Here is a 443,117-nt window from a genome sequence, read left to right on the forward strand (position 1 = left end):
TGCCTTGGGCTCAGGTCATGATCCCAGAGTCAGTGGGGAGTCTGCTTCTCCCTCTCCCTTGACGCCTCTCCCCTGTTCATGTGCTCGCGCTCTCTGTCAAAATAAATAAATAAATAAATAAATAAATAAATAAATAAATAAATAAATAATCTATAAAAAAATAAAAGTCTTACAGTTTTAGCCCCTACATTTAGGTCTGTGATTCATTTTGAGTTAATTTTTGTGTATGATATTTACTAGAGGTCCAGCTTAGTTTGTTTGCATGTGGATACTCAGTTGTTCCAGCACCATTTGTTGAAAAGGCTATTCTTTTCCTATTGAATTTTCTTGGCCTCATTGTCAAAAATCACCGGACTATAATTGTTAGGGTTTACTTGTGGATTCTTAAATCATTCCATCGATCCAAATGTTTATCCTTATGCCAGTATCACACCGTCTTGATTACTGTAGTCTTTCAGCATGAGTCTACCAACTTTGTTCATTTCCAAGATCGTCTGGCTATTCTGAGTTTCTTGCATTTCTGTATGAAATTTAGGACCAGCAGAAATTGACAAACTGGTCTTGCAATCCATAAGAATGCATCTGCCCCTAATACATAATGAAACATTTTCTTCCATACTTAGAATGAAATTGGATAAGGAAGACTGAGCAAGTCCGCTCTGGAATGCTAGAAAGCAAGGGCATCCTTTGACAGGGGAACCAAACGGATGGGGGAGGGGAATAAACCGAGTCAAAAAGCTTGTGAACTTCCCACCCTGGTGAGAGGAATGTTTGTTCAGGGAGGCAGCTTGATCTAGCACCAGGGGACATTGTGGAAGATAATTGAAATTGTTAAGTCCATTGATCTCCCCAGAAGGAAAAAAAAGGGGGGGTCTCCAAGTCAGCAGTATTGTTAGTTTGTTGATTCTTACAGAAGATTCCATCTAACTGAGGGAAGCAGCTGGCCCTTTCTCAGGGCTGTAAGACCCTGAGGAAAAATGAAGAAAAAAAATGAAGAAATCCCTCCATGTCTTTGCTTACCTCTGTCCGTAGCGAGCACTAAACTTTGTCTATCTTTGTTACCCTTCCCTTTTATAAGTTCCTCAAAAGGAGAAGAAGGAGAGGGCGAAAAAGAAGAAAACCCTAGTGGGAGAGAGGGTGAGAGATGCTGGCGATAGGAGAGGAATTCCGGAGCATCTTAAATGAAGGATCTTTCAGGCCCTGCTGGCGGAGCCTACTAAGGAGGAGACAGTATGGAACAAGAGGCATAACGATGGTCCCCTTCTCTGACTCAGTGATCCAGCTCCAGGAGTTCATCCTAAGGAAAGAAGACATGCAAAGAGTGTGAGTGGCAATGTGAATAGAAAGATGATCTGTGATAATGCCCGCTGGGACACCTAGATCCCACAATAGATGCTCTGCGACACCTGGGCACGTGAGACAGGAGGTGATCACCCTGGTCCCACTGTCAACATACACCCTGAGTTGCCTCGCTCCTCACTGCACCCTTCACTTCCCCAGGTCCCGGTCACACCTTCTGTCATCCGAATTATTGCAACGACCTCTCAACGTGTCTTTCTGCTTCCGCACCGCTCCCCATCCCCTGGTCTACTCTCAACACCGTAGTCACAGGGATCGTTTTGAAAATGAAAATGTGTCGATCCTCCACTCAAAAGCTTCCACGGCCGCCTTCTCATTCAGCAGAAAAGCTGGTGTTTTTCTTGGTCCCATGCCCTGGCTCATCTGGCCCCCCTTACTCTCTGACTCCATCTGATACTCTTTCCTCTTGCGCACTCCACTCCGGCCCTAAGGGTTCCTAACTGTTTTTGAACAAACCAGGCCTTCTCCTGCCTCAGTGACTTTGAACTTGCCCTTCCCTCTTCTCCCAGATACCCATTTGGCTTGTTCCCTCAGCACCTTCAGATCTGCTCAGATGTCACAGAGGAGACTTTCCTTCTCTGACCATCCCATTTAGAATTGCTATCCTTCCCCACCCCGGCTCACAACGTTTCCTATTCCCCAGCCTTGTTTTTTTCTCCCCCCACCCCCGTTGCCCCGCCTCGCGCCCTCGCACTTGTCACCTAGACTGACTTATGGATTTGGGTTATCGGCTGCGTCTGCCCATAGAAGCTGTGCTCTCCGGGAGCGGGGATCCGTGCACAATGCTCCCGGCTATAGCCTCAGCGTCTTGATTGTGCCTGGCGTGGAGAAGCTGTTTAATAAATATTTGTTGCATGAATGATTATGTCCACAAAGTAATACTTATGAAAACGAGGTTGTGATTTTGAAAGCAGGAAAGTATAAAGGTATAAACTGTGACACGCGCAGTGACCACGGCAATGTGGTGTCAGGCCGTCTGGAGGCTTCAGCCTTGGAGAGATTTGGATTCGAATCCTGACCCCACCGCTTCTGAGTCATGTGACCTTGGTCAAGTGCGCTTAACCTCTAGGTTTCACCCTCTGCAAAACAGGTATAATAATGCCTCCCTCATGGTGTTGTGAAAATTCCACAATGAAATAATGTCGCGAACACCTGCCACATAGTAGGTGCTCTGGGAACATTGAATCCCTTTCTTCTGAGGAAGCACAGCTAGCCCGTGGATGAGAACTGAGCGGAAGCAAGCACAGTGGAAATAGTTAAACAGAGTGCTTAAGCATATTTATAAACATTTTCTTTCTGTTTTCGTTTCCTCCCTGTGCCTGGGTCTATGTAAGGAGCGGTAGGTGGGAGCAAGTTTCCTCCAGTTAATCTCCGGGTTCTGGCTTCACCTCTGACACTCACAAGATATGTGACATTAAGCAAGTCCTAACTTCCCTGGGCCTGTTTCCTTATCTATAAGATGAAGCGGTTGAATTTAGTAACTTTTAGTCCTCTCGAGGCTTTAAATTCCATAGTTCAAATAGGCAGGCCATTCCACCTGGCTCTGCGCACTTCAGCCCAGCCTTGCTCAAACGTGAGGGCCAGATGTTTCTAATCTTCGGCATAAAAGACTCTATTCTTTGGCTTTCAGAGGCCAAAAGAAACTGGAAAGTTTAGGAAAAAGTTCTACGCAGATGAGATTTCCTTCTCTCCGACTCCTAAACGGCCGCGTTCATACTGTTCAAACTTGAGAAAACAAGAAAAGCAAAGCAGGCAAATATATACCTTTGGGTCTGAATCAACTATGTGAAGCTTTAAGTCATGAAGGAAAGCTTACATGTGGTTTTTGTTTTTTTGTTTTTTGTGTTTTTGTTTTGTTTTGTTTTGTTTTTAAAACAACAACCAAAAAGGAGACGTCAGCAGTTCTCAATTTGTAACTGTAACCTTGTCCCCAAGAGGCTGTGAGCCAAGGGAGGGGGCTCGGCTGGAGACTCCCTGCTTTGGAAAGCTAGTGGTTTGGTTTTCTTCGGGTTGCCCCCCTGAGGCGGAGGAGAGGAGGATGTTTGGGTTTGCAGGCCACTGGCCACTGTCAGCAAGTTTGCAGCTCTGGCCTCACTTCCCTGAAGCTGGGGTGGGGGGGGTCAGCTGCCCTGGCCTCCCTCCAGCGACCGAGCCACAGCGGATTCAAATACCCCATCAGCTGTAAGGCTCTGGCTTTACCCAGATGAAAACGGATGATCTCATCTGGGAAGGGTCAGTTCAAAAGTGACAGAACTCCCCAAAGTCAACAGAGGGAACAACCACAACAGAAACTTTCTTTGCAATGTTTCCTTGTAATTACCGGCCCAGCCCACCAGAGCTCTGGCTGGAGTCGCCATCCACTGTCGCTGGGGCCCCCACAAGGCCTTTTCCGAGTGAGCCCCCGCCGACCCAAGCAGCGCCTCCAGTGCTCCTGCCGTGCTCGGCCGCTTGCCCCGACAGCAGGGAGAGTCCAGACTGCGGCGCGTTTAGCAAATAGTCAACAAGAAGACCCCGTAGAGCTCATTTATTAGGATCCCTAAGAGACAAGGAACCTCAGCTCAAATGATGTGTCCAGATTCGCAGCGTGTAAGTGCGGGCAGAGCTGGTCTCCTTATTCTTCACCTGGCGCTCTTCCCAGACTCATACACCCCAAATAGCGAGGGTAACTTTAAAGTTCTCTTTCTCCACCTTTTCTTTCCAACCAGAGCCTACTTTGTTGACCCTCAAGGCTGTGTAGAGAAGCATAGTTTGAATTTAGACTTGAGGACAATGACTACATCTTACACGATGTGTAAGGGTACCTTGTGCGTACCTCAGGGTTCAGGTTACCTAGTTGTCCACCCCTGGGCAGCACTGGGAGGTCAGCAGGGAGCACAGTGGGTAGGGTATGGGCTTAGTTTCCACACCTGCAAAATGGGAACGATCATAGCATCTACTTCATCACGTTGTCATGAGGAGTTCATGAGATGATTCGTGTACTGCACAATGAAAAACCCAACACATGTTAGCAGTTGTTAATATCCTAGAGGGCATTTTTCAAAAAAGATTTCATTTATTTATTTGAGAGCAAGAGTGAGCACGGGTGGGGTGGGGGAGGGAGAGGGGGAGGGAGAAGCAGACTCCCCACTGAGCAGGGAGCCCAAAGCAGGGCTTGATCCCAGGACCCGTGAGCTGAAGGCAGATGCTTAACAGACTGAGCCACTAAGGCACCCTATCCTAGAAGGCATTTATTATTCCACTTTACAGATGAGAAAATTGAGGCTCAGAGAAGCTGAGGGACTGTAGTCATACCTTTGGTTAGCAAGAGAGCCAGGATTCAGTGTCCTGCCTCCACATCCATGGCACTTGCCACTCCGCTGTCGATTGTGTGGACAGTCAAAGGTAGTTCTGGGCCATGTGTCAGACGTGTCTGTCCCTAACATCATGGGATGGCATGTTTCCCAGCCTGAGGTGCTGGGAAATGGATGCTTCAAAGGGGACAGAGGCCCCCATTCGCAGCCTTTTTATCAAGCTGTCTTTGCAAAAACACCAGCCAAGGAACTGAAGCCCGGATTGATGCGTGGCCCAAGCTGGGCTCAGGATCTAGGTCAGGAGCCCTTGAATATTCTCAGCTTTCCTTTCTTTTTGCAATGCTTCCACAATCCTCTAAGAATACTCTGCTCACTCTGATGTGACAGGCCTCTTCACATTTTTTTATGGTATAGTATTTTGGGGTATCCATCTGATTCCCCTATTGGAACCATGCTCAAGGGGGTCCCAAAGGTGATATCTACTGAGGTGTGGGAAGACAATATGTGAACACTTGTTTTTATTATTCTTTAAGATACTAAGAAAATTAAACTTTACCAATATTCAAAAACCAGTACAGTAGAGCTTATATTATTTATAATAAATATGCAGTTGTTGGGTATGTGATTTTTTTTTTTTTTGGCTTGAGTGGCATGATGAAAAGAGTTTGGAGCAACTGTTCTAGAAAGTAAGCTTCTACAGAGCAAGAAATATATGTAGTTCTGATTTGTAGCTCACCCTTGTCCTCATTATCTAGCATTAAATGACCATTCCCCAAATAAATGATTGGCACCTACATGAACTTGTCTTTTTTTGTTTCTTCTCCTTTTGTCATCCATCTAATACTATGTCTTATTCAATATTTTCCCAAGACATCAGCAAGTAATAAAGCCAGGTTTGAGAAGTAATACAAGTTGCCATGAGATGATTGGAAAGTGCAAAACTGGTAGTCCCAGAAAAGAGTTAATGGAATATTACTCAGCCATAAAAAAGAATGCAATCTTGCCATTTGCAACAGCATGGATGGAGCTAGAGAGGATAATGCTAAATGAAATAAGTCAGTCAGAGAACGACCAATACCGTATGATTTCATTCATATGTGGAATTTAAGAAACAAAACAAATGAACAAAGGGGAAAAAAAAGAGACCAACTGAAAAACAGACTCTCTTAACTATAGAGAACAATCGATGGTTAGCAGAGGGAGGTGGGGGGATGGGTGAACTAGGTGAAGGGAATTAAGAGCACACTTATCACAATGAGCACTGATACAGTGAACTGTCGAATCACTATATTGCCCCTAAAACTAAAATAACACTGTATGTTAACTCTACCGGAATTAAAATTAAAGAAGAATTAAAGGAGGTTAGAAAGGTGTGCAGAAGGCAAGAGTAAAACCTCACGGCAGAGCTCATAGGCAGCAAGTCAGGCATGGAGCACCAGCCCTGCTGTCTGAGAAATCGAGTGTGATCTGAACATCTGAGTGTTTACAAAGAGAACACTGCCCTCCCTCTTCCTCTTTAAGTTGCAGAAAGCAACACAATGCGATGGGCACGGGTCTTAGAAAGAGAAGTACCAGCTCTATTACTCTCCTGGCTTGGCGATCTTGGGTGAAACCTCTAACCACCTGCTTCCCCCCCCCCCCCGCCCAGAACTATTTCAGTTCTTGATCTACAAATGAGGTTGGACTGGATGACTTTGGAGTTCCCGTCATGCTTTGAAGCAGCCCCGAATATAGACGACGTTGGTAGTTTTCTGTGCTGGAGGTTCAAGCAGCGGGGATGGGCATCTGGACTCTGGGTGTCCCGTCCCAGCAGCGTTACCCTTCACGCCCTTGTTCTGCAGCATAACTCGAGAAGGCGTTTCTGGCTCGCTGCTAAACCTGGGGTCTCCGGTCCTCCTGCAGCACCTGTGAACCACCCGATATCCCTTCATAAATTCATCTTCTGCTTAAATTAATTGGAGTTTGTTTTTGTGGCTTGCAACCCAAACCCCTGACCAGTACGTCCATTGTTTTTCTAAAACATACACTTGATTGAAAAAGAGCAAGTAAAAAACAATATTTAAGACAGAAACAACAACATCTCCTTCCCTTTCTTGGCCTCTTACTGTGCCACTTTCCTTCTTGAGAGGTAGTCAAAGTAGCTAGTTTCTTATATATTCCTCCAGAGATAGTCTCTGTGTATGTAAACCTATCGATGTCTGTAAGAAAAAATACTTTATGGGGCGCCTGGGTGGCTCAGTCAGTTAAGTGTCTGCCTTCGGCTCAGGTCATTATCCCAGGGTCCTGAGATCGAGCCCTGCAATGGGCTCCCTGCTTGCCAGGGAGCCTGCTTCTCCCTTTCTTTTCCTCTTGTGCTCTCCCTGGCTATCTCTCTCTCTCAAATAAAGAAGTAAAATCTTAAAAAAAAATACTTTCTAAAAACCACGATGCAGACCAGTGGGGTCATTCTATGCACACGGTTCGTTATTCTGCTTTTAAACTTAATCTATGTTGGAGACTATTCCATAAATATAAAGGAGTCTCATTCTTTTGAATGGCTGCTTAGTATTTCACTGAATGAAGATTCCATAATCTATGTAGCCAGTCTTCTGTGAACATTTGCATTGCTTAGGGTTTTTATGACTACCAATAAGGCTGTAATGAATATCCTTGTAAATATGCCTTTGATATGTCTTAATGCCCAGTGCAAGCATACACATAAGACAAATTTCTGGTAGTGAAGTTGCTGGGCCAGAGGGTATAACTTTTAAACTTTGGACAGATAGTATCCAACTGTACTACAAAGAGGCTGCACCAACTTTTAATCTTACTAAAAATGTATTAGTCTCCCTGTTTTCCATATCCTTACTTCATCAGTGTGTATTATAAGATTTTTATAATGTTGTCATTCTGGTAGGTGAAAAATGGTTCTCGTTTTAAGATTTTATTTATTTATTTGCCAGAGAGAGAGTGAGAGAGCACAAGCAGGGGGAGCAGCAGAGGGAGAGAGAGAAGCAGGATCCCCACTGAGCAGGGAGCCCAATGCGGGGCTCCATCCCAGGACCCTGGGATTGTGACCTGAGCTGAAGGCAGATGCTTAACCGACTGAGCTACCCAGGTGCTCTTGGTTTCTCATTTAATTTTTTTTTAAGATTGTATTTATTTATTTGAGAGAGAGAGCACACAAGCAGGGGGAGAAGTAGATAGAAAGGGAGAAGCAGACCTTCCCCCTGAGAAGGGAGCCTGATGCGGAGCTTGATCCTAGCACCCTGGGATCATGATCTGAGCCAAAGGCAGATGCTTAACTGACTGAGCCACACAGGCACACCTGGTTTCTCATTTTAATGTTGATTCATTAAACCATGAGTGGGGTAGAGCATTTTCATATACTTAAAAGGTACTTGTAGGGGTGCCTGGGTGGCTCAGTTGTTAAGCGTCTGCCTTTGGCTCAGGTCATGATCCCAGCATCCTGGGACTGAGCCCCGCATCAGGCTCCCTGCTCTGCTGGGAGCCTGCTTCTTCCTCTCCCACTCCCCCTGCTTGTGTTCCCTCTCTCGCTGGCTGTCTCTCTGTCAAATAAATAAATAAAATCTTAAAAAAAAGAGGTACTTGTAAATACCTGTGTATTCTATAGATTTCCTTTGTCTATTGTTCTCAATTGGATTTCAATCTGTTCTTAATTCTTTTGTAAGAACTCCAGATTTTAAGAAACTGTACCTTTTTCATATTTGTTGAAAAGATTTTTTCCCAATTTGTTTTTGGTTTTCTGACATTATTTCATGATTTTGTTTTGGGCCTTGCAGAAATTTTTAATTTTCACAGAGTCAAATTTGTCCATATTTTTGCTTGTAGCTTCTGAACGTGCTTAGAATGGCTTTTGGTGGGAGGCTTTGCATGGTCTCAACCCCGAAGATGCTGATTTAGAAGAATAACACTTGCCCCTTCCAGGTAAAGAGAACAGATTAGACACACACATTGTGCTCCACTCCCTCCTAGAACGTAACCCAAAGTTAAGTAATATATTCACATGGTTCTAAAACCAAAAAAATGTAAAAAGGCTCAGAGGAAAAAAGTTTCCCTCATCTACGTCTCCCATTGGCCTGGGTCCCACTGTCTTCCTGTCCATTGTAAGCTTTTCACTAGTTTGTTACGTGTGTCTCTGGGATTTTTCTTTTCTTTTTTCTTCTTTTTTCTTTTCTTCTCTTCTTTCTTTTTCTTTCTTTCTTTCTTTCTTTCTTTCTTTCTTTCTTTCTTTCTTTGACAGAAAGCAAGAAAAAGAGAGAGCATAAGTAGGGGGAGCAGCAGAGGGAGAGGGAGAAGCAGGCTTCTCAGTGAGCAGGGAGCCCCATGTGGGCCCAATCCCAGGACCCCAGGACCCTGGGATCATGACCTGAGCAGAAGGCAGATGCATAACTGACTGAGCCACCCAGGCGCCCCAGTCTCCAGAATTACTTCATGCATACATAAGCAAACAAGAATTTAAGTAAATGGATTTTTTTTAAGGCTAAACCTACAAGGACAAAGAGAATATGAAAAGGGTAACAGCAGGATAATTTTAAAACCTGGAACGTAGATGAATGTGTGGTAACTGAACCAAGAGACCCAAGTAAGGTGAATTCTAAGCCAGTGGAACAGAAAGCTAATGTCACTTGCTTTATATTTCAGAATTCTCTACACGCTCAGCAATTTGTGGCACCAGGAACTTTGGTATTTTGTGAATAAAGCTGTGGCTAAAAAGAGTAAGATGAGTTGAAATTTCAAGAAGCAAAGAGGTCCCCCCAACCCTCCCTTTCCCCTTGCATCTCTCAAGTGGACTGACCCTTCCCCACAGTGGCCAAAAAATGGAGCTTTTTTCATTCTTTGGGACAGTAAGACAGAAGGAGGACCAGGCACAGTTGTGAGAAGGATAATATACTGAAGAAAAAAGGAGATTACTTACAGACCCCCTGCCTTCTTCCTTTACATAGATTGTAACCCCGACACCCAGCCTGGAGATTTTCTGAGAACCCGACACACTGGGGAGAAATTCCCTAAAGATCATTTGGAAGTGGCATCATCTCTGAGAGAAAAAGAAAGCAAAAAATTATCAATATCCTCAGAGAGATGAGACAGGATAGTCTATTTCTTAAAAATAGTTTTTTATATTTATATGTACTTCTATATGCCATTTTAAATTTAATTTCATTTGCTTAAATTTTATTTTTTTATTTAAAAAATTTTTTAATTTGAATTCAATTTAGTTAACATGTAGTGTATTATTAGCTTCAGGGATAGAACTTAGTGATTCATCAGTTGCATACAACACCCAATGCTCATTTCATCAAGTGCCCTCCTTAATGCCCATCACCCAGTCACCCCATCCCCCCACCCACTTCCCCTCCAGCAACCCTCAGTTTGTGTCCTAGAGTTAAGAGTCTCTTATGGTTTGTCTCCCTCTCTGTTTTTATCTTATTTTCTTTTTCCTTCCCTTCCCCTATGTTCCTCTGTTTTGTTTCTTAAATTCCACATAGGAGTGAACGTATGGTATTTGTCTTTCTCTGACTGACCTATTTCACTTAGCATGATGCTGTCTAGTTCCATCCACATCATTGGAAATGGCATGATTTCCTTCTTTTTGGTGGCTGAGTAATATTCCAGTGTGTATGTGTGTGTGTGTGTGTGTGTGTGTGTGTGTGTGTATCACATCTTCTTTATCCAAAGGATACAAAAATAATGATTTGGAGGGGAACCTGCACACCAATGTTTATAGCAGCAATGTCCACAATAGCCCAAATATGGAAAGACCCCAGATGTCCATTGACAGTTGAATGGATTAAGTGCTATTTTTTAAAAGGAACAGTCAGAGAACAAAAAAAAATCTTAGAAATTTAAATACGATCCCAGAAAAAAAGAACTCACCAGAAGATGTGAAAAGTAGAAAGTACAGCAAAAAGATAAGACATGGAAGATAGAAGATATAAGAGCAAAAGCAGTTTATTTGGGAGATGATCCAGGAAACACCTCTAGGACCGTGGGGAAGTGAAACAAGGAAGCTACTATATCTAGTAAGTTATTGTGAACACCTGGAACTTGATTCCTTGCAGAGACTCTCAGAGACCAGTGTGGAAATCATGGCTCAAAGTTATCCCCACTCAGGGCTGAGCAAGCTGAGGGATTTATTCCGCTAACCCTCATTCCTCCTTGGTTAAGAGCTACTCCCTGGGAGAAGGGGGTTGATTATCCCTTACTCTTCATGAGCAAACCTTTGTTGTCCAGAGGAAGCCCTCAGACAAAGAGACATTTGTACTGGTAGTTTTTTTAAAAGTTATTTATTTATTTATTTATTTATTTATTTATTTATTTAGCAGAGAGATTACAGGCAGGGGGAACAGCAGGCAGAGGAAGAGGGAGAAACAGGTTCCCTGCTGAGCAGAGAGCCTGATGTGGGCCTTGATTCCAGGGCCCTGGGATCATGACCTGAGCTGAAGGCAGACGCTCAACCGACTGAGCCACCCAGGTGCCCCTGTATTGGTAATTTAGACTGCACGAATGTGGCAGGTGCCAGGAGAATATGGGCAGGGCACTCGTGGTGTGTTATGTCTTCCCTGCTTGCTTTCTTAGGAAGCTACTGGAGGATGCCCTCCACCAAAACAATGGAGTGAATCAAGAAAGAGGAAGAGATGGAATTCAGGAACCAGAATACTCAACATAAGAGATGAAGGGAATCCCCAGGATGTGGTGAAAGGGTGGAGTGGGGAACTACTAGTTATTAATATAGAACTACTCGATTCTGTCGACTTTGTGCATGTTTAGTTTTGATATAAATTAAAATCAGTAATTTGTGTTTTTTTCTTCTGCTGCCTGAGAAAGGGAGGAAGTGAGACGGCGAATGTAGATCCTTCCTAGCTGATAAGAAGCTGAGAAGGTAACGTGAGACTTTTTTGTTCCTTGGGTCCGTCAGTCCAACAGGGCCATTGTCTTTCCATCTCCCGTTGAGGCAGGAAGAAGAATTCTGAGCAACTGGGAAATTAAGACTTAAAATATTGAAAAGAGCTGTTGGTGCCAAACTGACCTGAAATCTGGGGCTGCCCTGGAGGGTTCTGACCCAAGGAAGCGATCCAAGGTAATGCAAAGAAAGGATTCTATCAAATTAAAAAACAAAACCAGGATTACATTAAGGGGACCATGAATTGCACTAAAGTGTTATTGGGATCAATTCTTAATTGTGTCTGGATAGGAATTTCCTGAAATTTTACTTTAAATGCCTATTGCCTTGAAATCCAGAATTTAAAAATATGACTATTTTAATGTATAGTTTTAATTTTAAAAAACCACGGAAATGCTGTGGGCAGAGTTTTTGACTAATCATATCTCTGACTGATATTGCACTGTTTTAGGTCTGTGGCCCTATAAAGACACCAGAGTCTACCACTTTCTGATCGCAGGCAAGACAGCCGCAGGAATGAGGCCTCCTGAAAGCTGACTTTGTCCTACTTTCTCTTCCTATCTTGGAGGTCTGTCCAGTGGATCCCTCTCCTCAGCTGAGAAAAATGCTCAAAAATGCCCCCATCTAAAAGAAAAATAAACAAAGCCATTCTCCTTTTAGCTATCACCCGTTTTCTCTTCTTCATCATAGTGCTTCTGAAAAGAATATATGCTAACTTCCTCCTCTTCCTTTACTTCCTCCCCACACGCTGCTTCTTGACCCCGTGCAAGCTAGCTTTCACTCTGACCTCAGTCAGAGGCCTCACAGGATTGTTCAGCTGTCAAATCCTTCAGTCCTGTTTAGACCTCATCCATCTCTCTGAATCCCCCCTCCGCACCTGGGCCCTGTCCTTCTTCTTTCCTGGTGTTCCCACCTCTCCTACCCTCTCTCTGACTGCCCTCTCCCCTGTGACTGCCTGGGCAGTACAGGCAGCCACAGAGATCTCCTGACCCCCTACAAGATCTGGTATCTGCCTGGGTCTCCAGCACGAACTCAGGTTCCATTGGGTTCCTCTAGAACACCCAGCTCTCATTGCCTTTGGTTGATTCCCTCTACCTGGGATCCTCTTCCCCGCCCCCCCACCTCCACCTTCCCTCTGGCCATTTCCAACTTGACTTTCAGGTCTCGGCCACTGTCATTTCCTCAGAGTGCCCCCGCCTCAGCGTTTCCCTTCCCATCCCCACAAAACTAAATCCATTTCCCCACTCTTCTCTCTCAGAAATCATTTTTTCCTTCAAATTATTTACTTAGTCTCTAATGACAGGCTTCAGGAGTGTATTTCTTTCCTTCAGTATCTACCTTTCTCTCCAGGACATACGTTGTGTGAGGACAGGAGCTGTGTCACTTCTGTTTCCTGCTGCGTCCTTAGCATCAGCGCAGCCCCCAGGAGCCGCAGATGGGGAGTATCTGTGGTTTGCGTGCATGAGGGGCTTTCTTCAGGCCAGGCACCACAGCAAGCCCTTTACACGTATCACCTCGTTTTTATTCTCACGGCGACCCTGTGAATAGGTACTATAATCAGGCCCATTTTCAGCCGAGGAAACTGAAACTTAGAGAGACTGAGTAATAATGCCCGAGATTGTACAGAAACACGAGAGTCAGAGCTGGAATTTGAAAATACATTTCTCTGAATCTGTGTGGGACTTCTTAATGACCATACCATAGTGCTTCCTAGCTGACAGATCTTGTACACTCACCTTCCCGAACTTCCCTCACACTCGTTCCCTCTTGTCTGCATCTCTGCAGCTCTCCCAGGCAGGATGAGGGTATGGGCGGGGAGCTGGGCCTGGAGGGCCTGGGAGGTCCTGGCAGCTTTCCTTTTCTAACACCTGTTTCTGAGAAGTACTTAGAAAACCCTTGAGGCAGGCAAACCGTGATGATGGTCCATGTTCTCACAGCTCTCCTGACCTTTCTATATGTTCTTTCCATTTCCTGCCTTCCCCCCGTGGCTTTGGGTTACTTCCCAGGGTGATGCCCCACTCAGGCCTTCCACCCTGCCCACATATGCCCTGGGTAACTTCCAGTCCCCTTCTGTGACAAAAATGCACCTGTCCCAGAAAATGATCACAATAGAATGATGAGGGGAAAAAAAATAGAGATGAAATATTGTGTAAATAGTTGTTATGGGTTGAATTGTGTTCTCCCCACCCCAACTGATATGTTGGAGTCCTAACACCCAGTTCCCTGGAACGCCAACTTATTTAGAAATCGGGTCATTGTAATTGTAATTATTCAAGTGAAGATATGGTCATGGTGGAGTAGGGTGGGTCCCTAACCCAATACAACTGTTGTCCTTATAAAAATACTGTCATGTGGAGAGCCAGGCAGACAGAAGAGCAGGTGAAGGTGAAGGCAGAGAAGAAGCCAAGGAAGAGGAAAGATGGCCAGAACCCCCCTGCCCCCAACGCTAGGGGAGGAGCCTGGAACACAGTCTCCCTCACAGCCCTGGGGAGAACCAATCCAGCAGACGCTTTGGTCTCAGACTTCTAGCCTCCAGAACCGGAGAGAATTGAGTTCTGTTGTTTAAGCCACTCAGTTTGTGGTACATTATTCTGTTGTGGAGCCCTAGCAAACTAATAAAAGTAGTATCATCCCAATTTTGTAAAACAAAACAAGCCCCATATATGTCATGGATTATTCTCTCTGTCTTTCACACACACACACACACACACACACACACACACACACACACAGTGAAAGGAAGTATATAAAGAAGTGAACAGGGACGCCTGGGTGGCTCAGATGGTTGGGCATCTGCCTTTGGCTCAGGTCATAATCTCCAGGTCTGGGGGTCAAGTCTCACATCTGGCTCCCAGCTCAGTGGGGAGCCTGCTTCTCCCTCTGCCTCTCCCCTTGCTTGTGCTCTTTCTGTCACTCAAATAAATAAATCTTAAAAAAGAAAAAAACAGAAGTGAACAGTGGCTCCGAGGGGAGGGTGGGTGATGGGTAATTTTGCTTTTTACCTTTCTCTGCACCTTTGGGTTTTTCATCAGTTCCCTTACGTCCCTGCAATATTCTATATGAGTACATGCACACATCTCTGGGCTTCAGTTTCCTCATCTGTAATTGGAGAATAGCCATACCAATCGTCCAGCGTTGTCGTGAGGCATGAGGTGCCCGACGTGCCTGGCTGCTGGTCAGTTGGTGTGGTTTAAAATGGGGATAGAGAGCAGCTCCAAAGAAGTAAAGCAGGGCATAATAGCTGTCTTCTCCTACCTCTCATTAGGGGATAGCTCCGTTCTCACGAGAAGGCTTCACCCTGGCTGCTAAGCAGGGCATGTGGGTGCCACTTGCCATTGGCCTCTGTGTGAGGCAGGGGTGGATGTGGAGAGTGAGCCAGCGCAGGGGAGCTGGCTGGACACCTGTGGCTCTGTGTGAGGCAGGGGTGGATGCTGAGAGTGAGCCCGCGCAGAGGAGCTGGCTGGACACCTGGGGTTTGGGAGGGTCCGAGAAGGAAAGCAAGAGAGGTTGGAAGGTGGACTGGGGAAAGATTGGTTACATGAGGACAGCTTAATCTGTTTGGGGTAACATTTCTTAGTTCGGTGTAGGGGGGTCTGATGGGGCAATTGAAAAGGAAAGAAGAAGCATGAGAAAGTAGGAAACACACCCAGGAAGCCAAACAATTCCCTCCAGCAGGAATAAAGAATGCCCTGCCTCCTCATTTCTTCTCTGAAAACTCTCCGGGAATGGAACGGGTAATGTAACTTACTTATAACTTTCCACAGTGCACGGGAAAATGTTCTTTCCCGAGGAGCAGTGCTCCCCAAACATCCCTCTTTCTGGCCATATCTGTGATAAGGTGTTCTTTTCTGGAGACTGTCTAGGCAGGTGCTACCAAAGCATTTAGCCTTGCCTCTGACTTAACAGGGGGGTTGTCTTGAATCTTGAATCCGGCCATTTGTGACTTCAAATTAATCCTTCGTCTCCAAAAATTCGGGGCTGCTTTGCTTCTTTGTGGTCAGCTATGCCTTCTCTATCCCCATTTTAAACCTCAGCAACTTGGGGAAGAGTTGTGTCCCCACAATGATATTCACAATCCATTCGTTTATGGGAGGTCACGGATGGCTTTTGGCTCTCCCCTTGCCGAAGTTTACGTGTTTCTTTCATTTTATATCTGCTAGTTATGTAGCAACATTTAATATAATATTAAATAGTGAAAAGAAGAGAATGCAAGAATTGCATGTAAATTATGATTCTGGCCATGTAAAAACAAACAAAAAATACACATACACACATACAAAGAAAATAGCATATGGAAGTAAAAAACCCTGAATAATTAATAAATTAATAATGGTTATGTTACAAGTACCAGGATTTTGGATTTTTTTCTTATTCTCTATTTCCCTAAACATTTTCATGAACTGGAAAAATACTTTTATAATTAAGAAACAGACTTACAAAGATAAGGTAAGAGGCAAATGAGTATCAAAGTTGGACAAAATAAGTAAAACAAGTCATCTAGTTGTAGATAAGGTTTTCTGGAAGTAAATATACATAGCTCTTAGCCCAACGTGTGTTAACTGATGGAGAAATACGACCACAGAATGCTCATGGAAGACATTTAACCACGTGTCACCCTTATCTACTCTGGGAATGACCCAAAGGAAGAACAGCATGAGACTTCAAACCTTTTGGGCATTCGAGGGGACCTGGGGAAGGGAGGCTAAGACTCCAGGCACATTAGAGGTTTGGGAGCTGTAGGGAGACTGTAGACTTAACAAAACGTGGGGGTTTCCGGGAAGTGCTTCAAGCATGACATAGTGAGGCTCTGATATTGTTTATTTTTAGAAGTCCTGTTGAGAGGAGTATCTTTCACCTCTCAGCAGATTAACTGTGCTCCTTGGAACCATGGACATCTTTCTGCTGTAGCAGCAGTAGGATCAAAGAACGTGTTTAGAAAAGGAAGTGAAAAACACCAGATGTGAGCAAAACCACAAGGGGAATTTCAGACAGGCAGCATGCACCAGATTACCCAATGTGGAATGTGACCCAGGTCCCAGGACAGGCAGCCCCTCTAAGGATCAGGCTGGGGAGACAGAGGTTATTGATCCTGATTTAAGCCAAATGCCGCTAACTTGACCTGTGACCTTGCTCAAGCCAATGACTTCCTCCAAACCACTTTCACTGTCTGTAAACTGGAAGGAGTGGCTCATTTCCTCTCAGGAATAGCTAATGGAAACCATGCTAAAAACTAGAGGTAAGAATGAGGCATGATCTTGAGGACTGACGGTGAATTACATAGGAGTACATAAATACCACACCATATACACACTTAGATGTGTAGATACAAATATTTTGTGGGAAGGATACATGTAAAAAAAAACCAAACAAACATAGGATTAAAGATTGTGTCACATCAATTCACAGATTAATTAATTGGAGGGGTTGTGACAGGATATATATTTTTCCCTCACCCATAGCTCTTTAGGTTTCCTGGGGTCACCCCAGATCTAGACTAAAGCATACTACCTAGTACAGAGTGCTGAATAACTGTTAGTATAGGATACAGCTGAAGCTTCAAATGCCAGCTTTTTCTTTTTTAGGATTTAATTTATTTATTTGAGAGAGAGGGAGAGAGCATGAGATGGGGCAGGGTCGGAGGGAGAAGCAGACTCCCCGCTGAGTGGGGAGCCTGATGCAGACTCGATCCTGGGACTTCACTCTGGGATCATGACCCGAGCTGAAGGCAGCTGCTTAACTGACTGAGCCACACAGGCACCCAAATTCCAGCTTTCTTTACCACTTAGTTGTATGTAGCCTTGGGTAAGTTACTCCATAGTTTTAATCTTGGTTTCCTTACATGTAAAGTGGATATAATACTAATATCTACCTCAAAGACTTGTTGTGAAGACTAAATAAAGTAAAATATCTAAAGAGCTTAGAAGAGTGCTGAGTGGGTCATGTTTGCTCTTATTATGTCTCCAAACCTTCAGAATGGACATAAAAGCTCTCTGCATTTCTTCATTTTGTCTCAGTTTTCTCATCCAAATGTTTCCCACATTGTTGTTCCATTCAAGAATATTTCCTGTCTGTCCTGTTCATCCGCATAGTTCACTGCTCACACTGGGCTTTAAAGCAGCCTTACTCACCCCCCGCAAAAGCCATTAATTCATTCCTATTCCTGCCAGCTTTGAGTCAATCTCTAAGTTGACCCCCCTGCCAGAAACCTATGAAGCATCACTAAGTCCTCTGTTCTCCCCCTCTTGGGCTTTATATAACCAGATGCTCTCTTAAACAGGGGAGGGGCCCCACTAAAGATTAAAAAGCGTGTTTCACTCCTCTTTAACAGACATAGTTGTCAGCCATGGCAGTCACAGTGTAGAACAGGGAATCCCCTTGGAATCAGTGAGCATGGCCATCTTCAGGAGTCATGGGTATAGTGAACCCCCCGACCCTTTGGTGAGTTGTCCCTGGAAAGGAAGAGGAATGTGGTACTGGGTCCAGGAGGGCAGAAGCTGGAATTCATCTCAGTGCTCATATACTCGGGAAGTGGCTGCATATGAGAACAGGGAAAAAGAAAAAATAACCTGACTAGTGAGGGTTATGCTATTTTGGGCCATTGGAAGATGATGGGGCAACTGCTGAGCAGAGTGTTGTGTGGGGGAGTCACCTTTGCTAAAGTGCAAATGCGAATGGACTCTACTTTGGCATGCAGGACCCAGCCACCATAGCCCCTCCCTGGACAACTCTGTCACAGCTCTAGCGTCATTCCTTCCCGCGAGTGTCCTTGCCTCTGGTCACTACCAAGTTTGATTATGTGGTCGCTGTTATTGTTCTTATCACTCTCAACTTCAGATCACTTAGCCTTTTTTTCATCCTTCCACCATATCATTCTCTAGGGTGTTTTTACTACATGATCATAGGGGTCCCTAAAGCTGATTCGATTCCAGAGAAATGTTTGAGCCCCTACTCCACAAGCCTAAATCCTAGGGAACACAAAGATGAGTATAACACGGTTACTGGTCTCAAGGAGCTGATATCATATGATTTAGGTGGCTTCGCTAACTAACATTTAATCCAGTGATGGCCTGGATTCCCCTAATTATCTTCCCTATTGGCCCATTCATTTATTTAACACATACTTATCGAGCACCAACAATGCACTAGGCACTGGGCTAGACTTAGGATGCAACAACAAATAAAATAAATATCATCCTTATCTTTAAAGAGCATAAGTACAATGTAAAAGGACCAGGCTTGATGATATACGTGTCTCACTACAAAAAGAAAAGGTAAGACATCGTGTTCCTGTCTCTCCTCCCACAGAGTGGGGTGCACACCACCGTACCCCCCTCTCCCAGCTGTTATACAGTGAGCTTGCAGTTGAAGCCTGTTAGGTTCTCATTTGAGTTGGACTTCAGGGACACCTCAGTGGAACAGGAGGTGGAAGGACCAATCTCCACTGCAATAATGAGTAGCTGGTTATTCCGTGCCCTGGGCTCCTTCCTCACCAATATTCTCATCGCCTCTCTTCTCATCAAGCAAGTACCTCTCATACTACTTCCTGAGTCTAGGTGGGTTAGAATCTTTCAAATATATAAAGTGAAATATCTTTGCTCTGTTGATGAACAGTCTTCAGTAACTGAAGGTAAAGTCAGTTATGCAAACATTAAGTTTCTAAGGAAGGATAAGTGAAGGGCCTCCAAGGAAATGTTTTTCTTATTGGAAGAGGCATGTAAGATGAAGGCAAGTATCAGATTTCTCCTGATGGCAATAAAACTACTTCTTAGAGGGGCGCCTGGGTGGCGCAGTCGTTAAAGCGTCTGCCTTCGGCTCAGGGCGTGATCCCGGCGTACCGGGATCGAGTCCCACATCGGGCTCCTCCGCTGGGAGCCTGCTTCTTCCTCTCTCACTCGCCTGCTGTGTTCCCTCTCTCGCTGGCTGTCTCTCTGTCACATAAATAAATAAAATCTTTAAAAAAAAAAAAACTACTTCTTAGAATGTCAGGAGGGCTAGCTAATGTAACGGTGACCAAATAAGGGATGTACTGGATCTCCTCAGGGCCTCTGACTCCTCAGAATAAGACCCCATGGAATGACTCACTGTAACAAACTCAGGCAACTATTGATTAACTGTGCTTACAGAAGAGCATAATATTAGAATAAAAAGGAGCATTACAGACTGCATTGGATTACTGGTCCAAGCGTAAATAAAGTTCGGAGTCAGATGGTCCTAGGTGCAAATTTCAGCTCAGATTCCTCTTTGCCACCTGAGCCTAGGGCAATTCATTTAGCTTTTAGCTTTCCTGTCCCTTTATTTTCTCATTTGCATAACACATAAAAATTCCTATCAAGTAGAGTTTTTTTTTTTAAAGGACTAAATAAAGTGACATAATTGAAGGCCCTTGGCACAGAGTAGGCACTGTGTAAATGCTCCTTTCTTCTTTTTGTATTACAGATTAAAAACCAAAGGCTGAAACACTGACCCAAGGTGCCTGAGGGCCCAAGACTGACCAGTGTCCTACCTGGACGAAAGCCCCTGGCTTCCTGACTTCTCATCTAGCTGGCTTTCGATTGTTTTCATAGTGGGAGTTGAGCAAAGATCATTGAAAACACATTTATCTCTGCTTTTCTAAAGCTCAAGGGGGATAAAATTTTTAAAAAGTAGGTGGAGTGGCAGGTGTAAAAAGCAGACTGACTGCTGAGTTTGCATTGCTTGAACGCACGCCCCACATGGTGGAGGGAGCGGCAGGCCATAGCCAGCGTGGGATTAAAGACTGTGTCACATTAATCCACAAAGTAAGTAATCCACATGTCCCCAAGGGAGGGGGGAGTGACAGGGTGTCATTTTTTTCCTTCACCCACATAACCCTTTGGGTCTCCTTCAGGCCATCCTAGATCTAGACTAGTTTTCAGAAGGTCCTATGTAGACCTTTCCCTTGGGTTCTGAGCTTGCTAATGTGTGGATTTGGCAAACAAGTGCAAATCAAAGTAGTTATGCATGAAAAATCATTTGTAACTTGCCAATTATGTCAGTGTGGGACAGGCGATCCACGCGCCGGAATGGAAAGGACCTGGGACAGGGATGGGATGCCCGGCTCCTCTGGCACTACCACTCACTAGCTGGGGGGACCCAGAAGAGGAAGCTAACTTCTCTAGGCATGTGTGTTGTCACCTGTAAAATACCATCAAGTATTGGTTGCAAATCAATGACCACATTTCATTTTCCTTTATCCTTGTAATAACGCCACGAGGTAACTAGTTAGTACTCTCTTCGTATCAGAGGTGAACAAAGAGAGGCATAGAGGTATTGCGATTTGCCCAGGGACATTCAGCTAGTGAGTGGCAGAATCTGATAGAGTTGGATATTGAACCCAGACTGTGCTCTTAACCTCCAAGACAGGCTGCCTCTATTGGGAATGGGAAAGTGGATAGTAAAGCTCAAAGCACTTTCATGAAGTTTAACCAACTGTTTATTACAATCATTTACAGGGGACATAATCCCTAGGCGGTGCCTCTATTCAAGTCATTTTCAGCTCATTGACTTTCTTATTCATTGCTTCTCATCTGATCTGAGAGCATCAAACCACAGTTATCCTCTTTCACCTCATTTGTTTTGGTGTCAGGTCCCCTCCCACACTGGCTGCACTGAGGGGAGCCAGAGCCGCTTCTTGCCAAGTGGGGGAGTGTAAGTGTAGGAAGCCACTGTCACACACTCATAAGCATGTACACAAACACCCACACACATAAACACACACACAGGCGCGCACAAGTACCTATTCACGTGCGTTTGTTAGACACATCCACGGTTTTGGACACTGACAGTTTAAGAATCCGTCATTCTGAAGCCAGTGCATACAGCGGGAATAAATAATTTCCCAGAGTTGAGGTTTGGAGTAGAGAAAATGCCGTGATAAAGTGATAGAAAGTGGAGACACATGTACTAAGGAGAATACCAAGACTCAGACTCATTGGCTTCAGCTCCAACCCTGAATTCTGCAATAAGCTTATGAATTTCTCCCAGCGCATTCAGGCACCTGAAAGACCCTCACTCTTGGTGGGCGGTAAGTCCGACACAATGTCAGTGCCTCTTCATGAACTGATCCTGAGCTTTCACTCAGGGGTCTGTGTATGCGTGCCAGGCAGTGGTGGTCATCAGACTGTAAACTTGGGAGAGTCAGGGTCACTTCTATGGAAGTCTCCCTTCAGCGGTTTGGCATTACATGCACTTAGTAGTTTCGCGATGACACCACTGCATTCTGGCCACTGCATTTGTTTGGTTTGCTCAGGAGACAGATACAAATGAATGTATTTATTTATTTATTACATGTGCACTTATTGAACACCGTGGTGATACTATTTCGTTTTTACATTAACCCTTAATGGTTACAGAGCACATTCATGATGGGGATCGCACTCAGACTTCCCAAGAATCCTTTGCAATAAAAATATTACCTACTTCATGGTGTTTGTGAGGATTAAATGCAACCGACTGCAAAAAGCACTTAGTACTGGGGGCTGGCACAGAGAAAACATTATTAAATGTTACGATTAGCATCACTACAGACATGATTAAGTATCACTGGCCCATATTACCAATGAGGAACCACAGCTCAGGGAAGCTAAGTCACTTGCTCAGGATAAGTAGGTAGAGTCAAGTGGTCAAATTCAGTTAAAAATCGAAATCTCCACACTCTAAGACCATTTTAGGAAATTATCGGTTGAGATTGCGATCATGGAAGGAAGCAAGCAGAGCCTCAAGGAGCTTACATGACAGGTTTTATGGTTGGTGAGTAGGCAGAAGTGTTTAGGGACAAAACACTGCGTAAGGGGGAGGGGGAGGCCCAAGTCACAGACCACAAGCGGCTGTACGATTCATTTTTGCTTCCCCAGATGCTGTGTTCTCTCAGAGCCCTCACATATGCCGTTCTCCTTTCCGCTGTCTTTCCCCTCTTCTCGACCCTTCACCTGAACAATGCTCATGCGTCCATTCTATTGGCCAGCGCAAGTCAACTGCCAAGCCAGATTATCAAAGAGGCAGAAATGTATTTCCCTCCCATAGGCTCCATAGGCAGGGGCAGCAAATATTCTCAACAATTTTATTATTATGTTCCGTTAACCAATGTATGGTACGTCATTACTTTTTGTGTAGTGTTCAATGATTCATTAGTTGCGTACAACACCCAGTGCTCATCACAACACGTGCCCTCCTTAATACCAATCACCCGGTTTATTTTTTTTTAAAGATTTTATTTATTTGACAGAGAGAGAGCAAGAGAGCACAAGCAAGGGGAGCAGCAGAGTTAGAGGGAGAAGCAGGCTCCTTGCTGATCAGGGAGCCTGAAGCGGGGCTCGACTGCAGTATCCTGGGATCGTGACCTGAGCTGAAGGCAGATGATTAGCTGACTGAGCCACCCAGGCACCCTGGAGAGAAGGTTTAGGAGAAAAGCCCAGTTTTTGTTTTGACCCAATGGACATGAGGTGTCGTTGGAACAACCATGTAGAAATCTATAGCAGACAAATGAATATATGGAAATGGCTCCTGAGAGAGTACTGAGCTACAAAGATCGAAGATTGAGCAGTATATAAGTATTACTAAATAATAGCTATTATGATTATGTTTATTGAGCACTTACTATGTCAGGCACTGTAGAAAGCAATTTACATAAATTTTCTTATTTAATTCTACAGTCCTACGAGCTACTTGGTGTTTTTTATCCTCTTTATGTAGGTAAGGATATTAAACCTAAAGAAGCTTAAAAAAAAACCCCACAAAACTTCACTCAAGTCTCACAGCTAGGAAAAAAGCACCCAGGTGCTTTGTCTTCACAACCAACGTTTCAACCAGTTATGCTTAGCTGGAATAATGATGGCAAATGAGAGCATCCAGGCACTATGGAAAGAAAGGGAAGAGAAGGGCAGGGGGTCAAGGGCATGAGAAATATGAATATTTAAGGATCAGAAAGAAGAAGAGCCCTTGAAGAAGGCAGAGAAGGAGCAGGTAGGAGGAGATCAGAAGATTACAAAGCCTCAGAAGCCAAATGTGTAGAGTGACACCAAACAGAGTTTCTAACAGTCAGGGACAGCTGAATACTTGAAGAGCTGGACTGAGAAAGGTCCACTGATGTTGACAGTTAGGCCTAGTCCCTGACAGTACATCTAACCTCATGGAAGTGTCTATTACCAGCTGTATTCCCCACTTGGAATGCCAGGAATGAAAAATGAACCACTGCTGGCTAGTCACAAGCTGACTTTGGAAACACCAACCTGTTGCTGGCTCACTCTTTTTGAACTCTGCTGCCAGAGACTGCCTTGACTTTTTGACCTGTTTGGGTAGTTCTTTGTTTCTGGGTCTCGGTGTCCTGAATTTTACACTCCGTACCTGTGTGTACTTGTCTGAGGTTCTGGACTATTCTCTCAGCTTAGAAAACCCAACCTTACAGCACATCCCTACTCTTGGTTACTGTCTACTCCCATCTTGATGAAGTGGGGTTGAACACTGTCCCTCAATTCATAAGGCTGTGTCTCCTGCTAATTTTCTGTAATTCGGCTTTCAGAGAGGAAATGAGGATTTGTGGTCTCAGACGGTGGCCACTGTATCTGCTCTGCAGATGTGGCAAATTACTGACAATGGGGCTGCTGGTTTTGAGATCATAGGTTGCTGGTCAGACCTTGCCAAACCTTGCAAACCTATTGTCAGAGCAGACTTATTAATCTTATTTTTTTCTGGTAGGCAGCAAAGCAAAGTTTATTGAGTAATAAGTTCAAAGCTCCTGAAGAGGGAGGGGACCTGACAGGGTTGCCTCCTAGAAGAGACTTTCTGTCTTCAGGTGAGCCTCCAAGTTGTCACACTTTTTAATCCAGCCCCAGCTGTTTATGAAGATATAAGATTTATTTGTGGTCACAAGAGGACACTTATGAAATGAGATTTCTCCTTTCTGCTTGGAAAGCAGGATGCTGGACAACTGTCCAACTGTGGCTGTGAGAAAGTCCCAGTGGTGTCCATAGAGTGGCTCTTGCCCTTGATGTCCATGGAGTAAGCCAACTACAACATTTCAGTGGTTAAGTATCCAGACACTTGAACTGAATGAACTGCTCTGAGGTGAGGGCACCAGCTAGCATCTTGCTCTTTGTGGTCAGTTGGAGTTTGTGCATATCCATCACAACCCGCCCCCCCAGCAACGACCTCCTAAAGAAAGAGAAGGAAGTTGGCCTGATGTGCTGAGCTTGGCACTATTTTTTGGACATCCCAAGACTCCCTTCACCTCTGCTCCATTATAGCACCAGCAGGCACTTACTATGTGCCAGATATTTGTCTAAGGACTTTAATTATATTAACAAATTCAATCCTTATAATAACCCTACGAGGCATGTGCTGTTGTTTTTGCTGTTTTAGAGATGAGGAAACTGAGACAGAGGGATAGAGTAATTCCTCTAAGGTCACACAGGTAAAAAAGTGGCTCAGAAGTAGAAGCCGAGATTTGAATGTGGGCAATCCAGATCCAGAGTCTGTCCTCCTAACCCGTGTGGCAACTCTAGCCAGCTAACTCTAGTTCAACCTTACCCTGTTGGGACCAATGCTGCCAACATGATGGAGGGGGCCATCCTGCTGAGGAGGAGCCCTAGCCTGTCCTCTGTTATCCTCATTTGGGAAGGAGAATGGCTTGCTGTTACAACGTCTCCAAGGCCTAGAGGGCCTAAGGCATGATAGTCTGCATAGAACTCAGTCCACAGTATCCTGGAACAGCTAGTAGAAACCTAGAAGCTTAGCTCATGCTATGCAGGGTGGTCTGCCTTATCTTATGAGCCTTGGGTGCTCCATCAAGCAACACATACAGCAACAGAACCACAGAGCAGATGGTCTATGTTGTAAGCCTGGGTATAAGGGAGTAGCAGAGAGACACAACCTTGGAAGATTCTAGCTTGAGTATTTCAGTCATTCAGTCCAAACTGTCTTTCAGACATCTACATATGGTCCTAATCCACATCTAGGGCCTCTTGGAAGCAACTTATAGAGGTGTAAGATACTAGTAAGGCCTCTGTAAGAGTAGGGTGGTGCACATCCCACAGGAAGGCCTGATGCAGCATTAGCTTTGCCACCTACCTGTTCTGCTACTAAAACACAACCTGTGGCCCTGTCCGGTGTGTGTTTTGGTACGCTACCATGATGACACCTGGACCTCAAGTGAAGAGAAGCTGCGCTTCCCAAAGAAAGCTGTTATTGTCATTGCTGCAGACTTTGCTTCCAGAATTTATTGTTTCCCTCCTTCCAGGACTGTGTTGCTGTGCAACAATAGTTTTCATCCTTATCATCTTCTTGTGCCCTTTTCCCTCACACTAGAGAGAACCCGGGAAGGGGTGAACCAACTCGAAGGAACCTCAATGAGCATACGAAGTTCTGGCTGACAGAGGACTTCAAGAGAAGGTTTGCCTGTAGGATGCCATCCAGCTTTCCCCTAGCATATTCATCCTATCTACTGAATGTGAAACCTGGAGGACTGCTAATAATAAGAATGCCAGCAACAACAGCTGTCACTTACTGAGCACTTACTCTGGGCCATGCACCGTGCTAAATGCTTTGCATATATTTTCTGACTTAATCCTCACAATAACGCAATAAGGAGGATAATGTTCTACCTCCAATCTACAGCTGAGAAAATTGGCCTTACCAAATGAGTAAATGGTAGAGCCAAATTTCCAATCTCAGTTAACTGAAAGCCTGGGCATTCAGCCGCTCTGCTGTCATTGTCATATGCCAGCATCAGCTGACTTCCCCCATGCCTAGTCTCCCAGCTTCTTCAATTCTTTTCTCTTCTCCTAATTCTCTAGCCACTACCCCAATGACAAGGGAGGATAAACATGAATTGAATTCCCAAGTGGGGGTAGACTCATTATGACACCATGACTGAGGTCACCAACTGACCATGGGAAGGAGTGAGGGCATGAGAAATTGTTTTGATGTGGTCCTTTGAAACAGAGACCCTACCTGAAGTAATAAGGTGTTTGTTGTAACTACTTTCCTGTTTTGTTCACTGTTGGATCCCAAATACCTCGAACCATGCCTAGCTAATAGTAGGTGCCCAACAAGCTTTAGCAAGGGAATCCAGGAAGTTGGGGTTGCCTGATGAAGAACGCAGGAGCATTAGTAAATCTAGGTGGCAGAAAAGTGGCTTTTAGTTGAGCCAGATGACAGGATCTTTGTAACACTGGTGCACCATTTCTGAGCTACTCTTTGCAGGTTTGCTTCCTTCTATCCTATTCCAATTAACAAATTCTGTTTACTATTCATGTATTTTTTCTACTGCATGATTGCTGCTTATTCATAAATTCTGCTTTCTTATCAGACTGTTCTGCCTCCTCATAGATTTGGTTTGTATGACCCTCCATTGCCCTTATTCCATTGTATGACATTCTTTCAACTTCAGAGTCCATGCTAACTGACCTTATTATTTCCATGTTTCCCAATTCAAATCCTAGAAGAAGAGAATCTGATACACCCAATTCATCTTTTCCATTTGAGCTCTGATTTTTGGAGGGCAGCCCTAATGTCAGGGGCCAATCCCTGGTCCACTCAGGAGCCATCCCTTGGTAAAGAACAACCTAGCTCTGCTTCTCAGATCAGGGGGCTGTGGGTGGGGCAGTTTCATTTGAAGAGGAAGTTGGGTGTGGCAGGCACTTTGTTGACATATCCAGTATAGGAGTACTCCTGGGAGCCCATCTCTCATTTTTGAAAAGTGTCTTGGTAAGTTAGGACTTTTCATCAGGCACTCCCAGTAAAGCCCAGCTAAATGCAGCTGGTGACTTGCTGAGTTTGGAGTTCTGGGCCTGCCATCTCCTTGCACTCTTCCTTCTGGAACTACCTTGGTTTGTCAGCTTATTACCTGTTTGGAGTTGGCTTGTTTCTGGACTCTTTCTTCTACTTAGGTGAGTTGGCTTCCAACTAGACTGCTTGACTCTTGGATATGGTGAGTGTTTGGATTCAACTTTGGTTCTGGATCATGCTTTTAGCTTGGATGTAAATTGCCTCACTTCTTGCTCCCTTGCCACTCCCCTCTTCTACCCAAATCCACTGTGCTCAAAATTGTCATTTACCTGAGGATGCCTTCCCTTCCCAGCCCACCCACACATTCCTGAGGGAATGACATTAAGGAATAGTTGGTGGCTTCAGTGAGAGCAATTTTAGAGGAATGGTTGGGGCAGAAACCAGACAGAAGCAATTTGAGGAAGTGGAAATAGTGAGTATACGACTATTCTTCTGAGAAGTTTAGATGAAAAGGAGGGGAAGAAAACAGATAGGTGTCAAGAGGGATTTTTTATTATTATTTTAAGAACTTGCTTCTGATTATATAATACATAATTTTGTAAAACATTTTGAAAAATTAAAATCATAAAGACTTAATTTATAATCCCCCATAATTTACCTACATAATTATGATAGTTATTAATTTTTGAGCACCTACTACAGAGAGGAATTCTGCTAGTCACTTTATGAATAGTGTTTCTATTTACTGTGTAATACAAAGTCCCAGCTGGGCCAGAATTAAGACAAATATGTCTGTGATACAGAGTAAGACAATATCCTTTCCCCTCAAGCAATGACTGGCATCCATTGATTTACAAGAGGGTTGAGAAGTTTGCTGAGGGGAAAACTCAAAGCCTTGGTAGGGTTTTAGTCATGCATGGACATGTCCAGGGGGAGTTCCAGAGGTAAGCAGATTACTGGCAGGTATAGTGGGCCCCCCAGGGAGAGCACAGCCTGTTGAGTCAGGAGTCTGCAATGGTAAGTCTGGGCTTAGTCCTGGAAGGTCATGGCCAGTCCGGCTGTCATGGGGTAGGGCCTAATTCAGCTTCCCTGTATGTGTCTTCCCAGAAGAAAACAAAGAAGGGCCTCTGTGTAATAGAAAGAGTCATTTAGTGAAGCTCCGTAATGCCCTAGGGCCTATTACCCGGTGGGTAACTGAGTGTAGCATCTCCAGGAAGAGAGCTTTTCCTTTTTCACTTGGAAAGAAGATGTTGACAGGCACCACAGGGCTTATCCAGCTCTAAATTTCCCACAAAACTAGCATCACAGGGCCAACCATGGTGGCAGAAGAAGTTTTTGTTAGTAAGGTAACAGTACGTGACCTCCGTTAGCTCAGTAACACTTTACCTTGAACGTTAATTAGTCTGACAAAAATGGACTCTCTTACTTCCTGTTTTTCAAAGCATCATTGACTAGAGGAACAATGCAGGCTCGAATGAGGCACTGCTGTGGGCTTCTAGCTCACAGTGGTGCTGCCAGAGCCAGCATCATGGCGTCCGGCTAACTGTGACAATAAATGATTCAAGAACACAGGTAACATCTGTGCATTAATGACTCACTCGATGTCTTTGTACAAACAACACCTTCTCAATGAGACCACTCTGTATAAAACTGAACACCCCCTACTCCCGCTGTCCCACCCCAAGCTTCTCTGCACAGCACTCATCACCATTTCACATACCATAATTTTTCTTATTTCTCCTACTTCTTTTTTTTTTGAAAGAGAGAGAGTGAGCAGGGGGGAGGGGCAGAGGGAGAGAAAGAATCTCAAGCAGACTCTGCACTAAACACAGAACCCTACAACAGCTTCAATCTCAGGACCCTGAAATCATGATCTGAGCTGAAATCAAGAATCGGTGCTTAACCATCTGAGCCACCCAGGTGCCCTTCCCTTTTCTTCTTTTAAAACAAATTGTCACCTTTCTTATCTAGGATATAAACTCCATGAAAGTAGTATCCATGTGTTCATTGCTGTGTCCCCCAGAGCCTAGATCAGTGATTGGCACTGAACATTTAATATCCATTAAGTTGGTCCATTATGTGGGTTTCCTGAAAATATTTGGGGAAGGATGAGAACCATTTTAAGATTTTTTTTTAAAGATTTTATTTATTTATTTGACAGAGATAGAGAGAGCCAGCGAGAGAGGGTACACAAGCAGGGGGAGTGGGAGAGGAAGAAGCAGGCTCATAGCGGAGAAGCCTGATGTGGGGCTCGATCCCATAGATCCCATAATGCCAGGATCATGCCCTGAGCTGAAGGCAGATGCTTAACGACTGCGCCACCCAGGCGCCCCATGATTTTTAATTAACATCTGGATTTACACCCTGAGAGAACTTGGGATATTTGCTTATATTTATAATAACCTTGTAATGCATATACTATAATAAGCCTATTTTACAGATGAAGAACAAATTAGAGCAAAAGGAACTTGCTCAGACCCCATAGATAGCAAGGTCAAGGGCCTTATTATAAACTGGGATAATAAGTAAGAAGACCATATAGGAGGTTCTCCTATAGCTTAGTCAAGAGTTAACGAAAGCCTTAATCAATACGGTGAAAAGGGATCGTAAAACAAAAGGTTGGAAAGGAAAGAAACTGTACAGATTGATAAGAAGCATGGGAGAGAGTGTTTAATACTGGAAGGAGCCCATAAAAATCAGATGAGGACAGGAAAGTTCTTCTAAGAGGGAATTAACTTCAATTTCCAGAAAGACAAGATTGGCTAGTTGAAAAACAAGAAAGAAACAGACCAGGTTAAGTCAAGTCCTTGCAACTTTGAGCAAATCCATGACAAAATTATCTTAATGTGGATTTCATATTTGGATTTTAACGGCAAAACAGATGAGAGTAAGATGACTTATGGCAAAAAGAGTCAAAGTTGAGTCATGACATGGAGAAGACTGTGGCAATTGTGTCCAAGGAATGAGTCAGGAAGCAGTGCAAAGCCTTGGGGAGAGGGGATACTCAATGTTACGACTCAGGGTTGTTAATCAGGAGGTTCCTGGGCAATATAGGAGACCCTTGAAACAGGCCTTGGCTTAGGGAGAGGAAGCTGTAGGACAGGGGTAAAGAAGGTCTGGCCACCTCCACCACCCCCCTACCCCTGGCCCATCAGCTGGTGTTGCAGGCTATGCTGTGATCCACCCAGGGATTTTGGAAGGGGAATCAGGGTCAGAGGACTGGATCAGAAGGGCCAGCCAAGACGGTCAGCCATACATGGTGAGAGACAGGTAAGGAAACTGAAGATTAATGAATCCAAGAAGCCTCAGGAGGATAGGTCCATCCCAACTCACTGGATACTGTTTATGGGAGTGGCAGCCTATTTATTCATTCAAGCAGTATTTACTGAGTGTTTTTTATGTGCTGGGCACTGTGCCAGGCATTGGACTAGGTGCTGGGAATTGAGGTATGAATAAACTATTTCCTGATTTCTCCCCTCTCTTTTGGAGCAAGAACTGGAATAATATCTGGCTCTCATTGGCACAAGGATTGGGCAGGGCTGCATCTGCAGGAGGCAAACATCAGCTTGGGCAGAGGGGTCAGGTTGGGGACAGCATGATCTGGCTGATACAATACTTTTATTTGTGTTTATTTTCTATGCTTGCCTTGGCACTATTTACTTATATTTGATAAGCAAATTAACTACTTTATGTTTTCTTATAAATAATTTCTAGATACACAGTTATGGCATTGGTTGGGGGAGAGGGCTTTTGATTTCCAGTCCTAAAAGCAACAGTGTGCCTAAATTGCTGCCTTTGACAATCACCTAAAACAAGGGCATTTCAAATCATCAGTAGAAGCAGCAAAGAGGGGAGAGGGAATGATCCATCTCTCCTATAAGGCCAAACTATGAATCATAGTGGGGAAACCACAGTAGAATGTAAGGATTTTGAATCACTACAAGAGTAGAGGTCAGTGTGCAGCTGTCTGGAGAGATGATCCCACCCATAACCCTTTAAGACACAACACTTGCCCTTAACTCATAAGGGCAAGCTGGCGATAAACTTCCCAAGTTGGGGTGCGTACCCCATTTCACTCAGCCTGCAAGTAGCCTCACCAGATCAGCCCTGTTTTCCCAGGTAAGAGTATTCCTTTCAGTTACTGGAAGGTAACTGATGAAACAGAACTGGTGTCATCAACAGTCCTAGGCCCTTTAATTATTTAATAGAATGGAGCTGAATACTCAATTTTTTGCCTTTTCCCTAGCAACACTGTTGGGCACAATTAGAAGATTTCTGTTAATAGTCTCTCTAACTCTGAATACTGTATATGTGTATAGTTGATTTCTATATAGCACCTCACCCAGCATCTTTACTATAACTGGAACTCAAATTATATTAATCGAAGAAAATGTTACACCGTAGAAAAAGGGGACAAGAGTAGAAGACTAAACAAGAGGAGGGGCCCAAATGAAAGTTCACTATTTAACTGGCTTTAATTTTGGCTATATGATTATAGGTACGGGTTGTAGCTGAAAAGATTTCAGTCTCTGCTTTGATGTCAACAATAAGAATTCCAGGAGACAGAAGATTTTAGGAGTCGCTTTTAAAAGTTTCTAGATCTGTGGTCTGTATTATTTCAGTCTCAATCCTATACCCCCTTCAAAATTTAGGCCATTCATTGCTACAAAGAATTTTAAAAGCCTGCGATGCCAGTAACCCCGTGGGCTTTGACTTAGCTAAGCGTGGACTCTGTGTTTAGTTGCTTGGTTTGTTCTTAAGAGAAGAAGCTAACAGCGTGGATTGCGGTCTCAGGATCTCCTCTAAACAAACAAGATGTATAGTGTAGCAATTCCACCTCTAGGCTCAGCCTCCTGAAATGCTCCTTTCTCCACCCCTCAGGGTGCCCATCCCTGACTGGTCCATCTCTCTGAAGCTGTTATTTAAAACAGGGCTTGTTCTCATTGGCTCATTTATCCCCGAACCCATTAAGAGCATCTAATTTTCATTTGTTGAACTGCATATAAAATATATTTGGGGACATAAGATTAATAGTCTTTAGGAATCAAAAAGTCTTCTGGCTGGGTCACCATGACACAACAGAAAGTTCTCAAATTCATAGCACATTTCGAACCAAAATACACTATCTAAAATTTAAACAGAGTATAATTTATGTCATGAAGAAAGTCGAAATAACATTCTTTAGGAAAATTCCCAATATACAGGCTGAACTTGCTGTCCCTTTCCTTATCTCCAAAGTGAGATGATTACAAGAAAAAATTTTGGTACCTTGCACAAGAAATAATAATGGGAAGAAGAAGTGTTGTCACTGGAGATGAGTTTCTCCTCCCAATCACAGACCCAGAAGCTGAAGAAAAAGAGCATGATAAGCGTTACTGCAATGTTAAGATATCATATATTATTAAATAATCTGAATGCTTTCCCATCCACTTCTTTTTCCCAGTTTTTCCTAAGGGTATCAAGTGTGTAAAAGCTAGTGTTACATTAAACTTGGAAGAAATGAGAGGGAATTATGTACTGATGAGAAAAATGGCAGATGAGAAAAATGAAAGAGGGGCGCCTGCGTGGCTCAGTCGGTTAAGCATCTGCCTTTGGCTCAGGTCATAATTGTGGGATCCTGGGATCAAGCCCCGCATTGGGCTCCCTGCTCAGTGGAGAGCCTGCTTCTCCCTCTCCCTCGACCGCTCCCTCTGCTGCTGCCTCTGCTTGTGCTCTCTTCCTCTCTCTCTCTCTGTCTCCCAGATAAATACATAAAACCTTTTTAAAAAATCTTTTGAAAAAAGGAAGAAAAAGGAAAGATACCTTTTGTCATAGAAGAAGATTTTAGTGCACACAAATAAATTTTATCTTTTCTTCATTGGTGTATAGGTTGCCTTCTCATTACTGGCAACTGATACCTGTTAAGAACAAGGTAGGGCAATGCTGGCCCGGCTTATGTGAGAATGGTCCTCCACCATTTGTCTTCACAGAAGTAACTCTACACTTATTTCATTTCTCAAAAAGTTACTATCCAAACAACCATGTCTTGAGACATCAGCAAGTCACTCTGTGCTTCAATTTCCTCATCTATAAAATGGTGGCTTACTCAAGATCATCTTTCAGTTCTCTTTTGCTCTAATATTCTGTAATGCTATAAGGGGGGTTCCTTTTTTTAAAGTTTGCAGTCAATATTTGGCAATACAAATAACAAATCTGTCTCCAGTTTATAGAGGTGAGTGTCAAAAGCTTAGTGCACCATGAAGCACAAGTTGAACCAAAGGTTATATAAACCACTCTCTGAACAGTGGGCAATGATTCCGGTTGCTGATATCTCATTGAGCCTGACCCAGAGCTCAGTTCCCTTGACTCTCAGACCCACACTGCAGCACCAACACCATGTAGCCTCTCTCCCATTGTTTGTGTGCGTTTGGCACTGGGAAGATAAAAATGAAAGAGACATAATACTTGACATCAAGGAGCTCAAATCCAATAGAAAAAAACATTATATTGCACTCTTTAAATTGTTGGTAGAATGATCTTTCTAAAGATATGAATTGAAACATTTTGTCTGTCCCTGCAGTAGCTCCTCTTTGCCTATATGGAAAATCCTCCTACTTGTTCTCCAACCTCCTGTCTAACTGCATCTATGCTGATGCCCAAGATCACCCATAGAGGACCAATTGCTTTTCCCTAAACAGCACATGCTGTTTTGTCCTGCCAGGTCTTTGCTCATGCTGTCCTCTGCCTGCAAAGCCCTCCTCTCATCATCTTCCAGGAGGGTTGTCTCTTTTATGACGTATTTCCTTACATAACTCTCCTCCAATCTCCAATCTCACAATTAGAATCGGCTATTTCTGCCTTTGTTTATTGTCCACTGTGTGCTGTCTATACTTCTACAGCACCTGTACTATTTGTAACACTGACTTCTTAAAAATCAATAATGTATTTGCTATTTACACTTATGTCTTTCTCTACTAATTGACTCTCTTTGATAGTAGGACCATCTTCTTTGTACCTTTAGAACATAGTCCAGCATCTGGCTATAAAAACTCCTTTGAGGGAACTGCCTGTAGAGGGCCTTGCAAAGTACTATGGCTATGTGATGGAAGGTGCAGCAGCCCATGCTTGGAGGAGAGAAAGCATAGGTGCCAAGTCATAGATGAGCAGTACCCCATCAAGGCAGAGGGCAGGGGTTGGTTCATACCTGCTGGCAAGAATAGAATGCACAAAGGTACAGAGGCCTGAGAAATGGTGGAAAAGGTGGCACATTTGATATGTGGTGATTTGTTCATTGTTAAACTAGAAGAGTCTACAAAAGTCAGTCAGGGCCCCTGTGTGAAAGTCCTGGTAATCCATTACAGAAAGAAATTTTTATTGGATTATAAGGAGCTAGAGAAGGAAGAGACATGAAAGTCAATATTCCAGAGTATGAATGACTGGATTTGCCTGTCAAGAGAAAGGGCAATGCAGCAACTGAGTAGAGGTTGCTCTAGAAAGGGTGGGCCTGACATCTCTGAGTCCAGGTATGACATTGTTGATATGTGGGTTTGGAGAACTGAGAATGGTCCTGGTGAGAAGTGAGAGAGCCTGAAACAAGGCAGTGAAGGTGGAGACAAAGAGAATGATTGGGCGAACAAACAGTGTTGGAACAGTGAGTGGTGACTTGTTGAAGATGAGGAATGAGGGAAAGGGGAGAGTCAGGGATGCTTTCAAGCACTTATCTTGAATGTTTAAATGGATGGCAGTGTTCTGATATGGAATGCAGGAAGAAGAGGTTTTTGGAAAATAACATTAAGTTGAGTTCATGACATTTGTGAGATACTTATATGAAGATGTTGAGAAAGCAGTTGGAATTATGAGTCTTATACTCAGGAAGTCATGAGTATATCTAGTTGATAACTGAGTCCACAGGAGAGGATGAGATCATCTGGAGATCATGAGAGTCAGTAAAAGAGGTCTAGGATGAGGCCCTTGGGAAAGGAGGAGAGGGAGAAGGAGATTTTAAGGACTAAACTGGAATAGACCAAGAAGTAGGAACAAATCCAACATGGAGTCATGGAAGCCATAGGCAAAGAGACATTATTCACAGGGAAGAAAGAATTAATGGTGTCAACCACAGAAAGGATGAGGAGAATGAGGATTGAAAAAGAATCCTGGAAGAGCTGTAATATAAGGCTGTTAAATGTAGTTGGTGGTGGTTGGAGGAAGTCCAGCATAAGCCGCATCAGCATTGGGCCAGTGAATCAGAGACAAAAGTCTCCTTCTATTTCCTTGTCTCATCTAGTTCATAAGCCTGAAGTTGACTTAACACAGGATTTATGCTAAATAGCTCCACCTACTTAGGGCTAATGAAATTGAAGTTGTTGAGCCATCTCCACCAAGAACTTGATAAAGAATTGAAGAGCTTTCACATTTTCTTCTTCATATGTATGAGTTGGGGGTAGATTAAGGAGGTAGCTGATGAAAGAAGTAAAAGGAAAACATGAAAAAGAAGAGGAAATAAGTATGTGCCAAACAGCAGTGGAAGAGCTCTTCATTCACCTACCTCCACATACTCTAGGGTCTATTTCTAGGAAAACTGTAAGCTAGCAAGGCCAATATAGGTTTCAGTGGGCTAGTAAGTAATGCAATCACCATGTAATTTGTTCCAAATTCCTCAAAACTGTTTTACTAAGGGATTTAGTATATGTGGGGACTTGAAGGGTGGTCTGTGGGTAGTGTTGAAATTGAGAGTACAGAAATCGAAAAAGTGCTTAGATGTTTTCAGAAGAAATAAAGAATGCTGTGACATATAAGCACATCATCAGTGGACTCATGTCACCAAGTGGGTATAGAAGAGTTTGGGTGCTGTGAAATTCACACAGGGAGTCATATGGGGTGTGCATGACCTGTGCACTAGTCATGTGCTGGAAGACCAGGTATCAGACCACAATAGTTGGGAAATGTTTAAGAAACAACCCACACATAGTATGAGAAGCACTGCTTTAGATCACAACCTGCTTGTAAGACTTCTTATACTTAGCTTGGGACAAGCTAATTGACAGCCTGAGCACACACCAAAAAATCTAGATATAAAGTCGGGAAATTAGCAGTCATTGTAGAAGATGTGAATTAGTGCTAGAAAACTCTGAAGTTACCTTCTAAAGACCTCCTAGATTGAATGTAGGCTAGTTTATTTTTTAAATTGCTTTGTTCGTTATAATATCCTCAAGGTCTGTAATAGGCCCTGGCATTAAATAAATGTCTGTTGAATATCGAATAGTTGTTCTAACTATAACGTACAGAATGGATTAAGGAAGAGAAAGGTTAGCATTAGAAAATGTGGCTAGGAGAACTTAAAGACAGTCTAAATATAGGTTGATGGGGCTAATCAGCTTACTGGACACAGGAATAAAGAAAACATGAATCTAAGAAATATTGAGAGGATCCTCCAGTTTTTCCCATCTCAGTAGGCAGCCCAGCTATCCACTAAGATGCAACTCAAAAATCTAGGTTTATCCTTGACTCTTCCCTTTGTCTTTGTCACCAGTATTCTGTCACTCTCTGAGTCTTAAATATCTCTTTATTCTGACTTCTCCTATTCACACTGCTTTAGTCCAAGTTGGGGCACTTTCCCCAAGATGTTTGCAACAGCTTCCTAAATAGTCACCCTGTCCCAGGCTCTTCCCCATTCACCCTTTCTTCCAAAATTGAAAATCTGGTGTTTTTATGTTTTTGTTTAATACACTGGAATGCCTCCTGAGTTATCTTCTAAGCATAAGCAGTACTTCAGCTCCACGGTAAGGTAGGACCTTACAAGGCCCTATATCATCCAGTACTTGCGTCACATTCCAGTCTTTTCTTCTGCTCCTTGAACCTAAGCAACACTAAACTACTTGCAACTCCTGCCCCAAGGGTGTGCCATGATAGTTTGTGCCTCTGTGCCTTTGCTTATGCCATTCCTTTTTTTTGGTATGTATGTATGTATGTATTATTATTATTATTATTATTATTATTATTATTATTATTATTACTTTATGTTAGTCACCATACAGTACATCCTTAGTTTTTGATGTGTTCCATGATTCATTGATGCCATTCCTTTTGCCTGAAATGCTCTCCACCCCTGCACCCTGCCTGCTGATCCATCTGTGGCAGTTTCCTTTTACTGTTGTAACAAATTATCACAAACTTAGTGGCTTAAAAATGACACAATTCTATTATCTTACTCTTTCGGAAATCAGAAGTCTGAAATGAGTCTTATGAGGCTAAAACCAAGGTGTTGGCAGAGCTGTACACCTTCTGGAGGTTCTAGGAAAGAATCTGTTCTTTGCTTTCTCTAGCTTCTTGAGGTTTCTCTTATTTTTAGCTGATGGCCATGTCACTCCAACCCCTGCTCCTGTTGTCACATCTTCTCTGCCTCAGACACTGTTGTTTCCCTTTTATATAAAGATGCTTATAATTACTTCGAGTTCACCTGGATAATCTGTAATCTTTCCATCTTCCTTGAAATTTTTTTAAGATTGTATTTATTTGAGAGAGAGCATGAAAGAGAGAGTGCGAGCGGGGAAGGGGCAGAGGGTGAGGGAGAAGCAAACTCCCCACTGAGCAGGGAGCCCAACACAGGGCTGGATCCAGGGACCCCAGGATCATGTGCTGAGCCAAAGGTAGATGCTTGACTGATTGAGCCACCCAGGTGCCCCTCATCTTCCCTGAATTTAATCACATCTGCAAAGTCCTTATCACTAAGTAAGGTAACATATTAATAGGTTTAGGATGTGGGCATCTTTGGGGGGCCCTTATTCTGCCTCCCAAACCACAAACCTTTAGTTCATCTCTTAAGACTCAGCTCAGATAACACTTTTTTTTCTGAAGCATCCTCTGTTAATCCTTCCACTCAGAGCCAGTCACTGTTTATTTTGTGTCCTATACATGTTACCATCACTGCATGGATTAGCTTGTATTGCATATATTAATTTTTTGAACACGTCTGTCTCCCTACTATACTTTGAGCTCTTGAAGGAGAAGCTTATTTATCTTTGTATCGTTAGCTCCTAGCACAGTGCATGACATAAAGTAAATACGAGCTATGTTTATTTTTAAAAAGTGAATGTGCTAGGCATTGTGATGACGTGCTCCTACTTCCCTTCAAGTCACATGGACTTCCTAAACCCTCTTGATCATGCCATTCCTTTCCCATCCTCAACCATCTGTAATGCTCTTCTTTCAACTATTCTGTTTTATGAATCCTTATTCATTCTTCAAGGCACAAAGTAAAAAAAAAAATCCTCTGTGATGTCTTTTGCGATCTCTTCAAGACAGAATTAATGACCTCCTCAATTGGGTTGCTTAAATATTTTGTAAATATCTCTATTTCATATCTCAAATTGTGTTTCACTTGGTTATATACACGTCTGTTCCTCCACAAGAGTATGCAAGGACCATATCCTGTTTATACCAGTATTAGACACATAACAAGGGCTCAAATGTTTATTAACTTAAATTGAAGCATGGAGGGGATGGGCATAGAAGGCAATAGAAAGGAACCAAAGATAAAGGATGCTCTTGAGTAGAGGGAAGGAGGGAGGAGAAGACTGAGAAGACACTGGTAAAGCATGTTCAGAAGACTCAAGGCAGCAGAGTGTGATGAAGACCAGAGTCAGAATGACTGACCTCTAATTAAAGAAGAGAGTGTGAGCAACAGTACCAAATGCCACTGAGATGCTGACCTGGGAAATCAATGAGAAAGGTTATTGGACTTGACCTTTAAGAGATCCTAAGTGCTTTAGGAAGCACAGCTTCGAGAGTGCTTAGTCAGGGCCCTGGATCTGCTCCTGATTTTAGGTCAGGAGGGGAAGGATCTCCAGAAGATAAATGACTTGAGGAAAAGGAAAATCAGACTTATCCGATCACCCTGATGAATGCCTGAGGACATAAACCCCTTAGCACCGTTCCAGGTCAGGTTGAAAGGCTTGGTTCTTTCATCTGATACAGAGGGATCAAAGTACTGGGAGAAGTGGGTGGTTCTCAAGGAAGGCAGGGACCAACTTGACATGTTCCCCTATGATAATCAGAGATTTTCATCAATGGGACACATTCAACTTGGCAGTCTAAGGGCGTTTTAGAATTAAAGGCAAATGTCTAGTCTGGCTACAGACCTGAGAGGAACTTCCCTTCCATGGAGCTTTTCTGGATATTGGGATTTCTCTGTATGAGGCATTCTCTGACCCAGTGGACCAATATTCTCCTGCCTCTGCCTGCCTTGAACCATGTTCTCCTGTTTTCCACCAAAACTGCCTTTTCCAACCTATGTCCTATTTGGCTAAACTTTATGGCCTGCTATCTGTCCTGACCCATGCTAAGCTTAATCTAGACGTACTCTTATGTCTGCCATCTTCCTGGATTTTCTTCCCAAATTGATTTCATCTAGCATTTAGTTCTGTGATCTGCTTCTGTTGTGTCCCAAATCAAACTACTCTGGTCTGACAGGTCATGCATTCTCAACAGGAGTAAGAATGGTTCTTAGGGGATGAAAAGCAACTTAATTTTTTAATGTGTAAAGTACAGATATGAACACAGAACATCAACTGATAAAACAATTTGTCTGTGGTATTAAAATGTCATGTGGGAGAGCGATTTAAAAATGTCTGAAAAGACTCTTTAGGAGGGCAATAATGGGAAAAAAGGTTCAGAAACACCATGTTAGATAATGAAGCTGAAATTCAAGCTACGAGAGGAACATAAGAAGTGTGGATAGTGAGGAAACAGAGACAGTCAACGTTGGTTACTTGACTGAGTAGATCATGGAGAAGATTCCAACCTAGCAAACAAATTTTGAGCATTTAGTATGTACCCTGAGCTATGTGAAACCCTTTCACATTCGTTAGCAGAAAGACTGATGATGGGTAGTAAGGAGGGCACGTATTGCATGGTGCACTGGGTGTTATACGCAACTAATGAATCATCGAACTTTATATCGGAAACCAGGGATGTACTGTATGGTGACTAACGTAATATAATAAAAAAAATAAAAAAAGAGAAAGCTTCTCCTTATTTGAGTCTCAACGTACCTGTTTCCTGCAGGAACAATAGCAACATTTTCCATTGAGACAGTAGCCCACCTACCTCCTCTTTCCTTCAGCACCTTTTATGCTAATCACACACTTGGAGGTAACTCCTCATTCACATTTTGCAGCATAAGAAAATGAAAAACACAGTCCACTTGTGTTTGTAGAAGCTCCTTTCATGGCAGCCTTTCAACGGGTTGGGCAATTTAAAAGATGTAACTGTAATCGTGACTAACTCATTCAGATGCTTGAGGGAAATCTGAACATCCTTAACCTACTTTTGAAAAGAGAGGCAAGGAAAATACAGGATTGGGAAGAATCCGAGGAAAACAACTCCAAGTCTTTGAACAATAGACTCTAAAACCTCCTTAGCTGGGCTTGAGGTAGGCTAGCACACGAAACAAAATGTTGCTCAAAGGAAGCCCAGCAATCATTTGTGTCTACTTGCTCTCCTAGAGCATGACCTTTATTTGGTTGATTGTTTTGAGTTTTAAAATACTCTTCTTTGTTCTCTTATAGCATTCATTAAGAATTTATCACCAAGTCTTTGCATTTTATCTTAGTCAGATTGTCTATGCTATGTATGCATCCCCTGTGCTTGACTCCCTAAGCTCTCCTCTCCTGCTTTCCTTCTCTTGTCATGAGTGCTGAAGCAGACATTACACTGTTGGGGTGGAAAGCTGACGGGGGAAGATGGATGAGCCAGTGTCCACTTAGAATCTAGCGCCAACTCTTGGCAGCTTATCCGTGGTAAATAGTGTTTTCGGCTTCTTCTTGACTTTATCACCCACTTTGTGTGCTTAGCTCTCTGATGGATGTTATCATCAGCTCTGTTTATTCACAATGCCAAGAGCACCAGTTGAATAGGAAAATATTCAGGAAAACCTACTCTTTAAGTGTCAAGTTGACCAGAAAAAAGAAACATCATTGTTTTATTGAATTTGGCATTGTTTTATAAATAAACAATCATTTATATGTTGTCAAACTAGTTGTGCCTGTAGTCATGGTCTTATCCCTCCTTTTTGGTCATACTTTGTGCTCCAGAAGGAAAAGAAGAAGGGAAGATTTTTAAAACACTGCTTTGAGTGGGAGTCTGAACCACAGGTAAATGTTACTTTAGGGGATAGGGAAGCAGGTCTCCTTAGGTGCTTGCAACTGAAAGGGACGATTGACTACAAGGAGAATTGAGACAAGGGACACTGGTGGCTAATTAGACAGCTTTTCCAGATCTGGGTCATTTTCACATTATAGCCTCAATGTATTTTTTAAGTTTTGTAAATTCTTGGAACATCAAACATACCCATTTGAACAATTCCTTCAATATAGTAGATATTTGTAGGCTGTCTTGGAAATCAGGACACCCTGAACTTAATTCCTGCTGTGACATTGGCTGACTCTATAACTTATAGCCTTTTCATTTCTCCAAGATGACATAAATAATGGAAAACATAGAGACTTTGGAATTATTACAATATGGATTCATCTACTCCTACCACTTATTCATCCTACCCCTACCGCTTATTAGATTGTTGACCTTAGATAATTTGTTTAACTTCTTTGGGTGGCTTAACTTATTTGCGTGGCTTAAAAGAAAAATTTTTTGCATGTAGTTGGATACTTGATGTTACATCTTTATTTGTTAAATGGAGATAAAGACATCTACCTTGCAGGAATGTTGTGAGGATCTAATGGGATCATGTGGGCAAAACACCCAGCACATACAAATCACTGAAAAATGGCTACTCTCATAGGGGTATCTGCATCCAGAGATGGGAAAAGGCTAGGTGACAAAAGGCCTGGAGGTTCTGAGCTCATTAGCTGCTAGATGCTTCCTTAACATGATGGTATGAGGGAACGAGGAGAATGCAAGCTGGTCACATAGAAATCCAGGCCTGTTTTATTTCTGGTCACCACAGCAATCAGAATGTACAGGGGCAAAGCAGAAAGACAGGGAGAAAGAGAAAGAGAGAGGAAGGGAGGGAGGGAGAGAGAGAGCAAGAGCGAGAGAAGCATGGAAAGGATCTCTTCTTCCTAAAGGCAGAGAATCTCCAGCATTCCTTTAGCAGTAGGACAGGAATAAAAGGTAAATAGTTGCCTGCTGGTGGTATGCTCACCAAGCCAAGTAACCAAAGTGCTTCCTGCTCAGTCTCCACAGATGTTGATCCTTAGCTCTGGATAAGTCCCTTGGAGAGTATTTTGCCAAAAGAAAGGCAGCTGCATAACTGCCCAGTCCATGGAGCTGACAAACTGGCGTGTCATCAAAGAAAGAGAGAGTCATGCGAAGTAAAAGCCTGTGGTTCAACCTCTCAGTCAGAGAGTCAGGTGGTTGTGAGGTAGCACATTTGACTCTTGCTCATTAACAAAGTGTGTCTTTATGTCCTCTTCCTCTTTGCCTGCCTACCCACTGCTAGGTTCCACTGGGTAGGCAGTGGGTGCCTACCTAAATCACTACTTATTTATTGAGTGTGTCCTATGTACCCAACATTCATTCAACACATCTATATTGAATGTCTTGTATGAAAATAACAAAAATAATAAATGGACTATGCACTCAACAAAGTCCCAGTATCACAGTCATATGTTCAACTAATTGTTAAATGGTGTGTATAATACACAGAAACCAATGGTAGAGGGACTCAGGGAAAGGCACAACAAATCTGAAAAAGGCTTTACAGAGGAGATGACATTTGAGCTAGGCCTAGAGCTAGGATTTCACAGATCAAGGGGAGAGTGGGGTGGAGGAAAGAAGGGAGTAAGGGCATGCCCTGCAAAGGAAAGTGCGTATATAGTGCTGAAGAGCACATGAGCCCACAGTGTGTCCGGGGATTGGCCTATAGTCTGACGTTCTTGGAACATAGGCTGTGCAACACTGGGGCAGGGAGAAGAGGTAAATGTGGCCAGAATGCCAGTTTTCTGTGTCAGCCTATGGAGACTGGGTGCCAATTACAGGGAATGGGAGCCACTGGTGGGTTTTAAGTACAGAGTTATAGGATTATACTTATATTTTGGATCGTCCTGTGGGCTGCAGTATAGTGAATGTACAAAGGAAGGTGAGACTGACAGCTGGAAGACCAGTTGAGAAAATTATCAATTGCGTCAAATGCTGAAAATGGTCAAGGAGGATGAGGACTGAGAAGGAGTTCATTGCATTTGACAGTTGAAGGTCTTTGGTGACACCTAAAAGTAATTTCACTAGAATAATTTAAGCAGAAGCCAAGTTGCTAAGCCAGTGGTTCTCAAATTGTTGTCTTCAGACCAAAGGCAACCGCATCACTTGGGAACTCGCTAGGAATGCAAACTACCCAGTCTCATCCCATACCTCACCACAAAACTCTGGGAGAGGAGTACCCCCTGGGTGATTCTGATGCATGCCAAAGTTTGAGAACTACTGGCCTGAAGAAGTCTTTCTCCATCTCTTCTCTAAGCAGTCTTATCAGGAACCAGCTCTTCCAAAATTGAGCTGATGCCCTAAATACTCATCAATATCATGGTTTCTCAGCATTCTGAGTAAGTTATTCTCTCTGTCAATTGTATGCTCTTACATCTTTCTCTCTGTATAGATACATGTATAGTCTCTACCTGGAAAATCTGAACTCATTGTTCAAGGCCTAACTCAAATGCCACCTCCCTAGGAAGTCTTTCTAATTTCCTCCAGGCAGGCCTTCTATGGCTCCTTTTGCACATATCCCTATTATGGCATTTATTTTATTGTGTTCTTTGATTTACTGTCTTCCTCACTAGCTAGAAGCTCCTCAGGAGCAGGGACTGCCTTGTTCATCTATTTCCCCATTGTTTTCACATAGTAGATGCTCAATAAATGTAGAAAAAGAAAGCTGTAATGGGTTGAGGAAGTAAGAGCAGCAAGGGAGAAACTACTCTTTTAAGAGGTTTATGAGTGAAAGAAAGAGAAATTTGTTTGAGCCTACAATAGAAAGTAATTGTGTGTGTGCACACATGTGTGCATTAAGGCTGGATGAAAATTGCTGGCTGAGAGGATTAAGCCTATAGAGGGGAAGAAATAAATGACAGTGAGAGTGGGGGCAGATGGATAATGAATGGCAAGATGGCCTTGGAAAGTCAGAAGGGGATGAAATCAATGGCCAATGCAGAAGGATTAGCATTGGAATAAAGGAAAGACTTTTCTCTGAGATATAATAAGGGCAGGAAGGAAAGGTGGGAGCATAGAGCTAAGTTGTGAGGTTAAAGGAGAGAGGTTGGGGAGCTCTTTGTTGGTCTGCCAGTATAGAAACAGGGAGGGCTAGGGACAGTTTTACAGGGGAGGGGATATTTGAGCTAGGAGGTGTATTTATTGAAGTGGGAAGTGAGGCCTTTTGCTGGGGAGGAAACAGGGAACAGATAGAGGGAAAGAGGCCCAAGGAGAGTGGTAAAGGCCTGCACATGCCTTAGAGGTAGGAGGTGGGGTAGTGAGGTTAGAGAGCAGCAGTGTGGGTGGGGGGTATTCTTTGGTGCTGATCCATTATAGGTGCTGCAGGGCCCACCCATTCACTCCACTGTCTTTGGCAAGGGAAGCAGTATGAATGGACTGTCTTCGGGCACTGCCTCTGCAATACAATGGAAGACTGGATACAGATCCCAATACCAACACAGAAAGCATTCTAGTTCTACCTATCATCAATGCTGGAATATAATGCAGACAATAACAATATTACATAGGACAACCATGCAGCAACACAGGAAAAGATTTATGATATATGAATTAGCTGAGAGAGCAGGATACAAACTGTATGTATATCATGATTACGACTCTGAAAGATGCCTATGAAGGAACACCTGAATAAAATATATCAAGATGTTATTAGCAATGGTATTATAGGGGATTTTCCTTTAATTAAAAAAATATATATTAATAATATATATTTATATTTATATATTATATATATTACATATAATATGTAATATATATTATATTTATATTTATATAAAAATATAAATATAAATATATATGTATTTTAAAAATATGGAAATAAATGGAATTGGTTCTTTCCCTACTGCCTTTGTCTTTTATTAGGTATGTTTAGAAGACAGTATTTCAAAATAAAAAGTTGTAGTGTGGAACCAACATATAGAATTGTTTGAGCTTCTCTCATCCGAGTGGTAGAGGCAAAGACCTGAAATCCTTGAGTTGTTCCAGGGCCGGAGGCTGGCAAGCAAGAGATTGGGCATCACGCTGTAGGGGAGCACAAAGGAGGTATGAGATGAAGCCCTTGTTTCAATAAACTTGGGAAACCAGGCTTACAATAAATGATTAGTGGACAACTTATTCCGTGCTCAGGCGAGTAGTCCAAATGATGGATGGGACTGAATCTCTGAGGCAGAGACCTGTGGGCAGGCATACACACTTTGCAGAAGTCACTTGTGTGCCACTGGAGGTGGCCAGATGGACCTGGGCTGTGCCTCTGTTTAGCAGCTGTGTGCTCTTGGACAACTTCTCAGGCTTCACTTTCTGCCTGTGACGTGGGAATCATCATACCTACTGAGAAGCTGGTTGAAGCATTACAAACAATAAAGCAGGTGAAGTGCTTAATACAGTGCCCAACAGACAGCGTTCCATTAATGTTTCCTGCCATTATCATTATTAATGTGATAAATGTTATTATTATCCATAAATATTTATGATAGAGGGAACTGATTTGCACTGGGGCACTTTTAATTCTTTGGAGGGAATTCAGGGAGGTGTCCTCAGTGTGCTTCTCTCTCACCTCTAGAGCAATGCTATGGGTTCACTCCAGGCCTTCAGGAGAAGAGGGAAATATGCAAGGAGGAACTCCATGTTGGTTCTTCTTTTGCTAGTATTTGTGCTACTTCCCCCCTTCTAAACAGGTGCGTATTACTCCAGAGCATGCTTTCACCTTCCTCTCCCACTCTTCTGTTCTGTTTTTCTTCTTTTCAACTCTTCTTACTTCCCTTTTCCCCTCAAAACCCCAAGTAGTGGATGAGTAAGGAACTACACTACATTTTGCATGTTCATAGTTTGCTTTTTGAAACTTGAAGGCTGTCTCCTAGTTGCAGCACTTGGAGTTTACATAAGTCAGTCTGTGTTCCCGCTATTCGTTCCTCTCCTTAGAAAGGATCTATGCCCCCAACTGCAGTCTTTAGTAAATACTTTTAAAATGATAGTCATCTGTAGACAGGCAAGTATTCCAGACCATAAAAGTTCAGTTAAGGAAGGCTCTTTTGAGGTAACTATATCTTGCAAAAGAAACCAACAGAGGTGTGAACTGTCCACAGGGCCCTTTTAGGCAATGAGGTGTATTTTCCTGGACTCAGATGTAGATCTTAATGTGGGAACCATTCTCTGTCTTGCTAGCATCTGTTCTTCTTTTCTTGCTTAGACATTTAATAAGTGGAGAAAAGGGAAAAAGTCAAAGTTTTGAAAGAAAAATGCTTAGACCAGTTGTCTAGGCAAGAGAGCAGAGTAGTCATACTACATTCTTCTTAACAAAAATCAGAATGATTAAAAACAAAAACAAGTTAGTATCCAGATCAGGTACAACCACCACTCACCTTCTGAATTCCAATTTTACATTCCTTCCCACATTCATGAGTAATAATGATGTACTTCCAGCTTTGTTGGAAACCCTATTTGTATATTTTACAAGGTCATTACCTTCAGTAACAGATACCTGCTCTGAGCCCAGCAATTACCACCTCTGTCTCTGCACACATTAACACACATACACACCACTGATTTGTACTTTCCTATAAAATTACTCTTTCCCTTTTTAATTAGAATGTTTTCAGAAGTAAACCCTATCGTTAAGGCCATGTACGCTTCTATTATAAATACCTGTTGCCAGCCATTAATTACCTCCTGATGAATTACTTTAGAAGATTTTTTAATGCTTACTTTTAGAAGTGGGATTTCTTTTCCTTACTTGTGATGCCCCCATCTTCACACTTACTTAGCCCACTTCGAATTCCACATAAGAAAATGTTCCCTTTTCTTCTGCTTCAGGGGACTTAGATGTGATCTGTCCTCATTTAGTACGAAGATTTTTCTCATACTTTAAGGTGGAAACTTTCTGTATGCCTGGACCTCACTGTTCAAGAATTTCTTGGCTAATTGTGAGGGAAGAATATAAGAATGTTGGGTAGAAACACCTGAATAGTCTCTGAGAACAAAACACCTTCACATTGCATAAATATCTACAGTTGCATAACCATTTTAGTGACTGAAGTGCTGCGAGTCATCCAATAATATTGTGGTTTAGTAATTACACAGTTGTGGATTTATGCTGCGTTTGAATTGGGGAGATGTCCTGGTTCATACAGGCCAATCCTTTTTTGTGTCATTATATATAAATGTATACATCCACTTAGCAATTGAACTGTAATACCTCCCAGCATAAAATACTTAGAAAATTTTAAGTTAGCTAGTGCTAAAGTGAGTGTTCCTGTACTAGGTTTCCTGCTTATCTCATGGATGGCAGAGAATTTTGGATTCCTAGTTAAGATACCATTCATCATGTAGTACATGCACATGAGGAACAGCTCATTATACAAGGACAATCTCAAATTTTCCTCTTCTTGACATCAATTATATTGAAATAGTCACATTCCTACAAGGGCAACAATATGTCAAGAAGCCCAAATTATAATTTCTTATATTATTTATACCCTTAATCAGAGCAGAGACAATTAGTTGAAGAGTCTGGCTCCTAATTCTCAGAACTAGTTTGAATCTTAAGATTAGCTCCTGCCTTCTGGAACTTGTCCTCTGTTTGACTGAACCTGGTGGACCTCTCAGAATGTGGGTCTTCATTGTGCACTTACTCCATGCTCTATGCAAGATAAACAACCAGCTACTGTGGGGTTTACAAACGTGAGTGAGAGATGGTTCCTGTGTTCATACTGTTTACAGTCCAGTTTGTATAGGCCACCTCAGTTCATTCCTATCTTGTAGGCTGGGGACAGGACGAAATGAAGTAGCCTTAGAATCAATCACAATGCTCTCTACTTTCCTACAGCCCCATGCTTTATCTCTGTCGTAGCTATGTTATTCGTATGTTGGCTTTCCTGAATGCACTGTGATCTCCAGAGAACAAGGGCTGGGTCTGATACATGTCTGTAGGGCCACAGAGTCAAGGATGTGCTTTGCAGAGGGTAGGCTCTCAAAAAAATGTGTTTAAATCAAAGAATGTATTTGCTTGCTTGGCCTTCCTGATTACAGTGAGTCAGCTTGTGTTGTACCAATATGGTGGACTTCACCAATATGGTGAAGCTGGTGGACCTTTGCCCAGAGGTGTCCACACTTAAGATTGTCTTGGGTGTTCTTCATTACTGTTGCAGGAAGAGAAAGTAGAATGAGACTAAATAAGAAGTCAGAAACAGCAAGAGTTTTGTCTCAGCTGTCATTAATTACTTACTTGACCTTGGGCAAGGCACTTAAACTCTATCTCAGTTTCTTCATCTGTGAAATGGGGGTTAATAATGACTGGCTTGGCTGTTTCCCATGACTGCTTTGTGAATCAAATGAGATAATATACTTCAAAGTGTTCTGAAAAGCCTAAAGCACTGCACAAGTGCAAGGTATTGTTTTGCGAAGAAATCTTCCTTTTAATTCTTGCTTCCACAAACACTTATCACACACCTCCAGGTTCCTGGCTTATGTGGTGAGATGTGTGGAGTAGCTCAACCTAAGCTTGATATGTACACCAGAATCTCTTCTTCAACATCTATAGCATTGAACTGATTCAGCCTAGGATTCTCCAAAAGACCTAGACAATTATGCACATCTCTCCAATTCATATAGATATATATGCCCCTCATTCAGCATTTATTCAAAACATATACCATGAGCACTTACATGTGTTATTGTGTGAGGAACTGGGGCAAAATGGACAACATAGGCTCTCTGTCTTTGAGGGGTTTGGTAGCCTACAGGATCTGAGAGAATAGACTTGAGAACAAATAAGTGCCTAATTCTACATTTGTTTTGGGAGGCAATTTTACCTGAGTTTTAATTAGTAAAGACATCTATGTATATTTTTAGTTTTGACTAAAATGAAAGCTAGTGGTGCCCCTTATTCATGTTTTTCTACTGCTAACGGTCTGTTGATTTTAATGGGGCCACAGAGACTGAGGTTCTTTTGTTTATTTATTCAGATGAAAGTTTGCGGGATCCCATTTTTCTTTGGTTTGGTGAAATTATGAAACTTCAAGAAATAGCAATAGCTAAATAGTTATGGGATCACCTGGATATTTTCCTGCCAATTTTTCCTATAAAGTAGGATTTGATTTGATTAGAGGTACTGTCCTGGGGAAGACCACTCCCAAGTCCAGTTGAGTAATTAAACTGCAGAGTACATTTGGGGCTGACATCTCCAGGCAGATTCTGGCATTTCAAGTCTTTGGCTGCTACTCAAGTTTTGAGACACTACCACATGACCCCCTGGCTCCTGACAGGGATTAGGGAACTAGTCACCTAACTGCACACAGTAGAATTTCGGCTTAGCTTTGGGGAGAGCTGGACAGGAGAAAATATATTTCAGTGCAATTCCATCCTGCTAATCAGTCAGGGCCTAAAGTAATGAACAGCTGTGGGGCTGCTCTATGCAAACATAACTCTCCTCCTTTCAGCTACATTGATCTCTTGCCAGTTTTATCTACTCTACCAAACCTCCTTTTCCTTCTCTTACATTTTCTGTATCTGAGAATAGCCCATGATGCTCCAAGATACTGAGGTCATTGCTGATTCTTTGACCCATATTTCCTCTCTCATCTAAGCAATTACAAGGCTTAGGAGCCAATGCCCATCTTTTCTGCATCCCCACAGCTCCTGCTGTTCCTATCTTGCCGCATTAGGGAATAGGCTCAGGTCTTTATTGTTTGCCTGTGTCTCTACTTGTTCCCTACGTCTGAAAAAGCCTTAGACCTCTAAACATGAGAAAGCTCTTCTTTACCTGATTAATCTTTTGGTTCTTCAATTCTTAGTCCAGGTGTCGAGGTCTTCTCAGAAGCCTTCCCTGCCCATTCCTAGGCTGGGACAGGACTCATAGTCCATCAACTGTGAACCCACAACATTCTACTTGTCATACCGGGTTTTCATTGCTGGCGACCGGTCTGTCTTTATTCCTCAGCTACTCACACAGGATTTGGCCCATGGTAATATTCACCAAAATGCTATAGGATGGGTCAGACTGACTTGTTCTCCACTCTCAGTGTTTGCCAACTCCAGTTTTTCCCTTGATTTTCAGCTCCCATTTTGTTTTGTTTTGACTACTTTATATCCATAGCTTCCTTCAAGACATGTGTTTTAAAACACCTCTTTGGTCATAAACTTCTCCTACTTTCATTCATAACATCTAATCTTTATTCCTCTTGTCGTTGTGGGAATGTATGCGCTAAGTTTAAAATGATAACAAATCCAACAAAAGTTATATGCGAACATAATAATTGTTTTTCTTAAAACAGTCACCTTGGGAAACTGCACACCTATTTTAATTAGTCATAGCCACAGTCATTTCTGGAGACACTCTTTGGGGATGAGTACCTTCACATTTTTCTGAATATATTTTAATAGTGACAAATCTAGTCTTTGCAGGTGATGTTTAAAATTTGTATAGAGCCAAGTCACCATGAACTATATTTAGTGAGTAAAGAGAATGCTCTAACTGGTAACTCTATGGGTCACAACTAAAAACTAATGTTATTATCTTTCTCTGAACATAATTGCGCAAGGGAAATTCCAAAGCTATTTTGACTAATTATGTTATTTTTGAAGAGTTTCTAGCATCCCAAGGTGACTACTTTCAATAATAGTACTTGCTTATTTATTGTAAAGTGCTTATTCAAATCCAGTTTGGAACTTTTTTTTTTAATTTTATTTATTTATTCGACAGGACAGAGACAGCCAGCGAGAGAGGGAACACAAGCAGGGGGAGTGGGAGAGGAAGAAGCAGGCTCCTAGCAGAGGAGCCCGATGTGGGGCTCGATCCCACAACGCTGGGATCACGCCCTGAGCCAAAGGCAGACGCTTAACCGCTGTGCCACCCAGGCACCCCCAGTTTGGAACTTTATAAGCCTATACTCATACCGACTTGTACTTGTGTAGTGTTGTTTTACATTCTAGTTCATCATCTATTATGTGATAGACACTGGGAATCAATAAGGCCACGATTTTTGCCCATAAGGACCTCCTAATTAGTTGAGAAGACAGAAATACCAACAGTCCTGTGTAAAAAAGAGATATTTTAATAAGATAAGGAAGCAGTCCAATGGAGAGACTATTTGTGAGAGGGAGGAATTTGTTACAGTGTCAGCAAAACCTTCTCAGGACTGAAGGATTAATGATGATTAGAAATTCACTAAGAGAAGGAGGGAAAGGAAGGAAGGACAAGAGTCCTTCCAAACCGAGGGAACAGAAGGTACAGAGACTGAAACAAGAAGATGTATTTGGGGGAATCTCAAGTCGTTCAATACTGTTATTGTGTAAAGTTCACAATGGGGGCAGAGAGGATGAGATGGGGCCCAATGAAGTAAAGACCTTGTATCTACCGCTTTTAAAAGTTTGGACTTTATCCTGTAAAAGGCAGGGAGATGTTCTGTGGGTAGAATTTTCCTTTCCAGTAGGATTGTAAACTCTCACATCCAATTAGTCACATAGGTTTGCACACCCCCCCAAGATTGTCTCAGATACGTCTCTTCCTTTCCATTCTGACATTTACGTCATTAATTCAGGCCTTCATCTCCCCATGCCTGGAGTGTTTCACAAACTCCTGAACGGTCCTTGGGCTCCAGTTCACCTTTTGCTCCTGACAATCAATTTTACACATGATTATCAGAGCAATTTTCGTTTCCATCAAGTCTCACTCCTGTTCAAAAGCCTTCAGTGGTTTTCTATGATCTGAGAGATAACTACTCCTCCCCCTTCTCGGCTTGGCCTTCAAGATCTCACCAATCTGGTGCCAAGCCCCCTTCCCTCCTTGACTCCTGTCACTGCAAATAGTGCCAGAACTCATCTACTTATTCCCTTATCTGTACCTTTGCTTTTATGGTGGCTGGGCCCTGGAATGTTACAACCACACAAAACTTTTTGCTTGTTCTGTTTTCAGCTGTTTTCTTTTACAGATAGTAAGTCCACATGTACCCATGCTTGATTATATGTCCCATTCTCTTGCCTGGAAGTAACCACTATTCTGGTTATATTCTATTACTATATATTGTATGGTATGCATCCATAAATAATATATAGTATTGTTTTGAAAAAATTTAAACATACATGGATGATACACTTTATATCTCCTTTTGCACTGAGCTTTTCAGTGTCATTTTATTCTTGAGTTATCCCTATTGAATATATGCATGTAGTCTCTTCAATTGCTGTATTTCATTTCATTTTATAAATATACCATACATTATTCATAGGTGGGATTAAGTCTGTTTCCAATTGTTGGCTTTTACAGGGATTCGGGGTGTCATATATGTCCATTGTTGGGTTTTACAAACAATGTTACAATGAATATCTTTAGCAAAACCTTCCTTGAATCCTGCAGGATTCTCTTCAAAAGGGCATCCTGAGTCTTTAGTATCATCCTATTGTGCTGAGCACACCGATACACAAAGTAAGGGAGTTAAAGAAATATTTGCTGAATGAATGAATGAATGAATGAATGAATGAATGGTGTAGCACAACCTAGTTGACGGCCATGTTCCTTTTCAATGGGCTTTGGCGCCTGAGCCCCCATTTCCTTCTTTGACAGCGCTGGACCTTCCCCAGGGCATTCCTCCAGCTGGCCCCAGAGTGAGTGTAAGTGTGGGTGCGTGGGGGCGATACCTATCTCACTGGAAGAGGTCTGTCTTTCCGGCAAGTTCAGGATCTTGGCAACCCTAGCGTCTGAAGTTCAGGGTCCTATCACCCACCTGCTTCAGCAGAGGCCCGGCCCAGAGGGGCAGTCCAGCGTTGACGGAGTTAAGGCGCGACAAGTACCGACGACGGTTGGAAAAAGTTGCGGGCAGTCGAGGACTCGTAGTAGATCCCTCCGCGCAGCCCCGGCCGGCGCTTCTTCCTGCGGGGAACCCCTGGGTGCTGAAGGCAGCGAGGCCCGGCGGCGGCGACAGGGGCGCGGGGTTTGAGGTGGGAGGAGGCGGCCGAGGCGGGAGGAACACGAGACTGCTTCGCTGCACAGTCGAGAAAGTTTCAGCCAAACTTCGGGCTGCGGCTGAGGCGGCGGCCGAGAAGCGGCAGGCTTGGGGTGCGGGGAGTGGGGGCATTTACTCCTGAGCTTCGGGGCACCGCGCGAGGCCGTGAGCTGCAGAAGCAGAAGGAGGAGAGGAGCGAGTGGGGGACCCTCTGTGGGCACCCCCTCCTCATGTGGATCTGCGCCGGCGGCGGCGGCGGCGGCGGCGACCGAGAAGATGCCCGCCCTGCGCCCCGCTCCGCTGTGGGCGCTTCTGGCGCTCTGGCTGTGCCGCGGCCCCCGCGCGTGGTGAGTATGGGGCCGAGGGGTGCTGTCCCCTGCGCCGGGGCCCGCGCACCGCCTCCCTGGCCCGACCGGCCACCTGGGGCGATCAGTGCCCCCCCCCTTCCGTCCTCCTCTCTGCGAGAAGGCCGGGCTCCGAGCGAGGCCACTTGGTTCCCCAAAGTTTGGACACCGTCAGGGCCTCCTCCCCCGCACTCCTCGCCGCCTCCTACGCCCCTTGGCGGGTGGCCCCACACACGCCTCCTCCGCAGAAGGGGGGGCCGGGCCGCGAGCCTCAGAAACTCGCTTTCCCAGGCACTTAAGTTCGGGGAGTTGGGGTGTTTTGCCCTTTCATTCTGCGTTTCCTGGGGTCGAGGGAGAGCCGAGTGCCGGCTGTCCGGGACGAACCCTCTCTGGCCGAGGACCGCAGATGGGCTGAGCAAAGGAATGCCAGATTCTGGCGTGGAGGAAGCGGGGGCAGGGCCTCCGAGCCGCTCAAGGGCTTATACCTCCACTGCCAGACTTAGCTTTACCAAAGGGAGGCACACAGTCCGGGTTGGGTGGGTTTGGTTTGGATGGGGACAGGGTTTCGCGGTGCGCCTGAGTCCTGACACTCCGAATCCCTGGTCCCCATGAATCCAGTGTGTTTTGCTTGAGTCTTTGAAAGGTGGAGGCAGGAGCAGTAGGGAAACTGGTGTGGCTGCAATGCTGAGCTACATGATTTAAAAATCTCAACTGCTGTTATTTTTTCCGAGGCGGTGAGCTCGGGCGCTGTTTCAGAGTCTGTGTCCAGCCCCAGGAATGTGGTGTGAGGATCACCAACTCCTCCAACCTGGCAGCAGCATTTGCTGTGCTTTTGGCATGGTTGGGGGTGGGGCAGGGGCGGGTGAGGAAAAGTGGATAAGTCAATTCAAAGTGCTTCCTTGGAAAGCCTCTTTATGGTTGGATATTAGCAACAGTCTTTGTGAACACGGTTGGACCAAGGAAGGGGAAATCGAATCACGTCTTATCCATCCCCCCCCCCCCACAGTCTTAGATTCCGAATTTCTTCAGACTGTTTAGTAGAAAGAGCTTGGGTTTTGGAGCCCTCTGTAATCCTGGGTTCAAATCCAGCTCTGCTGTGTGAACTCACCAATCAAATGGCAATGAAATTACCCAGCTAATAGGATTAATTAAGAGGATGTATATTAAACCCATGGCAGTCAAAAGGTATTCAGAAAGTCCTTTCAGGGCAGGGCTGTGTTTTGTTTTTTATGAACTCTGCTTCCAGAGGGTTGGTAGCTTTTGCATGTTTGTTCAACTGATTGGGACTTCTTTTCCTGGTCTAATCCAAGGGAAGATTTTACCTTTACCAAAAAACTAGTACATGAACTATGTCTTTTTGCAAAGAAAAGGTTAAGAAGATGATGAGCTTCAGAAAAATTTGCTCTTTGTTCATTGTTAACAGAGAGTTGGCATGCCAATCACAGATGTTTAAAAGAGAACAAGGTTTTTTGTTGCTGTTGTTTTGTTTTTTTAAATCTTTTTATCACAGTACAGAGTTGTTCAGCACCAACCAGATCCTTCTTGGACAGCTCAAATTCCATGCACCTCTATGTCCCTACGAATTTCAGAAGTGGACCAGGAGGGTGTGTGATGATGAACCAAAAATATTGTTTCAGAAGCATTTAAAGAAAAAGGATGGCATTTTTTGCCTTTTCTTTTTCTTTTGAGTGAAAGCTTGACTGTAAGTGTAGATTTATGATAAAAAGGACTATAAACAGTGGGCTAGTCTGATGATTACAGTCCTTGGTTTCTACCATTAACTTGCTTTAGTAAATAACTTAATCTTCATGATAGGTACTCTCCCCACTTATGAAAAGAACTAAAGAAATAATCTCCTTTAGAGAGTTGGAGGGAATAATAAATAGGATTGCAAAGTGATTTGCAAAATTAAGTGTTAAATGGTAAGATCAATGTCAGAAATTGGATTACTTTGACACACAGGGCTTCTCTCATTCTAGGACCTCAGTACATAGAATGATAGCCTCTTTCATACTTCTGTACTGATGAGGTATTGCTATTACCAGCTAGCTGTTAGGTGGGCAAGTTGAGTGTTAGTCCATTACTTCAAAGGACTAGATATGGATATTTGATTTTTAGACTGGTGTTCTTCAGATGCTAAACTACTGCAATAAAAGAGATTAAAGAACATGTTTTTTGGTATAAATCTTAAATCTTTTCAGAGCCTAGCAGAGAAGTCTTCTTGAATCTTCTTAATCTGTTACTGTGTTTTTGTCAAGGTACCAATTATAACACACTCTTCCAAATTTTTGAGTGTTCCTGTATTTGGGATTGGGGCCAGTTGTTAATTTAAGTGTCACTGAGTTCCTAAGTCAAGCAGTCAACCCATCTGTCTAATTGTCTAAACAGCTATCCAAGACCACCTCTTGCTCCTTGTTTTCTTTTGCTTTGTAATGGGAAGTGATTCCCTGGTTTTGAAGCCTGCTAGATAATTTCTCAGCTGAATTCTTCTGTTGCTTAAAAAAAAAAAAAAATCACAAAGAGCATTTTTTTTTTCTTTTGGACGACAATGAAGTTTATCCTAAAACTATTTTCCTTTTTCTTTCTTCTTGTTCTTTCTATATTATTATTCTTTTGCAGGGGTGGAGGGCGGAGGAAGGAGAGTGATTATCTCTTGTCTCTCTTTTCTTTTTCCTGATGTTTTGATTTTTGAAAATATTTAACCACATCTCCTTGGCATTCCTCTGCGCTATTCCCACCCCACTGTCTATTTCCATAGGCTTCCTGTGGTATAGAGGAATAACTTTTGGTTTACCTGAATTGTATGTGCTGAATTTGTATTTGCTGACTTCAGGACCTTTAGAAAATGTTTAAATTGAGTGGGATATGCTTGGATGCTTCAGAGCAGCCTTACAATACATTTTAAAAATATCACACCCGCAGAAATTCTATTTTGCCCACAAAATTTGCATTGATCTAGTTCCCACTCTGATGCCATTCCTAGTGGTTCTTCTCCTTACCCTGTCTGCTGTGGTAGAACAAATCTCCATGTCCTGGCTGCATCAAAAACAGCTGAGGTGACTCGGACTCAACACCCAGGGATTCTGATACAGTAGGTCCGAGAATCTGTATTTTTCAAGGTTTACAGTAACTTGTTGGAACCCACTGATAGTTCATTATTCTGCCTTGAAGTGTATATAGTGTATGGGGGTCTTTCCTTCTTAATTTTAATAATTTCAAGAATTAATCTAACCTTAGTCAGCTATTCCAGTGTTTAACCCTCTGACTATCAAAGATTTTTAAAATTGCTAACATAAAAGCTGTTGAGTATAATGCCATTTCTTCTTGTTCCCTGGACACAATGGGTCCCCATTGTCTCTTTATAGGGCTTCATATATTTGAATGATACAATATAAATCCTCTCCCTGATCCTTTTCTTCTCTGTTGTCTTTTTTCCCTCAAGCTTCATTCATATATATAGTTTTTGGCTCTCTTTATTTGTCCTTAGTGGTTTTAGAGTAAAAAATCCTAAGCCATTATTTGAATGAAAATATAATAAGAGATTTTACATTATCCTTATATTGTGTTTCCACTCGTTATTTAAGTGCTTTCTTTCTTGACATCTTTATCTGGATTTCACAACTTGAACCTTTCATTTTCCTCCTACTTTTTCCTGATTCTCCTTCTCCTGTCTTCTTCCCCTTCTTTGCAAGTGACTTGAAACTTGAAGGTTTTATTTTCTTCTACTCTGCTCTTTTTATTGGTCTACCATATGGATAATATTTTGGAAAGATCACTGGACTGGGAGCCAGAAGACCAGCATTCTCTTCCAGGCCTGTATTTAATTAGTGTTGTAATCTTGCGGGAGGGATTTTGGTCCTCCATTTGCTCAGGTATGTTGTCCATAGTCACTGAGCCAATTAGAGTCGAGACTAGAATTTCTCTCGTTTGGTCCTCAGTCCAGTGCCTCCTCCACTCTCTACACCACTTCTGTCTTTTGTACAAATGAGCTCATGTACATGAAAACACTTAGAACATCCTCAAGAGCTTATTGTTAATGTGTACTTCTTGAGGAAGAGAATTGTGTTTTTTCATTTATGTGTTTTTTTCTAATACCTTTACCCTGTAGCTGGCACAGTGCCTTAGCATCTAATAGACACTCAATAAATATTTGTTCCATTGAACAATTACTTTTAGTCATTTTCTTATTCTAGACTACTATGGTAATCCAAGACCATTATTATTATTTTTTTGGTAGTATCTGCAAGAGTCATTGCTTACCTTACATTTGGGGAAAAACCAAATGTTTCCCTTCCCCAGATGTTTTATTTAAACTTGCCATTTTGAATTTCAGTGTGTGTGTGTGTGTGTGGTTTCTTCTCTCTTTCTTTTTTTTTCTGATCACTTCTGCAAATCATAAAGATCACTGTGACTTTGGAATTTAACCTCAAAGGTGCTGGCATCCACCCCCTGCCTCTCACTTGAGCTGTTTCTACTGTTTCCTTTATTACCTAGACCAGCAATTTCTGTTATTTTGTTCATAGTTGCCACACTTTATTGTAATTTGGTCATTTGGGGAATTATCAGGATGGTATTTTTAAAATTAGAGTTAACTAAGTTTGTGTTTGTTTTGATGGTTTTTTTTGAGATTTTTTTTTTTCATTATGAGCTGGATATCGCTAACTAGTATTAGACTAAAAAGATATATACATTTAGTAAAGGCTTTTTCCTACCAAGAGAGGTCCCTAAAAACCACTACCACAAACAAAACTCTAAAGATGAGAGGTGATAAATAAAACTCTGGCAGAACCATATAGTGCCTGAGCTATCTCTGCAACAAGATTTGCTCCTTGAGGGTAGGCACTGTGTCACACATGTCCCTTCTCTGGTCCATAAAACTTGTTTGGCATATGCCCAACATGTAGAGTCATCCAAGCAGCAGGTCGGCTTTGTCACAGCACCTGGGACTCCTGCTCTGCCCTCCCCACCTTTGGGACATTCTGGAGGAGAGGCTGATGGTGAATCAGGGGTGTGTCTTTATGCTCCTTTCTTCTTTGAAGAGAGAAGATCAGTTGAAAGGTGACCCCACCTACAGACTTTATACTATCTCTTTTTATAAGTTAATGGGTAGCTGAAATTTTCCTCTTTGTTGACTTATGTGTTGGCAGAAACTTTAAACTTCATCTAGTCCTTTTATCCTTTCCATGCTGTATCTGCTCCTCTTACAACATCCTGGTCAAGAGGTAGTCTGCGTTTGTGCTTGAACAACTCTTGTGGTAGCTTCCTGCTTTTGGAAGCAGCTTAGTTCGTCTCTGGACAACTCTGATTTTTAGAAAGATTTTCTTATATTCAGTTGTAATCTGTCTCCATATGGCTTGTGCCCCTTGGCATCTTCTCAAGAATTTGCCTTATAGAGTCCTGAGCCGTGCATGAGTAACAAGGATCCAAAGGGGTACTCTTTACTGAATTGATACCTCTCCCTCCATAAAAGGAGTTAGACCTAGTGAGGGGCGTGAAGATGATTCCATCTGGGTTGTTTTCCTGGAGATTCTGATTCAGTGGGTCTGAAATAGTATCTGGGAATTTGTAGATTTAAGAAATAGCCAGTTAATTTATATATTAGGGAAATTTGGAATCATTGCAGAATGAATCTGGGGAAACCAAGGATTTTTTGGTTTAGTTTTTGTTTGTTTGTTTGTTTGTTCTTTGATAGTACTAGAGATAGGTTGCTCTGTTTGGGTGTTGTGGTCATTTTTTTATCCTTGAAAGTGCTTGCTTCTTGCTACATGCCTAGCTTGCTGGTGAGGTTGCTCTGGTATCCCTATAAGGCTAGTAAAGTTGTTCGTTTTGTCTTAAAAAAGTAATCTACAAACTATTCAGAATCTTAGGGCTGCTGTGGATGTGTTGTATATGACTTTGGTGGAAGCTTCCTTATCCACTTCATCAGAATGTTAGCAGAGATGCCAGAATACATAGGTGTTCCATGATTTTTTGGTGTCCACTAAGAAATTCTGTCCTAGTCCTTGTGCCGACACTGCCTTTGAGGATGTCTGCTGTGTTCACCCGTGAACACGTATCTGGTGTCAGGAATTTCCCTCAGATGTGTTAGTGCAAAAAGGTATAAAGATCACTCATTTCCTGCAGTCTTGCCTTTGGGCTGTCTGGGCTGTTGCAGGAAATGGAATAAGGAAGGGAGAATAAAGAAGGAATCAAGGGTCTCTTGAGTAGAACGGAGCATTCATCAAGAAGGGGCCCGGGAGTGCTCCTCTGACAAAGACACTTAATGTTGCTGTCCTTTACAGGAAGTAGAGAGTGGCTTCAGATATGAAAGGTTAGGCTCATGGCCTCTGGATGGGACAAACTGCAGTGTTCATTTGTAGTGCTAGGTTTGCTGCAGATCCGTGCTTCCTGTCTTCTCCTTTTTGAGGCAAATACCAGTTGTGTGGCAGAAAATACATTGTGACCTTAAAAAAGAAGAGTAAAGCCAAGAAGGGTGGGGGGCATGATAAAAGCCAGAGCTTGGAGTGAGAAGAGTGAGGTGATTATTGTATTAATTTATTTGTATGTGTAAATATGTAAGCTTCTATATAAAACTCTGGTAGGAGCCCTAGCTGTTCGCTCAGAGATTTATTATCTTCGTAGCTCTGCTGTCCCAGTGGTGTGTTAGGGAGGATTGTGGTGTGTTGTTATCCTTAATTTGTGTGTTTCATCATGTGGTAGGGAGTACAGGGGTTCTGCTTTTGTAGATGTGTGGGAATCATTGACCAAGCCGAAGATAGGGCTCTGCCCCCAGGGAGCTGACATCATCGGGGAGATAAGGCAGATGAGCACACAATTAGGAATATGAAATACAGTCATTTAAGTCACTTATCTACAGTCTCAGAAAGCAGTTTCCTGCAGTCAGGGTGACTGAGAGCTGTAGGGTCTAGGGGAGTAAGCTGCAGGTCTACTAAGGAATAGTGACTCCCATCGCATTCCTGCTAGGCTTGTCTGCTATTCTCCCCTTTCTCTTTTGTAATTTGGAAGTATCAAAACTTAACTTGGGGAAAAGATAAAGACCCCTTTGTCTGGTGGGGGTCTAAAGGTAAATTTGGCATATGTTGTGGTATCTATTCTATCTATCAGTGGGTTTGTGGCAAGAGAGAGGGCTGTGTTCTTAGTCCTGGATGCCAGGCCTGATGTAGGACAAGTTAAGGTGGAGATATCTTCTTTGGAAGATCTAGTTCTCAGTGGCAGTAGCTGAAGGAACTTCTTGTCATGGCCAGGCAATGACTGAGGTACAGTATGGACACCCCCAGAGCTGCTGCCTCAGGTGGCATTGATTAATCATACTAACATCTCCCTCACCCACTGTGCTTGTCTTGGCAAAACCCTGTTCCACCAGCTCCTCAAAGTTTGTGTTTTACTAGATATGATTGAGCATGTCTTGGGGGGTCATTTTACTGTCCTTTGCCACTCTTGAGCTGTGGGCCAGTTACCTTGGTCCAGCTCTGGTGCCCTTGGACTTTGGCCATTCAGTGAGTGCCCTTGGACTTTCTTCTCATTGGACTGAAGCACCTTCCCCAGAGGCCTGCCTGAGGCAGTTTCTAGTCTTCAAGTCAGTTGCTTTCAGAATGTTGGCACCTGGGCAGTGACTCTGGGTCTTTGAATACATCAGTCAAACATCATGCCAAGATGGACTCATCGCTTCACAAAGACAGGTTGGATTTATGGGTGTTGCAGAACCTGTTTCTGGGTTAAGAGTAGCTCTCCCTCCCTTGTATATATTTAATCATATGAAGAAAGCATGTGTATATTTTATGAAGTAAGGAAAACATGACGATAATATTTTGATTGGAGTCAGATATCGTCTCCTTAATAATATATTGTCTTTTAACAAATAGCATCACTTTAAAATACAATTTTGCTTGCTGAATAAAGTGTTGTACAAGACGCTGTGGTTACGTTCTAAAGTATACCACCTTGTTCAGAGGCAGGTGCATTTTACAATTGTTGCTGTTTGCTTCTTTTTCGTCTCGTTTTACTCTCATCTGTCTTTTTTTAAATGATTTTTATTATCTTATGTTAGTCACCATACAGTACATCCCTGGTTTCCGATATAAAGTTCGATGATTCATTAGTTGCATATAACACCCAGTGCACCATGCAATACGTGCCCTCCTTACTACCCATCACCAGTCTATCCCATTCCCCCACCCCCCTCCCCTCTGAGGCCCTCAGTTTGTTTCTCATAGTACATAGTCTCTCATGTTTCATTCCCCCTTCTGATTACCCCCCCCTTTCTTTATCCCTTTCTTCCCCTACGGATCATCCTAGTTCATATGTTCCATAGATGAGAGAAATCATATGATATTTGTCTTTCTCTGCTTGACTTATTTCACTTAGCATTATCTCCTCCAGTGCCGTCCATGTTACAGCAAATGTTGAGAATTCGTTCATTCTGATAGCTGAGTAATATTCCCTTGTATATATGCACCACAACTTCTTAAATCTTTTTTTTTTTTAAAGATTTTATTTATTTATTTATGTGACAGAGAGACAGCCAGCGAGAGAGGGAACACAGCAGGGAAGTGGGAGAGGAAGAAGCAGGCTCCCAGCCAAGGAGCCCGATGTGGGACTCGAACCCGGAACGCCGGGATCACGCCCTGAGCCGAAGGCAGACGCTTAACGACTGCGCTACCCAGGCGCCCCGGACCACAACTTCTTAATCCTGTCATCTGTTGAAGGGCATCTTGGCTCCTTCCACGATTTAGCTATTGTGGACAATGCTGCTATGAACATTGGGGTGCATATGGCCCTTCTCTTCACTACTGTCTGTATCTTTGGAGTAAACACCCAGTAGTGCAATGGCTGGGTCATAGGGTAGCTCAATTTTTAACTCTTTAAGGGACCTCCACACTGTTTTCCAGAGTGGCTGTACCATCTTGCATTCCCACCAACAATGTAGGAGGGATCCCCTTTCTCCACATCCTCTCCAGCAATTGTTGTTTCTTGCCTTGTCTATTTTTGCCATTCTAACTGGCGTAAGGTGGTATCTTAGTGTGGTTTTGATTTGAATTTCCCTGATGGCTAATGATTTTCAACATTTTTTCATGTGTCTGTTAGTCATTTATATGTCTTCATTGGAAAAGTGTCTGTTTATATCTTTTGCCCATTTTATGATTTGTTTATTTGTTTCTCGTGTATTGAGTTTGAGAAGTTCTTTATAGATCTTGGATACCAGTCTTTTATCTGTAGTGTCATTTGCAAATATATTCTCCCATTCCGTGGGCTGCCTCTTAGTTTTTTTGACTGTTTCCTTGGCTGTGCAGAAGCTTTTTATCTTGATGAAGTCCCATAAGTTTACTCTCATCTGTCTTGTGAGGAGATTCTGGAAAGTTTTTAAGCCTTGAGGGTTAAAGAGTGTATTTTCCCTAGACCCTAAGAGGGGCAGGTTGCTATGCTGGCGTAATTATCCAACATTCAAGTAAGAATAATTGGATAGTGTTTACTCACTAGTATCTTCTGTTGAGTTTCTGAATATGAATAGTCAGAAAACTAGACAGTGCTAATGTGTTAACTTCTCTAAATGGTAATTGTAGTAAGCTGCAAAGAAACTGCTGTTTAATTCTCTGCTTTCACATGCTTTTGTCTGTCCAGAAAGTGTTGAGACTCGTTGAAGTTTGAGGATGTGTATATTTTGATTATGATGTTTATTATGTTTTTCTTTGCTGTGAACATGCCTTTATTTATTTGCTAGATCTTCTTTAATTGGAAATGTTGAGGACATTTACTTTATTACAACATTTAAAGCACTTTCTAAGCTTTATGAGGATTATTAGAGAAAAGCCATATCTTGTGAATCATTCAAGCCCTTGGTCCTGTGTTACTATTTAAAGTAAGTGAGAATATTTCATGACTCCTGTGACATATGCTTCCTAAGAGATTTAAGGAAAATGGTTGTAACTAAAAACAAACATTGTAATATTTTAAGGTAGGTTTAAGTAGTAATAATTATTCCTCGTGTTTATACATAATTAACTTATACTTTGTTGATTTTCTCTGGCACCTTTACAAGATTATTTTGGAGAGGGAGTTTACTTAAAAAGTAATTACATTTAAAAGTAGTTAAGGACATTGAAAAATCTAAGAAAGTGTGAGAAAAATAGTCACAATCATACCACTCTTAATATTTTCGTGTACATCTTTTGGTCTTTTTTTTTCTACCTTTAGTTTTAAAGTGTTGTTGATTCATAATATATACAAAATTTTCTGTACTGCCTTTCTTTGATGGTTATAAATATTTCTTATATTTTTAAACATTTTTCATAAATTGAATTTTATTGTTTAAATAATATTCTTTTTTAAATATTCTTATTTTCTAAAAGACTTTTGTTAAGATTTATTTTAGAGAGGCATGGAGGGGCAGAGGGAGAGGGAGAGAGAGAGTCTTTTTTTTTATAATTTTTCTTTTGTTATATTAGTCACCATACAGTACATCCCCAGTTTTTGATGCAATGTTCCATGATTCATTATTTGCGTGTAACACCCAGTGCACTAAAAAAGACAATTATCATATGGTTTCACTCATTTATGGAATATAAGAAATAGGAAGATCTGGTAGGAGAAGGAAGGGAAGAATGAAGGGGGGTAAACAGAAGGAGGAATGAACCATGAGAGACTGTGGACCCTGGGAAACAAACTGAGGGCCGGTGATGAGAGAGTCTTAAGCAGACTTTGTGCTGAGTGTGGAGCCTGATGCAGGGCTTGATCACATGACCCTGAGCTGAAACCAAGAGTTGGGTTATTAACTGACTGTGCCACCCAGGTGCCCAATAATATTCTTATTAGTAGGGTTACTGTGTTTTGACCATTCTTTGGTTTGATTGCGTATTTAGTTGGTTCCATTTTTTCCCTATATAAATGATACTCATCTTCATAGAGAAAAAAAATTCCTCATTAGGATTTTTCCTCATTAAGCTAGATTTGCAGAAGAAAAATTGCTATGTCAGAGTGATTTTAAAAAATTGGGAAACAGAATTTAAAAACAGGAAAATAAAATTAAAATCTCCAATAATTCCATCACCTCCAACCAAAACCCACTAATATTTTGATACATTGTAGACAGTTTTTTTTCTGTGTCTATTATTGCAGTTGGGATTTTAGCATATGTATAGTTTTATCATCTGCTTCTGCACTACTTAAATACTGTGAATGTTTTCCTATATATATAAGTGTTCTTTAACAATATTAAAGGCTGCATACTGTTCTGTCTTAAGGATCAGTTATATATATAATTTAAACTGAAATCAGTTCTTAGTTTGTAATTTTTCATAATTATAAATAATGCTATAATGAAATTCTTATATATAAATCTTGGTAGGGATATTTATTTTGTTAACACTAAGCTCTCAGAAGTCAAGTTATTGCATCAAAGAGTATGGATCTTTTTGTGACTTTGATACACACTGCCAAATTCCCTTCCATATAGTTTGACCAAGCTATAGTTCCATCAGCAGAATATGAAACTGTCAGTGTTGCCAACTGTGTTCAACACTGGTTTTTGTTTTTAAAACTTAACCAATTTGGTAGGTGGTAAACGCTACCTCACCTTAATTTGCCTCCCTGATTACACAGTGATATTGAATGGTTTCGCATATGGTCAGTGGCCACTTCTGATTTACTTATTTTGGTAAACTGTGTCTTTTACCCCTCATGTATTCATTTTTTGGTTACTGATTTGAAAAAGCTATTTCTATACATTAAGGATATTAGTCCTTTGTCTTGAATGTGTTGCAACATTTCAAATTGCTACCAGTATATGTATTTTTTTCTTCCAAATATTTATTTAAATTCTAGTTAGCATAGAGTGTAATATTGGTTTCAGGAGTAGAATTTAGTGATTCATCACTTACATATAACACCCAGTGCTCATCTTAACAAGTGCCCTCCTTAATACCCATTGCTACCAATATTGATATCAAAAACGGTTTATTCATAGGTTAATTTTTTAATCCTTTACTTGAAATGAGCTTGTTCAGTTTTCCTTGTATTTGTTAACTGGTATTTTCTTTAGCCAATTTCAAATTCTAATATGTATCATCAAACAACAAGCTGTCAGTTGTATGTGCTCAGGAATTGCACATTTAACATTTTATAAAAAGATCCTGGAGGAAAACAGTATATTCTGGAGCTAAATATGTGGGTTTTTGTGGGTTGAGGGTAATCTGCTTATGTCCTGTCTTCCTCGATAGCCAAGGTTTTTCAAGTATGTAACATCCGTAAAAGGCAGGGCTTGTGCACTGCTAAATCTGACATTTTGACCTAATTGATAATTGTACCGTGGTCTAGCCAGTCAGTTTGGTCAGACAACAGGATGACTAAGATTCCCTCCCCTCTCTCCTCACCAAATGGATTAGTTGTGGGACAGAACTGACTGAATCAACCTGTTGTTTTGGCACCCCATGGACACCACCGGTTTCTTCCATTTCTCCCTCCAGCTTCCCACTGCCTTAGTGCAGTGCTGTGTGCGCAGTGGGTAGGAGATCCATGTTGTTGCTGAAGAATGTTGCAATAAAGAAGAGTAGACTGCTTGTTTTTCAAGCTTGTATGTTCTTAAGGTATCCTGCTGCTTTTGACATTAAGAGCTCCAGCTGAACTGTTGTATGTGGAAGTCCTGCCCGTCTTAAGTGTTAGATTCAGAGTAATTTCAGACAATATGAATGCTTTCTTAAGTATCATTGGAATTTACTAGGTTGGTTGTTTGCCAGCTTTTGCCATATTTAGCATGAAGAGACCTGGGGAACAAGGACATTTCTGACCAACCAAAGAAGGAAACCTTTCTGAAGAGGATTGTGACTCTTTTTGTTTTGTTTTGTTTTATTTTGTTTCTTAGGTGTGGTTTAGAGAATGCCAGTTAAGAGATTTGGTTTGTGTCCACTGGTCTTTGTTTCTGTGCCCCATCCACAAAATTAATTTATGTGTGGGAAGAGAGATTTGATAGTGAAGCTCTTTCTTACCCTGAAGTCTAATATTATTTCTGGGAGGTAATTAGAGAATTCTTACGCCTAGACTGTGCATTGAGAGGCTTAATCAGCAGGTGAAGCTGTTGATTAAAAACAGGTTGATGGGTGCTTATTCTCATCTTTCTTCTTGAAGGCTTATTCGTTTTCTGCTCTGTCCCGGTCTGAATTTATTTTGGCCCAGTCGTTTTCTCCATCCTTCTTTTGGAATGATCAGCCTTCCCTCTATGGCTTAAAAGTTCTCTGCCTGTTTTTCCATTTTAAAGATGAAGATAGTATTTGGAAGGGCATCAGTCAATATAACTAACATACAACTTATTTTCATAAAGTAAAACAACCCCAACATTTACATAGCAATGTAGAGTTTACAGAACCCTCTTACATAATTACCTCCTTTATTCTTCACAAAACCTTGGTGGAAACTGAGCCTCAGAGGAGTTACTGGCTTGTGTACCATTGTTTAGCTCTAGATAATAAGTGACAGAGCTGGGACTAAAACTTGTGGTTTGACTTTTTAAACCTCAGCTTTTTTTCTTTTAAACATTTTATTGAATTCTTACTATGTGTCTGTCATTTTGCTGGGGCTTTACATGTATTTCCTCATTTAATTCACATGGCTGTCCTTTGGGGTAGACAGTATATAACTGTTTTACAGATAAGGAATTTGGAACTTGGATTCATAGCTTTGGGTGTGGAGGTGAATAATGTTCTTAATGAAGAATGGAGCCAGGATTCAGACCTCTGGCTCCAAGGCCTCTACAGTCAACCTTGGCGCTTTATGTACATTCATTAGTTCTACCGCACAACACCTCTACGAGATGGGGAGTAGATTAAGTGGGGAAACTGAGGGTTATAAAATGCCCAGGATAATGCAGTTAAGTGGCAGAGTTGGGATTTAAAGCTATGTCTGTCTGGCTCAGCAGTCCTTACTCATTCCCGTATACTAAAGATGCATGTTTTTGTGATATGAATTAGTTCATTAGACTGGCAGTTCTTTGAATGTAGAGGTCAGCTATTAGTACTCCTTTGTATCTTCTGAATAAAAAAGAAATGGATGCAGGTTAGTTGACTGATGGCCCTTGACTTCCTTCAGTTGATTTCTATCACTAGGACAAGCAAATTGAATTTGGGTTGAGAGGAGGGGAGTTGTCATTAAGGATGAGTCTTTAAGCCAAAATGGGCCAGAGCTATGAGATCTTCAGAGGACTGTTCTCAGGAGCCATGGTCTGACTCCTGAGGGTGCTGCCTGGGGACATTCCTGGCTGTGTTTCTGGAGACTTCCTTGAGAGGGGATTGTCACTATGGAGAGAGAAGGTGAGGATATGTTTAAGTCTGGCTCTGAACATACTGGCCCCATGTCCTTGGGCAAGTTTCTTAAGCACTCTGTGCCTCAAATTCATTATTAATAAAATGAAGATTATAGGAGCATGTAATTATTAGGGTTGTTATGAGGGTTAAATAAATTAATAAAAGTGTATAATGTAATAATAATTCATATTACAATGCCTGGCACATAGTAAGAGTGCAGTAAATAGTAGTTGTTGTTGGTGGTATTATTTTATGTTGCAATATGGACTTTTTGTTGCTTTCACTTTATTCAAAAGTGTTTGAGTGATTTGGACCCTTGGTGAGAAATAGGAGCCTCACCTTTGCAGCATGTAGATTGTTCACTGGTTTTCAGTGACCCTATAAATATTTAGGGGTATCGTATTTGAGTCTGTTCCCTTAATGGTGTGTACTTGCAACTTGGAGAAATTTTGTCTATTACACAAATTTCACTGATAGGTGTTAATTCATTTCCCCATTATTTACTAATCAGACATTTGTGGTTGGATGTTATGCTTACTACAGAAATGGCGATTTTTCTGAGGTGTATCTTTCAGGATAATATCAGTTGTTCCCCAGTTTCATATGATGTGGCAAACATCATCACATGGCATTCTGTTTCCCCATGTGCAATACTAGTCTAAACCCCAAATATTTAATGTTTTGATTAGCCTTATAGCCCTTAATGGGCTATCTCTGTTAGCTATTTTGAAATAATGAAAATATCCTATAGTCTGTTATTACACCTTTGGGGGCTCCTGGAAATTTGGGGAATCTCAGGGGATTACCCATCTAGTCCATCCTTGTTTTATAGATGTGGAAACCAAAGCCCAAAGAAGTGACTGGCCAAAGGACCCAGAGCTAGGTCAAGGTTGGGGCCTGAATCCAAGCTCTTATTTTCTAGTGATCTTTCCTCTGCATTCATTATTCAAATGGTCTGTCAGTATAGCGACCATCTTTTTTTTTTTTTTGGAGATCCAAAAAGGGAACAGAGAAGGAGTGGAAGAATGGCAGAGGGGAGAGGTGTGGCCATATTGAAAATGTCAGTGACAGCAGAGAAAATATTTGCCCGTGAGCCCCTGCCTGTCCCTTTGGACTTCTCTGTAGTGGTTAAGACAAGCCAGCGGGGCTGATGTCCTTAGTGATTCAGGATTGGATTAGCCAGGACTGGTGGAGTTACTTTCTCAGAAAAGGGTTTCGTATTTTAACATTTGTTTCCCATGACAGTTTGCTTATTCTCAAGTTTTGGCAGCCTTGACCAAATGGTTGTCAGGTTTTTGTTTTGTTTTGTTTTAAGACAAAACTCCACATTTTATATTGCTGATTTAGTAAACTGTCTTCTACCTACCACTCCCTCTGCTCCCTCTATAATTATTTCTAAGACTTTGTTTTTCAGTTGTGGGAATACTATGAAAGGTTTTCTTTTATAGTCTGAGATATTTATAATGATGTGTAAGCACACTGTTTACAGAAAATGTAAGTGGTGCATATGGTAACTCAAATACTCTTAAAACACTTAAAATATTTTCCAATAATTTAAATCTTTCCAAAGAAACAGCTGAAAGCACTTATGGTAGAAGAGAGGAGGTGTACGCTAAGGATAGCAGCATTTGAACGTAATTAATGTAGATAAAAGTGAATGTCACTTTGGAGGAACGGGGAGTATATGCCTGAAAGTGGACTGAGGCGTGCCTCCTTCTTAATAAAGTGAACAAAACAGACAAAAATCTCTGTCCTTATGGAGCTTATATGCAGTAACAATAGCTTTCCTATACTGAGGATTTATTGTGTGACAGATGCATGACAGTACTTGGTCAAAGTACTTCACCTGTTTCCTTTGGTCCTTATAGTAGGTATTTGATTCCTATTTACTGAGAGGTTAAGGGATGGTCATCTAGGCCACTCAGCTGATCATTGGTATAGGCCAGCAATTGGAACCCCTCTTGTACAACTCCAGAGCTCACACACTTAACCACTATAAATAATGCCATCGTTGGATTTGGTGGAATCCTGTAGTCACAGATAATGTAACTTTGGATGTAATAATATTTTGTGTACCAAACTGACTTAAGTTGTACCCTTCTTAACATGTTACCGCTGAATGAACATTTGCATTATATAGGAATTATTTAAACTTCAAAATTCCATTTTGAGGATTTGCAGTCCTTTCTACATCTTTTTGAAAGTGGGAAGAATGGCTTTATGTTTGTCATAATCCAAGGAAAGTTGTTTAGCATTTCTTTCCCTTTTATTTCTTGATCCTAAAAGAAATTCTTTAGTAGATTAAGATCAGGAATGAATGGGTAGCTTCTTTTTTTTTCCTTAATAAAAAACATTTTGAAAGATTGAAAATGGCCATCCAGAGTCATATTTGTGCCAGCCTTTTTATTTTATTTTATTTTTTTTATTTTAATAATGATTTTTTATTATATTATGTTAGTCACCATACAGTACATCCCCGGTTTTCGATGTAAGGCTCGATGATTCATTAGTTGTGTATAACACCCAGTGCACCATGCAATATGTGCCCTCCTTACTACCCATCACCGGTCTATCCCATTCTCTCACCCCCCTCCCCTCTGTAGCCCTCAGTTTGTTTCTCATAGTCCATAGTCTCTCATGTTTCATTCCCCCTTCTGATTACCCCCCCTTTCTTTATCCCTTTCTTCCCCTACTGATCATTCTAGTTCTTATGTTCCATAGATGAGAGAAATCATATGATAGTTGTCTTTCTCTGCTTGACTTATTTCACTTAGCATTATCTCCTCCAGTGCCGTCCATGTTGTAGCAAATGTTGAGAACTCATTCTTTCTGATTGCTGAGTAATATTGCATTGTATATATGGACCACAACTTCTTAATCCAGTCATCTGTTGCAGGGCATCTCGGCTCCTTCCACGATTTAGCTATTGTGGACATTGCTGCTATGAACATTGGGGTGCATATGGCCTTTCTCTTCACTACGTCTGTATCTTTGGGGTAAACACCCAATAGTGCAATGGCTGGATCATAGGGTAGCTCAATTTTTAACTTTTTAAGGGACCTCCACACGGTTTTCCAGAGTGGCTGTACCAACTTGCATTCCCACCAACAATGTAGGAGGGATCCCCTTTCTCCACATCCTCTCCAACAATTGTTGTTTCTTGCCTTGTCTATTTTTGCCATTCTAACTGGCGTAAGGTGGTATCTCAGTGTGGTTTTGATTTGAATTTCCTTGATGGCTAATGATTTTGAACATTTTTTCATGTGTCTGTTAGCCATTTGTATGTCTTCATTGGAAAAGTGTCTGTTCATATCTTCTGCCCATTTTTTGATTTGTTTATTTGTTTCTCGTGTATTGAGTTTGAGAAGTTCTTTGTAGATCTTGGATACCTGTCCTTTATCTGTAGTGTCATTTGCAAATATATTCTCCCATTCCGTGGGCTGCCTCTTAGTTTTTCTGACTGTTTCCTTGGATGTGCAGAAACTTTTAATCTTGATGAAGTCCCATAAATTCATTTTATCTTTTGTTTCTCTTGCCTTTGGGGATGTGTCATGAAAAAGGTTGCTTTGGCCGATGTCGTAGAGGTTGCTGCCTATGTTCTCCTCTAGAATTTTGATGGATTCCTGTCTCACATCGAGGTCTTTCATCCATTTGGAGTTTATTTTTGTGTATGGTGTGAGATAGTGGTCAAGTTTCATTCTTTTGCATGTAGCTGTCCAATTTTCCCAGCACCATTTATTGAAGAGACTGTCTTTTTCCCACTGGATGTTTTTTCCTGCTTTATCAAATATTAGTTGCCCAAAGAGCCGAGGGTCCATTTCTGGGCTCTCTATTCTGTTCCATTGGTCTATGTGTCTGTTTTTGTGCCAGTACCATGCTGTCTTTGTGATCACAGCTTTGTAGTACAGCTCGAAATCCGGCATTGTGATGCCCCCAGCTTTGTTTTTCCTTTTCAACAGTTCCTTGGAGATTCGGGGTCTTTTCTGGTTCCATACAAATTTAAGGACTATTTGTTCCAGTTCTTTGAAAAACGTTCTCGGTATTTTGATCGGGATAGCATTGAAAGTGTAGATTGCTCTGGGTAGCATGGACATTTTAACTATGTTAATTCTTCCGATCCATGAGCATGGAATATCTTTCCATCTTTTTATGTCTTCCTCAATGTCTTTTAAGAGTGATTTATAGTTTCTAGAATAAAGGTCCTTTACGTCTCTGGTTAAGTTAATTCCAAGGTAACGTATGGTTTTTGGTGCTATTGTAAATGGGATGGATTCCCTAATTTCTCTTTCTTTGTTCTCGTTATTCGTGTACAGAAATGCAACTGATTTCTGAGCATTGATTTTGTATCCCGCCACGTTACTGAATTGCTCTATAACTTCTAATAGTTTGGGAGTGGCTTCTTTTGGGTTTTCCATATAGAGTATCATGTCGTCTGCGAAGAGAGACATTTTGACTTCTTCTTTGCCGATTTGAATACCTGTGCCAGCCTTTTTAGTTATGGATAGCTTTTTTTTTTTTTCTTCAGATAGCTCTTTCTTGACTGTGCACATGCACGTGTATTCTTATTTAATTTTGAAAGGGATGTAAGAAACCACATAAAACAATTGGAATTCCTCAGCATATGAACAATGGACGTAGCCAATTACTGAAACTACCCAGTACTAACTTATTTTGACCTGGGAAGTGCAGCATTTCTACATATATCATTATAGAAAAAGCACACTCTTTTCTGCGAACTTTTTCCGTATTATTATCTCCTTTGTTACTCATAGTCAATAGTCGTCTGTACTAATAGATGAGAGAATGTGTCAGACACCAACAGATAATTCCAGATAATCCTGTCTGTTTTAAAATAGAGCCCTACACATGCATCCTCACACATGTGGGTCCTTTCAAACATACTGGACTCTGCTCAAGGTTTAGTTGTGTTAGCTGCCCTTTGAATGGTGAAGGGGAGAATGCTCAGGGATATTACGGAAATGAAAGAGATAAATGACAGTGTAGGTTGATTGTTTGTTTTTAATTCTCATGGATTGATTTTAGGTACCCTTTCCTACTACTTTTTGATTTTTGCTTTAGCATAGCTGGTGAGTTTGGGAACCACCTAGATGTGGCTCTGATTCTTAGTTAAGAATATTGTGCAAGCCACTTAACTTCTCTAAGTCTCGGTTCCCTTATTTATGTAGCAGGGATAATAGTAATACCTAATTTGCAGGATTATTTGCAGAGATATTAGAAACAACATGTTTAATTGCATGGTTCTAGGCACAAAACAGACACTCAAGTTTAAAACTTCATTAGCCTCGTGGTAATTCCCCTCTTTGGAAGATATGGTCTGGAAGTACTTGTCTCTGACCCTTCTTGTTTCAGTTTCTTCCAAGGATTCCCTTTAGACTCTGCTTCATTGCCAAGACAAAATTATGGATCACCTGAAGAGCAGACTAAAGCTCTATTGTCTAGTAATTTCAAATTTGTAAATTAACTTCATGTGAATTAAAAGCCTTTCTGTTTCTAACATTTTGTCAACTCAAGTTTGCAGCATTTTGCACCTGTCCCTTCAGAAACAGTTGATTCATAGAAAAAATTATTTAGTATTTCAAGTTAAAGCCAGAGAACTTTTTTAATAAGGAAGATCTAGTTGGTTGGCTTTTTTGTTTCCATCTTTCTACTCTGAGTCTTAATGGAAATCAGGTTTGAAATGTTAGAAGCAGTTGGTTTTCAGCATTGGGAAAGCTTATCTAATCAGGCATGTGAAGTGGCCTGTGTTGGATTTCTGTGCCAGAGAAGGCTAGGGGAGGTTGAGGAGATTATCACTCTTGCTTATAATTCCTGAGCATTGTCGAGACACTGGGTGAGCAGTAGGGATATTTAAAAAAAAATGTTGAACTTAGACCAGTCCAACACACATCCCACTCCCATTTGTGCTGGTCTCATAACAGGTGTAGGTGAGCAAATTTGAATCATGTAAAAGTTTGTCATTTCTGGGCTTGATGGTGAGGATTTCCTGTTTCACAGAATTTCGGATTGGAAGTTTTACATTAAATAGTGCTTTCTGGTGTATAGTCACTTTTGTAAACATGATCCCATCTGAGCCCCAAATAAAGTCTTCTAAGGAGGGAGGGCTGGTGACATTACTTTAGTTTTACACGTGAGAATAGTTAAGTCTCAAATAGCTCAAAGGAATTCCTCTAGATCACATGGTGAGTATAGAGCAAAGCTGGGGTTCGAACTCAGGTCCTGATTTCTAGGGCAGTTCTTGCTTCATTATACCACACTGCTTCCTGCATAATGTACCTGAATCTGAATTCTGTGCCCCAAGATAGGAAAGGATTCTCTTCCTTTCTGTTTGATTAGCCGTGGCAGAGCATGACTGCAGTGAAGCAGAAGTTGAGGATTCTTTCCCCAGATGATCGGTTAGCTTTTCCTAAAGCTATTCTGTGTCCCCAGTTGTTACTGTTACCACTGTTACCTGGACAGGATGTTGATCCAAAGTGAAATAGGCAGGAGAGTGTGGCTGACTCAGCTTAGTCCATCACAGCTTTCCATGTGTTCTGCCAGTGGGTCTGTAATGTCATGTTCGTTTACACGCATTTTATGTGCTCTGGGGTCTATTTCTTAGTCTTTTTCTCAGCTGTTTTTAATGTCTCAAGCCTTAGTCCTTCCTGAGTGGCCTGAAGTGACTTTCCTGTTCCTTACAGTTTCTCTAAAATCTCTCAAGAGCGTGCAGCATGGGCTTCTCCTCGATGTAATTTTATTTCATAGCCCCTGGCAGTTCTCTGCTTAACTTAAGCAGAATATAAATTGTGAATGCAGATAGGCGTGTCAGTATTGCACTGTCACTTATGTAAGTGCACTTTAGCTTTTCTTCTTTCCTTTTAACCAAAATGAGGAAATAGAGAATGTTTTGTTATGGTAGTTTTACACACACACCCGTGAGGAAATGCGGAGTTAGCTTCTGTGGGAAATGTAACTGATACATTTCAGGGAACAAAGTGCATGGTGGCTAAAATTTTAAGTCTGCCAAATGTTCATAGGGAAGGAAAGAAAAATGATCAAGCTCTCATATTGTACTTCAGTTTAGCTTATTAATTCCAAGGTTAATGATTTATAGGCGTCTCTGCCTTGTTTACACCTGTCAGTATATGAAAGTATGCTTGTCTTTCCACAGAATCCATTTCACAAGTTGTGCTTTTCATTCAAGGGAGCTATCTCAACAAGTGTTCTTTCAAGGGGAACAGCGTAGGAAAGCTTTCCACCCAGTGGCCAACTGGTTGAAGGTTTGATACCTCAATATCAGCAAAATGTCAAGTGGACCATTTTGACCCCTCCAGCAATCCAGCTGGACATTTGGCTGTGCCCTGTGGTCAGCTGATAGCTTCCTTGATGAAGGTGACTGTCATCCAGCCACACCAGGGCCATGCACCCTTCCTCACTAGGAAGTCTTTGAGACCTGGGATTCCCCAGTCTCTATCACCCTGAGGAGAGCTTTACTAGCACAGGGATAGCAGTGTTGCTCCTGAGGTACATAGCTTATTCAAAATGAATATAATTTGTTCTTAGAAAGTTGGGAATTGATTACAGTTTTTCTTCATGACGGGTTGAAATGAACAGACTTAAAACATTCACTCAAGTAAAAGAATATTCATGGTTTTGGTAAAGTGTTAAATTTCGAATTTGATAACTTGGAATTTGAATTAAACAAACATCCCTAATTTGTGTGTGTGTGTGTGTGTGTGTGTGTGTGTGTGTCTTTCGGGAGGAAGAATAGACCTTGGAACTGTTAAAAGAATGTTTTTTAGGGGCGCCTGGGTGGCGCAGTCGTTAAGCGTCTGCCTTTGGCTCAGGGCGTGATCCCGGCGTTATGGGATCAAGCTCCACATCAGGCTCCTCAGCTATGAGCCTGCTTCTTCCTCTTCCACTCCCCTTGCTTGTGTTCCCTCTCTCGCTGGCTGTCTCTAAAAAAAAAAAAAAAGAATTTTTTTATAATAGTGCCCATTCTCAGTTGGCGGAGAATAGCTATCCAAATGTTGCTCAGGTCTAGCAAAAAGATTTAGGGAAGTTGTAAGGAGTTTAATAACCATTGTGGAGTGACATAGATCGACACACCCAATTACACAAGACCTGAGTCTGAGAACTGTTGATGTGCAATCGTCCCATCAGCATCTGCTCATTATTATCAACAATAATAATGGCTCGACTATTTCTTTGGGGCCACATGAAAAGACAGTGTACCCATAGTAAAGGGTAAGTCAGACCTGACAAAAACATAGCTCTCCCTAAGCCTTTGTTCCCAAACTTCTCTTTATACGTTTCGTTTTGTTTGGTTTTGAAATATCTCACGTTATTTCTTGCTTGCCATTCATTTTCCTACTTAAATATCATGTCTTTCTAGCTCAAATTTGTGCCAAAACCATGAAGGGCCAATGTGTCTGGGTTATTTTTCTAATCCATTTCTTTGTCATTTGAAAGCCTTCATGTCTCTGGTTTCATGCTGCTTGATGTGTCCAAAGGTATTCAGTATCTTTTCTAGTTTACATTTTTGTTACAACTGCTGTCAAACCACTTCTGAGCTCTTTCTAATATAAGTCATTTTGGTCACTGTGAGTGGGAGGGGAGGAATCGGTTCACAGGAATAAATTTGCATGTTGAGAAGATAATATGTAATAGTTTTCAAAGCACTTTCAAGTGCACTGTATCTTTTATAAGACTATGTGTTCATTTCTGGAGACTGCAAGAGAGACCCTCTGAGACCTATTCAAAAGTCACGCTGTCAAGTCCCAGGACTGGCTGGAGAATCAAAGCCAGGTCTTTATTCTCTTCCTTGGCGTATAACTGGATCATTATTTTATTGGCAGAAATATGGAATCTTTCAGTTTTTAAAAGGTATTTGCTTGCCTTTTGGAAAGTATGTTAGCAGCCCTTTCCAGAGTGGAAAGAAGATAGTTATATTTTCCAGCCACAAATATCATTGTGTTATCTCCAGATCTTATTATTTCTAACTAGAGTCTGATGGCACTGCATGGCTTCTAAGTTACCTTTTGGAAAATTAAGGTTTTATAGAAATTAGTGAGCTTTTCCATGTCTTTCTGAAGGAACAGACTCAATCTAGTGATACAAATGTGTTCTTTGATTTCTTAACACATTATAAACTTTAATTTTGGGGTTCTAGTATTTGATTAACTTCTTTCTGAAGCATGTGTTTGTACACAAAATGGATGCTTAACTAGTGCTCATTGATTTCGGCAATTGGCCAAATGCAAGATGAGTATTGGTACAACAGTATCGTACAACTTCAGTGCCAGAGTTGCTGTGTGCAGACTGGCTGTGAGACCTAGTTTTACCTTTTGAGAACGAATGTAGATTTTTCAGAAATCACCCCAAGCCTGTGGTCCAGAAGTCTCGGAATGGGGCACAGTAAGCCCAGGGAATGTACTTAGGTAAGAGAACATTTAGGGAGTAGGTTTTATATTCCTTCTAAGAGTTAGGCCTTGTGCTGAATGTTAAAGTAATCGTTTCAGAGGTTTTCGTTTTGTTTTGTTTTGGTTGTCTAGTTTAGGCTCCTAGTGGTGAGCTGAGGAGAAGCAAAAGAGAAGAAGCCATTCTAGGGGATTTCCTTGGAGATTGTAGCTGGCTCTAAGGAGTCCTGGTTGAACTAGATGAGTAACTGGTTCCTATGACTAATGAACTTTGCAGGAGTCCTTTTGGTTGCACATGTAGCTCTCTGGGATTGCTATAAGGTTCCAAGTCATCACAGTTTGGAGTAATGGTTTTCAAACTTGAGTGGGCATTTGGAAGGTTTATGAGAACACAGATTCCTGGGCCCAGGGCCCACCCCTCGAGTTTCTGATTCTGTAGGCCTTCAGTGGGACCTGATAATTTGCATTTCTGACAAGTTCCCAGATGCTGCTGCTGCTGTTTTGGAAATTATACTTTGAGAACCATTGGCTTAGAGCAACATCAGGTGTTTGAGTTTTGGGGCAAAGAGAGCTATGCAAGCTTGGCTGGGATCTTTTCACAGCTCTTCCAGTGCACAGAGGTGAGCTTCCAGATGTATTAATTAATTCATCCAACAAGTACGTGAGTGTCCGCCATGTGTCAGCCACTGTTATAGTTGTTGGGGGATACTGTGAAGAAAGCACACAAAAATCCCTTTGTTTGTGGAACTTCCATGAGCATAGGTTGGAATTAACTTGATATCAGTCCTGCTGCTCATTGATGCTTGCAGGTGAGCCTGTTCTTTTTCTTAGCTCCCTTCTACTTATTTTACTTTCTTTTGGAATCTTTGAATTTAGTAATAATGACATTGATATTACTAATCATCACCACCACTTTTTATTGAGTGCTTGTTCTGTGTTAGAAACAGTGTAGTTATAGGTGGAGCTAGGTCTGTCTGATTGCAAGGCCATACTCTTTACTACCATGCTGTAGTCCAGGGTTTTTAAACTGCAGATTGTGACCGCTAGTGGGTCATGAAACCGATTTGGTGTAGGTCTCAGGCAGCACCGGGGCGGGGGTGGGGGTTGGAACTGAATAGAAAATATCACATAGGATAAGCATTGCTTTTTGAAATTTTTTCTGAGTATGTATATGTGTGAATATTGAGTTCTGACTTAAAATACTTTATTTCTTACTGTAGATCACAGTAAAAAATGTTTGCAAACTACTGCTGTGGGACCATAGGTCATCATTTAAAAAAAAAGATTAGAAAATTTAAGCCTTAGAAAAATAAGTAATTTTTCAAGGGCACAGAGTAGTCAGTGGCAGTACCAAGACAAGATACTTGAGTTTTAGCCCCTGGTTCACTGCTTCCTTTCTCACATGATGCCACTTCCTTAAAAGGGCACTATATTGCCTGGGAATTGAGTGTTATCTTTTCACGTGATGGAAATATGCCACGGAACCTTTAGAGATGCTGACAAAACTTGAAAAGGGAAGTTGAATGTCCATCTGTTCTGAATAGGTGAAAATTCTGCCATGAAACCCCCAAAGCGTGCAGATGAAGATGTAACATTTCTCCTGTTAGTTGTATACTTGGTAGAATGAGGATGATGATATTAACTAACAGTACCAGGCTCTAAGCGTGTTTCATATGTTAACTCATGTAATTACTAATAATTTTGGCATGGCCGTGGCTGGGACATGAATTCGGCGGTTTGGAGTGAGAGGGGGCGTCCTACCAGCATGAGTTAACACTTCTCTATGCTGTCCCCAGTTCCTCATTTTGTTCTTGTCGAATTCAGGGCTATTTTTCTCATAGCCTGGCTTACCTAGGCATGGTTTCAGCTTTGCTTTTCTTTTCTTTTCTTTTCTTTTCTTTTCTTTTCTTTTCTTCTTTTCTTTTCTTTTCTCTTCTTTTCTTTCTTTTTTTTTCTAGAATATATACCTTCATTATGTGGCAATTTAGGTACCTAATACTTTAACCCTTTAATCAGTGCATTGCTGGTTTGCATCAGGGGCAGGGCTGTGGATTGTCAGCATGATCAGGTGGTGATATATGTCGGTCGTTCTAGAGAATGCTGCCCCAACACTTTATATCAAGGGGCTTAACGGTCTGTCCAAGAGTAATGGGAGACACTTGGAAATAACTTGAGAATGCTTACAGACCCTTTCAGCAAGTGCCCTTTGTGTATCTTAGCAATGGTCCATGGAAGCTGAGGATGTGCAAAGTCAAGGCCTCATCAGGAGGGCGGCAGGGATGGAGATTGGTGGGAAGGAGAGGCTAATACATTCTTCTTAAAAAAAATGACAGGTAGAAGTAGGTAGGGATGAGATGAAAATCTTAACTGTGTATCATAAAATTCAAGAGAGAAGGAGCCTAAAAGGCCTGGAGGAGTGAGGTGCTTGGCCTTCAGTCAGATGGCTAGATGATAGGGAGTGGGCAGGGTGCCTAGGTTATCATTCGGTGGCCCCTTTCATTCTAAGACATGTTCACCAATGTTGTCTTCCAAAGCACCTGGTCACAGGAAGGAGTGACTGTCATTTACCCTACAGGGAATGAAATAGAGGCACCAGGAACATGTACCAGGTTTATCTTTGCATTTTCTCCAGTTTGTTTGCTTTTTCCCTCAAATGCTGCGTACCCGCAGGGCTATGTGTGTCCTATTTCATGAAATGCAGGGGTAAAGCAAAAACCTCCAAACTTTTAATAAAATGTATGCCCCAAGAGAAAGAGTTTTTTTGAGCATGGACCCCCTCCTCCAACTAGGTAAATAAATATTTTCGAATTATATACATGTACAACTATTAAACCATACATGCGTATGTTAACTCTTAGTAAAGCTTAGTTATGTGTTTTTTAGACTGTAAATATTTAGACAGTCTTAAAGTGCTTCTTGTGCCCCATGGGATCGTCGTGCACCCCTCTACTTATGGGATATACACATCTCATTTTGCAGACCACTGGTACAGAATGAAAATTGAAGAGTTTAATGTCAAAGCTATTGGTTCTTTCATTAAATAGATTTTTTACTCTCAATATTTCTAATGTCCCTCTAGAAAATAGTTTTTGAATGTAAGTTTTGAATTAAAATGCTATCTTTGGGTGATGGACATTAAGGAGGGCATGTGACATGATGAGCACTGGGTGTTCTATGCAACTGATAAATTATTGAACACTGCATCTGAAACTAATGATGTATTATAAGTTGGCTAATTGAATTAAAAAAAAAAAAGGCTTTCTTTCCAGGGTGGATTATGTGAGAATGGAGGATGTACATGAATTAAGTTGAATCCTTGAGAAAGAATGCTGGTTTTGATCTAAGGAAAATGAACAACCCCCCTTTTCTTCCAGTTAAAATTTTTTTGCTTTTGTTTTTTAAAGTAAACTCTTATTCCCAGCGTGGGCCTTGAACTCACGACTTGGAGATGAAGAATCTCATATTCCATGGATGGATCCAGCTAGGTACCCTACAACTTTCCCTTTCTTGGTCTGTGTTGGTACAAAACCCTTGTTTGATGTCATTAAGACTTCCCTCCCACCATTATACTGATTAACCTCATACTCTGTATTAGGGCTTGGTAAATGTTTGCTGATTTTTAAAAAAATTCCTTCAGTCTTAACTGGAGAGCAAACTAGAAATGACAGCGGTACAATGGACAGTATACCACACTTTGCTGTGGAGCTGCTGGTAAATGTATTGGTAACACGCAATGGTTGTTGAATTGTTGTAGGCCTTCTACAGTATCACCCAAAGTTGAGCAGGACTTGTAATCAGAAGTAAAGAAAATAAATTCGTTCATTTCATTTCTGACTTTGGAAGCCCAGGACTGTGGGGATTAGTTAAGACAAAGATATACTGAGTAAATGCAGTGAAAGATTATTTTGGTAATTAGAAGAAATTTCATTTTCGTAACGAAGTAAAAAGGAATAACACTGGTCATCATTTGTGGAGAGAGTGCAGAGCAAATTAGAGAGGAATAAAACTCATTTTGGCTACACAGCAGAGCCAGACAAACTCAGGGACATGTATTCTATATATATAGATATTTCCAAATATTTTTTCAGTTGTGAGGATGCAAATCATTAGAATATTAGAGCAGCTTGCTTAGTTACTGTTACTGGAAAAACGAGTTAAACCAAGCACATGTCCTACTGAGGGTGAGTCAACAGTGTCATTTTAACATAAGGAGGGACAGTACATTAAGTGAGTTATTCCAAGTCCTGTGGTTTTCCTCCAGCTGAGCAAAGACAGCTCTTGTTTCATAAATGGGGCTTACGTGCAAAAAAAGAAGTTGCCCATTTCCTTTCTTTCTCAATTATAGCTGGTTTTCTTTTTGCCCGACACTTTTCAAAACTCCATTTTCTCCTTAGATTTATATCATTTGATTTTCTGAATTTTGATGGAATATTTATTTGTGGAAAGTATATTATTTATTATAGACCAATTGTATTTTAAAGTTTTATTTCAAATTCATCTACCATTCATAGACCAGGGTTCGTATATGGTGTCAGATGTCCTTTAAAAAAATGTTGTGAGAGATACAGAAAAGTAATCTATTTTAACATGTCATTATTTTCCCAAGTTTTTTAGTGGTATGGACGTGAAATAGGGTGGTATTTTCTGGAACATTATACCAAACTGTAATGATGAAATTTATCCTTTTGACTTTGGAAGACAAGAGTGTGGTGTTCTGAGACTTGTGGAAAAATAGTGCTGTGAGATGTTTGAGGTTTCCTTAAACGGGATCCAAAATGATTAAGGGTATGTGTCTGGATACTGTATTCCTTGGTTTGGGAAGGTGAGTTTTTGTCTTTTTTTCCGTCTTAGTTGATTTCCTTTAATTAGGAGAGAAGCAGACCAGATGAAGAAAATATTCTGTGTCTTATGGCATTCTTGGTTTACCACATTAGTTATTACATGCCTTCTCTGACTAGCAGGCCACACTTTTTCTGTTTAGAAGTTCAGTTTTCACTAAGTTAACTGCAGATGTGTTCTTTGGAGGAATTTATTTCCGATCAGTTGAATGATGGGTAGGTTGATCAAATTATGATGGGTTACTGACTTTTAATAGGGTCACTGTTCTTAAGAGTAAAATCTTGTCAACATAAGATGTGATCATTCTTATGATCTGGTTCGGAATTTCCTTTTGCTTCTTGATGCTACACTGAATTGAGAAGAAATGGTATCTAATTATAATTTTGCAAAGGAAGAACTCTGTACAATTCCACCCATTCTTTTACCTCATAGGGTAGTTTGTTTTTGTGTTTTTCCTGAGAAATAATACATAGCAGTATATTGAATCCTAGAGTTGGCAAGTTTTCAAAAGTGGGGTTCTTTTGTTGTGGAGGTAGGAGTGATACTAATGAATGTCCTTGTTAGGGCATGTGCATGAAGAGTGGTTCTGAAATACAGCGTTGGTGGCCCCTCTTATCCTTGGAACTCTGTCTTGTTTTGGTTTTTGACAAGCATGTGGCCATTAGCTGGTCTTTGGCATAAATGTGTTTTATGTACATAGCTGGTATGTGGGTGCTTATCTGCATGAGAATATTCTGTTAATGAGGTTCGCAGGTTTGGGTGGACATCAGGTTTTTTTACTGCATTTCAACAGATGTAGTGAGTGGAAGGATGCTGGACTGGTAGATAAAAGGCTTGTGTTCTGGTACAGGTTTGGCCATCTTGAATGACTTTGGGCAAGTTCCTTATTTCTTTGAGTTGCAGTTTCCTCTTCTGTAAATGGTGCTAATACCAATTTGCATGCCTTAAAGGGTTGTTGTGGGGATCAAATGAAATCATTTGTATGAAAATGTTTTGTAAACTATGAGGGTATTTTTATTGTAGCATTGCCTTTGGTCAGACTTCTCAGGGGTGAGAAAGCAAGAGTTTTGGGAGCTAAGGTTCTGATTTGTTTGGCCAGTGTTCACATTGGTCTTAGAATACTTGTAGGTTTGGGTGGGGGAACATAGCTGGAAATCAGCTAGAAATCCCTGCCCACTAGAAGCTGAGATGTTAATCCTAAGCATGTGTTGCCTCCATCTTTAGGTACAGCAGGTGTTTGTTACTCTCATTTTACTGGAAGGACACCGACCAGCCAACTAACCTCGGATGTGACCGGCTACTTTCTGAATCCACATCATTAGAATTACTCCTTAAGGTTAAGATATTGTATTGTAGGAAGGTTGCTGATTTGGGGGTATTTTCAGTGGAGTTGGAAGAGCACATACAGAAGCCCACTGTGTGCAAATTTATAAACTTGTTCTATTTAACTCAAAAATCCAGATCACATGAGGAGGAGGATACTTGATTCACTTGACATTTTTAATATAAAACTTAAAGTATTTGAGACTTTCCATGGTAACTTCTATTTAGGCTTATAGCCAAAGTGATTACAATGCCTTGGTTTTCGTATTTTCGATGAGGTAATGTGTGCTTTGGTGGGGAGGAGGAGAAATGTTATTTAATCACCAGCACTACGCTAATAACCACATTAGCTAAATCCTTTGTCCCTTTACTTGAACTCAGGGTTACTTGCTTTAATACTGGTTTTCCAAAGGACTTAATCCTGTTAATGTGAAGAGGTGAGGGTGGGAAGGACATTCGCACTGGGCTTGGAGTGGTGTAACTGGCAAAACTCCCTTTCTAAATCCCTCTTGTTCTATATGAATATCACTCCCATGTCCCTAAAGTGGAATGAATTTTTACTGAGGAGAGTATTTTAAGAGTGATAAACAAAAGAGATGAAAATATCTCCTCTGCCAGGTCTTTGTGACCTTAGAAAGCTAGAGTAAACTATCATTTTGCAGATTTTATTTTTGTCTTCTTTTGTGGGAAATTAGGGACTTGTTTAGAGAGATAGAAAACTGGCCAGATCTTTCAACAGTTTGGCTTTAAAAACATTTTCCAAACATTTACCATATGCCTAGCATTACATAGCTGGGTTGAACCTAGGTAGGACAGACGTGGTTGTAGGTATTGCTGAGTCCAAAATCTGTCTTTTGCTGGACCCCCTTGGGCTGCCAGGCAGGAGGAGTGGCAGCAAGGGAGATGAAATGGGTGGTAGGTTAGGGCATCTGCTTTTTTTCTTTCTTTTTTTTTAATTCCTCTAGGAATTTATGACTCCTTTATGGTAGTTGGGGAAGACCAGGCTCCAGAAAGCCAATACCCCTTATAGGATTTACCCCCCCCCATTTTATTTTAATATATTGAGGTTTAGATTATTTTTGTAGCTCTTTCTGAGAACTCTGGACTGAAGCTGAAACAAGAGAAGTCTCTTGGCCTCTCTAGAATGAAGAAAACTTTCGTTGAAGGCAACATAAATCTTGGGTTTGCCAAATCAGGTGCTGCTGCAAATGGAGAAACGTAGATTTCCTTTCTGTTTTAAAAAACACGAACATGGAATGCTCAAGTTCTGATGTGGTCCTGTATTAAAGGAAGCAAAATTTTCTGTCTTTGCTGCTTTTCTTTGCTCATCCAGCAAGAACTGGATGAGCAAGAAAGGCTGTGCCCATTTGCAAATCAGGTTGTGGCTGTCAGTGTGTGGGGCTGTTTTTGTTAAAATGACTGTTACAATTCCATAGAAATCTAGGTAGGCTTAGAGATAAATTCTTACCTACATTCACAGTAAAGAAAGAATATGAGTAGTCGAAAGGTTTGTGAGTCAGGAGAGGAATTTTAAAGAGGCTTGATTAAACATTGAAATTATCAGCTCTTCATCAAATATCTTTAAGTGTATGTTATTACTACCTTTTTCTGTTGACCCTGGGACCCAAGTTCTGTTGGTGTGAATTGGCATTGATGTGTGTTTGAAGAGATAATTGAGAAGAAGGGAGCAATTGAAAACAAAACTAAATAAAAATTAAAGTTTGGAGCTATAGTACGTGTTTTCTTCCCTCAGTAGTTAATAAAATTTTGATATTTTCCTAGTGTTTACCTTCTTCTATTCCAGGGTTGTTGTCCCAGACATGTTCTCTGGAAATGGAAACAATATGCATTTACCATCTCCAGATTGAGACATTTTACTCACAATACTTGTTTCTGTGCTTATCTGGAATATTCTGGGTACGAGCCCAGGGTTTAGGGCCTTTTGAGCGCTTGAGTTGAAACAATTGTCAGTGGAACACAGTAAAAACTAAATAAATTAATTAAAAAATGCCAAACAGTTCTCAGTGATGTGAGTTTTGTATTGAATATTGCCCACAGGTGAATAGGGTTTGGTTTTGGCTGAAGGTGTAGAACCTCTGTCACCCACATAATATAGAAATAACCCAAGTGTTAGGACCTTAGTTTTTGCAAGCCCTGGCTTCAGAACAGTTAGCTAGAATGGAATGGTGCTTTATGCTGGACTCAGATTTTTTGTCATACAATGACACTTTATGGTTTTCTGGTGACCTCATTCTTGGGATTAGCCTTAATTGCTACAATGAAAGTTTTTAAAAAAGGCCGTGGGGAAGGATACTCATGAGGAAATCTGGGGCTGTTCTCTGGATTTTTCCCCATTTGGTTTTGGGAAGTCTCCTTGATTTTATTTTTTTATTTATGATTTTTTAAAAATTTGATTTTATTTAAATTCAAGTAATTAACATAGAGTGTATTGTTAATTTCAGAGGTGGAGTTCAGTGATTCATCAGTTGCGCATAACACCCAGGGGCTCATTACATTATGTGCCCTCCTTAATTCCTTGATTTTATATAATGTAACAATCTTAGGTTTTTCCATTTTTATTTTTAACATAATTTTGTCCCTTATTCTTTCTTTTTGGAGTCTACCTCCAAAATAATAATAATAGAAATTGTCTACTCCATTTTAAATGTCTACTCCATTTTAAAAGTTTCCTGAACAATTTAAGCTAAAAGAACACTTTGTTTATTTTGGGTGGGTAGCAAGAAGATTATATATATTTATAAAATTCTTTTCCAGCAAGGGTACTTAAAAGCATGTATTTAAAATTAAGAGCTTTTAAAAAAATGAAGCTGTACTTAACAAAATTGTCTTTAAAAAGCTTTAAAAAGGGAGCGTTTACTAAAAGCACAGGAAATTGGGGACAGGCTGAATTTGTTTCTGATAACAGAACAGATAGATCATAGAGGAGATGATAGAAGGTAGAGGACAATAGGATATCACCTCAGATTGGCCTTTTTTGACCACTATATATAGAGAAATGAACTTCTTCATAGAGAATAATTTAACTTCTAGATTCGGTATAGCTTCTTCCCTTTTCATAGAGGATAATTTAACTTCTAAATCCAATATAGCTTCTTCCGTCTTGGGTTTTATTACACCGAGATCTTGAACCTTTTGGATATAAAAATCCTGTAATTGTTTTGGCCAGTGTCATTTTACAAAGTGTTAGATACTTAATAGAAAAGAAATACATCGGGGCTACTTTGGATCAGATCGGCGCTTAGCTTTCTATGGATGTGTATCAGTGCATCTACTCATGGGGAAAATGGTACTATATAATGAAAACATGATTTTAGCTTACCATTCACTTGAAATTTTTCTTACTGTGTTTTCTGCATTTGCCGTTTAGATGTAAATTATTTTGGTTTCTGTTCATCCCATTTAAATCAATTCTTAACCACAATAGACATGGCTTAAGATTCATGGGGAAGAGTAGGGGAGTATGTATTATCTTTATGCAAATTTTAAGGCAGGAATTTCCAAATATGTTTCAGTTTTATGAAGATTAGAAAAGTATAGTTCCACTTTCTCAACTTCTCATCCTTGTTAAAGGCCAGGAAATTTGCACCATTTTTTCCTTCTTATTTTACTTTTCTACTGCTTATACAAAATGAAATCAGAATTATTAGACACAGTCACATTTGGGTATCACTATGCTTATTAAAATTGAAGCCTTAGAAAATTCTGAACACATAAAGTGGTTGTTGACTTTGTCAAAAGGTTTTGTGTTAAAGATAGTTCAGTGAATATCTTATGAGTATTGACTATACCTGCTATGGTCCAGGCACTGTGCTAGGTCCTGGGTATACAAAGATGAGCCAATTATGATCACGGTCTTTAGAGAATTTACACAGAGGTAGGGGAGAGAGACAGGTGAGCCAGCACTTTATTAAATCTGCCTAGGAAGTAATGGGAGTACAGAGGAGGAACATCTAAATCAGATTGGAGGGTGTCTGAGGGCTTCTTAAGGAAGGTAATGTTTTTTTCTATGATTTGCAATGTAGGTGGGAGTAAGCGAGATGGATAAGAAAGGGAGGGGAAGTATTTTCCAAATGAAAGAATGTATGTATGTGTAGAGGTGATTATTAACAAATTTACCACATCTGATTTATAAATATGTTTTTATATTTTTCCATTTTATTTAACTCAAATTAAAAATTTTCTGCATTCTTTAAGAAGACAGAAAAATGAAGGAAATAACACAGTGTATAGTATATGTCAGTAGAGCACAGCAAATATTGATGAATTTTGCTCTTTGCAATAAATAAATCCAGTAGTATAAAATAGGACCAAATCGTAACTTTTTAAATTAAAGATTATTCTAGACTCATCAACTCAGTAGGACAAATATCTTTATAAAACAAAAATTCTAATAATGAATTCTAATAATGTCGAAAACACCCTTATGTTATTTATAACTTCAGTTTTTGTTGGTTATATTTTCTTTAGTCAAGATATACCTGTTGTTGAAAAGTAGTAATATTTTGCTATGAACTCTGTAGCCTATGCCTTAATCTCTATGGGTCTGATATCAGCATCTCTTAAGTGGGAAACACATTTTCTATTAGATGATATCTGTAAAGGACAGAGAAATCCTTGTAACACTGTCAGGAAAATAAAATTGGTATCTCCCTTGTTGCATTCATTTGCCTTTTAATCAAGAGGAATTTCAAGGAGGAAGACAGATGTTTCTCTACTTTGTTTTTATTTAAATATACCACTTGGGATTTGAAGCTTCTGCACTTCTGTTTGTTTGTTTGTTTTCATGGCTTGATCCCCAAAAATGGAGTAAAAAAATTAGTGGAAGTTTGTTGTTTGAAATCACAGGGTGCTATGAGAATTATTGCAAATCCCTGATGTCTCTCTGCCTGCCCTCAACTCTCTTACTTTTGGTAATAATGCAAGCAGTCATTTTAGAAAACCTTGCTTTGTTGTTTTTACTGAGCCCCTTCCAAACACCATGTGCCTGAAGCAACAGCAGCCAGCTGTAGCCAAGTTCCTAGGGCATAAACTCAGACTTCTTCTCTCTCAAATGCTGCTACTTGAGATTTGCATAAACGTTGAAGAGAAAATTAAAAGGGCCCTGTATGCTGTCTTTTCACATATTTTAGGAACCCCACCCATTTAAGATATTAAAACGTCTTTTGAGTGAGCGGTGGATATGAACACAGATATCACACTGCAGACTGACAGAGCAGGATATGGAAAAAAAAATCATGTGAGATAGACAACAGACAGAGGCTTATTTGAAGAGGCTGTAAAGCAACAAGTAATGCCAATTTACACGGATTACATGTTAATGTAACAAGTGAAACACATTGAAGGCTGCTCAGATTACAGCCAGCTGGGGTGCAGACTTAATTACTCGTGTTAGAGATTCCTAAAACAAAGGCAGGCTTTTAAACCAGTGATATATAACTGTCATGATACTGAAAAGCCCTAGAAAACCTAGGCAAATGCCTGGATGAAATTTTAAGGATGATTCCAATCTATCAGGATACTTTGGGCCAGTCCCTAAATGGGCTTATTCCTGAGGTGCTAGAACTGGTTAAAATCAATGACAGCTTATTCTGTTGTTTGCAGTATTTATAGACAAATGAGGCCAATAAACTTGAGTAAATACTAGGACCTTGTCTGTACTGAGTTACACAGTGCTAAGCACAAGGGTTTGGGTTGTATTTCTTTTTGCCTTTTTCTTTTCTTTTTTTTTTTTTTTTACAGATTTTATTTATTTATTTGACAGAGAGACAGCGCGAGAGGGAACACAAGCAGGGGGCGTGGGAGAGGAAAAAGCAGGCTCCCAGCAGAGGAGCCCGATGCGGGGCTCGATCCCAGGACCTTGGGATCACGCCCTGAACCGAAGTCAGACGCTTAACGATTGAGTCACCCAGGCGCCCCTGGGTTGTCTTTCTTAGAGGTTCTTTCTGGGGTGGTCCTGAAATTGACATTTAGAGGGTCTGCTAAAGTTATTTAATAAAAGCAATTTTTATTTTGTTTATATTTATCTTAGAGTCATTTGGGTAAATCATATTCTCTTTGCCCCTGTCCCTAACTTCCCTCCATTATGCTGTATGGACTGTAAGGATAGGAATTGTTTTACTTCTGTTTGATTTCCATTCTATGCCTAGTAGAGGGCCATGCTCACAATAAGTTCTTCAACAAATATAGAACTGTATTAAAATTGAAAGGCATTTTTGCTCATATATAGTGTTTATTTTACCTTTACTGTGTCACTTCTTATTCCTACAGTGCTACACCTTTTTTTTAAAAAGCGGTGACCTCTGATTTTTTTTTTTTTTTGTAGTTGTAGTAGTAGTTCAGTATTTCTTTCATTAGACTGTTAGTGATGGCAGCTGGGAAGAATTTATTCCACTTATTGATATTACATCTTAAATCCCCAGGGCTCTTCTATTTTTCCAGATTTCTCAGTTTGTTTAAACTGGGGTGTGATTGATTTAACAAGTTTATCATGCATTCATTTAACAAGTTTATCATGATAGCATTTATCATGCATTCATTCAACTTACCAAGAATTTAAGTACCTACTATGTGAGCTAGGCTTTTTTGAGCTCTTACTGTGTATCAGGCATTCGAGGTTGTTTAAGTGTATTAATTCAGTTAGTTCTTACAGGGCTCTGAGAGATGATTTTACAGGTGAAGAAACTAAAAGAGAAAGAGATACAGATATAGATAGTAAATGGAGAAGCTAGAATCCAAACTCAGATCCTGATTTTAGCATCTGTGCATGAAATTATATTGCCTCAAATATACAGAAAAGAAGAAATGTTTTCTATCCTCTAGGAACTTAAACATGGAAAAATAGAGAAGACAGCATAGAATTAAGTGCTAAACTGTGAGTGAGTTATGAATGTCTTAAGAGTCAGGGGTTCTGAGGGTGAGGAGGGAGGTGGGCTGGGCCTCAGTCGAATGAATAGAGTGTCCATAGTGGAGGGAAAGTGGCAGCCAAGGAAGCTGAGATGTGGGTAGACATGGAGCTAAGTGCAGTGATGATCCATGCCAGCAAGAGACTGCATTTTATTATGGTGGGAGGATCCCGGGAGTGTAAGGTGGGCTGTAATCTTGAAGGTGAGCCTGAGGGTTTAGACTGGAAAAAGAAATGGCTTGTCCCTGGAAAAAGTGCCGTCTGTGCCATTATGTGAAGGTACTGTATAGACCTCTCAGCTGGTTCTTCTGAAGCCGAACTGAGAGTAAGTTCTGAGAATTAAGAACTGAAAGCCAATGCAGATTAGAGAGTGCTGTACCAACACTTTGCAAGTGGGGCTTCTGGGAGGTTGGATGAGATTAGAATAAAATCCTTACCACTTTGGGGGAGCTGAGAAAATAGATGTCTTCAACTTAGTTTAAAAAGGGCTGACTTGAATAAGCTTATATAAAAAGGAAAAAAAGCCCCTTTACTCACTGGAACATTTTACAAATGTGACCATTTTCCTTCCTTCCTTCCTTCCTTCCTTCCTTCCTTCCTTCCTTCCTTCCTTCTTCTTTCTTTTCTTTTTCTTTTCTTTTCTTCTTTCTTTCTTTCTTTCTTTCTTTCCCAAAGATTCATTTATTTCAGTGAGAGAGAGAGCGAGCGCAGTGGGGAGGAGCAATGGTAGAGGGAGAGAGAATCTCAAGCCGACTGCATGCTGAGTTTGGAGGCTGATGTGGGGCTTGATCCCAAGACCCTGAGATCAGACCTGAGCTGAAACCAAGAGTCAGACGCTGAACTGACTGCACCACCCAGGCGACCCTACAATTGTGACTGTTTTCAAACACAAATCTGATTGTGTCATTTTCCTTGCTTAAAGCTGAGCAGTACTTACCCTTGCACTTAGACCAGAAGCCGGGGTCCAACCCCTGCCTTCCTCCTATTACTTTCCCTCCTTGCTTAATAGTCTCCAAGCACGTGAACTTGGAATACCAGTCTCATTCCCATCTTAAGGCCTCTGCACTTGCTCTTTCTTCAGTTTGGGATTGCTCTTTCCCACATCTTCATGATTCTTCTTCATTTAAATCTTAGCTCAAAGGTACCTTCTGAGAGAGGCCTTTCCTACTCATCCTATCTAAAGGAGGTCTCTATATGTCCAGCCGTTGTGATTACTCTGTCTCCCATATCTGGGTTCTGTTTCCAACAGAATCTATCACTTAGCACTGTCTAAAATGACATTATTTATTTATTCATGTATTATCTATCTTTCCCTAATAAAAGGTTCATGGGGACAGGAACTTTATTCTGTTAAGTATGGAATCCCTGACATTAGGGTCTGCACCTCATGGAGTAGATGCTTTGTAAATATGTTCATTTTTTTTTTAATTATATGTTAGTCACCATACAGTACATCCCTGGTTTTTGATGTAAGGTTCAGTGATTCATTAGTTGCGTATAACACCCAGTGCACCATGCAATACGTGCCCTCCTTACTACCCATCACCAGCCTATCCCATTCCCCCACCCCCCTCCCCTCTGAAGCCCTCAGTTTGTTTCTCAGAGTCCATAGTCTCTCATGCTTCATTCCCCCTTCTGTATGTTCTGAATATTAGAAGCCCATTCCCTAAAATGTTGCACAGAAAATGTGTGAAAATTAAAATTGGTCTCTAAATTTTGTGTCACATTGCCAAGTTGATGGAGTGATGAAACTGGAATCTCCTGCTTCTCTTGACTTTTGCCCTTTTTTGGGGGGAGGGAGGCATGCACACGGAGACACACACACACAGTATATGAGATTGATTCCAGTCAACAGTGTTTATTGAGTGATCACTGTGGCTTAAGATGAAAACTCCTTTTGTGAGTGACTCATTTCTCTGAGTCTACTAAAACATCAGTTAAGCATCTGTTCTCTAAATGGGATATGATTGAGCATTTCGTTTTTTACTCTACAAATAGAAAGGTGCTTTCAATTTCACTGTTAAATTTAAATGTTTTACATTGGAAAAAGAGCACATTGAATTTTAAAATGAGATCTTTTCTGGTTTCACTGTAATTTTTTGAGTTATCAAAGTTTTAATTTCTCTTTGAATGGCAAAGAATTACAGTATTCCTTTAGAAATACCCCTGAGCAAAGTCACAAGTCTCAAATTTTACTTTATTTTTCTTTTGTCTATTCAGGCAGTATATTGCTGTCTAGATTACACAAGACCTCTAGTGGATTCTGTAGTCCTAGGGGATTCCTTAACATGCGCACTCATGCTTTAGTTGTTCTCAAAGTATGGTTCCTCAGACTTGTAGCATCAGCATCACCTGGGAACATGTTAGGAATGCAAGTGCCCAGGCCCCCTCTAGACCTCCTCAATCAGAAACTCTGGCGGTGGTGTCTGGGAAGCCCTCCAGTTGATTCTGATGCACACTTTGAGCACCATGGCTTAGTAAATGTTAAAGGGTCAAGGTAGCATGATCCTACAGATTAGCCAAATGGCATTAATTATTAGCTCTGTAAGCCCACCTCCTTTTTGGTCACTGAATTTGATTGGTTCACTGAGGCTAGGCTGTAAGTTATTTGCTTGATGGGTTGCCACATAATTGACTTTGGGTTGTTTGTATTTCTCTGAACCTGTCACTGTAATGATTTGCCAGGACACTTAGTAGAAACAGACTGTAATTTTTTTGCACCCATGGCTTTCTGAGTCATGGGTAGCTAGGCTCTTCATGTCTTTCTGCGTAGATTTCTCCAGGTACCAGGCATGCCTTTCACATGCTTTTAATGAGGGAGGTGTCACTGTTGGATCATAGGAGACCTTCAAGAACATTTAGTTCTCCCCAGTTTAGTTTACTGGTAGGGAAATTGAGCCCCCATGAGGTTGTGCTTTACTTACAGTAGTACAGCTAGTTAGTGGTAGAGGTAAGATTTCAGGTTTCTGGACTCCACTGAGCCAGGATTCCTGCAGGGGGAGGACAGAGCTGCAGCTTAACTTGCTCTGTGCTTACAGGACATTCCTTTTCTACTGACAGGTTTTCTTTTTTATTTAAAGGAAAAGAAAGCAAATAGAAAAAAGTCAGGAAGTTCTCATTGAAACTAATAAAAGTGTCTAAAGAGAATGAAAAAAGCAGTTTGAGAACTTTGGTATGGAGGAAATAACCTGACATTAACTGTTTTAATTATAGTTGTTGCATTGGCCTTATCATAAGGTGTGGGAAGAGGGAGCATTTGAGCCCTACAGGGAAGAGGGATATGGACAACAAGATGATCCTCTTCCTGAATCTGCCTGTTCGGGCTGCAGCTTAGTGACTGTGTGATCCCAGCAGCTGTCAGAGATGGCACTGGACTCAGCAAGAGACCTGGGTCTCAGGCCTAACACTGCCACAGCTAGTGGTGTGATGTTCCATGAGGAGGTCACCTAACCTCCTTGGCCTGCACTTTCTAGTAAATGGGTATAACAATGCCTATCCTGCCCATCTGAGAAGAAAAATGTCAGATAGTGGGAAACAGTGTATCACTGTAGTTAGGAGCACAGACTCTCTTGCAGGTTCCAGACTCCCTAAGGTTCAAATTCTGGCTCTTTAACCCACTGGTGTGGTAGTAGCAGGTCACTTAGCCTTTTTTGTGGAACACAGATAATGAAATTAACTGCTTCACAGCATTGTAGGGAACATTGTATTAGTTAGTCTGTGTAAAATGCATAAAATAGTATCTGGGATTTAGTAAGCGCAATGTGTTAGCTGCAGTGGTTATTACTATTTTAAAAATACTATTTTAAGAGATGAGATTTCTTTAAACATGTTCTCAAATGATTCCATTGCTTGGTAATGGGTACTGGGCAAATAGCGGGTTCTTATGCAGTACTTTTTTTTTTTTAAGGAAAGCACTTCATTTTTTTTTTTAAGATTTTTATTTGAGAGAGAGAGCATGCGCACGCACACACACACACACACACACACACACACACACACAAACACACACAAGAGAGACACAAGCAGTAGGAGAGGGAGAAGCAGGCTTTCCACTGAGCAGGGAGCCCGATGCGGGACTCGATCCCAGGACTCTGGGATCATGACCTGAGCCGAAGACAGAGGCTTAACCAACTGAGCCACCCAGGTGCCCATCTTATGCAGTAATTGTTAATGGAGGAATTGTTCTAGCGTCCAGCTTAGCCTGGGCTCCCCTGTGAAGCAGCTGATTTTGATGCCCTAGAATGTCAGGCCTAGAGCCTGTGATATTGAGCAGTTTATTCATAGAATGGTATGGCTAGAGAAAAGTCACAGGTGGAGACTTCTCAATTTTGCTTTCAGGTATTTGTATATGAACCGTCCTAGCAGATGGACATCTTAATAATCTTATAGAAAAAGTTCATTAACTTCATTTTTAGCTTTTGTTGTTTGACTAGGTTTCTTTCTGGCTTGCCTTTCCAGTTGTTGTAAGGATTCTTGGTAAGGATTTTGGTAATGAAAATTCTAATTCTAAAAGCTAAATAATCAAGTTATCCAGCAAGTGAGTGGTAGACTTTAGGAGTCTTTCTCCTCTTGTGGCTGAAATCCATGAAAATTTCTACTATTGCTGTTTATCTCTGAGTAGTCTGTTTTTGGAAGGGATTATGGTATGAGGTGCCTTTTCACTGCCTTGTAAAAGGACTGGAGTTTCAGAATTTGAGAATTGTTGTTCTATCTGCATATATAAAATTAGCTTTTTATTTTCTTTACTTTCACCCTCCCCCCCCCCCCTACAATCTGTATTCATGGTCTACTCCCCCATCTTTGTGTGAATCCCTTAAGGCTAGAGGTTATGCTGTATTGATTTCTTATGTATTCCATTTCTCCTTTTCCTCTGGATCCTAATATTGTGCCAGGCATATACTAGGCTCTCAATTACAGTTTGTTCAATGAATATCGTTGATGTTTCTGATTAGTTATTAAAGTGGCCTGTTCTGAAACCTCACTTGAAGGCTTAAGTAATTCATTTGTATCATGGTGACCTCGTATTTACCCAGGCCTTCCTAAATATTCACTGATGAATCCTTATATTATTTATCTGAAGTATTCAAATTTCAAGATGCTTATGGCATGTCATGTTTAAGAGCTTTAGTTTTCTTGTTGCAGCAAATGTTGAGAAATCGTTCTTTTTGATGGCTGAGTGATATGCAACATGGACAGGACTGGAGGAGATAATGCTAAGTGAAATAAGTAAAGCAGAGAAAGAAAATTATCATATGGTTTCACTCATCTATGGAATATAAGAAGTAGGAAGATCGGTAGGAGAAGAAAGGGAAGAAGAAAGGGGGGGTAGGCAGAAGGGGGAATGAAACATGAGAGACTATGGACTCTGGGAAACAAACTGAGGGCTTCAGGGTGGTGGGGGAATGGGATAGGCTGGTGATGGGTAGTAAGGAGGGCACGCATTGCATGGTGCACTGGGTGTTACACGCAAGTAATGAATCATGGAACTTTACACCAAAAACTATGGATGTACTGTATGGTGACTAACATAATAACAAATTATTATTTTTAAAAAAAGAGCTTTAGTTTTCTTGAGTATCGTTAGAAGATAGGGATGCAATTGCTGGGAAGCTAGAGGCACAGAGAATTAAGAGCATCATTCAAGATTGTAAAGTAGTTATGGAAGGAAGAGACTCCTAGGATGAGCTTCCATGCTTCTATGACCCCAGAAGCCAAAGGACAAATACAAAACAAAACAAACAAACCAAAAAACCTGATGAAAGCTCTAAAGGGAAACCCAGATCAGGTTGGATATGGGAACGGATGTTGACCTGAATTGGGTAACATTTCTTTGCTGTCTGATTAGTGACTTATTTCTAATGTGCATTTGTTTTTATTTTTAGCATTGCAGTGTCGGGATGGCTATGAGCCCTGTGTAAATGAAGGAGTGTGTGTTACCTACCACAATGGCACAGGATACTGCAAGTAAGCTTTTCTCTGTTTGTTTGTTTTTTTCCTTTTTATACATTTTATTTTTCCTCAGTGCAACCCTGGACAAGATTTGGTTCTACTAATTCTATTTTCAGTACTTCTGTGAAATGTTACTGGATCTTTAACTTTTCTGCTGTAGTCTTTGTGGGGGATAAGGATGGAAGGATGTAGATGTCAGATAAATGGTTAACAAGAACTTCTTATTATCTTATCACTATCTTTTTCATTATGAAAAAGACTTTTCAGTGAGTGGCTAGTTAATGTATGTTGAGTACATTCTTAGAATCACTCCTCAGCATGTTAGTTACGATCTTGTTTTTAAGTCAAACCACAATAGATACTAACTTTAGTTCTGCCTAGCATAAGTGAATATTACAACATGAAACTATGTTTCTAGTTTAAAAAAGTCTAGTTCCTAAAAGAGACCGTGAGAAAGATGCAGATGCACCTGTAGGAATGGGATGGGGAGCAGGCACTGTGGAAATGTCATTATATGGGTTTACAAGACAAAGGGTATGGACAGGATTAGGGAGTATAGGCTGGTTCTTAAGAGCATTTTTTTCTTTTTCTCCAACACCTAGTTTAGCTATACTTTTTGTTTCTTTGAGGAGGCCTGTGAGATTATCTCATAAGTAGCTCCTCTTTGTGTCCTGTGGACCACATTTTTTTCCTTCTGGCTCTAGCTCAATGGAAAAAAATTTTTTTAAAGATTTTATTTATTTGTCAGAGTACACGTGCACAAGCAGAGGGAGAGGCAGGCAGAGGGAGAAGCTCAGAAGGGAGTCCCAAGTGGTACTCTGTCCCAAGGACGCTAGGAGCATGACCTGAGCCAAAGGCAGACACTTAACTGAGCCACCCAGGTGTCCCTCAATTGAAAAGTTTTGACAGAAATATGTATCCTTTGTACTTATATCATGGAAAATAAGATTGATCATATAACTTTTCTTTAACACTTGCATAGGGTATACTTGTTCTCTGCTTTGGTAGCAGTACTTGCTTAATAAGCATTTTAAATGAATATAAATATAAATATAAATAAATATAATAATGATATTGGTTCCAGTCAAGTCCATTCTGACACCAGGATCTAAGTGCCTTTTTTTTTTTAAAGATTTACTTATTTATTTATCGGAGAGAGAAAGAGAGCGTGCAAGCCTGCGCGCACAAGGAGGGAGAGCAGCAGGCAGAGGGAGAAGCAAGCTCCCCGCTGAGCAGGACCCTGAAATCATGACCTGAGTTGAAGGCAGACACTTAACCTACTGAGCCACCCTGGCGTCCCAGGATCTAAGTTCTTTAATGTCATAAGTGAGGATTCTTGCAAGTCAGGGAAGATGCTCTTGAGCAAAGTGACAGTATTTTAGGCTATGATGACAGTAGAGTTGTTTTTTAGTTAAAGATTTTTATTTATCTGAGAGAGAGAATGAGAGAGAAAGCACAAACAGGGGAAGAGGGGCAGAGGGAAATGGAGAGGCAGGCTCAGCAGGGAGCCCGAGGTGGGGTTTTGGGGACTCAGGGGATGCAGTGGACCCGGGGGACACAACATGGGGCTCGATTCCAGGACCCTGGGCTCATGACCTGAGCTGAAACAGCCGCTTAACCAGCTGAGCCACCCCGGCTCCCCAGATGACAGTAAAGTTTTACCATAGGTTGTTTGGATTGGAATAAAGATAATACTGGAAATGAAATGTTTTTTGTGACTGATAATGAGCCGCTCATGTAGTTTTTCTAACTGGAAAATAAAAAACAAAAACATGTGATGTAGTCTTCTCTCCGAATGGTAACACAGCTGGAGATAATAAAGGGGAGGAACTATTGAGTTAGAACTGGCTACCAAAATCTTCAGTCCCTTTTTGGCACCTGCTGTCATAGATCCTTGCTTTATTCTATCATTCAGCTCTCTGTGGTAGTTAACCCATTAAATTATGATCATTTGTGGATGTGTTTGTTTCTCCTACTGGATTTTGAGGTCCTTGTCTTATGTGTTTTTGTATAGTTAGTGCTTAATATAGTGCCTGGTATGTAGCTAGAGCTTAACAATGCGTTTCTTGAACCAAAAGGTGCTCGACAGATTTCATCATTCACATGCTTTTTTAATCTATGTCTTAAATAAGAAGGTACTGTCCTCTCCTCTGAGAATTTTATTTGCTTCACACAGCATCTAGGATGGTAGTACTATACCGAGAAGCACTTTAGTTCTATTTGGACATAATTCAACGTGGTGACTTACGTAGGGGGAATTTCAAGTAGGTTCTAATTGTTGGCCTACATATTTGTGGTCTGCTGTGGGAAGAGAGACTAGTCTCTGAGCACTTCCCAGGAGAGGACACCAAGGGTCACTTTTGGGAGAAAAGGGATTTGTGGGCCGTTAGTCTCAAACTCTCCAACCAAGGTGAGAGAGACAAAGTTGCCCCTGATTTCTAGAAGAAGCACTGCTAGGGAAGAGGGAATTCACTTTGTGGTTAACAAAAACGGAGCTGCCCCAAATCTGTCCATGGATGCTTATTAATTGTTGATGGGATAGGTTGCTTATGGATATAGTTCTGGGCAAGCCCCTCAGATGTCTTCCAACCCTTTGTGAGGGAAACAAGCCCTCTGAGAAAGGAAAATAAGGAAAAAAGTGGGCAAGACTGTCCTTTTGGGAGACCCATATGAACAACAAAACTTGTAAAAAGAGAGTATTTCGCTGTGTCGGTAAAAGCAATATTAGCATCTTTAGGAGTGGCAGTGTCAACATAAGTGGACACAGGAAAAGCAAGAAAAATATCAGGGAGGCCAACTCAGTCATCCCTACAATGCCACAGGATGTAAAGCAAAATTTTAAGCAAAAATAACACCTACTTAGCAGATCTTTAAGTATATCTTCACGAACTTTGCTTTTTTCCTTGTAGAGAAAAGGTAATTCAGCTTGTTCAGTAAATATTATTTTCCCAAAATGGTAAATGGATATTAGAACACTTAGAAGGTCTATAAAAATTACATCAGACATGCAGGGCATATGATTATCTTTTTGTTCATGAGATTGCTTAGTAGATTAAGAAAAGAAAGTTGAAGCCAAATTCTTTTTACAGGGGGTTGGGGGTGGGTATTAGTGGAAAATGTTTTAAAGTAGAAGGTATCTGACTATCTGCTTAAGGAGCATAATGCTACTGATTCAGCTAAAATATAATGGTTGTTTATAGAAATTATAGAAATCCTGGATAAGATCACATTGACAGATGAGGATAAGTACTTTTAAAGGTTAGTTTTGTACCCAGCTCAACTGTTTTTTCTCACTGTTAGGAGCCTAAATATTCTATCAGTCTATGATTAGACTGGGATGCCAGACAAGGAAAACCTGTGTAATCTTGCATAAAACTCAATTATTGTTCCTAAATAGTTGTTGTCAGATCTTAATAAAGCCCTCTCGCTACAGAGAGATAAGACATTTTATTCTCTCCCTTGGGAGAGAGGGAGGTGTAAATATATAATTAAGTTTGGCTGTCATTAATCACTTTCAAGTTGTTTGTCTCAGGCTTTCAAAAATAAAACATTCCAAATCCCAATGTGATTGAAAATCATGGGTAACTCAAGTTCACTAGAATGTTGGGGGAGGGTAAGGTTTTGATTTGTAAAATTCACAAGATGTGCGTTTTTTAAGAAAAAGATTTTTATTTATTTATTTATTTGACAGAGAGAGAGAGAGAGAGAGAGAGAGAGCTAGAGAGCGAGAGAGGGAACACAAGCAGGGGCAGTGGGAGAGGGAGAAGAAGGCTTCCCGCTGAGTAGGGAGCCTGATGTGGGGCTCGATCCCAGGATCATGACCTGAGCCGAGGGCAGACGCTTAACGACTGAGCCACCCAGGCGCCCCAAAGTGTGCATTTTTAAGGATATATTTATCGTAGTTATTTAAAGTTCTTATCTGTCAGTTCTTAACTTCTGGGTTGTCTTTGGGTATGTCGGTATCAACAGCTCTTTCTGTTGACTCTGGGTACAATTTCCCTTTACTTCTCATTTATGGTAGTTTTGTTATTTGCTGGACATTGTGAGTGATGCATTTTAGTGTTTACCTTCCACTCAAGAATGGTGAGTTTTGTTCTTACAGGCAGTTACATCACTGGAAGATCACCTTGATCCTATGAAGGCTTGGTTTTACGCTTTGCTCTGGCGGGTCTGTTTTGCCTTGAGTCTGACAGTATTGTGTCTTAGTCCTGGGATGTGGTCCTTACTCCCAAGTATGACCCCTCAAGGGGATCAATGGGAAGTGTGAGGTGCTTGTCAAGCCTGGTGTTTCCCAAACCCCTCTAATTTAGTAGGACCCGAATTCAAGCTTCTGACTTCCTAGAACCATGCTCAGCCTTTCAGCCAGCCTTCCAACTCTTGCTTTCCTTTGGGTTCCTAAATACTTTGTTCATGCACAGCCAGGAATCATTTAAGGATTTGTGTGGAGTCATATACGTATTTTAGGGCTACCTGCTCTGTGGTTCTGTCTTTTCCAGGATTTCTCCTCCTCCAGATTCTAGCTGCTTTGACAGTTCCAGATACCTTTGACTCTTCAGCCCAGTAAGACTTGCATTTTCTGCTTGCATTCTGTTCCTCATGTGCTGTATGGACTGAGGAATACCTTCAGGGAACGAGCTATAGAAATGTAGGTTTCATATAGTTTGGTTTTCTGTTTTTGAGGCTCATATCCCAGTTTCTGCCTGCTTTGTTTACTCTTTGGTACCTTTAATATATTGTCTGCAGTGTCTAATTATTGTCAGCAAGAGAGTTGATCTGATATAATTACTCTGCCATTATTTTTAATGATAAAAATTATCATTATAAAGGACTCTTTCAAAAAATTCTACATGCCACTTAGGAGGTAACTATAGCACAGTGTTTATTAAACACTGGAAAGTCACCAGGAGTTACTTAGGTACCTGTGAATGGGGGATTGCATTTGAGAGTCTCTGCTTTTTGCCAAAGTACCTAAGTAGGAACTACATTTTGAAGTAATCATTATCAAAGTAAATTATTTTTACTTGATATTATCAAAGTAAACAAAGTAAACCATTATAAATATAAAATGTTATAAAGTATAACTTTGTTTCACAATTTACCAAAAATTGGTCTACTAACTGTAAGAAACATTCAACATTAACAACCAACAACTTTCCTGGCCAGGATTAGGAGTAATGTTGGTGGTCCAGGCCTCCTAAAGCCATTCAAGAAAACTGTAGCCATTGCCTTCTTTGTCCTCTTGATATGTTTCTATATAATCAGAAGAGAACAGAGACACCTGGAATCTTCCAGAGCCTGGCTTAGAGTAGAGGATGCGCTATCAATATTTGTGTTGTAGTGGTGCTCTCCTAGAAAGGCATTTTTAAAAGTTAAGGCTGACTCAGTGTTTTCCCCTTTCACCTACCTTGTTAGTGCGTTCAGTGCTGTTCAGGGCAATATCAGATCAAAGAGATCCACTGGGAAAAATGTCAGCTGTTAAATCACTTTCTCTTTCTTTGCTGAAACTGGCTGTGCCAAGAAGATTCCTTCAAGTAGAGTGTCCTATTTCGCAGAAAGCATCATATATACAGTTCTTCTGGCAGATGCTAGCAGAAGCCTGGCCACTTTTCCGTAGTTCTTTTATCTTTACCGTAAAATGAAGAATATTGTCTTTTGCTCACTAAATACCTTTCACAGAGTAATGTTTCTTTTTTTTTTAAATAATGTGGTACTTAAGAAGCTGTTAATTCAGGAATTAACTTATTGTATGCTCTTTATGTATACCACATATAGCAGACAACTGAAGTCTGTGGTAGGAGTTGCAAGTAATTGATAGTGTTACCACATTATTTCACACTCTTTGAGAAGTCATAAAATAATTATCAATTCATTAACCTGGGCTTTTTAAAGAGGTTCACAGTAAGTCTTACTAGACTAATGCAAAGTGAATTGTGAAATGACTGTAATGTCAGAGCAGAAACTGTTAGTGACTGGTAGGGCTGGGACCAGGGTGAGGTGAGTGAAGCTTTCAGCTCAGGTGTAAAATTTTAGAGGGTGTCAGAAAACCCAGTTAGCAAGATAAATAATATTTTAAGAGTCTCATGCTCTGCTGCCTGAGCTAGCCAGGCAGTTATACTTTAATGCAGTAGTTCAGAATGTCAGAATTAATGCAAAAAAACTGTGATAAAAATACCCAAATTTTAAATAAAGAGATCAGTATTACTGACTTTTCCTTTTGCCTCAGGCTTTGGTATGGTTCATTGTGGTACTGGTGTGTGGATTAAGGTATCTGAAAGAGCCCTGTCTGGTGACATGGAGAGGGCATAGGTTTTTATGCCAGATAGACTGCAGTGTGAATCCTAATTCTTGTTAGCAATCAGACCTTTGGCAAGTTAAAGAATATTATGCTAGCCAGTGTTTATTGAGCACTTATTATATGCCAGGCTCTGTGCTTAATTAACCTTTTTATATGTGTCATTGTAGTCCTCATGTAAGTTACATGTCTTAATATCCCTGTTTTACTGATGAGTATATGTGGAAACTCAAGGAAGTTAAAAAATTTTCTGAAGATCACATAACTTTTATTTTTTTAATTTTTAAAAGTTTTTTTAAAAGTTAACGTATAATGTTATATTAGCTTCGGGTGTACAATATAGCGATTCAACACTTCCATATGTTACCCTGTACTCATCATGACAAGTACACGTCTTAATCCCCATCATCTATTGAACCAATCTCCTCCTCCCCTCTGGTAACCATCAATTCGTTCTCTATAATTAAGAGTCTGTTTCTTTAGGGGGCGCCTGGGTGGCGCAGTCCTTAAGCATCTGCCTTTGGCTCAGGGCGTGATCCCAGTGTTCTGGGATGGAGCCCCACATCAGGCTCCTCCCCTAGGAGCCTGCTTCTTCCTCTCCCACTCCCCCTGCCTGTGTTCCCTCTCTCGCTGGCTGTCTCTGTCAAATAAATAAATAAAATCTTTAAAAAAAAAAAAAAGTCTGTTTCTTTAAAAAAAAAGTTTATTTCTTGATTTCTCTCTCTCTCTCTTTCCTATGCTCATTTGTTGTTCCTTAAATTCCACATATGGGTGAAATCATATGGTATTTATCTTTCTCTGACTGACTTATTTCACTTAGCATTGTCCTCTCTAGCTTCATCCAAGTCATTGCAAGTGGTAACATTTCCTTCTTTCTGATGACTGAATAATATTCCGTTGTATATAATACCCCATCTTCTTTATGCATTTATCAGTTGATGGGACACTTGGGCTGCTTCCATTTCTTGGCTACTGTAATTAATGCTGTTTTAATCATAGAGGTGCATGTATCCCTTTGAATTGGTGTTTTGTATTCGTTGGGTAAATACCCAGGAGTGCGATTGCTGGATCATAAAGTAGTTCTATTTTTAACCTTTTGAGAAATCTTCATATTGTTTTCCATAGTGGCTGCACCAGTTTGCATTCCCACCAGTAGTGCAGGAGGATTCCCTTTTCTCCACATTCTTGCCAACACTTGTTGTTTCTCGTGTTTTTGGTTTTGGTTTTTTTTTTTAGCCATTCTGACAGGTGTAAGGTGATATTTCCTTGTAGTTTTGATTTGTATTTTCCTGATGGTGAGTGTTGATGAGCATCTTTTCATGTGTCTTTTAGCCATCTGTATGTCTTCTTTGGAGAAATGTCTGTTCATGTCTTCTGCCCATTTTTTAATGGATTATTTGTTTTTTGGGTGTTGAGTTTTGTAAGTTCTTTATGTATTTTGGATATTAAGCCTTTTTGAATATGTCATTTGCAAACATCTCCCATTTGGTAGGTCGCCTTTAGCTTTGTTGATTTTTTCCTTACCTGTGCAGAAGATTTTATTTTGATATAGTCCCAGTAGTTTATTTTTGCTTTTGTTTGCCTTGTCCCGGGAGACTATCTAGAAAAAAGTTGCATTTGTGTGATGTCCAATGTCAAAGAGTTTACTACCTGTATTCTCTTCTAGGATTTTTATGGTTTCAGGTCTCACATTTAAGTTTTTAGTCCATTTTAAATTTACTTTTGTGTATGGCATAAGAAAGTGGTCCAGTTTCTTTCTTTTGCATGTTGCTGTCCAGTTTTCCCATCACCATTTGTTGAAGAGACTGTCTTTATCCCATTGGGTGTTCTTTCCTGCTTTGTCAAAGATTAAATGACCATATAATTATGGGTTCATTTCTGGTCTTTCTGTTCTGTTCCATTGATCTATGTGTCTATTTTTGTGCCAGTACCATACTGTTTTGATTACTACAGCTTTGTAATATAACTTGAAGTCAGAAATTGTGATGCCTCCAGTTTTGCTTTTCTTATTTTATTTTATTTTATTTTATTTTATTTTATTTTATTTTAGAGAGATAGCAAGAGCAGGGGGAGGGGCAAAGGGAGAGGGAGAAGCCGACTCCCTGCTGAGCAGGGAACCCAATGTGAGCTGGATCCCAGGACCCCGAGATCATGACCTGAGCCAAACACAGATGCTTAACCCACTGAGCCACCCAGGCACTCCTTTGCTTTTCTTTTTCAAGATTGCTTTGGCTATACAGGGTCTTCTGTCATTTTATAAAAATTTTAGAATTGTTTGTTCTAGTTCTGTAAAAAATGCTGTTGGTATTTTGATAGGGATCACATTAAATGTATAGCTTGCTTTGGGTAGTATAGACATTTTAACAATATTTGTTTTTCCAATCCATGAGCATGGAATGGCTTTCCATTTCTTTGTGTCGGTCTTCAATTTCTTTCATCAGTGTTTTATAGTTTTTAGAGTATAGATCTTTTAACTCTTTGGTAAGATTTATTCATAAGTATTTTATTATTTTTGGTGCAACTGTAAATGGGATTGTTTTCTTAATTTCTCTTTCTGCTCATTATTGGTGTTTGAAATGCAACAGATGTCTATACATTGATTTAATATCCTGTGACTTTACTGAATTTATCAGTTCTGGCAGTTTTTTGGTGGAGTCTTTCGGGTTTTCTATATATACACGAAAACTAGTATCATGTCATCTGCAAATAGTGAAAGTTGTACTTCTTCCTTACCGATTTGGATGCCTTTTCTTTCCTTTTGTTTTCTGATTGCTGTGGCTAGGACTTCCAGTACTATGTTGAATAAAAATGGTGAGAGTGGACACCCTTGTCTTGTTCCCAACCTTAAGGAAAGAAAGTTTCTTAGTTTTTCCCCTTTAAGGATGATGTCAGCTGTGGGTTTTTCATAAATGGCCTTTATTATATTGAGGTATGTTCCCTCTAAACCTACACTGTTGAGGGTTTTTTATCATGAATGGATGTTGTATTTTGTCAAACGCTTTTCCTGCATCTTTGAAGTGATCATATGGTTCTTATCCTTTCTCTTATTGATATGATGCATCACGTTGGTTGATTCGCAGATATCGAACCACCCTTGCAAACCAGGAATAAATCCCAATTGATTTTGGTGAATGGTTTTATTAATGTATTGTTGGATTCTGCTTACTAGTATTTTGTTGAGAATTTTTGCATCTGTGTTCATCAGGGATATTGGCCCATATGATCACATACCTTTTAAGTAGCTGACCTGATACATGCTCTTGGAAAATGTGCCGTCACTCTAAGTCTCAGTTTGCCTATCAGTAAAATGGGACAAAATTACTTATTTTATTTTAATTTTTAAAAAATTTTATTTGTTTATTTGTCAGAGAGAGTGAGAGAGCGAATGCAAGGAGGAGGAGTGGAGGGGAGGGAGAAGCAGGCTCCTCTCCGTGCAAGGAGCCCAATGTGGGACTTGATCCCAGGATCCTGGGATCATGACTTGAGCTGAAGACAGATGCTTAACTGACTGAGCCACCCAGGCATCCCCAAAATTACCTATTTTAACGTGGGTAGTTCAAACAGGACTTTCTGAAAAGGAAATATAGGACATTGAAAGACTGAAAGTGACTCTTTAGATTAGGAATGTGATTATAACTCTACATAGTTTCTGATTTTAAACAGAGACAGTATCGTTAAGTAGACCTGGGCAGCTGACATATCTGAGTATTGAACCTGCTTGTAGCTCTGTGAGTGGACATGGGCCACGCTTGGCTAATGCTGCATTTCTGAGAAGTGGCCTTTGACTTGAAAGCTCAGTGCAGTTACTGCAGATGAAATATAAGAAGGCAGTGAAGGTGGGGATGGAGACTGCTATCTATTAAAATGCTCTTTGGTAGAGAAAACTAAATTGAAAAACTTGAAACTTCTCTCTTCTTTTTCCTAATGGAAAATGAACAAGTCCAGACAGGTTTTATGCAGCTGTGAAATTGAGACAGGTCAAATTCAACAACTTCTGATAAATTTTGCTGCCAGCCCAAAAGTCACACGTTGTTAAACATAGTGCCTTACATTTGCATAGTGAGTTACAGATGTACGGATATATGTCCCGTGAGGCTTTCCTTATTTAGGACATGAGATCTGGACACTTGAACAGTACCATTCCTAAGTGATTCTTCTTATTAACACTATGTGTTTGAAAAATACTTTAACAAATATATTAGGTCTCTCTGAGGAATTTTTTATAAAGTAAGTCTTAATTATCAGCTTCTTATACAACAATGGGATTCCCATACTCTTTTCAACTAATCTTTATTCTTCAGGGCGGAACCTTTATAAACTTCAGTGTTCGGTAAAGAAGTAGGAGAAGGTGATTCTTAAACTCTGCCTGTATCCTTTTTGCCTGTCTTGGGTCATTGCCAATAAGTTAAATCAACTAATTTTGTCCTGCAAACCTGGCATGAATAGATGTGGGTTTAGCTAGGCTTCTTTCAACACAGTCCCCAAGTTAACCGTAATCCTCTGTAAAGTTTCTTTCTTATTGTTCCATTGTGGCATGTCAGCACCATCAATTTCACGTAGGAATTCTTTTCTCCCCTTTTTTCTTGTGACTAAGCAGGATGAGAAATATTTTTCTTCCAGGATCTGGAGTAGCTTAATTAAGTACTTCACTTTAAATTTTGGCTGTCTATCTTTCATCAAGGCCAGCAAGATTGAATACAGAGGGGTGGGGATATCAGAATGTGATAAAAATGTAATTATCTAAAAATTTCTGAATACTTTTTTTTTCGTTAAGCTACCATAAATATGTGGGCATGAAGGAGGTTTTCTTTAAGTGCTCTTCTAAATGTCCCATAACTAGGAATTTTGTAGCTAGGAATAAAGTTTGGTGTCTCCTCCATCCCTACAGTCTCGGGTATATGTGTGTGTGTGTGTGTGTGTGTGTGTGTGTGTGTGTGTGTGTGTGTGAGATGTGAGTTTTTTTGTTTTTGTGTTTGTCTTAGTTGTGTTTTACTTTACATTTCGATGTAAGGTAAATTACAATTTCTCTGGGGTTCCCCAAAGTTTTTTATATTCTATTTACCTATTATCAGTAATTTTTGCTAGCACTTCATACTGTATGTCCAAAAATGTCTTACTGACTTTTATACTGATGCTTTCAGGCTTCCCTTATTAATGCAATTACCTTCTGTTTAAAATGGTCCTCTCCTAAGCAAACTATTACTTCAATCTTTATCAAAAGGCTTTTATGAAAGAAAAGTGAAAGCAAAGACTAATAAAGGCATTATTTCAGTGACAGGTGCTATTACTCAGTGAACCCATCCAACTGGAACATCATATCCAGTTTTTTTTCTTCGCGTAAGTATGAGGAGAAGGTAGGTGGTAATGAGAAAATAACCTGATTAGGACTTGTGTAGGATAGTGGCATTTAGGGTACTGAAGCTCTACAGATTCAGGCCACTTTCCTATACTTGCTCTGTCTATAATCCTGTATCCTGAACACTGAAAGTCAGGTGGACTGAAGCACTGAGTGATTCTTCCTCTTGGTCTTAGTCAGCTCAGGCTGCTATAACAAACTACCACAGACTGGGTGGCTTAAACGGGAGACATTTATTTCTCATAGTTCTGGAGGCTGAGAAGTCTAAGATCAAGGTCCTGGCAGATTCAGTTCCCTGTGAGATGGCCACCTTCTCACTGTATATATTTTCACATGGTAGGGAGAGAAAGCTCTAATCCGATCACAAGGACCCTACCCTCATGATTTTATCTACCTAATTACCTCCCAAAGGCCCCACCTCCAGATATCATCATATTGGGGATTAGAATTTCACTGTATGAATTTGGGGGGGGGATGCATACCTTCAGTCCATAGCACTCTTCAAACAAAAGTTTAATTTTCATCAAACTAGTATTTATTGAGCTGGCTACACTGACTGAGCACTGTGCTAGGTATTGTGAATAGACATAAAGGACCAAGAGGCCTGTGCTCTCTGACTTACTTATTTATGAGTATAAAATACCTTGGGAGTGTCTGCTAATGAATGTCATGTTTCTCTCACATAAAACACGGTGGCAGTCCTCTGACATCTTGCCATCTTGTTAGGGAGATGAAGCATACATATATGTATAAAATATAGTAGTCTGTAACTACCCGATGTGTCAGCACAGATGATAAGAACTATGGTGATTCAGACAAGGGAACAACTACTGCAGGACAGAAGACTAAAATCAGGATTTTTAGTGGCTCACTTAGATTATAAATCTGAGAATATTGACGGAGATGGGTAGTTGAAGGATGGAAGTAGAGAGACTGAGGGGACCAGAAGGGCTGTTGTTTCCTGGAATAATCATTACCAGTATCTTCATCACTTTGTTTTTAATGACATAGTTTTAAAACTTTTCTACATCTTGGTTGCTCTCGTCTGTCTATACTTTAATATGTGTGAGGTGTTACTAAACTAGTATGTGGATTCATCTGGTTTCATGGTGATAGATAACTGATTTTAAAAATATCATTCCTTTAACACATGTTGGCTTGAATGCTTGAAGATAGAATGTCTAGAATGAGGAGTAGAGGGGAAGACTAGGGGACAGGAAAGGAGGGCAGCTGGGAGCAATCACCTCTCCTACTCCTAGAACTTTTTGGTTTTGACTTGATTTTTATGCTGCTTTCAGAAGTAGCCAGGTAAGCTCGTCAACACCTTTTGCAAGGGAATTCAGAATCCAAGAGTGTCTGAGGCAAGGAAAAGAATGGGTTAAGATAGCAGAATGATTGGGGGCGCCTGGGTGGCACCCTGGTTAAGCGTCTGCCTTTGGCTCAGGGCGTGATCCCGGCATTATGGGATCGAGCCCCACATCCGGCTCTTCCGCTATGAGCTTGCTTTTTTCTCTCCCACTCCCCCTGCTTGTGTTCCCTCTCTCTCTGGCTGTCTGTATCTCTGTCGAATAAATAAATAAATAAAATCTTAAAAAAAAAGATAGCAGAATGATTGAAAAACAGACACTGAGAATAGGATCAGTTGTCATCTATGGCATAGTTCATTCTCCTTGCTGAGAATTTAGGTATCCCGTCCTCTGACCTCTTCTGTCCAGCATATCATTGGCCTGATCTAGTTCGTTGCAGGGATCCAGAGTAAGCAAGTATCTGTTAGCCAAATCTTTGGTTAGCCCAGATTACCTCATGTCCTTTACTGCTTGTTTCCTTTGATTATATAGTACATATCCAAACCCTCACTTATCCAGAATAAAGCAGGGCTGCCTATTCTGTGTGGAAAACGTTTGGCAATGGTTATGATTCTCTTGGCTAGACCGTGGTAGGGCCTTAGCCATTTAACTGCCTGTCCCTTTAAGATTTTGAAATGCCTGTTCTTGTGTAAGCCAGGCACATCTCCTTGATGAATTATTTTACTGGGCCCCTTCTGAAACTTCAGTCATCCTGAAAAATACCTCAGGAACCTCTTTGACTTTAATTCTCTGTCTTAGTCCTATTTGTATATAATATTTGTGGTATCTGATTCTCTGCCTCATATCGCTAAAACTCATGGCCTTGCATTTCTGGGTCACTCTTAAAAAAATGGAGGCAACTTGATTACTAATGAAAAGTTGACTCATTTCCTTCCAGGCAAAGGCTGACACTGAGTATCAAGAGTTCATAATTAGTCTCCTCAGAAGCGATCTCTTTAATTGTAGGGCATCACTTATTCTTTCTTAAATTTTATAAGAATTAATGAGAGCATCAAGAGTGGAAGAAATGATTAAGATAGGCATTTATGCTGTGTTGAGGGGATATATAAAAATGGTATCTGGAAAAAGGTCCCACATGAATTTCAGTGGTTTATTCCCTGCAAGTTTAAATTTGGAGCAGATCTTCCCAGACCATTGTTTTATACGCGCATCATTTTTAGCCTTGTGAAATTTATCAGCAGGTCAGATTCCATAAAGAGATTTGCGGTGTCTACCACCGTTCTGGTCTGAAGAAAACAGGCTGTCATGGTTTGGCCAGTTTGTTTTGGAGAAGATGGTAAGACCTTTCTTTCCCTTTTAGGTTCAGGATTCTTATTTATTCTCCATATCTTGTTTAAATGTATTGTTCTTTGCCTCTCTGTACTTCCTGTGAGGGGTTAGCTGAAGTGTGAGTTGTGCAGCAGTTCATTTACACCAGTGAGCACCGAACTGTCTGTGCATTTAGAACAGTGATTGGTAGGCAGTGTGGAGGACATAAGAGACACAAGGCACAAATTTTGTGCCAGGAGCCTGTCTCGGAGTGGGTCAATGGTCAAGACACACACACAAGCACTGACTCCAAGCGTTAACATTAGCAAGTATAGTTATCCTTGGGCAGTATTGCTGAGGGAGTTCAAAGCCAAAATTGTAGAGTTATCATACTTAGGAGGTTAAAAGGACTTCGACAAGCACTTTGCCTACTCACTCGGTTTATATGTGAGGAGCCCAGGGCTTACTCTGGCCAAGTGGCCTCCCCTGGATTACATAACTGATTAGAATGTAGACTGGGACTAAAAATTGTTCCTGAGACCCCTCGAGGCAATCTAAAGATTCAGCACTATTTCCTCTCATTCTTGGTACCAACCCTCAAGGAACTAATGTGGGTGAACACGTATATGTGTATGTGTGTATAGATGCATCCGTATCTCTAAATAGAGCTATGTATGTATCTATCTAACGATATATAAAGAGACAAAAATGGAATAAAAAAAATCTTAGTGCTTTGTGAGGCAATTTAAAGTCCAAGAATTTGAACTCTAGCTATACATTTTATTTTTTAACATTCCATGAAATGATACAGTGTGCAAATTCTTTTCAGTGCCTCATAAGGGAGGTCTATCCTATATTAGTATCCCAGGGGCCATGGAACATACAAAATGGAATCATACAATTTTAGAGCTAAAGGGAATATTAGAGTTTTTTGGCCTAGGATGTTTTAATGCATGAGGAGGCTGAAGCTCAGAGAATTAAAGTGGGCTGGTACAAGGTTAATTTCTAGTGGCTATCAAAAAGATCTGGGGACATGCTCAAGTCTTCGGTAAGAGATTTGTAAAACAATATACTAGTTACATTTTTATTCTTATTCAGATAAAAAATAAACTCATGACTTTATATGTATATATGTAATACCTATATTTTAGAAAATATATTTGTTCAAGTATGCTCTAAATACATCTCACCTGCCACTAGGCAAGGGTTTTTTAAGCAGAATGATACAGGAGAATGTAGCCACGTCAGGTATGGCTTTACTTTGACTCAGTTTAGTAGGTAAAGTGCCTCCTCAGAGTTAGTGTGAAAACATGGGTTGGGCTGTGATTTATATTATGGTATCTACCATAGTGCTGTTTTTTATTTAGATTTGGGAGATTTTATTTAGAACTTCAACTTGGTTGCTAAGTACAGGTCCAGCCTGGGCCATTTCAGGGTTCATAGTGTCTGTTTTACTTACTGCTCCATCTTTTTGGGGTAATGCATTTGTCTTCACTTTGAGTAAACTTGAGTGTACACTTTCAGGATGCTTGTTTGAGACTCAGTTTCTCTGGTTTGGAGGGCTATAATCACTGTAATATCTAAGTTTTTTTTTTTTTTTTTTTTTTGATCCCTTGGGCCATGGTCCTCTTAAGGTAAGTAGTGGTTTTTGTCATAAGTCACCATATGAGGGTTATACACCATAATTTTTTCCCATGATGTCCATTATTTTTATTATCTTTGGTTCTAATTATGCAGAGATGCGGCCGTTGACAGTGATGATTTTTTGACCATTCGATTGCCTCTCTGAAATTAAACATACTTCATTACAAGTGCTACTAAAGTTGCCTGACTTCTAGTAAACAAAAAGTTACCTATATTTCAAGCATATGTTTTGAAAGTGTTTTCGCCTACGTATACTTTAATGCTGCCATGGGCTTAGAGCAGGGATCAGTAAACTAGTAAATGTTTTAGGCTTTGCTGGCCAAGAGGCACATTGAGGATATTAGACAGGTACTTGTATACCCCTTTAAAATGCAACCATTACAAATATGTCAAAGCCAGCTCCTGGGGTGGAGATCCAAAAACAGCTGGTCTTCACCCAGGGCAATATTTGCGGACCTTTGCCTTAGAGCCTAATAGCCACTGGAAACATCTTTCAAGTGCGTATGGTATAAACTGGAAGAATCATTCTTTGTGGTAGGTTTTTTTTTTGTTTTTTTTTTTTGTTTTTGTTTTTAGCATACAAATGAAGTTCTTGAAGCAGATGTTGCTGAAGTTAGAACAAAGAATTTTGTCTGAGTCCTCCTGTGTTAGTTTTTGGTCGATGCTGCTTTTCTAGTTGAGATGATCTATACTGGAGGTCTACACAAAAGTAAGATTCTGTTAAATTAATGAGTGGTATTAATAAAATAAATGAAAACATTACATTTTTTTGACAAGAACTGTTCTATTAATGCCATAAAAGTAGTAAATGCTGATGTCATTAACTTTGTGAAAGTTATCCTTTGTGTGGAAAGATTTTGGGTGATTATTGTGATGGTGATGGTTTTAATAAATGTTCTCAAAAGCTTATAATCTAGAAGAAAGCATAAATAAAGCAAATCTAATCCCAGCAGTATAGTTAGTGTAGAGTATGCTTCCAAGGATAGGCACCAGTAGGCTAAGACGCACATGCGCTGCTAGTATCTTCCATATGAGGAGGGTTTTTGGGCTTTGCTGTTGTTTTTGTTGTTACAAGGCTGCAAGAATATGTAAAATAATGATAGTGTTGTATCTTTACAAGAAATAATCTGTATGGTATCTAGATGTGTGTCAAATAAACTTTCTCATTAGACCACTATTTAGTTTTGCAGGATTTTCACTTTGTTCCTGTGGAGGCATAGACTTGGATTTTATACAGCAGATCAGATACAGAGGAAGGAATTTCCAAAGCTGAGGAACACATTATTTTCAAGACACTTGAATTTGAATATGTAGTTGACCCTTGAACAACACAGGGCTTTGGGGCGGTGACGCCTGCACAGTTGAAAATCCCCATAACTTTTGACTCCCCAACAAACTATGATTGCCTACTATTAACCAGAAGCCTTAGTGATAACGTAAACAGTCAACTAACACATATTTTGTATATGTATTATATGCTGTATTCTTAAAGTAAGTTGGAGAAGAGATTATGTTATTAAGAAAATCATAAGAGAAAATACATTTATGGTACTGTACTGTATCGAAAGAAATCTGCTTGTATGTAAATGGACCTGCCAAGTTCAAACTCCTGTTGTTCAAGGATCAACTGTGTACTAATACAGGCATCATTTGTGGGAAACTTTTCTATTCTGTTCAAGATTTATGAGCATTGTGAAGTGCCAGATCATAGGCTAAGAATTACTTTATTTGTATATGCTTTCTCAGTGTTTTTCAGTCTTTTTATCATTATCACTCTTGCCCCAAAGAAGTCTTTTAGACATCTTTCCCTAATTCCCCCATGCTCCCAAAGCAGTTTTAATATCACAGATATACCGCACTTTTTTTAAATCTACTCTGGCTCTTTGGAAGGCCATAAACCATGGTAATATCTAAGAATGACCCCTAAGAACCATTTTTTTACCCCTTGGGCCATGATCTTATCTTAAGGGAAGTTTTTTTCTGGAAGTAGGGTTAGTCACTGTTAATTTCTTTCCCCGTGATGTCCATTATTTTTTATTATCTGTGGTTCTAATTAAGGAAATTTAAGTTGGGTTTTGTAGTGTTTCAGGGCATTCTGAAATTATATTTAATTTCCAATTATCCATGGGAGAATTTTTGCATACGTGCATGTGTGAGTCTCCCCCTCCCCCCTTTTTTGGGGAGAATGATTTATTTAGAACCTATAAAGGAGTATTTTTTATCCTCTTCAAGTTTAAAGAAATGCAGATTTTTCTCCAGCCTTCTCTTACATTCAGGTTTGGTTTGATAGGATTTGGGTGCAATTATCATCATTTATTTTTTGGGGGGAAGGGGAAAGGAGAGAGAGAGAATCTCAAGCGGACTTCACGCCCAACGTGGAGCCCAATGCGGGGCCCAAACCGACAACCCTGAGATCATGACCTGAGATGAAATCAAGAGTTGGATGCTCACCCAACTGAGCCACCCTGGTGCCCCTGGGTACAATTATTTTTGAACTAGGAATCTTTTCAGACCAAACCATAAGCTTTTGGAGCTGTTTCACTTTCAGACATTTTTTTGGACTTTAGAACTTTGAAGGCAGTCATCCACTCGTGCTGGGGAACAGAAAGCAGGCACCCATACTCATTTTTCTTCTCTGAAATCTTGTTTAATTTTTACTGTTCAATCTCTTAAGAATCTAGCAGTTCATGCTACTGAGGCTACTTCGTAGGATGTTCTATTCCTCAGGATTCCAGGCTTCTGGTGGTTCGTATAACCAATGTTTTATCAAAGATTAATAAAAGATTAATAGAAGTACAAGAGAAAAAAAGGTGCTTGTGTGTGTGTATGTGCTTGCACGCTCATGCGTGTACACACACATGCGTGTTTTAGGTAACTTCATATTTGGGGGGAAAATGTGATTTAAAAAATCTCCATGTGGGGTTGACTAGTCCATTTTGAATGATTTAGGGGTGAGTGAGGGTTAAGAAGTCCTCTCTGTACTAGGAATCTTAATTAGGTTTGATAATCCTTTGGATAAATAGTTCAACCTGATGGTTCCCAAACTTTGAGCCTTTTTAGGATTCCATGGACCCTTGCATTTTCCTTTGTACTTCCATTAAGAATGTGAGCACTGCATAATTGAAAGCTTTCTACGTACTTATATTATGTTAGTCACCATACAGTACATCCCCGGTTTTCGATGTAAGGCTCGATGATTCATTAGTTGTGTTATATCTACGTACTAATTACTGTGTTAGTGTGGTGATGAACAGTTCTTAGTCTGTTGGGAAGACAAATAATCAAAATAAAGGATAATGAGTGCCAAACTCCACTAAAAAAATAGCCACTATATAATACCTTTATATGTTCATAATCCTAATAATATCTGCAGTCCATTTAAATAAGGACACAGGACATTCTTTAGTAGTCTAGAGAATGCTCTGTAAGTGTTTGCAGACTCCTTGCAGTGCTAGTACAGTGAAAAGCTTGGGAAAAACTGGCTTCAGTCATTCATTTTTGCCTATTATTGTGGAGGGTGCTTTTTGTAAACTCAGATGTTTAGAGTATGTGTGCCATGCTGTAATCAGAAGTAGACATTTTCTCAGGGTTAGTGCAGTAGAATATGGCAAGGCACTGAATAAGTGCTGGAAGACAGAGGGAAGACCACCTTCTATTATAGCAGCAACGCAAGTCTTTCAGCACTGTTTGTGTGCCCTTGCCCAGTCTTTCAAGTGATGATTGAAGAGCCTGGGTGCTTGGTTCAGCTTTTGAGTTCTGATAAATGAGCCCCGACTGTAAACTGGAAGATAAGGGTGTTTGCAAATTCTTGTGTAAATAAAGCATGGTTTCCCATTGCAGTGGTTACTGATTTCATAGTCTCTGATGAAGATGAATGATGCTCTGAATTAACAGCTTTAAAACTAGTACCACTGCAGCTTCTTTTTTTTTTGGTTTGGATTCATTAAAATACATGTGTGTTTATTGCTTTATTTGAATGGAGAAGGGGGTGAAAAACCTGCACACATAGAAACCAAGTGAGGTGGAGTTTCAGAAGATAATTCCCAGCCACACAGTTCCCTGTAAAATTCTTTTCCTGTGGGAAACTTTTAATTTGGAAGCTTTCAGCCTAATGTGGGAACCAAGATTAACATTTTCTGAAATACTTCTACAAGAAAAGCAGAAATGTACTGTTCAGGAAGCTGAATTTACATAGTAGAAAAATGGGCTGTCCTGCAGTATTTGGTAGTCTTTGTTTATTAGTTGTGGTAAAAACTTGTGTGTGCGTGTGCATGAGTTTGTGTGTGTGTGTGTGTGTGTTTGTGTGTGTGTGTGTGTGAGAGAGAGAGAGAGTATTGATTGTATATTTGTCTTTATTTCCTTTACATCAAACCAGCAAAGCCCTAGAAAGTGTGTTTTACCACAAACCAGCCCAGTACTGGGCCCTAAGCATACACAGATACTTTTTTTTTTTTTTTTTAGCTCTTTTTGTTTTCTCTTCTTGCTGAGTAAGCTGTAGTATTTCCTTTTCTTTCTTTCTTTCTTTTTGGGGGAAGGGAGTGATTGTGGGTGTAGGAATGGCAAGAAGTCAACATGACGGAGCTTCTTCCCTTTTCTTCCCCACTTTACCAGGAAGTTAACTAGGAGTCTTCCTGTGTTGTTTTTTAATACCAAGTCAGTAATTAGCATAACCCAGTTAGTTATCTTTACACAGAGTTATAGAATGAAAAAGTTGACAGTCTGATGAGATATCAAACTGGAGGCATGGAGTAGGGGGACAATGAGGTTAGACTAGTGGGATGGTCCTCTTGAATGCCACCCTCGGTGTATGTAGGCTTGATTTGGTAGGCTCTGGGGCATCTAGAAGTATGTAGCTGGAGCCTTGGCAATTAAATGCTATAGAGGAACTTTCACTGGTTACAGTTAGCCTTGGCTGTTAGCAATTATTTTTATCTACTTTAACATGGGGAGTAGGGGAGGGGGCAGGAAACTGAACTGGCATTATGGTCACAGGAAAGAACAGACTGATTTGGGGACTTTTCAAACTGCAGACCTTTGTTACTGACCAATGCTTTATTTGGTTTCTGGGTTTTGTTATTTTTTTCCTCCTGCCTTTACCTCATTTACCTTAAGGACAGCTTCCCCCCTCTAGAGCTCAGCTAAGGCAGGCTGCCAGTGTGGATTGGGGGGCCGAGAGGTCCAGAGCAAGAAGAAAGTGGGTTGAAAGCAGAGTTCTGTTTAAAGAATTTTCTGCTGGAAACTAGCCCAGAGGGAGTAAAGAGGCGCTTTAATTGTGGGGCCGACGCAACCCACATGAGACATTTTTTTTCCCCTCCGTTCCACATTCTGTATAGTTTTTTAAAAAATCATGATTTTGAAATAGCTGTTTTGTGAAGCACGCATCTCTTTTTCTTCTTCTTATGTGCGGTGGGGTTTTGCTTTGTTGTTTTATTTTCTTAATGACCAAATCCTCACTAAAAAAAGCTAAAGGCAGAGCTGCAGCAAAGCCCTGGATGCAATTTGGGCTCACCCTGCTGATACAGAACATTCGGTGGAGAAAACAAGGAGAGAGAACACTGGCTTTTATTTGGAAAAGGGTGCTTATTTCCTGCTCAGGCTTCAGTCATCTTGGAGCTGACACAAGCTGCTACAGTGTTTTAAGCTTTTCTCTAGACGAGTGGCTATTCACTTAGGAAACTTGAAAGAACAACATTTTCTTTTTTTTTTTTTTTTTTAAGATTTTGTTTATTTATTTGACAGAGATAGAGACAGCCAGCAAGAGAGGGAACACAAGCAGGGGGAGTGGGAGAGGAAGAAGCAGGCTCATAGCAGAGGAGCCTGATGTGGGGCTTGATCCCATAACGCCGGGATCACGCCCTGAGCCGAAGGCAGACGCTTAACCACTGTGCCACCCAGGGGCCCCAGAACATTTTCTGTCCTGTATTACTGGGGAGACTGGTGCTGAGCTGCAGCCATTGTCAGATAGGTTGGAATTGCTATTCAAATCCCAGCTTCCTTGAAATCTGTAAAGTGGCTACATGTAAATGTATCCAGGCTGCTGGTGACATGTGAGAGTTGGGGTCTGTTTCTCATCTGTTTTACGGGGGGGGGGGGGGCAGTATGGGCGTCCTTCCAGTTCGAATGCTTTCTAGTTCCAGGAGGAGGAATCCCTTGTTTTTCTCTTCCTTCCTTCTCTCCCCCCTGCCCCATTCCCCATGTGTGTTTGAACAGTGACAATGAAAGAGTGGACTTCTTCATGTCAGAAATGGCAGACTTTTTCAGAAGAAAGGCATGTATGTATCTGTGTATGGGCCTGCTAAATATTCAGATTAGTTCATGGAATTATTTTACGGGGAAAAGCCCCCCAAAACTTTTCCTGTATTCACAGCCTCCTCTGTTAACTGTATTCTTTCTGAGTTCCAAAACTAGAGAAGGGGGACAGAACAGAAGGAAGTCACTGAGAGAACTACTAAAATAAGTGAAAAATTCCCTTCAGAAGGGAGGCATTCAGACAGTTTGGGGAACAAAAGGCAGCTGTTAGATTTATTTGTTTATTTTTTTTTTTTAAGAAATTTTTTAACGCATACCTCTAGTTCAAGATACAGGCTATTTTCCAAAAATTATACTTGAGGTAATAACTTACTAGAACTACAGATTTCTGAGAGAATTTGGATGATTAGCCCCTGTTTCCAGCCTCTGACCAAACTCAACTTGAGCCATCTCAAGAAGGGAGCTATGGAAGTTCTTCTTTTCAGGCCGAGAGTCTTAATTTCCACTCAGACTAACATGGTATATGGTATACTTGTATTACATTTGAACAGGGATTTGCAAATTTGAAAGGTCTCCTGCCTTAGGAAATAGGGGTCCTTTATTTCTGTCTCATTTACCCATTTATCCCCTTTCTTCCCATGTCCATAATTCTCCTTAGCCTCCTGGGGCATGAGGATAATCTTATACCTCAGAATGATTCTTCGGGTTGATTTGGCCCATGTTCTACCAGGCAGAGCACAGTGTGGGTTTGGTAGGGGATTTGGAAACGTATTTGGATCGAGAGACCGACTTTATCTATCACATGAAATTTAACCTTTTTTGGAACCAGTTGCTTAGGAGCTCATGGTATTCAAGGTACCTGTACCAAGTATCTAAAGACATGCCCTTCTGTACAAGATATGAAATGGGAGTCTGAGAGAAACTCAGGAAAGACATAACGTAACAGTGGCTTAAAGTAGTGCCATACTGGTAGAGAGATGGGTGAGATGGTTTGGAGAGGGCTTAATGGAAGACATAGATTTTGAGCAGTTCTTTGGAGCAAGGATGGAAGAAAGGAGCATAAATTAGAGACATATCAGGTGGAAAAGTTTTAGAAGATTTTTATATAGGGAACAGTAGACAAGAGTACGAAAGTAATCTGGAGTGTTTTACTAAGGAGTAAGGGAGTTGATGATAGAAGTGGGGCAGACAAGTAGGCCATAGATTCTAAGAAACTTGGATATGAAGGGCTGGATGCTAATGCTGGTTTCTGAGCAGAGAAGTGACACGATCAAAACTATGCTTGAAAAGGATTTTCTGTAAGTAGTATGCTTAGTTTTAGCGATGGATTTCCTGGCTATCCTTATGGAGAGATGTAAATTAGGATGCTGGTGCAGCCAAGATGGTAGAGCTGACTGAATAGATGGCAGTGTTGGGGCAAGACCTAGTAGAATATGTTCAGTTAAGTACTGTTTTATGTTTTGATAAAAGATCTAGGTAAAGATAGAGATATAGTTGTAGATGGTGCAAAACTGGGGGAAATTGCTAGATTCACAGACGGCAAATTTGGGGCAGGTCAGTTAGCTTTGGTGTTCTTATCAGTAAAATAGGGGTTCAGACTAGTTGATTTCTGAGATATGGTGCAGTGCTGAAATTCTGTGATAATAGAAATAAAGTGTAAAAGTTATCTCAGTCAAAGAAACTTGGGGTAAAGATTCAGCATGGTGACAGTTCCAATTATTGCGTTTAAAAACGTGTTGTAGGGGTGCCTGGGTGGCTCAGCCGCTAAGCGTCTGCCTTCAGCTCAGGGCATGATCCTGGCTTTCTGGGATCGAGCCCCGCATCAGGCTCCTCTGCTGGGAGCCTGCTTCTTCCTCTCCCACTACCCCTGCTTGTGTTCCCTCTCTGGATGGCTGTCTCTCTCTCTGTCAAATAAATAAATTAAAAAAAAAGTGTAAAGTATAGGATGCAAGAAATATAGCATGAGTAGTTCGTGTGAAAAAAAAAGATCTGGCATTTTAACTGTATGTTCAGTAGCTCATAATAGTATTTTGTGGCTTCTAAAAAAGTGAACACAGCTTTATGCTGCAATAGTAAAAATACATTGTCCAGATAGTCCAAGCTCTGTGCTGTGCTGGTAAGATCATGTGTGTTTTTTTCCCCCTCATTTGTGGCCCTTTGTTGTTTTGTTTTTTAAGATTTTATTTATTTATGAGAGAGAGAGGGGGAACATGAGCCGGGGTTGGGGGGAGAGCAGAGGGAGAGGGAGAAGCAGTCTTCTTGCTGAACAGGGAACCCTGAGATCATGACCTGAGCCGAAGGCAGATGCTTAACGGACTGAGCCACCCAGTGCCCTTGGGGACCTATGTTTTAAAGAGGTGTTTGATGAACTAGAATCATCTCGTAGGAGGAGGCAGGATGGCCCAGTGTTTGGGGTACATGGGCTTTGGAGTCATATGTGGGTTTGAACTCTGCCTCTGCTATCTCTTAGCTGTGAAATCTTAATCCTTCTAAGCTTCAAGGTCCTCATATGCAGAATATGGATCATAATATACCAGTACTGTTATAGGGAATAATAAAAGAGATAATAGCTGTAAAATGCGTGGCAAATACATAATACACAGTAAGTGCTTTAAAAATGTTGGTCACTGTTATTACTATTATTAACTTAAGCATAGAAGAGCCACCTAAAATGGTGAGGAGATCTGGAAATAATTTTATACTAAGAAATAGTCCAAAGTACTGAATCCTGTAAAAAAGACCAAAGGGTCAATATAACTATATTTAAGTTCTTAAAGGACTACATGTTAGAGAAGCAGAGGCTCATTTTTTGTTCTAGAGAATGGTGAAAGCCACTAAGTGAAAATTTTAGGGAGGCAAAAAAATTTTTAGATGAGATATAATTCACATAGTATTAGATTTACCGTTTTAAAGTGTGCAGTTCAGTGGTGTTTAGTATATTCCAGATATGTGTAACCATCAACAGTATCTAGTTTCAAAATGTGTTTTATTATCCCCACCCTCAAGAAGCTCTCTGTGGTTTCTGTTTTCCCCTCCTCCCAGCCCCTGGCAACAATAATCTCTTTTCTAACTCTGTGGATTTGCCTATTCTGGACGTTTCCTAAAAATGAAATCATACACCATGTGGTGTTTTGTGTCCGGCTTCTTTCAGTTAGCATTATGTTTTCAAGGTTCATCCATGTCATAGCATGTATCAGATCACCATTCCTTTTCATGGCCAAATAATATTTTATTGTATGGATATACCACATTTTATGTATCCACTTATCCATTTTTTTTATCCATTTTTAAATTTTATTTATCCATTTATCAGCTTATGGACATTTGGGTTGTTTCTACTTTTTGCTATTATGACTAATACTACTATGAATATTCTTTACAAATTCTTGTGTGGACTTACATTTTTAGCTATCTTGGGTATATACCAAGGAGGAGAGGCAGAATTTAAGACATCAGAAAGAAAAAGCTTTCTTTTTTTTCCTTTTTCATTTGTTTATTTTTTAATTTAAATTCAATTAATTAACATATATTATTGATTTCAGAGGTAGAGGTCAGTGATTCATCCGTCTTATGTAATACCCAGTGCTCATTACATCCCATGCCCTCCCTAATATCCATCACCCAGCTACCCCATCCCCCTAGTTACCCCATTCCCCCAGCTCCCTCCCCTCTAGCAACCCTCAGTTTGTTTCTTATGATTAAGAGTCAAAAAGAGCTTTCTGATAATGCAGTCCACCCACACTGAAAACTGTTCTGTTGTTGAAGTAGTGAGCCGTTAATTTTATTTTACTTAACAAATGCATGGTGCCAGATACCATTCTAAGCACTTTACAATTATTTAAAAACCCTATGAGGTAAGCACTATTATTAAATCCATTTTACAACAAGGAAGTTTAATAACTTGCTCAGGGTCACACATCAAGTAAATGTGGAGCTGTAATTGAAATCCATGTGCTCTGGTTCTAGAATCTGTACTCTTAATAGCAAGAACAATAATAACTTCAAGCATTTATTCAATTCTTACTACTACTCAGGCACCATGCTTAACTGCTTACATTCAAGTAGAGACTGGCAATCATCTTCTAAGGATATCTTAGAAAGAATTATCTCATTGGGTAGAGATTACCTTAGGGTGCGTTGAGTCCCAAGATTCTGTTATTCCAAGGATAATATCTGGCCTGAGGCTTTTAAGATGATCAGAATTGATATCAAAAAGGAAACTGTAAATATGAATGGGGAGTGTTGTAGGAATTCACTTAATAAGACTTGTCAGAATATGATAATGTTACATATAACTTAAAAGCAGTAACCAAAAGTGGCTTTTGAGATTGTGAATGGAGACCTTAGAAAAATGGAAGAATTAAAGTTTCATGTGAAAATGATCCTACTTTTCAAATGTTCAGTTTCAAGTACTGCAGAGTATATTAGGGTAGGTAGATGACGTTTAGTAAACGGAACATATGGAGCTGGAGCTGTTCATGTGGGTACATGAACGTAGTTCTTCAAAACCAAATCAACAGCAACAACAGTAAGAAATGCATATGAGAGGAAAGAGCAGTGCATCCCAAACTTAAAGTTTCCTCATAATTGATGGGGAAGAAGGAGAAGAGGAATCAGCAATCTAGACTAAGAATTTACCAAGCTTTGAGGTAGAGGGAGTCCTAGAAACCAAATGTAAAAAGATTAAAATGATAGGAGGTGTGGTCAGAGACACCTCCTATAAGGACAGAGAATTTCTTTAAATATTTTTAGGTTTGTTCTTAATTAATCAACTTATTTAGAGAAGGGGTGGGGAGGGGTAGAGGCAGAGAGAGAGAGAATCTCAAGCAGGCTTCACGCCCAGCTTGGAGGAGCCCAACTCGAGGCTCTCTCTCACAGCCCTGAGATCATGACCTGAGCCGAAATCAAGAGTCAGCTGAGCCACCCAGGTGCTCCAGGAAAGAGAATTTCTTTATGATGAAATTTCAGACTCAACTTGACAAAGGGAAAGTCATTGCTCTGAGAGCATAATTTCTGGGTGATAATTAGAATGAAAGTTTTGTTGTAAAGGGACAAGTAAGAACTAGATGGAAGAGAAAGGGAAACTATCTGTAAAATTAGGCCGCAGTTACAGGAGTTTGGTTGTGATGGAAGAAGAATTTGGAAAGGGAAATAGGGCTTAGCGAAAAATGTTCACTAAAACATTTTAAAAGAGATTTGTTAATTTAAGAGATTTGCTAGGTTAAAAGAGATTTGTACATGTTTTAAGGTAAAGGAACAGGCTGATTGATGTCTAGCCCTCTAGAACATTTTAAATAAGAAACTGAGTATTATTATATTAACAGTAGGTCTAGTTTCACATAGAAATAAGATCTAGTTCTATTTATGAACTTTGGGAGAGTAAGTCAGTTGTACGTTATATTATCTTACCTAGAGTAAAAACCTCAAGCTTTCTTCATGGTGGTCTACAGACTCCTCATGATCTGCCTCACAGTACGGCTCTCATCCATTTATCTGCTACTCTTTTTCTTAATCCTTTTGGGAGAGCCACAGAGGTCTCCTTGCTATTCCCAAACATGCCAGGACTGTTTCCTATTTTAGGTCCATTGCATTTGCTGTTCCCTCCTCCTTGAACACACTTCCCCTGCATGGCTAGTCCTTCACCTCATTTACGTGTTGACTGAAATGTGCCTTCTCAGGGAGGCCTTCTCTGATTTTCCTATTTAAAATCAAAATATTTCATTTAACTACATCCTACTGTTCCCACTTCCATCCCTTCCCATCCCCCATTTCCTGTTTTATTATTTTTTTCATAGCACTTAACTCTACCAAACAAATTATGTATTTTACTTACTAATCTTATTTTTTGTCTTCTGTGACTAGAATTTAAACTCTACAAGTTCAAGGACTTTCCTAGCACTAGAACAATATCTGGCACATAATAGGCACTTACTAAATGTTTGTTTCATGAATGAATGAGTGCAATATTCTTTGAAGAAACTGAAATGAGAACATTTTTCTTTGTCATCATTAACATCATTATTAATAAGCATGTTGGATGCTCTATATAGCATTGGGCATCATATATTTTCTTATCGAGTTGTTGGCAAACTTTCTTTTTCTTTTATTTATTTATTTTCTTTTATTTATTTATTTGAGAGAGAGAGAGCGCGCGAGAGATAGAGCACAAGTGGGGGGAGGGGTAGAGGGAGAGAGAAAAGGAGACTCCCTGCTGAGCAGGGAGCTCAAGGTGGGACTCGATCCCAGGACCTTGGGATTGTGACCTGAGCCAAAGGCAGATGCTTAACCGACTGAGCCACCCAGGCACCCGTCAAACTTTTCTATAAAGCACCATATAGTAAATATTTTTCAGGCTAAATGGTCTCATCACAACTACTTAACCCAGTAATGTGTAGGTAGCCATAGACAATCCATAAATGAATGAGTGTGACTGTGTTCCAGTATGACTATTTATGGACACTGAAATTGAATTTTACATAATTTTCAAATGTCACAGAATATTATCTTTTTTTTTCTGGCATTTTCCTAACCATTCAAAAATGTGAAAACTACTCTTAGCTCATGGGCCATACAAAAATAGGCAGTGGACCATAGTAGGTCTACAAGCTGTATTTGCCCACCTCTGCTTTTACTGGTTTCTTTTTTTTTTTTTAAGATTTTATTTATTTATTTACTTGACAGAGATAGAGACTCCAGCGAGAGAGGGAACACAAGCAGGGGGAGTGGGAGAGGAAGAAGCAGGCTTCCAGAGGAGGAGCCTGGTGTGGGGCTCGTTCCCAGAACGCCGAGATCACACCCTGAGCTGAAGGCAGACGCTTAATGACTGAGCCCCGCAGGTGGCTTTTACTGGTTTCTTAAACATACCTTAGTTGAAACTTATTTTCCTGTACTTGGTAGGGAACAACAATGAAGATTAAACCCTAGTGACGTATAATTCAGGAATATTCTTCTTTGGCTCCAGAAAGCTTCATATTGTTTCATTTCTGTTTTCCTGGGAACCTTATGTTTTCTTTACATGTTTATGATACTAACATTTAAATAAACTTGCATTCTCTGAGCAGATGCCATCTGATAGTGTTGGGGAGGTGGTGGTGGTGTAATAGTCCAGGAGCAAAGCTGGGAAAAGCCCACCCAGGTTGAAAAGTTTGCCATTATTTATAAGGTGAATAATTTCCGTATGGGTGAATCTAGAGTTGTCAGCCAGGCTTAACGCCCATAGGACTGCCACTGTGAGTGAGAATTGTGTTGCAGTTTTTAACATCATCCATAACAGACTTCTTACATAACTTACAAATGCTTTTAATAATATAGCTCCGGGATAATTTTGGCTATGCTACATTGACAGTTTTTGTTCTTCTCCTTTAAAAAAATCAGAAAATAACCTATTATCAAATCAAGCTGTGATTTGAATAAAGCATCATATTTTCCTCAGTAAGTTTAAAGAGAGAAAAAATGTTTTTCATTTGCAAAACTTTTTAACATACGGCTCTTCACATACTTGATTTTGTTCAGTTCTTACAACAATGTAGGTAGCTTTATTAACTATTTAAAATGTGAGAGAACTAACAGTGAAGTTACGTAACACGTCTAAGGTCACAGCACCAGGACTCACTCCAAACAGACCTTCTGACCGTAGGAGATGCAGACGCCTCACAGAAGCTTCAGCCAGTCTTTGGTTTTAGTGCTGTGCCCCCTCCTTACTGCCTCTCCATTTCTAGCTTCACCTGCTCATGAAGATGCTCAGAACTCGAGCTGCTCCTGGCTCTGCCATGCTTACTGTATTCAGGTCTAGGAAGAGGGGAGGAGTATGTCACCAGTTACATCACTACCACTGGAGCTACCTACCAGCTCTGTTTCCTCCTCCAGCCATGTTAACTACTGCACAATTCTTCTGGGCGTGTTCTTAGTTCCTTAATATCTGGTCCCCCTCCTTTTCTCAATAACTGGGACCTCTGAAGACCTCACCTTGCCAACCAGTGCCTTATGAAACATCTTGGATATGATTCGGCAAAGATAGGAAGGAGGAAAACACAACCCCGGTGCTTTAAGTCTGGGCGATAGGGAGAATCAGGACATAAAATCTGCACATAGGGAGGGGTGATGGGAGCTGGTTTTGAGGGGGGGAGTTTTATTGGTTTAAGTGTGTCATCTTTGAGGTAATGATGGAGCAGCCTTATAGACCTAGTTTTCTATCCTCCAAAACGTAAAATGGAGAAATAGGTTTAACCAAATATCTGAGGCGACAGCCACGTGGTAAAATTTATAGTTAGAATCAAAGTCTTTGTGTTACGTTTGAATGCTTCTTAGAGGTCTCATTTAAATAACCTCTATATTAGGAAAATGGGACTATCCATGCCTTTTTTTTTTTTTAATGCTGTTTAGAGAATGTAGGATTGTTGTAAATACTACACACAATTTGGGATGGTTGCATATCTTATGAATCAATGGGTGCATATAAAAAGATTCCTCAACACACCACATGGAGAATGTTATAGAATGTTATTCTTGAATTGTTTTCTCTTCTTCACTTTGGCATTTGCATGGTACCTTAGATATTTTTGTGTTATTTTCATTATATTTTGTGCTTTTTTATTTGGTTAAAAAAAGCTGCCTGCTATTTATATCTGAACAGATTTAAGTTTTTAAAAAAGCTCCTTTGAATCCTTCCCCTTTCCTGTACCGCCTTTTTCTTTCTCCATCGTAGAGAAATGTATCCCCTGAACATAACCCAGAAATCTAGATACAGGCCAGTTGATGTCTCAGTAGAAACAAGAAAAGAACTTACTATTTCTCAGTGCTTAATTGAGAGAAAGCGCATGATATTTTCTATATTCTAAATTGGAGAGGAGAAGTGGGTCAGTCCATGCATTATCATGTGAATGTCTTAATCCTAACAAATTACTTAGTCAAAATGAGAAAGGTAATGAATTTAAACAGACAAGTATCAACAATGCTGCACAAAAAAGTGCTGGTACACCATACCAGCCTATACCTACATGAGAAAAGCTGTGGTTGCATTTTCCCTTGATAAAAATTATGCTGACCGGCCATGGCAGACCATGCTGGGTCACCCACCTGGTATTCTGTCACCTACCAAGACTTGAAAGGACAGGAGAGTGTGTGGTTAAGTTCTCTAAGCACTTCTTTTTTTTTTTTTTTAAGTTTTTGTTTATTTGAGAGAGAGAGAGTAGGAGCAGGGGGAGGGGCCAAGGGAGAGGGAAAGGGAGAAGCAGACACCCCGCTGAGCATAGAGCCTGATGCTGGTCTCCTCCCAAGAGAGATCATGACCTGAGCCGAAGTCAGACTCTTAACCAACTGAGCCACCCAGGCACCCCAGCCTTAGTATTTATTTATTTATTTATTTATTTATTTATTTATTTATATATTATATTATATTATATTATATTATATTATATTAGTCACCATACAGCACATCCCTGGTTTTTGATGTGAAGTTCGATGATTCATTAGTTGCGTATAACACCCAGTGCACCATGCAATCCGTGCCCTCCTTACTACCCATCACCAGCCTATCCCATTCCCCCACCCCCCTCCCCTCTGAAGCCCTCAGATTGTTTCTTAGAGTCCATAGTCTTTTGTGCTTCTGAACAAAGGCAGTTTTATAGGTTGCACCTTTAGGTCTCTCAGTTCACAGTCTAGTGTTTTCTTGAATGCACTGCGTTATCTTTTAATTTTTGGACTTACAAGAAGTCGGGTGTTTTCATGGACTCCTCCTCTCTTTTCCAGATGTCAGGAGGGTTTCTTGGGAGAATATTGTCAACATCGAGACCCCTGTGAGAAGAACCGCTGCCAAAATGGTGGGACGTGTGTGGCCCAGGCCATGTTGGGGAAAGCCACATGCCGATGTGCCCTGGGGTTCACTTGAGATGATTGCCAGTACTCGACCACTCATCCCTGCTTTGTTTCTCACCCCTGCCTGAATGGAGGCACCTGCCACGTGCGTAGCCGGGATGACTATGAGTACACCTGCCAAGTTGGTTTCCCAGGTAACAAATGTGACTCTGGGCTATATTTTCCTATTCTCAGCAGATACCTTTCCTTAGCATCTCTTAGATCTTGACATGTAGTTCTTAAGGATCCTCTAACTCTGGTGTATGTTTAACATTATGATAAGGAACTAGAGTGTTCCAGACAACTATCTTTAACTTCCTTTTGAGATTTCTAAGAGGAGAGAAAGAGAAAGGCAGAAATATTTGACTGCCTAAAGTATATATGTCAAGATTGGGGATCAGAACTTTATTTCACCATCCCTAGAAGAAAAGCTGTCTGTGCTATTGATTACTTGCTGCTTGAAATCTCTCCCTAGACATTCAGGGCCCTGGTTTTCTGGTTTTCTGTACTCTGACTATTCCTTTAGCTTCTGCATTGCCTTGTCCTCATCCATGAAATTTTTGTGTTCCTTGGAACTCTGTTTTGAGCCCTCTTTTGAGCCTTATCACAGCTCCCCCAGCTATCTCCAGTGGCTTCAGCTGTCATTATCTTCATCAGTTGCTGGTGACTCTTCTAGTCATCCATTTCACTCCCCCCCTACCCTACATTCAGGCTCATATTTCTAACTATGTGCTGCATATTATCCTTGGAAACTTGACAAGTACCTCACATTCAACATGTTGATATAAATGGGGTGGTAGTGATGTATAGTCCATGTATTTCAAACTAGATCCCCCTTCTCCCTTACCCCACTTAGAGTCAGGCCCCTAACCTAGCCCCTGAAGCACCTCTCACCTGTTACTCTTCTCCATTTCCTCTCCTGCTCTGCAGTTGAGGTCTATCCTGTCCACGTTGGTGACAGGTCAGCCCTCACCTGGGCTTCTGCAGTTGTTTCCTAACTGGTTTCCTTGCTGTTACTTTCTCCCCATCTTGTTCATCTGTCCCATTGCCACATCTTTGATCGTGGATGCCAGTCATCTCACAAACTCACCTGCTTACAATGTCTAATGACTTTTTATCATCTGTAGAGTCGACTGCAAACCCTTTTACATGGCTTCCATAGCCTGTCATGGTCTCGGCCTTACATCTTTTTATAGCTTTACTTCCCACAAGCATCTAGCTCTAGTCACACCAACATTCTCACCATTTCCTGAAAATGTCATATTTCCTGTTGCCTCCATGCTGTTGCACACCCCTTTGCCTGGAATGCCCTCTTCTACAATTGGTGATTGCCCAATGTTATTTAAAATTCTGTCTTAGTGACTTTTTTGTGTGTGATTCCTTTAAGCAGTCTCTATGTTCTATTATCTTATGTATCACATTTTACTGTAATAGTTTTTTATATGTCTCTCATCTGACTAGATTGTGAGTTCTTCAAAGGTGGGTCTGAGCTTTATTCAAAATGAACCATAGATGTTTATTAAGTTAGATGAGGAAAGCAGAACCATTCAATATCTTGTTGCCCGCTACACTAGCAATTCTGTAAATCTGATGAACAAAAATTAAAAATGTACTCAGTAAACTAGACTGGATTGGTTAGTTTGGAACACTTGTTTTATTGATTTTTCATTAAAAGATGGTGGTGGTGGTAGAGGATAGTTAGAATGGTCCATTATCTTCATCACGACCATGACAGAATTGTGATTCATTGAAGAGATTTGGTGGTTAAAAGAATAATTTTTTCGTGATTGTCAGTTTTGAATTGTTTTGTTCCACAGGCGAAGGGAAGGCATAGCCATTTAAAACATTTTAATCCTGACTAGTGAAAATGGCAATAATGTCTTCTTAATAATTAAGATGTTACTCTGAAATGATCTCCATATTAAAACTTCTTCCTTTGCCCTTAAAAGGATCTCTTCTTGGTGTTTTGCAGGGCTCTGATTATTTTCACACATCTCCCACTTTTGTCTGTCTTTAGGAATTACAAGAGTTAAGTTTACCATTTTGGTTTTGTGGTAGCCCTTATACCCCACCTAGTCAGACCTTCTTGGGTTTATCTCCACTCATAGTTGAAGAAGCAGAGGTGGGAAGTTAGTGCCTGTACGTAGCACAGGTTCAGGGACCTTTCTGTTTCAGTTGTAGGCAAATACTCTATATACACAGTTGCCAGAAGGAACCATTTTTATCTCTTCCCTATTGTAGGTAAGTTCCTCTCAGAGGAATGAAGAAAAAATAGGAAGAAGAATTTTAGTTCCTTCTTTTTCTCTCTGCTTAACATCTTGAGATACATGTGCTGTGCCCAGTTTTTTTTTTTTTGTTTCTTTTTTTTTAAGATTTTATTTATTTATTTGAGAGTGGGAGAGAGAGAGCTCGCGTGCACACGCATAAGTGGGGGAAGGGGCAGAGGGAGAAGCAGACTCCCTGCTGACCAGGGAGCTGGACATGGGGCTTGATCCCAGGACCTCAGGATCATGACCTGAGCTGAAAGCAGATGCTTAACTGACTGAGCCACACAGGCGCCCCTGCTGTGCCCAAATTTTTAGTGTACCTTTCCCCTTTGATGTGACATTCCTTGATAGAGAACACTTCTGCGTGCTCATGTGTCACCTCCTTCTTCCTTTTAGAAAAGCTGTCATGGCTTTCATTTGTTTTTCTATGGGGGTCAGATATTTGGATGTTTACCTAGACAACCAATTGGAATACTAACAAGTTCAGGGGGTTCTTGTAATCTTAGGTAAAAACAAAAAGCTTAAGCTAATGAAAACAAAAATCCATATGAATACCAGATTTACTAATAGCATGGGAATTTTTCTTTTTTCTCTGTCTTTCTGCCTCAAAGACGTGCCTTAGGATCCAGCACATCAGAGTCTTCTGGCTTCCTCTTATATTTTCCTACTTCAGAGTCCACAAGACGTACCTTTCTAGACCTTTATTCTCATAATAGCTTCTAGTTTTTTTCATAGATAAGTAGCCAGAGATTCTTCATCCTCTTCAAACACATCAAGCAGTATTTATAGCAAGACCACAATTAATAAAATGTTTCCCAGAATACGTGTGTGGGTTGTGTTTAAAGAAAATAAAAGTAGCATTGACTTGTTTCTATCATATAAGAGGTCTGTTAGTGATTGTATATTGTGGAAAAGGTCAATGCATTTTATTCACTCAGAAGACATGCTTTGAGAGTCTACTACAGGGATCCAGCCCCTGCCCATGTTATGGGTGATATAAATGGAAACAGCAAATTTGGGCTGTGTATATACATGTGCAGATATGTGTGTGAGAGAGAATGATTTAGGGAGCTGAGAAGGGCAATAAGGTAACTTATGAGTAGAGTTGTCAAGTGGAAGTTCACTAGGTAAACAAAAAGGAAGATGGCATTCCAAGGAGAGGCGCAGCTTATGCAAAGACAAGGTGTGAGACAGTAGGGAGATCCAGACCCTTCTTTGCCCCTGAAGGGATGGCTGGAATCCTGCAAGGATGGGCTTCATATGACTAGCCTACAGTCCCTGCAATGTGCTCCACTAAGTCTTTGTATTTGCCCGAGGGTGCCAGGGAGTGACTATATCAGGTGATCTTTTTTTTTTTTTTTAAGAATTTATTTATTTATTTGACAGAGAGAGACAGCCAGTGAGAGAGGGAACACAGCAGGGGGAGTGGGAGAGGAAGAAGCAGGCTCCTAGTGGAGGAGCCTGATGTGGGGCTCGAACCCAGAACGCTGGGATCACGCCCTGAGCCGAAGGCAGATGCTTAACCACTGCGCTACCCAGGTGCCCTTATATCAGGTGATCTTGAGAAGGCTCTGATTTGGGCCTCCTGTGAAGTTCAGTGAGTTTAGGGAGTCTCCACACAGTAGAGCTGTTGGATGGGTGGGAGACGTGGAATGTTGAGGCTGAGGCTGGCTCCCACTTCAGTGGGGAGCATTGAGTTCTGTTCTCCTTCCATAGGTAAGCTGTGCCAGTGGACTGATGCCTGCCTGTCTCATCCCTGTGCAAATGGAAGTACCTATACCACTGTGGCCAACCAGTTCTCCTGCAAATGCCTCACAGGCTTCACAGGACAGAAGTGTGAGACTGATGTCAATGAGTGTGACATTCCAGGACAGTGCCAGCATGGTGGCACCTGCCTCAACCTACCAGGTTCCTATCAGTGCCAGTGCCCCCAAGGCTTCACAGGCCAGCACTGTAACAGCCCCTACTTGCCTGTGCACCCTCCCCCTGTGTCAATGGTGGCACCTGCCAGCAGACTGGTGACTTCACGTTTGAATGCAACTGCCTTCCAGGTAAGGAGAACCCCTAGTGTCTTGGGGTTGGGGGAAAACACCTTCAGTGCAGAAGGAAGGTGGTGGGAGTGGCTCAGTTGCTCCTTTAGGAAATATCCTTCTGAGCAGGAAGAAGGGGAAGTAAGGATTTTGTGTGGGGTGGGTTGCTGGTGAGGGAAGAGTTGTATGAGCTAATAGGGTCCATAAACTGAGTAGGGGGTAATTTAACATGTCAGAGTTTATGATGATGAGTGGCTAGGAAATTGTTTATTGTCCTTTTTGGAGGAACAGCAAGAAATAAGAGAAACAGCTCTGAGAAAGAGACAGATAGGCCTATGGAATGGAAGGGAACACAATGAGAATTAGCCGTTGAAAAATATGTGTGATTAGTAAAGTGCTGTAAACTGAATTGACAATAATAGTAGGTGATCAACTTTCCTATATGCTTTCACCTCTGAAGGTATAATAGATTATTTTCCTACCTACCTAAATGCACCCTCGTACTCTTTTGTAACGTTCCCTGGGCTCCTGGCCCTCTCCATGTACCCTCTCTGACTTTGAGTAACCTTGCTCTGACATGAAGCTAGAGAATTTTGGAACTGGGATAATGCTGTGTTACTCAATGGGTACTTCTTGATGCATGCTGATAGATAAGGTATGTCACATCCAGACATAACTACAAGATAGAAGCCAAGAAAAGAACAATTCATGGGAGCTTGGGGCCCAGGATTCTGTAGAGATGGAGAAAGGAACAAGCCCAGCCAATTTGCTAACCCCTTGTAAAAATGACGAGGAGGTTGAAAACCGAGAATTTTGATTGGGAACAGAACACAAGCAGCTGGAGCAGATGAATTACTAAGCAACAAAGATTCCATTTTTTTTTTTTTAAGATTTTATTTATTTATTTGACAGAGACAGAGACAGCCAGCGAGAGAGGGAACACAAGCAGGGGGAGTGGGAGAGGAAGAAGCAGGCTCACAGCAGAGGAGCCTGATGTGGGGCTCGATCCCAGCACGCCGGGATCACGCCCTGAGCCGAAGGCAGACGCTCAACCGCTCAACCGCTGTGCCACCCAGGTGCCCCCAAAGATTCCGCTTTTATACAAATATCCTTAGTTCAAAAACAAAAGAAGGAAAACTGTAGGGGGGAATAAAGTGCTAAGTAAGCAGAAGTGCCTCAGAAAGCAGTTGTTCTAGCTGCTCTTTCAGAAAATGAGAATCTTAGATTCTGGTGTCATGGATGTGTTTCACATATAACGGGACTGTGTGTTTTATTTCTGGGGGTTAAAGGTCGTACGTTGGTTCTTGGTATAAAACCCAATGGTAATTAATTCATTTCATTCAGTAAAAATTTATCGACTGCCACTTGTTTTCTGGGCACTGTGCTATGTGCTTGGAAAAGAGTGATACAGGATGCGGCCACATAATAAAAAACTTCATTCCATTTTACTGTAAGCCGCAAGAATAAGCTCTTAATTGTATTGCTTTCGGTTTCTCTTTCAATGAAGACTAGGTAATGCTATCATTGTAGACGCTAAGTAAATTTTATTGACTGAGTATTATTGTCATCCACATTATCTTGTAGAAGAAATAACTAAAAGATATCTTTCTTCACTCCCATATTTGTTGGCCATATGCTAAGAGTTAAAGAAGGAGGCAAATGTAAACAATTTAATTTTACACGTATTCTAATAATCTAATAGTCTAAGTGGCTAATAATTGAGATTAGCATGATTTATTATTGAAAGCTAAATGTGTTTTTTCATTTCAAGAAAATTATTTTTAATAGTTGCCCAGAACAAGAGGTTGATTTGGCAGAGAAATACGGTCGGGAAGTCAGAGAAGTCAATAAAGGAAGTTTTTAGCTAAGAGAGAGTGATTGTTCACTCCCATAGTCTCTGCATTGTTATCCATTAACCACGATAAGAACCTTAGGGAATTCTGAGAGTGTGTCCAGGAAAGGATCTGTCAAACCAGAATAGTATCTCCTCCTTGAGAGAGGAAATAACCAGGGATTCCACAGCTGAGAGGCTGCCAGGGCTCGTGGGATGAAGTAAGGAGATCTTGGCTGTCTTTTACGCTCTGCTTGTAATTTAAAGCAAGACATTTGTTTACTCACTAATGAAGTGGGCCTGTGTGTGTGTGTGTGTGTGTGTGTGTGTGTGTGTGTGTGTCTGTGTCGGGGTTCGGGATGGGGATGTGGGGTGGGGGAGAAGATTTGGCAAAGAGAAAACTAACACTTATCCAATGCCTTTTATGAGTTAGGCCCTGTGCCAGGTACTTCTGCCTCCATTAGCTCAATTATACAAAAACCTTGGGGAAAGGTATGATTTTTCTAGTTTTCCCAGGTGAAATAGCTCAAGTTTGGAGATGTTAAGTGATTTACCCATAGTTCAAGTTTGGAGATGTTAAGTTTTACCCAAAGTCGCACAGCTAAGATGTGGTTAGGCTGAGGCCTGAAAACCAGAGACGTTATTTCTAAAGCCTCTACGTCTTACTGCATCGTACTGCACTGCTTGTCTATCCCTGAAGGTACTTTGAAAATGTGTGACACTTTTTGTTAAATGCTTTGACATGTTTGGATTAAAAAAAAAAAAGTAGAAGATACTTCTAATTATGATCAAATACTCTTTGTTACCTATCAGCCTATGTATGGCACCATGCAGACATTTAAGATACTTAAGTAGACTAGTTCTTGCCTTTTGGGGTCGCATGATCTAAAACAGATGACATCAGCTTAGACAATGTATACAAAGAAATTTAAAGAGAATTCAAAACAATAGACGATGCAGTATGTATTTACACAGTTTGTAAGAGTTTATGCTCATTGTTTTTATGTCCCAGGTGGAGTTTGGAAAGTATTAACTTTATTTCCATATAGGGAAATAGTGCCTGGAGATTATTTTTTCTGAGAAAGTCCTTTTCATAATGCAATACCATTCTCCTTGCCCCTCCTTCCATTGTGCTGCACACTATTCAAGAGACTAAAATGTTACTTAAAATAATAATCACTATCTCCATGTAAATAACACCCTTATTTGAAGAGAATCATAGTTTCAGTTCTAAAAATGGAGAAACCAAGTCAGCAGGAGGGACAAAGGCTTGTTATGGTATTAAGCAACTCCCCTGTGTGCTTCCTGCCACATTTCAAGTCGTTGCACTTTTAATTGAGGCCTACCCTAATCACCCTATTTCAAATAGTAACCATCTCCCTCCCCCCTTAATTATTGGCCCTGGTCTACTTTTTCTTTTTCTGTAACACTTATCATCTGCTTAGTATATAATTTGCACTATATAATTTACTTCATTATGTCTATTGTCTATTGTCTGTCTTTTCCAAATTCTGCCGCCCCTTCCCCTCTTCAGAGTGAAAGCTAGAATCTTTGTTTTTGTTTAGTGATGTATCCCAAGCACCCCAAAACAGTGCCAAGTTCATAAGAGGCACACAAATATTTATCAACCAAGTGAGTTTAGTGTTGAGAATGTAATTTTGGTCTTCTCCTTTTCTTCCTGGTACCATACTTCCTAGACTTAGTGTGGCTTCTCCTTTAGTTCTTGTGTACTCTGGTACTGGATAAGAATTTCAGAGTCCTTTTCAACTCTGAAAGTCAGTGAACCACACATAAGTTAGTGACTATTCAAATGGTCACGTTATACTTCTTTTCCTGCAAAGGACACTATAGTTACTGTGAGTTGATTTTTAAATTTTTATTATTGAAGTATAGTTGACATACAATGTTATATTAGTTTCCGGTGTACAACATAGTGTTTCGACAAGTTTATACATTATGCAGTGCTCACCACAGTAAGTGCAGTCACTGTCTCCATACAACACTATTACGATATTACAGACTATATTCCCTCTGCTGTTCTTTTCACCTCCGTGATGTATTTATTTTATTACTGGAAGTTTGTCCCTCTTTATCCCTTTTACTTCTTTTGCCCATCCTCCCACCCCTACCTCCTTTCTGGCAACTACTGGTTTGTTCTCTATATTTAAGAGTCTGTTTTGTTTTTTAGATTCCACATATAAGTGAAATGATGTGGTATTTGTCTTTCTCTGTCTGACTTATTTCTTTTAACGTATAATACCCTCTAGGTCCATCCATGTTTTCACAAATGGCAAGATTTCTTTCCTTTTTATGGTTGAGTAATATGAGTGTAGTATTTGAGTATTAAAACTGCAAAAGTGACTCATCTTGTGTAACAGAGAAAGAAGTGTTTCTCCACAGAGGGAAGAAAAAAGGAATATATTCAAGAGGGAACTAATCTAATCAAACCAAGGAACCGTATTTCATTTTCTCCTTGGATGATCAACTGTTAATAATCCAGATCCTTTGTGGGCTACCATTAAATAAGTCTTTAGCAGAAGCCCTGAAGAGGGACACTCAGCCCGAATAATTTTAATGTAAGAGCAACATAGAAAATAAATTATTGGATCATCGATTCTCAGTATTTTTGGGTTAGGGCCGAATAGTGGGGAGAGAATGAATTAGGCTGTTTTTGTGTTTGTGAATATTTTAAAAAGTAGCACAGATGATCAGAGAACAGTAGATTGTTTGGATCTGTTGGCCGTGCCTTGTGAGTTCACATTTGGGTTGGCCAGTCCTCAATGTACTTTACTTTTCTTTCTCTCCTATACCTGTCTATTCCTTTATGATTTTTTAAAAATTCCCTAAGAAGCTGTCTGATCTGTCCTCTCCAAACAGTGGAGGCTTATTCTTCGTGAACTACCTCTGTACTTTACAGGCTGATTATACGTGATACCCCCATATCATTAAAATAAAGCTTAAGCCCATTTTGTGGCTTTTGTGTCTGAGCTTCAAAACTGTTAGAAATAATTCCCTTTTGTATTCTCATATGCAGGGGCATGTAACTTTCTCTTGGGTATTATCCTAGTCATACTTCGGCAGATTTCTCTGGAGCTGTTGCAGAAATGATCATACCACTTTCCAGGGTGCATTATTTTAGTGCCAGTTTTAGTTGATGTTCCTGGAAGTCTTTCCAATTCTCCTATGCTCAGTAGTTTGGACCATGCTATCTCCTTAGCTTTCTGTCACCTTCCCCTGCCCACCTTGCCTTTTTATATAGAAATTATTCTTTTGTAAAAAAAGATTTTATTTATTTATTTATTTAGAGAGTGTGAGTGGGGGAGGGGCAAAGGGAGAGAGAGAAAGAGAGAAAATCTCCAGCTGACTCCACCTGGAGCACAGAGCCTGATACGGGGCTCCATGCCATGACCCTGAGATCATGACCTGAGCCAAAATCAACAGTTGGATGCTCACCTGACTGAGCCACCCACGTGCCCCTAGAGCTTATTCTTTATGATGTGTCAAAGGCACCTCTTTCACTGAAATGCCTTCTATGTTCCCAATCCCCATGGGGATTGGAGACTTTCCCCAAGGTCTTTTGGTAACTTGTATACCTCTAGCACAGCACGTATCAAACTGATTGTTTATTTGTTCATCTTTCCCAGTAGACGCTCTCATTTTAACTCTTCCTCCCAGTACCAACTTAGTGTGTGGCACAAAATTTAGACCCAGTGAATATTTGACAAATGAATTGAATGTGATAGAAAAGAGAATTATTGTATTCTATAATTTAAATATATATATACCGAATTTCTTTCTTTTGATTCACCTTATTTATTTCTTTTACTTTTTCGGTGATGAATTCAGAAGAGTGGAGATCATTAGGGAGATATCAAGAGAGGCATGTAGGAGCAGCAGCCTGGGTGGGTGGTAGGGCCCAGGGATACATGGGCCAGTCATGAGGGTCAGCAAGCTCATCTGGGCCCATTTGGAGAATGGAAGATGTTGGCCAAGAAAACCAGCTGGACAGATATGGGAGCAGTTTGCTTTTGTGTCAGATTTCTTCTTGGGGGCTTGGAGGAGAAAGTAGACTTGTAGCTTTTTTTTTTGCCTTTGTCCAGTTTCAGACATTCCTGTTGTTTTCCTTCACTCTTTCATCGCTGTGGACTAAAGCTCTTCCGGAGGACTTTTAGCCTGGTTTGAGAGAATCCTAGTGTGTCATCTTATCTTCCTCTGTCTGCTCTCTTCTTTGTGTCTCTCTGTAAGGCTTTCCATCCTCACACATCCCGGTGTATGAAAATGGAAAGATGTGGATGCTTTCCTGAGAGATGCTGTTCTCTGTGTGGAATGACAAGTTCAAAAGATTCTTTTCTGCTCCCCACCCTCACTGTCATCATTTATCAGTTACGTGGGCCATGGTTTTATAACAGCACAGTCTTAAAATGTTCCTTCTAAGTTTAATTTCTCTCCTTTTGGCCTTTTAAGGATGTGAATTGGCTTTAAGCAGTAGACCTTTTAGTATGATCATGTGAGCCTCTTTGTAAGCCTGCTACACCCTCCCACCCACAGGTCTGGAGACTTGTCTGTTTCCCTTTCCCCTAGAACCTTAAAATACATTTTTAAGAAGTGATTGCACTGTAACTTATTCATATAACCCTTACCACCACCTCCCCTCCTTGGGCGGACTTTCTTACAAGAATTTACTAGCTATTTCCAAAAAGAGGTCTGGATCTCTATTTTTAAAGCATAAATCCTGTCTTAACTCTGGAGGAGAACTGATTTGGCCCGAGTTTTCTCAGACATGGGAGATTTTATCCTTAGGTTAGTTTTGCAGATTTTTGCTAGGGAACTCTGGGGTCCCAGACAGCATAGTGATTAAAACTGGTTCAGTACTGACTCCTACCTACTAGCCATGTAAACTTGATAAGTCAGCCATATGGCCCTCAACTTCTTCATCTTTAACATGAAGGGATTAGAGTAGATAATTTCTAAGGGCTGTTTGGATGCTACTCATATGTAATAGTATTAGCTAATATGTATAGATCACTTATGCATCAGGCATTGTTTTAAGTGTATTCCCCCCTAATGTAATAGGTTTATTGAGATACAATTTGCATACCATATAATTTGCTCTTGGAAGTGTACAATTCAGGGGTTTTCAGTGTGTTCACAGATATGTGTAACCATCACCACAATCAATTTTAGAACATTTTTATCACTCTAGAAAAAACCTTGTACCATCAGTAGTCACATTACCTTGGTCCCTAATTCTCCCCCAGCACCAGGGAACTACTCATCTACTTTCTGTCTCTATAGATTTGCCTGTTCTGGACATTTCATATAAATGGAAACATATGTGATCATTTGGAATTGGCTCCTTTCACCTAATGTTTTTCAAAGTTCGTTCATGTTATAGGAGGTATCAGTGCTTCACTCCTTTCATGGCTGAATAATATTCCATTGTAGATTTACCACATTTTCCCCTACTTTCTAAAAATTGAAGTATGATTAACATACAATGTATTATTAGTTTCAGGTGTAAAACATTGGTTCAACAATCCTATGCATTACTCAGTGCTCACCACATTTTTTCTATTTTAATGTTTTTTTCTTATGTTAGTCACCATACAGCACATCCCTGTTTCTGATGTAAAGTTTGATGATTCATTAGTTGCATATAACACCCAGTGCACCATGCAATACGTGCCCTTCTTACTACCCACCACCAGCCTATCCTATTCCCCCACCCCCCTCCCCTCTGAAACCCTCAGTTTGTTTCTCAGAGTCCATAGTCTCTCATGCTTCATTCCCCCTTCTGATTACCCCCCCCCTTTCTTTATCCCTTTCTTCCCCTACCGATCTTCCTAGTTCTTATGTTCCATAGATGAGAGAAATCATATGATAATTGTCTTTCTCTGCTTGGTGTATTTCACTTAGCATTATCTCCTCCAGTCCCATCCATGTTGCAGCAAATGTTGAGAACTCGTTCTTTCTGATAGCTGAGTAATATTCCATTCTATACCTGGACCAGAACTTCTTAATCCAGTCATCTGTTGAAGGGCATCTCGGTTGCTTCCACGATTTAGCTGTTGTGGACAATGCTGCTATGAACATTGGGGTGCATATGGCCCTTCTCTTCACTACATCTGTATCTTTGGGGTAAATACCCAGTAGTGCAATGGCTGGGTCATAGGGTAGCTCAATTTTTAACTTTTTAAGGGACCTCCTCCACACTGTTTTCCAGAGTGGCTGTACCAACTTGCATTCCCACCAACAATGTAGGAGGGATCCCCTTTCTCCACATCCTCTCCAGCAATTCTTGTTTCTTGCCTTGTCAGTTTTTGCCATTCTCACTGGCGTAAGGTGGTATCTTAGTGTGGTTTTGATTTGAATTTCCCTGATGGCTAATGATTTTGAACATTTTTTCATGTGTCTGTTAGCCATTTGTATGTCATCATTGGAAAAGTGTCTGTTCATAACTTCTGCCCATTTTATGATTTGTTTATTTGTTCCTCACGTATTGAGTTTGAGAAGTTCTTTGTAGATCTTGGATACCAGTCTTTTATTTGTAGCATCATTTGCAAATATATTCTCCCATTCCATGGGCTGCCTCTTAGTTTTTTTTTTGACTGTTTCCTTGGCTGTGCAGAAGCTTTTTATCTTGATGAAGTCCTACAAGTTCATTTTATCTTTTGTTTCTCTTGCCTTTGGAGATGTGTCATGAAAAAGGTTGCTTTGGCCGATGTCGTAGAAGTTGCTGCCTATGTTCTCCTCTAGGATTTTGATGGATTCATGTCTCACATCGAGGTCTTTCATCCATTTGGAGTTTATCTTTGTGTATGGTGTGAGAGAGTGGTCAAGTTTCATTCTTTTGCATGTAGCTGTCCAATTTTCCCAGCACCATTTATTGAAGAGACTGTCTTTTTTCCACTGGTTGTTTTTTCCTGCTTTATTAAAGATTAGTTGCCCAGAGAGCTGAGGGTCCATTTCTGGGTTCTCTATTCTGTTCCATTGGTCTCTGTGTCTGTTTTTGTGACACCACCATGCTGTCTTTGTGATCACAGCTTTGTAGTATAGCTCGAAATCCGGCATTGTGATGCCCCCAGCTTTGTTTATCCTTTTCAACAGTTCCTTGGAGATTCTGGGCCTTTTCGGTTCCACAGAAATTTAAGGACTATTTGTTCCAGTTCCTTGAAAAATGTCATCGGTATTTTGATCGGGATAGCATTGAAAGTGTAGATTGCTCTGGGTAGCATGGACATTTTAACTATGTTAATTCTTCCAATCCATGAGCATGGAATATTTTTCCATCTTTTTGTGTCTTCCTCAATGTCTTTCAAGAGTGATTTGTAGTTTCTAGAATATAGATCCTTTACGTCTCGGTCAAGTTAATTCCAAGGTAACGTATGGTTTTTGGTGCTATTGTAAATGGGATGGATTCCCTAATTTCTCTTTTTTCAGTCTCATTGTCTGTGTATAGAAATGCAACTGATTTCTGAGCATTGATTTTGTATCCCGCCACATTACTGAATTGCTCTATAACTTCTAATAGTTTGGGAGTGTATTCTTTTGGGTTTTCCATATAGAGTATCATGTCATCTGCAAAGAGAGACATTTTGACTTCTTCTCTGCCGATTTGGATACCTTTTATCCCTTTTTGTTGTCTGATTGCTGTTGCAAGGACTTCTAGTACTATGTTGAATAATAGTGGCGAGAGTGGGCATCCTTGTCGTGTTCCTGATCTTAAGGGAAAGGCTTCCAGGTTTTCTCCATTGAGAATGATATTCGCTGTAGGCTTTTCATAGATAGTTTTCATGAGATTGAGGAATGTACCCTCTATCCCTACACTCTGAAGGGTTTTAATCAGAAAAGGATGCTGTATTTTGTCAAATGCTTTTTCTGCATCAATTGAGAGGATCAAAGGGTTCTTGACTCTTTTCTTGTTGATATGATCTATCACACTGATCGATTTGCGAATGTTGAACCACCCTTGCATCCCAGGGATGATTCCCACTTGTTCATGATGGATAATCCTTTTAATGTACTGTTGGATCCTATTAGCTAGGATCTTGTCGAGAATGTTGGCATCCATATTCGTCAGGGATATCGGTCTATAATTCTCCTTTTTGATGGGGTCTTTGCCTGGTTTGGGGATCAAGATAATACTGGCCTCATAGAATGAGTTTGGTAGTTTTCCTTCTGTTTCTATTTTCAGTGTAATGTTCTGACACATATTGTGTCCGATAAGACAAAGCAATAAGAGAACTGCTCAAAAGATTTGAAGAAGAAATGATTCACCAAAGAAGATACACAAATGGTCAAAAAGCACTTGAAAAGATGCTCCCTTAAACCACTTAAAAGCATAAAGTTGAACAAAAATCAAAATGGCTGCATTAATGTCTCTGCAAGGCTCAATTGTGAACTAGGTAGCCTTTTTCTTCTCTTCTGCAAACCTCTGCTCCTCCTTTCGTAGCCTTTTGTTTCAGGAACCTGGTACCACCTGAAAGACATGATGAAGGAGCTGCGAGCACCCACATAATTTCTGTCAAACTGGCTAGATCCTATATTTCCCTATAACCGCCCCCCCCCCCCGCCTCTTCCTCCAAGGGGACTAGGCTAACAGTTTGTTTTTGTTTTTGTTGTTGTTGTTTTAAATAATGATTTTTTATTATGTTAGTCACCATACAGTATATCCTTAGTTTTTGATGTAGTGTTTCATGAGGCTCCCAGTTTATGGGGGCCTTAGCCTTCTGTAGCCTCCTTTGCCCGGGACAGCAATGAAGCTGTTGTTCCTCATTTTTCCAAACTCTGTGTTCGTCTTATATTTTGGCCGTGTAGCACAGAGGTCAGTTTTGCACAGCACACTCAGTCATCAGGAAGATAAATGAGTAAGACAGTGAGTTACCATTACACATCCATCCCCGTGCCTACAATTACGAAGGCTCTAAACATATGTGATGCGGATGTAAAGTACCTAGAAGTTTCTTACACTTGTGGGAATGAAAAATGGTCCAACCACTTAGAAAAGCCGAACCACTGATAGACATTTACCAATCACATGAACAGCCATTCCTCTCCTAAGTATTTACACAATATGTCCACACAACAAATGCACATGAATATTCCTCACAGCTTTATTCACAATGGCTAAACCCTGGAAACGACATAGATGTCCATTAATAGGTGAAGGTACAGACAGAATATATCCATACAGAGGAATACTACTACCAATGAAAATGCCTGAAGTGGTGATGCATGTAGTAATAGGGATTGATTTTCGAATCCTTAGGCTGCACAAAGGAATGTAGGCATGAAAGAGTTCCATTTACATAAAGTTGTTAAAAATGTAAGCCCACCTATGATGCCAGTGGTTGTCTGGGGCTGAGGATGGAAGCAGTGATGGGCTTCAATGGTACCACCCAAGGGAAGTTGTGACCTAGAGGAAATACCCTGTGTCCTGAATGGAGCAGTAGTTTCCATTGTATGTCCCTCTGTGAAAATGTGTTTAACTGTACAGTTAAGTTTTTTTTGTTTTTTGTTTTTTTTGTTGTTGTGAAAGCACTCACACTGCATCCTCTTCTTTTTACTCCTCCAAAGGAGGACAAGAAGGAGCATCAGTGGCAATTGGCAGTTGTGGAAACATCTAAAGCTAGCCTCTGGCTCAGGAGAGAACCTTGTGCCTCCTCCTCGTGGTTTCGGGTACTCTACACGTTCAGAGGAACTTCTCTAGTAACAAACTATAGAAATGATCCCTGAAAGTATAGTCTCAATTGTATACTTTCAAGTGATGCAGTCTACTGTACCTAAATTATACCTCAGTAACAGGTAACAGTAACAGGTAATCCGTTTCTCCATACTAGCAGTGGACATTTAGAAAATGAAATTTTAAAAAACGGAAATGAAATTTGACAAACACAATAGAGATTCATGTCCGCCATCATTAAATGCATGAGAACACATATAACAAAGACCCCTGAAAACTACTGCTGAGATAAATTAATGGAAATCTAAATAAATAGAAAAACATATATCACATTCATAGATTAGAAGACTCAATATTGTTGGAATATCAAATCAGCATTATTCTGCTTCATACTGGACATTCTAAGCTGAACTGCAAACCCAAACTTCCAATGTTTCCCCATAACCTGTCTTAAATACCAGGGATTTTTTTCCTGCTTTGTCAAAGATTAGCTGACCATATAGTTGAGGGTCCATTTCTGGGGTCTCTATTCTGTTCCATTGATCTATGTGTTTGTTTTTGTGCCAGTACCATACCGTCTAGATGACTACAGCTTTGTAATGCAGCTTTAAGTCTGGAATCGTGATGCCTCCAGCCTTGTTGTTTTTTCTCAGGATTGCTTTGGCTGTTCAGGGTCTTTTGTGGTTCCATACAAATTTGAGGAGTGTTTCTTCTAGCAATGTGAGAGATGCTGGTGGTATTTAAATAGGGATTGCATTAAATATGTAGATTGTTTTGGGTAGTATAGACGTTTTAACAATATTTGGTTTTCCAATCCATGAGCATGGGATGTTTTTCCATTTCTTTGTGTCCTCCTCCGTTTCTTTGCTAAGTGTTCTGTAGTTTTCAGAGCTCTTTCTTCTCTTTGGTTAGGTTTATTCCTGGGTATCTTATGGGTTTTGGTGCAATTGTAAATGGGATCGATTCCTTGATTTCTCTTTCTGCTGCTTCATTATTGGTGTATAGAAATGCAACAGACTCCTATGTGTTGATTTTGAATCCTGCAACTTACTGAATTGGTGTATCTGTTGTAGCAGTGATGTGGATGGAGCTAGAGTGTATGATGCTAAGAGAAATACGTCAGTCAGAGAAGACAAATACTGTATGATTTCACTTACATATGGAATTTAAGAAACAAAACAGATGAACATAGGAAGGAAGGAAAGAGAGGTAAACCATAAAACGGACTCTGAACTATAGAGATGGTGGCTGGAGGGGAGGTGGGCAGGGAGATGGGTGAAATGGGTGATGGGCATTAAGGAGGGCACTTGCTGTGATGAGCACTGGGTGTTTGTCGTATGTAAGTGATGAATCACTAAATTCTACTCCTGAAACTAATATTATACCCTGTGTTAACTAGCTGGAATTTAAGTAAAAACTTGCATTAAAAAAAAAATAAAGCCTTTGCTGAATCTCACACGGCAGTATCATTATGCAGTATGGTTGGAGACTAGAATGGGGTGGGGAGATGATGAGCTTTCAGAAGTGGTTGATCCAATCCCATGTCTTCTCCCTTGAATGCTCAGTGCCACCTGGCCACACCCATTGCACCTTGATCTCAGCCAAGTCCAGCCACTAAGTTGAAGAGCTTGATGCTGTCAATGCAAAATAGATGAACCTTTAAGAATTTCTAAAAAACCAAGGAAGAGAGTTCTATTTGAGCCCAAATTAAGACAGCTGCCTGGGATGGGGCGCCTGGGTGGCTCAGTCATTAAGCGTCTGCCTTCGGCTCAGGGCGTGATCCTGGAGTCCTGGGATGGAGCCCCACATGGGGCTTCTCCACTGGGAGCCTGCTTCTTCCTCTCCCACTCCCGCTGCTTGTGTTCCCTCTCTCACTGGCTGTCTCTCTTTGTCAAATAAATAGATAAAATCTTAAAAAAAAAAAAAAAAAAAAAGACAGCCGCCTGGGATAGGCAGTCTTCACAAAGAAGGGAGTGGTCTGGCAAAGGAACATTTGGTGTAGGGTTGTATACATTTTTACATGAAAAGTTACAAACTGTCAGACAAAAGACATTGTAGAAAGACACTGCAGTTCCAGATCTTAAGTTTCTAGTATATGAAGGGTGGTATGACTTCAATCTTATGAGAACCAGGGAAGTGTCTTCCTTTTTCTTATCTTTTCCGGAATGCTCCTTTTGGGTTATTTTCTTTAAGAAAGCAGAGGTACAATGTGTGCTTGGGGCAGAAATAGAGCCCATGCTTCGAGTTTTTGTAGATTCATTTTGACCTTGGTAAATGTGAAAGCATAGCTTCCTTGGGAGCCAGGAGCAGGACCCACAAACAGTAGAAGTTGAAAATTTCCTGTATTAGTGCTACAGTGACCTCCTAAGTCTCTGGCTCATAAGATCTAGATGGGAACGTGTGCTGAAGAAGTGAGGAGGTGCTTCAGGGCATCCTTTTCCCCTGCCTCCCTGTTTCTCTCTTCTCAACCTCAGCTTCTATGTCACGGAACACCAGTGCACACATCCACTGTGATATCATCCATCACTGACCCATGCCCTGGAACTTCCCATGCGTGGTTAGAGGAATACAACCGCAGGTCAATGACATGAGGTCAACCCAAAGAAATCTATCCAACGCTGTTCCATCTTTTTAAAATTGTTTTTATATTTTTTAAAAATTTAATTTTAGTTAACTTACAATGTGACATGAGGTTCAGGTGTATAATATGGTGATTGAACATTTGTAGACATTGCCCAGTGCTCATGACCACAAGTGCACTTCTTGATCCCCATCACCTTCATCTATCCTCCGGCCCCACTCCCCTCTGGCTGCCACCAGTTTGTTCTCTATAGTCTGTTTCTTGGTTTGTCTCTCTCCCTTTTCTTTTTCCTTTGCTTATAGGTTTTGTTTCTTAAATGCCACATGTGAGTGAAATCATATGGTATTTATCTTTCTCTGACTGACTTATCTCACTTAGCATAATACACTCTGGCTCCATCCGTGTCCTTGCAAATGGCAAGATTTCATTCTTTTTTTATGGCTGAATGAAATTCCATGGTATATATACACCACATTGTCTTTACGCTCTTTCCATAATTTGGCTATGCTGCTGTACATAGGGGTGCATGTATTCCTGCAAATTAGTGTTTATGTCTTTTTGGGAGTAAATATCCAGGCATTAAATACGAGGGTAAACCAAATAAGCATAGCAAAATGGCAGTAAGGTTACAAATCTTTCCAAAATTGGTGTTCATTACATGTATGATGCATATTCCTAAGCATAAATTAACCATTTGACAATTTCAAAAGAAGTCTCGTGAGAGGCAAATGAAATCCATAAGTGACCTGAAATGTGGTGTTTAGTGACATGATAAAAACAACAAAGAAAGCAATTCACACAGAGAGGAGGCGTCTAGGACATAGGGATGTCAAGCATCAGTTTAATGACAAGGCAAAATGGTGTCCCAGTAAGGCAAAAGAAGTCTCCTAACATAGGAATACAGCCAGAAGAATAGTGAGTCAGGACAAAACATTTTGAAAAATTAATAATGTACTCACTTAGTTTTATACTCTGCCCCTCACCCTATATTTTTGAATGGATAGAGAAAAAAAGTTGAGAAGAACATCATGACAGTCTACGACTCTGTAATTGGCAGTGTTTGTGAATGTCTGTGAATATATGAATATATATGAATACAAATATGCCATTTCCCAGCTCTGTCCACTACAAAGGCCTAGAAATACCAGTTGCAATGAGAGCCTAAGGATACACGTTATGATCTGGGAGCATGGTTTCCCATGAAATGAACCACAGATTCTTAGAGAAATGGCTGAGGCCAGGCCAGAGGCAGCAAATCTTCAACATGAGACAGAAACACCTCATCATACAGATAGCAGGAAAGGTCTCAAAAGCTATGAGGGTTTTATTGAAAGGCTATGGAAGCCAACCTGAAGTCACTTTCACTGCTGAAAGAGAGGTTAAATGGAGCAATCATAAGACCATAATACGATGGTTTAAAACACTTGGATATGATTGCATCCTTGGTTTCATATTAACACAGAAAAAAAAAAAAGAGGAAAAGAAACTTATGGGTTACCATTAGAGATGCTAGAGGACCAGCTCCTTTAGCTGCAGTTTTCCCTACAAACTGTACCGCCAGGTAAATAGTATTTGGGGAAATTTCTCTTAATACAAGTGTTTATACAAGTCTTCTAGGACCCAAAACATGATGATGGAATATCATCACTGTGCTCCACAGAATCGATTGATGGATAGGCCTTGAACATGAGGGCGGCCAGCATCATTAGAACACCCGGATACGAGGTGCATCCTGATGGAAAAGCACACAGCACTTGAGAGGAAGTCTTGCCAATACGTCCAACCTCAGACTGATCAGTTTCTACATCTGCCAGCTCCAACACAGCAGTCAGAAACAAGGGGCTACCGAATATTTGGATGAGGTTAGAAGGACCTCTTTTGTCAGAGCTGCATTTTAATTATATTTCATTTTCAGCTCCCATAAATGTAAACTTAAAAACTGAAGAAATAGTGACTATTTTTCTATTAAACACAACTTTATTACTCTGGGCGAATTCTGTTTCCCTTAATGTGAAGCATTAAGCGGCAAGATGCAAGCTTATTTTTGATTGTTGTGCGCTTATACTTTTTACTTTTCACTGTTCCAGCTAGAAAATCTTAAATTCCATGTGGGGCTTGCATTTTCTCTCTAATAGCACTGTTCCATAATCTACCACGAACTGAGAGGACGTATGGTGGATTGTGTTATAGTCTATCTGGCTATAAATGCAGTCTGTGGGAATGCTCCAGAACAAACACCTCAGTATTTCCAAGAATGGGTAACAAAAAAGGAGAGAGCAAGACCTGGAGAGAGAGAGAGAGAGAGAGAGAGAGAGAGAGAGAAGCAGGTTGAGAGCCAGAGGGAGAGAGAGGGAGGGAGGAGGAAGGAAAGGGAGAAACTGAGGAGAAATCTACACATTGCTAGGAGGCTTCAAGACAGGTCCTACTGATCACAGTTTGTGCATTTTGTTTGGATCCTGATCTAGAGAAAACAACTTAAAGACAACAATGGGGAATGTGAACACTGTGTATTTTATGAAAGTACATATTGTAAATTTATTGATGAATACTTCGAAGGTTACAATGATAATCCTTTCAAAAACTGTTCTCATTTAGGGAACATACAGATAAAACTGCAAATGAAATATGATGTCTGGCTTTTCCTTTAAATAATATAGGAAAAAGTAAGTGGGTGGGATTGTAGTAAAACAAGTTCAGCCATAAATTGATAATTGTTGAGACTGGCTGATGAGGATGGGGATGTTCTGTTATACAATTCTGTCTACTTGTGTGTACTCCCGACATTCTGCATCTAGAAAAGAGTGATGAAGAGTACAAGTCCACTGAGGATAATGGCAGCAGAACCTCTCAACACATACTTTAAAGGGTTAGGGATTAACCGAGAGAGTCAGTAACACCACTCATAACCCTGCCCCCAAACAGCCAGGGGCCAGCCAATACTGCGGACTCGGGATGGTTAGTATTTAGCCAGGTCTGGGAGCCAGACACAGCAGAGGGATTAGCACAGACCATGCACTTAGAGCAGAAGACTTCAGGGAGGGCAACTCAGCAGGGAACATAGGGGCATTATGGCAGAAAGAGAGCGCGAATGGCTCAGAATATGCCTGAGGCCTGCGGACTACAGCTTCAGCTACTTGGATCTGAAGGAAAGGGGCTGCACGGTGTAGAGGATCAGAGGTGGCAGCTGGGGGAGGCACAGTCGTCGGTGCAAAGGGGCAGACCTGGAAGAAGGTAACGTCCTTTGGAGGCTTGTGGTAAAGAGAAAGAATGAAGCCACTGATAGAAATGAAAGGACCTATTGGAAGAAAACAGGATCCCAGAAGCAGAAGACACACCGCGCCTCTCCCCAGACCTTTACATCTATTAGAATGATTACACCAAAGAGAGGATCCAGACCTCCGAAGTCCACGAAGCTACTCATAGCACTCATTTGTTCCTACGTGGAACTTCTGTTTCTCGTTCCACCAAACCCAGGCGTGTTAAAAAGAAAATGATAGAGCAGACCGGTATTCCAAGGTGACAGAAGAAAATAAAACAAACAGAAATAGAGAGTCAAACATTTCAGCTCACTGACGTTACCCCTTAAAATCAATCACAAAACATAGGGAAACTGTAAAATGACATCCTGACCTGAATTAAGTGTACCTAACAAAGCATTTGTAGACATGACAAAGGTAAAAGTTCGCTTAACACACACACGACTCCAAAGAGAAGTGGGCAAGAAATAAGAAATGAGAATCTAGAATTGGCAGAAGTAGGAAAAAACTGAAGAAAAATACTCTGGAAAAGAGGCTGGTCAACAAGATTCATCAGGGCAACAGTTGTGCAGAAGGATAGTGGACACTGAATACAGAAAAGAAAGCAGCCAAGAGAACAGAAATGAATAAAAGATACTGAGAAAGGATCAGAGAGAAAGTCATGGATGCCTGGGGGAGACAGAAGCAGAGGAGCCAACACTAAAACCTATCCTCACAGAACTAAAAGATTTTAAAGAAGAAGAAGAAAACTCCTCTGAAGCTACGGACCGGTCCCCCCAACCACCAAAAAAGACCAATTTATATCCAATGGAAAGAAAATCAATTTACATTCTCTATCCCAATCAAACATGCAAAGCAAGGCAATATATATTTTTCTTTTAAAAATTTTAATTTAAATTCCATTTAATTAGCATATACTGTATCATTAGATTCAGAGGTAAAATTCAGTGATTCACGGTGCCTGGGTGGCTCAGTCAGTTAAGCGTCTGCCTTTGGCTCAGGTCATGATCCCAGGGTCCTGGGATCAAGTCCCATATCAGGTTCCCTTCTCAGCAGGGAGTCTGCTTCTCCCTGGCCCTCTCCCCCTCCCGCCTGCTTGTGTTCTCTCTCTCTCATGCTTTCTCTCTTTCAAAGAGATAAATGTTTTTTAAAAAGAATTCGATGATTCGTCAGTTGCATATGACACCCAGGGCTCATGACATCAGATGCCCTCCTTAATGCCCATCACCCAGGTACCCCATCCCCCCATCCACCTCCCTTCCAGCAATCCTCAGTTTGTATTCTGTAGTTGAGTCTTTTATGCTTTGTCTCCTTCTCTCCTTTTCCTCTTATTTTTCCTTGCCTTTCCCTATGTTCCTCTGTTTTGCTTCTTAAATACCATCTAAGAGTGAAAATACATGGTATTTGTCTTTTCGTGACTGACTTACTTCACTTAGGATAATACCTTCTGGTTCCAACCAGGTCTTTGCAAATGGCAAGATTTCATTTTCCTGGTGGCTGAGTAGTATTCCATTGTATATACCACATCTTCTTTATACATTCATATGTCGATGGACTTCTGGACTCTTTCTGTAGTTTGGCTATTGTGTACATTGTTCCTATAAACATCGGGGTGCAGGTGTCCCTTCAAAACAGTATGTTCGTATCCTTTGGAAAAATACCTAGCAGTGCAATTGCTGGTTCATAGGGGAGCTCTATTTTTAACTTTCTAATTTGTTTAAAAGATTTCATTTATTTGCCAGAGAGAGAGAGACCACAAGTAAGGGGAGTAGCAGGCAGAAGGTGCAGCAGGTGTCCTGCTGAGAAGGGTAATCAATGTGGGACTTATTCCCAGGACCCTGGAATCATGACCTGAGCCAAAGGCAGACACTTAACCACCTGAGCCACCCAGGCATTCTTATTTTTAACTTTTGGAGGAAACGTCATAGTGTTTTCCAGAGTGACCGTACCAGTTTGCATTCCCAGAAGGAACGTGATAGGGTTTCCCTTTTCCGCATCCTTGCCAACATGTGTTGTTTTCTGAGTCATTAATTTTAGCCCTTCTGACCACTGTGAGGTGGTATCTGGCTGCGGTTTTGATTCGTATTTCCCTGATAGGGCAATATACTTAAAAAACTCAGTAAAAACTCACCGTGCAAGTACTTTCTATTCAGCCATGATGTCCGTGTGTGCAGGTAGTAGAAAAAGAGTATTCAATACACAACACTCAGGGAGTCCTGATTCCATCACTAGGAGTCTTTGAAGGTGAACTTCACCCAACGAGAGATGACTGGGAAATTTTGGCTTTCGAACAGCTGGTCACTGTTGAATAGACTCAATTGTAGATGTAAAACAAAAATCTGGGAGTGGAGCAGGTGGGAAAAATAGGAATAAGCAGCATCTGTTTCACTGGGTGGAAACAATAGTATACGAAGAGTCAGGTTAAGACGGAGGTAAAGAGAAAATAGAATAATGTCAAACGTTTGAGGTTGAGGGGTCACTTACAACTTAGAAACTGAATGTGAAAAGTTTGACAAGCTAATACGGAACCAAAGATGTCCAAAAACTTTTGGTGCACTATTCAGCCCTACCTCTACAACCTTCTTAAACACCACACTCACATATAGGCACACATGAGAAGAAAAGAAAGCAAATACCACAGAACGACAAACAGATGAAATTTCTCCCCCATAAGTTAACTATAGCCTAAAAGAGATGGAGACTCAGTGTTAAATATGGTGAGGAGAACCAAGACGATTTACTTTACTGTATACCCTGATACATCAAATCAACCATGATAGTAGGGATTAGAGCACCAGATGCAAAAAACACACGAGTCGAATCGTTGAACGCTACATCAAAAACTAAAGATGTACTATATATTGGCTCTTTGAACATATTAATTAAATAAAATTCACAAGTGCACAATGATTGTCAAAACAAATACTTTAATGATATAGAATGGGGAGGAAATATTCTTTTCCACAGCACAATGCCAGCAAATACACATTGTATAGGAAGGATAAAGTTAGATAGAATTCTTCCAATGTACAAACACAGATACGGTTATGATGCACCACAGGGATCATTACAGATGGCAAAATTTTAGAAAAAGACTTTAGAGAAGAAGATCTTCATACATTCTCAGAGAACCCCTTGCCAAAATGCTAATTTTAGAAGAAAATCATGTGTCCTGCTATGAACAGATCTGATAGGCCCTCCATAGCAAAGTAACCAATGAAGCTGTCACAAGAATGGTGATGGGCAAACTTGGACCCTCTTGGTCTCCGGGTGGGCTGAGCTGGGACACACACAGCGTTAACTATGGAGTGTCCTGGCCAGAGGGTTAGGCTGAATTTAGTCAGGAGGAAATGATCAGACAACTTCAGGATGTAGACCCTTAAGCCAAGACATCTGACTGTCCCCTACAAACAAGGAAATGTCAGCACCAGCAGACACAGCCATCTAAGGGTGAGGAGATGTTTTGGGTTCAAAAGGACTAAAAAAAAAAAAAAAAAAGGAACACATTCTTTTTAGTCCTTTGGAACCGAAAATATCTCTTCTCGCTTGTGTCCTCTCTTCTATGTGGTGACACTGACTGTTTGAAGAAAGTCCAGTCATCTTGTTCAATGATCTACATTCTCAAGTTGTCTGGTAACTTCCTCATGCTCAAATTCAGGCTAAACCTTACCAGCAAGAACACTGCATAGTTAATGCTGTCTGCTCCTAGCGCAGCCCATCTGGTGGCCCAGAATGTCCAGTTTGACTTGTGGTCTTTCTCCATGGTGCTCCTGACTCAGGTTCTCTGCAGGGTGGAATTGAGAGCAGCAAGACTTAAGGTCTGTCAAAACTGTGTCATCTAGTCAGGCATTGGTCTCCTGAGGGATTTCTCACAACTGGAGCTGAAGGCTAGAATCTCTCTCATCAAAGCAGTCTTTTGCAGTCAAAATCACAGAGAATGGCTTGTGATTGTGATGTTGATTCTCAGCAAAGGATCCCACCTGTGCTGTGTTTGGGCTTTAAGTTGATTTGCTGTTCTAGATTTCTTTTCATCAAATGGAAAATGATGGGGTTTTGTGATGGGGTTTATGATGGGGTTTTCTTCACATGAGGAATCTCTTAGTTTCTGAAGTACTTGGTATCTGAGAGAGAAAGAGAGAGAAATCAAATGTGAGTCTTGGTCAGATGGCTGAGCCTGGAGGGGTGGCTACCTGGTAACAGATGCCAGGAGCAAGCTGAACCCCTGTCCAGAAGGAGCCTAAAGGGGGAGCCGCAGGCAGCCTGAGGGGGAGAGTGAGAGCCACAGGTCAGAAGTAATACCTCGCTAAACTGAGCGTCAGCCTGTGTTGCAGGATCCAGGGACCCCTGTGCTCCCCCACCCCCCAGCAGGAGCCTGGTGATATCCCAGCTCAAGGCTGCTGTGAGCTTTGGCCAGATCCCAACTACCCCTTCTTCAGTAGCCACTTCACTCTTGAGCCCCCTTCAACAGAAGCCCAAGTGATGGCTTTCTCACGCCTCCCAGAGAGGGATGCACCTAGCACCCAGCACACACATTCAGAAACAGACTGCTGTAGGAAGGAGGGGACCCTTGGCCGACAAACACACCCCCTTCTCACCCTTGTCCCAGTCTTCTGAGGAGGAGGCCAGGCTATGGAATGAGTTCTAGAATCAGAGCCAACAGGAGCCTCAGCCTATCTCCAAGTTCCTTTCTGCCATGTGCAGATGAGGACCTCCTAAAGCCATGTGACCTGTGTCTAAAAACCCTGGCCTGAAACCCTGGCTCAGGCCCTGTGCAAACATGTGGGGGAAGGGAGAGGAAAGCCTCTGATCTGGAGGTGTGGGCAAGCAGTAGACATTCTTGGTCACTTGGCTGGAGAGGAACAAGCCCAAAGGGGCAGAGGAAAGAGCTCAAGGAGGAGAAACTCAAAGGGGAATTCACAAAAAGAGAGCAGGGGTGTTACCATGGCCCTAGTCATTTTCACTCAGGGACGCCAACATTTTCTGAAGGTAATCTCACACAGGATAGCCCTTGGGGCATTTCTAGGACTATTCTCAATGCAGAGACTCACCAAACTCTGAAGTGAAAATGAAAAGGCATTCGTTTTAGCTCTCTAGATTCTCATCCCTTCTTTTCCAAAGTTTCCCTAAAGAAAGAGTCTCTCAGTGTTTACCCTGGTATAAAGAAGGACCTGCAAATGGGTTAACATAGGAGAATGAGACCTAAGGTTCTTTACTGAGATGTTGTATAAGGACAAAATTTGATTAAAATGTTCTCTTTCAATCTGCAGTGAACCTGCAGGGGGCTGTGAAATCCACTCAGTGACTAGTGAACTGTGGATTTCATTGTCATAAGAGTAGAGCACTAAATTCTTTGACCTTTGATCAGGGAAGAGATTATGTTTTGGACTCTGGGTATCTATGTAATATTTATTTTTTTCTTCTTTTTTTTTTCTTTTTTTCTTTCATTCTTTATTTTACTTGTTTATTATTCTGTTTCGTTAGCCAGTGTATGGTACATCATTAGTTTTTGAGGTTGTGTCCAATGATTTATCAGTGACGTATAAACCCAGTGCACATCACAACACGTGCCTTCTACATTATAGGGGCTGAGGAGAAACCTAACTCCAGGCAGTCCGGTGTGCCACTCCCAGCTGTGACAGGTTCTCATTTAGTTTTTCTCATGGAGGCTCTTTCTCCTCAGCTTTACACTTCTTATTCACATGGAGAAGTTGAGGGTTACGTGTCCTCCTAGGTCAGATTCCCTGAACGACCCAGGAGGAGAGTCCTTTTGCAAGTGACTCATTAAGACAGTGCTCCTGGGAGGATGAGGCCTCAGAGTTGGGCAAGCAGGGAAGGAAGGCAAAGAAGCCGAGAAAGTGTGTGATTTCCGGCAAAGTTCGCGTGTTTGGCGACATGTGTAACTGACACTGCTCTGCCGAGGAGGGCCATGAGGCCTGCTTCCCCGTGGCCATGAGTGGAGGGGAGAGGGGATCTCAGGACGGCCCCAGCAGGAACACAGCAGAGTTCAGATGCAACCAGGTGATGGAGATGGCAGGGCTGGCAGAGTGGCAGTCCCTAGGGAAACAGACGGAAGCCCAGACAGAGGTAGCACCAGCTGTGGGAGTGACCAAACGAGGAAGACAAGGCAGTTTGAGTGTGTCGGGGGGGGTGCAGCTATCATCTGAAGGACAGCAATAGGAATCCCTGTTTCTAAGAGCCACAGGGCGTATGATTACCTCAGTTCCCTAAGCCAGAGGGACATGGAATTTGCATGCGAGTCTCCACCGGCCTAACTGCAGTTTTCTCTTGGGAATCTTCTCTTCCATGACACCGAGGGCTTTCCTGTGGCCAAAGACTTGACACTCACACTGGCTGTCCCTCGAGGCCTCAGCGGCATCGCCCTCCAGCTTGGGAGGGTTCTTCACGCAGAGGGAAGCATCCAAACCCAGCTCTGGATGGAAAAGCACATCAGCAGGATTTGTTGTTATTCATGATCTTTCTGATCCTCCACCCACACTGACCTCAAAGGACGACATCGGACAGAAGGAGCAAGGCCATCCGAGTATTCAGAGGGGAGGGGAAGCCAATGGACACGCTTTGATTATTTCCCGTTTTGTTCATCTCTCTCACACTACCTGCATGGATAAGAATGCCAGAAGGCCAAAGTGCTTGCAGTTGACAAAAGTGAAATCAGAGAAGCAGAATTGGTAAAAACAGAGTTCCGGAGAAGAAAAGACAAAGGCAGGGAAATCAGGCTGGAAAGAGGCTGTGCTATTGGTGGGAAGAGACTGTAGACATCAGCTAAAATCAAAGTTGAAGGGAAGCCTTTGGGGAGCAACCAGGGAAGAGAAAGCTGGGGAGTTGACACAACATGCGTCAACACCTGGTGCACTTCATACGTGTACACTCTGGATAATACACACACGGATTATACATCGTGTATGTGACCTGAGATACAAATGTGTGTGTCTGTATGTACGTATGTACCTAATTCAGTAAATGATTAAATAGGGATCTGGGGGACACGGAACCTAATATTCTAACCTCCCTTCTGGTCAGTTGAAATTGGAAAAAATACACAAATCCAAGGACAATGAGAAAGGGGGTGGAAGAAACAGGTGACTGTTCAACACCACGGAGGGATTACAGGGGGGAGCAGGTGGGAACAAAACAGAGTAACGCCATCTGCCATGGCGTGACAGTTTGTATTCGCCCCCAGTTCATAGAGGTGAATCACAATCCCCAATGTGATGGTTTTGTGGGGTGAGCATCTGGTCGGCATCCCCCCTAGAAGGGATCCGTGCCCTATAAAGGAGACCCCACAAAGCTCCCTCACTCCTGGAAGGATAAGGGAGTCAGGCGGCCACCTCCAAACCAGGAAGGCAGCATCACCAGGCCCCATATGTGCACCTGTTTGATTGTGGTTCTACCGCACCTACAGAACTGTGAGATCACAACTTCTGTTGTTGACAAGTCAGCCTGTCTGTGGCATTTTTTTCTCAGAGCTGGAATGCACAAAGAACCCGGCATGGAGCCTGGTTTCCCTCTTAGTCCTCTGTGGAAGTTGAGTCACAGAGAGAGGAACTGAGCCAGCGGGGTGAGTCGGGGCCACGACAGTGGGCGCCATGGAGAAGTGACAGGCTCAAGGGAGAAGACAGTAAGTACGTCAAGTTCTAAGGCCCTTCTCGGGGCTGTGCTTCCCCAAACATTCCCTGAGCTCTTTCTCTGGGGTCTCTCCCCGGTGCCACAGTCTGCTGCTTATGTCACCTCCACCTGAGAACTGCGTCTCCTCATTTCTCAGGTAGTTCTGACAGAGGAGCCCCAGGCCACCCCAGGCTCCAGGAAGGGGCACTGAATGCAGGAGGGTAAGGAACACATGACCCAGGGGAGGATTGGAAAGCTCAGTCTTCAGGAAATCTGAGCAGAGGTGGGTCCTGATGAAGAGGAAGCTGGGGACGAGGCCCCGGAGATGAGGGGAGATGATGAACTAGACGGAGGGTCAGAGGAGAGAGTGACATGTGCACTTCATGTAAGAAAGGGGCCACTTATGTCCTTAGAAAAGGGAAAAAAGAAAAATAAGTGGGAGACAGTGTTGTGAGGCCAGTATTACCATTTTGACTGTGAGCACCGAACAGGGAAGATTGCCTCGAAGGTGTCTTAGGAGAGAAAATTGGGCACAGGAGCCTTTCTGAGAAAGCTAGGGAAGATGGGGTCTGGTGAAGGTGGAGCCACTGACAACTGCCCCGCCCCCCATGAAACAATGCCCCGAAACCATTTGCCGAGTACTAAAGCCTCACAGCAACCCACAAATTAGACATGACAAATTCATAGATGTTGTCAAGCAACTTCTGTTGAATCAGGCCCCCTAGAATTTATGCCGTTTCTTCTTTCCCATATCGTTGGAATGGAGATACTAGTTTTGCGCTTTCCGATGAAGGGACAGAGGGGAAACTAGGTAAGAGGATGAATAATTTGGCCAGTTATAGAGCCAGAAAGTTGCAAACCCAAGACCTGGGGCAGAGCTGATACTAAACACCGGGCTCTTGCTGACCTCGCTGGATTGGAGCATCATGGGGTTCGACCTCACCCCGTTGCTGCCTCCAGCCATAAGCTTGTGACGACCAACACAGGGACTAGAACTTCCTACTCCCTGTCCTTCTCACCTTGGAAGAGTGGCCATTGGTTCCCAGAACCCATCTTGGCATCTAGGCTCCCGATGGCAGAGGAGAGGCCGAGCCTGGCACTGTTGTCTCCACAATCCAACTGCTGTTCCAGCTGCTGTTGCAGAGAATTGGCCACCTGGGTGCTTGGCTGTGTCTGTGCTCCAGACATTTGCACCTCTGCCCTTTGGAAAGTCACGTTTCCACTCGATGGGCCCTGGTGACGGGGAGCCTGCATCGGGGCTGAAGCAAGAAGAGATTTCAATGGGATCCACCCCAGGGCTCCTTAGCTTAGCACTCCCAGAACACCCACGTCTGATGTCCCTTCCGGTCTGAGAGACCACCCTTCGAGCAGGTACAAAGGTAGACATCATGTGTATGAAGGAGATGTCAGTGTTGTGTCCGAGCCTAGGGATGCTGGGACGGCAGTTGCCCAGCCTGCAAAGTCCCTGAGGTGAAAATCACCCCCTTCAATCCACCAGGCGTTTGGATGGGCCTATGACTTCATTCCTATCATTCCGTTAGTCGTAACCTTCTACCTACAGCCTAGAGAGAGTAGGTAATAGAGAGTTCTTAAGGTATGGGGAGAAGGAGTTGCCAATGGGAGCTGTGCAGCATTACAGGGGTGCAGGCAGCCAAGTGAAGAGCCTCCTGGGCACCCCTCGTGACAACAGAAAAGGCCCGGGACCTCTCAGCTCTCATTGCTTTTGGATGGAGCCTCATGGAGACATTGATCTCTCAGAGGGGCTGGAAGAGCCCCTGGCTCTGCTCACAGGACAGTGACTCACAGGGTAGGAGTTGGCAGATGTGTGGCAGGGTCACAGGGATCTCTGGGGGCAGTCTCGCAACCTTTTCCTTTACATTTACAACTGTTTCAAATAATTTGGTACAAAAAAAGAGGGCAGGGCCAACCGCATCCCCACATAGGCCCTGACAGGACTGAGTGGAGACCAGTGGGCAGTCTGAGCTGGTGTGGGTCTGAGGTCCCATAACCACTGGCCAGGGGTCTTGGGCAAGTGACATGACGTTGCTGAGGCTCGGTTCCCTTGGCTCTCACAGGAGATGCCACACCGACTGGAGAGTGACCTCTGAGGACATGAGGGGCTCCAGCACAACAGCCCTGCTGGTGAGCGGGCACGGAAAGGGACGTGGCGGACAAACGAAGCAAAGTAACTGTGTGTTTCATTTCTGCTTCCTGAATTGCTGTAATCCTGAGGAGGCCTTTGCTTCTTGGCCCCTCCGAGAGGAATGGGAAACAGGGGAGAAGGTGGTGCTAGGGTGGAGAGACTGTTAACTGACCAAAAAGATGAAGGAACAAAATATTTCATGGCCAATTTTACTAGACAACATTGACACAGTGAGGAACCTCATAGACTCCTTGCTGCTCCTACAAGGTGATTTGATGAGCAAGGAAAGTCGGCTAACAATGCAAATGCTTCTCCCAGAAGCAAAGTCCGAATTGTAGCCTGAGTGGGAAGAAATGAGAATTGGGTGTTAGCCTGCACTCCTATGCGAGTGTGACCCAAGGGGGTCTTGCTGAGCAGGCAGCACTTTTCTGAAGATTCTGGAGAGGGGAACAACTCTGCTTTGCTCCAGAATGAGGCCAATACCCACGGCAGGTGCACGGACCGTTGATCATTTACATGACATTATGCTACTGAGGGCAACACTTGACGGGGAGAAAATCACTGAAGCTGCACACAGCGTGGAAAGGACACCATCCGTGGAGGATGGAAAACCAGGGCTAGAGCTTCGGCTTCACTGAAACCACGGGGTCAAGCTAGGACTGGGTGCTCAGGATCTTCTATCTAAATGCTGAGCATTCTGGGCTCCCCAGAAGCCAAAACTTTGAGCTCAGCAACAATATCACAGATGCTGCAAATATGGAGCACATGCAAATCTGCGTGGAGAGCCAGAGAGTTTGCAGGACACTACACCAGATATACAACTGGCAATAAAATCTCATGAGTAGCAGAAGTCGGTTCTTACAAAAAAGAAAGAAAGCATGAAAGCAGGAAAGAAAAAGGAGAGAAAAGAAAGAGTCCTGTTACCCAGATATCTACAGTTGACATAGTGGTGGCTGAAGGTTTGCTCTCTTCCCTGCATTTCTCCTCTCTAAACTGACTTGGTACCAAGGGCCTGCACTTGGGAGGGAGCTTGGTGGCAGAGGGAAGTCTGGGACAGAAGGAAAGGAAAATTGTCTGACCCACATGATGCCTTTTCTTTTTTTTATACACTCCCCGCCCAGTGTGGAGCCCAACGTGGGCCTTGAACTCACAACCCTATGATCAAGACCTGAATGGAGATCAAGAGCTGGATGCTTAACCAACTGAGCCACCCAGGTAACCCAGTGTTTTTGAAATGAAATCCAAGAGCAGATTTCTAACCAGTTTGAGTCTCCAGGGTCTGTTGGCAAGGATGCACATCTCAGCCGATTTAGGTTGTTGGATACAGAGAAGACAGGCTTCCTGACCTCCCCCCCACCCAGGAATGTTGTGCCCCTCACAATGGGAGTACTTACCACCCACATCCAGACCCAAGAAGGTTTCCTGCTTATCAAATGTGAATGAAGCACTTGTGTAAGGTCTGCAGGTGTCTGGCAGGTCATGGCCAAATGAAGAAGTCAAATAACAGTCATCCAGGGAGTCCTGCGGGTCTTCATTGTCTTCTGCCACTGGTAGCTCCCTGTGGAGCCTCGTGTGACAGGCAGGACTGGAGATGCAACAAGAAAGTTGAGTCAACATGGAGTCCCAGCTGCTTTGGGCGGCACCGAAAAGAAATGCGAAGTCTTCTTCCCATGAACCATTCTGCCTCCATCTGGGGCCAGAGTGTGGATGTACTGGGGATAGATGAGGCAGGCAGGGAGGGAGCAAGAGCTAGAGGGGCCCAGAGCATGGCCAGAATGGGAGACTAAAGGGAAGGAGTCTGAACCACCCCAGCACACAGCAGTCACAACACACAGCACGCTCAGAAAACAATAAAACCAGCATCAACACTTTTGCATACGTTTTGTTGACATTTACAGAAAGCACCAAGACAACCCCAGACTGGCAGCATTGTAGATTCCTAGAAAGCTCGTGTGTCCGAGGCCTACTTGTCTAAACACTGAGATATCAATTTTTTTACACACTTTTCTTGCCATGAATTCTTGCCAACGTCATAATGCGAAACCAGCAGAGACAGATGTGCATCTTAGGCTGGACTCAATACAAAGAGAGACCGTGAGAATGCAAGAAATCCTGTGATTGGTTAGTATACCTGTGTCAATGGCCTGAGCTTCCAAATTTGGGACGCATAAAGAAAGGGGCCTATATGAGTACCACTGTGAAACAGAGAACATTGCTAACGGACCATTTTATGGGTGTCTGAATGGGTGAAATAGGTACATTTAGCAGTTTCTAGATTTGCCGAGAGCCAAGATCCCCAGACATCACCACTGCATTAAAGCCCATGATTCTTCAGAGTTACCTGGCATAAATCCGTCCTTGGTCTTCTTCCTCCACAAGATCATTATGACTGTCTACAAATAAATACAGACAGGGCCAGTCACGTTCAACAACACCATGTGTACATTCCAATTAAGTATCCGATACAACTAGCACACGGACTGTGCGCCGCTTAGCGGGGCAGCAGGATATTATGAGAGTAACCATCCAGGAAGCCTCAGGTAGTGTCTTGGGAATGTGCCTTGGTCTGCTTTCCTGAGCCTTTGGGCATGAGCTCCCTGCTGTGGTAGAGCCACATCTCAAGAGTCTGTGTACAGCGTGAAACGTGTGTTTTGCCACAGATTCTGGGGAACAGCTTACCTACATTCTAAAAACTTAGTGCAACCTTCTCTCATTACCTTATGCCATGAGATAAATGGTTTAAGGGAATTTAGACACAGAGACCAGACTGATGGATGGAATCTGCAAACCCTCATGTCAAAAGAAACCTTTTGTGTACAATTCTTTGTGCTTACAGACATATGAGCCATGCATGGGAGGGGCAAAGGCCAGAATCAGCTGTGCTTCAAGGAAACGTACGAGCAAGCTGATGGCAGAGGTGTTGATGACCTGATACTCTGATGACAACTCAGTGTAGACAGCCAACATAGAGGACACAGACACTGGGAGTCAGAGCAGTCAGGCAGGGAAACAACAAATCGAAAGATGTAGGTAAGGCTGCCAACATCTTTGGACAGGTACAAAAATTCAAGAGACAATATTCAGCTATGAAAATGAGAGCATTGCAGATGAAGAGAGATATTTAATGGAAATCAGGAACAAAGACAGAGACCTCTGCATGTGGACCACAAGTGAGTGTTAGCTGTCACATCTGCCTTGAATCGAATGTCCTAACTTCTGTCAGAAGCCATAAGCATGGCCTGAGATGAGGAACAAAGGGCAGGTGCCTGACTCACCTGAGGTCTGTGCTAAAAAGTGTATCCTAGAGCCTGACTCAGATCCTTATGTCTACTGGGCTTCTACAGAGCGATGACACATTTCTGCACAACCAGAGGTTGGGATCCCAAAAATAGGGGGTCAACTTGGGAGTCCAGTTGGAGCTTTATCACCTTGACAATGGAGGACTCACTAGCTACTTCCAGAGCAGAACAGATGTCCAGATCTTCGAATGAGGTGATGTCAGCCTTGCTACAAGTCCCGAGGGAGTCAGACAGGTCAGGAAGGGCCGAATAAGTCAAATAGCATTCATCCAGAGAGTCACATGGGGTATCCTCTTCCACCTCTGGCAGCTCTGCGGTGAGCCTGGGAGGGTCGGGAAATCTGAAGTTTAACACAAGAAAAGTAGACACCCCAGCATCCTACTGGTTTTGATGGGAGGCCGAGAAGTATACTTATAACAAAGGGGCACAGCCGTGATTAACAGCAAAAACTATCCTCCTGTTACAGGGGCAGAGAGTGGGTGCTGTGGGGGCAGTAGAGACAGATAGAGAACAAAAGGTGCTCAGGATAGTGGCCGCAGAGCTAAGCTTCTGAGCAACAAACTGAACGACTATGGAATGGAACACATAGCTCACAGCGCACATGGGGAATCCTAAAGGTGGCTTCAACACTTTTGCATAAATATTGTTGATACTACCTTGGGTGACCAAGTGAACACAGGCTTTAAAAGACAACATCCATATGGAGAGACCTTGTGTCGTTGTTGCCTCTTTCTTATGACGTGAGTGCTTTTTTAAGGTATTCTTTGGCTATAATATATCCTCAGTGTGGTAACACCTAACAGGGAGAGGCATATAGGCCTCTCACTCTCGTTTTACCAAAAGGATAGAACAGGGGAATGCAGAGAATCCCAGTGACTGCTAATTCACCAAGTTCCACGCCCTTCAGGTTATTGAAGTGAAGGGGTCAGTAAATGGAACTTAACTATGTAACATGTGAAGCCACACTTCATGGTTAAACAAAGGTACTTTGTGATTGGAGAACGGATAAAACAGGCATGTCTGGCAGTTTATGTTTCTTCCTTGAAATGCAGTCCTTCAGTTTAACCACTGAAATAACAACCCAGGATTCTTCAGAGTTACCTGGGGCCTATCGGGTCTTGGTCTTCTTCCTCCTTATGAGAGATTTGGTTTTCTGTAAATACATAAAGACAGGGAGGTCATTAAGCAGATCCTGCTCTGTACATTAATAATCTAGTGTCTAATGCTAGCCAGGTACTCAGATATGCTCAATGTGAGAACAGGTTTAGTCAGAAGAATATTTCAGGGTGCTTCTGATATTGTCTTATGATAAGTGGCTTGATTTCCTGGCCTGAGGCATTGGGAAAAATTTATTTTTTCTAGGAGATCATCATCACGGTTGCCCTTGTCTTAAGTCTGTACAAACACTGTACTTATCTTTTTCATACAGATTCTGGGGATCCAGCCTCTGAGCATTCTAAAAGGATTACTGCAGAATTCAGCCTTCTCTCATCAGAGAGCCTGCTTGTTGAAGACTTACTGGAATTTATATACTGAGAGTGAACAGATGGAATGCAACGACAAACCCTCAAATGAAAGTGAGTCTTTGGTGCTACAGAGAATGTTGGCTCAGTTCGTGTGGTGGGGGAATGCAAAGCACAGCTCTGCTTTGGGAAACACACAAACAAGCTATCAGTGGAGGCACTGAGGGTGGGTTTTCAGACAACTGTTTAGGAAGACAAGTCAACCCAAAGGGGAGACACAAGCGGGGTTTAGAATAGCAAAACCAGTTAACCCAGGACAAGAATGCCAACTGACAGTGGCAGGCATAGATTCGTAAAGGACCTGGCTCAGAGATGAAACGTAGAGCTATTGAAGGTGAGAAGATATATTTCATCCAAATTAGGTCTGACAGACAACTTCTGTGGTCATGTTGCTGAGGTGAGTTGAGTTTGTCCTGCCTCCTTTGGCCCAATGACCTGACAGAGAACCCAACATGACATGGGCTTGCCTTGGGACTAGGAAGAGAGCAAAGCTCCCTGACACACTTGACATCTGTGTTTAAAACTCAATCCTAGAGTCCAGTTCAGATCAATATGTCTCTACAGGGCCTCCCCACAGGGATGACCTCTCTCGGCACAGCAGAGGTCTGGGATACAAAGAACAGGAGATCTATGTGGGTGTCCAGTTGGAGCTTTATCACCTTGACAATGGAGTACTCACTGGCCACTTCTAGAGAGGAACAGACTTCCAGGTCCTCAGGTGAGAAGATGGCGGTGCTCCTGTAAGGCCAGTAGGAGTCAGACAGGTCGGGAAGAACTGAATATGTCAAGTAGTGTTTATCTGGAGAGTCCCGTGAGACGTCCTGCTCTACCACCTCTAGCAGCTGTCCACTGAGCCTGCATGGTGGGGACAACCGAAGATTAACCTGAGAGGGATCTGAAATCCTATGTCCTGTCTGACTTTGATGGAAGGGACAAAGGAATGGTCAAGAAAGCAGAGAGGCTGACCCATTCAAGAGAGAAACAACTCTTCTTGTTTGAGTGCGACAAGCTCTGTTTGTCACAGGAGCAGCAGATAGAAAGGACAGTAAGTGCTCAGTGCACGGGCCAAGTAGCAAGCTTGTGAAGAAGGAGCCTCAATTATCTCTGTGTCATGCAATCATGACTCACTACACACAGAGTCTCAGAATCGTGGCTTTCCCCCTTCCTGTCAAATGGCATCGAGTTCTGCATTTGTTACCAAGTGACTGTCCCAGCTATCTCATCCAGAAAGGCCTCTTTCTCTCAATATCTGGCATGATAGTATATGTTTGTCTTCTTGCTGTGATATGTTCTTGCTAGGAAACCATGTCAACATGATAAATCTAACAGGCAGAAAGAAGACGTGCATCTCTCAATAAAGCACGGAGGACAGAATGAGCGAGCTCGGCGATCCTTGTGACATATTAAGTTTACCTGGGTCAGCTGACTGTGGGTTACTCAACTAGGGAGGTAATTAAGAAAAATGGAAGCAATCCAAGTACCATAAAAAAGCAGAAAACATGGTGAAAATGGATAATTTGTCATCGACCGAATAGATAATATAGTTCTCTTCAGCACTTTCTGCTTTTCCCTGGGTGCCACTTTTGAATTCACAGCCCCCAAGAACTCAGAATTACCTGGGGGCAACTGACTCTTGTCCTTTTGGTCCCTCCTGATCAATTTCGTTTTCTGCAAATAAAGGAAGAGAAAGAGTTACATGAAGCAGATTCCCCTTCACAAATGCCCACTCTTAGGTCCCATGTAGCACAGGAGAGCAACAGAAGCAGAGTGAAATCGGGCAACTGTGAGAGAACTCATCCAGGAGGGCTGAGGAGGGCCCTGGAAGCAATCACTGGCATTGCTCTCTTCAGCCATTAAATAAATGTCCCTGATATGACAGGCCATCATCACAGCATCCTGTCTTGAGTCTGCCAACAACAAGTTGATTCTTTTCCCCCGAGATCCTGGGGAAGAACCCGGCTGCTTCCGAGGGGTTGCTGCAACCTCTACGACATCGGCCACAGCAACGTGTTTCGTGACACATCTCCAAAGGCAAGAGAAACAAGAGATAAAATGAACTTGTGGGACTTCATCAAGATAAAAAGCTTCTGCATAGCAAAGGAAACAGTCAAAAAAACTAAGGCAGACCTGGAATTGGAGAATATATTTGCAAATGACACTACAGATAAAAGACTGGTATCCAAGGTCTACAAAGAACTTCTCAAACTTAATACACAAGAAACAAATAAACAAATCATAAAATGGGCAGAAGACATGAATAGACACTTTTCCTTTGAAGACATACAAATGGCTAACAGACACACGAAAGAATGTTCAAAATCATTAGCCATCAAGGAAATTGAAATCAAATCCACACTGAGATACCACCTTACACCAGTTCTAAGGCCCTTGTCGGGGCTGTGCTTCCCCGAACATTCCCTGAGCTCTTTCTCTGGGGCCTCTCCCCGGTGCCATAGTCTGCTGCTTATGTCACCTCCACCTGAGAACTACATCTCCCCATTTCTCAGGTAGTTCTGACAGAGGAGCCCCAGGCCACCCCAGGCTCCAGGAAGGGGCACTGAATGCAGGAGGGTAAGGAACGCACGACACAGGGGAAGGTCAGAAAGCTCAGTCTTTAGGAAATCTGAGCAGAGGTTGGTCCTGATGAAGAGGAAGCTGGGGACGAGGCCCCGGAGATGAGGGGAGATGATGAACTAGACGGAGGGTCAGAGGAGAGAGTGACATGTGCACTTCATGTAAGAAAGGGGCCACTTATGTCCTTAGAAAAGGGAAAAAAGAAAAATAAGTGGGAGACAGTGTTGTGAGGCCAGTATTACCATTGTGACTGTGAGCACCGAACAGGGAAGATTGCCTTGAATATGTCATAGGAGAGAAAACTGGGCACACGAGCCTTTCTGAGAAAGCCAGGGAAGATGGGGTCCAGTGAAAGTGGAGCCTCTGACAACTGCCCCATCCCCCATGAAACAATGCCCCGAAACCATTTGCCGAGGGCTAAAGCCACACAGCGACCCACAAATTAGACATGACAAATTCATAGATGTTGTCAAGCAATTTCTGTTGAATCAGGCCCCCTAGAATTTATGCCGTTTCTTCTTTCCCGTATCGATGGAATGGAGATACTAGTTTTGCGCTTTCCGATGAAGGGGCAGAGGGGAAACTAGGTAAGAGGATGAATAAGTTGGCCAGTTATAGAGCCAGAAAGTTGCAAACCCAGGACCTGGGGCAGAGCTGATACTAAACACCGGGCTCTTGCTGACCTCGCTGGATTGGAGCATCATGGGGTTCGACCTCACTCCGTTGCTGCCTCCAGCCACAAGCCTGTGACAACCAACACAGGGAGTAGAACTTCCTACTCCCCGTCCCTCTCACCTTGGAAGAGCGGCCATTGGTTCCCAGAACCCATCTTGGCATCCAGGCTCCCGATGGCAGAGGAGAGGCCGAGCCTGGCTCTGTTGTCTCCACAATCCAACTGCTGTTCCAGCTGCTGTTGCAGAGAATTGGCCACCTGAGTGCTTGGCTGTGTCTGTGCTCCAGACATTTGCACCTCTGCCCTTTGGAAAGTCACGTTTCCACTCGATGGGCCCTGGTGACAGGGAGCCTGCATCGGGGCTGAAGCAAGAAGAGATTTCAATGGGATCCACCCCAGGGCTCCTTAGCTGAGCACTCCCAGAACACCCATGTATGATGTTCCTTCCGGTCTGAGAGACCACCCTGCGAGCAGGTACAAAGGCAAACATCACGTGTATGAAGGAGATGTCAGTGTTGTGTCCTAGCCTAGGGATACTGGGACGGCAGGTGCCCAGCCTGTAAAGTCCCTGAGGTGAAAATCACCCCCTTCAGTCCACCAGGCCTTGGCATGGGCACACAAGTTCATTTCTATCATTCCGTTAGTCGTAACCTTCTTCCTACAGCCTAGAGAGAGTAGGTCCTAGAGAGTTCTTAGGGCATGGGGAGAAGGAGTTGTCAGTGGGTGCTGTGCAGCATTAGAAGGGTGCCAGGCAGCCAAGTGAAGAGCCTCCTGGGCCCCCCTCGTCACAACAGAAAAGGCCCGGGACCTCTCAGCTCTCACTGCTTTTGGATGAAGCCTCATGGAGACATTGATCTCTCAGAGGGGCTGGAAGAGCCCCTGGCTCTGCTCACAGGACAGAGTGACTCACAGGGTGGGAGTTGGCAGATGTGTGGCAGGGTCACAGGGATCTCTGGGGGCACTCTTGCAACCTTTTTGTTTACATTTACAACTGTTTCCAATAATTTGGTACAAAAGCAGAGAGGACAGGGCCAACCCCATCCCCACACAGGCCCTGACAGGACTGAGTGGAGAGTAGTGGGCAGTCTGAGCTGGTGCGGGTCTGAGATCCTACTAACCACTGGCCAGGGGTCCTGGGCAAGTGACATGACGTTGCTGAGCCTCAGCACCCTCGGCTCTCACAGGAGATGCCACACCAACTGGAGAGTGACCTCTGAGGACATGAGGGGCTCCAGCACGACAGCGCTGCTGCTGAGCGGGCACGGAAAGGGACGTGGCGGACAAACGAAGCAAAGTAACTGTGTGTTTCATTTCTGCTTCCTGAATTGCTGTAATCGTGAGGAGGCCTTTGCTTTTTGGCCCCTCCGAGAGAAATGGGAAACAGGGGAGAAGGTGGTCCTAGGGTAGAGAGACTGTTAACTGACCAAAAAGATGAAGGAACAAAATGTTTCATGGCCAATTTCACTAGACAACATTGACACAGTGAGGAACCTCATAGACTCCTTGCTGCTCCTACAAGGCGATTTGATGGCAAGGAAATTTGGCTAACAACGCAAATGCTTCTCCCAGAGGCAAAGTCCGAATTGTAGCCTGAGTGGGAAGAAATGAGAATTGGGTGTTAGCCTGCACTCCTGTGCGAGTGTGACCCAAGGGGGTCTTGCTGAGAAGGCAGCACTTTCTGAAGATTCTGGAGAGGTGGACAACTCTGCTTTGCTCCAGAATGAGGCCAATACCCACGGCAGGTGCACGGACCATTGATCATTTACATGACATTATGCTACTGAGAGCAACACTTGACGGGGAGAAAATCACTGAAGCTGCACACAGGGTGGAAAGGACACCATCCGTGGAGGATGGAAAACCAGGGCTAGAGCTTCGGCTTCACTGAACCACGGGGTCCAGCTAGGACTGGGTGCTCGGGATCGTCTATCTAAATGCTGAGCATTCTGGGCTCCCCAGAAGCCAAAACTTTGATCTCAGCAACAATATCACAGATGCTGCAAATATGGAGCACATGCAAATCTGTGTGGAGAGCCAGAGAGTTTGCAGGACACTACACCAGATATACAACTGGCAATAGAATCTCATGAGTAGCAGAAGTTGGTTCTTACAAAAAGAAAGAAAGCATGAAAGCAGGAAAGAAAAAGGAGAGAAAAGAAAGAGTCCTGTTACCCAGATATCTACAGTTGACATTGTGGTGGCTGAAGGTTTTACTCTTTTCCCTGCATTTCTCCTCTCTAAACTGACTTGGTACCAAGGGCCTGCACTTGGGAGGGGGCTTGGTGGCAGAGGGAAGTCTGGGACAGAAGGAAAGGAAAATTGTCTGACCCACATGATGCCTTTTCTTTTTTTTATACACTCCCCGCCCAGTGTGGAGCCCAACGTGGGCCTTGAACTCACAACCCTATGATCAAGACCTGAATGGAGATCAAGAGCTGGATGCTTAACCAACTGAGCCACCCAGGTAACCCAGTGTTTTTGAAATGAAATCCAAGAGCAGATTTCTAACCAGTTTGAGTCTCTAGGATCTGTTGGCAAGGATGCACGTCTCAGCCGATTTATGTTGTTGGATATAGAGAAGACAGGCTTCCTGACCTCCCCTCCACCCAGGAGTGTTGTGCCCCTCACAATGGGAGTACTTACCACCCACATCCAGACCCAAGAAGGTTTCCTGCTTATCAAATGTGAATGAAGCACTTGTGTAAGGTCTGCAGGTGTCTGGCAGGTCATGGCCAAATGAAGAAGTCAAATAACAGTCATCCAGGGAGTCCTGCGGGTCTTCATTGTCTTCTGCCACTGGTAGCTCCCTGTGGAGCCTCGTGTGACAGGCAGGACTGGAGATGCAACAAGAAAGTTGAGTCAACATGGAGTCCCAGCTGCTTTGGGCGGCACCGAAAAGAAATGCGAAGTCTTCTTCCCATGAACCATTCTGCCTCCATCTGGGGCCAGAGTGTGGATGTACTGGGGATAGATGAGGCAGGCAGGGAGGGAGCAAGAGCTAGAGGGGCCCAGAGCATGGCCAGAATGGGAGACTAAAGGGAAGGAGTCTGAACCACCCCAGCACACAGCAGTCACAACACACAGCACGCTCAGAAAACAATAAAACCAGCATCAACACTTTTGCATACGTTTTGTTGACATTTACAGAAAGCACCAAGACAACCCCAGACTGGCAGCATTGTAGATTCCTAGAAAGCTCGTGTGTCCGAGGCCTACTTGTCTAAACACTGAGATATCAATTTTTTTACACACTTTTCTTGCCATGAATTCTTGCCAACGTCATAATGCGAAACCAGCAGAGACAGATGTGCATCTTAGGCTGGACTCAATACAAAGAGAGACCGTGAGAATGCAAGAAATCCTGTGATTGGTTAGTATACCTGTGTCAATGGCCTGAGCTTCCAAATTTGGGACGCATAAAGAAAGGGGCCTATATGAGTACCACTGTGAAACAGAGAACATTGCTAACGGACCATTTTATGGGTGTCTGAATGGGTGAAATAGGTACATTTAGCAGTTTCTAGATTTGCCGAGAGCCAAGATCCCCAGACATCACCACTGCATTAAAGCCCATGATTCTTCAGAGTTACCTGGCATAAATCCGTCCTTGGTCTTCTTCCTCCACAAGATCATTATGACTGTCTACAAATAAATACAGACAGGGCCAGTCACGTTCAACAACACCATGTGTACATTCCAATTAAGTATCCGATACAACTAGCACACGGACTGTGCGCCGCTTAGCGGGGCAGCAGGATATTATGAGAGTAACCATCCAGGAAGCCTCAGGTAGTGTCTTGGGAATGTGCCTTGGTCTGCTTTCCTGAGCCTTTGGGCATGAGCTCCCTGCTGTGGTAGAGCCACATCTCAAGAGTCTGTGTACAGCGTGAAACGTGTGTTTTGCCACAGATTCTGGGGAACAGCTTACCTACATTCTAAAAACTTAGTGCAACCTTCTCTCATTACCTTATGCCATGAGATAAATGGTTTAAGGGAATTTAGACACAGAGACCAGACTGATGGATGGAATCTGCAAACCCTCATGTCAAAAGAAACCTTTTGTGTACAATTCTTTGTGCTTGCAGACATATGAGCCATGCATGGGAGGGGCAAAGGCCAGAATCAGCTGTGCTTCAAGGAAACGTACGAGCAAGCTGATGGCAGAGGTGTTGATGACCTGATACTCTGATGACAACTCAGTGTAGACAGCCAACATAGAGGACACAGACACTGGGAGTCAGAGCAGTCAGGCAGGGAAACAACAAATCGAAAGATGTAGGTAAGGCTGCCAACATCTTTGGACAGGTACAAAAATTCAAGAGACAATATTCAGCTATGAAAATGAGAGCATTGCAGATGAAGAGAGATATTTAATGGAAATCAGGAACAAAGACAGAGACCTCTGCATGTGGACCACAAGTGAGTGTTAGCTGTCACATCTGCCTTGAATCGAATGTCCTAACTTCTGTCAGAAGCCATAAGCATGGCCTGAGATGAGGAACAAAGGGCAGGTGCCTGACTCACCTGAGGTCTGTGCTAAAAAGTGTATCCTAGAGCCTGACTCAGATCCTTATGTCTACTGGGCTTCTACAGAGCGATGACACATTTCTGCACAACCAGAGGTTGGGATCCCAAAAATAGGGGGTCAACTTGGGAGTCCAGTTGGAGCTTTATCACCTTGACAATGGAGGACTCACTAGCTACTTCCAGAGCAGAACAGATGTCCAGATCTTCGAATGAGGTGATGTCAGCCTTGCTACAAGTCCCGAGGGAGTCAGACAGGTCAGGAAGGGCCGAATAAGTCAAATAGCATTCATCCAGAGAGTCACATGGGGTATCCTCTTCCACCTCTGGCAGCTCTGCGGTGAGCCTGGGAGGGTCGGGAAATCTGAAGTTTAACACAAGAAAAGTAGACACCCCAGCATCCTACTGGTTTTGATGGGAGGCCGAGAAGTATACTTATAACAAAGGGGCACAGCCGTGATTAACAGCAAAAACTATCCTCCTGTTACAGGGGCAGAGAGTGGGTGCTGTGGGGGCAGTAGAGACAGATAGAGAACAAAAGGTGCTCAGGATAGTGGCCGCAGAGCTAAGCTTCTGAGCAACAAACTGAACGACTATGGAATGGAACACATAGCTCACAGCGCACATGGGGAATCCTAAAGGTGGCTTCAACACTTTTGCATAAATATTGTTGATACTACCTTGGGTGACCAAGTGAACACAGGCTTTAAAAGACAACATCCATATGGAGAGACCTTGTGTCGTTGTTGCCTCTTTCTTATGACGTGAGTGCTTTTTTAAGGTATTCTTTGGCTATAATATATCCTCAGTGTGGTAACACCTAACAGGGAGAGGCATATAGGCCTCTCACTCTCGTTTTACCAAAAGGATAGAACAGGGGAATGCAGAGAATCCCAGTGACTGCTAATTCACCAAGTTCCACGCCCTTCAGGTTATTGAAGTGAAGGGGTCAGTAAATGGAACTTAACTATGTAACATGTGAAGCCACACTTCATGGTTAAACAAAGGTACTTTGTGATTGGAGAACGGATAAAACAGGCATGTCTGGCAGTTTATGTTTCTTCCTTGAAATGCAGTCCTTCAGTTTAACCACTGAAATAACAACCCAGGATTCTTCAGAGTTACCTGGGGCCTATCGGGTCTTGGTCTTCTTCCTCCTTATGAGAGATTTGGTTTTCTGTAAATACATAAAGACAGGGAGGTCATTAAGCAGATCCTGCTCTGTACATTAATAATCTAGTGTCTAATGCTAGCCAGGTACTCAGATATGCTCAATGTGAGAACAGGTTTAGTCAGAAGAATATTTCAGGGTGCTTCTGATATTGTCTTATGATAAGTGGCTTGATTTCCTGGCCTGAGGCATTGGGAAAAATTTATTTTTTCTAGGAGATCATCATCACGGTTGCCCTTGTCTTAAGTCTGTACAAACACTGTACTTATCTTTTTCATACAGATTCTGGGGATCCAGCCTCTGAGCATTCTAAAAGGATTACTGCAGAATTCAGCCTTCTCTCATCAGAGAGCCTGCTTGTTGAAGACTTACTGGAATTTATATACTGAGAGTGAACAGATGGAATGCAACGACAAACCCTCAAATGAAAGTGAGTCTTTGGTGCTACAGAGAATGTTGGCTCAGTTCGTGTGGTGGGGGAATGCAAAGCACAGCTCTGCTTTGGGAAACACACAAACAAGCTATCAGTGGAGGCACTGAGGGTGGGTTTTCAGACAACTGTTTAGGAAGACAAGTCAACCCAAAGGGGAGACACAAGCGGGGTTTAGAATAGCAAAACCAGTTAACCCAGGACAAGAATGCCAACTGACAGTGGCAGGCATAGATTCGTAAAGGACCTGGCTCAGAGATGAAACGTAGAGCTATTGAAGGTGAGAAGATATATTTCATCCAAATTAGGTCTGACAGACAACTTCTGTGGTCATGTTGCTGAGGTGAGTTGAGTTTGTCCTGCCTCCTTTGGCCCAATGACCTGACAGAGAACCCAACATGACATGGGCATGCCCTGGGACTAGGAAGGGAGCAAAGCTCCCTGACACACCTGACATCTGTGCTTAAAACTCAATCCTAGAGTCCAGTTCAGATCAATATGTCTCTACAGGGCCTCCCCACAGGGATGACCTCTCTCGGCACAGCAGAGGTCTGGGATACAAAGAACAGGAGATCTATGTGGGTGTCCAGTTGGAGCTTTATCACCTTGACAATGGAGTACTCACTGGCCACTTCTAGAGAGGAACAGACTTCCAGGTCCTCAGGTGAGAAGATGGCGGCGCTCCTGTAAGGCCAGTAGGAGTCAGACAGGTCGGGAAGAACTGAATATGTCAAGTAGTGTTTATCTGGAGAGTCCCGTGAGACGTCCTGCTCTACCACCTCTAGCAGCTGTCCACTGAGCCTGCAGGGTGGGGACAACCGAAGATTAACCTGAGAGGGATCTGAAATCCTATGTCCTGTCTGACTTTGATGGAAGGGACAAAGGAATGGTCAAGAAAGCAGAGAGGCTGACCCATTCAAGAGAGAAACAACTCTTCTTGTTTGAGTGCGACAGCTCTGTTTGTCACAGGAGCAGCAGATAGAAAGGACAGTAAGTGCTCAGCGCACAGGCCAAGTAGCAAGCTTGTGAAGAAGGAGCCTCAATTATCTCTGTGCCATCCAGTCATGACTCACTACATACAGAGTCTCAGAATGGTGGCTTTCCCCCTTCCTGTCAAATGGCATCCAGTTCTGCATTTTGTGGCCAAGTGACTGTCCCAGCTATCTCATCCAGAAAGGCCTCTTTCTCTCGATATCTGGCATGATAGTATATGTTTGTCTTCTTGCTGTGATATGTTCTTGCTAGGAACACATGTCAACATGATAAATCTAACAGGCAGAAAGAAGACATGCATCTCTCAATAAAGCACAGAGGAGAGAATGAGCGAGCTCAGTGATCCCTGTTACATATTAGTTTACCTGGGTCAGCTGACTGTGGGTTACTCAACTAGAGAAGTAATTAAGAAGTGGGAAGCAATCCAAGTACCACAAAAAATCAGAAAACATGGTGAAAATGGATAATTTGTTGTCGACCGAATAGATAATATAGCTCTCTTCAGCACTTTCTGCTTTTCCCTGGGTGCCACTTTTGAGTTCACAGCCCCCAAGTATTCAGAATTACCTGGGGGCAACTGACTCTTGTCCTTTCGGTCCCTCCTGATCAATTTGGTTTTCTGCAAATAAAGGAAGAGAAAGAGTTACATGAAGCAGATTCCCCTTCACAAATGCCCACTCTTAGGTCCCATGTAGCACAGGAGAGCAACAGAAGCAGAGTGAAAACGGGCAACTGTGAGAGAACTCATCCAGGAGGGCTTAGGAGGGCCCTGGAAGCAATCACTGGCATTGCTCTCTTCAGCCATTAAATAAGTGTCCCTGATATGACAGGCCATCATCACAGCATCCTGTCTTGAGTCTGCCAACAACAAGTTGATTCTTTTCCCCCGAGATCCTGGGGAAGAACCCGGCTGCTTCCGAGGGGTTGCTGCAACCTCTACGACATCGGCCACAGCAACGTGTTTCATGACACATCTCCAAAGGCAAGAGAAACAAGAGATAAAATGAACTTGTGGGACTTCATCAAGATAAAAAGCTTCTGCACAGCCAAGGAAACAGTCAGAAAAACTAAGAGGCAGCCCACAGAATGGGAGAATATATTTGCAAATGACACTACAGATAAAAGACTGGTATCCAAGATCTACAAAGAACTTCTCAAACTCAATACACAAGAAACAAATAAACAAATCATAAAATGGGCAGAAGACATGAATAGACACTTTTCCATTGAAGACATAATATTGGCTAACAGACACACGAAAAAATGTTCAAAATCATTAGCCATCAAGGAAATTGAAATCAAAACGACACTGAGATACCACCTTACACCAGTTAGAATGGCAAATTGACAAGGCAAGAAACAACAATTGTTGAAGAGGATGTGGAGAAAGGGGATCCCTCCTACATTGTTGGTAGGAATGCAAGTTGGTACAGCCACTCTGGAAAACAGTGTGGAGGTCCCTTAAAAAGTTAAAAATGGAGCTACCCTGTGATCCAGCAATTGCCCTACTGGGTATTTACCCCAAAGATACAGACATAGTGAAGAGAAGGGCCATATGCACCCAATGTTCATAGCAGCATTGTCCACAGTAGCTAAATGATGGAAGGAGCCGAGATGCCCTTCAACAGATGACTGGATTTAAAAGAAGTGGTCCATATATACAATGGAATATTACTCAGCTATCAAAAAGAATGATGTCTCAACATTTGCTGCAACATGGACGGCACTGGAGCAGATAATTCTAAGTGAAATAAGTCAAGCAGTGAAAGAGAATTATCATATGGAACATATGAACTAGGAAGATCGGTAGGAGATGAAAGGATAAAGTAAGGCGGGGTAATCACAAGGGGGAATGAAGCATGAGAGACTATGGACTCTGAGAAACAAACTGAGGGCTTCAGAGGGGAGGGTGGTGGGGGAATGGGATAGGCTGGGGATGGGTAGTAAGGAGGGCACGTATTGCATGGTGCACTGGGTGTTATACGGAACTAATGAATCATCGAACTTTTCATCAAAAACCAGAGATGTACTGTATGGTGGCTAACATAATATAATCAAAAATATTATTATATAAAAAAAAGAGAGAGATACAGTGAAAATTAGGAGGTCTGGAAGTGACCTCCTGTGCCTGGGCTGGAGAGGTATATGAGTCTGGCAGGGCCACCTTGAGAGCAGTGATTGACAGTGGCCCAGACATAAAAGTGCTGTGACTTAGACAGGAGTTGAGCAAAGCTCGCTGACTCATGGAATGTCTTATATCAAACACAGTCCTACAGCCTGGATCACAACAGTTTGTAAGGATAGGATCTACTTATGGGGATTAAGACTCTGAGTCTACACAGGGAATAGGGACACTACCTGGGGCAGCACATGGACTTTCCTCCCCTTTGGTATGGGACCATTCTCTGGCTAAATCCAGAGCAGAGCCGATTTCCTGTTCTTCAAATGGGAACTCACCATCACTGTAAGACTGGTCGCTGTCACACCCTTCTTCCAGAACCGAAGGGGTCAAATCGTAATCATCTACTCTGTCCTGTAGGACTTCCTTCTTTTCGACTTCTTCCTGCTCCACGCTGTGCCGGGTGAGACAGGAATGACAACAGATCAAACCGGGGGGATCAGACATCATGGCTTCCTAGCTGGTTTTGATGGGAGTTATAGGGAATGGTCACTAGAAGCAATGGGCTGTCGCCTGGAGAGGGAAAAAGCTATCCATCATACAAGAGGCAAAGTGTGGCTGCCATGGTGGGGGATGGGGGGAGAGTAGCAGCAGCAGATACGCAGAGCACTGCCCACAGCAGGGCTGACGAGGAATGAGACTCTACCACCCCAGTATGGTACAGTCACGGCATGAAGCACAGAGGGAGACCAGGCCCGGGGCAGCCACCACGTGCCTGAGTCGTGTTGACTTTAACATAGATTGACCAAGTGGTTATAGCTCTGGAGTCACTGCAGACTGCAGAAATGTGTGGCTGCTAGGCACCTTTGTATTAATAGTGTCACATGACACCCCACGTGTTTGGTTTTGGTAAGTTACTTCTCTTGCTGGTTAATTTTGCTAGTGTCTGTGTACCAATTCCTTTGCTGGTCACCTTCCTACCAAGGCCCTTAGAGAACTGTGTAGGAAGTAGATACGCATCTCCTGGTGTCCAGTCACAGGAAAGAATGGGTATTTTGTCCATACAGGGAGTCCTGAGGCTGGTGAATCCATCTTGGTTTACAGCACCACAGAGACAACAGGCAACACGGCCATTCTTTGCTGACCACCTACAGTTTTGCTAATCCTTGCATCTGACATCTGTGACTCTCTTGACCTCACTTCCTTTTCTTTCTGAGACCCTGTCCATTTTTACCCACACATTACCGGTTCCTGAACATTCATTGTCACCTGGGGGTCCGTGTTTCTTCTTCATGTTCATCCTCCTCCTTCTCATAATTTTCTGCAAATAAATTCAGAAATGTCCCGTCAGCTATTCCCACATCACCACTATGAACCCAGTGGCCTCTATGGCCCGAGAGACATAAGTGTCCTTGCATGACTAGGCATCCACTGCATTTAGGGCACTGTCTTTAAGAATTGCTGTGGCATGGCTTTCTGATGCATCAAGCAGTGTGTCTCTGATTCTGAGGATCAGCATCACTGACCCTGGGCAACAGCTTCTACTGTCTCTTGTTGTCCATATCAGGGGATGCTTGTCCAGTTTCAATCTTGACTTCTGCAAACCGTGTCTAGCAGCGTGCCGCGAGTCGCGCCACAGGCACAGGCTCTCTGTGCATTCACAGCTCTCACATAGAGCCTCCTCCTTGTCCTGAGGACAGGACAACCACCCTGTCCCACATCCAACCACCGGGGACTTCATGGGCCCCCGCGTGGGCTCCAGTGTTACTGAGGGGTCATCTAGGAAACATGTTCCAGTCTAAACAGCGTTCCCACCTCCAAGTCCTACTGCATCAAGTTCCTCATCCAACTCCACACGGTCAGGGGCTCTACTTTGTCTAAAGTGCATTCATGAATTTTCCGTATCTGCTCACTACAGTGACAACAGGTTATTTCATATACATTACAGATGAGGAGACAGATATGGATGAAGTAAACCTCACTCTCTCACCCACATTTCATACAGACTGGGCTAAGTCTGGGAACCTCCCACTTAGGCGGGAATCCTAGCACACTAACTAGCTGCCTCCTGTCACAGTCTCCTTTCTGGGATCTAACACTGGTGGATGCTGCCTCCTGACCCAAGGGCTGCGTTCCCTCAGGGAGGAAGCAGACATGTGGAGCACTATGACCTCCAGCCTGTGCATTTCTCCTCTCTGTTACCACCTTCTAGTCCTGGTCCTCTCATGGCCTTGCGCACAATGGGGAACAGAGGACAGCTGCTACAAACAGTGTGAGGGCAAGTGGGAAGACTCTTGTGAGCCCAGGGCCTTGCAGCAGCTCAGTGCAATCAGGGCCTCTGGCTGCCTTACCTGAGCTGAGCTTTCGGGCAAGGCACTTGGCCAGCCTGCGTCCCTCAGCCAGTTGGTCTTGGAAGCCCTGTCCTTGGCAATGCTCAGGGTCATCATGGGAGAGGAGGTCCTCGAGGTGTTTATCAAGGAGTTGGCAAACATCTCTCCCTTCGCGTAACTTATCATATAAACGGGTCAGCTCTTCAGTCTGGTCTTTGATCAGCAGATGGCACTGTCTACGGTGGGACAGAGAGAAAACTTAACAATGCAGAGAGTGGATCAATAGATTATAAGAGCTTTTGGGGAGATTTCTGGCAGAATTTCCCACAAACAGCCGCCGAAACAAATTTGTGCACATGTGTGGTGACCTGCCTGTGGCAGAGAAAGAAGAAAGTAAAACAAGGCCTCCTCTGTATCAGAGAGTGTTCCTGTGAGCCCCCTTGACATCCCTTGCATCTTTTTCTTCTGGAAACAGACCCAGGGGTCCTCCTAAGCACACGTCACAGACATGTCCCTCAGCTGCTCACTTTGGGCATACCCATTTCCCTGGAAAACTCCATATAGTGCATCATGCAGCGAATGGACACACTGGCAGACACAGAAGTGTGGACCGTAGGGCTGGTGTCAAGTCCTGAGCTCAGGAGAATGGCAGGGTCAAGGGGACAGCATTTGCTGAAGGAACGGATGACAAGCTGTAGTGAGCCAGGTCGTGACTGTGTGAAAGGGAAATGAGGTAGTGATCTCACAACACGGTGAATGTGCTAAATGCCACGAACTGTTCCCTTGAATTTGGCGACTTTGATATTTTTTTACAAGAGAGAATGAGGCTCTGAGTCATTGGAGTCCATCATTTACCAATCACTGTTGTCTTAGTTGTTTTAGACATAGTTGTGGAACGTGCCTGCCGTGAGGGTTTCTGCCCTTCTGGCCCAGACTTGTTGCTGCCCCAGGTCAGAGATGCCCACAGCTTCCCTCAGGCCTCCCACACAGAGCCCTGCTTACCTGAGCTTCTCAGCCAACGTGTCTGCCCGCTCCCTCTTCTCCAGCTGCCCCTTCTCCCCCAGCACGGATTCGATGATGTCGCTTGACTCTTCGCACTCTGAGAAACAGAGGTGCCTGTCTCAGTGGAAAGCTGGATATGCTGCAGTGCTCGCTGTCTTCAAGGGAGGAGATGGGGTCCATTCCAGCGCAAATGGAACCCTGGCAACCAGGCTCTGCACGGGGAGCTCCACTTCTCATTCCTCAGCCTCTTAACTACAGGGCATTCTATTCCTCCCTGTTTCAGAGCCCAGGAAAGAACAGCTCCAAAGCTCAGAGGGGAAGTAGACGCGGTGAGTAGCAGGTATTTGGCAGAGTCAGGATTCGTATCCCCTGACACCGACCCTGATCATGGCCACTCTAGCAAGTCTTGTGGCCTCTTAAGTAAAACACTAAGCAGGGACATGACGTAAGGCCCCCAGGACTCCAGGACCGATGGGTCCCCTGAACTAGGATTTCTATACTGAACAAGTATCTCAAAGGTAAAAATTCACCCGATACACTCGTGTGAACTAGAATGCATAAAAGCAGAAGGACCTGAAAGGAATATGGCCAAATCCTAATAAAGTGTGTGTCATTAGAAGCAGTAGAATTATGAACAGAGTTTACACGGTGCCAGGCTCTGCTGTTAGAGCTTTACAAGGAACTACTCAGTAGTAGTAGTAGTTTAACAGATGAGGAATCTGAGGCACAGGAAGATAGGCAGTTGGATTTGAGTCCAGGAAGCCTGGCCCAGAGCCCATGCTCTTCACCCCTGTGCTGTGTTACCTCTACCGCAAGCCCTCGGGTGATACCTGATTTCATAATCTTCACAACTGCTTTCCCAGTTAATGAGATGATTATCGGGAAAGTTGTAAATAAAACTTTGTTTGTCCTTCCCTGAAAGCTCATCATCTCTTCACTTTCCTAAATAACAGGCTTCAATTTTTACTTTTGTCTGCATCAGTTGTTTTTAATTATACCTCCCCTTGTCATATTGAAAGCAGACTGTGAGAAAATGAGAAAACTTTGCGCTAAGAGTTGTCAGGATTCCTTCCTATCGCTCGGCTGTGACGTGCCCCATTCTGCACCGCATCCCCCTCTTAACGATAAGGCCACCGAGCTCCTCATTTCAGGCTTACTGTGGGGGAGAGCCTACCCCACGCACTGGCTTGGGTGGTTCCTGGGGCCGTGGTCTCCCCCACTCACCCTCATTCTCTCTTGGCCACATGTCTCATGGCCCAGGCCTCAAACTGTTGAGCTCCCTACATCATTGAAGGTTCCCCAGCTCAGGGAGATACAGGGGAGGTAGCAGAGGTTGTCTGATGTTCCCGGAAACACCCTCAGCCTTATCACAGGGTATCAGATGGCCTCTGTGGAGCCAGGAAGCAGAGCCTGCATGGGTTCCCTCTCACCAGGGGAGTCACTGTGTGGATGGTGTCACTCATGGATACCACAGTTTCAGAGAAAGCAGAACCCACCTCTATCTCCTTGAAAGCAGGTCATGTCACCTGCTACCCTCCCCCCATGTGTACCATCAGCATGTTTCCTCAGTGTCCCTAGCTCGGTGCTTTGCCAGTGGGACATCAGAGGAACCTGACCTGATGGAGCTCTGAAGTCACTGTGATGCAGGATCTGATACTGCACAGAGTCAATCCTGAGAGGACCAGGCATTTCTGTGTCTGCACCATGAATCAATTACTGGGTTGTGAACTCTAGCCCCACCCTACTTGTCACAGCTAGCCTGTGGAGGTTGCTAACCTATTTGTCTTCAGTTTTCCCATCCTCAGCAAACTGAGGGTAAAATACCCACCTCTACCATTCCTGGATTGTGGTCAGAGTGAAATTTATCGTGACAGTGGAAATAGAAAGGACAACATCTGCAGAGGGTTTTAGTTTCTCAGAAGGAATACAGACAGCCATCGCTTTGGTGAGCATGACCTTGTAGGACTTACTGTATTTCTGCAGCTGGTTGGCCAGGGAGTAGGCAGTAGCTTCGGATATAAGGAATTTCTCCTTGAGGTCTCGGAAGTCCTGCTTGCTTTTCTCCAGCTGGGACTGAAGGTCCTGGTTGATTTCCAGGAGGCTCTTTTCTGCCCCAGGATCGGAAAGAGGGCCAAGAGGTGCTGCCATGGTGACGTGTGGCAGAAGAGGTAGAGCTGGGGAATGAGCAGAAGAAACCCAAACACAGGATGGGTTAAAACCCAGTGAAATCAAGTAGGTTTAAATCAGGACTGAGGGTTGAGGATACAGGAATTCTCTACTTACTGTTGGGAACAATTTGAACAACACCCCACAGCACTTGAGACTCGGTAACCACAAAAACAAGGTTCAAGATGCCAGAGCTGATAGCCGAAGGCCCTGCCCCAGCTCAGACTCCAACCGGAATGACAGAGGGAATACCCAGAATGCCAGGTAACGGTCTGCACTTGCAATAACAGATTTGGAACGTTGGGCCTTTCAATGGAACCCGGGGAGCCACTGCCTTCCAGTTGCCGAGGCCGTGCTGATACACCAGGCTGCCTGGTCTCCCCTGAAAGTCATCACTGATGGAGACCCACCCTCAGTGGCCACTCTCAATAGTTGTCCACCCTTGTGCTGAGACCACAGTTCCCATCTCTTTCTAAAAAATGATGTCAGCATAGTTCTCATTCTTCATTCTTATGTGTGTATAAAATCATCAAGGCACAAATAGCTTCCCATGAAGTTTCCCTTTTTTTTTCTTAAAGATTTATTTATTTGAGAAAGAGAATGGGGGCATGGGTAAAGGGAGAGAGTGAGACAAGGGGCTCAGTCTCACAACCCATGAGATCATCACCCTAGCCTAAACCAAGAGTCAGATGCTCAACTAACTGCACCCCTCCCAACAGGTATTCTTAAGGGCTGTCATGAACTCATCCCACTTGTCTTTAAGGTAAAACAGATCTTAAGGGAAATATTCCAAAGTCGCAGACTATCACGATGTTCTCTTTGTCTTCTCTAGTTTTTTTTTTTTCTCTAGCCATTAAAAACACGAGAAACATGCTAGTGCTTTAGTTATCTTTAGTTGCTTTGTATTTGAAAAGCTTTTAAATTTATTTGGATCTTCCTCTATTTACATCACATTTTTAGGATGTATGTAGTAAATAAAGTTTTCTTTAAAGCAAAACAAACAAACAAATGACAAAAAACCAAGAACATAAGAGAAAAACCAGAGTTAATCTATGCAATGAAGTTTGGAAACTGTTTCCTGTCCCTGCTCTCTCAGTGTTCTTCTTCCTGCATCTCTGTGTTATGTAGGCTACTCTTCCCCTTCTGTGGACATGTATTTTCAATTTTCTTAGCTATATACCTAGGAGTGGAATTGCTATGTCATATGTAACCCTATGTTTAACTTTTTGAGCAACTGCCAAACTATTTTCCACAGCAAAGCGACGACACCATTTTACACTCCCACTAAGAATGTGTAAGAATTCCATTTCTCTACAAGTCATACTAGTCGGGTGAAGTGATATCTCACTGTGCTTTAGATTTGTGTTTCCCTAATGACTGATGATGATACTGAGCACCATTTCATGTGTTCATTGTTGCATTGGTATTATCCTTTAGAGAAAGTCTACTCAAACTCTTTTTCCCATTCTTAAGTTGGCTGTCTTTTTATGGCTTAGTGTAAGAGGCTTTTTTGGGTTTTGGGTTTTTTTGGTTTTTTTTGTTATTGTTTTTTGTATTCTAGATAGCAAACCTCCATCAGATATACAATTTGTAAATATTTCTCCCATTGTGTGGATTGGCTTTTCACTTCCTTGATAGTGTCCTTTGAAACAAAAACCTTTTAATTTTGATGAAATCCAGGTTATCTATTTATTCTTGGGTTGCTTGTCCATTTAGGAAACTGGCTTCAAACCCCACATCCTGAAGATTTATAACTACATATTCCTCAAAACATTGCTTTTGAATGAGAACTTTCCTGGGTTTTAGGGGGTGGTGGACATTAGTTAATAATGGTTCTTGTCTCTTGATTAATTGTCTGTTGATTGCTATCTCAATTGATATTCTTGTGCTTGTTTTCCCTCCTATGGAGCATGCCGTGGCCTATAACAGAGATTTTGGAAATGGTATCTAACGATATCCTGACCTTGATTCAGGGGAGAGTCCTGGTTATATAGTTGAGTTGGTCTACACCTCATGCATAGTTTCACAAATTGCCAGGGCCTATAGTGGTGAGTAGTTGATTATTTTTCTGAGGAGCACTTGTCCGGTAGTCCAGATCATTCTAGGGCTAGGGTGGACTTTCTCAGTCCCCTCCAGACCGAGAAGACTGCAGGGGTTGGACCTAGTCAAGAATTTCATCTCTGGTCTTCGTGGAAAGTAGACATGCCTCAGGGTTTGGGGAAAGTTGTTCAATACAAATTGATTCCCCTCCAATCTTCATATTATATACATGATTTCTTTGTAGAAAAGGTAAAAGGTGAAAAAAACTAAGAGGCAGCCCACAGAATGGGAGAAGATATTTGCAAATGACACTACAGATAAAAGACTGGTATCCAAGATCTATAAAGAACTTCTTAAACTCAATACACGAGAAACAAATAATCAAATCAAAAAGTGGGCAGAAGGTAGGAACAGACACTTTTCCAATGAAGACATACAAATGGCTAACGGATACATGAAAAAGTGTTCAAAATCATCAACCATCAGGGAAATTGAAATCAAAACCACATTGAGATACCACCTTATGCCAGTTAGAATGGCAAAAATGGACAAGGCAAGAAACAACAGATGTTGGAGAAGATGTGCAGAAAGGGGAACCCTCTTACACTGTTGGTGGGAATGGAAGTTGGTACAGCCACTTTGGAAAACAGTGTTGAGTTCCCTCAAAGAGTTAAAACTAGAGCTATGCTATGACCCAGCAATTGTACTCCTGCGTATTTACCCCAAAGATATGGACGTAGTCAAGAGAAGGGCCATATGCACCTCAATATTCATAGCGGCATTGTCCACAATAGCTAAATTGTGGAAGGAGCCGAGATGCCCTTCAACAGACAAATGGATAAAGAAGATGTGGCCCATATATACAATGGAATTTTACTCAGCCATCAGAAAGGAAGATTACCCAACCTTTGCAGTACCATGGGCTGGACTGGAGGAGATTATGCTAAGTGAAATAATCCAAGCAGAGAAAGACAATTATCATATGGTTTCACTCATTTATGGAAGGTAAGAAATAGCAGGGAGATTGGTAGGAGAAGGAAGGGAAGAATGAAGGGGGTGTAAACAGAAGGGGGAATGAACCACGAGAGACTATGGACTCTGGGAAAAAAACTGAGGGCTTCAGAGGGGAGGGTGTGGGGAGATTGGGATAGGTCGGTGACGGGTATTAAGGAGGGTACATATTGCATGGGGCATGGGGTGTTATGCGCAAACAATGAATCATGGAATGGCGCCTGGGTGGCTCAGTCGTTAAGCATCTGCCTTTGGCTCAGGGCGTGATCCCAGAGTCCTGGGATTGAGCCCCACATCAGGCTCCTCCTCCGCTGTGAGCCTGCTTCTTCCTCTCCCTCTTCCCCTGCCTGTGTTCCCTCTCTCGGAGCCTCTCTCTCTGTCAAATAAATAAATAAAATCTTTAAAAAAAACAAAACAAAAACAAAAGACACACACACACAAAAACAATGAATCATGGAACACTACATCAAAAGCTAAGGATGTACTGTATGGTGGCTAACACAACATAATAAGAAATTTTTTTAAAAAAAAGTAAAGGTGAAAGGATATTTATTTTAGAACAACTTGTCTATTGTTCACCAATTGTCCGTCTGCGCTTTTAAAAATGTGTAAAGGATAATTCAAGGTCAAATACATTCTTAGCAAAAGTACAGTTCTTGCACCCTACCAGGTGAATATACTGAATCCTATGAATTGTCTTATTACTTAGATGTTATCCTTTTCCTGATGAGAAAAAAAAAAAATCTGAGAAATAGTACAAAGCTTCCCAAGGCCACATGTGAAGAGAGGAGGCAGCATTAGAAACCATTTCGGGGGAAACCATCCAACTCTAGACCTCAGCTTAGGTCTTGATCTCAGGGTCATGAATTGGAGCCCTGTGTTGGGGTCCACTTAAAAAAAAAAAAAAGGCAACCAATCTAGCAGATACCCCATTGGGTTTTCATATGCTTATTATCATTTGGATGTCTTCTTTTGGGATGGGGTTTTTAAAATATTTCTGCTCATTAATATACTAGGTTGTTTCTCATTTTCTTTGTGAATTGTTAGAGTTCTTGATATATTTTGGATGAGTGTTTTGTCAGATATATGTATTGAAAATAATCATTCCTGGTCTATAGATGGCCTTTTCATTTTTGAAGAATGTCTTACGGTATACAGAAGCCTTTAGTTTTCATGAACAACAATTTAATTGAATTTTTTATGGTGAGTCCTATCGTGTCCTGTTTTAGAAATATTTGTCTATGCCAATATTATGAAAATACTTCCTATTTTTCTTTTATAGGCTTTGGAATTCTTGCTTTCATATCTCCAATTAATTTCAATAAGTAGTGGGAAGTGTTTGTTAATATTTACTTTTTAAAAAACAAATCATCTTTTGCTCTATTACCTTTAACAGAAAAGTCTTCCACTTCCCCAGTAAAGAATATTAACATATACACACACACGTATACAAAATCAAATAGCTGTGCATATGTGGGTATATTTTTGAATCGCTGTTCTTTCACTTTGATATATTTATGTCGGTTAAGTGTCTGACATTAATTCCGGCTCAGGTCATGATCTCATTGGTGGTGAGATCCAGCCCCAAGTAGGTCTCCATGCTCAGCAGGGAGTCTGCTTGATATTCTGTCCCTCTCCTTCTCCCTCTACTGCTCCCCCACTCACTTTCTCTCTCTCATTCAAATCAATCAATCTTAAAAACAAAACAGAATTTCCAAACTATTTTCTAGAGTAGTTGTAGAATTTAACATGCCCATCAGCAGTGTACGAGAATTCTAGCTCCTACACATCCTTGCCAATACTTGGAATGGAGATTCTTTTCATTTTTGCCATTTTAATTGGCAGATAGTGGTTTCAATTTGCATTTTCCTAAAGTAATGATGTAGATCTTGGCATGTCCTTATATGCCTTCCGTATATATGCTTTGCTGAGCTGTTCACAAATCTTTTACCCATGTTATCATTTTATTTTATTTTTTTAAAGGTTTTATTTATTTATTTGAAATAGACAGAGAGCAAGAGCGGGGGCGGTGTGGAGGTGGGGTGGGGAGGGCAGAGGGGGAGGGAGAAGCACATTCCCTGCTCAGTGGGGAGACTGACAGAGGGGGTAGGGGCTAGATCCCAGGACCCTGAGATCATGACCTGAGCCAAAGGCAGCTGCTTCACCAACTGAGCCACCCAGGCACTTTTCTTTTACCCATTTTTCAATTGGATTGTTTGTCTTCTTCTTAACTTTTGAGAGTTCTTTCAACGGTTCTATTAGGAGATCTTCACCAGATATGTAATTTATAAATATATTCTCCTTCTATGTTTTCCCTTGATTTTGCATTCTCTCACCAATGTCTTCTGAAGAGCAGAAGTTTTCAATTTTGATGTAGTCCAAATATGTTCTTTCATTAATCACAATTTTGGTATCATATCTAAGAAACCATTATCCGGGGGCACCTGGGTGGCATAGTCGGTTAAGTGTTGTGATGCCAGGGTCCTGGGATCTAGCCCCACATTGGGCTCTTTGCCCAGCGGAGAGCCTGCTTCTCCCTCTCCCTCTGCTGCTCCCCTGCTTGTGCTCTCTCACTCTGTCAAATAAATAAATAAAATCGTAAAAAAAAAAAAAAAAGAAAGAAATCATTGTCCAACTTTAGGTTCTAAACACTTTTTTAAAGATTTATTTATTGGGGTGCCTGGGTGGCTCGGTTGGTTACTCATCTGCCTTTAGCTGAGGTCATGATCCCAGGGTCCTGGGATTGAGCCCCCTGTCAGGCTTCCTGCTCAGCAGAAAGTCTGCTTCTCCCTCTCCCTCTGCCTGCCTCTCTGCTTGTGTTCTGTCTTTCTCAAATAAACAAAATCTTTTTAAAATTATATATTTATTTATTTAATTTGCGAGAAAGTGACAGAGAGAGAGCAAGTAGGGAGAGGGAAAGAGGGAAAGAAATTGAAGCAGACTCCCCACTGAGTGCATGGCCAACGCTGGGCCTGATCCCACCACCCATGAGCTCAGGACCTGAGTCAAAATCATGAGTCAGATGAGCCACCAACTGTGTCACCCAGGTGCTCCTAAAGACTGTTCTACTACGTTTTCTTCGAAAAGTCTTAACATTTTAAGGTTTCTATTTAGGCCCATACTCTATTTTAGGCTAATTTCTGCATGGTGTAAGTTATGGATCCAATTTTATGTATTGATTTTCACATGCATATACATAGGTCATATCCATATTCATGTGCTGAAAAGATTACAATTGACCACTTACTGAAAGATTATACATTTTTAAAAGATTTATTTATTTATTTTGGGGAGGGAGGGGCAGAGGGAGAGAGAGAGAGAATCCCAAGCTGACCCCCTGCTGAACATGGAGCCTGATGCAGGGCTAGATCCCAGGACCCTGAGATCATGACCTGAGCCAAAATCAAGAGTTGGACACTTTACCAACTGAGCCACCAGGACCTCCAATAGATTATACTTCTTACAATGCTTTGCTTCTCACATTTATCAAAAACCTCTTCTCCGTATAGGTATTAGTTTCCATTTGGAATCCGTAATCCATTTTATTGATCTGCTTACCTGTCATATGCCAATACCAATCTGTTTCGATTACTATAACTTCAGAATAGTTCTTCAAATTAGGTACAGCTAGCCCTCAAACTTGGTTCTTTGTTTCACACGTGTTTTGGCCACACTAGGTCATTTACAGTTTTCTATGAATTTTAAAATCAACTCGTCACTTTCTACCAAGGATACAGGCTGAGATTTTGAGAGTGATTCAATTGAATGTATATATATATCAGATGGGGGAAATTGATGTTTGAACAGTATTGAAGCTTGGGACCCATGAATAAGAATTTCTCTTCATTTTCTATGGCTTCATTCATTTCTCTGTGAAATATTTTGTGATTTTCACTCAGATCTATCCCTCAGTATTTCAGGCTTCATGCTATTATCAATGGTATCACTTTTCACATTTCAGTTAGGCATTGCGATCACATAAAACACATCTGAGTTTTATATGTAGATTTTTTTTAATGTTTTTTTATTATATTATGTAGTCACCATACAGTACATCCCCGGTTTCCGATGTAAAGTTCGACGATACGTTAGTTGCGTATAACACCCAGTGCACCATGCAATACGTACCCTCCTTACTACCCATCCCCAGTCTATATGTAGATGTTTTCTCTTGATACAAACAAATGCTTTTCAGAGTCAAGCTAGATCTGCCAGTGACCATATCTTTGGAGACTTAGGTATTTGCCAGGTGACAAGAATCTTATTCCATTCACTTGGAGTTTTCTCAGCAGCCCAAAGAAATGGTAAATAGCTCTACAAAGAGTCTTGTGGACCAATGCATGTGAAATGCTTTGTATGTTCATTAATAAACTTTCCTTAAGAGTAACCACTCAGTTGGTATGGCTGCTAATCTATCTTGTGTTTAGATGCGATACCACAGTTGAGAAATTTAAGGGCCAATGTTTTCTCTTATTATTTTACTTAGTCTTGAATAATCTACTGCCAGCATTATGTACTACCAGAAGCCTTGGGACGGTATGCAATGATATATCCATCAAATACCATGAATGGTGCCCAAATCTGATTCGTCTTCTTTCTGATGTGATCTATTATAAAATGACACCAACAGCATTAAAACAATTAATAGTGGCAGACTGAGGGCTGTGTGTGACTCCGTTGTGTGACTGAGTTACCATTGGAGACAATGGCTCCTACTTCAAATCTGAAGTAGGTGTCCACTCCCATGAGTCTGTAAGCATCAGGTCCTGATTCTGCAACAGAAGCTGTAGTCCTTTGCGTCAGCTTCATTCCCCCAAGGAAGAGAGAAAGATCTTTGGTTTAAATCGTGAGTGGTGTGTGTAGCATATTTAAGTTACCTCTTTAGGCTTTGAACTTAACATCCTATCAGGCAAAGCTTGCTCACCTTTGTGACTCACAAGTTCAAATTCCCAGTGGCTCAGGTGACATGTCTCAAAAAAACCAAAGCATTCATTCAGTATTAGGTGTCTCTCCTAAATTTCAGCCTTGATGGCCTAAAATGTGGCACACAAACAGCTTTATATGTGTTTGATTCATGTTTGTCTAATGGTTTTCCAAAGTCTAAGTACGCAAATGACTTTCGGTCCAGTTTTTGTTTCCCAATGCTCTGCCTATTTGACAGGGCTCAAGAGTCAATATAAACACAGATTTATTTCAATTTATTTATAACCAACCAATCATTGTGTACATCACATATAGTTCTATACATTCCTTCTTTTACCTGTTTACTTTTGGATTTTGAGAGGATAGGACGTTACTCGCCTCTTCCACTGACATCCTGAATTACAGTTCTGCTCTCTGTTTAAAAAAAACAAAAAGCTGCTTGACTTGTTATTCATCAAAGTCATTGTAGGATGTGTTTAAATCTCATTATTTGTGAGCATCATTAATTTTTAAAAGATTCTATTTATTTTAGAATGAGTAGTGCGAGCTGGGAGAACAGAGGGGCAGACTCCGAGAGGGAGCAAGAATCTGAGGCAGACCCTGGGCTGAGCGTGGAGCCCAACTCGGGTCTTGACCTCACTACCATGAGATCATGACCCGAGCTGAAACCAAGAGTCAGACGCTTAACTGAATGAGCCACCCACGTGCCCTTTGGTTTTCTAAGAATGGAAAAGTCATTTTTGGCTCAAGCCAATAGTGGATAATCTGTGAAAGAACGATTGCAGTGCTCAACTTCAACCTACTCACTTATTATTTTAATCTGATTGTTTTAGGTGCCTTCCCCAGACATTCTCAATTGAGGCTCTCCTGAAATCAATCTGTCCTTATGGGAAACATCAGAAATCTATGCCCAAGTAACAGGCAGAATTTGAAGTTTGTTTCACCATTCTGTACCATCATCTAATATGCCCAGAGGGAACCGTCAACAATTCTGGATACACCAAGAGGTAACTTGTACTTATCCTTACCTAGCTAATCCAGTCTCTATTCCTACCGTATTTTCTTTTTTTTTAATAATTTTTTTATTATATTATGTTAGTCACAATACAGTACATCCCTAGTTTTTGATGTAAAGTTCCATGATTCATTACTTGCGTATAACACCCAGCGCACTATGCAATACGTGCCCTCCTTCATACCCATCACCAGCCTATCCCATTCCCCCACCCCTTCTCCTCTGAAGCCCTCAGTTTGTTTCCCAGAGGAGAAAATTAACTAGATACAAAGAAGTAGAGTGAATTGATGACCTTCTTCAGTACCAGTGAACAGCTTCCAACAGTAGGCCTTGACTCTTTGCATTTAAAGCATATTCGTATTTGGGAATTTTTAATTTGGGGGGAACATTGTATGCATTTTCACCTTAGCATGTTTTTCTTCAACTTCCTTTATAGTATATGGTTAACAAGGCTTCTGGACTAGTCAATATCCCCATAATTTCATGTTGAAAACTAGTACAGTTTTATAAATCAATAACCAACCAATACACAAGGCTACTATGGTTTTCTCATTGCCCTAAGGAACTGAAGTATACCGTGTCAATTACGTATTTCAAATCTTAGACAGACTGTCACATAAAAAGTATTTAAGAAAATTAACTTATGAGAAAATATTCAACTTCGACAGTAATCAAATAACAAAGTACAAAAATTAAAATAATCATTGCATTAAAAAAAAGAATTATTGCAGATCATGGACTAAATTTTTAGTGTCCATCGAATCCAAAATTTTGCTAGATATGTTTTCTCAAGATGGTGTAATGTTACTATGAGCCAGCTCACTTGTAACTTCAAAAGCCCCAACCCTTTTTCTCCACCACCTAAGGGATACTGTCACAAACTCAGCCCAGCCCTTTCTTCTGCCAGCGGCCAGGTCATCTGTTTTATTGCATGACCCTCCTGGCAGAGCAACTTTCCAGCATGTTATGTGCATTAAGGGCTTCCTGTTTCTCTACGACCAATGCAAGAAAGTGGTTTGCTTTGTTATTTGGCATCTAGAGCCATGATTAGCGTCAGCTTTGTTTCCCCGGAAGTCATCAGGTGCTGTTAAATGCAATAACTTTTCTCCCACTACACTACACTTGATTCCACTCAAATATTATATTCCCTAAACCTTCACTTTCTGAGTAGATCCTTGACCCTTTCCATTCATGACCCCCCAGGCAGCATTATTAAGAATATTATTAATATCATGTGGCTTCAGATGCAATAATCCCCTACCCTGGGCCTCCCTGACCTTAGGGCAGAACTATCTGCAGTGAGAATGGACATTTCCAACCCTTATCCAAACATCATTGATCCCTCTAAGCCCACACTTACGTGGAGGACATCGACCATGAGGGCAGCTCCAAGGTCGAGGCTAGGTGTCTGGGGCAGAGCCTCATGGTCACATCCTCCTCCTCTTGGAATTGGTGCTTCCCAGCAGTTCAAACCAAGCCCGCTCCATCCTGTGGGGCTCGTCGGCAGGTTCACAGGTTCACTGTGGCCTAAGTTACTCTCTTAGTCCTCGTTCCTCAGCTCAGGCACCTCCTTTCAGAGTCGGAAGCTGCTGTATGCATTCCGTGGTCTCCCCTGATTTCTCTGAACTCAAGTTGTCCTTCTTCTTACCTCCTGTGCCAACCACCTGCTCCACCATTACCTTGCCCATCTTTGGGTTATTCTCATCCTCCAAACATGCTGCTTTTCTGTCTTCCATCGGCTCCCTCCGTTCTCTGTTTTCAGTGTGGCCTCAGCTCAGTCTCCTGCAGGAGACACGCAGAGAAGAGACCAAGTCAGGTCTCAGCTGCAGTCCCCAGGGCTGTTTAACAGGCACCTCAGTTCCTCATGCACTCACAGAATCTGAGCAGGAGGTGACTTTGGAGAATTTGAATAACAACCTTATCTTACAGATGAGGAAACTGAGGCCCGGGGAGATTAAGACATTGCCCCAAACACCTTCATCACTTGATGGCAGCAGAGCCCCCACAATGGCCTTGGCTGCAAGCTTCCCTGTCGAGGCACCTAACGCACCCTCCAGAAACCCACAACAGAATTTCGGGGGACACTGAAATTAAAAGTTCCGCTTAAAAATGCATAAGTAATTTTCAGGAGACCTTGGATTAAACGTAAGCATTTCCACTGTTAAAAACACCAGAAGGCCTATTTGGGGACAAATCTTTTCTCACAGCGATATAGTTCTCTTCCTTTTATTCACTTTTAAATCACTGGCTAATAGACCAGGATCACAGAACACAAGTGTATTACGTAACACTCATCATGATCACAAATAAAATGCACTTACGTGATTATTGATCAGATATCTGACTCCTGTGCCAACATTCATTTTCCTGAGAGCTGGCATCGGTCTGCCTTGCTCAGCCATGTCCCCAGTGCCTCCATGACAGCCTGCCAGGTGAAACATTCAGTAAATACTTGTCAAGTGGATAAATAGCAGTTACCAGGAATGACGAACTTTTACTGATCTCCAGTCCGAACCATATTTCCATTCCAACCCTATCCCGGGTCTGTGCTGAAGCAATAAAAGCACAGCCTTCAGAGAAGCTGTCCGAGAGTCCGATAGCAGCTTCACCACAGGTCACATACGCTTTACTGGATCATTTAATTCTCTCTTTGAGCATATGTATCTCCTGTATGATAGAAAATGTATACTATAAATTAGGAAAGCCAGCATTAGCCACTGGAAAGTTAGATGTGAACTGGGATATCATGTAGCAGACAGGGCTCCAGTCCCTGGGCACCTGCTGCAGAGCTAAAGGACACCTACATCAGAGTCACTGTGGTGCTTGTTAGAATCCCCTGGGAATAAGGCAAAGTAGCGGCATTTCAGACAAAAACTCCAAGGAGATTCTCACGTATGAAAAAAAGCCTATTTCAAACAAAGAGCCTAGGATGGAGATTCTGACGCTCCAGTGCTCACAAGACTGACTCCAGTTTGAGCAGACCAAGTCCCTCATCCAAGGTGGCTTTCAACGGAGAAAGGGGACATTTCCAGGAAGGGCTCCTACCTGATGTGGATCCTGCTTCCATGACTTGGGTTTTTAGGGCGTTTCCTCCTCGGCTCCAATTGCTGGGGGATGTCAGCCCTCATGGGAGTCATTTCTTTATGAAGACCTCTGTCATTTATTCTGCCCCTGGAGAAGAGACAGCAGAGATCAGTTCTGGGCTCCACAGTTCTAGCCTTCCTCCTAAGCCACCTGGGTAAACTGAAAGCATCATGACAGACACAAATCAGGGTCAGGGAAGAGGATCCCAGAGGAGTGAGATGGTGAGGGCAGCCCCTCCTGGGAGAGAGAACCACAACAAGGTCACTATCAGACCGTTTCATGTGGGGATGACATACTGACCAATTCTGTGAGCAGAGAACCCAGCCTCGTCATTCCAGACTCCTGAGCCATAGGACTGTGAGGTAACAAATGCTCTTCGTTGATTTAAACCACCGGTTTTCTAATTTGTTAATATGATGAGTAGAGAACTACTTCAGATGTTATCTCTACTCTCCCGGGTTTTTAATCTTTAGAAACATGTAGGCTGATCTCTATAAAGAAAAAAAATCGGTAACGCCTTGAGATCCTGGGAAGGCGGGTGAGGGCTGAGCCAGGGCCGGAAGCAGAATTGTGGGAGCAGCGGAAGCTCTGGCCTCTGCGGACTGAGTGCAAGGAAGACAATCTCCCTGATTTTTCAGAGGCTCTTCAGGTTCTCTTCTCTCATTCGGTCTGCAGGCTCAGTGCATTTGAGGAGCAACACTGGTGTTCCAGCAGTGGCATCTGATAAGGAGCTTGATCCTGTACAGAAACTCTTTGTGGACACGGTTAGAGACTACAGAACGAAGCTTCTGGAGGACACGCTGATACTGGCCCAGAGCTCCAGCAAGACCTAGAGAGGGAGCTCTTCAAGTTTAAGCAAATGTATGGGGGAGCAGACATGAATACGTGCCCGGACTTCAAATCTGAAGATCCTAAATTTGAAGTCATCGAAAAGCCCCAGTCCTGAAGAAATAATGTAACATTTATTTGGTAATTTGAGCTAGATTCATTGTACAACTGGATCAGAATAAACATACATTTCTCAACTGTCACGTGTTCTTTGAATTCTGATTCCAAATGAATGATTTGGTGATGTTGGGTGTAAAAAAAAAAGAAAATCAAAGAACCACAGTAAAAATCTGTTCGACACGTTCACTTTATGTTCCCTTACCCTTGTAACATGAAGGACACTGTGAAGGGCATTTCCTATCTATAATAGGTTCTTTCTAACACTCTCTTCCTGATACCATGGGGGGTGTTCTTTCTGGCTGCAAGGAATAAAAGCCCCAACTTGTTTCATGGGAGGTGTGTTCCTGGCGATTTGAGTTAAGGGAATTGTCATCGGCTAAGGCCATGCCAAGGATCAATTTTTCACCCAGATGTGGTGTGACAAATTTCCCAAAAATGAACGGAGCGTTTCAAGGTAAGATTGCTCCCTGTACTTCATCTTTTCTTATCCCTGCTGTATTTGTAACTATGGGAAATTGTATAAAACAAGATAGAAAGTTATGATAGATGGCATGTGGGATTTAATAAGAGCTGTTGGGGCGCCTGGGTGGCTCAGTCGGTTAAGAGTCTGCCCTCAGCTCAGGTCAGGATCCCAAGATCCTGGGATGGAGCCCCGCATTGGGCTCCTTGCTCATCGGGGAGTATGCTTCTCCCTCTCCCTCTGCTGCTCCTCTGCTTGTGCTCTCTCTCTCTCTGTGTCTGTCAAATAAAATAAATAAATAAATAAATAAATAAATAAATAAATAAATAAATAAATAAATAAAATCTTTAAAAAAAATAATGAGATCTGTTATAACACAAAGCAAAACAAGTACTCTCCGAACAGACTACTATTGGGCAATTATAGGGTCATGGATGGAGTGCCCTAGGAGTCTGATCTGCCTTTGCCTTCATTGAGCCTTGAGGTAGTGGTTTACTTTGACCGCACTGTTGAAATTAGAAAAGATTGGGGGGCGGGGAGGGGGCGTCCAACTGTACTTGTCACCTGACTTCATGTTGTGGTTTTGGGCAGAATAATGCCCCCTCCCTAGGAGGTGCCCATGCTAATGCCAGGAACCTGGGCACCCTGGAATGACAAGGGGGCCTTAACACTGGAAGAGGCAGATGTTAGTCTAGAGAAACTGTAGTGTAATATAAATTGGTATTTCTAAAATCTGTACAGATGAGATAATGGAATTTATTTTCAGTTTACTAATGTGTTCGGTACTCCCTGTCTCATTTCAGACCGAGGAGTTGTACCAGGTGATTGAAGGTCAAGATGACACAATGGCAAAGCTTCGAGAAATGCTGCACCAAAGCCAGCTGGGACAACTTCATGTATGTGAGGGTGACATAGGGCAGGAGGCGAGACTCTGTTGAGGAAGTGCCCTTTTCGGTCACAGTTCTGATTTTGTTGGTCTTCTCAGCTGCTCGGCGCTTGTCCTCCTTGTGATTATGATTTTTACTCTTTTTCCAGAACTCAGAGGGTACTTCTCCAGCTCAACAACAGGTGGCTCTGCTTGATCTTCAGAGTGCTTTGTTCTACAGCCAGCTTGAAATACAGAAACTCCAGAGGGCAGTGCGTCAAAAAGAACGCCAGCTGGCTGATGCCAAAGGATGTGTGCAGTTTGTAGAGGCTGCAGCCCAAGAAAGAGAACAGCAGAAAGAGGCATCTTGGAGACATAACCAGGTAAATCAGCAGTCATTCTGTGGTCAGAGATGCTGACTTTGCCCTGATAATAACTTTTTATCAGGACAGTTTGTGTTGAATCCTTGAGTCACTTGCTTAATCTAAGTAATTCTGTTTGACATTTATTGCCCTCATACCATGTGCGAGAGACTGGGCTGTGTTCTGGAAATACAAGAGTCAATATCACAAGCTCTTTCCTATTATTTGTCGTGAGTATGAGACAGTCACATAAACAGAATTTTAGTGTAAATACCGAAATGAGGTATGTTTGGGTCCTGTAGGAATATACAGGAGGGGCTGAGGAAGGGAAGCAGGGAAAGCTTCATGAAGGAGGAGCTATCTGGGGTTATTCTTGAAGGGTAGGTAAAGGTTAGCAAGACAGAATAGTGGGGAACAACCACCAAGGGCAAAGGAATGGCATGCACAATTAGCCACATCTTTTTTAAAAAAATAAAACAATTCTTAAGTGGTTCCTTTATCTTATTAGGTTAGAGCATATGCTATCCATTTTTTTTAAGATGTAAAAGGATGATAGGAATATTCTATCCTTGAGCTTATCCATGGTTACAGTGGAACAGAGTTCTGCTTAGTAGTTATATAGATCTATGATTTTTAAACTAGAGAGTAAGTATTGAACTATGTAATATGAAATTTACGTCTTCTTGCCATTCACCGTTCCCACAATTTCCCTTATCCTATTTGATTCGTGTATATTGTTTCTAGAGTAACTGTAAGAATGGCACTTTTCTGCTACTTTGTAATTTATTCCGTATGCCTTGAAAATTTTAAGGCCTCCCAATCTAGTAACGATGTGAAAATTTTAGATTGTTTGCAAAAGGGAATCTGTTTAATTCAGGAATTACGAAAAGCCTTGCTGCAGCTCCAAGGAGAATTGCATAGTAAGAGCCAACAGCTTCGTACCCTGGAGACTGAAAAATACAATGAGATTAGAACCCATGAGCAACACATTCAGCACCTAAACCACAGTCTGAGTCACAAAGAGCAACGGCTTCAGGTGAGTCTATGTAATGATTTTAACTGAAACTGGGCTCACAGAGCTCTGAAAGTTCTGTTCATGTAATCTCAGATTAGTCCACCTGTGTTGAGTACCCGTTACATGTAGAACATTGAGAGATGGGAACCAGGAGGATTCAAAATAAGTAGAAAGTACAATTCATGAACCGCAATGCTAACCAGCAAGTGTAGGAAATAAAAATTGAGACCTGAAAGACATAAGCAATAAATATTCAGCAAGTAGTTACTAAACACCTCTCTGAACCCGATAGTATGCTGGGTGCTGGGAAGACAGAAGATATGACCACTGTTCTCAAGTCTAGTAAGTGAAGACATCTGTATGGAAATTTCCAGTTACTTATGTGATAAAATGAACGTTGGAGGGAAAAATGGAACACTGAAGACTGTGACTGGTCTCCTGCCCTAAGCTTGTCACATTGAATCCCTTACATTCTGATGAGCATACAGTTTTTTCATAGTGTGCATGTATTGTGCATACATTTTCTCTCTGATAGAAATACTGCCCCCCCCCCCACCTGCTCTTCACTTGGGAAACTCCCAGTCCTTTAAGACTCTGAGCAAATGTAACCTCTTTTGTGAGCTCTTTACTGACACCTTCAGGTAGATTTAGACAGTGCATCCTGTATTCCCCTAGTAGCTAGCTAGCAGACCTACACACCCGTATATGCATAATGTGTATATGCATACTCATATGTATACACACACACACATATACACCCGCGTGCAATAGTTAACAATTTGTGTGTATGTCTGTTATCTCTGCTGACCTGTGTTTTCCTTGAGCGTGATCACATTTTGTTTTATATCCTGAATAACACATTGTTTGGCAAAGTGGAGGAATTCAGTGTATATTGCATAAATGAATAAAGGGAAATATTTTTTGGTCTCATTAGGAATTTTGGGAGCTCCTGCAATATCGAGATAAGTCGGACAAAACCCTTGAAGCAGAGGAAATGTTGCTTGAGAAACTTCGGCAGCGAATACAAGACCGAGACGTTGCTCTAGAGGTATGCACCTTAATTTTATTTACGGCACTGTGGATTACTCTCTGCACATAGGTGCTTAGAAATTTGTGTCTACTTCATTTGCTGCTTTTTGGAGTTGGTCTTCCCTTCCTTTCTATTTTTATTGAATAAGTGTGATCACAATAGTGAATCCTAAGGAGCTTTAGGATCCTTGCTTTCCTTGCAGCGGGCTATAGATGAAAAGTTCTCCATTCTGGAAGAGAAAGAAAAAGAACTGCGTCAACTTCATCTTGCCGTGCGAGAGCGAGATCATGACTTAGAGAGATTGCGTGGTATTCTCTCCTCTAATGAAGCTACTATGCAGGTAAGAGCACAGTCTGCCATGACTTGATATCCCTTGTCCCACTTGGATGCTAAGCCTGAAGCATCAGCCCTTTCCCTCATTTTCTGAAAACCAAGGTATTTGCTTTATAAGGAAAAAAATATGACAACAGCAAACGTAGTTATCCGTCATTATAGATGAGGAAGTGAGAAGAGCTAGTACTTCTGCTGTGGACTTTATAGTGAATATGGATTTCTAGACCTACTTTCTGATTTGTTTCTAATCTTTGTCAATATCTATATACTTTTACAGAAGCATTGTCAGGGTACAGCTGTTACACTGTTGTTTTCTCATTAATATTATATGCATATCCCTGTATAGTCACAGAACACTTGATTATTAATATTTACTGTGGACTATTTTTGGATATGTATTTTAGAGCTTTTATATTTAACCATCTGCCACTTCTAAAAGAAGTCCTTCACTTCCTCTGTAGCATAGCCTGCCTCCTCAAAAATACTGCATTTATAATATATTTATTTTTCTAAACAAATTAGAGGAGAGTTTCTAAAACCAAAGAAAAGAGTAGTATGGCATTGTTAGATTAGATACTAAGTTTTCTACTTTTGCAAAAAATTGATACTTTATGAGATGATTTGAAGGCGGATCAAGTTTCTTGTTCATCCTACAGAGTGTGGGGTGGTCCTTTGACTTACAGTTGCTTTCTTTGTTACTGTAGAGTATGGAGAGTCTCCTGAGGGCCAAAGGCCTAGAAGTAGAGCAGTTATCTGCCACCTGTCAAAACCTTCAATGGCTGAAAGAAGAAAGGGAAACCAAATTTAGCCATTGGCAGAAGGAACAAGAAAGTATCATTCAGCAGTTACAGACATCCCTGCATGACAGGAACAAAGAAGTGGAGGCAAGGCTTTAGTTAATTAAAGGCAATTTGTTCAGTGATTACATTATCTCAGTCTTGGATTGGGACTCCTTAGGTCTGGGGGGCCGGTGACCCAAGTCTTAAATTCCATCCTGTGCCAGGGCGAGTCATTGGCTTTTACTGGGACTTTTTTCCCTCCACCTCTAAACTCAAGGTGACAATTATCTTTCTCAAATAGGTCATGTGAGAATTAATGAGAACTAAAACATGCACCTATAATATGATGGCTAACTTTTATTAGTGATGGTGCTCACACTTGTTAGGCACTGTTATAATTGCTTGAAGAATGCTAACTCATTGAATCCTGACAAGTCTATGAGGTATATGTTATTATCCTTCATTGACAGACAAGGAACAGACTTCTGAAATGAAATAACTTGTGCAGAGTAACATAGTTAATAAGTGACAGAGCAAGTAAGCCGCCCAGGCACTGGGGTTCCACAGTTTTAACCACCAGCTACAACCCCTCAGGAGAAAAGTAGGAACTTCATCACCATACTCATAAATATAGTGCTCATTATTCTTTCTCAGCTTATCATTTTGTGTTTCCCCTATACAAGTTATACTGGGGAGAAAATAAATACATGGATTGTGTATCCATTTATCTTCATCTAATATTAATTATTATGTACCCCGAGCAAATAGGGAAAGGGCCTACTTCAGAAAACAATATGTGAGTTGCCATTATAAGTATTTTTCTGTATTGTTAGTGTTCTTTTGTTGAGCATGTAGCCTTCTTCTTCTTTTTTTTTTTTTTTTTTTTTTTTGGTGAAAATCTTGTATATTGTTCATGGCTCAAACTTGTTTTGAGGTACATTCTATTTATGCTTTGGATGAGCCTTTCAGCTCTATTTTTAAAAAACATCCATTTATTTTAGAGTATGCACGTGAGCAGGGGGAGGGGCAGAGGGAGACTCCCAGGCGGACTCCATACAGCATGGAGCCTCGATCTCACTACCTGAGCCAAAATCAAGAGCTATCAAGAGCCAGAGGCCCCTAGCCCTTCAGCTGTATGGAAAGATGGAGGGATGAACTTGTTACTTTACCAAAGTTAAATGAAGCAGATTCAAGTTAAGTAACTGGTATTTCCCATACCAAAACCCAACTTCCCAGTGCTGGGTGCTGGAGGCAAGAACTCCAACAGGGAAGGGGTGCCTGGGTGGCTCAGGTCATGATTGATTGAGCCCCCATCCGGCTCCCTGCTCAGTGGGGAGTCTGCTTCTCCCTCACCTGCCACTCATTCTTTCTCAAATAAAATCTTAAAAAAACAAACTCCAACAGGTAAGTGTCTCAGGTCAGGAAGGGGACAGAGCCTACCTGGACAGCAGAGGGCCTGGCAGTTTCCACAGCCTGATTCTACTCATTCACTTAGCTCCCCTAGAAAACAGGAACAATTACAATATTGTACAAGGTCTCCTACTCGTGTTTTCCTAAGCATCTCAGAGTAAATTACTAGCCTGAACACAGAGTATTTAATTTGGGGTCAGACAGCAAATCAGGGTTGTGGAGCACTCCCATCTGAAAAATCTAGGAAACCAATCTCCATTTGAAACATTCCTTGTGATCCCCACCAGGAGCCCAAATGCACAACTTAGACAAAACAAGAAGCCCACGGAAAGAAACCATGGTGTAGACAGAAGCAACTTCAGAGCATAGGTTAAGCAGAGCATGTAGTCTTCTGTGTGCCAGGCCTGCACTTGATCTGGGGAAACAAAAGTGAATAAAACATGATAGCTGTTCTCCAGACTCTCATAGCTCTTTCTTCTATAACAGATTCTTATAAACTCCTTGATATGTAGTAGGGGGGATTCTTTCCTCCAGAACTTACAGTGTCCCTTCTGTTTTAGGATCTTAGTGCCACGTTGCTCTGTAAACTCGGACCGGGGCAGAGTGAGGTAGCAGAGGAGCTGTGCCAGCGTCTACAGTGAAAGGAAAGGATGCTGCAGGAACTGCTGAGTGATCGAAACAAACAAGCAGTGGAACATGAAGTAGAGATTCAAGGCCTGCTTCGGTCTATGAGCACCAGGGAGCAGGAGAGCCAAGTAAGGACTGATGCACAGAGAGTGTCGCTGCATTTATAGTCTGAATAGGGAGCATTTGAACATTGTGGCGTGTGTGTGTGTGTGTGTGTGTGTGTGTGTGTGTGTGTGTGTGTGATTTTACAGTCCGTTCTGTTAGGGTTTCTTCCTTCAGTCTGTTACCTAGCCTATACTTTTACCTCCGTCCTCAGGAGCATGCAATATTTTTAGAGCCTCTGCATTGAGAAGGGTGCCTAAACAATACATGTACTCATTAACTTCATTCTGTACATTTTCTTTCCTTAATCTGATAACTTTGACAGAAGGGAGTACAGGGTTCTAGAGTGTTTTGATTTTGATTCTAAATTCTCAAGACTTGAGAGGTATTTTCTATTTTTTAGCCAAGGTATGAGAAAACTTACACTTGACATATTTTTTCTTAATTCTTATAAAATCTGAATCATCTTAAGAGGAAAAAAGATGGTGTTTTTTTTCAAAGGCTGTAATTAGAATAAATAATCTTATAGTAACATGGAATATATTAATCTTAAAATACTGGTACACAGGTATTACAAAAGCCAATTCTTTTTTTTTTTTTTTGAAGATTTTTATCTACTTTTTCGAGAGAGAGAGAGAGAGAGAGAGAGAGCACATGAGCGGTGGGGAAGGGCAGAGGGAAAGAGAGAAGCAGACTCCCTGCTGAGCAGGGACCCCCCCCCCCCGCCCCCGATGTGGGGCTCGATCCTAGGACCCTGGGACCATGACCTGAGCCGAAGGCAGATGCTTAACTGACTGAGCCATCCAGGTGCCCCTCAAAATCATTCTTAATTTATCTTCATTCCCAGGTATCTTTCTACTCAAGGCTAGAGATATGTGCTGTATTTCAGAGGCCAAATGCTCAGAATCCCCCCAGCCAGTTTCAGGGAGGACTAGATTCTTCTCATTTGCCTTTTTTATTTGACCATAATATTCTCTAATGCTTCCTTTATATTATGGGATGGTTGTCTCTTCTAGTCCTCAGGCCCACTGAAGTGAATATACATTTCCTTAGAAACATGCTGCCATGAGTTGCAGAAATTGCTTCTAGAGTAGACCTAACAAAATCACTGTGAATTATTTAAGTCTTTGGCAGAAGGCTAATAAAAGTCTTTGTTTGAGTGCTCTTTTTAACCCCTTTGTAACTTGAAGGAGCTAGTTTATTTCACCTCCAGAAAGAAATATTATACACTGCTGATAGTAAAAGAGTAGAAGCTAGCAGATGACTGAAAGTACAAAAGATTGATTTAACTCAAGAAAAAGAGTAATGGTTGTATTCTTCTAGATCTGCTTTTTAAATTTTATATGCAGGAGAAATTCCCCTGGATAGCTTTTTAGAAATGTAGATTCCCAGGCTTACTCCTAGGGGACAGAAATTAGGAGGTATAGATAGCACTCAAGAATTTGCATTTCTTAAAAGGTCTCAGGTGATGGTGATGCTACCGGTTCATGAGCCACACTTCGAGGACCACTGCTACAAACAACACTGCTAGAAGAAGAATGCCAAGCCAGATAGATCATATATACATATACATAAGAGATCGTGTGTATTATTTATTATGATTTTTACCCTAGCAACTTCTACAGATTTTTATTCAGGCAAATTAATAATGTACTGTTATCTCTAAGATAGTTGTGTCCAAATCCCTAAAGGGCCCAAATTTTACTTACTAAAAATGTAAGGTTATTCTTTTATTTCCCTTAGAAATTATGACAAGAGCTCAGCTTCTCATTAAAACAGTAGTGATTGTCCCCAGTTGATGCTGATACGGCTAATATAGTCCTGATTCATCATCTTTTCCCCCTAGTAATTTTAGTCTTAGTTTATTGTTTCTGGATTTTCAGATTAAATGCAGACTTTCTATGTGGTAATGGTCACAAATAATGTTCTAGATCTTTTCCTTATTGCGCTATATCGTCTGTCTTAGAAAACTGGGACTTGAAATTAAATAAATTGGGTTTGGTGGTTTTGAGGTTCAGATTCTCCTGATTGTATGTATGGTCTGATAAAAATGTTTGCGTGTAATTGACTCATTCGATAAATATGCATTGAATGCCTACTATGTGCCCGACACTGTTCTGGGTGCTTGTGATTTATCCCTGAAGAAATATCATAGAAACTGCCCTTAGGAAACTTACACCCAGTTGACAGACAATGGACATACATCAGATAACGGTAAGTGCATTGTAAAAACTTAGCAGGACAAGGAGAACTGGGAGTAGAGAAAAGACAGCTGTTTTAGATAGGAGATGCAGAGGAGGCCAATCTGATAAGGTATCAGTAGGCAAAGATATAAAGGGAGCAAACCAAATGAATATTTGGGTAAAGAAATCCAGGCCAAAGGCACATGTATCCCAGAGTAAAGGACATCTGCTATCCCACTTCAAACCAGAATCTTAATACCTTAGCCTGATAGAGTTCTGGCAGGGCCAATTTTGGATTGTTTCATCTGTAATAGATATGTTTATATTCAGTTTCTCCAGTGTTCTTCCTCTGAGAGACTCTTTTCAGCTGTTTTTCCCTGTAAACTGAAAGCAAGGAAACTATTTTTGGTGGGGGGGGCCACTGGCTTTTCATAAACAGTTGACTTTTAACGAATAACTTCAGAACACAAATTTTGTTTTATAGAGTATCTTTCTAATGGTATGTGTGATTTCCTTACTAGGCCGCTGCAGAGAAGATGGTACAAGCCCTAATGGAAAGAAATTCAGAATTACAAGCCCTGCGCCAGTATTTAGGAGGGAAAGACTGCCAAAGGGGATACCAGTATACCCAGGTCCTCATTAGGTAAGTATCAAATTTAATTTCACTAAGGAATCTTCTGTCTTTCTTTCTGTAATTCTGCTAATAGGTTTGGCCAAGACTCTCTTTTCCTACTGGAAAAAAAATAAGCTTAGATTCCCCTTGAAAGGCTGAAGACATGTCTATGCTAGAAAGAACTACCCTTATTATGTTGAATTGAGACTGTTGTTCTGGGTACACAGTTTGGCTCAGGGAGACTGCCTCCTGATTATACTTTCCAGATAGCTTTGCAGGGGTTCAGAAATGCAGGAGGCTATTGTTTCCAAACCTATACAACAGGACCATGGGGCTGACACCTTCTCCTGGGTATCTTTCAAGCGGGCCGAGGCTACTTATGGTAACTTGACATAACCTGCATTACAGTGTTGGGAGGGGGAGGCAGTATACATTAAGTTATTTGCCAAGATCACAGCCATCTAAGAGATGATTGTAGGCCTTGAACTCCCTAAAAACAAATTAATTATGTGAAGAGTCGGAGCAAAACTTAAATGAGTGCTGGGCATTAGAGTCTCTGACTTGCACAGAGCAAAAGGTTGGGATCTAGGGTGGCTTCAAGGAAGAGATTTACCCAGTGAGTTGTAGAAATAGGGGCTCACCATTATTAATGAAGTGGTGATTATAATGGTATAAGAAACGTTATGGACTTGGAGAATTAACTTATGATTTTTTTGATGATATTAAGAATGAAAGGGGCACCTGGGTGGCTCAGTTAAGCATCCGACTGTTGATTTCAGCTCCAGTCTTGATCTCAGGGTCATGAGTTCAAGCCCCGTGTTGGGCTCCACGCTGGGCTTTACATGGAGCTACTTTAAAAAAAAAAGAAAAAGAATGTAGAAAGTTTGTGTCTGTTTTATAGTATAAGGTGTTATGGAATTCCATAGGTAAGTCATGCGAGTAGTTATTTTTTTCATAGGAAAACTTTGTCAAAGAGTAAAGAATACTGGATTTGTTTAATTTACTCCCTCTTTACCTTTTTTCAAAAATTACTTTTCCACAATTTTTTATTTTGCAAATTTCAAACTTCTAGAAAAGTGGCAAAAATTGTGCAGTGAATACCCATATAGGCTTTTATTAAGATTCACCACCTATTAACATTTTGCCACATTTACACCATTTCTTCACATGCACATGCACAGATGAAATGTTTTTTCTAAGCCATTTAAAAATTACTTAGATGTCATGACACTTCATTTCTAAATGCTTCATTATGTATTCCCTAAAAGCAATGGCATTCTCCTACATAACTACAGTGTAATTATCATGTTCAGGAAATTTAACCTTGGAATAGTCCTGGTACTTAATGTATAGTTTATATCCAGAGTTCCTGTGTCGCAGGAACATTCCAGATGGTTGGGTCTCCCCCTCCAGGACCATGCATCCATTTAGTTGTCATGTCGTGTTAGTCTCTTTTAGTCTAGAAAAGTTTTCTAGCCTTTTTTGTCTTTTTTGACATTGGCATTTTTGAAAACTCTGGGCCAGCGAATGGCCCTCGATCTGGCTCTGATTGTTTCTTCATGGTTCGATTGAAGTTAAACATTTTTGGCAAGAATACTTACAAGGGTGAGGTCTTTCTCAGTGCACCACGTCAGGAGCACATGATAGCAGTTTGTATTTTCCTTAGTTAAGGTTGTATCTGCCAGACCTCTCCATTGTGAAGGCTCATTCCTCCCTTTGTGTGGGTGACCTGCCGCCCAACACCCTGAGACGTTGACCGTCTCCCTACAGCCACTCACCCAGGGGTTCTAGCATCCTTTCAGCCTTTCCCGAAGCAGCTGTGAGGTTGGTAGTTTAAAAAAGTGATTTCTATTTTTAAAATTTCTTCCTTGTTTATTAGCACGTGTTCTTTCACAAAGAGCTGCCCTTTCCCTATTCTCTCCCACTCCATTTTTTTTATATCAGTGTGTTGTAATTACACATTGTAATGTATTCTTTTTTTAAAAAAATCATTTTTTTTGCATTTCTGTTTTTGTCATTATTCCATTTGATGCCCAAGTTACCCCCAATCTGGCCAATTGGAGCCCCTTCAAACTGTTCCTCTGTCCTTTGAATATGTCGCCATCAGTTTTTCAGCACTTGCACACTTGCTGGCACAGTAAGATGTTCTGTGATTACCTTTCCCTTTCCCTGCCTCAGCCCTGGAACTGCCCGTTCCTTCAAGGAGCTCTGGTTCCCTAAAGTGGTTAATGACATTTAGGTAGGTACTAGTAATCTGGGCATGAGATGGGTTCATAGCCACACGTATGTCATTTGCTTCTAGGTTCTTTTAGGTGAACAGAGCTAAGGGGGGGGGGGGTAACGTGTGTGCGTACTTGATACTCATTTCTCTAATTCTAATTTAACACCTCAAGTTCTTTCTTTCCCTTATTTTCTATTTGTATCTGCCTTTTTTTGACCTTGAGAAACCTGGTTACCTCTAACATGAATATATGAACCTATTCACACAATATACAAAAGTAGTTTAGAATTGCTACATGAATACCACTATCAACAGTAAGTCATTTATAAATAACGTTTAAGATTTTTTATTTTTTTTTTAATCCTTAGACTTTTTCCCACTGAGGGTATAGAGTTAGAACAGTGAGTTCAAGAAATCATTTGGATTAATTTTTTTATTTCCTGGGTGCTTATATTATCTATTTATTATATAGGTTCATTTATTTATGTTAATACTCAGTTTTAGGCTTTTTTTCCCCCATTATTATTGAACTAACTTTACACATTAAAAATAAAACATTAACATGGTTCAAAACTCAAATATATAAAGTGTGTTCAGAAGACCCATCAACTTCCCTAGTATTTTTCTCTGGTTTTCACCCCTCCCTTGAAGGCAACCAATTTCATTTCTGGGTTATCCTTCCTATGTTTCTTTTAGCAAAGTCAGGGAGCAATCCTGTGTCTAAATGTGATGTGTATGTGTGTGGTCTTACTTCCCCCTCTCCTAATATAGGACAGACTCCACTAGATGTATTCTTTTGTACCCAACTTGTTTTACTTAACAATATATCTTTGAAATTATTCCATATCAGTTCATAAAGAGTTGTTTTCTCATTCTTTTTGACAGTTGTATGTAGTATTTCGTCACATGGATATACCATAGTTTATTCAGTCTTCTTTTTACAGGCATGTAGGTTGATTGTATATTTTGCTATTACAAATATTGCTGCAAAGAACAATCTGGCACATATTTTCGTTGTTGTTGTGAGATTGTGTATTCGGACTAAATTCCTCAGAAACCATGCACCGGAGGTCATATGATGTTATAGTGATGAAGACGCGTGCTATGTGTTCATTTTCAGGAGACTTGGAAACAGTTGCAGGGCTGGAAAAAGAACTGAGTAATGCCAAAGAGGAACTTGAGCTCATGGCTAAAAAAGGAAGAGAAAGTCGGGTGAGTGTTCTAGTGAGCCTACTTTCAAAATTCCTATGATTTTCTTCCAACATAGTTTATCTTTAAAAGAGTACACTTGTCCACGTATAATATCTAGGTCCAAATGCAAAGTAAGGCTTTTTCTTTGTGGAGAAAATTACAAATTGCTTTATGTACACATTTTCTCAAAAGTTGCTTTTATTTTTATAAATGGAGACCATTAAACTTTTTAAGTGCTGGAAAGACAAAGGCCACTTTCTCTGCTCATTGCTAACTGGAATAATTGTAAAGGACTTGTGAAAAAATGAGATACTGTATAATCGCTGCTTGGAATTACGATGTTAGATCCATGAAATTAGTTTTAGAAACATGGAACGGAAGAATTTGGGGAATGATCAAGAATGTTCATTGAATACTTGCTACGTGCAATGTACTGTACTGGTTACTTAAATTAGCACTAAGGCTTACAGCTCTGCAAACTAAGTGGTATTGGCCCTATTTTATAGATGAAGAAGGTGAAATGCCGATTTTTTTTTTTTTTTAAACATGGAGGTAGGAAGGGGCGCCTGGGTGGCTCAGTCGGATAAGCGTCTGACTCTTAGGGTTTCAGCCCAGGTCATGATCTTAGGGGCGTGAGATTGAAGATTCTGTCTCTCCCTCTGCGCCCACCCCCACCTGCTTACACAAGCTCTCTCAAAAAACAAAATATAACAAAACTGTGGAGGTGGGGAATTGTCATATAACTAAGACATACCAAAGCTAAGATTTAAATTTAGGTCTTTTGTGACTCAGAATACTTGCTAAGAAGTCATTACTTGGAGTAGATCATTTTTGCATTATGCTGTATTTCTAGCAATAGAGTTTTCATGAATTTTCTTAGAAGAGGCCTTTTGGCCTTATAGAATCCCTTCTCTTTTTCCCTCCCTTTACAGCAGATTTTATGTCCAGCTGTGATATGGAAGAAGTATTAGGGCCATAGAACAGAGTTACCAACTAAAACCGAAAGACTTTATGTTACCATGGCATCTATTTTAGGGGGTCAGCGGTATATTAAGTTTACCCGGCTAGTCTACTTGGCTTCTCAGATTCGTTCCACCTCTTTGCCAGAGTTAGATCTAGAATGTAAGACCTGTATTCATATTTGTGATAAAATTATCTTATTGTACCTCTTAATTTCTCTTCCCATTACTGTATTTCTTCTTACAGCCAGACTGCTGTTATATAACTCAAGTTTTGAGGATATGAAATTGTGTGGCATTTTAAAAATACCAGTTTTAAAAATCCCCTGGCTCCCCTCCCTTGTTTTGGGTTCCACCCTAGCCATTATCTGATTACTCATGTCAGATATTTCCGTTTCCATATGCTGTTCCTGTTTTTCTCATCTATACTTTATTCAGAGTAATGTTACTTTTGGGTTCTGTCCTGTTTGGGGGATCATAAAATTAGGACTATGAATGGTTATTTTGAGTGAGGTATATTTAGCTATATTGCTTACTTTTGTGTCCTTAATCAATTACCAGCCTCTCAGTTCAATACCGTATATATTCATTGTCGCATTCCCTCGGATACTAGGTTTATACCAAAAGCCATGTCGATTTTCCTGAATTTTAAGCATTCCCTCTACTGTCTTGAAATCATAGCAGTAGTGGTAAGAATAGTTAACATTCACTGATTGGCTACCAGGCACTTTTAAATATATTTTCTCTATTCTCACATAGCCCTAAAAAGGAGGTTTTATTTCCGTTTTACAATTCAGGAAATGAAGTTCAGGTTAAATGCAATGTAGAGAGATTATGCCAAGATTTAAAACCCAAAACTCGTGTCTGCCTGGCTGTAGACCTTTATCTTGCTGCACTAATGTTTTCCTCATGTTTGAGTTTTTCTTCCATGGAGCCGATACCCGGCTATATAATGATAGAGGTCTCTGAAGAGGGCCTCATAAGTAGCACTCCATTTCCTGTAACCAAGATCTGAACAAACGGAGAAATAAAGTAGTGGCAGAGAGTTTGGTATTTCATTGGCTGCATTACTGATAAAGGCTTAGGTAGAGAACCTAATGCAAGAACCAAGGGGCCTGCTAGCCAATCCCCAGAATTAGGCAGACTTACCTACCTAGTCACAGACGACATTGGGCCTTGGCAGACCACTCCACATGGTGAGGAAGAGCCTGCTCTTGGAGAAGCAGTGCCAAAAACAGGCTTCCTGCAGGCAGGTGCCTCCTAGAAAGAAGGAAGATGGAGCCAAGTCAAGCATGCCTGGTTTATTCCTCCCCAACATACCATTAAGATAAGTCACTTTACCTGCCTGGGGCTGACTAAAGGGGTGGAGAAATGTCAGGAGTCACACTAACTGAGGCCTTCAACATGGAAGGAAATGGAAGGAGAAGCATTTCTTCCTAACATGCCACAGGAGTCCAGAGCATCAAATAACTTTGTGGAGTTATAAGTCATCACCACATAGTGAACTATCAGCATTGATGGAATTCGAAGTAGTTTTTACTGCTTCTAACTTACATTTTATATCTTAAAGAAACAGATGCTGCTTTCTTTAGGAAGCTTGACTATACCTTAAACTAGGTTTGTGACATCTCTCTTCTTTGTCACACCTATTTCCTTTAATTATCTCCAGATAGTTCCTTACGTGGGGGTCCTGGCTGGCTCAGTCGGTTAAGCATCTTCCTTCAGCTCAGGTCATGATCTCAGGGTCATGGGATAGAGTCCTACATTGGGCTCCCTTCTCAGCAGGGAGCCTGCTTCTCCCTCTGCCTGCTGCTCCCCCTGCTTGTGCTCTCTCCCCCCCCACCCTCTGACAAATAAATAAATAAAATCTAAAAAAAAAATAGTTCCTTACAATGTGTATTTACAAATAACTTGCCATCATGATAAAGAATATATGGATGTGTTAGAATCTGCAGGAAAGGCATTATAACCTCGTGTTCTGAGTCTGCTTCCTTGAGTTCACATTCTGGATCTCCCGCTTCCTCGCTCTGTGACTTTGAACAGGTTCCTTAATTTCTCTCTGCTTCAGTCACCTCTCTGTAAACTGGGGAATAAAAGAGTAGTGATTCTGTTGGGTTGGTGAGGATTCACTCGTCTGCTAATGGTGACCCATTTTGTAAGCAGCACAATAAACTCATTCATTAAGCAAATTTGAAATGTTTCGTAGTGCTGACTAAAGTGGAGGACATCCTTAAGGCTACCGTTACAGCTTCCCATGCAACACCCTTTGGTACCACACCGTGTGGTTTATTGATGTGATCCACCAGAACACTGTAACTCAGCTTCTGGTTGGCACTCGCATTCCTGGCTGATGGTGATACAATATGGAAGAGCCTTGGCCTAGGGGTTCAAATATGAATGTGACAGATACTGTGTCCTCTGCACACTGACTTCAGGACTTCTTCTCTCCACAGATGGAACTTTCTGCACTACAGTCCATGGTGGCCGTGCAAGAGGAAGAGCTGCAGGTGCAGGCTGCTGACATGGAGTCCCTGACCAGGAACATACAGATTAAAGAAGACCTCATAAAGGTCCTTCAAAGCTCTTTCAAGATCCTTGGAAACGATTACAGCTCAGAATACCTGCAGGGCATCTTCAGACAACATTTAGATACCCTGAGTCCCTTGGCCAGTACTTATTTCCTTGATGCACTGTCGGTTTGAGCCTCTTCATATCACCGTATTCTTTTTGACTTGTATTAGAGTTGCTGAGATTTCACAAAGAGTGTATTATTTCATATGGCTTATCAATATTCCACTTGAAAGTACAGCAGACTGTTTCAGGGACTTCTGCTCCTTTGCTCCTCTGCTAAATAGCAGTTTGCAGCCCCGAGATCAAGAGTCGCATGCTCCACTGACTGAGCCGCCCCACATTTTTATTCATTTTTTTCTTGACCTTTAGGACCTGCAGATGCAGCTGGTTGATCCTGAGGACATACCAGCTATGGAACGCCTGACCCAAAAAGTCTTACTTCTTCGGGAAAAAGTTGCTTCAGTAGAGTCACAGGGTCAAGAAACTTTAGGAAACTGAAGACAACAGGTAAGTCATTGGACTATAAACCTTATTTTTACTGTGAAACAAACACTGGAAAAGCTGTCGATCTCAGTGATCTCTGAAGGGGAGAGATCTCTGTGCTCTAAAGTTGCCTGCCTTGGTCAGCAGCAGCAAGAGATACCCCTAACATTTGTCATTCCTTTCTAGCTGCTCCTCCATAGCTGACCTCTCTTCAGTGCCAGATTTAAAAACGACCTATTGCCTGTACTCCCTGTTATCATCTCTCTCACTAACTACTCATTTCACTCCAGTCCTGGCTTTTAACTCGAGCAGTTCACTTAAACAGACCTCTCTGCTGGTTGCGTACGTCGTGGCTCATGTTGTTAACAGCACTTACTGTAGAGCTCTCTGCGACACAGGTCTGTGATTGATGGTGTCTCCTCCACCCACTAGATAGTAAGCTGATCCCTAGAACAGAGCCTGGCACATAGAATGTGCTCAATAAATATTGACTGAATGAATGAAGAATACCAATAAGTCCTACTGTATGTGTCCTTCTGGCACTTCCTCTCTTTCCCTTCCACTCCCTTCTCTTAGCTCTTTGCTGCGCTTCTGGCCTCTCTCTCCTCTTTCTTCTTCTTGCTTCCATGTTTGACTTCTGCCCTATAGAGTTTTAAAGATTAAAAAAAAGATAATGTGACATTGATTTGAAAACTGTATAATAGGAAGTTTAAGCAAGTAGTAAGATGGTGAGCTTTTTTTGGTCATAGTACATGTGAGTACATTCCTTTGGCTGCTTTCTCAGGATCTCTGTGGCTTCATGTCTCACGTCCATTTGCGTACTGCTTCTGTTCTTTCTTCAGTTGCTGCTGATGCTCGAAGGGCTGGTGGATGAACGAAGTCAACTCAGTGAGGCTTTACAAGCAGAGAGACAGCTCTATAGCAGTCTGGTGAAGTTCCACGCCCATCCAGACAGGTAGGAGAGTGACGGCAGTGTTTACCCTTCCATTCTTCTCTAGGAGCAGATGCTTCTGATCTCAAAGCAGGGAGAAAAAGAGAGAGAGACAATTACTAGGATTACTCAGTTTGTCATTTGTGGTGTGTGGATCTCTCAGAGCCCAGTGTTTACATCTTAAGTCAGGAATAGTGCCTATCTCCTATAGCTACACAGTGATCAAATGAGAAGACTTGTCAGGAAATCGAAGACAGCAAGTAAGTCATTGGAATATAAACTAAAATAATGCCTTGCATATAGTAAACACTCAGTGTTTTCCTTTCGTTCCTCTGCTCCATGTCCTGGGTAAGGGCTGTTCCGTTCCAAGAGTGAGGATAGAAGGGTATTGATACTCGCCAAGTATCACTGAAGAAAATATATTCACCACGATGGCTAGTATCAACCCAGGATCACTGATAGCCATCATGGTGAATATATTTGCTGGTACCTCTTGACTTTCGGTCATGTATATTATGTCGTTCTGGTTCATTTTATATTCCCTTTATTTTTTTTTTCTCATTCTGCCTTCTCCCCTTGTCCCTTTTTCTCTTTCCTAATTTTTATTATTTTACTATTCATTTTCTTCTAGTTTGTTGTTCAGCTTAAGCATCATTTTTCTTTCTACTTCAAAGAAATGAAGGGAGAGGAAAGATACAAGAAGGACCAGTTGATTGTATTACTTTTTAAAGAATTTCTGGATCTTTAGTCTCTCTAAACTGGATTCCTTTTCAGAGCTTTGTCCAGTCTGGTTACCAAATGAGAGAACACATCTTCAGTAGCCGTCGTACTTGGCTCAGTATTTCTTCGGTTTGCATTTAGGTCTTCCTGGATTTTGGTTTTTCAGAAATTAATACTTGTCAAAAAGTAAAATTTCTCTTATGTCGGCTATAAGGGTATGAGATAAGTCTTAGGAACTATAATTTTTATGTGACATTGGCTCACAATCTAGCATAAAATGACAAGCTTTAAAGAAAGGAGCAGGCCTTGCTGATCTGTCTGCAGTGAAGGATAACAGTGCCCAAACAAAGACCGTGCTCAATTACTGTGTCCTGGAGAGCGTCCTTTAGAAAGTCTCATGGCTCTTCGGAAGTATACGTAGACTCATTACAGTTGATGGCTAATCCGTTTTCCTTCCATATGGGATGTTTACTCAGCTCTGAGAGAGACCGAACTCTGCAGGTGGAACTAGAAGGGGCCCAGGTGATACGCGGTCGGCTGGAAGAAGTTCTTGGAAGAAGCCTGGAGCGCTTAAGCAGGCTGGAGACCCTGGCCGCCATTGGAGGTGGGGAACTGGAAAGTGTGCGAGTTCGTCACAAGCATGCCTTCTGAGCACTGGCGGGTCAGCCTGCAGCCCAGGATGGAAAACCTTGTTTGCGCTAACCCGAGAGCCTTGTCTGACTCTGGCAGAATTAAAATGGTGACTTGCTAATGGTAGAACTGTTGCCAAGTAGCATCAGCTACAAAGTGAAACTTACTTTAGTCTACCTGTATGGCGCTGTACATATCTATCTCGGAGTTGAATGGTGGAGGTTACAAAGTGTATGTGCACCTTTTAAAGCATTCCATTTCAGTTTTCCCACCATTTCACTCTTTTCCCTGGCCCCTCCCTGTTCCCCCATCTCTTCCCATGGGCCAATGAAGTTTATTACTCCCTTGCTCTCACCGTCCATTTCATATGTTCCATATCATGTCATAAACGCATGCACGTGTATTATTTTTGCCATCTGCCAACTCCTGCTCTTTGACTGAGAGAATTAAACTTTGATTTGACTTGATTTTTTAATCAAATAAAAGTTTCAGGGTGAAAGAGAGAGAGAGATTAAATGTCTATAAGAATGACTTTGCAAAAGTGGTATAATCCTTATCAGAAGGTAATCAAAGCCAAGTCTTGCCATTAGCAGACTCCAAGTATTGGAAGGGTCAAGTCAGAGAGAGGAGGCAAAGATAGTTGAAGTGTTCACAGTAAACCTTCTCCTCTGAAAGTGTTTCAGACGTGATAATTCAGTAATAGTGATAGTGAAATTAGATTAGGTGCAGATTAAATTCCATTAATATTTTTCCTTTAAACCAAGGGTTTTATGTAGTCAGAACACGATTTCAATAAAGACTCCTTTCAGTTTTGAAACATGGAATTTGGTGAACAGGGATTGAGGCTTTCCCACATGTCTTTCAGAGTCATGATTCTTTATGTAAAAAGATAATTTCAAATGTAATGTTTCCCTTTAAATTCAGCATTTCACCAAATTGCTTATTGCAGCCAGAGGAAAGTATTGCTTCTGGTTTTTCATTTGGTAGTGGCACGAGGTGGAGTCCTGTGTTTTTCATGTTTTAGTGCTTAAACATTACTCCATTAAAATAAGTAATAGGCTTTGAGGTGTTTGAATAGTTTAGGAAGAAATGTTGTAGATCTGGGTTGGTAGGTTTGGGCCGTTGTCTCGGTGCTTTCTTATGGCAGCATGACAGGCATAAGAAAGGGGTCCTGGAGATTGTATTTCTGGTAGCTAAATGTCAAGAGTATAAAAAGTAATCAGGATTACTTTGGAGCTTTGCGGGTTCAACACCATGAGGTTTCAGATTTCTGTTGGTTATAAATTTCCTAGATTAGAAGCTGAGATTTCAAGTTTGAAACATGGACTTTGCTGAACAGGGATTGAGGCTTTCCAGCATCATAAAGGTGACTGAGTACTCTTTCTCAACGAGGGGGCGCACAATGAGTTTTCTGTTTTCCCTCCATTATTCACATGACACTAATTTCTTTCACATTTATCTGTTGACATGGGTTGCCTTACATTCTCAATTCTGTCCAACTTTCTGTAACCTTACCCGTGCCTGTAACAACAGATAGAGCATCAGTCAGACCAAAGTGGATAGGGAAGAAAATATTCTGCTGGAGAAGCACCCTGGGATTTTCTGATGAAGTATTTTGTAAAAGATTGATAGCCATAAGCCTTCCTCTTAATGAAATGCTTTCCAGTTTTCATGCGCTTTGGGGTGGGGAGTCATTTAAGAGGGGCATAGGAAGTATAAGCAGAACCATCCACTTTCTTCGTCTTCCAATCTTGAGAGACCCTTTCCTACAAAAAGCTTTTTGTAACTGGAAAAGGATAGAGGGAGTAATTGAACTTACAGAAATGTCAACCCGGCAAAGACTAGTCTGTCATATGATTACACGGCATTTAGGAAGTGTTTTCCCTTTATTTTGCTAACAGACCAAGGAAGCTTTATAAGTGTCCTGTTAAGATTCAACCATTGGTGATTCTTGGATTCTAATGGCTTATAGTGATTATACTAATTTCTAATTATAATCCTGCTTCTATCATCCTCCAACAGTAGGAATTTCCCGTGGTGTCTTGAACTGTTACTAAGTGTTAGAAATTTTAAGGTAGCTGCCCGAATAATGAGGAACCCAACTTCCTATTGAAAAATGATCAAAATAGATTAGTGGGGAAAAGGAAGTGAATGCTGGTCCTGATTTGGATCCTAAAGAGACAGACTGACTTGTGCTACGGTTAATCACCTTTAATATTGGTCCTTGGGAAACATTTTAGATAAGTAAGTGATTTTTGTGGCAAAAGATAAACTTAAGAGATTGATCCTGACACTACAGATGTGACTGGAATCTGCTACTCATGTCCTGGAGTGAGGCTTGTGAACAGTGCTGCCTGGAGAGAGCTGGCCAGCCTAACAAGTTTGTGTGCTAATGTGGCATCTTATTAGAGAACTTGACTCTGATGAATTTTGTTCTATAACCCACAGATAGATGATGCTGTGATTACCCACATCACTCACAGAATTCCATCTACCGTGATAGCATATGATTCCATTCTCTCCTCAGGAGCACAGACCCTTTTTCTTATGGGATTATTTGACCTTTGTCAGGCATTTTTCAGCCTTAATAATTTTAGAGAAAGCATCATGGGCTTGTAGAACCTTGTGCTTGAATTAAAAAAAAAAAATCTTGAATGAATTAAACCCAGGCCATGATTAATTAGAAGCATAGAACTTAATTTATGAAAAATTCATATCAATAGATTTGCTTTTACTTACATTTCCTTTTTGAATAATAGCAAATATGCAAAGTAATGGTTGTGAGAGTCAGGGGAGATGAAGTCTATAGTTCTTAGAGCTGTAGACTTGAAAAGGACCTCCCAGAACATTTATTTTAATGAATGAAATGGAAGTCCTTTTTTTTTTTTTTTTTGGAAGTCCTTTTGATAGATATTTCCCTTACCCTTTACTGTTGCAGAAGTCTGACGATTATTAGTGCCTAGTAAAAGTCAACGTTTTTCTGGTGTTTTCTTCTTAGCTATTTAGCCAAGTTATCATTTTTTTAAAAGGCACAACTGGGCTCTTTTAATATTATCAGCCTTTTGCTCTGAGAGGTATGTGCTTATCCTGAATCTCACGGACCCCTCTCCCACACCCACTTCTCTTCATTCACTGCGGACAGCAGGGGTGTTGTTGGTACCTCTACTTCCTTATTCATATTTTTAAAAGATTTGTCAATGTCATTATATACAGTAAGACATATGTAAAGATTAAGAAAATTGTGACCTATATAGGATATTAGATCCTAGCCACAAAAAGTTTCCTGGAGGGAAGCTACTTGCATAATTTATACCTAAGTGACCTCTGGAACAGATACACATAAAAGACCTTTCACTTTCATGCTTATTTATGCTAATTTGGTATCTGGTCTTGGGAAGTTTGATTCACAGATTCAAAACAGTTCAAGAAAATTGATGTTAGTTCTGTCTCTCTTCCAGTTTAATCTAGGGTTTTCTGATGAGGGAAAGGAGAAGCAGGTCAGACTATACCAAAAAATTGCTCCTTTCATTGAGGAATAAAAATTGACCTACCTATAGTCACTTCCTTTTAGAGTGCTAATCTTAAAGGGGCAATACTTCAGTTCCTTTGCTTTCCTTGAGCAACTAGTATTAGCAAACTCTCGTTCCTGTTTGTTAGGATAAAGTTGTTGTTTTCTGGTTTCATGGTCTTTTTTTTTTAAAGATTTTATTTTTATTTATTTGAGAGAGAGAGAGCACAAGCCAGGGGAAGAGGGAGAGGGAAAAGCAGACTCCCTGCTGAGCAGGGAGCCTGACTTGACTTGGTGGTTGATTCCAGGACCCTGGGATCATTACCTGACCTAAGGCAGACACCCAACCGACCAAGCCACCCAGGCACCCCTCATGGTCTTTTTATATGAAAAAGACATAGAATCTCCACATTTGATGTCCCTGAAAAACTCAAGTTGCCTCTTCAACGAGGGCCCCAGTAGTAATTCCAAGGGTCTGCAGCCAATGCCTTGGGACAGTCGTCCTATGAAGCTAGGAAGAAATAGTAGTGACCCACGCCCTGACAGTCCACTTTCCATCTTGCCTTGTAGAGATGGTAGAGGTAGAATAAATGAAATTAGCTTTCTTTTTCAGATGCTAACATCCTGTGAGAAGCAAGCATATAAAAGAAAAGCATCCTCTTTTCTTTAAGGTTAAAATTTAGAGAGCTTTTCTTCTCCCTTTGGTCGTGAAGAACCATCCGTACTGTAGAAAGAGTAGTTAGGAGTATGGAGCTTATATGAGGCAACCTGGTAATAAAAAATAGAAGGAATGAGTCATTGGGACAGCATGTCAGAGTGATTTCTGTACGTTAATAATTTTTGAGTCTTAGAACATTTTGGAATATGGATTTAAGGCACCTTCTCACTAGACATTTAGAGTAATAACTTTGTTAAACAACTTTTTTATAATTAGAAGACAGGCATGTTGCTTTTAAGTAGTCTGAGTATTGACAAAAGGTAAGTCGTCAACTTCTTTCTATATAATCACATGAGCCAGGACGAGTTTCCCAAATAAAAAATCTGTGTTGTAATTTGCTTCCAGTAGAGGATGGAAGTGGAAGGGAAACATAACATGTAAAGCTGACAATACCAATTTTACCAGATTTCAAAAAAGAATGATTAAACTTACGAAGTGATGTACTAATTCTTTTTGCATTACTTTCCCGTTATGTTGTTTAATGTCAAATTCCAGAAATAAAATTTTTTTACTTATCATACTGTTTTCCTTTTGCTAAGCCTGGAAGGATAAAGTAGGAAGTTCAGCAAGAAGATGTTCGATAAAGAATAATATGAAGAATAGGGGTGTTAAGTAGATGAACTAAGTCAGCTTCCTTGTTCCCTTTAAAAACTCATAATTGTCTAGCATATGCATGTAGCTTTGCCTTTCGTATATAACATGAGTATTGCTTCCTTTTGCAATTACCAAAATCATTGCTCTAAAATACCAACCTCTCAATCTGTAAACGTTAGAGGCATGTGTGTGTACAAGTATGTTCTATAATTCATGAATTTCTGTTTCCATGAAGTATTCAGTTTGACAATAAAAGCAGTTTTACTTCTATCACTTAAAATTTTGGTCCTAGGGCCGTCGAGAAAAAGTAAAGTGATTTCCTACCAATTTAAATGAAGAAGGAAATGACAAGTGATCCAATAACTTGGCATTAGATTATTTATAGGACTATATTCCCACCAAAATAAGCTGTATATTTTCCTCTGGAAATTCATTTCTTCCTGGCACTGTGCTGTGTTAAACTGTGTTAACATTTGTGCTAAAATGGAGAGTGTTCTTTTTAACACATAACACATAAGTGTTAGAATTTCAGCTACTTTAGTTGAGACACAGAAAATTGTTACTGATCCAATAAAAGTATCAAAGGCCAAACAGTAACCATTTGGTTTCATTCTTGAAAAGATTGATGAGAAGTAGAGAAAGCTCATGTCTTTTTTGTTTGTTTCCTTATAGGAGAACCAGTGTTATTGATCATTGTACTAAAAATCCAAGTGGAAGTGAAGGCTCCAGAATGAGTGAATGCTTTTGTAATTTATTTAACTAGAGGAGGGAAGAGGAAGAAACTGGATTATTCTTCCGTCAAAGAAGTGAGACTAAAGAAAGCATTACACTTCCCCCAGAAATGTGAAATGAACTCCTTAGGCTTAAAAACTCTTTCTTGTTCTCCTTGCTGTGGGAGAGCAGTAGCAAGCAGGACGGAGATTTGAGGAGCCACCTGTTACGGTCAGTGGTGCTACTCCCATAAAATGTTCCTGGAAAGGCCTGCTGCTTGTGTTCTTTGAGGGAAAAAAAAGAGGCCATGAGCAGGAAGAACTCCTTGACATTACAGAATTTTAAGTCCCTGGAAAATTGCTTTCTGAATAAAGTACAGGCTGGAAAGCTGCCTTAGAGATGTTGCAATATAAAGACAAAGATACACCGTAAAGGGGCTTGACTGCAGACTGCGGTTTTCTTTCCTTAGCTACCTCTGTTCCCGGAGCAGAATCTGTCTAGTGGAAGAATTTTATTTCTCAGCAGAAGCTTATGGAGGACTATATGAAATCTTAAAGTTCTTTTATGGTCCAGAAGGGAATGGATGCAGAGTTTGACAGGAGACCTTTTTTGTTTGAATCTGTCATAAAGCATCATAATATTTAAATCGGGGATAGTTTAGTTGGTTCGTGACATGAACGTGTGAGTGTTCTTGTAATAATGAGCACATGGCAGGTCCCTAAGAGAGAGTGGGAGATGGCCCAGAGAATCTGGTTTGAGAGCCTGGCCCTGAGGGGAAGACCAGCCGGGAGCTTGGCACCACATGCTTACCCATGCTGTACAGTTTTCGTTCTTTGAATCCCCTTTCAAATTAGTCAAACAGGACTCCTGCTATGTTCTGAGTAACTATATGGGAAATATTACTCCTTTTCTGTTGGTTGAATATAAATAGCTAAAAGGGGAAACAATAATGACTAGAGTAGAATTCAGGGAAAAGGGTCTTGTCATAACCCAGTTTGGGCTCATTATTGAAGAATTAGCATAACACTATATGACTTTTCCTCTAAGGCTTATTCATACATGATGGAGTTTTAAGGCAGTCATAATGTAGTAACGATGAATTCTGTTTGTAAAACACCTGTTCAAAAGAATTCATCCCACTTTACTGACAACTCTGTTTGTTCAACAGTCCTGTGAAGCAGAGAGACCAAAAAGTATTATTTCAAGCCTCCTGTTGGGGGAAACAGATATTCAGAAGGAAGGAAGTGCAGATAGATGCAATCGAGATCATCCAGTTATAATGTTAGGTATTAAATTCCTCTCTGCCGATTACACTTAGGATCTGTGGACACCTTTTTTTTTAGCTCATAGACCATGTCTGCTTACCAACAACAATAATATTATTGAGTATACATTGTGTGCCAAGCACTGTTCTAAGCACTTCAAATGCAGTGAATCCTTTGAAGTTCACTAGTGAACAACTGTATGGTGTGGATATCACTGTTAACCCTAATTAGTAAGTAAGGAAACTGAGTTACAGAAAGGTGGTGGCTTGCCTAAAGTCATATAACTAATGGCAGAAGCAGAAACCAAACCTAGACAGTCAGGCTCCAGGGTCCATGTTCTTAATAATTCTGCCTTCCTCAACTAAAAATTCCACAAACTATCAATTTTTATATCAATGATTAAAAGAAAACATGTACATAACACTTAAATTTTCACAGAAGGATTTGTAGTGTTTTAGAGGCTTTTATTTCTGTGTACTTTATCAAGTCAGATAGCTGGTGGAAAATAATTTTCTAAATCTAAAAGGGATTTGGGATACCACCTCCATTATATATATGGCTCCAAGCCTAGAAATTTGCAAGAACCACAATTTGGGAACCACCATCAAAACCTCAAGTAAAAAAAAAAATTTAATAAAATTTCTAGTCTAGGTGTGCCTGGGTGGCTCAGTCGGTTAAGTGTCTGACTTTGGCTCAAGTCATGATCTCAGGGTCCTGGGACTAAGTCCCCCATCGGGCTCCCTGCTCAGCAGGGAGTCTGTTTCTCCCTCTCCAACACCCCCCACACACACACTCATTTTCTCTAATAAATAAATCTTAAAAAAAAATTTCTAGTCTGACTTGTAAAACTTAATCTGGAGATAAAACCTGGAGACGAGAAAGTGAAATTTGAAGTGACAGGCTCTTAGTTTCCAGAGAATCTGAAATAATAACCAGAAGACCCACCAATATAAAGCATGGTACCTTTTTTTTAAACATTTTTTTTTTAGGATAGTACCTTTAAATTATAAATTTGGAACATTACAAGTTAGTTTGGAAGATAGCATTTTGTTGCCTTGTAAAAGCTTAGAAAAGGGTATTCCCTCACAAAAGAGAAATTATTTTATTGTCATTGATTTTAAAAAAATGGTAACAGAAAGGTGTCTAGTGTCAACTTACAGGGCTTCATGTGGGATAACTTATTCAGTCCAATGTTTTCTATAAGATTTTTTCAACTTGATTCTAGCCGCCTCCCCCCACAGCCTTCAGCGTTCTAATTCACATTGGTGAAAGATTGAGCAGCTGTTGAACTCCCCTGAAGGAGCTACAGCAGACTAAGCTAGCTAAAAATAGATAAGGAAAGCAAAACTCCTACATACTAGAATGTTGGGATGAAATGGGCATTCTTAACTTGGTCTCCCTTTAACTCCTGATGAAGTCAAAACCATGGTATTGTGTCCCTGAGTGAATTAAAGAGAGAACATTACCTAAAAATGCAGATGTGGCATCAGAAAGCTACAAAGGTAAGTGGAGGGCAGAACGTATGAGATGAAAGCCTTCAAGACCAGTGACAGTCACTTTTTCCAGTCATCCATTACCTTACTCCTGGAACCTAGCACAGGAATCCTCTTGGGATGTGGGGCAGCCTGGCCACACAAGCCACTGAGAATGATAATGGAGATGAGTTCAACTCATCCAGCTGAGCTTTCTTCAACCACAGGATCTTGCTCTAGCCCAGATCTCAGGGGAGAAACAATGTGAAAACTATGTTTTCTTAATCTGTCATTGAGGGGGACATTCATTTTCTTTGCCAGAAAAAAGTGAAAGATTCTGATCTCTACTGTTGTGCAGGGAAAGATTTTCCAAAATAAACATAATAAGATATGGAGGTCCACAAGTGAATTGGCATCCTGGATTTCAGTGAGTTACCAAAGCTTAGGGAGTGTGTTCATCCATCTCTCTGCAGCCAGTATTGTGAATGAGATGGTTCTGGGGCTTGTTTGAAAAAGTGTGGGAAACCCCTATTGTACACTGTTTGCCAGGGAATTCCTAAGAATGCTGAGTGGTGGAGGTACCTCCTTGTAGGTAGGACCTTATTGAAGAGGGCACAGGAACGTGGTGCAAAGTTAATACAACATTTGTGGAATGAGTCATAAGATTAAGTTGTTAGGGCAACTACCTTTTAGTACTTTAATAAGATTGGCCTGGGTCATTGCAAATACTCTGGCATGAACTGGCAGATGACAAGAGATGGAATGAAGGTGTGAGCTGCTCCTGTTCACCTTACCTGCAGAGAGGGTAGTGGATGCTCATTATTCATCCACGGATGTCTGAGCTCAGGAGCAGGTCTTTGGTCTTGGAGGAAGAGACAAAGATAAAGATCTGATTTGTCACCAGAAGGAACAGTGAGTTGCCTCTGTCTGAAGGTCAAGAGACTTGACTCCTTGGCACACCTCTTGTCAGGACTAGCTATATAACCTTGGACAAACCACCTAATTTCTTCGGGCACAGGTTACTCAGTGGTCAGAAGAGGAGTTTTAAAGGTTGGTTGCTGAGGCCAGGGTCAGAACTAGAGCTCAAGCTTCATTAACTTGGGCAGATTCTATAAGACCTGTTCTGTAGAGTGTCATGGTGGATTTTCTTTGGTGTTAAAATGAATTAACCATCATAAATTCCTCCATTTTCAGAAGAAATCAGTAATGTGGGCCACAGGTCTTAACCTAAAATCCGATGGACAGTCTTTTATTGTAACAGATGTGGAGAGGAAGAAATGCCCCAGCTTTGTTCTGTCCAATATGGTAGCCATGAGCCATGTGTGACTCGTTGAATTTGAATTTGAATTTAAATTAAATTAAATTAAATTAAATAATTCAGCTCCTCAATCATCCTAGCACATTTCGAGTGCTCAGTAGCCACATGTGTCTACTGTATTGGGCAGCACATGCATAGAGTTGCAGAAAGTTCTGTTGGTCAACACTGTCTCAAACCTTTGCCCAGACCACAAACTGCAGTTATTTGTCCTCTCTGAGTGCAAGACATAGATATCTGTGCCCTCGGGTGACTGTGTCTGTCTTTAAGGAATGAAAGAATGTATTAAAACTCATTTGGACAAAGAAATATAAGACACCCTTCAGGCAAAAGATGTTGGCATTGAACAAGAGTTTGAGAGAGATGGGGAGGTTAAAGGAAGGAATTAGGAAACACCCAAACCATTCTGTGCCTTGAGTCTTAACTAGTCCTGAGCTTCCGTAGGACACAGAGCCCCTAGAGAGGTAATGTCACCCCATGATCCCGGAGATGGAAAAGTATGAGAAAAGCAGGTCTCCCTTAATCCCCAGGAAATCAGGGACCCTCTCAGTACTTGATGGTGGGGAAAAGGTTAGTCATGTTGGGCCCATGTGTCAAAAGAGAAGGTCGTGACATAGCCAGATTGGCAGGACAAGAAATAGTTCAGGCTTTCTGGAAGTAGGTGAGAGGGGGGACCACTCTAACAGCCAGCTCCTTAGTGCAGGTCTGTGCAGTCAAAGCCAGCGAATGTTCTAAGGCTTAAGCTTCAATATTAGGAAGAAAGTATCAGTGACATAAGGCTTTTCTACAGATCTGGCACACTGGTTCCACCTTCAGCCCTACTGGATAGGGGGCCATGCATATGGGGAAAGGAGGAAATCAGAGGCAGACGGCAAAAAGTGTAATTTTAGCTACTGTCTGGAAGCCACCTATGAAGGGAATCACCTTTCTCTTCTGGACTCACTTCCAGGTGCTGCTGCAGGGGACGATACTGAAGATGCTAGCACTGAGTTCACGGACAGCATTGAGGAGGAGGCTGCACACAATAGCCACCAGCAAGTAAGTCCAAGTCAGGTTCTGGGTTCCCAGGGTGGAAGGCTCATAGCCCTTTGGGGTCTGGTGGTCTCCTGCGGCCCTTGTGAGCCTAGGGTAAGAAGCTATCTTTTTATAAAAACCACTTCCCAGTCTTTCCGCCCTCCCTGAGCTTCCCAGCCACCTTACCAGCCAACCCCTATCCTTACTCCACTTTTCTCTCCAATCCACCTTTTTTTTTTCCTTTTTACTCCTTCTATCTCTTGTTCCTCCTTCCCACCTTTGCCCCTATGTACCATCTATAGCTATAGCTTCAGAAGAATTTTCACTTACAACAAGACCATGGACAGTTCCCCTCTTGGGCTTTTGTATTTGAAACACACCACAGAAGCCAGGGAGTCATCGGAGGGCTGCTTGGGGAGGTGGCAGGCCTAAGACCTGCTTCAGGAGAGTGCTCTCTGAGAGCCTCCAAGAGGACTGGAATGCTTCCAAAGCAGGGATCTGTCTTGGTGAAATCTCGTTACACAAAAGAGAATTCCGTTGGGCAACCTGACAGACCACCCAGGTTGGGACACATCAGTGACCAGCAGGTGACACTTCAAGAGCAAGCCCCCATCAAACCTCAGAACTTGGTACCCAAGGCTGAAACACTGTTCCCACCAGCCATCAGTGAAGGTGTAAGCAGCATGTTCGCAAGCTCAAGAGTTGAATGTCCTGGACCTCAGAGATTAAGTCACCGATATTGATCCCCTTGCACTCACTGGCACTCCTATGTGTCTCCACCTTGCCCAGTGACACTTAGCAATCATGTCTCCTGGATGAATCATGCCTGTGAGTCTCTGAGTTATGAAGGAGAAAGTGGATCATTGGTATCCATTCTTCTGCAGAAGTAGCTGGGGTTTTCCAGTAATAGCTTCCTTGGAGCTATTAAGAAAACTGCCTGGAAAATGAGGCTTTCTGGGTCTGCCTCTGTACCTCCTGTAGAAGAAAAAGAGGAGACCAACAAAAAGAACCTACATGAACATTCCTTAAATCTCGTAGGACTTGGCACAGTCTTTGGCTCTTGAGGACATGAGTAGTTAGTTGTCTGGGATACCTCACATCCTCAACACCATTTCTTTACCTTCTACCAAGATCCCCCTTTTGTTGCTCTAGCCACACCTGACCCTTACTTCTCCTTAAATTCTTGCATGAGTTCTACTTCTCTTTTTGCTTGAACAGCTTCTTCTAAGTCCTCCTAACCAATGCTTGTGACTTTAATTATGTAAACTACTACCCCTCTGGACAGATCCCTCTGCCTCGCACTCCTTAATGTTACTGAGGAGCTTTGGGGAGAAGAGAGGGATCTGCAAGATAAGCAAATGTCCACTCCAAGAGTTAGATTGGGATGTCAGTGGTCACTGGTGGTTATTGCTGCTGTGGACAGGATTAGCTTCAGAAAAAGTGAACAAGAGACACAGATGTGAAGCATCTTCCTATAGCGTAGCATGGAGCAAATGACCAGACCGCATTTTGAGAAGGTCGGTTCAACCCTGGAATAAACCTTTACATTGGGGCATGTGTATTTCCCTTGCCATGTCTGCCCTATTACTTGGCCAAGATACTTAATAAATTATTAGTCCACCTTTCTATGAGGGCTTGACTCATGATAGACAAATTTATGTACCTGCCGGATGAAGAATATCTTGGGGAAGCATCTTTTTCTTTCCATCACCTTTCCTTGAAAATCAATCTCTAGTTTTGGGTAGGAGGAACCTTGGTGTATGATATCATTGTAAATTCACTTCAACCTTTCTGGAGTTTGAGGGCGTGACTGTCCTGCTGCCAAATAAATAAAGCTTGTTTTGCTGTAACTGTTTTGTGTCCAGATTCTCAAAACTGTGTGTGCTGGTTTCTGGGGAAATAGTCCCTTACAATCATGCTCTGAGTTCCTCCTTGCTGTGTCCTTGGAAGGTAAACTTTACTCAACACCAAGCTACCTTCCTACCTCAGGCATACCCAGACTTCCCCTCACAAACACATCCCACTTGGTGTTCCTTCCACAGCAAGAGCTATCTTTTGGCCAAAGCAAGTTGCTTCATCCCTATTTTTTTTAATAATTTTTTATTATGTTATGTTAGTCACCATACAGTACATCCCAAGTTTTTGATGTAAAGTTCCATGATTCATTACTTGCGTATAACACCCAGTGCCCCATGCAATACGTGCCCTCCTTATTTTTGGACTCATTTACATCAGGAAGTCTCAGGTCTGGCTATGTTGGTAATTTTCCCCAAGTATCTCCCACAAAATCCCATTCTCAAGCAAATGTAAGGTCTGTAATAACTAGGAAATGCCTGTGTAACGAATCAAGCATTGCCTTTCTTCTTTTGAACTTTTGCAGTGGAAAAAAGTTAATCAAGAATCAAGATTCAAATGCAATGAAGGAGAAAAAAGTCAGTAGACTTAGTGTGAAGAACTTGAGAAAAAATCATTAATGCCCTTCATGGGTGTGAGAACTGATTTACATTTACCTATGTCATAGGGTAAAAAGAAAACAACTCAATTCAAATAAGAGATCAGACGTGTAGGGTCAAAGGAAACCCAGTACACACAAAAAAGGTTTAATTAGACCATGGAAGCACTAGAACAGATGAATTAGGAAATGGCCGGTGGGGAGGAACCTGTCAGAGATATGATTAACAATAGACCTAAAGGATTCATCCTACCGCCACACATACTGAAAGCCCTGGGGTTTTATTTGGGGAAAATGTAGAAATATCGACTTTCCATGGATGAGAAAGAAAAACTGATTAAAAGCTAGATTCTGAGTCATTTTTCATGCATTTACATTTTAATTTTAAAGATAAGTTAGCCAAAGTAAGCTCCCTTTGACACAGAACCCAAATTAGCTTGGAAACAAATCATAGCTCTATTTTCTTATTTTAAAGTGGGAAATTAGACCAGGTGTACCTTCAGGCCCTTTCTGGTATTGACATTCTGTGGTTCTTATTTTTTTTTTCTTTTTAAAGAAACTAGGTATATTTAAATCAATAGAACATCACATAGATGCAGAAGGAAGTTTAAAAATAGATGGTACAGCTGGGGCACCTGGGTGGCTCAGTCAGCTGGGCAGCCAGCTATTGATCTCCACTCAGGTTTTGATCTCAGGGTCATGAGTTCAGGCCCTGCATTAGGCTCCTCGCTGGGTGTAGAGCCTACCTTAAAAAAAAAAAAAAAAGATAGGTATCATTAAAGTGAGATTTATTTTTTTTTTTAGATTTTATTTATTTATTTATTTATTTGAGAGAGAGAGAGAGAGAGAGAGAGAGAGAGAGCACGAGCAGGGGGTAAGGGTAGGGCGAGAGGGACAAGCAAACACCCCTGCTGAGCAGGGATACTGATGCAGAGCTCAATCCCAGGACTCCAGGATGATGACCTGAGCCAATGGCAGAGGCTTGACCAAATGAGCCACCCAGGCACCCCGAGGTGAGATGTTATTTTTAAAGAGAAGGAACACTTACTTAGGTTTTAGAGAGATATAAAGTGCCCATATTCAAAGCTGATGGCAATGTTTATTTATTTTTTAAAGGTTTTATTTATTTATTTGAGAGAGAGAGAGCATGAGCAGGGGCAGAAGGGGAAGCAGACTCCCCGCTGAGAAGGGAGCCCAATGTGGGGCTCAATCCCAGGACCCTGAGATCACACACGACCTGAGCTGAAGGCAGACACTTACCCGACTGAGCCACCCAGGCGCCCTGGCAATGTTTATTTCGGTTAAGTTAGTTGGAAAGGGTTTATACAGAAAGGTGACATCACATAGTTTTAATGAGAGGTTGAGGTCCTAAATTTTCAAAAGTGGTTTTATTCAGTCTCCCGTTCTTTGTTTTGTCCCAAGTGCTTGGTGGCACATATGGAGATAGGACAGTGTAACTGAGCCCGGCAGCAGAGCCAGGGAGACAAATGTCAGGCTCAGAGCCCTAGGAATGCCTGGGAAATGAGCAACTGTGTCTATGCATCTTTCTTCATTCTCTTTCTTTGCAACCTCAACTGCTGTGCTACTAAACGCCATGGCACATACATGCCATGAACCAACTCCACCCATACAGCCTAGGTCTTACTACACTCAGTTACAAGCAAAAGTCTATGGCTTTGTGCCAGGCCAAGCAGCTCTGTCAATCATAGATCCGTTTAAGCTGCTCTGGGCCCTGTTCTGTTCAATATATTTATGACCTGAATGAAGATACAAAGCATATAATTAATTCTACAAATCATCCCCAATTGAGTGGGTACTACTTGATTTATGGAGAGCCACATAAAATATTTTGAGGACTTGGATCATTGAGAAATGATTCTGGATAGCCAGAATGCATTTGCCAGCAACAAGTACAAGTCACACTATTAATACAGATAGAAGGAACAGCAAGAGCTAGAAATAGCTGTGGGAGAGAGGTGGAAAACTGGGAGATCAAAATAGACCCGAAGCTAAGTAGAACCCCAAAGTGCAGTCACAGAGAGGAGAAAGAAGCCACATGGCTTTGGGATGTATTAAAATTCATATTGGATGGATGGACAAGAAATGCTTGCACCAAAGTACTTAGTCATACAGTGAGTGCGTTCTCATACTCAGGTTTTAGTTTCTATACTTTTAAAAGTGTGGGGGAAACTGGAGAGGAGCCCAAGATGAACAATAAGACAGTCTTAAAAAAATTCTTTGAGGAAAAGCTACATGATCTCCTTGAGTTGACGCACTGAAGAGTCACTTCAGGGGTATCCACAAAACATAGAAAGGTGTTGGGAAGTTATTTCCGCCTTGTCTTCTTCTCAGGTGCTTAGATTTGTAGAGAGAATTTGCCTGGCAGCATCAGCACAAGGGTGATAACCAACACGTGGGCAGGTGGCCTCACTTTACCTTCTCTGTAGTTATAGGGCGTGATTCTCCTGCTGCCAGTGAAATTAAGCTGCTGTTTTACCTGTAGCTAAGTGCCTTCTGTCTTCGTCTTCCTTTTTAGGGCCTGAGGGGCAGACATGGCCTTAGGCTTTGAGAGCTGGTGTCTCAAGCCGAGATCTTTGTAGTCAAGGACTCGGATGTTGTGGAGTCAAGGAAGTTTCCCGTCTTGTAAGAAGCCTCTCAGGGGACTCTGTCTCCCAGGAAGAGAAGAATCACAGCATCCACACTCTCCAGTCCTGTGTAAACCTCATGTGTTTGCACTGGGTTTTGATATATGATGTGCTTGTGTTTTTTTCTCACCAACATCTGGATGCTGCTCTTCCTGCCCATGGCAGCAATCCCCCCTGCCCTCTTGTGTCCTCCCCACCCAGACCAGTCTCCAGAACCCTTATGGCTGAGGAAGTCCTTAGGGCGAGCTCATTTTAGGGCTGCCTTTTTTGTTCCTATTAAAGGCTGCCTTTGCAATCTGATGTTCCTCTTGGATCCTCTCTCCTGACCTAACTTCTTTAAATTATGATTTTCTTTCAGATCATCAAGGTGGCCTTGGAGAAGAGCCTGGCAGCTGTGGAGACCCAGAATGTATGTCTTCCCCCTCCTTCCTCAACAGGAGGGGACAATAACAGAGGTCTTCAGGAGGAAATGCTCCACCTGAGGGCTGAGATCCACCAGCACTTAGGGGAGAAGAGGAGAGCTGAGGGGGAACTGAAGGAGCTAAAGGCTCAAATTGAGGAAGCAGGATTCTCCTCTGTGGCCCACATCAGGTAGGACACCACCCAGAGAAGGAAAGCTTGTCCATCGAGAGGCCACCATAGCCAAGGAGTTCACCTTGCTGCAGCCAAGGCATTTGTGCTGCTGTAGGGCTTCTTGGTCCACATCAAGCTCCATGTGTTAATGGTTCAAATTCTTTAGAGAAAACTCAATAATATTGGATAATGGTGATCATTCAAATTATTTAAATCTGGTCTTAATTCAGTACAATAGTGCCCATTATTAGCCATGTATTCATGAGTGAAAATCTCCCAGTTGTATGACAGGTGTTGCTCTTTTGCATTGACTGGAACATATGAGAAATCTCCTACTACCCATGATGCTTCACTGCTGTGTGTGGAACCCAAATAGTCCATGAGGGAGGAGGATTTTTACAGGGGCCCCTTTGTTTCCACTCAGCTCTCTCTTAGCAGCATGAATCCCTAAATCATGGAATAGCAATGTTAATAATCTCTGCTGTTTTGTTAACTTTACAAAAGTGGTATATAGCTGATTCATTGGTTAGATTGGCCACTCTGTTTTTTTAAAATATTTTATTTATTTATTTGAGAAAGAGAGAGACAGAGATAGGGTGAGCAGAGGTGGGGAGGAGAGGGAGAAGCAGACTCCCTGCTGAGCAGGGAGCCCGATGTGGGGCTCAGTCCCAGGACCCTAGGTTCATGACCTGAGCCGAAGGCAGGCACTTAACCAACTGAGCCACTTGGGTGCCCCTGGTCACTCTGTTTTTAAAGGCATTTTTTCAAAAGATGCTTGGGGAGCATGCTGATAATGTAGGGTTAATCCATTCACTCCTTCATTCATCCCTGAGGGTCATAATCATTGTGGCCTGTTGTTTAGAACACAGCAGTGCAAAAGTACAAATTTAAATCCATGCCCTATTGTTTCCCTTCCTATTATGTGCCACTTAAACATCCCCACGTCATAGAATAATCTTAGCGCTGAAGAGGACCTTGGCGTCTAGCCTAATCCTTATTTCAAAGTCAAGAAAACTCTGGTCTAAAAAGTTCTAGCAACTTGCTCAAAGTTGCATATTAGTCCATGGCTAGACCCCTGCCTCCCAATTTTTAATATCTAAGCCTTTCCTTCTATGCTATATACTTTGTCAAACAATCTTGGAAGTATTCTTGTGATCATCCTTCATGCTGGTTCTTTCACTCTGAATTACCATGATATTTCTTCTTCTCCTCCTCCTCCTCCTCCTCCTTCTTCTTCTTCTTGTTCTTCAGAAAGAGAGCTCAAGTGGGGGAGGGGTGGAGGGAGAAGGAGACAGAGTCTTAAGCAGGCTCCATGCCATGCTCAGTCTCACAACCCTGAGATCATGACCCGAGCTGAAATCAAGAGTTGGACGTTTAACTGACTGAGTCACCCAGGCACCCCCATGATATTTCTTTCTACTGAAGTGAAATTCTACTTAAGCGAAAGTGTAAGGTTTTTGTTTTTGTTTTTAAAATAAGCTCTATGCCCAACATGGGGCTTGAAGTCATAACCTCGAGATCAAGAGTTGTGTGCTCTACTGACTGAACCAGCCAGGTGCCACAAGCAAAGTTTTGCTTAACTTTTTTTATGTGTAAACTTGATTAAGCTCATGGGTAAGAACAGTACATCTCTTTTGATCATACAGCTGAATATACAATCAAACCAAGTGCAGATACCTCCATGGACTATTTTCTTTTTTCTCCGGAGTTACTAAACTGAAACTCTGAGCTCTCCACACAACCTTAAGAATCACGGATACTGTGGAAGACAGAATCTATCAAACGAATAGCCTATCTTTTGAGGACACTTTGTTGAGCTTTGCTTTCATCGGTTTGTGTCGTGAAAACAGCGGAGTTTTTCCCCAAAACATGAAGCTAGAACATAATATCAAATATTCTTTTCCATACTACACATGTGTTGCCTTCTCTCCATCTGACACCTCAGTTTTGGCAAAATGTCGCCCTTCCTCTCCATTGAGGAAACTCTCTCCTAGATAGTCTATCTGATTCCTGTGTCCTAAAGTATTTTCTTCCTTGATTCACACTAGATAAGCCCTGCTCTTGGTTCCAAGACTTCAGGATTCTAATCTAACTGTGCATCCTTCCAGGTGTGAATCACTTGTTTTCTTTGCCTCTTCTAGTCAGCGGTTCTCAAAGTAGCGTGCTAAGGATCACCCAGAGAACCTGAGTAAAATGTAGATCCGTAAGCCTTAGCTCTAAAGTTGTTGTTGTTTTTTTTTTAAAGCACCTCATAGGATTCTGATGGTAGTACTTTTCAGGTCTGAAGCTAGTACAGCAGAATAAAAGGACTGCTCTGTTGAAGACCCTGAGCTTACCAGACCATATATGCTAGTTCATTTAAGCATCCAGTAACTCTACTAGGTACGAGTTATCCTCATGTTATGTAAAAGGAGACTGAGGCTCAAAGAGGTTAAGCAAACTGCCTACTTAAATGAATTGCCTTGTTAAAGCCATGGTTGTTTTTTTTAATCATTTCCATCCAAACTTGGTGAAGGGTATGGTGGGAAGTAAGGATGGAATCTAGAATGTCTTGGTGAAAATTAGTTGTTTATCCATTTTATTTCTTCTGCAAATGTGAATGTTCTATGTGGCAGGAATTGGGAAGGCTCTGGGGATACAGGTGAACAGGACAGAAAGAGTCCCTGACCTCATGAAGATGAGCTATCACAAGAGCCAGACATAAAGCAAATAATTACAGAAGTGCAATTGATTGTAGTTCTAGATTGGTATTATTTAATTATTTTGTTCCTAGGTCCCACTTTCTCATCCAGTGGTTGAAAACTGACCGATGATAACTAATAGAATTGTAGAATCCATAATAAGTTTGTCCTAGGCAAGGTCTTTCTTATTGTTTTGTCTTCCTTAACACTGTAAGTACCCTTGTTTATTCCAGAAGCCACTGAAAATTAGAACATGAGGCTGAGGGGATGCCTGGGTGGCTCAGTCAGTTGAGCATCTACCTTCAGCTCAGGTCATGATCCCAGGGTCCTAGGACTGAGCCCTGCGTTGGGCTCCCTGCTCAGCGGGAGCCTGCTTCTCCCTCTCCCTCTGCTCCCACTTGTGCTCTTTCTATCTCAAATAAAATCTTAAAAAAAAAAAAAAAAAAGAACATGAGGCTGAATGACCAGGGTAAAGACAACTAGACCGGTGTGTTGAGTCCAAGATTTTTAGGGACTGTGTTGTCACCAGGTAGCTATGGAAGTGTGAGCAAGTCTCTCCTCTTCTTGAGTTTTGGTTTCCTTGTCTATAAAATAAGGGAGTCCTTGTTGGTCTCTGAGGTGGCTTCATGCTTTGGGGATATCTCTGAGTCTCTGCTGGACCAAGATGGGGACTACAGGAACCGAGGCCGAGAGCAGAGCCAGCCCCTCATTGTGTGTGTGTTTCCTGCAGGAACACCATGCTGAGCCTTTGCCTTGAGAATGCAGAGCTGAAAGAGCAGATGGGAGAAGAAATGTCTGATGGATGGGAGATCGAGGAAGACAAGGAGAAGGGCGAGGTGACAGTGGAAACTGTGGTAGCCAGAGGGGGTCTGAGTGAGAATAGCCTTCAGGCTGAGTTCAGAAAGCTCCAGGGAAAACTGAAGAATGCCCACAACATCATCAACCTCCTCAAAGAACAGCTGGTGCTAAGCAGCAAGGACGGAAATAGTAAACTTAGTCCAGAGCTCCTTGCGCGCCTGGCCCGGGAGATTGACAGAATGAATACAGCGCTGGTGTGTTCTCCTGAGAAGCCCCAACACCAAGAAGAGGAGCCCGTGACCATAAGGCCCTGCCCCAGACCCCAGGGCCTTGACCTTGGGGCTGCACTCATAGTGGATGGCCACCAAGTAAGTGCGGGATTAGATGGAATGAAAGACCTGTGGAGAAGGGCTGGAGGTAACAGTGTTTACCTTAAACAGTTCTGCCCCATGGGTCATGAGGGTCTGAGGAAGGGCACCGTTGCCCCCAAGCAGTGGTAATAATATTGTATACACATTCAGCCTTTATAAAATCTTTTACAACCTTATCTCATAAATATTAATTGGGTGATTACTTTTTCATAAATATTTCTTCAGCACTTAATTTTCCAGATGACACAGTAGGCATTGGGCAGCAGGCAGTAAGACCTGGTCTCTGCCCTGTAAGTATGCAGTACGGTGGGGAAAGATGGCACGAAACAGATCATTTCAGTAGGATGTGGTATAGGGACGCCTGGGGGTTAAGGCAGCCCAGACAAGTGGTGTGTAATGACATCTCTCCTTATCCCTGCCATTTTCATCACAGCTCATCCCAGGTGTCTGTTCCTGAGCCACAGGAGGGGCTGTCAGGATCCTCATAATGGGAGGGGCTTTGCTGAGTATTGAGTAAATAGGGAATATAGAGGATTTGGGGGGGAACAAGGGTGGGGCAGGAGCACAGGGAGAGATGAGGAGAGGTGTCTACCCTCCTCTTTTCAACCACTGCACCAACATATACTGAGAGCTCCTCACTGGACTCTACTGGCACTGTAGTATGTGCTGTAGATACAGAGATGAATAAAACATGATCCTAGCTCTGCAGGAGCTCGGAGCTGGAAAGCAAGCCACTACCAAAGGCCGTGAGGAATGCTGTAACAAACCCATGAGTAAAGTCCACAGGTTCAGAAAGGGAAGGAGCCGTGACTGGCTGGTCCCTGTGCTGGCTCTTTTCACAGCTGGATAACTGGCCCCAGGCCCGAGACCCTGGGCCTCAGTCAGAATTTAGCCTTCCTGGATCCACCAAGCACCTGCGCTCCCAGTTGGCCCAATGCAAACAACGCTATCAGGATCTCCAGGAGAAGCTGCTGATATCAGAAGCCACAGTCTTTGCCCAGGCCAACCAGCTGGAGAAATACAGAGTCATGCTTAGTAAGTCTTAGGTTCACCATCACCAAGGTGTCTGTCTTCTCCCTGAGAAACTACATGCTTTGCAGACTTCCCTTTTCTTTCCCAGCCTCAAAACAAATTTAATCCTGACCAGGTCCTAGAACTGTGGAAATGCATATTTAACTTCAGTTTTTGCACCTGGCAGAGAAGAATAAAGAACAAAGCAAGTTTGCAGTGACCATATAGGGAGGAAATGGGCCAACATTTGGGTTTGCTGATTTCTGGTATAGTCAGCAAAATGCTTTACATCTCTCAACATATACTGATAGTTCCTCTCCTCCTCTTGGCACCAAACCATATTCTTCAAAAATATGTCATCACCGTTGGTTTAGAATCCATGCTTTCTAGTAGAGCTTCCTGGGGTGATGGAAATGCTTATGGGGCATGTGAAATGTGGCTAGTTCAACTTGGGAGTTTTATTTAATTTTAATTAATTTAATATGAAGTAGTCACATGTGACTGATAGCTATCTTATAGAACAGTATGGATCTCAATGTTTTAGGACTCTAAATTAGTTCAGCTCCATTCACGTATTTACTGAGCCTCTGTGGATAAAGCAGTTGCTGGTTTCACTGGGGCTTCTAGGGATGATGATTCATATAATACCCAACTTAAAGATGTCTGGTCCCTACAAAGTCTCAGTTGTTGGAGGTGAGATCATCAGTGGCAAACAGGCTCATCCTGGTGCAAGGAAGTCCTGCCTGGAGTGGGTGGTCTTTTCTCCCACTTGAGTCCAAAGTACCATCCATCCCACTCTGGCTCTGACCTCCCTGTCCCCTGAGGGCTAGGGCACATGCCACTGAGGTTGAGGGGGTACGTGGGACATTCAGAGCTTCCGTGACACCCTCTGTCTCTTCCCAAGCAGGTGAATCCTTGGTGAAGCAGGACAGCAAGCAGGTGCAGGTGGACCTCCAGGACCTGGGTATGAGACCTTCGGCCGAAGTGAGAATGAGGCTGAGCGGGAGGAGAGCACCAGTCCCGGTAGGAACACAAGGGAAGGGCTCACCTGGCCTCCCTGGAGTCGGCCTTCACATCTAGGAGCTGTTAACCAGTCCCACACCTGATGAGGAGTAGGGCTGAGGGGGTGCTGTAGACTGAAGGGGACCCCAGGACTAGCGAGGCACAGGAAGTTTGGCAGAGAAGTCTTATCCAATGTGAGGCTGAGTGTGAGTTGGAATGTCTCTAGTTTTCAACATACTCTGTTAATTAAGAGAAGAAAAGTTTTATCCAACAGATGATCGTCTAAGGCTGACTTTTTCATGAAGAAACCAGATGAGCTTTTGGAGATATGCAAACCCTCAGCTAAAAAGACCTGTTTTTCCATCATAAAAGGACTTTGACTGTAGGGACACCCACCAAACTGAAATCGAGAAAAGAAAAAAACACTCCGTGCAGTAGAAGGTGACTGTGCCTGACCTGCAGGGCTGTTGAGTGGATACGAAATACCATGTTTGAATGCTAGTAAAGTGCAGGGCTGAATAAAGTCCCGCTTCAACTTTTTCTCTAGGAATTCTTATCCCCAGCACCAAAGCTGCTCCAGCTACAGCAGCATGCATAGCTTTATTCAGGAGGATGTCTTTGTCTTTTCTCAGAGTGTGAGGAGCATAACAGCCTCAGGGAAACCATCCTGATGGAGGGGTACCTGGGCTCCTCAGCGGCCAGCTCCCCAGGGAAGAAGCCCTTGGAGAGCCCTCGAGGGAAGCAGGAGGAGTTCCAGGCATATGGAAAGTCGGAAGACATCTCTGTCCTACATAAGGACATCAGAGACCTGAAGGCCCAGCTGCAGAATGCCAACAAGATCATTCAAAACCTCAAGAGCCAGGTCCGGTCCCTCTCAGTTACAAACGATTATTCATCTAGTCTGGAGAGACCTCGAAAGCTGAAGGCCGTTGGCACCCTCGAGGGATCCTCACCTCACAGTGTCACTGATGAGGATGAGGGGTGGCTCTCTGATGGCACTGGGGCTTTCTACCCCCCGGGGCTTCAGGCTAAAAAGGATCTGGAGAGTCTGATCCAGAGAGTGGCCCAGCTCCCGAAAACTGGAGTGGAAGGGAAGCTGGCAGAGGAGCTGAGATCAGCCTCATGGCCTGGGTAAGAGGGGCACTCTTTGGACCCTTATTTGATTGATGATGTCTAAGTTTGTGTTGGAGGTGGGCTAGCCCAGGCAGGTAGAAGAGAGAACCTATCAGGGCAATCAGAAGAACACCCGCTTAAATGCTAGGCCTAGATCTGAAGACAGGTCAGTAGGCCCTGCTGGGAGACACCAGGTCTCTGAGATTTCCTCTCAGGAATCTATTAGTAAAGCGACCGGATATGTGGTGTCGTAGTAAGACTGGAGCCAGACTGCCTGGGTCTGAATCCTAGCTCTGGAACTTCCTAACTGTATAACTTACTTAGACTTTCTGGGCCTCTTTCCTTACCTATTAAATGAGGAGAGTAAGAGAACCTATCTCAAAGGGTAGTTATTGGGTTTAAATGAATTAGTATAAGTGCTTATAATTGCTTAACATATATTAAGCTCTCAGTACTACTTACCATAACTGATACTGCTATTGATACTTTATATTGAAAAACACTGGGTAGACTTCTGTCTAGGTATCTGTCCTTGTTATTTGCACTGAATGTCAAACCATCCAAAAGCTTAGTGGCCTCAAACAATAATTTATGTGGATTGACGGGGCTCAGCAGAGTGGCTCTCACTTGGGGGTCTCTCATGGGGCTGCTGTCCAGTGGTGGCTGGAGATGGACATAGCTTCTTCCTTCATGTGTCTGGCAATGTGGTGCTCCTTGGCTTCTCCCTTTCCACCCTTGGCTTCTCGTCTTCCAGGGCCTTTCTTCCTGGGGTGGGCCTCTCACAGTATGGTGGTCCCAGGGTGGTTCCACTTCTACATGGCAGCTGGCTTCCAACTGACAGGAAGTAGAAGTTGCCAAGACAGTTAAGAGCTACTCCTGGGCTTGGCACAATGTCACTTCCATCATTACCTCGGTCGTGGTGGTCACAGAGCTTGCCCAAATTTAAGGAGGTGGAGAACAGCCTCTACCTGCTAATGAGAGAAGGGGCAAAGGCACATTTACAAAACATCATGTGGAACAGGAACTTGCGTAACGGCCATCTTGGCAAAATACAGTCTGCCGTAATATAGACGGTCTTCCAAATAGAAGGCACGAAAGATCCTATCTAGACTTAGGATTAAGTGATTCCTTCCCTTCCCCCCCATGTTCGTTTGTTTGTTTATTTTACATATGCTGTCCACCCAATGTGGGGCTTGAACTCACGAACCTGATATCAGGAGTCGTGTGCTCTTCTGACTGAGCCAGCCTGGTGTGCCAGGATTGAGTGATTCTAATCGCTGAATTTATTTTTATTTATTGTGTTTGTTGAGTATCTACTCAATAAATACATTTAGTGTTTCTTGAGTATCAACGGTGAATCTACACTCTACTAGTCCTGTGAGGAATGTGAAATTTGGCATTGTATTTACGTCCACAGGACTTAGGATTCTTCTGGACATATGACTAATACGTATAAAACAGCGTAAGAACGATGGCACACTAAATTGATGTCATGTATCAGAGCAGGATTTACTCTTAAATACCTTCTTTGGTTTCTGTGCCAGAATTTGGCGTGGGGGACCTCCTTAGAGATGTTCTCACGGAAATCTCTATTGCAGGCCCATAATTTAACATTCACTCATTTTCATTCTTATTTTTTCCTCTTGTCTCCTGTATTAGGAAATATGACTCCCTGATTCAGGATCAGGCCCGAGAGCTGTCGAACCTACGCCGAAAGATGCGAGAAGGCAGAGGTATCTGTTATCTTCTCACCCAGCATGCCAAAGATACAGTAAAATCTTTTGAGGACCTTCTTAGGAGCAATGACATTGACTACTACCTGGGGCAGAGCTTCCGGGAGCAGCTCGCCCAGGGAAGCCAGCTGACAGAGAGGCTTACCAGCAAACTCAGCACCAGTAAGTTGATCATACAGCTTTGGCACACACTCAGTCACTCCCACAGCTCCAGGCCCAGGTGGCCACCACACCTCCACCACGGCCTTTTCACCCAGGTCCTGCTTCCACTTCATTTCCTGGGGCCATCGCAGGATCAGGACTGGCTGGTGGGGAGCACTGAGGAGGAACACAGGGTTGGGGAGGTCATGATTGCAATGGCAGAAACTGGAGCACTCGTGGCAAGTGGTCTTTAGGAAAGCAGGCTGTGTCCATCCAGTGCTAAGGGGGAGAAAGGGAGAAGAGATCGGAGGACCTCGTCATAGTGAAAAGAGTCTGACCTGAGAATTGCAAGACTCAAGCTGTGCCCTGGATGCCGCCATTAACTTGCTTTGGGCAATGACTTAGCCTTTCAGTGTCTGTCTCTTTGTTTATTTCATGGTGTCGTACATGAATATAACCCCAATATAGTGAAAGCACCCTGCCCTTAGGACGTGATTTGGACACTGAATGTCATAGTGCAAGGGCTAGGAATGTTGGTTATCATTGGAGCTCTTTACTTAGAAAACATTTCCTGGGAGTAACCCAGGGAGTACAGCAGGATCCGAGTTGGGGGCCAGACATCCCACATGCTGGTGGCAGGTGCAGAGGTGGGACAGGGTGGTTTGTCATCTCCTCGGAGCAAGAGTGGGTTCCACATGAATGCTGTGATGGGACACACAGCATACCTCTGCGAGTCAGTCTGTGGCAGGCTTGGAAGCTGGAATGGTCCAGAGAGAAGCTGGGCAAGTGCCTTTTAAACTTCTTTGCATTGATTTAGGGCAGAGGAAGTCATGATGCTGATCACCAGGTCAGGGGAGGTCTGCCTGGTGAGCTCAAGAGAGCCTAAAGGTCTCCTCTCCGAGGATACAATCTGCAGCCTTCCCAAGTAATTCTCCTACATGTCCTGGACATACACAGAGGAGTCACCGTTCTGTACTCGTGCATTTATAATGTGGGAAGTGGGACCTGTTTAATTTCTTACCATTTCTTTCTGAATTTGGCTTACAGAGAATCATAAAAGTGAGAAAGATCAAGGTGGACTTGAACCGCGGGCCCTCAGGTAATTTGAAATAGGATCAGGAACAAGGCCCAAGGGGTCCAGGGTGACTGCAACTTCACAGATCAGGGAGGGGAAATGCTGATTATAATGAATTCATTTATTCATGGAACACCTTAGCCTAATTCTTTACGCTCTTTTGCCATAATTCTGTTGATTTCTATTTGCATATTTATTCTCCAGGCTTGGTAAACTAGAGTTGGTCTGACCCAACAGTAAACTAACCAGGGTCCAGGGGCCCTTGGCACCCCCAGAGTTCTCCTCTGCTTTCCTCCTTTGTGCTACTAAGTTGGCTTACCCTGAGTTGAGTTGGCAGCTAGTTTAATAATCGTTCAATTTCCTTGGGGGGAAAAAAAGAATCAAAGAACCACAGTACAGTTCCTAGGGGGGAAAGGCCTGGACGTTGCAGATGCCTGGGAGGCTGCAGTATCTCAGGAGCCAGTTTTCCATGAATCACTGCATAGACTCTTATCATTTGTAGTAAAATATGGGCTCAAAATCTGTTGTAGCCACCAGTTCAAGCCCCTTTGTGTCAGAAGTGTGCTTTAGACCATTCTCAGAATACCTGTCATGAAGAGCAAAGTGTTTTGGTTCTGTTTTCATTTCTGATCCATCACAGACACATACGTGGGCTGTACCCTCAATCAGCCAGATGATTCCACGCATCCTGCTCTTGGTTGTCAGTGGCAATGCCACGATGCTGTATGTTTCTCACTGCTCACCTTCAGTTACTGTACTTACCTTCTTGGAGACTGATAACCAACAGCTCTGCTGGGGCCACACTTGGAGCAGCTGTGCTTTAGAGGGCTGGCTGGGGCTCCACTAGTCCCCAGCATCTCACGGGGCCAGTGCCCTGGGTGGCTATTGCACCTCCTCCTCCCTCTGCACCCCACCTACCCTCCGCCCCTAATCAGTGATAGGTTATTTTGATCATTCTTTGCCAGAATGGTTCCCTTGACTCCTGCGGCTTTTCCCGTGTGCCTTAGTCAGGACTAGTTGGTCCGGTGACCTTGGCTTCACCTGTTGTCCCCCTTCACCCTACTAGGCTCAGCAGGGAGCTGCAGGAGAAGGAGAAAGTGATTGAGGTCCTGCAGGCCAAGCTGGATGCCCGGTCCCTCACGCCCTCCAGTAGCCATGCCTTGTCGGACTCCCAGCGCTCTCCCAGCAGCTCCTCCTTCCTGTCTGATGAGCTAGAAGCCTGCTCTGACATGGATGTAGCCAGCGAGTACACACACTATGAAGAGAAGAAGGCTCTGCCTGGCCACTCAGGTAGCCTCTGCTTTCTGGGTGGTACCACTTTTCTCCAGGCGGAGAGGAGACTTCTGTAGCCAGGCCTTATAGCTCCACCTCGGTGTGTATCAGGCTGAACGTGGCTCTGGGACCAAGCACCAAGCACACGCCCCAGTGGCTCAGGATCTTTGCTGTGCTCCTGACTCCACAGGGTGTCACTGGGTCTCCACTGGATGCGCATGCTGGTAGACCCAAGGGGAACTGCAATAGGAAGAAGGAGAAGATCCTGGAAGGCTTTTCTTCCCCATTGCTTCATGAGCATAGACTGCTGACTTCCTTCTTAAAATGGGACATCTTCTCCCTCCTGCAGTGGCCTTGCTCACTCCATTTCCTGAGCCAGTATCCCCTGAGTATCTGTCAGTGGTCACAGATTCTGTTGGTTCCACCTGGTATTCTTGGAAACGCCATTTCCATGGGTTTCCATGTCTGGGCCCCACTCTCACCTCTAAGGTGGTTTGCTTCCCTCAAGAAGCTATCTGCAAACAAGGAAATGAACCCTGCTCACAGTGCTTGTGCTTGGTGCTTTCCCAGAAAGCAAGGCTCTGCCCTGGTACCGCTGGTTAAATATAAGGCCAGATTCCAGTTCTTTGTCGACCACCAAACATTTTCTTTCATTCATGGGTTTTGTAGATTCCATCCATCATTCGAGTCATTCCGCTGTACTGTCTTCTAAGTCATCAGCAACCAGTGCACCTCAGGGGGTTAAGGCCGAACCCAGCAGCAAACCCATCAGCTTGCCAGCTCCCCAGAACTCCCCCCCCCCCCAGGAGGCCAGCCAGGCCCATCCGGGTATGCGACAGCCAACACGGCCAGAGCTTTGTCTCCTCTTCCTCAGCAGCCTGTTTGACTCTTCTTCAAGGACGAATGTTTCCACTGTCAGGGGCTTCTCTGCAGCAAATCCTAGACGAAATCAAGAGGCCATCCTAGTTCACCAACTGTGTCTGTGTTTTCTTTGTTTTAAATATTGTAGACAAATCAGAGATCCACATAGACTTGGATCTGCATCCCAATTTTGACCAGTAGTTGGCAAATCATTTTAAAGTAAACATTTTCATTCTTTCATTTCACTCTGGGGAGCAAAGAGGCAAAATGTTTCTCCCAGGATTACAGTAGCCAAAGAACAAAAAGAAAGGCCCTTCTGCTGCTCGCCTCTAAGAATTACCCATTTTATCTGCACGGTGGGTCTCTGCAGCAGCTCGGGATGTCCGTGTCCTCAGACTAGCTTCTGTTCACATCACACGATCACTCACGGATTTATGAACTGGCTGGCAGCCCTTGGTATGTACCTAGTGCATGTCCTGCAGCCAGTTGGAGGGATACATTTCATTTACCTGCCCCAACCGAATTGCCAGGGGGTCTGCTGTTAATTAGGGCCCCACACCAGTGATGGCAGGGCAAAGGCAAACCTTGTCCTCGCCTCCTACCTCCTGCCATCACCAGCTGGCTGCCTTCAGTGTGGCTTGTGGTAAGGTGCCCGAAGAAACACGGTGCTTTCCTTCTGCTGCCCCCGTCTCTCCTAAGAACAAGTCAAGCAAAATCTTAAGAAGGGGTTGTGTCTGGCTCTTTCTGAGCCGGGGCTCAATGTTTCTGGGCCAGAGTAGACAGCAGCTGGCCCAGGAAGTCATGGGGAAAAGCTATTTGCCTAGCCCTGTAGACATCTGTGTAAATGCTTTGGGGTCAACAGGGCAGAAGGCCAGGGATTTTAAAATCAGAACACCTCCCTGAAGGATGCCTGGCCTGTGTTACTTGGCAATGTGGGTGTCCTTGCCATGCTGCTCTGATAACGTGTCAGCATTCTGGGGCGAGGGATGTGATTAGAATGTATTCATTATCTACCTTGGAAGGCATTCTCCGCAGGTCAGCCTTGGTTTCTGCTCCCTCCGAGGGCTACCTGCCATATAACTGTTTTTAGGAAAGAGGAGACAGATTCAAACATCAGAACATCGCAGGTCCCTAGAGACCTGTCTGTAGATGGGCTGCATCATGCTCATCTGTGAAGATTTATTTTAAATTCAAATTTCCAAGCCCTCCTTCCAAAGTTTATGACTTAGTAGATCAGGGCCTGAAGAATCTGCACATATTAAGAATTTTTCCTGAGGGATTTGAATGCCCAGCAGGCATGCAAGCTATTGTGTCTGAGTCACTGCAGCAAGACCTTTATTTTTCATTTGGTGAATGAACCCATTGATTTGAGATTCTGAGGTTTGTTTCCATGATGCTCTTGAATTACATGCATGAGGAATGCACATTTCCCCACAGTGGTAGCCAGCTCCTGCCCTCCTCAGGGTGAGCCTTCATGCTCTCAGAGGAGTTCTAGTTGTCAGGAGTCTTGTCACAGGAGCAAGGACCGACTCATGCCCGGGGCACTTGAGAACACTGAGGCACAGCCGTCCTGACCCATCCGTACCTGGGATGGCTGGGAGTGGCTCCCATAGCTGCCTGGGTTACAGTTCTGCCACCTTGCCTTCTAGAGCCAGTGGTTTCCAAGATGAGCATAGAATATGTATGCCGGATATCCCTGGCAAGGGAGAAGGAGGAGCGGTCAACTAAGCCAGCCTCTTGGATAGCAATGCTTGCCTTTTGCCTTGTCCGCCAGCACCACGCGGAAGGATAGCCACCCCGCAGGGAGACATCTGCACAAGAAATAGTTTCATCTTCTCCATCTTTTCCCCGTTCCTTTCTCTCACTTTCTTTCTAATGACATGTCTCCTTTCTTCCCAACTCTAGGCCTTCATTTTCCCTCCATACCCACGCTGGTTAGACTTCCCCAGGCACCACTGCCCTCAGCTCCACCCAGCTTCCTGCCTTTCAGCTCCACTGGCCCTCCCCTCCTTGGCTGCGGTGAGACACCCGTGGTCTCCTTGGCAGAGGCTCAGCAGGAGCTGCAGATGCTGCAGAAACAGTTGGGAGAAAGTGAGCACTTCCTGCTGCATCTGTGTGCTTGGGCATGGCAGCCCCACCCTGCGTGGCTCTGCATGGCTTTGGCTTGGTGGCAGAGTTCTTAAAAACAACATAGGGTGTACACGTTGCCAGCAGATGGTTGACAGATGGCCCAGTGCTTTTTTTGGGCAATATATTTACTGTTGTCTTGCTGGTGTGTGTGTCTCATCGCTTCACCAGGCCCTAGAGCTGCTCCTCTCCTGCTGCTGACAGTGTGGGGTACCAACGAGTATGCTGAAGGCCTGACACGCCGGTGATGTGTTTGTAGGCAGGGCATGGGCCACAGCTTTTGTGTTGCCTATGTGAGACGAAGAGGCCATGAGAAAGACGGCCACTTTCCGGGGAATCCTTTCCAGGCCTGTTATATTCTCCTCCTGTGAAAAATGCTCTTAATCAGGGTGAGATCCTGACATCATCAGGTGGAGAGCCAAAAGGGTAGTAGTAGTAGTAGATTCAGAAGAGGTGACTAAGCCCCTCTTCCTATGGCACAAGGTTCATTTCCACCCCTGGACAGGTGACATGTGGGCGGCTAGAACCAGAAGCACAGACTGTGATACCTGATTGTAAATTCTGTCCTCTGACTCCCAGAGATCATTGATCTTATCAGTTACAGACTATGTGCAGTCAGTCAGCTTTTTGGAAAGGCTTTGATACATGTATGGGCTGGATGCCTCATCATAAAGATTTTGTGTGTGATCAATTATAGCTTAGAAAAAAATAAGGAAAACCCTCACATGAGGAATTTGCTCTCTAGTAATGCTAAAACGAAAACAAAAACAAAAACAGCACCTAGAAATCAGTTCGATGTTACCTTAAAACCACATTCTGTGACTTAAAAAAAAAATAACTCAGGTGAGCCAGAGATTGATGGTAAGGGTCACCAGGTGCTGTGTCGAGTAACCTAAGACCACAGCTGAGAGTCATACACCTGAAGCCCCAGTTGTCATTTACCCCACCTTATTTCTTTTGTCAACGCTGAAAATGAATACACTGTCTAGTCTACTCTGTTCCACTTTGATTCCCAGAACCAATTAGGTAAAACCCTTTTTAGGAGAGTTTGCACACGTTCCTTTTTTGCAGGCAGGGAAGTCTAGAAGACTGCCTCCTGCTTATTGCAGCTTCACGCAGGGGTAGCAGTCTAGGCTTACCCAGCAACACGAACCTGTTCTTCCCTGAGCCTCACACCACTTGCGTGATAGGTAGAGTCAGAGTAGGGGACTAAGGCTTAGGGGAGTAGAGCTACTTGTTGAAGGTTACTAGTAAGTGGGAGAGACGGGCTTGAATCCAGGTCTTCTGCTCCCAGTCCTGTTTTTCCATGATACCTTTTCTGCCTAGGATGGTTTTGTTACCATCCTGCTCAGAGCTAAGCTCAACAGATTCTGGAAGCCCCTTGTAACAACCTTTTCTGTTTCTCTTTAGAGATCAGTAGAAGGTTCTGATGTCTCTGATCTAGAACTTGTTATTTTAGCAGTTCTGGAACCAACAGTTGATGGATAACAAACTTGTCCCATATCAAAAGGGCAAGAATGTTCTCTAGCTTACTTTTCTTTTCCTTTACCTTTCCATACTTGTCAGTTTGTCTTTGTCCCAAAGGAAAAATAGGACACATCTGTACATGATAAAGGGTCTGTTGATATGTGTTGAAGTCATACCTAGTCGGAGCCATTGACCAGAGTTTGGATGGTCCCAGCTTTGGTGAGCAAGATTATAGCCCTGTCTTGTCTGTCTGACCTGAAGCACAGCTCTCTCTGAGGGTCTACAGCTTACCAGTGTTCCTTGTTTGCTTTGAACAAAGCTTCCATGTGGACAGTGGTGCATGGCGGCTTCTCGGGTCACCGTGGGGCAAAAATCTCCTTGTGCTAGAATCTGTCCAGTGTCTTTGCATGGTTTAGGGCATGTGCTCTATGTTGTGTGACCAGGGCAAACTGGAACATGAGAATACTGATTGCTGTTACTGATAGACTTGGAACCTTCTACGACCTTGGTTAAAAAGTAAGCTGTCAACAACCCCTGATTTCCCCCTTTGCGTTGTGTTGGGCTGGGGAGGAAGGGGGTGTGGAAGAGGTAGGAAATCACATCTTTACTGAATCCCAACTAAAATTTAGATGCTGAGGGGTGTGTGGATAGCTCAGTTGGCTAAGCATCTGGCTCTTGTTCTCAGCTCAGGTCTTGATTTCAGGGTCATGGGTCCAAGCCCCACATTGGGTTCCACACTGGGCATGGAGTTTACTTAAAAAAAAAAAAATTCAGATGCTGACATTTCTCATCGCTCTCTTTAATTCCCAGTGATCCTAATGAACATCTAGTATTTTGCAAATTGTGGAGGGAGAGACCCAGGACAGTACTGCTCAAACTTTGCTGCCTATTAGAATCACCTGGGAGAACTTTAAACCATCCAGTGCCTAAGCTGTACCCCCAGTTAAGTCAAAATCTCTGGGAGGTCTGGGCTTCGGTGTATATTTGTTTACATTTTCCAAGGTGACTCTAATATGTAGCCAAATTTGAGAGCCAGTTACAAGTGGAGATAAAAATTGACAAGTGCCAGTTGCATTATCCCCTCAGAGGAGTTTGGCTTGGTTGGAAGGAATGATGACCTCTTCCTCTTTACTTCGGGTGAGCTATCTGTTTACTCTGCTGTCCATGCTGATAATCCCTAAAAGAAAGCAGTCTTCTGAATGTAAATATCCTAAACTGCAGCCCTGCCCATCTCTCTCTGTCTCTCCCAGAGACTTCTTTTTACATAGAAGCAGAGATGATTTGGCTTAGGGGAAGGCCGATGATTTCCCAAGATCTATGAAAGCATAAGCCTATGTTAAATGAAAGGTCCTACATCCCTCCATGGATGCTAGCACTGAGCACATCTGTAAATAGGAATGTGCTATATCCCCTGACTTTGGGACTGAGTTCTCCTGGAATTTTCCTGGGCTCTATCAGGAGGAATTATAATAGAAGCCAGGAGTGGGGCCACTGGACTTTTCCTTTTCCTGGTGACTTTCAGATACTTTATCCATCCTCTGCCTCTTGGTGTCTCATACCAGCAAATACATGGGGTGAAAGTTATGGCCTCTAGGGTATGGTCTTCATCTAACTGGTATTCTGCAACATACTGGGATCTCCGACATCGCACATGTCCCCTTTAGTGTCCATTCTTAACAATCCCACACTTCCTTGCTGGTCCTTCCCTTCCAATCCTCTCTTCCTCACTCCGGTTTCTTTCTGCCCAGGTGTCAGCACCGTCCATCCTCCTTCCCCAGCTGCATTGCCAAGCAACCATTTAGAAGCCACCTCTTCCCACTATCTCAACCCCGCCCAGCCCCACTCTCCTCTGAGGGGCAGCACAGAACCGGGCAGAATCCTGGAGCCTGGCTACTTGGGCAGCGGCAGCCAGTGGGATGTGATGAGGCCTCAGAAAGGGAGTGTATCAGGCAACCTGTCCTCAGGATCCTCTGTGTGTCAGCTTGACTCCAAACCTACAGGTAAAACATGAAGCTGAACGGGTCAGCCTATGAAACGAAATCTCATTGAGAGTCTACCCCTCTCCTACCTGGGCAGGGGCATTTTTCATCTCTCTAGTCCCCGGCTCACGGAGTGGGGATAAAATGAAAGGGCCCTATCCGTGCTGGACCTTTCTAAGTGGCCCCCTTCGGCCACCCTGCGCAGGGCCTCAGTGCTATTCAGGGGACTGGGAAAGTCTGGGACACATCTTGTGCTCTCACACTCATGTCATTAGCCACACGGGAGAAGTTCATGTCCATGGACTTTTATCTCCTCTCTGAGGCTGGAGGAAGGGCTTGATGCCTCATTAAAGAATGTTCAGTCAAGAGTCAGTAAGAGGAACGGTATCAGGGCAGAGTGAGGTCTTCCCTAATGCACTCAGGAGAGAAAGTCACACTTAGGTCACCACACCTTTCCAGATACTTCAGTTATTTTTCTAAACCATGTGGAACTCCCTCGCACCAGTTACACTGGTCACTGCACACTTATATTTAAAACTCCCTCACACTTTCGGGTGCCTGGGTGGCTCAGTCAGTTAAGCATCTGCCTTCAGCTCAGGTCATGATCCCAGAGTCCTGGGATCGAGTCCCACATTGGGCTCCCTGCTCAGCGGGGAGCCTGCTTCTCCCTCTCTCTCTGCCTCTCTGCTCTGCTCATGCTTGCTCTCTCTCTCTCAAATAAATAAGTAATCTTTAAAACTCCCTCATGCTTACTGTGTGTAGGAGGAGGCTTTGCACCAGGCTGTCCTGGGGCAGAAAGCCAGTTTAGTCTTGGAGCAGAGTCCCCATGTTCCCGAGTGCCCATGTGAGAGAATGCAGTTAGTGGAAGGATGGGGATGTTTAGGGATCCTGCTGAGGAGCTGCTGGCTGAACCCCACCCCCACCTGGGCCCCACTAGTGACCAGGTTCCCCACCTCCCACCTCTTCCATGTCCTGGCGGGATGGTTGCAGGGGCTGACCTGCTGGAAGAACATCTTGGTGAAATCCAGAACCTGCGTCAGCGGCTGGAGGAGTCCATCTGCATTAATGACCGCCTGCGGGAGCAGCTCGAACGCCGGCTCAGCTGCACGGCCCATGGGAATGGTAGGAGAGGCCAGAGCTGCCCACTTCTGTCACGACTGGGGAACTTCCGAAGGGAGGGCCCTTAAGCTGAGCTTCACGCTTTTCAAAGCACCGTGCTAGGATTTTCTCTACCCGCCCCCTCCAAACAGTCTGCCAAGGCAGGTGGGGCCCGTCCTCTTATCTTCACTTTGTAGATAGACTGGAGCTAAGAGAGAACTTTCCTCTTGGCAGAACTAACAAGGTATGTCCATAGTGTCTGACTTCTCATCCCATCCTTAACCTTCTCATATAAGTGCCTACTGACCTCCCTGTGCCTTGCCATGTGATTGGCAGGTGGTAGAGCCAGGTCAGCGGGCGCCCTCCCCCAGCCACTCACTGAGGTGGCCTTTCTCCCGCTACTCTCCTCTCTGCTGTCCCTTGGAGGCCATTCCTTCCACACACCCTCATCCTGCCCGCAGCACAGAAGCTGCTATTGCGGGGCCAGAGCCTCTGGAACAGCTGCAAGCTAGGGCACGTGGTGGGGCCTGCACAGAACCCACTGGTAGGAGGCACACAGAAACCAGGCATTTGGCCCACCAGGCTTGGGGTCCAGGCCTCGAGTACCCAAGCACTGCTGCTGGGTTGGGACAGTATTTCTGGAGGCACAGAATGGGTAGCTTCTTGAAAGTGTCTCTTACCCAAATGTGTAACTTGTCTGCTTGCACTTTCTGGGACAGGATCCAGCTCTAATTTCTATGGTCCTGGCCTGGAAGCCACATCCCAGCTCTACAACGAGAACAGAGTCCTTAAGGAAGAAAACCGGAGCCTTCAGGCTCAGCTGAGTCATGTTTCTAGAGGTGGGTGGTAAAAGCCACACACTGTGCTCATTCCCGTTCCCTTTCCCCCTGGGCACACCAATCATGACTTGAAGCCAAGAGAAGAAGGTGGAGACAACAGCTAACCAGATCCGCCAACCCAAAGTCCCATGGCTGTCCTCAGTCTAGAAGGGGCTGCTTCCTGAGAGGTCCTAACCATGGGCCCTCACACTCCGAGTCTCTAGGGACAGAAATAGCTCTGGGAAATCCACAACCTCTGTGCAACCCATAGATACTCAGATATTCAGTCATTAGTTATGAAACTGGATACTAGTTGGGTGTCTGTTCTACCTGTCCAGACTTCACTGCAGCCTCATGTGTCTCTCCCGGTACTGAGCTGCCATCCCCATCTCCTCACTACCTCCCCTTACTCACCCACTCGGGCTCCTCTCTGCTCAGTAATCCTCAGGACTTTGTGTCTGGAGGCACCAGCCAAATGTCCTCCAGAGCTTTCCCAGCACTATTCGATGGGCATCCAAGGGGGAGAGGGCATCATTTCCTCTGTGACCTGGGGGGCAGCTGACCTTAGTGTCAATTGACTTGATCAAATCAATATATGATCAATAACAAATTACATTTATCTGCAAATATTTATTGAATAGCCATAAAAGACTAATAGTTTCCTAAAGGATTAAACCCAGAATGAAAGAATGCTTGTGAAACGGGAAGAGACATCAAGTGGTATTTCTAAATTTGCCTCTTCAGAGCAGGAAGATGTGAGGGGAAAGGTCACTGATGGGGAAGTAACGAGTCGTCACAGATAAGAAAGAAGGCACAACTGCTAAACCACCATTGCATGCCGGGACAGGCTAGCACAGACCTCACAGGGGAGAAGACACTAAGATGTGAGCAAGCACAGTCGACCAGGCCCAGGGACTTCCCGCCGGACCACTGACAGCACCTACAGCCTGATTCTCAGCGTGCCTGTCCTTAGTCTCTGAGAAATCATGTAGATCATTGAGATGCCACAAGCCCAGAAAAGAGCAGATGTCCCCATTTTCAAATTGACGAATATAATACATTCTAAAAACCGTAGACAAGAAATCTTGATGTTGCTCTTTGGCAAAATTCAAGAACGGATTATCACACAGAGGGTGTGTGAACTTAAAAACAGTGAGCATTAGAAACCACAGTGTTTTTGGCGCTTGGGTGGCTCAGTTGGTTAAGCATCTGTCTTTGGCTCAGGTCATGATCCCGAGGTCCTGGGATTGAGCCCCGTGTCAGGCTCCCTGCTCAGTGGGGAGGGGAGTCTGCTTCTCTCTGTCCCTCTGCCTCCTCCTTGCTGCTCCTGCTCTGTGTCTGTCTCTCTCAAATAAATAAATAAAATCTTAGAAAGAAAGAAACTGCAGCATTTTCTCCAAAAGCAGGGTAGACCTTGTAGACCTTATGAAATCAGAAGATCAAGAGCATTGCCCAGATGGAGGCTCCCCATTCCCCAGGCAGTGTGGATGTAGTGACCTGACACCCTCTGCCTCCCTGAGCAGCTGCAGCATTAGCTGCCCTCCTGTTGCCTTAGTTCTCTGTGTCAGGATGGGCGAGCCTGGGCTTCTCTTCCTGATGACTATTGGCCCCACGGTAGAAATCCTCCTGTGTTCTGCTCACCAGAGCGCTCCCAGGAGACAGAATGCCTGAGGGAGGCTCTGCTGTCCTCTCGATCACGGCTTCAAGAGCTGGAGATGGAGCTGGACCACCAAAAGGGGGAAAGGCAGCAGCTTCTGGAAGACTTGAAGGAGAAGCAGCAGGAGATCTTGCATTTCCAGGAGGAATGCCTGTCCCTCCAGGAGAAAGATTCCAGGTAAGAGGGAGCCCAGTAAGAAGGAAGGTGGCCCTGTTTGCAGATTTAGAAGAAGGGATATTGGCAAGACAGGTATTGGCGCCTTTGGGGACTCTCAGTTTCCCCTCTGCTAGTCCTGATTTATGGATGACTTTGAGCAGAGGGAAGGACTTCTCTGGGAATGCCTTTTTCATGCCAGAGTTGGGAGAGTAACACCCTGTTTTAGAAGGCTTCAGCATATCAGGGGCACCTGGGTGGCTCCGTCAGTTTTGTGTCTAGCTCAGGTCATGATCTCAGGGTCCTGAGAACGAGCTTGGTGCTCAGCTTGGAGTCTGGTTGGGATTCTTTCCCTCTTCCTCTCCTTCCTCCTCTGCCCCTCCCACTGCTTGCAAGCATGTACTGTCTCTCTCAAATAAATGAATAAATAAATAAATCTTTTAAATCATAGTAAATGTTAGTAATGTGAAAAAAAAAAGATTCTCTCTCCTTCTCCCTCTGCCCCTCCCCCCAACACTTTCTCTCTTAAAAATAAATAAAAAATATAGATAGAGGTTTGAAAATTTTTCTACTGTTTTGTGATTTTTGTGGCCCAAAGTAATGGCAACATGCCCATATATCAAAATCTCTTATGTGTGAACACTTAAAATACTTAGAAATAGAAAAATCTAAACTGTTAAAAAAATTTCCAAATAAAGAGTTTCAGGGCTTTTGAATTCATTTGTTAAAAGAATAAAGAATTCCCATTAGAAGAAAATTTGCTAGCCAAATTTCAACAAAATTTTGGCATATTTGGTAGATAAGATAGAAAAAATTGGAATCATAATTCAGTTAATAGTCAATGATGAACTACTATTTAGAGCTTTGAATTTTTGTATTACACCTCTTTCTGCTATATTAGCCATAAAACCCAGATTCTAAGGAAATTGAGCTTAAAAACCAGACCATCAGATCACATTATCAGAAAGGGTTAAGCAATGATTACAATAAAATGTAGCTTTTTGCTTCCAAAAAAATGTGTATTATCTTGTGCTATTAATAGGCTTTTGTATTTAATGATAACAAATAACAATAAATAAAAAATTTTAACAAAGATTAAAAAAAGTTTTCAGCATATCAGATCCTGGAGAAAAAAATGTTCTCATCCTTCCAGTTAGTTTAAGGATATTAGTCTCACCGTGGTGTAGGAAGCATCCACACCCTCTGTCATGAGCATCCCCAGCATAAACCCTAGAACTGTCTGTCACTGTGAGAAGAGCACCAAGGGGCAGGAAGAATACAGGGCTAGTGGGTCTGCTCTCAGCTAATGTAGCTAATGGCATGACTTCAAGCAAAGTTACTTCACCTCTCAGAGCCTCTGTTTCCATATCTGTAAAGTAAAAGTAATGGTCTTCATGACCCCTGCATTGGCATCTAGGGCTAATACATTGTGATGCAAAGGCTGGCTGACAGCTGATTGTCCTGGAGTGGCCCAGGGGCCCTGGCCTCTCAGCAGGCCCTTGTCTCTCCCCTGCAGGCTGCAGCATAAGCTGGCCCTCCTGCAGCAACAATGTGAAGAGAAACAGCAGCTCTTCCAGTCTCTCCAGTCAGAGCTACAGATCTACGAGGCGCTTTATGGCAATTCCAAGAAGGGGCTGAAAGGTATGTGTTCTCCCTATTCCCCTCCCCCATGGGCTCCCTGCCCTTGCTTAGGATATTGGTGAGGTCTTTACCCTGGGAGTTGCAGAGCTCTGGAAAGCTACAGAGTTCTGCCTCAGAAACTCCCAGCCAGGTCTAGGGCTCCCAATAAGAAGAGAGGGGTTCTCTCATGTGCAAAGCCCAAGGTTGGTGACATGAGCAAGATCCAGCCAAGACATCCTTAAAAGTAGGCCACAAGAGTCCAACTCTACCTACCTAGATGGCCAGAGAAAAGTTGATCGAAGTCCAAATTATACAGTGATTTTTATTTTTAATTCAGAGAACTGTTCTGACGGCACCATCATGTGAGAAGGTCTGGAATATTGTGAATAATCATATTGGCCACCCATGCAGCCAGTACAGCAGGCAACCAGCTCCCACCCTGACCCATTTTCTCCCCCAGGGAGAAAATTAAAAGATGCAAAACAATTTACAGGAATGCCTCTAATAGGATCTAAATTTCAAGACTGGATTTAAATTTTAAACCGTTATATTGAGGACTTTTGCCACCTGCTAAAATACTGCTCTAATGTTGGAAAATCTGCTTCTATTTCCCCCTTGTTGTTCAAATGGGGGGGTGGATTCTAAACATCAAGTTAATAACTCCAGCCAGGCTGGAACTGAGGATTGAAGTCAATATGATGAAATTTAGAAAAGATAAAACAAAAAAACAACCCTGAGCTTGGTTAAAAATATCAGTGGTAGAGGTAAGGGGATGGGGAGGCCTGAGCCATTCGTGGGCTTGAGGATGCAGAGTTAGTTAAAAACCCGCTGGGACAAAGAACTTGTAGGCAAAGGTTGCTACAAAAGGCAATTCAACTTGAGACCGCAGTAGGGTAAGAGTGGTGTCCATATGGAGAGACCATGTTGGAAATATTGTTAGATTGTGGGGCACCATCTTGTAAAAGAGACATTGGCAAACCAGGGACCATAGTGAAGGAGGTCCCTCCACGCCAAGGGACCAGAAATCTTCAACTGTCAAAGAAACTAACAATTTTAGGCCTGGAAAAGATCACAAGGAAATGAGAACTGGCTTTAAATATTTGAACAATTATCAGGTGAAAAAGAGCTGATGTGTTTGGTGTCCCTTTAGAAGGCTGAACAAGGGTCAGAGGATGAAGGGCAGCGGAATTTGGACTTAATAATTAAGCCTTCCTTACCACTAGAGCCTTCGAGTGATGGATTGCTAGTTTGTGAAGGAATAAGCTTCCCATCCAAATCTCCTTTAAATAGAAAAGGATGACTTGTCAAGGATCCCATAGAAGCAGCTCTTGCTTTGGATGGGATGTTAGCTCTCTAAGCCTTTCAATTGTAATTTTTTTTTGATCGTATGTTTAAAAATTCCTTAAGCAATATGGAATTTTCAGTATTCAGCCAAATTTGAATTTTCATAAAACCTGATTGGATTTCCTAATTTGCTGATGAGAAGGTGAACCAGAACTTGAAGAAGTATCAGGTGTACCATATGGATTTCCGCATTTGCTGATGATAAGGTGAACTAGAACTTGAAGAAGTATTAGGCTTACCGCAGACTGAGAGAATAGCTTACTTGGGCTCCTGGGAGCATCGGGTTCAACCTGCCTGTGGGAGAGCTTTGTAACAGGGAGTGTGAGAAGTCAGGTCAGTTGACGAGACAGCCGCCAGCATATAGAGGACCTACGAAGTACGATGAAAGTTTGCAAGCCATGGAAAATGAGTACGTTTTTCCAAGCAAAATAGGTACTTGATGGGAGCAGAACTGTCAGATGGTAGGACTATTGGGACACGCTGGAGTCAGGAGACATTCGAATCAGGGAAACCACTGAATGGGTGCAGTTATAGGGCATTTACGTGAGGAGACTCTGATCCAAGGTGCTGTTGGGAAGATAAAGAAGAATGGATAGATGGACAACATTTTTTAAAAATAAGCAAAACTTTGTGAGAATTTGGATATAGGGAAAGAAACAGGAAGGAGCTTCATGGAGCTTTGGGATTAGTGTCTAGAAACCACTTTATCCTGACTACATTTTCTTTCATGCCTTTCTCCTTTCTTATAGGTGTTTTAGGAGTCATTTCAAAACTACCACTAAAGCCCCATGGTGTCTTATCCTTAATTCTATAATCGCATGAGAACCATGAATTCTGTGATATCTCTTTCATATACTCAATTGGTCACAAAAGCTGTCTGAACTGACCAGAAGGGTATTCACAGCCGTCACTTACCCCGCTCAGTGATAACGTTCACCCAGCTCATCACAGAAATAGGACTGTATTTGACTAAAGGCCTGTGGCCCAGGTGCATCCCGGTGCGTGCGCTACATGATAGATGGCATACGGATCCTGCTGCTTTCCTAAATGCCAGAACAAATTCTACTTTTTGAAATACATTTGGCTTCAAGATTTCAGAAAAAATATGTGGTCTTGTAGAGTATTTCTTAGCTCTCTTCATTCCCAGTATGAAGAAATGGACTGTGTGTGGCAAATGGAGGTAAAAAAACATGGTGAAGTGGAACAATTCAGTGAGTTGTGACCCTGGCCTCTAGTGGAGACTCCCGTTCCTACACGCTGCCAAAGGCCTGGTGCCTTCGTCTCCTCTCCGTGGGGACTCCTGAACATGGGGGCATCAACTCTCCTTCTCCCTCATCCCCTGCCCTTCTCTAGTCCAGTGCTGACCCCCTATCTCGGAAGACCTTGCTCTCGGGCCTGTAGGACTAGGGTTACCGTGGAAGTAGAATACTAATAGGCCTTGACCCCATCTTCTCATCAAAGGCTCTCTAGATGCAGGTGAGCCTCAGGGAAATTCCAGTGTGTGGTATCTCACTCAGTGTGCGCCAGGCCCCACACAGGGAAAGTGGCAGCTCTATCCCAGGTGTGTTGCCTGGGACCCTGAGAGGCCAGTGGAATGTCCCGGTGGAGTGTTCTGACCAATGCTTGGAAAAGCTTGGATCCGAGCCACCAGGCCCCACCTCTCTCTTCTTTCAGCTTCCACCCGGGATGCCTGTCACCAGGTCCCTTTGAGCAGTGACTTGAGCCACCTGGTGGCAGAGATTCGAGCTTTGCGAGGGCAGCTGGAGCGAAGCATCCAGGTGAACAACTGTCTGCGACTGCAGCTGGAGCAGCAGTTGGAGGGCGGGGGGACCAAAGCCAGCCTCAGCCCCTCTTCCGCCAACCAGGAGGACCCCGGAAACAAGCAACCGGTCTTCCAAGGTAGGAAGGACAATGGGACCAGGAAGTCCGTAGCCAGTGGGGTGGTGGCCAGGATGTCTGTGGTGGAAGGGACTGTCTTCCCTCTTCCACGCTCCTTAGGGTCAGGGTGAAATCGGAGGCCTTTCAATCTACAGCCTCGGGTGAGAGGGCCAATTTTGGGTCACAGCTGGCTTGGGCTCCAGATTCGGAGTCTGGGCATATAGGTTGCTTGCCTTGGGCAAGGTGTTTGAAGTCTCAGGTACTTAAGCCTTACTTTCCTCATCTTCAGGGTGAGGATAATAATCATATAGATGTTGTATGGTCATTTGGAGCATTAAGTGAAATAATTTACAAGTGTCTGACACGATAAGGATGGCTCAACAGTTAATAGCTGTGTATGTAAATATCTATTCCTTGTATTTGTGGAGTGCTTTACAATTTACCATGAATTTTCAAACAATTTTTCAAACTGTTTTATCTGAGGTAAGGGAGGTTTTATTCTCGGTATTTCAATGTGGGAAAACTTCGGCCTTGAGACATTAACCAGGACACTAAAGTTTGCAGCAGCTAAGACACCGACCCAGGATTCAAACCAGATGTTTTGGTTTCCAGCCCTTGTCCCTCCTCCTCACTATGCTCTTGCTCTGTCTCGGTCTCGCTGGCCTTCCAGATTCCCATTCCCTGATTTGAGGGGAACTCAGCTGAGTGGAAACTGTTCCTGTCCTGGAGGCGGTGCTGGCTGTGGAAAGCAGGGGGGGAGGGAGGACAGCCTCGTTTATTCCCCTTGGCTGTCATCCCCTTCCCTACTCTCTTTGTCAGTCCTTCCAGATACTGCCTTGCCTGCTCTCTCCCTCTCTTCTCAAAGTCCTTCATCCAGCCCCCTTCGCCTAGCTTCAGTCTGAATGTTAATACTGCCCCCCCATCTTGACACACTCATTTCAACTTCCTCTTCTTTCTTTTCTTTTTTTAATTCACCATCTCCTCTCACCTCCAGAGCCCTATTTTCAATTGTGTTTCAATAGGAGGCATTTCTGCTCAGGATTATCTAAAGCGGAGTTTCAAACGCGTTCATGCCTGCTTTTCCTGGGCCTGTTAATCTTAGTTTGTCCCCCTGGTCCTGCTAGATTGTCATTGATTAGACAGTGACCTCACTTGTCAAATGATGTGAGGCTCCCAAGATCCAGTGTTGTGGCCATTAGATAAGAAAGTGTCCCGTGGACTGTGGCCCATAGAAACTGCTTGACCACAATAGGTGGATGCCAGGCTCCACCCGGGCTGCCGTGATGCTTGTAGTGTTCACTTAGGACTCCCTGCTCTGCCATCCTGCCCGGCTTTCCCTTTTCACTGCGTCCCCACGACCCCAGACAGGACTCAGCCCCGGTGACTCCGCCACTGCTCCTGTTCCTCGCCCACCAGAGAGGCCTGAGCTGGAGAGCTGGTTCTAAGCCACCTTTGCCTGAGCGGGATTGTTCCTGTCTTCTCTGGTATTTTCCAATACCAGGTCTTGGTATTGCTACCTGGTCTGCAGGGGGACGTCTCTAACCCTCCACGCCCTCTGTCTCTACTCTTCTCCTCCTACTACATTTTTTCCAGCACTAACTCATCAGAATGGTGATTGGAATGCTAGTTTAATTGTCCACAAGTCCATTCATCCTTTGATTCAGTATTTTTGACACATATACCCACATATGTGATGTGGAAATATTGGGGTTCAGAGCTGACGGCCAAGAAAGAATGTCTTGAGACATTTTTGGTGCGAAAAGGGCTTTTTATTATAGCACAGGGACAGGACCTATGGGCAGAAAGAACTACACTGGGGTGGTGAGGAGCCATTGATTACATGCTTTGGAGTTGGGGGAGGTACAGGCAAAGGGAAGTTTCCAAAAGGACTTTAATATGCTAAAGAAGATTCATGGGATACTGGAAGCCTGGCTGTTGTCAAGCTAGGACTGTTTTTCCCTCTAGTCGGTCATTAAGACAGTTGGGAGTTCCTGAAGTAATGTCTTACTCTGCCTGCCTCAAGTATTTGTCAATGGGTTGTAGGTTATAAGGAAATTTAACTTTATCTACATTTCCTTTTGCCTTTGTTCTCCACCTCATGGTATGCATATTTATATTTAGTTACAAGGCATTGTATTAGAAATTGCACACATAATTATATTCAAAATGCAGGTTAGAAAAATGCACCTAATAATTTTTCAAACCAAAAGTCGCTTCTCATGGAACACGCTTCCGTTAAAGGAACATGTGTTTGTTCCAAGCTAAGGGATGTGTTTGCTGTTGCTTACAATCACGGTCTGGGAGTGATGATTGTGTAAGAGACAAACCACGCTGCCTTAGATCTCTGCTGGTGAAGACTAAGCTGTGCATGGGCTTGGTGAGCAGTGTTCCAGGGTTGCTGAAAATTGTTCTTGTCTTTATGCCCTGGACTCCATTGCTTCCCCTCCAGTCCGAGATGTTGGCCTGAATTCTCCAGCGCTCGTGTTCCCCAGCCTTTCTCCTGCTGCTCCTGGCTCAGAGACCGCCACTTTCAATAGGACAAATGGTAAATATGGCAACTGAACGATTCAGGGACTGATGATGAAAAATTACCAATGCAAGTAACCTTTGGTTACTAATGGACACATTATCTGATTGTAGACATTTTTCTCCCTGGGTCCCAAGGTCTTTAGCCCTACTCATTGCACCTTCTGTGGCCACCTTTCTTGCCATTATTCTTCCTCCTGTGGTTTTCCTATTGCTCTGTTGTGCTTCATTGCCCAGTGATCTCTCCCTCCTTGGAAGTGCTCTCTGTGTCCAGCTTAATTAATTTCTTTCTGTGTCTTCTTAACCGGAAATTAAAATTTTTTTATTAAAATAATATTTGTCCTGGATATTTCATTTGTCAGTAAGGATAAAATTTGCCTCCTGGCAATTTTGTCATTATGAGATGATGTAAGAAAGATTATAAAAACATAGAACCCAGCAATCTATGGACTTCACACCTTGCTTGTACTTTCCCAGAGTGCCTTTCCTGTTCCTGGCCTCTTTCACTATTTGATGTCTATTTTAGAATGAAGTGGACTGAGGGTATGCTTATCACTGTGGATTCTACGTTGTTCTGGTTTTGTTTTTCAGAGCTGGATTTGGTGGCTTCTCCAGTAATGAAGAACCCTCCCAAGCTGGAGGGCGAAGCTACTGATGGCTCCTTTGCCAATAAGCATGGCCGCCATGTCATTGGCCACATTGATGACTATAGTGCCCTAAGACAGCAGATACGGGAGGGCAAACTGCTGATCAAAAAGATAGCAGCTCTTGTGAGATCAGCCTGCACCTTCCCTGGCCTGGAAACTCAGGGCACAGAGGTAATCACGCTGTAGGTCTTAGGGGCTCCTTTTCCTTGTGCCCTTTCTCCTTCTGATTGTAGCTTCTTCTCCCACTGGCCATCTCCCACAGCTGAGGCTACATCTTCTGCTTACGCCCAGCCAGGCCCTTCTTCTCCATCTCCTGTTTTCTCTGTCCACTCTGCTCTAACTGTTATTTGCTCTCAGAAACACAGAAAAGCCTGAGGAGCATTGTCATCCTCATATGTAGAGCATTTGCTGAGTATTGGCTTATGTGTCGTGCTCTTCTGAGCACCCTTTGGTCACTTATTATCTGGTCCTGTCACCCCGGCACATGGTCATCAATGGGCAGAGTAAAGTCACTTAATCATGTGGCTGGAAAGTCAAGATTTGCATCCAGATGAACCCCATGTTTTGGAAGGGCTGAGAAGCCTGGCAGCCATGGGATTTCTCTGTGCAGACTAAGCAGGGAAGACAAGTGGGCAGCATGCCTTCTCAGAGTATTTCCCCACTCAGAGAACAGCTACCAGCTGCTGTGCTGAGCCACTGGAGATGCATGGACATGCAGGGACAGCCCTGTCCCCAAAAGCCCCCACTCCAGAGAGAAGCCCACACATCCAAGGAAATAAGGGCAACAGGGGTCTGGGCTTAGTACCAGAAGCCATCCTCTGAGTTGTGAGTGCACAGACACAGAAGGGGTCATTGTGCCAGGCCAGGAAAGTCCCAGAGTCCTTAGAGGAACCACTAGGGGGACATGCAGGCTCTGAGTGATGGAGGAGAGCGTTCCAGGTAAAGGGAAAGGCTTCTCAGTCCTTGGAGCTACAAATGGTTCAGCCCAGTTGAAGCAGAAAGTAGGATTTAGAGATTTGCATGGGGGTGCCAGTGCAAAAATCAGGGACCGTAGACTTGAGAGCATGGAGTAGGACTAGAAGCTTACGGAGAGTATGAGAGAAGCCAGAATCTAGTGATTCTTGCAAGTTGGAGGTCACTGCTGAGGTGGAGATCTTGGGCTTCCAGGTTAAAAAAGGGTTTCACAGGGTCAAGCAGGCCCATGCCTGTGCCTCACTCACCAAGGAAACCTGAGCCCTGTGCTGTGGGAGCAGGGGGTGGGGGTGGGAGAGAGTGATCTCTCAGCCTCGGTGGTGTCCAGGGCTATCTCCCCCTTCTCCCAGGTGCCGGGCAGCGAAGGCATCCATGAACTTGGGAGCAGTGCCCAGGCCCTGCTGCACACGCTGGAGGAGTCAGCCTCCCTCCTCACCATGTTCTGGCGAGCAGCCCTGCCAAGCTCCCCGAGCCCTGCCCTGTCTGGCAACACGGTGAGTGGCAGCCTCCTTCACGGCTTCTGCCCCAAATGCCATTCTGCCTCCTCCGTCCCACAAGTCCTAAAGGTCAGGAGCCAGAGAGTTGAGTTGGGACAGAGGGGCCTCAGGGGACTGTTCCCAGAGGAAGACCTGTCATCCATGCTGGCGGCTGGCAGTACAGCTCTGATGACATCCCTTCTCCCACCCCAGCAATGAGGGAAGGACAGAATATGGAGAGGGAAGACACATGAGAACCCTGGCCACCAGGAATGTTCAGGTTCTTTCACTTTCTGAACTTAGCTGAGCTGAAAAATTTAGGGACCTGTGAAAGTGTTAACATGTCCTTTCCCCCTATGTCACCCCCACAGAATGTCACCATGAGATGACCAGCCTCCTTTAGCCACCCACTGCATCCCAACACACAGCTTCTCTCCACATCTTGGGGCCAGGCCTGGGAGAGTCAGCCTCCCCACCCATCAGGTGCTCTCAGATATGAGGCCTGGACTCTGGTTGGTGGGAGCCTGGACAGGAAGTTTTCTCAATCTGCCCTCCTCCCCCTCCACACCCCCACCCCCAGAATTCTAGGCCAGATTAAAGTTACTGACACCGTATGGGCCCAAGCTATGCCAGTTCCAAGGGAGAGGTTGTTTTGCCATCTTGAAGTTGGTCCCAAGATTTACAACATGGCAGACTGTCTCCCCAGGCATAACATTCCCAGCTAGAAGTCTGATCTGTGATGCCAGGGTGCTAGAACTGATGGGGCACTACATGTGAGCTCTTGTTCCACCGCTGGGAGTCCTGGTGCTGCCCTGGAGTCAGGTTCTCTTCCGCAACAGGAGTGGAGGCCTGTGTCCCTCTGCATGGGGGCTCCCAGGTTCTCCGTGTTCCGACCGAATGGCCTCATTCTAAGCTGGCCTCAGCTGGAGGGTTTTAGAGGCTTTCATGGAGGGACTCCAGTCCAGAAATAGTGCAGAACATTGTAGAATCCCACTTGTGACTTTCAAGAGCCACAGAGCATGGGGTGCTTTAGGCCTTCTGACCTTTGACAGCCTGTTTCCCTTCCCCAGGGACAGTCCATGAGAAGGGAACTTCTGGAACTGAGAACCAAACTGTCCAAACAGGAGAGTCTCCTTCAGAGCACAGCAGAGCGTCTGAAGACTGCCAACCAGCAGAAGGAGAGCATGGAGCAGTTCATCTTCAGCCAGTGTGGGTGCCCCCAAGCCAGGAGATGGGAGAGGAAATTGGGGAAGGGGGCGACTTCCAGACTGCCCACTTGTGCTACAGATGGATGGTGACCCGACAGACTGGAGGTGGGGGGTGCACACTGATGTCATGTCTCCAAACCTCCTGTGCCCTGAGTAATTGTGGATGCAGAGGGAGGGGCGCATGGAGGCAGCAGGAGACCCTGAGCTGAGCGGCCAATAAGACACACTTTAGAACACACCAGGCAAGTATGGGCCCAGCTGGTCACTGCTGCCTGTTGGGCTGTTTTATTGTTTCAGTGACCAGGACACATGATGTTTTGAAGAAGGCAAGGACTAATTTGGAGGTAAGGAGACCACTGCACCCACCAGAGACCCCAGCCCAAATCCAACCCCACCTGTCTTCAGAGTCTGCGAATATCGCCGACCCACTCTGACCTTCCAGGAGAAGATTTCTGGTCCACTCCTAGGACTCGGGTCCTCATTAAGTGTCCTTCTGCTTCGCTCCCCATCCCCTCTCCATCCCAGTCCCTCCCCTGCCATCTCATCTCCCTGTCACATCGTCACCCTCTTCTCTCCTCACCCCACTTCTTCCCTCCTTTAGGCCAAGGCAGGAGTCCGAGGAAAGCAAGTGAGTAGATTCCCAAGATCAGAAGACATGGGGAGTCCGCCTCTGAATTACCTTCCAGGAAAGGGTCTCTCTGGCCAGCTCTAGTGTCTCCTGTAGCACTTTTAGTTCAGGAAAAAATAAACCCGAGATGCAATCTAATTGGTTGATTCTACTGCACACTCAGAGAAGAGCAATTCAATTTTCACACATCTTTCTCCAAAGAAAACCACTGGGTCTTCTTGACCTAAAGGAGAATTTGATAATAAATAAAAATGAAACTTGAAGGGAAACATTCTATCTGTATGGCAGGTGTTCTGTACGTTTATGTATAATACTAACACTTTCCCTAGCAGTAAGCTGAAGTGTAGCAAATAGCTTATAAATCAGAAACTAAACCTTTCGGGCCACCTGGGGGGCTCAGGCAGTTGAGCATCTGCTTGATCTTGGCTCAGGTCTTGATCTCATGGTTGTGGGTTCAAGCCTTGTGTTGGGCTTCTCGCTGGGCATGGAGATTTCTTCCAAAGAATAAAGAAAGAAACCAAGCCTTTCACTTGGGTTTTAAAGCTCTGCCCTAAGCAGTTGGGCCTATTCCTGGGAATGTTCCTCATGTAACCTGAGAGCCTGTTGATCCCACAGCGTGAAAACGGGTTGGACCATGCCTTCACCCTCCTTTTCTTTTTTTTTTTTTTTTTTTGTGGGGGGGGGGGCTAATTCCCTTTTGTTCTTCTCTGATGATTCCTTTCTTTCCTGAGCCTCTTTAGAAGAACACTTACAAGATGGCCTCTGTAAAGCCTTATTCCTGTCCCAGCAAAGGTAACCCAACAGCCCCACACACCCACTGGCTTCCCTGTGTTTGGAAGTTTCCTCTGCACTTCCCAGAGACCAATGGAAAGGGCCTGAGGCCTGGGTTCTAATCCCGGGCTTGTCACTAACCGACCCTGTGGCTGACCCCTCAGGGACGATGAGCCCACCACCCCTCATCTGAAAGAGGTGGCACTAGACGCAGGGAGTCTCTGAGCTCGCTGCTGCCTGGGCCCCTCCCTCTCCACATCAAGTAAGGGGGACATGAACTTAACAGGGGACTTCCCTGTACAATGTCCTCTCCTTCCTGCAACAGGCTGCTTCTACGTGGGCATGTTTCATACTAAGCGCTTCGGTTCCTGGGAGGTCACAGAAGCCATCATTTTGCTCTGAGTGAACTGGGGAGTGACCTGGCCCCTGAAGAGGGCGTGTGGGATGCGGGCACCTTGTGTGCAGTGGCTCTGAGCAGGGCCGTCACCCGCCCGACGTGGTGGGGAACTTTCCTTCTCACCTGGTGGCACCAGTGGCTCCTCAGGACTGCACCCCTTCCCCTGGGCACATCCTCCTGACAGGCTCTCCTTGAGCTCCTGGCTCTGCCACCGCCCACTGCTCACTGCAGCTCTGGGAGCCACCAGCAGGGCCTGACAGTAGCCTCTCACCTTGTTGCATTTTTGTCTCCAGGTGAAGTTCTTAAGGGCCCTGCCCTGCACCGCAGTCTTGTGACCCTTGCCTTCCACGAGCCACGCAAGAAGAGGAGCCACCAGAGGTCCTTCAAATAGCAGGAAGGCTGGGCCTGCCCCCCTTTTGTGCAGACCCCAATCTGTTGAGGAGACCTGGACCCCACTTCTCCACACCTGCTGGAGTGTCCAGGAGGAGTCAGAGGCCGGCCTGGTGGAGGAGGGCGAAGGGCAGACAGCCTCTCCTGCGGCTGAGGAAAAGCATCCGCCAGGGTCTGCTCAGCCCAGCCCTGAGCAAAACACGCAGGATTTGTAGAGGAGCTCGTGACACTGCTTCTAAGCACCACACTGGGCTGGGAACTGCAAATGGCCATTTCTCGCTCTAGCGCCTGTCCTCAGATGGCCAGCTCGGGGGACACAGGACCCTGCTTCCTACAGATGGGACACCTGGTCTCCACACGGAGCTCCTGGGCCCACTCTGAAGCCCACGAGTGACAGCAGTGGCCTGAGCGCCAGTGGGGCTCAGCCCGCACCACCCCCAGATCCATGCTTCGCCGGGGCCAGCTCAGCTGGGCCACCGTCAGCCTGGGCGTCAGTCTACACCGGGGCTCCGGAGTGCTTTGGATCCACGTGGTGAAAGTGGTGGCTTCCCACATGCCATCTCCTGCTTAGCCTAGCACCTCCTATTTCCATTCTTTTATGCTCTCTGAAGTGTGGCCACCTCAGTCAAAATATGCTGTCCCCTCGCATCACCCTAGCTCCTCTCTGGGGAACTGGGGCTCATGGCCAGGCCAAGGCCAGTGAAAGTCCTGTGTAAGACAAGCCAGCGATCATTTTGAAGTGGCACCTGAGAGGCCCCCAGTTATGGGAAAGCCTAGTCTGTGTCCTGACAGTGTTTTGAGAAGGTGTGTATGTGTGTATAAATGTACGATAGATATTTATCTATGTTGCTATGGCAATATGTCAAGGGCAGCATAACTGGTGGACAGGGTCTGTTAGAGAAAATGAAACACAGTCTCTTTGGTGGCTATGAAAGTAAAATGTGTATAAAGAGATAAAACGTTCTTCCTCACCTGCTCTGCTTCTGATTTTGGCACCAGTCTCTAGGCTGAATGTGTAAGAGTAGGAAAGACACCCTGTCCCTCAGAAGGTCATAGTCTAACGCTTCAAGTCTAACTTTAAAAGGAGAACTTTTGCCTTCTCTCTCATTTTGTAAAAATCCCCAATCTCAAAATATAAGAGAGTGGTTCTTAGATTTCTTAGATTTGGAGAGCCTTAGAATCAGCAGTGGAGATCACAGAAGGCACTTCCTGGGTCCCAATCCCAAGAGACTTCCTTGGTGTGGGTGCCCAAAATCTGCATTTCTTACGTTAATACCCTTGTGATTCTGATGCAGGTGGGCTGCAGACCACGCTGTAAAACTGTTGTACTCTAACAGTCACCCAAAAGTGTAAACACAGGTTTCTTTTTGAAGATTTTATTTATTTATCTGACACTGAGAGAACACAAGAAGGAGAGAGGCAGGCAGAGGGGGAAGGAGAAGCAGGCTCCAGCTCTGCGGGGGAGCCTGATCCCAGGACCCTGGGACCATGACCTGAGCCTAAGACAGACACTTAACCAACTGAGCCACCCAGGCGTCCCCAGTTGTATTACTTTGATCGATAACCTTTCATTGAAAGTGTAGGGGGCTCCTGGGTGGCTCAGTCATTAAGCCTATGCCTTTGGCTCAGGTCATGATCCCGGGGTCCTGGGATCAAGCCTGCATCAGGCTCCCTGCTCAGTGGGAAGCCTGCTTCTCCCTCTTCCACTCCCCCTGCTTGTGTTGCCTCTCTCCCTGTCTCTCCCTCTGTCGAATAAATAAATAAAATCTTAGAAAAAGAAAGAAGAAAGAAAGAAAGAAAGAAAGAAAGAAAGAAAGAAAGAAAGACAAAGAAAGGAAGGAAGAAGGAAGGAAGGAAGAAAGAAAGAAAGAAAGAAAGAAAGAAAGAAAGAAAGAAGAAAGAAAGAAAGAAAGAAAGAAAGAAAGAAAGAAAGAAAGAAGAAAGAGAGAAAGAAAGAAAGAAAGAAAGAAAGAAAGAAAGAAAGAAAGAAAGAAAGAAAGAAAGAGAAAGAAAGAAAGAAAGAAGGAAGGAAGGAAGGAAGGAAGGAAGGAAGGAAGGAAGGAAGGAAGGGAAGGAAGGAAGGAAGGAAGGAAGGAAGGAAGGAAGAAAGAAAGAAAGAAAGAAAGAAAGAAAGAAAGAAAGAAAGAAAGAAAAAAGGAAAGAAAAAGAAAAGTGTGTAAGTCCTTCCATAAATGTTGGCATAGAGATCTGCAAATATTCCCCGGGAAGTGGCCTTACTTATGTCCTTTTGCCTTCCAAGAATTACTATTAAGCTATCAATTATTTCCTAGAAAGTGTTAAAACCACGGCCAATAACAACAAACAAAACCCTCAAACACTCTCCTCAAAACCATCACCACGACCACCAGTAACAAGAAGACCCAAGAAAAGACCCATTTGAGGGAGCAATGCCTCCTACTTTTCTAGTGGATGGAGTGACCCCGCATCTGCCCTAATGCTCTGTTGTTCAAGTGTTTCCACGAAGGCCTTTGGCTGTCCATATAGAGGAACTCACTGGCCCGATCAGCAGAATGGATGAATGTCAGTAAACTATTAAGGCAAAGAAAGCAGGCACCTGGGTGGCTCAGTGGGTTAAGTGTCTGCCTTCAGCCCGTGGTCCCGATCCCAGGGTCCTGGGATCCAGCCCCACATTGGGCTGCTTTCTCAACAGGGAGCCTCCTTCTCCCTCTACCTCCTGCTCCGGCTCCTTGTGCTCTCTCTCTGTCTATCAAATAAACAAATAAAATCTTAAAAAAAAAAAGGTCTTAAAAAAAAAGATTTTATTTATTTATTTGACAGAGAGAGACAGACAGCAAGAGAGGGAACACAGGCAGGGGGACTGGGAGAAGAAGAAGCAGGCTCCCAGAGGAGGAGCCTGATGCGGGGCTCGATCCCAGAACACTGGGATCACGGCCTGAGCCAAAGGCAGATGCTTAACGACTGCACCACCCAGGCACCCCAATAAATAAAATCTTAAAAAAAAAAAAAAAGAAAAAGGAAGACAAGGAAACCAAGTGGGAGACCATGTTGCCCTGTGCTTATGCCAGCACCCCAGCAATTCCTCCTCCATCCCTGTGCCACCAGGGCTGGTGCGCCCTGATGGGATCGTCAGCAATCAATGGACAACACAGATAGTGCTTCTACAAAATTCATTTGAGGTACATAACATTTAGGAAAGCAATAGCATACGACATCATATAAACCTCACTCTGCTCAGGATCCAGTCACAGCTCTCTTTTGGGGAAAAGCCCTAAAACTGTTGCATTTCACCCTTTGTGAAAGGTGGAACAGTGGGTCTGTGCCTTAAGAGACCTCGTTGCAACAAAAACGGACCTTTGAGGGGAGAATCATCCAATATTCACCTTTCTGTAAGGTCTATCCTACCCCTCCCTGTGAACAAAGCCCACTCTTAAAAATTAAAAATCCTTCTGGGTGAACACCAATGGCTTCAACTTTGCATCATTCACGTAAGAAGCTTGCTGAGCCCCCGCAGGGAAGAGACTGTGAGTCCCACAGAAAAGAATGGAAAGAAAAAAGACGGCAGGTGATGGGGAGAACAAAGGCCAATGAAATGTAGAGAAAAGTAAATGTCCTTGGCACCTGCAGCCCATGAGTACAAAGCCCAGACAGAGCAGGACAGTCCTCCAGGAACTCACAAGTGCACTACTGGTAATGCTTTGCTGGAGGTAAAAAGTAACCTCTGCTGGACAGAAGCCAGACCTCCAGGACCCTGGAAGTCTCCTTGAACACCTAGAAATCCCTTTGGAAACTTCCTTATCTCTACCCTCCGCCCCCAATGTACAGGATATGATCATTCGCTCCTCAAAATCCCAGGGCAGCTCTTCTTGCCCAGGGGTCCCATCCCGGAGCTTCAGTACAAACACCCTTTTGCCCCGGAGATGCCTCAAGAGTTCTTTGCTGACCGTTCGCTCCTGGCCCACCTCGCATCAGCAGGTACCTAAGCGTAACACGTAAACACTAATTAAACTAGCCCTTGACCTGTAGACCTAAGACAGACAACCTGCAGAATTTGTAGAGAATTTATTGCCTCCCCCAGATCTATTTACCGCTGAGCTGAAGGAGGTAGACCCTTACATTGGTTTTCTATTCCTGTGATACCAAGTCGCCAGAAACGTAGCGCCCTAAAGAGAACACATTTTTTATCTTCCAGTTCTGAGGGTGCAAAGTCCCAACAAGGATCTCACTGGACTAAAATCCAGATGCCCACAGGGCCACCTTCCCTTCTGGAGGCTCTAGGAGAGGGTGGAAATTGGTCAGGGGAAGCCTCACTAACATGCAGTCGGGAGGTTTTAGCAAGGGAGCTCCTCTGCCCTCCTTACCTCCTGGGGCATTGCAGCCCCAAGGGGAAGAGACTGATCTGACCTGACAGGGACTTGACATTGCACATGGATACGCCCCCACTAACCCCGCCAGAGGAAGAAACGCTAGCCTCGTCCCCCAAGGAGACACCAGCACACAGCACACTTGCAACTTACGGTTTACCCCGATGGACTTTTAGAACAGCCTTCCCAACTGACCCCTTTGCTCCAAAAAGAAGAGCTTACCTCCCCTTTGTTCTCCGAACTCAAATATGGTTTTGCCACAGCTGGTTTGTCCCAGATCGCCTTTCCCTTTTATTCCCCACGAATCGACGCGGTGTCTATTCTTTAGGTTCACAAGACAGTGTGTCTCTTTGCCTGTTGCATCTGTTAGAGGCCCCTCCTCCATCCTCAGCCCCAGCCCCAGCCCCAGCCCCAGCAGGCAGGGCCCTCCTCACACAGCATCCTTCTGACCTCCTTCTCTGCCTCTTCCAGTGTTAAGGCTCCCTTGTCATTCCAGGGTGCCCAGGTTCCTGGCATTAGCATGGGCACCTCCTAGGGAGGGGGCATTATCCTGCCCACCACCACACCATGAAGTCAGGTGACAAGTACAGTTGGACGCCCCCTCCCCGCCCCCCAATCTTTTCTAATTTCAACAGTCCGGTCAAAGTAAACCACTACCTCAAGGCGCAATCAAGGCAAAGGCAGATCAGACCCCTAGCGCACTCCATCCATGACCCTATAATTGCCCAATACTAGTGTGTTCAGAGAGTACTTGTTTTGCTTTGTGTTCCAGACCTGGCTTTTTTCCCTCGAAAGGCCGACTTTGACTGCAGAAATCTCATCGAAGGGGAAGCGCCCAGCGGTGGAGGGACGGAAGGCAGTGGCAGAGTGGGGCGCCTGGGACCCCACCAAGCCCCTGCTGTGAACTCAGCCCTGAGGAAGTGAGCAGAAGGAATGGTTTCCTCTGGCCCTGCCCTGGACTGCGGAATCCTTGGGCGCCTACCCCGGGCGGCCAGGAGGGGGCGCCGAGACCCTGCCCTAGGAGCCCTCCAGGTGAAGCAGCAGGCCCGGGGATGTTTTCAGCCTGTGGGATGTTGCCGGCAGGTGTCAGCCCCAGTGCCCAGAGGAGGCGGACCTTTGTTCCCCGGGCCCCCCAACCCCCCGGGGTGTCCAGACCTGGAGGGGGGCGGCTGGCTTGGAGGCTGAGCTCCTGAGGTGCAGCCATCGCTCTCGGTTTCCTCCAAACCAGGTTCTGAGGAGAGGGAGAGAGGGCGGGGAGAGACGTATCGGCTCTTGGAGGGCTGGTGGCAAGTCCTCCCTCTGTTCCTCCCAGGCTGGCTCAGCCTTCCCTGTGCTGGGCGCTGGGGGGAGGGGTGTGTGTGTGTGTGTGTGTGTGTGTGTGTGTGTGTGTGTGTCTGAATGGGAGTGTGGAGGGGTCCGGAGCCAGAGCTGCAGGGAGAGGGTGGAGGAGTGGTAACCAAATCAGGGTGGAGGGAAGGAGGCGGAGGAGACTGTGAAGGCATTGACTGAGAGGAGAGCCGTGACGTCACGGACGGGGCGTGTCCGATGTAAATCAGGCAACGTTTAGGTGCGGTTCTGTGCGGTTGTATTGCCAGGGCTGTGGAAGTAGCAGAAGTAGCAGCGCTGTTGTTTCCAAGGTATTAGGAAGAACTGGGTGGAGGGTGAGGATGCTTGGGACAGGAGTGGGTGCCGAGGGTTTTGGGGTGTGGCTAGGCGAGTGAGCTTGTGTGCAAGGTGAAAGGCGGGTGTGGCTGGAGTGGGTTGGTGGCAGCGGGAGTCATACTTACCTGGCAGAAGAAATACCATGATCAAGCATTTAGTTTTCCCAGGCTGAGGCTCACCCATTGTACTGCAGGTGTGCTGACTCCTGTAACTTCCCCAAATGGCAGAAGCTCGGCTACATAATTTGTGACAGTGGGCGACTCCATCCGCACTCTCCCCTGGTGCTAGCTCTGTAACAGAAGTTTTTTGTTTGTTTGTTTGCTGTCTTGTTCTGTTTGGTCTTCTGGTCAGACCAAGCAGCGGATTCTGGAGACTTCAGACCTCAGTGTTGGGTAATATTCTCTTTTGCTGTTGCTCATCAAGAGTGCATGGTGGTCAGTGACTGTCCACAGCTCTCACTTGCCTGACATTTTGGGTGTTGGGTTTTTCATGCTGTTGTTCCTCCTGCAGCGAGGTGCCAGGTGCCCACCAGTGCTCTTTACTATCTCTGCTTATACAGTAGCTGGCTTGCAGACCTGTCATCCTGCAGAAGTGCTTTCTTTCACTTCCCATGGAACACTGGTCAGTGTTCCTTCTCCTTTCTGCCCTTCCCACATACCTGGCCAGTCACCCTACAAAGCCTCATCCAATGCCCAGACTCCCTGACCTTAATGAGGCCACGTTGTAGCCTACCAAGATAAGCCTTCCTCCCGAGGACCCTTCGGAGACTAGAGATGGTCCAGCTTGACCTACTTCGTTTATTGTAAGTTTACTTGGGGAAGTGATCTCTACACCCAAAGTAGGGATTGGGCTCCCGAAACCAGCTCCAGAGTTCTGTGCTCTGCCAATGGAGCCAGCTAGGCGCCCCTTGAGGGGCTTTGGAAGAGGCAAGTCTGTCCACTTGCAAAGGACCCATTGGGGTGGCACCAGAGACGTTTCCCAAGCAGCAGGCTAGCTCTTGGGCAAGGGGCCATGGGGCTTCTGCATGCTCTCGGGCTCAAGCAAAGACTGTCCTTAGAGCTGTACCTGCATTGTTGTGCAATTCCGAGCTGGAAGAGGTTTCTGGCTTCATGCTTTCGCCAGAGCTGGGGCTTTTTCTCTACTCAGTAAAAGCCTCTGTTCAGAATCTACACTGACCTGTTCCAACTTTTTCTCTTAGCAGAGCCACACCAATAGGGACTCACAGGAACTGGGTTACTCTTCTACCTGAAGCAACAAAACAACACTGCAACAGCATCACACAAGATGCCCGAAATGCAGATTTCCAAGATCCTGGGCATCAGGTAAAGAGGACAGCCATCCCAGACACGTGGAAACACCCAGGGGAGCGGAGCCCTACAAGTGCTCCAAGGTACTGCCTCCAGAGAGTTTCCAAGCAAGGCACCGGAGGGAAGGGCTGCTGAAGAGGAGCCCTGCGGACCTCGTAGAGTTGAGGACACTGGTCTGAGAGACCCCTGGACAGAGGAGAGACGGGGAGGACAGGGCTGTGCAAAGTCACCTAGCCAGAGCTGTGTTGGGGCCCTAGGGTGGTGTGCAGTGAGGTCCTGCTCAGGGCCTCCATGGAGGCAAGGCCAGCAAGTCAGGCGGCCATCCTTTGAACAGGACCTGGTGCTCACACAGTGCTGGGAGCAAAGCCTGTGCCCCACAGACAGACTGAGCAAAAGGCGAACCCTCCTAATTCCCGAGGCACAGGGTGGAGGACTCAGGGAGGACTTGCCACAGTACTGGGAGCTCATCGTTAGCCCTCCACGGAGCACTGCTCTGGACCACTGAACTAATCGTTAAAGCAACACCAGAAATGACCACACTGTTCCCAAGTAATTTAAATGCATCTCTGAACAAAGCTCGATATTATAGAAAACACAAAAATAGCCAGCAACCAACAAGGTAAATTCACAGTGTCTGGCATTCCATCCGACAGTCTGAGGTATGCAGAGAAGCAGGGGAAATGAGCCTCCTGGAGGAGACAGATCACTCCTCTGAAAATGACCCAGAGCCGACACCAAGGTGAGACTCACCAGAGAAGGACCAGAAAGCGTTTGTTTTAACTGCATCCCATCAGTTCAAAAGAGTCATCAGATTCATGGAAAATGTAAAAAAAAAAGATCTAATCTCACGTTAAGAGATGAAAACCACCCTGACTGAAGGAAACATACTGCAAGGGGCTGACGGCGACTAGAGAAGGCAGAAGAAAAAAGTTGGAAAGGAATCCTGCGGAGTCTGCAGTTGGTGGTGTTGCCATCTTAACCACCTTAACCCTTCCAATCGGTGAGTACAGGATGTCTTTCCACTTGTTTAGGTCTTCTGGAATCTCTTGCAGCAATGCTATGTAGTTTTCAGTGTACAGCTTTTGTGCCTCCTTGACTTGACTATTCCTAGATGCTATTCTGGTGGGTGCTGTTGGAAATGAAATTGTTTTCTTAATTCCCTTTTTGGATTGTTCATTGCTAGGGTATAGAAGCACCTGATTTTGTCTGTCTTGTGCTCTGCAACTCTGCGGAATTAAGTTATGCACTCTAGTAGCTGGTGTGTGTGTGTGTGTGTGTGTGTGTGTGTGTGTTGGATTTTTCTCTAAATAGGGGCATGGTGTCTGCCAATACAGATACAATTTGACTCTTGAACAAACTGGGGGTTAGGGGTACAGATTCCCACACTTGAAAATCTGTGTGTCACTTTCGACTCCCCCAAAACATAACTACCACTGAAGCCTTACTGATCACAAAACAGTTGATTCACACATATTTTGTGTGCTGTTTGTATTATATACTTTATTCTTATACCACAGCGAGTTAGAGTAAAGAAAATGTCATTGAGGGGCGCCTGGGTGGCACAGCGGTTAAGCTTCTGCCTTCGGCTCAGGGCGTGATCCCGGCGATCTGGGATCGAGCCCCACATCAGGCTCTTCTGGTATGAGCCTGCTTCTTCCTCTCCCACTCCCCCTGCTTGTGTTCCCTCTCTCGCTGGCTGTCTCTATCTCTGTCAAATAAATAAAAAAAAATCTTTAAAAAAAAAAAAGAAAAAAAAAGAAAATGTCATTGAGAAAATCACGAGGAAGAGAAAATACATCAACACTACTATACTATATTTATCTAAAAAAATATTCCACCTCTAAGTGGATGCACGTTGTTCTGTTCAGTTGAAACCCACGTTATTCCCCAGTCAATGACAGTTTTATTGGTTCCTTTTCAAATGTTTTTCCCTCACCTGCAGGGTTTTTTTAATTGATTTACAGTTGATACACCATGTGACGTCAGTTTCACATGACAACACAGTGATTGGACAGCTCTACAGATTATATTATGCTCATTAGATGTGTAGCTACTCTCCGTCACCATGCAGAGCTGTTCCTGTACCACCGAGTATATAATGTGATCTTTGTCCTCTTAACATTTTTTAAAATCCTCACTGTGGACGATGTTTTGACAGAGTGTAGAATTCTATGCCCTATCCCCCCAACCCACCACTACCGCGGGCCACCTGTGGACTTTGCCAAAGAGAAGCAGTGACAGACCGGAGGTTCCTTATGTCAGGTCATGGCAGGCCCTGATCTTGGACGAGGATGCTCAGCCTAGGCCAGGGAAATACAGATGAGCAGGAACCATTCTTTGCAAGCCCAGCACCAATTTGAAAGACCAGGGTGACCCTTCTAGACCCCTGCAGGGATGGCTCAGCACCTAGGAGCTGGCCCTATATAGATGTCCAGAAAAAGGCAGGTCCCCAGCCTGGTCCCAACTCCCTGACTTAGACATAGGAGAAGGTTAATGGTGCCACAAGCTCTTTTTCCTACGCTGATGGGGGGAGGGGAGCCTCAGTGCCAGTGCAGGAGGGAGCATCAAAGGGAACCTTTAGCTGTTGACCTAAAGGTCGGTGGGAAGAGCCCACCCAGGGGACCAAGTGTACTTAAGATCCACCCAGGGGACCTGGGTGACTCAGTTGGTTAAGCGTCTGCCTTCAGCTCAGGTCATGATCCTAAGGTCCTGGAATGGAACCCCCCATCGCGCTTCCTGGTCCACAGGGAGCCTGCTTCTTTCTCTCCTCTGCCTGCTGCTCCCCCTGATTGTTGTGTCTCTTTGTTTGTCAAATAAATAAAGATAGAAATTTAAAAAAAAAAATCATCCAGATCTTGCCAGCTGCTTTCCTGTGTCCTGCAGCTCTCACTTTCTCCCCGAATCTCCAGCCAGCTGGGTATCCCCTGTCTTTGCCTTCTGCCCCCTGGTCTCCTTGTGCCACCTGGAGGTCTCCTCCCTTAGGTCGCCTGCCCCCTTGTGGATTCCAGGGGAACTGCCAGGGCCAGAGGCTGAAGGCATAGGCCCTGAATCCCTGACTCCAATGTGAGGTCAGAAACCAGGCTCTAAGTCACCCCCTGCTGGGACTCCAGGATATGGCACCTCACCAGGGAGTGTTTGCCTGGGGACACAAGGACCCATTGATGTGGGACTGTTACCTTTTTTCTTTTTCTTTTTCTTTTGGTGAAATTTACATGCAATCACGTTCACCCATTGTGGAAGTCCCCTAGGATAACACAGTTGTTCAGCTAGTACCCTAGTTTGTTTTAGAGTCTCCTTCCCCTTCCCACACCCCCTCCAGCCCCTCTGCAGACAATCTCCACTCCGTCCTCCAGCCCCAAGCAACCTTGATCTGCTTTCTGTCTCCATACAGTGCTCCTTTCTGGACAGTTTACAGAAATCGAAGGAGACAACACGTAGTTCTTGGTGACTGGCTTCTTTCTCTGAGCATGCTTGTAGGGTTCTTCCACGCTGTTGCTTGGACCAGATTTCTCTGCCTTTTGTTGCTGAATAGATTCCATGGTACAGATAGGCCACATTTTGTTTGTCCATTCACCAGTCGATAGCACTTCGTGTTGCTGTCAGTTTTTCTCCTATTGTGAATAATGCTGCCCCGAATCTTTCTGAATGAGGCTTGCGTGAACAACTGTTTTTATTTCTCTCAGATAGATTTCTAGTTGTGGAATTGCTGGGACCTATGGAAAGCTTGTGTTTCACTCTTAAGAACTCTCAAGGTGGCTTCCAAAGCGGTTCTTTTATTTTACGTTCGTTCCCACAGCAATATAGGAGGGTCCAGTTTCTCCACATTCTCAGCAACACTTGGCACTGTCTTTTGAACATAATCGCACTAGTTGGTGTAAAGTGGTACCTGGTTTTACTGGCATTTCGTGAGGACTAATAAGGTTGATTACTTTTTTGTGTGCTTATGAGCCATTTATTGGTCTTCTTTGGTAATGTGTGTATTCAAGTGTTCTACTGGCATTAAAAAGTGTGTAGCTTCTGCCCATTGAGTGAGTTCAAAGTACTCTTGCCTCTTGTGAATGTGAGTCCTCATTGGGTATTTAATCTGCAAATATTTTCTCCTAATCAGTGGCTTCTCTGTTCCTTTTCTCAGTGGTATCTTCTGATGCAAAGAAGTTCATCTCAAGCTTTTCTCTTCCATACTGTGCTCTTGCTGTAGTGACTTAGAACTCTTTGCCCAATGCAAACTCCTGACCATTTTCTCCTATGTGTGCCCCTTGAATGGTTGTTTTGGCTCTTACACTTAGCTCTGTGGCCAGTTTGAGTTCATTGCTGTGTATGGTGTGATCTCCAGCAACAGCCGTGGGGGAGCTTTGTCCTGCCAGGTGCAGGAGAACCTGGAGGTAACCTGGAGGTAGCTTGTGTGTACAGGGCAGTCCTACTCCTCTCCTTGGCCCCACCTACAGGTTAATCTCCCCCAGGCCAGGAAAGGGGATTTCACCTTCCCACACCTGTTAGTGATGGGCTGAGTACCTTTGGGGAGGCAAGATAAATGGGGCTGGTGGTCCCATACTATGTATACTCCCCATTCTCTGGGACTAGGTACAGAGGAGCTCCAACAGCCCCAGGGCAGTCCTAGTCAGAGGTGTCTTTAGGAGCCCAAACACACTGAGAGCAGGAGAAGATTACACAGAAAGGATACAAGGGATCCCAGGGGATCTGGGTTGGGTTCCTAGAGGGTCTTCTATGGGTAGGTGGGAAAGAGGACTCGCAGACAGCAGGAACTCAGGAAATAGGTCCAAAGGGAGTGGAGCAGATTGGAGGCATTTCCCAGAGTTTGAACTATTTTTGCCAACCTGAAATTCATGGTGTGTGCCGGACCATCAAAGGTGCCTGGAGGGACACATGGCTGGCTCCGTGAGGGAAAATGTGCAACTCTTGATCTCAGAGTCATGAGTTGGAGCCCATGTTGGTGATGGAGCCTAGCTGAAATTTAAAATAATAATACTAAAAAATAAAAAATACGCAGGTGCATGCATCAGGAATCCAGAGTTACTCCTTCTAAGGAAAGGATGGGACAGCTACCTCGGTCCTTGCAGATCAAGAGCCATGCTGAGCTGGAGAATCCTCAACGTTGCCTGACTTTTCCCAAGATCAACCCAGAGACTCTGCACTTTTAATATTTGTTGGGTTTCCCGTGTGTGGCCTGAGGTCCACTGGCAGACAAAAGTTGACACCCTAAGTACAGAAGTAGACCAAGAAATGGAAGAGTACCTGGATGCACCACATTACTCTCTGCCCGCACTGCAGCCTCACTGAAAACGGGAATGGGCATTCGAAATCCCTGGTATGCAACACAGGTTATGAAAAAAATGGAAAGTTTGGGTTAACAGTTTAAATGATTGTGCCCTCAGACTGAATTTGATGGCAATTGCAGACTGTTGAACATTTTCTAGGTTCTGCAGGTGGAAATGGGAGACTACGGGACAAAGCAATTATACAACTCAGAATAACTTTGGTAACTTAGTATCTTCATACTTGACACAGTTTTGGTATTTTGTCTGATCCGAGGGTCTCATGCTTCTATCTAAGCATATTTGTACAAGGAAGTGGATATCAATACCTCACCTAAAATCCATACCACTAAATGTGCCAGTGCTCATTCCTAACGGTAGTTTAGGCTCCTTTCTGACTGCCTGTATTTACCTTGACTGATTCTGAAGGCAGCCCATTCTGGCCCATGTGTACTTCTCTTTGGCCCCATCTACAGCTTAAGCAGAACATCTGAGCAGGCTCCATCACTGAGGGAAGGATATAGGTCAGACAGGTAACAAAGAGAAATGGGGGCACTTGGGTCAGCAGAAAGAAAGTATGCCTATAAGTGGGTTGATTCCAGAGAGGGCCATTTCATTGCTTTTTAAAAAATATTTTATTTACTTATTTGAGAGAGAACATGAGAGAGAGCGTGGGGGAGGGGAGAAGGAGAGAGAGAAGCAGACTCCCCACCCAGCAGGGAGCTGGACTTGGGGCTTATCCCAGGACCCTGGGATCCTGACCTGAGACAGAGACTGACTCTTAACCAATTGAGCCACTCAGGCACCCCTTAAAATAATTTTTAAAAAATTCCGGTGTACTTAACATATAGTGTTACATTAGTTTCAGGTAAGATCATGGTATTTATTTTTTAACTTCCATTTTTTAAAGATTTTATTTCCTTATTTAAGTAGAGGAAGGGTGGGGGCAGAGGGAGAAAAATCCCAAGCTGACACTGCAATGAGCATGAAGCCGAAACTGGGGCTTGTTCCCACGACCCTGAGATCACGAACTGAGCTGAAATCAAGAGTCAGAGGGTTCAACAACTAAGCCAACCGGTTGCCCCTTGGAATTTCTAAGAATAATATGTTTAGTGTTCTCTCTGAAATGGGCACTGAGTATTGAGCAATGCTGAGAGAAACCATGGTACCCATAGGCGCCAAGGTCAGATGGGCCAAAATGTAACACAGTGGCATATTGATTATTTTGAATTGAAGCTACTTGAAGAGCAACTGGTGCAAGGACACTCGAACCCTCTTCTGTCTTCCTGAATGCAGGAAACCAATCTCCCGTATGTAAAAGGCATCTCATGTACTAAGAAGTAAAAAAACTTCCTTCTCACCAGGGACTTTAAAGCAGAGATTCTAAATTCTGCTTAGAACTCCCTTCAAATTAAAACTCCCAAACATCCCTCAGAAATGTACTGTGTCCTTGTCTAAAATACATAAAAACTACCTTAATACTTTATATTTCTTTAAAGGTCTCCATTTCAATATCAGTTCTTCGTAGGCATGCAATGTCTCAGATAAACTTAATTTTTAGTTTAGCTGGAAGACCTTGAAAGGTAAAGGAGGAACTTTTCCTTCCTTACATACCTTTGCCCAGGGAAATGAAATTGGACTCTTGCTGATTTAGAAGTTACACCTACGCAATGTGGGGAAAAGAAGGGAAACAGCATTCCTTACAGCTACTCATTTCCCTTCAGTGGAGGTGGCCTGGAAAGAAAGAAGAAAGAAAGAAGAAAGAGAAAGAAAGAAAGAAAGAAAGAAAGAAAGAAAGAAAGAAAGAAAGAAAGAAAGAAAGAAAGAAAGAAAGAAAGAAAAAAGAAAGAAACCAAGCAAGCAGGAGAGAGAGGAGGGGAGGGAGGAAGGAAGGAAGAAGGAAGGAAGAATGAATGGATGCATGGATGGAAGGAAGGAAGGAAGGAAAAGAAGGAAAGAGAGAGAGGGAAAGAGGAAGGAAAGAGAGGGAGGGAGGAAGGGAGGGAGCGAGGAAGGAAAGAAGGAAGGAAAGAAGGAATGTATCCTGGTCAATTTTCCTAGTAAACATCTAGTGAAGAACCGGTTGGTAAACACCCAAATGGTGGTGACTGTTCGGAGGGTCCCTCCATGACATGCTTTCAGGAGGGTGTATCTGACGTGTATAAAACTATTTAGAGAACCAAACCTAGAATCTGTGGATTAATACGGCTTCATTCCATAGAACTGGTCCCAAGAGCTATGTAAGCATAGCCATGGGAAATCACCCCAAACAGCTCCACTTTGTGTGGTGAGCTCACACATCACTTGAGACCATATATGTTTCGTCTGTGCCAGAACATGTCCTCATGTGGGAAGCAGGTTCTTGCAGTTAGTGTTGGTGGTCTCAGTTGCTTTGCTGGTACCTCATAATTTTACCCTTGAAAATGTGAGTAAAACTTGATAGTGCTTAAGATTTATGATTTGGGGCAACTGATTTGGCAAAGCAACCCTTTCTATCATCCCCATATTTGTTGGATGTGCTCTTACGCAATTCTCTGGTCTTTCTTGAAATAGTTGCCATTGGCCAAAGTTAAGGCAGGATAATCTGTGTACAGAGTAACTGTTGGATCATGGATTAAATGTTTCGTGGCCATTATGGCCAAATTTTTTGCTAAGGTATCTTCCAAAACCATGTATCGTTCTTTTGCACGTGCCCATTTGCAACTCCAAAAGCCCACAGGGATGTTTCCCTGCTACCTTGTAGTCCTTGTCATCAATTCCCTGTTAGTTCAGGATTATAACAGATCTCATTATTTTTTTAAAAAAGATTTTATTTATTTATTTATTTGACTGAGACAGAGAGAGAGAGAGCACAAGCAGGGGAACAGCAGAGGGAGAGGGAGAAGCATACTCCCCATTGAGCAGGGAGCTCAATGCGGGGCTCCATCCCAGGATCTTGGGATCCTGACCTGAGCTGAGGGCAGACTCTTAACCGACTGAGCCACCCAGGCGCCCCAACAGCTCTTATTAAATCCCACATGCCATCTATCATAACTCTCTGTCTTGTTTTATACAATTTCCCATAGTTACAAATACAGCAGGGATAAGAAAAGATGAAGTACAGGGAGCAATCTTACCTTGAAACGGTCCGTTCATTTTTGGGAAATTTGTCACACCACATCTGGGTGAAAAATTGATCCTTGGCATGGCCTTAGCCGATGACAATTCCCTTAACTCAAATCGCCAGGAACACACCTCCCATGAAACAAGTTGGGGCTTTTATTCCTTGCAGCCAGAAAGAACACCCCCCATGGTCTCAGGAAGAGAGCGTTAGAAACCCCCCATGGTCTCAGGAAGAGAGCGTTAGAAAGAACCTATTGTAGATAGGAAATGCCCTTCACAGTGTCCTTCATGTTACAAGGGTTAGGGAACATCATGTGAACGTGTCGAATAGATTTTTACTGTTTTTCTTTGACTTTCTTTTTTTTTTACACCCAACATCACCAAATCATTCATTTGGAATCAGAATTCAAAGAACACGTGACAGTTGAGAAATGTATGTTTATTCTGATCCAGTTGTACAACGAATCTAGCTCAAATTACCAAATAAATGTTACATTATTTCTTCAGGACTGGGGCTTTTCGATGACTTCAAATTTAGGATCTTCAGATTTGAAGTCCGGGCACGTATTCATGTCTGCTCCACCATACATTTGCTTAAGCTTGAAGAGCTCTCTCTAGGTCTTGCTGGAGCTCTGGGCCAGTATCAGCATGTCCTCCAGAAGCTTCATTCTGTAGTCTCTAACCATGTCCACAAAGAGTTTCTGTACAGGATCAAGCTCCTTATCAGATGCCACTGCTGGAACACCAGTGTTGCTCCTCAAATGCACTGAGCCTGTAGACCGAATGAGAGAAGAGAACCTGAAGAGCCTCTGAAAAATCAGGGAGATTGTCTTCCTTGCACTCAGTCCGCAGAGGCCAGAGCTTCCGCTGCTCCCACAATTCTGCTTCCGGCCCTGGCTCAGCCCTCACCCGCCTTCCCAGGATCTCAAGGTGTTACCGATTTTTTTTTCTTTATAGAGATCAGCCTACATGTTTCTAAAGATTAAAAACCCAGGAGAGTAGAGATAAGCATCTGAACTAGTTCTCTACTGATAGTATTAACAAATTAGAAAACCGGTGGTTTAAAGCAACAAAGAGCATTTGTTACCTCACAGTCCTATGGCTCAGGAGTCTGGAATTACGAGGATGGGTTCTCTGCTCACAGAATTGGTCAGTATGTCATCCCCACACGAAGCCGTCTGATAGTGACCTTGTTGTGGTTCTCTCTCCCAGGAGGGGCTGCCCTCACCATCTCACTCCTCTGGGATCCTCTTCCCTGACCCTGATTTGTGTCTGTCATCATGCTTTCAGTTTACCCAGGTGGCTTAGGAGGAAGGTTAGAACTGTGGAGCCCAGAACTGATCTCTGCTGTCTCTTCTCCAGGGGCAGAATAAATGACAGAGGTCTTCATAAAGAAATGACTCCCATGAGGGCTGACATCCCCCAGCAATTGGAGCCGAGGAGGAAACGCCCTAAAAACCCAAGTCATGGAAGCAGGACCCACATGAGGTAGGAGCCCTTCCCAGAAATGTCCCCTTTCTCCGTTGAAAGCCACCTTGGATGAGGGACTTGGTCTGCTCAAACCGGAGTCAGTCTTGTGAGCACTGGGGCGTCAGAATCTCCATCCTAGGCTCTTTGTTTGAAATAGGCTTTTTTTCATACATGAGAATCTCCTTGGAGTTTTTGTCTGAAATGCAGCTTCTTTGCCTTATTCCCAGGGGATTCTAACAAGCACCACAGTGACTCTGATGTAGGTGTCCTTTAGCTCTGCAGCAGGTGCCCAGGGACTGGAGCCCTGTCTGCTACATGATGTCCCAGTTCACATCTAACTTTCCAGTGGCTCATGCTGGCTTTCCTAATTTATAGTATACATTTTCTATCATACAGGAGATACATATGCTCAAAGAGACAATTAAATGATCCAGTAAAGCGTATGTGACCTGTGGTGAAGCTGCTATCGGACTCTTGGACAGCTTCTCTGAAGGCTGTGCTTTTATTGCTTCAGCACAGACCCGGGATAGGGTTGGAACGGAAATATGGTTGGGACTGGAGATCAGTAAAAGTTCGTCATTCCTGGTAACTGTTATTTATCCACTTGACAAGTATTTACTGAATGTTTCACCTGGCAGGCTGTCATGGAGGCACTGGGGACATGGCTGAGCAAGGCAGACTGATGCCACCTCTCAGGAAAATGAATGTTGGCACAGGAGTCGGATATCTGATCGATAATCACGTAAGTGCATTTTATTTGTGATCATGATGAGTGTTACGTAATACACTTGTGTGCTGTGATCCTGGTCTATTAGCCAGTGATTTAAAAGTGAATAAAAGGAAGAGAACTATATCGCTGTGAGAAAAGATTTGTCCCCAAATAGGCCTTCTGGTGTTTTTAACAGTGGAAATGCTTACATTTAATCCAAGGTCTCCTGAAAATTACTTATGCATTTTTAAGGGGAACTTTTAATTTCAGTGTCCCCTGAAATTCTGTTGTGGGTTTCTGGAGGGTGCATTAGGTGCCTCGACAGGGAAGCTTGCAGCCAAGGCCATTGTGGGGGCTCTCCTGCCATCAAGTGATAAAGGAGTTTGGGGCAATGTCTTAATCTCTCTGGGCCTCAGTTTCCTCATCTGTAAGATAAGGTTGTTATTCAAATTCTCCAAAGTCACCTCCTGCTCAGATTCTGTGAGTGCATGAGGGACTGAGATGCCTGTTAAGCAGCCCTGGGGACTGCAGCTGAGACCTGACTTGGTCTCTTCTCTGCGTGTCTCCTGCAGGAGCCTGAGCTGAGCCCACACTGAAAACAGAGAACAGAGGGAGCCAATGAAAGACAGAAAAGCAGCACGTTTGGAGGATGAGAATAACCCAACGATGTCCAAGGCAATGGTGAAGCAGGTGGTTGGCGCAGGAGGTAAGAAGAAGGACAAGTTGAGTTCAGAGAAATCAGGGGAGACCACGGAATGCATACAGCAGCTTCCAACTCTGCAAGGAAGGAGGACTAAGAGAGTAACTTAGGCCACAGTGAACCTGTGCACCTGCCGACGAGCCCCACAGGATGGAGCGGGCTTGGTTTGAACTGCTGGGAAGCACCAATTCCAAGAGGAGGAGGATGTGACCATGAGGCTCTGCCCCAGACGCCTAGCCTCGACCTTGGAGCTGCCCTCATGGTCGATGTCCTCCACGTAAGTGTGGGCTTAGAGGGATCAATGATGTTTGGATAAGGGTTGGAAATGTCCATTCTCACTGCAGATAGTTCTGCCCTAAGGTCAGGGAGGCCCAGGGTAGTGGACCATTGCATCTGAAGCCACATGATATTAATAATATTCTTAATAATGCTGCCTGGGGGTCATGAATGGAAAGGGTCAAGGATCTACTCAGAAAGTGAAGGTTTAGGGAATATAATATTTGAGTGGAGTCAAGTGTAGTGTAGTGGGAGAAAAGTTATTGCATTTAACAGCACCTGATGACTTCCGGGGAAACAAAGCTGACGCTAATCATGGCTCTAGATGCCAAATAACAAAGCAAACCACTTTCTTGCATTGGTCGTAGAGAAACAGGAAGCCCTTAATGCACATAACATGCTGGAAAGTTGCTCTGCCAGGAGGGTCATGCAATAAAACAGATCACCTGGCCGGTGGCAGAAGAAAGGGCTGGGCTGAGTTTGTGACAGTATCCCTTAGGTGGTGGAGAAAAAGGGTTGGGGCTTTTGAAGTTACAAGTGAGCTGGCTCATAGTAACATTACACCATCTTGAGAAAACATATCTAGCAAAATTTTGGATTCGATGGACACTAAAAATTTAGTCCACGATCTGCAATAATTCTTTTTTTTAATGCAATGATGATTTTAATTTTTGTACTTTGTTATTTGATTACTGTCGAAGTTGAATATTTTCTCTTAAGTTAATTATCTTAAATACTTTTTATGTGACAGTCTGTTTAAGATTTGAAGTACGTAATTGACACAGTATACTTCAGTTCCTTAGGGCAATGAGAAAACCATAGTAGCCTTGTGTATTGGTTGGTTATTGATTTATAAAACTGTACTAGTTTTCAACATGAAATTATGGGGATATTGACTAGTCCAGAAGCCTTGTTAACCATATACTATAAAGGAAGTTGAAGAAAAACATGCTAAGGTGAAAATGCATACAATGTTCCCCCCAAATTAAAAATTCCCAAATACAAATATGCTTTAAATGCAAAGAGTCAAGGCCTACTGTTGGAAGCTGTTCACTAGTACTGAGGAAGGTCATCAATTCACTCTACTTCTTTGTATCTAGTTAATTTTCTCCTCTGGGAAACAAACTGAGGGCTTCAGAGGAGAAGGGGTGGGGGAATGGGATAGGCTGGTGATGGGTATGAAGGAGGGCACATATTGCATAGTGCACTGGGTGTTATATGCAAGTAATGAATCATGGAACTTTACATCAAAAACTAAGGATGTACTGTATCGTGACTAACATAATATAATAAAAATATTATTTAAAAAAAAGAAAATACGGTAGGAATAGAGACTGGATTAGCTAGGTAAGGATAAGTACAAGTTACCTCTAGGTGTATCCAGAATTGTTGACAGTTCCCTCTGGGCATATTAGATGATGGTAATGAATGGTGAAACAAATTTCTAATTCTGCCTGTTACTTGGGCGTAGATTTCTGATGTTTTCCATAAGGACAGATTGATTTCAGGAGAGCCTCAATTGAGAATGTCTGGGGAAGGCACCTAAAACAATCAGATTAAAATAATATGTGAGTAGGTTGAAGTTGAGCACTGCAATCATTCTTTCACAGATTATCCACTGTTGGCTTGAGCCAAAAATGACTTTTCCATTCTTAGAAAACCAAAGGGCACCTGGGTGGCTCATTCAGTTAAGCGTCTGACTCTTGGTTTCAGCTCGGGTCATGATCTCATGGTAGTGAGGTCAAGACCCGAGTTGGGCTCCACGCTCAGCCCAGGGTCTGCCTCAGATTCTTGCTCCCTCTGGGAGTCTGCCCCTCTGTTCTCCCAGCTCGCACTACTCTTTCTCTCTAAAATAAATAGAATCTTTTAAAAATTAATGACGCTCAGAAATAATGAGATTTAAACACATCCTATGATGACTTTGATGAATAACAAGTCAAGCAGCTTTTTGTTTTGTTTTGTTTTGTTTTGTTTTAACAGAGAGCAGAACTGTAATTCAGGATGTCAGTGGAAGAGGCGAGTAATATCCTATCCTCTCAACATCCAAATGTAAACAGGTAAAAGAAGGAATGTATAGAATTATATGTCATGTACACAATGATTGGTTGGTTATAAACAAATTGAAATAAATCTGTGTTTATATTGACTCTTGAGCCCTGTCAAATAGGCAGAGCATTGGGAAACAAAAACTGGACCGAAAGTCATTTGCATACTTAGACTTTGGAAAACCATTAGACAAACATGAATCAAACACATATAAAGCTGTTTGTGTGCCACATTTTAGGCCATCAAGGGTGAACTTTAGGAGAGACACCTAATACTGAATGGATGCTTTGGTTTTTTTGAGACATGTCACCTGAGCCACTGGGAATTTGAACTTGTGAGTCACAGAGGTGAGCAAGCTTTGCCTGATAGGATGTTAAGTTCAAAGCCTAAAGAGGTAACTTAAATATGCTACACACACCACTCACGACTTAAACCAAAGATCTTTCTCTCTTCCTTGGGGGAATGAAGCTGACGCAAAGGACTACAGCTTCTGTTGCAGAATCAGGACCTGACGCTTACAGACTCATGGGAGTGGACACCTACTTCAGATTTGAAGTAGGAGCCATTGTCTCCAACGGTAACTCAGTCACACAACTGAGTCACACACAGCCCTCAGCCTGCCACTATTAATTGTTTTAATGCTGTTGGTATCATTTTATAATAGATCACATCAGAAAGAAGACGAATCAGGTTTGGGTACCATTCATGGTATTTGATGGATATATCATTGCATACCGTCCCAAGGCTTCTGGTAGTACATAGTGCTGGCAGTAGATTATTCAAGACTAAGTAAAATAATAAGAGAAAACATTGGCCCTTAAATTTCTCAACTGTGGTATCGCATCTAAACACAAGATAGATTAGCAGCCTTACCAACTGAGTGGTTACTCTTAAGGAAAGTTTATTAATGAACATACAAAGCATTTCACATGCATTCGTCCACAAGACTCTTTGTAGAGCTATTTACCTTTTCTTTGGGCTGCTGAGAAAACTCCAAGTGAATGGAATAAGATTCTTGTCACCTGGCAAATACCTAAATCTCCAAAGATATGGTCACTGGCAGATCTAGCTTGACTCTGAAAAGCATTTGTTTGTATCAAGATAAAACATCTACATATAGACTGGTGATGGGTAGTAAGGAGGGCACGTATTGCATGGTGCACTGGGTGTTATATGCAACTAATGAATCATCAAACTTTACATCGGAAACCGGGGATGTACTGTATGGTGACTACACAATATAATAAAAAAAACATTAAAAAAATCTACATATAAAACTCAGATGTGTTTTATGTGATCGCAATGCCTAACTGAAATGTGAAAAGTGATACCATTGATAATAGCATGAAGCCTGAAATACTGAGGGATAGATCTGAGTGAAAATCACAAAATATTTCACAGAGAAATGAATGAAGCCATAGGAAATGAAGAGAAATTCTTATTCATGGGTCCCAAGCTTCAGTACTGTTCAAACATCAATTTCCCCCATCTGATATATATACACTCAATTGAATCACTCTCAAAATCTCAGCCTTTATCCTTGGTAGAAAGTGACGAGTTGATTTTAAAATTCATAGAAAACTGTAAATGACCTAGTGTGCCCCAAAGACGTGTGAAACAAAGAACCAAGTTTGAGGGCTAGCTGTACCTAATTTGAAGAACTATTCTGAAGTTATAGTAATCGATACAGATTGGTATTGGCATATGACAGGTAAGCAGATCAATAAAATGGATTACGGATTCCAAAAAGAAACTAACATCTATACGGAGAAGAGGTTTTTGATAAACGTGAGAAGCAAAGCATTGTAAGAAGTATAATCTTTTGACTTAAAGCAGTAGCTTAAGTAATATCCTCTGCCTTCTTCACAGAGACTAGCACATGGAAGTGGTAGCTGGGCACCTGGGTGCCTTCCTTCTATGAAAACAGAAAAGTATTTAATATACTTCATAGTCATTTTAATCAAAAGCAAATCATCTTAATAAAAACACATAACTGGCCTTAAAAATAAATTGTAACAAACTGTGAAAAGAAAAAAAAAAGAAGAAGTATAATCTTTTGGAGGTCCTGGTGGCTCAGTTGGTAAAGTGTCCAACTCTTGATTTTGGCTCAGCTCATGATCTCAGGGTCCTGGGATCTAGCCCTGCATCAGGCTCCATGTTCAGCAGGGGGTCAGCTTGGGATTCTCTCTCTCTCTCCCTCTGCCCCTCCCTCCCCAAAATAAATAAACAAATCTTTTAAAAATGTATAATCTTGGGGCGCCTGGGTGGCTCAGTCGTTAAGTGTCTGCCTTCGGCCCAGGGCGTGATCCCAGAGTCCTGGGATCGAGTCCCACATCAGGCTCCTCCGCTGGGAGCCCGCTTCTTCCTCTCCCACTCCCCCCACTTGTGTTCCCTCTCTCTGCTGGCTGCCTCTCTCTCTGTCAAATAAATAAATAAAATCTTTAAAAAAATATATAATCTTTCACTAAGTGGTCAAGTGTAATATTTTCAGCACATGAATATGGATATGACCTATGTATATGCATGTGAAAATAAATACATAAAATTGGAATCATAACTCACACCATGCAGAAATTAGCCTAAAATAGAGTATGGGCCTAAATAGAAATCTTAAAATGTTAAGACTTTTTGAAAAAAACGTAGTAGAAAAGTCTTTAGGAGCACCTGGGTGACACAGTTGGTGGCTCATCTGACTCATGATTTTGACTTAGGTCCTGAGCTCATGGGTGGTGGGATCAGGCCCAGAGTTGGCTATGCACTCAGTGGGGAGTCTGCTTCAATTTCTTTCCCTCTTTCCCTCCCCCTACTTGCTCTCTCTCTGTCACTTTCTCGCAAATTAAATAAATAAATCTATAATTTTTAAAAGAATTTGTTTATTTGAGAGAGACAGAACACAAGCAGAGGGGCAGGCAGATGGAGAGGGAGAAGCCGACTTTCTGCTGAGCAGGAAGCCTGAAAGGGGGCTCAATCCCAGGACCCTGGGATCATGACCTCAGCTAAAGGCAGATGAGTAACCAACCGAGCCACCCAGGCACCCCAATAAATAAATCTTTAAAAAAGTGTTTAGAACATAATGTTGGACAATGATTTCTTTCTGTTTTTTTTTTTAACAATTTTATTTATTTATTTGACAGAGTGAGAAAGCACAAGCAGGGGAGCAGCAGAGGGAGAGGGAAGAGCAGACCCTCCGCAGGGCAAAGAGCCCGATGTGGGGCTAGATCCCAGGACCCTGGCATCACAACACTTAACCGACTATGCCACCCAGGCGCCCCCAGACAATGGTTTCTTAGATATGACACCAAAATTGTGATTAATGAAAGAACAATTTTGGACTTCATCAAAATTGAAAACTTCTGCTCTTCAGAAGACATTGGTGAGAGAATGCAAAATCAAGGGAAAACATAGAAGGAGAATATATTTATAAATTACATATCTGGTGAAGATCTCCTAATAGAACCGTTGAAAGAACTCTCAAAAGTTAAGAAGACAAACAATCCAATTGAAAAATGGGTAAAAGAAAAGTGCCTGGGTGGCTCAGTTGGTGAAGCAGCTGCCTTTGGCTCAGGTCATGATCTCAGGGTCCTGGGATCTAGCCCCTACCCCCTCTGTCAGTCTCCCCACTGAGCAGGGAATGTGCTTCTCCCTCCCCCTCTGCCCTCCCCACCCCACCTCCACACCGCCCCCGCTCTTGCTCTCTGTCTATTTCAAATAAATAAATAAAACCTTTAAAAAAATAAAATAAAATGATAACATGGGTAAAAGATTTGTGAACAGCTCAGCAAAGCATATATACGGAAGGCATATAAGGACATGCCAAGATCTACATCATTACTTTAGGAAAATGCAAATTGAAACCACTATCTGCCAATTAAAATGGCAAAAATGAAAAGAATCTCCATTCCAAGTATTGGCAAGGATGTGTAGGAGCTAGAATTCTCGTACACTGCTGATGGGCATGTTAAATTCTACAACTACTCTAGAAAATAGTTTGGAAATTCTGTTTTGTTTTTAAGATTGATTGATTTGAATGAGAGAGAGAAAGTGAGTGGGGGAGCAGTAGAGGGAGAAGGAGAGGGACAGAATATCAAGCAGACTCCCTGCTGAGCATGGAGACCTACTTGGGGCTGGATCTCACCACCAATGAGATCATGACCTGAGCCAGAATCCATGTCAGAACTTAACCGACATAAATATATCAAAGTGAAAGAACAGCGATTCAAAAATATACCCACATATGCACAGCTATTTGATTTTGTATACGTGTGAGTATATGTTAATATTCTTTACTGGGGAAGTGGAAGACTTTTCTGTTAAAGGTAATAGAGCAAAAGATGGTTTGTTTTTTAAAAATTAAATATTAACAAACACTTCCCACTACATATTGAAATTAACTGGAGATATGAAAGCAAGAATTACAAAGCTTATAAAAGAAAAATAGGAAGTATTTTCACAATATTGGCATAGACAAATATTTCTAAAACAGGACACAATAGCACTCACCATAAAAAATTCAATTAAATTGTTGTTATAAAAACTAAAGGCTTCTGTATACCGTAAGACATCCTTCAAAAATGAAAGGCCATCTATAGACCAGAAATGATTATTTTCAATACATATATCTGACAAAACACTCAGCGAAAATATATCAAGAACTCTTATAAATCACAAAGAAAATGAGAAAAAAAACCTAGTATATTAATGGGCAGAAATATTTTTAAAAGCCCATACCAAAAGAATACATCCAAATGATAATAAGCATATGAAAACCCAATGGGGTATCTGCTAGATTGGTTGCCTTTTTTTTTTTTAAGTGGACCCCAACACAGGGCTCCAATTCACGACCCTGAGATCAAGACCTAAGCTGAGGTCAAGAGTTGGATGGTGTCCCCCAAAATGGTTTCTAATGCTGCCTCCTCTCTTCACTAGATATGTGGCCTTGGGAAGCTTTGTAATATTTCTCAGGTTTTTTTTTTTTTCTCATCAGGAAAAGGATAACATCTGAGTAATAAGACAATTCATAGGATTCAGTATAATCGCCTGGTAGGGTGCAAGAACTGTACTTTTGCTAAGAAGGTATTTGACCTTGAATGATCCTTTACACATTTTTAAAAGCACAGACAATTGGCGAAGAACAGACAAGTTGTTCTAAAATAAATATCCTTTCACCTTTACTTTTTTAAAAAATTTTTTTATTATGTTGTGTTAGCCACCATACAGTACATCCTTAGTTTTTGATGTAGTGTTCCATGATTCATTGTTTTTGTGCATGTGTGTTTTGTTTTTGTTTTGTTTTTTTTAAAGATTTTATTTATTAATTTGACAGAGAGAGAGACACCAAGAGAGGTAACACAGGCAGGGGAAGTGGGAGAGGAAGAAGCAGGCTCCCAGCGGAGGAGGAGCCTGATGTGGGGCTCAATCCCAGGACTCTGGGATCACGCCCTGAGCCAAAGGCAGATGCTTAACGACTGAGCCACCCAGGCACCATCCCATGATTCATTGTTTGTGCATAACACCCCGTGCCCCATGCAATATGTGCCCTCCTTAATACCCATCACCGGCCTATCCTAATCTCCCCACCCCCTCCCCTCTGAAGCCCTCAGTTTGTTTCCCAGAGTCCATAGTCTCTCGTGGTTCATTCCCCCTTCTGTTTACACCCCCTTCATTCTTCCCTTCCTTCTCCTACCAATCTCCCTGCTATTTCTTACCTTCCATAAATGAGTGAAACCATATGATAATTGTCTTTCTCTGCTTGGCTTATTTCACTTAGCATAATCTCCTCCAGTCCAGCCCATGGTACTGCAAAGGTTGGGTAATCTTCCTTTCTGATGGCTGAGTAAAATTCCATTGTATATATGGGCCACATCTTCTTTATCCATTTGTCTGTTGAAGGGCATCTTGGCTCCTTCCACAATTTAGCTATTGGGGACAATGCCGCTATGAACTTTGAGGTGCATATGGCCCTTCCCTTCACTACGTCCGTTTCTTTGGGGTAAATACACAGGAGTACAATTGCTGGGTCATAGGGTAGCTCTAGTTTTAACTTTTTGAGGGACCTCCACACTGTTTTCCAAAGTGGCTGTACCAACTTCCATTCCCACCAACAGTGTAAGAGGGTTCCCCTTTCTGCACATCTTCTCCAACATCTGTTGTTTCTTGCCTTGTCCATTTTTGCCATTCTAACTGGCATAAGGTGGTATCTCAATGTGGTTTTGATTTGAATTTCCCTGATGGTTGATGATTTTGAACATTTTTCCATGTGTCTGTTAGCCATTTGTATGTCTTCGTTGGAAAAGTGTCTGTTCATACCTTCTGCCCACTTTTTGATTTGATTATTTGTTTCTCGTGTATTGAGTTTAAGAAGTTCTTTATAGATCTTGGATACCAGTCTTTTATCTGTAGTGTCATTTGCAAATATCTTCTCCCATTCTGAGGGCTGTATCTTAGTTTTTTTCACCTTTTACCTTTTCTACAAAGAAATCATGTATATAATATGAAGATTGGAGGGGAACCAATTTGTATTGAACAACTTTCCCCAAACCCTGAGGCATGTCTACTTTCCACGAAGACCAGAGATGAAATTCTTGACTAGGTCCAACCCCTGCAGTCTTCTCGGTCTGGAGGGGACTGAGAAAGTCCACCCTAGCCCTAGAATGATCTGGACTACCGGACAAGTGCTCCTCAGAAAAATAATCAACTACTCACCACTATAGGCCCTGGCAATTTGTGAAACTATGCATGAGGTGTAGACCAACTCAACTATATAACCAGGACTCTCCCCTGAATCAAGGTCAGGATATCGTTAGATACCATTTCCAAAATCTCTGTTATAGGCCACGGCATGCTCCATAGGAGGGAAAACAAGCACAAGAATATCAATTGAGATAGCAATCAACAGACAATTAATCAAGAGACAAGAACCATTATTAACTAATGTCCACCACCCCCTAAAACCCAGGAAAGTTCTCATTCAAAAGCAATGTTTTGAGGAATATGTAGTTATAAATCTTCATGATTTGGGGTTAGAAGCCAGTTTCTTAAATGGACAAGCAACCCAAGAATAAATAGATAACCCGGATTTCATCAAAATTAAAAGGTTTTTGTTTCAAAGGACACTATCAAGGAAGTGAAAAGCCAATCCACACAACGGGAGAAATATTTACAAATTGTATATCTGATGGAGGTTTGCTATCTAGAATACAAAAAACAATAACAAAAAAACCAAAAAACCCCAAAACCCAAAAAAGCCTCTTACACTAAGCCATAAAAAGACAGCCAACTTAAGAATGGGAAAAAGAGTTTGAGTAGACTTTCTTTAAAGGATAATACCAATGCAACAATGAACACGTGAAATGGTGCTCAGTATCATCATCAGTCATTAGGGAAACACAAATCTAAAGCACAGTGAGATATCACTTCACCCGACTAGTATGACTTGTAGAGAAATGGAATTCTTACACATTCTTAGTGGGAGTGTAAAATGGGGTTGTCGCTTTGCTGTGGAAAATAGTTTGGCACTTTCTCAAAAAGTTAAACATAGGGTTACATATGACATAGCAATTCCACTCCTAGGTATATAGCTAAGAAAATTGAAAATACATGTCCACAAAGGGGAAGAGTAGCCTACATAACACAGAGATGCAGGAAGAAGAACACTGAGAGAGCAGGGACAGGAAACAGTTTCCAAACTTCATTGCATAGATTAACTCTGGTTTTTCTCTTATGTTCTTGGTTTTTTGTCATTTGTTTGTTTGTTTTGCTTTAAAGAAAACTTTATTTACTACATACATCCTAAAAATGTGATGTAAATAGAGGAAGATCCAAATAAATTTAAAAGCTTTTCAAATACAAAGCAACTAAAGATAACTAAAGCACTAGCATGTTTCTCGTGCTAGAGAAAAAAAAAAAAAACTAGAGAAGACACAGAGAAGAACATCGTGATAGTCTGCGACTTTGAATATTTCCCTTAAGATCTGTTTTACCTTAAAGACAAGTGGGATGAGTTCATGGCAGCCCTTAAGAATACCTGTTGGGAGAGGTGCAGTTAGTTGAGCATCTGACTCTTGGTTTAGGCTAGGGTGATGATCTCATGGGTTGTGAGACTGAGCCCCTTGTCTCACTCTCTCCCTTTACCCACGCCCCATTCTCTCTCTCAAATAAATAAATCTTTAAGAAAAAAAAAGGGAAACTTCTTGGGAAGCTATTTGTGCCTTGATGATAATATACACACATAAGAATGAAGAATGAGAACTATGCTGACATCATTTTTTAGAAAGAGATGGGAACTGTGGTCTCAGCACAAGGGTGGACAACTATTGAGTGTGGCCACTGAGGGGGGTCCCCATCAGTGATGACCTTCAGGGGAGACCAGGCAGCCTGGTGTATCAGCACGGCCTCGGCAACTGGAAGGCAGTGGCTCCCCGGGTTCCACTGAAAGGCCCAACGTTCCAAATCTGTTATTACAAGTGCAGACCGTTACCTGGCATTCTGGGTGCTCCCTCTGTCATTCCGGTTGGAGCCTGAGCTGGGGCAGGGCCTTTGGCTATCAGCTCTGGCATCTTGAACCTTGTTTTTGTGGTTACTGAGTCTCAAGTGCTGTGGGGTGTTGTTCAAATTGTTCCCAACAGTAAGTAGAGAATTCCTGTATCCTCAACCCTCAGTCCTGATTTAAACCTACTGATTTCACTGGGTTTTAACCCATCCTGTGTTTGGGTTTCTTCTGCTCATTCCCCAGCTCTACCTCTTCTGCCACACGTCACCATGGCAGCACCTCTTGGCCCTCTTTCCGATCCTGGGGCAGAAAAGAGCCTCCTGGAAATCAACCAGGACCTTCAGTCCCAGCTGGAGAAAAGCAAGCAGGACTTCCGAGACCTCAAGGAGAAATTCCTTATATCCGAAGCTACTGCCTACTCCCTGGCCAACCAGCTGCAGAAATACAGTAAGTCCTACAAGGTCATGCTCACCAAAGCGATGGCTGTCTGTATTCCTTCTGAGAAACTAAAACCCTCTCCAGATGTTGTCCTTTCTATTTCCACTGTCACGATAAATTTCATTCTGACCACAATCCAGGAATGGTAGAGGTGGGTATTTTACCCTCAGTTTGCTGAGGATGGGAAAACTGAAGACAAATAGGTTAGCAACCTCCACAGGCTAGCTGTGACAAGTAGGGTGGGGTTAGAGTTCACATCCCAGTTATTGATTCCTGGTGCAGACACAGAAATGCCTGGTCTTCTCAGGATTGTCTCTGTGCTGTATCAGATCCTGCATCACAGTGACTCCAGAGCTCCATCAGGTCAGGTTCCTCTGATGTCCCACTGGCAAAGCACCGAGCTAGTGACACTGGGGAAACATGCTGATGGTACACATGGGGGGAGGGTAGCAGGTGACATGACCTGCTTTCAAGGAGATAGAGGTGGGTTCTGCTTTCTCTGAAACTGTGGTATCCATGAGTGACGCCATCCACACAGTGACTCCCCTGGTGAGAGGGAACCCATGCAGGCTCTGCTTCCTGGCTCCACAGAGGCCATTTGATACCCTGTGATAAGGCTGAGCGTGTTTCCGGGAACATCAGACAACCTCTGCTACCTCCCCTGTATCTCCCTGAGCTGGGGAACCTTCAATGATGTAGGGAGCCCAACAGTTTGAGGCCTGGGCCATGAGACATGTGGCCAAGAGAGAATGAGGGTGAGTGGGGGAGACCACAGCCCCAGGAACCACCCAAGCCAGTGCGTGGGGTAGGCTCTCCCCCACAGTAAGCCTGAAATAAGGAGCTCGGTGGCCTTATTTTTAAGAGGGGGCTGCGGTGCCCGAGGAATCATGAGAATGGGGCACGTGCACAGCCGAGCGATAGGAAGGAATCCTGACAACTCTGAGCCTGAAGTTTTCTCATTTTCTCACAATCTGCTTTCAATATAACAAGGGGAGGTATAATTAAAAACGATTCATGCAGACAAAAGTAAAAATTGAAGCCTGTTATTTAGGAAAGTGAAGAGGTGATGAGCTTTCAGGGAAGGACAAACAAAGTCTTATTTACAACATTCCCGATAATCATCCCATTAACTGGGAAAGCAGTTGTGAAGATGATGAAAACAGGTATCACCCGAGGGCTTGCGGTGGAGGTACCACAGCACAGGGGTGAAGAGCATGGGCTCTGGGCCAGGCTTCCTGGACTCAAATCCAACTGCCTATCTTCCTGTGCCTCAGATTCCTCCTCTGTTAAACTACTACTATCGCGGGTCCTAGTTCTCTGAGTCGAAATGAATACTGAGTAGTTCCTTGTAAAGCTCTAACAGCAGAGCCTGGCACCGTGTAAACTCTGTTCATAATTCTACTGCTTCTAATAACACACACTTTATTAGGATTTGGCCATATTCCTTTCAGGTCCTTCTGCTTTTATGCATTCTAGTTCACACGAGTGTATCGGGTGAATTTTTACCTTTGAGATACTTGTTCAGTATAGAAATCCTAGTTCAGGGGACCCATCGGTCCTGGAGTCCTGGGGGCCTTACGTCATGTCCCTGCTTAGTGTTTTACTTAAGAGGCCACAAGACTTGCTAGAGTGGCCATGGTCAGGGTTGGTGTCAGGGGATACAAATCCTGACTCTGCCAAATACCTGCTACTCACCACGTCTACTTCCCCTCTGAGCTTTTGGGCTGTTCTTTCCTGGGCTCTGAAACAGGGAGGAATCAAATGTCCTGTAGTTAGGAGGCTGAGGAATGAGAAGTGGAGCTCCCTGCGCAGAGCCTGGTTGCCAGGGTTCCATTTGCGCTGGAATGGACCCCATCTCCTCCCTTGAAGACAGCGAGCACCACAGCATATCCAGCTTTCCACTGAGACAGGCATCTCTGTTTCTCAGAGTGCGAAGAGTCCAGCGACATCATCGAATCCGTGCTGGGGGAGAAGGGGCAGCTGGAGAAGAGGGAGCGGGCAGACACGTTGGCTGAGAAGCTCAGGTAAGCAGGGCTCTGTGTGGGAGGTCGGAGGGAAGCTGTGGGCATCTCTGACCTGGGGCAGCAACAAGTCCTGGCCAGAAGGGCAGAAACCCTCACGGCAGGCACGTTCCACAACTATGTCTAAAACAACTAAGACAACAGTGATTGGTAAATGATGGACTCCAATGACTCAGAGCCTCATTCTCTCTTGTAAAAAAATATCAAAGTCGCCAAATTCAAGGGAACAGTTCGTGGCATTTAGCACATTCACCGTGTTGTGAGATCACTACCTCATTTCCCTTTCACACAGTCACGACCTGGCTCACTACAGCTTGTCATCCGTTCCTTCAGCAAATGCTGTCCTCTTGACCCTGCCATTCTCCTGAGCTCAGGACTTAATACCAGCCCTACGGTCCACACTTCTGTGTCTGCCAGTGTGTCCATTCGCTGCACGATGCACTATATGGAGTTTTCCAGGGAAATGGGTATGCCCAAAGTGAGCAGCTGAGGGACATGTCTGTGACGTGTGCTTAGGAGGGCCCCTGGGTCTGTTTCCAGAAGAAAAAGATGCAAGGGACGTCAAGGGGGCTCACAGGAGCACTCTCTGATACAGAGGAGGCCTTGTTTTACTTTCTTCTTTCTCTGCCACAGGCAGGTAACCACACATGTGCACAAATTTGTTTCGGCGGCTGCTTGTGGGAAATTCTGCCAGAAATCTCCCCAAAAGCTCTTATAATCTATTGATCCACTCTCTGCATTGTTAAGTTTTCTCTCTGTCCCACCGTAGACAGTGCCATCTGCTGATCAAAGACCAGACTGAAGAGCTGACCCGTTTATATGATAAGTTACGCGAAGGGAGAGATGTTTGCCAACTCCTTGATAAACACCTCGAGGACCTCCTCTCCCATGATGACCCTGAGCATTGCCAAGGACAGGGCTTCCAAGAGCAACTGGCTGAGGGACGCAGGCTGGCCAAGTGCCTAGCCCGAAAGCTCAGCTCAGGTAAGGCAGCCACAAGCCCTGATTGCACTGAGCTGCTCCAAGGCCCTGGGCTCACAAGAGTCTTCCCACTTGCCCTCACACTGTTTGTAGCAGCTGTCCTGTGTTCCCCATTGTGCGCAAGGCCATGAGAGGACCAGGACTAGAAGGTGGTAACAGAGAGGAGAAATGATTATGGTGGAGGTCATAGTGCTCCACATGTCTGCTTCCTCCCTGAGGGAACACAGCCCTTGGGGCAGGAGGCAGCATCCACCAGTGTTAGATCCCGGAAAGGAGACTGTGACAGGAGGCAGCTAGTTAGTGTACTAGGATCCCCGCCTAAGTGGGAGGTTCCCAGACTTAGCCCAGTCTGTATGAAATGTGGGTGAGAGAGTGAGGTTTACTTCGTCCATATCTGTCTCCTCATCTGTAATGTATATCAAATAACCTGTTGTCACTGTAGTGAGCAGATACGGAAAATTCATGAATGCACTTTAGACAAAGTAGAGCCCCTGACCGTGTGGAGTTGGATGAGGAACTTGATGCAGTAGGACTTGGAGGTGGGAACGCTGTTTAGACTGGAACATGTTTCCTAGATGACCCCTCAGTAACACTGGAGCCCACGCGGGGGCCCATGAAGTCCCCGGTGGTTGGATGTGGGACAGGGTGGTTGTCCTGTCCTCAGGACAAGGAGGAGGCTCTATGTGAGAGCTGTGAATGCACAGAGAGCCTGTGGCTGTGGCGCGACTTGCGGCACGCTGCTAGACACGGTTTGCAAAAGCCAAGATTGAAACTGGACAAGCATCCCCTGATATGGACAACAAGAGACAGTAGAAGCTGTTGCCCAGGGTCAGTGATGCTGATCCTCAGAATCAGAGACACACTGCCTGATGCATCAGAAAGCCATGCCACAGCAATTCTTAAGACCAGTGCCCTAAATGCAGTGGATGCCTAGTCATGCAAGGACACTTATGTCTCTCGGGCCATAGAGGCCACTGTGTTCATAGTGGTGATGTGGGAATAGCTGACGGGACATTTCTGAATTTATTTGCAGAAAATTATGAGAAGGAGGAGGATGAACATGAAGAGGAAACACGGACCCCCAGGTGACAATGAATGTTCAGGAACCGGTAATGTGTGGGTAAAAATGGACAGGGTCTCAGAAAGAAAAGGAAGTGAGGTCAAGAGAGTCACAGATGTCAGATGCAAGGATTAGCAAAACTGTAGGTGGTCAGCAAAGAATGGCCGTGTTGCCTGTTGTCTCTGTGGTGCTGTAAACCAAGATGGATTCACCAGCCTCAGGACTCCCTGTATGGACAAAATACCCATTCTTTCCTGTGACTGGACACCAGGAGATGCGTATCTACTTCCTACACAGTTCTCTAAGGGCCTTGGTAGGAAGGTGACCAGCAAAGGAATTGGTACACAGACACTAGCAAAATTAACCAGCAAGAGAAGTAACTTACCAAAACCAAACACGTGGGGTGTCATGTGACACTATTAATACAAAGGTGCCTAGCAGCCACACATTTCTGCAGTCTGCAATGACTCCAGAGCTGTAACCACTTGGTCAATCTATGTTAAAGTCAACACGACTCAGGAACGTGGTGGCTGCCCCGGGCCTGGTCTCCCTCTGTGCTTCATGCCGTGACTGTACCATACTGGGGTGGTAGAGTCTCATTCCTCGTCAGCCCTGCTGTGGGCAGTGCTCTGCGTATCTGCTGCTGCTACTCTCCCCCCATCCCCCACCATGGCAGCCACACTTTGCCTCTTGTAGGATGGATAGCTTTTTCCCTCTCCAGGCGACGGCCCATTGCTTCTAGTGACCATTCCCTATAACTCCCATCAAAACCAGCTAGGAAGCCATGATGTCTGATCCCCCCGGTTTGATCTGTTGTCATTCCTGTCTCACCCGGCACAGCGTGGAGCAGGAAGAAGTCGAAAAGAAGGAAGTCCTACAGGACAGAGTGGATGATTGCGATTTGACCCCTTCGGTTCTGGAAGAAGGGTGTGACAGTGACCAGTCTTACAGTGATGGTGAGTTCCCATTTGAAGAACAGGAAATTGGCTCTGCTCTGGATGTAGCCAGAGAATGGTCCCATACCAAAGGGGATGAAAGTCCATGTGGTTCCCCAGGTAGTGTCCCTATTCCTTGTTCTTCACACCCTGTGTAGACTCAGAGTCTTAATCCCCATAAGTAGATCCTATCCTTACAAACTGTTGTGATCCAGGCTGTAGGACTGTGTTTGATATAAGACATTCCATGAGTCAGCGAGCTTTGCTCAACTCCTGTCTAAGTCACAGCACTTTTATGTCTGGGCCACTGTCAATCACTGCTCTCAAGGTGGCCCTGCCAGACTCATATACCTCTCCAGCCCAGGCACAGGAGGTCACTTCCAGACCTCCTAATTTTCACTGTATCTCTCTCTTTTTTTTATATAATAATATTTTTGATTATATTATATTAGCCACCATACAGTACATCTCTGGTTTTTGATGAAAAGTTCGATGATTCATTAGTTCCGTATAACACCCAGTGCACCATGCAATACGTGCCCTCCTTACTACCCATCCCCAGCCTATCCCATTCCCCCACCACCCTCCCCTCTGAAGCCCTCAGTTTGTTTCTCAGAGTCCATAGTCTCTCATGCTTCATTCCCCCTTGTGATTACCCCGCCTTACTTTATCCTTTCATCTCCTACCGATCTTCCTAGTTCTTATGTTCCATAGATGAGAGAAACCATATGATAATTCTCTTTCACTGCTTGACTTATTTCACTTAGAATTATCTGCTCCAGTGCCGTCCATGTTGCAGCAAATGTTGAGACATCATTCTTTTTGATAGCTGAGTAATATTCCATTGTATATATGGACCACTTCTTTTAAATCCAGTCATCTGTTGAAGGGCATCTCGGCTCCTTCCATCATTTAGCTACTGTGGACAATGCTGCTATGAACATTGGGGTGCATATGGCCCTTCTCTTCACTATGTCTGTATCTTTGGGGTAAATACCCAGTAGTGCAATTGCTGGATCACAGGGTAGCTCCATTTTTAACTTTTTAAGGGACCTCCACACTAATTTCCAGAGTGGCTGTACCAACTTGCATTCCTACCAACAATGTAGGAGGGATCCCCTTTCTCCACATCCTCTTCAACAATTGTTGTTTCTTGCCTTGTCAATTTGCCATTCTAACTGGTGTAAGGTGGTATCTCCGTGTCGTTTTGATTTCAATTTCCTTGATGGCTAATGATTTTGAACATTTTTTCGTGTGTCTGTTAGCCAATATTATGTCTTCAATGGAAAAGTGTCTATTCATGTCTTCTGCCCATTTTATGATTTGTTTATTTGTTTCTTGTGTATTGAGTTTGAGAAGTTCTTTGTAGATCTTGGAAACCAGTCTTTTATCTGTAGTGTCATTTGCAAATATATTCTCCCATTCCGTGGGCTGCCTCTTAGTTTTTCTGACTGTTTCCTTGGCTGTGCAGAAGCTTTTTATCTTGATGAAGTCCCACAAGTTCATTTTATCTCTTGTTTCTCTTGCCTTTGGAGATGTGTAACGAAACACATTGCTGTGGCCGATGTCTAGAGGTTGCAGCAACCCTCTCAGAAGCAGCTGGGTTCTTCCCCAGGATCTCGGGGGAAAAGAATCAACTTGTTGTTGGCATGGACTCAAGGCAGGATGCTGTGATGATGGCCTGTCATATCAGGGACATTTATTTAATGGCTGAAGAGAGCAATGCCAGTGATTGCTTCCAGGGCCCTCCTAAGCCCTCCTGGATGAGTTCTCTCACAGTTGCCCGTTTTCACTCTGCTTCTGTTGCTCTCCTGTACTACATGGGACCTAAGAGTGGGCATTTGTGAAGGGGAGTCTGCTTCATGTAACTCTTTCTCTTCCTTTATTTGCAGAAAACCAAATTGATCAGGAGGGACCGAAAGGACAAGAGTCAGTTGCTCCCAGGTAATTCTGAATACTTGGGGGCTGTGAACTCAAAAGTGGCAACCAGAGAAAAGCAGAAAGTGCTGAAGAGAACTATAATATCTATTCGGTCGACAACAAATTATCCATTTTCACCATGTTTTCTGATTTTTTGTGGTGCTTGGATTGCTTCCCACTTCTTAATTACTTCTCTAGTTGAGTAACCCACAGTCAGCTGACCCAGGTAAACTAATATGTAACAGGGATCGCTGAGCTCGCTCATTCTCTCCTCTGTGCTTTATTGAGAGATGCACGTCTTCTTTCTGCCTGTTAGATTTATCACGTTGACATGTGTTCCTAGCAAGAACATATCACAGCAAGAAGACAAACATATACTATCATGCCAGATATTGAGAGAAAGAGGCCTTTCTGGATGAGATAGCTGGGACAGTCACTTGGCCACAAAATGCAGAACTGGATGCCATTTGACAGGAAGGGGGAAAGCCACCATTCTGAGACTCTGTATGTAGTGAGTCATGACTGGATGGCACAGAGATAATTGAGGCTCCTTCCTCACAAGCTTGCTGTTTGGCCTGTGCGCTGAGCACTTACTGTCCTTTCTATCTGCTGCTCCTGTGACAAACAGAGCTTGTCGCACTCAAACAAGAAGAGTTGTTTCTCTCTTGTATGGGTCAGCCTCTCTGCTTTCTTGACCATTCCTTTGTCCCTTCCATCAAAGCCAGACAGGACATAGGATTTCAGATCCCTCTCAGGTTAATCTTCGGTTGTCCCCACCCTGCAGGCTCAGCGGACAGCTGCTAGAGGTGGTAGAGCAGGTCGGCTCCCGGGACTCTCCGGATAATCACAACTTGACACATTCAGTTCTTCCCGAGCTGTCTGACTCCTACCGGCCTTACAGAAGCGCCGCCATCTTCTCACCTGAGGACCTGGAAGTCTGTTCCTCTCTAGAAGTGGCCAGTGAGTACTCCATTGTCAAGGTGATAAAGTTCCAACTGGACACCCACATAGATCTCCTGTTCTTTGTACCCCAGACCTCTGCTGTGCCGAGAGAGGTCATCCCTGTGGGGAGGCCTTGTAGAGACATATTGATCTGAACTGGGCTCTAGGATTGAGTTTTAAGCACAGATATCAGGTGTGTCAGGGAGCGTTGCTCTCTTCCTAGTCCCAGGGCATGCCCATGTCATCTTGGCTTCTCTGTCAGGTCATTGGGCCACACTCAACTCACCTGAGCAAGATGAGCGCAGAAGGTGTCTGTCAGACCTAATTTGGATGAAACCTCTCTTCTCACCTTCAATAGCTCTACGTTTCATCTCTGAGCCAGGTCCTTTACGAATCTATGCCTGCCACTGTCAGTTGGCATTCTTGTCCAGGGGTAACTGGTTTTGCTATTCTAAACCCCACTTGTCTCTCTCCTTTGATGCCTGACAGCCTTGGCAGGCTTTCCTATATCTTTGGAGGTGTCACTCCCCTGGTGCGTTCCCTTCCTTTAGTCTGTCTCTTTGTTCATCTTCCCTCCTCTCAAGTTAGCTGAGAACCAGAACTGGACCAATGCTATCGGACAGTGTATGTTTCTCTTGAGCCGCGCAGGATCCTGAAACAGACGTACCCCATGAAAGGCCCCAGTATCTATGCAGCCTTGAAGATTGTTCTGCTTTGATGGTGTATAGATTCCATTCATGGGTTTAATCTCAATGGCTTCTTCCTCTCAACCATTCACCAACAGCATTTCAGATGGAAAAAGCCTGAATATTGCAGCAACCGTCTAGGAAGCAACCGGGTTCTTCCCCGGGATCTCGGGGGGAAAAGAATCAACGTGTTGTTTGCCTACACTCAAGACAGGATGCTCTGATGATGGCCTGTCATACCAGGGTCACTTGTTTAATGGCTTAAGAGAGCAATGCCAGTGATTGCTTGCAGGGCCCTCCTAAGCCCTCCTGGATGAGTTCTCTCACGGTTGCCTGTTTTCAATCTGCTTCTGTTGCTCTCCTGTGCTACATGGGACCTAAGAGTGGGCATTTGTGAAGGAGAGTCTGTGTCATGTAACTCTTTCTCTTCCTTTATTTGCAGAAAACCAAATTGATCAGGAGGGACCGAAAGGACAAGAGTCAGTTGCCCCCAGGTAATTCTGAGTTCTTGGGGGCTGTGAATTCAAAAGTGGCACCCAGGGAAAAGCAGAAAGTGCTGAAGAGAACTATATTATCTATTCGGTCAATGACAAGTTATCCTTTTTCACAATGCTTTCCGTTCTTTTGTGGTACTTGGATTGCTTCCCATTTCTTAGTTACCTCTCTCGTTGAGTAACCCACAGTCAGCCGACCCAGGTAAACTAATATGTCACAGGGATCGCTGTGCTCGCTCATTCTCTCCTCTGTGCTTTTTTGAGAGATGCATGTCTTCTTTCTGCCTGTTAGATTTATCACGTTGACATGTGTTCCTAGCAAGAACATATCACAGCAAGAAGACAAACATATACTATCGTGCCAGATATTGAGAGAAAGAGGCCTTTCTGGATGAGATAGCTGGGACAGTCACTTGGCCACTCCATGCAGAACTGGATGCCATTTGACAGGAAGGGGGAAAGCCACCATTCTGAGACTGTATGTAGTGAGTCATGACTGGATGGCACAGAGATAATTGAGGCTCCTTCCTCACAAGCTTGCTGTTTGGCCTGTGCGCTGAGCACTTACTGTCCTTTCTATCTGCTGCTCCTGTGACAAACAGAGCTTGTCGCACTCAAACAAGAAGAGTTGTTTCTCTCTTGTATGGGTCAGCCTCTCTGCTTTCTTGACCATTCCTTTGTCCCTTCCATCAAAGCCAGACAGGACATAGGATTTCAGATCCCTCTCAGGTTAATCTTCGGTTGTCCCCACCCTGCAGGCTCAGCGGACAGCTGCTAGAGGTGGTAGAGCAGGTCGGCTCCCGGGACTCTCCGGATAATCACAACTTGACACATTCAGTTCTTCCCGAGCTGTCTGACTCCTACCGGCCTTACAGAAGCGCCGCCATCTTCTCACCTGAGGATCTGGAAGTCTGTTCCTCTCTAGAAGTGGCCAGTGAGTACTCCACTGTCAAGGTGATAAAGTTCCAACTGGACACCCACATAGATCTCCTGTTCTTTGTACCCCAGACCTCTGCTGTGCCGAGAGAGGTCATCCCTGTGGGGAGGCCTTGTAGAGACATATTGATCTGAACTGGGCTCTAGGATTGAGTTTTAAGCACAGATATCAGGTGTGTCAGGGAGCGTTGCTCTCTTCCTAGTCCCAGGGCATGCCCATGTCATCTTGGCTTCTCTGTCAGGTCATTGGGCCACACTCAACTCACCTGAGCAAGATGAGCGCAGAAGGTGTCTGTCAGACCTAATTTGGATGAAACCTCTCTTCTCACCTTCAATAGCTCTACGTTTCATCTCTGAGCCAGGTCCTTTACGAATCTATGCCTGCCACTGTCAGTTGGCATTCTTGTCCAGGGGTAACTGGTTTTGCTATTCTAAACCCCACTTGTCTCTCTCCTTTGATGCCTGACAGCCTTGGCAGGCTTTCCTATATCTTTGGAGGTGTCACTCCCCTGGTGCGTTCCCTTCCTTTAGTCTGTCTCTTTGTTCATCTTCCCTCCTCTCAAGTTAGCTGAGAACCAGAACTGGACCAATGCTATCGGACAGTGTATGTTTCTCTTGAGCCGCGCAGGATCCTGAAACAGACGTACCCCATGAAAGGCCCCAGTATCTATGCAGCCTTGAAGATTGTTCTGCTTTGATGGTGTATAGATTCCATTCATGGGTTTAATCTCAATGGCTTCTTCCTCTCAACCATTCACCAACAGCATTTCAGATGGAAAAAGCCTGAATATTGCAGCAACCGTCTAGGAAGCAACCGGGTTCTTCCCCGGGATCTCGGGGGGAAAAGAATCAACGTGTTGTTTGCCTACACTCAAGACAGGATGCTCTGATGATGGCCTGTCATACCAGGGTCACTTGTTTAATGGCTTAAGAGAGCAATGCCAGTGATTGCTTGCAGGGCCCTCCTAAGCCCTCCTGGATGAGTTCTCTCACGGTTGCCTGTTTTCAATCTGCTTCTGTTGCTCTCCTGTGCTACATGGGACCTAAGAGTGGGCATTTGTGAAGGAGAGTCTGTGTCATGTAACTCTTTCTCTTCCTTTATTTGCAGAAAACCAAATTGATCAGGAGGGACCGAAAGGACAAGAGTCAGTTGCCCCCAGGTAATTCTGAGTTCTTGGGGGCTGTGAATTCAAAAGTGGCACCCAGGGAAAAGCAGAAAGTGCTGAAGAGAACTATATTATCTATTCGGTCAATGACAAGTTATCCTTTTTCACAATGCTTTCCGTTCTTTTGTGGTACTTGGATTGCTTCCCATTTCTTAGTTACCTCTCTCGTTGAGTAACCCACAGTCAGCCGACCCAGGTAAACTAATATGTCACAGGGATCGCTGTGCTCGCTCATTCTCTCCTCTGTGCTTTTTTGAGAGATGCATGTCTTCTTTCTGCCTGTTAGATTTATCACGTTGACATGTGTTCCTAGCAAGAACATATCACAGCAAGAAGACAAACATATACTATCGTGCCAGATATTGAGAGAAAGAGGCCTTTCTGGATGAGATAGCTGGGACAGTCACTTGGCCACTCCATGCAGAACTGGATGCCATTTGACAGGAAGGGGGAAAGCCACCATTCTGAGACTGTATGTAGTGAGTCATGACTGGATGGCACAGAGATAATTGAGGCTCCTTCCTCACAAGCTTGCTGTTTGGCCTGTGCGCTGAGCACTTACTGTCCTTTCTATCTGCTGCTCCTGTGACAAACAGAGCTTGTCGCACTCAAACAAGAAGAGTTGTTTCTCTCTTGTATGGGTCAGCCTCTCTGCTTTCTTGACCATTCCTTTGTCCCTTCCATCAAAGCCAGACAGGACATAGGATTTCAGATCCCTCTCAGGTTAATCTTCGGTTGTCCCCACCCTGCAGGCTCAGCGGACAGCTGCTAGAGGTGGTAGAGCAGGTCGGCTCCCGGGACTCTCCGGATAATCACAACTTGACACATTCAGTTCTTCCCGAGCTGTCTGACTCCTACCGGCCTTACAGAAGCGCCGCCATCTTCTCACCTGAGGATCTGGAAGTCTGTTCCTCTCTAGAAGTGGCCAGTGAGTACTCCACTGTCAAGGTGATAAAGTTCCAACTGGACACCCACATAGATCTCCTGTTCTTTGTACCCCAGACCTCTGCTGTGCCGAGAGAGGTCATCCCTGTGGGGAGGCCTTGTAGAGACATATTGATCTGAACTGGGCTCTAGGATTGAGTTTTAAGCACAGATATCAGGTGTGTCAGGGAGCGTTGCTCTCTTCCTAGTCCCAGGGCATGCCCATGTCATCTTGGCTTCTCTGTCAGGTCATTGGGCCACACTCAACTCACCTGAGCAAGATGAGCGCAGAAGGTGTCTGTCAGACCTAATTTGGATGAAACCTCTCTTCTCACCTTCAATAAGCTCTGCGTTTCATCTCTGAGCCAGGTCCTTTACGAATCTATGCCTGCCACTGTCAGTTGGCATTCTTGTCCAGGGGTAACTGGTTTTGCTATTCTAAACCCCACTTGTCTCTCTCCTTTGATGCCTGACAGCCTTGGCAGGCTTTCCTATATCTTTGGAGGTGTCACTCCCCTGGTGCGTTCCCTTCCTTTAGTCTGTCTCTTTGTTCATCTTCCCTCCTCTCAAGTTAGCTGAGAACCAGAACTGGACCAATGCTATCGGACAGTGTATGTTTCTCTTGAGCCGCGCAGGATCCTGAAACAGACGTACCCCATGAAAGGCCCCAGTATCTATGCAGCCTTGAAGATTGTTCTGCTTTGATGGTGTATAGATTCCATTCATGGGTTTAATCTCAATGGCTTCTTCCTCTCAACCATTCACCAACAGCATTTCAGATGGAAAAAGCCTGAATATTGCAGCAACCGTCTAGGAAGCAACCGGGTTCTTCCCCGGGATCTCGGGGGGAAAAGAATCAACGTGTTGTTTGCCTACACTCAAGACAGGATGCTCTGATGATGGCCTGTCATACCAGGGTCACTTGTTTAATGGCTTAAGAGAGCAATGCCAGTGATTGCTTGCAGGGCCCTCCTAAGCCCTCCTGGATGAGTTCTCTCACGGTTGCCTGTTTTCAATCTGCTTCTGTTGCTCTCCTGTGCTACATGGGACCTAAGAGTGGGCATTTGTGAAGGAGAGTCTGTGTCATGTAACTCTTTCTCTTCCTTTATTTGCAGAAAACCAAATTGATCAGGAGGGACCGAAAGGACAAGAGTCAGTTGCCCCCAGGTAATTCTGAATTCTTGGGGGCTGTGAATTCAGAAGTGGCACCCAGGGAAAAGCAGAAAGTGCTGAAGAGAACTATATTATCTATTCGGTCCATGACAAGTTATCCTTTTTCACAATGCTTTCCGTTTTTTTGTGGTACTTGAATTGCTTCCCATTTCTTAGTTACCTCTCTCGTTGAGTAACCCACAGTCAGCCGACCCAGGTAAGCTAATATGTCGCAGGGATCGCTGTGCTCGCTCATTCTCTCCTCTGTGCTTTTTTGAGAGATGCATGTCTTCTTTCTGCCTGTTAGATTTATCACGTTGACATGTGTTCCTAGCAAGAACATATCACAGCAAGAAGACAAACATGTACTATCGTGCCAGATATTGAGAGAAAGAGGCCTTTCTAGATGAGATAGCTGGGACAGTCGCTTGGCCACTCCATGCAGAACTGGATGCCATTTGACAGGAAGGGGGAAAGCCACCATTCTGAGACTGTATGTAGTGAGTCATGACTGGATGGCACAGAGATAATTGAGGCTCTTTCCTCACAAGCTTGCTGTTTGGCCTGTGCGCTGAGCACTTACTGTCCTTTTTATCTGCTGCTCCTGTGACAAACAGAGCTTGTCGCACTCAAACAAGAAGAGTTGTTTCTCTCTTGTATGGGTCAGCCTCTCTGCTTTCTTGACCATTCCTTTGTCCCTTCCATCAAAGCCAGACAGGACATAGGATTTCAGATCCCTCTCAGGTTAATCTTCGGTTGTCCCCACCCTGCAGGCTCAGCGGACAGCTGCTAGAGGTGGTAGAGCAGGTCGGCTCACGGGACTCTCCAGATAAACACTACTTGACATATTCAGTTCTTCCCGACCTGTCTGACTCCTACTGGCCTTACAGGAGCGCCGCCATCTTCTCACCTGAGGACCTGGAAGTCTGTTCCTCTCTAGAAGTGGCCAGTGAGTACTCCATTGTCAAGGTGATAAAGTTCCAACTGGACACCCACATCGATCTCCTGTTCTTCGTACCCGAGACCTCTGCTGTGCCGAGAGAGGTCATCCCTGTGGGGAGGCCTTGTAGAGACATATTGATCTGAACTGGGCTCTAGGATTGAGTTTTAAGAACAGATGTCAGGTGTGTCAGGGAGCTTTGCTCTCTTCTTAGTCCCAGGGCAGGCGCATGTCATCTTGTCTTCTCTGTCAGTTCATTGGACCACACTCAACTCACCTGAGCAAGATGAGCGCAGAAGGTGTCTGTCAGACCTAATTTGGATGAAACCTCTCTTCTCACCTTCAATAAGCTCTGCGTTTCATCTCTGAGCCAGGTCCTTTACGAATCTATGCCTGCCACTGTCAGTTGGCATTCTTGTCCAGGGGTAACTGGTTTTGCTATTCTAAACCCCACTTGTCTCTCTCCTTTGATGCCTGACAGCCTTGGCAGGCTTTCCTATATCTTTGGAGGTGTCACTCCCCTGGTGCGTTCCCTTCCTTTAGTCTGTCTCTTTGTTCATCTTCCCTCCTCTCAAGTTAGCTGAGAACCAGAACTGGACCAATGCTATCGGACAGTGTATGTTTCTCTTGAGCCGCGCAAGATCCTGAAACAGACGTACCCCATGAAAGGCCCCAGTATCTATGCAGCCTTGAAGATTGTTCTGCTTTGATGGTGTATAGATTCCATTCATGGGTTTAATCTCAATGGCTTCTTCCTCTCAACCATTCACCAACAGCATTTCAGATGGAAAAAGCCTGAATATTGCAGCAACCGTCTAGGAAGCAACCGGGTTCTTCCCCGGGATCTCGGGGGGAAAAGAATCAACGTGTTGTTTGCCTACACTCAAGACAGGATGCTCTGATGATGGCCTGTCATACCAGGGTCACTTGTTTAATGGCTTAAGAGAGCAATGCCAGTGATTGCTTGCAGGGCCCTCCTAAGCCCTCCTGGATGAGTTCTCTCACGGTTGCCTGTTTTCAATCTGCTTCTGTTGCTCTCCTGTGCTACATGGGACCTAAGAGTGGGCATTTGTGAAGGAGAGTCTGTGTCATGTAACTCTTTCTCTTCCTTTATTTGCAGAAAACCAAATTGATCAGGAGGGACCGAAAGGACAAGAGTCAGTTGCCCCCAGGTAATTCTGAATTCTTGGGGGCTGTGAATTCAGAAGTGGCACCCAGGGAAAAGCAGAAAGTGCTGAAGAGAACTATATTATCTATTCGGTCCATGACAAGTTATCCTTTTTCACAATGCTTTCCGTTTTTTTGTGGTACTTGAATTGCTTCCCATTTCTTAGTTACCTCTCTCGTTGAGTAACCCACAGTCAGCCGACCCAGGTAAGCTAATATGTCGCAGGGATCGCTGTGCTCGCTCATTCTCTCCTCTGTGCTTTTTTGAGAGATGCATGTCTTCTTTCTGCCTGTTAGATTTATCACGTTGACATGTGTTCCTAGCAAGAACATATCACAGCAAGAAGACAAACATGTACTATCGTGCCAGATATTGAGAGAAAGAGGCCTTTCTAGATGAGATAGCTGGGACAGTCGCTTGGCCACTCCATGCAGAACTGGATGCCATTTGACAGGAAGGGGGAAAGCCACCATTCTGAGACTGTATGTAGTGAGTCATGACTGGATGGCACAGAGATAATTGAGGCTCTTTCCTCACAAGCTTGCTGTTTGGCCTGTGCGCTGAGCACTTACTGTCCTTTCTATCTGCTGCTCCTGTGACAAACAGAGCTTGTCGCACTCAAACAAGAAGAGTTGTTTCTCTCTTGTATGGGTCAGCCTCTCTGCTTTCTTGACCATTCCTTTGTCCCTTCCATCAAAGCCAGACAGGACATAGGATTTCAGATCCCTCTCAGGTTAATCTTCGGTTGTCCCCACCCTGCAGGCTCAGCGGACAGCTGCTAGAGGTGGTAGAGCAGGTCGGCTCCCGGGACTCTCCGGATAATCACAACTTGACACATTCAGTTCTTCCCGAGCTGTCTGACTCCTACCGGCCTTACAGAAGCGCCGCCATCTTCTCACCTGAGGACCTGGAAGTCTGTTCCTCTCTAGAAGTGGCCAGTGAGTACTCCTTTGTCAAGGTGATAAAGTTCCAACTGGACACCCACATAGATCTCCTGTTCTTTGTACCCCAGACCTCTGCTGTGCCGAGAGAGGTCATCCCTCTGGGGAGGCCCTGTAGAGACATATTGATCTGAACTGGGCTCTAGGATTAAGTTTTAAGTGCAAATGTCAGGTGTGTCAGGGAGCTTTGCTCTCTTCCTAGTCCAGGGCATGCCCATGTCATCTTGGCTTCTCTGTCAGGTCATTGGGCCACACTCAACTCACCTGAGCAAGATGAGCGCAGAAGGTGTCTGTCAGACCTAATTTGGATGAAACCTCTCTTCTCACCTTCAATAAGCTCTACGTTTCATCTGTTAGCCACGTCCTTTACGAATCTATGCCTGCCACTGTCAGTTGACATTCTTGTCCAGGGTTAACTGGTTTTGCTCTTCCAAGCCCCGCTCTGTCTTTCCTTTGGGTTGACTTGTCTTCCTAAACAGTTGTTTGAAAACCCACCCTCAGTCCCTCCACTGATAGCTTGTTTTTATGTTTCCCAAAGCAGAGCTGTGCTTTGCTTTTCCCCACCACATGAATTGAGACAGTGTTCTGTGTAGCGCCAAACACTCACTTTCATTTGAGGGTTTTTCTTTGCATTCCATTTGTTCACTCTCAGTGTATAAATTCCACTACGTCTTTAACAAGCAGGCTCTCTGATGAGCAGAGGCTGAATTCTGCAGTAATCCTTTTAGAATGCATGGAGGTTGGCTCCCCAGATCTGTATGAAAAAGGTAAGTAAAGTGTTTGCACAGACTTAAGGCAAGGGCAACCGTGATGATGATCTCCTAGAAAAAGGAAATTTTCCCCAATGCCTCCGGCAAGGAAATCAAGCCACTTATCATAAGACAATATCAGAAGCACCCTGAATATTCTTCTGACTAACCTGTTCTCACATTGAGCATATCTGAGTGCCTGGCTAGCATTAGACACTAGATTATTAATGTACCGAGCAGGATCTGCTTAATGACTTCCCTGTCTTTATGTATTTACAGAAAATCAGATCTCTCATAAGGAGGAAGAAGACCAAGACCCGATAGGCCCCAGGTAACTCTGAAGAAGCCTGGGTTGTTATTTCAGTGGTTAAACTGCATTTCAAGGAAGAAACAGAAACTGCCAGACATGCCTGTTTTTCCGTTCTCCAATCACAAAGTACCTTTGTTTAACCATGAAGTGTGGCTTCACATGTTACATGGTTAAGTTCCATTTACTGACCCCTTCACTTCAATAACCTGCAGGGGGTGGAACTTCGTGAATTAGCAGTCACTGGGATTCTCTGCATTCACCTGTTCACTCCTTTTGGTAAAACGAGAGTGAGAGGCCTATCTGCCTCTCCCTGTTTGGTGTTACCACACCGAGGATATGTTATAGCCAAAGAATACCTAAAAAAAATTTCACGTCATATCACAGGATGAGAAAGAGGCACCAACGACACAAGGTCTCTCCATGTTGATGTTGTCTTTTAAAGCCTGTGTTCACTTGGTCACCCAAGGTAGTATCAACAATATTTATGCAAAAGTGTTGAAGCCACCTTTAGGATTCCCCATGTGCGCTGTGAGCTATGTGTTCCATTCCATAGTCGTTCAGTTTGTTGCTCAGAAGCTTAGCTCTGTGGCCAATATCCTGAGCACCTTTTGTTCTCTATCTGTCCCTACTGCCCCCACAGCAGCCACACTCTGTCCCTGTAACAGGAGGATAGTTATTGCTGTTAATCATGGCTGTGCCCCTTCATTATGAGTATACTTCTCAGCCTCCCATCAAAACAGTAGGATGCTGGGGTGTCTACTTTTCTTGTGTTAAACTTCAGATCTCCCGACCCTCCCAGGCTCACCGCAGAGCTGCCAGAGGTGGAAGAGGATACCCCATGTGACTACCTGGATGAATGCTATTTGACTTATTCGGCCCTTCCTGACCTGTCTGACTCCCTCGGGACTTGTAGGAAGGCTGACATCACCTCATTCGAAGATCTGGACATCTGTTCTGCTCTGGAAGTAGCTAGTGAGTCCTCCATTGTCAAGGTGATAAAGCTCCAACTGGACTCCCAAGCTGACCCCCTATTTTTGGGATCCCAACCTCTGGTTGTGCAGAAATGTGTCATCGCTCTGTAGAAGCCCAGTAGACATAAGGATCTGAGTCAGGCTCTAGGATACACTTTTTAGCACAAACCTCAGGTGAGTCAGGCACCTGCCCTTTGTTCCTCATCTCAGGCCATGCTTATGGCTTCTCACAGAAGTTAGGACATTCGATTCAAGGCAGATTGACAGCTCACACTCACTTGTGCTCCACATGCAGAGGTCTCTGTCTTTGTTCCTGATTTCCATTAAATACTCTCTTCATCTGCAATGTTCTCATTTTCATAGCTGAATATTGTCTCTTGAATTTTTGTACCTGTCCAAAGATGTTGGCAGCCTTACCTACATCTTTCAATTTGTTGTTTCCCTGCTTGACTGCTCTGACTCCCAGTGTCTGTGTCCTCTATGTTGGCTGTCTACACTGAGTTGTCATCAGAGTATCAGGTCATCAACACCTCTACCATCAGCTTGCTGTAGGTTTCCTTGAAGCACAGCTGATTCTGGCCTTTGCCCCTCCCATGCATGGCTCATATGTCTGTAAGCACAAAGAATTGTACACAAAAGGTTTCTTTTGACATGAGGGTTTGCAGATTCCATCCATCAGTTTGGTCTCTGTGTCTAAATTCCCTTAAACCATTTATCTCATGGCATAAGGTAATGAGAGAAGGTTGCACTAAGTTTTTAGAATGTAGGTAAGCTGTTCCCCAAAATCTGTGGCAAAACACATGTTTCACACTGTACACAGACTCTTGAGATGTGGCTCTACCACAGCAGGGAGCTCATGCCCAATGGCTCAGGAAAGCAGACCAAGGCACATTCCCAAGACACTACCTGAGGCCTCCTGGATGGTTACTCTCACAATATCCTGCTGCCCCGCTAAGGGGCACACAGTCCATGTGCTAGTTGTATCGGATACTTAGTTGGAATGTACACATGGTGTTGTTGAACGTGACTGGCCCTGTCTGTATTTATTTGTAGACAGTCATAATGATCTTGTGGAGGAAGAAGACCAAGGACGGATTTATGCCAGGTAACTCTGAAGAATCATGGGCTTTAATGCAGTGGTGATGTCTGGGGATCTTGGCTCTCGGCAAATCTAGAAAGTGCTAAATGTACCTATTTCACCCATTCAGACACCCATAAAATGGTCCGTTAGCAATGTTCTCTGTTTCACTGTGGTACTCATATAGGACCCTTTCTTTCTGCGTCCCAAATTTGGAAGCTCAGGCCATTGACACAGGTATACTAACCAATCACAGGATTTCTTGCATTCTCACGGTCTCTCTTTGTATTGAGTCCAGCCTAAGATGCACATCTGTCTCTGCTCGTTTCACATTATGACGCTGGCAGGAATTCATGGCAAGAAAAGTGTGTAAAAAAATTGATATCTCAGTGTTTAGACAAGTAGGCCTCGGACACACGAGCTTTCTAGGAATCTACAATGCTGCCAGTCTGGGGTTGTCTTGGTGCTTTCTGTAAATGTCAACAAAACGTATGCAAAAGTGTTGATGCTGGTTTTATTGTTTTCTGAGTGTGCTGTGTGTTGTGACTGCTGTGTGCTGGGGTGGTTCAGACTCCTTCCCTTTAGTCTCCCATTCTGGCCATGCTCTGGGCCCCTCCAGCTCTTGCTCCCTCCCTGCCTGCCTCATCTATCCCCGGTACATCCACACTCTGGCCCCAGATGGAGGCAGAAAGGTTCATGGGAAGAAGACTTCGCATTTCTTTTCTATGCCCAGTGCTTCCTCCCTGCCGCCCAAAGCAGCTGGGACTCCATGTTGACTCAACTTTCTTGTTGCATCTCCAGTCCTGACTGTCACACAAGGCTCCACAGGGAGCTGCCCGTGACAGAAGAAAATGAAGACCCACAGGACTCCCTGGATGACTGTTATTTGACTTCTTCATTTGGCCATGACCCGCCAGACACCTGCAGACCTTACACAAGTGCTTCATTCACATTTGATAAGCAGGAACCCTTCTTGGGTCTGGATGTGGATGGTAAGTACTCCCATTGTGAGGGGCACAACATCCTGGGTGGGGGGGAGGTCAGGAAGCCTGTCTTCTCTGTATCCAACAACCTAAATTGGCTGAGATGTGCATCCCTGCCAACAGATCCTGGAGACTCAAACTGGTTTGAACTCTGCTCTTGGATATCATTTCAAAAACACTGGGTTACCTGGGTGGCTCAGTTGGTTAAGCATCCAGCTCTTGATCTCCATTCAGGTCTTGATCATAGGGTTGTGAGTTCAAGGCCCACGTTGGGCTCCACACTGGGCGGGGAGTGTATAAAAAAAAGAAAAGGCATCATGTGGGTCAGACAATTTTCCTTTCCTTCTGTCCCAGACTTCCCTCTGCCACCAAGCTCCCTCCCAAGTGCAGGCCCTTGGTACCAAGTCAGTTTAGAGAGGAGAAATGCAGGGAAGAGAGCAAACCTTCAGCCACCACTATGTCAACTGTAGATATCTGGGTAACAGGACTCTTTCTTTTCTCTCCTTTTTCTTTCTTGCTTTCTTGCTTTCTTTCTTTTTTTGTAAGAACCGACTTCTGCTACTCATGAGATTCTATTGCCAGTTGTATATCTGGTGTAGTGTCCTGCAAACTGTCTGGCTCTCCACACAGATTTGCATGTGCTCCATATTTGCAGCATCTGTGATATTGTTGCTGAGCTCAAAGTTTTGGCTTCTGGGGAGCCCAGAATGCTCAGCATTTAGATAGAAGATCCCGAGCACCCAGTCCTAGCTGGACCCCGTGGTTTCAGTGAAGCCGAAGCTCTAGCCCTGGTTTTCCATCCTCCACGGATGGTGTCCTTTCCACCCTGTGTGCAGCTTCAGTGATTTTCTCCCCGTCAAGTGTTGCTCTCGGTAGCATAATGTCATGTAAAGGATCAACGGTCCGTGCACCTGCCGTGGGTATTGGCCTCATTCTGGAGCAAAGCAGAGTTGTTCCCCTCTTCAGAATCTTCAGAAAAGTGCTGCCTGCTCAGCAAGACCCCCTTGGGTCACACTCGCACAGGAGTGCAGGCTAACACCCAATTCTCATTTCTTCCCACTCAGGCTACAATTCGGACTTTGCTTCTGGGAGAAGCATTTGCGTTGTTAGCCGACTTTCCTTGCTCATCAAATCACCTTGTACGAGCAGCAAGGAGTCTATGAGGTTCCTCACTGTGTCAATGTTGTCTAGTGAAATTGGCCATGAAACATTTTTTTCCTTCATCTTTTTGGTCAGTTAACAGTCTCTCCACCCTAGCACCACCTTCTCCCCTGTTTCCCATTCCTCTCGGAGGGGCCAAGAAGCAAAGGCCTCCTCAGGATTACAGCAATTCAGGAAGCAGAAATGAAACACACAGTTACTTTGCTTCGTTTGTCCGCCACGTCCCTTTCCGTGCCCGCTCAGCAGCAGCGCTGTTGTGCTGGAGCCCCTCGTGTCCTCACAGGTCACTCTCCAGTCGGTGTGGCATCTCCTGTGAGAGCCGAGGGTGCTGAGACTCAGCAACGTCATATCACTTTCCCAGGACCCCTGGCCAGTGGTTAGTAGGATCTCAGACCCTCACCAGCTCAGACTGCACACTGGTCTCCACTCGGTCCTGTCAGGGCCTATGTGGGGATGGGGTTGGTCCTGTCCTCTCTCCTTTTGTACCAAATTATTTGAAACAGTTGTAAATGTAAACAAAAAAGTTGCAAGACTGCCCCCAGAGATCCCTGTGACCCTGCCACACATCTGCCAACTCCTACCCTGTCAGTCACTCTGTCCTGTGAGCAGAGCCAGTAGCTCTTCCAGCCCCTCTGAGAGATCAATGTCTCCATGAGGCTCCATACAAAAGCAATGAGAGCTGAGAGGTCCCGGGCCTTTTCTGTTGTCATGAGGGGTCCCCAGGAGGCTCTTCACTTGGCTGCCTGGCACCCCTGTAATGCTGCCCAGCTCCCACTGGCAACTCCTTCTCCCCATGCCCTGAGAACTCTCTAGGACCTACTCTCTCCAGGCTGTAGGAAGAAGGTTACGACTAACGGAATGATAGGAATGAACTTGTGTGCCCATGCCAAGGCCTGGTGGAGTGAAAGGGGTGATTTTCACCTCAGGGACTTTGCAGGCTGGGCACCTGCCTTTTCAGCATCCCTAGGCTCGGACACAACACTGACATCTCCTTCATACACATGGTGTCTACCTTTGTACCTGCTCGCAGGGTGGGGTCTCAGACCGGAAGGGACATCAGACATGGGTGTTCTGGGAGTGCTCAGCTAAGGAGCCCTGGGGTGGATCCCATTGAAATCTCTTCTTGCTTCAGCCCCGATGCAGGCTCCCCATCACCAGGGCCCATCGAGTGGAAATGTGAGTTTCCAAATGGCAAAGGTGCAAATGTCAGGAGCACAGACACAGCCAAGCACCCAGGTGGCCAATTCTCTGCGACAGCGGCTGGAACAGCAGTTGGATTGTGGTGACAACAGAGCCAGGCTCGGCCTCTCCTCTGCCATCGGGAGCCTGGATGCCAAGATGGGTTCTGGGAACCAATGGCCGCTCTTCCAAGGTGAGAGGGACGGGGAGTAGGAAGTTCTAGTCCCTATGTTGGTTGTCACAGACTTGTAGCTGGAGGCAGCAACGGGGTGAGGTCGAACCCCATGATGCTCCAATCCAGCGAGGTCAGCAAGAGCCCGGTGTTTAGTATCAGCTCTGCCCCGGGTCCTGGGTTTGCAACTTCCTAGCTCTTTAAGTGGCCAACTTATTCATCCTCTTACCTAGTTTCCCCTCTGCCCCTTCATCGGAAAGCGCAAAACTAGTATCTCCATTCCATCGATACGGGAAAGAAGAAACGGCATAAATTCTGGGGGGCCTGATTCAACAGAAATTGCTTGACATCATCTATGAATTTGTCATGTCTAATTTGTGGGTCGCTGTGGGGCTTTAGCACTCGGCAAATGGTTTCGGGGCATTGTTTCATGGGGGGTGGGGCAGTTGTCAGCGGCTCCACATTCACTGGACCCCATCTTCCCTAGCTTTCTCAGAAAGGCTCGTGTGCCCAGTTTTCTCTCCTATGACATCTTCAAGGCAATCTTCCCTGTTCGGTGCTCACAGTCACAATGGTAATACTGGCCTCACAACACTGTCTCCCACTTATTTTTCTTTTTTCCCTTTTCTAAGGACATAAGTGGCCCCTTTCTTACATGAAGTGCACACGTCACTCTCTCCTCTGATCCTCCGTCTAGTTCATCATCTCCCCTCATCTCTGGGGCCTCGTCCCCAGCTTCCTCTTCATCAGGACCCACCTCTGCTCAGATTTCCTGAAGACTGAGCTTTCTGACCTTCCCCTGGGTCGTGCGTTCCTTAACCTCCTGCATTCAGTGCCCTGTCCTGGAGCCTGGGGTGGCCTGGGGCTCCTCTGTCAGAACTACCTGAGAAATGAGGAGATGCAGTTCTCAGTTGGAGGTGACATAAGCAGCAGACTATGGCACCGGGGAGAGGCCCCAGAGAAAGAGCTCAGGGAGTGTTCGGGGAAGCACAGCCCCGACAAGGGCCTTAGAACTTGACGTACTTACTGTCTTCCCCCTCGAGCCTCTCTGTCACTTCTCCATGGCACCCACTGTCGTGGCCCCGACTCACCCCGCTGGCTCAGTTCCTCTCTCTGTGACTCAACTTCCACAGAGGCCTGAGCAGGAAACCAGGCTCCATGCCGGGTTCTTTGTGCATTCCGGCTCTGAGAAAAAAAATGCCACAGACAGACTGCCTTGTCAACAACAGAAGTTGTGATCTCACAGTTCTGCAGGTGCGGTAGAACCACAATCAAACAGGTGCACATTTGGGGCCTGGTGACACTGCCTTCCTGGTTCGGAGGTAGCCGCCTTCTTCCCTTGTCCTCCCAGGAGTGAGGGAGCTTTGTGGGGTCTCCTTTATAGGGCACGGATCCCTCCTAGGGGGGATGCCGCCCCGATGCTCACCCCACAAAACCATCACATTGGGGATTGTGATACACCCCTATTAACTGGGGGCGAATACAAACTGTCACGCCATGGCAGATGGTTTTACTCTGTTTTGTTCCCACCTGCTCCCCCCTGTAATCCCTCCGTGGTGTTGAACAGGTTACCTGTTTCTTCCACCCCTTTCCTCATTGTCCTTGGATTTGTGTATTTTTTCCAATTTCAACTGACCAGAAGGGAGGTTAGAATATTAGGTTCCGTGTCCCCCAGATCCCTATTTAATCATTTACTGAATTAGGTACATATGTACATACAGACACACACATTTGTATCTCAGGTCACATACACGATGTATAATCCGTGTGTGTATTATCCAGAGTGTACACGTATGAAGTGCACCACGTGTTGACACGTGTTGTGTCAACTCCCCAGCTTTCTCTTCCCTGGTTGCTCCCCAAAGGCTTCCCTTCAACCTTGACTTTAGCTGATGTCTACAGTCTCTTCCCACCAATAGCACAGCCTCTTTCCAGCCTGATTGCCCTGCCTTTGTCTTTTCTTCTCCGGAACTCTTTGTTTTTACCAGTTCTGATTCTCTGATTTCACTTTTGTCAACTGCAAGCACTTTGGCCTTCTGGCATTCTTATCCATGCAGGTAGTGTGGGAGAGATGAACAAAACAGGAAATAATCAAAGCGTGTCCATTGGCTTCCCCTCCCCTCTGAATACTCGGATGGCCTTGCTCCTTCTGTCCGATGTCGTCCTTTGACGTCAGTGTGGGTGGAGGATCAGAAAGATCATGAATAACAGCAGATCCTGTTGATGTGCTTTTCCTTCCAGAGCTGGGTTTGGATGCTTCCCTCTACGTGAAGAACCCTCCCAAGCTGGAGGGCGATGCCGCTGAGGCCTCGAGGGACAGCCAGTGTGAGTGTCAAGTCTTTGGCCACAGGAAAGCCCTCGGTGTCATGGAAGAGAAGATTCCCAAGAGAAAACTGCAGTTTGGCCGGTGGAGACTCGCATGCAGATTCCGTGGCCCTCTGGCTTAGGGAACGGAGGTAATCACGCCCCCTGTGGCTCTTGGGGCATGGATTCCTATTGCTGTCCTTCAGATGATAGCTGCACCCCCCAACACACTCACACTGCCTTGTCTTCCTCGTTTGGTCACTCCCACAGCTGGTGCTACCTCTGTCTGGGCTTCCGTCTGTTTCCCTAGGGACTGCCACCCTGCCGGCCCTGCCATCTCCATCACCTGGTTGCATCTGAACTCTGCTGTGTTCCTGCTGGGGCCGTCCTGAGATCCCCTCTCCCCTCCACTCATGGCCACGGGGAAGCAGGCCCCATGGCCCTCCTCAGCAGAGCAGCATCAGTTAAACATGTCGCCAAACACGCGAACTTTGCCGGAAATCACACACTTTCTCGGCTTCTTTGCCTTCCTTCCCTGCTTGCCCAACTCTGAGGCCTCATGCTCCCAGGAGCACTGTTTTAATGAGTCACTTGCAAAAGGACTCTCCTCCTGGGTCGTTCAGGGAATCTGACCTAGGAGGACACGTAACCCTCAACTTCTCCATGTGAATAAGAAGTGCTAAAGCTGAGGAGAAAGAGCCCCCATGAGAAAAACTAAATGAGAACCTGTCACAGCTGGGAGTGCCACACCGGACTGCCTGGAGTTAGGTTTCTCCTCAGCCCCTATAATGTAGAAGGCACGTGTTGTGATGTGCACTGGGTGTTATACGTCACTGATAAATCATTTGACACAACCTCAAAAACTAATGATGTACCATACACTGGCTAACGAAACAGAATAATAAGTAAAAAAAGAAAATGAAAGAAAAAAAGAAAAAAAGAAAAGAAAAAAATAAATATTACATAGATACCCAGAGTCCAAAACATAATCTCTTCCCTGATCAAAGGTCAAAGAATTTAGTGCTCTACTCCTATGCCAATGAAATCGACAGTTCACTAGTCACTGAGTGGATTTCACAGCCCCCTGCACGTTCACTGCAGACTGAAAAAAAAATATTTTAATCAAATTTTGTCCTTATACAACATCTCAGTAAAGAACCTTAGGTCTCATTCTCCTATATCAACCCATTTGCAGGTCCTTCTGTATACCAGGGTAAACACTGAGAGACTCTTTCTTTAGGGAAACTTTAGAAAAGAAGGGATGAGAATCTAGAGAGCTAAAACGAATGCGTTTTCATTTTCACTTCAGAGTTTGGTGAGTCTCTGCATTGAGAATAGTCCTAGAAATGCCCTAAGGGCTATCCTGTGTGAGATTACCTTCAGAGAATGTTGGCGTCCCTGAGTGAAAATGACTAGGGCCATGGTAACACCCCTGCTCTCTTTTTGTGAATTCCCCTTTGAGTTTCTCCTCCTTGAGCTCTTTCCTCTGCCCCTTTGGGCTTGTTCCTCTCCAGCCAAGTGACCAAGAATGTCTACTGCTTGCCCACACCTCCAGATCAGAGGCTTTCCTCTCCCTTTCCCCACATGTTTGCACAGGGCCTGAGCCAGGGTTTCAGTCCAGGGTTTTCAGACACAGGTCACATGGCTTTAGGAGGTCCTCATATGCACATGGCAGAAAGGAACTTGGAGATAGGCTGAGGCCCCTGTTGGCTCTGACATTTTGGGACTCATTCCATAGCCTGGCCTCCTCCTCAGAAGACGGGGACAAGGGTGAGAAGGGGGTGTGTTTGTCTGCCAAGGGTCCCCTCCTTCCTACAAAAGTCTGTTTCTGAACGTGTGTGCTGGGTGCTAGGTGCATCCCTCTCTGGGAGGTGTGAGAAAGCCATCACTTGGGATTCTGATGAAGGGGGCTCAAGAGTGAAGTGGCTACTGAGGAAGGGGTAGTTGGGATCTGGCCAAAGCTCACAGCAGCCTTGAGCTGGGATATCACCAGGCTTCCGCTGGGGAGTGGGGGAGCACAGGGGTCCCTGGATCCTGCAACACAGGCTGACGCTCAGTTTAGTGAGGTATTACTTCTGACCTGTGGCTCTCACTCTCCCCCTCAGGCTGCCTGCGGCTCCCCCCTTTAGGCTCCTTCTGGACAGGGGTTCAGCTTGCTCCTGGCATCTGTCACCAGGTAGCCACCCCTCCAGGCTCAGCCATCTGACCAAGACTCACATTTGATTTCTCTCTCTTTCTCTCTCAGATACCAAGTACTTCAGAAACTAAGAGATTCCTCATGTGAAGAAAACCCCATCATAAACCCCATCACAAAACCCCATCATTTTCCACTTGATGAAAAGAAATCTAGAACAGCAAATCAACTTAAAGCCCAAACACAGCACAGGTGGGATCCTTTGCTGAGAATCAACATCACAGTCACAAGCCATTCTCTGTGATTTTGACTGCAAAAGACTGCTTTGATGAGAGAGATTCTAGCCTTCAGCTCCAGTTGTGAGAAATCCCTCAGGAGACCAATGCCTGACTAGATGACACAGTTTTGACAGACCTTAAGTCTTGCTGCTCTCAATTCCACCCTGCAGAGAACCTGAGTCAGGAGCACCATGGAAAAAGACCACAGGTCAAACTGGACATTCTGGGCCACCAGATGGGCTGCCCTAGGAGCAGACAGCATTAACTATGAGGTGTTCTTGCTGGTAAGGTTTAGCCTGAATTTGAGCATGAGGAAGTTACCAGACAACTTGAGAATGTAGATCATTGAACAAGATGACTGGACTTTCTTCAAACAGTCAGTGTCACCACATAGAAGAGAGGACACAAGCGAGAAGAGATATTTTGGGTTCCAAAGGACTAAAAAGAATGTGTTCCTTTTTTTTTTTTTTTTTTTAGTCCTTTTGAACCCAAAACATCTCCTCACCCTTAGGTGGCTGTGTCTGCTGGTGGTGACATTTCCTTGTTTGTAGGGGACAGTCAGATGTCTTGGCTTAAGGGTCTACATCCTGAAGTTGTCTGATCATTTCCTCCTGACTAAATTCAGCCTAACCCTCTGGCCAGGACACTCCATAGTTAACGCTGTGTGTGTCCCAGCTCAGCCCACCCGGAGACCAAGAGGGTCCAAGTTTGCCCATCACCATTCTTGTGACAGCTTCATTGGTTACTTTGCTATGGAGGGCCTATCAGATCTGTTCATAGCAGGACACATGATTTTCTTCTAAAATTAGCATTTTGGCAAGGGGTTCTCTGAGAATGTATGAAGATCTTCTTCTCTAAAGTCTTTTTCTAAAATTTTGCCATCTGTAATGATCCCTGTGGTGCATCATAACCGTATCTGTGTTTGTACATTGGAAGAATTCTATCTAACTTTATCCTTCCTATACAATGTGTATTTGCTGGCATTGTGCTGTGGAAAAGAATATTTCCTCCCCATTCTATATCATTAAAGTATTTGTTTTGACAATCATTGTGCACTTGTGAATTTTATTTAATTAATATGTTCAATTAGCCAATATATAGTACATCTTTAGTTTTTGATGTAGCGTTCAACGATTCGACTCGTGTATTTTTTGCATCTGGTGCTCTAATCCCTACTATCATGGTTGATTTGATGTATCAGGGTATACAGTAAAGTAAATCTTCTTGGTTGTTCTCGCCATATTTAACACTGAGTCTCCATCTCTTTTAGGCTATAGTTAACTTATGGGGGAAAAATTTCATCTGTTTGTCGTTCTGTGGTATTTGCTTTCTTTTCTTCTTATGTGTGCCTATATGTGAGTGTGGTGTTTAAGAAGGTTGTAGAGGTAGGGCTGAACATTGCACCAAAAGTTTTTGGGCATCTTTGGTTCCGTATTAGCTTGTCAAACTTTTCACATTCAGTTTCTAAGTTGTAAGTGACCCCTCAACCTCAAACGTTTGACATTATTCTATTTTCTCTTTACCTCCGTCTTAACCTGACTCTTCGTATACTATTGTTTCCACCCAGTGAAACAGATGCTGCTTATTCCTATTTTTCCCACCTGCTCCACTCCCAGATTTTTGTTTTACATCTACAATTGAGTCTATTCAACAGTGACCAGCTGTTCGAAAGCCAAAATTTCCCAGTCATCTCTCGTTGGGTGAAGTTCACCTTCAAAGACTCCTAGTGATGGAATCAGGACTCCCTGAGTGTTGTGTATTGAATACTCTTTTTCTACTACCTGCACACACGGACATCGTGGCTGAATAGAAAGTACTTGCACAATGAGTTTTTACTGAGACTCCGTGCTGGGTGTGGAGCCTGCTTGAGATTCTATCTCTCTCCCTCTGGCCCTCCCTGCCTCCCCCCTCCCCCCCACCTTAAATAAGGGATGGGAAGGGGAAAAGGCAAATGAAACAGAAAAACAAAATAAAGGAAAAACAGGAAGATTCTAGCAATATATGGTGAAGACATCGGAGAAAAGGAAGAGAGATAATACAGCAAATGAAATTGAATGTTTAGGGCAGAAACAATTGGAAGTAAGAAGGTGAAGAGGGAGAAGAGATTAAGATGTGGAGACAAATTTGACTTGAAGAGAAAGTACAAAAGTCAAATAGACTGGCAGATATCGGTCTGGGGATGTTTTCAGTTGGCCACAGAGGCATCACGCTTGTATATTGTATGGATAATATTAAGCGAGCTTTTCATGTCACTCAACCCCTTGCCAAATTGCCATCTGAAAAAGTGACTCCAGTTCAATTATAAATACCTTGACCACCATGCCATATAAAGTAAGACATATTTTACCATGCTAGAGTTAAGAAACTGGTTTGGGGGCCTGGGTGGCTTCGTCAGTTAAGCACCCGACTCTTGATTTCGGCTCAGGTCATGATCTCAGTCGTGAGATTGAGCCCAGTGTGGGGCTCAGTGCAAAGTTTGAGAGTCTCTCTCTCCCCCTCTGCCCCTCTCCTGCTTGTGTGCACTGTCTAAATAAATAAATAAATAAATAAATAAATAAATAAATAAATAAATAAATAAAATCTTAAAAAAAGAACTTAAAAAAAAAACTGGTTTAAGGCTTAGTTGTGAGCAACCGATGGCAGTTTGCACCTGCCAAACTCCCAGTGACGCCCTTGCAAGTAGTGTGGGTAGGCAGTGAGGTTTGTTGGGCTGGGCATGCAGAGGCAGGTAGTAAGCCCTATAAAAGTGAGGACTGAAGAGCATATTTATTTGCCTTTTGTTCGGCCATTTACATTAATATGCAAAGCATGTTATTTGCACAGTTAGAACTTTAGAATGAAAGTACGTTGACTCTCGAGCTGGTTTTTCTTGGTTGTTTTCATCTTTTTTTTTTTTGTCATTATTTTTTCTTTCATCTTTCTCAAAACTCAGTTTTCCCCATAGCAGAGTTGGGACTTATTATTGCAGAAGTCTGCTTGCTGAAGATTCTTAAAAACAAAACAAAACACTAAAGAACTTTTGAGCAAAAGTTTAAGAAGTTCTGCTACAGCCCATCCACTTGCTTGTGGGATTTATGTAGATATGTTTGTTTTTGTCCTTTTTGCTGCAATAGCAGTGTAGCCTTGCTAGAATTATACAGAACAGTATATTTATTTTCATCAGTTAGGTAAACAGCGTAGTGTAAAATGGACATTACTGGAAAAGGATAGCGATTTATATGAAACCACAACAGAGACAAACTACCGCCGTCACATGCAGCAGTGGTCTGTGGGGAACGTGGTGGGGAAGGCTGGAAAATACTGAACCCAGAGCCAGGAGACTTGGTTTCTAAATCCAGCTTGCCAGTCTGTAGCTGTAAGGCTTAAGGTTACTTAGGTACCATGTGCCTCAGTTTCCTATGGTTGGAAAGTGGGAATGAGACCTGCTTCACCCACTTCACGTGCACTCTTTGAGGATAAAAGCAGGTAAAAATGCAATAACGGTCGCGAAGATTTTATGAGCCATGAAGGGATCTCTAAGTACCACAGTGTATCACTATTATCATGACTATTCTAACTGTTCAAGGAAAGCAGTGGTCATCAATGCAATTCTGCTCGTTCCTCTGGAAGCTAACGACCTTCCTTTGTGATCATTTTATTACTGATGGGGCCGTTTTCTGCCTGGTCTGGTTGTGTGGCAGTATTCAGGTCCATTTCTCAGGCTATTTCTCGGGCTATGATTTCATGTTCCCAGAAGAGGGCAGCAAAACTCCAGTCTGAAGACTGCCACTTCCTCAAAGTGTCTAATGTAGTGTTTGGAAAACAACTATACTGAAAAGAGAAGAGCTTTTAAAAAATTATGGTCTTTATGTGACATACAAGGCAAATCTCATTGCTATAAATAAATACCATAACAAAAATACACTCATTTAAAATAATTGTTTGCCTTTTCTTTGTCCTCTGAGGAAAATAATTTGGGCTATTTCTTTAATCTCAGTTTAATGATTTGACCTGTACAACCAAAAACCTCTGGCCATGTTTTTCCATTTAACCCCAGATTTTTAGATCTCACAGAGCACCAATTCTTAAATAATTTTTTTTAAGCATGAAGAAAGTAAGTTGTTCAGGGCTGATTCTTTCCATTTAAGATGACTGGTTAAGTCCAAAGAAAGATTCCCAACAGTGTCTAAAAACGTCTGCCATAACATGCGTCTGTGTCATTCAGAGCAAATGTCATCTGTATCTAATATTTCTTATTCAAATTTGTTTAAAAATATGCTTGTGCTTGTATACCTTGTAAGAACATCAGCAGCTAACATTTGAACTGTTCTTTTCAAAATTTTTTTACTTTAATTTTTTAAATTATGTTATGTTAGTCACCATATAGTACATCATTAGTTTTTGATGTAGTGTTCCATGATTCATTGTTTGCATTCTTTTTTTTTTTAGAGAGAGAGAGAGTGTGAGTGAGGGGAGGGATGGAGGGGAGGGAGAGAGAGAATCTCAAGCAGGCTCCATGCTCAGTGCAGAGCCCAACGTGGGGCTCGATCCCAGGACCCTGAGATCATGACCTGAGCTGAAATCAAGAGTTGAATGCTTAACCAACTGAGCCACCCAGGCAACCGTGAACTGTTCTTAAATAGCATGTAAGGTGCTTTTCTACATGTTATCATGTATGTTGATAGCCACTATCCCCATCTTACTGATAAATTTTCTCATCCGTGATTAGAATAGCTGTTCCTTGCTTGAAGAGAAAAGTGCAGGCGGGGGTCCCTTGTGGCAAGAGAGTCCTGAGGTGAGTATTTTCTCTCCCCTAATAGGTGGTACAAGAGGTGGTACAATTCTGAATCTGATCCTTTTTCTGTGTGCTTTACTGTAATTAGAGATGGGGTAGAACGGCTTTCAGGTATAGTTTTTCAATCCCTTCTGCTTTTGTCAGCTCATTGGTAGCTCTGCTCTTTGAAAAAAAAAAACTACTCTTTCCCACTCCACTCCTTCTACCACCTCCCTCAAGTCAGAGTCCTCGTCCCATCCCAGCTAAACCTCTTCCTGTTCCTAAGAATTGCATCACATTCTTGGCTTAATGTAGACCAACACCCCCACACTGGCACCAGAGAGTGTACAGACCTCCTTTATTGGTTGAAAGTTCTTGTCTGGTGAGCATGGAGTAAGTCACCCACTTCCTGACTTCCAGCCCTGGCTGAATTTGCATCTGGAAAAGAAAATATTCCTTGGATTTGTGTTTGCTTGCTTATAAATATCCTTCACTTCACCCCTACCCTGGAAGGAGGAAGATTTTACCAAGTAGGTAAAGCGTGGAAGGGCATTTGAGGGAGAGGAAACAGTCGGCACGCCTTGCTATTTCTAATTCTTCACTTCTCCCTCTCTCACACACAGACTAATCTGGCACCGACTCCCACTGTACAGACGGGGATTTCATGAAGGACAGTAATGTCCCCCATTACTAAACCTGGTGGCTATATCAATCTTTGTCTTACCTGACACTGAGCAGAAACGGACACCATCAATCTCCTCGATAGACTCACCGTCTTCCTGTGGTTTCCACACACTGTTATTCCCCCCTACCTTCCTCATGGATCCTAGGCACCTTTGCAAGCTCTCTACCAACTCCTTAGGTGTTGGTGTTCCTCAGGACCCTGTCCTATGTCAGCCTGTCTTCCCTCTACACCTCATCTGAGAAATCTCCTCTCTTCCATGGCTTTATGAGAGTTATATGCCGTTGACTCCCAAATCTCATCTCCCCTGAACTCCACACTAATATAACAACTACCTTCTGGAACCTCTCTGATTGGATATTCCTAAGTCATATTAATCAACTCACTTTCTCAGACTATTCCTCTTCTGATGTTCCTTTTCCTAATATATGCCACAACATCCACCCAGTTGCTCTAGCTAGAAACCGGGGATTCATCTTTGATTTCTCTTTTGCTCACTCTCTCCATTCAATCAATAACCAAGTCCAGTAAAATCGACTTCTTTGAATCTACCCACTTATTCTCATCCTCACCTGGCCTAAGCAGTCACCTCTGGACTTTTGTAAGTCTTTGCTGGTTTCCTGCTTCTAGTTTTTCTCCCCTTGGATCATTTTCCACCAGCTACGAGAAAGGTTTTTTTTATAAATGCACTTCTGGTAAATTCACCTCCTCCATTTAAAATCATTTAGTTGCTTCCCACTATCCTTAGGCTAGAGTCCAAACGTCTTAGCATGGCTCGTAAGCTCTCCACGATCAGTCACCTGCCTAGCTGCCATCAGCCTGCGCTCCACTCATGCTGGCCTCCCGTGGTGCAAACACACGCTGCCTTCTCTTGCTTCTAGGCCTTCACAAACTCTTGTTCCTTTGCCTGGGCCTCAAACCTGTCTAATCTAAATTCTACCCCCAAATTGTCATTTATCTTATTCCTGAATCAGACCTGAATTTGGATACTTAATTTTAAATTATTTCTTGAATTAAAACCCCAGTTCACCTCATCTCACCTATAGATTTCTTATTTCTTTGAAAAATACCTCCAAAGGTATGTTCCAATGAAAATATATTTGAGCTGATTAACTTAGATCAGGATTGACTTTTACCATAGCCGAATGTGAGCTGGAACATATTTTTTAAATTACTGGAATGTTTTCTGGATTGTTATTCATCATGGCATTCTATCTTGGGAATTTTTTCTTCATTTCCAGCTGGTTTACACCACTCTCCTTTCTCACCTCTCAGCCCTTTCTTCCCCTCGGGTTGCCCTACACTTGCCCCCCGATGGACCCAGTTTGCATGCAGCGGTAGCTGCTGTGGGGCTGTGGTTAAATAGAACTGCTCAGACTGCAACAGGAAAGCACTGAATCGAAAGCAAAGGGGAGGAAGAACAAACCGATACCCACCACAAAGCTGCTGAGTGCCCAGCATGACCCAAGCTGCACCCTCTGATGAGGAGCCTTGTGGAGGAGGAAGAAGCCACAGCGTTTAATAAATCATCAGCACAGCCTGTCCTCCACTTCCCCTGAGCCAGCCTTCCTGGGTCACCCATGAGTGTCCCCAGGTCTGGCCTAAGTAGGTGGGTGATGACAGCAAAGCCACCAGAGAGGCAGAGGCTGGGGGAAAGTCCCTGAAATGAATGACTGTGGACCTTCCGTCTCAGATGCTCCGCCTGGTCCAGCTCTGTGCATGTTTCGAAGGAGCTCTCTGTGTGGGATGGTCAGATGAAGGACCCCGTGGTCCCTGAAAGTCCTTTGGCTACCTGCCAGACAAGCTGTTTCTCGTGGTGGCCGAAACTGTTTTATTTTATAAGGAAAGATCAAGTCCCTATGAGCTACCGTTTGAGAACTTGAAATTCACACTCACGTACACATGACTATTTGCAGACTCTCTGCTGACTTCAGGAGAGGGAGCAGGAGAAAGGAACGAGATGGCACATCAGAGAAATGTTCCACCTACTTTCTGAGTTTGCCCATCGCCTACCCTGGCTTTTCACACTTGTCCCCTTTGTTGTCAAAGGAGGTACTGATTGTTCAGCAGCCTGAATTATAGGGAAGCGGGTGGAAAGTGCAGGGAAGTGGGTAGTAGCTATGTTTAGATTTGAAACACTGGTAAGTTTGGGAACTCCGTGGACTGCTAGAGCCTCGTAGTGGTTCATTCTCTCCGGATCTGGGGAGGTTGGAGCCGGGCCCTGCTTCTGCAGCTGGAGAAGCAGAGCACTGAGAAGAGGCACAGCCATGTCAATCTGGAGGAAAGGCCGCTTTGCTTGGCTGAAAGTGGGCACTGCGTCTTCACAGAGTGCCAGACTCACACTTCACATAAGAGAACAGGAAATATGGTTCGTGCAGCTGGGAGGGGAGAGAGAACTCACTGTGGACCAAGGCTGTGAACTCACTCATGGCCTTCTGTCACCCCATTTTCCTCTCCTGTAAGTGACCAGGACTGACTCCTGGGAGCACTGGGGAGCAGGTGAAGCATGCCTTTGGGCAAACCCCCTTCCCTTCTGCTGGCTCACCTCTGCTGATAGGCTCCACTTTTGTGTTCTCTTCGTCCCAGAAAATCTTCCAAGATCTAGATCGTTAATGAAATTTCAATGGAGGAATGGTAGGTACTTTGATAGGAGGTGAGGTGAGGGAAAGAGTTCTTCTCTTACAAGGCCAGATCTAAAGTGGCAAAAACGTGGTCTCTGTTTTAGCAGCCCCAACAGCAGTGAGTTGGAATGGATCCTAATAAAGGAAAAAGGGAATGGAGTCTGTAGTCAGATGATTTTGCTTTGAAACGATCCTTGCCTCCCTCCCTCCCTCCTTCTTTCCTTTCTTCCTCCCTTTCAGAGAGGAAGGACAGGGAAGTAGCCAAGAATCGGAAGCTCCTTGAAGCTCAGAGGAATGCTACATGCTTCCCAAGCCAGATTGCCTGCCCAGAGGTTGCCCGCTGACTTGAGTGGTCAAGGACTCATTCTGTTAAACCCACAAGTTGTGTTTAATAACCAGGCATGATCCAAGCTGTACAGAGCGGGCTGACTGTGCTCCCCAGGTGCTGTCAGCTTGTGACCTGCCCTGCCACACTACATTACTTACACAGGGAAATGGACAAAATGAGTGCAAAGAAGGGGAGATCATGAGTGTGAGCTGCTTTTGAAAAAGCTTCCTCAGGAGGAGAGAGATGAGTTGGCTGGAGGGCACGTGAAGTAAAGAATGGATTTCATTTTTTTAGACCGAGAGAGGTTTAGGTATGTTTACATACTCAAGGAGAGATCTCACTTCATTCCTAAATTTTGATTCTCTCCCCTGGGGAGAAAAAAGAAGAGGTTTCTCTGAAGATTAAAATTAAATGAAAATCAAATGCACGGTGGTGGCATTTATACCGCAAAGCCCTTTACACATGCTAATTATTATAACTATCATCATCTAGCATCTGTACAGATGAGTAAGCCCTGGTCACAGCTGATCTGTCTCGGGCTTTTTTACCCTATGTGACGCACTGTGAGGAGGAGGTGGGCTCTTGAGTCGGCAAGGCCATGACCTGCCAGGGACAGGCTAATAGTGGTGTGACCTGTATCTCACCATGCTTTGAACTTTGGGGAGACAGTGTGTGCCTCCACGAGTGTGTGTGTCTTACTAGATACAACAAGTTTCTTATTTTAAAATCCTCATTTAAAAAAATGGACACATTTCAGATCCGACATCTCTCTAAAAAGCTTTAATTTAGGGAAGACAGTTTTAGAAATTAAAAATACCCTTCTTGAGGGGCAAGAGATATACAAATAGGATTATAAACGTGGATTTCTGCTTAGACAAAGAAGCAGTTTCCTAAAAGTTACCTCATGTTAATTCACAGCTTTGTTAAGAAGGGTCAACACTTTATCTTTTCTGGCTATTTGCAGAATCGCATTATAATTGTGCTTTGATACAAATTTGGCAACAGCAGCATGATTCCTTTCCCAATTATCTACAGTGCTCGCATACGTTCACGGAGTAATTCCCATCAGCTCTACACAGCATGATACACATAGCGAATCAGTGAAGTTTTTATTCTTTTAATTATTTGCTTTGCAGTTTTGCTCTGAACCATCCCACCTCCATTCCTATAGCGTAAAGATACCCTGCAAATTCCATTCCCACATTTCCTCTCCCTTTTCCGCCCGGCTTTCCAACCTTAGGACGATTTATGTCTTCATTTCTGGGTGCATCTCTTTGCCTATTCCTTATCATCCCTCCCCCGTCCCTTATGCTGTCCTCCTCTTCCCCTGGCCCCTCTCTGTCTCCAGCTTTTATTACTAGCGACCCTGTAGGCCAGTCCCATTCCATGTTCCTTCATGCATTACATGAACTAATTTTTTGAGGGCACTGAACAGAACAATGTGGCGTCATTTTCCCAGAACAAGCAGCCACTTCTTAGAAATAGCTATACTGAGATAAAATGTATATTCTGTAAAGCTCACCCCTTTAAAGTACACCATTCAATGATTTTAGTATATAGTGTTTTGCACCCATCACCTTAATGTTAGAACATTTGCATTATCCCAAAAAGAAACCTGTACCAGTTAGCACTCACACACCGTTTCCACTCCCCCACCCCCCTTTTGTTCTCCCTAGTTCTAGGCAACCACTAATCTACTTTCTGTTTCTATGGATTTACCTGCACTAAACATTTTATATAGATGAGCTCACACGATAGGTGGTCTTTTGTGCCCGGCATCATTCACCTAGCAAAATGTTTCTGAAGCTCCACCATATTGTAGCCTGTTTCTGTACTTCGTGACTTTTTATTACCAAAGAGTATTGCACTGTATGGCTGTATCACATTTCGTTTATCCATTTGTTGGCTGCGGTACATTTGGGTAATTTCCTTTTTTTTTTTATTATGCGAATAAAGCTGCAATGAACATTCACGTACAAGTTTTCATGTGGGCATATGTTTTCATTCTCTTCGGTAGATAGCCAGGATTGGAATTGCTAGGTCATATGGTAACTCTATTTTTAGCATTGAGAGGGACTGCCAAACCATTTTCCAAAGTGGCTACACCATTTTACTTTCCCATCACCAGTGTATGAGATTTCAATTTCTCCACATCCTCACCAAAAATTGTTATTGTCTGCCTTTTTTTATTTAGCCATTCTAGTGGGTGAAATTGCATTTCCCTAATGACTTTCTGTGTTATTAGCCATTTGTATGTTTTCTTTGGAAAAGAGTCTCTTGTAACTGCCCATTTTTAAGTTGAATTGTCTTTTTATTATTGAATTGTAAGAGTTTTAAATATTCTAGATACAAGTCCCTTATCAGATTTATGATTTGCAAATATTTTCTCTCATTCTCTGGGCTGTCCTTTCAGCTTTTCTCAAGGCATTCTCTGAACACAATAGCTTTTAATTTTGATGAAGTTCAACACATCAATCTTTTGTATTGGTGTTCTCTCTGAGAAATCATTGCCCAATCCAAGACCACAAAGACTTACTCTGAAGGTTTCTTTTAAAAGTCTGATAGTTTTGGGGCACCTGGGTGGCTCAGTCGGCTAAGCGTCTGCCTTGGGCTCAGGTCATGATCCCAGAGTCAGTGGGGAGTCTGCTTCTCCCTCTCCCTTTACGCCTCTCCCCTGTTCATGTGCTCGTGCTCTCTGTCAAAATAATTAATTAATTAATTAATTAAAAAAATAAAAGTCTTACAGTTTTAGCCCCTACATTTAGGTCTGTGATTCATTTTGAGTTAATTTTTGTGTATGATATTTACTAGAGGTCCAGCTTAGTTTGTTTGCATGTGTTTACTCAGTTGTTCCAGCACCATTTGTTGAAAAGGTTATTCTTTTCCTATTGAATTTTCTTGGCCTCGTTGTCAAAAATCAACAGACCATAATTGTTAGGGTTTACTTGTGGATTCTTAAATCATTCCATCGATCCCAATGTTTATCCTTATGCCAGTATCACACCGTCTTGATTACTGAAGTCTTTCAGCATGAGTCTACCAACTTTGTTCATTTCCAAGATCGTCTGGCTATTCTGAGTTTCTTGCATTTCTGTATGAAATTTAGGACCAGCAGAAATTGACAAACTGGTCTTGCAGTCCATAAGAATGCATCTGCCCCTAATACATAATGAAAACATTTTTTTCCATACTTAGAATGAAATTGGATAGGGAAGACTGAGCAAGTCCGCTCTGGAATGGTGGAAAGCAAGGGCATCCTTTGACAGGGAAGTCAAACAGATGGGGGAGGGGAATAAACCGAGTCAAAAAGTTTGTGAACTTCCCACCCTGGTGAGAGGAATGTTTGTTCAGGGGAGGCAGTTTGATCTAGCACCAGAGGCCAGTGTGGAAGATAATTGAAATTGTTAAGTCCATTGGTCTCCCCAGAAGGAAAAAAAAAGGGGGGGTCTCCAAGTCAGCAGTATTGTTAGTTTGTTGATTCTTACAGAAGATTCCATCTAACTGAGGGAAGCAGCTGGCCCTTTCTCAGGGCTGTAAGACCCTGAGGAAAAATGAAGAAAAAAAATGAAGAAATCCCTCCATGTCTTTGCTCACCTCTGTCCGTAGCGAGCACTAAACTTTGTCTATCTTTGTTACCCTTCCCTTTTATAAGTTCCTCAAAAGGAGAAGGAGGAGAGGGCGAAAAAGAAGAAAACCCTAGTGGGAGAGAGGGTGAGAGATGCTGGCGATAGGAGAGGAATTCCGGAGCATCTTAAATGAAGGATCTTTCAGGCCCTGCTGGCGGAGCCTACTAAGGAGGAGACAATATGGAACAAGAAGCATAACGATGGTCCCCTTCTCTGACTCAGTGATCCAGCTCCAGGAGTTCATCCTAAGGAAAGAAGACATGCAAAGAGTGTGAGTGGCAATGTGAATAGAAAGATGATCTGTGATAATGCCCGCTGGGACACCTAGATCCCACAATAGATGCTCTGCGACACCCGGGCACGTGAGACAGGAGGTGATCACCCTGGTCCCACTGTCAACATACACCCTGAGTTGCCTCGCTCCTCACTGCACCCTTCACTTCCCCAGGTCCCGGTCACACCTTCTGTCACCCGAATTATTGCAACGGCCTCTCAATGTGTCTTTCTGCTTCCGCCCCGCTCCCCATCCCCTGGTCTACTCTCAACGCCGTAGTCACAGGGATCATTTCAAAAATGAAAATGTGTCGATCCTCCACTCAAAAGCTTCCACGGCCGCCTTCTCATTCAGCAGAAAAGCTGGTGTTTTTCTTGGTCCCATGCCCTGGCTCATCTGGCCCCCATTACTCTCTGACTCCATCGGATAATCTTTCCTCTTGCGCACTCCACTCTGGCCCTAAGGGTTCCTAACTGTTTTTGAACACACCAGGCCTTCTCCTGCCTCAGTGACTTTGAACTTGCCCTTCCCTCTTCTCCCAGATACCCATTTGGCTTGTTCCCTCAGCACCTTCAGATCTGCTCAGATGTCACAGAGGAGACTTTCCTTCTCTGACCATCCCATTTAGAATTGCTAACCTTCCCCACCCCCAGCTCACAACGTTTCCTATTCCCCAGCCTTGTTTTGTTCTCCCCCCCCACCACCACTGCCCCGCCTCGCGCCCTCGCACTTGTCACCTAGACTGACTTACGGATTTGGGTTATCGACTGCGTCCGCCCATAGAAGCTGTGCTCTCCGGGAGCGGGGATCCGTGCACAATGCTCCCGGCTATAGCCTCAGCGTCTTGATCGTGCCTGGCGTGGAGAAGCTGTTTAATAAATATTTGTTGCATGAATGATTATGTCCACAAAGTAATACTTATGAAAACGAGGTTGTGATTTTGAAAGCGGGAAAGTATAAAACTATAAACTGTGACACGCGCAGTGACCACGGCAATGTGGTGTCAGGCCCTCTGGAGGCTGCAGCATTGGAGAGATTTGGATTCGAATCCTGACCCCACCGCTTCTGAGTCATGTGACCTTGGTCAAGTGCGCTTAACCTCTCGGTTTCACCCTCTGCAAAACAGGTATAATAATGCCTCCCTCATGGTGTTGTGAAAATTCCACCACGAAATAATCTCGCGAACACCTGCCACATAGTAGGTGCTCTGGGAACACTGAATCCCTTTCTTCTCCTGAGGAAGCACAGCTAGCCCGTGGATGAGAACTGAGCGGAAGCAAGCACAAGTGGAAATAGTTAAACAGAGTGCTTAAGCATATTTATAAACATTTTCTTTCTGTTTTCGTTTCCTCCCTGTGCCTGGGTCTATGTAAGGAGCGGTAGGTGGGAGCAAGTTTCCTCCAGTTAATCTCCGGGTTCTGGCTTCACCTCTGACACTCACAAGATATGTGACATTAAGTAAGTCCTAACCTCTCTGGGCCTGTTTCCTTATCTATAAGACGAGGCGGTTGAATTTAGTAACTTTTAGTCCTCTCGAGGCTTTAAATTCCATAGTTCAAATAGGCAGGCCATTCCACCTGGCTCTGCGCACTTCAGCCCAGCCTTGCTCAAACGTGAGGGCCAGATGTTTCTAATCTTTGGCATAAAAGACTCTATTTGGCTTTCAGAGGCCAAAAGAAACTGGAAAGTTTAGGAAAAAGGTCTGCGCAGATGAGATTTCCTTCTCTCCGACTCCTAAATGGCCGCGTTCATACTGTTCAAACTTGAGAAAACAAGAAAAGCAAAGCAGGCAAATATATACCTTTGGGTCTGAATCAGCTATGTGAAGCTTTAAGTCATGAAGGAAAGCGTACATGTGGTTTTTGTTTTTTTGTTTTTTGTGTTTTTTGTTTTGTTTTGTTTTGTTTTGTTTTGTTTTGTTTTGTTTTGTTTTGTTTTTAAAACAACAACCAAAAAGGAGACGTCAGCAGTTCTCAATTTGTAACTGTAACCTTGTCCCCAAGAGGCTGTGAGCCAAGGGAGGGGGCTCGGCTGGAGACTCCCTGCTCTGGAAAGCTAGTGGTTTGGTTTTCTTCGGGTTGCCCCCCTGAGGCGGAGGAGAGGAGGATGTTTGGGTTTGCAGGCCGCTGGCCACTGTCAGCAAGTTTGCAGCCCTGGCCTCACTTCCCTGAAGCTAGGGTGGGGTGGGGGGGTCAGCTGCCCTGGCCTCCCTCCAGCGGCCGAACCACAGCGGATTCAAATACCCCATCAGCTGCAAGGCTCTGGCTTTACCCAGCTGAAAACGGATGATCTCATCTGGGAAGGGTCAGTTCAAAAATGACAGAACTGCCCAAAGTCAACAGAGGGAACAACCACAACAGAAACGTTCTCTGCAATATTTCCTTGTAATTACCGGCCCAGCCCACCAGAGCTCTGGCCAGAGTCGCCATCCACTGTAGCTGGGGCCCCCACGCGGCCTTTTCCGAGTGAGCCCCCACCGACCCAAGCAGCGCCTCCGGTGCTCCTGCCGCGCTAGGCCACTTGCTCCGACAGCAGGGAGAGTCCAGACTGCGGCGCGTTTAGCAAATAGTCAATAAGAAGACCCCGTAGAGCTCGTTTATTAGGATCCCTAAGAGATAAGGAACCTCAGCTCAAATGATGTGTCCAGATTCGCAGCGTGTAAGTGCGGGCAGAGCTGGTCTCCTTATTCTTCACCTGGCGCTCTTTCCAGACTCATACACCCAAAATAGCGAGGGTAACTTTAAAGTTCTCTTTCTCCACCTTTTCTTTCCAACCAGATCCTACTTTGTTGACCCTCAAGGCTGTGTAGAGAAGCATAGTTTGAATTTAGACTTGAGGACAATGACTACATCTTACACGATGTGTAAGGGTACCTTGTGCATACCTCAGGGTTCAGGTTACCTAGTTGTCCACCCCCGGGCAGCACTGGGAGGTCAGCAGGGAGCGCAGTGGGTAGAGTAGGGGCTTAGTTTCCACACCTGCAAAATGGGAACGATCATAGCATCTACTTCATCACGTTGTCATGAGGAGCTCATGAGATGATTCGTGTACTGCACAATGAAAAACCCAACACATGTTAGCAGTTGTTAATATCCTAGAGGGCATTTTTCAAAAAAGATTTCATTTATTTATTTGAGAGCAAGAGTGAGCATGGGTGGGGTGGGGGAGGGAGAGGGGGAGGGAGAAGCAGACTCCCCACTGAGCAGGGATCCCAAAGCAGGGCTTGATCCCAGGACCCGTGAGCTGAAGGCAGATGCTTAACAGACTGAGCCACTAAGGCACCCCTATCCTAGAAGGCATTTATTATTCCACTTTACGGATGAGAAAATTGAGGCTCAGAGAAGCTGAGGGACTGTAGTCATACCTTTGGTTAGCAAGAGAGCCAGGATTCAGTGTCCTGCCTCCACATCCATGGCACTTGCCACTCCGCTGTTGATTGTGTGGACAGTCAAAGGTAGTTCTGGGCCATGTGTCAGACGTGTCTGTCCCTAACATCATGGGATGGCATGTTTCCCAGCCTGAGGTGCTGGGAAATGGATGCTTCAGAGGGGACAGAGGCCCCCATTCGCAGCCTTTTTATCAAGCAGTCTTTGCACAAACACCAGCCAAGGAACTGAAGCCCGGATTGATGCATGGCCCAAGCTGGGCTCAGGATCTAGGTCAGGAGCCCTTGAATATTCTCAGCTTTCCTTTCTTTTTGCAATGCTTCCACAATCCTCTAAGAATACTCTGCTCACTCTGATGTGACAGGCCTCTTCACACTTTTTTATGGTATAGTATTTTGGGGTATCCATCTGATTCCCCTATTGGAACCATGCTCAAGGGGGTGCCAAAGGTGATATCTACTGAGGTGTGGGAAGACAATATGTGAACACTTGTTTTTATTATTCTTTAAGATACTAAGAAAATTAAGCTTTACCAATATTCAAAAACCAGTACAGTAGAGCTTATATTATTTATAATAAATATGCAGTTGTTGGGTATGTGATTTTTTTTTTTTTTGGCTTGAGTGGCATGATGAAAACAGTTTGGAGCAACTGTTCTAGAAAGTAAGCTTCTACAGAGCAAGAAATATATCTAGTTCTGATTTGTAGCTCACCCTTGTCCTCATTATCTAGCATTAAATGACCATTCCCCAAATAAATGATTGGCACCTACATGAACTTGTCTTTCTTTGTTTCTTCTCCTTTTGTCATCCATCTAATACTATGTCTTATTCAATATTTTCCCAAGACATCAGCAAGTAATAAAGCCAGGTTTGAGAAGTAATACAAATTGCCATGAGAAGATTGGAAAGTGCAAAACTGGTAGTCCCAGAAAAGAGTTAATGGAATATTACTCAGCCATAAAAAAGAATGCAATCTTGCCATTTGCAACAGAATGGATGGAGCTAGAGAGGATAATGCTAAATGAAATAAGTCAGTCAGAGAACGACCAATACCGTATGATTTCATTCATATGTGGAATTTAAGAAACAAAACAAATGAACAAAGGGGAAAAAATAGAGACCAACTGAAAACAGACTCTCTTAACTATAGAGAACAATCGATGGTTAGCAGAGGGAGGTGGGGGGATGGGTGAACTAGGTGAAGGGAATTAAGAGCACACTTATCACAATGAGTACTGATATAGTGAACTGTTGAATCACTATATTGCCCCTAAAACTAAAATAACACTGTATGTTAACTCTACCGGAATTAAAATTAAAGAAGAATTAAAGGAGGTTAGAAAGGCGTGCAGAAGGCAAGAGTAAAACTTCACGGCAGAGCTCATAGGCAGCAAGTCAAGCATGGAGCACCAGCCCTGCTGTCTGAGAAATCGAGTGTGATCTGAACATCTGAGTGTTTACAAAGAGAACACTGCCCTCCCTCTTCCTCTTAAAGTTGCAGAAAGCAACACAATGCGATGAGCAGGGGTCTTAGAGAAGTACCAGCCACTGCCCTCCCTCTTCCTCTTAAAGTTGCAGAAAGCAACACAATGCGATGAGCACGGGTCTTAGAGAAGTACCAGCTCTATTACTCTCCTGGCTTGGTGATCTTGGGTGAAGCCTCTAACCACCTGCTTTCCCCCCACCCCCAGAACTATTTCAGTTCTTGATCCACAAATGAGGTTGGACTAGATGACTTTGGAGTTCCCGTCATGCTTTGAAGCAGCCCCGAATATAGACGATGTTGGTAGGTTTCTGTGCTGCAGGTTCAAGCAGCGGGGATGGGCATCTGGACTCGGGGTGTCCCGTCCCAGCAGCGTTACCCTTCACGCCCTTGTTCTGCAGCATAACTCGAGAAGGCGTTTCTGGCTTGCTGCTAAACCTGGGGTCTCCAGTCCTCCTGCAGCACCTGTGAACCACCCGATATCCCTTCATAAATGCATCTTCTGCTTAAATTAATTGGAGTTTGTTTTTGTGGCTTGCAACCCAAACCCCTGACCAGTACGTCCATTGTTTTTCTAAAACATACACTTGATTGAAAAAGAGCAAGTAAAAAACAATATTTAAGACAGAAACAACAACATCTCCTTCCCTTTCTTGGCCTTTTACTGTGCCACTTTCCTTCTTGAGAGGTAGTCAAAGTAGCTAGTTTCTTATATATTCCTCCAGAGATAGTCTCTGTGTATGTAAACCTGTCAATGTCTGTAAGAAAAAATACTTTATGGGGCGCCTGGGTGGCTCAGTCAGTGAAGTGTCTGCCTTCGGCTCAGGTCATTATCCCAGGGTCCTGAGATCGAGCCCCGCAATGGGCTCCCTGCTTGCCAGGGAGCCTGCTTCTCCCTTTCTTTTCCTCTCATGCTCTCCCTGGCTATCTCTCTCTCTCTCAAATAAAGAAGTAAAATCTTAAAATAAAATACTTTCTAAAAACCACCATGCAGACCAGTGGGGTCATTCTATGCACACAGTTCGTTATTCTGCTTTTAAACTTAATCTATGTTGGAGACTATTCCATAAATATAAAGGAGTCTCGTTCTTTTGAATGGCTGCTTAGTATTTCACTGAATGAAGATTCCATAATCTATGTAGCCAGTCTTCTGTGAACATTTGCATTGCTTAGGGTTTTTATGACTACCAATAAGGCTGTAATGAATATCCTTGTAAATATGCCTTTGATATGTCTTAATGCCCAGTGCAAGCATACACATAAGACAAATTTCTGGTAGTGAAGTTGCTGGGCCAGAGGGTATAACTTTGAAACTTTGGACAGATAGTATCCAACTGTACTACAAAGAGGCTGCACCAACTTTTAATCCTACTAAAAATGTCTTAGTCTCCCTGTTTTCCATATCCTTACTTCATCAGTGTGTATTATAAGATTTTTATAATGTTGTCATTCTGGTAGGTGAAAAATGGTTTCTCGTTTTAAGATTTTATTTATTTATTTGCCAGAGAGAGAGTGAGAGAGCACAAGCAGGGGGAGCAGCAGAGGGAGAGAGAGAAGCAGGATCCCCACTGAGCAGGGAGCCCAATGCGGGGCTCCATCCCAGGACCCTGGGATTGTGACCTGAGCTGAAGGCAGATGCTTAACCGACTGAGCCACCCAGGCGCTCCTGGTTTCTCATTTAATTTTTTTTTAAGATTGTATTTATTTATTTGAGAGAGAGAGCACACAAGCAGGGGGAGAAGTAGATAGAAAGGGAGAAGCAGACTTTCCCCCTGAGAAGGGAGCCTGATGCAGGGTTTGATCCTAGCACCCTGGGATCATGATCTGAGCCGAAGGCAGACGCTTAACTGACTGAGCCACACAGGCACACCTGGTTTCTTATTTTAATGTTGATTCATTAAACCATGAGTGGGGTAGAGCATTTTCATATACTTAAAAGGTACTTGTAGGGGCGCCTGGGTGGCTCAGTTGTTAAGCGTCTGCCTTTGGCTCAGGTCATGATCCCAGCATCCTGGGACTGAGCCCCGCATCAGGCTCCCTGCTCTGCTGGGAGCCTGCTTCTTCCTCTCCCACTCCCCCTGCTTGTGTTCCCTCTCTTGCTGGCTGTCCCTCTGTCAAATAAATAAATAAAATCTTAAAAAAAAAGGTACTTGTAAATACCTGTGTATTCTATAGATTTCCTTTGTCTATTGTTCTCAATTGGATTTCAATCTGTTCTTAATTCTTTTGTAAGAACTCCAGATTTTAAGAAACTGTACCTTTTTCATATTTGTTGAAAAGATTTTTTCCCAATTTGTTTTTGGTTTTCTGACATTATTTCATGATTTTGTTTTGGGCCTTGCAGAAATTTTTAATTTTCACAGAGTCAAATTTGTCCATATTTTTGCTTGTAGCTTCTGAACGTGCTTAGAATGGCTAAGCTTTGCATGGTCTCAACCCCGAGAATGCTGATTTAGAAGAATAACACTTGAGACTTCCAGGTAAAGAGAACAGATTAGACACACACATTGTGCTCCACTCCCTCCTAGAACGTAACCCAAAGTTAAGTAATATATTCACATGGTTCTAAAACCAAAAAAATGTAAAAAGGCTCAGAGGAAAAAAGTTTCCCTCATCTACATCTCCCATTGGCCTGGGTCCCACTGTCTTCCTGTCCATTGTAAGCTTTTCACTAGTTTGTTACGTGTGTCTCTGGGATTTTTCTTTTCTTTTTTCTTCTTTTTTCTTTTCTTCTTTCTTTTTCTTTCTTTCTTTCTTTCTTTCTTTCTTTCTTTCTTTCTTTCTTTCTTTCTTCTTTCACAGAAAGCAAGAGAGAGAGAGAGCATAAGTAGGGGGAGCATCAGAGGAAGAGGGAGAAGCAGGCTTCTCACTGAGCAGGGAGCCCCATGTGGGCCCAATCCCAGGACCCCAGGACCCCGGGATCATGACCTGAGCAGAAGGCAGATGCATAACCGACTGAGCCACCCAGGTGCCCCAGTCTCCAGAATTACTTCATGCATACATAAGCAAACAAGAATTTAAGTAAATGGATTTTTTTTTAAGGCTAAACCTGCAAGGACAAAGAGAATATGAAAAGGGTAACCGCAGGATAATTTTAAAACCTGGAACGTAGATGAATGTGTGGTAACTGAACCAAGAGACCCAAGTAAGGTGAATTCTAAGCCAGTGGAAGAGAAAGCTAATGTCACTTGCTTTATACTTCAGAATTCTCTACGCACTCAGCAATTTGTGGCACCAGGAACTTTGGTATTTTGTGAATAAAGCTGTGGCTAAAAAGAGTAAGATAAGTTGAAATTTCAAGAAGCAAAGAGGTCCCCCCAACTCTCCCTTTCCCCTTGAGTCTCTCAAGTGGACTGACCCTTCCCCACAGTGCCCAAAAAATGGAGCTTTTTTCATTCTTTGGGACAGTAAGACAGAAGGAGGACCAGGCACAGTTGTGAGAAGGAAATATACTGAAGAAAAAAGGAGATTACTTACAGACCCCCTGCCTTCTTCCTTTACATAGATTGTAACCCCGACAACCAGCCTGGAGATTTTCTGAGAACACTGGAGAGAAATTCTCTAAAGATCATTTGGAAGTGGCATCATCTCTGAGAGAAAAAGAAAGCAAAAAATTATCAGTATCCTCAGAGAGATGAGACAGGATAGTCTATTTTTTAAAAATAGTTTTTTATATTTATATGTATTTCTATATGCCATTTTAAATTTAATTTTATTTGCTTAAATTTTATTTTTTTATTTAAAAAATTTTTTATTTGAATTCAGTTTAGTTAACATGTAGTGTATTATTAGTTTCAGGGATAGAACTTAGTGATTCATCAGTTGCATACAACACCCAATGCTCATTTCATCAAGTGCCCTCCTTAATGCCCATCACCCAGTCACCCCATCCCCCCACCCACTTCCCCTCCAGCAACCCTCAGTTTGTGTTCTAGAGTTGAGTCTCTTATGGTTTGTCTCCCTCTGTTTTTATCTTATTTTCTTTTTCCTTCCCTTCCCCTATGTTCCTCTGTTTTGTTTCTTAAATTCCACATAGGAGTGAACGTATGGTATTTGTCTTTCTCTGACTGACCTATTTCACTTAGCATGATGCTGTCTAGTTCCATCCACATCATTGGAAATGGCATGATTTCCTTCTTTTTGATGGCTGAGTAATATTCCAGTGTGTGTGTGTGTGTGTGTGTGTGTGTATCACATCTTCTTTATCCATAGGATACAAAAATAATGATTTGGAGGGGAACCTGCACACCAATGTTTATAGCAGCAATGTCCACAATAGCCCAAATATGGAAAGACCCCAGATGTCCATTGACAGTTGAATGGATTAAGTGCTATTTTTTAAAAGGAACAGTCAGAGAACAAAAAAAAATCTTAGAAATTTAAATACGATCCCAGAAAAAAAGAACTCACCAGAAGATGTGAAAAGTAGAAAGTACAGCAAAAAGATAAGACATGGGATAGAAGATATAAGAGCAAAAGCAATTTATTTGGGAGATGATCCAGGAAACACCTCTAGGACCGTGAGGAAGTGAAACAAGGAAGCTACTATATCTAGTAAGTTATTGTGAACACCTGGAACTTGATTCCTCGCAGAGACTCTCGGAGACCAGTGTGGAAATCATGGCTCAAAGTTATCCCCACTCAGGGCTGAGTAAGCTGAGGGATTTATTCCACTAACCCTCATTGCTCATTGGTTAAGAGCTACTCCCTGGGAGAAGGGGGTTGATTATCCCTAACTCTTCATGAGCAAACCTTTGCTGTCCAGAAGAAGCCCTCAGACAAAGAGGCATTTGTACTGGAATTTTTTTAAAAGATATTTATTTATTTATTTATTTATTTATTTATTTATTTATTTGGCAGAGAGATTACAGGCAGGGGGAACAGCAGGCAGAGGAAGAGGGAGAAACAGGTTCCCTGCTGAGCAGAGAGCCTGATGTGGGCCTTGATTCCAGGGCCCTGGGATCATGACCTGAGCTGAAGGCAGATGCTCAACCGACTGAGCCACCCAGGCGCCCCTGTATTGGTAATTTAGACTGCATGGATGTGGCAGGTGCCAGGAGAATATGGGCAGGGCACTCATGGTGTGTTACGTCTTCCCTGCTTTCTTTCTTAGGAAGCTACTGGAGGATGCGCTCCACCAAAACAATGGCGTGAATCAAGAAAGAGGAAGAGGTGGAATTCAAGAACCAGAATACTCAACATAAGAGATGAAGGGAATCCCCAGGATGTGGTGAAAGGGTGGAGTGGGGAACTACTAGTTATTAATATAGAACTACTCGATTCTGTCGACTTTGTGCATGTTTAGTTTTGATATAAATTAAAATCAGTAATTTGTCTTTTTTCTTCTGCTGCCTGAGAAAGGGAGGAAGTGAGACAGCGAATGTGGATCCTTCCTAGCTGATGAGAAGCTGAGAAGGTAACGTGAGACTTTTTTGTACCTTGGGTCCGTCAGTCCAGCAGGACCATTGTCTTTCCATCTCCCGTTGAGGCAGGAAGAAGAATTCTGAGCAACTGGGAAATTAAGACTTAAAATATTGAAAAGAGCTGTTGGTGCCAAACTGACCTGAAATCTGGGGCTGCCCTGGAGGGTTCTGACCCAAGGAAGCAATCCAAGGTAAATGCAAAGAAAGGATTCTATCAAATTAAAAACCAAAACCAGGATTACATTAAGGGGACCATGAATTGCACTAAAGTGTTATTGGGATAAATTCTTAATTGTGTCTGGATAGGAATTTCCTGAAATTTTACTTTAAATGCCTATTGCCTTGAAATCCAGAATTTAAAAATATGACTATTTTAATGTATAGTTTTAATTTGAAAAAAACCATGGAAATGCTGTGGGCAGAGTTTTTGACTAACCATATCTCTGACTGAAATTGCACTGTTTTAGGTCTGTGGCCCTATAATATAAGACACCAGAGTCTACCACTTTCTGATCGCAGGCAAGACAGCCGCAGGAATGAGGCCTCCTGAAAGCTGACTTAGTCCTACTTTCTCTTCCTGTCTTGGAGGTCTGTCCAGTGGATCCCTCTCCTCAGCTGAGAAAAATGCTCAAAAATGCCCCCATCTAAAAGAAAAATAAACAAAGCCATTCTCCTTTTAGCTATCACCCGTTTTCTCTTCTTCATCATAGTGCTTCTGAAAAGAATATATGCTAACTTCCTCCTCTTCCTTTACTTCCTCCCCACACGCTGCTTCTTGACCCCGTGCAAGCTAGCTTTCACTCTGACCTCAGTCAGAGGCCTCACAGGACTGTTCAGCTGTCAAATCCTTTGGTCCTGTTTAGACCTCATCCTTCTCTCTGAATCCCCCCTCTGCACCTGGGCCCTGTCCCTCTTCTTTCCTGGTGTTCCCACCTCTCCTACCCTCTCCCTGACTGCCCTCTCCCCTGTGACTGCCTGGGCAGTACAGGCAGCCACAGAGATCTCCTGACCCCCTACAAGATCTGGTATCAGCCGGGTTCTCCAGCAGGAACTCAGGTACCATTGGGTTGCTCTAGGACACCCAGCTCTCATTGTCTTTGGTTGATTCCTTCTACCTGGGATCCTCTTCCCCGCCCCTCCACCTCCACCCTCCCTCTGGCCATTTCCAACTTGACTTTCAGGTCTCAGCCACTGTCATTTCCTCAGAGTGCCCCCGCCTCAGCGTTTCCCTTCCCATCCCCACAAAACTAAATCCATTTCCCCACTCTTCTCTCTCAGAAATCACTTTTTCCTTCAAATTATTTACTTAGTTTCTAATGACAGGCTTCAGGAGTGTATTTCTTTCCTTCAGTATCTACCTTTCTCTCCAGGACATACGTTGTGTGAGGACAGGAGCTGTGTCACTTCTGTTTCCTGCTGCGTCCTTAGCATCAGCGCAGCCCCCAGGAGCCGCAGATGGGGAGTATCTGTGGTTTGCGTGCATGAGGGGCTTTCTTCAGGCCAGGCACCACAGCAAGCCCTTTACACGTATCACCTCGTTTTTATTCTCACGGCGACCCTGTCAATAGGTACTATAATCAGGCCCATTTTCAGCCGAGGAAACTGAAACTTAGAGAGACTGAGTAATAATGCCCGAGATCGTACAGAAACACGAGAGTCAGAGCTGGAATTTGAAAACACATTTCTCTGAGTCTGTGTGGGACTTCTTAATGACCATACCGCAGTGCTTCCTAGCTGACAGATCTTGTACACTCACCTTCCCGAACTTCCCTCACACTCGTTCCCTCTTGTCTGCGTCTCTGCAGCTCTCCCAGGCAGGATGAGGGTATGGGCGGGGAGCTGGGCCTGGAGGTCCTGGGAGGTCCTGGCAGCTTTCCTTTTCTAACACCTGTTTCTGGGAAGTACTTAGAAAACCCGTGAGGTAGGCAAACCATGATGATGGTCCATGTTCTCACAGCTCTCCTGCCCTTTCTATATGTTCTTTCCATTTCCTGCCTTCCCCCCGTGGCTTTGGGTTGCTCCCCAAGGTGATGCCCCACCCAGGCCTTCCACCCTGCCCACATATGCCCTGGGCAACTTCCAGTCCCCTTCCGTGACAAAAATGCACCTGTCCCAGAAAATGATCACAATAGAATGGTGAGTGGAAAAAAAATAGAGATGAAATATTGTGTAAATAGTTGTTATGGGTTGAATTGTGTTCTCCCCACCCCAACTGATATGTTGGAGTCCTAACCCCCAGTTCCCTGGAACACCAACTTATTTAGAAATTGCGTCATTGTAATTGTAATTATTCAAGTGAAGATGTGGTCATGGTGGAGTAGGGTGGGTCCCTAACCCAATACAACTGTTGTCCTTATAAAAATACTGTCATGTGGAGAGCCAGGCAGACAGAAGAGCAGGTGAAGGTGAAGGCAGAGAAGAAGCCAAGGAACAGGAAAGATGGCCAGAAACCCCCCGCCCCCGACGCTAGGGGAGGAGCCTGGAACACAGTCTCCCTCACAGCCCTGGGGAGAACCAATCCAGCAGACGTCTTGGTCTCAGACTTCTAGCCTCCAGAACTGGAGAGAATTGAGTTCTGTTGTTTAAGCCACTCAGTTTGTGGTACATTATTGTGTTGTGGTGCCCTAGCAAACTAATAAAAGTAGTATCATCCCAATTTTGAAAAACAAAACAAACCCCATATATGTCATGGATTATTCTCTCTCTCTCTCTCTTTCACACACACACACACACACACACACACACACACACACACAGAGTGAAAGGAAGTATATAAAGAAGTGAACAGGGATGCCTGGGTGGCTCAGATGGTTGGGCATCTGCCTTTGGCTCAGGTCATAATCTCCAGGTCTGGGGGTCAAGTCTCACATCTGGCTCCCAGCTCAGTGGGGAGCCTGCTTCTCCCTCTGCCTCTCCCCTTGCTTGTGCTCTCTCTGTCACTCAGATAAATAAATCTTAAAAAAGAAAAAAACAGAAGTGAACAGTGGCTCCGAGGGGAGGGTGGGTGATGGGTAATTTTGCTTTGTACTTTTCTCTGCACCTTTGGGTTTTTCGTCAGTTCCCTTACGTCCCTGCAATATTCTATATGAGTACATGCACACATCTCTGGGCTTCAGTTTCCTCATCTGTAATTGGAGAATAGCCATACCAATCGTCCAGCGTTGTCATGAGGCATGAGGTGCCCGATGTGCCTGGCTGCTGGTCAGTTGGTGTGGTTTAAAATGGGGATAGAGAGCAGCTCCAAAGAAGTAAAGCAGGGCATAATAGCTGTGTTCTCCTACCTCTCATTAGGGGATAGCTCCGTTCTCACAAGAAGGCTTCACCCTGGCTGCTAAGCAGGGCATGTGGGCGCCACTTGCCATTGGCCTCTGTGTGAGGCAGGGGTGGATGTGGAGAGTGAGCCGGCGCAGGGGAGCTGGCTGGACACCTGGGGCTCTGTGTGAGGCAGGGGTGGATGCGGAGAGTGAGCTGGCTGGACACCTGGGGTTTGGGAGAGTCTGAGAAGGAAAGCAAGAGAGGTTGGAAGGTGGACTGGGGAAAGATTGGTTACATGAGGACAGCTTAATCTGTTTGGGGTAACATTTCTTAGTTCGGTGTAGGGGGGTCTGATGGGGCAATTGAAAAGGAAAGAAGAAGCATGAGAAAGTAGGAAACACAGCTAGGAAGCCAAACAATTCCCTCCAGTAGGAATAAAGAATGCCCTGCCTCCTCATTTCTTCTCTGAAAATTCTCCGGGAATGGAATGGGTAATGTAACTTACTTATTATAACTTTCCACAGCGCATGGGAAAATGTTCCTTCCCGAGGAGCAGTGCTCCCCAAACACCCCTCTTTCTGGCCATATCTGTGATAAGGTGCTCTTTTCTGGAGACTGTCTAGGCAGGTGCTACCAAAGCATTTAGCCTTGCCTCTGACTTAACAGGGGGGTTGTCTTGAATCTTGAATCCGGCCATTTGTGACTTCAAATTAATCCTTCGTCTCCAAAAATTCTGGGCTGCTTTGCTTCTTTGTGGTCAGCTATGCCTTCTCTATCCCCATTTTAAACCTCAGCACCTTGGGGAAGAGTTGTGTCCCCACAAATGATATTCCTAATCCATTTGTTTATGGGAGGTCATGGATGGCTTTTGGCTCTCCCCTTGCCAAAGTCTACACGTTTCTTTCATTTCATATCTGCTAGTTATGTAGCAACATTTAATATAATATTAAATAGTGAAAAGAAGAGAATGCAAGAATTGCATGTAAATTATGATTCTGGCCATGTAAAAACAAACAAAAAATACACATACACCCATACAAAGAAAATAGCATATGGAAGTAAAAAACCCTGAATAATTAATAAATTAATAATGGTTATGTTACGAGTACCAGGATTTTGGATTTTTTTTCTTATTCTCTATTTCCCTAAACATTTTCATGAAATGGAAAAATACTTTTATAATTAAGAACCAGACTTACAAAGATAAGGTAAGAGGCAAATGAGTATCAAAGTTGGACAAAATAAGTAAAACAAGTCATCTAGTTGTAGATAAGGTTTTCTGGAAGTAAATATACATAGCTCTTAGCCCAACGTGTGTTAACTGATGGAGAAATATGACCACAGAATGCTCATGGAAGACATTTAACCACGTGTCACCCTTGTCTACTCTGGGAATGACCCAAAGGAAGAACAGCATGAGACTTCAAACCTTTTGGGCATTCGAGGGGACCTGGGGAGGGGAGGCTAAGACTCCAGGCACATTAGAGGTTTGGAAGCTGTAGGGAGACTGTAGACTTTACAAAACGTGGGGGTTTCCGGGAAGGGCTTCAAGCATGACATAGTGAGGCTCTGATATTGTTTATTTTTAGAAGTCCTGTTGAGAGGAGTATCTTTCACCTCTCAGCAGATTAACTGTGCTCCTTGGAACCATGGACATCTTTCTGCTGTAGCAGCAGTAGGATCAAAGCACGTGTTTAGAAAGAGAAGTGAAAAACACCAGATGTGAGCAAAACCACAAGGGGAATTTCAGACAGGCAGCATGCACCGGATTACCCAATTTGGAATGTGGCCCAGGTCCCGGGACAGGCAGCCCCTCTAAGGATCAGGCTGGGGAGACAGAGGTTATTGATCCTGATTTAAGCCACATGCCGCTAACTTGACCTGTGACCTTGCTCAAGCCAATGACTTCCTCCAAACCACTTTCACTGTCTGTTAACTGGAAGGAGTGGCTCATTTCCTCTCAGGAATTGCTAATGGAAACCATGCTAAAAACTAGAGGTAAGAATGAGGCATGATCTTGAGGACTGACGGTGAATTACATAGGAGTACATAAATACCACACCATATACACACTTAGATGTGTAGATACAAGTATTTTGTGGGAAGGATACATGTAAAAAAAACCCCAAATAAACATAGGATTAAAGATTGTGTCACATCAATTCACAGACTAAATAATTGGAGGGGTTGTGACAGGATATATATTTTTCCCTCACCCATAGCTCTTTAGGTCTCCTGGGGTCACCCCAGATCTAGACTAAAGCATACTACCTAGTACAGAGTGCTGAATAACTGTTAGTATAGGATAGAGCTGAAGCTTCAAATGCCAGCTTTTCTTTTTTAGGATTTAACTTATTTATTTGAGAGAGAGGGAGAGAGCATGAGATGGGGCAGGGTCGGAGGGAGAAGCAGACTCCCCGCTGAGTGGGGAGCCTGATGCAGACTCGATCCTGGGACTTCACTCTGGGATCATGACCTGAGCTGAAGGCAGCTGCTTAACTGACTGAGCCACACAGGCGCCCACATTCCAGATTTCTTTACCACTTAGTTGTGTGTAGCCTTGGGTAAGTTACTCCATAGTTTTTATCTTGGTTTCCTTACATGTAAAGTGGATATAATACTAATATCTACCTCAAAGACTTGTTGTGAAGACTAAATAAAGTAAAATATCTAAAGAGCTTAGAAGAGTGCTGAGTGGGTCATGTTTGCTCTTATTATGTCTCCAAACCTTCAGAATGGACATAAAAGCTCTCTGCATTTCTTCATTTTGTCTCAGTTTTCTCATCCAAATGTTTCCCGCATTGTTGTTCCATTCAAGAATATTTCCTGTCTGTCCTGTTCATCCGCGTAGTTCACTGCTCCCACTGGGCTTTAAAGCAGCCTTACTCACCCCCCGCAAAAGCCATTAATTCATTCCTATTCCTGCCAGCTTTAAGTCGATCTCTAAGTTGACCCCCCTGCCAGAAACCTATGAAGCATCACTAAGTCCTCTGTTCTGCCCCTCTTGGGCTTTATATAACCAGATGCTCTCTTAAACAGGGGAGGGGCCCCACTAAAGATTAAAAAGCATGTTTCACTCCTCTTTAACAGACATAGTTGTCAGCCATGGCAGTCACAGTGTAGAACAGGGAATCCCCTTGGAATCACTGAGCATGGCCATCTTCAGGAGTCATGGGTATAGTGAACCCCTCGACCCTTTGGTGAGTTGTCCCTGGAGAGGAAGAGGAATGCGGTACTGGGTCCAGGAAGGCAGAAGCTGGAATTCATCTTAGTGCTCATATACTCGGGAAGTGGCTGCATATGAGAACAGGGAAAAAGAAAAAATAACCTGACTAGTGAGGGTTATGCTATTTTGGGTCATTGGAAGATGATGGGGCAACTGCTGAGCAGAGTGTTGTGTGGGGGAGTCACCTTTGCTAAAGTGCAAATGCGAATGGACTCTACTTTGGCATGCAGGACCCAGCCACCATAGCCCCTCCCTGGACAACTCTGTCACAGCTCTAGCGTCATTCCTTCCCGCGAGTGTCCTTGCCTCTGGTCACTACCAAGTTTGATTATGTGGTCGCTGTTATTGTTCTTATTACTCTCAACTTCAGATCACTTAGCCTTTTTTTCATCCTTCCACCATATCATTCTCTAGGGTGTTTTTACTACATGATCATAGGGGTCCCTAAAGCTGATTCGATTCCAGAGAAATGTTTGAGCCCCTACTCCACAAGCCTAAATCCTAGGGAACACAAAGATGAGTATAACACGGTTACTGGTCTCAAGGAGCTGATATCATATGATTTAGGTGGCTTCGCTAACTAACATTTAATCCAGTGATGGCCTGGATTCCCCTAATTATCTTCCCTATTGGCCCATTCATTTATTTAACACATACTTATCGAGCACCAACAATGCACTAGGCACTGGGCTAGACTTAGGATGCAACAACAAATAAAATAAACATCATCCTTATCTTTAAAGAGCATAAGTACAATGTAAAAGGACCAGGCTTGATGATATACGTGTCTCACTACAAAAAGAAAAGGTAAGACATCGTGTTCCTGTCTCTCCTCCCGTAGAGTGGGGTGCACACCACCGTACCCCCCTCTCCCAGCTGTTATACAGTGAGCTTGCAGTTGAAGCCTGTTAGGTTCTCATTTGAGTTGGACTTCAGGGGCACCTCAGTGGAACAGGAGGCGGAAGGACCAATCTTCACTACAATAATGAGTAGCTGGTTATTCCGTGCCCTGGGCTCCTTCCTCACCAATATTCTCATCGTCTCTCTTCTCATCAAGCAAGTACCTCTCATACTACTTCCTGAGTCTAGGTGGGTTAGAATCTTTCAAATATATAAAGTGAAATATCTTTGCTCTGTTGATGAACAGTCTTCAGTAACTGAAGGTAAAGTCAGTTATGCAAACATTAAGTTTCTAAGGAAGGATAAGTGAAGGGCCTCCAAGGAAATGTTTTTCTTATTGGAAGAGGCATGTAAGATGAAGGCAAGTATCAGATTTCTCCTGATGGCAATAAAACTACTTCTTAGAATGTCAGGAGGGCTAGCTAATGTAACGGTGACCAAATAAGGGATGTAGTGGATCTCCTCAGGGCCTCTGACTCCTCAGAATAAGACCCCATGGAATGACTCACTGTAACAAACTCAGGCAACTATTGATTAACTGTGCTTACAGACGAGCATAATATTAGAATAAAAAGGAGCATTACAGACTGCATTGGATTACTAGTCCAAGCGTAAATAAAGTTCGGAGTCAGATGGTCCTAGGTGCAAATTTCAGCTCAGATTCCTCTTTGCCACCTGAGCCTGGGGCAATTCATTTAGCTTTTAGCTTTCCTGTCCCTTTATTTTCTCAATTGCATAACACAGATAAAAATTCCTATCAAGTAGAGTTTTTTTTTAAAGGACTAAATAAAGTGACATAATTGAAGGCCCTTGGCACAGAGTAGGCACTCTGTAAATGCTCCTTTCTTCTTTTTGTATTACAGATTAAAAACCAAAGGCTGAAACACTGACCCAAGGTGCCTGAGGGCCCAAGACTGACCAGTGTCCTACCTGGACGAAAGCCCCTGGCTTCCTGACTTCTCATCCAGCTGGCTTTCGATTGTTTTCATAGTGGGAGTTGAGCAAAGATCGTTGAAAACACATTTATCTCTGCTTTTCTAAAGCTCAAGGGGGATAAAATTTTTAAAAAGTAGGCAGAGTGGCAGGTGTAAAAAGCAGACTGACTGCTGAGTTTTCATTGCTTGAACGCACGCCCCACATGGTGGAGGGAGCGGCAGGCCATAGCCAGCGTGGGATTAAAGACTGTGCCACATTAATCCACAAAGTAAGTAATCCACATGTCCCCAAGGGAGGGGGGAGTGACAGGGTGTCAGTTTTTTCCTTCACCCACATAACCCTGTGGGTCTCCTTCAGGCCATCCTAGATCTAGACTAGTTTTCAGAAGGTCCTATGTAAACCTTTTCCCTAGGGTTCTGAGCTTGCTAATGTGTGGATTTGGCAAACAAGTGCAAATCAAAGTAGTTATGCATGAAAAATCATTTGTAACCTGCCAATTATGTCAGTGTGGGACAGGCGATCCACGCGCCGGAATGGAAAGGACCTGGGACAGGGATAGGATGCCCGGCTCCTCTGGCACTACCACTCACTACCTAGGGGGACCCAGAAGAAGAAGCTAACTTCTCTAGGCATGTGTGCTGGCACCTGTAAAATACCATCAAGTATTGGTTGCAAATCAATGACCACATTTCATTTTCCTTTATCCTTGTAATAATGCCACGAGGTAACTAGTTAGTACTCTCTCCGTATCAGAGGTGAACAAAGAGAGGCATAGAGGTATTGCGATTTGCCCAGGGACATTCAGCTAGTGAGTGGCAGAATCTGATAGAGTTGGATATTGAACCCAGACTGTGCTCTTAACCTCCAAGACAGGCTGCCTCTATTGGGAATGGGAAAGTGGATAGTAAAGCTCAAAGCACTTTCATGAAGTTTAACCAACTGTTTATTACAGTCATTTACAGGGGACATAATCCCTAGGCGGTGCCTCTATTCAAGTCATTTTCAGCTCATTGACTTTCTTATTCATTGCTTCTCATCTGATCTGAGAGCATCAAACCACAGTTATCCTCTTTCACCTCATTTGTTTTGGTGTCAGGTCCCCTCCCACACTGGCTGCACTGAGGGGAGCCAGAGCCGCTTCTTGCCAAGTGGGGGAGTGTAAGTGTAGGAAGCCACTCTCACACACTCATAAGCATGTACACAAACACCCACACACATAAACACACACACAGGCGTGCACAAGTACCTATTCATGTGCGTTTGTTAGACACATCCACAGTTTTGGACACTGACAGTTTAAGAATCCGTCATTCTGAAGCCAGTGCATACAGCGGGAATAAATAATTTCCCAGAGTTGAGGTTTGGAGTAGAGAAAATGCCGTGATAAAGTGATAGAAAGTGGAGACACATGTACTAAGGAGAATACCAAGACTCAGACTCATTGGCTTCAGCTCCAACCCCGAATTCTGCAATAAGCTTATGAATTTCTCCCAGTGTATTCAGGCTCCTGAAAGACCCTCACTCTTGGTGGGCGGTAAGTCCGACACAATGTCAGTGCCTCTTCATGAACTGATCCTGAGCTTTCACTCAGGGGTCTGTGTATGCGTACCAGGCAGTGGTGGTGGTCAGACTGTAAACTTGGGAGAGTCAGGGTCACTTCTATGGAAGTCTTCCTTCAGCGGTTTGGCATTACATGCACTTAGCAGTTTCGCGATGACACCACTGCATTCTGGCCACTGCATTTGTTTGGTTTGCTCAGGAGACAGATACAAATGAATGTATTTATTTATTTATTACATGTGCACTTATTGAACACCGTGGTGATACTATTTCATTTTTACATTAACCCTTAATGGTTACAGAGCACATTCATGATGGGGATCGCACTCAGACTTCCCAAGAATCCTTTGCAATAAAAATATTACCTACTTCATGGTGTTTGTGAGGATTAAATGCAACCGACTGCAAAAAGCACTTAGTACTGGGGGCTGGCACAGAGAAAACATTATTAAATGTTACGATTAGCATCACTACAGACATGATTAAGTATCACTGGCCCATATTACCAATGAGGAACCACAGCTCAGGGAAGCTAAGTCACTTGCTCAGGATAAGTAGGTAGAGTCAAGTGGTCAAATTCAGTTAAAAATCGAAATCTCCACGCTCTAAGACCATTTTAGGAAATTATCGGTTGAGATTGCGATCATGGAAGGAAGAAAGCAGAGCCTCAAAGAGCTTACACGACAGGTTTTATGGTTGGTGAGTAGGCAGAAGTGTTTAGGGACAAAACACTGCGTAAGGGGGGGGGGGAGGCCCAAGTCACAGACCACAAGCGGCTGTACGATTCATTTTTGCTTCCCCAGATGCTGTGTTCTCTCAGAGCCCTCACATATGCCGTTCTCCTTCCCGCTGTCTTTCCCCTCTTCTCAACCCTTCACCTGAACAATGCTCATGCGTCCAGGCTCAACCCAAACATGGCTTCAAGGAGGCTTTCTTGAGCCTGGTCTGGGTTTGTACCTACTGATACAGGCGCCCACAGCCCCCTGACTTCTTTGAGGAATACTTGTCTAATATCCAGAATGTAAGCAAAGAGAAGTCATCCCCTTTGTCTTTCATGGTGGCGCATGTATCCTCAGGATCTTTGTGGTCTGGCCCGTCTGTTAAATGCAGAGCAGGTGCTGGCCAATATTAAGATGCAGCAGCAGACTAAGAAAAAACGAGAAGACATGAACGTGAACGTAAAATGCTTCTCCATCTTGCCACAGAATCACTCTGAGCGGCGTTCTTGGGAGGAGCCAGGAAATGCAGAGCAGACAAGTGGAAGGAATTAAGAAAGACTCCAACACACACGAAAGGCATGGAGAAGCCAATCAATGTGAAGAGTAACAATCGCAGGGGTTCATGCTAGAGAGGCCAGGGCTGGGCCCAGCCTTCTGCAGACGGAGGAAAGGGGGCTGAGAAGGAGCCCTTTCTCCCAAACTGCCTCACATGCCGCCTTTACAAAGCTCTCAGGAACTTACAGACATAGGGACTCCAGGAATAAGCCCGCGAGGGCCACAGGGAGGGAAGGAGGGTTTCCACCCGGTGGATGTACTTCCGACTCTCCGTGCTGACAGTGAAAAGCGGCGGTGGTGGGACTTTTGGCAGGAAGCGTCCTAATCAGGCTGGGAGGTAGAGCCCGCCGGGTACCCCAGGGCCCCGGCTTCTGTCCTCCGTGGGCACTCTCCGGGCGGTGTTTGGGTGACCTCCCGCGCCTCCTCCTGGGTGAGGGCAGCGCCCAGGGAGGACGCGGGGGCCCAGCGTCAGCAAGGCCCGTGTTGCTTACGTTCCCACCCCGCAGCCCTGGGAAGCCCCGAGTTCCCACACTCAGGGAGGCAGGAAGGTCGCTGCGGACACCTCATCTGTCTGGGTCGCTGACTACCGGCAGATAAGCAGCAGCTGCCGCATCCAGGTTGGGGTCACCGCCCAGACCGCCCGCCCCGGAACCAGGCGGGAGAAGCCCTCCTGCGCGCCCCCCGCACGGGGCCTGCGGGGCCGTGTGGCTCCCACAGAGCTGCTGGCTGAGCTGCTGGACACAGCCACGGACAGACGAGGTCTCACACGTGCCGACGCACAGCACAGCTCTGCCCAGAGCGGCGGCTCCGCTGACGTTGGGGAGCGCGGTCTAGCTCTACGATGCTCTGCTGCGTAGGTTTTCTCACATCTCTCTGACCACCACCCGTGAAGAACGCAGAGCAGGTGTTTTTGTGTCCATTTTGCAGATGAGTCAACAGCCTCAGGATGTTCGACAGACTTGCCCAAGTTCTCACAGCTAGTCAGTGGTAAAGGCCGTTTTCCCACCTCCTGTTCAGTGGGCTTTCTGTTACTCCTCGCAAACACAACAAGCCAGGCAGACAGGTTCCGAGTTTTATCCCTGAAAGAGAGCTCTTCCTTCCAGGTTTAACCTGGCTTTAATCTGTCTTCCACTCAGGCAGGGGTGTAGGGAGAAGCACTTTGGTCTTGGGACTTTTGAATCTTGTTTCCTCTTCCTTGCCAGCCATGTGCCTCGGAGCTGTGTGATTTTGAACTGTGATTTTCCCCTGAATATTCGCTTCCATATGCATAAAGTGGCGATAACGTCATCTAAGTTGCAGAGCTGAGAATAACAGTAAAGACCAGCTGACTGCTTTCTATACCCTAGGCTCAGTTCTAAGCACCTTATGTGCATTGACTTACTGAATTCTCAACGACCCTACGTTATTTCATATATGCTATGTTATTTCATTTTATAGATAAAGACTCAACGGCAGAGAAGTAAAGAAACCGAGCCCAGGTCACACAGCAAACAATCAGCAGAACCAGGATTCCAACCCAGGCTGTAAGACACCAGAGCCAGGTGCCTAATCTCCATGTTAGACCGACTATGCCGATTGTATTTACCATCCACAGTAGGTACTATTGTGAGGAATTAGGGCAGGACTGGCTTGATTTATAAGCAAAACATAGTGCTAATCAACCACCTGAACTAATTAGGTAAATCAAAAGGCCTGTCCACTCAAAAATCTCTTCAGTTTACTCTGCCGTGGTTTCTAACTTCCCACCACTAGAGTCTCCCTTTACGGCAGGAAGACACCTCAGGGATGTCTTGGCAATGTTGGGAGACATTTTTGGTTGTCATAACTGTGGCAGTGCTACTGGCATCGAATGTGTAAGGCGAGGGATGCGGCTGAACACCCTACATGGCACAGGGCGGTCCCTACAACAAAGAATGATCTGTTCTAAAAGGCTCAGCTTTAGAAACTGCTTTACTATTGACTAAAGTAGTCTTGAAGGACCCTGTTAATACACACACTTGTCACATAGAATGGCAAAGTAATGCCCTGTTTAACATCTATTAATCCGTTAACACAGTTCAGTATATGCAATCATTGGTTATTACCTATTGTTATTGTTACTCTTTTTGTTGCCAGGCAAAGCAGATGTGCCCTAGAAATGGTCAGGCTGATTTGGGGCTTGTGGTAGAGTTAGAAAATTGAAGCTGTTTTTCTGTCAAGCAATGTCACCGACCTCCAAATTGCTGACATTTCTTCCAATATGTTGAAGTAGGTCATAAATAAGCTCACAGCCATGCCATTTCCTTTCAGCATGCAACTCTATTAATTCCTGATATCTCTCGGTTCAGTCAGCTCCTGCTTTGACCCCCATCCCCCCCATTATGTAAGTATCAAAATAAAATTTTTTTTTTAGATCTAATTTTCTTGGCCTCTTCTGGAAACTCCTTTCACTACTGACATCTTCAAAATGGCAACAATTTACTTTACCAATCAGAACTTTGACCAAAAGAAGAATCTCGGTACCTTATGCACGAATGAGGTATCTGTGATGCTTGGCGACACATCTAGCTCTGTTACCTTGCTGGAGAACACTGTGCCTCACATCATTATGACTCGCTGATTTCCGTATCATCATACATTTGCTTCAAAGACTCTATGAATAATCCTGAAAGGGGTTATATCAGTTAGTTTATGCTAGGTTATGATGCAGTAACAAATGATCCTAATATCATAACAACAAAAAAGATTTATTTCTTGTTCACATTCCTATACATCATAAATTGACTGCTGCCCTGTTTCATCTTTTTCATTCATGATTTAGGCAAAAGGAGCAGGCCCTATTTGGGACATGGTGGTGTCACAGCAGGGGGGAAAAGAGCAATGGTGGAAACATGTGATGACTTTTACAGCTTCCACTCACAATTGCTTACAACTACTCAGAACCAGCATGTGTCATATATTCTTACATTCTACTGGTCAGTGCAAGTCAACTGCCAAGCCAGATTATCAAAGAGGCAGAAATGTATTTCCCTCCCATAGGCTCCATAGGCAGGGGCAGGAAATATTCTCAACAATTTTATTATTATGTCCCGTTAGCCAATGTATGGTACGTCATTACTTTTTGGTGTAGTGTTCAATGATTCATTAGTTGCGTACAACACCCAGTGCTCATCACAACACGTGCCCTCCTTAATACCAATCACCTGGTTTATTTTTTTTAAAAGATTTTATTTATTTGACAGAGAGAGAGAGCAAGAGAGCACAAGCAGGGGAGCAGCAGAGTTAGAGGGAGAAGCAGGCTCCTTGCTGATCAGGGAGTCTGATGTGGGGCTCAACCCCAGTATCCTGGGATCGTGACCTGAGCTGAAGGCAGATGCTTAGCCGACAGAGCCACCCAGGCACCCTGGAGAGAAGGTTTAGAAGGAGAAAAGCCCAGTTTTTGTTTTGACCCAATGGACATGAAGTGTCGTTGGAACAACCATGTAGAAATCTATAGCAGACAAATGAATATATGGAAATGGCTCCTGAGAGAGTACTGAGCTACAAAGACCGAAGATTGAGCATTATATAAGTATTACTAAATAATAGCTATTATGATTATGTTCATTGAACACTTACTATGTCAGGCACTGTGGAAAGCAATTTACATAAATTTTCTTATTTAATTCTACAGTCCTACGAGCTAGTTGGTGTTTTTTATCCTCTTTATGTAGGTAAGGATATTAAACCTAAAGAAGCTTAAAAAAAACCCCACAAAACTTCACTCAAGTCTCACAGCTAAGAAAAAAGCACCCAGGTGCTTTGTGTTCACAACCAACATTTCAACCAGTTATGCTTAGCTGGAATAATGATGGCAAATGAGAGCATCCAGGCACTATGGAAAGAAAGGGAAGAGAAGGGCAGGGGGTCAAGGGCAGGACCCTGAGAAATATGAATATTTAAGGATCAGAAAGAAGAAGAGCCCTTGAAGAAGGCAGAGAAGGAGCAGGTAGGAGATCAGAAGATTACAAAGCCTCAGAAGCCAAATGTGTAGAGTGACACCAAACAGAGTTTCTAACAGTCAGGGACAGCTGAATACTTGAAGAGCTGGACTGAGAAAGGTCCACTGATGTTGACAGTTAGGCCTAGTCCCTGACAGTACATCTAACCTCACGGAAGTGTCTATTACCAGCTGTATTCCCCACCTGGAATGCCAGGAATGAAAAATGAACCACTGTTGGCCAGTCACAAGCTGACTTTGGAAACACCAACCTGTTGCTGGCTCACTCTTTTTGAACTCCGCCGCCAGAGACTGCCTTGACTTTTTGACCTGTTTGGGTAGTTCTTTGTTTCTGGGTCTCAGTGACCTGAATTTTACACTCTGTACCTGTGTGTACTTGTCTGAGGTTCTGGACGATTCTCTCAGCTTAGAAAACCCAACCTTACAGCACATCCCTACTCTTGGTTACTATCTACTCCCATCTTGATGAAGTGAGGTTGAACACTGTCCCTCAATTCATAAGGCTGTGTCTCCTGGTAATTTTCTGTAATTCGGCTTCCAGAGAGGAAATGAGGATTTGTGGTCTCAGACGGTGGCCACTGTATCTGCTCTGTAGATGTGGCAAATTACTGACAATGGGGCTGCTGGTTTTGAGATCATAGGTTGCTGGTCAGACCTTGCCAAACCTTGCAAAGCCTGTTGTCAGAGCAGACTTATTATTCTAATTTTTTTCTGGTGGGCAGCAAAGCAAGGTTTGTTGAGTAATAAGATCAAAGCTCCTGAAGAGGGAGGGGACCTGACAGGGTTGCCTCCTAGAAGAGACTTTCTGTCTTCAGGTGAGCCTCCCAGTTGTCACACTTTTTAATCCAGCCCCAGCTGTTTATGAAGATATAAGATTTATTTGTGGCCACAAGAGGACACTTATGAAATGAGATTTCTCCTTTCTGCTTGGAAAGCAGGATGCTGGACAACTGTCCAACTGTGGCTGTGAGAAAGTCCCAGTGGTGTCCATAGAGTGGCTCTTGCCCTTGATGTCCATGGAGTAAGCCAACTACAACATTAGAGTGGGTAAGTATCCAAAACTGCCTCACTCTCAGAGACTTGAACTGAATGAACTGCTCTGAGGTGAGGGCACCAGCTAGCATCTTGCTCTTTGTGGTCAGTTGGAGGTTGCGCATGTCCATCACCCTCCCTTGACCACACACCCCCCCAGCAAGAGTTATCAGAGTTATTAAATAAAAATACAGGATACCCAGTTAAATTTGAACTTTAGATAAACGACAAATACATTTTTAGTATAAGTATAGCCACACAACATTTGGTGCATACTTACACTAAGAAATGATTCACTGTTTATTGGAAGTTCAAATTTAACTAGGTGTCCTGTATTTTACCTGGCAACCGTACGGGCATCATAATATCCATAACCTGAAACACAATAGGAAGTCATAGGCTTGGGATCCAATGGACCTCTACTCCTCCCAAGAGGGCACTGGGGCACTTTGTGAAAAAAGAAAAACAGGAAATAGATCTTTGCTAGGACTCCCGGGGTCCTGAACCTGTCTGGTCCCCTCACAGTCCTGGGCCAGCTCTAGGGGTCCATGAAATTAGTTGTTCTGAGTGCCTATAACCTTGTTTCCTTTTATCAGTTGCATTTGGAAGATGGCTTTCTAGAAGTATCCAGACAGTTTGGGGAGATCATGATGCTCCTTGACCTGTGGCAGCACCAAATGATCAGTATCATGCATGACTTTCTAGGGAAGGTTTTTGCACTTCCTGGATAATGTCCTAACATATCCTCAAAACAACTCCACATATACCCTGCCCAGCTGTGCCTCATATAATCCTCTAGTCCAGGAATCCTGGGTTACCTAAAGCATCAGCACCTCCAAAACAGTCTCCAGACTACTCCAGTTTGGTGTAGCCAGGTGTCTATGATTCTAGAGTAAGAGATCCTCTGGTTACTTGAGGACACCTAGACATTCCAAAACATTCTTGATACCATTTTGTCCTTTTCTGTGCAACTGACCTAGTAATGACCTCCTGAAGAAAGAGAAGGAAGTTGGCCTGATGTGCTGAGCTTGGCACTATTTTTTGGACAACCCAAGACTCCCTTCACCTCTGCTCCATTATAGCACCAGCAGGCACTTACTATGTGCCAGATATTTGTCTAAGGACTTTAATTATATTAACAAATTTAATGCTTATAATAACCCTATGAGGCATGTGCTGTTGTTTTTGCTGTTTTAGAGATGAGGAAACTGAGACAGAGGGATAGAGTAATTCCTCTAAGGTCACACAGGTAAAAAAGTGGCTCAGAAGTAGAAGCCGAGATTTGAATGTGGGCAATCCAGATCCAGAGTCTGTCCTCCTAACCTGTGTGGCAACTCTAGCCAGCTAACTCTAGTTCAACCTTACCCTGTTGGGACCAATGCTGTCAACATGATGGAGGGGGCCATCCTGCTGAGGAGGAGCCCTAGCCTGTCCTCTGTTATCCTCATTTGGGAAGGAGAATGGCTTGCTGTTACAATGTCTCCAAGGCCTAGAGGCCCTGAGGCATGATAGTCTGCATAGAACTCAGTCCACAGTATCCTGGAACAGCTAGTACAAACTTAGAAGCTTAGCTCATGCTATGCAGGGTGGCCTGCCTTATCTTATGAGCCTTGGGTGCTCCATCAAGCAACACATACAGCAACAGAACCACAGAGCAGATGGTCTATGTTGTAAGCCTGGGTATAAGGGAGTAGCAGAGAGACTCAACCTTGGAAGATTCTAGCTTGAGTATTTCAGTCATTCAGTCCAAACTGTCTTTCAGACATCTACATATGGTCCTAATCCACATCTAGGGCCTCTTGGAAGCAACTTATAGAGGTGTAAGATACTAGTAAGGCCTCTATAAGAGTAGGGTGGTGCACATCCCACAGGAAGGCCTGATGCAGCATTAGCTTTGCCACCTACCTGTTCTGCTACTAAAACACAACCTGTGGCCCTGTCCGGTGTGTGTTTTGGTACGCTACCATGATGACACCTGGACCTCAAGTGAAGAGAAGCTGCGCTTCCCAAAGAAAGCTGTTATTGTCACTGCTGCAGACTTTGCTTCCAGAATTTATTGTTTCCCTCCTTCCAGGACTGTGTTGCTGTGCAACAATAGTTTTCATCCTTATCATCTTCTTGTGCCCTTTTCCCTCACACTAGAGAGAACCTGGGAAGGGGTGAACCAACTCGAAGGAACCTCAACGAGCATACGAAGTTCTGGCTGGCAGCGGACTTCAAGAGAAGGTTTGCCTGTAGGATGCCATCCAGCTTTCCCCTAGCATATTCATCCTATCTACTGAATGTGAAACCTGGAGGACTGCTAATAATAAGAATGCCAGGAACAACAGCTGTCACTTAACTGAGCACTTACTCTGGGCCATGCACTGTGCTAAATGCTTTGCATATATTTTCTGACTTAATCCTCACAATAACGCAATAAGGAGGATAATGTTCTACCTCCAATCTACAGCTGAGAAAATTGGCCTTACCAAATGAGTAAGTGGTAGAGCCAAATTTCCAATCTCAGTTAACTGAAAGCCTGGGCATTCAGCCGCTCTGCTGTCATTGTCATATGCCAGCATCAGCTGACTTCCCCCATGCCTAGTCTCCCAGCTTCTTCAATTCTTTTCTCTTCTCCTAATTCTCTAGCCACTACCCCAATGACAAGGGAGGATAAACATGAATTGAATTCCCAAGTGGGGGTAGACTCATTATGACACCATGACTGAGGTCACCAACTGACCATGGGAAGAAGTGAGGGCATGAGGAATTGTTTGGATTTGGTCCTTTGAAAGAGAGACCCTACCTGAAGTAATAAGGTGTTTGTTGTAACTACTTTCCTGTTTTGTTCACTGTTGGATCCCAAATACCTAGAACCATGCCTAGCTAATAGTGGGTGCCCAACAAGCTTTAGCAAGGGAATCCAGGAAGTTGGGGTTGCCTGATGAAGAACACAGGAGCATTAGTAAATCTAGGTGGCAGAAAAGTGGCTTTTAGTTGAGCCAGATGACAGGATCTTTGTAACACTGGTGCACCATTTCTGAGCTACTCTTTGCAGGTTTGCTTCCTTCTATCCTATTCCAACTAACAAATTCTGTTTACTATTCATGTATTTTTTCTACTGCATGATTGCTGCTTATTCATAAATTCTGCTTTCTTATCAGACTGTTCTGCCTCCTCATAGATTTGGTTTGCATGACCCTCCATTGCCCTTACTCCATTATATGACATCCTTTCAACTTCAGAGTCCATGCTAACTGACCTTATTATTTCCATGTTTCCCAATTCAAATCCTAGAAGAAGAGAATCTGATACACCCAATTCATCTTTTGCATTTGAGCTCTGATTTTTGGAGGGCAGCCCTAATGTCAGGGGCCAATCCCTGGTCCAATCAGGAGCCATCCCTTGGTAAAGAACAACCTAGCTCTGCTTCTCAGAGCAGGGGGCTGTGGATGGGGCAGTTTCATCTTGAAGAGGAAGTCGGGTGTGGCAGGCACTTTGTTGACATATCCAGTATAGGAGTGCTCCTGGGAGCCCATCTCTCATTTTTGAAAAGTGACTTTGTAAGTTAGGACTTTTCATCAGGCACTCCCAGGAAAGCCCAGCTAAATGCAGCTGGTGACTTGCTGAGTTTGGAGTTCTGGGCCTGCCATCTCCTTGCACTCTTCCTTCTGGAACTACCTTGGTTTGTCAGCTTATTACCTGTTTGGAGTTGGCTTGTTTCTGGACTCTTTCTTCTACTTAGGTGAGTTGGCTTCCAACTAGACTGCTTGACTCTTGGATATGGTGAGTGTTTGGATTCAACTTTGGTTCTGGATCATGCTTTTAGCTTGGATGTAAATTGCCTCACTTCTTGCTCCCTTGCCACTCCCCTCTTCTACCCAAATCCACTGTGCTCAAAATTGTCATTTACCTGAGGATGCCTTCCCTTCCCAGCCCACCCACATATTCCTGAGGGAATGACATTATGAAATAGTTGGTGGCTTCAGTGAGAGCAATTTTAGAGGAATGGTTGGGGCAGAAACCAGACAGAAGCAAGTTGAGGAAGTGGAAATAGTGAGTATACGACTCTTCTTCTGAGAAGTTTAGATGAAAGGGAGGGAAAGAAAACAGATAGGTGTCAAGAGGGATTTTTTATTATTATTTTAAGAATTTGCTTCTGATTATATAATACATAATTTTGTAAAACATTTTGAAAAATTAAAATCATAAAGACTAAATTTATAATCCCCCATAATTTAACTACCTACATAATTATGATAGTTATTAATTTTTGAGCACCTACTACATAGAGGAATTCTGCTAGTCACTTTATGAATAGTGTTTCTATTTACTGTGTAATACAAAGTCCCAGCTGGGCCAGAATTAAGACAAATATGTCTGTGATACAGAGTAAGACAATATCCTTTCCCCTCAAGCAATGACTGGTATCCATTGATTTACAAGAGGGCTGAGAAGTTTGCTGAGGGGAAAACTCAAAGCCTTGGTAGGGCTTTAGTCATGCATGGACATGTCCAGGGGGGAGTTCCAGAGGTAAGCAGATTACTGGCAGGTATAGTGGGGGGAGAGCACAGCCTGTTGAGGCAGGGAGTCTGCAATGGTAAGGCTGGGCTGAGTCCTGGAAGGTCATGGCCAGTCTGGCTGTCATGGGGTAGGGGCTAATTCAGCTTCCCTGTATGTGTCTTCCCAGAAGAAAACAAAGAAGGGCCTCTGTGTAATAGAAAGAGTCATTTAGTGAAGCTCCGTAATGCCCTAGGGCCTATTACCCGGTGGGTAACTGAGTGTAGCATCTCCAGGAAGAGAGCTTTTCCTTTTTCACTTGGAAAGAAGATGTTGACAGGCACCACAGGGCTTATCCAGCTCTAAATTTCCCACAAAACTAGCATCACAGGGCCAACCATGGTGGCAGAAGAAGTTTTTGTTAGTAAGGTAACAGTACGTGACCTCTGTTAGCTCAGTAACACTTTACCTTGAATGTTAATTAGTCTGACAAAAATGGACCCTCTTACTTCCTGTTTTTCAAAGCATCATTGACTAGAGGAACAATGCAGGCTCGAATGAGGCACTGCTGTGGGCTTCTAGCTCATGGTGGTGCTGCCAGAGCCAGCATCATGGCGTCCGGCTAACTGTGACAATAAGCGATTCAAGAACACAGGTAAATTCTGTGCACTAATGACTCACTCCATGTCTTTGCACAAACAACACCTTCTCAATGAGACCACTCTGTATAAAACTGAACACCCCTACTCCCGCTGCCCCACCCCAATCTTCTCTGCACAGCACTCATCACCATTTCACATACCATAATTTTTCTTATTTCTTCTACTTCTTTTTTTTTTTTGAAAGAGGGAGAGTGAGCAGGGGGAAGGGGCAGAGGGAGAGAAAGAATCTCAAGCAGACTCTGCACTAAGCACAGAACCCTACAACAGCTTCAATCTCAGGACCCTGAAATCATGATCTGAGCTGAAATCAAGAATCGGTGCTTAACCATCTGAGCCACCCAGGTGCCCTTCCCTCTTCTTCTTTTAAAACAAATTGTCACCTTTCCTATCTAGGATGTAAACTCCATGAAAGTAGTATCCATGTGTTTATTGCTGTGTCCCCCAGAGCCTAGATGAGTGATTGGCACAGAACATTTAATATTCATTGACTTGGTCCATTATGTGGGTTTCCTGAAAATATTTGGGGGAGGATGAGAATCATTTTAAGATTTTTAATTAGCATCTGGATTTATAGCCTGAGAGAACTTGGGATATTTGCTTATATTGATAATAACCTTGTAATGCATATACTATAATAAGCCTGTTTTACAGATGAAGAACAAATTAGAGCAAAAGCAACTTGCTCAGACCCCATAGATAGTGAGGTCAAGGGCCTTATTATAAACTGGGATAATAAGTAAGAAGACCATATAGGAGGTCCTCCTATAGCTTAGTCAAGAGTTAACGAAAGCCTTAATCAATATGGTGAAAAGGGATCGGAAAACAAAGGGTTGGAAAGGAAAGAAACTGTGCAGATTGGTAAGAAGCATGGGAGAGAGTGTTTAATACACTGCTGGAAGGAGCCCATAAAAATCAGATGAGGACAGGAAAATTCTTCTAAGAGGGAAGTAACTTCAATTTCTTTCAGAAAGACAAGATTGGCTAGTTGAAAAACAAGAAAGAAACAGACCAGATTAAGTCAAGTCCTTGCAACTTTGAGCAAATCCATGACAAAATTATCTTAATGTGGATTTCATATTTGAATTTTAACTGCAAAACAGATGAGAGTAAGATGACTTATGGCAAAAAGAGTCAAAGTTGAGTCATGACATGGAGAAGACTGTGGCAATTGTGTCCAAGGAATGAGTCAGGAAGCAGTGCAAAGCCTTGGGGAGAGGGGATACTCATGTTACGACTCAGGGTTGTTAATCAGGAGGTTCCTGGACAATATAGGAGACCCTTGAAACAGGCCTTGGCTTAGGGAGAGGGAGCTGTAGGACAGGGGTAAAGAAGGTCTGGCCACCTCCACCACCCCCCTACCCCTGGCCCATCAGCTGGTGTTGCAGGCTATGCTGTGATCCACCCAGGGATTTTGGAAGGGGAACCAGGGTCAGAGGACTGGATCAGAAGGGCCAGCCAAGACGGTCAGCCATACTTGGTGAGAGGCAGGTAAGGAAACTGAAGATTAATGAATCCAAGAAGCCTCAGGAGGATAGGTCCATCCCAACTCACTGGATATTGTTTATGGGAGTGGCAGCCTATTTATTCATTCAAGCAGTATTTACTGAGTGTTTTTTATGTGCTGGGCACTATGCCAGGCATTGGACTAGGTGCTGGGAATTGAGGTATGAATAAACTATTTCTTGATTTCTCCCCTCTCTTTTGGAGCAAGAACTGGAATAACATCTGGCTCTCATTGGCACAAGGATTGGGCAGGGCTGCATCTGTAGGAGGCAGACATCAGCTTGGGCAGAGGGGTCAGGTTGGGGACAGCATGACCTGGCTGATACAATACTTTTATTTGTGTTTATTTTCTATGCTTGGCTTGGCACTCTTTACTTATATTTGATAAGCAAATTAACTACTTTATGTTTTCTTATAAATAATTTCTAGATACACAGTTATGGCATTGGTTGGAGGAGAGGGCTTTTGATTTCCAGTCGTAAAAGCAACAGTGTGCCTAAATTGCTGCCTTTGAGAATCACCTAAAACAAGGGCATTTCAAATCATCAGTAGAAGCAGCAAAGAGGGGAGAGGGAATGATCCATCTCTCCTATAAGGCCAAACTATGAATCATAGTGGGGAAACCACAGTAGAATGTAAGGATTTTGAATCACTACAAGAGTAGAGGTCAGTGTGCAGATGTCTGGAGAGATGATCCCACCCATAACCCTTTAAGACACAACACTTGCCCTTAACTCATAAGGGCAAGCTGGCGATAAACTTCCCAAGTTGGGGTGCATACCCCATTTCACTCAGCCTGCAAGTAGGCTCACCAGATCAGCCCTTTTTCCCAGGTAAGAGTATTCCTTTCAGTTACTGGAAGGTAACTGATGAAACAGAACTGGTGTCATCAACAGTCCTAGGCCCTTTAATTATTTAATAGAATGGAGCTGAATACTCAATTTTTTGCCTTTTCCCTAGCAACACTGTTGGGCACAATTAGAAGATTTCTGTTAATAGTCTCTCTAACTCTGAATACTGTATATGTGTATAGTTGATTTCTATATAGCACCTCACCCAGCATCTTTACTATAACTGGAACTCAAATTATATTAATCGAAGAAAATGTTATACCATAGAAAAAGGGGACAAGAGTAGGAGACTAAAGAAGAGGAGGGGCCTAAATGAAAGTTCACTATTAAACTGGCTTTAATTTTGGCTATATGATTATAGGTATGGGTTCTAGCTGAAAAGATTTCAGTCTCTGCTTTGATGTCAACAATAAGGATTCCAAGAGACAGAAGATTTTAGGAGTCGCTTTTAAAAGTTTCTAGATCTGTGGTCTGTATTATTTCAGTCTCAATCCTATACCCCCTTCAAAATTTAGGCCATTCATTGCTACAAAGAATTTTAAAAGCCTGTGATGCCAGTAACCCCATGGGCTTTGACTTAGCTAAGCGTGGACTCTGTGTTTAGTTGCTTGGTTTTTTCTTAAGAGAAGAAGCTAACAGGGTGGATTGGGGTCTCAGGATCTCCTCTAAACAAACAAGATGTGTAGTGTAGCAATTCCACCTCTAGGCTCAGCCTCCTGAAATGCTCCTTTCTCCACCCCTCAGCATGCCCATCCCTGACTGGTCCATCTCTGAAGCTGTTATTTAAAACGGGGCTTGTTCTCATTGGCTCATTTACCCCGAACCCATTAAGAGCATCTAATTTTCATTTGTTGAACTGCATATAAAATATATTTGGGGACATAAGATTAATAGTCTTTAGGAATCAAAAAGTCTTCTGGCTGGGTCACCATGACACAACAGAAAGTTCTCAAATTCATAGCATGAGAGGGAATTATGTACTGATGAGAAAAATGGCAGATGAGAAAAATGAAAGAGGGGCGCCTGCGTGGCTCAGTCGGTTAAGCATCTGCCTTTGGCTCAGGTCATAATTGTGGGATCCTGGGATCAAGCCCCGCATTGGGCTCCCTGCTCAGTGGAGAGCCTGCTTCTCCCTCTCCCTCCACCGCTCCCTCTGCTGCTGCCTCTGCTTGTGCTCTTTTCCTCTCTATCTCTGCCAGATAAATACATAAAACCTTTTTAAAAAATCTTTTGAAAAAAGGAAGAAAAATGAAAGATACCATTTGTCATAGAAGATTTTAGTGCACACAAATAAATTTTATCTTTTCTTCATTGGTGTATAGGTTGCCTTCTCATTACTGGCAACTGATACCTGTTAAGAACAAGGTAGGGCAATGCTGGCCCGGCTTATGTGAGAATGGTCCTCCACCATTTGTCCTCACAGAAGTAACTCTACACTTATTTCATTTCTCAAAAAGTTACTATCCAAACAACCATGTCTTGAGACATCAGCAAGTCACTCTGTGCTTCAATTTCCTCATCTATAATATGGTGGCTTACTCAAGATCATCTTTCAGTTCTCTTTTGCTCTAACATTCTGTAATGCTATAAGGGAGGTTCCTTTTTTTAAAGTTTGCAGTCAATATTTGGCAATACAAATAACAAATCTGTCTCCAGTTTATAGAGGTGAGTGTCAAGAGCTTAGTGCACCATGAAGCACAAGTTGAACCAAAGGTTATATAAACCACTCTCTGAACAGTTGGCAATGATTCCAGTTGCTGATATCTCATTGAGCCTGACCCAGAGCTCAGTTCCCTTGACTCTCAGACCCACACTGCAGCACCAACACCATGTAGCCTCTCTCCCATTGCTTGTGTGTGTTTGGCACTGGGAAGATAAAAATGAAAGAGACATAATACTTGACATCAAGGAGCTCAAATCCAATAGAAAAAAAAGCACATTATACTGCACTCTTTAAATTGTTGGTAGAATGATCTTTCTAAAGATATGAATTGAAACATTTTGTCTGTCCCTGCAGTAGCTCCTCTTTGCCTATATGGAAAATCCTCCTACTTGTTCTCCAACCTCCTGTCTAACTGCATCTATACTGATGCCCAAGATCACCCATAGAGGACCAATTGCTTCTCCCTAAACAGCACATGCTGTTTTGTCCTGCCAGGTCTTTGCTCATGCTGTCCTCTGCCTGCAAAGCCCTCCTCTCATCATCTTCCAGGAGGGTTGTCTCTTTTATGACATATTTCCTTACATTACTCTCCTCCAATCTCCAATCTCACAATTAGAATTGGCTATTTCTGCCTTTGTTTATTGTCCACTGTGTGCTGTCTATACTTCTACAGCACCTGTACAATTTGTAACATTGACTTCTTAAAAATCAATAATGTATTTGCTATTTACACTTATGTCTTTCTCTACTAATTGGCTGTCTTTGATAGTAGGACCATCTTCTTTGTACCTTTAGAACATAGTCCAGCATCTGGCTATAAAAACTCCTTTGAGGGAACTGCCCACAGAGGACCTTGCAAAGTACTATGGCAATGTGATGGAAGGTGCACCAGCCCATGCTTGGAGGAGAGAAAGCATAGGTGCCAAGTCGTAGATGAGCAGTACCCTATCAAGGCAGAGGGCAGGGGTTGGTTCATACCTGCTGGCAAGAATAGAATGCACAAAGGTACAGAGGCCTGAGAAATGGTGGAAAAGGTGGCACATTTGATATGTGGTGATTTGTTCATTGTTAAGCTAGAAGAGTCTACAAAAGTCAGTCAGGGCCCCTGTGTGAAAGTCCTGGTAATCCATTACAGAAAGGAATTTTTATTGGATTATAAGGAGCTAGAGAAGGAAGAGACATGAAAGTCAATATTTCAGCGTATGAATGACTGGATGTGCCTGTCAAGAGAAAGGGCAATGCAGCAACTGAGTAGAGGTTGCTCTAGAAAGGGTGGGCCTGACATCTCTGAGTCCAGGTATGACATTGTTGATATGGGGGTTTGGAGAACTGAGAATGGTCCTGGTGAGAAGTGAGAGAGCCTGAAACAAGGCAGTGAAGGTGGAGACAAAGAGAATGATTGGGCAAGCAAACAGTGTTGGAACAGTGAGTGGTGACTTGTTGAAGATGAGGAATGAAGGAAAGGGGAGAGTCAAGGATGCTTTCAAGCACTTATCTTGAATGTTTAAATGGATGGCAGTGTTCTGATATGGAATGCAGGAAGAAGAGGTTTTGTAAAATAACATTAAGTTGAGTTCATGACATTTGTGAGATACTTACATGAAGATGTTGAGAAAGCAGTTGGAATTATGAGTCTTATACTCAGGAAGTCATGAGTATATCTAGTTGATAACTGAGTCCACAGGAGAGGATGAGATCATCTGGAGATCATGAGAGTGAGTAAAAGAGGTCTAGGATGAGGCCTTTGGGAAAGGAGGAGAGGGAGAAGGAGATTTTAAGGACTAAACTGGAATAGACCAAGAAGTAGGAACAAATCCAACATGGAGTCATGGAGGCCATAGGCAAAGAGACATTATTCACAGGGAAGAAAGAATTAGTGGTGTCAACCACAGAAAGGATGAGGAGAATGAGGATTGAAAAAGAATCCTGGAAGAGCTGTAATATAAGGCTGTTAAATGTAGTTGGTGGTGGTTGGAGGAAGTCCAGCATAAGCCACATCAGCATTGGGCCAGTGAATCAGAGCAAAGGGCTCCTTCTATTTCCTTGTCTCATCTAGTTCATAAGCCTGAAGTTGACTTAACATAGGATTTATGCTAAATAGCTCCACCTACTTAGGGCTAATGAAATTGAAGTGGTTGAGCCATCTCCACCAAGAACTTGATAAAGAATTGAAGAGCTTTCACATTTTCTTCTTCATATGTATGAGTTGGGGGTAGATTAAGGAGGTAGCTGATGAAAGAAGTAAAAGGAAAACATGAAAAAGAAGAGGAAATAAGTATGTGCCAAACAGCAGTGGAAGAGCTCTTCATTCACCTACCTCCACATACTCTAGGGTCTATTTCTAGGAAAACTGTAAGCTAGCAAGGCCAATATAGGTTTCAGTGGGCTAGTAAGTAATGCAATCACCATATAATTTGTTCCAAATTCCTCAGAACAGTTTTACTAAGGGATTTAGTATATGTGGGCATTGAAGGGTGGTCTGTGGGTAGTGTTGAAATTGAGAGTACAGAAATCGAAAAAGTGCTTAGATGTTTTCAGAACAAATAAAGAATGCTGTGACATATAAGCACATCATCAGTGGACTCATGTCACCAAGTGGGTATAGAAGAGTTTGGGTGCTGTGAAATTCACACAGGGAGTCATATGGGGTGTGCATGACCTGTGCACTAGTCATGTGCTGGAAGACCAGGTATCAGACCACAATAGTTGGGAAATGTTTAAGAAACAACCCACACATAGTATGAGAAGCACTGCTTTAGATCACAACCTGCTTGTAAGACTTCTTATACTTAGCTTGGGACAAGCTAGTTGACAGCCTGAGCACACACCAACAAATCTAGATATAAAGTCGGGAAATTAGCAGTCATTGTAGAAGATGTGAATTAGTGCTAGAAAACTCTGAAGTTACCTTCTAAAGACCTCCTAGACTGAATGTAGGCTAGTTTATTTTTTAAATTGCTTTGTTCATTATAATATCCTCAAGGTCTGTAATAGGCCCTGGCATTAAATAAATGTCTGTTAAATATGAATAGTTGTTCTAACTATAACGTACAGAATGGATTAAGGAAGAGAAAGGTTAGCATTAGAAAATGTGGCTAGGAGAACTTAAAGACAGTCTAAATATAGGTTGATGGGGCTAATCAGCTTACTGGACACAGGAATAAAGAAAACATGAATCTAAGAAATATTGAGAGGATCCTCCAGTTTTTCCCATCTCAGTAGGCAGCCCAGCTATCCACTAAGATGCAACTCAAAAATCTAGGTTTATCCTTGACTCTTCCCTTTGTCTTTGTCACCAGTATTCTGTCACTCTCTGAGTCTTAAATATCTCTTTATTCTGACTTCTCCTATTCACACTGCTTTAGTCCAAGTTGGGGCACTTTCCCCAAGATGTTTGCAACAGCTTCCTAAATAGTCACCCTGTCCCAGGCTCTTCCCCATTCACCCTTTCTTCCAAAATTGAAAATCTGGTGTTTTTATGTTTTTGTTTAATACGCTGGAATGCCTCCTGATTTATCTTCTAAGCATAAGCAGCACTTCAGCTCCACGGTAGGGTAGCACCTTACAAGGCCCTATATCATCCAGTACTTGCGTCACATTCCAGTCTTTTCTTCTGCTCCTTGAACCTAAGCAACACTAAACTACTTGCAACTCCTGCCCCAAGGGTGTGCCATGATAGTTTGTGCCTCTGTGCCTTTGTTTATGCCATTCCTTTTTTTTGGTATGTATGTATGTATGTATTATTATTATTATGTTATGTTAGTCACCATACAGTACATCCTTAGTTTTTGATGTGTTCCATGATTCATTGATGCCATTCCTTTTGCCTGAAATGCTCTCCACCCCTGCACCCTGCCTGCTGCTCCATCTGTGGCAGTTTCCTTTTACTGTTGTAACAAATTATCACAAACTTAGTGGCTTAAAAATGACACAATTCTATTATCTTACTCTTTCGGAAATCAGAAGTCTGAAATGAGTCTTATGAGGCTAAAACCAAGGTGTTGGCAGAGCTGTATACCTTCTGGAGGTTCTAGGAAAGAATCTGTTCTTTGCTTTCTCTAGCTTCTTGAGGTTTCTCTTATTTTTTGGCTGATGGCCATGTCACTCCAACCCCTGCTCCTGTTGTCACATCTTCTCTGCCTCAGACACTGTTGTTTCCCTTTTATATAAAGATGCTTATAATTACTTCGAGTTCACCTGGATAATCTGTAATCTTTCCATCTTCCTTGAAATTTTTTTAAGATTGTATTTATTTATTTGAGAGAGAGCATGAAAGAGAGAGTACGAGCGGGGAAGGGGCAGAGGGTGAGGGAGAAGCAAACTCCCCACTGAGCAGGGAGCCCAACACAGGGCTGGATCCAGGGACCCCAGGATCATGTGCTGAGCCAAAGGCAGATGCTTGACTGACTGAGCCACCCAGGTGCCCCTCATCTTCCGTGAATTTAATCACATCTGCAAAGTCCTTATCACTAAGTAAGGTAACATATTAATAGGTTTAGGATGTGGGTGTCTTTGGGGGGCCATTATTCTGCTTACCAGACCATGAAGCTTTAGTTCATCCCTTAAAACTCAGCTCAGATAATGCTTTTTTTTTCTGAAGAATCCTCTGCTAATCCTTCCACTCAGAGCCAGTCACTGTTTATTTTGTGTCCTATACATGTTACCATCACTGCATGGATTAGCTTGTATTGCATATATTAATTTTTTGAACACGTCTGTCTCCCTACTATACTTTGAGCTCTTGAAGGAGAAGCTTATTTATCTTTGTATCATTAGCTCCTAGCACAGTGCATGACATAAAGTAAATACGAGCTATGTTTATTTTTAAAAAGTGAATGTGCTAGGCATTGTGATGACGTGCTCCTACTTCCCTTCAAGTCACATGGACTTCCTAACCCCTCTTGATCATGCCATTCCTTTCCCATCCTCAACCATCTGTAATGCTCTTCTTTCAACTATTCTGTTTTATGAATCCTTATTCATTCTTCAAGGCACAAAGTAAAAAAAAAAATCCTCTGTGATGTCTTTTGCGATCTCTTCAAGACAGAATTAATCACCTCCTCAATTGGGTTGCTTAAATATTTTGTAAATATCTCTATTTCATATCTCAAATTGTGTTTCACTTGGTTATATACACGTCTGTTCCTCCACAAGAGTATGCAAGGACCATATCCTGTTTATACCAGTATTAGACACATAACAAGGGCTCAAATGTTTATTAACTTAAATTGAAGCATGGAGGGGATGGGCATAGAAGGCAATAGAAAGGAACCAAAGATAAAGGATGCTCTTGAGTAGAGGGAAGGAGGGAGGAGAAGACTGAGAAGACACTGGTAAAGCATGTTCAGAAGACTCAAGGCAGCAGAGTGTGATGAAGACCAGAGTCAGAATGACTGACCTCTAATTAAAGAAGAGAGTGTGAGCAACAGTACCAAATGCCACTGAGATGCTGACCTGGGAAATCAATGAGAAAGGTTATTGGACTTGACCTTTAAGAGATCCTAAGTGCTTTAGGAAGCACAGCTTCGAGAGCGCTTAGTCAGGGCCCTGGACCTGCTCCTGATTTTAGGTCAGGAGGGGAAGGATCTCCAGAAGATAAATGACTTGAGGAAAAGGAAAATCAGACTTATCCGATCACCCTGATGAATGCCTGAGGACATAAACCCCTTAGCACAGTTCCAGGTCAGGTTGAAAGGCTTGGTTCTTTCATCTGATACAGAGGGATCAAAGTACTGGGAGAAGTGGGTGGTTCTCAAGGAATGCAGGGACCAACTTGACACGTTCCCCTATGATAATCAGAGATTTTCATCAATGGGGCACATTCAGCTTGGCAGTCTAAGGGCATTTTAGAATTAAAGGCAAATGTCTAGTCTGGCTACAGACCTGAGAGGAACTTCCCTTCCATGGAGCTTTTCTGGATATTGGGATTTCTCTGTATGAGGCATTCTCTGACCCAGTGGACCAATATTCTCCTGCCTCTGCCTGCCTTGAACCATGTTCTCCTGTTTTCCACCAAAACTGCCTTTTCCAACCTATGTCCTATTTGGCTAAACTTTATGGCCTGCTGTCTGTCCTGACCCATGCTAAGCTTAATCTAGACGTACTCTTATGTCTGCCATCTTCCTGGATTTTCTTCCCAAATTGATTTCATCTAGCATTTAGTTCTGTGATCTGCTTCTGTTGTGTCCCAAATCAAACTACTCTGGTCTGACAGGTCATGCATTCTCAACAGGAGTAAGAATGGTTCTTAGGGGATGAAAAGCAACTTAATTTTTTAATGTGTAAAGTACAGATATGAACACAGAACATCAACTGATAAAACAATTTGTCTGTGGTATTAAAATGTCATGTGGGAGAGCGATTTAAAAATGTCTGAAAAGACTCTTTAGGAGGGCAATAATGGGAAAAAAGGTTCAGAAACACCATGTTAGGTAATGAAGCTGAAATTCAAGCTACGAGAGGAACATAAGAAGTGTGGATAGTGAGGAAACAGAGACAGTCAACGTTGGTTACTTGACTGAGTAGATCATGGAGAAGATTCCAACCTAGCAAACAAATTTTGAGCATTTAGTATGTGCCCTGAGCTATGTGAAACCCTTTCACATTCGTTAGCAGAAAGACTGATGATGGGTAGTAAGGAGGGCACGTATTGCATGGTGCACTGGGTGTTATACGCAACTAATGAATCATCGAACTTTATATCGGAAACCAGGGATGTACTGTATGGTGACTAACATAATATAATAAAAAAACATAAAAAAAAAAGAAAGCTTCTCCTTATTTGAGTCTCAACGTACCTGTTTCCTGCAGGAACAATAGCAACATTTTCCATTGAGACAGTAGCCCACCTACCTCCTCTTTCCTTCAGCACCTTTTATGCTAATCACACACTTGGAGGTAACTCCTCATTCACATTTTGCAACATAAGAAAATGAAAAACACAGTCCACTTGTGTTTGTAGAAGCTCCTTTCATGGCAGCCTTTCAACGGGTTGGGCAATTTAAAAGATGCAACTGTAATCATGACTAACTCATTCAGATGCGTGAGGGAAATCTGAACATCCTTAACCTACTTTTGAAAAGAGAGGCAAGGAAAATACAGGATTGGGAAGAATCCGAGGAAAACAACTCCAAGTCTTTGAACAATAGACTCTAAAACCTCCTTAGCTGGGCTTGAGGTAGGCTAGCACACGAAACAAAATGTTGCTCAAAGGAAGCCCAGCAATCATTTGTGTCTACTTGCTCTCCTAGAGCATGACCTTTATTTGGTTGATTGTTTTGAGTTTTAAAATACTCTTCTTTGTTCTCTTATAGCATTCATTAAGAATTTATCACCAAGTCTTTGCATTTTATCTTAGATTGTCTATGCTATGTATGCATCCCCTGTGCTTGACTCCCTAAGCTCTCCTTTCCTGCTTTCCTTCTCTTGTCATGAGTGCTGAAGCAGAGATGACACTGTTGGGGTGGAAAGCTGACGGGGGAAGATGGATGAGCCAGTGTCCACTTAGAATCTAGCGCCAACTCTTGGCAGCTTATCCGTGGTAAATCGTGTTTTCAGCTTCTTCTTGACTTTATCACCCACTTTGTGTGCTTAGCTCTCTGATGGATGTTATCATCAGCTCTGTTTATTCACAATGCCAAGAGCACCAGTTGAATAGGAAAATATTCAGGAAAACCTACTCTTTAAGTGTCAAGTTGACCAGAAAAAAGAAACATCATTGTTTTATTGAATTTGGCATTGTTTTATAAATAAACAATCATTTATATGTTGTCAAACTAGTTGTGCCTGTAGTCATGGTCTTATCCCTCCTTTTTGGTCATACTTTGTGCTCCAGAAGGAAAAGAAGAAGGGAAGATTTTTAAAACACTGCTTTGAGTGGGAGTCTGAACCACAGGTAAATGTTACTTTAGGGGATAGGGAAGCAGGTCTCCTTAGGTGCTTGCAACTGAAAGGGACGATTGACTACAAGGAGAATTGAGACAAGGGACACTGGTGGCTAATTAGACAGCTTTTCCAGATCTGGGTCATTTTCACATTATAGCCTCAATGTATTTTTTAAGTTTTGTAAATTCTTGGAACATCAAACATACCCATTTGAACAATTCCTTCAATATAGTAGATATTTGTAGGCTGTCTTGGAAATCAGGACACCCTGAACTTAATTCCTGCTGTGACATTGGCTGACTCTATAACTTATAGCCTTTTCATTTCTCCAAGATGACATAAATAATGGAAAACATAGAGACTTTGGAATTATTACAATATGGATTCATCTACTCCTACCACTTATTCATCCTACCCCTACCGCTTATTAGCTTGTTGACCTTAGATAATTTGTTTAACTTCTTTGAGTGGCTTAACTTATTTGCGTGGCTTAAAAGAAAATTTTTTTGAGTGTAGTTGGACACTTGATGTTACATCTTTATTTGTTAAATGGAGATAAAGACATCTACCTTGCAGGAATGTTGTGAGGATCTAATGGGATCATGTGGGCAAAACACCTAGCACATACAAATCACTGAAAAATGGCTACTCTCATAGGGGTATCTGCATCCAGAGATGGGAAAAGGCTAGGTGACAAAAGGCCTGGAGGTTCTGAGCTCATTAGCTGCTAGATGCTTCCTTAACATGATGGTATGAGGGAACGAGGAGAATGCAAGCTGGTCACATAGAAATCCAGGCCTGTTTTATTTCTGGTCACCACAGCAATCAGAATGTACAGGGGCAAAGCAGAAAGACAGGGAGAAAGAGAAAGAGAGAGGAAGGGAGGGAGGGAGAGAGAGAGCAAGAGCGAGAGAAGCATGGAAAGGATCTCTTCTTCCTAAAGGCAGAGAATCTCCAGCATTCCTTTAGCAGTAGGACAGGAATAAAAGGTAAATAGTTGCCTGCTGGTGGTATGCTCACCAAGCCAAGTAACCAAAGTGCTTCCTGCTCAGTCTCCACAGATGTTGATCCTTAGCTCTGGATAAGTCCCTTGGAGAGTATTTTGCCAAAAGCAAGAAAGGCAGCTGCATAACTGCCCAGTCCATGGAGCTGACAAACTGGCGTGTCATCAAAGAAAGAGAGAGTCATGCGAAGTAAAAGCCTGTGGTTCAACCTCTCAGTCAGAGAGTCAGGTGGTTGTGAGGTAGCACATTTGACTCTTGCTCATTAACAAAGTGTGTCTTTATGTCCTCTTCCTCTTTGCCTGCCTACCCACTGCTAGGTTCCACTGGGTAGGCAGTGGGTGCCTACCTAAATCACTACTTATTTATTGAGTGTGTCCTATGTACCCAACATTCATTCAACACATCTATATTGAATGTCTTGTATGAAAATAACAAAAATAATAAATAGACTATGCACTCAACAAAGTCCCAATATCACAGTCATATGTTCAACTAATTGTTAAATGGTGTGTATAATACACAGAAACCAATGGTAGAGGGACTCAGGGAAAGGCACAACAAATCTGAAAAAGGCTTCACAGAGGAGATGACATTTGAGCTAGGCCTAGAGCTAGGATTTCACAGATCAAGGGGAGAGTGGGGTGGAGGAAAGAAGGGAGTAAGGGCATGCCCTGCAAAGGAAAGTGCGTATGTAGTGCTGAAGAGCACATGAGCCCACAGTGTGTCCGGGGATTGGCCTATAGTCTGACGTTCTTGGAACATAGGCTGTGCAACACTGGGGCAGGGAGAAGAGGTAAATGTGGCCAGAATGCCAGGAGTTTTCTGTGTCAGCCTATGGAGACTGGGTGCCAATTACAGGGAATGGGAGCCACTGGTGGGTTTTAAGTACAGAGTTATAGGATTATACTTATATTTTGGATCGTCCTGTGGGCTGCAGTATAGTGAATGTACAAAGGAAGGTGAGACTGACAGCTGGAAGACCAGTTGAGAAAATCATCAATTGCGTCAAATGCTGAAAATGGTCAAGGAGGATGAGGACTGAGAAGGAGTTCATTGCATTTGACAGTTGAAGGTCTTTGGTGACACCTAAAAGTAATTTCACTAGAATAATTTAAGCAGAAGCCAAGTTGCTAAGCCAGTGGTTCTCAAATTGTTGTCTTCAGACCGAAGGCAACCGCATCACTTGGGAACTCGCTAGGAATGCAAACTACCCAGTCTCATCCCATACCTCACCACAAAACTCTGGGAGAGGAGTACCCCCTGGGTGATTCTGATGCATGCCAAAGTTTGAGAACTACTGGCCTGAAGAAGTCTTTCTCCATCTCTTCTCTAAGCAGTCTTATCAGGAACCAGCTCTTCCAAAATTGAGCTGATGCCCTAAATACTCATCAATATCATGGTTTCTCAGCATTCTGAGTAAGTTATTCTCTCTGTCAATTGTATGCTCTTACATCTTTCTCTCTGTATAGATACATGTATAGTCTCTACCTGGAAAATCTGAACTCATTGTTCAAGGCCTAACTCAAATGCCACCTCCCTAGGAAGTCTTTCTAATTTCCTCCAGGCAGGCCTTCTATGGCTCCTTTTGCACATATCCCTATTATGGCATTTATTTTATTGTGTTCTTTGATTTACTGTCTTCCCCACTAGCTAGAAGCTCCTCAGGAGCAGGGACTGCCTTGTTCATCTATTTCCCCATTGTTTTCACATAGTAGATGCTCAATAAATGTAGAAAAAGAAAGCTGTAATGGGTTGAGGAAGTAAGAGCAGCAAGGGAGAAACTACTCTTTTAAGAGGTTTATGAGTGAAAGAAAGAGAAATTTGTTTGAGCCTACAATAGAAAGTAATTGTGTGTGTGCACACATGTGTGCATTAAGGCTGGATGAAAATTGCTGGCTGAGAGGATTAAGCCTATAGAGGGGAAGAAATAAATGACAGTGAGAGTGGGGGCAGATGGATAATGAATGGCAAGATGGCCTTGGAAAGTCAGAAGGGGATGAAATCAATGGCCAATGCAGAAGGATTAGCATTGGAATAAAGGAAAGACTTTTCTCTGAGATATAATAAGGGCAGGAAGGAAAGGTGGGAGCATAGAGCTAAGTTGTGAGGTTAAAGGAGAGATGTTGGGGAGCTCTTTGTTGGTCTGCCAGTATAGAAACAGGGAGGGCTAGGGACAGTTTTACAGGGGAGGGGATATTTGAGCTAGGAGGTGTATTTATTGAAGTGGGAAGTGAGGCCTTTTGCTGGGGAGGAAACAGGGAACAGATAGAGGGAAAGAGGCCCAAGGAGAGTGGTAAAGGCCTGCACATGCCTTAGAGGTAGGAGGTGGGGTAGTGAGGTTAGAGAGCAGCAGTGTGGGTGGGGGGTATTCTTTGGTGCTGATCCATTATAGGTGCTGCAGGGCCCACCCATTCACTCCACTGTCTTTGGCAAGGGAAGCAGTATGAATGGACTGTCTTCAGGCACTGCCTCTGCAATACAATGGAAGACTGGATACAGATCCCAATACCAACACAGAAAGCATTCTAGTTCTACCTATCATCAATGCTGGAATATAATGCAGACAATAACAATATTACATAGGACAACCATGTAGCAACACAGGAAAAGATTTATGATATATGAATTAGCTGAGAGAGCAGGATACAAACTGTATGTATATCATGATTACGACTCTGAAAGATGCCTATGAAGGAACACCTGAATAAAATATATCAAGATGTTATTAGCAATGGTATTATAGGGGATTTTCCTTTAATTTAAAAAAATATATATTAATAATATATATTTAAATTTATATATTATATATATTACATATAATATATAATATATATTATATTTATATAAATATAAATATATATGTATTTTAAAAATATGGAAATAAATGGAATTGGTTCTTTCCCTACTGCCTTTGTCTTTTATTAGGTATGTTTAGAAGACAGTATTTCAAAATAAAAAGTTGTAGTGTGGAACCAACATATAGAATTGTTTGAGCTTCTCTCATCCGAGTGGTAGAGGCAAAGACCTGAAATCCTTGAGTTGTTCCAGGGCCGGAGGCTGGCAAGCAAGAGATTGGGCATCACGCTGTAGGGGAGCACAAAGGAGGTATGTGATGAAGCCCTTGTTTCAATAAACTTGGGAAACCAGGCTTACAATAAATGATTAGTGGACAACTTATTCCGTGCTCAGGCGAGTAGTCCAAATGATGGATGGGACTGAATCTCTGAGGCAGAGACCTGTGGGCAGGCATACACACTTTGCAGAAGTCACTTGTGTGCCACTGGAGGTGGCCAGATGGACCTGGGCTGTGCCTCTGTTTAGCAGCTGTGTGCTCTTGGGCAACTTCTCAGGCTTCACTTTCTGCGTGTGACGTGGGAATCATCATACCTACTGATAAGCTGGTTGGAGCATTACAAACAATAAAGCAGGTGAAGTGCTTAATACAGTGCCCAACAGACAGTGTTCCATTAATGTTTCCTGCCATTATCATTATTAATGTGATAAATGTTATTATTATCCATAAATATTTATGATAGAGGGAACTGATTTGCACTGGGGCACTTTTAATTCTTTGGAGGGAATTCAGGGAGGTGTCCTCAGTGTGCTTCTCTCTCACCTCTAGAGCAATGCTATGGGTTCACTCCAGGCCTTCAGGAGAAGAGGGAAATATGCAAGGAGGAACTCCATGTTCGTTCTTCTTTTGCTAGTATTTGTGCTACTTCCCCCCTTCTAAACAGGTGCGTATTACTCCAGAGCATGCTTTCACCTTCCTCTCCCACTCTTCTGTTCTGTTTTTCTTCTTTCCAACTCTTCTTACTTCCCTTTTCCCCTCAAAACCCCAAGTAGTGGATGAGTAAGGAACTACACTACCTTTTGCATGTTCATAGTTTGCTTTTTGAAACTTGAAGGCTGTCTCCTAGTTGCAGCACTTGGAGTTTACATAAGTCAGTCTGTGTTCCCGCTATTCGTTCCTCTCCTTAGAAAGGATCTATGCCCCCAACTGCAGTCTTTAGTAAATACTTTTAAAATGATAGTCATCTGTAGACAGGCAAGTATTCCAGACCATAAAAGTTCAGTTAAGGAAGGCTCTTTTGAGGTAACTATCTCTTGCAAAAGAAACCAACAGAGGTGTGAACTGTCCACAGGGCCCTTTTAGGCAATGAGGTGTATTTTCCTGGACTCAGATGTAGATCTTAATGTGGGAACCATTCTCTGTCTTGCTAGCATCTGTTCTTCTTTTCTTGCTTAGACATTTAATAAGTGGATAAAAGGGAAAAAGTCAAAGTTTTGAAAGAAAAATGCTTAGACCAGTTGTCTAGGCAAGAGAGCAGAGTAGTCATACTACATTCTTCTTAACAAAAATCAGAATGATTAAAAACAAAAACAAGTTAGTATCCAGATCAGGTACAACCGCCACTCACCTTCTGAATTCCAATTTTACATTCCTTCCCACATTCATGAGTAATAATGATGTACTTCCAGCTTTGTTGGAAACCCTATTTGTATATTTTACAAGGTCATTACCTTCTGTAACAGATACCTGCTCTGAGCCCAGCAATTACCACCTCTGTCTCTGCACACATTAACACACATACACACCACTGATTTGTACTTTCCTATAAAATTACTCTTTCCCTTTTTAATTAGAATGTTTTCAGAAGCAAACCCTATCGTTAAGGCCATGTACGCTTCTATTATAAATACCTGTTGCCAGCCATTAATTACCTCCTGATGAATTACTTTAGAAGATTTTTTAATGCTTACTTTTAGAAGTGGGATTTCTTTTCCTTACTTGTGATGCCCCCATCTTCACACTTACTTAGCCCACTTCGAATTCCACATAAGAAAATGTTCCCTTTTCTTCTGCTTCAGGGGACTTAGATGTGATCTGTCCTCATTTAGTACGAAGATTTTTCTCATACTTTAAGGTGGAAACTTTCTGTATGCCTGGACCTCACTGTTCAAGAATTTCTTGGCTAATTGTGAGGGAAGAATATAAGAATGTTGGGTAGAAACACCTGAATAGTCTCTGAGAACAAAACACCTTAACATTGCATAAATATCTACAGTTGCATAACCATTTTAGTGACTGAAGTGCTGCGAGTCATCCAATAATATTGTGGTTTAGTAATTACACAGTTGTGGATTTATGCTGCGTTTGAATTGGGGAGATGTCCTGGTTCATACAGGCCAATCCTTTTTTGTGTCATTATATATAAATGTATACATCCACTTAGCAATTGAACTGTGATACCTCCCAGCATAAAATACTTAGAAAATTTTAAGTTAGCTAGTGCTAAAGTGAGTGTTCCTGTACTAGGTTTCCTGCTTATCTCATGGATGGCAGAGAATTTTGGATTCCTAGTTAAGATACCATTCATCATGTAGTACATGCACATGAGGAACAGCTCATTATACAAGGACAATCTCAAATTTTCCTCTTCTTGACATCAATTAAATTGAAATAGTCACATTCCTACAAGGGCAACAATATGTCAAGAAGCCCAAATTATAATTTCTTATATTATTTATACCCTTAATCAGAGCAGAGACAATTAGTTGAAGAGTCTGGCTCCTAATTCTCAGAACTAGTTTGAATCTTAAGATTAGCTCCTGCCTTCTGGAACTTGTCCTCTGTTTGACTGAACCTGGTGGACCTCTCAGAATGTGGGTCTTCATTGTGCACTTACTCCATGCTCTATGCAAGATAAACAACCAGCTACTGTGGGGTTTACAAACATGAGTGAGAGATGGTTCCTGTGTTCATACTGTTTACAGTCCAGTTTGTATAGGCCACCTCAGTTCATTCCTATCTTGTAGGCTGGGGACAGGACGAAATGAAGTAGCCTTAGAATCAATCACAATGCTCTCTACTTTCCTACAGCCCCATGCTTTATCTCTGTCGTAGCTATGTTATTCGTATGTTGGCTTTCCTGAATGCACTGTGATCTCCAGAGAACAAGGGCTGGGTCTGATACATGTCTGTAGGGCCACAGAGTCAAGGATGTGCTTTGCAGAGGGTAGGCTCTCAAAAAAATGTGTTTAAATCAAAGAATGTATTTGCTTGCTTGGCCTTCCTGATTACAGTGAGTCAGCTTGTGTTGTACCAATATGGTGGACTTCACCAATATGGTGAAGCTGGTGGACCTTTGCCCAGAGGTGTCCACACTTAAGATTGTCTTGGATGTTCTTCATTACTGTTGCAGGAAGAGAAAGTAGAATGAGACTGAGTAAGAAGTCAGAAACTGCAAGAGTTTTGTCTCAGCTGTCATTAATTACTTACTTGACCTTGGGCAAGGCACTTAAACTCTATCTCAGTTTCTTCATCTGTGAAATGGGGGTTAATAATGACTGGCTTGGCTGTTTCCCATGACTGCTTTGTGAATCAAATGAGATAATATACTTCAAAGTGTTCTGAAAAGCCTAAAGCACTGCACAAGTGCAAGGTATTATTTTGCAAAGAAATCTTCCTTTTAATTCTTGCTTCCACAAACACTTTATCACACACCTCCAGGTTCCTGGCTTATGTGGTGAGATGTGTGGAGTAGCTCAACCTAAGCTTGATATGTACACCAGAATCTCTTCTTCAACATCTATAGCATTGAACTGATTCAGCCTAGGATTCTCCAAAAGACCTAGACAGTTATGCACATCTCTCCAATTCATATAGATATATATGCCCCCCATTCAGCATTTATTCAAAACATATACCATGAGCACTTATGTGTACTATTGTGTGAGGAACTGGGGCAAAATGGACAACATAGGCTCTCTGTCTTTGAGGGGTTTGGTAGCCTACAGGATCTGAGAGAATAGATTTGAGAACAAATAAGTGCCTAATTCTACATTTGTTTTGGGAGGCAATTTTACCTGAGTTTTAATTAGTAAAGACATCTATGTATATTTTTAGTTTTGACTAAAATGAAAGCTAGTGCTGGCCCTTATTCATGTTTTTCTACTGCTAACGGTCTGTTGATTTTAATGGGACCCCAGAGACTGAGGTTCTTTTGTTTATTTATTCAGATGAAAGTTTGCGGGATCCCATTTTTCTTTGGTTTGGTGAAATTATGAAACTTCAAGAAATAGCAATAGCTAAATAGTTATGGGATCACCTGGATATTTTCCTGCCAATTTTTCCTATAAAGTAGGATTTGCTTTGATTAGAGGCACTGTCCTGGGGAAGACCACTCCCGAGTCCAGTTGAGTAATTAAACTGCAGAGTACATTTGGGGCTGACATCTCCAGGCAGATTCTGGCATTTCAAGTCTTTGGCTGCTACTCAAGTTTTGAGACACTACCACATGACCCCCTGGCTCCTGACAGGGATTAGGGAACTAGTCACCTAACTGCACACAGTAGAATTTCGGCTCAGCTTTGGGGAGAGCTGAACAGGAGAAAATATATTTCAGTGCAATTCCATCCTGCTAATCAGTCAGGGCCTAAAGTAATGAACAGCTGTGGGGCTGCTCTACCCAAACATAACTCTCCCCCTTTCAGCTACATTGATCTCTTGCCAGTTTTATCTACTCTACCAAACCTCCTTTTCCTTCTCTTATATTTTCTGTATCTGAGAATAGCCCATGATGCTCCAAGATACTGAGGTCATTGCTGATTCTTTGACCTATATTTCCTCTCTCATCTAAGCAATTACAAGGCTTAGGAGCCAATGCCCATCTTTTCTGCATCCCCACAGCTCTTGCTGTTCCTATCTTGCCGCATTAGGGAATAGGCTCAGGTCTTTATTGTTTGCCTGTGTCTCTACTTGTTCCCTACGTCTGAAAAAGCCTTAGACCTCTAAACATGAGAAAGCTCTTCTTTACCTGATTAATCTTTTGGTTCTTCAATTCTTAGTCCAGGTGTCCAGGTCTTCCTAGAAGCCTTCCCTGCCCATTCCTAGGCTGGGACAGGACTCATAGTCCATCAACTGTGAACCCACAACATTCTACTTGTCATACCGGGTTTTCATTGCTGGCGACCGGTCTGTCTTTATTCCTCAGCTACTCACACAGGATTTGGCCCATGGTAATATTCACCAAAATGCTATAGGATGGGTCAGACTGACTTGTTCTCCTCTCTCAGTGTTTGCCAACTCCAGTTTTTCCCTTGATTTTTAGCTCCCATTTTGTTTTGTTTTGACTACTTTCTATCCATAGCTTCCTTCAAGACATGTGTTTTAAAACACCTCTTTGGTCATAAACTTCTCCTACTTTCATTCATAACATCTAATCTTTATTCCTCTTATCGTTATGGGAATGTATGCGCTAAGTTTAAAATGATAACAAATCCAACAAAAGTTATATGCGAACATAATAATTGTTTTTCTTAAAACAGTCACCTTGGGAAACTGCACACCTATTTTAATTAGTCATAGCCACAGTCATTTCTGGAGACACTCTTTGGGGATGAGTACCTTCACATTTTTCTGAATATATTTTAATAGTGACAAATCTAGTCTTTGCAGGTGATGTTTAAAATTTGTATAGAGCCAAGTCACCATGAACTATATTTAGTGAGTAAAGAGAATGCTCTAACTGGTAACTCTATGGGTCACAACTAAAAACTAATGTTATTATCTTTCTCTGAACATAATTGCGCAAGGGAAATTCCAAAGCTATTTTGACTAATTATGTTATTTTTGAAGAGTTTCTAGCATCCCAAGGTGACTACTTTCAATAATAGTACTTGCTTATTTATTGTAAAGTGCTTATTCAAATCCAGTTTGGAACTTTTTTTTTTTTAAATTTTATTTATTTATTCGACAGGACAGAGACAGCCAGCAAGAGAGGGAACACAAGCAGGGGGAGTGGGAGAGGAAGAAGCAGGCTCCTAGCAGAGGAGCCCGATGTGGGGCTCGATCCCACAACGCTGGGATCACGCCCTGAGCCGAAGGTAGACGCTTAACCGCTGTGCCACCCAGGCACCCCCAGTTTGGAACTTTATAAGCCTATACTCATACTGACTTGTACTTGTGTAGTGTTGTTTTACATTCTAGTTCAACCTCTATTATGTGATAGACACTGGGAATCAGTAAGGCCACGATCTGTGCCCATAAGGACCTCCTAATTAGTTGAGAAGACAGAAATACCAACAGTCCTGTGTAAAAAAGAGATATTTTAATAAGATAAGGAAGCAGTCCAATGGAGAGACTGTTTGTGAGAGGGAGGAATTTGTTACAGTGTCAGCAAAACCTTCTCAGGACTGAAGGATTAATGATGATTAGAAATTCACTAAGAGAAGGAGGGAAAGGAAGGAAGGACAAGAGTCCTTCCAAACCGAGGGAACAGAAGGTACAGAGACTGAAACAAGAAGATGTATTTGGGGGAATCTCAAGTCGTTCAATACTTTTATTGTGTAAAGTTCACAATGGGGGCAGAGAGGATGAGATGGGGCCCAATGAAGTAAAGACCTTGTATCTACCGCTTTTAAAAGTTTGGACTTTATCCTGTAAAAGGCAGGGAGATGTTCTGTGGGTAGAATTTTCCTTTCCAGTAGGATTGTAAACTCTCACATCCAATTAGTCACATAGGTTTGCACACCCCCCCAAGATTGTCTCAGATCCCTCTCTTCCTTTCCATTCTGACATTTACGTCATTAGTTCAGGCCTTCATCTCCCCATGCCTGGAGTGTTTCACAAACTCCTGACTGGTCCTTGGGCTCCAGTTCACCTTTTGCTCCTGACAATCAATTTTACACATGATTATCAGAGCAATTTTCGTTTCCATCAAGTCTCACTCCTGTTCAAAAGCCTTCAGTGGTTTTCTATGATCTGAGAGATAACTACTCCTCCCCCTTCTCGGCTTGGCCTTCAAGATCTCACCAATCTGGTGCCAAGCCCCCTTCCCTCCTTGACTCCTGTCACTGCAAATAGTGCCAGAACTCATCTACTTATTCCCTTATCTGTACCTTTGCTTTTATGGTGGCTGGGCCCTGGAATGTTACAACCACACAAAACTTTTTGCTTGTTCTGTTTTCAGCTGTTTTCTTTTACAGATAGTAAGTCCATATGTACCCATGCTTGATTATATGTCCCATTCTCTTGCCTGGAAGTAACCACTATTCTGGTTATATTCTATTACTATATATTGTATGGTATGCATCCATAAATAATATATAGTATTGTTTTGAAAAAATTTAAACATACATGGATGATACACTTTATATCTCCTTTTGCACTGAGCTTTTCAGTGTCATTTTATTCTTGAGTTATCCCTATTGAATATATGCGTGTAATCTCTTCAATTGCTGTATTTCATTTCATTTTATAAATATACCATACATTATTCATAGGTGGGATTTAGGCTGTTTCCAATTGTTGGCTTTTACAGGGATTCGGGGTGTCATATATGTCCATTGTTGGGTTTTACAAACAATGTTACAATGAATATCTTTAGCAAAACCTTCCTTGAATCCTGCAGGATTCTCCTCAAAAGGGCATCCTGAGTCTTTAGTATCATCCCATTGTGCTGAGCACACCGATACACAAAGTAAGGGAGTTAAAGAAATATTTGCTGAATGAATGAGTGAATGAATGAATGGCGTAGCACAACCTAGTTGATGGCCATGTTCCTTTTCAATGGGCTTTGGCGCCTGAGCCCCCATTTCCTTCTTTGACAGCGCTGGACCTTCCCCACCGCATTCCTCCAGCTGGCCCCAGAGTGAGTGTAAGTGTGGGTGTGTGGGGGCGATACCTATCTCACTGGAAGACGTCTGTCTTTCTGGCAAGTTCAGGATCTTGGCAACGCTAGCGTCTGAAGTTCAGGGTCCTATCACCCACCCGCTTCAGCAGAGGCCCGGCCCAGAGGGGCAGTCCAGCGTTGACGGAGTTAAGGCGCGACAAGTACCGACGACGGTTGGAAAAAGCTGCGGGCAGTCGAGGACTCGTAGTAGATCCCTCCGCGCAGCCCCGGCCGGCGCTTCTTCCTGCGGGGAACCCCTGGGTGCTGAAGGCAGCGAGGCCCGGCCGCGGCGACAGGGGCGCGGGGTTTGAGGTGGGAGGAGGCGGCCGAGACGGGAGGAACACGAGACTGCTTCGCTGCACAGTCGAGAAAGTTTCAGCCAAACTTCGGGCTGCGGCTGAGGCGGCGGCCGAGAAGCGGCAGGCTTGGGGTGCGGGGAGTGGGGGCATTTACTCCTGAGCTTCGGGGCACCGCGGGAGGCCGTGAGCTGCAGAAGCAGAAGGAGGAGAGGAGCGAGTGGGGGACCCTCTGTGGGCACCCCCTCCTCATGCGGATCTGCGCAGGCGGCGGCGGCGGAGGCGGCGACCGAGAAGATGCCCGCCCTGCGCCCCGCTCCGCTGTGGGCGCTTCTGGCGCTCTGGCTGTGCCGCGGCCCCCGCGCGTGGTGAGTATCGGGCCGAGGGGTGCTGTCCCCTGCGCCGGGGCCCGCGCACCGCCTCCCCGGCCCGGCCGGCCACCTGGGGCGATCAGTGCCGCCCCCCCCTTCCGTCCTCCTTTCTGCGAGAAGGCCGGGCTCCGAGCGAGGCCACTCGGTTCCCCAAAGTTTGGACACCGTCAGGGCCTCCTCCCCCGCACTCCCCGCCGCCTCCTACGCCCCTCGGCGGGTGGCCCCACACAGGCCTCCTCCGCAGAAGTGGGGCCGCGCCGCGAGCCTCAGAAACTTGCTTTCCCAGGCACTTGAATTCGGGGAGTTGGGGTGTTTTGCCCTTTCGTTCTGCGTTTCCTGGGGTCGAGGGAGAGCCGAGTGCCGGCTGTCCGAGACGAACCCTCGCTGGCCGAGGACCGCAGATGGGCTGAGCAAAGGAATGCCAGATTCTGGCGTGGAGGGAGCGGGGGCAGGGCCTCCGAGCCGCTCAAGGGCTTATACCTCCACTGCCAGACTTAGCTTTACCAAAGGGAGGCGCACAGTCCGGGTTGGGTGGGTTTGGTTTGGATGGGGACAGGGTTTCGTGGTGCGCCTGAGTCCTGACACTCCGAATCCCTGGTCCCCATGAATCCAGTGTGTTTTGCTCGAGTCTTTGAAAGGTGGAGGCAGGAGCAGTAGGGAAACTGGTGTGGCTGCAATGCTGAGCCACATGATTTAAAAATCTCAACTGCTGTTATTTTTTCCGAGGCGCTGAGCTCCGGCGCTGTTTCAGAGTCTGTGTCCAGCCCCAGGAATGTGGTGTGAGGATCACCAACTCCTCCAACCTGGCAGCAGCATTTGCTGTGCTTTTGGCCTGGTTGGGGGTGGGGCAGGGGCGGGTGAGGAAAAGTGGATAAGTCAATTCAAAGTGCTTCCTTGGAAAGCCTCTTTATGGTTGGATATTAGCAACAGTCTTTGTGAACACGGTTGGACCAAGGAAGGGGAAATCGAATCGCGTCTTATCCATCCCCCCCCAAGTCTTAGATTCCGAATTTCTTCAGACTGTTTAGTAGAAAGAGCTTGGGTTTTGGAGCCCTCTGTAATCCTGGGTTCAAATCCAGCTCTGCTGTGTGAACTCACCAATCAAATGGCAATGAAATTACCCAGCTAATAGGATTAATTAAGAGGATGTATATTAAACCCATGGCAGTCAAAAGGTATTCAGAAAGTCCTTTCAGGGCAGGGCTGTGTTTTGTTTTTTATGAACTCTGCTTCCAGAGGGTTGGTAGCTTTTGCATGTTTGTTCAACTGATTGGGACTTCTTTTCCTGGTCTAATCCAAGGGAAGATTTTACCTTTACCAAAAAACTAGTACATGAACTATGTCTTTTTGCAAAGAAAAGGTTAAGAAGATGATGAGCTTCAGAAAAATTTGCTCTTTGTTCATTGTTAACAGAGAGCTGGCATGCCAATCACAGATGTTTAAAAGAGAACAAGGTTTTTTGTTGCTGTTGTTTTTTTTTTTTTAAATCTTTTTATCACAGTACAGAGTTGTTCAGCACCAACCAGATCCTTCTTGGACAGCTCAAATTCCATGCACCTCTATGTCCCTACGAATTTCAGAAGTGGACCAGGAGGGTGTGTGATGATGAACCAAAAATATTGTTTCAGAAGCATTTAACGAAACAGGATGGCATTTTTTGCCTTTTCTTTTTCTTTTGAGTGAAAGCTTGACTGTAAGTGTAGATTTATGATAAAAAGGACTATAAACAGTGGGCTAGTCTGACAATTACAGTCCTCGGTTTCTACCATTAACTTGCTTTAGTAAATAACTTAATCTTCATGACAGGTACTCTCCCCACTTATGAAAAGAACTAAAGAAATAATCTCCTTTAGAGAGTTGGAGGGAATAATAAATAGGATTGCAAAGTGATTTGCAAAATTAAGTGTTAAATGGTAAGATCAATGTCAGAAATTGGATTACTTTGACACACAGGGCTTCTCTCATTCTAGGACCTCAGTACATAGAATGATAGCCTCTTTCATACTTCTGTACTGATGAGGTATTGCTATTACCAGCTAGCTGTTAGGTGGGCAAGTTGAGTGTTAGTCCATTACTTCAAAGGACTAGATATGGATATTTGATTTTTAGACTGGTGTTCTTCAGATGCTAAACTACTGCAATAAAAGAGATTAAAGAACCTGTTTTTTGGTATAAATCTTAAATCTTCTCAGAGCCTAGCAGAGAAGTCTTCTTGAATCTTCTTAATCTGTTACTGTGTTTTTGTCAAGGTACCAATTATAACACACTCTTCCAAATTTTTGAGTGTTCCTGTATTTGGGATTGGGGCCAGTTGTTAATTTAAGTGTCACTGAGTTCCTAAGTCAAGCAGTCAACCCATCTGTCTAATTGTCTAAACAGCTATGCAAGACCACCTCTTGCTCCTTGTTTTCTTTTGCTTTGTAATGGGAAGTGATTCCCTGCTTTTGAAGCCTGCTAGATAATTTCTCAGCTGAATTCTTCTGTTGCTTAAAAAAAAAAAATCACAAAGAGCATTTTTTTTTCTTTTGGACGACAATGAAGTTTATCCTAAAACTATTTTCCTTTTTCTTTCTTCTTGTTCTTTCTATATTATTATTCTTTTGCAGGGGTGGAGGGCGGAGGAAGGAGAGTGATTATCTCTTGTCTCTCTTTTCTTTTTCCTGATGTTTTGATTTTTGAAAATATTTACCCACATCTCCTTGGCATTCCTCTGTGCTATTCCCACTCCACTGTCTATTTCCATAGGCTTCCTGTGGTATAGAGGAATAACTTTTGGTTTACCTGAATTGTATTTGCTGAATTTGTATTTGCTGACTTCAGGACCTTTAGAAAATGTTTAAATTGAGTGGGATATGCTTGGATGCTTCAGAGCAGCCTTACAATACATTTTAAAAATATCACACCCGCAGAAATTCTATTTTGCCCACAAAATTTGCATTGATCTAGTTCCCACTCTGATGCCATTCCTAGTGGTTCTTCTCCTTACCCTGTCTGCTGTGGTAGAACAGATCTCCATGTCCTGGCTGCATCAAAAACAGCTGAGGTGACTCGGACTCAACACCCAGGGATTCTGATACAGTAGGTCCGAGAATCTGTATTTTTCAAGGTTTACAGTAACTTGTTGGAACCCACTGATAGTTCATTATTCTGCCTTGAAGTGTATATAGTGTATGGGGGTCTTTCCTTCTTAATTTTAATAATTTCAAGAATTAATCTAACCTTAGTCAGCTATTCCAGTGTTTAACCCTCTGACTATCAAAGATTTTTAAAATTGCTAACATAAAAGCTGTTGAGTATAATGCCATTTCTTCTTGTTCCCTGGACACAATGGGTCCCCATTGTCTCTTTATAGGGCTTCATATATTTGAATGATACAATATAAATCCTCTCCCTGATCCTTTTCTTCTCTGTTGTCTTTTTTCCCTCAAGCTTCATTCATATATATAGTTTTTGGCTCTCTTTATTTGTCCTTAGTGGTTTTAGAGTAAAAAATCCTAAGCCATTATTTGAATGAAAATATAATAAGAGATTTTACATTATCCTTATATTGTGTTTCCACTCGTTATTTAAGTGCTTTCTTTCTTGACATCTTTATCTGGATTTCACAACTTGAACCTTTCATTTTCCTCCTACTTTTTCCTGATTCTCCTTCTCCTGTCTTCTTCCCCTTCTTTGCAAGTGACTTGAAACTTGAAGGTTTTATTTTCTTCTACTCTGCTCTTTTTATTGGTCTACCATATGGATAATATTTTGGAAAGATCACTGGACTGGGAGCCAGAGACCAGCATTCTCTTCCAGGCCTGTATTTAATTAGTGTTGTAATCTTGTGGGAGGGATTTTGGTCCTCCATTTGCTCAGGTATGTTGTCCATAGTCACTGAGCCAATTAGAGTCGAGACTAGAATTTCTCTCGTTTGGTCCTCAGTCCAGTGCCTCCTCCACTCTCTACACCACTTCTGTCTTTTGTACAAATGAGCTCATGTACATGAAAACACTTAGAACATCCTCAAGAGCTTATTGTTAATGTGTACTTCTTGAGGAAGAGAATTGTGTTTTTTCATTTATGTGTTTTTTTCTAATACCTTTACCCTGTAGCTGGCACAGTGCCTTAGCATCTAATAGACACTCAATAAATATTTGTTCCATTGAACAATTACTTTTAGTCATTTTCTTATTCTAGACTACTATGGTAATCCAAGACCATTATTATTATTTTTTTGGTAGTATCTGCAAGAGTCATTGCTTACCTTACATTTGGGGAAAAACCAAATGTTTCCCTTCCCCAGATGTTTTATTTAAACTTGCCATTTTGAATTTCAGTGTGTGTGTGTGTGGTTTCTTCTCTCTTTCTTTTTTTTCTGATCACTTCTGCAAATCATAAAGATCACTGTGACTTTGGAATTTAATCCCAAAGTGCTGGCATCCACCCCCTGCCTCTCACTTGAGCTGTTTCTACTGTTTCCTTTATTACCTAGACCAGCAATTTCTGTTATTTTGTTCAGAGTTGCCACACCTTATTGTAATTTGGTCATTTGGGGAATTATCAGGATGGTATTTTTAAAATTAGAGTTAACTAAGTTTGTGTTTGTTTTGATGATTTTTTTTGAGATTTTTTTTTTCATTATGAGCTGGATATCGCTAACTAGTATTAGACTAAAAAGATATATACATTTAGTAAAGGCTTTTTCCTACCAAGAGACGTCCCTAAAAACCACTACCACAAACAAAACTCTAAAGATGAGAGGTGATAAATAAAACTCTGGCAGAACCATATAGTGCCTGAGCTATCTCTGCAACAAGATTTGCTCCTTGAGGGTAGGCACTGTGTCACACATGTCCCTTCTCTGGTCCATAAAACTTGTTTGGCATATGCCCAACATGTAGAGTCATCCAAGCAGCAGGTCGGCTTTGTCACAGCACCTGGGACTCCTGCTCTGCCCTCCCCACCTTTGGGACATTCTGGAGGAGAGGCTGATGGTGAATCAGGGGTGTGTCTTTATGCTCCTTTCTTCTTTGAAGAGAGAAGATCAGTTGAAAGGTGACCCCACCTACAGACTTTATACTATCTCTTTTTATAAGTTAATGGGTAGCTGAAATTTTCCTCTTTGTTGACTTATGTGTTGGCAGAAACTTTAAACTTCATCTAGTCCTTCTATCCTTTCCATGCTGTATCTGCTCCTCTTACAACATCCTGGTCAAGAGGTAGTCTGCGTTTGTGCTTGAACAACTCTTGTGGTAGCTTCCTGCTTTTGGAAGCAGCTTAGTTCATCTCTGGACAACTCTGATTTTTAGAAAGATTTTCTTATATTCAGTTGTAATCTGTCTCCATATGGCTTGTGCCCCTTGGCATCTTCTCAAGAATTTGCCTTATAGAGTCCTGAGCCGTGCATGAGTAACAAGGATCCAAAGGGGTACTCTTTACTGAATTGATACCTCTCCCTCCATAAAAGGAGTTAGACCTAGTGAGGGGCGTGAAGATGATTCCATCTGGGTTGTTTTCCTGGAGATTCTGATTCAGTGGGTCTGAAATAGTATCTGGGAATTTGTAGATTTAAGAAATAGCCAGTTAATTTATATATTAGGGAAATTTGGAATCATTGCAGAATGAATCTGGGGAAACCAAGGATTTTTTGGTTTAGTTTTTGTTTGTTTGTTTGTTTGTTTGTTCTTTGATAGTACTAGAGATAGGTTGCTTTGTTTGGGTCTTCTGGTCATTTTTTTATCCTTGAAAGTGCTTGCTTCTTGCTACATGCCTAGCTTGCTGGTGAAGTTGCTCTGGTATCCCTATAAGGCTAGTAAAGTTGTTCGTTTTGTCTTAAAAAAGTAATCTACAAACTATTCAGAATCTTAGGGCTGCTGTGTATGTGTTGTATATGACTTTGGTGGAAGCTTCCTTATCCACTTCATCAGAATGTTAGCAGAGATGCCAGAATACATAGGTGTTCCATGATTTTTTGGTGTCCACTAAGAAATTCTGTCCTAGTCCTTGTGCCGACACTGCCTTTGAGGATGTCTGCTGTGTTCACCCGTGAACACGTATCTGGTGTCAGGAATTTCCCTCAGATGTGTTAGTGCAAAAAGGTATAAAGATCACTCATTTCCTGCAGTCTTGCCTTTGGGCTGTCTGGGCTGTTGCAGCAAATGGAATAAGGAAGGGAGAATAAAGAAGGAATCAAGGGTCTCTTGAGTAGAACGGAGCATTCATCAAGAAGGGGCCCGGGAGTGCTCCTCTGACAAAGACACTTAATGTTGCTGTCCTTTACAGGAAGTAGAGAGTGGCTTCAGATATGAAAGGTTAGGCTCATGGCCTCTGGATGGGACAAACTGCAGTGTTCATTTGTAGTGCTAGGTTTGCTGCAGATCCGTGCTTCCTGTCTTCTCCTTTTTGAGGCAAATACCAGTTGTGTGGCAGAAGATACATTGTGACCTTAAAAAGAAGAGTAAAACCAAGAAGGGGGGGGGCATGATAAAAGCCAGAGCTTGGAGTGAGAAAAGTGAGGTGATTATTGTATTAATTTATTTGTATGTGTAAATATGTAAGCTTCTATATAAAACTCTGGTAGGAGCCCTAGCTGTTCGCTCAGAGATTTATTATCTTCGTAGCTCTGCTGTCCCAGTGGTGTGTTAGGGAGGATTGTGGTGTGTTGTTATCCTTAATTTGTGTGTTTCATCATGTGGTAGGGAGTACAGGGGTTCTGCTTTTGTAGATGTGTGGGAATCATTGACCAAGCCGAAGATAGGGCTCTGCCCCCAGGGAGCTGACATCATCGGGGAGATAAGGCAGATGAGCACACAATTAGGAATATGAAATACAGTCATTTAAGTCACTTATCTACAGTCTCAGAAAGCAGTTTCCTGCAGTCAGGGTGACTGAGAGCTGTAGGGTCTAGGGGAGTAAGCTGCAGGTCTACTAAGGAATAGTGACTCCCATCGCGTTCCTGCTTGGCTTGTCTGCTATTCTCCCCTTTCTCTTTTGTAATTTGGAAGTATCAAAACTTAACTTGGGGAAAAGATAAAGACCCCTTTGTCTGGTGGGGGTCTAAAGGTAAATTTGGCATATGTTGTGGTATCTATTCTATCTATCAGTGGGTTTGTGGCAAGAGAGAGGGCTGTGTTCTTAGTCCTGGATGCCAGGCCTGATGTAGGACAAGTTAAGGTGGAGATATCTTCTTTGGAAGATCTAGTTCTCAGTGGCAGTAGCTGAAGGAACTTCTTGTCATGGCCAGGCAATGACTGAGGTACAGTATGGACACCCCCAGAGCTGCTGCCTCAGGTGGCATTGATTAATCATACTAACATCTCCCTCACCCACTGTGCTTGTCTTGGCAAAACCCTGTTCCACCAGCTCCTCAAAGTTTGTGTTTTACTAGATATGATTGAGCAAGTCTTGGGGGTCATTTTACTGTCCTTTGCCACTCTTGAGCTGTGGGCCAGTTACCTTGGTCCAGCTCTGGTGCCCTTGGACTTTGGCCATTCAGTGAGTGGCCTTGGACTTTCTTCTCATTGGACTGAGGCAGTTTCTAGTCTTCAAGTCAGTTGCTTTCAGAATGTTGGCACCTGGGCAGTGACTCTGGGTCTTTGAATACATCAGTCAAACATCATGCCAAGATGGACTCATCGCTTCACAAAGACAGGTTGGATTTATGGGTGTTGCAGAACCTGTTTCTGGGTTAAGAGTAGCTCTCCCTCCCTTGTATATATTTAATCATATGAAGAAAGCATGTGTGTATTTTATGAAGTAAGGAAAACATGATGATAATATTTTGATTGGAGTCGGATATCGTCTCCTTAATAATATATTGTCTTTTAACAAATAGCATCACTTTAAAATACAATTTTGCTTGCTGAATAAACTGTTGTACAAGACGCTGTGGTTACGTTCTAAAGTATACCACCTTGTTCAGAGGCAGATGCATTTTACAATTGTTGCTGTTTGCTTCTTTTTCGTCTCGTTTTACTCTCATCTGTCTTTTTTTAAATGATTTTTATTATCTTATGTTAGTCACCATACAGTACATCCCTGGTTTCCGATATAAAGTTCGATGATTCATTAGTTGCATATAACACCCAGTGCACCATGCAATACGTGCCCTCCTTACTACCCATCACCAGTCTATCCCATTCCCCCACCCCCCTCCCCTCTGAGGCCCTCAGTTTGTTTCTCATAGTCCATAGTCTCTCATGTTTCATTCCCCCTTCTGATTACCCCCCCTTTCTTTATCCCTTTCTTCCCCTACTGATCATCCTAGTTCATATGTTCCATAGATGAGAGAAATCATATGATATTTGTCTTTCTCTGCTTGACTTATTTCACTTAGCATTATCTCCTCCAGTGCCGTCCATGTTACAGCAAATGTTGAGAATTCGTTCATTCTGATAGCTGAGTAATATTCCCTTGTATATATGGACCACAACTTCTTAAATCTTTTTTTTTTTTTTTAAAGATTTTATTTATTTATTTATGTGACAGAGAGACAGCCAGCGAGAGAGGGAACACAGCAGGGGAGTGGGAGAGGAAGAAGCAGGCTCCCAGCCAAGGAGCCCGATGTGGGACTCGAACCCGGAACGCCGGGATCACGCCCTGAGCCGAAGGCAGACGCTTAACGACTGCGCTACCCAGGCGCCCCGGACCACAACTTCTTAATCCAGTCATCTGTTGAAGGGCATCTTGGCTCCTTCCACGATTTAGCTATTGTGGACAATGCTGCTATGAACATTGGGGTGCATATGGCCCTTCTCTTCACTACTGTCTGTATCTTTGGGGTAAACACCCAGTAGTGCAATGGCTGGGTCATAGGGTAGCTCAATTTTTAACTCTTTAAGGGACCTCCACACTGTTTTCCAGAGTGGCTGTACCATCTTGCATTCCCACCAACAATGTAGGAGGGATCCCCTTTCTCCACATCCTCTCCAGCAATTGTTGTTTCTTGCCTTGTCTATTTTTGCCATTCTAACTGGCGTAAGGTGGTATCTTAGTGTGGTTTTGATTTGAATTTCCCTGATGGCTAATGATTTTCAACATTTTTTCATGTGTCTGTTAGCCATTTATATGTCTTCATTGGAAAAGTGTCTGTTTATATCTTTTGCCCATTTTATGATTTGTTTATTTGTTTCTCGTGTATTGAGTTTGAGAAGTTCTTTATAGATCTTGGATACCAGTCTTTTATCTGTAGTGTCATTTGCAAATATATTCTCCCATTCCGTGGGCTGCCTCTTAGTTTTTTTGACTGTTTCCTTGGCTGTGCAGAAGCTTTTTATCTTGATGAAGTCCCATAAGTTTACTCTCATCTGTCTTGTGAGGAGATTCTGGAAAGTTTTTAAGCCTTGAGGGTTAAAGAGTGTATTTTCCCTAGACCCTAAGAGGGGCAGGTTGCTATGCTGGCGTAATTATCCAACATTCAAGTAAGAATAATTGGATAGTGTTTACTCACTAGTATCTTCTGTTGAGTTTCTGAATATGAATAGTCAGAAAACTAGACAGTGCTAATGTGTTAACTTCTCTAAATGGTAATTGTAGTAAGCTGCAAAGAAACTGCTGTTTAATTCTCTGCTTTCACATGCTTTTGTCTGTCCAGAAAGTGTTGAGACTCGTTGAAGTTTGAGGATGTGTATATTTTGATTATGATGTTTATTATGTTTTTCTTTGCTGTGAACATGCCTTTATTTATTTGCTAGATCTTCTTTAATTGGAAATGTTGAGGACATTTACTTTATTACAACATTTAAAGCACTTTCTAAGCTTTATGAGGATTATTAGAGAAAAGCCATATCTTGTGAATCATTCAAGCCCTTGGTCCTGTGTTACTATTCAAAGTAAGTGAGAATATTTCATGACTCCTGTGACATATACTTCCTAAGAGATTTAAGGAAAATGGTTGTAACTAAAAACAAACATTGTAATATTTTAAGGTAGGTTTAAGTAGTAATAATTATTCCTCGTGTTTATACATAATTAACTTATACTTTGTTGATTTTCTCTGGCACCTTTACAAGATTATTTTGGAGAGGGAGTTTACTTAAAAAGTAATTACATTTAAAAGTAGTTAAGGACATTGAAAAATCTAAGGAAGTGTGAGAAAAATAGTCACAATCATACCACTCTTAATATTTTGGTGTACATCTTTCGGTCTTTTTTTTTCTACCTTTAGTTTTAAAGTGTTGTTGATTCATAATATATACAAAATTTTCTGTGCTGCCTTTCTTTGATGGTTATAAATATTTCTTATATTTTTAAACGTTTTTCATAAATTGAATTTTATTGTTTAAATAATATTCTTTTTTTAATATTCTTATTTTCTAAAAGACTTTTGTTAAGATTTATTTTAGAGAGGCATGGAGGGGCAGAGGGAGAGGGAGAGAGAGAGTCTTTTTTTTTTTTACAATTTTTCTTTTGTTATATTAGTCACCATACAGTACATCCCCAGTTTTTGATGCAATGTTCCATGATTCATTATTTGCGTGTAACACCCAGTGCACTAAAAAAGACAATTATCATATGGTTTCACTCATTTATGGAATATAAGAAATAGGAAGATCTGGTAGGAGAAGGACGGGAAGAATGAAGGGGGGTAAACAGAAGGGGGAATGAACCATGAGAGACTGTGGACCCTGGGAAACAAACTGAGGGCCGGTGATGAGAGAGTCTTAAGCAGACTTTGTGCTGAGTGTGGAGCCTGATGCAGGGTTGATCACATGACCCTGAGCTGAAACCAAGAGTTGGGTTATTAACTGACTGTGCCACCCAGGTGCCCAATAATATTCTTATTAGTAGGGTTACTATGTTTTGACCATTCTTTGGTTTGATTGCGTATTTAGTTGGTTCCATTTTTTCCCTATATAAATGATACTCATCTTCATAGAGAAAAAAAATTCCTCATTAGGATTTTTCCTCATTAAGCTAGATTTGCATAAGAAAAATTGCTATGTCAGAGTGATTTTAAAAAATTGGGAAACAGAATTTAAAAACAGGAAAATAAAAGAAAATTAAAATCTCCAATAATTCCATCACCTCCAACCAAAACCCACTAATATTTTGATACATTGTAGACAGTTTTTTTTCTGTGTCTATTATTGCAGTTGGGATTTTAGCATATGTATAGTTTTATCATCTGCTTCTGCACTACTTAAAATACTGTGAATGTTTTCCTATATATATGAGTGTTCTTTAACAATATTAAAGGCTGCATACTGTTCTGTCTTAAGGATCAGTTATATATATAATTTAAACTGAAATCAGTTCTTAGTTTGTAATTTTTCATAATTATAAATAATGCTATAATGAAATTCTTATATATAAATCTTGGTAGGAATATTTATTTTGTTAACACTAAGCTCTCAGAAGTCAAGTTATTGCATCAAAGAGTATGGATCTTTTTGTGACTTTGATACACACTGCCAAATTCCCTTCCATATAGTTTGACCAAGCTATAGTTCCATCAGCAGAATATGAAACTGTCAGTGTTGCCAACTGTGTTCAACACTGGTTTTTGTTTTTAAAACTTAACCAATTCGGTAGGTGGTAAACGCTACCTCACCTTAATTTGCCTCCCTGATTACACAGTGATATTGAATGGTTTCGCATATGGTCAGTGGCCACTTCTGATTTACTTATTTTGGTAAACTGTGTCTTTTACCCCTCATGTATTCATTTTTTGGTTACTGATTTGAAAAAGCTATTTCTATACATTAAGGATATTAGTCCTTTGTCTTGAATGTGTTGCAACATTTCAAATTGCTACCAGTATATGTATTTTTTTCTTCCAAATATTTATTTAAATTCTAGTTAGCATAGAGTGTAATATTGGTTTCAGGAGTAGAATTTAGTGATTCATCACTTACATATAACACCCAGTGCTCATCTTAACAAGTGCCCTCCTTAATACCCATTGCTACCAATATTGATATCAAAAACGGTTTATTCATAGGTTAATTTTTTAATCCTTTACTTGAAATGAGCTTGTTCAGTTTTCCTTGTATTTGTTAACTGGTATTTTCTTTAGCCAATTTCAAATTCTAATATGTATCATCAAACAACAAGCTGTCAGTTGTATGTGCTCAGGAATTGCACATTTAACATTTTATAAAAAGATCCTGGAGGAAAACAGTATATTCTGGAGCTAAATATGTGGGTTTTTGTGGGTTGAGGGTAATCTGCTTATGTCCTGTCTTCCTCGATAGCCAAGGTTTTTCAAGTATGTAACATCCGTAAAAGGCAGGGCTTGTGCACTGCTAAATCTGACATTTTGACCTAATTGATAATTGTACCGTGGTCTAGCCAGTCAGTTTGGTCAGACAACAGGATGACTAAGATTCCCTCCCCTCTCTCCTCACCAAATGGATTAGTTGTGGGACAGAACTGACTGAATCAACCTGTTGTTTTGGCACCCCATGGACACCACCTGTTTCTTCCATTTCTCCCTCCAGCTTCCCACTGCCTTAGTGCAGTGCTGTGTGCGCAGTGGGTAGGAGATCCATGTTGTTGCTGAAGAATGTTGCAATAAAGAAGAGTAGACTGCTTGTTTTTCAAGCTTGTATGTTCTTAAGGTATCCTGCTGCTTTTGACATTAAGAGCTCCAGCTGAACTGTTGTATGTGGAAGTCCTGCCCGTCTTAAGTGTTAGATTCAGAGTAATTTCAGACAATATGAATGCTTTCTTAAGTATCATTGGAATTTACTAGGTTGGTTGTTTGCCAGCTTTTGCCATATTTAGCATGAAGAGACCTGGGGAACAAGGACATTTCTGACCAACCAAAGAAGGCAACCTTTCTGAAGAGGATTGTGACTCTTTTTGTTTTGTTTTGTTTTGTTTCTTAGGTGTGGTTTAAAGAATGCCAGTTAAGAGATTTGGTTTGTGTCCACTGGTCTTTGTTTCTGTGCCCCATCCACAAAATTAATTTATGTGTGGGAAGAGAGATTTGATAGTGAAGCTCTTTCTTACCCTGAAGTCTAATATTATTTCTGGGAGGTAATTAGAGAATTCTTATGCCTAGACTGTGCATTGAGAGGCTTAATCAGCAGGTGAAGCTGTTGATTAAAAACAGGTTGATGGGTGCTTATTCTCATCTTTCTTCTTGAAGGCTTATTCGTCTTCTGCTCTGTCACAGTCTGAATTTATTTTGGCCCAGTCGTTTTCTTCATCCTTCTTTTGGAATGATCAGCCTTCCCTCTATGGCTTAAAAGTTCTCTGCCTGTTTTTCCATTTAAGATGAAGATAGTATTTGGAAGGGCATCAGTCAATATAACTAACATACAACTTATTTTCATAAAGTAAAACAGCCCCAACATTTACATAGCAATGTAGAGTTTACAGAACCCTCTTACATAATTACCTCCTTTATTCTTTATTCCAAAACCTTGGTGGAAACTGAGCCTCAGAGGAGTTACTGGCTTGTGTACCATTGTTTAGCTCTAGATAATAAGTGACAGAGCTGGGACTAAAACTTGTGGTTTGACTTTTTAAACCTCAGCTTTTTTTCTTTTAAACATTTTATTGAATTCTTACTATGTGTCTGTCATTTTGCTGGGGCTTTACATGTATTTCCTCATTTAATTCACATGGCTGTCCTTTGGGGTAGACAGTATATAACTGTTTTACAGATAAGGAATTTGGAACTTGGATTCATAGCTTTGGGTGTGGAGGTGAATAATGTTCTTAATGAAGAATGGAGCCAGGATTCAGACCTCTGGCTCCAGGGCCTCTACAGTCAACCTTGGCGCTTTACGTGCATTCATTAGTTCTACCGCACAACACCTCTACGAGATGGGGAGTAGATTAAGTGGGGAAACCGAGGGTTATAAAATGCCCAGGATAATGCAGTTAAGTGGCAGAGTTGGGATTTAAAGCTATGTCTGTCTGGCTCAGCAGTCCTTACTCATTCCAGTATACTAAAGATGCATGTTTTTGTGATATGAATTAGTTCATTAGACTGGCAGTTCTTTGAATGTAGAGGTCAGCTATTAGTACTCCTTTGTATCTTCTGAATAAAAAAGAAATGGATGCAGGTTAGTTGACTGATGGCCCTTGACTTCCTTCAGTTGATTTCTATCACTAGGACAAGCAAATTGAATTTGGGTTGAGAGGAGGGGAGTTGTCATTAAGGATGAGTCTTTAAGCCAAAATGGGCCAGAGCTATGAGATCTTCAGAGGACTGTTCTCAGGAGCCATGGTCTGACTCCTGAGGGTGCTGCCTGGGGACATTCCTGGCTGTGTTTCTGGAGACTTCCTTGAGAGGGGATTGTCACTATGGAGAGAGAAGGTGAGGATATGTTTAAGTCTGGCTCTGAACATACTGGCCCCATGTCCTTGGGCAAGTTTCTTAAGCACTCTGTGCCTCAAATTCATTATTAATAAAATGAAGATTATAGGAGCATGTAATTATTAGGGTTGTTATGAGGGTTAAATAAATTAATAAAAGTGTATAATGTAATAATAATTCATATTACAATGCCTGGCACATAGTAAGAGTGCAGTAAATAGTAGTTGTTGTTGGTGGTATTATTTTATGTTGCAATATGGACTTTTTGTTGCTTTCACTTTATTCAAAAGTGTTTGAGTGATTTGGACCCTTGGTGAGAAATAGGAGCCTCACCTTTGCAGCATGTAGATTGTTCACTGGTTTTCAGTGACCCTATAAATATTTAGGGGTATCGTATTTGAGTCTGTTCCCTTAATGGTGTGTACTTGCAACTTGGAGAAATTTTGTCTATTACACAAATTTCACTGATAGGTGTTAATTCATTTCCCCATTATTTACTAATCAGACATTTGTGGTTGGATGTTATGCTTACTACAGAAATGGCGATTTTTCTGAGGTGTATCTTTCAGGATAATATCAGTTGTTCCCCAGTTTCATATGATGTGGCAAACATCATCACATGGCATTCTGTTTCCCCATGTGCAATACTAGTCTAAACCCCAAATATTTAATGTTTTGATTAGCCTTATAGCCCTTAATGGGCTATCTCTGTTAGCTATTTTGAAATAATGAAAATATCCTATAGTCTGTTATTACACCTTTGGGGGCTCCTGGAAATTTGGGGAATCTCAGGGGATTACCCATCTAGTCCATCCTTGTTTTATAGATGTGGAAACCAAAGCCCAAAGAAGTGACTGGCCAAAGGACCCAGAGCTAGGTCAAGGTTGGGGCCTGAATCCAAGCTCTTATTTTCTAGTGATCTTTCCTCTGCATTCATTATTCAAATGGTCTGTCAGTATAGCGACCATCTTTTTTTTTTTTTTGGAGATCCAAAAAGGGAACAGAGAAGGAGTGGAAGAATGGCAGAGGGGAGAGGTGTGGCCATATTGAAAATGTCAGTGACAGCAGAGAAAATATTTGCCCGTGAGCCCCTGCCTGTCCCTTTGGACTTCTCTGTAGTGGTTAAGACAAGCCAGCGGGGCTGATGTCCTTAGTGATTCAGGATTGGATTAGCCAGGACTGGTGGAGTTACTTTCTCAGAAAAGGGTTTCGTATTTTAACATTTGTTTCCCATGACAGTTTGCTTATTCTCAAGTTTTGGCAGCCTTGACCAAATGGTTGTCAGGTTTTTGTTTTGTTTTGTTTTAAGACAAAACTCCACATTTTATATTGCTGATTTAGTAAACTGTCTTCTACCTACCACTCCCTCTGCTCCCTCTATAATTATTTCTAAGACTTTGTTTTTCAGTTGTGGGAATACTATGAAAGGTTTTCTTTTATAGTCTGAGATATTTATAATGATGTGTAAGCACACTGTTTACAGAAAATGTAAGTGGTGCATATGGTAACTCAAATACTCTTAAAACACTTAAAATATTTTCCAATAATTTAAATCTTTCCAAAGAAACAGCTGAAAGCACTTATGGTAGAAGAGAGGAGGTGTACACTAAGGATAGCAGCATTTGAACGTAATTAATGTAGATAAAAGTGAATGTCACTTTGGAGGAACGGGGAGTATATGCCTGAAAGTGGACTGAGGCGTGCCTCCTTCTTAATAAAGTGAACAAAACAGACAAAAATCTCTGTCCTTATGGAGCTTATATGCAGTAACAATAGCTTTCCTATACTGAGGATTTATTGTGTGACAGATGCATGACAGTACTTGGTCAAAGTACTTCACCTGTTTCCTTTGGTCCTTATAGTAGGTATTTGATTCCTATTTACTGAGAGGTTAAGGGATGGTCATCTAGGCCACTCAGCTGATCATTGGTATAGGCCAGCAATTGGAACCCCTCTTGTACAACTCCAGAGCTCACACACTTAACCACTATAAATAATGCCATCGTTGGATTTGGTGGAATCCTGTAGTCACAGATAATGTAACTTTGGATGTAATAATATTTTGTGTACCAAACTGACTTAAGTTGTACCCTTCTTAACATGTTACCGCTGAACGAACATTTGCATTATATAGGAATTATTTAAACTTCAAAATTCCATTTTGAGGATTTGCAGTCCTTTCTACATCTTTTTGAAAGTGGGAAGAATGGCTTTATGTTTGTCATAATCCAAGGAAAGTTGTTTAGCATTTCTTTCCCTTTTATTTCTTGATCCTAAAAGAAATTCTTTAGTAGATTAAGATCAGGAATGAATGGGTAGCTTCTTTTTTTTTCCTTAATAAAAAACATTTTGAAAGATTGAAAATGGCCATCCAGAGTCATATTTGTGCCAGCCTTTTTATTTTATTTTATTTTTTTTATTTTAATAATGATTTTTTATTATATTATGTTAGTCACCATACAGTACATCCCCGGTTTTCGATGTAAGGCTCGATGATTCATTAGTTGTGTATAACACCCAGTGCACCATGCAATATGTGCCCTCCTTACTACCCATCACCGGTCTATCCCATTCTCCCACCCCCCTCCCCTCTGTAGCCCTCAGTTTGTTTCTCATAGTCCATAGTCTCTCATGTTTCATTCCCCCTTCTGATTACCCCCCCTTTCTTTATCCCTTTCTTCCCCTACTGATCATTCTAGTTCTTATGTTCCATAGATGAGAGAAATCATATGATAGTTGTCTTTCTCTGCTTGACTTATTTCACTTAGCATTATCTCCTCCAGTGCCGTCCATGTTGTAGCAAATGTTGAGAACTCATTCTTTCTGATTGCTGAGTAATATTGCATTGTATATATGGACCACAACTTCTTAATCCAGTCATCTGTTGCAGGGCATCTCGGCTCCTTCCACGATTTAGCTATTGTGGACATTGCTGCTATGAACATTGGGGTGCATATGGCCTTTCTCTTCACTACGTCTGTATCTTTGGGGTAAACACCCAATAGTGCAATGGCTGGATCATAGGGTAGCTCAATTTTTAACTTTTTAAGGGACCTCCACACGGTTTTCCAGAGTGGCTGTACCAACTTGCATTCCCACCAACAATGTAGGAGGGATCCCCTTTCTCCACATCCTCTCCAACAATTGTTGTTTCTTGCCTTGTCTATTTTTGCCATTCTAACTGGCGTAAGGTGGTATCTCAGTGTGGTTTTGATTTGAATTTCCTTGATGGCTAATGATTTTGAACATTTTTTCATGTGTCTGTTAGCCATTTGTATGTCTTCATTGGAAAAGTGTCTGTTCATATCTTCTGCCCATTTTTTGATTTGTTTATTTGTTTCTCGTGTATTGAGTTTGAGAAGTTCTTTGTAGATCTTGGATACCTGTCCTTTATCTGTAGTGTCATTTGCAAATATATTCTCCCATTCCGTGGGCTGCCTCTTAGTTTTTCTGACTGTTTCCTTGGATGTGCAGAAACTTTTAATCTTGATGAAGTCCCATAAATTCATTTTATCTTTTGTTTCTCTTGCCTTTGGGGATGTGTCATGAAAAAGGTTGCTTTGGCCGATGTCGTAGAGGTTGCTGCCTATGTTCTCCTCTAGAATTTTGATGGATTCCTGTCTCACATCGAGGTCTTTCATCCATTTGGAGTTTATTTTTGTGTATGGTGTGAGATAGTGGTCAAGTTTCATTCTTTTGCATGTAGCTGTCCAATTTTCCCAGCACCATTTATTGAAGAGACTGTCTTTTTCCCACTGGATGTTTTTTCCTGCTTTATCAAATATTAGTTGCCCAAAGAGCCGAGGGTCCATTTCTGGGCTCTCTATTCTGTTCCATTGGTCTATGTGTCTGTTTTTGTGCCAGTACCATGCTGTCTTTGTGATCACAGCTTTGTAGTACAGCTCGAAATCCGGCATTGTGATGCCCCCAGCTTTGTTTTTCCTTTTCAACAGTTCCTTGGAGATTCGGGGTCTTTTCTGGTTCCATACAAATTTAAGGACTATTTGTTCCAGTTCTTTGAAAAACGTTCTCGGTATTTTGATCGGGATAGCATTGAAAGTGTAGATTGCTCTGGGTAGCATGGACATTTTAACTATGTTAATTCTTCCGATCCATGAGCATGGAATATCTTTCCATCTTTTTATGTCTTCCTCAATGTCTTTTAAGAGTGATTTATAGTTTCTAGAATAAAGGTCCTTTACGTCTCTGGTTAAGTTAATTCCAAGGTAACGTATGGTTTTTGGTGCTATTGTAAATGGGATGGATTCCCTAATTTCTCTTTCTTTGTTCTCGTTATTCGTGTACAGAAATGCAACTGATTTCTGAGCATTGATTTTGTATCCCGCCACGTTACTGAATTGCTCTATAACTTCTAATAGTTTGGGAGTGGCTTCTTTTGGGTTTTCCATATAGAGTATCATGTCGTCTGCGAAGAGAGACATTTTGACTTCTTCTTTGCCGATTTGAATACCTGTGCCAGCCTTTTTAGTTATGGATAGCTTTTTTTTTTTTCTTCAGATAGCTCTTTCTTGACTGTGCACATGCACGTGTATTCTTATTTAATTTTGAAAGGGATGTAAGAAACCACATAAAACAATTGGAATTCCTCAGCATATGAACAATGGACGTAGCCAATTACTGAAACTACCCAGTACTAACTTATTTTGACCTGGGAAGTGCAGCATTTCTACATATATCATTATAGAAAAAGCACACTCTTTTCTGCGAACTTTTTCCGTATTATTATCTCCTTTGTTACTCATAGTCAATAGTCGTCTGTACTAATAGATGAGAGAATGTGTCAGACACCAACAGATAATTCCAGATAATCCTGTCTGTTTTAAAATAGAGCCCTACACATGCATCCTCACACATGTGGGTCCTTTCAAACATACTGGACTCTCCTCAAGGTTTAGTTGTGTTAGCTGCCCTTTGAATGGTGAAGGGGAGAATGCTCAGGGATATTAAGGAAATGAGAGATAAATGACAGTGTAGGTTGATTGTTTGTTTTTAATTCTCTCTTGGATTGATTTTAGGTACCCTTTCCTACTACTTTTTGATTTTTGCTTTAGCATAGCTGGTGAGTTTGGGAACCACCTAGATGTGGCTCTGATTCTTAGTTAAGAATATTGTGCAAGCCACTTAACTTCTCTAAGTCTCGGTTCCCTTATTTATGTAGCAGGGATAATAGTAATACCTAATTTGCAGGATTATTTGCAGAGATATTAGAAACATGTTTAATTGCATGGTTCTAGGCACAAAACAGACACTCAAGTTTAAAACTTCATTAGCCTCGTGGTAATTCCCCTCTTTGGAAGATATGGTCTGGAAGTACTTGTCTCTGACCCTTCTTGTTTCAGTTTCTTCCAAGGATTCCCTTTAGACTCTGCTTCATTGCCAAGACAAAATTATGGATCACCTGAAGAGCAGACTAAAGCTCTATTGTCTAGTAATTTCAAATTTGTAAATTAACTTCATGTGAATTAAAAGCCTTTCTGTTTCTAACATTTTGTCAACTCAAGTTTGCAGCATTTTGCACCTGTCCCTTCAGAAACAGTTGATTCATAGAAAAAATTATTTAGTATTTCAAGTTAAAGCCAGAGAACTTTTTTAATAAGGAAGATCTAGTTGGTTGGCTTTTTTGTTTCCATCTTTCTACTCTGAGTCTTAATGGAAATCAGGTTTGAAATGTTAGAAGCAGTTGGTTTTCAGCATTGGGAAAGCTTATCTAATCAGGCATGTGAAGTGGCCTGTGTTGGATTTCTGTGCCAGAGAAGGCTAGGGGAGGTTGAGGAGATTATCACTCTTGCTTATAATTCCTGAGCATTGTCGAGACACTGGGTGAGCAGTAGGGATATTTAAAAAAAAATGTTGAACTTAGACCAGTCCAACACACATCCCACTCCCATTTGTGCTGGTCTCATAACAGGTGTAGGTGAGCAAATTTGAATCATGTAAAAGTTTGTCATTTCTGGGCTTGATGGTGAGGATTTCCTGTTTCACAGAATTTCGGATTGGAAGTTTTACATTAAATAGTGCTTTCTGGTGTATAGTCACTTTTGTAAACATGATCCCATCTGAGCCCCAAATAAAGTCTTCTAAGGAGGGAGGGCTGATGACATTACTTTAGTTTTACACGTGAGAATAGTTAAGTCTCAAATAGCTCAAAGGAATTCCTCTAGATCACATGGTGAGTATAGAGCAAAGCTGGGGTTCGAACTCAGGTCCTGATTTCTAGGGCAGTTCTTGCTTCATTATACCACAGTGCTTCCTGCATAATGTACCTGAATCTGAATTCTGTGCCCCAAGATAGGAAAGGATTCTCTTCCTTTCTGTTTGATTAGCCGTGGCAGAGCATGACTGCAGTGAAGCAGAAGTTGAGGATTCTTTCCCCAGATGATCGGTTAGCTTTTCCTAAAGCTATTCTGTGTCCCCAGTTGTTACTGTTACCACTGTTACCTGGACAGGATGTTGATCCAAAGTGAAATAGGCAGGAGAGTGTGGCTGACTCAGCTTAGTCCATCACAGCTTTCCATGTGTTCTGCCAGTGGGTCTGTAATGTCATGTTCGTTTACACGCATTTTATGTGCTCTGGGGTCTATTTCTTAGTCTTTTTCTCAGCTGTTTTTAATGTCTCAAGCCTTAGTTCTTCCTGAGTGGCCTGAAGTGACTTTCCTGTTCCTTACAGTTTCTCTAAAATCTCTCAAGAGCGTGCAGCATGGGCTTCTCCTCGATGTAATTTTATTTCATAGCCCCTGGCAGTTCTCTGCTTAACTTAAGCAGAATATAAATTGTGAATGCAGATAGGCGTGTCAGTATTGCACTGTCACTTATGTAAGTGCACTTTAGCTTTTCTTCTTTCCTTTTAACCAAAATGAGGAAATAGAGAATGTTTTGTTATGGTAGTTTTACACACACACCCGTGAGGAAATGCGGAGTTAGCTTCTGTGGGAAATGTAACTGATACATTTCAGGGAACAAAGTGCATGGTGGCTAAAATTTTAAGTCTGCCAAATGTTCATAGGGAAGGAAAGAAAAATGATCAAGCTCTCATATTGTACTTCAGTTTAGCTTATTAATTCCAAGGTTAATGATTTATAGGCGTCTCTGCCTTGTTTACACCTGTCAGTATATGAAAGTATGCTTGTCTTTCCACAGAATCCATTTCACAAGTTGTGCTTTTCATTCAAGGGAGCTATCTCAACAAGTGTTCTTTCAAGGGGAACAGCGTAGGAAAGCTTTCCACCCAGTGGCCAACTGGTTGAAGGTTTGATACCTCAATATCAGCAAAATGTCAAGTGGACCATTTTGACCCCTCCAGCAATCCAGCTGGACATTTGGCTGTGCCCTGTGGTCAGCTGATAGCTTCCTTGATGAAGGTGACTGTCATCCAGCCACACCAGGGCCATGCACCCTTCCTCACTAGGAAGTCTTTGAGACCTGGGATTCCCCAGTCTCTATCACCCTGAGGAGAGCTTTACTAGCACAGGGATAGCAGTGTTGCTCCTGAGGTACATAGCTTATTCAAAATGAGTATAATTTGTTCTTAGAAAGTTGGGAATTGATTACAGTTTTTCTTCATGACGGGTTGAAATGAACAGACTTAAAACATTCACTCAAGTAAAAGAATATTCATGGTTTTGGTAAAGTGTTAAATTTCGAATTTGATAACTTGGAATTTGAATTAAACAAACATCCCTAATTTTTGTGTGTGTGTGTGTGTGTGTGTGTGTGTGTGTGTGTGTGTCTTTCGGGAGGAAGAATAGACCTTGGAACTGTTAAAAGAATGTTTTTTAGGGGCGCCTGGGTGGCGCAGTCGTTAAGCGTCTGCCTTTGGCTCAGGGCGTGATCCCGGCGTTATGGGATCAAGCTCCACATCAGGCTCCTCAGCTATGAGCCTGCTTCTTCCTCTTCCACTCCCCTTGCTTGTGTTCCCTCTCTCGCTGGCTGTCTCTAAAAAAAAAAAAAAAGAATTTTTTTATAATAGTGCCCATTCTCAGTTGGCGGAGAATAGCTATCCAAATGTTGCTCAGGTCTAGCAAAAAGATTTAGGGAAGTTGTAAGGAGTTTAATAACCATTGTGGAGTGACATAGATCGACACACCCAATTACACAAGACCTGAGTCTGAGAACTGTTGATGTGCAATCGTCCCATCAGCATCTGCTCATTATTATCAACAATAATAATGGCTCGACTATTTCTTTGGGGCCACATGAAAAGACAGTGTACCCATAGTAAAGGGTAAGTCAGACCTGACAAAAACATAGCTCTCCCTAAGCCTTTGTTCCCAAACTTCTCTTTATACGTTTCGTTTTGTTTGGTTTTGAAATATCTCACGTTATTTCTTGCTTGCCATTCATTTTCCTACTTAAATATCATGTCTTTCTAGCTCAAATTTGTGCCAAAACCATGAAGGGCCAATGTGTCTGGGTTATTTTTCTAATCCATTTCTTTGTCATTTGAAAGCCTTCATGTCTCTGGTTTCATGCTGCTTGATGTGTCCAAAGGTATTCAGTATCTTTTCTAGTTTACATTTTTGTTACAACTGCTGTCAAACCACTTCTGAGCTCTTTCTAATATAAGTCATTTTGGTCACTGTGAGTGGGAGGGGAGGAATCGGTTCACAGGAATAAATTTGCATGTTGAGAAGATAATATGTAATAGTTTTCAAAGCACTTTCAAGTGCACTGTATCTTTTATAAGACTATGTGTTCATTTCTGGAGACTGCAAGAGAGACCCTCTGAGACCTATTCAAAAGTCACGCTGTCAAGTCCCAGGACTGGCTGGAGAATCAAAGCCAGGTCTTTATTCTCTTCCTTGGCGTATAACTGGATCATTATTTTATTGGCAGAAATATGGAATCTTTCAGTTTTTAAAAGGTCTTTGCTTGCCTTTTGGAAAGTATGTTAGCAGCCCTTTCCAGAGTGGAAAGAAGATAGTTATATTTTCCAGCCACAAATATCATTGTGTTATCTCCAGATCTTATTATTTCTAACTAGAGTCTGATGGCACTGCATGGCTTCTAAGTTACCTTTTGGAAAATTAAGGTTTTATAGAAATTAGTGAGCTTTTCCATGTCTTTCTGAAGGAACAGACTCAATCTAGTGATACAAATGTGTTCTTTGATTTCTTAACACATTATAAACTTTAATTTTGGGGTTCTAGTATTTGATTAACTTCTTTCTGAAGCATGTGTTTGTACACAAAATGGATGCTTAACTAGTGCTCATTGATTTCGGCAATTGGCCAAATGCAAGATGAGTATTGGTACAACAGTATCGTACAACTTCAGTGCCAGAGTTGCTGTGTGCAGACTGGCTGTGAGACCTAGTTTTACCTTTTGAGAACGAATGTAGATTTTTCAGAAATCACCCCAAGCCTGTGGTCCAGAAGTCTCGGAATGGGGCACAGTAAGCCCAGGGAATGTACTTAGGTAAGAGAACATTTAGGGAGTAGGTTTTATATTCCTTCTAAGAGTTAGGCCTTGTGCTGAATGTTAAAGTAATCGTTTCAGAGGTTTTCGTTTTGTTTTGTTTTGGTTGTCTAGTTTAGGCTCCTAGTGGTGAGCTGAGGAGAAGCAAAAGAGAAGAAGCCATTCTAGGGGATTTCCTTGGAGATTGTAGCTGGCTCTAAGGAGTCCTGGTTGAACTAGATGAGTAACTGGTTCCTATGACTAATGAACTTTGCAGGAGTCCTTTTGGTTGCACATGTAGCTCTCTGGGATTGCTATAAGATTCCAAGTCATCACAGTTTGGAGTAATGGTTTTCAAACTTGAGTGGGCATTTGGAAGGTTTATGAGAACACAGATTCCTGGGCCCAGGGCCCACCCCTCGAGTTTCTGATTCTGTAGGCCTTCAGTGGGACCTGATAATTTGCATTTCTGACAAGTTCCCAGATGCTGCTGCTGCTGTTTTGGAAATTATACTTTGAGAACCATTGGCTTAGAGCAACATCAGGTGTTTGAGTTTTGGGGCAAAGAGAGCTATGCAAGCTTGGCTGGGATCTTTTCACAGCTCTTCCAGTGCACAGAGGTGAGCTTCCAGATGTATTAATTAATTCATCCAACAAGTACGTGAGTGTCCGCCATGTGTCAGCCACTGTTATAGTTGTTGGGGGATACTGTGAAGAAAGCACACAAAAATCCCTTTGTTTGTGGAACTTCCATGAGCATAGGTTGGAATTAACTTGATATCAGACCTGCTGCTCATTGATGCTTGCAGGTGAGCCTGTTCTTTTTCTTAGCTCCCTTCTACTTATTTTACTTTCTTTTGGAATCTTTGAATTTAGTAATAATGACATTGATATTACTAATCATCACCACCACTTTTTATTGAGTGCTTGTTCTGTGTTAGAAACAGTGTAGTTATAGGTGGAGCTAGGTCTGTCTGATTGCAAGGCCATACTCTTTACTACCATGCTGTAGTCCAGGGTTTTTAAACTGCAGATTGTGACCGCTAGTGGGTCATGAAACCGATTTGGTGTAGGTCTCAGGCAGCACCGGGGCGGGGGTGGGGGTTGGAACTGAATAGAAAATATCACATAGGTTAAGCATTGCTTTTTGAAATTTTTTCTGAGTATGTATATGTGTGAATATTGAGTTCTGACTTAAAATACTTTATTTCTTACTGTAGATCACAGTAAAAAATGTTTGCAAACTACTGCTGTGGGACCATAGGTCATCATTTAAAAAAAAAGATTAGAAAATTTAAGCCTTAGAAAAATAAGTAATTTTTCAAGGGCACAGAGTAGTCAGTGGCAGTACCAAGACAAGATACTTGAGTTTTAGCCCCTGGTTCACTGCTTCCTTTCTCACATGATGCCACTTCCTTAAAAGGGCACTATATTGCCTGGGAATTGAGTGTTATCTTTTCACGTGATGGAAATATGCCACGGAACCTTTAGAGATGCTGACAAAACTTGAAAAGGGAAGTTGAATGTCCATCTGTTCTGAATAGGTGAAAATTCTGCCATGAAACCCCCAAAGCGTGCAGATGAAGATGTAACATTTCTCCTGTTAGTTGTATACTTGGTAGAATGAGGATGATGATATTAACTAACAGTACCAGGCTCTAAGCGTGTTTCATATGTTAACTCATGTAATTACTAATAATTTTGGCATGGCCGTGGCTGGGACATGAATTCGGCGGTTTGGAGTGAGAGGGGGCGTCCTACCAGCATGAGTTAACACTTCTCTATGCTGTCCCCAGTTCCTCATTTTGTTCTTGTCGAATTCAGGGCTATTTTTCTCATAGCCTGGCTTACCTAGGCATGGTTTCAGCTTTGCTTTTCTTTTCTTTTCTTTTCTTTTCTTTTCTTTTCTTTTCTTTTCTTTTCTTTTCTTTTCTTCTTTTCTTTTCTTTTCTCTTCTTTTCTTTCTTTTTTTTTCTAGAATATATACCTTCATTATGTGGCAATTTAGGTACCTAATACTTTAACCCTTTAATCAGTGCATTGCTGGTTTGCATCAGGGGCAGGGCTGTGGATTGTCAGCATGATCAGGTGGTGATATATGTCGGTCGTTCTAGAGAATGCTGCCCCAACACTTTATATCAAGGGGCTTAACGGTCTGTCCAAGAGTAATGGGAGACACTTGGAAATAACTTGAGAATGCTTACAGACCCTTTCAGCAAGTGCCCTTTGTGTATCTTAGCAATGGTCCATGGAAGCTGAGGATGTGCAAAGTCAAGGCCTCATCAGGAGGGCGGCAGGGATGGAGATTGGTGGGAAGGAGAGGCTAATACATTCTTCTTAAAAAAAATGACAGGTAGAAGTAGGTAGGGATGAGATGAAAATCTTAACTGTGTATCATAAAATTCAAGAGAGAAGGAGCCTAAAAGGCCTGGAGGAGTGAGGTGCTTGGCCTTCAGTCAGATGGCTAGATGATAGGGAGTGGGCAGGGTGCCTAGGTTATCATTCGGTGGCCCCTTTCATTCTAAGACATGTTCACCAATGTTGTCTTCCAAAGCACCTGGTCACAGGAAGGAGTGACTGTCATTTACCCTACAGGGAATGAAATAGAGGCACCAGGAACATGTACCAGGTTTATCTTTGCATTTTCTCCAGTTTGTTTGCTTTTTCCCTCAAATGCTGCGTACCCGCAGGGCTATGTGTGTCCTATTTCATGAAATGCAGGGGTAAAGCAAAAACCTCCAAACTTTTAATAAAATGTATGCCCCAAGAGAAAGAGTTTTTTTGAGCATGGACCCCCTCCTCCAACTAGGTAAATAAATATTTTCGAATTATATACATGTACAACTATTAAACCATACATGCGTATGTTAACTCTTAGTAAAGCTTAGTTATGTGTTTTTTAGACTGTAAATATTTAGACAGTCTTAAAGTGCTTCTTGTGCCCCATGGGATCGTCGTGCACCCCTCTACTTATGGGATATACACATCTCATTTTGCAGACCACTGGTACAGAATGAAAATTGAAGAGTTTAGTGTCAAAGCTATTGGTTCTTTCATTAAATAGATTTTTTACTCTCAATATTTCTAATGTCCCTCTAGAAAATAGTTTTTGAATGTAAGTTTTGAATTAAAATGCTATCTTTGGGTGATGGACATTAAGGAGGGCATGTGACATGATGAGCACTGGGTGTTCTATGCAACTGATAAATTATTGAACACTGCATCTGAAACTAATGATGTATTATAAGTTGGCTAATTGAATTAAAAAAAAAAAAAAGGCTTTCTTTCCAGGGTGGATTATGTGAGAATGGAGGATGTACATGAATTAAGTTGAATCCTTGAGAAAGAATGCTGGTTTTGATCTAAGGAAAATGAACAACCCCCCTTTTCTTCCAGTTAAAATTTTTTTGCTTTTGTTTTTTAAAGTAAACTCTTATTCCCAGCGTGGGCCTTGAACTCACGACTTGGAGATGAAGAATCTCATATTCCATGGATGGATCCAGCTAGGTACCCTACAACTTTCCCTTTCTTGGTCTGTGTTGGTACAAAACCCTTGTTTGATGTCATTAAGACTTCCCTCCCACCATTATACTGATTAACCTCATACTCTGTATTAGGGCTTGGTAAATGTTTGCTGATTTTTAAAAAAATTCCTTCAGTCTTAACTGGAGAGCAAACTAGAAATGACAGCGGTACAATGGACAGTATACCACACTTTGCTGTGGAGCTGCTGGTAAATGTATTGGTAACACGCAATGGTTGTTGAATTGTTGTAGGCCTTCTACAGTATCACCCAAAGTTGAGCAGGACTTGTAATCAGAAGTAAAGAAAATAAATTCGTTCATTTCATTTCTGACTTTGGAAGCCCAGGACTGTGGGGATTAGTTAAGACAAAGATATACTGAGTAAATGCAGTGAAAGATTATTTTGGTAATTAGAAGAAATTTCATTTTCGTAACGAAGTAAAAAGGAATAACACTGGTCATCATTTGTGGAGAGAGTGCAGAGCAAATTAGAGAGGAATAAAACTCATTTTGGCTACACAGCAGAGCCAGACAACCTCAGGGACATGTATTCTATATATATAGATATTTCCAAATATTTTTTCAGTTGTGAGGATGCAAATCATTAGAATATTAGAGCAGCTTGCTTAGTTACTGTTACTGGAAAAACGAGTTAAACCAAGCACATGTCCTACTGAGGGTGAGTCAACAGTGTCATTTTAACATAAGGAGGGACAGTACATTAAGTGAGTTATTCCAAGTCCTGTGGTTTTCCTCCAGCTGAGCAAAGACAGCTCTTGTTTCATAAATGGGGCTTACGTGCAAAAAAAGAAGTTGCCCATTTCCTTTCTTTCTCAATTATAGCTGGTTTTCTTTTTGCCCGACACTTTTCAAAACTCCATTTTCTCCTTAGATTTATATCATTTGATTTTCTGAATTTTGATGGAATATTTATTTGTGGAAAGTATATTATTTATTATAGACCAATTGTATTTTAAAGTTTTATTTCAAATTCATCTACCATTCATAGACCAGGGTTCGTATATGGTGTCAGATGTCCTTTAAAAAAATGTTGTGAGAGATACAGAAAAGTAATCTATTTTAACATGTCATTATTTTCCCAAGTTTTTTAGTGGTATGGACGTGAAATAGGGTGGTATTTTCTGGAACATTATACCAAACTGTAATGATGAAATTTATCCTTTTGACTTTGGAAGACAAGAGTGTGGTGTTCTGAGACTTGTGGAAAAATAGTGCTGTGAGATGTTTGAGGTTTCCTTAAACGGGATCCAAAATGATTAAGGGTATGTGTCTGGATACTGTATTCCTTGGTTTGGGAAGGTGAGTTTTTGTCTTTTTTTCCGTCTCAGTTGATTTCCTTTAATTAGGAGAGAAGCAGACCAGATGAAGAAAATATTCTGTGTCTTATGGCATTCTTGGTTTACCACATTAGTTATTACATGCCTTCTCTGACTAGCAGGCCACACTTTTTCTGTTTAGAAGTTCAGTTTTCACTAAGTTAACTGCAGATGTGTTCTTTGGAGGAATTTATTTCCGATCAGTTGAATGATGGGTAGGTTGATCAAATTATGATGGGTTACTGACTTTTAATAGGGTCACTGTTCTTAAGAGTAAAATCTTGTCAACATAAGATGTGATCATTCTTATGATCTGGTTCGGAATTTCCTTTTGCTTCTTGATGCTACACTGAATTGAGAAGAAATGGTATCTAATTATAATTTTGCAAAGGAAGAACTCTGTACAATTCCACCCATTCTTTTACCTCATAGGGTAGTTTGTTTTTGTGTTTTTCCTGAGAAATAATACATAGCAGTATATTGAATCCTAGAGTTGGCAAGTTTTCAAAAGTGGGGTTCTTTTGTTGTGGAGGTAGGAGTGATACTAATGAATGTCCTTGTTAGGGCATGTGCATGAAGAGTGGTTCTGAAATACAGCGTTGGTGGCCCCTCTTATCCTTGGAACTCTGTCTTGTTTTGGTTTTTGACAAGCATGTGGCCATTAGCTGGTCTTTGGCATAAATGTGTTTTATGTACATAGCTGGTATGTGGGTGCTTATCTGCATGAGAATATTCTGTTAATGAGGTTCGCAGGTTTGGGTGGACATCAGGTTTTTTGACTGCATTTCAACAGATGTAGTGAGTGGAAGGATGCTGGACTGGTAGATAAAAGGCTTGTGTTCTGGTACAGGTTTGGCCATCTTGAATGACTTTGGGCAAGTTCCTTATTTCTTTGAGTTGCAGTTTCCTCTTCTGTAAATGGTGCTAATACCAATTTGCATGCCTTAAAGGGTTGTTGTGGGGATCAAATGAAATCATTTGTATGAAAATGTTTTGTAAACTATGAGGGTATTTTTATTGTAGCATTGCCTTTGGTCAGACTTCTCAGGGGTGAGAAAGCAAGAGTTTTGGGAGCTAAGGTTCTGATTTGTTTGGCCAGTGTTCACATTGGTCTTAGAATACTTGTAGGTTTGGGTGGGGGAACATAGCTGGAAATCAGCTAGAAATCCCTGCCCACTAGAAGCTGAGATGTTAATCCTAAGCATGTGTTGCCTCCATCTTTAGGTACAGCAGGTGTTTGTTACTCTCATTTTACTGGAAGGACACCGACCAGCCAACTAACCTCGGATGTGACCGGCTACTTTCTGAATCCACATCATTAGAATTACTCCTTAAGGTTAAGATATTGTATTGTAGGAAGGTTGCTGATTTGGGGGTATTTTCAGTGGAGTTGGAAGAGCACATACAGAAGCCCACTGTGTGCAAATTTATAAACTTGTTCTATTTAACTCAAAAATCCAGATCACATGAGGAGGAGGATACTTGATTCACTTGACATTTTTAATATAAAACTTAAAGTATTTGAGACTTTCCATGGTAACTTCTATTTAGGCTTATAGCCAAAGTGATTACAATGCCTTGGTTTTCGTATTTTCGATGAGGTAATGTGTGCTTTGGTGGGGAGGAGGAGAAATGTTATTTAATCACCAGCACTACGCTAATAACCACATTAGCTAAATCCTTTGTCCCTTTACTTGAACTCAGGGTTACTTGCTTTAATACTGGTTTTCCAAAGGACTTAATCCTGTTAATGTGAAGAGGTGAGGGTGGGAAGGACATTCGCACTGGGCTTGGAGTGGTGTAACTGGCAAAACTCCCTTTCTAAATCCCTCTTGTTCTATATGAATATCACTCCCATGTCCCTAAAGTGGAATGAAGTTTTACTGAGGAGAGTATTTTAAGAGTGATAAACAAAAGAGATGAAAATATCTCCTCTGCCAGGTCTTTGTGACCTTAGAAAGCTAGAGTAAACTATCATTTTGCAGATTTTATTTTTGTCTTCTTTTGTGGGAAATTAGGGACTTGTTTAGAGAGATAGAAAACTGGCCAGATCTTTCAACAGTTTGGCTTTAAAAACATTTTCCAAACATTTACCATATGCCTAGCATTACATAGCTGGGTTGAACCTAGGTAGGACAGACGTGGTTGTAGGTATTGCTGAGTCCCAAATCTGTCTTTTGCTGGACCCCCTTGGGCTGCCAGGCAGGAGGAGTGGCAGCAAGGGAGATGAAATGGGTGGTAGGTTAGGGCATCTGCTTTTTTTCTTTCCTTTTTTTTAATTCCTCTAGGAATTTATGACTCCTTTATGGTAGTTGGGGAAGACCAGGCTCCAGAAAGCCAATACCCCTTATAGGATTTACCCCCCCCATTTTATTTTAATATATTGAGGTTTAGATTATTTTTGTAGCTCTTTCTGAGAACTCTGGACTGAAGCTGAAACAAGAGAAGTCTCTTGGCCTCTCTAGAATGAAGAAAACTTTCGTTGAAGGCAACATAAATCTTGGGTTTGCCAAATCAGGTGCTGCTGCAAATGGAGAAACGTAGATTTCCTTTCTGTTTTAAAAAACACGAACATGGAATGCTCAAGTTCTGATGTGGTCCTGTATTAAAGGAAGCAAAATTTTCTGTCTTTGCTGCTTTTCTTTGCTCATCCAGCAAGAACTGGATGAGCAAGAAAGGCTGTGCCCATTTGCAAATCAGGTTGTGGCTGTCAGTGTGTGGGGCTGTTTTTGTTAAAATGACTGTTACAATTCCATAGAAATCTAGGTAGGCTTAGAGATAAATTCTTACCTACATTCACAGTAAAGAAAGAATATGAGTAGTCGAAAGGTTTGTGAGTCAGGAGAGGAATTTTAAAGAGGCTTGATTAAACATTGAAATTATCAGCTCTTCATCAAATATCTTTAAGTGTATGTTATTACTACCTTTTTCTGTTGACCCTGGGAGCCAAGTTCTGTTGGTGTGAATTGGCATTGATGTGTGTTTGAAGAGATAATTGAGAAGAAGGGAGCAATTGAAAACAAAACTAAATAAAAATTAAAGTTTGGAGCTATAGTACGTGTTTTCTTCCCTCAGTAGTTAATAAAAATTTGATATTTTCCTAGTGTTTACCTTCTTCTATTCCAGGGTTGTTGTCCCAGACATGTTCTCTGGAAATGGAAACAATATGCATTTACCATCGCCAGATTGAGACATTTTACTCACAATACTTGTTTCTGTGCTTATCTGGAATATTCTGGGTAGGAGCCCAGTGTTTAGGGCCTTTTGAGCGCTTGAGTTGAAACAATTGTCAGTGGAACACAGTAAAAACTAAATAAATTAATTAAAAAAAGCCAAACAGTTCTCAGTGATGTGAGTTTTGTATTGAATATTGCCCACAGGTGAATAGGGTTTGGTTTTGGCTGAAGGTGTAGAACCTCTGTCACCCACATAATATAGAAATAACCCAAGTGTTAGGACCTTAGTTTTTGCAAGCCCTGGCTTCAGAACAGTTAGCTAGAATGGAATGGTGCTTTATGCTGGACTCAGATTTTTTGTCATACAATGACACTTTATGGTTTTCTGGTGACCTCATTCTTGGGATTAGCCTTAATTGCTACAATGAAAGTTTTTAAAAAAGGCCGTGGGGAAGGATACTCATGAGGAAATCTGGGGCTGTTCTCTGGATTTTTCCCCATTTGGTTTTGGGAAGTCTCCTTGATTTTATTTTTTTATTTATGATTTTTTAAAAATTTGATTTTATTTAAATTCAAGTAATTAACATAGAGTGTATTGTTAATTTCAGAGGTGGAGTTCAGTGATTCATCAGTTGCGCATAACACCCAGGGGCTCATTACATTATGTGCCCTCCTTAATTCCTTGATTTTATATAATGTAACAATCTTAGGTTTTTCCATTTTTATTTTTAACATAATTTTGTCCCTTATTCTTTCTTTTTGGAGTCTACCTCCAAAATAATAATAATAGAAATTGTCTACTCCATTTTAAATGTCTACTCCATTTTAAAAGTTTCCTGAACAATTTAAGCTAAAAGAACACTTTGTTTATTTTGGGTGGGTAGCAAGAAGATTATATATATTTATAAAATTCTTTTCCAGCAAGGGTACTTAAAAGCATGTATTTAAAATTAAGAGCTTTTAAAAAAATGAAGCTGTACTTAACAAAATTGTCTTTAAAAAGCTTTAAAAAGGGAGCGTTTACTAAAAGCACAGGAAATTGGGGACAGGCTGAATTTGTTTCTGATAACAGAACAGATAGATCATAGAGGAGATGATAGAAGGTAGAGGACAATAGGATATCACCTCAGATTGGCCTTTTTTGACCACTATATATAGAGAAATGAACTTCTTCATAGAGAATAATTTAACTTCTAGATTCGGTATAGCTTCTTCCCTTTTCATAGAGGATAATTTAACTTCTAAATCCAATATAGCTTCTTCCGTCTTGGGTTTTATTACACCGAGATCTTGAACCTTTTGGATATAAAAATCCTGTAATTGTTTTGGCCAGTGTCATTTTACAAAGTGTTAGATACTTAATAGAAAAGAAATACATCGGGGCTACTTTGGATCAGATCGGCGCTTAGCTTTCTATGGATGTGTATCAGTGCATCTACTCATGGGGAAAATGGTACTATATAATGAAAACATGATTTTAGCTTACCATTCACTTGAAATTTTTCTTACTGTGTTTTCTGCATTTGCCGTTTAGATGTAAATTATTTTGGTTTCTGTTCATCCCATTTAAATCAATTCTTAACCACAATAGACATGGCTTAAGATTCATGGGGAAGAGTAGGGGAGTATGTATTATCTTTATGCAAATTTTAAGGCAGGAATTTCCAAATATGTTTCAGTTTTATGAAGATTAGAAAAGTATAGTTCCACTTTCTCAACTTCTCATCCTTGTTAAAGGCCAGGAAATTTGCACCATTTTTTCCTTCTTATTTTACTTTTCTACTGCTTATACAAAATGAAATCAGAATTATTAGACACAGTCACATTTGGGTATCACTATGCTTATTAAAATTGAAGCCTTAGAAAATTCTGAACACATAAAGTGGTTGTTGACTTTGTCAAAAGGTTTTGTGTTAAAGATAGTTCAGTGAATATCTTATGAGTATTGACTATACCTGCTATGGTCCAGGCACTGTGCTAGGTCCTGGGTATACAAAGATGAGCCAATTATGATCACGGTCTTTAGAGAATTTACACAGAGGTAGGGGAGAGAGACAGGTGAGCCAGCACTTTATTAAATCTGCCTAGGAAGTAATGGGAGTACAGAGGAGGAACATCTAAATCAGATTGGAGGGTGTCTGAGGGCTTCTTAAGGAAGGTAATGTTTTTTTCTATGATTTGCAATGTAGGTGGGAGTAAGCGAGATGGATAAGAAAGGGAGGGGAAGTATTTTCCAAATGAAAGAATGTATGTATGTGTAGAGGTGATTATTAACAAATTTACCACATCTGATTTATAAATATGTTTTTATATTTTTCCATTTTATTTAACTCAAATTAAAAATTTTCTGCATTCTTTAAGAAGACAGAAAAATGAAGGAAATAACACAGTGTATAGTATATGTCAGTAGAGCACAGCAAATATTGATGAATTTTGCTCTTTGCAATAAATAAATCCAGTAGTATAAAATAGGACAAAATCGTAACTTTTTAAATCAAAGCTTATTCTAGACTCATCAACTCAGTAGGACAAATATCTTTATAAAACAAAAATTCTAATAATGTCGAAAACACCCTTATGTTATTTATAACTTCAGTTTTTGTTGGTTATATTTTCTTTAGTCAAGATATACCTGTTGTTGAAAAGTAGTAATATTTTGCTATGAACTCTGTAGCCTATGCCTTAATCTCTATGGGTCTGATATCAGCATCTCTTAAGTGGGAAACACATTTTCTATTAGATGATATCTGTAAAGGACAGAGAAATCCTTGTAACACTGTCAGGAAAATAAAATTGGTATCTCCCTTGTTGCATTCATTTGCCTTTTAATCAAGAGGAATTTCAAGGAGGAAGACAGATGTTTCTCTACTTTGTTTTTATTTAAATATACCACTTGGGATTTGAAGCTTCTGCACTTCTGTTTGTTTGTTTGTTTTCATGGCTTGATCCCCAAAAATGGAGTAAAAAAATTAGTGGAAGTTTGTTGTTTGAAATCACAGGGTGCTATGAGAATTATTGCAAATCCCTGATGTCTCTCTGCCTGCCCTCAACTCTCTTACTTTTGGTAATAATGCAAGCAGTCATTTTAGAAAACCTTGCTTTGTTGTTTTTACTGAGCCCCTTCCAAACACCATGTGCCTGAAGCAACAGCAGCCAGCTGTAGCCAAGTTCCTAGGGCATAAACTCAGACTTCTTCTCTCTCAAATGCTGCTACTTGAGATTTGCATAAACGTTGAAGAGAAAATTAAAAGGGCCCTGTATGCTGTCTCTTCACATATTTTAGGAACCCCACCCATTTAAGATATTAAAACGTCTTTTGAGTGAGCGGTGGATATGAACACAGATATCACACTGCAGACTGACAGAGCAGGATATGGAAAAAAAAATCATGTGAGATAGACAACAGACAGAGGCTTATTTGAAGAGGCTGCAAAGCAACAAGTAATGCCAATTTACACCGATTACATGTTAATGTAACAAGTGAAACACATTGAAGGCTGCTCAGATTACAGCCAGCTGGGGTGCAGACTTAATTACTCGTGTTAGAGATTCCTAAAACAAAGGCAGGCTTTTAAACCAGTGATATATAACTGTCATGATACTGAAAAGCCCTAGAAAACCTAGGCAAATGCCTGGACGAAATTTTAAGGATGATTCCAATCTATCAGGATACTTTGGGCCAGTCCCTAAATGGGCTTATTCCTGAGGTGCTAGAACTGGTTAAAATCAATGACAGTTTATTCTGTTGTTTGCAGTATTTATAGACAAATGAGGCCAATAAACTTGAGTAAATACTAGGACCTTGTCTGTACTGAGTTACACAGTGCTAAGCACAAGGGTTTGGGTTGTATTTCATTTTTCCTTTTTCTTTTTTTTTACAGATTTTATTTATTTATTTGACAGAGAGACAGCGCGAGAGGGAACACAAGCAGGGGGCTTGGGAGAGGAAAAAGCAGGCTCCCAGCAGAGGAGCCCGATGCGGGGCTCGATCCCAGGACCTTGGGATCACGCCCTGAACCGAAGTCAGACGCTTAACGATTGAGTCACCCAGGCGCCCCTGGGTTGTCTTTCTTAGAGGTTCTTTCTGGGGTGGTCCTGAAATTGACATTTAGAGGGTCTGCTAAAGTTATTTAATAAAAGCAATTTTTATTTTGTTTATATTTATCTTAGAGTCATTTGGGTAAATCATATTCTCTTTGCTCCTGTCCCTAACTTCCCTCCATTATGCTGTATGGACTGTAAGGATAGGAATTGTTTTACTTCTGTTTGATTTCCATTCTATGCCTAGTAGAGGGCCATGCTCACAATAAGTTCTTCAACAAATATAGAACTGTATTAAAATTGAAAGGCATTTTTGCTCATATATAGTGTTTATTTTACCTTTACTGTGTCACTTCTTATTCCTACAGTGCTACACCTTTTTTTTAAAAAGCGGTGACCTCTGATTTTTTTTTTTTTTTTTTTTTTGTAGTTGTAGTAGTAGTTCAGTATTTCTTTCATTAGACTGTTAGTGATGGCAGCTGGGAAGAATTTATTCCACTTATTGATATTACATCTTAAATCCCCAGGGCTCTTCTATTTTTCCAGATTTCTCAGTTTGTTTAAACTGGGGTGTGATTGATTTAACAAGTTTATCATGCATTCATTTAACAAGTTTATCATGATAGCATTTATCATGCATTCATTCAACTTACCAAGAATTTAAGTACCTACTATGTGAGCTAGGCTTTTTTGAGCTCTTACTGTGTATCAGGCATTCGAGGTTGTTTAAGTGTATTAATTCAGTTAGTTCTTACAGGGCTCTGAGAGATGATTTTACAGGTGAAGAAACTAAAAGAGAAAGAGATACAGATATAGATAGTAAATGGAGGAGCTAGAATCCAAACTCAGATCCTGATTTTAGCATCTGTGCATGAAATTATATTGCCTCAAATATACAGAAAAGAAGAAATGTTTTCTATCCTCTAGGAACTTAAACATGGAAAAATAGAGAAGACAGCATAGAATTAAGTGCTAAACTGTGAGTGAGTTATGAATGTCTTAAGAGTCAGGGGCTCTGAGGGTGAGGAGGGAGGTGGGCTGGGCCTCAGTCGAATGAATAGAGTGTCCATAGTGGAGGGAAAGTGGCAGCCAAGGAAGCTGAGATGTGGGTAGACATGGAGCTAAGTGCAGTGGTGATCCATGCCAGCAAGAGACTGCATTTTATTATGGTGGGAGGATCCCGGGAGTGTAAGGTGGGCTGTAATCTTGAAGGTGAGCCTGAGGGTTTAGACTGGAAAAAGAAATGGCTTGTCCCTGGAAAAAGTGCCGTCTGTGCCATTATGTGAAGGTACTGTATAGACCTCTCAGCTGGTTCTTCTGAAGCCGAACTGAGAGTAAGTTCTGAGAATTAAGAACTGAAAGCCAATGCAGATTAGAGAGTGCTGTACCAACACTTTGCAAGTGGGGCTTCTGGGAGGTTGGATGAGATTAGAATAAAATCCTTACCACTTTGGGGGAGCTGAGAAAATAGATGTCTTCAACTTAGTTTAAAAAGGGCTGACTTGAATAAGCTTATATAAAAAAGAAAAAAAGCCCCTTTACTCACTGAAACATTTTACAAATGTGACCATTTTCCTTCCTTCCTTCCTTCTTTCCTTCCTTCCTTCTTCTTTCTTTTCTTTTTCTTTTTCTTTTCTTTTCTTCTCTTTTCTTTTCTTTTCTTTTCTTTTCTTTTCTTTTCTTCTTTCTTTCTTTCTTTCTTTCCCAAAGATTCATTTATTTCAGTGAGAGAGCGAGCGAGCACAGTGGGGAGGAGCAATGGTAGAGGGAGAGAGAATCTCAAGCCGACTGCATGCTGAGTTTGGAGGCTGATGTGGGGCTTGATCCCAAGACCCTGAGATCAGACCTGAGCTGAAACCAAGAGTCAGACGCTGAACTGACTGCACCACCCAGGCGCCCCTACAGTTGTGACTGTTTTCAAACACAAATCTGATTGTGTCATTTTCCTTGCTTAAAGCTGAGCAGTACTTACCCTTGCACTTAGACCAGAAGCCGGGGTCCAACCCCTGCCTTCCTCCTATTACTTTCCCTCCTTGCTTAATAGTCTCCAAGCACGTGAACTTGGAATACCAGTCTCATTCCCATCTTAAGGCCTCTGCACTTGCTCTTTCTTCAGTTTGGGATTGCTCTTTCCCGCATCTTCATGATTCTTCTTCATTTAAATCTTAGCTCAAAGGTACCTTCTGAGAGAGGCCTTTCCTACTCATCCTATCTAAAGGAGGTCTCTATATGTCCGGCCGTTGTGATTACTCTGTCTCCCATATCTGGGTTCGGTTTCCAACAGAATCTATCACTTAGCACTGTCTAAAATGACATTATTTATTTATTCATGTATTATCTATCTTTCCCTAATAAAAGGTTCATGGGGACAGGAACTTTATTCTGTTAAGTATGGAATCCCTGACATTAGGGTCTGCACCTCATGGAGTAGATGCTTTGTAAATATGTTCATTTTTTTTTAATTATATGTTAGTCACCATACAGTACATCCCTGGTTTTTGATGTAAGGTTCAGTGATTCATTAGTTGCGTATAACACCCAGTGCACCATGCAATACGTGCCCTCCTTACTACCCATCACCAGCCTATCCCATTCCCCCACCCCCCTCCCCTCTGAAGCCCTCAGTTTGTTTCTCAGAGTCCATAGTCTCTCATGCTTCATTCCCCCTTCTGTATGTTCTGAATATTAGAAGCCCATTCCCTAAAATGTTGCACAGAAAATGTGTGAAAATTAAAATTGGTCTCTAAATTTTGTGTCACATTGCCAAGTTGATGGAGTGATGAAACTGGAATCTCCTGCTTCTCTTGACTTTTGCCCTTTTTTGGGGGGAGGGAGGCATGCACACGGAGACACACACACACACACAGTATATGAGATTGATTCCAGTCAACAGTGTTTATTGAGTGATCACTGTGGCTTAAGATGAAAACTCCTTTTGTGAGTGACTCATTTCTCTGAGTCTACTAAAACATCAGTTAAGCATCTGTCCTCTAAATGGGATATGATTGAGCATTTCGTTTTTTACTCTACAAATAGAAAGGTGCTTTCAATTTCACTGTTAAATTTAAATGTTTTACATTGGAAAAAGAGCACATTGAATTTTAAAATGAGATCTTTTCTGGTTTCACTGTAATTTTTTGAGTTATCAAAGTTTTAATTTCTCTTTGAATGGCAAAGAATTACAGTATTCCTTTAGAAGTACCCCTGAGCAAAGTCACAAGTCTCAAATTTTACTTTATTTTTCTTTTGTCTATTCAGGCAGTATATTGCTGTCTAGATTACACAAGACCTCTAGCGGATTCTGTAGTCCTAGGGGATTCCTTAACATGGGCACTCATGCTTTAGTTGTTCTCAAAGTATGGTTCCTCAGACTTGTAGCATCAGCATCACCTGGGAACATGTTAGGAATGGAAGTGCCCAGGCCCCCTCTAGACCTCCTCAATCAGAAACTCTGGCGGTGGTGTCTGGGAAGCCCTCCAGTTGATTCTGATGCACACTTTGAGCACCATGGCTTAGTAAATGTTAAAGGGTCAAGGTAGCATGATCCTACAGATTAGCCAAATGGCATTAATTATTAGCTCTGTAAGCCCACCTCCTTTTTGGTCACTGAATTTGATTGGTTCACTGAGGCTAGGCTGTAAAGTTATTTGCTTGATGGGTTGCCACATACTGACTTTGGGTTGTTTGTATTTCTCTGAACCTGTCACTGTAATGATTTGCCAGGACACTTAATAGGAACAGACTGTAATTTTTTTGCACCCATGGCTTTCTGAGTCATGGGTGGCTAGGCTCTTCATGTCTTTCTGCGTAGATTTCTCCAGGTACCAGGCATGCCTTTCACATGCTTTTAATGAGGGAGGTGTCACTGTTGGATCATAGGAGACCTTCAAGAATATTTAGTTCTCCCCAGTTTAGTTTACTGGTAGGGAAATTGAGCCCCCATGAGGTTGTGCTTTACTTACAGTAGTACAGCTAGTTAGTGGTAGAGGTAAGATTTCAGGTTTCTGGACTCCACTGAGCCAGGATTCCTGCAGGGGGAGGACAGAGCTGCAGCTTAACTTGCTCTGTGCTTCCAGGACATTCCTTTCCTACTGACAGGTTTTCTTTTTTATTTAAAGGAAAAGAAAGCAAATAGAAAAAAGTCAGGAAGTTCTCATTGAAACTAATAAAAGTATCTAAAGAGAATGAAAAAAGCAGTTTGAGAACTTTGGTATGGAGGAAATAACCTGACATTAACTGTTTTAATTATAGTTGTTGCATTGGCCTTATCATAAGGTGTGGGAAGAGGGAGCATTTGAGCCCTACAGGGAAGTGGGATATGGACAACAAGATGATCCTCTTCCTGAATCTGCCTGTTCGGGCTGCAGCTTAGTGACTGTGTGATCCCAGCAGCTGTCAGAGATGGGGCTGGACTCAGCAAGAGACCTGGGTCTCAGGCCTAACACTGCCACAGCTAGTGGTGTGATGTTCCATGAGGAGGTCACCTAACCTCCTTGGCCTGCACTTTCTAGTAAATAGGTATAACAATGCCTATCCTGCCCATCTGAGAAGAAAAATGTCAGATAGTGGGAAACAGTGTATCACTGTAGTTAGGAGCACAGACTCTCTTGCAGGTTCCAGACTCCCTAAGGTTCAAATTCTGGCTCTTTAACCCACTGGTGTGGTAGTAGCAGGTCACTTAGCCTTTTTTGTGGAACACAGATAATGAAATTAACTGCTTCACAGCATTGTAGGGAACATTGTATTAGTTAGTCTGTGTAAAATGCATAAAATAGTATCTGGGATTTAGTAAGCACAATGTGTTAGCTGCAGTGGTTATTACTATTTTAAAAATACTATTTTAAGAGATGAGATTTCTTTAAACATGTTCTCAAATGATTCCATTGCTTGGTAATGGGTACTGGGCAAATAGCGGGTTCTTATGCAGTACTTTTTTTTTTTAAGGAAAGCACTTCATTTTTTTTTTTTAAGATTTTTATTTGAGAGAGAGAGCATGCGCACGCACACACACACACACACACACACACACACACACAAACACACACAAGAGAGACACAAGCAGTAGGAGAGGGAGAAGCAGGCTTTCCACTGAGCAGGGAGCCCGATGCGGGACTCGATCCCAGGACTCTGGGATCATGACCTTAGCCGAAGACAGATGCTTAACCAACTGAGCCACCCAGGTGCCCATCTTATGCAGTAATTGTTAATGGAGGAATTGTTCTAGCGTCCAGCTTAGCCTGGGCTCCCCTGTGAAGCAGCTGATTTTGATGCCCTAGAATGTCAGGCCTAGAGCCTGTGATATTGAGCAGTTTATTCATAGAATGGTATGGCTAGAGAAAAGTCACAGGTGGAGACTTCTCAATTTTGCTTTCAGGTATTTGTATATAAACCGTCCTAGCAGATGGACATCTTAATAATCTTATAGAAAAAGTTCATTAACTTCATTTTTAGCTTTTGTTGTTTGACTAGGTTTCTTTCTGGCTTGCCTTTCCAGTTGTTGTAAGGATTCTTGGTAAGGATTTTGGTAATGAAAATTCTAATTCTAAAAGCTAAATAATCAAGTTATCCAGCAAGTGAGTGGTAGACTTTAGGAGTCTTTCTCCTCTTGTGGCTGAAATCCATGAAAATTTCTACTATTGCTGTTTATCTCTGAGTAGTCTGTTTTTGGAAGGGATTATGGTATGAGGTGCCTTTTCACTGCCTTGTAAAAGGACTGGAGTTTCAGAATTTGAGAATTGTTGTTCTATCTGCATATATAAAATTAGCTTTTTATTTTCTTTACTTTCACCCTCCCCCCCTACAATCTGTATTCATGGTCTACTCCCCCATCTTTGTGTGAATCCCTTAAGGCTAGAGGTTATGCTGTATTGATTTCTTATGTATTCCATTTCTCCTTTTCCTCTGGATCCTAATATTGTGCCAGGCATATACTAGGCTCTCAATTACAGTTTGTTCAATGAATATCGTTGATGTTTCTGATTAGTTATTAAAGTGGCCTGTTCTGAAACCTCACTTGAAGGCTTAAGTAATTCATTTGTATCATGGTGACCTCGTATTTACCCAGGCCTTCCTAAATATTCACTGATGAATCCTTATATTATTTATCTGAAGTATTCAAATTTCAGGATGCTTATGGCATATCATGTTTAAGAGCTTTAGTTTTCTTGTTGCAGCAAATGTTGAGAAATCGTTCTTTTTGATGGCTGAGTGATATGCAACATGGACAGGACTGGAGAAGATAATGCTAAGTGAAATAAGTAAAGCAGAGAAAGAAAATTATCATATGGTTTCACTCATCTATGGAATATAAGAAGTAGGAAGATCGGTAGGAGAAGAAAGGGAAGAAGAAAGGGGGGGTAGGCAGAAGGGGGAATGAACCATGAGAGACTATGGACTCTGGGAAACAAACTGAGGGCTTCAGGGTGGTGGGGGAATGGGATAGGCTGGTGATGGGTAGTAAGGAGGGCACGTATTGCATGGTGCACTGGGTGTTACACGCAAGTAATGAATCATGGAACTTTACACCAAAAACTATGGATGTACTGTATGGTGACTAACATAATAACAAAATATTATTTTTAAAAAAAGAGCTTTAGTTTTCTTGAGTATCGTTAGAAGATAGGGATGCAATTGCTGGGAAGCTAGAGGCACAGAGAATTAAGAGCATCATTCAAGATTGTAAAGTAGTTATGGAAGGAAGAGACTCCTAGGATGAGCTTCCATGCTTCTATGACCCCAGAAGCCAAAGGACAAATACAAAACAAAACAAACAAACCAAAAAACCTGATGAAAGCTCTAAAGGGAAACCCAGATCAGGTTGGATATGGGAACGGATGTTGACCTGAATTGGGTAACATTTCTTTGCTGTCTGATTAGTGACTTATTTCTAATGTGCATTTGTTTTTATTTTTAGCATTGCAGTGTCGGGATGGCTATGAGCCCTGTGTAAATGAAGGAGTGTGTGTTACCTACCACAATGGCACAGGATTCTGCAAGTAAGTTTTTCTCTGTTTGTTTGTTTTTTCCTTTTTATACATTTTATTTTTCCTCAGTGGAACCCTGGACAAGATTTGGTTCTACTAATTCTATTTTCAGTACTTCTGTGAAATGTTACTGGATCTTTAACTTTTCTGCTGTAGTCTTTGTGGGGGATAAGGATGGAAGGATGTAGATGTCAGATAAATGGTTAACAAGAACTTCTTATTATCTTATCACTATCTTTTTCATTATGAAAAAGACTTTTCAGTGAGTGGCTAGTTAATGTATGTTGAGTACATTCTTAGAATCACTCCTCAACATGTTAGTTACGATCTTGTTTTTAAGTCAAACCACAATAGATACTAACTTTAGTTCTGCCTAGCATAAGTGAATATTACAACATGAAACTATGTTTCTAGTTTAAAAAAGTCTAGTTCCTAAAAGAGACCGTGAGAAAGATGCAGATGCACCTGTAGGGATGGGATGGGGAGCAGGCACTGTGGAAATGTCATTATATGGGTTTACAAGACAAAGGGTATGGACAGGATTCGGGAGTATAGGCTGGTTCTTAAGAGCATTTTTTCTTTTTCTCCAACACCTAGTTTAGCTATACTTTTTGTTTCTTTGAGGAGGCCTGTGAGATTATCTCATAAATAGCTCCTCTTTGTGTCCTGTGGACCACATTTTTTTCCTTCTGGCTCTAGCTCAATGGAAAAAAAATTTTTTAAGATTTTATTTATTTATTTGTCAGAGCACACGTGCACAAGCAGAGGGAGAGGCAGGCAGAGGGAGAAGCTCAGAAGGGAGTCCCAAGTGGTACTCTGTCCCAAGGACGCTAGGAACATGACCTGAGCCAAAGGCAGACACTTAACTGAGCCACCCAGGTGTCCCTCAATTGAAAATTTTTGACAGAAATATGTATCCTTTGTACTTATATCATGGAAAATAAGATTGATCATATAACTTTTCTTTAACACTTGCATAGGGTATACTTGTTCTCTGCTTTGGTAGTAGTACTTGCTTAATAAGCATTTTAAATGAGTTTATGCAACATGCTTTTCTTTCTTTTCTGGATATTTAATTGAATAACATAAATATAATAATGATATTGGTTCCAGTCAAGTCCATTCTGACACCAGGATCTAAGTGCCTTTTTTTTTTTTTAAAGATTTATTTATTTATTTATCGGAGAGAGAGAGAGAGTGTGCAAGCCTGCGCGCACAAGGAGGGAGAGCAGCAGACAGAGGGAGAAGCAAGCTCCCCGCTGAGCAGGACCCTGAGATCATGACCTGAGCTGAAGGCAGACACTTAACCTACTGAGCCACCCTGGCGTCCCAGGATCTAAGTTCTTTAATGTCATAAGTGAGGATTCTTGCAAGTCGGGGAAGATGCTCTTGAGCAAAGTGACAATATTTTAGGCTATGATGACAGTAGAGTTGTTTTTTAGTTAAAGATTTTTATTTATCTGAGAGAGAGAATGAGAGAGAAAGCACAAACAGGGGAAGAGGGGCAGAGGGAAAGGGAGAGGCAGGCTCAGCAGGGAGCCCGAGGTGGGGTCTTGGGGACTCAGGGGATGCAGTGGACCCGGGGGACACAACCTGGGGCTCGATTCCAGGACCCTGGGCTCATGACCTGAGCTGAAACAGCCGCTTAACCAACTGAGCCACCCCGGCACCCCAGATGACAGTAAAGTTTCACCGTAGGTTGTTTGGATTGGAATAAAGATAATACTGGAAATGAAATGTTTTTTGTGACTGATAATGAGCCGCTCATGTAGTTTTTCTAACTGGAAAATAAAAAACAAAAACATGTGATGTAGTCTTCTCTCCGAATGGTAACACAGCTGGAGATAATAAAGGGGAGGAACTATTGAGTTAGAACTGGCTACCAAAATCTTCAGTCCCTTTTTGGCACCTGCTGTCATAGATCCTTGCTTTATTCTATCATTCAGCTCTCTGTGGTAGTTAACCCATTAAATTATGATCATTTGTGGATGTGTTTGTTTCTCCTACTGGATTTTGAGGTCCTTGTCTTATGTGTTTTTGTATAGTTAGTGCTTAATATAGTGCCTGGTATGTAGCTAGAGCTTAACAATGCGTTTCTTGAACCAAAAGGTGCTCGACAGATTTCCTCATTCACATGTTTTTTAATCTATGTCTTAAATAAGAAGGTACTGTCCTCTCCTCTGAGAATTTTATTTGCTTCACACAGCATCTAGGATGGTAGTACTATACCGAGAAGCACTTTAGTTCTATTTGGACATAATTCAACGTGGTGACTTACGTAGGGGGAATTTCAAGTAGGTTCTAATTGTTGGCCTACATATTTGTGGTCTGCTGTGGGAAGAGAGACTAGTCTCTGAGCACTTCCCAGGAGAGGACACCAAGGGTCACTTTTGGGAGAAAAGGGATTTGTGGGCCGTTAGTCTCAAACTCTCCAACCAAGGTGAGAGAGACAAAGTTGCCCCTGATTTCTAGAAGAAGCACTGCTAGGGAAGAGGGAATTCACTTTGTGGTTAACAAAAACGGAGCTGCCCCAAATCTGTCCATGGATGCTTATTAATTGTTGATGGGATAGGTTGCTTATGGATATAGTTCTGGGCAAGCCCCTCAGATGTCTTCCAACCCTTTGTGAGGGAAACAAGCCCTCTGAGAAAGGAAAGTAAGGAAAAAAGTGGGCAAGACTGTCCTTTTGGGAGACCCATATGAACAACAAAACTTGTAAAAAGAGAGTATTTCTCTGTGTCGGTAAAAGCAATATTAGCATCTTTAGGAGTGGCAGTGTCAACATAAGTGGACACAGGAAAAGCAAGAAAAATATCAGGGAGGCCAACTCAGTCATCCCTACAATGCCACAGGATGTAAAGCAAAATTTTAAGCAAAAATAACACCTGCTTAGCAGATCTTTAAGTATATCTTCACGAACTTTGCTTTTTTCCTTGGAGAAAAAAGGTAATTCAGCTTGTTCAGTAAATATTATTTTCCCAAAATGGTAAATGGATATTAGAACACTTAGAAGGTCTATAAAAATTACATCAGACATGCAGGGCATATGATTATCTTTTTGTTCATGAGATTGCTTAGTAGATTAAGAAAAGAAAGTTGAAGCCAAATTCTTTTTACAGGGGGTTGGGGGTGGGTATTAGTGGAAAATGTTTTAAAGTAGAAGGTATCTGACTATCTGCTTAAGGAGCATAATGCTACTGATTCAGCTAAAATATAATGGTTGTTTATAGAAATTATAGAAATCCTTGATAAGATCACATTGACAGATGAGGATAAGTACTTTTAAAGGTTAGTTTTGTACCCAGCTCAACTGTTTTTTCTCACTGTTAGGAGCCTAAATATTCTATCAGTCTATGATTAGACTGGGATGCCAGACAAGGAAAACCTGTGTAATCTTGCATAAAACTCAATTATTGTTCCTAAATAGTTGTTGTCAGATCTTAATAAAGCCCTCTCGCTACAGAGAGATAAGACATTTTATTCTCTCCCTTGGGAGAGAGGGAGGTGTAAATATATAATTAAGTTTGGCTGTCATTAATCAGTTTCAAGTTGTTTGTCTCAGGCTTTCAAAAATAAAACATTCCAAATCCCAATGTGATTGAAAATCATGGGTAACTGAAGTTCACTAGAATGTTGGGGGAGGGTAAGGTTTTGATTTGTAAAATTCACAAGATGTGCGTTTTTTAAGAAAAAGATTTTTATTTATTTATTTGACAGAGAGAGAGAGAGAGAGAGAGAGAGAGAGCTAGAGAGCGAGAGAGGGAACACAAGCAGGGGCAGTGGGAGAGGGAGAAGAAGGATTCCCGCTGAGTAGGGAGCCTGATGTGGGGCTCGATCCCAGGATCATGACCTGAGCCGAGGGCAGATGCTTAACTACTGAGCCACCCAGGCGCCCCAAAGTGTGCATTTTTAAGGATATATTTATCGTAGTTATTTAAAGTTCTTATCTGTCAGTTCTTAACTTCTGGGTTGTCTTTGGGTATGTCGGTATCAACAGCTCTTTCTGTTGACTCTGGGTACAATTTCCCTTTACTTCTCATTTATGGTAGTTTTGTTATTTGCTGGACATTGTGAGTGATGCATTTTAGTGTTTACCTTCCACTCAAGAATGGTGAGTTTTGTTCTTACAGGCAGTTACATCACTGGAAGATCACCTTGATCCTATGAAGGCTTGGTTTTACGCTTTGCTCTGGCGGGTCTGTTTTGCCTTGAGTCTGACAGTATTGTGTCTTAGTCCTGGGATGTGGTCCTTACTCCCAAGTATGACCCCTCAAGGGGATCAATGGGAAGTGTGAGGTGCTTGTCAAGCCTGGTGTTTCCCAAACCCCTCTAATTTAGTAGGACCCGAATTCAAGCTTCTGACTTCCTAGAACCAAGCTCAGCCTTTCAGCCAGCCTTCCAGCTCTTGCTTTCCTTTGGGTTCCTAAATACTTTGTTCATGCACAGCCAGGAATCATTGAAGGATTTGTGTGGAGTCATATACGTATTTTAGGGCTACCTGCTCTGTGGTTCTGTCTTTTCCAGGATTTCTCCTCCTCCAGATTCTAGCTGCTTTGACAGTTCCAGATACCTTTGACTCTTCAGCCCAGTAAGACTTCCATTTTCTGCTTGCATTCTGTTCCTCATGTGCTGTATGGACTGAGGAATACCTTCAGGGAAAGAGCTATAGAAATGTAGGTTTCATATAGTTTGGTTTTCTGTTTTTGAGGCTCATATCCCAGTTTCTGCCTGCTTTGGTTACTCTTTGGTACCTTTAATATATTGTCTACAGTGTCTAATTATTGTAAGCAAGAGAGTTGATCTGATATAATTACTCTGCCATTATTTTTAATGATAAAAATTATCATTATAAAGGACTCTTCCAAAAAATTCTACATGCCACTTAGGAGGTAACTATAGCACAGTGTTTATTAAACACTGGAAAGTCACCAGGAGTTACTTAGGTACCTGTGAATGGGGGATTGCATTTGAGAGTCTCTGCTTTTTGCCAAAGTACCTAAGTAGGAACTACATTTTGAAGTAATCATTATCAAAGTAAATTATTTTTACTTTATATTATCAAAGTAAACAAAGTAAACCATTATAAATATAAAATGTTATAAAGTATAACTTTGTTTCACAATTTACCAAAAATTGGTCTACTAACTGTAAGAAACATTCAACATTAACAACCAACAACTTTCCTGGCCAGGATTAGGAGTAATGTTGGTGGTCCAGGCCTCCTAAAGCCATTCAAGAAAACTGTAGCCATTGCCTTCTTTGTCCTCTTGATATGTTTCTATATAATCAGAAGAGAACAGAGACACCTGGAATCTTCCAGAGCCTGGCTTAGAGTAGAGGATGCACTATCAATATTTGTGTTGTAGTGGTGCTCTCCTAGAAAGGCATTTTTAAAAGTTAAGGCTGACTCAGTGTTTTCCCCTTTCACCTACCTTGTTAGTGCGTTCAGTGCTGTTCAGGGCAATATCAGATCAAAGAGATCCACTGGGAAAAATGTCAGCTGTTAAATCACTTTCTCTTTCTTTGCTGAAACTGGCTGTGCCAAGAAGATTCCTTCAAGTAGAGTGTCCTATTTCGCAGAAAGCATCATATATACAGTTCTTCTGGCAGATGCTAGCAGAAGCCTGGCCACTTTTCCGTAGTTCTTTTATCTTTACCGTAAAATGAAGAATATTGTCTTTTGCTCACTAAATACCTTTCACAGAGTAATGTTTCTTTTTTTTTTTTTAATAATGTGGTAGTTAAGAAGCTGTTAATTCAGGAATTAACTTATTGTATGCTCTTTATGTATACCACATATAACAGATAACTGAAGTCTGTGGTAGGAGTTGCAAGTAATTGATAGTGTTACCACATTATTTCACACTCTTTGGGAAGTCATAAAATAATTATCAAATCATTAACCTGGGCTTTTTAAAGAGGTTCACAGTAAGTCTTACTAGACTAATGCAAAGTGAATTGTGAAATGACTGTAATGTCAGTGCAGAAACTGTTAGTGACTGGTAGGGCTGGGACCAGGGTGAGGTGAGTGAAGCTTTCAGCTCAGGTGTAAAATTTTAGAGGGTGTCAGAAAACCCAGTTAGCAAGATAAATAATATTTTAAGAGTCTCATGCTCTGCTGCCTGAGCTAGCCAGGCAGTTATACTTTAATGCAGTAGTTCAGAATGTCAGAATTAATGCAAAAAAACTGTGATAAAAATACCCAAATTTTAAATAAAGAGATCAGTATTACTGACTTTTCCTTTTGCCTCAGGCTTTGGTATGGTTCATTGTGGTACTGGTGTGTGGATTAAGGTATCTGAAAGAGCCCTGTCTGGTGACATGGAGAGGGCATAGGTTTTTATGCCAGATAGACTGCAGTGTGAATCCTAATTCTTGTTAGCAATCAGACCTTTGGCAAGTTAAAGAATATTATGCTAGCCAGTGTTTATTGAGCACTTATTATATGCCAGGCTCTGTGCTTAATTAACCTTTTTATATGTGTCATTGTAGTCCTCATGTAAGTTACATGTCTTAATATCCCTGTTTTACTGATGAGTATATGTGGAAACTCAAGGAAGTTAAAAAATTTTCTGAAGATCACATAACTTTTATTTTTTTAATTTTTAAAAGTTTTTTTAAAAGTTAACAAATAATGTTATATTAGCTTCGGGTGTACAATATAGCGATTCAACACTTCCATATGTTACCCTGTACTCATCATGACAAGTACACGTCTTAATCCCCATCATCTATTGAACCAATCTCCTCCTCCCCTCTGGTAACCATCAATTCGTTCTCTATAATTAAGAGTCTGTTTCTTTAGGGGGCGCCTGGGTGGCGCAGTCCTTAAGCATCTGCCTTTGGCTCAGGGCGTGATCCCAGTGTTCTGGGATGGAGCCCCACATCAGGCTCCTCCCCTAGGAGCCTGCTTCTTCCTCTCCCACTCCCCCTGCCTGTGTTCCCTCTCTCGCTGGCTGTCTCTGTCAAATAAATAAATAAAATCTTTAAAAAAAAAAAAAAGAGTCTGTTTCTTTAAAAAAAAAGTTTATTTCTTGATTTCTCTCTCTCTCTCTTTTCCTATGCTCATTTGTTGTTCCTTAAATTCCACATATGGGTGAAATCATATGGTATTTGTCTTTCTCTGACTGACTTATTTCACTTAGCATTGTCCTCTCTAGCTTCATCCAAGTCATGGCAAGTGGTAAAATTTCCTTCTTTCTGATGACTGAATAATATTCCGTTGTATGTAATACCCCATCTACTTTATGCATTTATCAGTTGATGGGACACTTGGGCTGCTTCCATTTCTTGGCTATTGTAATTAATGCTGTTTTAAACATAGAGGTGCATGTATCCCTTTGAATTGGTGTTTTGTATTCGTTGGGTAAATACCCAGGAGTGCGATTGCTGGATCATAAAGTAGTTCTATTTTTAACCTTTTGAGAAATCTTCATATTGTTTTCCATAGTGGCTGCACCAGTTTGCATTCCCACCAGTAGTGCAGGAGGATTCCCTTTTCTCCACATTCTTGCCAACACTTGTTGTTTCTCGTGTTTTTGGTTTTGGTTTTTTTTTTAGCCATTCTGACAGGTGTAAGGTGATATTTCCTTGTAGTTTTGATTTGTATTTTCCTGATGGTGAGTGTTGATGAGCATCTTTTCATGTGTCTTTTGGCCATCTGTATGTCTTCTTTGGAGAAATGTCTGTTCATGTCTTCTGCCCATTTTTTAATGGATTATTTGTTTTTTGGGTGTTGAGTTTTGTAAGTTCTTTATGTATTTTGGATATTAAGCCTTTTTGAATATGTCATTTGCAAACATCTCCCATTTGGTAGGTCGCCTTTAGCTTTGTTGATTTTTTCCTTACCTGTGCAGAAGATTTTATTTTGATATAGTCCCAGTAGTTTATTTTTGCTTTTGTTTGCCTTGTCCCGGGAGACTATCTAGAAAAAAGTTGCATTTGTGTGATGTCCAATGTCAAAGAGTTTACTACCTGTATTCTCTTCTAGGATTTTTATGGTTTCAGGTCTCACATTTAAGTTTTTAGTCCATTTTAAATTTACTTTTGTGTATGGCATAAGAAAGTGGTCCAGTTTCTTTCTTTTGCATGTTGCAGTCCAGTTTTCCCATCACCATTTGTTGAAGAGACTGTCTTTATCCCATTGGGTATTCTTTCCTGCTTTGTCAAAGATTAAATGACCATATAATTATGGGTTCATTTCTGGTCTTTCTGTTCTGTTCCATTGATCTATGTGTCTATTTTTGTGCCAGTACCATACTGTTTTGATTACTACAGCTTTGTAATATAACTTGAAGTCAGAAATTGTGATGCCTCCAGTTTTGCTTTTCTTATTTTATTTTATTTTATTTTATTTTATTTTATTTTATTTGAGAGATAGCAAGAGCAGGGGGAGGGGCAAAGGGAGAGGGAGAAGCCGACTCCCTGCTGAGCAGGGAACCCAATGTGAGCTGGATCCCAGGACCCCGAGATCATGACCTGAGCCAAACACAGATGCTTAACCCACTGAGCCACCCAGGCACTCCTTTGCTTTTCTTTTTCAAGATTGCTTTGGCTATACAGGGTCTTCTGTCACGTTATAAAAATTTTAGAATTGTTTGTTCTAGTTCTGTAAAAAATGCTGTTGGTATTTTGATAGGGATCACATTAAATGTATAGCTTGCTTTGGGTAGTATAGACATTTTAACAATATTTGTTTTTCCAATCCATGAGCATGGAATGGCTTTCCATTTCTTTGTGTCGGTCTTCAATTTCTTTCATCAGTGTTTTATAGTTTTTAGAGTATAGATCTTTTAACTCTTTGGTAAGATTTATTCATAAGTATTTTATTATTTTTGGTGCAACTGTAAATGGGATTGTTTTCTTAATTTCTCTTTCTGCTCATTATTGGTGTTTGAAATGCAACAGATGTCTATACATTGATTTAATATCCTGTGACTTTACTGAATTTATCAGTTCTGGCAGTTTTTTGGTGGAGTCTTTCGGGTTTTCTTTATATACCCGAAAACTAGTATCATGTCATCTGCAAATAGTGAAAGTTGTACTTCTTCCTTACCGATTTGGATGCCTTTTCTTTCCTTTTGTTTTCTGATTGCTGTGGCTAGGACTTCCAGTACTATGTTGAATAAAAATGGTGAGAGTGG

At 42.8% G+C, this 443,117-nt stretch overlaps 6 protein-coding genes, 3 long non-coding RNA genes, 2 other non-coding genes and 1 pseudogene across 16 annotated transcripts; 5 read left to right on the forward strand and 7 right to left on the reverse strand.

Annotated features, from left to right (window-relative positions):
* Positions 1–12,691: 12,691 nt before the first annotated feature.
* On the reverse strand, positions 12,692–53,604 carry LOC148109209 (uncharacterized). Of its 2 annotated transcripts, XM_087866336.1 has the most exons (3): positions 53,202–53,604; positions 32,563–32,641; positions 12,692–13,091 (listed from the first exon to the last, which is right to left on the reverse strand). In XM_087866336.1, the coding sequence occupies exons 1-2, from the start codon at positions 53,550–53,552 to the stop codon at positions 32,627–32,629; spliced, it is 366 nt and encodes a 121-aa protein (XP_087722462.1). In that variant the 5' UTR covers positions 53,553–53,604; the 3' UTR covers positions 12,692–13,091; positions 32,563–32,626. The 2 variants fall into 2 exon arrangements, with proteins under 2 accessions (XP_087722462.1, XP_087722461.1); XM_087866335.1 differs by lacking the exons at positions 12,692–13,091; positions 32,563–32,641 and adding an exon at positions 45,335–46,667.
* Positions 53,590–195,826, forward strand: LOC123803675 (notch homolog 2 N-terminal-like protein A; the record flags this gene model as incomplete). The annotated part of the gene is given in 13 exon segments (XM_087865733.1): positions 53,590–53,767; positions 96,435–96,516; positions 128,405–128,664; positions 132,493–132,744; positions 132,747–132,827; positions 133,719–133,882; positions 156,472–157,793; positions 159,856–161,138; positions 164,652–164,799; positions 170,363–170,456; positions 173,970–174,117; positions 191,535–191,708; positions 195,476–195,826. Coding segments are annotated over 7 exon segments (1,176 nt in total), but the record flags the coding sequence as incomplete, so codon positions are not given.
* LOC148109210 (small nucleolar RNA U3) lies at positions 144,174–144,384 on the reverse strand. Its single transcript, XR_015726426.1, has one exon. It is a non-coding gene; the product is annotated as a small nucleolar RNA U3 (small nucleolar RNA).
* On the reverse strand, positions 175,632–183,034 carry LOC148109211 (putative NBPF family member NBPF5). Of its 2 annotated transcripts, XM_087866322.1 has the most exons (6): positions 182,532–183,034; positions 180,562–180,658; positions 179,581–179,795; positions 178,499–178,550; positions 177,568–177,683; positions 175,632–175,729 (listed from the first exon to the last, which is right to left on the reverse strand). In XM_087866322.1, the coding sequence occupies exons 1-6, from the start codon at positions 182,707–182,709 to the stop codon at positions 175,674–175,676; spliced, it is 714 nt and encodes a 237-aa protein (XP_087722448.1). In that variant the 5' UTR covers positions 182,710–183,034; the 3' UTR covers positions 175,632–175,673. The 2 variants fall into 2 exon arrangements, with proteins under 2 accessions (XP_087722448.1, XP_087722447.1); XM_087866321.1 differs by lacking the exon at positions 175,632–175,729 and having other exon boundaries at positions 177,210–177,683.
* Positions 191,567–265,599, forward strand: LOC123803665 (myomegalin-like). Its single transcript, XM_087866339.1, is given in 40 exon segments — positions 191,567–191,708; positions 197,012–197,104; positions 197,244–197,456; positions 198,313–198,471; positions 199,385–199,498; positions 199,683–199,820; positions 200,518–200,697; positions 202,563–202,757; positions 205,436–205,516; positions 205,518–205,557; positions 208,869–208,960; positions 212,352–212,468; positions 212,839–212,976; positions 213,795–213,907; positions 215,080–215,207; positions 225,766–225,854; positions 231,286–231,518; positions 234,912–235,347; positions 236,193–236,385; positions 237,269–237,319; positions 237,322–237,384; positions 237,996–238,494; positions 240,136–240,371; positions 241,398–241,449; positions 242,492–242,715; positions 243,367–243,525; positions 245,464–245,649; positions 248,901–249,152; positions 250,122–250,253; positions 250,949–251,068; positions 252,692–252,881; positions 254,374–254,498; positions 257,496–257,720; positions 260,149–260,244; positions 260,817–261,043; positions 262,195–262,338; positions 263,391–263,529; positions 263,826–263,872; positions 264,130–264,156; positions 264,897–265,599. Coding segments are annotated over 40 exon segments (6,141 nt in total). The 5' UTR covers positions 191,567–191,666; the 3' UTR covers positions 265,050–265,599.
* Positions 265,600–267,787: 2,188 nt separating this feature from the next.
* LOC148109212 (putative NBPF family member NBPF5) lies at positions 267,788–301,090 on the forward strand. 4 transcript variants are annotated; one of them, XM_087866317.1, is made up of 12 exons: positions 267,788–269,668; positions 270,830–272,111; positions 272,918–274,026; positions 282,764–282,889; positions 283,510–283,613; positions 284,153–284,557; positions 286,537–286,613; positions 295,334–295,537; positions 297,456–297,552; positions 298,319–298,533; positions 299,564–299,615; positions 300,431–301,090. In XM_087866317.1, exons 8-12 carry the CDS (start codon positions 295,360–295,362, stop codon positions 300,681–300,683), a joined length of 795 nt encoding a protein of 264 aa, XP_087722443.1. In that variant the 5' UTR covers positions 267,788–269,668; positions 270,830–272,111; positions 272,918–274,026; positions 282,764–282,889; positions 283,510–283,613; positions 284,153–284,557; positions 286,537–286,613; positions 295,334–295,359; the 3' UTR covers positions 300,684–301,090. The 4 variants fall into 4 exon arrangements, with proteins under 4 accessions (XP_087722443.1, XP_087722444.1, XP_087722446.1 ...); XM_087866318.1 differs by having other exon boundaries at positions 270,853–272,111; XM_087866320.1 differs by lacking the exons at positions 267,788–269,668; positions 270,830–272,111 and adding an exon at positions 272,118–272,521.
* LOC148109213 (U1 spliceosomal RNA) lies at positions 271,837–271,998 on the forward strand. The gene has a single exon (XR_015726425.1). It is a non-coding gene; the product is annotated as a U1 spliceosomal RNA (small nuclear RNA).
* Positions 281,825–287,362, reverse strand: LOC148109214 (ATP synthase peripheral stalk subunit F6, mitochondrial pseudogene; annotated as a pseudogene).
* On the reverse strand, positions 288,443–297,462 carry LOC148109215 (uncharacterized). The gene is made up of 3 exons (XR_015726423.1): positions 297,224–297,462; positions 294,582–294,625; positions 288,443–293,068 (listed from the first exon to the last, which is right to left on the reverse strand). It is a non-coding gene; the product is annotated as an uncharacterized LOC148109215 (long non-coding RNA).
* A 1,803-nt stretch (positions 301,091–302,893) lies between the features above and the next one.
* Positions 302,894–324,158, forward strand: LOC148109216 (NBPF family member NBPF12-like). The gene is made up of 13 exons (XM_087865734.1): positions 302,894–302,949; positions 303,230–303,409; positions 305,326–305,505; positions 307,422–307,601; positions 309,519–309,714; positions 311,542–311,791; positions 312,823–312,874; positions 313,653–313,825; positions 314,878–314,929; positions 315,704–315,894; positions 318,179–318,418; positions 320,639–320,853; positions 322,947–324,158. Exons 1-12 carry the CDS (start codon positions 302,894–302,896, stop codon positions 320,842–320,844), a joined length of 1,956 nt encoding a protein of 651 aa, XP_087721860.1. The 3' UTR covers positions 320,845–320,853; positions 322,947–324,158.
* Positions 324,159–327,841: 3,683 nt separating this feature from the next.
* LOC123803629 (uncharacterized) lies at positions 327,842–334,719 on the reverse strand. Its single transcript, XR_006782926.2, has 4 exons — positions 334,034–334,719; positions 331,094–331,304; positions 328,220–328,304; positions 327,842–327,965 (listed from the first exon to the last, which is right to left on the reverse strand). It is a non-coding gene; the product is annotated as an uncharacterized LOC123803629 (long non-coding RNA).
* Positions 334,720–334,790: 71 nt separating this feature from the next.
* LOC148109217 (uncharacterized) lies at positions 334,791–359,658 on the reverse strand. The gene is made up of 6 exons (XR_015726424.1): positions 359,345–359,658; positions 347,050–347,249; positions 343,746–343,858; positions 338,282–338,375; positions 336,149–336,265; positions 334,791–335,368 (listed from the first exon to the last, which is right to left on the reverse strand). It is a non-coding gene; the product is annotated as an uncharacterized LOC148109217 (long non-coding RNA).
* Between the last annotated feature and the right edge of the window lie 83,459 nt (positions 359,659–443,117).

Source organism: Ursus americanus, chromosome 12 (genome assembly GCF_024610735.1).
Source record: "Ursus americanus isolate L20-20 chromosome 12, mUrsAme1.1.p, whole genome shotgun sequence".
NCBI lineage: Eukaryota > Metazoa > Chordata > Mammalia > Carnivora > Ursidae > Ursus > Ursus americanus.

What these genes read in the sequence shown, in the direction of transcription:
- LOC148109212 (XM_087866317.1), top strand. Translation starts at nt 295,360, where the DNA reads ATGGCAGCACCTCTTGGCCCTCTTTCCGATCCTGGGGCAGAAAAGAGC. An exon ending in ACGTTGGCTGAGAAGCTCAG is followed by an intron (nt 297,553 to 298,318) that starts GTAAGCAGGGCT and finishes GTCCCACCGTAG; the next exon opens with ACAGTGCCATCTGCTGATCA. An exon ending in GAGGAAACACGGACCCCCAG is followed by an intron (nt 299,616 to 300,430) that starts GTGACAATGAAT and finishes CACCCGGCACAG; the next exon opens with CGTGGAGCAGGAAGAAGTCG.
- LOC148109209 (XM_087866335.1), bottom strand. Translation starts at nt 53,552, where the DNA reads ATGCCCCCACTCCCCGCACCCCAAGCCTGCCGCTTCTCGGCCGCCGCC. An exon ending in CCGGGCCTCTGCTGAAGCAG is followed by an intron (nt 46,668 to 53,201) that starts GTGGGTGATAGG and finishes TAAATGTCTAAG; the next exon opens with CAAGAAAAGAAGAACAGATG.
- LOC148109216 (XM_087865734.1), top strand. Translation starts at nt 302,894, where the DNA reads ATGCAGAACTGGATGCCATTTGACAGGAAGGGGGAAAGCCACCATTCT. An exon ending in AGCCACCATTCTGAGACTCT is followed by an intron (nt 302,950 to 303,229) that starts GTATGTAGTGAG and finishes CCCACCCTGCAG; the next exon opens with GCTCAGCGGACAGCTGCTAG. An exon ending in CAAGGACGGATTTATGCCAG is followed by an intron (nt 314,930 to 315,703) that starts GTAACTCTGAAG and finishes TTGCATCTCCAG; the next exon opens with TCCTGACTGTCACACAAGGC.
- LOC148109211 (XM_087866321.1), bottom strand. Translation starts at nt 182,709, where the DNA reads ATGGCAGCACCTCTTGGCCCTCTTTCCGATCCTGGGGCAGAAAAGAGC. An exon ending in CAACCAGCTGCAGAAATACA is followed by an intron (nt 180,659 to 182,531) that starts GTAAGTCCTACA and finishes TCTGTTTCTCAG; the next exon opens with AGTGCGAAGAGTCAAGCGAC. An exon ending in GAAGAAACACGGACCCCCAG is followed by an intron (nt 177,684 to 178,498) that starts GTGACAATGAAT and finishes CACCCGGCACAG; the next exon opens with CGTGGAGCAGGAAGAAGTCG.